The sequence below is a fragment of the Serinus canaria genome, chromosome 19 (genome assembly GCF_022539315.1).
Source record: "Serinus canaria isolate serCan28SL12 chromosome 19, serCan2020, whole genome shotgun sequence".
Lineage (NCBI taxonomy): Eukaryota > Metazoa > Chordata > Aves > Passeriformes > Fringillidae > Serinus > Serinus canaria.
Window position 1 is genome coordinate 3,847,603 of NC_066332.1, and position 427,322 is coordinate 4,274,924.

At 50.2% G+C, this 427,322-nt stretch overlaps 20 protein-coding genes across 54 annotated transcripts; 14 read left to right on the top strand and 6 right to left on the bottom strand.

Annotated features, from left to right (window-relative positions):
- Positions 1-9,071: 9,071 nt before the first annotated feature.
- On the bottom strand, positions 9,072-16,619 carry LOC127060267 (EF-hand calcium-binding domain-containing protein 5-like). Its single transcript, XM_050981710.1, has 4 exons — positions 16,570-16,619; positions 15,620-15,654; positions 12,692-12,991; positions 9,072-9,708 (listed from the first exon to the last, which is right to left on the bottom strand). The coding sequence occupies exon 4, from the start codon at positions 9,696-9,698 to the stop codon at positions 9,129-9,131; it is 570 nt and encodes a 189-aa protein (XP_050837667.1). The 5' UTR covers positions 9,699-9,708; positions 12,692-12,991; positions 15,620-15,654; positions 16,570-16,619; the 3' UTR covers positions 9,072-9,128.
- On the top strand, positions 16,418-106,569 carry SSH2 (slingshot protein phosphatase 2). Of its 4 annotated transcripts, XM_050981708.1 has the most exons (16): positions 16,418-16,600; positions 44,257-44,300; positions 73,851-73,954; positions 77,279-77,425; positions 78,601-78,665; positions 83,276-83,397; positions 85,762-85,830; positions 86,587-86,652; positions 87,663-87,857; positions 89,457-89,550; positions 89,677-89,805; positions 91,867-91,913; positions 93,266-93,412; positions 93,991-94,191; positions 98,299-99,142; positions 100,379-106,569. In XM_050981708.1, exons 1-16 carry the CDS (start codon positions 16,538-16,540, stop codon positions 102,335-102,337), a joined length of 4,296 nt encoding a protein of 1,431 aa, XP_050837665.1. In that variant the 5' UTR covers positions 16,418-16,537; the 3' UTR covers positions 102,338-106,569. The 4 variants fall into 4 exon arrangements, with proteins under 4 accessions (XP_050837665.1, XP_050837666.1, XP_030087999.1 ...); XM_050981709.1 differs by lacking the exon at positions 77,279-77,425 and having other exon boundaries at positions 16,419-16,600; XM_030232139.2 differs by lacking the exons at positions 16,418-16,600; positions 44,257-44,300 and adding an exon at positions 55,559-55,757.
- Positions 106,570-108,165: 1,596 nt separating this feature from the next.
- Positions 108,166-113,938, top strand: CORO6 (coronin 6). Of its 4 annotated transcripts, XM_030233634.2 has the most exons (12): positions 108,166-108,251; positions 110,025-110,348; positions 110,936-111,058; positions 111,491-111,620; positions 111,704-111,885; positions 112,005-112,124; positions 112,339-112,458; positions 112,842-112,946; positions 113,034-113,179; positions 113,258-113,315; positions 113,398-113,628; positions 113,736-113,938. In XM_030233634.2, the coding sequence occupies exons 2-12, from the start codon at positions 110,151-110,153 to the stop codon at positions 113,856-113,858; spliced, it is 1,536 nt and encodes a 511-aa protein (XP_030089494.1). In that variant the 5' UTR covers positions 108,166-108,251; positions 110,025-110,150; the 3' UTR covers positions 113,859-113,938. The 4 variants fall into 4 exon arrangements, with proteins under 4 accessions (XP_030089494.1, XP_030089490.1, XP_030089493.1 ...); XM_030233630.2 differs by lacking the exon at positions 112,339-112,458; XM_030233633.2 differs by lacking the exon at positions 112,339-112,458 and having other exon boundaries at positions 113,739-113,938.
- Positions 113,939-115,388: 1,450 nt separating this feature from the next.
- ANKRD13B (ankyrin repeat domain 13B) lies at positions 115,389-122,275 on the bottom strand. Its single transcript, XM_050981897.1, has 15 exons — positions 122,122-122,275; positions 118,651-118,786; positions 118,256-118,380; positions 118,140-118,185; positions 117,755-117,898; positions 117,475-117,664; positions 117,320-117,386; positions 117,153-117,234; positions 117,020-117,084; positions 116,809-116,939; positions 116,542-116,699; positions 116,313-116,465; positions 115,983-116,143; positions 115,701-115,781; positions 115,389-115,616 (listed from the first exon to the last, which is right to left on the bottom strand). The coding sequence occupies exons 1-15, from the start codon at positions 122,230-122,232 to the stop codon at positions 115,389-115,391; spliced, it is 1,878 nt and encodes a 625-aa protein (XP_050837854.1). The 5' UTR covers positions 122,233-122,275.
- A 1,749-nt stretch (positions 122,276-124,024) lies between these two features.
- Positions 124,025-132,582, top strand: GIT1 (GIT ArfGAP 1). 4 transcript variants are annotated; one of them, XM_050981893.1, is made up of 22 exons: positions 124,025-124,154; positions 127,030-127,163; positions 127,245-127,357; positions 127,443-127,548; positions 127,624-127,710; positions 127,820-127,950; positions 128,028-128,122; positions 128,203-128,245; positions 128,426-128,452; positions 128,746-128,794; positions 128,877-128,949; positions 129,573-129,670; positions 129,751-129,862; positions 129,941-130,068; positions 130,147-130,299; positions 130,382-130,609; positions 130,718-130,771; positions 131,043-131,129; positions 131,233-131,306; positions 131,400-131,582; positions 131,710-131,773; positions 131,874-132,582. In XM_050981893.1, the coding sequence occupies exons 1-22, from the start codon at positions 124,103-124,105 to the stop codon at positions 132,084-132,086; spliced, it is 2,304 nt and encodes a 767-aa protein (XP_050837850.1). In that variant the 5' UTR covers positions 124,025-124,102; the 3' UTR covers positions 132,087-132,582. The 4 variants fall into 4 exon arrangements, with proteins under 4 accessions (XP_050837850.1, XP_050837852.1, XP_050837851.1 ...); XM_050981895.1 differs by lacking the exon at positions 130,718-130,771 and having other exon boundaries at positions 124,088-124,154; XM_050981894.1 differs by lacking the exon at positions 128,426-128,452 and having other exon boundaries at positions 124,088-124,154.
- A 489-nt stretch (positions 132,583-133,071) lies between these two features.
- On the top strand, positions 133,072-139,082 carry ABHD15 (abhydrolase domain containing 15). The gene is made up of 2 exons (XM_009094951.4): positions 133,072-133,960; positions 135,188-139,082. The coding sequence occupies exons 1-2, from the start codon at positions 133,122-133,124 to the stop codon at positions 135,663-135,665; spliced, it is 1,317 nt and encodes a 438-aa protein (XP_009093199.3). The 5' UTR covers positions 133,072-133,121; the 3' UTR covers positions 135,666-139,082.
- TAOK1 (TAO kinase 1) lies at positions 135,707-204,087 on the bottom strand. Its single transcript, XM_030230961.2, has 20 exons — positions 203,603-204,087; positions 175,622-175,848; positions 171,553-171,624; positions 168,500-168,601; positions 167,657-167,702; positions 166,671-166,767; positions 166,196-166,309; positions 165,370-165,461; positions 162,820-162,913; positions 162,089-162,170; positions 160,059-160,226; positions 158,996-159,199; positions 157,676-157,810; positions 156,815-157,051; positions 155,923-156,051; positions 154,149-154,352; positions 153,418-153,657; positions 149,650-149,862; positions 148,388-148,570; positions 135,707-144,887 (listed from the first exon to the last, which is right to left on the bottom strand). The coding sequence occupies exons 2-20, from the start codon at positions 175,751-175,753 to the stop codon at positions 144,426-144,428; spliced, it is 3,006 nt and encodes a 1,001-aa protein (XP_030086821.1). The 5' UTR covers positions 175,754-175,848; positions 203,603-204,087; the 3' UTR covers positions 135,707-144,425.
- Positions 204,088-204,280: 193 nt separating this feature from the next.
- NUFIP2 (nuclear FMR1 interacting protein 2) lies at positions 204,281-246,778 on the top strand. 3 transcript variants are annotated; one of them, XM_050981597.1, is made up of 5 exons: positions 223,743-224,004; positions 226,877-228,589; positions 236,243-236,275; positions 236,851-236,905; positions 237,208-246,778. In XM_050981597.1, exons 1-4 carry the CDS (start codon positions 223,821-223,823, stop codon positions 236,901-236,903), a joined length of 1,983 nt encoding a protein of 660 aa, XP_050837554.1. In that variant the 5' UTR covers positions 223,743-223,820; the 3' UTR covers positions 236,904-236,905; positions 237,208-246,778. The 3 variants fall into 3 exon arrangements, with proteins under 3 accessions (XP_050837555.1, XP_050837554.1, XP_030086041.2); XM_050981598.1 differs by lacking the exon at positions 223,743-224,004 and adding an exon at positions 204,281-205,334 and having other exon boundaries at positions 236,851-246,778; XM_030230181.2 differs by having other exon boundaries at positions 236,851-246,778.
- A 226-nt stretch (positions 246,779-247,004) lies between these two features.
- On the bottom strand, positions 247,005-251,619 carry CRYBA1 (crystallin beta A1). The gene is given in 7 exon segments (XM_018919231.3): positions 247,005-247,443; positions 247,549-247,691; positions 248,071-248,212; positions 249,747-249,865; positions 250,789-250,856; positions 251,588-251,600; positions 251,602-251,619. Coding segments are annotated over 7 exon segments (651 nt in total). The 3' UTR covers positions 247,005-247,295.
- Positions 251,620-255,584: 3,965 nt separating this feature from the next.
- On the top strand, positions 255,585-292,105 carry MYO18A (myosin XVIIIA). 9 transcript variants are annotated; one of them, XM_050981712.1, is made up of 44 exons: positions 255,585-255,629; positions 260,287-261,368; positions 268,543-268,578; positions 269,765-269,852; positions 269,975-270,084; positions 270,163-270,339; positions 270,456-270,666; positions 270,914-271,056; positions 271,757-271,857; positions 271,947-272,010; positions 272,120-272,264; positions 272,587-272,607; positions 273,642-273,653; positions 274,114-274,290; positions 274,369-274,459; positions 274,544-274,736; positions 275,142-275,228; positions 275,818-275,959; positions 276,167-276,326; positions 276,406-276,592; positions 276,694-276,928; positions 277,726-277,835; positions 277,924-277,989; positions 278,236-278,364; positions 278,818-278,961; positions 279,853-279,942; positions 280,028-280,147; positions 280,224-280,335; positions 280,438-280,565; positions 280,676-280,830; positions 281,975-282,098; positions 282,175-282,375; positions 282,671-282,781; positions 283,105-283,209; positions 283,321-283,467; positions 283,558-283,671; positions 283,815-283,931; positions 284,034-284,117; positions 284,339-284,476; positions 285,152-285,337; positions 285,420-285,559; positions 286,612-286,656; positions 288,153-288,275; positions 291,445-292,105. In XM_050981712.1, the coding sequence occupies exons 2-44, from the start codon at positions 260,361-260,363 to the stop codon at positions 291,581-291,583; spliced, it is 6,216 nt and encodes a 2,071-aa protein (XP_050837669.1). In that variant the 5' UTR covers positions 255,585-255,629; positions 260,287-260,360; the 3' UTR covers positions 291,584-292,105. The 9 variants fall into 9 exon arrangements, with proteins under 9 accessions (XP_050837669.1, XP_050837670.1, XP_050837671.1 ...); XM_050981713.1 differs by lacking the exon at positions 273,642-273,653; XM_050981714.1 differs by lacking the exon at positions 272,587-272,607.
- Positions 264,509-268,536, top strand: LOC127060269 (diacylglycerol kinase kappa-like). 2 transcript variants are annotated; one of them, XR_007779081.1, is made up of 4 exons: positions 264,509-264,711; positions 265,580-266,534; positions 267,792-267,854; positions 268,058-268,536. XR_007779081.1 is itself a non-coding variant. In XM_050981723.1 (2 exons), exon 1 carries the CDS (start codon positions 266,627-266,629, stop codon positions 267,617-267,619), a length of 993 nt encoding a protein of 330 aa, XP_050837680.1. In that variant the 5' UTR covers positions 266,547-266,626; the 3' UTR covers positions 267,620-267,854; positions 268,058-268,536. The 2 variants fall into 2 exon arrangements, 1 of the variants encoding a protein (XP_050837680.1); XM_050981723.1 differs by lacking the exons at positions 264,509-264,711; positions 265,580-266,534 and having other exon boundaries at positions 266,547-267,854.
- Positions 288,282-291,438, top strand: LOC127060268 (serine/arginine repetitive matrix protein 1-like). The gene has a single exon (XM_050981722.1). It carries the CDS (start codon positions 289,075-289,077, stop codon positions 290,353-290,355), a length of 1,281 nt encoding a protein of 426 aa, XP_050837679.1. The 5' UTR covers positions 288,282-289,074; the 3' UTR covers positions 290,356-291,438.
- A 536-nt stretch (positions 292,106-292,641) lies between the features above and the next one.
- PIPOX (pipecolic acid and sarcosine oxidase) lies at positions 292,642-295,473 on the bottom strand. 2 transcript variants are annotated; one of them, XM_030230727.2, is made up of 8 exons: positions 295,317-295,473; positions 294,856-294,978; positions 294,238-294,439; positions 293,941-294,123; positions 293,725-293,877; positions 293,500-293,658; positions 293,316-293,391; positions 292,642-293,221 (listed from the first exon to the last, which is right to left on the bottom strand). In XM_030230727.2, the coding sequence occupies exons 1-8, from the start codon at positions 295,403-295,405 to the stop codon at positions 293,091-293,093; spliced, it is 1,116 nt and encodes a 371-aa protein (XP_030086587.2). In that variant the 5' UTR covers positions 295,406-295,473; the 3' UTR covers positions 292,642-293,090. The 2 variants fall into 2 exon arrangements, with proteins under 2 accessions (XP_030086587.2, XP_009093198.3); XM_009094950.4 differs by having other exon boundaries at positions 294,856-295,004.
- A 3,554-nt stretch (positions 295,474-299,027) lies between these two features.
- On the top strand, positions 299,028-312,315 carry SEZ6 (seizure related 6 homolog). Its single transcript, XM_050981842.1, has 17 exons — positions 299,028-299,091; positions 306,395-306,964; positions 307,037-307,170; positions 308,054-308,246; positions 308,570-308,755; positions 308,830-308,998; positions 309,384-309,550; positions 309,634-309,828; positions 309,996-310,134; positions 310,212-310,408; positions 310,485-310,679; positions 310,759-310,950; positions 311,030-311,227; positions 311,324-311,362; positions 311,468-311,588; positions 311,662-311,764; positions 312,283-312,315. Exons 1-17 carry the CDS (start codon positions 299,028-299,030, stop codon positions 312,313-312,315), a joined length of 2,895 nt encoding a protein of 964 aa, XP_050837799.1.
- Positions 312,316-313,992: 1,677 nt separating this feature from the next.
- On the top strand, positions 313,993-345,571 carry PHF12 (PHD finger protein 12). The gene is made up of 15 exons (XM_030231875.2): positions 313,993-314,168; positions 314,475-314,656; positions 328,725-328,797; positions 330,357-330,744; positions 331,282-331,402; positions 332,365-332,497; positions 333,195-333,359; positions 333,957-334,118; positions 335,195-336,011; positions 338,004-338,126; positions 339,077-339,220; positions 341,119-341,217; positions 341,771-341,853; positions 343,683-343,821; positions 344,409-345,571. Exons 1-15 carry the CDS (start codon positions 314,103-314,105, stop codon positions 344,741-344,743), a joined length of 3,030 nt encoding a protein of 1,009 aa, XP_030087735.2. The 5' UTR covers positions 313,993-314,102; the 3' UTR covers positions 344,744-345,571.
- A 926-nt stretch (positions 345,572-346,497) lies between these two features.
- On the top strand, positions 346,498-348,875 carry DHRS13 (dehydrogenase/reductase 13). The gene is made up of 5 exons (XM_030230179.2): positions 346,498-346,647; positions 346,725-346,843; positions 347,396-347,519; positions 347,605-347,916; positions 348,538-348,875. The coding sequence occupies exons 1-5, from the start codon at positions 346,521-346,523 to the stop codon at positions 348,852-348,854; spliced, it is 999 nt and encodes a 332-aa protein (XP_030086039.2). The 5' UTR covers positions 346,498-346,520; the 3' UTR covers positions 348,855-348,875.
- A 224-nt stretch (positions 348,876-349,099) lies between these two features.
- FLOT2 (flotillin 2) lies at positions 349,100-368,580 on the top strand. 7 transcript variants are annotated; one of them, XM_050981731.1, is made up of 12 exons: positions 349,100-349,243; positions 356,620-356,701; positions 358,665-358,733; positions 360,482-360,572; positions 364,387-364,510; positions 364,925-365,043; positions 365,456-365,569; positions 365,662-365,781; positions 366,165-366,379; positions 366,494-366,677; positions 366,817-366,966; positions 367,145-368,580. In XM_050981731.1, exons 1-12 carry the CDS (start codon positions 349,195-349,197, stop codon positions 367,181-367,183), a joined length of 1,356 nt encoding a protein of 451 aa, XP_050837688.1. In that variant the 5' UTR covers positions 349,100-349,194; the 3' UTR covers positions 367,184-368,580. The 7 variants fall into 7 exon arrangements, with proteins under 7 accessions (XP_050837688.1, XP_050837685.1, XP_050837684.1 ...); XM_050981728.1 differs by lacking the exon at positions 360,482-360,572 and having other exon boundaries at positions 358,665-358,755; XM_050981727.1 differs by lacking the exon at positions 358,665-358,733.
- A 2,226-nt stretch (positions 368,581-370,806) lies between these two features.
- ERAL1 (Era like 12S mitochondrial rRNA chaperone 1) lies at positions 370,807-377,527 on the top strand. Of its 3 annotated transcripts, XM_050981726.1 has the most exons (11): positions 371,137-372,408; positions 372,597-372,821; positions 372,910-373,037; positions 373,112-373,189; positions 373,324-373,370; positions 373,732-373,793; positions 374,191-374,303; positions 374,711-375,085; positions 375,503-375,652; positions 375,906-375,986; positions 376,210-377,527. In XM_050981726.1, the coding sequence occupies exons 1-11, from the start codon at positions 372,321-372,323 to the stop codon at positions 376,330-376,332; spliced, it is 1,470 nt and encodes a 489-aa protein (XP_050837683.1). In that variant the 5' UTR covers positions 371,137-372,320; the 3' UTR covers positions 376,333-377,527. The 3 variants fall into 3 exon arrangements, with proteins under 3 accessions (XP_050837681.1, XP_050837682.1, XP_050837683.1); XM_050981724.1 differs by adding an exon at positions 370,807-370,914 and having other exon boundaries at positions 371,418-372,408; positions 372,597-373,189; XM_050981725.1 differs by adding an exon at positions 371,097-371,115 and having other exon boundaries at positions 371,418-372,408; positions 372,597-373,189.
- Positions 377,528-378,533: 1,006 nt separating this feature from the next.
- Positions 378,534-414,705, top strand: FAM222B (family with sequence similarity 222 member B). 6 transcript variants are annotated; one of them, XR_007779064.1, is made up of 4 exons: positions 378,535-378,617; positions 389,495-389,668; positions 390,724-390,885; positions 393,175-404,298. XR_007779064.1 is itself a non-coding variant. In XM_030232572.2 (3 exons), the coding sequence occupies exons 2-3, from the start codon at positions 404,356-404,358 to the stop codon at positions 412,039-412,041; spliced, it is 1,647 nt and encodes a 548-aa protein (XP_030088432.1). In that variant the 5' UTR covers positions 378,535-378,617; positions 404,310-404,355; the 3' UTR covers positions 412,042-414,705. The 6 variants fall into 6 exon arrangements, 3 of the variants coding, with proteins under 3 accessions (XP_030088432.1, XP_030088434.1, XP_050837553.1); XR_007779063.1 differs by lacking the exons at positions 389,495-389,668; positions 390,724-390,885 and adding an exon at positions 391,655-391,760 and having other exon boundaries at positions 378,534-378,617; XM_030232572.2 differs by lacking the exons at positions 389,495-389,668; positions 390,724-390,885; positions 393,175-404,298 and adding exons at positions 404,310-404,437; positions 410,477-414,705.
- A 5,462-nt stretch (positions 414,706-420,167) lies between these two features.
- Positions 420,168-425,843, bottom strand: TRAF4 (TNF receptor associated factor 4). Its single transcript, XM_030233522.2, has 7 exons — positions 425,667-425,843; positions 422,879-422,930; positions 422,475-422,579; positions 422,240-422,401; positions 421,781-421,942; positions 421,552-421,707; positions 420,168-421,210 (listed from the first exon to the last, which is right to left on the bottom strand). Exons 1-7 carry the CDS (start codon positions 425,807-425,809, stop codon positions 420,578-420,580), a joined length of 1,413 nt encoding a protein of 470 aa, XP_030089382.1. The 5' UTR covers positions 425,810-425,843; the 3' UTR covers positions 420,168-420,577.
- Positions 425,844-427,322: the final 1,479 nt, after the last annotated feature.

The following is a 427,322-nucleotide window of genomic DNA, read 5'->3' on the forward strand; positions in this document are numbered from 1 at the left end:
CTCAAATGGCACAAAAGGAGCATTGCCTACAATTTCAGTGTTTAGAGGAGCAGTTGGTTACAATAAAAAAATGGGAGATCCTTTTGAAAATGAGCCTGCTGTCACCCAAGTCCTCTGACACTGGAAATACTACTGACTTGAGACTGATTTTACATTCCAGCCTTGGAGACACCTTAACACTTTGGATTTATAACCATGTGGCTCTTATGAGCAAAAGCAATATGGTTCTAAAAATGTGGTGTGCATGACATAAATAATAATGGCCATCAGAACAAACCACAATTCCAGAGCCTGGGCTGAATTATTACAGTAGGTTTCTTGAGCCAGCCACACTAACAGGGAGCTCATACAGTTAAAAGGAGGAATTTCCAAAGAACAGAATGTTTCCCATTATCCCATTTTGAGAGTATGGATACCTGACATAAGTGCTAAAATATCTTGGGCTTGTTGAAATGCCACACAGGCAATAACCAGCTGAAATATTAATATATGTTATTATTATTCATGTCTATATTGTGTAATTTCCAAATATATGGGACAAGTGGAGAAGAGAGGAAGAGCAGAAAAAAAGCAATGGCCTGAGGGATGGCTGGTAGGAAAGAAGAACTCCTAATGCAATGTGGGTTTTTTCTTCATTTCAGCATAAAAAAAGGATGTAGGTTGGAGAGAAGGTGGCACATCTGGGGCTATGAGTATCCACAAGCTTCTTGGGGTTATTAGAACCCAGAGCCCTGTGACAGAGGAACCTTAAAGGTGAGGCTGTTGGGATCAGACAGGTTGGACAAGCAGTTTGTTATTCTGAATGTCACCTTGATGACACATCCAAAGGCTCCTGCACTAATACTGTGTCTAACAACTTCACAGGACACTGTTTACAAGCACCATGTGGGCAGGAGACACCATCACAGGCTTAAGCCTTTCTTAGCTGATGTGTAAATTACTGTACACATAATTAACATACATTAATTTGTTATTAACTGAGAGATTTTGACACCTCTCCAAAGAAAGCTGGCACCCCTCTACCCAGAGTCCTTGGTATAGTTTGTGACCACATTATCATCAAAAACAATGGATCTGTTCTTGTTCCTACTGATCTCACTAGAAATGGAGAAAGCCTCATACAATCATGGAAAATAATCTCACCTTTAAAGCCTGGTTCTGACCCTGCAAAGACAATGTGAGCATTTCCCTTGGTGTCAATAGCTTTGTGCCAGACTGCTGGGGGTTCTGTGTGTTAGAGCACAGAAGCTTGTGAAATAAATCATTAAGGGCTGGTCCCTGGGATTTAAATGCTTCCCGTATAAAAGACCCCACGAGGTTGTCACAAAGGATGTAAGAATACAACAGCCACTGTTCTGCATTTTTGGAAAAAAAAAAAAAAAACAAACCTGAAAAACAATGATGTGTGAGGTCTCTCTACTGAGTTTCTAACAGCCTTTAAGTAACCCAAACCTGCACTAAATTCAAGGAAGAAAAAAAAAAAGTGCCTTTTTATTTTAAGGTCCATAAAAAGCAATGCTTTCCACATGGGAAAGGGCCATGACCAGCATGGAGGAAGATCATCTCTTTCTGGGTTTTGTGGATGATGGAAAGGGGTGAACAAAGGTAAATTGTAGCTGAGGATTAGAAGCAGCCCTGTCCTGATGATGGAACAGTTCCCAAGGGAAGTGATGAAAGCCTCATCAATTGATTCAATTAAAACCAGACTGGAAAAAGAATCAGAGAATATGTTCTGAGAGAACATTCCTGGCAAATCACACAGCCTGACAATCCATGTCTTTTGTGCTTCTGATCTCTGTTGTCATATCTTTAATTGAGTTAAAATAAAGAGTACACAAAGTATATTTTAAACAGTTTTCTAATGCTAATGGAGCATGAATTCATTCAGTAATTATATATATGTACCATAGGGGTTATGGACTGATGCTTCATTGCAGTGACAAAAGCAATTCTCTGGGCTCTCATTATCCACAATAGTCTTCTTAATTAGTTGCAATAATTCTGAGGTTAAATTCAAAAATATCTCTTTTCATGCTTAAAAAAACCTTCAACAAGTTACCATAAAAATGCAGCTCTCTGCAAAATACCAAACATGTGAGTCTCCTGAGAGGGAAGAAGGCACAAAAAATCACACATGGTTGCTTGGAATGAATCTCTGCACAGCTGCTTTATATTCTGGTTTTAATTATTACAACAGTACCCACTAGCACTGCTGCAACGAAGGTCTGCCATTATTCCTATTCTAAACACCCCTTTTTACAGGTTTAGTTACCCAGCCATAAAATCCAGCTCTGTCACAGGTAAAAATTGCTGGCAAAGCCTTGGCCTGGACAGCTTTCAATAAATAGAGTTTGAAACAATTTGGTTATTTTCAGCTTGAGGAACAGCAGAGTAATGGGGTGAAACTTCCAACTACATTTATGATTTTGATGAGTTGAAACCACACTTCTGACGTTTCCCAATGACAGCTTTTGAGTTTAAAAGTACTTGGTTATGCTTCATGAATATTTATGAGACTTGTTTCAGTTTGTTTATGGCTCAGACCAGTAATAGTTCAGGACCAAGGCTTCTCATCCCAAGTCTTCATGGCTTGATTCATCCTGGTTAATGGAATTTAGTCAGAAATAACAATACTGTGAAGATGTTACTAATTACCCCAGGCTAATGGTTGTAGTGGGATACCAAACCTCCTTTGAGCAGCCAGTCAGTCTGAACTCCCAAGTTATTCAGGGCTTTGACATTTTAGAAAGGGATGGGGAGGGATGTCCTAAAAACCACTGCTCCAGGAATCACTTCCCAAAGAGCAGCAAGGCTGCAGCTCTGAGGAAAGCAAAACAGTTCCCTCCAGCTGGCCAGAATGGAAGTGTGGTGAGAGCAGAGGATGGAGATGGAATGTGAAATATCCATATACAGCCAGTTACCTGGGATGCTGGAGAAGGGAAGCCCTTCACTTACTCCCCTGGGCTGTCCCCAGGGAAATGCTGACACTTTGTGATAAATGCCACATTCTGAGCCAAATGCTCTTATTTTATTTCTCACCTTTGTGAACTCATCTAGGTATACTGGTTTTTCCAATGTGTTCAAGATTTTCAGCTTCCTGTCATGGGTTGCTGGTAAAAAAATGAAGGGATATTGGTTTAGAAAGCAACAGTTGTGATTTTGCATATTGTACACATATTTTTGCACAATGTGCTGTTATGTTAACTTTCTTCTCATGTTGGATGACATTTATTTGAGGTTATCCCACAGTAGCTGAAGCATCTGACTGTACACAGAGCATCTAAATCTGCTTGCATTTCTCTTGCTGAGAATCTCCATTTAGCTATTCAGATCTGTAGAGTCATATTTATTCTTGACATAAGTTGGTGCAAATTGCAATGATTTTAACAGTACTTACAACTAATTATGTGAGGGAGGAAATGATTTTTGATTTAACAAACAGATAAAACTGCCTTAGAACTCTGGAGACATGGATTCTGCTTTGCAAGAGAAGAATCTGAAAATCATAGTAATTTTCTCAAGAATATGGGAATATTTTTACTGATGATGATATTCAAAAGTATGTTTTGGTCAGCTTCTGGGTTGTTATAATGGAACTGAGAAGAGACATCAAACATCTATATAGGTTTCTGAATGAGGTCTTTGAGAACAGACATGCTATTTCTGTTGGCATTATTTTTCTCTTCTTTCTTCTAAATATATCAGGAATAATGAGAAAATTCATCATAGAATGCATTTATCTCTTGTTGATTGAAATGTTCCTAAACTGTACATTATCTTTATTGAACTATAAAACAGAGTGTAATGTTCTGTTAATGTACATTGAATGCTATTAAGTGAAATAAATTAAGAAATTGAGCCTATTAGGGAAATAGTACAGAGAACACCCTTAGCACTTGGAGAGCAAATATCTGGGCAGGAAATTCCTTCTCAATCTCATGTCCCAGGGTCTGTTTGCAGTGGGGAACCACAGCTACACAGCAGGAGACAGGGGCTGTGCTTGGCAGCAACATCCTACCAACGCTGGATGATTACTCAGAGGAACAATTCTGTAATACAGCCAGGGCTGACCAAGGGTGAGCTTCAGGCAGAGGTGATCCAGCAGCAACAGAAACACTCTGGAGTGTCCTGTTTATCATCCCAGATCGGCAAAGACACATTTGTCATCATTCATGATCTCAGGCTCTCGATGTAAAGGGCTGGCAGCAGGCTCATGTTGCCACTTTGGTGTTCCTGGTTCTATTCAATTATCATCATCTGGGGAGGTCAAGTGTGAACTATGTAAACTGGACAGGAATTATGGAAATCTTTCTGAGCTGAGTGCCCTGGTACAGAGGCCCTGGGCTGTGTGTCACTGGATGACACAGTGACTGGATGCCAGGGACTGGCCAAGGGAAGGGCTTGATGAGATGAGCTATTGGGTGGAGCATTCTGTAAACCTCAGCAATTCCCCTGAAACCATAGCAGGTAACAACACTGTCAGACTTTAAGTTTGCTGATCCCACCTTTGTTCCATAGCTCTCAGTATGCCAGTATTTCCAAGACCTCCCATGAGACAAACTCAAAAAGAGGAGGAGGTTGGTACAGTGATTCTTAAAAAGATCAGTAAGCACATGGCAATGTGTGGCTAATAAGGGATGTAAGTGGAAAAGGTCTGCATCTGGTCTTTCTGTCTCTCTGAAAGATTTTTTAAACATTTTTCCATAATTTTCAAGATCATAATATATGAGTTACATGGTGGTGCAGTCTCTTTCCAATCTATCTGAAGATTTGTGGTTGATATCCTGTTGTAACTACCCTTAGAGATTCTTTCTCTGTTATCAAATCCATTTGCTGTTTGCTCACAGCTCACATCAGAATTCAGATCACAGCAATAAAACTAAGGAAGAAACATTGAAAACTTGCCTTTTCTCATATCTTCAGGAATAGAATCAGTGACATCTGGAAAAAACCTCAAGGCACTCTGAACCTAAAATCAAGATAATAGTCTGTGTCAGGCAGACAACAGCAGACAATTACTAAAATAAACCACCCAGAACAATCAGACATATGGGCCAGTCATAGGTCTTACACATAGGTAAGATTTGGGAACAAGGCCCTGTACCTGATCCTGTGGTGGCAGAGCCATCACTCATGCTTGTGCCCTCTGCTGCCATGCCAGGGCACATGGCACTAGCACAAATGTCCTTTTCATCCTGTCTGCAACAACCACAGCAGGATCTCCCCTAGTTACCAGTGCTGCTGGGATTCTTTCATGGCCATCCACTGTCCACTCCTTGAACAGAGTTGCCAACACCTCCTTTCTCCTTGCTGTCTCCTCATCCTTCTGTCTTTCCACCTCCTCCCTTTCCTCATGTATCTTCTTTGCCTCAGCCCTCATCTGGACCAGCCTGTAGGACATGGGAACACGGATTAGAAGAAATCATCATGGGCAAACTTAAGATTGATTAAACCTACCCTAAAGAACAAAACAAAAGGAAGCAACTCTTTGCTGAAATTCTTGTCTATGTGGAAGACATTTAATGGAAAATCTTCTGTGCAGCTCTCCTACTTTTGTGTCATTTCAACAGTGACACATTTTACCTTCACATTTATAATGACATTCATCATTTATTGTGTAGATGTCCTTCAATTTCCTTTCAATTCTAGCAGGGAGACAGGTGCATAATTTTGCTACAGTTGATTTACCAACAAAATTGCATCAGTCTTCATTGTCTCCAAACTCAAGTACCTTTTCACACAAGCACTTCACTGGCAAAGAACAATGTTCAATAAAATTTCTGAAGCAGCCTCACACAATAGAGCCTTCACTGCCTTAGGACAGGGATAATACCTTAACCTCTCCATCATTTTCAACACATGGAGTTTGTAGGTTTGGACTGCCAGTCAGCTCCCTTTCTTCCTGCTTTTATTTTCTTTGCTTCTCTAAACACCCAGCCATGTTTTTCCCAATCCTCCATTTCACACAACAAAAGAAGTGAATAAAATTTATCCTGAACTCATCTGCTTTGATTTTGACTTTGTTAATTTATGAAATGGGGGGAAAAACCCTTAGGAAGGTCAAAATGCTTAAAGCCAAATGATCAGTTCACCTGGAGAGAACAGCTCCTGTTCATGGAGGCTGCTGGAATCTCTCTGCAATAAGGCAGCTGCTCATCTTCATGGCCTTCACACCCTCTGAAGCTATTCAGAGAAAGGGGAATTGCTCCTCTTTTGTACCTGACAACTCCAAAAACTATATTTTAGCCAGCAATTCCTGCTCCCTTCTTCCCCATGTGTTTCACATGCTGTGAAATGGGCTGCTCCTGTCCCTGCCCTCTTCTGTTCCTCTGGGTCATCCTACAAATTATAACCCATCAATATTTTCTTTAATGAACAGAAAGACCTGTTTTACATGTCACAGCAATACACTTTGATCACAGTCAGTTTTATCACAAGGTCCTTGTTCTTCATGGCCATTTATCACAGAGGTTTCCAAATGAATCATTTGGTTCCTTAATCGATGGTGGGCATTGCACAAGTGCTGCTGAGGCAGCTCAGCCTTGAGTACTTTGATAGCAGGGGGAGGGTAAAATATTTTCCCAACTTCTGACTCCTTCCCAGAGCTGGAGAAGAGAAGGAATTCAGCAGGTACCAACCTAAGTGGACAAACAGATTTTTCTCCAATGTAGCAGAAAGAGAAAACCAGACCATTTGTAGAGGTAGCTCCTCCTCTGGAGCTGTCTGCAAAGTGGAAGCAGAGCCTGGGCTGTGCTCAGAGCTGCCAAGGTGCTCTGGTGATTAATTTGGGCAGTGTCCAGCACAAATTACATTCTGTGCTGCACCTGCACTGGGCTGCAGTTTTGCTTTCATTTCTAGGGTCCTAAAACTGGGCAGCTGCATCCTCTGCCTGGTGTCTCTCAGACAATAATGACAAAACAGGGGTAACAGTACCAGGCACCACCCATTGCAAAGTGAGCTCGTTTTGGATCAGACACTTCCAGAAAAGATGAGATGGCAGCGAGGTGACTTCTCCCTGCAGAACCAAACATGTTTCCTCAGGAAGAGAGCTGCCTGCCTCCCACACAGGGATGGGTGACTCAGCCTGAAGGACTCCCATCCCTGGACAAAGGCTCTGTTTCAGGTATCAGTCCATGTGCATAAGGAATTTCTCCCATCTGTTCTCCTTCCTGCCTTGACTCCCAGTCAGGTGGCAGTTAAGGAGAAACTGGAGGAAGTTCAAGAGAGCTCACTGAGGATAGAAAAGTGTTAGATGGGAACCTGTGATGAATCCTGCCTTGCCTGAAGGTAATGCCAAGGCTCCCAGGACCTTCATTTGGGCCAGAATTTTATTCCTCAACTTTCTGGTGCTTATGTGAGAGGTGTTAAGTACAGACTGGCATTGCTCTTGTAACAATTCCAGCCTGCTTGAAATCCAGTGACTCACATGAGGAGTCTCACTGCAGTGTGGTGTTGTTAAAATCCTGTGTTGCTGTGATTTAAGAATCCCATGCAAATCCCACAATACAGTCATCACAAATATGTAAATCCTGAGCTGCTGTGAATGCAAATCCCATGATACTACTAGCAGTGGATATGCAAAACCTGCTACAGCCATGATTACAGAACACCCCTGGCAATGCTGTCTATAGAGATATTTATTTCTGTAAGTCTTGATAGTCACTTCCTTTGACTCAGCTCTGAGAGCTACAAATGCAGAACCTGTCTCCAAATGTAAAGATGGGCTTAACAGCCAAGGTCAAGATTACAGGTCATGGGTAGCCAACACTTCGTATTCAACAAAAGCCCAATCCAAAACTCCAGGAAATTTTATGTATATTAGTTCAATTGCTTTTTCAAAATAAAAGAGATTTATCCAGGTATCCCTCTGTGAAGCAACAGGAATGATAAAACTGTTCCCAAAGCAAAGGTGTGGCAAGGCTGACATCCTAAACATTCCCCCAGAACAGCCTGTGCTTGAGTAAAACTCACTGAAAGACATATTTCCCCAGCTCATTTGTTTCAGTGGACCAACGTTTAAAAAACAGAAAATAAAACTGAAAGTCTTTTATCAGTGACTGTATGAAATTCACTTCTCACGCTGCTTTGTTGTATTCACATCCTACAAACTGCTGCAGTATGTTTAATGGAAATGTGGAGACAGATAGAGAGACTTAACATATCCTTTAAAGCATTATAATACTGGGAACTTCAATTATCTTCATTTAAGGTTTATGCATAAGACATGTCAACATTTTACTTCCTTAATTCCTGACACTGAAACCAATTTTCAAGGTGTATGCACTATTTATGCAAATAGAGAGTCATTCAAACAGAAGTCTTTATTCTACAAACACAGATACAGAATAAAGTGGTCTAGTAGTGAATGAGTAATTTTGACATTAATCACAATCACCTCTGGATCATCATCATCAACTGAAAAGTTCACATCTATGTTTTCCTGAACAGAGCAATGAAAATAAATTATTATTCATCTAATGCTCTTACATTTCAATCTCAGCATTTTGTAAGGTGCCATGGAACCCCATTCCAACATTCATTAAGTATTATACTAAAGCAAAGAAATAAGCAACATAACAAAATACAAAACAGTTTCTACTTTAGGAGGAAAAATAGAATAGAAAAGGAAAGCCTAAATAAAAATCCTGGGTGAAAGAGTTTCTACAATGTGCCAGGACAATATTGTTAGCCTGGTCAAGAGAAATCATCCTGAAGGAGGAAAAAAAGGTTATGTTTTTATTAAGTTTGGAAGACTAGAGAAGAAACTATCTGAAGAGTCTCCTGACCTTTCATACCTATCCCAAAAAGCTGCTGTCACTAAGCTAGACCAGTTTGGAAGTAGTTTGCATTGTGTTATGAGATAGAGTCTAAGGAGGAATTATATCTTTGTGAAGGGCAGAATATTGCATTAAACAGGAATAACTAGTGTTTCATTCTGTGTGCCATGTTCTGGTATTTGTCCTGTTTCTCAAGTTTTTATGAGACAAATACAATCCCTGGCACTGCACTCCACAAAGTGTATTTTGCTCAAGATTCTGCCAGCCAGGCTGCAGGGACCCCATTCCTTTTGTAAAACAGAGACCAAGATGCCAGCTCTGGCCTTGTGACCAGCCACACTGTCAGTGCTCTCACCTCTGTGATGTTGTACCTTGCCTCAAAGATTTGAGCTCCTCCGAGACCATCTCCATTTCTCTCAGGTATGGGCCTGGCTTTGTAGGAATGCTATGCTGAGGGTTATGCCTCATCAGGTATTCTGCAAGATAATTAATGGGCCTAAATTTGGTTGGTTCTTGGTCTGATACAAGCACATGGTTTCTTTCCACTGCCATTAACAAATTTTCTGTTCCTGGGATTAACGTAGGGAGGAGGTTGTCGAGCAAATAGAGGCGAGTATCGAGTGTCTCCTCCTCCTCATTGTACCACTCTCTGGCCAGCCAGTCCCCAGGTTCTCTCCTCCTCACCTTTGCTTCTTCTGCCTTTTGTGCTTGAACCAACCTCATCTTTGTCTCCTGCAGACTCAGACACCTTTGTTGTACCTTTTCATGAAAACACTCTTTCCACGAAGTGTAATTACTCGGACATGGCAGCTCATCACCCCCCTGATTGCTTTCCATCTCTGTTGCAGTCCCATCCTTATGTCCAAGTTCAGGATCTTGTAGATCTGCAGATTGGGCTGATTCTTCTGGCTGTGCAGCCATACCTCAATCACTGTGACACAGAAAAAAAGGAGCTGTTATATAATGCCAAAAGATGCAGCAGTGCCCTAACAGGTGACACAGGAATAGAGTCTATTGTTATGCATTAACTAATATTTTTTCTATGTTCCTTTTTTATTCTGTTACTGCTGCTTTGTACTCTTAAATAAATACAGACCCTTTACTTCAAAGATCAGTAAATGATTTATAAAGATTAATTATGTATCACAACAGCCCTTGGAGACAGAGCAACTAAATGAATGTGTTCCTTTCTTAGGGCAGAAGAAACTGAGACACAAAAGGGGAATGATTAATTTCAGGTCACTTAGAGACTCAGAAACCAAGCAGTGAACAGTGCTTGGAACTTGTCCCCCAGTTCCAACCAGTGGAATCCTCTTACCCCCAGCACATAATTTTTGTTTAGGTCCATTCCCTGCCTCCAGGAAATCCAGTGGATATGAGACAAAGGAAGCAAGTAATGGAAAATTCCAGATACCCAGGAGCAAGATTCCTCTACGTGCTTCCTCTGCTTCAGCTTTTCTGAGGCTGTGAAGAACAGTGAGGAAGCTTGTCCCACAAACTGCTTAACTTCAACTGCAGCAACTATTTTTTGCTCTAGACATTTTGTTAAGGTAACAAGGACACAGGTGCATGGGTCAGCAGAGCTTCTACAGAAAGGAGAAACCTATACCATGAATTCTGTGATTAAGTTACTCACAAACATTTTATGTTGTAGATCACTGTGTAAAAGAATAATCCCTTTACAATTTCAAGAACTTCACTGATTGAAATGTTCATTCTGTGAAATATCAGAAAGAAACTGAGCTGCTCACAAGGCATAATTTGAAAAATGTTCCTATATATCTCCATGCATAACTGTCTGCATCTGGAAAGGGATTAACACACACAGAATGGAGCAGAAGACTGGCTACTACTTGATTCAAAGCATGAAAAATCAGCAGCATGCTGAAAATCCCCCAGCTCAGTGTTGAACAGAGCAAGGGAAGGATGATATTAAAAAATAATCTAAAACCGTTCCAAATTAGAGATGAAGCTCTACTCTGAACTTGTTGCCACTCTACCCTCTTCAAGTTTTTATTTAAAAGTGCTTTTCACTGAGGCCTTTCAGTATCCATAGCAATAGCACTACTTTTGATATGCACTGCTCTTCCTGCTTAAGCATTTGTAGCTGTTCTGAAGCTGTTCAGCCTTCCAGAAAATGCATAAATGTGATCTACAGCCCTCCTGGCACACAAATTTAATTATGAATATGTTGACCTTCTGGTTCATTAACACTGTTGGAGTACAAATACTGCCTGGATGGGTGGGATGTGTCACAGTGTTAAAATTCTAGGTTTGTTTTCTCAATGGGCTCATTGGCAGATTGTAGTAAATTTTTCCAAAGGCAAATTCCTGCTGGGAATGGGATGGCTCAAGCTGCCTACCTGACCCACAGAGAGGGTTTTAGGTTGGTAATTGGTTTTGCCACCAAAGGACATGAGCTGGAAAGGAGTCTGGATTTACAATGGTAGAAAGGGAAACCTGTCCACCCTGTGGGATTGTTCCTTGCTTAGGTGAATTCCTTTCAACAAGCTGTAAAACCAGAGTCCTTGGTTCAAAGCAGGGTGTTAACCAAATGTTCTGGTCACATTCCAAATCAGCTGGTTTTGTTGTGCCAAAATAAACTGTTCTTGTTGTATCAAAAACTTATGTTATTTCTTAAACATCCTTTATGAAACCCTCTGCAGTTTCTGTGCAATATTAAAGTGACAACTGTACTCTGCTTTATGAGGTGGCTGATCCTGAAAGATGATGAATATGTTTTCGACACTGCTCTCAACCTTTTGGTAGGATGGTTTTGAGGATTAGTAAATGTTTATAAAGGATCTCCATGCCTCTGACCAAAACAAAACATCAAACAAGCAGTGTGACTGTTCTGTCTCCATTCCATGGCATGCACGTAACTCCAGGAATGGAAGCAGATCATGGAGAACTGTGCCCAGTGCTTTAATGCAGTACAGATGAAGAAGACTAAGAGGGTATGGAAGAACAAACAAACAAACAAAAAAAAAGCAAACAAAGGAATGCTACCATCAGGTCATGAAACTTGGGATTTGTGGAGGATTACAGAGGCACACAATGGATAAGACTCCACTGGCTCATAACCTTCAGTGATTTTCATTAGTTGAGAATTTGGCCCATAAGAAAGAATTTCTCCACTGAAAGGGTGGTCAGGCATTGGAAGGGATGGAGCCACCATCCCTGGAAGTGTTCAAGAAACAACTCGACGTGGCACTCAGTGCCATGGTCACATTGACAACGAATGTTGGATTCAATGATCTTGGGGGTGTTTTCCAAACTTAATGATTCTATGAGTCTATGATTCTACAATAATATTGAGAGCTCTCAGGGCCTATGGCATTCCCAAATGGAGCCCAAATAACAGCAACCATAGAGCACAGAGGCAAGCTCTAGAAACACTCAGGAAATTTGAAGTGTGATATAAAGTTTCCTGTAAGCCTTTGTTCAAGCTGAAGGCAAGATAAGCTTTCCATTATTTAGTAGGATGCCACTTCCCTGGCTCCTTTTCTGTAAGAAATATATTCTTGCTGGAATCCCTGCAGGTACAAAAAGATTATCTCAGTGTTTTCTGTAGAAAACCCAAATGTGCTCATAAATAATATTCTTATGGTTTCATTGTTATTCTGTTAGAGAATTTTGATGGGTGGGATAAAGCCAGGAACTACTAAAGTTTGTTTAGGTAAATATTTTCTAGATGTTTGAGTTATAAAGTCCTTTCAAAAACAAAGTTCAATCTCTTTGACATTCTGTTTCTCAGAAATAATTGTGCCTTCCCCTCATGTGTTTCATAGAGCATATTTATCTCATCAGAAAAAGCCCAATACCCTTTTCATACATGATCTTTTCAATACCATTAAAATTTAAAAACATTTTGTCTTTTGCTTTCTGAAGCTTTGAAGAACTGTTTTTCTTACCTTTGGAGCAGGTATCAAAATAGATCTTATTCGTCCTGTATTCAAAATGGCTTTGCAAATCAACAGGGATTTAATATATGCCCATCAACCATTAAAAATCTTGAAGTGAATTAGGGATTTCTCAGACCTGCTGTGGAGCTGGGCTGTGAGTTTTACTCCTCTCTGTGTTTGCAGTTGCTAAGCAATAATCCCAAAGGTTGCTATGTCTTTCCACGTTCAAAATTGCTGTAGGTTGTCTTTTGGCTTTGGCACAGCCCAACAGACTCTTCTGTACTGAACTTAGAACATTGCATCACATGACTGAAAATAAAATAAAATCAAGAAAGGACTATGAATAGCAACAGAGAACATTAAGGGCACAAACAGAGAATCTGCAGGTGACAGTGACAGGGTACCTTCAGATTCAAGGTTCACAAAGTCCAGAACTGTCTCAAGCCCATTACCAGCTGAAGGGAGGGCTGTGTTAACCAGATGAGAGAATCTCAGACATAAAAACAAATTAATTACAAACTCAATTTAAACATTTTCAGGCTTTCTTTTTTGTGTTGCTCTGAAGCAGCCTTGCAGGAAAGGCACACAAGCATTAATGAGGGGGGAGAGCATGGTGTCATTTTGTCAGACTCCTTTTTAACCTGAATCTAAAGGAATTTGATGAATTCCCTTTCCTAATCTCTCCTATATTCTTTGAAGAATAATATGACAGGAAAAGGAGAAGGCAAAAGACAAACACATCTACAACAAGCATTCTGCACTCATTTACACGAATGTAAATCAGGTGCCTGTTCAGCAGTTCCCTTGGGTAAGGCACGACTTCCAACTGAGAAACTTATGGCAATTTCTGCCAGGAAATGAGGTTTATCTAATGCTGTTTCTTTCTTTGTATTTTATACTGGAAGTGGCAAAACCTGCAGGAAAACTGAACTGTGACTTTATCTATGGTATTTGTCATTGGAACAGCTGCAAGGTGCCCTGCCCTCGATTAGTCTCCATTTCATGGAATAGCCTGTAAGAAACCTTGAAATAGAGGCCAACTTTCATGTGAAAAATACACTGTAATAAATTATCATTTCTTTGCTATTTATTTGGAGAAACATATCAGAAGGAAATATGCTCATTGCAGTGCATTTCCAAGATGTGTCAAAGTCTAGCATCAATTATGTTAACAAAATGAAGCAGAAAATTAGTGCTCAGGAGTAATTTAAAATGAGGCTTTAAACTGGATTGTGCACTTTTTCCTCAAAGCAGTTTGCTCATGATTAATTCCTGTTATCTCTTCTCCCAGGTGGGCTTGGTTTTTCCCCTTTGCAATTCAGAATTCTGTTGCTATTATGATTAACTTACAAAACTTTTTGAGAATGAAACAGAAATTTAAAAAAAAAAAGGTAATTTTTTTCCAACCCCCAAACAAGAATATACAACTAGAACTTAGAAGGATGGATGAAAACAGCTCGATTTTTATTTTTCTGGAAGTGGAATCCCGTGGGTTAAGCAAACCTTTAATTGTACTCTATCTAACTTGGCTGTTATCCCTTAATGTTTTTGCTAAGCAAAGTGTATCCTTTTATTATGCCACCAAATACTTGCACTGTTGACAAAATAATGGGCTGAATATGTCATCACAGATGTTTTGCTGGAATTGCCTCTTCTATCTTTTTTTTTTTTGTTTTTCTCTGTAAGATACATTTTGGGAGCACTCTGTTGTCTTTTGCAGCTGATGCCAAGATTATGCAATAAAAGCCCTAACATGTAGTAATAATAAGTTGTGTTAGCCAGGGAAATGTTTGCAGTGTATTAAATAGTCAGTTTTGGAAATGTGTACAAAACCAGCTCATGTACAGCTCCACTTCTTTGAAATGCTACTCTGGGCTGAAGCAGCAGGTGCTGACCACAGTGCTGCCAGCACAGGAAAGAAGAAGGCCACAAGCTTCCAGTCTGTTTTTTGTACCAACCCTGATGCTGTGACCACAGCCTGCCCTCTAACTGCTCTTTTCAATCCCAATACATCTGCCTTATAGCTTCCTCCTCCACATTTAAATTCTGCTGCTAAAAAAACCCAAAAGATTGCATATGCAAATTACACCTTCCTAGAGACTGGAGAACTGTCACAATTTGTGGTTGTTGTAGCTAATAGCTGATATGTTGGACTTTTAGTGAACTGTAGGTAGCAACTCCGTTGTTTAGCTGTGGTAAATGTTTCTTAAAAGTGTTTGCTGTTCAAATACCTGGAACATCTACAGGGTATATGAAAATGACACAAATGTCTACTTTGGAACCTGATTTAAATAATAATTTCTTGATAATAATCCCTGCATGATGTGATTAAAATCCAGAATGAAACACCAATCTCGGGTGAGGGAATGGCTACAATATTCTGGGTATTTTAGTCTTCCACCAATCCTATCAATGCAGACATACCTGAACATGAGCTATGGGCGTGAAAGCAGCCCTATATTTGCATGTTTAAGACCCTGGCTTGGTGTGCAGCCCACTCTAAACACAGTTCAGTCCAGTTTCAGGAGCCTGTCCTCCATCCCTTATTCTCCATCCTCACCCGTCCACCAGGAGGCAAAATGCTCCATTAGCAAGGCTGACATCTCCACTGCAGCCAAGCCCAGCAACAGGAGGCTTCCTGATCATTCTTTTAACTGGGGAATAACCTAAGGAGAGACCATGTGGCTTCTCCAGTTCTTAGATTTACAGGGAAAAAGTGCTATCAGCCTGAGAACAGACTGAAGCAGCATCAACCGTGTGTTTAAATGGAATCCCTGGATTGATAGACACTCCTGACAAAGAGTTTGCTCTGTTGAACGTTTAGAACAGTTTCTGGTTATCATATGTAATGTTGCCATTTGATGCCCAAGAGACAATTCTTGATCCCAGTCACCTCCTTCCCATGAATTTTGTAGATTCTTTGTAAATCCAAATTACCTCCTTCTGATGAATTCGGTGGCACCAGGCTGAAACTGCAAAGCAAATGAAGTTTAATAGCACTTGATCCTTTGTTTCAGACCCCCAAACGCTAAACACTTCTGCATCTGGAAATGTTCGAATGCTTAAGATGTAATCCCTAGACTCGGGTTTTGGTGTTTGGGCGTGTGCATTGATGTATAAAGAAGTGTTATATGCTGCTTACTCTATGGAGTTACTATTGCTGCCCAATCCAAGGATAAGCTCTGCTATCCGACCATTAATGCCAACTTTCACCAAGGGTTGCCATACCCACTATCACGGCTCCCGGTGGGAGGGGACTCCACAAACCATCACCAGCCAGGAGGCACATTGAGGGTGCCCTGCTGACATAAATTAATAAAAGCCACCTATGAGGCTGAGGGACCCAGGGGGCGATGCTGAAACCCGGGGGGAGAATGCCGGCACCCCCGCTCCCTCTAGAACGGGGTGGGGATGCCGGGGCCCCCCTGCCCATCGCAGCCCCCTCAAGAATTAGGGTGAGGATGTCGAGCCCCTCCAGCCTATCGAAGCCCTCTCCCGGACCGGGGTGACGATGTCGAGGCCCCCAGGCCACCGCAGCCCCCTCAGGGACCGGGGCTGGGAGCGCCGGGACCGCCCAGGAGCCGCCGGCGCCGCGGGGGTTAACGCGGCACGGCCGCCAGGGGGCGGCGCCGCGCGCGCGCTGACAGCCGGCGCGTGCGCGCTGGCAATTCATTGTGCCCGGCCGGCCCGGCCCCGCCGCGCCTCAGTCGGCGAGAGGCCGCGGGCGCGCGCGGAGCTGCTGCCGCTGCCGCCCCCTGCGGCCGTCGCCGCCGTGCCACCTCCGCTCCGCTCCCTTCCCCTGTCCCCGCCATGGAGTGAGGCCCCCGCCGGACGGGGGGGCCCCGCCGCGCCTCGATGGCTCTGGTTACGGTGCAGCGCTCGCCTACCCCCAGCGCCACCTCCAGCCCCTGCGCCTCGGTGAGTCCCGGCGGGCACTGAGGGCAGCGCGGCGCTCGGCGGCCGTTGGGGTCCGGCGCGCGGCGCTGCGCATGCGCCGCACCCCCTCCGCCTGACCCCCCCCCCCCCCCCGGTGCCGCCGGTGTCCGGGCCCCGGGCCGGGGGCGATGCGGGCCCGCGGTGCCCGGGAACGGGGCTCACACACCCCCGGGCTGTGGCCTCCTGACAGCCGAGGGGACGGGCGGGGGTCCCGCAGCCCCTCAGCAGGCCCGGGCTGGGGCAGGGCAGCTCCCTGCCGGCCCTCGTGGTATCGCAGGGTCCCGGTCATACCCAGCCCCTCTGTGAAGGATGCGGCGGCGCGGGGCTGTTTCCATAAATCCGCCCGGTTTATTCTGTGTTCATTGTATGCGGTGGGAGAGGCGGGAAGCGTGTGTGGAAGCGACCTGACATGGTTAGGGCTCCGGCCGTGCTCAGCTGATCTCATCTGACAGCACCCTCTGGGTATCCCCAGTGCCTTTGCGGGCAGCCAAGGTGGTTTTCTGCCCCTTTTTTGAGAACGGTGCATGTAATCTCCACAGGGCTCTGTCAAGCCCAGGAGAGAACGGCCAGATTCCAAATCCCTGAGTGAGATGTGCGGCAGGACAGATGTTCCCATCGCTGCCCTGGGTTGGGCAGGCAGCTTTGAAGGCTTCTGCCTTTCCATGCTCTTTAAACTTGGGACAGGCTGTTGTTTCGTTTGTTGTTTGTACTTCTCTATTATAAACCCCTGCACGTTAACCCCTTAAGCTGCTACCTACACCCCATGTGCTGTTTCTGATATAGTCAAGGATGAGAATGAAAATAGCTTTGCTTTCACTACTGTACGCTTCGTTCTAAGTTAGCATTTATCCTTAAAAAACCTCATGCGTTATCACACTGCTGTTATGCCTGATTTGCGAATGTTTGGAGGAAGAGAATAGTTGAAATCCCAGTTGCTTCCATCCTCAGTGGGGGGGAATGAAAAAGCCAACTACTCTGAAAATATTTCTTGTTGTGTTAGGTAACCTCTTCTGAAACTAGATCAGCTGCTTGACAGGTCCTGCCTGCCCCAATGGCATTTTAGCTGTCAGAACACTTACCTCTTTTTTTCCCTCTCTTTCATTCCCATGTGTCTCCTAAGGTATGTTTACTTAGCAATACAGATTAATTTCGCTTATACTTACCTGCTATAAATATTAATGTGCTGCATTACTTCAGAGATTTCTTCCCCTTCTGACTTCTTTACCCTTTCCACTACTCCTTTTCCCATACATTTATAGCATTGAATGCATCTAGTGAGAATAGATTGGTCTCTCTTGGCATCTTCCTTCTTTCTCCCATTTGGATGCATCTTCCTTGGATGCATAGACCCTCCCTTTATTAAATATTTTATATATATATGAACAATTAGTTGTATTCTCTAAAGCTTTTCCATCTGCAACAGCCAGGCTGTTTCCCAGCCAATTAAATTAAATTGAAATCGTGCTGATATTTGGATATTACTTAGTTGTTAAATATAAAAACAACTCCCTGTGGAGCCTGATAAATCCAGAGGATGCAGCCTTGGGTTTATGTGTCTGTATTCTGTTTCTCCCTTGACATGATATGGAGGTGTGTTCTGTACCAGAAATAAGTGTGTGGCATATTCCTGGCCTGGTTTTGGGCTTCATAATTACTTCTGCTTTCTCAGACTCCTCTTGCAGTGTAAAGTGAACTTGATTTTCATCACGATCTTAACTGCTATTGTTTGAACACTTCTGCATTTCCTGTTGCAGCTTCCTAACCACACTTCACTATTGGGCTGCCCTTTTAGCCTCCTAGATATCTGGGGTGGGTTGTTTCTCCCTCCTTCTGTTAGAGCTCGTGTGTGTTCCTCCTTTGCCACAAACTTCTTGTTTCTCAATCCAAACTTTATCATTTCAGATGATTCTCCTTCCTCAGCTGCTGAGGGTTTGTGAGCAGGGCAGACACATTTTTAGTCCTTAGGAAGGCTTTGGTCCTAAGCCTGCCTCACTTGCCATTCTTCTGGATCCCTGTCAACTGCAGCAGGAGGACTTGATTCTTTCAGTTTTAAGTCAAATTGTTTCAACCAATCTGTATTAAACTGTTGGTGGGTTCCTTTGACTGTCTCCAGGTTACCTCTTTAAATGAAAGCTCATCTTGCTCAATAATTTTATCAGTAGGATAAGGGTCTGTCCTTGCTGTTTCTGAGCAAAGATTATCTGGTAACTGCTGGAACTTAACTGCTTCAACTTGTGGGCAAGGGAGAGGCATGTTAGTGTGCAAGCATATGACTATGTCTAATTCTGTTTCCAGGTCACTAAGAATTTTGAGGACAGAAAAGGATTCTCTTTTTAAATTGCTTGATGTCTTTTTGCTTCAGAGATAAACTTCTCAGACAAGGAGAAAGGGTGAAATTGGTGTCCTCAAACTGGATTTTTTGCATTAAGTATGCCCTATAAACTGTTATAATTGGCTCTTGGAGATTCAGGGGAATAGCTGATCTGAATCACTCTGAAATTGGACGCTTTTATTTATAGGTTTTTATCTTGTTCTCATTGCCACAGAGCATCTCATGAGCATTCATTTCAGGGTAGTTCATGCAAAGTGTTGATTATACATTTACAGCCCTCTGGTTGCTTGATGACTTGTAAAATTCCTTTAATTGTCTGTCCAGACTTTTGCTGTTTGTTTTGGCCTTTGGTTATGCAGTCACTCTTGAGAAATAAGACTGCAATCTTCAATCCTTACAGCAGAGTAGTTGTCTTCTGATGTGCCATGTTAGCAAAAAGTGGTGGCAGACAGGGCCATGCTACAGTAAAATACAAAGATGCCATGAGGTCCTTGGTGCTGATGCTGTTGTATTGCTCAATGCAGTTCTTTGGTGATAATTACCTGTATTGGAAATAATCTATTGAAACTTGGCCTTTTAAGATATTTTTGATGCACAGTTACCAAAAAATTGTATCTGTAATTTCTGAAAAGTGCTATTTTCCTTTTGTTTATTATATCTCTTTCCTGAGAAGTGAAGAAGCTGGGCAGGCAATCTGGCCCTGGCTGCTCTCACAGTTCACTTGTCTTCCCTACCCCGAGGGAGGCAATATGCTTCTATTGGAAGGGACCGACTGACCCAAAAAGAGAGGATACACTGGGTATATATTGTTCTAAAATGCACAGTTTGGGAAAAAAAATATGCTAAAGCAAATTAAAACCTAAATCATTGGACTTCCCCTCCTTAACCTCAGGAGAACAGCTTGAGCAGGAAGTAGAGTCGTGGAAATGTGTTTGGGAGTGTCTGTCATGTTGTGCTTGGAAGCTCCTTGCTGGTAGAATGTACAGGAAATATTTTCCCCACTTCTTTATGGGGAAGCTAAATATAACATTTCTCTACCCCTGGTCCTGTAATTGCTGTTTAACAGTGTGGTAATTGTGAGTTTACTTAATCATTGATAAGTCCAGTCTATCTCACAAAGAACTTATTTTTCTATTTTCCTTTTTTTAAATAAATAAATTAAGATCTTGATTGCTGCTGCATGGATAAGGTTATGGAGAGTTGATTTTTGGAGGAACAAAAATGTAGCTGGGCAGTCAGAAGCTTCCTATGAAATATTTAGTAAAGTTAGGAATGCCTAATATTTGAAGATGCTCTGACCAGTAAAGATCATCTATTGTTTCTTGGTTTTCTCCAGCTGATGTCTTTCAGACATAGCCTGAGCTCTGAAAACTGAAGGTTTTGGAGGCAGTGGCCCAGAAGAATGAGCTGATTCCTGCTTTAGGCAAACCTTGTAGTGCCCCACAGGTACCTGTTTCCTCTGGTGCCAGCTGTCACCATTTGGGAGATAAAACTGTTTCAGTGAGGTGATCTGTAACTTCCAGTCTTTTAAATTTCTGCTGAAAGCCCTGTGAGGGAGCCAGGAGGCCTCCACCTCTTCCTGGGTGTGATGCTGTGTTGTTAAAAGATGATTTCTCTCCAGCTGGGCAAGACCAGGCTGTTGGAGCACAGATAATTTTTGTGTGTGTAAATGCATTCATGTGTGAGACTCTCCTAAAGCAGTTTGATGGTTAAACTGTGACAGAAGACCTGTCCTCCTCTGGAATATCTGCTGCCTCTTGTATACACACTGAGCAGGTTTCCTCTAGGATCTGCATGAAATGCAATGTCCCCTAAGAGGTGACAACAGTATTTGCAGCTGAGAAGGAGGATGATGACAGTGGAATTGGAGCCTCATTGAGAACCACAGAGAAACATTCTTAAAACTTGCAGAGTGCATGAAAAAAAACTTCATTTTTAAAAAGACATCTAACTCCTTTTGTAGCATATCTCAATGACGGCTTGATTTCAGTTTTCACCTCTTGAGTTCCAGTGGCACATAAATTCTTGTGTTTTGAAAAGGAGCTTGTAATTTAAAAATTCAAATAGCTTGTGATGCTGTAATGAGTCATTATCTGACCAGTATTGATTCTTGCTGTTTAAGAAATGAAAATAAGTTGAAAAGGGCAGAGTATAGTAACATCTACAGTCATTCTGGGAGCCAATGACATGTTTATTTAAGTGGAAAATGCTATTTTGAGCAGAGACTGCCATCCACAAAGCAGTCTGCTGGAAATATTTTAGTGTAAGAGGGCTGCCTTTATGCAGGGGTAATGCCTGAGGATTTCCAGTTACTGGAAAAAATCCTGAGAGATCTGAAGCTGCAACTCTTCTGTCTTGGGAAATGAAAAAGAAAAAAAAAAAGGAAATAGCCTTTGGGCAGCTTAGCTCAGTGAAGCTGCTCCCTGATCACAGCCTGCAGCTCAAGGTTTCATTCTTCAGTCACAACAAGCCACATCCTCCCAGGACCAGCTGAAGCAAGGGGGCTCTTAGCAGGCTTTGCAGTCTTCATGTCTGACTCTTGCTGTTGCCATTAGCAAGAAGTACAAATGGAGCTGCTGCTTTGTGACCAGTGCTGCCTTCATGTGAACTGGCCCTGCCACTCAAGAGCTCTCAGGCTGGTCAGTTGCCTGCTCCAGGTGTTCCAGTTCTTTAGTTCAGTCTCTGAATTAAACATATCTCCACTCTGTGCCATTGATTTGCCTGAGGGTCCTTTTAATTTGATTATTAGGTAGTGACAATGAAACTCATATGTTTTGCATAAAAGGGGAACCTTGGAAGCAGGAGAAGAAAGAGGTGATGCTTATTGGAAGTAGTCAGTGATTTAAGCAAGGCACACACTGTTTCTTAGCTTTTGGCTGGAAGCTATTCCTCTGGAGTGCTCTGTTTAAAGGGGTAAAAAATTATGAGGGCTAAAAGCCATTTTTGCATTTCTGAGTTGGGCCATATAAATTGGTTAAATTACTGTCAACCCAACAATCTGCAAAATGTCTTATCACAGTACTGCAATATTGCAGTGTGTGTTCATGTATTTTAGTCAGCATTTGGGGAGGCTTCTGTATATAGGGGTTTGAATGTGTCAATAGCTTTTTGCCCAAATAGAATTCCTCTGAATATGCATCTTATCAGCATTGCTCATTGCAGGCTGCTCTCCTCTCGGAAGGCAGAAAACGTTGCTGTGAGATGAGTCACACCGTTTAACAGCTTGTTGCTTCCATGGTGAGACGCACCCTTGCTGTGCATGCCAGTGCTCATGGAACTCCTGGCAAATGCCCTGTGACGTGAACTCCTTATGGCCCCGTCCATGGAACGCCCCTGGCACTCTGAAACGCCTTGTGCTTGTGGCTCCTCGCTGCTGTTGGGTGCACTGCTCCTCCTCCTCTTCCTCCCAAGAGACTCCCAAACTGAGGCTTCATGGAAATAATGAAGTTATTGCATTGGTGGGGGCTGTTCCAGGGTGAAATTACTGGGGAACTTAAGGCCACAGTGTAAACTTCTTGTATTGAAGTAATCAAAGACGTTAGAGTATTTCATCTGAGCTGTTTTGAAAGAAGTGTTTTATCAGAGATCATACTGTCCCTGTACTGAGCTCATACCAGAGCTCAGGAGGTGGCTTTGAGGCTTGAGCTTTCCACCGCTCTGCCAGTGGAGAAGCACAGGAGATATTGGAGAATTAAATTCCAGAGATGTTGTCTCAGGAGTTGGACTGCAACTTGTAACTAAATTAAATATCTGAAAAGTAAATTTTAATATGGAAAGCCAGTCCTGTCCAGAGAACTGTGGCTGTCCTATTCTCATTGGCTGCTACCATGTCCCTTCTGTTTTGATGTGCAGAACTGTCAGATTTAAAATTGCAGCAAGAACTTTTAAGACTTGTTCAACTGGCTTGGTTTCACTTCAACAGCTGACATCTGAGAATTGTGTACATTAGGATTCTTCAGAAAAAACCCTGAAACAAAACATGTCATGCTTTTCATCTTTTCATTTTACAGGATGATGAGAGGGAGGGATAGGGCATGTGCCTTGCATGTGTAAAGTGCTTTGCTTTCCAAAGGAGAGCTGGCTGGTAGTTAGAGGTAGTCTGACTCTTCTGGGTAGTGCAGGACCAACCCTTTCACTCAGTCCATCTAAAAATGGAGTTTCCCACAAGTCTCTGAAGCTCCTGAATGGACTGCAGAGAGTCAGCTAATGTCTGTGAGCTTCTTGCATAGTAGCAGGTATCCTTTGGAGCCTGCTGTTCCCTTGCAGTAGTTCTGAGTCCTGGAGCATCTTCAGTAGGAAACAGGGTGTCACACTGGAAATTTAGCTCATGAGTTGCTGTGGGGCAGGCAGGGAAATGACTCAGCTCTCTGACCTAGAGACAGGAGCTAAACCTAGGTACAAGAGGAAGTGCTAGGTGATGAGATAAAGGTGTTTCTAGAATAAGGATTGATTCTTTTTTTGTTCTTCTTTGTTTGTGTTGTCTTTCGTTTTTGTTTTCCTTTCCGAAGTCCTCCTCAACAGTTTTAAATAGTTTGAAGACAAACAGCTCTGGGCATGTTCTTCAAAGATGTTGTAACCACTGCATTTAAATACAGTTCTTCAAGATGTGGTAGGAAACAGCTAGGTGCTGTATTGTCTTCCAGAGTGAAGTGCAAACCTTGAAATGACAGCCCCTCCCTCCCCTTTGCCCTTTCACATTGCAGAATGGTTAACAACGATTTAATTCACACTCTAACCAAATATTTTTTTACTGCAACATCCAGTGAGATTGATTACTGCTAGTTTGCTCTGGGTTTTTTTTACAGCTGAGCTGTGCTTACATGGGGGAGCAAACTTGTGACTTCAAAAAGTGAAGTGAAACAGGACAAATTAGACCTTTTTGTTCTTTGCGGTGTTTCTTCCTCCTTGGTAGTATTTTGGTTCAGCAGCAGTTACTAGAATGTGTAAGCCTGAATTCCACCTCTTAATGAATCCTGAGACAGCAGCTACCCCTGTAGTGTGGGTCGAGTTTAATATTGTATAAACTTGTCAGTAGAGTTGCAGATGGGAATCAAATATTAATACATTATCTCTTGCTTTTAGTGTTTGCCTGCCACTGCATCCCTCAGCACTTTGCTGTGTGGCTGCCTTGGTGCTGGGAGGGACTTGTCCTTCAGTGCAGCTTCTGCTCTGCTCCTGAATCTCAAATAAGAGATTATCAGGGAAAACCAATATGAGCAGAGCATATTTTCAACCCCCTTCCCAAAAGCTGGCCATAGTTGTAGGATACTTTAAGGCAAGGGAGGTATTACTAGTTAACATTTATAGTGTGACTGGAATAGAGTTTGCACAGTCTCAGTGGGTGAATATTTTCCACAGAGACTTTACAGATCCCTGGTTTCATCTTGCGCATCATGCTGCAAAGATAACAACTGTGCCACACGCTTCTGCAACCCACACTTCTGGTCCTTGAAGTGGAATTTTTCTCCTTTACACATAAACCAGAAACTGCTCTGGTGGGGAGGAAGCTCTGTTTAACTTAGATCTGTTCGTGTTGACCATACATGGCTGAGACAGTTATTTTTGGGCAGTTTCTATCTCCTTCTCATATGACTGAGAAAGTTCAAACTTGACTTTGCCTTGAGGAGAAGGGAAAAGTTTGAGAATTTTTTTTTTAGTATTTGAGGTGAAGATGGCATGAGCCAAAATAAATTTTTAAGCTTGAGCACTTGCTCAGGTCTTGGTCCTGAATTTGAGAAGTGCCCCATTTAAAAAGTAAAGTAATAAAAAACCCAACAAAACCAAAACTAAACAACCCCCTCCCTATAAACAGCCCCACAAAAACCAATCCAAAATTACTCAGCTTGTTTAAAATTTAAACTTACAAGTTTGATTTTAGGACAGGTGAGCACAGAACGCCTTGAGCCGAAGGGAGTACAAGACAGAGACAGTTTGAGGTGAGGAGCAATCTGTTTGTGTCAGAATTTCATTTACTTGCTGAGAAGTGGGGCATCCTGGACGTATTCCACCCTCCTTAAACTTCACTTGGGTGGTGAACATTCTCTGCATATGCTGTGGGAGATGCTGAAGAACCCTGAAGGCTGAGAGATACCAGCAGGGTTTTGGTGCAGATTGTCTTCTGGGGGCAGATGGGGAGCGATTTCCTGGCTGAGTGCTGATAGTTTGTCTAACGTGCTGGCTTGCTCTTTGTGGCTTGGCACAGGTTCAGTGCTCTGTGTGGTGTGGAAGCACACTGTGTAAAACGTGAGAATTTCCTGCTGTGATAAGGAACCAACAGTTCTTCCAACAGGTGCAGTCTTTAGCTGCAGTCCTGAAGATATAACAGAAATGTTTGCTGTCATGGGCCTTCAGTATTGTCAATCTCAAACTGAGTCTGGCCTGAACAGTTTAGAAGGCAGAGCTTTGCTTTCTGCCTTGCACTGCTATGATAAGAGAATTAGGAGGGGAAACTGTGTTCAAGAATCTCTAATCCATGATGATGACTGTGACTGAAATGAATAATCTTATTTTAAAGGGTGCTCTAAACCACTAAAGGTTTATAAATATTAATTTTGTTCATTTGTTTCCTAATAAAAGGCTTTTATTCATGAAATCGCTATTTATTTATTAACCTGACAAACTAATAGCAAGCTCTCCTCTTTCAGTGTATGCATGTGCCATATCACAATTCTGCTTGTCACCGTAATAAGAACTTCATTCATCTGCCTTAAAATGTCATTGATAACAACCTGGCAGTGGCCCAGCTTGGAGCAAGTTAACTACAAAAGGCTGCATTGTAAACCTTTCTGAGAGTACATGCTACATTAAGTCTAAAATTAAGAAAAAAAAAAAAGAGAGAAAGAGAAATGTGCAGGCTGGTCCAAGTGTCATACAACTGCCAAATAGCTTCAAACCTCTGGAAAATAATGGAATTCTGTATGGAGGAATTCTGGCTGAGATGGGTTAGTTTGGAATGAAGGATGCATTCTGCTCACTTTGAAATCTTTGGGGTACGCTGAATTTATAAGCCTCATCTTAAAATCAGAGGGAATGCTTTGCTGAACCACAAGCAGCTAAATGAGAGCTTGGACATGTAAGGATCTTGTTATTTCCTTTAGTCTTGTCTTTCTGCAACCAGGATAAAAGCTACAATCTGAAAACAGTCATATGCCTCTGGAATTTACTGCTGGGAATACTGGGAGTTTGTCTTGGTTATAGAAACCTTCCCTGACCCCATCTGCAGCTTGGGCACCAAACAAATTTATCCTCCCATAAGTTCACAGAGTTAGCAAGGAGGGTCTATCACACACTGAAGTTCAAATATCTGGTCTCTGCCAGCTCCTCTGGAGGGACCTGAGCTGCTCCTTGCTCTGCAGTCCTTTGGATGGGGCTCCATGTTCACGGAGGTTTAGGGCTTCCTGCCTTTGACTCTCCTGTTCTTAAAACTATTACAAATTAAATTAGTAGCCTGGGTGAGAGTGAACTGATCTGTCCAGAGTTTATGAACTTTATGGACAAAAGCTCCCAGGGACCTTTAGAACGGGCCATGTCCTGTGCTGCATGTGAGGGCTGTGAGGTTTGGTACAGCCCCTTACTGACCTAGGCAGTCTCACTGAACAATTTAACAGCTGAGTTGACTGTGAAGCTTTAACACATCTTCAGCCAAGGTCTTCTGGGAACTCTAAGCATGCGTTAAACACCATGGTTCTCATCCTACACCCCAGACATGGCAAAAGCTTAGGCAGTGTGGGGAAGGGCTTGCTCACAATTGATGGGTTTACAGTTAGATTTCTTAACTGGAACAAGGACTGCAAGAGTCTTTAAAAACTAAAACCCCAAACCCTGCAATTTCATGCTGCTTCACTTCTGTGGTTTTTGTTTTGTCTCTTTCTTAAGTACAGTGTATGGACAGCGCCATGGGTTAGGGAACACTTCAGCTTCATCTTCAGAGACTTTTCGTATGTAGCCTTCTGCTGAAGTCAATGGGTGTGGAGGTAAGCAGAGTGCTTTCTGACAACATCACTGCCACCCACTCTGCAGCCTGATGCACACAGCACTCCTTGTATTTGAGCATTGTTTTTCTCCAAAAAAGTCGCATGCGGTTGCACAATAAAGACACGGCTTATTTGTGTAATACAAATCTGTTCCTGCTTGTTGGTACAAAGTGCAAGCAGCGAGCATCAAAGTGCGGAGACTTCACAGATCCTGCATGAACACTTGCCACTGAACTGCAGTGACATCCTGCATTATGTCAGAATAAAGGATGACATCACAGTTGGTCTGTGAGTGAATGGGATTTGAACTCAGGGTTGAATGTTGCTGCCTGGAGCATTTGTGCTGCTGATGCTCAACACCCTTCGCTCTGCTACTGTTTGTTTGTTTATGTATTTTTACAGCTGCTGAGTTTAGTTTCTCAAAGGTTAATTATTTTATCAGGAGCCAGTCAGAATCACAGTTTCCTGTTTCCTTGTCTTTCTGTTGATTTCCTTTCCTGTTGAAACACAACTTTCTCTGTTGGAACAATTCAGTTGCCGCGCTCTTCAGTTTCCGTCTAGTGATTTGAAGTGTCTGAAATGGCCTGATATTCTCACAGAGATATTGACAGTGGGGTCTGGTGACTAAATTGTTGTGATAAAACAAAAATTCATTGGTTGATGCTGTTGAAATCCGCTGACTTTTCTATGCTCCTAATAGAAGGCTTTAAAATATCCAGCTGCAGACTGATCCTCTCCAAGCATGTGACACTGACATCAGTCCTAGAAGTGAGGCGTTGAACTGCCTCCAAAAATGAGCTCATCGGGTAATATTCAATGCACTGATTTAGCAAAATATTAATTAATTTGATTACATGATCACCTGTAAATACTGTTTGAAAGATGGGAATTCATTCCAATTTTATTTGCTACTGTTCCAGATACCAGTGTTATAAAGATCCTGTTGGTAGGACACTGTGCTCCCACTGTATGCTGGGACCTGGGCTTGGCAGAACTTATCTCTAATTGCCACTAATTTGCTTTAACACTTGACAGTTTCTTGACTTTTCTTCTCCCTGCATCCCTCCCAATAAACTGCAGGGAATAAGACAATAATCTGTTGTCAAGCCGTCCATCTAAAGCCACTGATAAAACTTGCTTAATTTTCTTGTGGCTCCCTTGACTTTTTTAAATGGCTGTGTGAAAACACAGCCATGTGCTTTCCCAGAAGTTTGGGTAGTAGTCCATCTTCATCTTGACCTGCCTGATGCCAAAGCTGAGTGACCATAATGAGATTAAACCCTGGCAGAACAACCCTGGAGGCTTCCTCCCCTCCTGTAGCTTGAGGTCAGCTACAGTAACTGCAACTTCCTCTTACACCCACACAAAGGGTGTGCATTTGGGCAACACTGGACTCATGGTGACCCCAAGTACTTGCCTATTATTTTATAAACTTGAAGAAACTTTGTATTTTCCTTTAATTACAGTAGTAGCATATTCTAGATGCAACTGTCTGAGCACATCAACATGTGTCTGATCATTTATTTGAAACATGGGCATGGGAGAAACAGTTTGTTAGAAGGGTTCATGTGCATTTGTGCAGAAATAGTTTTGTCTTCCTCCCTCCACCCAGTATTTTCTGCCTGTTACTGCACATTGCAGGATTGTTAGTTTTGGATTCTGTTCCTTCTGAATACAAGTCTTTATGGAGCTGCCCATAATGTTGCCCTTTTCTTTCAAGAAACACTGCTGCTTACTTAAGACAGAGGAAGATGCTGTGTGTTACAGGGCTGTAACGATGCCTGAATTGCAAACTGTTGTGAAACTAAAGAATGGTATTGTGCAAAACAGAGTGGAAAAACGGCTGCTGATGAGCACAGAAAGCTGAGGCAGCGAGAAGCCCTACTTAAAGAGCAAGAGGAGAAGCTGGGTTTGAAGAACAAGCAGTAGAAAACAAGATAGGAAGGCTCCGTTCCTGCAGGAGTAAATGATCCCTTGGAGCCAAGGAGGCTGTTTGATGTGAACTCTGTGCAAAGTTCAGTGAAGGCAATGCTGCTTCTTCCTCCTCCTTGTTTACAAGAAGCTGGCATGATTTCAGAATCAACTACTAAAACATCCTTGGTGGGAGAAGAATTGGAATGACAAAATACTTCTTTGCATCTAGAAAGTTATTGCTACATCAGTAACTGTTGAAGCTGGCTGAGTGGCTGCTGCCTGGTTTTGGTTAATGTCAGGAATTGTGCTGGTGGGAAGTGAGTCCTGGGGTGGGACTGTGCAGTCCCCGTTGTGCCTCAGCACAGTTCTCAGCATACTTCAGATGCTGCCTCTGCAAAATGATGAAATAAACTTCCTCTTTTCCCAGTAAAATACCTGTGTTACACACATCATGGAGCTGTTTTTGTCCATCCTTACGTAAAAATAACAAGGGTTGTGCAGAAAACATGCAGGGCATGGAAATGGAGAGCTGAGCCCCATCTATCCTCTGCTGCTGAAGGGTGGGAGGAGGTAGGGAAGCATGGAAAAGAGGAAAACAGCTTTGCCTGTGCCTGTTTTGATACTGAAGAGCTCTTCCCAGTGATCTGAGAAGGGGGTGGGGAGAGAACCAGATGCTCTTAGGAAGTTCATACCATTGTTAATAATGTAATTCACAGATGGTGGTGAAGGCCTTGAAGAGGCTTTCATGCAGTACTTACGCTCTGTAACAGTTCATCACATAAGGGCTCACAAATAGAGATGACTTAATCCCAAGGATGAGTCTACAGTGATCTGTTTGATGGTAGGCCTGCAGATCACTGCAACCTTTTTAAACAGTTAAGAGCCTTCAGGATCCCTGGATGTTGAGTACTAGAATTGGACCAATCCCTAATTAAATTGTCAGGATAAAATGTTCGTATAGCTTTGAGACTTTTCCAATTAAAATGGCTCTTGAAATTAAAACACAAGTTCCTTTGTCTTGGTACAGAAATCAATACAGGTAAAGCATGAACATCAGTTTATACAAGGACATCTTGTTAAGAGGCAGTTCTGCTTTTATTTCCATTTGTCTGCTTGGAGCTGGAAGCAGAGCTTGTGTGTGTTCTCAATAGCTGTCAATACTTTGTGACAGCTAAGGATGATTGTGCCTTGCATCCTCCTGTTGAAAAAGAAGTCACTCATACCTACCAGCTTTACAGCAAATGTACAGGCTGCTGGTTTTCAGACATGTAGAATCAGGAAAGATTTAGCTCAAGTGCTTGCAATAAAATTCAATATTTGTATGTTTGTGAGAGGCTTAGTGATAAGATCTTCACTGGCTGCTGGTCAGCTTTTGCTGTAAGCTGTGTAACTACAAGTATTTATCAGGGACTTGTAAGCAATACTGGCTTGCATGTGTAGCACTAGAAATCAAAAGTTTCAAATAACATGAGAACTGATCTTGGCTTTGTTGTTTGTTGCTGTCTTTTCAAGTGCAGCTTCTCCTTCTCTAAGAGACATTCCCATTGTGGCTTTTATTATTATTAACTTCTTCAAGTTTAAATTGAGTTTAGTAAATTGACTTCTTGTGATGTTTGTCATGTGATGGTTTATGAGCTCTCAAGAATGTGCTCCTGTGACTTAGCCATGTATTTGCCTGTACCAATGCAGGCTGTATCATGTGTTCTTGTTGGTCTTGCATTTTGAGCTAAGTAGTGGAGGGGGTTGGAAGGGAAAAAAAAAGAAGTGGGGGGGAACTAATTCAGGGCTAAGCTACCAGAAATTCTCAGACTGCTTAAATTGTGACCTTGTTCCCTAGTTAAATGCAACCCAGGGTTTTCGGCCTCTTCCATAGTTTCACAGAAGTGTTTTGTGCATTAAAAGCCGAGTTTTTCTCTTACTACCCTTGTTAAAAACCAGGAAAACCCAATGCTTTGGTAAAAGAAATACCTTGACATCTTGGGAGAAAAGATTTTTTTAATCCTTGGTGGGTGGGTGTGCCTTAACTGAGAAAGTTAGAAACTGTCTTTCTGATCCACATTTTTTTTGCATATATCAACTGTGGCATCTGTAAAGCAATATCTTTATTACTGCAGTAAAATGAACAAAGTTTAAATGACTGCATCTGTGCCAAGAATTTTTGGTTTCTCCACGATGGCCAAAGTTTTGGAGCATTAAAAATGCTATCAGTGAGTCTCCAGCTCCTTGTCCCATTGCCTGCCTGTGATGGCTGTGTCCAGTGGAAGCAGAGCCCTCCCAGGACTGAGGACTCACAGGGTTTGTTTTAGGTTTGTTTTAAGCAGCACTTTCCAGCATTGGACATCCTTCTATTTATTTTCCTGACACCATGTAATGCTGGTTTTCACTTATATATACATACACATACATTTATGTATATGTGCTGCTACTGCTGTTGAATCCTCTGCATTTCCCCCTCTGCATTTGTGTAAATCATGTTCCAGCACAGCTGTACCTTATACAGTTCCCATACTGTGAGGTTTTTTTGTAGCTTTTATGTCTGCGTGGGCTAAGCATTTCTTCAGATTTGAATCCAACATCAAAGTAACATTGGTTTAATACAATGTTTTTATATCACCTTTTTTCCTCCAAGTTGGATTTTATTTTCAGCTCTGACTCTCTTATTTTTGCTGCATAATTTGAGACTTTTTGCTTGCTCTTCACATTATTTAAAAAAAAAACCCAACCCACACATAAAACTCTGTTTTCCTTAGCTCATACAGTATTTCCACTTGGCTCAGAAGATGTGGATTTGTGAGCTGAGGGAATCCTCGTTTGGCTGGTCATCCAAGCTTTCTTCAAGAGCATTAGAAGGATCTACAGCTTAAGTTCATCAGAGGGATGACCTGCTCTTGTTTTAATGAGATTTATTATACCTGTACCTGTTGGATTCTGTGGTTTTGATCTTCAAAATGATCTGAATAAACCTGTTAGTGAAAGCAAAACCTTTGACAGAAAACTGACTCTACTCAATCTGCCCCGCGTTTGGATTATTGATTTTTGGAATTAAAATAATGTCTGTTGTGGCATTGGCATGGAACTTCTGTGAGATGTTTGGCAAAATGCTTGTGTTTTCTACTCCTCCAGTCCCCCTCCTCAGAAAACCACACTGATCAAACCCTGATATCACAGTCCAGGCTTGGAGAGGGTGGAAGAAACAAATCTGGATGTGGGAGTTGATGGATGATTGTGTGTGGATGTTATGGATACAGCTGCATTCCTAACACATGCAGGAGAGATTGGGAGGGGTCGGTCTTGGCCAAACGTAAATGTGTATTTTCCCTAAAACTGCCTTTGTTTTTCATGAAAGCTTAACAGCATTTAGTGTTTTGAGTTTTGTTAGCTTAAAGAACCTGAGGGTTCTCGATTTACTCCAAAATGAGTTTCTGTGAACTTTCAGCTTGTCAAATATCTGTGGTCCTCCGGGGCCTGGAAGGGGATCCAGAGGCTCTGGAGGGGTATAGATGTGCACTGGTTATAGTTGAGTGAAGGCAGCCCTGGGGAGCAACACGAGCAGGGAAAGTGGTGTCTGGAATGAGAGTATCTGGGTCAGCCTCCTCCGGAGCTGCAGGACACGTGAGATGCTGCTCTAGTCTGGTTTAACTTCTTTCAGTGTGGTGACTTCTACAGAAGTTTAACACAGCTCTAGAAGATGCAGGTTGACAGGCCTGCAGCAGAGGTGGCCAGTGAACGCAGAGATTTGACTTGTTCCATCAAGATTTGGTAAGCCTGATGACTGGGTGATCTCTGGAGCCGTGAAGAGGAATGTGGCCTGTCAATAACAGAACTCATCAACTTTCCTGTGCTGGCACTGGGATTTTGGACATGCAGCACTCAAGTCTGAGACAAATGCATTGCTGGGTGTAACGCCTTTCCTTTTTTTTATTTGTACCTATTAATGGAAGCGGAGAGCATAATGTAATCTTAAAATAGCTCCTCCGTGAATGCAGAAACATTCCACTTCTGACTAATTGGCCATTCAGAATGAGCATTTAAATATGCACCAGAGACTGAGCGGCGGCTTTCCATATCCACGTGAATGGAGCTGGAAACGTGCTGCACTGCAGAGCTGTGCAGGCTCCTTGCTTTGTCCTCCTACCCCACACTCTTCGCTCAGTGTGACTGCTCTACCCTGAGAAGCAGAATGCATGTCCTGCTTGCTGTCTCTTTGGTTAGGCAGCAAGCTGAGGGGGCTGTTCATTTTCTCTACTCTCGAGACTAAGGATCTTGGAAGCACTAGGCTGATAAACAGTCCTCAAAACCAGATTTCTCTTTCTCTTGGTTGTGAATGACCAGGAACACAAAGAGCTTATGGTCTGAGTCCTGGCTCCAGTGCATGCCTTGGACAGTTTGGCATGCACCAGGGAGCCCATGTGCAGTGTTTTGACTCTGGCAGGCAGGGACTGCTGCCCCAGAGTGTCTGGCCCAGCTTCACAATGAGAGTATGGCACACAGATACACATGGGGGCTGCAGGGGCAGGATCCACGTGGTCAGTTGTGTCACTGACCTAAAACCTGTCCCAGCTTAAGAACTTCTCTTGCACATCCACTTGCCACCTGCCCAGAGGATGGTGCTATGCAGGGCTCTTTCCCAGGGGACTAGTGCCACTGGAAGGGGGTAGGTCTCACCTGTCAGAAGAGGGCACACTTTGATTCAGCCACTTGATTCACTTTCTTTGCACTATAGGAGTGAAATTCCTCTGTGCCTTCACTGGGTGTGTTTTGTTTTCTGCTGAGCAAATACACGTCGTTGCTGGGTCAGACTGTTGATGTTTTGTGCGTAGTGAGACCGACCTCATGGTCTGCATGTGCCGGACTGTGTATGGCACGGGCCTCTCCTGGCAGGCTGAGGGTGAGGGCTGGCTCCCTGTCCTACTGCTGCTTTCACTCTCCTGCCCATGGGCTCAGTGCCAAGGGAGCTGCCTGGGCCAGACCAGCCAAGCAGGGTCTACAGAGGTGATTTTCTTTCTCTGATCTGTGTTGCTTTTCCAAATCCCATATGGCCTATATGGCTGTAATTGTAGCTCATTTAGAGCTGACCTCAAAGGCAAGTTCTCCTTTCCTCCCAAAAAGGAGAGGTTTTCGCATAAGGGCTTACTCTGGTTTAAGGCTGCTTTATCTTAGTATAACATAAACCTGTTTCTAGTTATCTTAAGGCAGAAAGCAACTAGAGGATTTGGATTGGACTGGATGATTGATTCCTGCTGATTTAAGCAATCCATAAGGAGTGCCTTTTGCCCTTACCTAGCTAATCTTGATTTCCTTTTCTGGCGTAGGCAGCAACAAGAACTTTACGCTGTCTTTTGCAGTGGGACAGAGTTCTGGGAGGTGCAGTACTCTGAGCATTGGCTTCTGCAGCTCTGCTCTTCAGGTGGTTATTTATGCAAGGCGCTAGCCAAAGGGAAAGGAGAGTTTTAACTGGATTAACCTCAAGAAGAGAGTGTGGGGATTTAGGGATTAAGGAACCAAAAGCAGCCAGCAATCAGTGACTTAAAATCTGCAGTAGAGAGCCAGTCTCTATAAACAGGGAATACAGTCCTTTCTTACCTGCACAGCATTGAGACTGGCAGTGTTTCTGCCTTTGAGGATGGTCTTAAGGGTGCAGGGTTGGTTTAGGGTGTTTTCTCTGAAGACTTGTGTACTGATGGGAAATTATTCACAATTGGTAATTCTTTAAGAAAAAAAACTGGTAAAGGACTGAGTGCTCAGATGAGATCTCAAACCTGGCATTGGGAATGTTTGTTGGTGGCTTGTTCCAACATAATGAGAACATCTGGTTTCCATAGACTTGTAACTCTTGTAGTTTCATGCACACCCCTTTTACACCTTCTACCCTTGCCTTTAAAGTGTTTCTGTTGTCCCATATATATTTTTTTTCCACTGATGCTGTTATGTATCCCCTGCAGGGAAAATCCTGCTAGATTACCGGATTGATAGAAAGATTTGGAGGCGCGGGGGAGATCAACAAAAACCTGTTACTAAGGAGACACGAGTTTTAGCATTGAGTCTCTAATGGCCAGTCTGCCGAAGGGGAAACAGATGGCACAAAGGAGGCTGGGATTATACAGACAAGTACCACAGGGCTGCAAATCTGATACATCCATTGAACTTCCTGGGGTCAGGCAAATCCAGCCTTGTGCCAAGACTAATGTGGTTCCTTTGCCTTTGGCACCGTGTTTGTGTCCTTCTGTTAAAGGCTGTTCTGGACAGTGGGCTTCTGCCTCAAACATTCCTGCCCCAGGGAACAGTGAGGTTTGGCACAGAGTGAGGGCAGGTGGCTGAATGGAAGTGTGTCCCTTTTGACAGGTCAAACTGTACCTGCTGCCAGTGGTTCTCCCTTCCTGAGAGGAGGAAATAACCAAACATGACCCTGCATTCTGCTTGAGTATATCTTTTCTCCTGATACTGATGCGCTTGTATAGAAAATTGACTTCTATCCTGGAAGAATGGGAGGATGGATGGTGGCCACAGTCGCTCCTGCCTTTTGACACAGCCTGGCCTTTATTACAATATAATGTTTCGCAGAGGCTTGAATTTCAAGAGTGATGCTCCCAGCTGTGTGCTGCTTGCTGGGCTCCTGCTTCCCCGGCTCCTGCCTGCTCCAGAGAGATGTAACACGGCACTGCTGGTCTGGACAGAGCAGTGGGTAAATAAGCAAAGGCAGAATTCATCCTGGCTGAGGAGAAACAGTGCTGGAGTCGCTTTTGCAAGAGGCTAATTAACATCTGGTTTTGTATTTAACTTTCAGGCTGGCTCTAGAGAGTGTTGCAGTAAACAGGACACAGATTCGTTAATAGTGGGAGAGTGCTAAATGACTACAGTGCTAGAATTAATAGCTTGACAGCATATCCACTTCTCCTCTTCTCTCCTCCCACAGCAATTTGGACTGATACCCAAATAAACAATAACAAATAGATTTTTGGAGGAGCTGGCTGGGAGAAATAACAAAAGTCAAGGGGCACTTGTTATGCAACATTGTTCTGCTAGTATTTGACTCATCCAGAAAACCCTGTTCTACTCCCTAGCTTCATTTTCCTTTTTCTTTTTTTTTTTCTTCAGCCTCTGTTGAGGAGGTGTTATATTTGCTGCCTTGCTTTTAGTCCTTCAGAAACTCCCTATACCCTTGAATCTCCAGTTGCTGTAGGCATGGAGTGCTGGAAGAGTGTAGGCAGGACCCTGCTGCAGAGAAATGGCGTGCGAGAGCCTATAAACCAGCTTGGGTCAGGCAAGAAAATTGCTCTGGCTTTAATTCCAACCATATGAGACTAATACCTGGGTGTATTTTGTCAAGAAGTGAGGGAATCTGAGTAGTTTATAAGCATTATGTCCCAGTTCTAGCAGCAGTAGTCCCCTGCCGGAAGTGGGGCAGCTGGGAGGCTGCTGTGCACCCCGGGGATGGCGGATGTGAACAAGGAGTACGCTCTGTACCTTATGATTCTCTCTGCAGTGTCTTGCCAGGGAATATCTTCAGGCGTTCCTTTCCCTCTGCTCTCCACAGACTCTGCTTTGTGTCCTGCATGCACAGAAAGCTGTCCCAGCAATTCCTTTTGAAGTTTTGCCTGAAACACTTGGGGGTTTTTCCTTACCCAAACAGAGGCTAGAGGTGAAGGGACTTTGCTGCCAATTCCTGTTCTGATCTAGAGTCTAAACTCCTGCTGTTAAAGCTCTACCAGCCACTTCTGTTCTAGATATGTCACTGCAATAGAGCAGAGCCTCCCCGGCTGTGCTCCTGCTTGAATCCAGGGTTATGCAATAGCAGCCTGCGAGTGCCAACGCAGATGCTGCTGCATCCAGACACGCTGTACAATGTAGTTGCTTGGATACCCCTTTTTTTTTCTTGTTATTTTTCTCACAAGTGCTAGGTAACAATTTGCAACTCATAATTACAATGTTGAACACAGATTCAGGTAAAGAATTAGAAATAATAATGATTTCCTCTCTGCTTTTTAAAGGTTGAGCATTGTGAAATTTGCAAAGATCGAGTGTTGATTTGTTGTCTTTTCAGAGTCTTTATTTCATCTTCATAAGTGTTAAATAACTTCCCCCTTTGAGAATATCTTTCATCCAGAAAATCATCTCCTAATTGTTGATGCAATATGCCAAGATCCCTGAGTGGCCTGGCTGCTGGTGCTTTTATTTTGGGTAGGTCACGAAGATTTCTGCGCTGCTCCTAATTCTCTGTGTTGTGTGTTCCTTACGTCAAGAGGAGATTTGACAGGGACTTGCAGGGATTGGATCTCAGAGGAGCTGAGTGGGTGAGAGTCTCCTGTAGCATTCTGGCAGGGAGAAGGATGCTTTTGTGTTACAGGCAGCCCCTGGGCTCTACGAGCTGGTGTGGGGTGAGGGTGCAGCTGAAACACGTCTCAGGGATGGCTGCTTCAATCCGTGACATTTGAGGCAAGCTGTCAAAATGAAAAAACTGTGCCTGGTTATGCTGCTGACCAGGAATTAGACTTTTAACAAGAGAGCTGTGCTGGCACAGCTTCATTTTATGGACATAGCTATGACATAAGTGGGAGTGGTATCCAAATAGCTCTATTCTTGTTCCATTATGGGAATAATATATTTCATGTATGTTGCAGGTGGATCAACATTGTTTTAGTGACCCTACTGTACATTCTGTAAGAGTCAAAGCTCTGGAGTTACAACTTGATCAGAGCCCTAGAATAACTCCCTGATTTTTAATTGAGATAACTCCTGCAGGGATACAAATGAGTGTGCACCAAGGTAAACTAGATGCTAACAGGAAGATGGCTGATTGCAAGACAAAGACCCTTCCCTTTGTGGTGTACCTCCCTTCCTTCCACCCTCCTCCTCCTAAAATAGCCTTTCAGCATGAGTGAAAACCAAATATTTTCCTCTCTTAAAAACACTTTTAAATGCTTGTTCTTGTCAATGGGAAAGTAATTTAACCCAGAAGCTGGTGTTGTGCATCTGCCATGTCTGATCTATGTCCCTATTCCATGTAATGCTTTCCTGCTGCCCATGGGTGGTAAAAGAGTATCAGCTGCAGTCCCAGGTCTCCAACTTCCCTGCATATGGCTCATTAGCCAGTTTGCTTTTCAGGCTCCTTCAATCTTCTTTAATTCTGCTGCCACGTTTATAATGCAGCAGTTGAGGAGAGTCTCTCTCTCTCTCTCTCTCTATCTCTATCTCTATCTCTCTATCTCTCTATCTCTCTATCTCTCTATCTCTATCTCTAATCTCTATCTATCTCTATCTATCTCTATCTCTATCCCCCTCCCTCTCTATCCCCCTCCCTCTCTCCCCCCCTCCAGCTGGAAACAGGCCCAGCTTCTGAGGTGAAGGTGTCAACCCTGTGGGTGACGAGGTGCATAGCCAGGGCTGCTCTGGAGGGCATTGGGAGGTTGAGTAAGGGCTGTGTTTTAACAGGCAGTGACTGGAGAGGGTCTGAGGTGTGAATGTCCATCGTGCTTAGTGGCAGAGGGACAATTGACTGCAGGTAAATGTGTCAGCCTGCATGAGTGGTTAATGAGTGGCTGCTCGTTGTGGTAACCTGTGGAGCTGGGATTTCATTTTAATCACAGACTGTTGGCTGTGTAGAAGCCCTGCCCTGAGATTCACCAGTGTACACATGCATATCTTTGACTTGGTCTTAGTCAAACTATACCCTTGACGTCAGCAACAGTGCCCAGTATGAAAACTGGAGTTCCAGTGCCTGTGTTTATACAGCCACTGAGTCTTCTCACACTTGGCCCATTACCATAAGCATTTGTTACTGTTCTAGGGAAAAAAATGCTCCTAGCTTTTAAGATTTCCAGTTGACAATGTCTCTAGCTTTGCCTAAAGGGAGATTAAGCAGGTACCTTTAGGGTTCTGGTAGACATTAAATCCATTAAAGCATCGTAATTACATTAAATACCTGTCTTTTCTGTCATACTTGCAGGGTGCCTTCTGAAAGTCAGGGGGAAGGTCTGTTCAGGGAGACAAAAGTTCTGCTGGGTTTTTTTCCTTAGTGTCTCTAAGTGGCTAGAGATGATGTGCTACTACATAGTTTTAGAGAAATTATATTAATACATGTTTGATGTAGGGATATTTAAAGTGAGTATCTGCAATGTATGGGGTTTTTTTCCTTCCCCTTAGGTGGGTCTCTGGTTAAGGCAAAAGCTGTTATACTCCTCATCTGGCAGGCTGATTTCACTGCAGAAATTCAGTTGACAGTAATCTGCTTTTTAATCTGTTCTTGTGGTGTAGTGTAGCAGGCTGTGTCACACTGTATTTCTCATCCTAACTCTTGTTGTACCAGTTGAAGGCTTGTAATTTTTGTCTTGAAGTGTCTGAGTTTTAGTTCTGCAGTTTTTAGTGAGTGCTAATCTAAACAAGGTTTGCATAAATCTCTTTGCTCCAGCGGGAAGATGAAAGCTTTGATAAGGAACTTGTTTTTTTCTCTCTCCCAAGCAGGAGCACAATGTCTTTGACCTAAATATACCAATTACTGACATAGCAAAGTAATACAGAAAACAATCTAGAAGGAATGCCAACCTCTGAATGAACACTTGGCTGCAGAAAGCTACTGCTTATGTGGAACCTCAAATCCAGAAGACATGTGAGGAAGAAAACAGCATTCATTCAAAACATTTCATGCAAATAGTGAAGGGTGAGAAAGCAATGGCTGGAGAAATCCTTCTTTATCCCTTATCCCCATGGCTCAGGAGAGGTAAAACCTCTATGCAAAACAGTGCAGTTCTCCCCTTTCTTGTTTGTGGCCTGGTTTGCTCAGCTTCTTGAAGAACTTTTATGTCAAATTTAAAGGCTTCCTGGTAGCAGCTTCTACTTTAAAATGTGTTTGATGGCAGATAGAAGTATTTCAAAAAGTAGCAGTCAGCTTCCTCTCAGGAGCATGCTAGGTGACTTTATTAATTAGTTTCATAATTTTTATTCATGATTAAGGTTAACCACCTCCAGAGACTGATGGAGTCTGAAGTGAACTGGTTTTCAGTTCAGCTTTGAGACCTATCCTCTATGAGTGAGTACTTGCACATTGCAACCACTCTGATGGTTTCCAAAATACACTGACTAAATTGGTTCACACAAACTGCCACAGATTTCTGGTTCTCCATGTTGCAGCTGTGGAATTTGCAGACTCTGGATGTCCATTTTTTTGGTGGCTAAGTGACCCTTTTTAGTACCAAACTGCTACTAGACATGGTCAGACTGCAAGTGGTACCTGGTATGGTTCTGCATCTCCCCTCAAACCCTAGTGAATTTGTGTGTAGTCTTGGGCTTCTTGCAAGGAAAAGGGAACCTTTTATCAACCCAGGTTTTGGAGTCAGCCCTTATTTCGTTTTCCCAGGCAGTGTTGTTGCTGGCACTTCAGCCATACTGCAAATGCAGCATGTGTGGGCTTTTTGCTCACACAGTTTATTTAAGAGATTGATACAACTCAGACTACTGCAGAAAAGTCCCTCTGCTACAGAAATATATAATAGATATTTGGCAGTGCGACTCAAACATTTATCTTGCTTTGTTCCAGCAGATGATTTGAGATTATTGATAGGACCAGCTCTGTGCATGGTCTGCTGTTGAACAGGAATCTATCAAATATTTCATCTTGGAAGGCATTGAACTTCAATTCTGTGTGATGTCCATGCACAGATCCTCATCCCTTGGACTTCATAAGTCTCCACTGAGTTGCTCCTCTGGGCATCTGGTGCCAGTTCCATGCAGATGTTGGGTACCCCAGGGCATGTCCACTGCCACCACGTGTCTGTGTCAGGAGTTGGGTCGAGCCCTAAGGAATCTGATTGTCCATGGATGCTCTTATCTCTGTGTGCCTTGTGTTGCATTAGAGGAGAGGCTGTGGCTGCAGCAGTGGCACCCTCTGCAAGACTTGACCAGACTGGGTTATCCATGTGTTGGGAAATAGTTGTGGGAGGGTGGCTTTTGTACTGACTTGCTTAGTATTTGCTGGCACACGAGGAGAGCTCCCGTATGGAGAAGCATGCAATGCTCTGTGTGGCTGCAGCCCAAACAAAGGGACACTGGGACACCGCTGGATGCTGTGAAAGGAGCATTTGCATGGTTTAACCACTGGGCTGTGCCTGGTTGCACAGCCTCTGGTTTGACTGAAGCTACTGCCTTCTTCCCAACAAATGCCATGTTCAGCTCAGAGACACTTCGTGTGTGTCTGAACACCTGGATGGGATGTAGGCAAGGAGCTGGGAGACTGCTCACTAAATTACAGTCTTTTGCTTTGTAGTTCCTCCTTTGAGACTGAGTCCAAAGCTGTCCACATGGTGGACGTTTGACCATGTTAAGTGAAAAGCCCCATCTGAATGTTGCTGTGGGTTTAGGGGGAATCTATATTAACTAATTTTCTGTAGTGTCTGAAGTGTTCACCTCACAGCTACAAGTAAGATGTTGACTTAAGGGGTGAAAACTCTCTAAATTGTTGGTGCTCTTTTGATATTTGCTGGCTGTGACCCTCACTCCTGATAAAAATACTTCCCAGGCATTGTCTATACAGTCAGGTATGTTGGCATAAAATCATACATAGCCAGCAGTTATTAAATGGGAATCCTTTTAAGCCTTGAAAGATGTTTTTTTAGGGTGTAGTCTGTGTGAAATGTTCCTTGGTTAATAGAAATGTAGTGATTATTAGGTGCATGACTTAGGCTAATAATCGTATCTTACAGTACAGGAACTTGCTGTGATGTTCCTGATGTTAAATTCAAGCAGACAGCTCCAGTCCCTGTACGTAAGAGTGAAGATTGAATCTTGTTTATCATTACATCAGTCTGCAAAAAGGAGATTTATAAGAGCAGAATTGTTTGCGTGACATGGAGTGACTCCCATTGTATGGAACAGAACAGCTCTCCAAAATTTCTCTCCTCTCCCTTGCCCTTTTGATGACAGATATTTGGCAGTGGATCAAAGCACAAACAGGATTAATGTTTTGCATATTCTGTCCTACATGGCCTGAAAGGAGCAGAGATGGAATTTTTCATCTTTCACTTTAAACTGCATTTAATATCGTGGCCTAGTTTAGAGCTATGCGACTCATTCCTTCCATTTCCCCTGAGGCCTCTGTTTCTGGTCAAGGAAAGCAGGGCATGACTCCCTCTGGAGCTCATCAGTGCTGCTCAGCTTCCTCCTCTGTGCAGCCTGGTGGAGGAGGCTGGTTTGAGGCTGGAGCAAGCCAGCATCAGGAATCTCCAAGGAGCATCTGTGGCAGCTGCCATTTCTTGGGTCTGTCGCTGCAGGCCCCGGGGAACCCGGAGCTGGGGCAGCATCCAAAGTTCTTGTCACCACCTGTGCAAAGGCAGCTGTAAAAGCTGGAGTACTGTCGCAGGTCACACCTCCAAATTGCTGCATTCACTTTCCAAGGATGCTGTCCGAGCATGTTCCTTCTCCAGGATGTCCTCAGAAAGGAATGTTTGAGCCGCGTCCTGGCTGATGGATTGTACTGGCAGCAATACTCCTTCGCCTTTGGAAACGGGCTGGAAATGGCGAGAAAGCGTGGAGGTGCTGGTGTAGGGGCCGTGTCGGTGCTGGAGCCGTGTCCCCTCGGAACCTGCTCCTCCCCGGAGCGGCACCTGAGCGGGCACATCGCTGTCCTGCCCTCCCCTCTAGCGGGAGGAGCCGCCACTGCAGCCTCCCCGGCTCCCGACGGGCACCCGGGGATGTTCTGTGCCTGCAGGATTTCATAGCGACCGCAGCACTGCGGGAGTGGCAGCAGCCACTTGGAGTGGAATATGTGAAACACGGGAGCACTGGCTGTGTCTTCCTTGACACCCTCTGTCCATGGATGCATTTGCAGAAGGATGGGGTGAAGGTGGTTCAGATACCTGAATCTGACTGCTCTGTAAATCCAGGACAAAACATGAGGTCCAGGGAAGGAGTAGGCTGCAGGCTGGTCAGAGTTGCTGATGAGGAGGTGGAGGTTACTGAAGGTCAGTTTTGTTCCAGACAGCATCCCAGGTACTGGCAGTGGGTCTCTTGCTCAAATCACACTTGTCTAGAGTTCTGTTTTTGTAGTCAGTTATATTCTGAGTGAATGTGCTCCTCACACAAACCTGCTTACATCTATGTCTGGTATCAAAGAGATGTAAGAGTTTCAGCAGAGACAGATGGTGATTAATTGGGCCATGTCTGGCCTCCTCCACACTGAGCTCCTTAGGGTTGAATTTTGAGGGGAAATAAGATAATGATCTACATATTTCAGGATCTTCTCCTGTCATTTGTGGGACTTTTGGCTATGGCACACCAGGCTTGCCAATTGCTGTGACAAGGATTTTTCTTGGCAGGTAGAAATGGCTGTTCATTATAATACTAAAAATGTTTGCATAGCTTGAGTTCCTGAGCAGTACAAACGAGATTTCAAGGGCTCTTTCAGTTGTTTTGCCTTACTGTGGAGTTTGAGGAACTTGTTCTCTAGTTAAATACACACTTTTTATTCAAAAACCCCATCGTGTCTTTAGCAATTCTACATGTAATGAAACATATTCCCCTCCCTTTTGACCTCTTTCTCTTGCTCCCCCCAAGTCAACTTCTTGTAAACCCACAGGGAGCTCAAATGGAACTTAATGTTCTGGCAGGATTGCCAAAGGAGAGCTGAAGGAGGGAAGCCCAGTTCATCAAGAACAAAATTATCTTTTTCCTTTCTCTGTCTGAACTCTGATTTTCATGGGATGCCCCTGCCCTGACAAAACCCTTGGTATGTTTTAAAATGCTTTTTCCCTGTGGACCTGCACACACATAGTAAGTTCTCACTGATACAACAGATCCTGTACCCTATCCCCAGTGCCTGGCAGGGTGTATATAAATGTACTGTGAAGCAGAATTAATTGCTGAGATCTCTCTGCTGAGATATTGCTTTGGGCTGTAGTAGGTAGGCCTAGTAAAATTCCACAGCACATTAGAGATTGTGCATGTTAATATCTCATCTAAAGCAGCGTAATGTGTCAAATTTCTCCTTTCTGGTCATATCTGTGCTCACTCAGTCTGATTTGTCAGGTTTATTACATGCTGGTTTTGTGGATTTTTGCACTTGACTGCTGACTGGACTATGAATTAATACGATCTCCATAAAGGTAATAAAAACTCAGAGATTTTTGCTCAGAAGTGAACTATGTGTTTGGCTCTTGGCCTGCCATATTTGGCAGGGGTCACTGGAAGTCCATGCAAAAGCATGCAAAATCCTGCAGGGGCAAAAATTCCTGTAACATGGAGTTTTTAAAAGGCTTTTGAGAGAACATGAAGTGACAGCTGAGCAGAAAGTGAGTTCCTCTCAAGTGACAGCTGCATCCAGGAGCAGGGAGAGTTCCCCTTGCCTTACACAATCAAACCAGTGAAATGCAAGCCTTTGCTTTCTGCATGTATTAAAAGATATTAATGTTTTTCTCCTTTCCTTATGTATGCAGGAGGCAGACAGCGGGGAAGAAGAATGCCGGTCCCAGCCCAGAAGGTAAGATTGTCACTCACAGGAGTCCTCGAGGATGCCTGGCTGTGTGGAATGTTCCACAGGGCTTTTGCTGTTCCTCTGGCATGTCCTGCAAACACACATCACTTTCTGCCTGTTGTTGATGTTGCACAACCGTCTTTAATGAGCCTTACTGAAAAATGGGTTCTAGTAAAGGGTTTGCTGCAGCAGGAAATGGGAAAAGTCAGGCTGGACACTAAAAAATAAATATGGGGAACAGTTGGCAAAGATGTCAGTGAATATATTCTCCAAACTGCTGTTTCTGTAGCTCCCTGCAGTGTCCTGTGTTGCTTTTCAGGATTTAGTCCACCATCAGAGTATTCTGAGAGGCATAACCAGACTAATAAACTCTTGCTCTCTGATTAAAAAGTCCCTGTTGCCATCTAGGGTGATCCTGATCCATACAGGCACCTGCTGCTTAAATAGCACATTCAGTGGATTTGTGGATATTTGCTGCTGATGCAGATAGTCAAATTTATGTTCCAAAATTAGGAGATACTGAGAATTTGCAGTGATTTTTTTGTTTAATTGGGATTGTTTTGCAGGGAGGTGTTCACCTCTTGTAAACGCTGATTTCAGTTGCCTCAGGAAGAACTATTTTTGGTAAATGTTATTTGCTAAAAAATAAACATTGAAACTCAGCTGATTGAATGGTGACAAGTAATGGTGATTTTTATAATGTAGGTGTAGTCTGCAGCTAAGACTTCTTGGGGTGCTGTAAGCTTTATCTCCTTTCCTCTAAGCCATCAAAAAAATTATTTCAGCTGAACCTAATAAAAGCAAAAATTGTATATATCAGGTGACTTCTCCAGTGGCAGGAACACTTTCTTGGCTTAAAATGTTGCAGCCAGATTTTGTGAAAGGCTTCAGATTCCCTCCAGAGGGAGTAAAGGGGAAGTGAAGGTGAAATGGTTCTCCCTTTATGAGCTCTCTGGCTGTTACGGTTCTTTGCTTAATGGTGTTTGTGTGAGTAGGTAGCAACAGAAGCCATAATATCTAGCATTTAAAATACTTGAACAAGATCTGGGCTTTGTGTTTTGGGGCCAACTTGAATAAATCTGCAAAAGAAAAAGCTGTCCTGGTTGCACATTCCCATGATTTCACTGTAGTTCTGTGGTTCTGTGGCTCAGGGAAGGTGACTGCCCTGTTTACTTCAGGCCCTAAATGATGATTTAAGAATTGCTGTTTCTTCATTTTACAGCTTTCATGAGTGAGAGGAAAGCTGGAAAGCACAATTCCCGAAGGCTCAAATTGAACTCAGCTAAACTCCAAGTTTTCATTTTACTCTTGGCCTTCCAGCAGTCACAAGATCAACTCATGACTTGATCTCAGTATACATAATGTATTGGAAGGGATGGGAGGTATTTAATTGTTGTGGGCACTTAGCAACCATTGTAGGTTAGGTCTGAAATAGCAATTTTTTAATATATTTGAAACAACTTCCTGGGGTAGGAAATGACAACCTGCTGTTGATGTGGTGATCTGAGCTCTGTGACTCCTGTTACTGGGGTCACAGAGCTAACTAAAACCAAACTCCTTCTGGGGAAAAACAAGGGGGTGGGTGTTAAATGTGTTTGATTACAGTAGGATAAAAATAATAGAGTCAAATGGGGTAAGTAGTGAACCTGGAGTCCTGCTGTGGAGGAGCAGCAGATGTCCATAAACAGTTCCTGAGTATATCTAATCCCCAGTTTTCACCAGAACATAGCAAGTAGCAGCTATTAAAAATCCAGGCAGTAAAAAGGCTACAGACTGAGTTTGGCTTAAAAGGAAAAGTGTGTTTCCAGCTGCAGTGTCACTCAGGTAGTGCTCTGAATGTCAGTAGCCTGACATTCCTCACTGCCTGCCTGGGCAGGGCCCACTTTTCCTGAGGCTTCATTCAGGTGACCTGGCTGCAGCTCCAGGCAGTGGTCAGTATTTGGAGTGGGATTTTTTTTGCTGTTTGTAAAATTCTTCTGCTGAGGAGACCTTCTGTCTCCTGCGGTCATGGAAAACGTGTTCATGTGCTACCTCAGCGTGTCAGGCATCAGGCATGTCCAAACTCATCCTGGTAACTGGACACTGAAGCCAGGAGTACTGCTGTGCTAGGACTAAATGTGTGTTTGCATAAATAAAATAACTTTTCAAGGGTTATTAAATAGGAGCCTGGTGCACAAAGGTGTTAATGCTTGCAAGGGAGTTGGTGAAGTCCTAAGCATAAGCACATGGACTTGTTTGGTGTCAGAAGATTTTTGCACTGCTCAGTCTTGACAATCATCGGGTAGAGCCTTTGTTTCCATTCCTGTGTCCCAGGTCTCTGCAGAGCCTGGGGATTGCTGTCTCAGAAGAAATGTTACACTGAGATCCAGCTCAACAGCACTGCTAATCCTGTGGTTAGCAAAATCTTGATAGCTTCTTGTGTTAGGTTTCTGCTGTTTATCTTTCCTCTCTGATGAGGTATGGGATATCTACTGAGGTGAGGGGAACATGCAAAGCCGGGCAGCAGGACAGCAGGAGGGACAGTGTTTGTTGAGCAGAGACTAGGAAGAGCAGCAGACTAAAATGCCCCCCAAAGAGGCAGAGAAATAAATTACACAGAAGCTTAAACTTGTAGGTGATCACAATGCTTAAACAAAATGATCTGTCTGTTTGCTGACCTGTGCTTTTTTAATCTAACACCGCAGAGGCCTGTGATTGCCTGGACTGGGTCTCACAGAGAAGGGACAAGTCTGTGAAAATGCTGTTTAAACATAAACCTGCTCTGCAGAGCATTCAAATGACCTGACAAGTCTGCACTTAACAGCACCATCATGGACTGAGGAGCTTTCTGCTTTGGGAATTAGCAAAATCTGCTTAAACTTTTGTCCAAAAGATGGAAAGAGCTATCAGAGTGCAGAAAGAGAGTTCCTGTGTGCTCTGCAGTAATCCTTGGAAGGTGCTTGAAATGGCATTTCCTGTCGAACTCTTTTGTGTTGATGCAAAGAGGAATGATTTGTTTTCCTACTGAGGAAAGTACTTGGGTATAGTGAACATAGATCTGACTTCTACAAATATTTCTATCCATTATTAAAAACCCCAGCAAGTTAATGCTGCCAATACCTGAAGCTGAACAAATAGGTGAAACCAGCTTGGCTTCTGCAATGTTTTTTCTCACACCCAAGCCCTGCTCTGTGTCCAGCTGCAGCAGTGACCATTCATGCAGTTTGTAGGTGAGATCCCCAAAGCCCTGACACACATCCAGGCTCTTGCTCTGGAGTCCCTGGTTGAGCCAGTCCCTGTCACTCTTGGCTAGTGGAACCAAGACAGTGCTGCATAAGCAGATGTCCTGAACAATCTGTTTATTACATTTATTACCTTCATAGCTATGTTCTGACATTTTTATTAGGCTGTCTGGAGGCTGTGGAGCTAAACTGGCCTGCACATCCCTCCTGTCCCCAGACATGCTGCTGCCACACTGAATACACTCTTAATGGAGCATCTGTGTTAATGAGCTCTTTGCAGCATCCCGAGGTTGTTAAAATTTACCTAAAACGCACGTGTATTGAGCTGTGAGTTGTGTTTACACCCGCTGAGGTATTGACATTCAGGTTTTGTGTGCTCTGTGCCAAGGTTGCAAGGATTCAGCATCTTTGTTTTGCTGACAAACGACATCTCTGGGCCCGGGGCAGCAGCAGTGCTGCAGCTGCATTGGATTTGCTGTCAGGATCTGCTGCTTGCTTTTTGGGTTTTATGTTTTAAATGGTGCCTCTATTTCCACACCATCATGATTTTACCACTTCTGTGTGCCTTGAAACTGCTCTGGTTACTGAAATGCAGCATTTGAGGCTGCTCAGTAACTGAGCATATAAAATTGGGTGAGCTGTATTGCCTAGTGAGGCTGCCAAGGACTTCAGAGGGATTCTTTGAACTTTTATGGCCTGGCAGTGGGTCAGACTGAAGTCCGTTTGCTCAGGTAAAGCTGAGGAGCCTGTTGTTCCCTTCAGGTGCCACAGAAAGTGGTTACATCCTGCTTGAAATCTGAAACTTGTTACCTGAAAATGTTCTCAGAAAGTGCTTGTCCTCCCCTCTTCAAGTGGAGGCTAGAGTGTGGTGTTAAAATTATAGTTTAAAAAGAAAAAAAAAAAAACCACACCTTCTGTAGCACAAGTATGGTTACCTTCTGGTTTATTTTTTTTTTTTTTAGTCAAAATAGTTCCTTCCAGGAGTGAACTGGGAAGGAAAGCAAATCAGATTATTGCCATGATAACAGTTGGATGTGCCAAGTTGCCTCAAGGTCTCAAGCTGTGAGTAAATACCTTTGTTTTAGGAGCAGAAGACCACAGTCTGATGCAGGAGCTGATGGTTTATAGCAATATAAAAGTTGCTTTTCAAAGAGTAAGTGGAATAGGTGCATGTGCTTTCTTCTACAGGTCAGCAGCTCAATAAACTGTAAACCGAGGTGTTTGATTTTTAAACTGAGACCTTTTGTACAATATGTGTTAGTCCCTGTGAGAAATGGGGGGTGATCGTGTGATACTGAATTGACTGCACTTCCAAAGGCTCATTCACACTCCACACTGAGCTGTGGGGATCTGCAGCATCCTGTGACTGCTGTGACTTTTGGAGGTGTGTGTCATCACCATTTGGTGCTCCTGTGGCAGGCTCCTGCCCCTCCTGGTTATCCTTAAAACCTCTCTGGTGTTACAAGAGACACTTCCAAAAGCCATGTACTGAGTTCTGGCAACTAAACCTTCCTTGTGCTGCCTTTGCTTGCTGCTGCAGCTGCCAAACAATTACTCTGTTGGTACTTGAACAGTAGCTGGATCTTTATTGGGTGTGCAAGACAGTTTGTTAATCCATCTTGAGTAAGATGGGGCTCTGTGTGTGCTCTACAGGAAAACGTGTGTTTATCCGAGCTGGAGATTACTAAGCTCTTGTAGTATGAACCTTATCTTCAGAATGTGTTTCCTGAATTCATCTTTCTGTCTTTCCTTTCAGTGACAGCTCAGCCTCTCTCTGGCATTTACTACAGCTGCCTGGCGAGAGTGTAATGCTGAGATAAAGAACAGTTCTGGTCATTTGCCAGCTCTGCTGACCACCAGAAAAAGTTCTGTGGGCCAGATTCATTACAGTGGCCATCATTTTTGAATACCAGTTCTTTTATCACCAAACTGTGAGCAAAGGTATTGAACTGGCAGTAAAATTTGGGTTTATTAGATTAGTAACAGGTACCTGCAGGGCTGGTTCACTGCAAGGTCTGTGTTTGTGGTTGCAACATGTTCAGTCCAGTCTGATGACATACCTGTGGATCACAATAATGTGTGAGATGATTTCAGGTGTGATCTTCAGGCTGAAGGATCAAGCAGAGTAATATCGTTGCACTGCCAAATTACCAGGTAAACACAGGGAGCTAGCTCAAAATCTGAATGCATATGAAAAGTGGTTTTGAATTTGTCATTCTAAGTGTGTGAACGGAGGAGAATGAGGAACAGGGCAAGGACAAGCTGGGAAGTAAAAGGAATGAAGGTGGGTCAGATCCTTCAGCTACCAAAAGGGTCCAGAGTCCAGAACAGCTGCTCCCACACACTTGTGCTCCTTCAGAGGGTCACAGAGGAGGGGCTGACCAGGAGTTGCCTTAATGATTCCCTACATGCTTCTGTCTCCTCCTGAGCATAAACCAGGTGCTCTAAGCTAAAGGATTTCTCTATTCCTTTAGAATAGAAACTGAAATTCTCTTTCCTGACGAGACACCTTCACAAGACTTTAAAGTTAAACATGAATCTTCAGAGTTTCCAGCTTTTTGTGGATTTCAGACGCTTAAATGTATTTTGGTAATCTGAGCCAGGGTTTCTGGACTCATTGCTGTTCAGCTCTTTGGTGTCTTTGCGAGAAAAACATTCCTTTATAAAATTGAGTGGATGGTTTGACAGTTGGGAGGATTTAGATCTTTCCGCAGGTCACTGAAATAATACATTACCTACACTGGTGTTGCTTGTTGAGAGCAGACATTGCTGCTTGTGTCCCTTTTCCTGCTCGGGTCCCTTCAGTCATCTTAGCTTCAGGCTCTGTAAAAAAGGTGTAATTGAGCATTGACCTCTCTGTGTCAGACCCTCAAAGATTTAATGATAAGTAAACTGTACAGTGATTGGATGTGGGCCTGGTGAGGGAAGGGTTTAATGAACTGATAATATTGCAAAATAGGTGTTGAATTCTCAACTAGGCAGCCTAATCATCGATCATGATGGGCAGCTGACCAAAGGGCTTTAAAAGCAGGGGTTTGTTCTTTCAGTGATGCTTATCTCCCTACCCCTGTACTTGGCTGATTTCTTTGCTCAAGAACTGGAAACAGAAATACTCTTTGACAGCTTAAATAACCAAATTTAGAATGTGGCTTCCTGTTCTGACTGGTTCTTCAGGATTAAAGTACAGTTTTGCGTGCTTTCCCTGTTCCTGCCTCCCCCTGCCTTTTTTTTTTTTTTCCTTTCAATTTTTGGTTTTTGTTTGGTTTGGTTTTGTTTTAACTAGATATGGGCTCCTTTATAATTACTTGGTTAAGTTTCCCTGGCTGTGTGTAATCCAGCTGGTGTATGTAAGCCCTGCCTTGGTGGGTGGTATGTCTGTTATCACTGGGAAAGTTTTGTGTCTGTGCTGTACTCTATCTGCCCTGCGTGCATTGGCTTGTTTATGATGGCTGCTACTGAAATCGTTCATGCTTTCCTGATAAATTGGACTGCAGAATGCAGAAGGTTTTGTCTCCCATGCCAGAACCATCCAGAAGGCCTCTGACAGATCAGCTTCTCCTCCGAGGTGTGGAGGCAGCAGTAGATGAGTGCTGCTCTCAGCCAGTCAGTTTCTACCTATTTACAGGTTTGCTGCACTAATTTAAAGCTCTTCCCAAATAAATCATCAATTTGGACCCTTAATCCACTCACACTCATCTGTCGACTCTGTTCAGTGCTTAAAGCCACATATCCTCTCAATAAAAGGATGACTTCCCACCAAAAATGCAGGGTCATCAGGTCCTTTGACCCTCAAAGAGCTCAGTGTGACAGGAGATTTTTCAAGGCTACCCCTTAGGACTCTTTTCCCACCAGGGCTGATGCAGACACAGCTGCCTTTGTGGACAAAGACTGAGCTAGTTGCCGGTGAGAACAAAAAAGGACTTGGCCCCACCTCTGCACACGGAAATGAACTTGCTACCTCTGCTCCCCGGCGGTGCCTGTGCAAGACTCCCCTGCTCGGCTGTGGGCAGGGACGTGTTGTTTTCAAAACTCGGTGGCTTTTCGTAAATATCACCGGAAACAGCTGTTGAACGGTACAGAATAAACTTTCCACATGTGCAGTAAAGGTGGCTGAGCAGACACGGCCGTGGCACATAGCTCGGCAGGGAGAGGATGTGCTGGGGGTGAGGGGGAGGTTTGTTTGTCACAGCAGTTTCACGAGTTTTTTTTCATAATCCCCTGAAAACATGGGACTGGGTTCTGCATTGTCTTTTCTGTGATACTGATAATAATGAGGGCAAATTTCTTATGTGGCAGCCTCCCACTGTCCCCTTTACCTTGAACATGACCAGTGTTACAGCTGTAGTACTTTCCATGTTTGTAGGAACAGAACATTCCTTGCTTTTGCAGAGTACCTGGACTTCAGTCCAAATGGGCTTAATAATACCCAACCCTTGACACTCACTGGAGTTAGAAAGACTATGACAGTATATTGTGCTCATTAGGGTTCTTCAAAAAGAGAGAAACTGAAGGGACCAGAGAAAGTCTCACTGGTAGGTGTACTATAAAATGAAAAGAGGTCATCAGGTGCCCCTTAGTGTAGACTAAAAATTGAAGATGCCTAATAAGACAATCATGCTGCAGATTTAATCATGTTAACACGTGAGCAGACACTCAGCAAGCCCCTGTGGGATAGGAGTGGGTGGAACACGATGACACCCACACCTTTGTGTGGTCTGACAAGAAGCAGCAATTCAGCCTGAAGCTGTTGATCTTGGATGGAAACAGAAGCTTGATGAATGCCCTGTTTGCATGTGGACTATGTGTACTGACACGACTGGGTGTCCAGCTCTGAGCATGCCTCCTGCAAGTGTCAAATCTGAGCATGCCAGTGCCATTCTGACCTGTGCACCAGGGCCTGGGCTGGACTAGGAGAAGCCCATTAGCAAGTGCTAGTCCTGTGTAGGACACAGGATTACTCTGTTACACCAGAGTGAAATCAAAAACTGCTGAAGGTACTGTGCAAGCTGCTGTGGTAGTGGAGTTTTGCAATGCAGACACCAGGGAAAATGATGACTGTATGAATAAACAATATGTTGTCAGCCTCGTCTGCCAGACTGAACAGTACAAGTCAATATGAGAGTTTGTGCATGCATGTTCTCCTTCCAGCCCCTGAAACTTCTTTCCAGAGGCAGCTCTGGTAGCATTCCCTCTGCTCCCCCCTCCTGAAGTGCTTGCTCAGACATCTTTCACACTGTTTGTTTTTTTTTTTCCATTGTGCTTCCATAACTGGTTCTAGCTGCTGCCTTAGTGTAGCAAAGAATTGGGGATGGGTGTTTTTACAGTGTGTCTCACGTGCTGTATATAACTCCAGTTTATTAATTTGTGTGGTGTTCAAAGGTTAAATGGGATCCTGCTGCCCCACAGGCTTGTGGTGTCACAGTGCCTTGCGGGGTTTGCTGCCTGCCCCGCTGGTCCTGGGGCCTCCTGGGGAGTGGGAAATGCTGAGCAGAACTCAGACAAGCAGTGCCCTTTGCCCTGCAGCAAAGTGTCATTTGGTGCACTGGGCTGGGCAGCACTTGAGACCCCAGACAGGCGTATTTACCTCTTGTCATGCAGTGATTAATGGCTCTGCTCACATGCTCTGTTGCAGCACGGCGGTGATTTACACTGCTACCTGTCATCACTGCAATTTTGTGCACTTTAAATTCTTTGTGTATTTGTCCCAGCAGAGTGCACCTGCTTCCAGCCAGGAGCAGTTTCTTGGCTGTCTTGTGACTTGCTGCCTAAACTCCATCTCGTGCATCTCTTTCTTTCTGTCTGCTCCTTGCTCCTGCATGCTGAGATCAGTTTACTGGGTCTAAACTTTTACTCGTGTCTAAACATAGGAGCAGCTTGGACAAAGAAATAGAGTTGTTCCTTAAGTCTGATGTTAAAGGCAAAATATGAAAATAACACAGCATTTATTGATGTTGTCTAGTTGACAACGTGGTGATGGGTCAAAGATTTGATTTGATCTTGGACGTCTTTTCCAACTTTAATGATTCTCTGAGTCTCCACAAATGGACAGTGGGAACTGAAATGCTAATCTCACTAACATGTACCTGAAAGCAGTGCCAGTTTCAGGCTGGGGTTTTAATCTTTATGGCAACAAACCCAAGTTCAAATAGTTTTCAAATAGTTTTTATTAGTGCAGATTTCAAGATACGAACTTATTTGAGGATTTCCTATTTCTGTTCTCTAAAGGTTCAAAAAGAAAACAAATGGATTATTTCTGTCATCACTTGGTTCCCTGGCATATGGAGATGCAGTGCATGATTGTATTAATCCAGATCTAATTCATTTACAAATCTATTATCCATATGTTATGAGTAGCTGCTTGTAGTTAATCACTGCACTATTTTTCAGCAGGTTTTAAGGGCTTGCCTTGTAATGGCAGTTAAGTGTAAGAAATCTGACGTGTCTGGACAGTATCTAAGTACATTTAGTCTTCCACAATGCTTGAATAAAGCCCTAAAGTTATTAATTAGAATAGAACAGAAGTTCTGGACTTGTTTTTCAGTCTGTGAATGTGTGGTATGTGTTACTACTGAATATGAGGTTCTTGCCAGTCTCTTGACCTCTGGAAGGATTGAGTTACCCTCCATTTCTTAGTCCTGATTTTTCCATTGCTTCTTGCAACTGACTTCATTTCTGCCTAACAAAATGACTTTTTTTGGCATTGCAGCAAGCTGGCACTGCATTTTCTTTACAGCTGTGAGGCACCATTACCAGAGCTGCACTCTTGGCTATATAGGATGACATTGCTTAAATTATTGCAACCAAACCATACCCTAACAAAACTTGCAGAATCACAAATTCCACTGTTTTGCCCTTTTCTCTGCCCATCCCTGAAGTGGAGATGGTCAAGACCTTTCAGACAAGGTTCTTCTTGTTCATGTCAAGTCTCCAATAAAGACCTGAAGCAGCTGCCCATCACACTGTGTTGGTTTTTTTCAACCTCTCTCTGGTTCTCTGAAACTTTTAGTTAATAATTGGAAATAAAGCTGATTAAGCTTTTGGCTTCCAGCTCTGCTTCCAGATCACAGGGGCTTCCAGATCACAGCTCTGCAGTTGATGCCTTGGTATTTTTTGCTCTTGAGTAGATGTCATTAACAAGTAGTTGTGTTTAAACTCACATCTTCTTCTGCCAGCTCACTTGTGCCTCCTTGCTGGGCATGTGCCACCTAGAGCAGATGACTTAAGACTGGTATATCGTGTTCCTCTGTGCCGGGATGTCATGCATTCCTATGGAAACACAAAACTGAGCTTGCTTCCAATCCAAGGCTCCTTGGTTGTTCGCCCGCTCTGCTCGCTGGGTGTAAGGGCTGGAGAATGCCGCTCCGGGATGGGCAGTGCAGGGTGGGATCGAGCTGCCCCCGGCTCTCCCCAGTGGAAAACCGTATTGAGTTTCCCTCGCACTGTAATTCCCAGCAGCCAAACGACAAGACTTTGGTTTAAATAACGTCCTTTCTTCCTTTTCTCGAGGGGCGATGGAGCTAAAGATTAAACAGCACTGAAAGGCAGCTGCTTCTCTTCTCCTTTGGCAGAAAGCAAGTTGTCGCGTCTCTGCATATGAAAGTTACTGCCAAGAACTCTTCCCCCCATCTCCTGCAGGAGAGAAATTAAGGTCGTTTCCTAAGCAGCCGAGTTGTCGCTGCCTGCCTTTTGCAAAACATCGTTTGATGTGCTGCATCAAACCAGGTTGCAGGGCGTGCAGCATCGCTGGCTAGATCTGAGGGAGAAAAAAGGAGGGGCAAAAAGGGGAGGTTAAAAGGGAAGGGAACGGAAAAGCTGGGCGCACCCGCGCGCGGTGCTGTGTCCCGTCCCTCGCTGCTGCCCGCCGGGGGAAGCGGCAGCTGAACCCCGGTCCGTGAGCGGGGCGAACGTCCGCCTGTCCGTGCTCCATGTGCCCGGTCCCGCGTGTCCCTGCTCCATGTGTCCCGGTCCCGTGTGTCCCTGCTCCATGTGTCCCTGATCCGTCCCGGTCCCGCGTGTCCCCTCCCTTTCCCCGCGCCGCCACGTGCGGGTGTGGGCGGGGCCGGGGGTGGAGCCTATCCTGGTCCCGCCCTCGGGCCGCGCCTGCGCGGCGGGGGCGGCGCGGCCGGCGCGGGGCAGAGCGGCGGTGCCGATGCCGCGGGGCAGGGCGGCCGCCGCGGCGGGGAGCGATGATCCCCTACTTCTCCGACAACGCCGTCATCTCCCAGGGCGCCATCGCCCAGCTGTGAGTACCGGTACACACCGCCGAGACTCCCCGTCCCGGTGCCGCTCCGATTGCCCCGGCTCCCGGCGGCTCCCCCTGCTCGGGCGTGCGCTGCGCTCACTCCGCTGTCCCCCCTCTTTTCTTGCTCCCCCCCCGCCCCTTTCCCCGTAGTTCGCTCCGCCGCCGGTTGCCTCCGGGCAAACTTTCCCCTGGCGGGCACCGCAATGTGCAAGTGCTGATAAGCCCCAGCAGCGCCCGGCAGCTGCTGCTGCCTCGCCGCTCACTTCTCTGATGATTCTTTTTTTTCACTACGAGCACTCCGAGTCCCATCCGAGCGCTTCTCTCGGTGTAACACGGGAGCTGCCCGGGCAGCTCAGGGCTGCGCTTCCTCCCGCCGGAGCCGTCCGGGACCCCCGGCAAGCTGGGCGCTGAGAGCGGGCTGCACATCCCCGGCCCGCATACATTGGCCGTGTTCTGGGCTCAGAGCAGAGATCACCCCCTTTATCTGATCTCGGGTTATCGCAGAGCGGCAGGGGGGGGGCTGCGGGGCTGGGATGTCCCAGGTCGCAGCCACAGGAGCAGGTCTGAGACCTTACACTCAGCACCTGCGGGTCACAAGGCAGAGACGTGCGCTGCTGCCAGTTGTTAGGCACTGTCAGTGTTGGGCAGCTCTGAAGTGCAGAGTGTCTCCGTGTCCCAAACTAAGCCGCATGGAAAATCAGTCTCTCCGGCTTCACCCACCCCGCCTTTGATATGCAGATACGAATAATCATTTAATTTATAAACAATTAACAGCCACTGCCTGAGTCGTGGGGTTTGGCTGGAAGGATTAAGGAGGGAAGTGGCAGCTATGGGGTGGTAGATAAGGCGTTCAAAGAGATAGTCGCTGTGGTCTAGCCATGCTTGAGACTTCTTTAAAGAAGCCAACAGATTGTTTTATCTCTTGAAAGCATCATGAAAGGCTTACAGATAAAGTGCTGGGTCCCACCTGGAACCGTGTTCTTGTCGCGAGAAGCTCCTGCTAGAACTGCAGCTGGAAGTCTTTAGTAGATATCTCTGCTTATGCTTCATATGGAGATGAGTCCCCGGACTCTGTGCCTTCTTTTGTGAGTGCTAGCAATCACTGCTGCAGTTGGTAATCAGTTCAGCTAAGTCTCTGTGAGCCTCTCATACTCAACCCAAAATGTTTGTAATTAGTAATTTTTTCCGTTCGCAGTGTTGCCTGTAAACAATCAGGGCTTTCCCTGCGGTTGCTGATAATGTAGGTTTAACAGAGATGTACCTAAACTCTTCTTCCAAAGCAATGATGCAAACTGGATATGCCCTGGGCTTTGGGAAGTTGCAGTAATTCTGGAATTGTGGTGAAAACCTAACATACTGTGGGCTGAAACATTTCCTTGGAGCTCGGGATGATTTCCCGAGCTAGAGTAGGTAGCCAGGTAACAATTTAAGTGCTTTTAAGGTGTTTGTTTTGTCCCCTGCTCAAACACTTAACCCACGGATGGAGACTGTGCAGAAAGGGATCAAAAAAAGGGGAAACAATGCTCGTCTCTGCTCCCTCCGTCACATGTCACACGGATCCCTGCAGCAAAGTGCCTCGTGGTGGTTTAAATGGCCACTTGGTTGGAAGGACCACCCTTTCCTTTTCTGGGGAGAGAGATAACGGAGTTATCAGAGTGGAGCTTACGCTGTCCTTCGCCTCCTGTGAGGGAAGATTAATAAGCATGAGAATGACAGAGCTTTTGGCCCACGCAGAAGTGTTCTCAGAGGACTGAGTGCTGGATTAATATTTTGCTAGTGTTCTCAATCAGGATGGTGCTGTGGCTCTCGGGCTGGCCTAGTAAAGGCTAGCATTTAAAGTTTGTGCTCCTAATTACAATTTCACAAAGGCTAATTAATATTGGATGTCCTTATTTCATCATGGACAAGACCTAAAAATCCAGATTTAGTTGTTTGCTACGCTAAAAATGTGTTCTCTGTGGAGTGGGAAGGGCAGGGGTGACCCAAACATTATCAGAAACTTCTGTTTCAGTGTATTCTTTAGTAGATGTATTTGGCTGATCAGCTCTGACTTTCAGAGATCAGCAGAAATTACTTTTGTGTTGACGCTTTTAGTCAGTAATGTAGTCAGCTGGTCTGGGTCTAATTCATTTCAGGTTCACAAGGATTCAAATAGTGTCCGGGAGACTTGTGTTTATCAAAATGCTCAGAATTTATAGTTGTAACTTGTTCCAGAAAGTCTTGCTACTCTCACTGAACCTAGGGGGAATTCTGCTGATTTACTAGTTTATTTGTGTGTAGGATTCAAAATTTACTTTGGTCTATTAAAACTCTAAGGCAGCTGATAGGAAAGATAGAAAGAAAAAAGCAAAGCTTCAGAGAGTCTGCAAATATCAAAGAGTTTTTAACAAGAAACCTGGAGGAATTGCCATGGTTCTTCCCTGCAGTCGCTTCCTTTGCCTCTGGCCAAGTTTGAGTTATTCAGTTCATTGCTGGTGTCCCTGAAGTGGCTTTTCCAAGTTTCTCTGATAATGCCAGATTCCTCTGTCACCCACTTTTCCTCTCTATCTCAGTGACAAAGCAGGATGACCCAGCCATCAGAGCACTCACTTGGGGTTTGAGAAAATCCAGCTCCTGCTTTCACTGTGCCACATCCTTCCTGTGAAAGTCTTACCAGGCTGTGTTCAGTGGGGCAGGAGGGTGCAGAGGGATGCTCAGCCTTTGTTCAGAACCTGAGGATTGACCACTTCCCTTTGGTGCCTGCATCTCTCTGGCATTTTGAAGCCTTTTTTGTTGCGTTTAAAAGCTTTTGACTCTGCCTTGGCTTCCTTTCTGCCAGGCAGCAGTGGGAGCCCTCCCTGGGCATAGTTGAGCACATGTTGAAGCACCCCTGCCCTGTTTACTCCTTCATCCTCCAAAACTCGGGAGCCAGATGGATCTAAAAGCACAGTTAGGCTCACTGCTTTCCATGGTTCTTGTGCTTGCCTCATACCTGTCTATTTTCTATTATAAGATGTTAACTCAGTTTTATATGTATTTTAAACTTTGAGGGGGGAAAAAAGAAGGAGCAGGAGTAGACACTTTCTTCACAGCATTGTGAGTTTATGGTGGAGCTCTTAGGGGGAAAAAAATACACCCAAGAAGTTAAACAGAATTATTTTCAGTGATAAATAGATAGAAAATGTCCTTTCAGACCTGCCTTAGCAGCCTGTTGCTCTCTCCTGTAATCGGATTTCTTCTAAGTGATAGCCCTTGTGTGCAGAGTGTGAAGAAACAACACTTCACAGTGTAAGAGGAAGTTCAGAGGCTGTGCAGGTAATTACAAACTGTACAATAAGTGACAGCACTGGGTAATTCAGGCTCAATGTGTTGCCACCTCTGTGTTATAACCTGCTTGGCCCTTTGTCCTCCCCCACCCCTTTCATTTTCCTCTGCCACACGGCCATGGCCTTTATGGTGGGAAATTTCATGATCACCTAATCTTGAATTGTGCCAAGTCAGGAACTTGGATAGGTGTGTGGCTGCCCTTGCCATTCTTTGGAGAGCTGCTTATTTATTTATTTCTTGTATGGGAAGCCTTACAACCTTTTTATCTCTTACAATGTTATTGCTGCCAAAACCCTTGACCGTTCAGCAATTAGACCCAATCCTCCGAGCAGCATGTTATTGGAAATCTTTAATTGCTTCTGTGCCATTGTAAAGCACTGTAGCTTTGTGAGTATTTTGCCATTGTGCTGAGAGTCAATGATATTTAAGAGCCAGGGAGGAGATGCTTGGAAACTGCTGCAAAAAGCCTGGAAGATTAGCAGAGTCATTCCAGTTAGCACTGTCAGCTCTGACTGAAGTTGCCTTATGAGCTGAGGGTTGCTCTGGTTGGAAGTGCTTGAAATACAGAAAGTGGTTGATGAGCCCTTCATGTCTTGTAGAGCCTGGTAGGATCAGGGCAGACTGCAGCAGTTGTTTTCTCCATTCAAGTGTGCATTGTGTGCTCTGGGTTTGTAGGGCTGCGGAAGACAGCCTCATGCTCCATCAGGGATGTGATGGGAATGTGCAGGCAGGGGAACCTGACCCCTTACCCTTCCTGCCCACCCCTCCACACAGCTGAGCTCACCCTGCACAGTGGATGGGCTTCCTGTTGACAGAGCAGAGTCATTGGGACTTCTCATCTTTTTTATTTCTTTGCTGCATGTGATGAAACAAATGCAATGCTTAAGAGGCCTCTTACTACCCACTGATTACTGAAAACTGTTCAAATAGGTTGTGGTATTTGCATAAAAGTGGTATGGTCTGTGCAGAGTTGATCATTAACCAAGCCAGGGCTGTATTGTTCATAACTACTTTTCCTGTTTGGCTTTTCCTTTTATTCCCCTGGAAGCTGTGGATATTTGCCTCACTGATCCTTCCTGGTAAGGGCTGGAAGAGAGACAGAGATGGTTATCAGACATCAAATCAAAACCTGAGCCACAAACCAGTGTTTCAAGGACAACGCCCCCACGCCAGCACTCTTTTTGAGCAATATGTTTTAGTTAGGAAGCCCACGCTGCTGGGCTGCCAAATGAATGTTTTAAAAGGATTTAAATGGTAGAGTTGACTCTGAGATTGTGTTGTCTTGAAACATCTGCAGATGTTCCTGTCTCTGGAAATGCTTGGGATTTTTCTAAAGACCACAAAGCAGAAGGACCCCAGTGAGATTATCAGCAGAAAAAGACCTTTTGGGGCCAGTTAATAGCTGGCTGGGATTTTTTTTCAGGATTCTATGTCCTTGTACCTTTATCACAGAGCCCCTGGTTAAAATATTGCTTCATTGTTTTTAAAACAACTTCAAGCTAACTTTCTTGACAGTTGCTTCTGACTAGTGTTTGTGGGGTCAGAGAATATTTAAAATTCTGCATCCCATTCTGCAGTAGACTCTGAAGAGCTGCTGTCTCCCCTGTATTGGTCTGACAAAGAGCATTTAAATTATCAGCCTATAAGGGCTTAAAACCAGTTCAGAAAAGTTTTTCTCCAGTGTAACATATGTAATGTGTACAGAGCAAATCTGCAACTTGAGTTTCCAGCCATGGTGTTTCGTAGCAGCTGGTTGAAGACTGAAATTTTCACAAACACATGGAACAAAACTCAGTCCTGTCCTTAGCAGTAAACACTTGTGCTTTTGCTGAAGTACTCCAAAGCCACCCCTTTGCTTTCCATGTGCAGCTTGGCCAGAGCTTGAATCCAGCAGCTTGAGAAGGAGCTGCAGACTGGCAAGAGCTGTTCTGCAGCCACCTAATGCTGGGCTGTGTGGGATTAACCAAGTGTTTTGTGACAGACAGCAGCTTTCTGGTTCAAGGACATCAGCCTGTGGATGAGGGAGGCTGGGGAGAAGAAAAGCCTGTAAAGGTGAACTTAAAAGACAAGTCCCAGAGTTGCTGAAGGCTGGGAGAGGCATTGGAATCCAACCTGGAAGATCTCAGTGTAGGATTGGAATTTTTTGGCGTTGGCAACTTGATAAATTTGGGCACTTCTATTATATTGAGGTGACAGGCTCCTTGTTCAGTGCATATTCCTGTTTATCCAGTACTTATCTGCTCCTCACCAACATCGGGTTCAGCTCTTTGGGCTCTTTGATTTACTTGCAATAAGCCATTTAAGCAGAATGCTTTTCCTCAAAACACCTTTGTTACAAGTAGGCTAAATCCAGACTGCTGAACCAGAAATGATTTAGTCCTTTCTTTTAAACAAATGATCTTTGTCACTTATTAGCGAACTCTTTCATTTGTTCACACACTTCTCACAATGGCTTAATGAGCTCCATGCTGTCCCAGCAGGCAGGGCTGGCTCCTGCCTGGGATCTCCTCTGGATTGCCACAGGTTGGGCTCTGGTTGCACTGTTAGACTTCCAGCTTTTCCCTGGAGGAGCACAGATCTGTGACATTGCTGCTGCAGTGTGGCTTTAGTGGAGGCGCCCAGGTGGATCAGAGTAAGTTCATGCCAAGGTTCAGAGCTGTCTGGAGGTGCTCAGGGTGGATTGGGACCCCTGTTGAGTTGAGCTTGGAATTGTCTGTACTGTGGTGTTATTGTGTACACTCTGCTGGATTTCCTCACTCTCTGTGATTTGTTTGCCAGCATGAAGAGAATAAATTTTCTCCTCTGAGCCTCTTGTTGCCCTGCAGCTTCTTTTTGTACATAATCCCAACTGGATGCTTTGGAGAGGGCTGTTACCTGTGGCTTGGCTCAAGCGCCTGTAGCTGACAGACAGGCACGGGCAGCTCTGTTTTGGGTGTATTGCTGGTGTTTTGTGAGACTCCAAATGGCAGGTGGGACTGGAGTAGGGTCATTTTGATTAGCAAATGATAAATTTACCTTGGTCAGGTTACAAAGTAAGGGGGAATCCCATTTGCACAAAGATGTAGAAAGCTATCATTAGTCTTACTTGGGTCCTCCTGTTATTTTCCTGCTTGCTTTCTGCAACTCGATACTGAATTAAAATGAACCCAAATTGTGGGAGGAGTTTTACTGGGTTTTTTTGTTTGTTTAGTTTGTTTGGGTTTTTAAAGGCCTCATTGCATGGTGGTGTGTGAAGAGCTTGTCACTGACTTTGTTGTTGTTATTGTTAGGGTTGGTTTGTTGTTTTTTCCCCTTTATTTGCTTTGTAAAAGAGATGGAGAAATCAAAAAACAAATGCAAAGTGGAGCAGCAGCATTCCTCTGTGGCGCAAAGACCGAAAGACAGTTAGTCTAAATAAAAACAAACAGTTTGTCAGCACCATTTCTGGCTCTCCTGTTGGTTTGCCATGATCAGAAAATTGCAAGAAAGCAAAAGAGGAATATCCATGTGCCTTGATAGCAAGTGGGGGTGCCACAAATATCCACCCCAGAGGTGGGTGATGCTGTGTCCAGTGTGTGTGAACAGGACTGGTATGTGGGGGTGTCTGAGCCAGCCCAGGAGCTGCATTTTGGGAAGTGGGGTCAGGAGATGGACCAGGACATCACCCAGATTCCCAGCACAGTCCCCAGCAAAACCTTGACACTGCTGTAATCTTCCTGACTCTTTTGTCCTTAGTTCCTTCAAGTACATAATGAAATGTTCTATGAGAGGCTCTCTAGCTTGAAATTAAGCAAATATCTATTCTGGAGCCTTTTAAAAAGCTGTTTAAGAGCCTTTTCCTAAAGTACACTGTGTTCTTGTTAGAGACTTTGCTGGTTCTGTGGTACATAGCAGTGTTTAGTATTCTGATGGTCTTTCTACTTTAATGTGTGGTTTTTAAAGGGGTTTCTATGCTTTTAGGAAATACGAAGACCTGAGTTAACCACAGAAAATTGGCTGCCAAACTGCTTAAAGTGCTAATTCTGCTGAAATTTAGCACCTGACTTTTGCAGGGATAAACACATCTGGAATCTCTACTCTTCTGAGTTCAAACTCCTGTAAAATAAAACTTTTATTTAATGTGTTTCCAGTCTGAGTCTTAGTCAGCAAAACTATGCAGGGTTTTTATGTTGAGTTAAAAACTCCTTTATATGCATTTTGAAGTAAAGCATTGACATCCCCCTGAAAGTTGCATGAAGGTGCTAAAAGAATTGGTTAATTTGCAGCTGTGCTGAGAAATCACAAATGCAAAACTGCACAGTGATGCTTCAGAAGGAAGCACTTTACTGTTTTTCCTTTAATTTACTTTTTTTGTGAGCAGATACCATGAAAAGTGGATGGTTCACACTACTGCTTCCCTGCTTGTATTTTAAGTAGCTGTATAAAACCTCTTCAATTCTTATGAATGTTTTGAAGAAGTTTTCTTGTCTCCTGTTTAGAATCTCCCAGTTCCTTTTGCCTCTTAGGGTACCCTTCGTTTCAGCTTTTTTTTTTTTTTAAGTTGGGAGATGCTGTGCTGGTGTTAGACATCCCACAGTCTGTCAGCTTCTGTTTAAAGTGGTGTATGGTGAGTGATTAATGGAAATTATTTCGGGAATAAAGGACTCCTGGTAAGCTGATCCCTATTCAGAGCACCAAAAGAAAAAGCAGAGTCACAGGGGATGTTGTCTCCAGGAAGAACTTGTAACATCCGCGGGGGGAAGAGTTGGATTGGAAAGTGATGCTGAGTTTGCATTTTGAAATGGATCATAATTATATCTCATGGTCTGATTTGGAGAGCTTTTCCTGATGGCTCTGGAGGCTGATTGTCACTTACACCAGCAGGATGTTGGAGTGGTTTTTTTGTGGCTGCTGTCAGGGTAGGTGTGCTGGGAGTGTTGCTCTGAGCTCCTGGGGACAAGCAGCCTTGTCTCTCCAGGCTGTTACCCCATTCCCTCAGTGCTGGGTCACTGAACCCAAAGTAAAGCTGTGTTCTTCTTTGGTTTGCAGCTTTAAATTGAATCTGAAGTTTGTATTGACCTTGCTTTGTGCAAGGAACTGTCCTAAGTGTTGCCCTGGTTTGAAGGCACAGAATCCATTAAACTATTCCAACTATAAAATGTTCCTGATCCTTTGTTTTTGATGATTCTTTACTTCCAGCTGATTAAAATTTCAAGTTATTGGTTGTAGCCACATGTAAATTTGTACTCCCTTAGTTGTAGCCTCCCTGTTCCCTAAAATAAAGTCCCTGGTGTTATTTGCAAGGAGGAGCAGATCAATGGCCCAATTACTGGCTGTATCATCACAAGAGGTAAAGCTCCCTGTGACTTCCAGTTTCAAATCAAAACCTATTGAAAGAAACCTGGCACGTGGCAGTTCTCTGTGAAACAGCCCACAAACCATCTCACATCACTGGCTACTGCTGACTGTCCTTTTTGCTAATCTAAAGGGACAGTCGTTCCTAAACCGATTTTACTGCTCCTGCTGGAAACTGTCATTCAGGGATCAAATACCATTGCATGGGGAGGATGCAGTAAGAATGAGAGAAAATTGAAAGTGCTGAGTGCTGCAGAAGTTAAAATACTGAACAAATAACTTCCTTCTATATTTTTATGAGTCAAATCCAACAGCCTCTTGATGATTTTTGATGCTTTTGGTAAACAAGCATCTGCTTCTTCTTAGCAAGAGGAAAAGGCTTATTATTCAGCATTGATTTCTTTGTGTTGAGACAGAGTGGTCCTTGTTTTGGTGCTCTATTTACAGGGGTCTGTTAATGTATTTACTGAGGGCAGCCAACAAGGCTGTGATCAGAGCCAGGCAGCTTCCCCAGTGTAATTCCTCCATGCAGTGCCCTGGTTGGGGTGGTTGGAGAGTCAAGTCCTGGCACAGTTCTGCTTCTCAAGGCAGCAGGAGCTCTGCTCCCTGGATGACCACAGCCATGCTCGGGGCTGGCCACAACCACTGAGACCAGAAGAACACAGAGCAGCATCCTCCTTGGCCAGTCACATCCTGGGGCTGTGCCTGGGGGAGCTGTGCCTGCTGGGGAGGGAGAGGGGACACAGGGTGCCCTGCCTTGAACGGGTGCTGGGGACTTGTCACCTCTGGTCACACCCATCTCAGAGAGGCAGCCAGCGCTGGCCTTGCTTCAGGCAAGTCAGTGATCTCCTTCCATCTGTAAAGTGCTGGACATTCTTTGTCTAAATATAGGGGACCCTGGACTTGGCTATGGCTGGGAGGGACAGTAAGTTGACCTCGGTGTGTTTCTGTCACTTGTGTTACAGTCGTATTTAAAGCAGACGAGTCCTTCATGTGGGACACTGCCAGTCAGGCCAAACATGGTCAGGTCTGTGACAGTGACATGCAGGGAGATTGGCATAAAAATTTATTATAAAATATCTCATCTTAAATGCATTTAATCGTAGTGGGGAGAGACCAGGTTGTTAATTAAGTGCTGGAGGGTCTGTCAGCTGTCATTTAAGGTTTAAAAAGAAACGTGCTGTGTATGAAGGCAATGCTTTCAAACTGTGGTGGCAGAGGAGATTACTGTGTGGTTTAAAGATAATCAACATGGACTGTGTTAATTAGGAGAGAAAAAAGATAAGTATGTGTCAATCAGAGGGGTGTTCTACCTGAGGATTAACTAATCAAAAAGCTGGTGGTTATTTTTCTCTGTTCCTTGATGCAATAGATTATCCTTAGGAAGTTTTCTCATGTTGATTTAAGTGTTTCTAAGAACATATTTGTGAAAGCATTTTGTTGGTGCCATAGCAGCTGGCTCACTTTGGGCAGGCTGAGCTGGTAGGAGCATGGCATGTGGTGGTAAAACACTGTAGAGTGTTCTCCTGGGTATTGCTGTCCTGCTCCATGAACCCAGTGGTATGCATTAAAAATGCCCAAGGATGTTTAAACAGTATATGGCACAAGAAGAATGTCATGTAGAGCTTTCATCTGGGAATGTCTTGACTTGGAAAACTGGAAGCCTTTGGGGACTATCACGTAAAACAAATTCCTTTCATGGTCTCTCTTTCTGGTCTGGGTCTCTTGCTTTAAAAAGTGCAAAGAATCAAATTTCTTCTGTAAACACCAAGTGCCCAGATTTCTTAATCAGCATCCTAATTGTGTTAGCCACCCCCTTCCTAGTCCGTGAACTGCCGTGCTCGTGCTTGGACTGCAGGAAGAACGATTTTGTGCATATCTTCAGTCTAAAATTCCAGAGACATCAGGGCTTTGTTTGCACAACTTGTTTTGCTGTTGCTTTTTGGAATCTTTTTCTTTCTCTCTGGATGGATTCTCTGAAGCTGCCTCGGAGGCTGAACATGGGCCACCAACGCATGCCTTGCTGGGACTCCCTCTGTGCTGCATTGCCAGAGAGGCAGGCAGTAAAGCTTTTTGCTATTTGTGCTGCATGGAAAATGGGTCCTTTTCAATCTCTGATAATTTAAATCATCCCTGCTTAATTTCCTTCTTCACTGCCATGGTGATCCTACAACCTGTGCCTGGGTTCATATTCCTTGAAATAAATCATTACCTGGTGATGTGTCATCAGTGGGGTGTCCCCCCAGTCCTTGCTGCTTCTCGGCAGTGACAACAGCCACAGCTCAGCTCAGCACATCTCCCTCTCCCCAGCCTCAGCACCAGGACAGTCCCTCCCTCCTGAGGCTGCCGAGAGCTGGCAAAGGCAGTGGGGACAGGCTGGGCAGCAGGGTGGCACAGGGAGGGCTGGGTCAGGGTTACTGTAGGAGCACGCGCTCAGCAGCAGCCCAGTGAAACCCAATCTGGAGCTGCCAGCAGCAGGCTGGGCACAGGGCTGGGTGGTGAGGAGGCAGCTGATGTTCCTGCCAGGGCTCTGCCTGCCTTGCCTGGGCTTTAGGAGTTTGTTGAGCTGGTTCATCTGCAGGCCAAGAGTATGTGAGGGGAACAGGAAACCCGCATGGACTTTCACTTCCATCAGACACCATAAAATGCTGACCAGCTTAAAACAAAACCCAGTCTGCTTTCCTTCTACTGTAAGGAATAAATCCCAGCCCTGCCTGTGAGGGAGTACATAGGATGTGAGTGTGAAACTCAGCCCTGCAGAGCAAGGCTCGGGGCAGGGAGGCAGAGGAATGCTGCAGGTGGTTGGGGCTGTCTCGGCGCAGTGCAGCCCTGTCGCAGCTGCGTGGGCTGAAGTCTTGGACTGCAAACAGCAGCTGTTGTTGCTCCCTTCGCCAGCAGCAAGGCAGGAATAAGTTTCTCAGCCCAGAGCTGTTGTCTTCTGTGCAGTCTCCAAAGGATGCCACTGTTCTCTCCTGCATTCCCAAGCTGCCCAAGTTTGCAAAGGTATTTCTGAGCTCAGTTTGAATGATCTGGTGGCAGAGGAGCTCTCATGGCATGTCATGGTTGGTTCCAGCAGTGGGTGTGACTTGCAGATTTGTAACTCACTTGGGTGTTGAGTGGGTATCAAAGCTCCCCACAGCCTGGTGGGATGACCTGAGGCTGGTTTAAGCCTGTCTCTGAAACTGTGTCTGAGCGTGGTTGTTTCATGCACCTGAAGCAGTTATTCTTCACTTGCACACACAGCCATGGTCTTCAGGGTTCCCTTTGGTAAGTTGTACCCTCTTTGAATTCAGCAGAAATTCTCTCCTTGCTTGATGCAAGGTAAAGAAATTAGTCCTTTGGAATTCAGATTTGCACCCATCCATCCTCACCTTTGACTGTCTTCTGGCAAACTGAGTTTTTCCAGTTGTCTTAGTTTGGTTTCAGAAGTTGTCCATATTGGAGCCCAAAACAAGGGAAAAGGTGACCTGGTGCTAGTGAGAAGGGATCAGTAGGTAAGCTCATATGGATGAGTAACAGTTGGCATTGCAGATCTCTCTGTGATGATGCCTGTCTGTGTCATGGAAGCTGAGTTCTCTCTCCAAGGAGCCCCACCTTGGAGCAGAGGAAGTGCCTGCAGACACTTCCTTTTTAAAAAAAAGGCACAAATGCAGATGTTGCTAAAAATGCAGTTTGCGTCAAACCTCTGAGCCCAAGTGGGTTCCCACGCTCAGTTTGTTTTTCTCCTTGGGCTCTTTCTTAAGTTGCAAAAGTGCTGAGTGGTGAGAGATGGCCTTTGGTGGAGAACCACTTCCCTTTTCTCTCCCTGCCCTTGGTGGTGTCACCTCTGCTGACAGTGTCACTGACCCCTTTTTGGTAAGTCGTGGCCCTTGTTTTGCTCGGCACTGAGTTTGTTTCTGTTTTGGGTATCAGAGAAGCCTGTGCTTGTCTGTGTTTGCTGCCAGCTGACCCTGTGAATACAAATGTCAGTGCAGGGCAATCCTGAGTTATCCTTGCCTTTTCATTTTCCTTGTATGGTTTTGGTGGGTTTTCTTTATTAGTACCTGGTATTGTGCTTTACACAGCTCTGAGATCTGCCCTCTGTGTGAAGAGAATCAAGCACCTTAATCCTTGCCTAGGAGCAAAGGTTTAAACTGGAAGCCAAACAATGTTTCCCTCTATTTAATTCATTAATACTGTAGGCAGTTATTACTAGGTGCTTTAAAAAGTAAACAAGGGAAGTAGAGATGTTGTTTATTGAAAAACAAACTACAGTGAAGGTGAGGGAGGCACTTCCCTGGAGAGGGATGCTAGAGGAATGCAATGCTTTTATCTGGTGTTTGAGGGAGAAATGCCCAGGGCTGCCAGGCTGCACATAATCCAGCTGTGCACCCAGCTGCTGGCGCACCCTTGGCTGTGAGACTGATGCTTTATTAACCAGGACTTTTCTTGTGGGCAGGTGAAGGGTAGGAGGCTGGCAGTGAGAGCGGTCCCCAGAGCAGGTGTGATGCCAGGCTCCAGGCATGCCTCTGGAGAAGGGGAAACAGCCAGTTTGAGAAGGGGAGCAGGGAAAGGGAGGGAAGTGGCTTGAGGTGCTGAAAAAATCAGCAGGCTGCTGTGCCTGCCCTCCTGTTACTTCTCCCATGCCAGGCCCAGCAGGCTGCGGGGGAATTGCTGCTCTTGCAGTCCTGGCTGCTCCTGAGCTCGCTCACACGTCCCCAGCTGCCCTCTCTCCCTCCTTCCACACCTCAGGAATGAGCTAAGTATTGGTGCCTGCTGTGCCACTCCTGCCAGCCTTGGAATTTCCTTTTTGTTTGGTTTGAGTTTTGCAGCTGCTGGATTAAGGGAAGAGGATGGAGCTGAGCTGGCAGCTGAGGTGTGCAAGGCAGCATTGGCTGCTCATATGAAGACAAAATCTGAGGGGCTCTTGAGGGACTGCACAACTCTCTTGTCATGGGGGGCTACAGCTGGAGCCAGGCTTGGCATTGAAATCCCATTGTAGCTGCTTCACACTCTTTTCTGCAGGGCTCTGGTTAATAAATACCCCCTAAGAGAAATTGTATTTCTGTAAATCATACAGGTAGTGGACTTCCATTCAAATGTGAAGTACCTTGATACCTTTATTTCCCCTGTGACCACTTTTTAATCTCCCATTTCATCTAAGGATTATGGTGAGCAGGGTGGGAGGATGTGACCACATGCAGTGCCCCTGTGCTTTGGAGAGGAGGTGACAGCCCAAGGAGGTTTTGGCCTTTGCCACACTGACCTGTCCTGTGCATTGTGTGGGAGGATGTGCATGGAAGGGCTTCTCCTGCCGAGCCTGTCAGGGAATGGTGCCAACTTTCTGCCTGTGCTACTTGGCAAGTGCCCGACCAAGGGCTGGGCTGGACAGGACAGAGCCTGCTGTAAGGAGCTGCTCTGATGAGTGAGGAGAACAGACTTTGGAAAGTCATCCTCAGGCTCTCAATAACTTAATTAAGTGTTTATTAGGATTAAACATTGCCAGCAGCCGTTCAGGTGCCTCCTTGCCTTATTCCTAAAAAGGTTTTCTCTCCTTTCATGGTGAAGCAGTTTCAAGAGTAAAACAGGAAGGTTCCTTTTTGAGTATTTTCTACTGAGGACTAAGGGTTTCTCCTCTCACCTGGCTCCTGGCTGAGAGCTGGAAGGCATTGTCCAGGGGGTCATGACAATGCATCCAGTGATTTATCACATCTCTTTGGCACAGCCCCTAAACCAGTAACACTTCTCTTTTATGTCCTCAAACCAGTGTACTTGGTGTTTGGGCTTGCAGTTTATGACTGGAGCTGTGCAGTGTGACATCTGGGAAGGCATTTATTAATTTTCTGCCATCTTTTAAGTTCTGTGTGGATCTCATTTTGTAGTATAATGAGAATTTAGTTTGAACTGTGCAGTGATTTCCTTGTGCAGGAGGAGCTCAGCCCTGGGCAGCACATCAGGGAGCACAGAATCACTTGTTTCCAGCTGTTACTGCTGGTTAGAAACAGATGCTTCTGAGGGCAGTGTCTGTGCTTTTTGTGCAAAAGGCTTTAAATAGTTCTGATGTGCCTTGTACAATTTCTACAAAATCTTTTCTGCCTGGGAGAAAAATTGGTACAAGTAGTGATTTCTGTAGGAGTTGCTTAAGTCCTCTGCTTGCACTGGTTTTCTTCCCAGTGAGCAGAGAATTACAAATAGCACACCACTGGTGGCCTTGAGGCTGCTGCTTCACTGCAGAGGTGAACATGGAGCAGAAGGGGTTTTTCCCCCAGCTGTAGTGCCAAGGATTGTGAACTCTTTCATAGGTATGTCCTGAGTAAGTCTTCTGAAAAAGCCTGCTGTGCAGTGCAGACAACTGATGACAAGCCTGGGGTGCTGATAAAACCCAGCTCAGCTTTGTTACCTGTGCCAAGTTGGCTTCTTGTCTTCTGCTGTCCTGGACTCAACTTCTCCCCAACCATGTTGAGTGTCTTTTAACACCAGTCTGTTCCAGGAGAGTGTTTCAAAGAGCCCTGAAGCTCCTGTAGGCTCTGGCAAGCCAGGTTTTGTGAAGTATTTCAAAGCCCACATTATGCTTGGAAGCTATTGAGCTGTCAGCAGGGTGAAATCAGTAGTGGATGGCAGCACTTGTTTAGAGCCTTAATTGCCCTTTTCACAGATATCTTTTCTACCTTTTGTGGTTTTGAAGTGTCTCAGACTGGGGCCTGCTGTTAGTGTCCCACCCAAGGAATCCTTTTTCTTGGTATATTGGGGACAGAATCCAAAGCTGATCTTGCCCTGATGGTTTAGGTGAAGATCATGCCAGGGTCTGTCCAAACAGGATGGACCCAAATGGAGCAGCCATCTGAGTGTTGCACAGATGATGGCTATTTTTTTGGCCATGTAGTGCATCACAGGCACCAAAATCAGTATCTGCTGAATTTAGTATTAGAGCTACTTCCGACTTTCCTGTGAATTTGTTGCCTTTCCTCCAAGATTTTCTTTACTGCTTGAATCTCAAAGCAAGAGCTTTGTGTTGCGTGTGTATATTATGGGTTTCTTTTCTAGACACTGATGCATCTGGGCTTAGAATTCAGGGCAGGTGATGCCAGAGGTGCCAGAAGTGTGCCTTGGCTGCACAGGGAGTGTCCCCACAGCTGGATTTGGTACGAGGCTCTTGTCTCCATGGAGCTGCTGTTCTCCCAGCAGTGCTGATGGCCATCTCCTGCCCTGCTCCTGCCCTGCGGGAGGTGCTGCCCTCCCTGCCTGACCTCCTTGTTCCACAGGAATGATCTGCTTTGCCACATTCTTCAGCTGCTCCAGCCCTTTGTATGGGAAATTACTTTCCCTTTCCCTAGTCCTACCAAGTTACACTTGAAACCCGTGGTTAATGGTCCAAAACAAGGCTCCCCTGGCCTTAGGAGAGGAGGTGACCTCCTGGAAGGATGCACCTGATGGGAATCTCTTTAGTTCTGCTGCTCTTTCCTTTTCAGGCTGGTGGCTGAGAGCTGGTGATAAGGGAAAGTGATGGAACTGAGACGATTTTTAACCTCCTGGCCCTCTTAGCTACGTGCTACATTATCCACTAAAAATAGTTGCTAATTCCACGTTCTGGGGGAACCTCAGGCACAGGCTAAAGGATTGCTAATATTAGTGGTTGGCTTTCCTGATAAAATTAACAGTGTGAAAGCTGTCTGTGAGTGCTGAATTCTTTCTCCTCCTCTGCATCCTAACATCTTTTAACAGTTTTCTTTTGTGGTGAGATTATAATGGGAGGAGGAGAATTTATTTTTATCATTAATAATACTATTATTATATTTTAAGTGTCCTTAAGATAACTCGGTGTTTCTCTAGATCAGGCTGTAGGAAACTGTGTACCTTGAGAACTTGGAGAGGATTCATTTGTCAACCAAAGCTAGAAAGGCTCTGTCAAAATTTTAATGTGAGAATGGTCTAAGCAAATATGTTCAGTGTGTCAAATTAACTTAATATTTTTTGGTTTTAGCTTTAATATAAGTAGAGAACTTTCTGATCCCTTTTAATTTAGGGTGAGTGATTTTTATCCTTTTCAAAATTCTGTTTTTATTGAAACATCCAGAGCATGTTTGACATCTGGTTCAATTTTAGGAATAAAGTTCTGGGAGAAACTTTGTCACTCTGGAGGCTGAGGCTATGACAGCACGGTCTCAACACTGCGGTGTGCTGCAGCCTTGAGAGAAGTCTTTCTGACTCTGTGCATCTGCTTTTCTGGAGCTTGGAAAACTTCATTTTTTCATATCCCTGGCAGCAAAATGGAGAGGTGCCCAGAAATGTGCTTGAGCTTAGGGGGAAATCCAACTTTAATACAAGCTTTTCTAATTCTTTTACTTCTAAAAATGTAGTCAGAAAATCCTTTGCTAAAGCAGTCAACCCCAAATAATGCAGGGCTTTTTACTCTATTAATTTCCCAGTCCTCATCCCTTAGACGAAGGGAATAACTAACTAGTTTGATATTTGCTTAAGCGGAGAAAGGAAAAAAGGTTCCTAACCTCTTGCTGAGGACAAAAGTTGTCTTGAAGGACAAGCCAACATCTTTTTCAAAGCATGGAGCTGTTGGGATGCACGATGCCAGAGACTCTCCCATCCTGTCTTATCATATTCATCAACCATCCTGTTGACTAGAGAATTGTTTCTGGCTTTCTTCAAAGCCTCTAGGATTTTCTTATCAATTCTGAGAAAAGCAGGAGCCCTCGAGTATGCAACAGGATGGCTGCATTGCAGAATCTGGAACGTGTCTTGCTTTTTCCATGAACTGCCGCATCTGCAAGAAAAGGGCTGGAAGATGAACTTAAAATGCCAGTTGTTCCTCAGTACCTGAGAATTCTTCATTGCCCCTTTTTACAAACTTCTCTCCTCATGTGACTTCAGAAAGGGCAAAATCAAGTAATGAAGTGATTTCAACAGCATTACAGTTTCTTGCTTTCATGGTTTATAGGTCTTTGAGAGTTAATCATCATGCAACTCATACAGAGTAGTTTTATGATTTCTTAATCTTTTGTGTACACTAATTTTCTTTTGGCTAACTGCTGAAGGGAGACATTTGTTTCTGCAGGGCATCAGCTGTGTCTGAACCACAAAGCTCAGGGTTAACAGAGTCCATAATTACCCAGATGCGTGGGCTTGTTCTATTCATCACCATTTAGAAATGTGGATCTGTCATCTTGACTTTCAAATCGAAAATGTAGCCATAGGTTAATCCCCTCTGCCTGCTCAGGTTGCACCTCTGCAGGCAGAGTGGCACCAGCATATGTTCTGCTTTTCAGTGTTTCTCTGTTTGTGTTGTTCTCAGTTATGCTTTGAATGTTTGCAGTACTTACATGGGGGAAAAGTTCTTTACCAACTGAACAATTGGGTCTAAATCACTTCATTGCAGAAGAACAGAGCATGCATTCAGTGCTTTTAACCTGTCTCTTCATTGCTTTTTTCCTTTTTGAAGACAAGACGCTTTTCCTCACTCCCTGTTTGTCTTTTCCCTTGCAGCATCAGCGAAAGCTTCCTCACTGTGAAAGGTGCGGCTCTCTTCCTGCCACGAGGAAATGGGTCATCCACTCCCAGGATCAGTCACAGGCGCAACAAACATGCAGGTAAGTGTGGTATAGATGGCTGGGCCTTGTCTGCTCCCTCCTGTTCCAGAGTTCAGCTTTCTTGAGCTTATTCTCACCTGATGACATGTTTGTCTGGCCCACGTGTATATTAAAGCCTGACCTGCCAGTCTCAATGCTCATAGGAAAAAAAGTTTTCAAAACTCTCCTGTTCAAACAGGATCCTCAAATGAGTGACATCAGGGCAGCAGTCATGACATGATGGAGACTTGAGAATGAGTAGTGCCCCACAAAATATCATCCTGTAATTTTAGTGTGAGAGAGGGAGGGGAAGATTGCTTTCCAAAACCGTTGTGCACTGCAGTGGGAAGCCTGAGTTTGTGATACGGGGTGAGTAATGGTCCTTCCTAATCTGAAAGGAACCGGTTATGATGGAGGAGAGGGAGGAGGCTTACCAGACTTACCTCCACGTGGGCATGAGGAAACCTCTGAGCAAAGTCAGTGTGACTTCTCAGAGGTGTGAGCAGAGTGAGTAATCGAGAGTCACCCTACCTCCTTTATCTGCTGGAAGTTTGATTTGTGTTTTTGCTTTGACTCTCTTTGAAAAGTTGCTCTGAATATCATAACTCAAACATTTCAGGGTAGGGTTTTTTCATTGGCTATATGGTGCTTAATCACTGGTGGTGTTTTACAGGCATCAGATAATGTGGGGATTTTTCCCTTCCATAAAGCAATTGGCAGGAAACAAAAATAAATTGAGACCTTCAGATGTTTGCAAATGGGACAGAGCTAGAAACAGAGACAGGAGTCAACGTGCTTTGCTAGAAGGTGACCAGGAAAAACGTGATTTGGTTTGGTTCCAGGTGTATATCCCTTTGTACTTTGACACCATCAGACTGTCATCCACCTCTGCATCTGTCAGAGTTAGGTATGTGATGACTGGCCACCTCAAAATCTGTTTGCAAACATATTTATAGAAAAAGTTCAAGTCAGAAGGCATTTAATTATATACTTCCACTCAAACATAGCACAAGCGGTACCCAAATTGCTTTGGTGAGATGCATTAATTACCAGTTGTCAAAAGAAAATGTTCTGAAACTTAAATTAAAGCTGGCCTTTCTGGTCGAGAATGAAGTGAGATGTCCTTTAGTGTGAAAGTAGAGTGAGCAGTCTTTAAAAAGTTTCTCTTGGCCTTAATTGTTGGTGTTTAATCTCTCCAAAGTCCACTGCTGAAGCCCAGGGTCCCCCTGGCACTGCTGCCTCAGCTTTGCCTTGCTGAGGAAACCCAAAGATTTTCCTGCTGAACCTCTGCAAGGCAGCACAAACAGCTGTTGAGTCTCTCTGCTTGCCTCATTTACTTGCTCCAGCTGATTTGCATGAGGTCTGGAGACCTTGGTGGAAAATAATTGCTTGTCTAATCGGCCCAGAGCTCTTGGAAGCCAGATTGCCAAGGAAGCAAATCCGGTGTGTTGTAATTGCTTACAGCGAGATGTTTGGTGTTGCCGAGGCTGGCTTGCCTAAGGGGTGAGATTTTTGTTCTTAGAAGACTTATTTTACAGGGTGAGATTTAATGAGGCATCACTGCTTGTCCTTTCCTCAGTTTCCCTGTCTGTCAAGTGATGGGAATTCTCTAGTGGGTTTTTTTATAGTGCTTTGGGGTTTCACTAAAGAGAGTTCCTCGTCTGAGTGTGCACCAGATTTCTGTGAATTTTTCTGGTATCAGCAGACCAAGGCACCAGGGGATCAGTGTGTCACCTTCCTGAGCAAAACATCTGTGCCACCAGAATTAAATCAGTGATGTGGAGAGCGTGGCTGGCACAGTGTGTGCAGCTGCCTCCTTTCTGGGACACCGATAATCCATGCTCAGCTTCCATCCCCATGTGTGCCGTGACTTATCTCTGGCACACAAAATTAGAAAGGGGTAGAGAGCAGACAAAACTTTCCAGTATGGAATTGCTGCCTATAGATGCAATATTATTTCAAGTGGCTCCATGAGCATTTTCTAGGAAGGCTGACTGACCTTCCTGACCTGCCTTTTTAATTCATCAGAGGCGCTAGAATCCGCTAGAGCCTGAAGAGTGAATGGGTAACAGGAAATAATTAATGCTCACACCCATTTCTCTAATCACACCTCCATCAATAAGAATCATTGGCAGATTGACTAGATATGGTACCAGCTGTCCATATTCCTCTCCCTGGGTGGTCCTGTGCCACCTGGCAAACCTCTGTGGGATGGTGGGCTTGCTTTTCCACAACAAACAATGCCAGAGGAGGCCAGAAAGGGATGTAACTTCCCTGGGGCTTTTGCCATCTCTGGAATACTGTGAATCACTTTTCAGATCCCACCCTTGCCCATGCTTTGCACCTTGCCTGCCAGCTCAAGGAAACAAAAGCATCTGCTTGGCACAGGACAATGTGATAGGAAGCAGCAGCCCTGCCATGACTGCCAGCAAAGCCAGCTCTTCACAGGACAGGATGTGATATCTTTGTGCTGATTCTGGCATGTTAAAGCCTTTCCTTTGGTTTTTCTTAATCCAGGAAGTTTACAAAATGCCTTGTGTGTTTGGGGCTGAAAACCCTGCAAGTTGATGAAAGCTGGCCAGGGAAGCAATCCTTTACTTTCCAGCTCTGGAGATCCCAAGGCTGGCAGGGAACAGGGAGGAGTGTGGTAAACTTTCTGAGGATGAAGGATAATGGAGCTCCTTGGCTGAGCCCTGCAGAAAGGGTTGTCGTAGAAACTTCCTCTCTTTAAGTATTAAGATAATTCAGTAGTCCAGGTGATTTTTTTTTTTTTAAACCTCTGGAAACTTTGGCTCTTAAGAAGTCCCTGAATTACTGGCAGCAATAAGTGGGAGCTGGTACATTTTGGAGAGGGAAAAAGCTGAGGTGAAGTATCTTTCATTTCAGACTAAGACATGTGGAAGCTTCATGAGTCAAATACTTGCTGAGTTCTTCCAAGCTGTGGGCAGGAGGTGCAAGGGGACCTTTCCTTGTTGACTGACAGTTCTCAGCAATTCCCACTGTATTATTAGCTGGAACTTGCTGAAACTGAGCAGTGTTGTCAGGATTTTGCACTGGTGTTGATGTGGGGAGATCCTGTCATGGCACTCCTGGCAGAACAAGCACCTGATGGATGACTTGGCCTTCCTGAGTACCCTATCTCCATAAATAATTTCTATTTCAGGAGGCTCGTGCCAGCCACTCCCATGCTGGGAACAATGTTCATGGGTAGGAAGCAGCTTCAGGTGCTTGTTGCTGGTGATACTTTGTGATTTCCCTGGCACTGCTGAGTGCCTCAGTTTCCCCACCCCCAGTTAAAAATTCATTCCCAGAGCATTGACTCATTCTCCATATGCTGAAATGCAGTTCAAGGAGGAAGGAAGAGGAGAGCAGGGATTGCAGTGTCCTGTGTAACCTACTCCATGCGAGATTGTCTCCGTCCCATCCAGAGAGGGGCTGCACAGCCCTTCAGCCTTGCTCTTCCACCAGCTATAAAAATCATTTGGAAACCAGGTACTCTCACTGGGCAGCCTTTCCTTTCTTCTCCTTCCTATTTTGGTATTTCTGGATGCTGCTCTGTGTCCAAGCTTTCCTTATTTCTGAGATTTTGTGAAATAACAGGGATTCTGGCACCGCAGAAAGGGAGGTCAGGGGGATTAACCAGCCTTCCTAGAAAAGGTTCTTGTTGCTGATCCTGCTGAATATTTGCTCCTTGCAGTGTTGCCTAAACTCAGCTTCCTGGCTGTGAGGGAGTGGGAGAGGGTGGAAGAGTAAAGGCTTCTCTTCTTGCTGATCTGTGCCACCCACCTGGCAGCCCTGTACTCTCCTTTGTGGGAATGCAGATTAATTTTTCCATGTAATAATTGAAAAACCAGCCCCTTGCAGGAGATGTTGCTGCTGGCTGGTACTCAGGGGATGATGTTGGCTCTCTACATGCCAGAGGTAGTGCTGAGAAGTCAGTGCAGCAGTGCTGGCAGAAAATCATCTCACTTGTCTTTGACATGCTTGATGTTTTGGGAACCTGTGACACTTGTCTCTTCTTAATAAGACTTAAAATCACAGTCATGCACTAAATTTAATTTTCCTTTCTTTTTCCTCAGCTTCACCAGGAAAGCTGTTGCAAGTGTTTTCTAGGAAAAAGTTTATAGGTGTTTGATTTTTCAGGTGGCAGTTCTTAGCTGCTCTTGGGTGGGGTCGGTACATAGCCATAGGTGGGCACATGCTGCTCTAAAGCAGGACTAAATCTCATTCCAAGGAGAGTATACATTTCCCTGGGTAGTATTTCTGCACTGAGTAATAAGCCAGTATAAAAGAAATGGCAAATTTCTGGTTTGGAGCACGTGGTAGAATGAGATGTTGAACCACAGGGAGGGGTCCATTTCTAAGTAGGTTGCCTTGTCTGTCAAAGGAACAAAGAGTACCGAAACACTGTTTATTTCTGTAAAAAAAGATAACAGGATTTAGCAGGAGAGAACATGGTAACACAGGAACAGGTGAGCACACAGAGCAAAGAGCAGCTGACTAAGAGATGACAAAACTCCCATCTCTGAGTAGGTGGGAGTGACAGTGACGACGCTCCTGGTGACGTGTCAGGTTTCTCAGTGGACATTTGCTCTAGCTGGACAGCCAGGAACTTGCATGTGGTTTCAAACTATTTTTGTGCATTCACCTTGCCCTCTTGCCCGTAGGGGATCTCCAGCAGCACCTGCAGGCCATGTTCATCCTGCTCCGCCCAGAAGACAACATCAGACTGGTAGGTTGGCTTTCTGCTTATCTCCTGCGAACCAATGCAAAGGTTAAGCACCACTTGACAAACACACCTGTGTAACTCAGGGAAGCAGTGGTGTGTGTGTATTGGAGTGGTTTCATCAGCAGGTTTGGGGAGTCTTTGCAACCACAAAGGTAGGGAAGCAGCTAGTTGTGAAGGGCCTGCTTTGGTTGTTCAGTGAGACAAATTGTGTGGCTAAAAGGTTGTCTTTGAACCCCAAATACTGAGTATCTGTGCTCCCAAAAAATACTGTAACAGTTGCCAGAGAGGATGGGTAAATTATCTTGGTGTCCTGTTTAAATCCAGAGTAGGTGACTTATGTCAGACCAGTGTGAGTGAGTCTGCCCTTCTGTGAGAGTTCAGTTGGGTTTCCTCACTATGCTGTCCTGACTTGTGGCATCCCAAAAGGCCATGATTGAACAGGTGGGAGCATGCAGGATCCCCGTGTAGCCATGCACCTGCACTGTACCTTGATCTTCTGCTTTCCTGGGCTGTTGCCTCCCATAATGATGTAAAATGAGGCATTGCTGTTCATAGCATTGATGCACAGTCCTGAAGAGCTCCAGAAGCCAAATGTGAGCAGTGAGGAATTTGCCTGGGACATGTTGAAGTGTTCTACAGGGCCAGGCATGACTTCAGTGAGTCTGCACCTTTCAGCACTCAGCAGCCTGAAGTTTGTTTCCTGTGTTTTCTTGGTGCATCTTAGCAACGTCTGCCCAAAGAAGGACTGCCAGGATCCCAAGTGTTATTCCAGCACCTCTGGTTTTCTGAATCCTCCTGAGCTGTGCTGGAGATGGGCTGATTGGATGAGTATAGCTAGGAAACAGCCAAGGTTACTATGGAATGCTTTAGCTTCCCGAATGACCACTGAAAATAATTTGCCATAAGCAAGCCAAAGGACCTACTCCCCTAAATTTTGCCAGGCACACCTTGCTGTCACTAAAATTTCAGTGGAAGTGATGGGCATAAGGGTTCTCAATGCTTTTCAGAATTTGAGCCAGGGTTAGAACATTGGAAACTATTGAACAGGGCATTGTTCAGCAGTATCACTGGCTACATTGTGTGATTTGGGACAAATTAGCCTTAACAGCTGAATAAGGACTTTGTGGGCTGAGACATAAACCCTTTTGTCCAGAGCTACATTTGGAATGCTGAAATCTTGCATGAGGTTAAGTTCGATAGTCTACTTGAATTTAATTGATTCTTGACGAACGAAGGGTGTGCAGGGCTGCAATGGACTCTCTCATAAAACAGCAGATACAAATGAGATTTGAAATATAAACACTACTGAGAGAAATGCATTCTCTTCATTTTCTTGGCTGGTTTCATTTGGAGGGCCGGCTTCACAGCTCAGGGGCAGCAGAGGAATCTAATCCTCTAAAAACCTACACTTAAAATTTGGAACAACTCTTGTTTCTTGGAGCTGTTGGCAGAGGTTTTTAGCCTTCTGTGAGAGCAGGATTAGAGCCGTGGTACCAGTGTAAGATCAGTAGGAAGGAGGAAAAGGAGTTAAGAATGCAAAGTGATTGAATATGTTCCTGTAGCTTAGAAGAGCTGGGAACTTGAAAGTTGGACACACGCTTTTTTTGTCTTCAAATCATTTATCTCCATGAGAAATGTGTTCTTGTATGAAACACCTACTGTTGTGGAGCGTGAAAGGTCAGTATGAACTTCTTGGAATGTGCTGCTCATAAGGGCTGGTGAAATATCACATCATACTTCTGATGATACAAGAATGCAGCAGAAGATAAAGTTGGCTTGTGTTCAGGTGAGCCTAAAACTTAAGAAGAATGCAGCTGGCCCTGAAAGGACTACAGGGCTTGTTTTGACTACAAATAACCTTCCCAAACTGAGGAGAAAGCCAGCTCTGTATAGATGAGCTGGTGGAGAAAGAACTTTCCATCTCATCACAGTCCCTGAAGCCAGGGACTCCCTACAGTAGGAATCCTCCCTACAGTAACTGGGATTTCAAATATCTTCATTAAAAGGCATCAGAGCATTTGGCGTGCTCCTGCTAAGAGGTGAGCATGTGAACCAGCACTTCATGGAAAGGTTAGAGCTTCATTTGTGGTTTGATAGGCACACTGGGGCTCTAACAGCAGCTTTAGAAGTTGGCTGGTTTACAATGTCAATTCCATTAAATTTAGCAAAACATGTTATCTGCCCAATTGTGGTTCTTCGCTTTGTGCTAAGGGTGTAAGTGTTGAACCCAGAGATTCACACAAAGCCATGCCCTGTTTCTCTCAAATGGCCTCTGAAAATCCCACCCTACCAGCATGTAGCTATGTGACCTTTGCTCACTGTTTGTCTTGCCTTGTTCTAAAGGGTCTTGCATCAAAACTTCCCATTACTGCTGGCCAAATTGGTTTAGCAAAGTAAGTTAGATTTTGTTAATCCTCTTGCTGCTGGACTGTCCTCAAGAGAAGCAGAACAGAAACTCCTGTGTGGATGCCCCAGACATGGGGCAGCTGTGTCTGTCTGCTCCCATTTTAGGCAAGTCTGTGCTGATTATTGAGGTTTGGTTCCTAATGTAGGTAATTACTTTACCCACCAAGACCTTGGTGATTACTTGCTCTTCTAGGTTGAAGAGCACCTTTCTGTTTCCCACAAGTGGTTAGTTCTAGAAACAACCATCTTTGGGAGAATTTGCACCTTGAAGGACTGACCACTTTAATCCTCCGCGTTTCCAAAGGAATCCCAGTGACTCAAGAAGCAAGAAGGAAAATAAGGCTGGTTTTAGCATGACTTATCCTAAGGAGATGGGGTGGGGCACAGTCTCTGGCTGTACAGAGCACGGCTGTCTGCTGGCATCAGCATTTGGGTAGTTTCTGTTGGTCTTTGGTCCAACTGGGCAAGTCTGGAAGACTCTGACAACACTGTCTCCTGCCTGCACTTGCTATTCCACCCCATCACCAGAGCTGCTGCTCCTGCAATGCCACGCTCAGCATTCCCTGCCACAGAGCACTCTGCTGGGATGGCAAGCTCTCTTCAGCTGCCAGGCACTGATGTAACCTTTGTTGTAGACTCCACCATGTGTTGTGGTCAAGATTTCCCAGCTGCTGGTGGACAGGAGAGCTCTGAGATCAGAGGGGGCTTCCTCTAAGCTGGGAAGTGCTGCTCTGACCTCAAGACCAAGTTGTGAACAACTGAAAGAGCATATTGGGAAAAGCAAACGCCTGCTCCTGAGAGATCTCACACAACAGTTGATTTCTTAGCTTTTTTAAGGATGGTTGTTTGAACTGGGTCTCCGAGCCATGACTTCCTGTGAGGGCCACCAAGAGGTGTCTACACAAGCTGTGGCTCGGGAGTTTGAGGAATTTGGGTTCAGTTTGTGGAGGATGTCAAACACCACTTTGACTTTAACCACTGGGTTGCAAGGAATTCAGGACCCAAGTCCTGTTGCAGCAGGCAGGGATCTGTCCATAGCATGGTGCAAGGCTGAGCTGGGATGGCTCCTTCCACCCCTGTTTGCTCTCTGCAGGCCCTGCTCAAAGTTCAAGCAGCAGTTTACCAATATGGTAAACACTGAGGCCAGACAGAGTCTTGGAGTTGGATTGGGCCAGCCAAAGTTAAGGTTTAGTGTGCAGAATTAAGACACTTCCTTTCTAGAGATGTCCTAGTTTCTCTGGTTGGGATCTTGTGACTAAAATAGCTGCAAACAGCTTGGAACAGAGTCCAAAAAGTGTTGCAAGTAAAGGCTGCTTGCTGCAAGTGTTGATAAGCAAAACTTTCAGTGCTGGGCTCCCTTCCCCAGGCTCCTCATTAACCAGCAGTCTGTCTGCAAGACTTCCTGGAGTCCCTTGCTTGTGGCTTATGGAGGAGCAGCTCACCTCAATGCAGCCTTCCAGGAGCTTCAGCATTGGTCTGACATTCACAGTTTAAGTAGTATTTGATTTGGGGGATTTTGGACTGAACACCAGTCCTCCTAGAGCACTTTTGGCACTGGGGTACAAGTGGACGTGGCAGGAGGAACAAGGCATGATGACTTTCACCTTTCCTGGGCAATCTGAACCAGTGAAGGATACAGCTTAGTCATTGGGTTATCTTTTCCTGCCAGGTGTAAGGCAGTACGATTGCTTCTGCACTGGGGAAGTTGCCAGAAGAATTCAAAGGGCCAGCAGGAAATCATGTATGAATTAGGTCCTGGTTGTCTGTCCAGCTGCCTGGGAAGCTGGTGGAAGGAGACTCATTGGAGCTGTTGTAGCACACAGTAGTTTAAAGGAAAGCTCTGTTTTTGGGGCAAAGCCCTCTGAAGGTGAAGGTTCAACACTCATCTGTCTCACTGATGGTCCACAAAGCTCACTGGGCTGGGGCCACTCAGAGGGCTGTAGGTTGTTCAAAATCAGCCTTGGTGGGACAGAGCAGGGCCTGCAGCTGGGTGTGCAGCATGCACCAGGAGTGTGCCAGCTTTTGAGGAGGGCACTGTGTGGGAGTAAAGCATTTCTTACCCAGCTGAGGAGCCTGGGACATCCCTACCAGTCCAGGCTGCATCACTGCTTCTGCGCCTGTCACTGAGCATGAAAAAGTGGCCTGTAAAGGTCATAATGTGTGTTTTGCTGACTGCACTGCTGATCTCTTCCCCTTTTTTTCTTCAGGCTGTAAGACTGGAAAGTACCTACCAGAACCGCACTAGATACATGGTGGTGGTGTCCACCAATGGCAGACAAGACACAGAGGAGAGCATCGTCCTAGGAATGGATTTCTCTTCCAATGACAGGTACTCAGAGTCCAGGTGCTCACCCCCACACAAGTTAACTGTAGAAATCACTGTCTGGTGTCCTGTGTTTTCTGGGGATAGGCTGCTCCAGCTTTTCTAGCCTAACATTTTTCTTGAGATTCAGAATTGCCTTTTTTATTTCTTGAGAGGAGGTGGTAAATGTGAAGGCAACTGTGCAGGTCAGCATTTCCCTCATTCCTCCAAGCATCAGGCTTCTGTGAGGATGTTCAGTGCCTCTGAATGGTAAGGTCCCCAAGCCCTGCCTCTGCACACCAGAGACAGGGACAATCTTCATACAAAGAAAGAAGAAGCTGCAATTAGAGGAGCTGGACCTCAGCATTCAGGAGAAGAGGTAATAAATAAGAAAGGGACTGTCAGGCAGTCCCTTGCCAAGGTCATGGCACAAAGACCTGATGGCAGTTTCAGGGTTGGTGATGGCAGATCTTGCACACCATGTGCTGTCCCCAGGCAGCACTGTGTCATCAGGGCTGAGTGCTTCTGCTTCATTCATTTCAATTCCTGCTGACCTTTCCACAAGGCTGCAGAGTGTGGCTGGGAAGCAGCTTTGCTGCTGGAGGGGCTGTAAGCCAGGTGACAACAACCCAGCAGCTTCAAGGGCAGAAACGTCACATTTAGAAGGGGACAGTGGGCACTTTAGAGAGGGCATGAAGGGACATGACTCTCCTAAAAAGAGTTTTATGTAAATCTTGGCCTCTATTGGAAGACAATAAGCTGGATATTCAGTTTTGGAAGGTTTCATACTCATGCTTCCTTCCAGCACAGCTGCTACAGGAATGAGTCTTGCTTTTGACACTAGTTGGAATAAATTACTTCCAGGTAGTTAGTAGGATCACTAGAAACTATTTTTGAACTATTTGGCTAAGAAATTGCCTTCCAGATATTGCCTGCGAGTCACAGCAGCCACCATGCTTGATTTGGATGCTGAGGTTGGGTGATGCCTGCTAAAATGGGGGACCAGCTTGATGCTGCCCCTGGCTCTTGTCTCTGCACATGTGTGCACAGCTGTGATTTGGAGATGCTCTTGCTTTGGGGCAAGAATAACTTGTCCTTGCACAGGTTGCTGTGAGCTTGGAGCTCACTGTTGGCTGTGATGTACCAGCGCAGCCACCTTTGATAGCTGAGAGCTCACTGGTATTCAGTCCCTCATAACACAGCAGGGTCGTTTTAGCTTTCTGCTGGAGTTCCTGGGGTTCTGGATGGTCACTGTGATCTGCCCTCCCTGAGCCCACTCGGTATTTATAACTCCATGTAGACTTGTTGCTATGGTCTCTGATAAGCGCTCACTGAACAGTATCACTAAAAATACCCTGGCCACCTTGGGAAGCCTTTTAAAAACACATCTTTCCATGAGCTCATCTCATGTTGTCAACAGAAATAGCTGCATGCTGTCTCCTGGTGCTGGGCACCAGGCATGTGCATTTCCAGGGCTCCCTGTCTGACCCTCCAAAGCCTGGTCTCTCCCTCTTCTCACTCTTCTCTTAAGCTGGAGACTGGCAAGTGTGCTGGAACTGCTGGAAATCTGGGAGCACCATGCCAGCTTAAGAGCAGGAGGCAGTTGAATTCAGTTCTTCAAGGTGCTGCTTTGATTATGGAGCAGATTTGCAGCTTTATGAGATTCAGCTCTTCATTTAACAACACGGAGGAGGTTGTGTTGGGTTCCCCCGCCCCTGCCTTTTTTCCATCACTTGGTTTCTGCTTTTAACTTGGCTTTTTGCTCAGCCTTACAGAAATCTTGGAGGACTGTGAGGGCAAAGAGAGCAAAGCATCTGAGAGAGGAATGGGTTTGCCAGGAGGTGTCTGTATGGCATGGCTGTTGTGCTCATTCTTGAGGGCAAGGAAGGGTCAGGAGTCAGCCACAGGTGATAGGCTGAGATTGCCAACTTGCCATGCTGCCAGTCATCCTGCTATTGCACTGCTCTGCTCCCAGTACCCAGGAGCTGAGAGACAAACAAGAAAATAAAGCTGTGGATTGCAAAATCAGAGCTAGAACCAAACCTCTTGAGCCTGAGAGGGATTAATCTGTAAAGAAAGCCTTGAGCTGATCAAAGACTATGAGCCCCCTCCGACCTTCTGCACAAAGTTCAGTGGTTTTGGATCCTGTTTGCTCTTCTCCTGGGTGTGTGAACCCTTCAAGCTTGCTTGAAAGAATAGTGCTGTGCCCTGAATCTGGTTAGTGATCCTTGCCAGGCCCCTGTAGAACAACACTGGTGCTGTTTGTCTCTGAAGCAACAGTGGGATTTTTCTTTTTCCTAATGAATACAAAAATATGCAACTATTGCCATGAAATTAGAACAATAACATGGTGCTGGAGTAGATAGACTGACTTCCTCTTTCTCACTGCAGTAGTACTTGTACAATGGGCTTGGTGCTGCCACTCTGGAGTGACACCTTGATCCACCTGGATGGGGATGGGTGAGTGCCTTTTGTGTTCTGTGTTAATACAATTTAGAACAAGATGTATGGGGAAGGATTGCAGTGCCTGCAGAGCCCTCACAGGTCCAGCAGCCCTCCTCTGTTGACCTGTATCAGGTTAGTAGGCTCAAAGGCCCTCAATCACAATGGTTGTGGCAGGGAACACCAATAATTGACTTATCTGTGAATAAACATGCACTGAGACAGTGGCTTATGTGTGTGTTTAAGCTGGAGTAAAGGAGCTTTTACTGGAGAGTGGGTGTGTAGTGAAAGCTCCTTAAAGGGATCCTATTATGTGTTCCTCCATCATGCTTGCAGCAGGCAGCATTCAGCCCAACATAAAGCAAGAATGATGTTTCTCTGCCAAATAGACACCTGACTTGCAGACGCCTGTTTGTGCCAGTTACTCAGGCTGTCCAGTGCAGTGCATGGAATGACTTTTCTTTCCTTGGTAGCTGCCCCAGGATCTCTTTAGCTGGACTCTTGCTCCCAGCTGTGGCACTGAATTTGTGTTGCCAAGGTAAACAGCACTGCCCAGCACTGTCGCACTGTCTTAGTTTCGTTCCCAAACAGCAGCTGCTTAAAGAAGTTATCTTAGAGCTTTTAGTGTGCTATTTTCATCTGTTTGCTAGCTGAACTCAGCAGTGTATGCATAGGGCTAGACCTTTGCTGTTCTAATGTGCTAAGACTATCAGTTATTAACTAAAACGTGACTTTTGGGAGACGTTTTTACTTTGCCTTTTTTCTTCTCACCAGAGGGTTCAGTGTATCAACAGATAACAGAGTGCACATATTCAAGCCCGTGTCTGTACAGGCAATGTGGTAAGTACTTACTAGAAGCTGTCCCAGTCATCCTTTTTCCAGGTATTAGCTGCTTAAGCTCTTAAAAACCAGGTGCTGCTTTATGTTACTGTGATCTTGAGACCTGCTTGAGCAGACAGAAGTTTCCTTCAGAGACAGGGAAGGAAGTTTGGTACCAAAGGAAAAAAGAGTTGTAAGTGCTGGTGTACAGCAGCTTTGTCTCAGCTGAGAGCAGGAAGGAATAAGGTAATTTTCCTTGCAAAGGGCTGCTGTTTTGAGCCCAAAGTCATATTGCTTTGAGTATATGTTTGAAATATTTTGAGATATGTTCATTGTGATAGAGGAAAGAGAAGCTGCTTGCATTTTTCTTTCCTTTTAGGGTGGTTCATGTAGTGATCATGAAAGTATTTCTGGCTCGAGCTTCTTTGCATTGCAAAAATACATCGCCTGTCAGCGATGCTGCTGTCACCCCAGTGATTTTGACCTGGATCCTTCTGATCCCAGTCAAAGATTTAAAATAAACTAAAAATAGGAGAGGGGGATTTGTTTCCCAGCAGCAGCTGAAGAAACTTCTGACATCCCTCATGCAGTGAGAGAGGGCAGACACCTAAACATCTCAGTGCAGTCCTGAGCCCTTGGTTGTGCATGTCTGATTACTGGGTGTTCCTGCCCTGCACACAGGACAGCTGATGGCACAGTAGGAGCTGTCAGCACCCTGTCTTGGACACAAACTCTGTGCATCTTATTTAGGGCTTGGGTATTTGTAGCAGATTTTGGAACCAGAGACACGGGTGCCTCTGCCCTCTGAATTGTGGCCACCTTCACTGCTATCCAGGCTTGCTCCAATTAAGACATGCAAGCTCTGGCGGCATGTGGGAATCCACAGCCTTGCAGGACAGCGTCGTGCACAGTGCCAGGGGTTTGTACCAACTGATGGGACATGTGCAGCATCCTGGATTTTGGCTGCTGCTTAGTACTTGATAGTGCCTGGGGAAGAAATGATAAACTGACAAGTGTTGTTCCCTTGCTAGGTCTGCTCTGCAGAGTTTGCATAAGGCTTGTGAAGTGGCAAGGAGCAACAACTACTATCCAGGGAGCCTCTTCCTCACGTGGGTCAGTTACTATGAGAGCCACATCAACTCTGACCAGTCATCAGTCAACGAGTGGAATGCCATGCAGGATGTGCAGTCCCACCGGCCCGACTCGCCCGCCCTCTTCACAGATGTGTAAGTTGGGCTGGCTCTGCTGAGCCAGTGTTTGACTGTCCCCAAATGAGGAGAGAGTTTCCACAAGAGATTGCTCTTAATTAGGTATTAAAAAGGAGAGGTTTCCTGTTCCATGTAATAAGTGGACTCATGGTTAGGTAAACACCAGCACTGGAAGTTTAGCCCTCCTGGGGCCCCCTTGCATCTTCTCTGTTTTCAGTTTAGTTGTTTACCTTGGGCTTTGCTTGCAGACCTTTGCTTCTGCAAGGTAAGTCCCATCTTACTGGTGAGAGAGGTGTGGTGTACCTCAGCCTTGTCTCTGCTGGTTTTGTCCTCTTGTTCCAGGCCTGGAAGGAATAGGTTTCTCTGGACTTTGCTCTTACACTGGCACGTGTCTGAGCACATGTTTAGGCTAACATGGTCTTTTTATCCTTACTCAGTTCATTTTGCTGTAAAGTGAAGTGTTTATGTGTGTACTTTAGGTAAATGGGTAGACAGTTCAGGAAGACAAAATTTAAAGGCTGTATCAACATTCAAGGTTTACCACCACCCCTGCCATTAGTAACTGCTGATGGTACTGATACCATATAAATTGAAAGGTAGTCTGTGACCAGATGTGGTGCTAAGTGTGAGGGTTTTCACTTGCCCATTTTGTAATTATTTCACTGGCCCCAGCTGCTTTCCCAGAATAATAGTGCCTTTGGTTGATTTATGCTCCCAGATATTTCCTGTTGCTGGAGTCTAGTGAGTGAATAATGATGCTAAGCAGTTGTTCAGCTGTGAACAAGTCTTCGCACTTGATTGTTTTTTAATGTACAAGGCGGGTGGCTGAAAAGTTTTGGCAGGCTGACAGATTAATATTTTCTTGTAGCTTTTCATATATAAATTTTATCTAACCCAACCCTTCCCTGGTGGCACCTTGAAATTGAATGATTTCATTGGGACACTTAAACAGCATTCTCTTAGTGGAATCCTAAAATAATGTATGAGATTCAAAGAACCAGGAACTTCCATGATTTTTATTTGTGAACCACCAGTTGAACACTTGTAACGTCCATGCCCTCCCCAGCCTGGCAGCCTTCCAGAGAAAGGGAAAAGTGGTGGGACATGTCACTGCAGGGTCCCCTCTAAAGATGCTGGGTGAGCCAGCTCTGTGGTGCTGCTCTGCTGCAGCTTCCCCTGGTGTTACTCAGGCTATTTTTGCAGCTGGTGATAAGGCCCCTGGCAGCAGAGGCGGGAGGAATGCAGAGGCTTAGCTGCCCTCGTCTCTCCATGTAAGGAGTTTTGGAGCTGTTACCTTTCCAAGAAAGGTAGGGAGAGGCTTAGATATTGCTCCAGAGGGTATAATGCAGCCTTCCCAATTTAAATTTTACCAAATACCAGGGGTTCTCTGGATGACTACAATGGATTAGGAGCATTCACTTGGTGGCTTTCATATACAACTGTGAATCTAAACTGGGCTTTACTGTCACCTGAATTCCCTCCAGCTGAGGACATGCCTGGGGGGAAGTAGTGTGAGAGTCTGAGACTCTACAGAGTATGCAGTCTATACCTATTTTAAAAGTGTCATGAATCCAGTTTGTTTTCCCTCCCAGTGACTCTGTTGCTTTCTTCTGACAGCCCAACTGAGCGGGAACGCACAGAACGGCTGATAAAGACCAAATTAAGGGAGATCATGATGCAGAAAGATTTGGAGAACATCACCTCAAAAGAGGTGAGTGGTGAGAGTGGAGCACTGGAAACGCTGTTGTGCAAACTAAAGAGCTCTGTGCTTCATGCCATGAAGAAAGGCCAGAACAAAAGCTTCACATGACTTCTTGTGTCCCTCGTACCCATGCAGATCCGCACGGAGCTGGAGATGCAGATGGTGTGTAACCTGCGGGAGTTCAAAGAATTCATCGACAATGAAATGATAGTGATCCTTGGGCAGATGGACAGCCCCACACAGATATTTGATCATGTCTTTTTGGTGAGTCTGACAGTGAATACAAAAGTAAACACTCCTGACACATTTCACTATGGGTTGGTTGACACAGGGGCCTCTGGAGGAAGTTAAAGGAAAGGTTGGTTGATCCTGGGATCACATACTCTTAAGACAGTAATGAACAAGAGCAGCTTGGCTTTTTGGCTGTACTGAACTTTGCCACATAGCATCAAGCTGTACCCTGTACCCAGTGGATGGAAGGGACAAGGTCTTAATTCTAACAGTTTCTCAGGGCTGTTTCCATTGATGTAAAACCAGTTTTGTGGCTTTAACTGTCCAGGGTACCCGCATGCCAAGTTCTTCTGTTTGGGGAAGACATAATGTAGCAAAGAGGGAGGGGAGCTGTGTGACATCCAGGTGGAATGAACACTCTTTCTACATGGAAAGCTCTGAGTTTGTGTGATCCAGGAGGAACAGAGTAAACTAACAAAGAATTCTGGAGATAAGTCACTTAAGGAAACATAAACATTTTGCTGTTTAATGTTTTGCTTGCTTAGTTGCTGCTGGGGCCTGTCTTAATTACTGCAGCTCCTTCTGGTGAGTCAGCGCTCCGCTGGATTTCCCAGCCCTGGAGCCATGGACACAGGTTTGGTTGGGCTGTCTAGCCTGTGAGGTTGGCTCAACTTTAAACAAAGCCATTCCTCTTGGACCAGCTGGTCTTTCCAAATGGAGAGGGCCTCTCCCAGTCTCCGGCTCAGAAGGGATGGTCTCTGTTAATGTGAGCACTCCCAGGATATCATGTTGGGGTAGAGCCAGGAAACTTGGAAGTACCTACAATGTAATGGATTTTTTTTTTACAGACTATGTGTTATAAGGAGAGAGGGGGACCTGTTACAGGCTTATGGTGCTGGCCAAAAGCTGTTACAGGCAGCTGGATGTACTGCAGGGCTTGGAGTCTTGGCTCTGAGTGCATTTAATGGGGAGAAGACTTTCAAACAAGGCTTGCAGGCAGGACCAAGAAGAGCTGTGGTTAATGTGTGAAATAAAAGTGTTTGCAGAGCAGCTGCTGTGGTGAGGAGCAGTGCTGCTGGGGCTGGGCAGCAGCTTCACCCAGGAGTATGTGTGCTGCAAGGCAGGGTTGTGTTGTGAGGGCTCAGAAAGGCAAGGAGCTGTTTCCTTCCAGGTGGAGACAAGAGCCCTGTGGGATCCCATTTAAGGAGTGCTAAAAGAACTAAGCAGGAAATAAGAGAACTGATGATGTTGGTAATTGTGGATCAAAGGACAGGAGAAAAGGCTTTCACCCCGGCAGCATTGTTCTCCCTACCTGTGGAAACTGGTGGTTCCCAGGCCTGAATTAAATTGTTCGTACTTGACTGAAAGAGACAACATTAAACTGAGTCTGGGCCTTGGTAAATACAATCAGTCATCTTTATCTGGATCATCTTTCCATTTGGGAGCCATTTTAGGGCAGGGAAGCAGAAAGCTTGTGCACCTTAAATTTTGAAGGAAGACTTTGAGTGGTTTTGTCCTCAGGTTTGTGTTTGAGCAGGAAGCAGGCAGCTTGGAGCCCTGTGTGGGCAGCAGAGGAGAGGTTTACCTAGCCAGGGTTAGTTAAATATCTTCATTTCTCTCGTCACACAGGCTTTGAACATGGGGAGAAGAGGTGTAACCCAAGTGAGCTTAGGTGTTGCTGCCTTTGATGTTTTAAATGGGTGTTTCGTGTATAAATAGCACCTGGATGGTTCTTAAGTGCAGGCAGCTTCTCCTCTGTGGGGCAGAACTGGCAGCAGCCTCCAGGGAAAGGGTGGAGTGGTCCTGTCTTGCTGAGGTTGATTTGTCAGTGCTTTGCAGGAAGTGCCAACACATAGTGCTGGGCTCTTGTTGGCAGAGCTTCTTGTTTCAGAAGGGATCTGGTTAATGGGGTGAGAGAAGGTGCTGAGCATCAGTCCTGGTTACCACTTGTGTATCCCTGTGCTCAAAGGACCCCCAGCTCTCCTACCCTTGGCTGGTCAGCTTCCTCCTCTGGTTCACTATCCCTCCCTCCACCAGTTGCCTGGCCTTGCTTTCATTCTGCCTGATGTGTCCCTTTGCATGTTTTCCCTGCAGGGCTCAGAATGGAATGCCTCCAATTTGGAAGATTTGCAGAACAGAGGGTGAGTAGCTTCAGGCCATCAGCTTAAAAGCAAGAGCCTGGCCACACTTTTCTGTGCAACAAACTCTATTCCATACCTGCTGTGTAACCTGAGTCTTATTTGAAGGATTGCAGATCCAAACAAGCTCTTGCTTTCTCCAAACTTCTTGTCCTACAAGCAGGCACCTTAACATAGAAGAATCTTACCCTGACCTTGACTAATGTCCCCAAGGCAAACAAAGGAAGTCAGCAAGCTCATAGCTATAAGTAGTAAAAAGCTGCAATTACTGAACTGGATGCTGCATAGTTGGCTCTGTGCCCTCAGCCCCAGCCCATAGTTCTGGACTGATTACAGAGGCACTTCAGACCTCCAGGCTGTGCAGGAAGGAAAATGTGGAGAAGAGCATTTGTTCCTCTGAGTGGGGCCCAGTAGGAAGTAAAGTCCTGTAGGAACCCCACCAATGGGTTCCTCTGTTTCCTGCCCTTTCTACTTTTCAAGTCCTTTCTCTAGACCAGGTGGTTATAAGCACCAAGATTGTGCAATTAAATAATTATTCATGGGTTTGGCTTATTTGTGACAAACCAGTGGAAAAAACTAATCATGCTGGTGAACTGATAGTGTAATTCTGCACCTCAGAAATTCAGCCTGGCAAAATTGACTCTTCTTGGTGAGCTCAGGGTCTGCTGTGGTTTCCTTGAGTCCAGCAAGTCCTACTTGATTGCCAGTGATCTCATACCTGCTTGGGAAAAGGGATGTCACCCTCTTGCAGTTCCCTTGTTCTGCCTGATATCCCAGCATGAGTGCATTTCATAAGCATCTTACGAGTAACCCTCAGGGCTAAAAATACTGAGTGCTGTGTACATAAATACCACATGCTTTCTCTAGCAGTTTTCTTTCCAGAAAATTTAAGGATAAGAAATAAATCCTCCCCAGTGGCTCATTGTCTGTTACATCTCTCTGTAGTTGTTTTATGTGTTTGTTTAGCTCTGGTGTTACTGGGAAGCTTAGTCTTCCATCTTCCTGTGGTTTTGGTGCAGCAGGAGGAGAGATTCACAAAGGGGCTTGGAGAAGGTGTGCAAACACTAATTGCAGGAGCTCCTGTGGCACAAGTGTTGCTGACATGTAGAACAGAGGTGGTGGGCAGTGTGACTGACATTGTGCAGAGGAAGTTTCTCTCCATGGATCTCTGTTATCAGGCTCTAAAGTGTCCAGCAAAACCTATTGTCTGTGTTAGGTGCTGCTTCCTTGCATTAATTCCTGATTTCTCAGGAATTTTGTTCAAGAGTGCACTTCCAAATGCCCTTGGCAAAGCAAGGCAAGGCTGCAGTGTAGCAGTGGGACATCTCTTTGAACTGGCTGTGTTTCTCATGCAGGGTACGGTACATTTTGAATGTGACTCGAGAAATAGATAATTTCTTCCCTGGGCTCTTTGAATACCACAATATCAGGGTTTATGATGAAGAAGCTACAGATCTTCTGGCTTACTGGAATGATACCTACAAATTCATCTCCAAGGCAAAGTAAGTCTTTTCAGAAAACACAACACACCCATTTAGAAGATATATACTAAGCATTTTGTTTTCCTGCTGATTTTCCTCCTTGCCTACCAAGCATCACAGCATTTTCATTTTGTGGTTTGATGCAGAAGAGCATCTCTGTGCTAGAGGCTGCTCTGAACTGCTTCTTATCTTTCTGGGATGTGTTTCTAAATTGTGACACCACGTTTGAGGTACAGGTTCTCTTTTCACTTGGAATATGGCTTGATGCCAGTGGGCCATTTGGGCTGAACTCAAGGGTGCCACACTAGTCTTCAGAGGTTTTCCTCTATCTCTGTTTTTTCCCACTTTGCAATAACAGCTTCAGAAGAGCTGTTGTAACCAAATCTCTTAAGAATATTAATAAGACCTTGTTCTTCAGTTTCTTTGTGTGTCTTGCTCCAGTTTGTAAATTGGATTATCAGATCACATCCCAGACTCCAGCTGTGGCCACAGTGTTGAAAATATGTTCGATAATTTTCTGGTAAAGAACTTACAGTTTTCTTAAGCTTGTCAGATGTTTTCTGTTTAGTGATCCTCTTTTGTTCTTTCTCCCACTTTAGGAAGAATGGTTCTAAGTGCCTGGTGCACTGCAAGATGGGAGTGAGCCGCTCAGCCTCCACAGTGATTGCCTATGCCATGAAGGAGTACGGCTGGAACCTGGACAGGGCTTACGACTACGTCAAGGAGCGGCGCACGGTCACCAAGCCCAACCCCAGCTTCATGCGGCAGCTGGAGGAGTACCAAGGGATCCTGCTGGCCAGGTGGGTGCAAGGATTGATCCTCATTATCTGTGTTGAGGTGTAACACTTCAATGGTTGACTCCATTTTTTCAGACAGAGCTTGTGTCGCTGTGTTGTGCAAGCTCGGGTTCTTAGGAAAGGTAGTGCTCTGTTTTCAGGCTTAGCTCAGCCTGGGAAAATGGGTGTAACCAGGTGCTGTCAGGAAGCTGTTTGACTTCTAGGATGTTTGGGTTTTGGAAAGTAGCATCCCATGAAGTGTTATCTGAGTGCAGCATTCAGAGCTATGCAGGCTCCAGCAGAGATAAATGATGTCCCTGTTGCTTGTAACATCACTTGGCAGGGAACTCGCTTTGTCTCCTCGCAGTTCCCTGTTGAACATGCCCCTCCTCAGCAGCTGGTCTGGTTTTATTTAGATCCCTTTGCTAAGTGTTGTTGTGAGGGGAGGGGACAGGATGTTCTGTGCATTGCAACAGTGGTGTTTATTCCTGCCTGGAGTCCTGAGGCTGGTCTGGAGCTGGGCCTGGGTATGGGCAAGTGTGTTGTAATCCCAAGCCAATCACCTGACTAGCAAAAAGACATAAATATTGCATGTTTCTAGGCTGTGTTAAGCAATGTCTTCACGTGATCAGCAGAAGGAGGTAGTGATACTCAGTTTTGCCAGGTTATGGTATTTTGTTTGGGATCCTGGTGTGCTTTGCCTGGGAGCAGATCTGCAGCAAACAGAGTTACCCAATCTGAGCCTCCTGCCAGAGGAGGTGATCTTAGCTGGTTTGGACCAAAATAAATAGTAAATTTCAAAGCTTTTTGGTGCAACTGGGACATGCCTGCTTTTTGTAAAATCATTTAGGTTGGAAAATAGCTTTAAGGACTAGTCCAGCCATTGTTTTATATGCTGTTATTTACAGCAGCTCTGTCACTCATGTACTGTCTTCAGGGCACACTTCTTACCTCTCTCCCCTACTTGATTTTGTCCCTTCAAGTCTGTTCTATCCACTTGCAAAGACCATTCCCTTTCATGGTAATAACTTTTTCTTCTTCCTTTGCTCTCTACCTGTTCCCAGCAGCCTGACTGTGTTTGTTGCTGGGCCAGGCCTGGAATTCCCAATTTTTGCACCAAAACCTTGGTCTGAGCTCCCCTGTCACTGGATTGTGCTTCCTCTTTCCCTCTCTGCACAAGTAAACAACCTCAGGGCTCCTCCCAGCTTATTCCCTGACCAGGTGCACCCGCAGGATCTTCATCTACCAGCTCTTCCCATCCTTCCTCTCCCCTGCTCCCCAAATCCTGCCTGCCACAGTGACCCTCTTTCTTTCTAAAAAGCAGCCAAGTAGTATCAAGTCTCAGGACAGATCACGTGGAATAGACAATTTTAAAAAATAGTGCCCTGCTGGTCTGAAACCCCTTGAGACAGACACCACACCTGCCTTGGGTGCCTCATGTGACACCAAACATGCTGCTGGCACCACTTAGTAAAGGTCAGTGCTTAACTCTGGGCCAGAGATGACCTGACCAGTGTGTAGTGTGCATTGAGCAGACTGGAAAATCAGATCTCATTGGTGTAGATTGGATGGAGAAAAAGAAGGTTTTTTAGGTGTGAAAAATGCACCAACAGGTTGGTGAACACCTGTGAGGGACTCTGGTATGGGAGCAGCTGGTATCTCAGATCTTCCAGCCCTGAGCCCAGCAGTTGGTTTGGGTAATCTGCCAGTCTGGTAGCTGGTGACATGCCTGCAAAGCCATCCTGTACAAACATTTTGGTTAAGGACTATTTTTTCCTGTCTTTTAGTAATTTATTTTTTGGAGATATATGTTTCCTGCTGCCACCATTTATAGCATGTGGCCTCCCTTCTACTGAAGTCCTACCCTGCTCTGCAACTCCCTGTACAATGGCACAAACAGGATGGCTTGTGAGGCTTTGAAAAATGCAAGAGCAGTGTGTTACGTCTGTGTAGGATGAAAAAGCCTGCAGTAAATGAAGCTTCACTGGAGCAAGGAATTGCCCCTCCATGCTGCAGAGACTGTCACTCCTTATCTCAAAGCTGCTTTTTTTCCTCTTTCTTTGTGTTATTTAGCTTTGCCCTCTGGCTGCATTGTTTACTGCTGCAGTATTCCAGGACAGGTAAAAAACCAAAAACAAAAAAAAAAAACCCCAACAGATTGACACTCATGTGACTGCTCCAGTTTCAGGGGGAAGGTATGTGAGGGCAGCCATGTGCTCACACTATCCAGTTACGGTTTTGTGCTGGGGTTATAGCAACTGAGATATGTTTTCCAGCTGTAAAATGAAAACCCCCTGCCTGCTTTTAGTCACAACAACAAGTGTGTTTTGCTCTTTGGGACTGTCATACTTCCTGGGGTTACTTAAACTGTCCCCTCCCTCTGTTGATAAACACAGCAAGGCTGAGCCAGGCCTGTTTCTGTTATTAGTTATAGATAAGTTACAGGAAACCAGTGTTTAGGATCTCCTCTGCCTTCTGCAGCTTGTGAATCAACAGCAGTTTTATACCCAAGCCTGGAAAGCTGGTGGGAGGTGTGGGGGGCTCCTGGTCCAAAGCTGGTGTGGGTACAAGCACTGGGAATGTTTCCCAGGGAGGTCAAGAGGCAGCTGTGGGCTCTGGGAAGGGAAGTGGGCTCTTGTTCTCTGACCTGCACCTCGTGCAGGTTGTCAGACTAGGGAACTGTCAGATTGAAAGATAGCACAGCACACCTCTGCCAGTGGTGCTTGACATCTGGTTTGGTCCTCAGATCTGTGCCAGTTGTTCACACTGGAGGGTAATTTTGACTTTCAAAATTAAATGTGCAGCAGAGAGCTGGATCTGAGCACTGAAGTGCCCTCAGAAAACACCAGCAGCTCCTGAGGCTGTATGAGCAGAGATGTCAGATGACATTCCATACAGAGCCCAAGCAAGAATCTGCCTCAGGAACAAGCCTGTTTCTGCTGCCAGTCTCAAACTGCTCCAAAACCCTCTGGAGATGGAGCATGTGCACCCCAGGACAGAGTCTTTGGCCTCTGATCTTGACCCTCCTCTCCTGTGTCAGGACCTGATTCTGCCCTGTGTCACACAGGAAGGTTGTCACTGATTATAGGGTTGGAAACATAAATCTGCAGTGGATTATTTTCCTTAGCTGTTGGGCACCCACAACTGAACTGGCACATGGTAATTAGCTCAGTACCATCTATTAATTAACTTACTGTGGCCACTGGATGTGTCTGGGAGTGCCTGCTCATGCTAGCAAGGGACTGGAGGGTTTTTGCAAGATCTGCAGCTCCAAGGAGGTTTCTGTGGTTTCTGTGTTCCTCCTAGGGGCAATGGGTGGAAACACATCCCTGTGGCTGTGGCCACTCAGCAAACCCTGGCAGCCTGGGCTAGCTCTGGCATTTCATGGCAAGAAGTTGCCTGCAGTGCTCTCTGTAAGCCCAGGTGCATGGGTTGGGGTTTTTGGCAGATGGAGTTGAGGAAGGTGATGCAATGCCACTGGCACTTATTTGGCCTTTCGATGGCTTTCCTAAAGGGGCTTTCCAGGAGCTGGAGGAGTTCTGAGCTTCCTTCCTGTGGAAGGTGGGTGGTAATTTGGGCTGTGTGTTTACTGCTGAGGATGTCTTGTGTGTTTTTGCACACACCCGCCTCTACTCATCCCACCCTTTCCCTTGGTTACAAGAGCCAGTTATTGATAACTGAAGTTATTCAGAGAAGGAACCATGAGGGAAATTGGACTTTATTCAGTGTCCACCACCTGCTTGTGTCCAGCACAAGAGGTTCTCTCTCTTCTGGTCACCACTTACCTGCTAGCAAATAGAAAAATGCTGGCTGAGAAAGGAGGACGAAATTCTGCCATCAATTAAACATTGCATTTGAGTGGATGGTTCCAGCAGTGCTGAGAATTAGGGAGGGCTGTGTGGAGCAGAATGGTGCCATGGAATTTAGCTCCTGGAAAGTGGCTCGTTACTGGGTCAGCTTCTCCAGCAGCAGGTCTGGCCCTGAACTGTTCAGGTGAAGCCACAGCTGTGGTCAGTGACTCCAGCATTTGGCACAGTTTCTGTTGTAGGTTATGTCCTCTTACAACAAGGTGGATCTGGCTGTGGTGTGTAGAAATTACTCACTGTTTTCTTTTGCTCTCCTTCCCTGCAGCAAACAGCGGCACAACAAACTCTGGCGCTCACACTCGGACAGCGACCTCTCGGATCACCATGAGCCCATCTGCAAGGCTGGGCTGGAGCTGAACAAAAAGGAGATCACCACCTCAGCTGACCAGATCTCAGAGGCCAAGACCAATGACAACCAGCAGCCCATGTCTCCCATCTACTCAGCTGAGCTGGACAGGGAGCAGCAGCTCCCAGAGAACACAAACATGATTGAGGACGTGTGTGCGAAGGAGAGAAGGATCCACTTAGAGTTTACTTGCAGAGACTTCCACACTGAGCAGATGGAGGACAAGCTGAACCTGAACAATATCAATGGCTGTACAGCAGGGTGCTGTGTAGACTCTGTCCCCCCTGACAACTGCCGTGCTTCTGAGGCCTTAATGCAGCTCCAGCACCCCTTGGAAATAACAGAGTTTCCTGATCTGACAGTGGATGATCTAGAAAAAGACGCCCTTAAGCCTGATATGAACGTGCACTTAGTTCCCATGGAAGAATTCACTTCGTGCTTAAAAGACTTTCCTCAGTCCCCAAACCAGAATTCCCTAGGTCTCCAACAGAACCCTCAGCCCGAAGTGACAGACCTCAGCACAGACAGGATTGATTTCTTCAGCGCTTTGGAGAAATTTGTGGAGCTCTCCCAGGAGAGCCGGTCCCGAACTTGCTCCCATTCCAGGCCAGAGGAGCAAGGGACTGGGAGGAATGGGGTCTCCAGGGTGCCCGTGCTGGAAGTGCCACCTGCTGCAGATGGGGGTGCAGATGCTAGAAGGAACAGCCCTGGAAACTCTCCTCAGCCATCTGATGACTCTTCCACAGATGAAGAGCAACAAAAGGTTAAAATAACTTGCTCAGGTTTTTTGGGAACTGCTGCTTGACCCTATCTCTATGCTGTTTTCTGCTGGCTGTGGGGTGGGTGTGGATGGGATTTTCTAGCCCTGCTTTCTCTGAACACAGTGTCTGGGGAGGGATTGCTAGATACTTCTCCCTTCCTTCACTTTTAGATACTTGCCCTTTTCTGCACTTTTTCCTTAAACATCAGTTTGCTGGCATTGGCAAGGCCATGAGCCGACCTTGACCTGACCTGCTGTGCTGTTCTCATGAGAAACTTATTTTTGAGTTTTGCATCAGGAGAGCAGAAAGGTGGGACTTGACCCACTAATATAGCCAGACCCTGAGCCCAGCCAACATCCCAAATCAGCATGGATATTTATCTGACTTGAGAAATCCACCAAAGAATGTGGCAAAACTGGCCCTTTTCCCTGGTTGGAAAGCACCAGCATTGGGGTAGTAAATCAAGGCAGGTGTAGAGCTTCCACTGCTGGAGGAAGAAATTAACCTGTCCAGGTCTGGAGTGATGGGATTGGGCACGTCATGGCTCACTTGTCCTTGGTAGAGTGATGGTCTCGACAAAATTTAGTAACCTCTAAATTTAGGTACCTTTTTCTCATAATTGCTTTTCAGCCTCCAGGACTCTCACAGGGATTGATGATGTCCGGGGCCATCATTTTCTGGGAGCTTCTCTTATTTAAATTCCATCCTGCATTGCTTGAATCTTTTCCATCTCCATGTGAGGCAGTAAGGCTCTTCCAAATATAATAGGCCAATGCTCTCTCCTGTGATTTGGCAGAGAGTGTCTGTGGGGACTGGGAGTCCCCCTGGCCATTTTCCTCCGGGAAATCAGAGCATTTCGATGCTTGGTCATTCTTTTTGCTGTTCTTCTGTTTGCTCCATACATGAGCAGAATTTGTCATGTTTTCAGTTCAAAATGGTATTTTAGCAGTATTAGGATTCTTTTTGTTGGACTTTTCTTCATTTAGAAAAACAAAAAAGCTACCTTTTCCTTGGAGTTTGTTGCAATTAAGGTTCTTAGATCTTAGTCTAAGTGACAATCCAGCCTGGAGTGTGTTAAATTCAATCCTAGAGATAGTAAAAAACCTACATAAGTGATCACTGCCACATGCTTTTTGTTCCTTTGGGAATGTGCACCCCTATTTTCTCTAACCTGCTGCTCTTTGCTCCATGTCAGCACAGCTGATGCACTTTGTAATTCTCCTGTTTGTGTGTTGCAGGAGGTCCCTGAGCTGCCTGGTGCAGGTCATCTCTCAAGATCCCACTCAGAAAATGCCATTTCTGTGAAGGAAATTATCACAGAGATTGAGTCAATCAACCAGGGAGCAGGACCTGCCCAGCAGAAAGAGGGTTCAGCCAACCTCAGCCAAACACCAAAGAGGAACACGGTGCATGACCTGCCAGTGGAGGTGATTTGGGCATCAGAAAAGTTGGAACAGAGTGAAGGAGCCTGTGCTGGACACCAGGAGAAGGAGAAGGACCCTCTGCCAACTGAGCAGGAAGAAGCCCCATCTCTGCAGCTGTCTTCTGGTAAATCAGACCTGGAGGAAAGCAGCTCTGGCGGGGAGCAGCAGGAGCCTCATGGCTCCATCAAGCCCGAGCCCAAGTGGTGCCCCGGCTCCGTCCGACGAGCCACGCTGGAGTTCGAGGAGCGCCTGAGGCAGGAGCAGGAGCACCAGCACACGGCCCCAGCCTGCACTTTACCCACCCGCAAGAACTCCAGGAACGACTCTCCTGCTGCTGAGCTCCTGCCACGGGGGAAGAGCGAGGAGCCACCCCTGGAGCTGGCTCTGGAGGGGGACAAGGCGCAGGAGGAGCCGCTGCTGCCTCCTGGGGCAGAGCAGCCAGTGGGCAGACACCTGCCTGCACCCCTCGGGCCCCCTGCCCAGGAGTCCCTGCCCGCAGAGCCCAGCCCCGGGCAGGAGGCAGCGGCACAAGAGCGCAGGACAGTGGTCTCGTTTGACGGGACGGAGGAGCCATCCCTGCCCTCCCTCCTCCCAAAGAGAATTGAAATCATAGAGTACACCCTGACGGTCAAGCCTGCGGAGCAGCGCCCCCGTACAAGCTGTGAGCAAGGCGGGCCGGCCCCGGCCACCCCATCTTTGGATGAAAACTTGAACCCCTCGATGTGCTTGGAGAAGGCTCCAGCAGATCCCTCGCCACCAGAGCACGCGGTACGCAAGCAGACTGCCTTCGCCCTGGGCAGCCCCAGCAAGGAAGGCAGTGGGATGTCTGCTCACCTCGGTGCTGCTTCTCCCTCTGCCCAGGTGACCTGTCCGCCGTCAGCCAGCCTCGAGCGCTCTCCTTACCCTTGTGTCATTCACCTGGAAGGTGTCACCGAGCAGAGCACAGGTACAGACGATGAGCTGGTCACACCGTGTGGCACCGAGGGAGATGCGACTCTGCCGTTCAGGGAGGGTCCCAAACCTCTCTGCAGGGGCAGTGCTGGCAACTCAAGGCAGCAGAGCAGCGAGAACTTCACCAGGCAGCAGCATGCTGAAAACATGGACCTTCTGGACATCTCGTTCCTGTGTTACAGCCTCCCCCACAGCTCCAGCAGCCTCAGCGTGGAGGAGCACTCCAGCAGCCCCGGGCCGGTGAAGCAGCGGGCGAAGGAAATAGAGGCTCGGATCCGGCACGCAGGGCTCACCAGACCCTCCCACATGAAGCGCTCGGCATCCCTGGCCAAACTGGACTGCCTGGAGCTCTCCAAGGATGACTTACATGACAGGGAGTCGGCCTCTTCCAATGCCAACCCTGTGCTTCTCACCTGTGTTGCTCTCGGTCGAGGCTTTTGTGGGGGGAGGTCAGAGAGGGGCTCGAAGAGCACGTGTGGGAAGCATCGCCTGTCCTCCCCAGAGCCCACAAAGCATTTTGTGGAACAGCTGAGAACAGCCGAGTGCATTGCCCAGAGCATGCCCGTGGAGAGGCCGCTGGCTCAGTACGCCAAAGAGTGCAGCTCCAGCCAGCAGAGTTTGTGCTCCAGTGCAGATCCGACGTGGACTAGCTCTGGGGAGGGCCCTCCGCTGCTCCAGGTGCAGGTCCTGGACTCCTTGTCTCCATCTCAAGCTCTGGCTGTTGCCCCACGGCAGCAGCACGGGAGAACTCACCCTCTGAGGAGGCTCAAAAAGACCAATGACAAAAAGCGGACAACCAATCCCCTCTACAACACGATGTGATCCTGGGCCCTTGGCTGTGATTTCTTACCCAGAACCTGTGGTGTTGCTTTCACACAAGGGGCAGGTGTAATATAAGGAACATGCACTTTATTGGTTAATTTTATATATATTGTCATTTTACTGTTCCTGGCGCATGTAGGTGTGGGTTGGTTCTTCTGTGTGTGACTCTGACTGCAGGACTGTTTGGGTTTTTTTTAAGTTTAACTCAGATAACCTCAAATGTTCTTTTTTGTTGTTATTGATAATTTGTTTTAAAAGAACACTTTTATTATGAGAAAATTGATGGTGGCTTGCTTTGGCAAGGTGGAGTTTTTGCTTACAACCAGATCCTAGTTCCTGACTTGAATTTTCCCCATGCCTTGAAATGGTGCTGGGCAGTTGGTGGGGTGAGAGCCCCTGTAAATGTGAAGGTTGTGCCAAGGTCCCTTTGTTTGGCATTTCTTTTATTCTGCAAACTGGAACTCCACCATGCTGGCAGATCCCTCACAAAGCTGCTTCAGGACAAACACCCTGGGCTCAATTCAGCTGGTGCTTCCCCATAAGGAGCACACAGGGGTAAATCTTCCCAGTGGATGGGCTCTAATAATCCTGGGCAGCACCAAGACCAGCTCTCCCCTCTGCCCTGGGGCACACAGAGCTCTCTGCTCTGTGCTGAGGTGGGGCAGAGCTCTTCCAGGAGCTGCCAGGTTCTCCTCTGCCCCCAAAGCCAGTGTTCTTTTAAAACAAATGTCTCATTAGGGTTTTAACCCTCCCATTACTTGAATACTGCTGTGGGCCTTCCAAGTTCATGGCCATATCATCTGTCCTCTGCCCTCTGCCCCAAAGCTGTTCTTGTGCTGCCTGAGTTTCCCTCTCTGCCATGCTCACAGGTGTTTCTGGTGGCTCCCAAAACTTGAGCTGTTTTTGTTACATGACATACTGCCCTCAATGCATAGCTTTGTCCTCTCTGCTGTCACTCCTAACTCTAGACCCAGAGGGAAAATACTTTCTGGAAGTTTATTCTTTTTTTGTTTTTGTTTTGTTTTGTTTTGTTTTTCTTTTTTTTTTCTTTTTTTTCTTTTTTTTTTTTTTTTTGCCTAAATTGTATATATGATATTTATATGACTTTTTTTGTCTTTTTTATGTTTTTAAAAAAAAAAAAAAAGAAGGGCAAGACTGCATTCTGTAAACTGGAAAACAAACCCACGTGACTCAAACTCAGTGCTGTTCTCTGTGATCTGCACAGACACGGGAGTGGATTTGACATTATAAGCTGTCTTCCCTTTCCAAAAGTGAGCCTGGATGCCAAATGTGTCCCTTCTCGTCCAGTCCTGTGTGACCCCCTGTTGTCCCACTGTGGGAGGGGCACTGTGTGTCTGTCCACCTCCTTCCTGCTGGAAGCTGGGTTCCAGGGGTGCCAGTTGGACATGGAAAGCCTTTGGCTGCTCAGAGCCTTTCTGCAGGTTCTTGCTTCCCTGGAGGAACTGTGTGTGAAGGCTCTGCTCCAAATTTCAGCTAATTATTTTGTGGTTTCTGAGCAGTTTGGCTAAATCAAAGCTCCTCATTTCTAGCTGTGTGCATCAGCAAGTTGTCCCTGTGCTGTAGGAGCAGAGGGAAAGGCCAAGGGGAGCTCTGGGTCCTGTCCACAGTCCCGTGGCAGGTCCTGTCTGAGCTGCTGCTTGGCTGGGGCCCAGACCTGCCCTCTGGGGAGGAGCAAAGCAAAGAGAATATGCAGAGTGGCTCAGGCTGCTGAAGCCCAGCATGGAGAGGACACGGTGTGGGAGGAGCAGCAGCCAAGCTCATGCCTAGAAAGCAGCCCTAAAGCTGCAGAGCCTTGCAGGCTCAGATGGGACAAACTCCCCTTGAGCTGGAGAGGAGCACATGGCACTAGAGCACTCTGGAGTATTGGGAAGCAGCATCTGCCTGCCCTGGGGAAGGGGTGTGGGGTGTCCTCAGCCTGCAGCTGCTTGGCAAGGTAATGCCACCTTGCTGCCCTCCTGCAGACCCCAGTGCTGCCTCCTGTGCTGCCTTGCAGCCTGGGCAAGGTCTGTGAGTCTGTCTGTGCTCCAGCAGCCATGAGCACTGTCCCTCCCTTTCCTCAACTCTGGCAGGGGGCTGTTACCCATGCTGGAGCACAGCCCTGACCCGGGTCAAACAGCACGTCTTCCCAGGCCATTTCAGTCACTAGAAGTCACCCAAGCCCCTGGCCCAGGAGGCCAGATACTTCTTTGGGACATTGAGAGACATGTGGCTTCTCCTAGCCCGCTCCAGCTGGCTCCGGAGCAGGGCAGGCACTGTGGAAAGGCCAAGTGGCTCATGTCATCTGCAGAAGGACAGGTTTAGTCCTTGCCTCCCCCACAAACTTCATCAGGCCCCACTGCCCACCGTTCTGACCCCAAGGACATGCCTGCCCACTGTTCTTACCCCAAGGACATGACTGCCTGCCCCTCCAGGGGTGGAAGGGACTGGTTGCCCCCAGCCTGCCTTGCATTTGGGGGTGTATGCTTGGCTGGCAGCATGTCCTGGTGACAAGGATCTGCTCAGGAGGGAAAAGCCCTGTGTAGAATTTTTTCCCTTGAGAAGGCAGGAGGAAAAGGATTGGGTTTCTTTGCCCAGCTTGATCTCAGGAGAAATGCCCTCTGGGAAGGGTCTTCAATGCAGACCAGAAATGCTGCTTCCTTCCAATACTCAGCTGCTCTCTGGGTGCTTCAGCTGGGGAGAGCAGCAGAGGGGCAGAGGCCCCTGCAGGGAGGTGCTTTGCTGTCCCTTTGTCCTTGGCTCTGGCCCAGCACAACTGGTTTTTCTCTGAGAAGGCTGTGGGCAGGCAGAGGGAGTCAGGAAAGGTGGTTCTCTTGCAGAGTGATGAAGGCCTTGGAGGTCTGGAGGCTCTGAGCAGGATGGCAGGAAGGGGACAGACTGGAGGGGTATGGACCTCCTTTTCCAGTGTCTGGGCAATGAAGCCACCAAGTCCCTGGCATCAGAGGTCTCTGCTGGGGACGATTGTCCCTTCTCCATGCTGGTGGCTCACGGGAGGTGATGTCTCTCTCCTGGTTCCTGTAGCCACCCCACAAGAGCTTCTTGTGACCTGCTGAGCACCACAGGGAGCAGCAGCACCTCCAGGATGCTCAGCAGCTGACAAGCCTTGCCGGGTAGAGGGGGTTTGGGAGAAACGTGTTGTTTTAAGGGCATTTTTGTACAAAGCAACTGTTCTTTGGTCTCTGGCGAAGCCTCTTGGAGGACGCTTTATTGTTTACATTGACTCCTGTACAATATCCCAGCCATGGCTGCCCCGTCCCGGCCGTACTGTAACGTGTGAGCCTTGCACAAACGGGCTGTGTGTGCGTGAAACTGGTTTTACACTGCGTTCTGTTGCACTCGGTGGTGTGGGTGGGTGCTCTGTGTGTGTGTGTGTGAGTGTGTGTCCGGTCTGCTTGAGAAGTTGTGACCTGTACAAATCTCTCCCCTCTTGGCCCTTTCCTGGGGGCACAGTCCCAGCGGGTGGCAGGAGGTGACGCCCTTCTGGGTCACTCGGATGTTTAAACTGAGCAGGGATTAGCTCAGTGTCCCTCTGCCAGCAGAGGCCTGGTGGAAGGGATCCTGCCCCATCGCCGGCTGCTCCGGGGACCTCCTGGGAGGAGTGAGCTGGGAATCCGTGGCCGCAGGGGCGCTGCGCCTGCCGGAGGCTCCAGGAGCCTCGCAGCTCTCTGGCAGGAGGAAGCCATACCCACCACAGGGCCCTGCTCCCTGCACGGTGCGTCCTGCCTTAATTTGGTCCTGGCTCCACATAAACATCCCTACTTCTCCCGAGGGGAGGGGCCCCAAGCCCTTGGTGTGGGGCAGAGGGCAGAGGCAGGTGCTGGCCTGGCGCAGCAGGGCCCGGGCTGGTGCAGGGCTCGGTGCCTGTCCAGCAGTGCTGCCAGAGGTGCTAACAGCCCGCCCACGCTGCAGACATCTCTGTTGGCACGAGAGAAGGTGCCAGTGCCTTTTATTTTCCTTTCTGGAGATGTGACGTCCGTGCGCTGGTTTGTAGGGATTGTCCAGGGCCGAGCAGCTGGCGGTGGGGTTGCGAATCAGGGAGGGGAGCGCTTCTGTCTGCCCCTCCTGGATCTTCCTTGGTGGCTGGGATCGTCCCCTTCCCCCCTAAAGACTTTATGACCGATGTGCTCAGCTGTTTTTAAATGTGAACTTGTGCACTGATGTGCAGATTCAATGTTCTTGTTACCGAATGAATAAAAGTTTTATTTTGAAGATGACAAAGGTGTGTGCCTTCCTATTTGGGATCGGGGCTGAGGGTGAGGGAGTGATCTGTGCTGCTCTCAGAGCATGGGGTGGCAGTGGGGGTCTGGAAAGCCAGAGCGGGGTTGTTCCCTCTCATGGATGGCCCTGTCCTGTCCCAAGTGATGGAGCTGTGCTTCCAAGCAGGAGGTACTTCCAGACCACACTGCAGTTGCAGGAAAGATTCCAGGGGTCGTGTATTTAAAACTGTCAGGATATGCTGCAGGTGCCTTCCTTGCACTGCTGCAGACACAGGAGCTGTGAGGAGGGTTCTGGGTTTAAGCTCCAAGGGGGATGTGAGGGTGGACACTGGACAACCTGTCTCTGGTTTTGATTTTGCTCCACTGTGGCAAGAAAGCAGTGCAAGGGTCTCTGTGGCCTTGCTGTAAGCAAGGGACTTGAAAAAGCCAAATTCCCTGGGCTCAGCCTCACCATCCACGCAGGAGCTTCCCACCAGGCCAGGACTGAGTGGGCACCAGGCTGTGGGGCTGTCACTGCAGGGCTGTCACTGTGGGTCTGGCAGTGTTTCTGGGGTGCCCCATCTCTTCCTCCTCCTCCCCCCAGCACCAGCACCTGGGAAAGGCTTCCCAGGACCTTCACTTGCTTGGGATGTACCTTGGAGCTAAGGAGACGGGACAGGGAGTGAGCCAGGGCGAGCAATGGGTGCCTCTGCAGCCCCCTCCCTCCCTGCCACCCCTTTGGCCAGGCAAACAAGGATGTCACCTCTTCCCTGCCTTTTTGCCAGCTGCCCCCTCCTGCCCGCTCAGCCAATGCTCGTCCAGCTCCACACGGTGCCCTTGTAGGGTCCAGGGCTTTGCTGCCTTTCCAGGAACCACTACTCCCCTCCCTCTGGTCCCTGAGCCCTACAATCCCTTAATCCCCTTGGACCAGGGCATCCCTGCAGGGCTGGGCTTCACTAAATCCCAAATCTGATTTCTGGATGTGCCTGTAACCATCCTGCCGGGCTAGGGCTGAGGTGGGCTTGCAGACCTTTTTTTCCTGGGGGAGGTGGGGACCCGTGGGATGCTCCCATGAGTGTTGGGAGCCTCAGCCCATGGCCACGGCCCTGTGGGGCAGGGCTGGCCCCGGGCTATGGGGGGACCCATCGCAGGGTCACAGCCCTGTGCAGAAGTGACCCTCGGGGTGATGCCCCGCCCCTTGGTTTCTCCCAGTACTTCAGAAAGGCTCAGGGGGCTTCTCCTGCCTCCCATCTCCCAGCCCGAGGGGCTCCCACGCACCGCGCCGGGGGGCTGCGGGCACCCTTGGGACCCCCCCGCTTTTGGGGTGGGAGCGGGGGGCGGCCGTGCCGGGGCTGCCCCCGACCCCGCGGGCAGAGCGGGGGGCCGGGCAGGGTGCGGGGGCAGGCGGGGCCGGGCCGGGCCCCCCCTCCCCTCCCTCCGGTGCCCGCCGCGGGGGGGCTGTGCCGGCCCCGGCGCCCGGCTCGGCTCAGCTGTTCTCTGCGGCAGCGGCACCGCGCGGGGCCGAGCCCAGCCGAGCCGAGCGGGGCCGGGCGGAGCGGAGCCGAGTGGGGCCGGGCCGGGCCGGGCCGGGGGGAGCGGAGCGGAGCGGGACTGAGCGCGGCCGGAGCGGGCGGAGCGGAGCCGAGCGGGCGCAGCGCGGAGCCGGGCGCGCCCGGGCGCGGAGGAGCCGCCGAGCGCAGGTGGGAGCCGGGCGCGGGGCGGGGGCGGCGGGAGCGCGGTGGGGAGGGACGGGGGGACGCGGGGAGCGGGGCTGAGCCCCCCGGGCCCCGGCCCCTCGCCGCCCGCCGGCGGAGATGGCTATATTTGGACAGTGACCTCTGGTCGTTCCCGAGCAGTCGCTGCGGATTCAATTGTGGCAACGTAATGGCACGGCCGGGGAGCGGGGAGCGGGGCTGTCCTGCCTGTATCTTGCCCGCACCCTGCCCGTATCCTGCCTGCACCCCACCTGCGCCCCACCTCTTTGCCAGCATCCCATCCCACCCCGCTTGCGCCCTGCCTGCACCCCACCCAACTCTCACGCCTGCACCCCATACCTGCACCCTATTCAGCCCTGCCTGCACCTTGCCAGCACCCCGCCTGCTCCTGCCAACCCCTCCTGCACCTTACACGTTGCCTGCGCCCTGCTCAACTCCACCTGCACCGCATCTCCCCCCCAGCCGCACCCCACCCGCTGCCTGCACCCTGCCCAGACAGCCAGGCCGTCCCTTCCTTCCCTGCATGCTGGCACCCCAGACTCTGCTCCCGCTGGCAATGGTTGAGGTGCTGGTTGAGCGTCCCCTCGGAGCCTGCTCGCTCCTCCCCGGGGCTGGGGACCATGCTCGAGACCAGGGGGGGTGACACCAGCAGTGCCGTGGTCCAGCCCCACTTGGTAGCCAGGCTCTGGGCCCCTTAGACCCAGCTTAGCCAAGCCAGAGATGATGCTCAAGTGCTGTGAGGACTCCGGGGACACTCAGGGACTGGGCAGATGTGGTTTGGCAGGGTGCTGCATGTGCTCTGTGCAAAATCCACCGGCTGGGACATGGAGGAGCAGATCTGCTCCTGCCTCTGCCCACACCGGCTCTGTGGGCTGGGGACAGGGATGCCTGGCCAGGCTTTGGTGGCTGCATGTGGCTCCCGACAATGGCTGTGTACCCAGAAGAGCACAGGGGATTCCCCAGGGTAACCAGCGGCTCATGGGTGCTGCAGAGCCCCAGCTCCAAGGGTTTTGTGGTCCTGAGTGTCTCAGTCTCCCCCTGGGGCAGGTCCCAGGAGCAGCACAGGCTGGGGGGGTGAGATGGATGACTGTGGGCATCGTGCCGAGCTGTGGCTGAGGGCTGGAGATCCCTCTGAGGCCACTGGGGGACTCCTCCACACCCCGGTGTGCCCATGGGGCTGTGGGTCTGTGCAAGGACCAGCTCTTACCCAGGTGGGGGTGCAGAGTGGGTGGTAGGGATCTGTGGCACGGGACAGGGATCCATGGAGGGAGGCGTGAGCCACCAGCAGGCAGCTCTGGAGGTACAGCCCTCCTCCCGGGTGCTGGGTCAAGCCAGGCAACCTCAGGCCACTGATGCAGGACAAGAGGACAGGATACAAGGGGGCAAGTTGTGACCTGGTGCACGGCACTTTTGTGTCCACCCTAAAGTCCCCACCCTGCTACTCTGCTGCAGCAGCTCGTGTGCCAACCCTAGTGCCAGCCACAGGGCATAGCAGAGCTGTGGAGTATAGCACAGCTTTGGGGTATGACACAGCTTTGGGACATGGCACAGCTGTGAGGAATGGCACGGCCACAGGGCATAGCACAGCTGTGTGCTGTGGCATGGCCATGCCCCTGCCCAGTGTCAAGTGGCTCTGGCCGCCAGCTGACAGCCCCCAGCACCTGCAGCACCCCCACATCCCTGCACAAGGACTGCCCCTGCTCCCTGCTGTGGGGTCAGGGCATCACCATCTCCCATCCTCATTCCCCACCACCTCAGTGTTCCCAGGCTTCCCGCTGTGCCCAGAGCAGGAGAAATCTCTCGGAGCACGAGGCCTGAGGGGACCGAAGCCCCTCCAAGCCGTGCCAGGGTGGGGAGGTGGTGGCCTGACCTGTCCCCCCAGCCATGAGCCGCCGCGTGGTGCGCCAGAGCAAGTTCCGGCACGTCTTCGGGCAGCCGGTGAAGGCAGACCAGATGTACGAGGACATCCGTGTCTCCAAGGTGACATGTGACAGCTCCTTCTGCGCTGTCAACCCCAAGTTTGTGGCCATCATTGTGGAGTCCGGTGGTGGCGGGGCCTTCATTGTCCTGCCCCTTGCCAAGGTGAGTGGGGAGGGTGCTGGGGTTTGGTCATGCTGCTGAGATGTGTTGGGGGGAACATGCTGATGGGTTTTGCTTTTGGGGACCTGCTGTGGCCCCAGAGCCCCCCAACTTTGCCCCAACACCCCCTCCTCATGTGGGGGCTCGGGGTAGGAACAACCTGGGGGATCATCAGCACCTGCCGAGGGTGACATCCCTGGGGCAAGCGAGGTGATCTGGAAAACCCCCAGCTGCCTTCTTCCAGCCCCAGTTCCCTGGGGAGCAGCACCCAGTGGAGTGGGGGTCTGCCCTGCCAGAGAGACTGGGAGAAGGTCCCCACCCCCTCCTTGCCATCAGAGCAGACACAAAACAGCCTCTCATGGCTCACATGATTCTCCTCTGCGTCCCTATGAGGCCTTGTGCCAGGTGAACCCCATTTGCCCCATGTGCCTCAGTTTCCCCTTCAAGGCAGGTACAAACCTCTTGCCACTGCCAGAAATCCCCTGCACGTCCTCATTTGTGCCACAACCCCTGTGGTGGCCAGGCTGGGCTTTGGGGGGTACCTGGCAGGGTCTCTCCTAGGGACTCATGCTGGTCCCTCACTGTTGCAGACAGGACGGGTGGACAAGAACCACCCGCTGGTCACGGGACACACGGCGCCCGTGCTGGACATAGATTGGTGTCCCCACAACGACAACGTCATCGCCAGCGCCTCGGAGGACACCACTGTCATGGTGAGGGGCTGGGCGCTGTGTGGGAGGGGGAGGAGGGTGCAGGGGGAGCGATGCAGAGCATCCCCCCCCCCCTCGCCGCCTGTGAAGTGTCACTGGCCTATTTTTAGCCCCGGTGCCATGCGTTCGCGCTGGCGGCGGCTGCTCGCTCCATGATGCAGCAGTTTGTGCTAAATTTACCCTCCCTGGCGACTCAGCATGCAGGAATAGCTGGGGGGGCTGGGGGCTACACCCCAGCCGTGCCCCCCTCCCTGTGCCCACCAGCACACCAAGTGCTGGGGTGCACCCCAGGATGGAGGCGCTTCTGGTGTCCCCTCACCACCCTTCCCGTAGGATGAGCTGGGATTAATGATGAGGTTTTTGGCTCCGAGGCTCTCATCTGCTTAGCACTCACACACAGGGTGATCCCCAACGCCCCGCTCTGTCCCCCTCCAGGTGTGGCAGATCCCCGACTATGTCCCCGTGCGAAACATCACGGAGCCCGTGGTGACACTGGAGGGACACTCCAAGCGGGTGAGCATCATCTCCTGGCACCCCACGGCCCGCAACGTCCTGCTCAGCGCAGGTAAGGGGGTCCCGGGTCACCCTCCCCGGGGTCACAGGAGATCCATGGGGTGACAGCATCTGCCCCCTCGGTCTCCTCTGCAGGCTGCGACAACCTGGTGATCCTCTGGAATGTGGGCACTGGGGAGATGCTGCTGGCTCTGGATGACATGCACACTGACCTCATCTACAACGTGGGCTGGAACCGCAACGGCAGCCTGCTGGTCACCACCTGCAAGGACAAGAAGGTCCGTGTCATCGACCCCCGCAAGCAGCAGATCATAGCGGTGAGTGCCCCTGCTGTGCCCCCCCATCCCACCGCGGGTCCCCCCCAGTGCTTGCCTGACCCTACTAACCCCTCTCCGCGCGTCTCTGTGTTTGGTTTAACCCGCTAACGCCGGCGCAGGAGAAAACCAAACCGCACGACGGCACCCGGCCCATCCGCGCCATCTTCGTGGCCGATGGCAAGATCTTCACCACGGGCTTCAGCAGGATGAGCGAGCGGCAGCTGGGCCTCTGGGACCTGGTACGAGACGGCAGCTCCAGCCTGGCCAGCGCCAATCCCACAGATCTCAGCCCAGCCGGGAACGCTCTGGGGGCCGGGGATACTCTCTGGCAACGCGTGCGCTCAGGGAGCATCATGGAATAGGACTCAACGGCTGTTCTGGGGGACAGATCCGGACCCCCTCCATATTCCCCCCTTCCCATGCCCCGTGCTGACTGTCTCCCCCTCCCCCCAGGAGAGGTTTGCCCCCCACGAAGGGCTGAGGCCCGTGCGGGCCATCTTCACACGGGAAGGACACATCTTTACCACGGGCTTTACCAGAATGAGCCAGCGGGAGCTGGGCTTGTGGGACCCGGTAACGAGGCCGCATGGAGTGCTGCCCTGGGAACTTGGCCCCCCAGACCCCTTGCTAACCCCCTCCATCCCAAGATGCTGTGTCTGCTGCATCCCCCTCCCAAAAGATGCCAAGTTCCCAAGTGTGCCGTGCAGTGCTGGGGTGGGGAGGGGGCTGGGAGGCAGAGAGTGCTGGGAAATTGGGGTACAGCCAGGCTGGGGGTACCCAGCCATGCAGGTAAACAGGAGGGGGGCTGGGGGGGCATGCCAAGCTGCCTGCCTGGGTGGTTATGTACCCCAGAGGGGACAAGCCCTGTCCCCCAGTGTGCCGTGGCTAATGTGTGTGACTAACCAGGTTGGGGGTTTTGGGGTCACTTCTCACACCCCTCCACCACTGCCCCCCAGAATAACTTTGAGGAGCCCATTGCCCTGCAAGAGATGGACACGAGCAATGGGGTCCTGCTGCCCTTCTATGACGCTGATTCCAGCATCGTCTACCTCTGCGGGAAGGTAACCTCCCTTCCCCAGGGTGCATTCCCAATGCCACCCTGTCCCTGAGGGTGCCAGGGCTGGCTAACACCTGTCCCCACCCTGCAGGGTGACAGCAGCATCCGGTACTTCGAGATCACGGACGAGGCTCCCTACGTGCACTACCTGAACACCTACAGCAGCAAGGAGCCCCAGCGGGGCATGGGCTTCATGCCCAAGCGTGGGCTGGACGTCAGCAAGTGTGAGATTGCCAGGTGAGAGCCAATGGGGCTGGGAGGATCCAGAGGGGTCAGGGGAGTTAGCTGGGCCCTGACTGCCTGTGCCCCATGCAGGTTCTTCAAGCTGCACGAGCGCAAGTGCGAGCCCATTGTCATGACGGTGCCGCGCAAGGTGAGCCTGGGGGGGTCCCAGGGGAGATGGGGGCCTGGGGAGAGACACCCCACATCTCACCACAGTCTCTCTGCCCCCGCAGTCAGACCTCTTCCAGGATGACCTTTACCCTGACACGCCAGGCCCCGAGCCAGCCCTGGAGGCAGATGAGTGGCTGTCAGGGAAGGATGCAGAGCCCATCCTCATCTCGCTGCGGGATGGGTACGTCCCCATCAAGAACCGGGAGCTGAAGGTGGTCAAGAAGAACATCCTGGACAGCAAACCCCCGCCAGGCCCCCGACGCAGGCACTCCACCTGCGACTCAGACTTCTCTGTGAGTGTCCGGGGAACAGGGACATGGCAGCAGGGCTGTGCCCCTGTCCTGGGGTGGCATGGGAAGGGCCAGACTCATCGGTGACCCTGTGTCCCCCATCCCTGCAGCAGCCAGCCTTGGACGAGGTGCTGGAGGAGATCCGTGCCCTGAAGGAGACGGTCCAAGCGCAGGAGAAGCGCATCTCCGACCTGGAGAACAAACTCGGCCAGTTCACCAACGGCACGGACTAGTGCGGTGGCCATGGCCACGACCACGGGCAGGGCCAGGACTGCCCCGGCCTCCCGGGGATTAAAGCCGAGTCCCCACCTTGGACAGGAGCCCGGAGCCGTGTTCTTTCCCCAGGAGCCGAGGGAGCAGGGAGGGGTCGGACCCTGACCCCCCCCTCCACAGGCATCAGTCGCATCCAGCTCCCGGGGTGTCTCATGGGCACCCCAGTGCAGCACCCGAGGGGGTCCCGCTTCAGTGCCCGCAGGCTGGGGCTGCTGAGCACCCCAACACGGGGACTTGCATGCTGGGCACCAGCAGCTTCCCAGCACAGGGAGCTGCCGGGCACCCCCAGCCAGGATGTGCTTGTGTACGGTGCTAGACCCCCACCCCATCACCCCCTCACCTCCCCCTGCCCCATCGGCCCCTCGGCGGGTGCTCCCAACCGGCTCTTTGCTCCTGGACCCCTTTAATAAAGGGCTCAGCCACACTTTGCTGCGTGGCAGTACCAGGGACGAGGGACCACCGTGCCAGGGGTGCTGCCTGCACCCCTCTGCCAGCTCCTGCTGCCTGTGACCCCCTGGCCCAGGCAGAGGGAGGCCGAGAGAGACGAACATTAAAGAGCATTTATTGGTGTTGGCCGCGGTCGGAGCTGCTCGGGCTCCCCCGGCCCTGGCGCAGATGTTGCTGTGGGATGCACGGGTGGGTGGAGGGAGGGGCACCAGCTATGAAAAGTCCCAGGAGAGCGAGCCCAGCCCCCCCCACCCAGCAGCCCCCAGCCCCCTGTGTGCAAAGGGGGAGCAGCCGGGGCAGGGGGCCGGGGTTAGCACCATTTGACGTAAGGTTTCTCTCGGGGTCAGTGCCCGGGACAAGGGGGTGCAGTGCTGCCAAGGGGGGGCATCCGAGCAGGGTGGAGGGGTGCGAGCAGGGGTAAGGGGGGGTGACACGGGGCTGCCCTCCACAGGCACCCCTTCAGCTGCCCCAGCAGTCCCCGAGCCATGGGGGGCAGCTGTGCAGCCCCTCGCTGGCTGTGGGGTACAACAGGGCTGAGCCCCCACCCCTGCTGGCAGGCAGAGCAGCTCCCGGGTAAGTGCACTTGGTAGCGCCTGGGCAGGGGGGGAAGAGGGAGCTGGGCAGAGGCCCCTGGCTCTGGGGGCACCCCAGAACCCCACACAACTGGCAGCCCACCCATCCAGGGCAGGATGTGCCCCCCAACCCGTCCTGGCGTGAGGGGCTGAGCAGCACCCCGTAGGGTGGCTGGGGGAGTAGGGGTGTCCTATAGAAGGGGTACAGTCCGTGGGGTACCCTCCCTGGTCCCTGCCACCCCAGGTGCAGGGTCAACACCCACCCCAACCCTGTGCTGCTGTGGGGTGCTGCTGTGGGGTGCCCCCACCTCACCCCAATATTGCCCCAGCTCTGGGGACGCCCTCCCTGGGCCAAATCCTGCTCCCCCATTCCCCATTCGCCCTCCGCAGTTCTTGGACTGGCTCCCCCCACACCGCTCCCCCTCTGTGTCCCCAGACACGTCCCCACCCCCACTGGGGTGGGCAAGGGGCTCAGTGGGGCTGCGGGGTCACTTCTCCGTCAGAGAGAGCTGCAGGATGCGCTGCAGATCCTCCTCCTCCTGGCGCGTCCGGCGCTCCGCTTCCTCCTGCTCCCGCGCCGACAGCGCCATGGCCAGGCGCAGCTGCTCCGCGTAGCTGGGGAACAGCGTGCCCGGCGCCCTGCCGGCCCCCGGCGCCGGGGCCACTTGGGGACGCGGGGCTGCCGTGTGCTGGGGAGTCCTGGGGGGCAGCAGGGCCTCAGTGGGGTCCCCGTGGGGCCAGCACCCACACCCACTCCCCCCAGGGGGGCTGGCCAGACCTTACCAACCTGTCTCCCCGGCGGCCCTCGTGCGACATGGGGTGGGTGCCCGGCTTGCTGTTGGTCAGTGCTTCCCAAATGGTCACCTGTGGCCAGAGATAGAGGGCTGCTTGGAGGGCCGCAGCCCAAAAACCAGCCCCGCCCCGCCCCAGCATGAATTCTGACCCGCCATTGTGGGACGCAGGGATGGAGAGAGGTGAGGTGAGTGAGGATCCCAGGTGGCGTCAGGATGGGGTGGGCAGCAGGGTCTCTCAGCCAGAAGGAGGTAAAGGGGTGGCAGTGCCCACCTGGTCATACTCGCTGCCCGCTTCCAGCAGGCTCTGCTGGATGGCAAACTGCAGCAGGTCATCCTCGTCCTCCCGCAGGGCGTCCTGGTGGGTGCCCACCACGCTGTACCCCCGCGGCACCTCGAACAGCGCCGGGTCCATCTCACATGCTCGGCACGAGGCTGTGGGGAGAGCAGAGCTGGCCTTGCTCTTGCACCCGTGGGGTCCCCCTTCTACTCCACCCTGCCAGTTGCGTGTCCCTTACCCTGCTGTGACCCACTCCCACAAGCTGTACCCCCAGACCCCAGTGGGACACCTTCCCACCCCACCTCACTATGTCCCCCCACATACTGAGGGAGCTGGAGCTGCTGACGCTGGAGGAGTCGCTGCTGGGTGAGGGTGCCTCGCTGCTGGGGCTGTGCCGCAGGGAGCTGACTGGCTCGTCACACCCATTGAGGTTGCCGAAGGTTATTCGGGCGTTGAGGATATGGAAGATGGGGATTTCTGCAGGAAAAGGGAAAAAAGGCGAGGAGGGAAGCTGGCTGTGCCAGCCAGATCAGCAGCAGAGCCCAGTCCATACCAATCTTGACGGGGAAGCCGGGCGGGAGCCGCAGGGTGATGAAGTCCCGCAGTTTGGCGAAGAGCGCGTTGCTTATTGCCATGAGGTCGATGATGGGGGCAACCTGCTCACACAGGGACAGCGGGTGGTCCTCACACAGCCACAGCTTCGCCTTGAACCTGCCAGGGACAGGCATTGGGCTGGGGACACCCACCTGTCCCCACCTCGAGCTCTGCAGCAGTGGAGGTGGGGACACAGGGAGTCCCTGCCTGCTGCTCCCTCTCTCACTTCTGTGTCTTGGTGGTGAGCTCCATGGGCCGTCCCATGTCCCGGTTGCCCAGCTCGAAGTTGGGGTTGAAGTACTCCTCAGGGGTGATGGCAGTGGGGTTGGCGTGGCTCAGTGTCTGTGTGATCAGCGTCTGCACGGGGGCACAGCCCCGTGGGGTGAGAGGGGACGTCTGACTGCAGGGCCACCCCCTCTGACCCCTGAGACACTCACCCCATTGTTGGGCCCCACATGCTGCTCAGCGATGCCCAGGAAGGATTGCAGGGGGGTCTTACAGCCTGTGGGAGAGGAGGGGGTGAGGGCAGAGCCAGGGGTACCCCGCCCGCCCAGCCCGTGCTGGCTCCACCTTTGCTCTTGCCCTTGTGCTGGTCTGAGAGGTGCTCGGTCCGTGTCCGTGTGATCAGCTCCACGTTGGAAGCACCATAGACCTGGCCGAGGAGGGGGAATGGCACAGGTGGGCACCTCACAGCTCCAACCATACCCCCCTAGGCAGCTCAACTCCCTGCCCCTCACCTTTGCCTCATACCCATTCACCATTTCCGTCTTCTCGCTCCTCCAGCCCAGGATCCCGGACTTGTTCCTAGGGTGACACGGGCACCATGAACTTGCTTGGGACAGCCCGGCGTGCCAGCACCCCTGGGGGTGGGCTCCGTGCCACCCCAGCCCACCTCTCGAAGGCGATGTTCTTGGTGTCGAGCTGGGTGGTGACAACGGGGGCCGTCAGCCGCCCCATCACCTGCTCCTCGGTGGGCTGCACAGCAGCCAGCAGCACCTCCTGGTCGTGGCCAGCCAGGGCCAGCGTCTCCGAGTAGACCACCCGCCTGTCATGGTCAATCTCCATCACCACCGCACTGCTGTCTGCAGGGAAGGGGGTCAGGACAACCACAGTCCCCACCGTGTCACCTGGCACCACTCCCCAGGGAGGGGGACATGGCGGTGTCACCTCACCTTGTCCCCGAAAGACGAAGCTGCGGTTGCCCCGCTGCCAGGTCATATGGTCGAAGCCCAGCAGTGTGGTGTCCACCCGCAGGTTCTGGCCACTCTTCCACACCTTGTAGGTGTCGCTGGGGCAGATCTTGGACACCAAGGGCACTGGGGAGAGATGCCAATAGCCCTGCTGGGGATGGGGACACCCGCACCCTCGAGGGGGCTGACAGCACTGAGATGGGTGGGGGACACACCTGGGGAACAAAATGCCTTGGCAGAACGGGGGTCTGCAGGGGACAAGGGGGCAGGTGACCCCCGACCTGGGAATGGGGATGGATGCAGGGGGAGGGGGACTCTGCTGGGAAATTCCCGCTCCTCCCACAGCCACACTGTGCCCTGAGCTCACCCCAGCTGGTGAACTCCCACTTCATCTCCACGTAGAAATCCTGGGCCTGTGGAGAGCACGGAGGGGTCAGGGGCAGCCCGTGGCCGCAGCCCTGCAGCCCCTGCTGAGGGAGGTACCTTGCGCAGCTTCTCCAGCAGCACGGGGATCCCCGCCAGGCGCTTGATGGCTCTCTGGTAGTCGCGGTAGCGCAGGACCAGCTGCACCAACTCCAGGTCACGGGTGCTCACAGCCTCCTGCAGGACTGGGGGCAAAGGGGCAGTGCCCAGGGCCGTGGCACGGTGTGGCACAGCACGGCACACATGGCACTGCAGAGCTGGGCGCTGCACAGGAGCCACAGGCACAGAGTACCACGTGAGCAGTGCCTTGGGGAGCTTCACCATGCCTGTGCCCAATTTCATGCCCATGTCCAGGTCCACATCTGTGTCCATGCTCGTGCCTACGCCCATCTCCATGCCCATGTCTCCATCAGGGCAGCTTGAAGGAGGATGGAGGGCGGCAGCCACCCGCTCACCTGTCCATCCGCTGCGGTTCTCCTTGCCCACATCGGCGCCATGCTTCAGCAGCACTCTGGCACACTCCAGGTGGCCCAGTGTGGTGGCCAGGTGCAGGGGAGTGCGTCCTCGGGGGTCCAGCTGCTCGATGTCCGCCTGCCAGGAAGGAACAAGGCTCTGAGATCACTGGGGTGGCCAGACCTTGCTCTCCAGTGCTCTCTCACAGATGTGCAGCTCCCAGACACAGAAAGCAGCCAACATTTGACAGTATCTGGGAGAGCAGCCCCACCCCTGACCTCCCCCAAGAGAGGCACCTCGAAGCCTCTCCCCGCTGCCACCGCCAGACCCATGGAGAGGGCATGGAGAGCACGGTGGTGGCTGCCGGCACCCAGCACACCTCATCACAGCCAGGCAGGGCTGCACCCACCAGGCAGGTGCACAGCAGGGGCACGGCACAGCAGTGGGGGGGCACAGATGCCCCAGGCACAGCGCACGGAGCTCTGCACATCTCAATGCAGCTGCAATCTCCAGAAAAGCCCCCACCTCTAGGATTTGGAGGGGGTTGTGCCCAGTTGCCAGGCAGCAGCTGCCGGCAGCCCCCCTCTGCCAGGGCCGGGCGATGTGGGCTGCGGCGGGCGCACGTGTTCCCCTGCCTGAGCCGGGGGCGGCGGCTGCGGGAGCGGAGCGGCTGCTCGGAGGATCCCCGGGGCCCTGGGGAGCCGTCGCTGGGGCTGCCGTTGTTTGTGCCAAACCCGGAGCCTGGCACCCAGCCAGCCCTGAGGAATCCCTGGTGCGGTGGCGGGTGGGCACCCCCGGCACCCACGGGCCCTCCTCCCCATGTGGGAAGCAGCGTCACACGTGCCCAGCTGGGGACATGGCTCAGGGAAAGGGGGGACACCCTCTGTGCCCCCAGCACCCAGCTGGGGTAGAAGTGCCTGGAGAGGAGCACTCAGATACTGCCAGGGCAGGAGGCAGTGGGGCAGCGCCCAAATAATTGATGCTGGGGAGGCCACCCTCAGGAGAACAAACCTGGGGTGCAGGAGCCAAAGGTGCCAGCTGGGACAGGGCAGCCAGAGGTTCTTGGGGATGGGCAGAGGTGGAGCATGGGCTCCCTGGTGCCTGGAGTCTCACCTGCCTTGCTCTAGGCATGTCCTGCATTGCTGATGCCTCAGGGATCTTCCTGTCCCTGCCCAGGCTGTGTATTCCCCTGTCCCTCATCCCCAGGGACTCACCAGGTAGGGGGACCCCCCCCAGTCTGCCCACACCACGGGAGCAAAACAGCCCCCCAGCTCCCTGGGAGTCAATGTCGCTCCAATGCTCTCCAGGCGACTGCTGCTTTTTAATTGCACTAATGAAACTGCTCTAATTAAGGCAATCACCCCCCAGCTGGGGGTGGGGGCAGCAGGCTCAGTGGGGGTCCCCAGCTGCAGCCCTGCCCCATCACTGGGCAGGATGAGGGTCCCCAGTGTGGGGACATGGTGCTGGAGCCACCCCAGGGGACACGGCGTGACCCAGATTTGGCCAGCAAGAGCTCAGTCCTGAGCCCTGGTGTTGGGTTGGCTCCAGCTTGGGGACCACTGCACAGACCTCCACGTGCTGCCCATCCTGGGGCCATGACACCCACTGGGGACGAGGACAGGGCCGGGGGTGGATTTGGGGTGGCAGCGGTGCAGTGCAGAGCCGCAGCTCAGTCGCTCCTCCTGTGCCAGCCGGGCACGTGGCACAGCACGTCCCTCCACTGGGGCTGTCCCTGGGTTGGAGAACCCCAGCTCCTGCTCCTGGGTAGCAACAGGGGACATGAGCCAGCACGGGAAGATGGTGCCAGGCACTGCTGTCCCTGTGCAGCCCCGGGTCCTTGTCACGCCTGAGGGGGCAGGCTGTGGTGAGGGGTGTCCTGGCACAACAGGCTCCACGTCACTGCCTGCCACATCCTCGTGATGTCCCTGTCAAGGGGACCCACTGACCCTTGCTGCCTTGTGGAGGCAAGTGTGGATGGGAGCCCATGGTGACAATTTGGGGGCGGCAGACACAGAGCCCTTATGAGGACATGGAGAGGAGCAATGCTCTCAGCTGCCCCAGTCCTTCCCAACCCCAAACACCTGCCCTGGGGAGGGGCAGCATGTGGAGCCACTGCCCTGTGGGGGTCAGAAAGACAGAGGGAGGGCAGAGTCCTGGGCAGGGGGGCACCCAGCCTCCAGCATTTCAACAGCACCAGCCCTAGCCCCCTACCCAGGAGATGCTTTGGCAGGGATAAGGGCTGAGCCTTGTCCCTGGATGCCCCGGACAGAGCGGGGAGCCTGGGCTGGCCCTCACCTCATTCCCCCAAGCCCTCATCTGCCCCAGAGTCTGGCCTGCAGCACCCATGCTCCCCCCGCCCCCCCCCCCGCCCCCCTGGGGTGCACACATGGCCGGCTTTGCTTTCACCCAGCAAATGCCAGCGGGGGCCAGGGCAGAGTCCCCGTACTTCCCAAGCTGGAGGGTTGGAGCCTCTCTGCAGGCAAGCGGGTCAGAGCCCCCCCGCAGCCCCTCCACCTCCCCGTCTGCCGAGCCCGGCTTTGATCTCTGCCGCGCTGAGCTCCTGGGAAGACTGACCCCAAATTAGCAGGAAAATAAAAACACTGGCCGTGGGGTGGGAGACCGGGGCGATGCTGGCGCAGCCTCCGGCTGGACCCCACAATGGAGACGGGTGTGGCGGGAGCCAGCGCCTGCATCCCGGCGGGAGCTTCGCGGCACAATGACCCCCGTTCCATGCATCACCAGGGTCCATCCAGCATGGCCCTCAGTGCCTTGGGGTTTGAGGACTCGGGCCGAGAGGCTGGGGATGCTCAGCACAGCTTCCCCGTAAGCCTCCCTCCAGCGCCTGCGGTTTCCTGCGTCTTCGGGGTTGGGTTTTAATTACCTGAATTGCATCGCCACCGGGGAGAGGGAGGCTGGGAACCCGCCGGGGAAGCACCCACACCCCGCTCCATCACCGGGCGGCTGGGAGGTTCCCGGGCTGAGGGACAAAGTGGGTCCCCTCACCCTGAGAAGAACCCTTGTAGGGCGGGGGGGCTGCGCCCCAACAGCACCAGGGCCCTTGCCCCCCGCCCCCAGAGGGGCTCAGCCTGAGAGCGGGGAGCTGAATGCTGCACCCCCAGGGGGCTGACAATACCCTGAGAAGCGGGGTGCGGGCCGGGGGTCTGCAGAGGCCTAGCGGGGAGCTGGGGACACGTGCAGAGAGATGCTCAGGGCTGCGTGTGCTGGAGGATGCAGGGGACCCGCGGGTGGCACCCACCGCTCCGTGGCAGCCCCGGGGGCAGCAGGCACAGACCAGGGGTGCAGGTGGGGACACACGCCACACCCCCAGAGCCCCGCCACTGCAGAGAGCGACCCCATCCTTATCACCCCCCTCATCTCCATCCTCATCCTCACCCCGGCCCCGAGCATTGCATCAGCCCGAGAGGAGCCGGGCCGGGCCGGGCCGTGCCGGGAGTGTCCCCGCGCCGCCCCACCTGCTTGGCGCTGAGCTCCCGGTCCAGGTCACGGGCGCGGTTGTGCCAGACGAGGTAATGCAGCGGGTACCTGCCCTCCGGCCCCTTCCTGCCCGAGCAAGACGCGAGCATCCTCCGTGCATGCTGGAGCGGCGCGGCGGGCGCGGCGCGGGGCGGCGCGGCGCGGGGCGGGGGGGGCGCGGGGCGGGGCGGGCCGCCACCTCCCGCCCGGTGCTTCCCCGGCCCCCCCCGCATCGCCCGGCCTCATGGGACTTGTAGTTGCCCTGCCCGGCATCGCCCCCTTCTTCTTCCTTATCTTCATCCTCCTCTTTCCTCGCCCCCCTCCCGCAACGCTCAGCCCATCACCGCGGCCTCCGATCCCGCGGGGGGGCCTGCGAAGGGGCACCCCATTAGCTGTCAGCATCCTCCCCAAATTCCCCCCTTTCCCAGGCTGATCTTCCCCTTCCCAGCTGACCTCCGCTCCCCCAGTGGGGCAGCGGGCCGGGACATACGGTTGGGCAGGGGTGAAGGCGGCAGGTGGGGACCATGTGGGGGCTGTGGGGGGACCCCGACTCCCGCCCCCGCAGCACCAGGCACGGGCCCCCAGCCCCGTTTCCTTTTCCGCCTGCGTCTCTCCCGGGCGGGCGTCGCGTTTTCCGGCTGCCGCCCGAGAACAATGCAAGGCTGGGCCTCTGCGGCCGCCCCGGCCTCCGCCGGCGCCACGCTCCTGGCCCCCCTCCCCGCTGTTCCCCACCCTCCCGTGGCGGGAACCCCCGCGGTGTTGTTCTCTGCTCAGCCGTGGCGGTGGCGGTGGTCGCATCCCCCCGCCCCTGTCCCCGCACAGCATCCCCCATCCCCCTGCCAGCCCGGCTGCCCCATGACGTCATGAGCCACCTCCTCACAGCCCGCGGTGAGGTCACCCCGCCTGCCCCACGGTGTTGGGGACACGATGCGGCCCCACTGCCCCCGCTCCCGCTGGGGTCTGACCCCCGCAGTGTCTGTGGGGCCCCCATGGGGTGTCCCCTCTGGTCCAAGTACCTAAAGGGTCGCAGTAGAAGCAGACCCCAAATAGTCCCCAATCGCCCCGCCCACCCCAAAATCCCCTATTGAGCGCCCTAAAGGGTGTGTGGCCAAGCCCCGTGTCCTGGAGAAGGGGTGTGTCGGGGAGTGGGTGGCAGAGTCAGTCAGAGGTGGGGTGGCACCCCACAGTCAGAGGTGGCACACGGTAGAGGGCTGGGGCTGCCCCAGCACTGCGGCTGGATCCAGAACAAGTGTCCAGGGCAGGACCAAATTGGGAGGTGCCCTGGGCTGGGACTGGGTTACACAGGACCTGGAATAGGAATGGGACCAGTGCCACCCCTCCAGGTTAAACAGGACAAGGGCTGGGAGCAGGACCAGGACAGTGCTCTGGGCTGAAAAGGGGAGCGGGAGTGCACCGAGGGCGGGCACTGGGGTCAGCACTAGGGGATGCCCGGGATCAGGAGCAGAGCTGGGCTGATGCCCAGCAGCAGATGAGGTGCCCGGGTCCGGGACCGGGCTGTCCGGGGGGCGTTTGCAGGCGCGGTGCGGGTCGGGGGCGTTCCCGGTGCGGGTGTGGAGCGGTGCCGGTGCCCGTGCGAATTCGTGTGCGGCGCGGGGACGTTCCCGGTGCGTGTCCCGGTGAGGGGCGGTGCCGGAGCCGGTGCGGATTCGGGTGCGGCTGCGAGTGCGGGGCGGTGCCGGTGCCGGTGCGGGGCGGCCGCGGCAGCGCTGCCGGTGGCGGGGCGGGGGCGGTGCGGCCCCTCCTCCGCCGGGGCCGGGCCTGCGCCGCTTCCTGCGGAGCCGCCGGGCGCTGGGAGCAGCCGGCAGCCCCCGGCCCCGCCGCCCCGGGCCCCGCTGCCCCCGCCCCGCCGCCCGGCCCATCCCCCATTCCCAGCCGCCGCTCCCCCGGCGGGCCCGGGGGCGCCGCCGCCGCCCCACGCTGGCGCAGAGGCCCGGGCCCGGGCCCGCCTCGCCGCTGAGGATGTCCCGGAAGGCGCCGCGGGCAGAGGTGTGCGCCGACTGCAGCGCCCCAGGTAAGGGCCCCCCCGCATCGGCACCGGCACGGCCCCGCCCGCCCCCCCGCGGCTCCGGCTGCTCCCCGGAGCCTGCCGTGCGCGCCCCCCCGCGCCACCGAGAGCCCCCTCTGCGCCCCACGGCACCCCCGGTGCGTCCCCCGTACACCCGTCAGCCCCGCTGTACCCCGAGGTGTTTGCCCCCGGACTGCTCCCCATGACCCCTTCTGCATCTCCTTGTACGCCCCACGTCGAGACCCCTTTGCAGCTCCCTGAGTGCCCCCAGGACCGCCCTGGTGATTCCTTTTTCCAACCCACTCTGCACACCCAAGGGAGCCCCATTGAGTCCCCCGCCTGCCCCCCAGCAGCCCTCTGATGTGCCCCCAGTGAAACGCTTTGATGAAACTCATGACCCCCTTGCTGCACCCCCTTTTAGCCTCCTGGAATACCCGCATACACTCGAGACACAACCCCGATACCCCCGCATGCCCTCCTCCAGCGCACCCCGAGTGCCCCCACGCCCCCCTGCACCACCCACGGCTTTCTCACCCCAGCGCGGGGGCTGCTGGCACAGCCTGGGGACGCGGCGGTCGGTGCCAGCAGCGCTGGTGACCCTGTAAATGACGGGATGATGGGGGACGCCGTCCTGCAGCCCACAGCCAGCACCCACCCCAGCCGGATCCGGGCTTGGCGGTGCCGGTCGGGCGAGCCGGGCGGCCGCCGCGCTGCAAGCCAGAGCCGAGCCTGGGCAAGACCATTCCCATCCCCGGCGGTGCCGGTGCCCACAGCCCCACGCTGGGGACGCGCCCGTGGGCGTCGCGGAGGGTTTGGCCCACCAAACCCTGCCCACGGTAGGGTCGGACCCCAAACCTGCCCGTAGCCGGTGCAGGTGGCCCCACGGCAATGAATGAACGGGTCTCCGAGCCGGCCCCGGAAAGCTGCCCGCGGGCCAAGGCTGTGCCGAAATTATTCCGGCCACGTGCCAATGGCCGGATCCTGCCAGGAGAGCTGTCGGCACGCGTGGGCGAAAGGCTGCCCTGCCTCCAGGCATCCCCCGTGCCGGCGGGCAAGCGGGGGGCCAGGGGTTCCCGGGGCGGTGCCGGGGCTCCCTGCTGAGGCCAGTGGAAATGGAAAACAGTTTCTTCCAATCTCTTATCGCCTGGCAGCCATGGGAGGAAATGAGTTATAAAGTCCAGAGGCCGTTTCCTAGCGCGCTGGGAGCACCCGCTGTCGCTGCCGGGGATGCGCTGCCTGGCCCTGCATGGGGAGGTGCCCGTGGGGTGCCTCGGTCCCTCTGCCCGGCCTCCCTCGGCCCCACGCAGGGATGCCGGCTGGCCCCAGCCCTGCCGTCAGCGATGCGGGGCCGAGTGCTGGGGGTCCCGGTGTCAGCCCACATCCCGATGCAGAGATTGAGGTGCGGCGAGTTCCCTTGGACTCCAGGATCCTCCCAGGGTTTGGAGTGTCCCTGTGCAAGCACACAGTCTGCTGCAGTGCCTGCTCGCTTCCCACCACATCCCAGCGGACCTAGGGCGGGAGGGGCTGTTGCCCCAGGGATATTCTGGATCCACCCGCAAGGGGGGACGCGGGCCGGCTCCCCCCGCACGGAGCGTCCTGTTCCCGGCGGTGGCCGTGGGCAGCGGGTGCGAAGGCACAGATGCCGCCGCACCGGCTGCCAAGGCGCTGCCATCTGCGTGCTCGGGGCTGCCAGGCTGGGGGGGCCACCGCTCCCCCCGGCCCCGGGGCACTGCAGCACGGCAGGATGCCGTGCCCCCCAACACGGGGTCCTCAGGGCTCTGGGGTGTGCGTGGGGAGGGGTCTGGGACCCTGCAGGGAGGAAGGAAGTGGGGGAGGCTTGGCTGCCTGCCTGCCTTCTTCTGTGAGGTCGTGGGGCCACTGTCCCCCTCGGGGCCATCGGGCAGGCCAGTGCGGCCACCTCCCCAGGCCCTGTGTCCCCGGGCTTGGGGCTGCCCCCGCCGTGGGACAGTGTGGTGTTTGTGTAGGACCTACAGAAACAAGGGGAGGGGGTGGGGCTGGGCAGAGGGTGGCAGGACTCCCCTGTCGTGCCCGGCAGAGGGGACACCTGGGAACCATTTAGCATCGTCACCCCGTGCCTGGCTGCGTTTCCCGGGAAGGGGGGAGGTGGCTGTGACCCAGCGGGGGTCCTCAAATCCTGTCCTCATGCTGCTGTGAACAGCTGCAGCTCAACGGCCACACTGCGGGGCCAGACCCCCTCGTCCCCAGGACCCGTTTTTGGGGTGCAGGCGTGGGGAGCTGCTGCCTGGCCGGGAGCGGTGCCCCCGCGGGTGCCGGGGCTGGTGCCAGCGCAGGGCCAGCGCGGCTGCTCAAACGATCCTTTGTTCCCAGCGGGGACACAAAGGGCTCCAGTCCGGCTGGCCGGGGCCAGCGGCGGGGCTGGAGGGGCACGGCAGCGTGGGGGTCTGTGGCACCTGCCCTGGAGCTGGGCTGTCCTGTGGGGTGACTGCGCTGGGGTGCTGAGGCTGCAGAGCTGCTGACCACCCTACATAGGAGCCCATGGACTGGGGGTGCCCACCCACACTGCAGGGCACACTGCCCCCATCCAGGACCCCCCAAACACCCAGCCAGGGGCTCCGGGGGTGAGTGACCTCGCAGTGAGCCAGAGTGCCCCTGATCCGAGTGTGCTGGCATCATCCCTGCCACCAGCTGTCCTCCTGATGGTGGGGGGCCAAACCCTGCCCCCCTTTTGGTTGGTGGTTGCTATGGGAAACCCGTGGGTTTCCCCTGGTGATCGGCTGAGCCCCTCTCCATCTCTCGGGAAATGGTTGCTGTGGCAACGCATCCCCCCTGCTGGATGGATGCATGAGGAGGGGATGGCATGGGGAGGGGACACCCGTTGACAACCCCATGCCACCCCCAGACCCTGGCTGGGCGTCGATCAACCGCGGGGTGCTCATCTGTGACGAGTGCTGCAGCGTGCACCGCAGCCTGGGCCGCCACATCTCCATCGTCAAGCACCTGCGCCACAGCCCCTGGCCCGCCACCCTGCTCCAGGTGGGTGCTGGGGACACTGGAATGTGGGGAGACATACGCTGGGAGCTCCCATGCCCACTGGGCCCTGCCTGTCCCCTGCAGATGGTGCACACCTTGGCGAGCAACGGGGCCAACTCCATCTGGGAGCACTCACTGCTGGATCCAGCGCAGGTGCAGAGTGGGCGCCGGAAGGCAAACCCCCAGGACAAAGTGCAGTAAGTGCCCCCTGTGCTGTGGGGAGGGGGTCAGCACTGGCTGGGAGCCCCCTCCTCACCCCAAAACCCACTGCCCACCCTCCAGCCCCACCAAGTCGGAGTTCATCCGTGCCAAGTATCAGATGCTGGCCTTCGTCCACAAGCTGCCCTGCCGGGATGATGACGGCGTCACTGCCAAGGACCTCAGCAAGGTGGGGTTGGGGGCTCAGGGACCCCCCTGTGGCAGTGGGGACAGATCCCCCCATTACCAGCTTTCTCCTCTGCAGCAATTGCACTCGAGCGTGCGGACAGGCAACTTGGAGACCTGCCTGCGCCTGCTCTCACTGGGTGCCCAGGCCAACTTCTTCCACCCGGTGAGCTTTGGTGGGGCTCAGGGACCCCAGAGGTGGTGTGGGGCCTAGGGGGGTTCCGGAGCCTCATGCCACATGCAGGCTGCAGGGCTGAGGCTGCCCATGCCCACAGGAGAAGGGCACCACGCCACTGCACGTGGCCGCCAAGGCCGGGCAGATCCTGCAGGCAGAGCTGCTGGTGGTCTACGGTGCCGACCCTGGGGCGCCCGATGTGAACGGCCGGACCCCCATTGACTATGCCAGGTGAGGGCAGGGAAGGGGGTCACCCCTGCCTGCACCCCCAGTTAGGGTGGGCATCACCCCTGCCGGCCCTCCCACAGGCAGGCAGCCCAGCACGAGCTGGCGGAGCGTCTGGTGGAGTGCCAGTACGAGCTGACTGACCGGCTGGCCTTCTACCTCTGCGGCAGGAAGCCGGGTGAGTGAGGGGGTCCTGGGGTGAGGGGGTTACCCTGGAGGGAGCACGTGGCCCTGCTCACCCCCCCTCTCTTTATGCAGACCACAAGAATGGGCACTACATCATCCCGCAGATGGCTGACAGGTGAGTGCCTGGCGCCCGTGGCTCTGCTGCCCTGTCCCATGTCCCCCACAGCGTCCCCGCTGGGCTGAGGGGGGACCCCAGTCACTGGAGCGTCCCTGGGGGGTGGGGGGTCGGCGTGCCCGCGCGTTTAACGTCCGCCTTTATCCTGTTCTTCCCTCCGCTGCCTTCTCCGGAGCGCAGGGTGCGCCCAAAGTGCATGGCACAGAGGTATTGTCCGCTCGGCGCTCGGCTCCGGGGACTCCCATGCTGCTGGCATGGGCCCCCCCTGCAGCCCTGGCCGCTCGGCCCAGCCCAGCACCTGGGGGGCACTCGGGGAGGGGGTCCCGCCCACCCCCCACCACCTCATCTCCCTGTGCCTGCCTGCCAGCCCTGCTTGGTGAAGCCCCCAGTGCCTGAGGGGGGAGGTCCCTGTCTTGGTGGGGTGCAGCTGGGGACTGTTTTGGTGTGAACAGGCCAGGAATAACCCCCACTTTTTGTTTCCCCCTCCCCGTACCCCCCAGCCTGGACCTCTCTGAACTGGCCAAGGCAGCCAAGAAGAAGCTGCAGGCGGTGAGCTGGGGCCAGGGCAGGGCTGGGGGTGTCCCGCCTGTCCCTCTCCTCCTGCCTGACACTGTCCCCTGTACTGTTGCAGCTCAGCAACCGCCTCTTCGAGGAGCTGGCCATGGACGTGTACGACGAGGTGGACCGTCGGGAGAACGACGCGGGTGAGCGGGGGGTGCGGGGTGCAGCCCCCCAGGGCCGGGGCGGGCGGCGCGGCACGGGGGAGGAGCAGCGGCGGGGCCGCGGCTGAGCCCTGCGCTCCCCCCCCCGATCTGGACGCGTCCGCCGGGACCGCAGGCCCCTCCTTCATTCCTCCGGCCGGGAAGGTTTGCTCAGCTTTGCTCAGAGCGAGGGGCCGCCGCTGGGTGCCAGGGCTTGGGTGCTGCTGGAGGTGGGTGCTGGGATCCCCCAGGGATGGGAGCTCAGCCTGCAGTGGTGCCCCTGATCTGGGGGGTGGCAGGGTGGGGGCAATCCCAGTTCCGTGGTGGGGCGGGTGCCAACAGATGCGTCAAACCATCTTCCCACTGGCTGGGGGGTGCTGAGCTGGTGCCTGAAAGGGTGAAGAGCACTTTTGGGGTCCTGTTAGTGGGTTATGGGGGGACCCCAGCCCTGCTGGCTGGCTGGGGGAGGCGATTCCCGTCAGCCTGGCCAGGCTCCACTCCCAACCCCAGCAGGCTGGCCCTGCGCCCGCGCCTGCGTCCTGCCGGCTCCGGGCCCTGCAGCCTGCTTGTCCGGGGGGGTCCAGCCCCTGTGTCCCCCGGGTCTGACACCAGGTGCCTTCCTGCAGTCTGGCTGACCACGCAGAACCACAGCACGCTGGTGACAGAGCGCAGCGCCGTCCCCTTCCTCCCTGTCAACCCTGAGTACTCAGCCACGCGCAACCAGGTGAGGCCCCCTCTAGGCCACACGACCCCCCTGTGCACTCAGACCTCTGCTCAGCTCCTTTCTCCCCCTCCTGCCCTCAGGGCCGGCAAAAACTGGCCAGGTTCAACGCCAGGGAGTTTGCCACTTTGCTCATCGACATCCTCGGGGAAGCCAAGCGCCGGCAGCAAGGGAAGAGTCTGCTCAGCCCCACAGGTGAGGCACGGAGGGCAGCGAGCAGGGGCTGAGCACTTCCCCCTGCCCTGTGCTCAGCACCCACCCTGCCCTCCCCAGACGCCCTCGACTACTCGCTGCGGAGCCAGAGTGACCTGGACGACCAGCACGACTACGACAGCGTCGCCTCTGACGAGGACACGGACCAGGAGCTGCTGCGCAACGCCTCCCGCAACAACCGCGCCAGGGTGAGCCTGGGCCCCGGCCTGGACCCCCTCCCAGACCCCCACCTCTGGGATCCTAGAGCTGAGCTCCTCTCTCTGCAGAGCATGGACTCCTCCGACCTGTCAGATGGCCCCATCACGCTGCAGGAGTACCTGGAGGTGAAGAAGGCTCTGGCTGCCTCTGAGGCCAAGGTGCAGCAACTGATGAAGGTGAACAACAGCCTGAGCGATGAGCTGCGCCGGCTGCAGCGCGAGGTGGGTGTGGGGCCAGCGGGACTCCCCTGCTCAGCATACCCTCCCCTCCTCACTGATGCCTTCCCTCTTCTCCTGGCTGCAGATCCACAAGCTGCAGGCAGAGAACACGCAGATTCGGCAGCAGACTGGTCCTGCACATCCAACCCCGGCCCCCAGCGAGCGGCCAGAGCACGGGCACCCGCCGGGCACAGCCCCCCCCCACCGCCGGGACCGCCAGGCCTTCTCCATGTACGAGCCGGGCTCGGCGCTGAAACCCTTTGGGCAGCCGGTGGAGGAGCTGGTGACCCGGCTCCAGCCCTTCAGCCCCGGCGTGAGTGTGCTGGGCTGGGTGGGAGGGTTTTGGGGTGCAGCAGTCCCCCAGCCCTACAGGGTGCTGGGTCCCGTCCCCACGGGGCCGTAACCTTTCGTGTGTCGCCAGGAGGTGGAGGACGAGGCTCTGTACTCCATGCACATCCCGGCCAGCGTGTACCGGGTAAGGGGGCCGCAGCGGGGGCGGCTCCTGCATGGGACATGGTGGCTGTCGCCTGCCCAGGATGTGGCCTTTGGGATGTCCTGTCCCCCCACCGCCCTGCACCCCCCTGGGTCAGGCCGGGGACCTCCCCAAGGGATGGCAGCTGCGGAATGTTCCTGCATGCAGGGTGGCGGTGTCCCCTGTGCTCGTCCTCCCCTGCACGTCACCGGGGTCGGCTCCACACCCTTCTGCACCCCGTTCAGCATGGACTTCCCCTCTTTTCCCCCTCCAGATCCGGAAAGGTCCATCTGCCTCCTCGGTGCCCTTCCCTCCATCCTCCCCGCTGCTCTCCTGCCCGCCTGATGGTGCCCGACACATGGTGATGTATCAGGGAGGGGGAACAATCTTTGTGGTGGGGAGACTCCCGACCCTTTGTGGGGATGGGGCTGGGCAGGGATTGACACTGCTCCTCTCCTCTCCAGAGCAAGCTGGACCGGCATGGCAGCGGCACTGACAGTGACTACGACAACACACAGGCCGGTGAGGTTCTGATCAGGTGAGTGGTGGGGCTGGGGGCTGCAGCAGGGTACATGGGGACACAGAGACAAGGGGCTGATACTGACCCAGGGCGGTTGGTTGGTCCCTGCAGCATGGAGGGGAAGCGGTATGTGGAGCTGAGCAAGGATGAGGATTTCCCCCACGAGCTGGACCCGCTGGACGGGGAGCTGGACCCCGGCCTGCCCAGTACAGAGGACGTCATCCTCAAAACTGAGCAGGTCACCAAGAACATCCAGGAGCTGCTGCGGGCAGCACAAGAGTCCAAGCATGATAGGTAGGACTGGGGCACAGCCTTAGGTTTCTTCTGGACACCCAGACCAGGGCTGGAGCCATGCCTTGTCACCCTCCCTGCTCGGGAGCCGCTGTCCTCCGTGTTACTCACCCTTTGCCCTTGCCCCCAGCTTCGTGCCCTGCTCAGAGAAGATCCACTCGGCTGTGACAGAGATGGCATCACTCTTCCCTAAGGTAGGAGGAGTGGTGTGTCCCTGGGGTGGTTGTAATCTCCACCAGACACTGTCAGCCCCCTGAGCATAGGTTCTGATGCTGGTCCTGTGCTCTGCCACAGAAACCAGCACTGGAGACGGTGCGGAGCTCCCTGCGGCTGCTCAACGCCAGCGCCTACCGGCTGCAGAGCGAGTGCCGCAAGACTGTGCCCCCCGAGCCCGGCGCCACTGTGGACTACCAGCTCCTGACCCAGCAGGTCATCCAGTGTGCCTACGACATCGCCAAGGCCGCCAAGCAGCTGGTCACCATCACCACTCGTGAGAAGAAGCAGTGAGCGCCAGCCCGAGTCCTCCCCATGTCCCCAGGCCCCTTCACTCTCCATGCCTCCCTTCCCTCTGGCAGCAGCCAGCACTTGGGGCGAGCATGGCTGCAAGTGGCCTTTTTGGGGAGCCGAGGTGCGGGGTTCCTCGTGCCCCCCGTGCCATCAAGGAGCTGGTGCTCAGCCTGCGGGGTAGGTGCCTGCATCCCCCCTGTACAGCCCCCTGCCCACCCCATGGCACGCGCCTAACTTATCCTGTACATAGCCTCTGTAGCTGTCCGTGGCGGCGGTGGCCTTGTACCCCCACTCCCCACAAAACCCCTCTCTGGGTGGCCGCTACTCCGGAGGCCACCCACGGCATTACACTGGACTGGGGCGCCTGCGGTCCCCCCTCCCCGGGCGTCCTGAACCCCTCCCCGGGCGTCCTGCCCCGTGCCGGGGCTGCACTCCCCACTGTAAGATGTGTCCTTGTACATTTGTATCAATAAAGGTGTGAGCATTGCAAGACTGATTTGCTGGCTACGGTTAGGGTTATGGTTATGCCTAGGGTTAGGGTTGGGGTTGGGGTTTCTAAACCACAGAGCCCAGAGCTCCAGGCACATTGCAGATGCAGAGGGCATGCCAAGGAGGACACAAAAGTGCCACAAGGTGGCTGCCTCCAGAGGTGCTTCCTTGGAATAACTTTTATGTCCTCCTTGGTATGCCCTCTGCAGCTGCAGTGTGCCTGGAGCTCTGGGCTTTGTGGTTTAGAAAACCCTAACCCTAGGCGGAACCCTAACCCTAGGCAGCCTTTCCCGGCCCCATCCCTCCTGTGCCCATGGAGGGTCCGTGGCTGCAGGGGCTTCAACCCCTGCGGCGCCAGGCAGGGCTTGGCCACGTGTCCCTCCCGTTTCACCCAGTCCCCTTGGCCCTGCTGGCCGCCGCTCACGCCTTCCCCGGCACAGCCCTGCTGTTTACCCAGCCCCGGGGCTGGGCTTCTCTGCACAGCCCCGCCGTCGCTCTTCGAGCCGCCGACCATCGGGGCTGCCGGCTGAGGCTCCTGCCGCCTCCATGCTGTCCCCGGAGGATTTGGTGGCCGCAGCCGCGGTGCTCATGGGGCTGGGCCTCCTAGCTTGGTGCCTTTGGGCAGGGAGCCTGGAGGTGCCTGGAGACGTGGGAGAGGAGGACGAGGAGGAGGAGGAGGAGGGGATCCCTTTCATGGGCGAGGAGGGCTCGGGGCACTGCCGGCTGCTGTGCAAGCCCTCGGCTCTGGCCCAGCACCTGGTGCGGAGCTTGGGGCGCTCAGCGGCGCTGCGGGGGGGACGCTGGCCGTGGCCGAGCTGGCCCCGGCTCCAGATGCTGTGGCAGCTCCTGCAGCCACCTGAGCCGGAGCCGGTGGTGGCCCGTGAGCTCCTGCAGCTGTCCGACTCTGGGCTGATTGCCCTGGACTGGTTGGTGGGGCCGTGGGGGGCTGCAGGTGGCGGCGGGGGGGTCTCCAGCCCAGTGCTGCTGCTCATTCCCAACGCTGCCGGGAAGGTGACGGGGGGGCTGCTGCAGCTGGGGCTGCGGGCGCTGGAGCGGGGCTTCATCCCCGTCATCTTCAACCGCCGGGGCCACAATGGCTGCCCCCTCACCACCCCCCGGCTCCAGCCCTTCGGGGATCCCGGGGACCTGCGGGAGGCTGTGACCTACCTGCGGTGCCGGCACCCCTCTGCCTCTCTGCTGGCCGTCAGCGAGGGCTCGGGCTCGGGGCTGCTGCTCGCCTACCTGGGCGAGAGCGGCTCCTCCAGCCGCCTGGCCGCCGCCGCCTGCCTCTCCCCCATCTTCCGTGGCCGGGACTGGTTTGAGGGCAGGATGCCCTGGCTTTACGAGTGGCCGCTGCTCCTCCACCTGAAGCAGGGATTGAGCAGGTCAGTGCAGTCCCTTGGGCTTGGGGAGGTGGATTGGTATATTCCGGGAACCCCTCGGTCATCCCTGGGGGTGTGCACGGGGTGGGTGCTGCTGCCGACACCGGGAGCCCCAGTGCAGGGGCAGAGATGCTGAGGGCAGCAAAATGTGCTGGTTAATGAACACCAGCCCAAAACCGGCTGCCATGGGGGCCAGCTGGGCCACCACATGTGTCCCCAGCCTGGCTGGGGCAGCTGCAGCATCTTGGGGTTCTTGAGCTGGGACATCTGGGGCAGGGTCTCACAGTTCCTCCTGGGAGGAGCTGGTGAAGCCCCCATTTGCTTTTGGACCCTTAGGGGTGAGTGGGGCTGGCCCCTCTCCCCTGCACTGCCTCTCATCCCCAGAACCTGACCCTCCCGTTGGCCCTGGTGGGGGGACTGTGATGCCAACCCAGGGCTGGGCTGGAGGCTGCGACTGCTGCTGTCCTTTCCCAAGAGGTCTGGGTTCCCTATTGCCCAACACAGCCAGGCTCGAATGGACCAAGCACTGGCTGAGACAGGAGACAAACTGCCCTGGGCTAAGGCCTTGAGCAAATGGGCACTTCCCCGGGGGGTGCTGAGAGCTTGCAGGGGCAAAGGGACCCTGCAGGTGGCCAGATAGGAGCCAAAAAAATGCAGGTAAACCCCAAAACATAGGGGCAAACAGGTGACAGGTGAAGCTGCAGCAAATCTCAGATGGGTGCAGCAAGGAACAGTGTTTACTGCAGGGATGGGGTGGTGGGGGGCGGGCAGCAGAGAATCTCCCCCCTCCCTATTTCCTGATTCCCACTGCAAATGCTGCTGTCACGGTAACGGAGCAGGAGCACCGGCCGTCTCCTGTTGTCATGGCACCTGGGCTGTGCTGTGGGGACCCTCTAGGATCCCTAGCAAGGGGCTGAGATGGGCCTTCTAAGCCATTCAGGGGTTGGGGCAGTCAGGGTCACACCTATTCCTTTCATTCATGGCCAGGAGGGCCCTGTCAAGCAGCCCTTGGGCACACAAACTGGTGGCAGCCCTATGGCAACAGGCCTGTAGCCCCTAGCTCCAAGTGGCACCCCTATGACCCTCCACCTCCCACGGCAGCATGTCCCAGCTGCTGCCAACATTCTCTGTGGCCCCCATCCCATCATCCCCAGCAGTGTCCCCACTGCCCCCAGCCCATGGCAGCACCCCTGCACCTCCAGGCCCACAGCGGCCACACCATCCCCGCAGGTATGTGGGAGCCCTGGCCGAGGTGGTGGACATGGACAGGCTCCTGGGCAGCCGCTCGCTGCGGGAGCTGGAGGAAACCCTCTTCTGCCGGACTTGGAGCCGCCCCACCAGCTGGGAGAGCTACTGGGAGCGCAACGAGCCCCTGCGCGACGCGGACGAGGCGGCGGTGCCGGTGCTGTGCCTCTGCAGCGCCGATGACCCGGTGCGTGGCCCCCTGGCCCAGAGCCTGCCCAGGGAGCTCTTCCGCAGCAGCCCCTACTTCTTCCTGCTGCTGACCCCGCACGGGGGGCACTGCAGCTTCCCCCAGCGAGGGCCGGGGCGCTGCTGGGCCCACGAGGCCGTGCTGGAATATTTCAGGGCCATGGCCGAGTTCCTGCGGACGGAGGAGCGGAGGAAGGGGCTGCCGCGGCCCCGCAGGTGGGGGGGTCCCCCGGTCGAGCTCCCTGTGTTCACCTGGCAGAGGTCCTACACGCGGTAGCCCCCCTGGGCAGGGTCTCACAAAGGCAGGCAGACACTCCGTGTACTAAAATTACTTTATTACAGTTGATTTTTTTTTTTTAACATTTCCTTTGCTATGATACAAAGGATACTTACAAACAAAATATTACATATGACCTTATTTTTTTTTTCTCTTCTCTTATTTTCTGACAACTTGGTAACAGCTTTAAATGCACAATCTATACAATTAATACAGGTTATATATGAGCTATAATGTATGTTGAACCAGAAGAATACCAGAATACTGACAATATACTGTACATTAAGCCTTACCAGTTAGTGCTCGTGGCATTTTCTACAAGAAGGAAAACGCACACCTGTAGATTCACTCATACCAGCTGGTGCTACCAGACACGGAAGCAAGAAGGAGTTTAATTCCCCTGGTTAAATCCTTCATGGCCCATCACCGTGGTGCTGAGCCTGGAAACCTCAGACCAGTGTTCATAGTAAAACAGCAGATATGTGTGTGTTTTTTTCTATCTAATGCTCTGTGGCACAGCACGGCGCCGACCGGGCTTGGCCATACCTGGATGATGCCCCAGAGCAAACGGCCATGGCGCTGGGCTGGGCGCTGGGTGAGCTCTTGCTGGGGAGCTGGACCTCCTTGGGGAGGGGGAGAGGAGGAAGAGGAGGAGGAGGAGGAGGAGAGGAAAAGCAGTAACAGCTTTGCTGTCATCAGCAGGCAGCTCTTGGGTTTGTGCACATGAGCAGGCGGTTGCCGAGGGGGAAGAGCAAGCCCAAGGCATGGTGCTCCCGGCACGGCTCCGAGCCCGGCCGCACACGGAGCTTGTGCCCAGCAAACCCTCCACGGGGTCAGGCAGCAGCTGCCCTGTGGTCACCTCCTTGCCAGGAAAGGTTTGCTTTTGTTTTGCAGCCAAAGCCAGAGGTGTGTGGCTACAGGTGTGCACTTCCCCTCCTCCCGCCGGGGTCTACATCGCACTGATAAGGTTACATTTTTGTTTTTTATTTAAATTTTTTTTTCCTTTTTAAAGCAACCAGCAAGTGAAGCATTTTTTTAGTTGACTGGCAAAAAGACCTGGCATTTGCACAAAAGCTGCAAATGGAAAAGAGCCATCCCCTCCTCCCACCCGCTGCATCCCAGCCCAGAAAAATCCCAAACTGTTGTCGGAAGAAAGAAAAAAAAAAAACCACAACAGGGGTGGAGGAGAGGAAGGGGAGGGGGAACAGGTTGGAAAATACCAGGTTTGAGTTAACATTTCTTTGACTTCACACAATTCTTGTGCAAAAAGAAACACCACCCCCCCCCCAAACAAACAAAAAACCCAAACCCAGAAACATGCTGGAAATAATGAAAACAAATGGAAAGTAATATATAAAATTAAAAATATAAATAGGATGTCTGGCTGACTGGTAGAAGAATAGGTCATTTAGGTTACAAAAAGGAATATACATTCAAGAGGCTCTGAACCCAGTGGGGTAACTGATGTTAAACTTGTGTTAATAGTTAGGCTAGAATTCTCAAGTTTGTCTTTAAAATCTTCACAACACAAGCAAGCTATTTTTAAAAAATATACACTATACACACCTCACACAGCTTCTCCTATCCGTATTACACACGTTACACTACCCTCCCATCCACTACACCGAGGGGGAGGTCCCACGGCCGAGGGGCCCGGGGTGTCCCCCCATCCTTTCCTGACCCCCCGGCCCCGCGGTGGCGGTGAGGCAGCGATGGCTGCGGGGCCGGGCAGGTCGCTTGGCCCCTCCACGTCATACCACAACCTTCTCAAAGCATTTACAAGTCACCAAAGGGCTGTAGCCTTTTATGTTATACACACTTCACTTTGCAACGTTAATTATTTACATCAGGGCTGCTCCCCCCCCAATCTTTTAGCTGTTTCTAGGCAGGTAAAAAAAATGTTCCTGTTCCAAGCAAAGCAGGGGAAGAGCTGTGGGGGTTTAGGAGGGAAGAAAAGCTGAAGAAAGGAAGCGGGTGGTTTGCTTGCCAAAAGCCAAACCCGTACGCGCACGTCTGCCTCTCCTTCTCTGACCCTCAAATCCTAACAAGCTCCCATTCCCTACAACCTCCAGGACAACCAGACCCGGAGAGCACGGCCTCACCGGTGCTCAGACTCCTCTGCTCGCAGCTTCCCAGGATGCTCAGCACAGCTACTGACTCACAGGCTTGCCTCTGCCACAGGACACGGAGCACAGATCCTGACCATTCCTAGGAGCCCACCCCTCACTCAGCAGCAGGTCTTGCAGGGCAAGCCAGCTGAGGTGGGGCAGGGACACTGGGACCCCCACAAGCCACCACACTGCACCCCCAAACTCGCCCTTGGCAGCCGCCACCAGGCACAGTCGGGCTCTGCCGGAGACATGCAGAGGCAGCGGCCGCCGACTTCAGCTTGTCAACAACCCTGCGCTGATTTCTGCACTCTGCTGAGCTCAGAGTTGCCATAGAAATGTGTGATCCTGGCACTAAAAGCAGGCAACGACCTCAAATCAAAGTCTTTTTTTGTTTTGCTGTTTTTCGTTTTTTTTTTTTTCCTCCAGTGGATTTAGATGAACTCGGGCTTAAGACAAAAACAGTTGGAAGGGGAAAAACAGATAATTTCTGGAGAGATTGAAAAACATAGTCACAAGCCGGTATTAAACTGCAGCAAAGAACCTGAACTTGGTTCCCATTGAGTTCAGCTCCAGAGCAAGCTCGAAGCCACCGCTCCGTCCCTCGCACTGCCCTCCGTGCAGTACAGGACACCCAGGGGAAGGAGATTCCACACAGCCATCAGGGAAAACCCAGCTGGAAGCTGGAAGCCAAAAGCCCCAGGCCAGTGGCTGTTTGCCTCCCCTGCTCGCAATATTTAAGCACAAATTCCTTACAGCATCACTGGACAAGTCTCAGGGATTAGGTGCATGCTGAACTACGACTGGCAATTACAGTAGCTTTTTGCTAGCTGGCACATACTGTATCTATAAATTTTAGTACAAAAACTTAAAAAATACAGAAACTAGGTCAATTTGTTAACTACATATTTACAGATAATTACAATTCTTTTCACTGACAATAATTAAACTAATTGTCAGTGAAAATTCAAACTGTGCATGTTCTGAGGTACCCGTACTCAAGGGTGGGGAGCGGGGCAGGGGGCCAGAGGGGCGAGGTGGGGAGAAGTTTCCCCCCAGGGTTTGTTCACATCCATGGGGGCAAGGCTCGGCCCTCCTGGTTCCTGGTCTCACTGTGTGCACTCAGAGAAAGCAAGGAGAGTGGGAGCTGGAATTGGGGTCTTATTTTCCCTAGGACATGGCTTGAGGGTGTTTTGAGGATGCCAGGCAGGTACAGAGCCAATGGTCATGAACCAAACTGCCTTCTCCCTACCAGGGAGCCTTCAGGTGAAGTGCAAGTATTGAGACCCACAGCTCAGTGATTAAGGTGCTTGTTTGCTGGCAAATCCGATTTACTAAGTCCCTCTCTAGCTGACAAAGGGCTCTCCTTCCCCTGGAGGAGGGGGCAGGGATGCAGCAGGCAGCATCACAGCCCCAGTTGGCTGAACTTCATTGTGCAACAGGAACCTGGGTTATCTGCTGCCACTGCTCCCTGGTGGGGTGATGTTTACTAAAACCACTAGATCTATCAGGTTTTCTTATTTTCTGGCTGTAAACAGCAAGCCCCAATCCTCCAAAGCGCCTGACATACAGTCATCAAAAGACTTCGGCTCAATCAATTTGTAAAAGTGCAAACTCAAACAACCACAGCAGAAGGACCAGCATCCCTGCCTGGGTATCCACTGCTCCTCTGTCCTTGGCACGTGGTCCTGGGCTTACTGTGGGCCAGCACTGGCGTGGGAACATCCTACAGGCAGGAACACAGGTAAAGACAACACTACTCCTTGGGAAAATGGTAAGAATGACCCAAACAAACCTGAGCCTCTCTTATAAAAACTTGCAAGAGACCTTCCAAAAGGGACAGGGGGAATATTGCCTCTGAATTCTCTGGTAGCACAAAGAGAGCCCAGGGTTGGCATTCTGCTGAGCTGGCGGGGTGTCCATGCGTGACCTGACACATGCAAGAACCGCTTATCCCCTGAACTGTCAAATGCCTCCAAAGATGGGGTCTGTAGAGGACAAAGGAGAAGGTCAGAAGGGTCTTCACAGCTTGAGGAGCTGGTGGTGTCCAGCATGGCACTCACCCCTCTACTATGAGAAAGACCAGGGCAAGATTTACTAGAACTGCAGAGCAAGCACCCAGGAGAGGAACGAGGCTGTCCACAGCCGGCTGGACTTGAGTGACGAAGCACACAGGCCTAAGCAGAATAAAGAATGGACCACGAGCATCTCTGTGTGTATATATGGATGTACAGACCATAAGTCTGTAAGTACACACACGTGTACTTAAAATCTTCCAATTTAGCTTCTCTTTTGCCTCTCCACACAACCTAAGAACCTCCAGGTATCAGACACACGCCAAGGCAGTCAGTGTTCAGAGCTAGCGGCGGCTCCACCTCAGGAATGCCAAAAGCCAGTGCTGGTGCAGCGAGCCAAGACCGTGCCGGGCTTGTGATCTTTTGTGGTGAGACGCAGCTGGGGACTCTGAGCTCAGCCTGCTGAGCACTTCACCGGCCCACTCGCCGCCTCCCCAGCAGATCCCTACATTGCCTCCACTGCTTGCCTATCGCTAAACCATCTTGTTTTCTTCTCTGCTGCCTTGTGACTTTCTGGTACCCTCAGGAAGCTCCCTTCTCTCCTTCAAAGCACACCCGCAGCAGCTACCTACCCTCTCATGCCCCAGAAAAAGCAAGCTGCAATTACCAGGGTTGCACTTCAGCAAGGGTTCAGCCCTAGCACAGCCTGTGCCACGTCTGTGCCCTCGCCCCGAGAGCCCTGCTGAGAGGTTGCTTTTGCTCACAAACAGGAGCGCTAAAGAACAGCAGAACTGAAGTGCCCTGACAGAAATGCACAGCATGAGGTGTGTGTGCACCTATACCCACACACACGTACATACAGAGTATATAAATATATACAAATGAGATACCATATATATATCCAGAGAGATGTGCGTTTTCAACAGAGTAATGGTAGACAGTGGTACGATAGGATTTATTGCCTCTCAAGAAATGGCACGTAAGCAGGGTCGAGGGGCTGGGAGCCTGGAGGCGAGGCATCCTGGGGGTTTAAACAACAGCACAGCCCCAGGACTGCCCTGGCTGCACCCCCGTGCAGGTCACAGCGAGTGTGCAGTGCCCGTTCTTCTGGCGCAGGAGGGCTGGGTGGGACACAGAGCAATGCCAGCCTGGCCCCAAGCCAGGCAAGTAATGGCTGCAGGGAATTTTTCTGTGGAAAGTTTGGTATCACACCATGTATTTAGTTGTTCAACCTCTTTGAAGTTCACAGGCTTGGAGGGAATGCAGGTGAAACAGAGCTGTGGCCTCCATTTCATTGCTGCATCCAAGGAAGAAAGCACGTAATGTTCAACATGGAAGGGAGAGGTGGCTGCTGGCTCCCTGGGACCATGGAAAACAAGGAAAACGTGGTCCCTTACACTGATTTTGAACAAAATCAAAGGAAATTTGAATCAGAAAGAGGTAAAAATGCTGGCTACTCAGGGTTTTTTCCATCTCTGGGCTAAGCTACACCAGAACTTCAGGTCTTGCAGAGGGGAGAGAAAAATAACCACAGAAAAGAGATTTCAGGGGTCAAGCTGGTGATTTAAAAATACCGCAATAAAGTTTGCAAGTAGTCCACACAGAAGACTTCCCCAGTGTTAAATATGAACATAAGAGATGCAAGAGAACATCTTTGCTGAGGTACTGGAGTTGTTTCCACAATTTACAGTAATTTTAAAACCGAGTTAGGGCATGACTGCAATGAGCACAACATGGAGCAATTTGCCTTACTTTTAAAAATGCTTTACTTTTAAAAATAAGAGTTTGCAAACTGATTCAGAGAGTGTTTGCATCTCTCTAGTGCACAGTTTTTCATGTATCTCAGAAATAAATCTGAGATGCATTAAAATTCTCAACACCAAGGGCCTCCTCAAATACCTCCAAGGCACAGCCTGACCCTGAGTTCCTCTGGCTACAGCTGTGTAATGAGGTGCTTCCTCTCAAGATCAGGCAGTTTTGGGACAGCTTTTCTTCCCCCACATACACACAGGGACACACACATTTAGACCAGTTGATCTGAATCAGTTTTTGCAAACTATTTTAATTAAAATATTAACTTGTTGGAATAGTCCAGGTCTGCACATGATATACATGTAAAAATGGTTACTACACAATTCTTTTTGAATACAAAAAAGCCAATATGGGATAGCCATCATTTGGATTCAGCATTCAGTCATGCTTGACATTACACAAATAGATGTGTTGAGAGAATTCTGTTGAAGTAGCTCAATTTAAGCCAGAGACTTTGACCAAATTCAAACCATAACAGAAGCAGAAGAATGAACCCACTGAACTTGCAGGTATAGCCTGTCTCCACTGTAGCTGCTGCTGTTTGAGATAGAGGAGCTGAACTCAAAATGCTGTGTTAGCACCATGCTCTGGGCACACTCTCCACAATCACATGGTGAACCCCAATACAATTTTGGCCTTTCATTTTGGTTTTGTCTCTCCTTCCAAACCTAAGGAAACACAGGTACCTTTCCTAAACGAGTTTTGCTTCATTTCAACAACACTGCAATGCAAAAGAGTGACCCCAAAACATCCAATTCCACATAAAAACATAGCAGAGGAAAGGACAGGACAATTCACAGTCACCCCTTGACTCCAGGAGCATCCAGAGGCACCTCCATGGGACCCACACCTCCTCCCAGACTTCTGTCAACTGTTAGTACAACAAAACTCCTTACAAAGGGGCTGCTCAAACATGTTTTGGTAGAGTTTCCATCTTCAATTAGAGTGATACGCTACATCACAACGCTAGAAATCCCAGCTGGATTCACCAGACACTGGCAGAGAGCTGAGGATTGGGAGTGGATGTTAATTTAGCTAATGAAAGAACGCTGCCCTGCCGAGTACTGAACAGCAGCGAGACACTATTTACTATACAAATATGTCACGTGGACAAACACATTCGGAAAACCTCGCTTTTGAGCCCTATAAACATATTAAAGGCAAATCCTAGAGTTAGCAGCTAGTGTTTTCTTCAAGATGATTAGTGTGCAAGGAAAAACATTTACAAAGAACCCTGGCTGGTCAGTCCCCAAGACGAAAACCTTTGCCTCAAACCAAACTTCATCTACCTGCTCTTCTCACAGTCCTGGCTGACCGAGACCATCCTGGCACCGGCACGAGAGCATGGGGGCATCTCTGGTTCCCAGCACTATGGGATGACACGATGCCAACAAAGTCATTCAGTTTTAAGACTCCCTGACCTTTTATCACTGTATGGATTTCACAACCTCCTTTGTTTCCTTTCAGTAGTACAGCAGCTCCAGTGAGCCCTCTGGAAGTAGTGCCTTCTCACATGGTGTGATACGCTGCCGAAATATCACAGCATCTCTAGGGACTGTAAAAGTTGTGAAGTATTGCAGCAATGAAAATAATAAAAAAGGAGCCTCACATGCAGCAAGATCTACAGTGGTGATGTGGGTTAGTCATCAGCTGGGAAAGAGTCATTGGCTCAGCTCCTCCTGGTACACCATGGCAACTAAACATTTCAACAGTTGGCTACACGCTACATGTAAACAGGAAATTGCAACAAGCCAAAAAGGTAATAAATTGGTGGATGTAGTGTAATAATGAAAACCCGATCAATGGCATTTTGTGACTATGGCATCCTTCAAAACACCTCTGGCATTTGAGACTGATTGGCTGAAAGTCTAAACATTTCTGAATGGAGCAAAAAGGACTATGCTGGGCCCCAAGAATTTTTCTGATGCTTAGCTAAAATGAGATGTCACAGTATTAGCTGTACAAGTGCATTACTTACGCTCCTTTGCCCAACCTCATCTGAGCTACCAGCAGCACAGTCAGGGAGTGCCAAAGCAGATAGATCATTCCAAACATTCCTAGCCTGTTCCCCCAGACAGGTTTACCTACAGAGTTCTCGGGAAGCTGACCAGTGCCTTCTGACAGAACGTCACTTCTTACACGACACGGAGCGCGCACTTGGGTAGAAGGGCCCTGTTGAGCCCCGGTGTGTCTTGGCCTCTCTTCTCACCTTCTTCCTCACCTACAACTCTTTGAAAATGCCTCTTGGCAGAGGCAATACCCTAGAAATTTATCCAATTTAATGCAAAAATGGAACAGAAGATCCAGCTGTTCCTCCCCTGGATGTTGGTTTAAAGGCAGCTTGCCTGGTTTTTGCAGGGTGGCAGATCGAAATTCATGGACATGGGAAGAGGTCTCCATTCTCCCTCAGACTTCCTACATGGATGGCATGATGAGGGCAGTCTGAGGCCCTTCTGTCCTGTCAGTGTGATGACCACCAGCCAACTCTTCTGACTAATTGCATATATTTCTCAGATGCCCTCCCAAGACCCCTCCAAAACGTAAAAATAAAATAAAAAAAAACCCAAAAAAACAAAACAACAAAAAAAAACCAACAACAAAACAAAAAACCAAAAACCACCCCCCAAAACCCTGCAGCCAAATACTATGACATCCCAGTTAGTAAACACAAAACGTAATGCTTTACAAAATGAATACAATATTCCATGTGCACCCAGCTTCCACACGTCAGCACCGCACTGAGGAGGCTGCTGGGCTGGTGTCTGTAGGCAGTTTCTGTTGGCAGACAGCTCCAGTGGAATTGCCACCCTCAGTTATTGTTTAAGTTATGTATAAGACATGTGTGAACCATTGGATATTTGTGAAGTAACACTTGTGCTCCTGCTCATGCCCTGCTCCGTCCGTCCCCCAGAAGCTGTCCGCCTCAGAGCCTGGGGGCTGTTGCGGACCCCTATAGCACTACTTCGAGGTACCCCCTGCATGGGCCCCGAGGGGTGACCCCATGGCTGAGGTCCACCTTGCATTGGATGGCCCCAAGCTTGCGGTGGGCCACCCATGGGATGACCCCAGTGAGGTCCTGCACCCCCAGTAGGATTGTGGGACCAGCCAGAAGCTCCCGGGTAGCTGTGGCTGAACGCCTCGGGGGAGAGATTAGAAAGAACCATATTACTAAAACCTAGCCTCATGCTTTCTGAGTCAAAGGCTTCGATCTCGCGAGCTTGACGCTCCAGCAGGCTTCGTATCCGCTCCGTGCGCTCGTTCTGCAATGCCAGCATCTCCTCCTCAATCTAGGAAGGAAAAAAAAGAGACAGAATGTAGCAGCAGGACTGGCACAGCCTCTGGAGGACCTGTAACAGCTACTGAGGGACTTTTTCCTGCATTTGTGCAGGAAACTGGCTCTAGATCGAATGTCTGTGGACATGCAGTCTGTTCTGAATACAAAAGGGTGAATTTTTTAAGGGTTAAGTCTCAAAGACCCACACAGCCCAGAGCATGGTGAACACCAGTTGGAGGGTGTTGGTCCCTGTTCCCTGGTGAACACATGAAATTTGAGGGATGTGAATCTGAAGTTTGCACTGATACCAACAGCTTGACATAGATTCATCTTCTGAGATACAGGAAAGTCTACAGCTTCCATAGATGCCTACTGGGAAAGCACCTTCAGGTACAGCCTGCCAACACAGCTTATGGTGACCTTCACTGTTTGTAGCTGAATCTAATGATGATTATGATGATGACTGCTGTTTTCCCTAGGATTCAATGCACAAGCCCACATTCAGCTTCCTCTCTAATGTTCACTGGCCAGATTTTCTCAGCTCATGTATTTATCACCTCCTATCTACCACCCCTTTCCTAATTTGGTTTTCTCATATTTCACTGCCCTGATACTTTTTCCAGGGTGTGTGGCTGAGGGACATAGGCAGTGCTGTTTGAGTTGTGTGGCAGATTATTAGCTAGATGATATGCAAGCTGGCAACTCCAATTTCTCCCCCATAAGACTGTTCCAAATTGGTTTCCAAGACTACTTTGGTAGGGGCACTGGGATCAGCACTATGAGTACTGAAAACACAGGACTATGGCCTCCTGACACCCATCAGACAGGGATGAAAGCCTTTCTTATTGAAATCTTTGCAGTCAGGTGGAGAACCAAAACCCATTATCTTCTTGCCAGCACTGAAAAAGCTTCTTTTGGCCTCAGTGAAAAAGACCAAATGGGGAAAAAGCAGGAGCCAAGACTTTCAGCACAGCTCACTGGCATCTCCCTGCTGTCAGCAGCAACATGGCCAAGAGGTGTTATCTGGGTTTGTGCTGAAGGCACCAGGCAGAGCCTTGTACTTGTAAGCACTCTCTTGCCTGAGTCAGGGAATATGCAAAGCAATTTCATCTGGAATTGAGGAAACAATCTGCTCCAGCATGAGTCATCTCCTGAGCCATTTGGGGCTTTCAGAAACTCCTTCTCCACTTGCCTGTTACTCTAGGTGAGTGACAGACTGTGCACTAAGCAGCCCTGCTCACTATTCTTGCTGAAAGCCACAAAGGCAGTGGAGGACGAAGGTACCTTCTGTGACATTAGCTCTTTAAAATGCTCTGCTTTTTTTTTTTTTTTTTTTTTTTCCCTGTCCTGCTAAGTAGAATCCTCCTTTTTCAGTGTCTTCAGCATGTCACCATTTTCAGTCTCAGTGACAGTGTAACACACAGGGCTTGGTGCAACTGAACTTCACTTTGTTAAAGTGACATCACTCAAACCACTCTGAAAATGAAGTGTCTGAGGCATGTGGGAAGGAAATGACTAAATCTAAACTCTTTAAAAGACACTCTTGGGACATGCCCATTGCTGGTGCAATACAAACAACATTTCACATCAATGGGGCTTGGCTACTCCCTCCTTACTCCAGGGCTGGACATGACACACACGCTCTGGTGAGTTATGGTGATTGGGCACCACCAGAAGTAAAGGCAGCTTGCTGAAAAGGAAGCAGATTTCTATGCATACACTAACTTCTTGAATCTGGTTTATTACTGAACACCAGGGACTGACTTTGCCACAGGCTACACATTTATTTGTGCATATAAATGCAGACATTCATCTTCTGCACATACCTGCCCTTTCTCTGGCTGCCAGCTTCAGTTAGCACATGCCAGCAAACACCAGGTGACATCACTAAGGGACCCACAACAGAAAACTCACAGCTCTTAGTTCTTACAAAAACAGAACATCACCTCTCCTTCCAAAAAATACCCCTGCAAAAGAATGGTGTGTCTGCCTCCAGACCCACATGTTTGCCCTTGAGTCACTGCCAAGTGACTGGAACCCCACCAAGGTCTCACTGCTGGTGTATGACCTGTGATTTTCATGTGCCAAGACTGCACATATTGCTACAGGAACCTATGAAAGCTGAAGCACCATCAATTTTTTTGCTATTCTAAGGCAATATAGGGACACAAAATGAAAAATTATGCTAGGTGATATTTTTATCTGTTTTTATTCTCTGTGAAATAGTATTGTTAAGATTTCTATCCCCATTACTGATGCCAGATCCTCCACAGGGGTTTTCCATGCACAGAGACTTCAATCCTGGTACACAATGGAAAAATTCTACAACATTATTGATTGATGTGGGCTTCTCTGAGTCACTGGCTTCACTGCAGCTTCTAACACTATGTGCAATATATGCTGCTCCCACAGAGCAGGGAGCACTAGCTCACTGTGGCACTTCCTCCCCGAGCTGCTCATGCCACCAGAGGGCAATGCACCTCCAGATAAACCCATACCCGTGCCAGGCTGTGACGGGAGCTGGGACCAAAATAACTAGCAGTGGTGTCTAAAGACAGCTACAGCACACGAATGACACACAGGAACTCTGCTTTCATAAATTCATCTATTTTCTGAGAGCAATTGCCTCCTTGCAGAGACCAAAGCCCAGCAGGACTGTGCTGCCTCCTTGGGGGTGCTCCCTCCGCTGGCCGTGAGGTGGAGCAGTGCTCTGTGGACTATCCCAGCAGCCATCCATTAGGACCTAGAAGAATTTCAGTGTAAAGAACCTCGAGGCCACAGAGTAATCACCCTAATTTATTACACACTGATGAACAAAACTGGGAAATGTTCTGTGAATGGCAATGGCTGACACCTATAGGGCAAGTCCGAAGGGAAAACAACTGCAGGAGGAAGGCTGACAGTTTATTTCCTCTCACCAGTTTTTGGTGCATTTCCCTTCTCTTGGTCTGTGTATGCCAATCACAATTCTACACACATATCTAGCACTGCACCTGAAGCAAACTTTAACAAGAAGCACCTGATACGCCTGAATACACTTTAACAAGAAGCACACCTGTAGCCAACTACAAGCTGAGACCTCAGGAGCAGCAGATGCACTACACCTGTGGCTTTGGCTACTTTGAGTTTGCTCATAAGACACAAAATTTCATAGGGACACTGCAGCCCCGAGCTTTAGATTGTTACTATCTGCTCTCTGATAAACCAGGAAAGCCAATCTCCAGCTCAGAGACAGAGAGTACAGTTTTCTCTCCTTTCTGCCCAGAGAGGCACATCCCCCTCTGGCACACTTCAGACAGCTCGATCCCAGCCAGAAGCTGCTCACACGGGAGGCCTGAGCTGGCAGAAAGTTTAGTCTATGTGTCACTGAGCTTTCAACCCCAGAGAGACAAACACCCAAATGATCTGTGTTACTATATACAGCAAAGTAATAGCAGTTTATCTTTCACTGATAAGTGGAATTTAAGATCTGAAATATGGAGTGTGCTTAGGATGCTCACATGCCCACTTTACCTTCTGCTCCAGGAGGGCCCGGCGGAGGGACACCCTCTGCTCAAGATCACGCAGCTCCCGATCATGCTGGGCTTCTGCCTGCATCTTGATTTTACTCTGATATGCGTTCAGCAGCTCCAGTTCTTGCTGCAGCTGCATCTTTAAAACCTGGCACTCTGCTTCCTGTGCCTCATCCAAACGCAGCTGGGAAAGACAGACAATAGAGACATTTCACCATGGGGTAACCACTGCTGACACTCCAGGGAGGACCGCGGGGAGGGGGAGAATGGGCTGGTACATTGTTTTCTTAGCAATACAATTGGTCTCTATTGTACTTGGCTTGGCTGAACAGAGGACCTACAGTGACAAAGACTGGTGACAGTGAGCCCACAGCACTGATGCAAGTGATGCTGATGAGCAGTGGTGCCTCAGGAACCACGATCCACACTGCAGAGACCAGACTGCTGGAGGTGCAAACATCCTCAGCTCTCCTTTTGCTAGAGGCAAAGAGAAGCTCTCTTGCTCTATTCAACTGGATTAACCAATTACCTCTACCCAGGAGACTTAAGTCCAGAGCCTTGCCAATGCAGGACTTTGGGCACAAGGATATAATGAAATAAACCTAAAAGCAACACGACACTGAACTTTTAACCTTCCCATCATAAAAGAAGCCAGCTACCCTGCCTCACAGTGTTACATTTGTGTACAAAGTGATGTGAGCAGGATGCAATATGCAAGAATTGCAAAGAAAAGTGCACATTAAGCTGTAGCAAGGATTTGAAGCATTGCTCATGTGGTCATTCCTTAAAGAAGGAATCTCTTAAAGAAGGAATCACAGAACTTTCACAATACTTTGACCTCAGATTTACAGTCAAAACTGTGGACTCCTCCATGACTCAATGAGCATCTTCCACCGGTGGCACATGCTTGGGTTGGTATCATCAACAAAATCTAAATGAGTTAAGCAGCCAGTTGCACACTATGTAATGATGCTCTAACAGGGATGTTTATGTTGCCACATTTCATGCAAAAGCAGTTCACTGGTCACACAGATGCATCACTTTGCATCTCTACAACAGCAGCTTCAGCTTCAGCCTGCCTGGAGGGGGTGGTAGGTCTTTCCTCTGGGTTTGAACTCTGCTTTCTAAACACAGAGGAAGGACTGTGCAGGGGATGGCATGTGCAGCAAGGAAGCAGAAAGCTTGCTGTCAGGATACAGAGCGGTTAAAATGCAAACATCCCTCTTTGGCTGAGGAACCCTGGGTCCCTCGGAGGCGACTCACAGCTTGTGTAGAGAGCATTTCATTAATGCTGTGATCATACTGCTCAGCCAGGATAGCCAGCTTCCGGGTCTGCTCCTCCTTGAGCCGTTTGAGGACAGCTTTATGTTCACTCTTTGGCGTGGTCTCCAGCAGATGGTTTCTCAGTGCTTTGTACTGTCTGGTTTGGATCTTGCATGTATCCTGAAACTGCTTCTTTATCTGTAGTTCTTTTGACTGGAAAGATGGAGGGGACACAAAGAAAAAACCAGCATGTTTCAAATGAGCGAAATATCCATTTAAATGGATATTTAGGATTACATTAAGGATATGAGTTCAAGAATCCACAAATGTATATTAACATCTACAGTGCAAGGAGGGAAGCAAAATACACAAGAGGCAATGACCATTGCTGCAGCTGCTTTGACACTGCTACTGTGCGAAACAATTACAATACAGACACTTTTATAACAAAGCTCCAGCCTAAATACAGCTGTCTCTGCACAAAGAGCTTCACATTTGTCACTGGACTGAATCCAGTCCTGGGTGCTGCTTTTGAAGAAAAGTTCTTGAGGGACAGGACTAATATTTATTAGCACCAAAAGCCATACTTACACGACTGTGCTTGTATGGCACATATATATGAACAGCACTTAATGTTATGAAAAGAAGCAGATCTGGTGCATGGGAAAGGACAGGAAAAAAGAGCAATGCTTTTTCCATTAAGGGTTTGATGAATATAAGATGTATTCTAACCCTTGATATTACAAGCCTGGTTTTCATAAAGAAACCCAAAAAAGACTAGATGCTTTAAAATATACACCACAAAACAGTAGTATTGTGTTGGTCTAGCAAACAAAACAATTCCTCAGCCCCAGTGGAGGATTACTGGAAATGGAGTTTTCCTCTTTTTACACCTGCTAACATCTCTGTATTGTTTAGAGACATAGCTGTGATGGCCCATAGGGTTGGGGGACACCAATCCTGGAAAAGGTATTGGGATCCAGCTTTGCTGTATGACCTTGAAGAAATTGCCTTTTTTCTTTTACCTGCCTTCAGAGCAGCCTGTGAAGTTTAGCATGTACTAAGTGTTTCAAGATCCTGAAAAGGAGGGTGTTCTGGAATTCTCTGTATCTTTCTATGGGATGGCTGGCAGGAATACTACTAACAAAGCAAAACCCAGAAGGGATGAGTGATGATGGTTAACTGAGGGTCAAATTCACCATGGTAAGAATAAACAAATAAATAAACAAACACAAATCACTAAAATCAGACATGAGGGCCTTTCTATTGTTAGGTACCATGCCAAATACTGAAGCACTAGAGGCACAAACAGAGAACAGGACCAGACTCCTGTTTGAGTGTGTTGGAAGAGCTCTGGGATCTGAACCAGTGAGGCAGATCTCTGTGCATGGCCAAATCAGCCCCTCCACTGCCTGCTCCTGGCACTTACTCAGGGCTCAGCAGGGCAGGTGATAAGCACAGCACTTGCAGCCACCTCAAAAGGTGCAGTGGGATCAAACAACACCCCCAGCCCGAGAACACTTAGCTGCATAAAACAACAATACCACTTTGCTAACCTGATGCAGAGAACAGGACAAAGATGGGTTTCATTCAAATCAAAACACGTATCATGAAGAGGAATGCATCACTTTTAACCTTTCTAAATTTCACAGAAAGTTATTTCCTTCCAGGAAACCTTTAAAGTTGTTTCTCACTGCCCTTAAGGGAAGTGTCAGGAGGTTACACATTCCCATCAGGGACCTGGTCACAGCAAAACACTATCAACCTATTTTGCACTCATTTTTTGTGAATTCTTGCTTGGACACCAGACTGTTTACAGGCTCCCAATCCAAAGGTTTTAACAACAGGAAACAGAAGGGAGGGGTAAGATTTCCAGTCAGACTTCTGACAAGATCATTTTGACCGAGTATTGTGAAATACCAGCAAGAGGGTATTTGCATCACAATTAACACACTTGAAATAATAACAGCCGTTTTCACTGAAGGGTGAATTCTAGTTATGGGTCCTTCTGGTGCTGTCATAGAACAGACAGTGACCGTTAAAAACCTGCTTCCAGGACAAAGGGCCTCACTAAATAACAAAGGGAAAGCCTGAAATGTGCCCTTGAGGGAAAACGTTGCTGGGGAGAGAAACTGAACAAATGGTCAAATTATCTATTCAATTAAGAATACTTGCCTGCATTAGTCAGAGGCAGGAGAAGGAGTTAATGCTAGAGAACAGCCTCGATAAAGAGGGGATTGTGCTACAAACCCAACGGTTGTCCAGGGCTCTGCTGTTAGCACTGCCTGTTCGCAAAGGTGCAGGATTGACAGCTCAAGCCTGAAATCCTTCACTAATCACAGAACAGCCATGCAAAGCAAAGTGCAAGCTTTCCATGCTCCCTGCAAAACGCTCCAGCCCTGTCCTCCCTGGAAAAGGGAAGGGGTTGCAGAGTCTGCAGAGGTGAGAGGGAGCCAAGCCCCTGCAGCACAGAAGTACCACAGATCCTGCTGCCAGGGAAGGAGAACGGACATGCTGCCCACTCGTGTTTGCACCACATCACCTTGGGGAGGCAGAACTCATTCATGCTAATCTCAGAAGGATCAACCTAATACAGCTGCTTCAGTTTTATTCAGCTCAGAGTGCAGCACAGCTTCCCTGTGAAGTCATCTGCTATTTATACACTACATCCTTGGAGATTCTCAACAGTGATCAGATGGTCCCTTGTTCTCACAAGCCAGGTTTTCACTATTTAATATTATTCTAATATTGACAAATCAGGTATCATTTTTTCTTTTCTGAAGTTGTGTTTTCAAGTTGGTTATTTTCTCTGTAAGAAGATAACTTGCAGGTGGTGAAAACTAAGTCAGATGGAAAATATCATGAAGAGGAAAGATGTAGAACAACAAAGAAACCCCATGCTCAGTATGCCATACACTCATTTTGTTACTGGCACAGCTGAACACTGGGTGGAGAGAAGAAGTCTGCCTCCTCAAAGAAAATGTACCAGGCAGCTTTGTGAAAGGCCTTATACACCCTTCTCAGACACTTCAAAATAAACCACTGGACTTCTTCGGATGAAGTGAAGGCTTAAACAAAAACACTAAAAGCCTCAATCACAGAGGCCCCATAATTCTGGTCAGCCACCAGAGCTACAAGGGCAGCATGAGAAACCCAGAAGAGACAAACAGCAAAGGTCAGTGCCAGGAGCTTCCTGAGGACACTGCACTTGGCTGATGTCTCTCTCTTCCCCCTCCCCACTTACCACCATGCCAGTTTTAATATAAAAACACTAACCAGGTGAGTTAGCCAAGACTGAGAGTGAAGTTCATTTTGATGCACACAGCAACACAAAGCTTTTGGGTTTTGTTTTTAAATGACACTACTTCATTGCAGAAATACTGGTTTTATTTTTGTATACGGGGGAGAGAAAGATCAGAAAATGGTGTAGGAGGGGGGAAAAAAGTATACTGTGAACATGAAATGCATTTAAAACTACCCCAGAAAGGAAGGGACTTTGCTGAGAAGAGCTTTTCAAAGAAGAGGAGGGACTAGTGCTGCTGTGGCCTACCTGCAATACCCTCTAAGGCTGATCACCACTATGGTGCTCTTCAAGTTAACCAGCTTCAAATCATCTTGGCCTTGCACTGTAAAAGGGCTGTAATGAACCACTCTTCCACGGACCACTTTTCCACTACCACCAGCTAGAATGGGAGTTCCTACATCACATAGTGCCTTCAGAGCTCCTACACCCCTTAGTGCCTTCAGAGCTCCTACACCCCCTAGTACCTTCAGGCTCTTGGGCTGCTGCCGGACCTCCATGACGTGCTTGCGGCGCAGCTCCCGCTCGCGGCGCTTGTTGTACTCCAGCTGGTTGGTGAGCTCGGTCTGGTGCTGGAGCCGGATCAGCTCGCAGCGCATCTTCTGGATGGTGCTGAGATGGCGGAACTCCAGCTCCTGCATGGACTCGTGCTGACGCAGCAGCATGGCGTGCTCCAGGTCCTTCTGTGTCTGCCTTTTGTTTAGCTCCTAGCAGGAGGACAGAGGGAATTATTAGGTTCTTTGTACTTACTTGGATTTCCGTTGACAAAGTGACATTTCACTTTGTTCACAAGGGCATTTCTCCTTCCAAGGCATCTGAGGACAGACCACAGGGTTTCTTGGTCTTATCAGCAGCAGACAGCAACGCCGCCGGTAATTTTTCCTTCCTCATTTCACTTTTCTTCTTCCTGTTCTAGATGCTCAACAGGATTCACAGTTAGCATTTTCTGTTAACTGTTGCGTCTGATGACTTCTTGGACCTAACAATTCTCCTGCAATAGGGCATTAACCTGTACATTGGATGCCACAAGGATGACCAGATGCTACTGCAAAGCATCCAACCACTGTTCTACCAAAACACTTTGGATGTGGTAACAAACACTTCTGTGTGATTTGAGTTGGACTGCAGGTGCTCCTGTGAGATGCACTTCCCACAGGTGCATCCAGGTCTCACCTCTGGCTGTTCCCTGTCCCCTTACCTCCCGAACCAGGTCCTGCTCCAGGTTATGGCGGCCCAGGAGCATCCGTCTCTTGAAGCGGCGACACTCCAGCTCCAAGTACTGCCTCTGACGCCTCAGTAAGTTGGCCTCTTCTTCTGCCTGGAAATGCTGGATGTTCTCCTTCTGCTTAGAGAGCCACTCCTGCTTTTCCTTCTTTGGAGTGCTCTGGTTTTCATTCAGCTCCTGATAATCGCAAGGTGATTAATTGTGGAATAGTTATATTAAGTTCTTTGGCCACGAACTGGACAGACCTGACTAATAAACTACTGAACCATGTTCTACTCTCTCTTCTCAAGGTTGGTGCCATCTCAGCCTCTTCAAAATGCATCACAGCATGTAAGGAACACTAAAGAAATACCAGGAGACAAATCACAGTGGAACAAATTCAACTACAGCTTTTTTTTTTTTTTTCCACTGGCCAAAATACTGGCTTATGTCCACAGTTTCCAGACCTATGTATCAGCTGAAAATGTCAAAATGAGACATTTTGACACAGAAAACTCTTGGAGGTATTGCCATACTGCCTGGTAAACATTTTTACAGGCTCCCAAAGGACTGAGAGAAGGAAAGTGTTCACGTCCTGTTGTTCAAACAGAACTCCAGCCACATGAAGCACATCTGAAAATTTTTTGTGTCTTGGTTGATTGGAGCACATACCCATTTTACAGTAACTCAAAGGCAGAGCTGCTCACTGAGAAGCCATAACTCACAAAAGCAATGTAAAGAAGTTCACAGGTAAAACTTAAAGAGTTTCCACAATTGTACTACATAGCTTAAACTATCTTTGGCAAAAGACTCTGCTTGCTTGAATTGCATACTAGAGATGCCCATACAGTAATTAAGACTTGTTGTGATACATTTCAACTGAAGTATGAGACAGAACTCCTCTGTATTTCATCAGTGTTTCTTGGTGCTCTGTGATCTACTGCCCACTTAGAAAAAGATTCTATGTTATTATAAAGAGCCCACGCTACTGTAGTTTTTGTTAGATCTTTCTTGGCTCTGCTGCTCTTTAGCCTTTTTTTTCTCCTGGGAAATGCCTATGTTTGGGAATATTTCCCTTTGGAGCAAGTTCCAAAGTTGTGTCACACAAGTTGATGGTTGAGCATTAAATGGTTCTTTCAAAAAAATTATTTATAGTGCTTACGGTTTCAGTGACTCCACAAAAAGAATCAGGAAGTTTGATGCTACAGTTTCCCTGCATTTCAGAGAGATCTCGATTTTCACTGAAATGCAATGATTTTTAAATAATTACACAGCTTTCTCTATAAAAATTAATAGTGCTTTACAGGTATTTTCCTTACAAAAAATGCAGATCATCTTTACTGCTCTGTTCTCTTGCTCCTGTACAGGAATATCATTAAGAGATAAGAAACTTCACTAACTGCTGCAGGGAATGGCCACTACCTGCAACAACAATGTATGAGAAAAGTCTTCATGACCTTTCATGAACTTTTTTCATTCCTCAGGATAGCCAACTTTGCATGTTTCTGGCTAAAAAGCAGCATTAAACAATGGAGAGGTTTGTACTTTCACAAGATAAATATATAGTTATCAACAACTAACTAAAAAAGTAAATTCTCTTACTTAAAGGTCAAAGAGATGAAACAAATACAGTGCACACAGGACTCTGCTCATGAAATGCAGAACTCACTGCAATCCTGAGGAAGATCTGTGGTGCAGTGTCACTTTTATTTTCACATGCTCACCACTCTCACACCGTATCACACATTTCTCACTGGAGATGAGTTACCTCTTTCAGCTGCTCCTTACGGAGTTTATATTCTCTCTTTTGGGACTCCAGGAAACTGTTCAATTCTTTTTTCTGTTGGGCCTGAATATGCTGTTGGAACTTCTTCTCTTCGTTGGCCATCACTTTAGCCTACAGCAAATCCAGCAGCAAGTCAGTCTGAGTCCCAATGGATTATAGCTCATGTCCAATTTCAGCCTCAAGACCCAGATCTCATGGTAGTCACCACAATATTCACCATGTCTCTGGACAAGTCCAAGTCAGAGGAGCTTGTCCTCACTCTCTCCTCATTCCCCATCCCATCAAGGCACCCAGCAGAGTCCTCCTCCACTGCCACATTCCCTCAGCCCTACTGCTCAGCTAATCTTGCCTAAAAAAGTCAAAACCTTATGATAAACTATATTCTCAGCCTTCCACTGAGAGATCAGAGATGAACAAAAATCTATAATAACTGCTGTAGGCAGCACCACTTGATTATCAATTATTTAAAAGCATAGCCCCCCCATATCCATACACAACTAGACAGTGAACATTTAAGTGTAGCTGGCACATTTCTCCGCAGGCTAATCTGCCTCCACAACACTCAATGGCAGGCAATTATTGACAGCACAGACATGGCAAGAGAGAGGAAAACCCCCAGTGGTTTTTTTTCTGGGGTCAGGATTCTAACATTCAGTACAACCCACTGCCGTGAAGAACATACCTTTTCTCTAGTTACATAATGCCTCAGAGTGAGGAGGTGATGTATTAACCTTTTTCTAATTACCAATTTGCTTGGCTCCTGAGAACAAGACATCTCAGAGTCCACACTGTCATCCCTGCATCAGTGAGGGGAAGTGGACAATTCAATGTAATTAACAAACATGGGTTGGTCTGATAAACCATAACCTCCTACCTCTTTTTCCATGGCTGCTTGGTGCTTTTTAATTAGCTTTTCCATTTCTGCAGCAAAATTGTTACGCTGTGTTTCGAGATCTTTGTCCAACCTGAGGCGGTGCTCGTCCATCTCTGCCTTCAGTTTATTCTCTAATGCCATCAGTTGCTTCTGGTGCTGCCTTCTCATACGTTTATAGCCAGACATCTGCTCTCGGAGCTCAGAGTCTTGCTCATGTTCCTGCATTTGCCTTGTCACCTAGGAAGATAACCACGTCGGGCCCAGAGGAAGTTAATGCTGCTTAATCTGCTTTTCAGCAGTCTTCAAACCACAAAAGAAAACGATTCAGTTAAGAAATATGATTTTGTTGTAAAGAAAAGCACACATCCTAATGGCAGCAGAGCAGATTAAAAACTCAATTCTGCTGTAGGAGATAAGCTCATATGGGCTCCAGCAGAAAAACAGTACAATTGTTATAAAGCTGGTACTAAATAACGGCCTTTTAGCCTAATACAATGAGGGTGGATACATACACACACCCACAAATATTCATAATATGCATATGAAAATAAAAACCAGCTTATTATTATAAATGGTTTCCTATATTCTACGGGGCACATTGGATTTGAGATTTAAAAATATTTAATATACACAAATTACATTTGCCCAGGTATCTCACTGAAGCTTTTATTAACTGACGCTAAATTATTTCAGTGCCAGTATCTCAGGCAATGAAGATAGCTCATACTGTGGTTATATTCTGAAAGCTCTGAGAAGTTGCTCATATTGTGGTGATATTCTGAAAGCTCTGAGAAGCTGCACAGAGCTGTGTTCAAAGCATCCCCTCCTGCAGAGCTCTCCCCAAGGCAGCCCTCCACGTACCAGCGACGCTGTGCGTATGGTAGCAAAGTGCTCTCGGTTCCGATAATGAGACTTGTGGCGAGATACTTGGGGAGGAGACTGGGGTTCTGATGCCCTTGTCCGAGGATCCGACTCCTCTCTGTAGTTCTCTTCCTCCTTATCAGCAAATATTAATGTCAGAGAATAAAGAGAAACTGTGTTACTAAAGATTTTTAATTTTGGTCTTTTTATTTGAAAGGAAGAAAAAAGCGTTTTACATTCATCAGCCCTGAAAGATCCTCCTGTTGATGAAGGTGTATACTGCAAAAGGAGTTCTGATCTACGACCTTTGCTTTCAGAAATTTCATACTGAATTTTTATTACTAAGAGAAAGACTACTAACCAAAGCTGAAAATGAGAAAAATAATGGAAAAGTGAAAGCTGAGTTAAACAGTTTACTGCAACAAAACATAAAAGCTATAAAGAAGATTTTATCAAATCTGAAAGACAGAAAACAACATCTCTGTAGCTCTGAAAGACAGAGGAAGATTTTCATTACACCCACTGCAGAAATACCTCAAAGCAAATTTTAAAATTTGTCATGGTGTATTCCACATTCTTATTTTGAGTTTGTCATTCATCACAGAGCGATTACTAGTTAGATATGATACACTAATTAACTCCCTGAGGAAATACCTGTGTCTTTGTTGCATATCTGGGCAAAGAACAAGACATTCTAGCCACACCTATCATTAGCCACAGAAATGGTAGTGCTTTGAGCAAACGGAGTGATAACCCCTCCATGGCAAGAGCAGCCCAGCTCAGAGGGCACTCCCCAGCCCACCCTTCATCTGGCAGAGGGAAAGCAGGGAAGTGGTTTCTGCTGCATTTTTTTTCCCCTACACTTTATTCATTAACAAAATATTCAAATCAAGTGCTAGGAAGCTGGGTGCTGCAGAACTGATTTTGGCTTCTACTGTAGGTCCTGACTTTAAGAATTATCTAACGAGGAGGTAAAAAGGGGAAGTCACACATCCTGTTGTCTCACAAGGCAGTGCTATGCATGTTAAGGGTAGCCACCAAACAAACCTATTTACAACCTCCCATTCCAACTCCTCTTGATAAAGCAAACTGCTTTTGGAACAATTCTATTAGTAAAATAATTTTTAGTGAAATAACAAAAATAACCATCTTCACAACCACCTTCCCAAGTCTCCAGTGCACACTCATATATATATATTTGGGGCACAATAACATAAACTGCAGATAATGACTCGGGAATGGGAACAGCTGACTTTGTGCCAAACAAATTCTCTCCCACTTTACACCTTCGAAGTTCTGCAGTAAGAATCCAGGGCTTACCGGCTTTAGATGAATGACAGAGCTATTTGACATCACGGTGTGGTCCCCCTCCATCATATCCAGCTCGCTCTTATCATCCGAGGCATCTGGAAGACTGTTAACACTACTGCTTTGGCTACTGGCACTGATAGACATACTAGGAATGGACTGATTACTTCCAACACTGTTCACTGTTCCTGTCCTGCCCACACCATGATCTTGTTCCTAGGAGAAAGGAATTAGAAAGAAAATTCAAACCCATCCCAGTGGTACCCACGGACATTACCAAATGGAATATTCATTCCATTTCTCTCTAAAAGCATCCACCTGCCACGTCATGGCACTTTCCACCCTCCAGGCATTGCCATGAAATGGTTTTCTTGTGGGATGCTGGGGAGAGAAAGAGTCAGCCCTGTCAAGATTAACTGGCTGATGTCAGATTCTTTTCAACAGCGAGCCTGTTAACAAGCTGAACTCTATCATGTATCAGCCACAGCGTGTCACCAGAAACTGCTGTGACACCAGAATCACCTGCGTGCTCAGCTGGGACCCTGCACCTTGCAGGCTCTCTTCTGTACAGGAGAACTGGAATTCAGAGTCTCCTTCTCTGCATGGTGACTGCAGCACTCAACCCAAAAAAGAGAAATCAATTTCCCTGATGACCTGTTTTGCTTTTCTTCCTTTTTTTTTTTTTTTTTTTAATATAAATCAAGAAAAAACCTCAATGCCTTAGATTTAGAACAACATTCTCAGTACATATGGTCAAAACAGAGGTTAACTGCAGTTGCTAAAGAGTCCTCATGAAGCCTCATAAACAGGCAAAGAAAGCGAGGATTTACAGGACTGGAAGCTGACTGTTCAAGCATGAACACATGGCACAGCTTCTTGCCAGCACTAGGCATCTACCCTGTTTGTCCTTGTTTGTGCCTTGAGGTAGCTTTATTCCAAGCACAAAGAGGGAGACGGTGTTTACAGCCAGGTGTGTAAACAGCCTCCCTTCGTTTCAGCAATATCTGAATTGTGGTTATTTAAATGACAGTCTTATTCTCTGTGGTTCAGTGAAGAAATCCAGCATTTCTCTCACCTCCTCCTCCTCCTGTGTTTCCACTGCAGGGCCATTGTGGGCCTCCTGGAAGAGAAGCTTCTTCATTTTACGATACTGCAGGTTGTCCAGTTCTCTCACTGCATCCTTTGTTCTCTGAATCAGGTCTATTAACACTGTTTCAGGCCGCTCTCGAAGAACAAACATGTGCTGCAGAACACAAAAATAGGTGAGTGGCCTCTCATGCCTCCAATGCATGTGCTTTGAGGACACAGTGATGAGCTCTAGTTGGGTTTATTAGCCCTCTTCCCTGCACAGGAGGAGAGCACCTTCACGGCAAACACTGGCATTATTTTCAGACTTTGCGATCCTGATAGATTTCAGAATGATTGTACCAAAAAAGAAAGGTGTAAAAACCCAGAAATAGCATTTTACATGCCATGAAAACTTGCTCACTATAAACCCAGACTTCAGAGACATTATCTACTAGTGGTTTAGTGAGGGAAGAGCAATAAATATCAAATAAAAGTTAAAGGTGCTAGACTGGCTAGTATCTTTAACCAAATGTTAATTAACTCATCAGCTAACTCTCAGTAAAAAACCCATTTCCTTGTTTAGAAAAGCTTGGGAATCAAATATTCATCATACAGCTCTGAGTCATAAAATAGGCTGTGAACCTTAGAGCTTGGTCCTGGAACAGTTCCCTGTGTTCTGCTCTTCTCTTGGAGATATTCACCACATTTCTCTGCAAAGGTGGCTATATTTTACCCATAGGTAAAGCAAGAACTGTCTATGTATGTCAGAAGCAGCTTCTGCAGTCTCCAGATGCAATGTGCTGTGGAAGCATGAGTCATTATTAACACCACCACTACTTTCATTTTGTTCCTTTGGAGAACTGCAATGCTGTTTCCAACATGGCACATTCCCTACCTGTCCCTGGAAAGTGGCATGCAGCTGTTTCAGACTATAGCTATGGAAGGAATACGTTCCCAAACGTTTCATTTCCATCAATGTTCTCTTTAATTGCAGCACATTGCTCAAAATAAAACCAATCTGTAGAATTCTGAAATGGCAGGACTACACACCCACACCAAAACCTTTCCTGAATAATTGCATTTAGTTTCTGAATAGACAGTTTTCAAAGAGGCACAAGTCCCCAGAGCCATTTTTAGGTAAAACCATGCAAAAAGGTGCTGATAAAACCTTCATAAATAGCATCCATTTCCCTGCAATGCAAAAAATTTGGAAAAACACTGTTTAGCAGAAGCAGGGCCAGGATAAAAAGAAACCCAAAATGTCAGAAGCACTGTAAAGAGAATGACAAGTTAGCAAAATTCTGAATGCCACCTGATGCCACAAAGGAAATCCATCAAAGTCACACAAAAAAGCAGCTCCAACACCCAACTTCTCTGAGAGTTCTGTTCACATGTCAGCCTTTTGCAACAATCTACCCCACTGGCTTTGTCTCCACACTAAAGTGAGCAAAGCCAAGTACCTGCAGCACTCAGGAGACAAATGAAGAATTGAAAAAGAAGCTAAGAAATAAAGCAAGAAAAAGCCTGCAGACTGTTGAGGCTTTTTTTTGCCAAGGAAAAATAGAGGGAGGAAGAACTGATTTATTTTGCCTCCTTTTCCCCAGCAGTGGATTTCAGGTACTGCATAAAGCACACTGGAGTGTTCTATAGCACAGATCACAGAGGGGAGTAACAAAAGCTATTTGTTAGCTAATGCATGGCAGCTCTGTCAGGATTAATTAAAACCACTGGAACGATTGAGTTGACAAACTAAAACTCTGGACAAGTCAATGGTCATCCAGTGTCACTTGCTGGAGTGACCTTTTATGATGAGAACTCCAAGGCTAGCTTGGAAAGCCACCTGGGGAACACTCTGAGACACTGCAGACAGGCAGCAAAGCCAGGGCTGCCAGCTCAGTACACCCCACAGCACTCACAGCTCAAAGGTGTTTGAGCATCATTAACCATAACATTGTACAGTAGGTGAGACAGATCATCATCACAGGGCACAGCCCCTTTTAATACCACATGGAAAACAGAAAGGACAAGCAAGCCAACCTTCAGAAGCTCCTCTGATGTAGGCCTGTCTTGAGGAATTTTCTGGAGGCAAGAATCTACGAAGTTTCGAAAATAATCAGACCTGTGTGAAGGAGAGGAAAAAAAATCCACCTAAGTTAATGACCCAGTTTAATTCATTAAGGAGTCAAGATCCTCACATCTGGATGCTTGTAGCTCCTAGGCCAAGAACTATGTAGGTTCAGTAAACCATAATTAGGAAGTTTTCAACTTTTGAAATTAGTTTACTGTATTTGCTGTTTTCAAAACACAGTTGTTGAGGCTGGGAGGCACAGAATGTTACTACTGTGCTTTATTCTACTGAAGTTTATGCAACAGACACTTGCCACACACAAGCTGTGTCTTCATCTTGCAAAGCAATACTTCAACCAAACAGGATTTAGAAACTGACAGTGTGGTTTGTGATAAAAAAAACACTAAACCCCACAGTTTTGGCTAGCTTGGGAGCTTCAAAAGTTTACTGACCCATGAACTGAATTTTTTACAGGATCTTAAGTTCTTCCAACAGCCTGTCCTGTTCCTACTACACTGAAGAGTCTCAAACATATATTTAGTAATTGGTCAATTTTGTGTATTAAATGTATAGTGAATCTAATGAGAACCTTCCAGCTCACATCCTCCCCACAGGACTCCAGCCATTTCAAGAACTCAGCATGACAAAGCAGTCCATTTAGAGCGATCCCCTCCAACATTCCTCCCTCAGCAATACTCACCATTCATTAGACTGTAGTGTAGGGGATTCATTCTGCGCTATGTGATATAAGGCACTCATTGCGTTCATGTTAAACAAAGGAGGCTTCCTTTCCGCTGCACACAAGAGAAAAGAAGTTTTTATATAGGGAGAAAGTCTCATGTTGTTGCTCTTTTTATTTGTTTAATTTTTTTTTAACAGTTTACATCTCTTTAAAAAGAAAACCACATCAGCAAAATCCCGAATGCCTGAACATGGAACCCCAAACCAACCCTACCCTGCAATCAGACAGATATGTTGGCATATGTCCTGTGCCATTGCAGAAGATGAAAGCCCTTTGAAGATCAAATGCCTTGTCCTCTCAAGCTTTTAAATTACGTGGTTTATCATAGTTGAGTTCTCTGACTCATTGTAATGTACTAAAATAGGAGTAAGTTAACAGTAAGCTCTATACTGGGTGTTTAGCCACTAAGCATTCTTGGCTTCAAACACCACCCCCCTTTGTTTTTTTAATCTACAGTTGCTAAAAAGCTAAGAAATATTTATTTCTAGCAGGACAGCAGTGATGAAGAAAAAACTCGTTACAAGAACCATCAAATCACACTTAACTGACTAAGCACATGGGCAGGAAGTCAGCAACAGGCCAACTCTTTATACTATTTTGAGAGTCGCCTTCTCTCTTTGGCTCTTCTCTCTTTCAAGCTTGTATTACTCTTATAGACTGACACAGCATGAAAGCCTAATGAGGAAGGAGATGATCTCACTGTAACAACAAAATTGAAGCTTCATCAGAATGTTTATGGGGCAAACTTTATAAAGCTCAGCCTCGCCATAGACATTCCAGAGAAGCTGGTCAGGCCACGAGGATGTTCCTACACTACTGAAAATGCAACAGAAAACTTTCCTTCCTCAAAAAAAAATAAACAAGGAAAAAAATAATGTTACTTTTCTTAGTCTGCTCAGTTCTGAGTTGAATAGTAGCACTGAACTATGGATCAGAGATCATGGTTCACTCACGGCTATGGCAGGATGGACTAAGCCCCACAAATTCCTCAGAACGGGTAGATTGAGGACTTAAGTCTTTCCTCAAATTCAGCTCTTTACCTCCTCTAATCTGTCAGATAACTAGTTGCTGCTATCAAGGATCAGACAGATTATTCATTAAACTATTTTAACTGACTGTTCTCTCAACCTTTTTTTTTTTTCTCTTAGCTCACCTGAATAAAACAGAAATCTTCTGGAAACCCTGAAACTGAGCCCTCAATAAGACCATTTCTAAGACTAAGTGATAATTTGAGAAGACTACAAGACATGTCATTTCCCTGCTGCCTTCCCATGCTTACTCAAAGCAACACAAATGAGCCAGGCACACAGATCCAGCCTACACTGCTCTGCTGTCCTGACCTAGTCTCACCTCCCACCACGCCAGCAGCCATAGACAAAGCCCAACACGCTTCATCCTGCAAGAACGCAGCGTGCAGGACTCCCGGGGGTGTGGTGGCCATGAGCTCACTGCATTCCTGGAGCCCTGCAGCCAGCCAAGTCTCCTTACTCCACTCAGAGCAGGATTCTGTCATGACAGTCACACCCCTTCAACTTGCTTTATATTGGCAACCAAGAAGCAAAAAAAACCCCAACAAACAAAATCTCTGCTCTGAAGAAAGAATCTATTTCGCGTCCTGGAAGAAAATGAAGTTGACAGTTTGGAATGCCAGACAGCATTTTTAGCTAAACTGTGCAGTTCACATGGATTAGTGTGTTCCTGAGAGCTCTCACTGCCTGGCTGGGCTGCTCCTCCACGGAGGCTGGGTTGGAGCATGAGCAATCAGATCTGACAAGGATGGGAGGACAGCCTCAGGTGCATGGAGCAGTGGTGTGCATGGTGTGCTTCAGCCAGGGCGTTTTTGATCCAAGAAAACATGATGTGTTAAACAGAATGCCATACTAACACTGTCCCTTTAAACTCACATCCTGCTTTAAAGGGTCTGTTCTAATGGCAAGACCATCATGTCTTTAGGCTTTGAGTTTCAGGTTACCACTTCAAAATTGGATTATTTCGTATCTTTTCATTTAAGGAAAAAAAAAATCTATTCAGAAGTGACAACACACACTGAATACAGCTCTGAACTTGTCAACTTCTCCAGAACTTCATCACTGCAGAATTTGTTAATGTACATTAAATTTACACAGTAACAATATCAACTTCTAGCACTAAATGTATCTCCACATTGGTACCTTTAATGGTTCACTTCTAAAGCTGTTCAGCAATTGAACTGCTTTTCAGTTCAGAAGTTAACTGCCTCTCCCACACAGAATGTGAACACCCTTAGTGATATCACTTGGCCACTCTCTTTGTCTTTTTCTTCAGGTAATGAAAACACCAGTTAAATAAACATCAAACTGGAGACTGGTCTGGAATTCTAGAAAGCACATTTCACTCTTTTCTCTAAAACTCAGGGCCCAGAGAAACCAGGACAAGAAAGGAAGCACAAATCTTCTGCACTGTGATTCAACTGAGTAAGTTCTAGGTATAATAACAACATTTTAATTTTTTTCAAAGGAAATAACTTACCTAACTCAATACAGGTAATTCCAAGAGACCAAACATCTACTTTGCCATCATACTGCCCTTCATCCATGGCTAAAATCACTTCTGGGGCCATCCTAAGAAAAGAAACTGGTGCTCAAAATAGGCAGTGGAACACATTATCATTACCAGTATGAAAAAGGGTATTTCCCTGATTTCAGCTACCATAAACAAATCATTCCCCAAGCTATCAGGCATGACCATGGGATACTGGGAACAAAGACCAAGCACCCACACTAGTGCAGGCCTGCAGAGGCTGTGTGATGTTCTCCTGAGCTTTGCCCAGCTTTCCATTTGTGAGTATCACCACCTTCTCACCCTCCCACATTTCCAATAGTTTAGCTGGCTGACCAACTGTGGTGAAATAATTATAACATGAAGTTGAGTAAACACCACAGACTAGGTGTAAGAGATCAAAAGCATACAAGGGCCTTTCCTATGAAAGAAAAAACACTTCACTTATTTCAACAACCAGACACGGTGAGAATACATGAATTGTTTAAACCACTGGGGGGAGTGATTAAAATATATTACAGATTATTCAATCCCACCTCTACCACTTTAGGTCAGTCTAAGCAGAAAGCAAAATATTTTTATTACTTTTTGTGAACTACAAACACAGAGATACACAATTTCTTGGAATTCAGAGCCTACTCACTACTGAACCTTTTTTTTCCTAACAAAGTAGTTTTTATCACCACCACAACTGGAAGATTACAAAACTAGCTCCAATAAGCCCAAGTATATTAAATAGCCAATACATGATCCTTTCACTTCACAAAGCCAGAAATGAGTACAACTCTTGGCTTACCAATATGGCGTCCCCACAAATGAGTTGGCAGGAGATGCTATGGAAGCAGACCCAAAGTCAGCAAGTTTCACCTGTCCTGGCTCTGTCAGCAGGATGTTCCCTGCCTTGATATCTCTGATGATAGAACACAAGTGTCAGTATTACTCTCCTCCAAAGAAGAAAACTCCCTATTGGACAGACTATGAAACGCACCAATATTCACATGTTCAAGCTGCAAAATATTCACATTCCTCCAAACACAAAGTCTTTAACTAGGTTAATTGCTTAAAGTGGCCCTTGATTTTGGATTCATTTGTCTTACATGTTAGTCTTGCCAGTGTTTTAGACTACTATAAATCACTTGTTTGGGAGTATATGGATACCGTGAAAAAAAAAAATCTCTGCTTACAATGTAGAATTTGGGATGGAGGGGATACAGTCAACAAAACAAATTATGTGTAAGTATGTATGAGACAACAAAAGTGTAACTACTCACCTATGGATCATATTGTGAGAATGCAAGTATGCTAATCCCTGGAGAGCACCATGGGTAATTGCTGCTATTTCCACTTCTTGCAATGGCTTTTTATGAACTTAAGGAAAAAATTTATGTGAAATTCAATATTACAGAAAACAATACAGTTCGCAACATGCAAGCCAGTACTGTTAACAATGTAAACAGAAATACTAAAAGTCCATTTTCACTGGGTTCAGTATGAGAAGCAAATGCAAAAATAGTTCACAGAGTACATTCTATAATCAGATGTAATCTCCTAACTGTAAACCAGCAACTATTTACTACCAAAGAGATCACTCTCCAACCATAAACTACATTCCTGTGACCACTCTCCCAAGTAACTTCTTGAGACTCAGTATTGAGTTTTCCATTAATGAAGTGAAACTCCAAACCCCAGAAATTTACAGCAATTCACACACAAATAAATTGTAGCAACACAGATCAGATTCTGGCAGCTCAGCTTTTGGTCCTGAAATGCTTCTGGCAAGGAAAGGAACAACTTACTGCCACACATATCCCTTCAAAGCCAGTCTACTCTAAGAAGCCTGATAGAAAAATGACAATTTAATGAAAGACCTCATCAGCACAACCCTAGCACTGCTGTAATGCTATTCTAGTCAACAGGCCTACAGTTGTTAGTAAGCATTAGGATCAACAGCAAGGGTTTTCAGCAGTAAATCTTGAACTGCCATGGCAGGAAAACCTAAAACTCAGAAGCAAACAAATAGCTGACTGACAACTTTAAAATAATACAAACCAAGGAGAAACTAAGCACCTGGGAAAACTAATATTCTACAGAAAAGCCACTACAACTGTGCAAGAATTTGACAAACTGCACCTATTTATATATACTCTGGCCCCAAACAAAACTATAAACTTAAGAAAAACTCTTGTGATTCTGTAACCTCCTAGTTCAGTACTCTACTTCTGACTTTCCATCAAATAAACAAATGTGACTCACTTACCTTCTAGTAAGTCTGATGCTGATCCTAAACAATATTCCATAACAAGCTGTTAGAGGAAGAAATCAAAGTAGTTAGAAAATCTGTAGTAGTAAATACATGTTTTTTAGACTGGTATGGAGAAATCTAGAACTAATTCCTGGAGCACACAGTGCAGGCTGCCACAATAAAGCAAGTATCGCTTGTACCATGAACTTCCATCCCAGCACTGTCACACTGACCCCTCCCACAAGGACAGCTCTAACTGGAAATAAGCATAACCCTCCTGTGTAAGATACCAAGCAACACCACTTGTAAGGAAGGCCAAAGCACGTTCATGACCAGTTAGGTATTGTATTACATATCATATTTTATATGCACATACTTAACAGGAATGTTAAACTGCACTTAACAAGCTTATCAGAGTATTAAAGGGCTATTTAGGGATTTACTTAAGATTCTGTCCCAGTCAGATTTCAAAAAGAGAAACTAAAACTTTGCCCTACAGATTTATTCAAGCTAACTCACAAAACAGTACTTACAACTTAAACTATTAGCTCAATAATACAATTTCTTTAGTATATTGCACTACAAAACTTTATTAGTGATGGGTGCACATTATTTCAAATACTCAGATTATCAAGCTAGATACACTAGAACAGCAACACTTAATCCAAGCAAAAAGGAAAATTTCCTTAAAACTTGGTTCCAGAAAGTACATTCAGTTTGTTGAGCACCTGTAAGGCCCTTGGCTATGCTCATCTCAATCTGTACAACACCAGTGCTCAGGTGCCTCCCAAAATCCAGCTGGAGATTTCAAAGCACCTTCAACCAGGGCAAGAGAAGTGCAGAGCAGCATTTGCTTACCCATGCTGTATGCTCCCGCAGATAGCAGCCTTTGTATTCTATACTGTTAGGGTGTTTTATTCTTTGGAGGAACTTGACTTCCTTAATAATATCCTGCCATTTCTGTAGGGAATAAAAGGAACAGAAAGACTTTTTAGAACTGTTACCTTTTTGTTGTTGTTGTTACTATGTAGTTTAATTATTTAAAGAGGCAAAACTATCTCAAGGTTCAAATCAAAGTAAGTTTGTATCAACACTATGATAGTCACTGTTTAACTCCTCAGAACATCTACAAAATAAGTTGCTGATCAATTAGGCTGTATGCATTGATCTCTCATCTATATAAATGTTTTATATTTCTATATTTATGTGTGTGCATAGGATATACTGCTAAACATTTAATATCTGAACATGTCCTCAAAAAAGAAGTGATCCTCTACTAAGGGATACCAATTCTGTTGTCAAATCAAACATACACCCCAACCTGAAGGGGATGTAGGTGATAAGAGTCCTTCAGCAGGGTCAGCTGCCTCTCTCAACTCTTGATACTATAAAGACCTATCCCTACTAGTCACTATATTACACTGGATGAGGCTCCCTTTATCAGCTGCCAACTATCTGAGAACATTCTTGATAATGTTTCTCTATTACTAGTTTAATCTTTACAAGGGCCAATTTAAAACGAGTTACCTACTAGATAAAGGAATGGTTCTACTGGAGAAAAAAAAATAAACAGATAAAACAAAGCCAGGTTTATAATAACTGGAGCTCTGTTAGTGCTTAAAGCACAGAAGAGGCCAAAATGTCAAGTTCCAATGTGTGCCTAGACACTGACATTGCTTGCCTTGGAGACCTCCAAGTCTCCCCATGTGCTGCACATCCACATCTCCTCAGGCAGGAAAGGCAAGAGTCTGAGAGTGCAACAGTAAAACTACAACTGATAGGTTGTAGTTTTACTGTTGGTAAACTACAAGGTACAGAGAGTACCTTCAAAACCAAATGCAGTAGCTGAAACCATGTAAGTATGCAGCCACAAACGTAAGAGTGTTGACACTGCAAATGTTTTTGAGCAAGGGTATCAGTTCTGAAGTTAACCAGAGGGAGAGGAACCCAACTCCAAAAGGTTCAAAAGCTGCTTTCCAGGTCCTGTTAATCTCTCAGCACACTCTTCCTCATGTGTTGGTATGTGGGTAGTATTCACAGAGGGACAGAGGGCCCATCTACCCTAAGGCTTTGGAAAATATGTGCAAAACCTCAGTAACAATTTTAGGCTTAGAGAAACACATGAAACTGTGGAACACAGAAGCCCACAACTGAGGCAGCTGATTGACTACATTAAGCATTTCTCAACACCAGAATTGCTATAGAATGACACAGTGCAGCTATAGCATAAACTCTCTCACTGACACTGGAGTGACTTAGTTGCCTTTTACCTTCAGCCTCAAAGGCCTTGAGGTACTAAGCAATAAAAGCCAAATCAAGAAAGCATCATGTTAAACTTCTACACTGGGAAGAGAGAAGTGATGTATTAGTCAAGAAGTATTCATGATTTCCTGCATAAAAAAAAAAGCTCCAAGACCACATTAAGAGCACAGTACTACATTTTTCAAAGGTTTTAAACCTATTCTTAGTATAAAATATGACCTTATATGAGAGAATAATTTTTCTCACCAATGATAATATCTTATTATGAAACCAAATGATACCAGAATGCCCTTAATCAATTTTCTTTACATAGGCTCGATCATAACTCCAGTGAACTTCTGAACAAAACAAATAAATATGGATGTAAAATAGAAAGTGCTTTAATCCTGGTCTTATTACTTTCTTCAAAATAAAGAAACATACCCATTGAAGACAAACAAAAGCTATTTCTGAAGCATGCACAGTTTGTTTCATTCATGTGAATAGAGTATTTATAGCTCACAGTAATTAAAACAGTAGGACAAGTAGCAAGTACAAATTATTCTTTCATCAGTACACAGTTAAACAAGTCACCGCAGCGACAAAACAGAAACAGGCATAGCAAATTTAACTCTGAAGCTAGAATTCAGGACTGCTGGAGAGACACTGCCACCTCTACCTCCTACACAGACACACACACACACAGAGGAAGGAATAGTTCAGCTCCTTGGAGTGCAGATGATCAATACAAAAGGCAGGCACAGAAAGCAATGAGCTGTTAGTCGAACTCATCAGAGCAAGACTGCTGCTAAGATTGGAATATAGAGAATGGAGGGAGGGAACCATAAATGCTTTGGACAACATGCTTATGAGAAATAGTTCTGCTGAAAAATAATGCCATGATTTGATAGATGTTATTTACCAGAAATAATATCAAATTAGGTGCTCGTGTCATCTTGGGCTTTTCAAGAATCGGTATTAGCACTTAAACGTTTCAAGTATAAAATCAACTCTATCTGCTAAGCATCCCAGGGAAAAGGAGACACATCTGGGGTGGCCATGAAAACACTTAACGACTAAATCTCAGAGGCCCACTTCTACAGACCCTTCTGCAAAGACTGCCTTAATCCCTGGCTCTGGCAATTCTTCTGGAATTATGTTGCTGTTCAGATTTTCACACTCATTCATTCACCACTCTTTTGCCTTTGTTTCATCTGCTCACGAGCACAGTCATTCCAGGAAGGGACGCATTCTGCCTCACTACTTGGTACAAACAAGGCTCCCTTGGAAGCTCTCACTACTGCATCCATTTCTATCATTCTTTGTCCTCATTTTTTTGAAAGGTATTTAAAAAGGAACATTTAAGGGCAGTAAGACACCAACATACAAACCCATCATTTTATTTTTTTTTCTGTCTACACATTTCTGTGGTCCCAAAAAGAGCCCTTTGTATCTGAAAGAAGAGAGTTCCACCTCTCTTTTTTTCAGGAGCAGATTACACTGAAATACACTGAACAGTAAACTGATTTATTTTGTTTATACAGCACTCTTATTCACCTTTACAGTTCTAGAAAATATTTCTCCTGTAGGAACCCAAGCTAACTAAAATCATCCCAATACAGTAATTATTTGCAAGGATCAAGGTTTAATATACAACATGTTCTACATACCTCATTGGACTGCTTCCCACTATATGACATTTTCTTGATGGCCACCACTTCATTGGTGCGCACATCACGTGCCTGTAACAGGAAAACACAATCCATCAGCTCCTTCAGGCCCCAGCTTTCCAGAAGATGCAAACCACACACAGTCATCAAATAATCTCTATTCTTAGTTAGCTTTTGCAGAGCATTAAACTAAAGTATCTTCCAAGAGGTGTGACTGCTGCAAGAATTAGAAGTTTCTTTCCAAAGCAAAAGGGAGACAAGGTGTGACATTTTTTCATGCTCATCATCCACCAAGTCCCTGCAGGAGTCAAGCATTGTGACTTAAACTAAAAATCAGCTCTGATTCAAGCAGAAGGGATTTTCCCTAAATCAACTTCTCTCCCTGCCCAGGTCCATTCCACATGAAACAGAAGCAAGGCTCAGCCACCCAGTTCCATTCAATCCATAAGGGAAGATGTCACATGATGCACTGGAGATAGCCACCAGTGTCTGGAGCAGGTTTCTCCCCAGTGCTCCCAAAAATTAGCTTTTGTGTCTTAAAGGAAGGCAGATGATACAGAGAGACATGGCAGCAATCCAAGTGAGCCATCTTCAGATGAGACTTCTCAGTTTCATAGTATTGTTATTTACACTGCACCATAAATGTACATAGTTTTTCACACTTCAAAGGCAAACTTCCTGACTTCAGACAGCAACAATGCAAGGCAAGGACTAGACAGGAACCTCTGTTTAATTCAGCACCAAAGCAAGGGCTCATTCTCCATAGCAGGAGAAGAGGCAGCACCTTGCAGGAAGGATGGCTCCAAATAAGACCCCAGATTTCCTCAGAGATTTCAGCAGCACAGGAGGGTGGTGGAGGAAAAGACCTCTGAGTTTCTCTGATAATAATAATCAACTTGGACATGAAGCCAAATGATACCAATCAGAATAATGTGCACCACAGCATTCACAGATGACTGATGAAAATGTTGATTTTTAATATATTTGTACTATCAGGCACAGCCTACCAGAACATGGATTAATGAAGTACGAGGGCTCTGCCTTTTGTAAAAAGCTTTTTCAGTCATGTTTTAATTCTGCTGTTCATTAAAGAGATTCCCAGAATTCCCTGTCAGTCTTTATTTCAACTGGCTATGATAAGCTTGAACCAATACTATTTTTACTTTTCTTTCTGTTTGAGGATCCTCTCACTGATAGTACCTGTAAAGTTGGGTGTGGGGGTGATTATTTTTGTTGTTTGAGACAAAAAAGAATAAAATTCTGACTGCTAGATCTTTACTGACTAAAGACAATCTCTGAAACCTTCAACTGTGTGAAGAACTGCCACTAAAAAGCAGGGAAGCAAAATACTACAGTAAAGCAGAAGGAACCCAGCTCTAACAAAAGAGAGTGGGTTATTCTTCTGCTCCATCTGCAGTGTTCCAGTGTAGTAGGTTTCCTGTGTCAAGCAAAAGCTATTATTACACTGCAGAGCAGGGAGTAGGGTAAGGATAATACCAAAAATGATTCAGAGGTGCCAGACTTGCAGTTTCTAAGAAACTAAAACCATGAGGTGAACCAGCAAGATTCATATCAATTATAAAAGGAAAAAAAAAAAATAAAAGGAATTTTCTGCTATGAAGGATGCAACAGAAACAAAGAGACAGGAGCAAGATCAATATATATCACCCACAGGTGGGATCACTGCTAAAAGGGAAGGAAGATTGGTACAACTATCAGTGAAACACTAAACTCTATTTTAAATAAGGTAGGGGAGATTCTGGGATTATATGGATTTTCTGTTGGGTAACTACACCCACATCTATTTATCAACCACATTTTTTGGTGCAGGCTGTATGCCATGAAAGCTGCCTGGAGTGAGGATGCTTTGCATTAGAAAATCCAAGCAAACAACACCTGACAGAGTTTGCAGAACACCTACAGTCCCAAAGAGGGAGAACTGTCCTGGCTGACACCCCAGAATTATTAAAATCACAGAGTTGCATTTGCTTTTTTTAGTTTCCCTGTGATCTTGGATAATTGAGAAACAGTTCCTACTCAAAAACCAGGTGGATGTGCAAGGCCAGCTCCCTTTAACCATCCAAATGAGCTAGGCTTGTTTTATGGCAGACATCTATGCACATATATCCTGCTTTCTTCCAAAAACTCCACACAAAGGATCAACATCTGGTGACCAGAGTACCTTCAGCATTGATAAAGGCAAAGTATTCACAGAGAAGAAGTGGAGTATGTCACTGGGTTCAGTAATAGCATTTAAAGCAGTTATTAACTATAATCCAATATTATGTCAATTAGAGAAAGTTTAATTGTTTGCAGTAGCAGAATCAAAATTTTGTCAAGCAACTTGAGAAGTTTTATTTCTAGCTTTACAGAGGAATAAAGTACCCAAGAGCCAGACTCTCCTATGTTGTAGTTCTTCATGCTTATTTAATTCACATTAAATTTCCCTCTCCACGTTGTCTCTCTGATCTTTTGGGCTTCTGTTAGAAGGATGGGGCACATTGCATGGAACAGTTTCAGACTCAACATCTCAGAACCATTAGTAATAAAAAGACACAACACAAAACTTACAGCTTTAAACTTCCTAACACAGAAACAGCAATAGAGTGTCTTTATCAGAAACCTTCTCTTGACAAAAATGAAGCCCCTCCTTGGGCTGGGGTTGTGTGATGCACTGCTTTGACTTGTCTTTATGCAAGTGCCAAATCAGAGGTACTTTCTACAAAAAAGCACAATCCAAATGCCAGCAAGTAATTGCACTCTATAGTGAGTAAATGCCGATCTATAATGATCTGGTAATTTAAAATGGTGGGGGAAGAAGAGAAAGAATGGCTAGAAATTAATGGCCTCTGAGTTGCAATTGCTTTGGAGATGGAGCTGGTAATGGGCCATCAGCCCTTACCAAAAGGACAAAGTTCAGGCAGGCTACAAAAACCCCATGGCAGCTTCCTGCTGGTGTTTGGGAATGCTGTTGGCTTCCAGCTCCCAGCCTATCTGCAGCTGCATTATGGGTTTCCATATCTGTGTGGTCCATGCACGCCTCTGAAAGATACAGTGCTCCAAAAAACTTCCATAATATTTCTTCAATAATATTTCCCCACAGCAGAAAGACAGATTTGTCAGTTCCCTCCCTTGATATTCACTCTTTACCAAAGTGAGGTGAATTTAAGGCCACAGGTGAGTATTGTTTCGTTAGAAAACACTTCCTCCCCCAGATCTGTTCCCAGACAGTGGTGGCTCATAGTTTTAAGCAGGGAACAAAATTAAGAAGCTTTTCCTAATTAGTTCATCTGTGCTGCATTAAATTTGTGCTGGAAGGTTCCCAACATGGTCTGCTGCAATTATTAACACTGAATAGGCATCTCATAAAATAGTGACACAAATGGCTTTCTGAAGGAAAATTGGCAGGTTTGGCCACACCTCCTATAATTATAAACGTGAAAAGGTTTTCTGAGGAAAGTGTTTTTTAATGAAGGCCCCACAATATTTGGTTAGCACACAGCAAGCTGCACTGAGGTTGCCATGAGGATCCCGTTCATGTCAGGTAAGTATTATGCAGATGGATACTGGGATTCTTGCCTGCAGTAGGAATGGATGTGACAGGACAAATGACAACAAAAGCACCAACTCTCAGGTGTCAAACATAAAGAATGGCTTTAAGGGAGCCTCAGGGTATGCACAAAGGGGAAGAGAACTCAATTTCTCTCGAGGAACAAGAGGTGATAAGGAGATGATCAGACCAAGAGAAGTGCACTGCCAGTCAGAATTGATGGAGCAGAAGTCCACGTTTTAATTTGCACATAAATCCCTGCTTGCAACATAATGATGCACCTAAAGGGCAAGGACAAAGTTTCCAGGGTTTTTTTTGTATGCAAACACCTCGCAGAGACTGCAAGTTTGTGAAAGTATTGAGACCATACAGACACACAAGATAACATCTCTGCCCCAAACACCACACCAAAAAAGTCATAGTAGTTAAGTTTCTTTTCCTCATTATGTTCAAAAAAAGTCTACACCCACTATTGAAAAAGAAACACAGCTAAAATTCACAAGTCATGGTGCTACTTACAAAATAAACTGCTCCAAAGCTTCCATGGCCAATCTCTCGGAGATCTGTGAAGAGCTTTTCTGGATCTTCTTTGAAGAAGAGCTCTGCAATTTCGGGGTCCTTCAGGCTGCCCGCTCGGCTGGTTGATGGCATCCTGCTGGGCAGTCAGCCGACTGACTATCTGGGTTTAAAGTGCTGCTTCAACCCTTGGCTCATCTGTATGAATGGAGCCTCTTCAGCATGGATTACTGCAAGAAAAAGATTGCAATCCTTCAATGCTTATCCTCTGCTCAAAGAGCCCGAGAAACAAGCCACAGCAAAGCTTCCACTTCCTCCAGAGCAAGCAGCCCTGGTGCGAGAAGCAACACACCCTGTGTGCTGGGATAATGTCACCGGCCCACTGTGACACCAGCCAAGCACTTCATCTAGGACAGAAACCAAAATCAAAACACAAAATGAGGTGCATTCCATGCTCCAGCATCTGCTCAATCACCTGCAGAGCAGGCAGAGAATCTCTGACCTACGGCGACAACCAGCTCATCACCAGTGAGTCCACATTACTGTGACACCCTCCCTCTGAAGAGTTACACCCACTGTGTCCTAAAAATTGTCTGGATTTTGTGATGTCTATCACAAAGTGCCTGTTCTTCAGAGGTTCACTTGCAAGCCCTTTCTTCAGAGAAACAGCATCCAGAACAGGAGATAGCCAATTCCACACCACTGCTCCTCCTTCTGCTCTGCTTCAGCAGAGGCAAGCACACACTGAAATTGTGATTGGCATATGAGACAATGGACAATAGGCCATTGACAAACACTTTCTTCAGAGGAACTTGCAACTTCAGACACAACTGGGAATGTATAAAATTCTTTCTGTCTGCACCATGAGTTCACTTCCATTTACTACAAGCTTTGTGTCTTGGAATCTATCCAAAATAAAAGTTGTGCTAAAATCTTACTATCTTTACAACAGGTGATGCCAAAAAACCACTACAAATAAAAAGCCCTTTTCTTTTCCTCTTAAAGGGAGGTAATAGGATTTCCTATCAAATCCCTGTAAATTATCACTAATAAAAACAATTCTGTCACTGGCAAACAGTTAATCACACATCTCTCTTCTTTCCAAAAAAATCTGTCTGGCTAAGACTTGTGCTTTTTTTATTTCTATTTCGTATCCCAAATTTGTTTTTAAAAAAAGTTGGAGGTTTATTTCCATTATGAAGATGTGAAGGACAACAAGCCTGAGTTTAAACAACACATCAGAAGGCCCTGTCCATTTCTCCTCCCTTTCTGGACACTATAAACTCCACCTTCTTCCAAGCCTCTAGACCATCAATGAATCATTTGTTTTCCAGTCCCTGCAGAGCAATTCCTGCAAGGATGGAAAAAGACATATTCCTGCATGTTTGTGCTCAGTGGTTCTCTTCTCTGGAGAGTTGCAGCATGTGCATATGCCACAGCCTGCCTGCTCCTTGTTAGAGACCTCCCAGCATTGCTGCAGAGCCTGGCTGTAAACTCCACAGGAATCTCCAGTTTTTCTGAGGAAGACATGCATGGGAGAGAGAAAGCACAGAAGGGAAGTAAAATCCAGCATTTTCCTCCAAGCAGTCAGCATTCAAAGAGATTATAATGCAACCCAGAATGCATTTCCGTGGTAGCCCGCTCTCAGGGGAGAAGGAAAAGCTGACACTGAAATCCCAGTGGTGGACCAAGGGGAAGAACATATACACACATACAGAAAATATGCAGCTGCTCACAACTCTGCCACACTGCACTGCTGAGCACTCACACATTTCCTATGATGCAGGATCACTGCAGGAGCCTTGGAACAACCAGCATCTGCACACAGCTGCCAGGGAGGCCGAGTGGGATGCACAGGAACGGGACTGTGATATCCCCACCTTCCCTTGCATAACACCATAACTAATACTGTGTGGGAAGGGAAATAATTAGCTCTAGCTCAGCCTATACCTGAAGCACACTACATTTATGAAAGCTGAAGGAAAAGTGGGGTTTTGTTATTTTTCCTTCTTTTTCATATATCAACAATATTGCACTTGATTCCAGCTCTAGCAAGCACATAACACTGAAAGACAACTGTTTCACATTTACAGCCCCCAACAAAACAATAGACAAAAAGCATGTCAGAAAAGCAAGAGAAAGGAGCTGGGGGAAGGGAGCTGATAACCAGAGCACACTCAGTATTATTGAAGGAATGTTTCTTGGATCGACGGTAATGATGTCATGTTCCATCTTTTAAGAAGCATCAGATTCTTACAAAAAGGACATTGTTGTTCAAAAGCAACTGCTGCAATCCCAGAATGCCCTTTTCCCTACATCTGTTAGTCAGAGGGGCTAGGCTTGGATAAACCTGCTAATATGGCCAAAAGTCACATGTCCCCGTGAGCGAGCCTGCGTGTGAGAGCCAGCGCAAGGGGAAAAACCCTGCGCTCACAGCTGAGATGGATTACAGCCTTCTCCCCCTCCCCAGCGACCCCCCACGCCAAACCAGCCACCAAACTCCTTCTTGGCATCCTTTCTGAGCATGCCTCTGAAATGTCATCAACAGGAACACTTCTTCCTGCAGCTGAAACTCCTACCAGGCCCACTGACAACACACACAGGCGTGGGATGGGACAGAGGAGAACTCCTCACCTACAGTGATACACCTTAAAATACACTTTATTCTCCTTTATTCTTGAGAACATCAAGAAAAATTTCATTATCTTTATCCTTGGAAATAATTGCTGCTTTGAAATGCATGAGAAAAAAAACTATTAAGTATTAAAATCTATTTAACAGAATAGTCACAAACGTGTACATGACACTGTGCTTATCATTTGATCTCCTCAGATGGCGCAGTAAAATGCAATAATGTAAATTCCATCCATAAGAAAGCTTTACACAGTTTCCCTTAATGAAGTGCTCCCATTTTTATGGATGCTACAATATTAAATTCTCTCTTCTTTTTACCCAGACAACAGGCAGTGCCTGCCAAAGCCCAGCAGTGCCAGCAGCAGAGTTCTGCCTCCTGCCTTGCAGTAATGACACCTGAATGCTGTGGGGAAATGGAAAGCAGGAGAAGTGGCACACAAAGCAGCCATTGCATTATTTTAAGTGTATTAAAAATACAGGCGAGACTAAGGATTAAAACAAAAAAATCAACCCTACACCAAAACTGCCCTGAAAATTAAATCACGTACCAGCAGGCAGCTGGTTTTCTGAAGTACAGTCAAGTTGCACTTGGGTATTTTACATTCTTCCACCAGAGCAGTCTATTCACTACAGGGTTTTTGGATTGGTGCAGCTATACTGTTAAATACAATAGTTCCCAGTGGATGGGACTGATCATCTCACTTCAGATCAGATCAGGTGGCTGGATCCTGGCTCTGGCCAAGGGACAGGCACTGCAAACAGGATACAGCACCCTCTGACTTTGTGTGACTACCTACTGGCCACCTTGCAGGCCGCTAAAATTAGAAAAAATAAACCCACATTTTTTCCTAGGTGTCACTCATACAAAAAGAGAATATTGCACTGCATAAACACAACTATCAGAACTTCACTCTTAACCAATAAAGTGGTGTAGGAGTGTGAGAAAGATTCAAAGCAAACCAGGGAATGATCAAGGCACAGGACTGGCCCAGCTCTATTTCCACATAGTAGTCTGAACTCACTACACTTAGTGGCTACCATTACTGGTGTAAATGACACTGACTATAGGCCAAAATGTTTTATCAAATTACTTTCATCTGAACAACTATCAGTTAGCAGAAACCACATGCACACATCCACAAAAGTCTATGAATCAATAAGATGTTACATGCTTGTAATTATGGCTACATTAAAGGTACACACACACCCCTTGAACCTCTGACACAAGAAGGCTGAAGATGAGGACGGGATAAGATCTGTTCTCTTTGGAGTTTTCTGCCTCCTGTCATGTCATCTCAAGCTGAAGTTAAGACCCACCCCTGTGACTAACATCCCCTGGGATGCTGCAGAATAGAACAAGCAAAGCTCAGAATGGTCAGTTGCCATAATTAAAGTGCATATTTCAGTCTAATGCTACGGAGACCTCAGAGAAATTAAAATCTGCCCACAATACACTAAACTCTCTGACAGCTGTCAGTGTCACAGGTAACCATCTTCAGGTAATAGACACCAATGTACTAAGAGAATGTGCTTGGCCTTCCCTGCAGAAGAGAAGGGAATCACACACTGAGATTATCACCTGTCCATATTATTTCTCAAGTTCCCATTCAGACCAACTCAGTGAGTGACAGTGACTAGAAGGTACTTGGTTACACTAACCATGAGATACAGTATAGCATTTTCAGTTCCTTAAGACGGTTCAAAAGTTTGCAGAAACCAGATTACACCACACACTTGCTTGTAGATGATTAGCACTGAAGAGCAGCAAGCTCTGTCCCTACAAATGACATCTCAAGGAACTAACACATCCAACAAGAATATGAGAACCAGAGCTAAACAAATACCATGTGAACCCAAAATGGAAACAACAGATTTCTGCATCCATCATCTCCTGTCTCCCCATTTCACTGGGAAGAAGAGCCACAGAGACTTCCACAATGGCTATGGAGGCCAAGAGGAAAGCTGTCCTCTATTACTGAACTATAAACAAAGTTATTTATAATTCGAGACATAAATCTTGTTTTATGTTATAGTCATATGGTATCCCATACACTTAGCACAGTAACATCTATAAAAACTTCTCTTTGCTGTCAAACATAGCTACACTGTGTTTTTCCCTCATTGAATATATATGACACTTTAAAAACAAACAAACCAAGCAGGAGACCAGTTACAGCCCCTATGATCTTCACAGCTGACACTAACAGCAAAGACTAAAAAGTGAATATTCAACACAAAAAGCTACTGGTTCTTTGCAGATCTTCTTATTCAAAGTAATAAAACAACCAACAAAACCACCCTTCACACCACTAAAAAACAACTACCCATCATTTAGAAACTGATATTTAGATTTTTTTAAGAATATGCACTGCTGGTAGTGCAAACAGTTGCTAAATCTTAGTGTAATTTTCTCTGGCATGATCTAATGCACAAGCATCAAATAAGATGGGGAATGAGTGTCATCATACAACTATCAAACATGAGAAAAGGGATTTTCTGTTACTTGCATATGGGTCAGATCCACGGAGTGTATGAAGCTGAGATTAAATTATCCTCTCAACACACTACTAAAAATTTCCTGAATGGTTTCCAGCTGACACTGAAAATTTTCACAACTATCCTAAATATGATAAACTGAAACTATTGGAAGGACTGACTTTCAATTTTTTTTTCTTTTACTTGCAATTACACCTGAAGTAAGAGCTAGATGATAAGAATGCCTAAGGAATTATTGATTTTAAGAATGCTTAAAATAATGAATTTTAAAAGTTTCTCTGTAGTATTGAATACTTGACCTGAAAGCAGAAATTCTTTTGGAAGCAGCAGACAAATCACTCCTCATTTCTATAAACTCAGAATAAAAGCTTGCAATATAAAAAAGATGAAAGCACTCTAAGAAAAGTAAGAATTTAACCTGGAATGGGAAGTGGAAGGGCTGTACAGTTCATGGGAGCACAGCAGAAAAGTTGATGAAGGTCTAGTATCAGAAGACATGAACTGTATCAGGCAGTGCTGATATATGTGATTTTATGAATGATGACTTAATTTTATGATCTGCCTTTAAATCAGCCTTTAAAATTTTAGCCTGACAAATTCTATACATGGAGTTACCTTTCCCAGAAAGATAAAGGGCAGGAATTACCCACTACAGGTCCCATCACTTTATTTACTGTTCCCAAAGCCAGGTGCCAGCCAGTGGTGGGGCCTTTCCACAAGGGCACAGACATAAGGAGTTCTGTTGGCTCCTCTGAAATTTAGGGAACCTGCAGCCAGTGTGATACTGTCAGATTCAAGATTGAACCCATCCTTCTGCACAGCTCAGCAAACACAGAGGGACTCAGGTTCATCAGGTCCTCCATGGTTCCTGGGAAAGCACATTCCTGATCACGGCACCACATTCCTCCTTCCAGCAAGCTTGTCAAAACTATATACACTAGTTTTTATTGCTTTGCATTTCTTCAAACCTCTTTTAACCCAGGCTCTGCTCCACCCAGTCAGCCCTTTTTTTTCCTGTTCAGACAAAAGCAGAGTAATTCTCAAGGGCCTTAACATGCTCTGAACACATGGAAGAAGAGTTACTCTGCTCGCAGCAGAAGGTGGCTGTTTCCTTGAATAGCTCAAAATCAGCTTCCTGTCCACCCTCAGTGACCCCAGGCAGATGGCATCAAGACAGTTGTGTTCCAGTGACTGTCACAATGGAAGGTCCATCAGCACCTCAAACCTCCCAGAACAGACAGGAATTGTAGTCCCTTGACTCATGCAAAACCCCTTATCACAGACTCCTTGTGCACTTGGCTAAGCCTTTCCCACCAAGCTAACAACATGTTATTTTTTCTTCCTCCTAGTTCTGCAATTTGGAATTTTTCCTAGAGTGGCAATTAAGGAAAAAAAAAACCCAACAAAACCAAAAAAACCCCAGAAATGAAACAAGAAAAGGCTGGAGATGCAGCAAGGGGCATTTAATTTCTCCCATGCCCTGCAAAGGGGGCAAAGGGCACTCAGGAACATCTCCCTTGGGATCCTGCTAACTTACTTTTACCACTTAGTCGTGAGCTGCAACTCAGACAAAAAAATGCTGACAAAGTAATGAACTTGCCTTTCTCTTAATGATCTTAAAATCATTCTTTTCAGTACACTTGTTCTCCGCACTGGATCCACCAGGGCTGTCAGTCACAAAGGGAAAGGGAAATGCAGATGAATGACATTCTACATGAAACTGTGAGAAAAATGTTAAATACTCAGAAAAATATCCAAAAAGCTGTCACCAAACTGATCATCCTAAAATAATGCCAACTACAAGCAGAATAAAACCACCTGGAATGGGATGAGCAAACTGGATTGTGGAAGGTACCTCTGCAATATGGGAAGCCCCACTGAGATTCTTTTCCCCACTGCTTTTCACTCCAAGCTCATGTACATGAGATTCTCCTGTTCTTTCTGCCAGTCTCAAGGGGAAAGAAAGAATAATTTCATCTGATGCCAAAGCCTGTGAGATCTTAGAGTCATGCTGGACACTTCCATCACTTGCCTTATAGCAGCAAGGGCACTTCAGATGGTCCCTGACCCCATGTACACCTCTGTAACAAAGTTCTGCTTTCTGCACAGGAACAGAGAACCTTCTCCACAGGAGTTCAGCAAAGAACAGGCATGAAATGCTGTCCCCTTTATTTTTCACATTCCCTCACATAAGTATTTCTAGAAGGAATAGATTAGAAGGATAAGATGAATCTGCACCTGGATATTACAGTGAATTCTTGCAATTTTTGGTCTGTGTGAGCATCTATGTTCACACAGGCTTTTCTTCCCCACTCAGTCCTTCTTTCTTCATCTGACAAGGAACAAGCCTACCATTCCTATAAGATCCCCCTTTCAATTTATTTTTAAAAGATTTTTGAGGAATGGTTCTATCCTGAAAAAACCTCTTTGCAAGTTTTTTTCTTTCTCTCTCTGCTTTTCTACCCCTGTTTTTTTCTTTCATTATACTTTTTCACAGAATAGCCTCAGGAAGACACTTTTATGTTCGAGCACTGCTTGCATTTCTCATACGTGTACTTGTAGACTCTGTGCCTTACTTTGATTTCCTCTCAAGATTCTGACACTAAAATGTCCATCATCAACTCCTTGAATTACTTACCCCAGCACACTTTCTGATCCAGCTGAGCTGTTCTGCTTGGGTGTTTACTTTCCAGGAATGTCACTAACGAAAGGGTCAGAAAGTTGTATTTCCCAAACCTTCTCTGACAAGCCCAGGATCTGTGTTTCTGGGCTGAGTGTAAATATTTATTTTTAATTATTTCCACAATCTTTCAAGTTTTTAAAGAATTTAAAAGATAACTAACTGGGTAAGCGTATCCTTGTGTTAAAGACAAGATATTCTGAACAAACTAAATCTCTTTTGACAGCTTTCATATGTTACTTATAAGCAAACACAAACATTCCTAACACTACCTGTACTACTGAAAATACTGGTTTTGTTAAGTGGCAATTTTTACAATGTCACCCACACCAAATCTACTACTGACCCTACCACTTAAACAACATATATAAAAGACAATACTGATGCAGTTGAGAAAAATTAATGCAAAACAAAATCTTGCTTTTTTCTCCCTACCATTTAAAGCAGAATACCCCAGAAGATCAAAACTTAGACCTACAGAACAGTTGAAGAATAGCCAACATTCATTTCCCAAAGACCAATGCTATGAAAGTTCAAGAAGTGTTCACCATTCCTTAACATATTCAACACTAATATCTCCTGGATGTCTTTGCTTGTGATAGTTCTGGTACATTTATTAAGAAGGTCAGCTCTAAATTTAGTGATTCCTTAGGCTAGCAAAGCTATGAGGAAGGCAACTGGAAAAAATGAAATCTTCTGTCCCCCTTCTTTTGCAATTCACTAAGTTCACAGTCGTTGCCAACTCTTTTCCTTCATTAATGTAAAGCATCACATTAATAAACATTCTGTGAGTGCATCACCTACAGCCAGCTCTCCATGGCCACATCTCTCCAACCAAGGAGCACATGTTATAAGGGACCCAGTGTGGGAGATGCTGTGCTGGCAGCCCACTGGCCAGGAAGAGGTTAGCAAGAGGCCAGCTGATGAGAGTCAATTAAGTCTAGAGGCAAAAATACTGGGAAACTCCAGCTGCCCATAAAAAAAATTAGTCAGATATCCTAATGGGACTTGAGTTTAAAGAAACCTTTTCTTGACCCCTAAGCAATTCTGTCCCAGAACAATAAATAGAGTAAACGTAAGCAAATTAGCTATTTTGGATTCAGCATAAATAACTCAAAAATAAGCTTCTGAAGCTCACAACATAGATAATTACCCTTGAGAAAAGAAGTAATTAAAAAGTGGCAGTATCACCATAGTTTTTGAAAAGAGGCCTGAAAGAAAGCAATTCAAAGTCTTTCTGGTCAATCAGTAAAAAAAAGAAAAAATGTTTAAATTGAGCTTGCAAATGAATTCCCTGGAGTGCAGAAGAACACTCCCACTCCTGCAAGAAGCTGTGTCCAACCCTCCAGTCCACAGGTCAGATTCTTATTTGAGCAAGTATAAACCTGGCAAAACTGATGCCAGCAGGAAGAACTTGAGGCAGAAAATAAAGCCTAACACAAACAGAAAAACCCAGAAGAACTCTGTGAGATTCTGTAGGAACAATCTCACAAACCAAGAGCGAGAAGCCTCGGGCAGTCACCCAGCCTGACAAAAAGCCTCACAGGAGAACAAGGAAACAGGAGAGAAAGTAAATAACCTGCACAAAGAAGATAACTGTGTATAAGGTAAGGTGCTGTCACAGACCAAGACAGCTGGTCCTTCCATAAACACTTAAATTAAACATTACTGACCTATGGGTACGAGTAAGCAGCTGCCCTAAAGTCTGACGTAGCTCCAGAGTGACGTTCAGCTTTTGTCACAGCTGCTGTCCCCTTCCAGCAGCTGCTGCTGCTCCAGAAGCTCCCAACAACGGCTGCAACCAAACTGAACAGAAGAATTAACTGAACTATTAATTAGTGGGAGCAACATGCTAATCACTTGGTGACTGTGCTACACTAAGAAGCATAAAACGAACCATTTATGCACTAGACTATATGTCATTAAAAGAACAGAACAACTCAAAAGAATGTTCAAAAAGAAGTGGAAAAAGTACAGAAAATTACTGTGAGAATTAGTCATAGGTGGAGGACAGAATCATCACCTCTGAATTGATACAAAACTAAAAAAAGAAAGAGGTCAGATAATAATTACATTTTGAACAAGAGAAAAGGTTCTTGCAACCAGAGTGACCACAGATAATGAGTGAATCCAGCATGGAATGGAATCCATCCATTAAGATCTGGATGGGAGGGAAAGGTACATGACATATGTTATTTAGGGCAGCTGACAGCATCAAAAAGTACACAAGAACCTTAAAAAAGAGTATGAATGAGCAACAAGACAGAAAATGAAAGGTCAAAAAAGTAAAGAACCATAAAGCAAACATCTACTCTTAAATGAAAATCTACTCTTAAACATAACTCAGGAGCTGAGCCTGCTGCAGAAAACTCAGAAGAAATTATGGCACAATTATGCCAAAGACAAGGTCAGACTAGATTTTTTTAAAAAACAAGATGAAGAATCATTTAGAAAAATAATACAGAATTTCTGACAGTACTTGAAGAAGTCTCTGCCATGGCTAGAGATTATTCTTCATTCACATATAGCAGTAAAATGGAAGTACAGTAAAAAAAGCCTTAGAAATGGGAAGTTGCAAATGCCTAAAAAGACAAACTAAGCTTGAGCAGAAAAGGTGTAAGAGTAGTTAAAAATCATAAATAAGAATGCCATGATAAGTGCTCAGGCTTCAAAAACAAAGGGAGAAGCCATAAACTATAAGAACATATTTATAACACAGCAAAGGAATTCAACCAATCAAAGTATAAACAGCAAAATTAACCTGCAGAAATGACTGTGAAGCATTGAGCCCAAAAGACAGAAACACTGCTTTTTAAACCAGAAACTGCTTTTTAAACATTTACATGAGTAAGAACATCCTCAGCCAGGTCAGGTAAGGTATTCCTAGATGCTCCTGGCACTGCTTCCAAAGCACCCAGGTTGTCACCACTGCCAGGGACAGCAGATAGGACCAGACAGGCGAGGTATCAGAACATTTTTATGCTGCTATTCTTCTAGGATCAAACAAGCACCATCAAAACACACCTTGCTATGAAAAAGGTCAGATTCTTTTACATAGGAGTTTATAAAATACAGGATTACTATCATAAATAGAGAAAAGGTTTATTGAAAGTCTGCAGGGAAATAAGGAGAGGTTCTAGGAAAGTGCATGTGTGCAATGGCCCTTCAGCACTGGGCACAGGCAGAGAAGCCCTGTCAGAACAGATGATGACCAGTGAAAGATTATTCTGTTCTTTAGGAGTGACCAACCCATTGCAGCACACAGACACTGCCAGTGCAGCAAGGATTTATAGCTGCTCACCTATGTTTGTAACTTAAAGCACATTTCTAAAGGGGTTCCAATATATCTCAGCTTCAAAAGAGTTTAAAACCTTTTATAGCTTTTAAATCTGTGCTACCAGATTATCTGTACCCATAAATGGGATAGCTTTAATGAGCAATTATGTCACACGTTTCTAGAGCCCGTGAGCACCTCCTTTCCTGCTAGAATTCCCCAAAGTCATGGCAATTTGCTTTACTCCAGCTCAGGTTATTTTTTTTTCCAATCTTCACATGACCAAGCAGAACCATTTCCTACACAGCATAGAACAAGGGGAAGAAGCAAACAACCAAAACCAAACAAAAACAAAATTTAAAAATCCCCTTTTTTACTATTCTACCTACTAGAAGAAATGGCTCTCCACCAGTTTCTGCAGGTCTGAATTCCTTCTCTTTATGCTTTTCACTTAAAAAAAAATAGTTCTCAGTATGTATTAAGATTACAAGCATAACCTTTTAATTGGATGAGTTTTATCTGCTCTTATGGGGAAAATGCTCATTTAAATTAATACACAAAACAATTTGTGGTTCAGATATACAGAGTATGTCTCAATTGAATTGTTAAGATCACAGGACTGAAGTCCAATTAAGTCCTGCTCCTGCTATTTTAAGCAACTTTATAACAGAATCCAATCATCAAATAATAAGCAACTCCTGAGAACTTCTCAAAACCACTACTCTGATTACAAGGCTGCTCCAGAACCCCACTCCTACTTTGATTAGGAACCAATTTAAGATTAAGAACTGATTAAGACTGATTTACAGATTTGTTACTCTAAGTTTACACTGCCTTACTCTTTTTCCCACACCAGCATTAGTGTTTAAAGAGTTTGCTTCTTTTTTCAATACTGAGGGATAAGCATAAGGAGAGACAGAACACTGTCCCCCTAAGCCTGTTAGCTGAAAAAAGCCAGTTTTGTCTCCCTTTATGACGCAGGAGAGAGAACTGACTTCCCAGACCATCCTAACAGCTCTTCCTCACAGCTGTCCCAAATGAAGCTTTTTTTTTAAATCCTCCACCACCATTTCCCACATCTGCTTATTTCCTAGATATATATCACTAAAGTTTAAAAACCACCATGGTATCAAGGGATATAAACAAGTCTTTTGCATATTTCCCTTTCTAACTGATAAACCACATTTTTCTATTTCATATCTTTATATATAATAATTCTAAAACCCCAGAAGATTTGTTGTAGAAGCTCTGATGTTACTTTCACACAGGAACACATATCCTGGCAGTGAGAAATGAGACTGAAGCAGGAGAAGTTTGAAAGGGCCTGCTTCCCAAATTCTGGTAGTCACAGGTTTGCATGCTACATTACAGCTGTTCTGACTGCTGACATCTCATCTCTTAAGTACTTATATACCCATTACCATAGTAACCACATTTCTCAGAACATATAATGCAATTTTTGTATCTGGTGTATTAGAACAAAATTATTAAGGTTACAAAGGCAAGCATTCCAAAATTAGAAAGTGTCAGAATTCAGACTGCCATCTCCCTTGCCAACCCATCTTCTTTTGCTGCCTCCCTCCCCATCTCCCAGGCTCCCAAGTCACCTCTCCTGCAAACCTCCAGCTCCAGTTTTCCACCAGCTCCAGCTCCTTTCTCTCCAACCCCTCTGCAGTCCCAGTTTCACTGCACTCTGTCCTGACATATTCTTATCTCTCCCCTCTCATCTGACTTTTATACCTCCTGCATTCACACCAGGAATTTTCCTCCTCCACACTGCCTGAGTGCTCTCCAGGAATGATTCACTGAACACAGGACAGATTCCTGACAGGCTAGGAACTGGAAACAAGAGGAGCCTCTCTTGCAGGAAAAAGTCCTTCTGATCTCTCACAGTCCAGGGCTGGAGCATCTTCTGCTGCTCTCCAGGGACAAGTGCCTGCTCCAGCACTAGGAGTTGCAAAATGCCTCAGCTACACTCAGTGCTGGTTCACCCTCTTATTGCCACTGCACTGCAAAGATGGGTCCCACTGGGGAATACACCCCCATTTAAGGAAGTGCTTGGCAAATACAGAGTCTCCATCTTGATGGAACTTAACATAAACAAATTAACCTTTATACTTTACCTGCCTATAGCATTATTTTATACACATAAATATATTGCTAGGAGGAAACACGCACTGAAATGTTTAAGAGCTGTGTTTTCCCTGAACATCAGCACTTGCAAGCACTGTGGAGTCAGGAGTTGAATCCAGTGCAGTGGAACACACCCAGAACATTCAACACATCTCTCCTTACAAGTTTCCTAAAAGGTCCACCAAAACCATGGACATAGACATCCTTGTGCATGACTGCCTCTCCACTAGAGAAAAAGGCTGAGTTGATACATCACTCTGTACACACAGAAGGTAAATGACTACACCTTTTCTCCAAGAACTTGCTTTTAAAAAAATTATCTGTCTCTTTTCTGGTTTGGCAGTATTACTAATTGTCCTGAACACAAGGGATGAAAGAGGTAGGTCAACATCTGCACCTGAAGCAAATACTTGGAACAGCAATTCGTAAACACAGCCCACAAAGCAGGTGTAATGCCAAAGATTCATTCTACCTGGGTTAACTCTTAGTATTTTTTAAAAATTTTTTCTGGTACACCAATTCTTTAGCTCTCAAGTAAGAAATGCAGCACTTTTTTCTGGTCTGAAGAGAGGAGGAAAGACCTTAAGCCACTTGTATGTATCTACCAAGTGCTACAGCATTTTAAGGCTGGAATGGCAATTTCAGCTTATGTAGAAACACATCCATCCTAAATGTGACAGAAAACTGTAATCAGAAATTGCTCTATTTTAATAGCACAAATCCTAACACCTCTATATTTCAGGTTCTTTGTGTGCTCACATATAAAGCCACTTAATCCAGCTGTTCTCAGCAATCATTCACAAAAGCAAATGAATGAAAAAGAAATAATTAGTAACCATTTCCACTCCTACCCTTTAACTGAGGGGAACAATAATTTGACTGCTTCAGTCAATGGACAAAACTATTTTCTGTGCATTTATACAGAAGGTTAATTGAGATATGGTGGAACCAGCTCTCACACTTGGACTTCCTGAAAACAAGGCTGTCCTGCCTGTTTCAAGGACTTTGGCCTCAGCTTTTTCAGGAAGTGAGGCAGGAAGCTTCCAACAGGTGACTTTTCCAAGACTGAACTGATCTGCGGGAGACATAAAGGAATAGTGCTGCAAACAAAAAGCCAATTAAATTAATCTTATTTTTCTCCTTAAGCATTCCTGCTGGCAGAGAGTGGGCTGGAAGGCTGTGTCCTGGCCTGGGTTGTGCTGGCTGTCTCCAGGAGCTGCTGATCTGAAGGCAATCAGTGATTTGGTCCAAGCTAAGCCACACTGCTCAGAGCCACACAATCATGCCATCTAATGAAGGATGGGAGCTGCAGATGATTAAAGCTACTACCCAGAGCAATAACCACACAGCACAGCTGGAGCAGGACTGAGCTCTATGGTTTGAAGGCCCTCCTTAAAATGGTCTGCAAATATGTGACAGGAGGGGCCTGGCTCTAGCAAGAGGTGAAGAAGCAAAGCATCAGGGAACAAGGACAGTCACAAGAACAGTTCCAAGAGAGCAGTGGCACAAGGGATCCTGCCAGAGAGGTGTTAGAAATTTTCAAAAATCTGTCACCTGCTGGTTTGTTTTGGTGTTGGGTTGTGTTTGTTTGGTTGATTTTTTTCCCCCTCAGAAAAAGGGCTTGACATTCTTTCTCCATTTCGGCAAATGGACAATTCATATCACACTCCTCTTACATGACATCTCCTAGAGAACCTCCCACTGCCCTGGAGAATTTATCAAACATTTCTAGACAAAGCAGAAGAAGTTGGCTGCATTAGAGTTTCAATACTAGAGTGGTAAATCTTTGCAGAAGAACAGCTAAGTTGCTGAATAACAGAATCATGACCACTAACATCTTCTGCCTCGAGACTCTCAGCCTGCCTCCAGTCAGAGAACATGGGGGCCGAAGGCTGTCTCTGCTCCAGTGGCTGTTTAGAGGTAGATGCTATCAAATTCCTTCCACATCTCTTTAGATTTCAGGAGACAAGCACCCACATCACACACAAAAAAACCACCCTCACATCCTTTTGTCAGCCAGCTCCCTGAAGGGGAACAGAGAAAGGAGGAGCTCCTCACCCCAAGAGGCTGCCTGTGAAGGGCACAGGTAGGGTGTAACAGCAGAATAATATGGGAAATTTTTGCACTACTGCAGTCTGCACTGCACCTTCTCCAGGGATAAATAAAATTCCGATCTCCACAATCTCCATGGCTGTCAATCTGACACCTTTTGTGAATACTAAATTCATACATACAAAGAACTTTCTCCTTTGTAGGTTTTGAAACATCTCACATGCCGTTTCCTACTGGTAACGGAACAAGCAGCATAATTTCATACCTGGCAATTTGAAGCCTCTCTCAGCAGTTTGGAATAATGGATTATGCCTTTTGTTTGTCAGTAGGAACAGACAAATAAGAGGAAAAAAAACAACTGCAAACTTTCAAGCAACAATTGCTGTATTAGAAGAAGTGCTATTTTCTGACTGTTCATGTTGGCTAATAAACAAAGGGAACATCAGGTGTCCATTTTATAAATTCCAAGGATCTTGGATTTTTGAACTGGGAAAGTAGGACAACCTCCTGATACCTTGGGCAGATACATCCCTAACAACCAACCAGCAAAAAGCAAGAACGGCTCCCTCATCATGCATGCAGCTCACCCGAGCAGCCCAGCTGGACAGGGAGCTACTGAGAGCTCAACAGGCCATGCCAGAAAACACTATTTACTTTTTGGACACAAGCTATAAAGAGCAACCAAGAAGTAATTAAGGCTCTTGAACATAACAGGGCAAAAAATATCAGCTCCAGTGTTGCTCACTGCCCAGAAGTTCTTAATACATCTGGACAGCTTCTCAGAGACCACCAGCCCATCCTCTCACTATCAATACTCAGTTTAGAGCCTTCAAAAGCATCAAAAGGCCTCTCTGCAGATTATTTTGCAAAGACATTCTGAATGAGGGAACATCTAAAGCTCTAGCCTGAAAAAGAATAAACCTATCCATGTTTACAGGAACTGTATTGCTCAGTATAGCTAACAAGCTGCATGAGAGCCAACTGCTGCCAGGCCACAAAAGGGCTCCCAGAAAGAAGGAAAAATTCCAATACATTCTTATATTAATATAATTCCAAAGGCTTGAATAAAAATCATCCTGGTTATATCAGCCCAGCAGTTGGTTTTGGCTGCTCCCCTGACTCTGGCCAAGGCCCAAAAGTAATCTTGGTGGAAGGCTGCTGCTAGTACTACCTTAATATCTGTACAAACACCTCCTGCCCCACCTGTATGGGACAGTTAGCTGGTAGAAATTCACATAAGCATGGAAAGAAGACACTGTGCAGTGTTCATTTAAATATCTCCAAAATAATCAAAAACAGAGAAAGATTATATTAAAAGATAAAAGATCTCTGAAAGGAATATTTATATATTCATGAAGTGCCCCTATATTTGCATCTGGCACAAAACATGCATCCCATCCTCCAGCAAGGCAGGAAGGAGTTATTTTTGAGAACTTGATAGTAAGAACTGAAAAGAAGTAACTCTGCTTCTCTTGCTCTCTTTTTCTATTAAGCTAATTCCTGTTGTATAAAGTCAGCTTGAAAGCTCCTTTCAAAGAAAAAGGGGGAGGGAGGATAGGAAGAATCAGATCTGCTTGTTTTTTGCATTTGACATTCAGGTCTCGTCTCGCTGTTTTGTTTTCCTGGAGGACGCGGCGGCGCAGACCTCGCAGAATGATGACATCACACCTACTAAAAAAGCAAAACCCAAACAGGAGGGAAGCAGCTCTCCCTCAAACAGCTCAGAACACCAGCTCTGCTTCTGGCTGGTGCCTTCTGGATAATTCAAACTCAGTGGGTCTGAAGGTAACCAAATATTCCCTTCAGACCCCTGGCCCACGTGAGCAGCCCATGAAAATGGGGAAGGGGACAGTCCTCCTGCTCCTTTCCAGGCCAGGAAAAAATCAAGTTAAAAAGTGTTTAGCAGTAGTTCTCCTCTAGAGATACCTTGAACACTACATTGTTTTCTGCCTGTTTATACCTGTTTTATTGTTGGTTAGGAGTTACACAGGCAAGTGGCTTTTACCATGATGAAATAAAGCAAAGTACAGCATGTTTAAGTCACTCAGCAAAATGGAAACTGCTCTTTCTGAAATGCTTTATAAAGTTACTTTTTCTGTATGAGGCAGGCATTCTGAGCAGCATCCTTCCTGCAGAGCAAGGAGCCATGCTGCATCAGGAACAGAGGAACTGCTAGGTGTGCATGCATGCAGAGTGCAGCACCTGCACAGGATAAAAACACACCTCTTGTGGTGAAAAGGTGTTCACACCTTGTCTGTATTTATTAAATCTCAGGAAAGGCCCTTGACAGAACATGTGCACTCACTGCTCCATGTCACAAGGAGATTTACCCTTCATGTAATACCTGAACCCAACACATAGACATGATTGGCAAGCTCAGAAATAAGAGGTTTTAAGTGAGAAATACCTGCCAAATCTTGGAACAAAATCTCCATTTAAGACACCAAACTAGATAGCACACAACCACTCTCCTTGCTTCACATAATTTATGACTTAATTTTCACAACAACAACAAAAATCAGGAAAAAAACAAAGAGAATTACAAAAGTGGAAGTCACTAAATATTCAGTGGTCACATGGTTCCACTTATACCTACTGAACAGCACAATGGTGACAAAGCACTTAATTGCTTTTGCTGTGATTTTTTGGTAACTGAACAGCAAACTAAGAAGACTGCCATCTCTACCTTATGTACAAGCTGAATTCAAACAGAACACTAATAATTCCTCAAAGCAGCAAAACAAACCCAGACTTGCTATTAACTTAGGGACAATGTTCCACCAGGAACATCAGCTAACCAGGGATTAATTCTCAGATTTTGTCCCCAAAAATATTTTTAAAATATGCCCTCACAAAGGATCTCACATTCCTCTCCAGAACTCAAATGTCTTGTTATTACTCTATATTAAATACGAAGAAAAGGTTCTTCATCCAAAGGGTGTTGGGCACTGGAACAAGCTTTCCAGGAAAGCAATCACAGGCAGAGATTTCAAGAAGTGTTTAGACAAAGATCTCAGGCACATGGTGGGATTCTTGGGGCACAGGAGTTGGACTTTGATGATCCTTGTGATCCTTTTCAACTCAGAATATTCTGTGATCAACTACCTTGAGAAATCCTCTCATAACAATGGCTGATTTCAGATCAAATACAATTACAGATTTCTGTAAAGCAGCTGATGTTTTTTATAGAATTTGACTTCCATCAGTGAAACAGTAAGTGCATTCCAGTGTCTATCTGAAAATCTCAATCTCCTGCCTCGGCGATTAAAAGGAAGGAAAATGAAACAAGCAATTGCCTTTAAGGAAGCATCAAAAACAGGTGGTAACTCCAACCCAAGATGGAATTCTGCTTCTAAGTTGGAAGTCTGAGCTCTGTTGTCTTGGATGGGCCCAATGGAACGTGCTGAGTCCTGTTGGGTTGACTCTGGAGACCAGTCAGGACAGTTGGACAATGACCATCTCTGTAATTTTCTGTTTACATATTTACAGAATGTATTTAAGTGGTGAGACCGTATGTGTCATGTCCTTAGAAATGCTAATCACAGGCATGAAATCACATACAGAAAACCCCTAAATCAGCAGGTGCTCACTGCCTCCAAACCAGAAAATAAGCAGACAAGTAGAATCACAACTCACACCATCCTCTCCTTCCACTCATGCTGCTCCATATCATCCTTGCTTCCCCAACACCTATGTAAATAGGTAGGCAGATTTTGCAACAGGCATAATAAACAAGTATGAACTACTTCAAACCAGCACAGGTAACATTAGTTTCAAAGCTGAAAGCAGCTTTTGGAGAAAGCTTGCTAAATTTCACACTCCTAGTCTGTGGCAACATGGAACAAAAATCCCTCAGAAAAACAAGGTGCCAAAATACTGAGCACTTTCACACAGGTACTCAGACTTCAAGGTTTTAATGCTTTTTGGGGGTTATTCTAGTTTAAAAGCATCACTGAAACAACAAAATTCTTAATTTCATTATTTCCAGGTAAGTCTCAGCTATTTTACTGTATAGATATGCCTTAAATGAATCCCCACACTGCAAAGACAGGTACAGTAGAATCTAGAAGAGATGAAAGTTACTGGTGATGAGCTGAGCAATGGCTCACTCTGCAATGCTTATGGATTCCCAACAGGCACAGGGGCTGGAAGCTCCTCTTCCTTCCCAGGCCACCAGGTGAGAACCCTTTCAGCTTTTTACAGCAGTGTGCATTTCCATTACACAATAACTAGACCCTGAAGAAAAGGTGAGACTCAGCTGTGGCAGAGACTGCACAAACAGGGTGAAAAGATACACTCTACATCCACAGATCTCCATAAAAATGTCCAGACAATATCCAAATCTTTCAATTTTATATGCACAGGAATATTTTTTACTTAGATGGGCAGTCCCCAGTTATCCCTGTGTATGACTGACTTCAAAAATGAAAAAACTTAAGTTTGTTGTTCATCAAGTTCAGGGACTGATTTACAATCCATCAAAAGCCCTTTTCAGATTTATGTAAAGATAAAAATCAGCAAAAAGTCACATCATAATAACAAAGAATATTAAAAATTTCAAGATTTAGCCAGCTTATTCACGACCAGCCTTAAATTGCCATTACAGTAAGAAGAATCTACACAGTGCTCCTATGATGAAACAAGAAACCCCATCCCCTGCACTTTCAGCAGGTCAGGCAGAGTTTCAGAGGGAGATCTGGGACAGTGCTGCTGCTGAACTTTGAGGCCTGTGCTGCTCCACCACACCCCACAGGCAAAGCAGCATCTCCTACACTTCTGCTTCCACCTTACAACCTGGAAGGTGCTGATGCAAACTGGGAACAAAGGAGACAAATTCTTCTACCCCAATATCACCAGCCATGCTGAGCAAATTACTCATTTTTCCACCTCTTCAGTACTTCAGTATCCCCACCTCATAAATGTAGAAAATAAATATGCCTTTACCATCCATTTGAAATACCTTGAGATTTGTGGATGAAATTCAGAGCTCAGAATTACTATTACTATCCTGCTAACTCAGAGAAAATTATAAAACCATCATATATGCAAGATAATATTTCTTTGCTATAGTTTAAATTTCTATTTGTGTATTAATATTTCATTTCTCATATTAATATTAACTATTTCTGTTTAAACATAAAATATTTGTAATACCTACAGAAAAACATTGTGATTATACCAATTTATAGTCACTAGAGTAATTACTTTTCAGTACCAGAGATTCCCACAGCAATGGGAAGACTATTCAAATGAGGATCACACACCGTGGTGCTGGACCAGCCACTGTGGAGAAACTCCAGAGCCCAATGTGATGGCCCACCTGCACAGTGGTCCACAATTACCAATTCCATCAACAGAGGAAAACAAATGAGACTTAAAATAATGTGCTTATCAGTATTTTCAAGATATAAGGGCCATTCAAGAAAAAGCACTAAAATATTTGGGAAAATGTAAGGGCTTTTCTAAAATATTTTTTAAAACTGGGCATCAAAAATTCCATGTCAAATTTTTATTCAATAAACTAGCAAATCATTCTTTAAATGTTCTTTATGGTTTTGTGACTAATTACGAGCTAGTGAAGGTAAATCATGTACTTTATAAGTAAACTATTTTCACGTTAGTCTAGTATTCAAAGCACTCTGCATGTTATTGTCAAATCAGGAACAAATGTTTTGCCCAGTCTTGTTTTTGCAAATAAATTTACATCATCAGTATTGTAATGAAATCAAAGCAAAGGTGAGGATGAAGACTTCCTTCTTCCATAACATTTTATTTTTGGATAAAAACCATGTATTCAGATGTATTCTTAAATACAGATTATCTTAGTGTTTAGCTCCCTGTGCTCTGTCCCTCCAGTCAGCAACAGAAATGTTGAATTCTCTGGTCAGTTCAGGACATATGTGTAGGCTGATCTGCTAAGAATGTGGTCAACTACTGAGCTAGCAGCTGACAGCAACATCTTCTGAGAGCAGGAGAAGGAAATATCTCCAGTGATTGTCATGCAACCACCTAAATTCAGCCCCAGCATCCTCACTAAGCCCTCTTCCCCACCTCCATGAGCACTCCAATTTGTACAGATCTGGCCACTCAAGGTGGCTTCTGGAATGGAGATGCTCTAGGATTTCCTTGCCCATGTACTGTGCCAAATGAAGGGAAAAATAACCTTCCATCACTTACAAAGGACAGATGATCAGCATTCAGATGGGTTTGCCTGCATTCTTGCTGCAAAACGGGCAGGTCCCAGCAAGAATTAAAAGGAGGTTCTACCACACACCTCCAGCCAGAGACTAACCTAGTTTTAAACACTTCAAAGCATGTGTTAGAGGGGGGTTTGTGTGGAAAGGGAAGAAGGAAAATTAAGCCAAAAACACAGGTAAGAGTTCAGGGTTTGCCTATATGGCAATTAAACCATAATAAAAATGGAGTTTGGCATTCTTTGCAAGGCACTGCCTCTGAAATGTACCATTATTTCCTTCCCAACTCTGACATGCACTTCTAGGAGACAGCAGGAATTTCTGTCAAGGCCAAGGTTACCCTCTTTTTTAACTGAAGTTGCAAGCCTTCATAAAAACCCCAATCTAAGAGCCTGGCTGCATACCCAGACATACCAAGCAAGTATAAAGGGGGGGTTTGTACCAGCTCAGCTAATGCCAGTGAAAATCAGATCACTGCACCTTGGTCTTTATGGGTGGCAAAACCACATTACTGCAGTCAGTCCAGCACATAATTCTCAAGACAAGACTTCGATATGCAAAGACTAATTTAAAAAGCCCGAGGAGACACAGGAAAGTGATGGAATAAAGGCAGAAGATAGTGTGCTGTGCACAGACCCTGTGTTCTGTTTGACCCTCAAAGAGGGACACAGCTTACCTAGGGGTACAGGGCGAAATCATACCAAAATAGATTCCAAACCCAGGGTTTAACTAGTTTGCTATCTAGGCCAGGAAACAGTTCTGGAACACATTTAACACAGTTTAATCGCATCAAATCACAGCTGGCCCAGAACTGATTTTAACAACTGTCAACTGCTCCTTGAAACAGGCGAAGCCAAAAAGAAGATCACAGCACAGTTTACAAAGAGCACAGAGACAACCCAAACATCCAGAGCAGCAGCAGCAAAGCAAGGCACATTCAAATCCCATGATCTTTATTCAGATTGGGTTACAAGGAAGTGGGAACTGGGAGGAGTTAATGTTAGTGACAACTGCAAGCCAGAACTAAAGGAGAAACATGTTGCACTGCCACCAGGACACAGCTTGAGAAATCCTAATAACTGATGGAGAAAGTTACTGCACTACTTACTGGATACCCGTGGCCTATTTGAGAAACAGCAGTAGCAAAAATAACCTCTCCTCTCATCTGGGCTGAGGGAGGGACAGCCACCAATTAAAAGGGGACTGAGGTGGGAAATGAGAATTGCATATTAAGAATGGTGAAGGAGGCAAAAATAACAAATATGTGCAACAGCACATGAGATGCCTTCCAAGAAATCTCAGTACAACATTTCCCTGGGCATGGGCTCATGGGTCTGTTACTGCCCTTAAGCAGTGGAATGTCAGGGAAGAGGAAGGATTGTTGGGTGTTTGAAAACAGACTGAACACATGGATGGGGAACAAGCCAAAAATGTTAAAAGAAATGGTCCCTACACTTTCAACATACTTGTACTTGGATATTCCTCTTTCCCATGCTCCTGGACCTCAAAGCTTTCCAGACATTAGAAATCAGCCAGAGCAGAGTGAACTGAAGCTGAACTAGCAACGCAAAGGGAAGGACTGATCCCGAGGTCCTAACCCCTCAAAATCCATGTGCAGCAGTGCTCAACTAATGGCAGAGGGCTAAAGGGAAGTAAAAGAAGTTTTAAAATTTAGGTGAACTAAGTGAAAGGTTGAAAGCAACTTTATTCACATTTTAAGAAATCAAGTGTAATACATATTGGCTTTCAGTCTAAAAATCTCTGAGATCAACAGTAAACATCAAAAATATTCCTTTCAAATATCAATTGATAAGCTGACATGCAATAAAAGCTTCCAATGAAACTTACAGGCACTGCTCCCCCACATTCTGATAGGATGCTGCCCTGTAAACATGCTGAACTCAATGAGGACAGGAGAAAATGTTTTTATAAAATTACATCTCACTCTTAAGAAAATATTTGTATGGCTGTAGCCAGGAGTGTAATAAGGGTCATTGGAAGATCACAGGCACAGAAAACTGAAGAGCCTGCCAGCTTTAGAGTTTTGTGACTTTTACTTTTTTCCCCTCAAGATTTAACTTTTCCCCCAAACAAAACATTTCAAGCCTTTTCCATCCTAAGGACAATATTCAATATGTAAATCTCTTGCTGTCACCCCATTCTGACCCCTAAAGAAAAATCAAAACTGTTTCCAGCCAAGCAATACAGCAGGCAAAACTACAAGCTACTGTCCAGTTGTATTAAGAAGCCATCAGCACTCTAACTCATGTTGAACTGTCCTCACCAACCCCCAAGAGAAAGGAAACCTCACCTCCAAGCCATAGGTGTGTAACTAATGCTGTATATCTGTCCTCAGCAAGCTCTGATTAAACTGGAGAAACTTCTTTGTTTAGACAAAACTTATTGCTGCTTTGGCAATTTCATGTTTTGTTTACAGTGGCTACCTTGCCTTTTCTTCTGGCAAAGAAACAAAGATTTATCAGAATGTGGAAAAAAAAAAAACCAAGGGTAATAATGCACTGACTTCTCATCAAGTATTAGAAGTTCCTAATGGCTTCCCTTTCACAATTAAAAAAATACTGTAATTCCAGTGATCATCAAGTATTTGTTCAAAAATTGCTCTAAAAACCACGTTTGGAGCCCCCACTGTGCTGGCTAAGGTCCACTGTGTTTCTAAGGGCCTTCAGAAAGTATTCCCTCCTCCATGTTCTGTACTGTAAATGAGCACTTAGGCAAAGAGGAAGGAATAGTGTGTAAAAGCCAACTCTGCTTTTCAACAGCTCTCTATTTTTTCCTACTATTTTCTGCACACTTCTTTCCCTTAGACACTTTGCATTTAATCTCTGATTTCATGTTTTTATATTTTAATTTTTTTCACAGGAGGGACTCTCCCTCTGGAACTTCACATGAGGGGTTTAGTGATTTTCTGACCCTTTGTCCATTGAGTTTTTTTTCAGTCTCTTCTGCACAGAGAAATCAATGTATAATGAGCAATGTCTCAGCATGTTAAAGGACAATAAAAACAAAGAATCCTGAAACCTCACCACTACAAGTTTAGCAAGAAGTGCCACCAGCCACCTGTGTCTGTAGACCCCCATTGGTGGCTCTGGTGGTGCAGCCCAGTCCCTGGGGTTGTCTCTAACCTCACCTCACTGTGCACTGAGCCATTTCAGATCACCAAGCTGACACAAAACTGTATTTTTCCTTAGGTTAGCTTTCTGCTGGTGCAGGATCAAAGACCAGAGCCAATGGAATGACACATGGAGAAGCAGGTGGGGGACAGGACTGCACACCTCAGTAAGGGGAACCTGCCAGAGAGCACCAGGCTGCACAAACCAGGCCTTTATCCTGCACTGTGTCCATCCAGAATGAGCACTTGGTGGAGAAGGCAGGACACACTCAATATTATACAAGAAAAGACAGATGTAGGTCTCAGAAAGTATTAAATCACCCTGCCCTGCGCTGTTACAGGCAAGCTTGTCCCAAGCATGGTTAATCAGGAGAGGACAGAAGTGAAAACTTGCTGTCAGACCCAGGAAACTTTCCAGTTCACACATTACTCCAGTCCAGAGTGAAGCTCAACTCTTCACTTTGTCCAGGATCAGAAAAGGAAATAAAATCCTTGACACTACTCAGCATACTTCAACAGGAAAAAGGTAATGGCCACCCACCACCACTGCCATTCAAAAGACAAGAGCGTGGCTCACCCCTGGTAACACCAAAGATTTTTATAATTTGTAGAGTGCACTTCAATCTAACAGTATGTTGTTTACGTTATTTTAATATGAACAGGAACACAACAGAAAATGCTTCTAAGATAGGATCTTAGTGATTATGGGAGTGTTCTTCAAAACACACTGAGAATGGAATAAGGCAAGTGGTATTTACCATAGCTTCCTCACCACTTCTGGATCACAAAGTAAGCCAGATCAACCCTAATTATCTTCTTACTTGACAAACTACCTATACTATCAAAAAAACTTCTGGAGGCATATTTTGGAAATGACCTCACTCCCTACTAAGTTAGATCAGAAGTATATCCTTGCAGAAGTGACAGACATGAGAGACAACAGCAGCAGTATATCCAGTCTGTCTTTGCTAGAAAGAAAATTACATCTGAAAACCAAGTATCTGTAAATCACTCAATGTTGAGTATGCAAGGGCTGTGTCAAAGTGGAACTCACTACTGCAGAGTCAGCTACCTACAACATCTTTAAAACAAATCTCTGAAATTGCTGCCATATCTATTGTTCTCTACAAAACATCCTCATTACAGGAAATCCACTACTAGGATACATCTGAAGATGTAATTATTAGTGTGATATTTGTTTCTCTTCTAATGAATCTCACCAAGCATAAAACCTGAGACTGTCCTACTTCTCATTAAAAACGTGTTATTCTGGAGACAAAAACTGGTGAATAGAACTAGAGATGAAAACTGCACAACTGGAAATGTTATTTAGCTGTAAGTAAACATTTAAAGTTCTTCAGTTTAGTTTACACTGGTATTTAACAGCAGGACATAGATAACTTTTTCAAATAGTCTAACTTGAGGCCTAAGCCACCTTATCTGTGCATAATTTTAATGCCAACATCTGGTCCTGTACAGCCAACACTTAATACATTCAACTTAAAAAGAAAAATAATATCCAACTACCCAAAGAGTTTTTACTTCAGGCAGCTGTATTTCAGCAGGATTAAACTTAAAATTAGGCTGTTCTATCAGAACCACCTTCTCTTCACTGAGGTATTGTTAACAGAGGAGAAAAACCTTCTGTCAAGTTCAAAGGACAGACTGAGGTTCAAGTTTATCAATGTATTTCACCAAATGGATAAAAGGAAGAGGAGTCCTAAAAATGGCAAACATACCAGTCAGAACTAGGCCAATGTTGTAGAGAATCTAATATGAAGGCTCAAGCCAATCGGTTTGCCCTTGGACATAAGTAGCAGAAACTATGGCACACTAACTATGAGGAGGCACAAAGGCAAGGAAAATACAGGCTCAAGAAAAGCATACCAAAAACTGTATTTATTGCAACAGAAGTTGTTATTCTGTAATCCTGAAATATGAAAACAAACCTTCCCTAGTGTCAAAATGTATCAGTTTTCCACGGTTTTCACTATTATGTGCTACCTGCCAAAGCTGTTTTTCAGACACTGAGGATCTGAGCTATATTGTTCATTTTTTAAATATTTATATATATATTTATGGTTTTTTTGAGGTGGTATTTTTGAAACGTTTCATGTGAAGCATTCCAAGCTGATAACCTTTATCCAAATACATAATACAAGAGCCATGTCAAATGCACTATAAATAGCATTAATAGTAAGGAATCAATAATATCCAAACCTTTAGGTAACATCTTATTAATCCGCCCTTGGCATGCATGGGCACACTGCTGTAACGGCTCTCAAAATGCAATAGTAAAGGTGAAGGACACAATTTGTTCAACTAGTTAGTGCAACTGCTATTTAACCAACAGAGCCACTAAAATGCCACCTAATGAAATACTCCGTACCATGATAAGCAGCAGAGACAAGCACGATAAACATGAAACGTTTTTCTAAGAAAATATATTAGAAGTCCTCAGGGCTGTTACCGATCTGTCATATATTTTTCCGAAGGCATGTAAAGATCTACATTTGACAACAACCATTTTAATCTTTGGTTCTCTCCCCCCCCACCCATTTCTTGTACCGCGCCCAACACAATGGTACAACTGCATCTCCCAGGTATCGCCTTGGTATTTATTTCTGCTTTCACAGTGACAAAGGTCAACTCTGATGCTCCAAAGATGCTTGCAGCAAAGCTAGGTGAGAGATATTTCTAACGACATACCCATACGCGGGTTACAGAAATCCAGCCTCCATGAGATGTTTTAATCTGACAAATTAAAATGGTTGGGAAACGCTATTTGGGTAACGGAATCGGCCGCCACATGCATTGCTGAGAGGGGAGCAATAAAAGGTCTTTAAAATAGGTCACTTTCAGCCAAATCCCACACCAGCACCGAACAAAATGGTATATACACTGAAAACTCACCGCTTGGGGAGGAGCGAGGGGCATGGAGGAAAAAAAAAAAAAAAAAAAAAAAAAGGAAAAAAATAAAAGGGTGAAAAAAATAAAAGGGCATAAATCCGCGCAGGTCACCGAGGGACCCCAAAGCCCCTCTGGGGGTCGGGGCTCGGCCGCCGGAGCCCCCGGGGGAGCCGCAGACAAAAAGGGCCGCGGCGCTGGGCACGCCTGGCCGCGGGGCCGGCCCCGGCCCCAGCCCTGGGCCTCCGGCGGCCCCTGACAGCGGGGAACACCCCTCCGCCCGCGGCCGCCCCTCCGCGGGAAGCGCCATTTCGCCGCCCGTTCCCCCTCCGGTGCTCGGCGGCGGCGGCCCCGACCCTGCGGCACTGCCGCAGAGCGCGGCGGGGGAGGCGCCGGCCCCACCGGGCCACCCCCCGCACCCACCGCCTCCCGCACCCTCCTGGGGCCGCCCCGGCCGAGTCCCCCGCCGCGCTGCCTGCCTTACCCTCCGCCGCAGCCGGGCTGGGAGCGCCGGTCGGCCCCCCGCGGAGGAGGAGGAGGAGGAGGAGGAGGAGGAGGAGGAGAAGAAGGAGGAGGAGGAGGAGCGGGGCAAGGGGCGGCGGCCCCGCGGGGGGAGGCGCCCCCGGAGGGGCGTCGGGCCCGGCCCCCGCGGGTGCCCGGGCGCGGCGGGCACAAAGGCGGCGGGGCACGGCACCTAAGATGGCAGGGCGGGCGCGGCGGAGCGCTCAGCCGCCGCCACCGCCGCCACTACCGCCGCCGCCGCTGCCTGGGCCCCGCTCGCCGAGCCGCGGCCAGGCCGCGCCGCGGAGGCGCGGCGTGCGGGAGGGTGGGCGGCGCCGGCCGTGCCGCCGCGGCGGAGCGGGTCCGTGTGCCGGGCCGCGATCGCTGCCGCCGCCCCGCCGCCACCTCCCTTCAGCGCCGCCCGGGCTCCGGCTGCGCCGCCGCCGCCGCTCCGCGCTGCCCGCAGCCAGCGGCCCCCGCCCGCCCCTCTCGCGAGACTTCGCCGCCCTCTCCCTCCCCCCCCCACCACCGCGGCCGGCGGGAGGGGCTGGGGGTGGCGGGGGGAGCAGGGGCGGGGCCGCGAGGGGGCGGCGGAGGGGCAGTTGCGGCGCGGGGGCGGCTGGGGCTGCGTGAGCAGCGGGCGGCGGGCTGAGGGGTCCTGGGTGTGAGGGGCGGGTGGTTCTCGGTGTGAGGGTCTCTCCGAGGTGGGGGTGTTGGTGTGAGGGTCTCTGTGGGGAGAGGGCGTTGGTCTGGTGAGCTCTTGTGAGGAGGGGGCAGGCGGCTGTGAGGGGTTGTGTGAGGAGGAGCCCTTGGTGAGGGGTCTTTGGTGTGAGGAGAGAGTAACCGGCTGTGAGGGGTTGTGTGAGGAGGGGTTTTGGCGTGAGGAGCAGTTTTAGGAGACAGGTGAGGGGGTTGCTGAGGGATAGAACAGGAGAGAGCTGGCATGTGGGGGTGCTGAGGGGAGTTTGGGAAAGAGGATTTGTAGAAGCCCCATGTGGGGACACTGAGGGGTGAGAGGGGCCTGAGGGAGAAGATGGTGGGGGGCTGATGCTGAGGCCATTTGAGTTCAGCCAGGGTTTTGGGGGGCAACAGGCCTGAGGGAGAATGAGGAAAGGTGTGGGGAGAGCAGAGAGATGAGGTGGTACATGGGGCCTGGCATGTGTGGGGAGAAGAGGTGTAGGGGAGAGGCCTGGTATGGGTGGGAACTTTCTGGGGGTAGTGTGGCAGAGGATAGTGGGTTTGGGTCAGGCTGAGGACCTGGAGCCAAGTGGAGCTGTCTCTAGCCAGGAGCAGCTCATCTACAGGCGGTGACAATCCCAGGAGGTGGTAGGTGACTGCTCTAGTGCAGCTGCCCTCATCAAATGGGTGTATTTCAGCCTGCCCTTGGCCGAGCTGTATCTGGGTTGTGGCCAGAAGAGGAGAAAAAAAAATCTCATGGGTTGAGCACATGGTCCCCTAAACTGTACTCTTGGCTCTCAGTGGTGGGTGTTGAACTTGGTAGGTTGTTGAGCCTTTGTGTGCTTTGGTATCTCCATCTACGAAGCAGAGATAACAGTTGGCTTCATGCAGGGATTAATTATCGCATCTTGTAGTCACGTATTTGTTTATTTGTTTTTACTATAGATTACAGCTGGAGGAATTCTAAACAGTCCACTTCTCCTTGTCATGGTGTTTGAGCGCATTGTGCTCCTGTCTGAACAGAGGAAATCACTGAGGTCAGTCTCCCTTGTGTTTATCGTTGCTTTCCCTTTCAGAAGTATGGGGACAAGGAATCATCAAAATAACAATTTGTACTGACATCCTGATAATAAATTAATAGAAACAGTTACATAAGACACAAAGTTTGTCAAAGGTGTGTTTGTAGGGATGGCTTCCGTTTTTGGCTTCACAATTACACTGCAGGCACAGCGCGCTGTTATAAAGTACCCTGCAAATTCTCAATTTTGAGACGTCCCCAGTATGAAATTATCCAACTCTGTAAATTCAGTATTACTGCTACTGCTGAAATAAAACGGATGAAACAAACTTCCTTCCAATTTTCACATAATCTAACAGAAAGTTTTTTATCCAGCAGATGTTGAGGTGATCCTGGATATGGTTTATGTGAATTTTGCATTTACCTTTAGATGGGCAGAGCTTCTGGGGGCTTTAATCTGGGAATGGGGGGACACCTGAGGAATGTTGTTGGCCGTAACCATTATGGACCACATCTAGAGTTTTGTGAACTTGTCCCAAAGTGGTCTGATACTTTGCCTTTTCCTGTCCCAATAGGAAAAGTGAGACAAACGTGGATCACTTCAAACATATGTTGTTGTGGGTATTGGGAGAGGCAAACTAGAGGTTTATCTGATGATCTCAACCTTGAAGTTGGCAGCTTTGACAGGAAACTTGGTTTCATTCATCTGCCAAAGATATTTGTAGTGTATCATTTGACAAGTTAAAAGGCATTTTTGTAATGACACAAAAAATAAAACCATCCGCTTTCTGAAACTACAGTTTCTGTCTTCTGAAATAATATGGGAGGCACGCTTCTGGGGAAATTAAGGGCATGTTTGAAAGGTAAACATTTGTGTTTTCAAATGTTGGAAGAATGGTGTTTAATGTGAATCTGCTGAGCATGGCCTGTTGATACTAATTTGGTTTTGTACTTGTTTTGTTGAATTAGTGGGTATAATTTGCTTTTGGAGATGGGGGAACAAAAAGGAGCAGTAAGAGAGAGTGATCCGCCCATTGGGTCAAAAGGTGGAATTAAGAATCAGGTTCTTCTGAATCTTGATCTTGTACTTCTTCCTGCAGACAAATTGCCTGTAAAGCTCATGAATTATGAGAGCTAGCAAGGTCCATGGAGCTAACCCAGCAAATGCCAGCAGAGAGTCTAGGCCACAGCTCTTAGTGTTACCCATGTGAAAGATAACGAGAGGTCTAGGTAAAACCTTGGAGTCTCTTAACAGTGGCTGCAGAAAAATGTGAATAGTGCTTTGCCGTTAACTATCAGGTATTTTACTTGAAATGCTAGATCTGCATTTGAAATGTATTCAGTGACTGCTTAAAAAATATACAGCATAGTGAACAGACTGTTTGGAAAAAGTTCACTGAAATTCTGAAGGAACAGCCAGTGTGAAAATTATGTTTATTGTTGCCAGCTGAACTAAATAGCACATTTAGCTTTCCTAGTCCATTGCATTAGGCATGTTCTTGCTGCCTTCTCAAAAGACCATAGTAAGCATCTAAAAAGTTAGTTCAGCTTCATTTGCTATTTCCTGATACAAATTTAGTCCACTTAAGAAAAGAACTAAGCAGGTTTATGTATGTCTGCATCTGGGTTTTGCACCAGTCTGTCAGATAGCTATACCCAAAGTTAATTCCGTCTGAAGGAGGTGCCAGAACATCAATAAATAAATATTACAAATTGCCTAGCGGTTCAGCTGACAGGCAGAACTGGTTTCAACACATTGCTCCCAATGTGCTGCTGCAGAGCTGGCCCTGGAGTAGACCCATATGATATTCCAAAATGGACAGGACCTTTAAGAGCATGCACCAGCTCTCCATGATATTGTAGGAAAGGAAGCAGAGAACAATACTAAGCCCAAAGGAAACTGTGGCAAGAATTTATTCAAGGCACATTGTAATTACTCGAGCAGGGAGTTTGGCCAGCACATTGGGGTTAACACCCCTGCTTCTGTAGAGGTGTCATAGTTTATTTTTTTAATTACTTGAAGTGATGAGAAGCTTGGCTTTCTGTCTCAGCAGAATGACACCAGTTCAAGCAGTGTAAACTTCTTACGGCAATATGAAGGTGCTGGTTCAGAACTAACTCAGAGCAGTGATTGGGCCTAGAACAGTAATCATTGCTTTATAAATACTTGCAGTAGATAAGAAAGATAAGAATGTGATTAGGGCACAGTTTCAGGTGCTGTAATTACAGCCATGCCTTCCTCAGCCTTTAGTCCAAATGCTGCTTGAATCTGGCCATTTTTAAGCAAACAATTGTAAATTTTAGAAGAAATCGTAGAACTTGAAGCAGAGGAATTTGGTTATTAAGTATATAGCAGCTGAGGACAGCAGTTATCAATGCTTTTTCTTAGAAACTTCTTATCATACAGGCAGAATGTTATTTAGCCAATTTAATTCTTTCATGCCATTGAGATTTTTAGAAAGTGTTCTTTGTACGTATGATGTACTAATTTAGAAACTAACTTTCAGCTTGTTTTCTGCTTGCAGAGAAGATAAGCACTTGCGTGTTTTAGTGAGTGACTAGTTGTGCAATGCACAAGTGAGGAATTGTTTTGATTTTACTAGCACATGAAACCTGCCATCATTCCTATAGTGCAGTTTGGGCCATTATTATGGGTTATGAGGTTATACAGGAAAAACATGTTCTAGAGAAAGGCTGGTCAAAATAAACGAGGTAGAGTCTTCCAGATTACAACAATCTGGTTTTGTATCAATGATGTAAATGCTTGGGTACTTCCACTGGGATGAAGATACCGTGTCAGGCAGTGTCCCTCTGACAGTTTGTGTTGTAAGGACAAAAATGAAGCAATACTGACGTTATTACGTAACTGCTTTTGTATTCTATGACAACAATTATAATACTTCACTCTTCTCTTAGCTTTTATTAGATGCTCCTTGCTGTGCACTTATGATTGTTCCATGAGTTGAGTGGTTTTAGCTATTAGGAAATGGGGAAATGGTGGCACAAGAAGAAGTACTTGCCAAGGTCACATGGGAAATGAGTGTCAGAGACATAAACAGAATCTCAGCCTTCTGACTCTGCCCTCTGGGAAACCAGACAAAAGTAGAAAAGTGGCTTGAAGTGTGACTCAACAGCTTTTCCTTCCCCAACCACTGCCATGCTGGGCAATTACAAATAAATGCCAGTTGGTTATTTCCACCTAAGTCAAACAGGTTTCCAAGGGACTCTAGGTAGCATGTCTTCTGCTAGTGAGGGCTCTTTGATGGGTCTTTGCAATAAATTTTCTTTGAAATCTTCTCAGAATTTTGGAACTGTTTTTTAGGCCATGACAGCTGACTACAAGGAGAATCTGTTCAGGTATCTCAATCTCAGATTTTTCCCCAACAGCAGGGCTGAAGGGGTTTTTACTCTGGCATTGGTTCAGAATACCTGCAGTGGGTACGAGGACCAGTATTATGGAGTCCTTAATCTTGAAGAGTGACTGATGGAAAGAAGCAGCACAGGAAAGGCCTTGGCTCTGGTCCTTGGATGGATGGGTAAGAAGAGGCCTTTGGCAGAGAAGAGAGAAAGGTGACTAATAATGTGAAACTGGGAGGAAACTCATTTCAGTTATGCAATCTGCTGGCTTGCGTTCTCTGAGGGAAGACACCTTTTGTTAGTTGTTCCACTGGCACTTGCTGCTCATGCTGTCTTCTGAATAGAAATTTAAACCAATTATTTCTCTGCTTGACTTAGGAAGCTTAATTTAGCTTCACAGCAATGAAAATACAACAGCATTTAATTTCTTTGTTCTCCATCTGCAGGATTTCTTTTAGATTTATTTTGTCTCTTCCCTTTATTATTGGTTCTTTTTCCGGGCTGTCCAGTAGTTTAGCCAAGATGAAGAAACTTTTTTCTGCTATCATGCACTTATTCCCTGTATCTCACTTGTTCCATGGTTTTCTGTCTCCTTTTTGCTACATTTCCAAAGCTTCCATGGAGAATTTTGCTGTGGTGGTTCAAGAAGTTGCTGTTGTCTGATCTAATCCTTCTCCACAGGTTTTCCCTCATAGCTGAGTCAGCAGAAGAGAGTGTTCTGTGCTTGACCCTGCTGGGTCAGTGCTGGCTATCTCAGCTCAGACCCCAGCCTGACAGTGCTGTGACTACCCTGGCCTTTGTCCCAGACTGGCTGGTGTAGGGATGTGTATTTACACCAGCTGACCATGGTACAGGGAGGTACCCTCTGGAAGAGTTTGCTGGAGAGGATGACTGGAACTGCTGGACAAGAGTTGGTGGAACTCTTCTGAGAACTCCTAGATTTCATATTAGCATGGTGACTTTTCCAGTGATCTGCCATGAACAGCTCTGCTGTTGACCCTATCTGGATCTTGATCTCCTGTGTTATAGATTTTATATGTAAAACAACATTTTACATTGTTGTAAACTTGCTTCCAGGCACTGATTCTTATAATCCATAAAACAGTTGTGAAACTGTGGCTTTGCTCTTCAGCAATTCTGCAGTCACCTATCTCTCAGACATTGTATTTCACCCTTGAATAAGATTCTAGACCAAAAAAAGAGTTAGACTGCGTACAGATTAACAAATGTGTTGCTAGTATCTCTGGCTACTGCAGCATGACTCACCCATCAGTGCTTGTCAGAGTCTGGCGTGACCTCATTGAAAGCTTCAACATCTCTTATGTGAAGGCAGGTTGTAATCCAGTGTGGGAATCCTAAATAGGTGGGGAATGAAGTTCTGAGACTGTGATAATGCGTACATCATAAACATCTCCCTGGAAATCAAGTATAGCCTCTCCAGGAATATTCTTGCAGATTTCTGAGGATCTCTTGGTGCTAAGCCTGCCTTTCCCTGCTTTCATAAAAAAAAACCACCTGTATTATTCAAGACAGCAACAGAAATCAGTGCTGGTGGGAAACTTTAAGAGTAAATGGGACATGTCAGGGAGGAGATGCTCTGTTATTTGCAAGGACAAGAAAAAGCTAATGGTTCCTTTTTATTTATCACAGCATCTGCAGCCATTATTTTTTTCTTATGTCAGTAATGGGGCTTCTGGTACACAGACATCTGCTGCTACTCAAACCGAAAGTGAAATCCCTGGCTGTTGGTCTGGTTGCTGTCCTAAGGACATGTGAATGTCTGCTCCTGTTTACTGTAGGTAATTTCTGTATGTGGCAAAGTTGTCTATGCCAGCCTGGAAGCTTTGTCCATAAGCAGCAACAGTTACTGTGTCTTGGTTTCTTAAAGCTGCAGCTCCTCACTGGTTCCACAGACCTGCTTTGTCACAGAGTGTCAGTAACTTTGTAGAAGTCTCTGCATCCTCTGCTGTGCTTGGGACAATTCTGGCTTCTGTCTGAATGTATGTACATCCCTCCTGCACAGACTCTTACCTGGTGAGTTTCTTCACTTAAGCTTTGCCTTGGGTAGATGGTAGTATGACTTCTGTATTTCTTAACAGTTTTTTATCTTGAGTCTGGGAACATGGATTGTTATTATTTTGGGATAGGGGAAGAGGGCAAAAATCCTGAGTAGATATATTTTACATTCTGGTCCTTCTTTAAGGAAGGTGTAGCAGGTGTCAGAATCAATGCATGCATATAATTTGTAAGGAAAAAATAGGCCACCTTAGGCCTTTTTATCCATGATTCTTTGCCACAGAGATCAGACAGGTGCTATATGTCCTTAGCTGTTTTGTGAATCCATGGGGAAATAAGATGATGGGTCTGCCCAGTTTCTAGTACTAAGCACTGTGCACCATGCACACAAAATAGATCTAGTTCTAAAGAATAATGTCTGATGTTCTTTGTGCAGAGACCAAGGCTGGTATGCTGTTTGGAGACTAGATATACCTTTGCTAGATGATCTGATGGATGAACATTGTAAGGTACTAGGCCATAAGAGATGGAATCCCCATAAAAGTGTTGTCCATGCTGCATTCAGCTGTGAGAATGTTGGCTTAAATGATTGATCTAGTATTTGAAGTCCTATTGCTTGATTTACATCTTGATTTTTAGTATCTTGGCAGACCTTTCTCTCACATAGTAAAGCATAGCTGGGGTTCTAGTAGAATTCTGCTCTTAGGTGAAGCTCAAACCTCATTGCTCCTCCCTGCCTTCAGCTGGAAATGGACAGACACCATTTGTGACTGAATATCCTGAGTCACCGATTCCCAGCTGGCATGTGCGCTGCAGTTCCGTCTCTTCCTTTCCGACTGCACTCCCTAGAGGAGATTGGGAACAACTGCAGTCGTCAGCTCCAGCGTGGTGTGTGCTCTTGCTGGGATCCACACAATTGGTGGACAACCCCTGTCTACGTCTATGGGGTGAGCTGCATGTGATTTGTTACTGTATGCCTGGTGTTTTCACACCGGAAAATAGAACAGGTGTAGGAATATTTAAGAAAAAAAAAATCAGTTTCTTGATATTTACTAGAAAAATATCTACATTGTGGAGATTGTGATAGGATATCTCCATTAAATAATCAGTTGAGACAAGTGATGATGCCAGTAATGTTCTCACAATAAGATTGTGTGATAATGGATGAAAACTAAGAATCTAGAGAGATGATGAAAGGTGAAGTAATTACTGCCTACACTAGCAAAATTCTGCTACCAGGAGCATGGGTCCACCATGCAGGAGCTGAAAGATTATCTGTTCTGTCAGACACTCTTGTGCTGTGTTTGTTACCCTGCTTGTGCAGTGTCCCAAAGAAAAGCTGCTTAAGCTCAGCAGAGGAATTATGCAACATGTTGCTGTGTTATTTCATCTGACCAAAACATTTTCACTGTGTAATGCTTGCTGCTAGTCTTGTGCATAGCGCTGGGGGAAGCTGAAACACAAAACACTTCATTGAGCTTTTTGATCCAACAGGTCTTGACATATTGCTGCTGGACACATCTCTGTGTCTGATGTGAACTGTGACAGTTCCATTCTGTCCTGCTAAAATAACAGCATATTAAACAATACTATTCTGTCCATGTCATTTCCACCTATTGACTAAAAAGTTAAATTCTTATTAAGCTAGTTTTAATTTACATGTCATAATATATTAGTTAATGGTCAGCTGATTTTCCTGGCATGAAGATTGCAAAGTGTATAACACAGATTAGTGCTTGTGTGGGACCAAATGAGTTAAACCAGCTCTTTCTGCTGAAATACCCAGTGAAATACAGTGATGGTCTTCATATCAAATCTGTTTGCAACAGGTCACCAGTGTTTGCCTGGTCACCAGTTCATCCTGTTAGCAGGCACTGATCCGGCTGTGGAGGAGATATGTGGCTTGTGCTGACTCATGAAAGCAGGTGCAAGTTGCATCAGTGAAGTAAGGAGTGGCTCACCTTAGAAGCAGGATGTAGGTTTTAGTGTAAGAACTGTTAACAAATCACCTTTAGAAGAAGATTGTGGGGAAAAATACAGGGGAGACACTTAGAAATCTGACTTGGTAAATTCTTATTCTTCTTGCTGCATCAGGGTCTTGTTCCAAATAGGAAGGTGTGGAATTGTTAACACCACTGAGGTGTCTTGGGAAAACGTGTACTGTAGCTGCAGACAGCAGTATCCTAAGGCACGTTTTCTGAGAGGGTTGGATGACAGCTGTTCATAAACTGTCATATAGTTACTCTCTTGTTCCTTCTTTATAGATCTGACTCATTTCTCCCTGTCCTAAATACACCAGTTTGTTTGGATTTTTCCTCTCCTCTCATTTACCTCATATCTTATATACTTCAAGATTCCTTTTGTATCTCTGGACTTAATTCTATTAAATCCAGTTCCCTTGACTCTTACTTTGCCTGTGCTTTGCACTTGCTACAGAGCCCCAGCAAACTTGGCAGCCAACCCTTGGGCACTCCAGAGAAAACAACTGTCTAGACCAGGCACCTTCTGCCCGATGCCCTGGATGTACCCCAGAGCTCCCAGGAATTACTCTGTATTCAGAGCAACATGTTGCTATGCAAATGATTCCTTTCTGGGGTTCCTCTTACCTACACAAAGTTACATGCCCCTGACTTCTCAGCAGGCACTAGTCTAATGTTTATTGATCTTTTACAGAGGCCTGATTCAAAGGAAGATTGATAAAATCTTGTCCAGTGTTTTTGCGGACTCATAATTGCACCTGCCTCCTCCTAGGGAATGAGGCAAATGGGACTGAGGGAGCCCACAGAATAAATAGCACCTTCTGCAGAACTGGAAGTAGTGCAAGCTGGAGGCCATCACTGCAAAGGCCTTGCAGAGCCTCTGGTATCCAGCAGAATTCAGGAAGGTGTGTTACCCTTTTCTAAAAGGAAGGGAAATCAAATCTTGGTCTAAAGACTCCTATGGCATGGGAAGGGCACAGGAGCTTTAATGCAAAGTTGCAAGCTGTGCCCGTTCCCAGTTAAAGCCCCTGTTGCCCTAGGCAATCATTGAGCCTGTCAGCGTCCTGCAGCTTTCATACAGAGATGTGACCAAAATAGATCCACAACTTTACAATGTGGCTAAAAATAGCTTGCAGGTCAGCTTTTTTCTCAAAGGTGGTGGTGACATCAGGGGAGAGCACTCTTGCTCCTGTTCAGTGCAGGTAGAACTGGATAAACAAAGCAGGGACAGCAGCAGTTCAGCTGAAAAGCCTTGAGGAAAGAGAGGTGATAAGGGATGGGAAGGGACTAGGGAGAGATGGGCTAAAGTGTCAAAGGCGTGGGCGGACCCACTGCTGCTGGCCAAGTTAGTGTGCTCATACCCAGACAACTTCTCCCTGGGGTTTTGTTTCCATGATGTTTGAGAGTTATCAGTCTGTTCCTGTCTCCTTGTGGCCCATGTCAGGATGTGTCACTGGATGGGCTGGCCAGCCAATGCAGCATTACTTGCTCCTCATTTCCAGACAGTGAACACAGCCCATGACATCACCTCTGGCCAGCGGCAGATCAGAGGCTAGGCCATGGCAATGTCAAGTGTGTTTTGCTGTGGCCATTCAACCAGAGAGCTGATCTTTTACAGTGCAATTTGCATGTGGAGAAATCTGGATGGCCCTCAGTTCTACGGGGATTTCAGTATTTGTTCTTGGGCCAAAAATAGGCTGTTTTTATGGGGTCGAACTCTCTGTTTTTGTAGAGCATTACATTTTACCAAAGGAGCAAAGCTGCACACCATGATCCTCAGAGTTTTAGTCTCTGTTGTGTATACTAAGTCTGGCCATGGAGATGAGTCTCAGCCAAGTCTGGAAGTTAAGTGCCTGATTTGGAACGTTATGGGAATCTAATGTAGGTTATGTGAGTTTTGCCATGCCTGCAGCTCCTGTGCTGCTGAGGTAAGTGTACTGCAGCAGGCTGTGCTAGCGAGAATTTCCTTTGTGCTGCAGGTTTCATGCTTGGTGCTTTCACAGTGCTGAAGGAGGGGAAGGAGACAACAAAAATGTGAAAAATCGAGGCCAAGTCATTACTGTCAGATGAGGACAGAGTCCTGTAGCCAGTCAGATGTGACAGAATGCTCTTGCTGATGCTGCTACCAGGAAGCTTGAGAGAAATGTGACTGAGTGATAGCAGTGCGCATGTGCCTTTGGAGGAAGGAGGCTATGTGTGTGCTCTTGCAATGCTTTTCTCTGCCCAGCAACATCATTGCTTCTTTTCCTGGTGTTCTGCTTAAGCAGCTGTTCTGCATTTATGATCCAATCTATTCTTCATGCAGGGCCATCTTCACACTGAGCCACCTTCACTGTCACTATCAGACGGACTGATAAGACCTCAGGTTTGCTTTGAGTAAGCACTATAAATAGGGCAAAAGCACTATAGTTACTGTTCTCTTAAAGTATTGTGAGTCTTGTAGGACCAGCCTCTGTCCCCACCTATTTAAAATGGCTCCTGTTGCCTCACAAGGGGGAAACTTCAGCCAAATACATCTCCATATTGACAAGTATAGAGAGAATTATGCGCATGATCAGCTTGCTGAGAATTTCATTTGATGTGCAGCTGGAAGTCAGCTGCCAATAGAAAAGGGAGCTCTGCATCCCTACTTGTGTGCTTCTAATGCATTTAGATGCAACAGGCCACATTAATTGCAGACTGCAGTTAGAACAGGTTATAGGTGAAATCAACTCAATACCATCATCATGACCAGTTAGTACAGTCATTTCTGAGCACTGCAATTTCTCACCACAGCCTGCTTCTTCCCTTCAGTGAGAGGTGTTCCTTGGTCTGCCCTGCCCAGCTTGTAAATGTAGCTCATCAGTCTCTGCTTCTTTGCAAATGAGCTGCATAGGTAATGGGAGGAGGAGGAGGCAGCAGCACTGCAACCTGCCCATCCCCAGCTGGTCATAAAGGCTCCATGCTCCTTAGGCTTTCAGAAGTTATTTGCCCCATGAATTGTGTAGGTATAAAACTTTGTTGTTTCCTTAAATGCTCTGCCTTTTGCAACAGGTCACTTCCCAGTGAGGAAAACAGGCTGTTGATGTAGTAGGCACTCAGCTTGTCGTTTGGATAAGATCCAGAGGTGATTAGTTTGGGTGCAGCAGTGTGCTAACACAGGCAGAATGGACCCAGACTGGCCCCTCTTGAGACTGGGGCTATCTCCTCACTCTCCCCACCTCTGTCTGTGGCCCCTGGCTCAGTGTGAGCCCCAGTCCCTGTCCCTCTCCCTGCCTGCACTGGCACACCCACCGGGAAACAGAATTTGCACCCCATGCTGCTTGCCCGTGTCCTGATCGGTACCAACCCTCCCAAAGCAAACAGTGATTTGCATGTCTGCTCTGACTCAGCTGTGCTGAAGGCAGGAATCAGTAATAAATCCGGTTCAGTAAAGTCCATGGGTAAGGAACAGCCTTCTATAGCAGATACTGAGGCATTTTAAAGGAACTTGACTCTGTCCCAGGAAGTGCAGTGAAGTGAGCAATGCTGCATTGGGCAAGAAAACCTACCCAGGAGCCATTAATCTCTCAACATTTGTAGCCCTGTGGTTGTAAGCACTGGGGGTTGTGCCTGCAATTACTAGCTAGCAACTGGGAATTTAAAGGAATCTGGGCTATCTTTAGGAAGCAAGTACCTACTCTTTGCCTCCTCTCAGGAAGCAAGGTCCTTCATTACAGCCTGTCATGGCAAGGGGCTTGCAGATAAGGAGGAAGGGCAGGAAACCTGCTGGGCTTTGCTTCTTTAGCAGCTCTAAATATTTTCCATAGTCTTAGCACTGTGAGTCAGCATTTCTAGAGCCTTAACTTGTTTGCAGCAGCAATCGGTGAGATGGTATAAGGTAAGTGGGGTGTGGAGGTATGTTTGTGTCTAAAATGAGAAAACCTTTGCCCAGGCACAAGTGGAGAAGTTACCAACTGTATTTTCCATACGTGACTAACAGGAAGCAAAGGAATGGATACCCTTAAACAGTAACTGCTGTGGAGCCATTTCCAGGATAAGGAGTTTCCTAGTGTGAGTAAGGGAATTGAACTTCACAAAGCTGTAAACATCATGTTTCATAGTTCACTTGATATATATATCTCTACACATTAAAAAAAAAAAGACTGCAAATACTTAGGATTATCCGTATAGTGGGATAAAGGTAACACTTCCCATCTGAAGTGGTATGGATCCATTTTGCATTAGCCTGGCCAGACAGGCTGTGGGGCAGAAAGACCCCCAGAAGTGTACAGGTAACAAATCAATCACTGAAGTTTTCATTCAGAGCCCATACCTACACCGGAATAAGGAACATCAGCCATGGGATATCTTCTGTCACCACATGCAAGCTTTTTCCCTATGCCTGACTGGTCAGCCTGGCGGGATCTAATGGCAAAGGGAGGTGACGTCAAAACCAAGATATTTTAGATCTGCAACCTCCAATCTGCAAAGGTGTTTATTTTGAAAATTCTAGTTTCCATAGCAATGTAGTGCTGTTCTCTCTCATCTTTCTCCCATTAACCCAATCTTAGCAGCCATTAGAAAATTATCAGGCAAACCTTAGCATTTTTTAAGATTAAGTGATTTTATATGTGTTGGTTCCTTAGTGAATCAGAGGCATTTAGTCAAGGATTGACTCACATCCTTTCCTGGGGCTCACATGAGGTCTATTGCAGTGAAAAGATGATAATGAAGAGTGAATATTATTAATTGGACTTGATGAATGAATTAGTAGTGAGGGGGTCTTATGTCTGGAATTCTGGTTCAGTTATATGTCTTTAGATACTTGGGTTCCACTATAGCTTCATTAGGACATCATATTTTTGTTTCATACATGTAGTAAATAAACCCCTTTGTAAGGGTTGCTGTGTACTGTTGTTCCACTGCTTTTCTCCACCCCAGAGGTGACTTTTGGACACAGTTCCCCTTCCCATTGTTAACAGAGGCAGTGCTTGTGGCTCATTCCTTCATTCTTCTTTTCAATACCTACAAAAAATGCAGTTAAGAAAACCAAGCAATATCTTTTTTTATTTTGTTTTGTTTGTTTGCTGGTGGTTGTTGTTGTTGTTTTATTTTGTTTCCTGGTGCATCTGGCCTTTCCTGACCAAGGAACTATTAGTTTTCCCAGAACAGTTATGCAGGTTGGAATGTAAAAATCCCAGACTTAACCCTGCAGCAGTAATGGCATGCAAAAAACCAAGATGTGGAGATGATTTATTCTGATGGTGTAGCTTGCCTTTTAAGGAGATGATTTAGTGAGTTCTTTTGCCTATATGAACTGTATCTCCACCTGGGGAGCTATGCCAGAATAGCTGCTCCATAAACCCTTTGCTGTGAACAACAGCCTTTGTCCTGGAATTCAGTCCTCATGAGTAGGTAAGTACAGAAACTGTGTGGGAGAACGAGAGTGGCACTGTGGACCAGATTCCAAGATAAGGAAGTAGGGCTAAATACAGGCAAGGGTTAGCCTTTGACTCCTGCAGTCCTCACTTAGTAACAAAAATACCTGAATTGTATAAAATAGAACACAGATCCAGTAAGTTGAAGATGCAGGAGCTCCTCTGTGGAATCTGGATGTTAACAGGCATCTGCTGCACAGTGCCCATTGCTTGCCCTCCCAGTCAGTCTGACTTCTTCCCCAAATAGAGCTATCATCTGTCTTGTTTGTTTTCAGTCCACGAGTTCTTCAGAGGAGATGGGTTTTCAAAAGTAAGTTCTTCACCCTGCTTCTATTTGGGCTCCCCCAGGCCCTGGATATCTGGCAGAAATAACCTCTTTAATCCCAAGAGGTATAAGCTCACTTGTGCTCTAAAGAATAGTAATCCTAACAAAATCTCTATTTTAGATGTCAAATATTTACTTTTAGCTGAATTATGCCCATTCATTGAGAAAACTAATAATACTTTGCTCTTCACAATGTAGCTTATCAGTGAATCCTGATATATACTTTATGCAAAACATTAAAAAGTGGTTGCTTATCTTTTCATTTACCTTTTTTTCCCCCTTCATGTTCCTGCATTCCTATGTTTTGAGATAAGGTGAACAAAAGTTCTCCCAGCTGCTATCTCTAAGCTATGCATTCTCCAATACCTTCACTGTGTTCCTTCTGATTCACTCCCTCCAAGGTGAATGGTTCCAGTCTTTTTAAATTTCCTTCAGACAAGGGCTCTTCCCAGTCCCTGATCTTGTAGTCAGCCATCATTGCCCTGTGCCACATAATGAAGCAGCAGTCACAGTAATAACTCAAACAATAACCCCTTCAGATATGATGCTCTGTCAGTGCTGAGCATTGTTACATTGGAGATCCTGAGTGCCAACACAAGCAGAGGAGTCTCCATGTACCAAATGCAGACATACCCAACCCACATTTAAAAACTAATAATTTTTTTTTTAAATTTCCTGTTTCAAAATACCTGCTTGGTATCCAAATGAAATGAGAATGAAATGTGACTAGCACCCTTGTGACTGTTGTGTTGTATAACAAGATAAAAAGTGCTTGGGATTTGTGGATTGAGCTTTTTTTCATTTGTCTTCCAGAGGTCAAGGTCCACTGTAAGCAGTGACTGATACAGTTCCCTGTGTCAGGCTGGACTGCCTGTGCCTCAGGTTCTAACAGCAGGGGAGTCTGTGCAAGAGCACCTTGGTAGGTGTTTGTGTGGATTTCTCTGTGGTCCCTGGGATGATCCTGGGAAGCAGGAGGAGTTCCAGAATTGTCTGAAAGCCAGGATTCTTTGAAATCCCAGAGAAGTAATGATGAGCTATGTGGCTGAACCTGCTAGCCTGCTTCCCATTCTGCTTCTTGTATGTGTCCAAGAAGCTGCCTCCAGTTTATACAATTGCACTCTAGTAAACAATTTTGCATGCAGCTATGGGCAGCAGATGTTACTCATGCCTGTGTGAACACTTCAGTGTTTTTACAACAGGGATGACTGAGTCCTGTTAAACAATGGATGTACCCACCAGAAGTCCCACTGGTTACAGCCATTCTGTTACAGCTTGCTCAAAACACTTTGAAGGATGGTCACGCCATCCTTCTTTGGCCACTCAAGGGGATTGACTCACAAATATGAGCAAAATAAAATTAGATGGCTTAAGTGGCTGCAACCCCAGCTGTGTCCCCACTGCCCAATTCCCAGAAGGTCATCCCTGCAGCCAGGCTGGCTGTGGAAGGCAACTCCTGAGCTGCTGTAGTGACAGCCCATTCTTCAGGGTGTTAATATTTGTCTGGCTCCTCTGTGAAACAGTTTAGGGTGCTTAACCAGAATAAAAATGTGCACTTTTCCATCTGAAGAATTATTTTTTAGTTTAATTTCTCAAATGGGCTCTGAGAAGTAGCAGTGTTGCTGTGAGGGCAGGGCAGAGAGAGATGACCTTCCCTTTTGGGAGCAGCCATTACGTCAGTTCTGCTGCCTCACAAAACTATACCCTGTGGTTATTTTTGGTGCTAGACTGCCTTAATTTTCTGGAGAGTGAATGAAGGATTAGCATAGTGTGCTTATGACATTTGGAAACTAAGGTTTCAGAAAAAAAAATCATAATTCAGCATGTGCTGAAATGGAAATGCTTAAATTGCTAGGGATGGGAAAGATGAGTAAAACATGATTTTTTTTTTTTACAATTTTTACACTTCACCTAGGGGGTTAAATCCTTTTTTAATTTTTTGGGTTTTGCTGCTTTTTAAGACCTCTAACCCAATGCCTACTATCCAGCTGCCTCTAGAGAGAGAAGTCTTTAAAGAGACCAGCTTTGTACCTATAAATAATGTACACAGCAGAGTACAAAAATGGAGTCAAGGAGAAGCTCCTCCTTACCTGAATGTAACTGCAGCAGCTCTGTGAGAATAGCTGTGGTCAGGCTGTGAGCAGCACTCGTACCCTGTCATCCATCTTGGCTAAACTGCTTCTGAGAATTAATTCTGAGATTCCAACACTAGAATATCAACTGGTAAATCCCAACTGCCTTGTACTCAAACACATTAGATGCCAGCAGCCAAATGTGGCAAGGTTTTGAACAGTGTGGTTATAATCACACCTGGAACTAAAGGTCTGCTAGAGTGCTTTGTTAAGTTGGATGTGTTGGAATATGGAGAATTTCTCACCTCTGAAACCCGCCTATAAGTGAAAACTGTGGCAAAAAATGTAAATAAATGCCACACATATTTTGTGTAAGAACCCTTCCCAATATCTATAAATATGGTAATTTTGGTGTTTCCCAGTTTTGAGTTTTAAACAGGAGACAGACACATGAAATATTACAAAGCAAACATTTTGTTTTTTTCATGGATTAATTTTATAATTTCACTTTTAACTTACCTGAAAACAATTAATGGAAACTAATGTAGTGTTTTAAAGAGGATTGCCTTTGAAAGGAAATAATTTGTTCTTGAAAAAATAACTTCAATAGCTTCTCAGTTTAACTGCATTTTAATATGAATACAAAACTCATCCCGGGTCAGACTCTCCAGGAAAACTTTCTCATGATTCCTGTAGCAGTTAATTCATTCCTGGCTGCCTTAATTTTGCAGTTTTAAATGGCAGGTTCTCTGCAAAGCCATCCACTTCAAAGCTTCGTAAAACAGAGCTTTGAATGAATTACTAAGTTAGAAATTACACTGGTTGTGCCCAGCTTTGTGCCTGGATGTGGGAATACTTGGCACTGGGTGTGGAATTCCAAGGAAAATTGCCTCTTTGCTGGCTTGCCAAAGAGCAGTAAGAAGGAAAACTGCTGCAGATGAGCAGACATGGAAATCTCCAGCTTCCCTTTCCAGAGAACACATCCTGAAGAACTGCTGAATATTAATATTATAACTGGTGCAACACTGGGCAAACAGTGGGATTAACAGGAACTCCTACTTCTGGAGGGGATGTGTCCCACCTGGTCACAGGGCAGCACTGCCTGCTGGAATTACTCTTACCTTTAAGATGTATCCCTGAGGATGAAACGTGGAATCAGTGGGAAGCGGGGAAGGCCCACCATGTGTGGACACACCACGTTGGGGTGTGGGATGCCCATGCTTCATGAGGCCCAGGCTTTAGTATTTGGGATTTTTTTTTCTCTCTTTTGCAAGTTTTAGATAATACAATACTGATAACAAGATACTTCTAAGCAGTGACATTGTTGTTTGTCTTAGACAGCCCACCTTCCTCTGCATTCAGATTTCTGGTCTGTGTGTGGAGATGATTTGTCTATAATTGTTTGCTTTCTTCAGAGTCTTTTGAAGTTTAAATCTTCAAGCCTATATTAAAAATAAATTCTTCCAAGCCACCAATAAAATGTCAGCTGTGATTAAAGCCCGACTCCTCATTTTAAGACTTGTCTCCTAAGCACTGTGAGGTCACTCAGTGAGTCAGCGTTTTAAAGGACCAGGACCGTTATTGTTTGGGTAAAGCCCAAAGTTCATCATTGCTTGCTTAAGTGGTTTCATCACGTTTTAAATGGCTTTGCATTGTGCTGAAAGAAACGTAAACTGCAGGAATGATTTGGCAGAGAACTCGTGATATTTCAGGCACCTCAAATCTTGAAAAAACCCTCTGTATTAATGTCGAAGTTGGTATTTCTGGTAAGGAAAAGCTTTACCTCCTGTGTAGTAAAGAGGAGGGTGAAGTGGGAAGCTGTCTGAGGTATAAACTTTCAACTGTGTTCTCTTAAAATACAGCTTGGGAACTGTAAAGTCTCGAGACAAGGGCTCTTGTACAGCGCCAAAGTCTGATAGGGCTTTTCTAGACACATGAACTTCATTAATTTTGTTCACTAAAATAAGGAAGAAATAGAACAGAGGATTAAGCTGCAAGGAAAAGCCTTGAGAAGCGAGTCCATACTATTTTCAGGACTTTCTGTGGAGCCCATTTATATTACACACATTAATTATAACAGTCTTTAATTACATGAACACATTTTATTTTGTCACTTTTCCTGCCTGTTTGCTCCAGTGTACACTGTTGCAACTATTTGGAGGCAATTAATCACACCAGAACAGCAAAAATTTGGAGCAGGACTCTGCCTCTGTCTCCAGCCTGTGTCAGTCGTGGGTCTCCCCATTCTCTCTGCCCTTTTTCTACATTCCTAATTAACTCCTGCCTCAGTTCCTCACTGATCCATACAACCCAAAACCCTTTGTCTCAGTGCTGTCTGGAGAATTGGGCCTTGGTTTTGAGGAGGAATCCCGGAACAGCAGTTGAATGTCTTGCCCTCCTGCAGTGGAGGCTGGCTGGAGCAGAGGAGGGAATTGAGATCGTTTAGCTGCCATCACCCCCCTCGGAACATGATGAAGTGGGGATAATCAGAGATTGAAATTGTATGAAATCTGTTGCAAATTCTGTCAAGTTTCAAGAGTTCTCCTCCTTACACTCTCGGGTTTCCCCATCAACCTTTGATTTTTGTTAAGCATCAGTTAAATCTCCGGTGCTTCTCTCGTGCATTTGTTGAGCCCACCTTTCCCGGGCCGGCTGGGTGCTGAGCACGCCCGGTGGCGGGTCAGTGCGGGGAGCGGCGGGTCCGCCCGGGCGGCTGCGGGTGGAGCCCTGGAGCCGGGTGAGCTCCGGCTGCCGCGGGAGCGCTGCAGCTCGGCCCGGCAAGCGATTCGGGGCGCTAATGCTGCTGGGAGCCCGGCCGCTCACGGTTCTCACATCCCTGCCCAGATCCCCTCCGCTGGGGCTGTTCCAGTCCTCACCGCCTGCCCCGGGGCGCGGTTCACCCGCTTCATGACGGCAAAACGCGGCTTTGCGGCATCCCGGGCAGCCCTCCTCCCGGTGACCCTGCGGTGAAACCCCCCCGGGGCCGCACGCCGCTCCCTGCCGGTTATGGAACGCTCCAACGGCGAAGCCCGGGGACGGAGGCGGCTCCGCCGTGGCCGCTCATTCTGGCTCTGCCGCGCTAGCACGGGGAGAAGGCGAAGCGCGCCCGTCCCTGGCAGCCTCACCTGCCACTGGCCCGGGGAGGGGGCGGCCGGGCGGGTCCGTGCTGGCCTGGCCGGCTCTCCCCCGGCCGCGGTGCGGCGGGGCGGGGCGGGGGGCGGGCGCGGCGGCGCCGCTCGCTGATTGCAGGGCGGGCGCTGCCAGTCCGCCGCCTCCCCCGCGCCAGCCGCGTCCCCGCGCCGGAGCCGCACGGCCCAGCAGCGAGCGCCCAGCCCGGCCCGGCCCCGCCAGCCGCCCCCCATGGAGGAGCAGCCCCACCACCACCATCACCACCACCACTATTACTACTACGGGCACCACCACCACCACCCGCAGAGCGCCTACCTGCCGCCGCCCGACGGCCGAGCCCAGCCTAAGCCGCCGCTCCGCCACGAGCACAAGCACGGCGGCCCGCAGCACACGGAGGCGCCGAAGCGGAGACCAGGTTGGACGGGGCAGCGGGACGGGGCCTGTGACCTTTTCGGGGCGGTGGCGGGGCCCCCCTTCTCTTCCTCCTCCTCCTCCTCCTCCGCCGCCGCCTCCCCCGGCCCGGCTCGAAGCTTCTCCGCCGCGCTGGGGCCGCTTCCTGTCCGCCATGTTGGGGCTGCGGGAGCCGCGGGCCCGCCGGCACCGCCGCCCGCCGGCACGTGGGGCCGGGCCGCGTTGCCCCCGCCGGCCGGGCCTCGGGGGGGCGCGGGGGGCGGCCGAGCGATTGATGAGCGCCAGGATCAATGAGTCAGAGCAGGCGGAGGGGCCCGGCCCCGCCGGTGGCGGCGGGAGGCGGCGCGGCCCTGCCCGGCCCTGGGCGCTTGGCCGCCTCCTCCCCGCCGGGGCCGGGGCCGGGGCTGCGGCCCCCGGGCTGTGCCGAGCCGCCGCTGGCCGGGCGGCAGCGCCGCAGAGGCGGTGGCCGGTTAGCGGCGCGGGGGGAGCCGATCCCAGGCAGGGCCGGAGCCCCCGTCGCGTTCCTGGGGGCTCCCCGGCTCCAGCAGTCCCTCTGGGGGGGTTTCTGCGGGGTCAGAGCGAGTGCGTGGCCGCCAGCCGGCCGGAGTGCCGCGTACATTTTTTTTTTTTTTCCCTCTCTTGAATTTTCCTTTTACATAACGAGGCGGGAGGTGGGAGGGGGCCTGGTACCAGCAGAGCGGGGTCGGCAGTGCCCCATGTGCAGCCTGGGAGGGACCTGATCGGGCACACGCTAAAATAAGTTACCGAGCAAAAATAAGTTGAGAAGTCATTTCACTGTTTGCAGCGTGCTCAGGGTTTTAATATGTGCCTAGGCTGGCACCCCTCCCTTCCCGGCTCTGAAAACGGTTTGTGAGCTTGCCAGATCCTCTTCACCTGTTCTTCTTCCCGTCCTGGTTTTTTCCTCTCCCCTAAATTTTGGTTGCTGCACCTCCGTGTCCAGGCCAAGGCCAGCTGTGCCAAATGTTGATTTGGAGAAAACTCAGGCAGCTGAGCTGTGAATGCTTGAGAATTGGAACTAGAAACTGCTGACACACTGACTTACTGAAATGGATTTTGTTCTTCATTTTATTCTTTCACTCCTCATCTGCAATGGTCTTATGACCGCTCTTATTGTTTTGTTTCATTAACAAGTGGTGTCAGAACTCTTGAGTCATACAAGGTCAGCTGTAACACTGCTCTTGTGAGGGCTTCCTCTTCATGCGGTTCTGAAATACTTAATTTCAGAGGATCCCACCGTTTTAGTTCTCTCTGGGGTGAAGTATTTATGGTTAATTTTCTTAACAACACATTTGAAAGTTATAGTGGAAGTTGTGGTGGTTACAGATACTTGCATGTAGTAAAATCCTTTTTGATCCCCCTCGGCAAACTCAGTTGTGGAATTTCTGTAAAGATTCCTACAAGGATTCTTGTGTTCCCGACTTGCACAGAACTTGAGCTGTTACATCTGCCAGACATCTGAGGCTCCAGGATGTGAGGGTAACAATGATTTTTTAGTTACAGCAGTTAATTTCAACAACATCAGCAACAACAAAAACATTCTTCTTCCAAGCTGGAGTTGTGCCCGCTCCAGTTGTTGAGGGACTCCCTCTCTGTGCTGACTCCGTGCCACCGTGGCTGCAGATGGAGCCTTAGGTGGGTCAGTGGCTGTGGGGGATGTGAGGCTTTCCAGCCTCGGGAAGGAGGACGGATGAGTCAGAGGAGCAGCGGGTGCAGGAGGGATCCCTCTGCAGTTGGAGTGTGTTTGTGGAGTGGGGCACTTTGTGTTCTCCCCGTCTCCACTGGGGCTCCAGGGCTTCTCTTGGGGCTTTAGCCAGCGTCCTCGAAAGCAGCAGCCTCTGGCCAGAGATGTTTAAAAAGGAAAAAGCAAAGAGGAAGTTGGGGTGGTTCAGTGTGGACTGTGCTGGGCTTCCAGCTCTGCTTGAATTGCTCTCCCAGAACCATGAGACCTGGAAGTGAACTTCAGAAGGAAAGAGGAAAGCTCAGTCTACAGCACAATCTCATTGTTTTTTGTGTTGAAACCCCCAGAAAATGCTTTATTTCTTAGGTCTCAGGCTCATACCAGCTCTCCTGGGCACTCTGAAATACAAGTTTTTCAGTGGGGAAGAGATCCACTGCTGGTGGCAGCAGAAGGTGCCTTGCAGGGGTGCATTTCTTAGTTCTGTCACCTTTTCAGTGCTCAGGAGCTTGTGTAGGGAGGTGCTGGTCACTATCCTGAAATGTGGTGAGGAGATCTGGCCACATTTTCTTCCCTCCATCTTCCAGCTGGACTTGCACGTGTCCTTTTGGAAATACTGTGCTTTTTTTTCACACCCCTTAACTGAGATGGCATTTGGGAGAAGGGTGGGAAGGAGGACTGCTGGTGTTGCCGGCCCAGGAGCTGATGGAGATGGTAGGAGTTGTCCCTTGTTCACAGTGTGTGTCCTGAACCTCCTCAGATCTTTTCACAAAGGCAGTGGATCCCGCTGTCTTGAAGCATCCTGGGAATTAATTTTTTCCTCTCTGTGACCTGGAAATAGTAGCTGATGAAATAGCTTTCCAGCTTGCCAGTGATCTTCAGTACAGTCTATTTTCCTGGCATAGTATCTGTATTTTCTTTTGCTTTGTTATGTTATCTGTATGTCACTCAGTTATGCGGGAGGCAGTCATGGCTGGTCCTTCCTGCTTAACCCTTCTTTCTGTGGGTTCCAGCAAATAAATTTATGCAGCTTTACCTCAGAGACTAGATATTTTCCTATTTTAAAATGTCTGCATGAGGAAACTGGATATGTTTGGGGCTGACTACAGCTTTCTGCAATGACAAGTCTAACATTTCACATTCTAATTCTTGCCTTTTGCTGTTTTTGGCTTCCCTCTAGGCTACGGAGAGCTAAATGGTAACGCAGGAGAACGAGAAGTGTCACTGAAGGGCCTGTGCTCTGATGAAGCCACCGCCCCAGGATCCAGGGTACCCAATGGCAGCCAGCAGCTCGTAGATTCTAATGTCACCCCAAAGCAGAGTGTGAAGGCCAGTGCTTTGGGGAAAGCTGGAATCAAAACCAAGAACTTCATTCAGAAAAATAGCATGGACAAAAAGAATGAGAAGTCCTACGAAAACAAACACAGAGAAAACCAGCCCTCAGACAAGCCAGAGGGAGTGTCTATTCCAAACGGCGTGGTGACCAATAATTCCAGCTACATCACAAATGGCTACGTAGGCAAAGGGGCCGATAACGATGGCAGCGGCTCCGAGAGTGGATATACTACACCTAAAAAACGGAAAGGCAGGCGCAACAGTGCCAAGGGCTGTGAGAACTTGAATCTAGTACAGGACAAAATAATGCAGCAGGAGGTCAGCGCACCAATCTTGAAACAGGAACTTGAGAGTTTCAAGCCTGATTATAGTGAACAAAAGGGGAACCGAATTGAAAATACTAAGCCTGTTTGGAAATACGAGGCTGGGGCTGGTGGAGCAGGCAGGGGAAAGCCTGGGCTCGGGGATGTACCACGGAAAAACTCTGATGCCAAACCTGGGATTAGCAGCAAGAAGTTTGATGACCGGCCCAAAGGGAAGCATGCATCGTCGGCTACGTCTAAAGAGGATTCATGGACCTTATTTAAACCACCCCCAGTTTTTCCAGTGGACAATAGCAGTGCTAAAATAGTTCCCAAAATTAGTTATGCAAGTAAAGTTAAAGAAAACCTCAACAAAGCAGCTCAAACCCCATCCACGTCATCCTCATCGTCTTCATCATCTGCTGGGGAAACTCAGGCCCAGACATCAAGTCGACTGTCCCAAGTCCCCATGTCTGCTATGAAATCTGTCACTTCTGCCAGCTTCTCCAACGGGCCAATCCTAGCTGGGACCGATGGAAGTGTGTATTCCCCAGGGGCCCAGCCACTGCTCTCCACTGCTGCTAGTACTGTACCATCAACCTCCTCCTCCGAGTCTGTATCCCAGGACATGAGTACAACTTCGACAGCCCTCGAACAAAAGAAATCTGGCCTTTTTATCTACCCTTCAAATATGCAAACTGTGCTCCTGGGGACAGCGCAAGTCGATTTCCCTTCACAGACGAATCAGCAGAACCTGGGGGATATCTTCCAGAATCAGTGGGGCTTGTCTTTCATAAACGAGCCCAGTGCTGGACCTGAAACCGTTGTGGGGAAATCTGCAGATAATCAGTTAATGGAAGTGACATTTCAAGGGGAATATCCTGCCACTTTGGTTTCACAGTGTCCTGAAATCATTCCCTCAGGAACTGAACAACCTGTGTTTCCTAAGGCTTATGAGCTGGATAAACGGACTAGCCCTCAAATTCTTAGTGCTGTTCTTAAGCCTGGGACTGCTGTTGAGGGTGGTGTCTTAGCTTTGGAGTCGCATCACACAGGTGACCTACAAAAGGCAGACACCGGTAGCCAAGGTGCTTTAGTGTTTCTTTCAAAAGACTATGAAGTAGAGAATCCTCTGGCCTCTCCTACGAACAATTTGCTAGCCTCCGCCAAAGAACAGAGGTACCAGAGAGGCCTAGAAAGGAAAGATAGCTGGGGTTCTTTTGACCTGAGGGCTGCTATTCTATATCACACTAAAGGTAATGGCTTAACTTGCTGCCTAAAGGCGTTCTCTTCTTTTTTTTTTTTTTTTAATTTTATTTTTAGAAGTTCAATATTCTAACATGGTATGTTCCTTCCAGCGATTCTAATTGTTTTTAAAATGACTCTTTTCTTTGCTTGCATATCCTCTCATGGCAATAACGGTCTGGGGAAGTTACTCAAAGGGTTGTTTAATTAATGTTAAGAGGTATTTGTTTCCCTGTTCCCCCGGACAAGCATGAGTGATGTTGAGAGAGATGATACTTAGCAGGTCCTCAGTAAGCCACTGAGCATTGGAAGCAGTTAAATGTGCGGTTTCAGCTGCTCTGTTCCAGCTGTACCAGGTGATATTCTGTCACTGTGAAGGCATCATAGTCTGTACTCACACCTCTGCCACCAAAGTGTTGCAGCTTCTCCCCTGGGCAGATCAGACCATGAAATCGTGGCTTTGAAGGAAGAAGAAATTATTCCTATGACTGTAGGTGTGATTTATTTTTTTAAGTGTGCCCCCCACACACTTTTTCCCTGCCCTTGAGTATTATGGCAACAGCAAGACCAGTCTTCTTATCAGCTTCTCTGTGAGCTGCAGATTGAATTCTCTCCTTGTCTTTGTAGGCCACATCTTTCAGATGATTTTATTGCTTTCATGGAGTCCTTTGTAGTCCAGCTCCCTTTTTTCCTGTTTTTTTTTTTTTTTTTTTTGGGTGGTTTTTTTTTTTTTTTTTTTTAGATTGAAATGACTCAAACACGATACAGACACTTTAAATGGGAACGAAGAGAGGGAAGCCTGTGGCATGGCTCGCTTTCTGCTTTAGCCTCAGCCCCAGAAGCTCTGAGGACTTGAGGCAGTTTTTGGCTTTTGGTGCTGGCTCAGTGATAGCAGGAGCCTGGTTGGGTGTTCCCTTTTGTCTCAGTGTTATTTACTCACTCTTGACCAACACTAGGGCAGTTCCTTTTTCTGACCCCCTTCCCTCTCCCTGCACCCTCTACCCTGAAGGGAGCAAGGCGATCATGCCTTTTTTGTTTTAATATTCCCCATGTATGCAGGGATAATGTCTTGCTCCCCTCTGCAGAGGGTGCCTACTTGGCTTTGGCAAATTTGCTGTTTTCACCCACTGCAAAATTCTTGACTTACCACTTCACAAACTCTGTACGACATAAACTCGAATGCCTTCCTGTAATATTAACAAGCTCAGTCATTTAAAAATAATAACTCCAAATATTTTTTCCAGGTCATCTCTCTCTCAAGATGTTAACATTTCAAGCTCCAGTATTCTTGAGAACAGTGTTCATCAATTGATTTTATCTGGGTCCTCTCCCTTCTGCTCAGTTTATTCCAGCATCAAAGCAGGCTTTCTAGTCTCACTTTTTGTATCTGCTTGCAGTTTAAATCCCAGCTTCCCATCAGAAAGCATAACATGGAAGAAAGTCCTCGGTGATCTTTTTCTTAATTTTGCACATATTCCCTAGACTTCTGTTTGCCTCTCTGTTGTCTGCCTGAACTTGTGGGGAAGCAATTGTGCTGCCAGCAAGGCTCATCAGCTCTCCCATTCTCACTTGCTGTGAAAGGCAGACCTCAGTGAAACAATAGGAACAACAGGAAAATAAAGAACACTCCCATCCCATGTCCTCTCAAGGAGGTGTTAACTTCAAAGCCTGGCTGCGTTGAGCTCTTCTAAACACAGGAGTTAATTACATTTGTTGGCAAGAATGGCCACTTAAAGCACCCGGTAAAATACTGTTCTCTGCTCTTCTTCTGCATGTGAATGGTCTTGCTTTGAGCATCCAGAGCAAACACCCTCGTGATGGCCTGGGGATACCCGATCTTGCCCCAGAACTCATTTCTGCTAATTTCTTTTTCACGTTATGTATGTGCCATCTTCGGGGTGTTACTTAGGGATAAAAGATGACTAATCAGCATTGTCATTAATGCAGTGATGGGGTGCTCCAAACACCTTGGGCTTGTCCTTCTCCTATTTAGTGTTCAAAAGCTTTACAAAGTAAGAGATCAGGCCCAGTCTTAGTACTTAGTAATGATGGTGGGTATTGCATTTCATCCTTGGGCTGAGATGTGTTAAGGGATATTTGGAGGAAGGTGCCTCCTGTCCTCTCCATGGCCGTGGTCCTGCACCAGAGCCACCGTGTTTGTGAAATGCCTCAGAAGCAGAGCTGCGGGTGTGTTTGCAGGACAGCAGTGCAGGGGTTAATTCCCACACTGTGCTCTCCGTTTATCTTGGGCTCTTTTCCTGAGGTCCAGCTCCAAGCCAGCCAGTTCCTCTGCTGTAGGAAAAGAGCGATTTCACTCGGTTCCTTTTCACCAGCTGCCTTTTCCTCCTTGCTGGGGAGAGCCTGTAGGTTTGCCTGGGTCGGTGTTAGGGCATTCCGGGCCCTCGGGCCCTCAGACTGTTTGGTTTTGATTTTGAGAATCTCGTGAACTTCTCCCTCTCAGATTGATCTGTTTGCTGTTGAGCAAAGTCTCGGTAGTTTGATCTTTGCATCTGCCCTGCCCTTGGGGTTATGAACACAAAGAGAAACGATCACAGGACAAGGACGGGGGTGAGTGTGGAGCACTCTGGGGTGCTGGTGTGTTCCCTACCCTGAGCTCCATGTGCAGTGTTTTAGTGCAAGGATGAAGCTCTGGGGGTTGCAGAGAAGAATGAGCTGTAGTGTGAGTGGTTGCAGTGCTTTGAATGTCACAAACGTGCACACTCTTTCTTGCAGTGTTTGTGCCTGCAATTGTGACCAGGTTGTGTGGATCCTCATCCTGGACTGTAAATTTCTCTGGGAAAGCCTCCAGCTTAGTCAGTAGCTTTGTTCCAGCAAACCAGGCTTTCCTGTGCGTGGTTTGCCCAGCAACTGCACAGGACATTATAAACTGTAATTGCTTCACAGCTTCCCTGTGGAAAGATGGATAGAGGAGGTGGCACCCAGAGAGAACTGGCTCGGGCACAGTGCTCCTGTAACTCACCACAGTGTCCCTGAGTGCTGGCAGGGCTGGGTGGCTGCAGAGCACAGCAAGGTCCTGGTGGAGGATTCCTGTGTTCCTTTGCCTGTACCCTGACTGCTTTTTCTCTAGAAGTCAGAGCACTGGGAGCATTAAGGCAAGGATGATGATGATGCACTCTCTTCTTCTGGGAAGCTTTTGCTGTTGGTTTCAGTGTACCCCTGCTACATGCCTTGCTTCTTTCTTTCCCCCCCCCCCACCCCGTTTAAAGGGCAGAAAGACTCCTTTGATCATCTGATCTGCCTGAGTGTAAAACACGATCCTTCAATGTGGCTGCCTTCACTGACAGCCCATGCTGCCTGCAGTTTGTGGTGGTGCCTTGAAACGCTCAGGAATGACAGATCTGATTTACCAAGGGAGATTTGATTTAGCTCAGCACTGGTGGGCTTGCTCTGGATGTGCTTGGAGACAGGGATGGGCTTCACATGGGAGACTGGAAGGCCCAAGGAGTAGTGCCCTCATTTCAAGTCATTGTCCCCTATCTAGGTTAGAAGTTGAACTTCTGCCTTGGTGTGGCATTGCTAAAATCCATATATTTTTGAGGTAAAACTGATTCTTGCAGATATTTTGGTCCTTCAGATAAGGAAGGCTGAGTGTATGTCAGCTTTGCCTGCATCAAAATCAGCGTCTTACTGCTTTAGTCCTTCTTTTAAAGACAGCTGGATGAAGCACTTCATATCAGAATAATTGTCAACACTTTGGAGAATTTTGTCATGTTCAGGCAATTGCAGTCTTCAGGCCAGGCTGTCACTAACACTGAGCTCCACTTTTTGGTGGGAAGCTCAATAATTTGCTTGTCCTGAGCTAAAAAGCAAATAATTGAGGCCTCCAGCTCAGCTGCACAGCAGCGAAGGCCACATGGGTGGAGGAGAGGGAGCTGCAGGGTTTCCCTTGTTCTTGCCCCTGAATTTCTGCCTGTGCTGCTGCTTTGTTCCTTCTCAGCACCTCAGTTGCAGCAGCAGCAGCATCTCTGCTTGCATGAAGAAGCAGGAGAGCAGCATGGAAAATAGAGCAAGGCAGCGTGGGCCAGCCAGGAGTGGCGTTCGCCGGAATGGTGAACTGGGTCAGAAGAAATAGCAGAGCTGTGAATTCAGCAATTTTCATCCTTTACATCAGGAGAGGGGGGGAAAAAAAGCCTTGGTTTCCCATCCCCCCATGGTGGGAAGGGGGTTAGAGCTCGCTCTGTTGGTTATGGCCTTGTGGAGTGTGGGGCAAGAGCTGATTTAATTCTCCTTCCAGTCCCTGCTCTTTCCAGTTGTCAGGATGAGTACAGTGTGTGCTGTAGAGCCATGAGTCTCCACAGCATGGAATACTTACTTATTGCTTTGTTTCCAGGGAAATCCCTATACTTAATCATTGTCCTGCAGGTACAAACAGCAAACATCAGACAAAAATGGTCCCTTCTTGTTATTTCTTTACTGTTGTATTTTAGGGACAATTTTGGGATTTATAAGGACAGTGAAGTAGTAGCATGGCATTGTGCAGATGCTTCTTTAGTAGGGGCTGCCTCTCTAGCAAGGAAAATGTCTGTAAAAGTGCCTGTCTTAGCAAGTTATTTCAGAAACACTTTTTTCTCCTTCAAGGTTATGTACCAGTCCTGCTGTAAAGTTTATTGACCTATGAGGAATCCCAGCACAATTCACCAGAGTGTGCCTTAGCTTTGGTGTCAGGAAAAGACTTTCCTCCAGTGACCCTTTGTTTCAGTGATAGTCACCAGAAAAAGTGGTTTAGGTGGATTTGGCTGGGACTGCCTGCCCCAGGTAGTCCCTCAGCAAACCTGAGCCTGAGGGCTGTGAAGAATCCAGCTAATAGTAAAAAAAATATCCTGGTAAATGAGATGTTGGAAGGGGCACAGGAGGTGACCTAGTTCTGCCCCTGGCTTGGAGCAGGGCTGGCTTTGATGCTGGGTTGTGCAAGGGTTTGTTGGTGGCATTTTCTCCAGCTGGGTTGGAGTCCACTTGAGAAGAAAGTTTGCTGTTTCCCCAGCCACACATCTGGTTTTGGGAATGGTTGCTCCTGTTGGGCAGGTCTTTGGAAAGCAGCAGTTTTGGGGCAGTATCTGAGACTGGACTTGGGCTGATAGTGAGGATACCCCTGTTCTCATGCAGGTTGAGCAGCTGTAGGAGTCTTTTGCCTAAACTCACTCTGGAAGCTTTATCCAGGGAAAAGAGGTTCAAGAAAAGAGCTCTTTGAGCTCAAAGAAGGGGGGCTGAAAGCAGGCTTGGGGCCTCTTGCATGCCCAGTTCTTGAGGGCTGTCCTTCCTTCTACTTGGCTGGAGCCAGGCATTGGGCAGCAGTGGCTCTGCTGAGCTGCCTGTCCACCAGGTCAGTCACCAAGTCACCCTGTGACAGTGGCCATGCATTTGTCACAGTCCCTTTTGTCAGTCACAGGTGATCACAGGAGCTGGCAGGCAAACTTAACTGTATTACCATGTAAAGCAGGATAAATTATACAATTCCTTTTTAAGATTGAAAAAATCCCTTTTTTCCCTAGTTTTGTATTGCAGTTAGCCTAGGACTTAGTTTCTTTTCCCTTGTGAAGTTGTTTCACTTGGTCAGTGTGCTTTAACCTGTGCTGTCCCCTGTCCCTCTGCTGCCAGGTGGAGGGGAGGACCTTGCTCTGCTGGTGGCAGGTGACATTTAGTAAGATGCTGTTATTGCATTGTTTGCTGATGGTCTTTATTTTTGTAGCTTGGTCCTGCTGAGCATCTGCCAGCCAGTGTGTCCAGGTGTCAGGGATGTCCAGGACACTTTACACCACCTTCCCTTTCTGAAGGAGAGGGGAAATTGAAGTCTGAAAAGGCTGTAGGTGTGTTAGGTTTTTTTGAAACAGAGTTTTGTCAACTTAGTTGGTTTTTGGTGTGTTCTTAACAGTATCTCTGTCTGTATATCTGTATTTCTGTTTGTCTTATTGTCAGATACTCTTAATACATGGGGTTGACATTCTTGTGGTGCCCAGAGCAGTTAAGGCCAAATGAGGTGCACAAGACAATGGTCTGTGCATGGGGATATGGTGGTGGGTGGTGCTTCAGCTCTGCCTTGTATTTCATACTCAAACATTGCTCTAATGTGCAGGAACCAGCAACTGGAGGGTAATTTTCTGTCCCCTGCCTTTGGGGAAAGCTGTTAAAATGGGAGATGTTCTTTAGCTGTTAGGAAATGATGCATCAAACTGCGCTGAATGGAAAACTCACTCCACAGGAGGTAATTTTAGTAGCTGGTTCATTTTACTTCAGGGGAATCTGCATCTGGCAGCTGAGGGAGGCAGTCCCTTGCCAGCCTGCTTCTGTCCCTGGGGTGTTAGAGGCTGGCTACTATTCCCAAAGCACTTAGGGCTCCCCAATAGAAGTGCAAAGTGTTGCTGTTACTATCCTGACGCAAAAATAACAGACCTCGTAAAATTTTGTCAGGGCCTTCCTTACAAAAGGTTTAATGGTGCAAGGAGGGCTGGCAATATTTATTTGCATGCAATTTCCTGCCCCAGGGAGCTGGAGATTGTAGGGGACAAAGGACAGATGAAGGGTTGGAGAAGGGAGGCGATTGATGGAGGTGACACTTGGCACACATCGTGCTGAGGCCGTGGGTTTTGTAGGGCTTTTTCTTCTTCCTTTCCTCTGCTGGTTAGTTTACTTACTGCCTTGTTTTGTGCTTTACTGCACATCCCATGTGGCCTGATAATCTCTTATCATTCCCTTTTCCTACCTCCTACCAAGGTCCTGTCACCCTTTCTGGCAGAAAAGAGACTGGAAAGTGGTTCTTGGAAGATTATGTTCTAACTAATACCTATTTTCTATAATTTTGTCTATTGAACTTGGGCACAGGGTACAGTCAGCCTCTTAAAAAATAGTCTAGCTCACGAAATTCCAACATGATAGCAGCTCAAAGTAGTTATTTTGAATGGTTCTCTAAAGATGCATCTTTGTTTGGGGGATATTTTAAAGGGAAGAGCCTTCTGTTTCACACTGTTAATGAAAAGAACATTTAACTTTGCTGCTATTTCTTAGGTAAACAAAAGCATGTGCACGTCCAGGGAGAACTGGGAAGGGTTTGTCTTTAGCCTACAAACGTGTTGTAGAGGTGAACTGTGGGAAGACCTGCGAGCCAGGTGTGTGGAGCATCACACCTTGCTCCTGTGTGTTGGCAGCAGCTCTGCAGAGATGTTCTCACAGCAGCCCTTGCCTGGTGCCTCAGCACACGCATGCTGCGAACCATGTGCAGCTCGCTGTGTCCAGCACTTCTCATTTCACACTCACTAAGCATCAACTTGTAAAAATCATCTCTCCAGGCTCCTTGTTGAGGCTGTAATGTGCAAAGCAGCATTGGAGTCAGAGTAGTAAAGCCTGAAGTTAGATTGTGATATGTAGGACTGGTGAATGGTGATGACATTTCTGATGCTCAGCTTGGCTCTCTGACCCTTAAGACCACATTACAGCTATCCCTTTGCCTTTTATTGCTGGATTATTCATGTCAAATTTGTGTTGTCCTGTGGGCTGGGCTGGGGCTGTGCTGCTGGCGGGGGGGAGGGGGTTGGCTCTATTTGAAAGCCCCAGCACAACTGCCACACTTGGAAAATTAAAGTGTGTTTGGAGTGGTCTCTAATGGCAGCATCAATCTGCATAATAACAGTGGTCTCCTTTTGCCTCCACAGAAATGGAAGCGGTTTGGAATTTGCAGAAGCAAGGTAAGGATGTTGGAAGGGATAAATGAACCAAATTGCTCTGTCTATTGGGAGGGGGAATGAATGAGAGCAGGCTGTCTCTGTGTCTAGAGATGCCTGGGTTCAGTTCTTTGGCTCCTGTGGTTTGTAGTCTGGATTTATCTCTGTTTCAGATTGCTGAAAGTCAGGACAAAAAAGCTTTGCTATAATGGTGAGCTGCTTGGAGAGAAGCAGCATCTCTAAAAGAGCAATAAACCCAGTATCAAATTAGATCTAATGACTCTTCCTTATGTGTATACAAAATTGCTTTCTATTTCTGGTGTTGGGTGTCGCATCCAATAATAAGTTCTAAATTCTGGTGTATCCCCACAAGTCACCTGAGAGGAGATTTTTTTGTGGGAAGAGCAGTATGTGGAGACCTGTGTGCTGCTGTGGGGAGCAAGCTCTGCTCTGGGGGAGCCAGCCTGGCCCTGGGGTGGCTTGGCAGGAGGGGGCATCCGAAGGAAAAGTCTCTTAACAACCAAGTACTTTGTGTTTATTTTCAGCCACAGGTCCTAAAAGTGGCTTGTCCAAAACTTAAAATTCTGCTTTCTTTCCAGATCCCAAAAGGATAATCACTTATGATGAAGCCATGGATCGCCCGGATCAATGAAGGTAGCAAGACAAGACTGCCTGTTATAACCTTTCTGCAGCATTTGTGCTGTTCGTGGGGGACAAAAAGGCTTTTATGCTCCTTCTAAATCTTCAGTGCAGCAGAGGAACCATAACTAGAATCACAGGATAATATATACAAATATATATATAGTTATTTAAAAATGGCAACTGAAAGTAATTAGACTCCTTAAGGAATCTGAAAATTTATTTCAACGAGACTACACACGTGATTATTTAATCTCCGGTACTGAATAGATTTTTTTTTTTTGTTTGTTTTTGTTTTGTTTTGTTTTTGTTCAAAGAGTGAATGCAAGTGATTAAGGAATACAGACTCAATTACAAGCCCGGTTTCAAAGTTCCTGCTGTCGTCTGCATGGGCAACAGCAACCCACTGGAGAGGCATTTCCACTTGACAAGGTTTCTGTTTCTTGTTCTGTGACTGTAGTGACACACTAATCACAGGGAAATCAGGATGAATCACCATCCTTCATCTCCTCTTTCCCTTCCACCTCCCCTGTTTGCTTTTTTTTTTTTTTTTTCTGATTTGTTTTCCATTGAATGCTGGAGAAACGCCTTGAAGTTTGCAGAGTTTCTTTTTTTTATTTCAGAGAATTATAATCCGCATGTTTTGCCAGGAGTAAAGCAGCAATCCTATGCTGGTGATATTGTCTTAAAAGGATCATTCTGCTGAGGGAAAGATGGTAACACTGCAGTTCTAGGATGCATGGTGAAGTCACACAGTTGACCTGGCTCCTGTTACACATTGGACTATTGCAACTGAAGAGTTATTTCATTTTAAAAGACAACATGGAAAAATAAGCAATCTGTTTAGGCATTTAATATGGAGAAAAAAAACAAAAAAACAAAAAAACCCCACTGTTCCCACAGTATAATGCCATTGTATTACTGGGAGCAAAAAAAAAAAAAAGACAAAAAAAAAAATCTTCTGCTTTCAACTGTAGGTGCTTCATATTTGCTCTGTCTGTCTCCTAACACTAAATGTGCTGGATTTTTTTCCCATTTTCATTGGAAAACTGAAGAGGAATTGAGTTCTGCTAACTTTCACCCTTCTTGAATTATTTTTTCTCTTAAAAAATTTTTCAAAACAACAAAAAAAAGAAAAAAGTTAAAAAAAAAAAGAAAAAAATGGGAATTTGAATCCTTTTCAATTTGTCCATAGAACGCCAATGGCTGGGCTTCCTGCCCCTTGGAAATGCTCTTTTATATTTTAATGCAGTCTGTGTATTTCCGGGCTCTGCTTCTAATTATCTCTTAATAAAAATATATTTTATTACAAAAAAAAATGGAGGACTTAGGAATGAAAATAATAATTTAAAAAAATATAAAAAAAAAATCCCAGGGAAAGGAAAGCTTTCTAGCAGTGGTAGGGAAGGCTGAGCAGAGTGCAGGCCCCAGCTGTGTAACCCCTCTGTCCCATTGCAGCTTGTGTAATGTGTCCCAATCATCTGGGGGTTGGGTAGTTTTTCTGGGTTTTTTTTTTAAAGGTGGAAAGTTCACAGGGTCCAGTGCAAGAGTGAGAAATGAATAAAGCAGAAATGGGTTTTTTGGCCAGACCCAGCTCCCCATCCTGGCTCTCCAAATCAGCAGCAGTTGGTGTCTCCTTAAATGAGACTGGACCCTCTGGGGCATTAGGAGGAATAGCTAAACTCAAAATCTTGGAGTACCCTTGGTGCTTAGATCTGTCCATTGAGCTGCTGTCCAGTCACCAGAGGGTCCCACAGGGCTCCATCCTCAGCCTATTTCTCTCCAACATCTCATTAACAACCTGAGTTCAGGACTCAAAGACATACTAATTCTGCTGACACACCAAACTGGGAGGAACTTTTGACACCCTCAAGGGCAGAGAGCCCTCAACAAATTAGAGATGGGCAATCACCAACTGTGGAGAGTTTACCAAGGGTGAGTGCCAGATTCTGCACCTGGGATGGCAGCCCTGGATGGACTGGGAGGCTGGAGAGCAGCACCATGGAAAGGGAGCTGGGGGCAGGGGGGGTCCTGGTCCATGGCCTGTTGGATCTGAGGGAGCTCAGCAATGTCCTGGGGGGCACTAGGCCCAGCAGGACCTGCCCTGCTCTGCTCTGCACTGTTGCAGCCTCACATCAAGTTCTTGGGGCAGTTCTGGGCACCATAACATAAAAAAGACTCCTAATGGAGAGCACCCCAGGGAGGCCATGAGGCTGGGGAAGGGTTTGGAGGGGAAGCCTTATGAGATCACTTGGTTTGTTCAGCTGCAGAAAAGGAGACTTCAGGGGAGAACATCCTCCCAAGGGGCAGCAGGGAGGCAGGTACCAATCTCTTCACTCTCATGACCAGTGACAGGGAATAGCCTTAAGCTGAGTCAGGGGAGGATTAGGTTGGATAGCAGGAAAAGGTTTTTCACCCAGAGGGTGGTTGAGCACTGGAACAGGCTCCCCAAGGAAGTGGTCACAGCACCAAACTTGACTGAGTTCAAGAAGAGTTTGGACAATGCTTTCAGGCACAGGGTGGGATTCTTGGGGTGTCCTGCACAGGGCCAGCAGTTGGACTCGATCCTGATGGGTCTCTTCCAACTCAGAATATTCTATGATTCTATTGCTTTCTTCTTTTTTTTTTTCTCTTTTTTTTTTTTTTTTTAGTAGGACTATGTAGCATGTGGTTTTTTTTAATTGTTTTTATACTTTTAATAAGATTGTTCCTGAATGAGACACTTGAGTTCATGGTGGGACAATGAAAATGAAATTCTGTACCTTGTGTAAGACGTTCGCTTTCTGCCACGCTTAAACATTTGACTATGGATTGCCTACTCCATTTGATGTATCCAAAGCTATATAGTATAATACTGAGTGTGATACTATATAGTCATCATGTATTGTATCAGTCCAGGTTCAGAAATGTGTGGTTGGCCAGTTAGTTCTGTTTCACCTATAAACTTGTACCACCTCTGCAGGTGTGTGTAACTTTGAGATGCATAACATGTTTACAGATGTGCCCAACATCTAGTTCTCCAACGTTCCTATTTTAATTCTATTGAGTCTCCCAACTGCTTGCCAAAAGTTGGAATTGCCTCCAGCTCCACTGCTGAAGAGCTGGGGTGTTCCTGAGCTTTAAAGTGTTGAACAAACTGGATAGTGGAGCTGGGAAAATGAAGGTAGAAGAAATGTTCTTTTTCCTTTTTTATTATTATTATTATTTTCAAAAAGTTGAAGGCTAATAGCAAAATTTCCAGTTTGTTTTACTGGCTTTAAGGCTCTGCTGTGTATTTATTTGCCTTGTGTAGTCACTTGTCGCCTTAAGGGCTGGGTTCCATTAAAAGAAAAAAAAAAAAAAAAGAAAAAAAAAAAAAGAAAAAAAAAATACAAAACCACCCTGTTTTGCTTCTCTGGGGTCTGTGCTGTCCTGTACCCCTGCCCCAGGTCCGTGCTTGGGGCGATGCAGGAGTTGAGCAGCGCTGACCCTGCGCCTCTAGAAAGGTCTGAGTCTTGCTGAATATTTGGGGACTCTCATCTTGGCCTAGTCTAGTCTGTCACCTGACTAGTGAAGGAAATGCTGAGAGGAGCTCGGTTCAGCCATGGCTTGGGCTGGATTCCCCCTGATGCTCATCTCTGTGGCTTTGCCTCGCCAGCGGGACCCATCCAGAAACACCCTCGGCAGCACCTTCTCTGCTGTATTTCTGACCATCCTCTGTTCAGATGTCTGTCTGTCTCCATGAGCTCCACGGCGTGTGCTCAGAGCTAAGCAGTTAGGAATTCCTCTCTCTGAGCTCCTGTAGCTCTGGCTCCCTGGTGTTTCTGGGATAGACTATTGCCTAGAGCCAGGCAGGACCATGGAAGGAATTTCCTCTTGCTGTCGTGTAACTCACCCTGTCGCTGTCTGCAGTCCTCCCCAAGTCCTCACACAATTCTTAACTGAGCACTTATTAAAAATATCTTAAGATTTAATCTGTTTTCTGATTATTTTTGTGTAAACTTATAAAAAAAAACAAAAAAGAAAAAAAAAACAAACTGAAATTGAGCTGTGACTAATTTAGCACATTGAAATAATGATAAGGTGTTACTGATAAGTCTCATGTTTTGTTTTGTTTTGTTTGACTCAGAGTATTAGTACTGTAGCATAAACCAAATACAGCCTGGGAAGGGGAGCAGCAGCCTCCTGTCCTGGGTGTGCACCCGAGGGTGTCTGTGGGGGCGAGGAGCGTGTGCGAGCATCTGACTTGTGAGGAGAGCGAGCGTGTATTTATTTGTGCCATTGTTTGCATTACACTGAGTAAAGAAAGTTTTAAAACAAAACCCCTTCAGTATGTCTAGTATTGGAAAGCAGCACTAAGGGTGAGATCATGACCTATTTTTTTATTAGCTATGAAGATTCTAATTCAGGTTAAGGCTTCTCTCTCGTTTCTGTTCCCATTGTGAGTCCCTTTCCTCTGGTTCCCTTTCCAAGCTGTCTGTTTATTGGAGTGAGGATTCCTGCACAGGCAGGGGCTGTCTCCTTTCTCCTCTGGTCATTCCCCACCTCTCTTCCTCTGCCAGCAGGTTCTTTTGGGTGTGTCTTGTACAGGGTCTTGTGTAATAGAGGCTGGAGCCTGAAGTGCCAGCCAGATCCAGCTTGGGATCTGCTTGCTTTTGGTGGATCATGGAGTGTTCATGTGCTCCAAGAGGTGCTTTAACAACTGCTCCATGATGGTGGTTTGGGGCCTTCAGTCTCTGCTCTCTCCCACTCCACCCGTTTGGTGGATTGGCAAAGCAATGGCTTTCAAGCTTTGCTTGGAGTTTGGTTTTAGTTGAAACCCACCTCAATCCTCTGTGAAACCTGGTAGAAATCTCCTGTCTCTGACCAGTGGCTAGCTCCAGGGCGTGGATTCTGTCACTAACCCACTTCAAACCTTTCTGAGCTAGTAAATCCCACTTTTTGCCTTTCATAGCTGCTGTGGACCTCTTTGAAATGTGGAAAGAAACCCAATTCTCACTAGGTTGTGAGTCCAGCACCTGGGAGTGGGTGATGGGTGAGCCAGCTAGCTAAATGGAAAGGAAAATTGCTTCCTGCTAGGAAAAAAATAGGGAAAAAAAAGAGCTGGAAGTTGTGCTCCCAGTTGTGTGTGTAATTAGTGCTTTCACCTTCAAGAGAGTGTTACAATAACACCATAGTGTCCTTTCCCAAGTGGCCAGTGGGTGACCTCAGGGACATCCGGGAGTGATGGCGTTCACAGCCAGAACTGCTGGTAGTTTCCTGTGTGTCCAGGTTTTGATCTTGAGTCAGTAAATTGCTATGGTGTCCCAAGCTTTCAGGAGTCTTGTCCTCTCATCCCTAGAAGGCTTTTCTGTCTGTCCATCTTGGTGATTTTTTTTCTTAGAGAGGCTGTTTAGAAGGGAGCTGGTTAGGTTGGGAGGGGAGAGAACAAGGATTGACCCACTTCAAAGCTGCTGCACGTTTTCACACTGGTGTGTAAGGCAGGAGAAGGGCTGGTGTGGTGGAGTAGCCAAGAAACCCAGAGTAATTCTGGCTTTGGCCACCACCAGAGTGTTTTTCCATGTGGGAAAAGCCTAGTGCACACAGCTGGGAAGCAGGAACCAGCGCTGGTGGGAAGGAGATCTTGATGTGCTGCCTTCCAGGGATTACACAGCTTTAGAGGTTTGCCCAGTACATGTTATACCCCAGGGTTAGGCTGGCTCCTTTGTCCTGCCCAAGATCCTCTAAAGCAGCAGGAGAGTGGAGCTGTGGATGTCTGGGGAGGTAAAAGAGCCCTGTGGTGGCCTCATGTCCTGGGCATGAGCCCACTCCCTGTGCTGGGACTGGAGCAAGAGTCTTGCCTGTGCCCTCACCTGAGCTGGATTTATCTTGACTGTTAATCAGAAAGCATCATTTGTGTCCAGAGCTCTAAAGCCATTTTGTATGATAGCAGTGTCCCTTTTCTACAGCCTTATTAAAGTGTAGATCTTTAAAAAGAAGAAAACAAACAAACAAAAACAAAAAAAAGAATTGCTCATTTCTTTCTGTGGTATGAAACTTGTGTACTGCGAACTTCTGAACATTTAGCAAAAATACAACTTACAGTTTTCTTAAAAAAAAAAAAAAAAACAACAAAAAAAATCCCCAGCCTGTCTGCTTTCCATACGGTCTTTCCTCAGGTGCTAAATAAGGGTTCCAAAAATGGATACTGCTTTAGGAGTTTCTGCTTTATTCTTAAAATACATATTTTTTTGCTTAGGTGTTGTAAAGATATTTTAACAAGAATGTTGGTTTTTTTTAAATGTAAATAAGATTGTGTCTTTAATTTTTGTTGTATATCCTTTTTGTCCATATTGAATAGTCTAATTTTCATTTTTGAGAAGGACCCTCCTATGCCCTTCCCTGAAGACATTTCATTAAGTGTTGCTGCATTTAAGAACGAATCTACAACTGTTCATTGTCTTGGATTAATGCTGATGCTGCTGCTATAAGTAACCCTGAAAATCAAGAATGTGTGATGCACTTTTGTTTTTCGTTTTGTTGTTTTGTTTTTTTAACATGACCATGTAGTTCCTCTGCAGATAGCTGAACCCTCCTGTAACACAGCCACTAACTGGGGGAGTGTAGGAACTGGGGGAGCTGGGGTGTAGGACAGGGGTGGACCTGATTTTGGTGCTGACCTATGGGAATTTCTATGCAAACGCAAGCAAAGGAGAACTCTTTAACTTGAGAGAACACTGTGCTTTTTTATTTTTTATTATTTCTTTTTCTTTTTCTCTCCTTCCTTTTCTCAAGCTGCTATTGGAAGGGTAGTGCAAATCCCTGAGGTTTTCAACTTCTCCTTCCTCTGTGGCTGGTGGTGTAGGAAAGGTGCCTGAGTAACTTGTAAGGTAGAAAAACCTCAGTCAGCTCTTGTCTCGTCTCTGGTTTTGAAATATTTGTTTTCTATTCGAATTTATCTATAGAAGGAAATTGCTCATCTCTAAAAAAGCTCTTTTGAATGCTTTGTCTCAATGTGAAGTTAACCAGCAGTATTAAGGATTGCATGGCCTCCGTCCTGCCCTTATCCCAGTGCTTGGGACCCACCAGCTCCTTCTCCACCTGGGGAGCACTTGGATGTTTTCCAAGAAAAAAGTGAGGTGAAGCCATCCACCCAGCCAAAACCTGCCAGTAAAAGGCTTAGGGAGCAGTGGAGGAAGGTCTCACTGCATCAAGGCACTGTCGTGAGGCACAGGCAGGTCCAGAACCTCTTTTCTTTATGGGTCACACCTGGACCATGGTGGGGGATGTGCACCCTGGAGGAGGAGTTTACTGGAGGGGGAAAAGGGATTTTACTTGACTATTTATGGACGATCCTTTAGGAATATAAAGTACCTCTCTGCAAAGTGGGGCAAGAGTAAGGAAGGTCTAAAGTCGTGTAGGAAAAACTCTTGGGGATTACAACTGCCTGGAAAATAGTCTACAAATACATAGGCCAGAGCTTTCTGCCTGTTCAGTTAGTTTTTTCTTTTTCAGACAGCGTTTGCTCTTTTGCACACCGAGGTGTGTGTGTACATCTGACTCAATGTGCCTTGCATGTGTGCTTAGTCTTTCTGGAGAGAGGTGGTGGGGTGTGAGCTGGGGACGTGGCCGCGATGGCCACTCCCCATCCACAGTCAAGGGTTCCTTCGTGTCCCAGTGACCCTTGGGGTCGAAATGAGACCTGGACTCCAGCTTGTGTAGTGGCTGTCTTAGTTTGGGGATGATGTCCTGTGCAGTGGCACCTGTGACTTCAGAGGGGAGTGGGAGAGAGAGAAGGAAAAGCTGCTTCGCTCTTCTGCAGACAGAAAATCAGCATTGCCACGGTTCACCTGCAGAGCCAAAACAAGCTGAGGTCTGGAACCGGCTTTGCTGGAGTTCAGGCTCTCTGTGGCACCATGATCCCATTATCCAGGGGATTTATTCCCTGCCAGGTTGTGGTTCTTGTTTCTGTGGGGTTTACAAGATTTTTTTGTAAAGGAGAAGTCAACACGCCTTGCTTGAAGTTAACGAAATCCAAACGCTTGTGTTTGCAGTCAGTGACTCAGAACTCCAAGCTGTGCAATTCTGGGTTCTCCATCTCCTGCCCCAGCGTGTGATGATTCTGTCCGAGTCTTTCTGTACTTCTGCCACAGTAAATGTGAAAGCTTGCTTGCATTATTTTTTAGAAATGCATTTTGCACACTCGGGTTTCGCTGAAGCTCCGTGAAAAGGTTAGTTTGAAGCAGATGAATAAAGCTATGCACATGTTTTGAAAGTTTAATTTGTGTCTCATTACCAGAAGTGACTTATCTGCCCTCTTTTGCATTCCTGTGCTGTCATTGCCTCCATTCTCTTCACCATCTCGGAGGGTATGATGTAAGGTGACAGTTCTTTGCTGACAGCTGTAGCAGAAAACTGGCGCTTCTTGATTTTTTTAGTAGCCTTTCTCTCTCCTTTGCTTTCTCTGTAACTCTCTGTATAGCTATATAAATATATATATTATTTTTTTATTTTAAAGAGCCTACTTTAGTAATTGAATCGGAGGGAGCGGGGTGTGCTGGCTTGTGTTTCAGATACACTTTGTGCTGGATGAACCAGTGCCCTTTTTGTCTCCGGGGAGAGCGTGGTGGTGGCACCCACTGGTGTCCCCATGGGGACAGGGAGCCCCCACGTAAAGCAGCTTTGGGGAGGGGATGGAGACCAGTCCACTGCGCTGCAGGCCGGTGGCGTGGGCAAACTCGAGGCTTCTAATGACAAAATGAACCAAGAGGAATCCTACTGCTGTGTATTCCCACTGTGAGACAGGAGGGACAGGGTTCCTCACTATCCCGCTGCGGGGCTGGAGTGGAGTCTGTGTTCCCTCCAGCCTCAGGGGTGAGAGCTTTATTTTGGTTTTGTTTTCATGCGTTAGGTGCATTGGGTTGCAGGTACCACCTTTGGAAACATGTTGCTTAGCCCAGAGCCTGTGTGCGGGAGAGTCGGGATTTTGTGGCGGGAGAAGGACCCTGACAGCTTTCTCCTCCTGTTCCCTTCGCCATGGCAGAAATTTGTACTAACTTGACAGCTTTTTTTCATACAGAACAGGGCTGCTTTTCTATCTACCATCACACGTGTACTTACACACCTTCAGCGGCTTCCCAGCCTCTGAAGGTCCTCAACTTGTTTACTGGGGGGCACTGATGCCCCTCTCTCTCCCTTCCCTGAATATTTCAGTGTTAAGGGCGGTGCAAAACACAACCGCGCGCTTCGATTGCGAGCTGGGGCTGGAGGGATCCCTGCAGGCAGAGCCGGGCAGGGTCTGTCTCCTCTCCTGCCCCCCTTCCCCGTCGATAAGTTCTCATTTCGTTCCTGGTTTGTACTCAAATCGCTGCGAGGGGTTGTGCTCTACCTGCTCAGGAGCTGAATTACCTCTGACCTGCGGAGAGGGGCAGCCCCTCTTTGGTGTCGATGTTGTAGTGTGCGACCACACGGATCAGTAAAGGTAGTCTTTGTTTCCTTCTCCCCTCCCCGGTAATTTCTGATTAGGTTAATGCACTCGGTGTGCCCAGCTGGAAAAGTGTTTTCCCAGTGGTGAGAGGGTGGCTAGAGGAGTTTAGTGTAAAACCTGCTGTAGCTGTGTCTGGCGCAGCCCCTTGCGCTGGTGTGGGTGATGTCACGGACTGTAAGGATAGGTAATGTCCATGAGCTGTAATGGCATGATGTATCTTTACCAATGATGTCATACTTCACACTAAATGTTTAAAAAAAAAGGAAAAAAAAAAAAAAAAAACCAACCTTACCTGAAATTTTGTTTATTCTGCACCAACAGGTCTTCAAAATTTATCCAAATTTTATTATTTTATCAGGAAAAAAAAAAGAAATTTGTGTAGATCGAATACATTAAGACAGACAATAAGTGATGTAAATTGTTGAATAAAAATTTTAAAGTTTGTGGGTGTCAGTGTGACTTTCTTTTTTGCGTTTTCATGGAGCAGCCTGGGTTTGGATCCTAAAGGCCTGGCAGTGCTGGCCATAGAGCCCATGAGCTCTGTGTGTGCTGGGGTTGTGGATCCAGGTGTCTTTTACTTTGTCAGGGGAAGGAGAGGGCAGGGAGGGAAATAAACAAGGGTTTCTGTGCAGCAGTGGGGGTCTGAACCTCCCGCAGTGTGAGCCCCACCTCACTTCAGCCCAGCTTAAAACAAGTAGGAAAGAGTCTGGACCTGCTCCTGTGATGGGGATGTGCAACCTCAGTCCCAAACACACACCAGGAAACACACACCAAACTGATTTATCTTTTTCTCTCAGTCACATTTATTGGCAACTGTGGCAGTCGATACCGTTTTGGGAGTGTTGTTCCATAAGCAGTGGCAGTACGAGAGGGGGTGGTTATTTCGGGAGGGGAGTATTAGCACCAAGAGGGAGCCGGTGAGCTTTCGAAACCTTGCAGAGATGTACTGGGAATGGGGAGCTACTGCTGGACACGCCTGATGGATTGGATCTGGGAGGTCTGGGCGTGTGAACCCCACTCTCTCCAGTGCTTGTAGTCTCCACCGTGGTGGTCAAACTCCAGGACGTACTGGTAGCCACGGTACCCGGGATACTGGTAGCACACCCAGCTGGAAGAAAAGGACAAAGAGGTAAGCAGGGGGGTTACAGGGTGTCCCCTTCCCACTGTGGTGGCACAGTGATGGCAGCTTGTCCCTGCTGCTCCTGTCACTTACGCGCCACACTGGATCTTCATGGAGCCCACTTCGTTGTTGGCCCAGCCCATGGCCTGCAGCGAGGGGTAGTCATCAGCAATCTCCCACTGGCGGCCGATGAAGTTGTCTTTCTCAAAAATGGTGATCTTGGATTCCTTGTGATTCTGTGGGGGAGAGCAGGGGATGAGGGGGAGGTGGTGCTCCCTCCCCAGCATGGATGGGAATGGCAGGGCGGTCACTCCCTATGGCATTACTCAGAGGGTTCCTGGAGAGGGAGGTGTTCAGACCCTGGTTGGTTGGAGTTTTCTGGGAGATGTCAGCTATGCCACAGCTACTGTCTCAGGCTGGCTGTCCCCTAGCTCTGGTCATGTACAGCTTGCCCAAAAATTCCCTCCAAAGCTTTAAAAAACAGTCCAGAAAGAGCAAATCCTGCTGGAACTAGAGGGGGCGAAGCGCTGAGCCTACCCCTATGTTTTCCCTTCCTAACCTCCCTGGCGTGGCCTGGGACATTTTCAGGGGATCAGAGCTCGGTGGGACACTCACAGCAGAGCAGACGGGGCGGAAGGACATCAGGCGCTCGATGTGGTAGGCGTTGCTGCCGCTCCAGGCGTCCCAGCGCGGGTACTCTCCCCTCTCCAGGATGAACTGCTGCCCGCAGAAGCCGGTGTGCTCATAACCGACCCAGCTGCAAAAACAGAGCCAGGGCTGCCAGGGCTTCCTGCAGCAGCTCGGGACATCCTGCTGGGAGGTGGCATTAGGGGCAGGATGTAGGTGCAAGGAGGAGGTTGGGGTCTGGCCTCTGCCCACAGTTTGGGAGGAGAGGAAGCGGTGCTGGATGTGGGCAGAGAACCCAGGGAGTGTGAAACTGCATCTGGTGCTGCAGAGGCACCCACACGGCATCCCTGGCTGCAGTGGGAGGTGGGGAGATCCTGGGGTGCATCCTGCACAGGTGGCTCTTCCCCCTGGCTGTTCTGTCATCATTTATGCAGACCAGCATCACTTCTGGATGCTCCAGCTGCCCTTCTCTCCCAAAGGCCTCATTTCTTACTTGTTTCCCAATTACAACCTGACACTGCTATAAAGACCTGAATTCCTGATGCCCACAGCAGGCAGAGGCCATCTGGTTCTGAGCAGAGAGCAGGGACCTATGGCCTTTCCCCTTTCTGCCTCCCCTTCTTGCTGAAAACAAACAAGGAGAGGTGAGTGACATGCCTCCACCCTGCAGGACACATTTTGCAAGCCCTGGTGCTGCCCACACAGCACCTGCCCGTCCCCAGGGTGGGGATGTCACCCTTAAGGAGACTGGGGACAGAGCCACAGGCAGAGCAGGGAGACAGTGCCTGGGCTGAGGGTTGGAAGGTGGGTGGCATGGGCTGTGCAGTGCATGGATCCCCTGCTGATGGGGTACAAAGGGTGCTGAGAGAATCGAGGGCTTCCTGCCACTGACCCAAACTGAGCCCCAAAGCCACGTCCTGCAGCTAGCCCACCCTATGCAAGGTGAACAGCCTGATTAGGAGCACGTCAACTGGAGCAGGGAGCTGATTACAGCGTGAGCACGCACGCTGCTGTAATCCCATTAGCATTACACGTCCTAAAGATAGCAGCACAAATCTGTCTCGTCTGCTCCCCGCCCCGGAGGGATGCGCACCGCGGGGACCGCTCCCAGCACTCCGCCCCTCTGAGCTGCTCGGGAGGTGCCTTGCCTGTGCCAGGGAAGATTCCCGTGAGCAGGGAGAAGCCCAGCTCTGCTCCCTACCCCTCTCAGGACTGGAGAAGCTGCGGGGAGGCTCTGCCCTGGCCTAGGAAGCTGTGCAGTGGCAGGGAAAGCACAGGGCAGAGCAGGGCTTGGCCCTGGGCAAGAGGTGGTTCTCCAGGGCTGGTGCTTCAGGACGGGGACCAGGCCACTCACTGAGCACTGACCCTCTCTGCATCCTTGGGCAGCAACCCTGCTCCAAACCTGACTGGTCCAACACTGCAGGAGGCAGTTTTGGGTGATGCCAAAGGGTGTTGCCACTGTCCCCGGCCCTCTCTATGTATCAGTGCTGCCCAGGGCTGGCTGCTCTACCCTGGCAGGATGGGATCCCCCCATGCCTGGCTTCCCTTGGCTGTGGTGCTTGGCTTCAGCCAAGCAGAGCGGGGACAGCTGGTCCCACTCCACGCTTGGGCATCCCTGTCCCAGCCTGGGAAAGCATCCCCTCCTCTGGCAGCTGGGTACTCACGCGCCACATTCCACCTTCAGGGAGCGGATGTTGTCGAAGCCACATTCCATGATGTTTGGACAGGCCGAAGTGAACTCCATCCTCTTGCCCTGGAAGTTTTCTTGGTCGTACACGGTGATCTGGAATGGAGAGCGAGCTGCCGAGTTGGAAACTGCCCAGCAGCGGCCCCAGGCAATTCAGCGCCTCTTGGAGACGGACGGAGGGTGGCTCCGTCAGGGAGAGAGCCAGCGGAGGCTGCACCGGGCACCCTCTGGGCTGGGACACAGTCCCGCACGCCTCCGCGTCCCTGCACTGCTGGCCCCGCCACGCCCTGCCTTGGTGTCGGGGGAGCCGCTGCTGGCCCCCGCTCCACTCTCCTGCTCACCCCTGCGGAGATCAGTTCCCGGGGCAGCGCTGCCGTCCGGAGAGAGGAGCGGAGCCGTTCTGGGACGGGCGGGTGGCAGGGCTGTGGCTGGCGGTTCTCCCGGCCTCTGCTCCGAACGCTCTAGGGCAAAGAGGATTAACTGGGGAAAGGGCGAGGGGCACCTCCCTGGGGGGCTGTGGCTGATGTTTTCCTCTCCCTCGACAGCTCCAGGCTTCGACGGGATGCTCCTCACTTGTGCACGTGTTTCTCCTCTCCCTCTCGGCTCCCTCCTTGACCAGTGGCCCTGGGGCTGTTGCCAGACCCTTTGGGGCTGCTCCCCACCTTGCTCCACAGTGCCCACCGCCCATGCTCACCCTGTCTCATGGACAGGGGAGGGAGAACTACAGCCGGTGGCTTTTGGGGACTCTGCAACTGCCTGTCACGGGATGGCTGGTAAGAGCAGGGCATAGCTGGCCCGGGGTGCTGTGAAGAGCATTATGAAAAACAGCCGGGAGGTATTTTAGCAGGCAGGAGGCACATTCCCATGGGCAGAGGACAGGGGTGCCTGTTTCCTCTGCTCATCCTTGCCTTTCTGCCCCCTGTGCAGCTTTCCTGGCCCCAGAGGATGGGCTTTGCCCTTCTCCCTGTTCCCTACCTGCACACAGGGAAAGGTGAAATACAGGCAATGTGAGGACATACCTTCCACGGGCCCATGGGAACAGGCAGAGGGTTTGTCTGAGCCATCTTTGCTGCTGCTGGATCGGTGTCTGGAGAAGGAAGGAAAAGCCATTTTTACTGCAGCATGTCCCTATGCATCCCCCCTCACAAGGCTGGGGACAGCTCTGTGCCCACCACCCACAGCATCTGTTTGAGCACAGCTGCTCCACTGCTGGGGACAAGCCACACCAGTCACAGCAAGACCCTCTTGCCAGCCCCAGGATGGGGAACAGGACAGAGTAGGGGGCTGTGGGACACATCCAAAGCAAGGTGCTCCCTTCTCACTGCTGCAGTGCCCCTTCCCTCCTCCCTGCCATGGAGGGAGCCTGCGTGCTCACCAGGGCATAGTGCCCAATCCCCCTTTCTCCTTCCCCGAGGCCAGATCACCGCTAGGAAAAACACCCCTGAGCCAGAGCAGGGGGCTTCAGTGGGCACGGGCTGCCCTGTGCCCGGCAGTGTCCACCAGACCTGCCTGGTCCCCTCTCCCTGCCCAGTGTCCCCTGGGAGGCACGGTGGGCTCCCACAGACAGCCCTGGCTAATGGTGGGAGATGCCAACCAGCGTCCCGTGCCGGTGGGTACCGGGAGTGGGTTGCCCTGCTGTAGAGGGGCTCTCAGCTCCTCCAGCTGCCAGCGGGGTTGTGTGAGCCTGTCTTATGCCACAGAAAACAGCGACAGTCCCTCTGGGTGTCTTTTGCCACCAGGCAGGAGGAAAGGTGTCTGCCCAGCCGGCTGGCAGCAGAGGGGTGAGGTGGGAGAGGTGCGCATCGGTCCAGGACTCACCTAGCTCAGGCGGTTACTGCTGCTTCGCCCATGTAATGTTTGCCTACTTCAGCGGCTCAGCTTTTATAGGGTACTGCTGGCCGGGAACCGGTGCCAGCGTTTGCAGAGCCGTCAGCACAATGCTTGCTCTGGCATTGTCCTGCTGATCCCTGGAGATTTCAGCTGCTCATCCCCATGGTCTGAGCCACATTCTTAGGGAAAAAGAAAAAAAAATTGATAATAAAAAAAAATAATCGGGGAGGCTGTTTGCACAGATAATCTTGGGCACAAATGACTCAACGATTTGACCGTGCTGGCATTTTCCAGGGGCAATGCACCGCGCCGTCACGGGGTGAGCCCGGGGGCTGGTCTGGCCCTGGCACCAGTTGGCACCGTGGGGACGGCGGGGACACCTCCCCGTGAGACCCTGTGGGTGGTGGGCTCGGCCGGACCAGGCACTTTCACTTCACTTCACCACCCAAGGCGCGTTCCCTGCCACTGTGTTGGCGTGGACACCTTCCTCCCATCACGGGTGAGGAAGGCTGGAGGTGAGAACTGGCCTGGCCCTGGCAGACCTGTCCCCACGGCCACACCGAGCCCCAATGCTCCCCACAGCACTGCCACCACCACAACCCCACAGCCGGGACACCTGCCATGACCTTGGGGAGGTGTCGGCCCTGCGGTCACCCCAGCCACCAACCCCACAGCCCCCTTCTCATGCGTGGCTCCCATGGCGTGGACACTGCAGGCCCCGGGGTACCATGGCGGGCACAGCCCGGGCCGTCGGGGGTCACGAGGCGAGCGTGGCGGCTCGGGCTGCTGCCTCAGCGCATGGCTGCCAGCACAATGCTCGCCCGCGTCTGACTGCCCCTTTTGTCTCCCCGCTGGGCAGGCGCGGCCGCACAAAACAAAGCGCCCCGTCAGCGCTGCCTGCGGCAGGGCCTGGCGCCCGGCCCGGGGGACCCTGCGGGGACGCGCGGCGGGGTGGCACCCGCCCAGACAGGCCTGGTGGGGCTCAGCGGGGTCCTGGGGGAGCCCTGCTGCGGGCAGGGCACTGCCCTGAGGGGGGAAGTTGGGGTTTGCAAGGGTCTTTCTTCTCCTCAGCTGCTGCGGGATGGGGATAGGGGTGGGATCGGTGTCAGCGCGGGGACAGTGACACAGAGCTGTGGGGCTGTACCCCCAAGGCCTGGCACCGCAGGTACTGCCAGCTGACAGTACCAGCACATCCCAGCAAATTTGAGTCAGGGAATGGAAAAGGGCAGGACCACCTGTACTCTCTCTGCAAGGTGCCAAACTGGGGCTGGTGCTGGGATGCTCCTGCGGAGCCCACCCAGCAAATTCCCTGTGCACCTGCTGGGGGCATCCCGGCTGAGCGGGGACGTCAGCTCGGAGCTCGCCCTCCAGCTCGCTCCTGCCCCTCGGACATGCCCTGGTCACTGCTGCGGCCACCCCAGGAGCGCGGAGGCTTTGCCAGGAGCCTGGTGCCACTAGAGGGAGAGCTCAGCCCGAGCAGGATGGGACACGGCCGGCGCATGCGGGTGTGCGGTGGGTGTGTGGCGCTGCACACCCCTCTGCGCCCCGCACAGGCACCTGCCTCCCCTTGCAACAGGAAAATGTCTCTGGCTGAAAACCACCCCAGAGCAAACTCTGGAGCTGGCAGCCACCCCAAGCCGGGGGCAAGGTGGGGGGAAAGCCCCACCTGCACAGCCCACCCTGGTCATGGCCAAGGATGGGTCACTCCCAGCAGATAACAGGACCCCAGTATGGCTCAGGCTGCTGTGGACCTCCCGACCCCTCACCCTGCTGGTGGGGCAGGTGTCCCCCCCCAAGGACCTGGGAACACAGCAGCAAGTGCCTGAGGAGCCAGTGATGCTGGCGGGTCCACAGGTTGTCCAGAACAACTGGTTTTTCTAGCTCCAAGAGACTATAAAAATGCAGTGACCTATTTAGGGAACCCCGCGGTGCTGCAAAACAGATGCTTCCCCTCCCAGCCCGGCTCCAGGCCCTTGCCCTGGCCAGCCATGTGTGCCTGCCAGGGGCACGCAAAATGCCACTGGCACCAGAGCTCTGTCCTGCTTCTGCACAGAAAACCCTGGGCAACACAGAGAGTTTCCTTGGATGTGGGATTTGCTGGTGCCTGGGGAACCCTCTGCCAGGGAGAGCTGCTCAGGGCAACCCAACCTGCTTCTGACAAAGCCAGATGGGATCATGTGGACAGGAACAGCTGGTCAGTTTGCTGGAAAACACAGGGTGTTTAGCTCTGGGGATGCAGCAGGAGAGTGGCCCCAGTGAGTGGCTGAGGGTGGCAGAGCTGTGGGGCACAGGGCACCCTGTGCTGTCCCACAGCTCGGCAGTTCCAACCGGCATCAGCCCATCACCACCTGCCCAGTGTGATAAGGATGCAGGAGCTGCCACAGGCAGTAACTGGCTGTTCACCCGCCTGTGCTGGGCAGCAGGGCAGATCTACAGTCACACAGTGTGTCCCTCTCACCATCGCGGCTGGAAAACCCTCCTGAGAGCTCAGACAGGCTCTGCTGCCCTTCCAGATCACTCAACCCCATCTCTGCTCTCTGGATGGCTACGGCTCCCTGCACTTGGTGCCACGTGCCTGGGACAAAGGACAGTGTGACAAAAGCAGGCGGCTCTGCTCACTGCCGCCGTCCTCCGCCCTGCAAGGGCTGCATCTCCTCCACCACTGCATCCCTCTGGCCAGGGCTCCTTGCTCAGCTCCCAGCTTGCTCTGCCATGCCCCATGTGTCTTGCTCTGCTGCTGTTGTGGGGCTGTGCCCTGGGCACAGGCTGTGGGCTGGAAATCACGACCAGCTTTACCACTGCGAGGGAGTGGGGCTTGTGACACCCAGACAAGTGTGTCCCAAGACTGGCTCACTGCCTGATGGTAGGAGAGCCAGGACCACACGACTCAGCTAGCAATGGTAGGATGGCAGCAGGGGTTTGGAGAGAGTCCCCTTGGGCAGGGGACTGTCCCTGTCATCTCTCTGAGCTTCCCAATCAGAAATTGAGAACTGCCTGAAAAGTGTTTTTGGAAAGAGCTTGTGGATGCCTCTCTCGGGGTTCCCTGTTCCCAAAGCCCCACTGCAGCTTCCCTGGGCCCAGTTGCTCCCACACCCCATAGGAAAGGAGGTTGTCCCAGCAGTGACATGGCAGGGCTTATCCTGAAACCATCTGTCCCAGGATTGTCACTGTATGTGACCAACCCCAGTGTGCCGTCCCAAAGCTGGACGCCACTGGTAACAAAGACTGTGCCGCTCTCACTGCTGGGTGTGCTGGGAGAGGCTCATTGTTAACCCTGGGCTGTCTCCTGGGCAGAGCAGCCACTGTCCTCACAGTCAGTCCCTGTCAGGCTGAGAGCCCTCGCTAGGGACAGGTGCTGCAGGAGAAGCTGCAGAATGGCTCCACAGGCAGCTCTGCCATGGCCAGCTTTGTATTCCCTGCCCTGGGGCCGGCAGGCATCCGTCACCCTGCTCCGGCCGGCAGCCTGGAGCCTTCCCTGTCTGGATCCAGGGCTGTTCCTGATGGGATTCTTCCGAAAAGGAGAACCCCAGGAGTGCGTATGTGCATTGTGCGATGCACGGGGCTGCGTGTGTGCACCAGTGCGAGCTCACAACGTGTATGTGAGGATCGGGGGGTGTGTGAGTGCGGGGAATGCCGGATGGACGGGCTGTCACCGTGTCACACCGGGGGTATGCACACACCGTGTGTGCGTCCGCGGGGGGGTGCGGGGTCACTCCGGTTCGTGGGTGTGCGGGGGCAGTTATGCCGATACCGGCTGCGCGCCGGGCTGCGGGCGCCGGTCCGTAAGGTGGTTACAGCCGGGTTGCAGATTCAGCGGGGTTCTCGGGTGGGCAGGACCGCTCCTACGCTTCGCTTCGTTCCGTGCCGACCGGAGCCGCGCCCGGCGCGGCGGGCGGCGCGCGCAGAGCCGGCAGTGCCCGCCCCGGTGCGGGGCCGCCCCGCCCCGCCCTGCCCCGCCCCGCCCCGCGCCGCCGCCGGGGCCCGGCACCGCCGCCGCCGCCACCGGGCCCCGCTCCGCCGCCGCCGCTGGGTGAGTACCCGCCGCCATCCCACCGGGACCGGCCACCAGCCGTCCGCACCGCCGCCGGGGCACCGGCAGGCACCGCCCGGCGCGGGGCGGGCCGCGGCTGCATCGCCCCCCCGGCGGGCCGGGCCGAGCCGAGCCGAGCTCAGCCGTGCCCGTGCCTGTGCCCCCGCGGCGTTGCACAACCGCTGTAGGTAGGTGGGTGGGTGGGTGCGGACCCCCTCGGTGCCGCCCCCCGGTTGCGGGGTGCTGGTGTGCGCATGGCCCGCTCTTGTCTCGCAGCGCCTGTGCAGCCCCCGGTGTCACTGGTGTGCGTGTTTGCATGTGTGTGTCACCTTGTGCAGAGTGTGTTTCTGCGTGCCGTGTCCCTGTGTGTCCCCCCTGTAGGATGCCCCGTGTCAGGTGCTCCGTGTTGGGTACCCCAGCACTCGCCGCAGGGCTCCCAGGGAATGCTTCCAGGGAGAACCCGCTGGCCTGGGCCTTTCCCACACCACCAGGGAATTTCATCCAAAGCCAATAGCCCGGCTCGCCGCTAACCACATCGCTGCTGGGGCCGGTGCCACTGGCACCTGAGCCACCTTTTTAGAGTGACAGGGGTGGGTGGCACTCAGCGAGCTGTGCTGGGGGTGGTGGGGGCTCACAGGGCTGTGGCCAGCCCAGTGCCTGTTAATTTTCCCAGAGAGGGATTTATGGAGCATCGGGCGAGGGCTGGGACGCGCGTCCCTAAATCGTGTGGTTTCCAGCCGGCCTGTGAGATGCAAATTGTCTGGTCAGTGAGTGCCAGAGCTAAACTTAGGGCAATTACAGGAGAGTGTGGGCACATGGCAGTGTATTCCTACACCCCAAGGCTGGCCCTGGAACTGTGGCACTGGGGGACCTCTGCCCACTGCCCCATCCCGGCTCCCATTGGGATCTGGGTGTTCCCACAGCACCTGCATCAGCCCTGGACTTTGCCCACTGACAAGCTGTGGCTCGGCCCTTCACCTTTGTCGTGGGCCGGGCCATGCAGAGCGACAGGCTGTGAATTTGGGGCCAGATAAGGGTGATGAGGGAGCTGTGTGTCCTGTGCTAACGGGGCTGCAACCCACCTGACCCCTCCAGCACCAGCTGGAGTCATGGAACCATGTCCCGCCTGGCAGCCCTGCCAAGGTCCTGCTCCACTACCTCTGGGTCTACCCTGTAAGACCTCTTGAGCTGTGTCATTCCTCAGCTTTGGGGCGAGGCAAGTGCTTGTGCCCCATGCACCCTCCTGGCCTGGGGTGACCCCTCATAACCAGTCTGGGTCCCCTTTGCTGTTGGACATGGGGTTCCTACAGAAGGAGGGCCTGAAATCCTGCTCTGGGGAGAGCCTGGTGGCAAATCCTGGCTGTGACTCAGGTAGATCCGGGATTGTTTTCCTCTCGACACATTCCAGCATTGTTCATAAGGGAAGGCACTGCAGAGGGATTTGGAAACCCCCTAAATTTCCTTGTTCTGTGGAAAACTTGTATCCAGCAAGGAGCCATCACGCAGGTCAGCTCCCACTTGCCCTGCATAGGAGCTGGCCTGGCTGCTCAGAATCGCTGCCAGCAGCTCCCGTTCCCTGGCACGGCATCATCCCTTCCTGGCTGGGCACAGCCAGGGCATGAGCTACCCCAACACGGTGTGCCCAAGGAGGGGACAGCCACCAGCTCGTGTGCCAAGGTGGTGTGGGAGCAGAGCCCTACTGCCGGCATCAGGGAGCAGAGCAGGGAGGGCAGGTGACCGTGAAACTTGCTGTGCAGGTCCCTGCGCGGGAGCGTGTCGGACGAGATTGCGTCTCGAGGAGGGAAGGAGTGGCTGGGAGTTTCAGTGAACGCCTTCCTCCCTGCCTGGAACTCCCCGGCGCCCTGGCAGGGACACAGGGGCTCACGGCTCTGGTGGGGGGACATGGAGGAAGGTGCATCCAGCTCCTGCTTGGGTGGCTCAGAGAGGATTTTGGCCCGGGGAGCGTTGAGATGCGTCTCCCTTTCTGCCATCTGGCCCTTCCAAGGTGACGTCCTCATCTTTGCCAGCCCAGTGTCACAGCAGCATCCTCGCGTGTGATCCCAGAGTGCAGCCGGCGCCGGCGGGTGCCTCTCCCTTCCCTGTCAGGGCTCATGCACGCCTGGCCAAGGGGAGTCCCGGAGCAAGCCCGGGCTGAGTCAGGGAAGGTGCCTTGGGTCTGAATCAGAAGCGAGGAGCCGCTCGGCAGCCACCTCCTGCTCACGGCATCGGGCTGCACCCATCCGTGGCGGGAGGCTTCTTGGGGAAAAGGGAGCAAACCACAATGGCATAACACGCAGGCTGGGGACATCAGTACAGGGCGGATGCTGCTGTCCTTTCCCCAGCCCACAAAAGTCCTGTCTGCCTGCCCCACTGCTGCCTATTGTGGCCCTGAGTGGGGCACATGTGGCTGCGGCAGTGGCCGCCAGTGCTGCCTGATTAGCGATGCGGCTGGGAACGCTGTTCCCCCTTTTTGTTGAGCGTACAAAGGCTGGGAGGCAGCCTGTGTGCCGGGAGAGAAACCACCGAGGACAAAGAGCGTGCTGGCCGCCTGTCTCCTGGCGCCCTGCTCTAACCAGCACCTGCCTGGCGAGTGGCTCTGCTCCCAAGGGACCCCCGGGAAGGATCCCAGCAGCCCCCTCCTTGCCATGGGGTGAGCACTGGGTGCTGCCAGGGGTGCAGCCCTTTTGTACAGCTTCAGGGATGCCCAGGCAGCTGTGGTAGCAGTGGCACATGGCGCAGTGGGGACAGGAACAGGTGCAGGTTCTCTCCCTGCCATTGTCTGTGCTGAGTCCCTGGCACAAGAGAGCAGCCCCCAGGATGGCACAGCCGTGGTGCCCTTTGTGGCAGCACCTGCTGTGGGTCATGAGAAGGGGCTGTGCTGTCCCCTGGTTTGGGTCAGTGATCGCCCCACAGCCAGCAGTTCTGGGAGAGGAGAAAGGAAGTGCTTTGTGTTTTGGGGCTCTGCCCTGCCCAGGTGCTGCCGTGGATTTGGGTAAAGCCCCAATTGCTGCAGGGAGGGCAGAGCAGCCAGAGCCCCGGGGCTGGGTTAGGGTTAGGGTTAGGTGTGGACAAAACTGTGGCAGCCCTTCTGGCCATGGTCAGGAGCCTTGCAGCTGCAAGCCTGACCTTGTCCCTCAGGCTGCTTCCCCTCACTGCCTCAGAGGTATCACACACCCAGAGCCAACACTGTGCCATGGCTTGCAGGGCTCTGTCCTCACCTGCCCTGTGGCCAGGCCTCTCCCGGGCACGTGTGCTCCTGTCCCAGCCCCGAGGGGCAGCGAGGTTCAGGGAGTTCCCTGCCATCCCTGTATGGCTTTCTCAAGGGGAAAACAGGTTTCCCTTGTCCCACTGGGTGTGTTCAAGGGCAGTGCAGACCATGTGCCCTTGCAGGGAGATGGTCCAGGCAGTGATGGTGATGCAGTACTGATGCTGTGCTGGAGCCAAGGTGCAGCTTGGCACAGCACAGCCCATCCATGCACCCCAGGCAGAGCCTGCACTGCCACCATGGGCAGCACTGCCCATCCCTATGGCTGCCCAAACCTCATCCCCACACCCGTCGGAGAGCTCTAAAGCAGATGCTTCAAACGTGGGGAGCTTTCCTGTTGTCCTTTGTGCTGAGGTTAAGTTCCTGTGCAGTTTCCTGCCCTGTTATATATAGCTGTCAGCCCGTCCTGCAGGCACTGCCAGCCGCCTGCTCCACTTTGGAATTGTTTATCTGCAGCCCAAGCGCTCGATGGAGGCTGGGGGGGGGGGGGGGGGCTACCAGTTACCCCAGGGGCAGAGGAATGCCACAGCACCCCATGCAGGGTGAGGCTGTGGGTGCCCCCAGGCACTGGGTGTCCCCAGGCACTGGGTGCACATGGTGTTTTCCAGGAGGGAGCTGAGTTTTCTGCCCAGCCACGGTTTTCCCACTGGCACTGGGTGCTCCCCCCGCTCTGCGCGGGATGCCCAAATGAAAGAGCCACTGTTCCTGGAGGTCGCCGGCAGCGTCACGAGCCTCTGCGTCGCCCTGGCTAAAATTAAACACTTATCAGTGTTGGGAGGGATGTGATTTTACAGGTTCCTGTTTATTAGAGCAACCTTCGCTCCAGGCCGTGTTTCCGGCTCCTCCCTGGTGGGACCCTGCCCACGGCAGCCCCTGTGGTTTGCGGTGGCCAGAGCCAGGATGAGCAGCAGAAAGGCCTCTGTTTCCTCAACAAGGGGCTTTTGAACAGCAGGCAGGACGTTGGTTGGCTGAATGGGATGGGGGATTTTGCCCTGGGCAGCAACTGCTGCAAAAGCCACCAGGATATTTTCTTCCCTGCCCACCCATGCTGCTCCAAAACGGTTCCTGAGCTGCTGAGTGTCTTGCCTGCAGTAAGCCCTAGTGCCAGGCACTGCCAGGCTTCTGGGCTTCTTTTGGGGCAACCCTGGTGGTACAGGGCCATCCTTGTTGCATTCCTGGGGCTTGATGCCCAGCCAGGACGAGGACACATCGACTGGGGCAGTCTCAGTCCTGTGGCGCTGCAATCTCCGGGGAGGGTGGGAATACTGGAACATGGCTCAGGGGCTGGGGGTTGGCAGCTGGCGTGACCAGTGGGGTGGATGGAGGGATGGTGGGTGGGTGTTGGCCGTGCTGCTCTCTGATGGCACCCTTCCTGTCTGTCCTTCTGCACAGGCGGCTGTGCCGTGACCGGCGCCCCAGCCCAGTGCCTGCTGTGGGGGCAAGAGTGCCCCGAGCCCCCATCCACCATGTTCAACCTGATGAAGAAGGACAAAGAGAAGGATGGGGCCCGGAAGGAGAAGAAGAAGGAGAAAAAGGAGCGAATGTCAGCAGCTGAACTCAAGAGCCTAGAGGAGATGAGCATGCGCCGGGGCTTCTTCAACCTCAACCGTGCCTCCAAGCGGGACTCCAAGACCCGCCTGGAGATCTCCAACCCCATCCCCATTAAAGTGGCCAGTGGCTCCGAGCTGCACCTCACAGATATTGACTCTGACAGCAACCGGGGCAGCGTCATCTTGGACTCAGGCCACCTGAGCACGGCCAGCTCCAGCGACGATCTCAAGGCGGACGATACCAACTTCAGGGGCTCGGTGCTGCAGCGAGCAGCCAAGTTTGGCTCCTTGGCCAAGCAGAACTCCCAGGTGATTGTCAAACGCTTCTCCTTCTCCCAGAAAAGCCGGGATGAGAGCACCTCAGAGACCTCCACGCCCTCTGAGCACTCGGCAGCCCCCTCCCCTCAGGTGGAGGTGCGCATGCTGGACACCCTGCTGGACAAGCAGGGGGTTCCCCCCGGACAGCCCTGCACCCCTCCTGCCGCCTCCCTGCGTGCCAGGGTGCCGGAGCTCGTGGGTAAGAAGTTCCCTGCCGAGCTGCGGCTGCCCGCCCTGGTGCCCCCCCAGCCCCCCACCCCACGGCAGCTGGAGCTGCAGAGGCGCAACACGGGCGATTTCGGCTTCTCCCTGCGCCGCACCACCATGCTGGACCGCGGCCCCGACGGGCAGGTGTACCGGCGCATCGTGCACTTCGCTGAGCCCGGAGCCGGCACCAAAGACTTGGCCTTGGGCTTGGTGCCGGGCGACCGGCTGGTGGAGATCAACGGGCGGAACGTGGAGAACAAATCCCGGGATGAGATCGTGGAGATGATCCGGCAGTCGGGGGAGACGGTGCAGCTGAAGGTGCAGCCCATCCTGGAGCTGAGCGAGCTGAGCCGCTGCTGGCTGCGGGGCGGCCAGGGGACACGCCGTGCTGCCTGGGATGTGAGTAACACTGTCCACTGCTGGGCCGGGGTTCTGCCAGTGCCAGCGTCCTCGTGGGGGTGTTTGGGTTGGCAAGGGCCGTGGGAAACAGCGGGTGCTGGGGCTAATCCAGCCAGGAGCGATGCACAGGGAGGAATGGGAGGCTGTGGCAGGGATGTAGCGGTGATGCATCAGGTCTTGCAAATCATCACAGGTGGGTTTTGCCCCCCAAAGTGCTCAGGGTGCTGTTGCATTGGATTTTCCTCCTGCTAGAGGAGAGCGCAGCTCTGCATTGCCTGCGGGAAGTATGTCCCCATCTCTTTGCTGACAAAGCACAGTCCAGCTGAGAAGGGAGCTTTGCTCCTCACTGCCAGGAAATTCCAAAGGCTACTTTGCAGAAGGACACTGCTTGCTCCACTGCCCACGCTGGCGTCCCCCACTGGGATCCTCCCCGGGGACTGGGGCAGGCACACAGTGTGCCAGGGGCTGGGAGCTGCTGCCGGCGTGCGCAGCCCTGCATACGCGGCTGCTGCTGCTGCTGCTGTATAAATAGAAACTTAATGGCTGGGTGACCCACATCCCTCACGCCTGCTGCCTGGCACCGCTGACCCTGCTGCAGGCTAACCAGTGTCCTGGCCAGCTGGCACCCCAGCAGAGCCCCCCAAATGCCAGCATCCTGCAGGGCTGGACCCCCTCTGTGGTGGCAGGGGGTGCAGCAGAGTTGTGTTGTTTAGCGTATAACTGGACTAGTTTAGTGGATTTTTAAGCCTTCCTTGAGGGAGGAGGGTGCCTGTGCCTGCAGAGCAGGTTGCTTGCACAGGGCAGAGCCACACCGTGCATGGTGAGGCCCTCTGCCTGCGGGTTGGTGGCCAGGATGGAGTGAAGATGACCACGGGGCTCCATGTGCTCCTTGAGCAGATGCCGGCGCTGCGGGGTGGAGTCTGCGCCAAGCCAGAGCGGTGGCTTTCCCGCAGCTCCTCCCCGGAGCCCTGCAGGCGTCACCTGGCACTGCTGCCTGGATAACCCCTGGTGGGATAACCCTGTGTGAACACCTGGATAACTCCTGGTGGGATAGCCCTGTGTGAACACCTGGATAACTCCTGGTGGGATAGCCCTGTGTGGACAAGGGGCACGGCTGTGCCTTGGCACAGAGGCAGGTGTGCGTTGGATGTTGGCACACAGGGGGCCAGCGAGGTGCTTGTGCCTTCCAGGAACACTGACTGGGCTGGGAAGTGGGAGAGGAGATACTGGTGCCCTTGGGGCTGCATGGGAGAGGCTGCAACGTGCAGCCTTGTGCTGGAACATGGTGTGGTTTGACAGCATCAGCCGGTGGGAGCTGGTCAGAGGCTGGCAGTGACTGTGCTGTGGGGTTGGCACCAGAGCACTGGCACAGGATGCCTCCTCCTCCTCCTCCTGCATGGTGCACCAGAGTGACATGCTGTGGCTTTGCTGGTGCAAGGGAGCCCAGACTGGGGTGCTGGGTGCAGCTTGGGGTCCCTCACACAAGGTGCTGGCACACAGGGAGGCCCAGCTCTCCCCCAGGCCCCACTAAGCTCCCTGGAATGTTTCTGGTCCTAATTTAAATAAAAATGATCCTTTTTGAAACAGGAAATTATAGACATATTTTGGGCTGTTGCTCTGGAAGCCCCTCCCTGGCTGGAGTGGGATGGTGCTGGGCTCTCTGTGCACCATGGGGGGTTTAACCCCATCATGGGGTCCGTGCTGTCACCTCTGTCCCCACGGACCTGGCTGGGTAGTGCCAGCACCCGCTGCCTGTTGGGGGGCTGTCAGTGCTGTGGGGTGACAGGGGACAGCATGGCTGGGCATTGGAGCTGGGGTGAAACCCCCTCTGTGTCCCAGCCTTGCTCCAGTGCGGGGCAGCTGGGCTGGCTGGGCTCCACACTGTATTTATTTATTTACTGGCTAAATTCCTCAGGCAGGGCCCAGGCGTGCGCCGGCCCAGCAGAAATATTCCAGAAATATTCCAGAAATGCTTCTGACCACTCCAGTGCTTCAGCAGGGCCACAGGCATCCAGTGGCTGTGCTGGCTGACCTTGTGTGCCACTGTCCATGGGTACACATGTCCTTGCAGGTCACTGTCCCCAGCGTGCAAGGCACTGTGCCATGGCATTGCTGGGTTCCCCATGTCCCACCAGGGTGGGAGTGTGGGACTCTCATCGTGTCAGGGGCATTTTTATCATTTTCCCGTGCTTGGCAAGTTCTTGGTTTGGCTCTTTTTCTGCTCTCACTGAGGGGTTGGTGCTGCTGCGGTGTCCCAGTGTGGAGGGGTCTTGGGAGGGGGCTTGTATCCAGTGGGCTCAGCCATAGGCCAGTGTGTGTCTGCTGAATTTCCTGGCTTAGGAATGAGAGAAATATGCTGCCCAGGCAGAAATGCTGCTGTCACCAAACAGCTGGGCTGGGCATCTCAGTGGAGGTGGCTGTATGCCTGTGCTACCTGGGGACACCCATGTCACTGCAGACACTCTCTGCTGTGTTATGCCAGCCCTGCCAAGGGTGTTTGATGTGGCCTCTCCCTTGTGCAGTGGGGTGTGCCAGGCTGGGACCCCCTGCTCCCTCTGGGAATGTTTTTTTTTTGCTCAGGGCACATCTGTCTCACTTTGGTTGGGCAGGGACCTACTCAGCTGCCAGCTGGGGTCCCAGTGTGCCATGCCTGTGTCACCACTGCTCCTCCATGCCACCAGCGTGCCTGGCTCCCTGTCACCAACTCCTCCCAGCAGCCCCCACACGGGGAGGCCCCTGACCCCCTTCCCCTTGTCCACTGCCCCAGTCCTGCTGTTTCCAGGGACACCTTGAACTTCCAGAGGCAGCTTTGCCATGAAAACATCTTTACCGTGGGTTGCTGGGGTTCTGTCTGTCCTCAAGAACATTTTGAGGGGACCTGGTGTTCGTGGCAAAGCCAGAGCAGGAGCAAGAAGCGTCAGGGTTGCACTGCCTGGCACCACACCAGGCACCCAGGGGCGTGGATTGTGCAACCCCATCCTGTGAGGCACAGAGCCCTGCCTGCCCCCCCCAGCTCCACAGCTGCACTTGGCCTGGGGGTGTCTCCCACTGGCTCCGGGCGGACGGTGCACGGGGGCCGGGCAGTTCCCCCCCGGCGGAGCCCACATCACTTCCTCTGGCAGTGGTGACGGTGACGGTGGTGGTGGCGAGGCCTCAGTGTCCCCCCCCCAGCTCTCCCTCCGGCTGCTGCTGCTCCGGCCGGCGGGGCCCTCGCATTCCTGGGCTATTTTTAGGGTGGTCCTATCAGCCCAGCTGTCCCCGCTGCCGGCTGCCGCCCCACTAGTGCCTCTCCCGTGCGGTGCCGCGCTCGCCCCGGCGGAAACCCTTCTCCCAGCTCCCTCTGGTAAGGTGGGGACCCCCAGCATGGCCAGCACGGTCCCCCATGGGGACCAGCATGAGGGGGGTACCTGGGAGACGGTTCTGGTGCTGGGATTGGGGATTGTGAGGCTAAACCCACCCCTGGGGCGTTTTGGTGTTGTTTGTTGTGGGGACCTCATGGCCGGTGCTCTCTGGAGAGCTTTGTGGCAGTGCCAGGCTGCTTGGAGGTGGGAGCGCTGTGGGCAGAGGGTTTGGGGGTTCTGACCCACAGGTGGATTTGTCTCCAGACCCCCATGCTCAGCCTGTGCTCCAGGCACTGGCATTTCACACCATGGTGACTTTTTGGGGGGACAGGGATGTGCTCCCGGACTGCTGGGTTGCTTTGGTGGCCGGGTGCTCCCCTGTGCCACACCTGGCCCTGAGAGGGGGCTTCTCCCCAGTGGCCCCAGGCACAACCTGGGGTTGGAGAGTGGGTGCCATCCAGGGCAGCAGGTCCCACTAGAGCTGCCTGGCCTCTGGCATGGGGTCAGGCTCAGAATAAACCCAGGGTGTCAGGGCTAGCAGGGAGCTGGGGCAGAAAATATCACTTCCCTCACCCTGGCATTTGCTTACCACAGCGGGCTGGCCTGCTCAGGGGAATGGGGCCACGCTCCTACAGCCTGACTAAAGGGGTTTTTTTTACACAGTGAGTTTTGCTGTGTCTCAGACTGGTCACCTGTCTGTCCCCATAGCCCCTCCTGTGGGCACTGTTTGTTTGCTGAGCGGATCCAGGTGGGCTCAGACCCCCATTCCTGAGGATCCCAGGTGGGGAATTGCACACACCTGTACCCTGTGCCGTGGTTTGGCATTCTGTGTGCTGTCCCAGTCGGTCTCACCTCTCCCTCTCTCCCCAGCCAGGGCTGCAGCTCCATGAGACATCACCATGGCGTTCTCATCCCGGTTTGCATTCTGGGAGCAGAAGGGAAGTGTCTCTTGCATGTTTGCCTGCACCCCACGTTTGGGTCACGCTGCTGACCAGCTCCCCCAGTTTGCCCAGTGCTGGCACCATGTTTGGAGCAGCACTCCCAGCCTCACTGTGCTGCGGTGGCAGGGGCTGTGCTGGGCAGCTGGGAGCCTGGCCAGGGCTGGTGTCACCAGCACAGCCATGCATGTGATCACTAACACCATCACTAACAGCTTTGTGAGTGTCTGGTGCAGCCCCTAACACGGTGTGAGCCACCCCAGTGTCACCTGCCACCCAGGAGCTGCTGTGTGGTGGGGTGTGTTGCCCACAGGATGCACCACACGCTGCCACTGCAGTGTCACAGTTAGTCCTGGCACTCAGAGGCACAGCTCAGGGCAGGGTTTGGCTGCCCACCCCCCCAGAGGCCCCTGGTTTCCCTGGGTCAGCAGGGATCTGGCGTGTCCCACGTGCTGCAGAGATTAGCTGGTGACACTTAAAACGTGCTGTGACACCGGGTGGGGGGTGACGTGTAGAATGACAGAATCCTGCAGGAGGGGTGGTGGGACTCTGAGCCACCTCCCTCAGTGACTGCTCATGATGAGAGGGCACAGGCCAGGTGGGCAGAGCATGTACCTCTCCCACCTTTGGGGTTTGCTATAAGTAGGGTGCATCTCTGTGCTTCACCCCCGTTTTTTTTGGCTGATGGGAAGCCTGGGAGGACACACGCCCTTGTCCCTGCAGTGAGCTGCAAATTTGGGCTGGCATGGAGTGATGGTCCCAGGAGGTTTTCCTGCAGCAAGGCCCCACAGTGGGCTGAAACGTGCTCCTCTTGTTTGTCTGACCCTCAGGTCAAGGACGAGGACAAATCTTTAGCTGTGAAAAGACCCGTGAAGGAGGATGGGGCTGTAAGTGTCACAGGGCACGGGCAGGGTGGAGCTTTTGGGGATGGGGCTTGTCCTTGGTGGGAACAGCCCCTGTGACAGGGCCTGGGGACACCATGCGGGGTCATGGGCTTAGTGATGCCCTAAGCACTAAGTTTTTCCCCCATGCTGTCATCCTGAGGGTTGAATGGTCACTGTTTGTGGGGCAGGGAGATCACCACTGCTCCCTGCTGTGGAATCCACTGTGGGGCTGTAGGTTGGTGGGGAAGGGTGCTGTATCCCCAGTGCTGGGGTTGGCCAGGAGCTGCGCTCCATGGCAGGGCAGAGCCCTGGGCACCATCATGTCCCAAACAGCAGTGGAGGCTGGACCTCCACTCACACCGCTGTCATTGTGGCTGCAGTCAGAGAGCCCGAAGGATGCAGCATCTGCACCCCCCAAAGCTGAGCCCCCGAAAGCTGAGCCCCCAAAACCTGAGCCTGTGAAGAGCCCTGAACCTGCGAAGAGCCCCGAGCCACCTCCTGGGAGAGGGAAGAGCCCAGAGCCGGTGCTGAACGGGGCTGCTGAGAATGGGCTGGAGGGCGCAGCCGCCGAGGCACAGGGAGATGATGGCCAGGGGCTGTCCCGCCGCAAGGTGGTCCGGGTGGTGCGCAAGGTGGTCCGCAAAGTTCTGCCAGGGGAGGACGCTGGCAGTGCCAAGGAGCCAGGCCGAGATGCCAAGTCTCCTGAGCCAGTGCCACCCCCGAGGAAGGAGGAAGCAGGCCGTACCGCTGTCCCTGCTCCCCCAGCCCCGCCACCTCCCCCCACCGTGGTGCCTTCAGCCCCTTCCAAGCCGGAACCCAAGGATGAGATCTCAGAGGGGCTCAAAACCCTCATGGCAAAGGGCAAAACCAAGGAGCACCGGGCGCGGCTCCGGCCGGGGGACAGGCAGGAGAAGTCCCGTGAGCCCGCTGGTGGGGACACAAAGCTGTCCCCGTCCCCTGAAGCCAAAGCAGAGCCACCAGTGCAGCTTTCAGGAGGGAAAGCGGAGCCAGCAAAGGCGTCTGCTCTGAAACCCACGGCCCTGGAGAGGCACAAGGTACCGGTGTGTGCACGGCGGGGGATGCTCTGACCTGGCGGTGGGTCGTGCCCCCAGTGCAGCATGGTGTGAGCTCACCTGCATGGTTTGCAGTGGTTTTGAGACGTGTGGTGTGGGTGGGAGTCACTTTTTTGGGAGCAGTCGTGTGCGCTGTGGCCACTCCATCATGCTGCCCCTTTTCTCCCCTCCATTTCATGTGGAGAAGAAGCTGCAGACCAGCGAGAAGCGGCCGACCCCTGAGAAAAATGCCCCGGCTGCCCCCCAGCAGGTGTGTAGGAGTGGTGACCCAGGCCCCTGGACACTGTGGGTACGCACTGGTACCCGGCTGTGTCTTCACCCTGGGACCTACCCCAAGCACTGATGGGCTGCAGGGCTGGGAAAGCCCTTGCAACGGCCCTGCTGGTGCCAATGTGCCAGGGCTGTGAGGGCTGTGGGACAGCTGGCCTGGAGCTAATGGTGCTCTGCCTCTAGGCTGCCCCTGGCCCTGCTCCCCCTGGCCCCACGTCCGTGCTGAGCCCATCTGAGGAGGCGCAGCTCCGGCTGGAGAGGATCTTCACCACTTCTGTAATTCCAGAGGTGTTGGTGCTTGCGTGTCGCCTTCTCAGGGATGGGAGGCATGGGCAGCCTGTGGCTGCCCCAGACATGCCATGTGTGACTGTACCCCTGTGTCTGGCTGCCAACCCCATGGTCCATCTGTGGGTGACACTGGCAGCAGGGAATGGATGACCAGGGCTGTTGGTGGGTTTGGGGATCATTGCCCAGACTAGTGTGCTAGGGATGGGGGATTGCCTGCATCCCTGTGGGGGCCTAGGCACACTGGTGGCTCATGGATGATGTCCTGGTGGTACTGTGTGATCATTACCATGCCAGGGCCCTGTGACTTGTCAGGGTGCTGCTTCTGCTCTCTACCTCTCACCCCCTCTCTTCTTTCTCTCCTCCTTCCTTGCTGCCATTAGCTGGACCCCGCCGCCTCCGCCTCGGCACCCAGCCAGGTACTGTACCCCCGTCCTCAGGAGCCCTCTGCCTCCACCAGCGACCCCCTGCCATCCTCTGTCTGCCGCTGGGCTGGTGTCTGCGCCCGTGCCTCCTGCTGGAGTGTAAGGCTTCCCCCATCCCACCCTGCTCCGTGGGCTGCCATGGGGCCGGCGGGGGCAGCCGGGGCTGGGTGCCTCTCCCCTCCCCAGCGAGGTCATGCCAGAAAGCCAGATGTCCCAGGAGGGTGCCCTCAGTGGAGGTGGCACAACTTGGGCGGGCAGGGGTGTGGAGCAGGGTGTGAAGGGGCAGAGTGCTGGCATAGGCAGGATGCATGGCTCATGCTGGAGCAGCTGTGGCACGTGGTGCTGGCAGAGCTCAGGGCGGGGTCGGTGGCATGACCCCCAGGGCTTTGGCAGCACGGCCTTGTGGCCAGTGTCCTTCCCAGCTCTGTGTCTGTCCAGCACTGCACTGGACTTGCCACCTTACTGCCCACAGTGGTGGCCATGGCTCGAGGAGCACCCACAGGGTTTGGCACAGCGGTGCTTTGCCCCTGCTGCTCCCCCTTCCCTCTTTCCATGCTGTGTGCGGGGCAGGGCTGAGCCCTTCTCACCTTCATCGCCTCTCTCGACCTCGCCAGGGTCCAGCGGACGATGCGCCGGCAGCTCCCCTTGGCCCCGTCCCTGCTGCAGCTCAGGTTTGGCTTTGGAGCTTGTCCTGCTCTCCTTGTGCCAGGGACATCCCTGCTGTGCTGGCCACCAGCCTGGCATTTCCCATGTCAGAGTCCTGTGCCACATCCTGTATCCCTCCATCAGTGTGTCCTGTGTCCCTACAGCATGTCCCTGCAGCATGTCCTATGTCCCCATAGCATGTCTGGTGTCCCTGACATGTGGCTGACTGCTCTCAGGGCTGTGGTTTGGGGGCTTGTCCCCTCCAGGCTCGCCTGAGGTGGCCCTGGTGAATGTGCCTGTGGGTCACTTGTCTTTATGTCTGCCCAAGCTGTGGCAGGGCCATGGTGGTCTCTGCAGCCCTGCACCCACTGGGGTCCCCAGCAGGCAAACTGGGGACCTGTGCTGGGAGGGTTTGTGACTTGTGCAGGTGGCCTGGCTGTCCAGCACATGGCCCTGTGGCCCCAGGGATGAGGGCAGGGGGTGAGGCAGGGCAGGGGCAGGAAACCACAGCCTCTCCATATCTGCTGTCCCACAGGCCAAGACGGAGGAGCAGATAGCAGCCGAGGAGGCCTGGTACGAGACCGAGAAGGTGTGGCTGGTGCACAGGGATGGCTTCTCCTTGGGTGAGCACTACTGGGACACAGCACCCCATCCTTCCTGTGGTGCACCAAGCCCCCCTGACCCCACTGCAGTGTCCCTGGGGGCTGCCAGCACGGCCCCTCTTAGTGCCCTGTGCCCCTCACAGGCAGCCAGCTTCGGCCGGAGGCAGGCAGTCCCCTGCCTGAGGGCAAAGTGAAGGTGAAACTGGACCACGATGGAGCCGTCCTGGAGGTGGAGGAGGACGATGTGGAGAAGGTAGGGCTGCGGGGCGGAGGCTGGCGGGGCAGATCCTCATTCCCCGCCTGACCCACCCCATCTCAACCTTGCTGCCAGGCAAACCCCCCGTCCTGCGACCGTGTGGAGGACCTCGCCAGCCTCCTCTACCTCAACGAGTCCAGCACGCTGCACACGCTGCGCCAGCGCTACGGCGGCAACCTCCTGCACACCTACGCCGGGCCCACCATGGTCATCATCAACCCGCTGAGCTCCCCCTCCATGTACTCTGAGAAGGTGACGCTGCTCTGGGGGGGACACCAGAGGGGACAAGCAGCTGGCACCGCGCAGAGGGGGCGGTGGGAGTGGCATGGTGCTGACCCTTGCCGGCTTACCCTCCCTGTCCCCATCAGGTGATGCACATGTTCAAGGGGTGCCGCAGGGAGGACACGTCCCCGCACATCTACGCGGTGGCGCAGGCCGCGTACCGCAGCATGCTGATGAGCCGCCAGGACCAGGCCATCGTCCTGCTGGGCGCCAGCGGCAGCGGCAAAACCACCAACTGCCAGCACCTGGTCCAGTACCTTGCCACCATCGCCGGCAGCACTGGCAAGGTCTTCTCTGGTGAGTCCCTCTGTGGGGGTGGAGTCCTTCTGTCCTGCCTGCACACGTCCCTTGCTTTGCGGTCACAGCCCCACGCACACGGCAGTGGCTGGACACGCGCCAAACAGGCTGTCACTGTGTCACACCAGTGCCTTTGCTGTGCTCCTGGGGGCTGCTGCGGTGCAAGGGAGCAGCAGCACCTGCCTAGCCAGCTCTGGCCCCCTGCCCACTGCACAGCCCCTGCACTGCCCTGCTTGTCTTCCTGCAGTGGAGAAGTGGCAGGCTCTCTACACCATCCTGGAGGCTTTTGGCAATAGCAGCACCGGCATGAACGGCAACGCCACCCGCTTCTCCCAGATCATCTCCCTGGACTTCGACCAGGCCGGGCAGGTGGCGTCTGCCTCTGTACAGGTGAGGGGACCAGGGTGGCCCCCCCAGCATGGGAGCTGGTCCATCCTTGCCAGCGTGGCTCCCCATGGTGTGGGAACTGGTCCATCGTCACAGGAGTGAGATGTTGCAGGAGTTGTCCACAGAAGCTGTAACTGCTCTATCCCCTGTGGCAGTGTTCAAGGCCAGATTGGACAGGGCTTGGGGCAGCCTGGGATAGGGGAAAGTGTCCTTGCCCGTGGCAGGGGTTTGGAACTTGTTGATCTTTCAGGTCCCTTCCAATCCAAACCATTCCATGGTTCTCCTGGTGTTTCCTACACTACGAGCTCTGCCGCAGATCCCCAGCCATGCTTGCAGCGCTCAGCAGCCTGGCATCCTGCTCTTGTCCTTGTTCACACCCAGATCAGATGGGATTCCTCTCCTTGCTGAGTTTGTCCCAAAATCAGGGAATATGTCTTCCAGACACCTCCCTGCTGTGATAACAGCAGAGCCATGAAAATCCAGAGATGTACTCCATGCTCTTGTAGTGTCATTCACCAAGGAGAAATGCTCATGGGCTGCTTGGGTGATGTTTGCATTCACATGGTACCTTGCAATGAGAGGGAGACTCTCACAGCTCCATGAGGACCCTGGGCAGGCAGCAAGGATGGGCTGGGGTGGGCTGGGGGGTCTCAGTGGGGGTGGGGCACTTGGAGACAGTTCCTCACTGTCCCACCTCTGCCAGACACTGCTGCTGGAGAAGCTGCGCGTGGCCCGGCACCCGGCCAACGAGGCCACCTTCAATGTCTTCTACTACCTGCTGGCCTGCTCTGACAGCACCCTGAGGTGAGCTGGAGGGGAGAGCATGGCCTCCATCGTGGGGGGGGTCTCTGGGACCTCCCCCATGGGGCCAATCGGGGTGTTTTTCCTTGCAGGACTGAGCTTCACTTCAACCACCTGGCAGAGAACAATGTCTTCGGCATCGTGCCCCCCTCCAAGGTTGTTGCCATGGGGAGCTGTAGGGAAAGATGGGGGTCTCTGGCCTATTTCAGTGCAGGGGGAAGCAGAGCTGGGCTCCCAGACCAATGGCTCCTGTTGTTTTCCACAGCCAGAGGAAAAGCAGAAGGCAACCCAGCAGTTTGGCAAGCTCCTGACAGCCATGAAGGTGATGGGCATCTCAGGAGATGAGCAGAAAGTCTTCTGGCTCATCCTGGGGGCCATCTACCATCTGGGAGCCGCTGGGGCAACCAAAGGTAACAAGCTGGGAGCCGTTTAGGAGGGGAGATTTGGGACTGATGGATGTGAGGGTCTCCAGAGACACCTTGCAAACAGCCTGCAGTGCAGCCAAGCTCTGGGGGAAAGGGTGGGAGGCTGTGTCAGCTGAGGGACAGTGCCCTGCCACCCTGGGGCAACCAGCTTTGTCCCCATGGTTGGGGTGGTCTCATTAACTGGTGGGAATTGAACATGCCCACACCCTGCCAGCCTGGGAGAGTGGGGGCCTGGGTGGGGCTGAGGCAGTTGGGGGGGGTGTCCCCCATTCCCAGTGTAACATCTTTCCCTCCATCCTCCTTGCAGACCCACTGGCAGATGAAGCTGGTAATGGGAGTGAGGAGGGCTCTGCTCTGAGGGGTGCCAAGCAATGCAGATTTGGGGGCTGAAATGGGGGCTTGGGATGCTGCTGGTGTGCTGGGACCAACCCTGACCCTGGCTGGGTCTTGGCAGCTCCAAATTTGCCTGCTGCTCGTGAGGAGTCCAATTCCAGTCCTGTGGGTCAGGGCTGCCCTGGCACACAGTGCTCACATGGGTGTGAGCCTCTCACAGCACCAGCTTTGCTCTCCATTCCTGGGGATGGAAAATTTGGCTTTAGGGCCTGCTCCTCTCCCCCTGTGGCTTTTTCTTTCTGCCTGTTATGCTGGAAGCACCTGTGGTGGTGGGAGAGCTGGGCATGTCACTCCAAATGGGCACCTGGAGCTGGTGGCTGCACCCAGGGAATTTGCAGCCCTGGGGGAAAAGAGGATCTGGGGATGAATAAGGAGTGACCAGAGGGGTCTGGATGCACACTGGGGTGCAGGGCTGGCCTGTGGGGTGTTCTTGGGGTGCAGTGCTGGCCCATGGGGTGCTCTCAGGGCACTAGAGGGCAGCAGGGCCCCACTGCAGCCACCACAGCAGGATGCTCATGCAACTCTGGAACCCCTCCATGGGAGCCTGCTGTGGGAGGGGATCCCAGATCCTGCTGGGGGGGAGCATTGCTACATCCTGCTTGGGGTGGGCGTCCCACCCCCAGGTCTGTGCTGCTGCTGCTGCTGAAGCCTCCCCTGCACCTCGTGGACGCTGGGAGTGCTCAGAGCTGAGTTACACCAGCCCCACAATTTCCTTGGATCCAAAAGTGGCTCTCCATGCGCTGGGGCAGAGCCGAGCTGTTCCCCAACACTGCCCATGGTGTGCGGGGGGCTCAAAGGGAAGGGACGCCCCTCGCTGGTCACGGTTTGTCACTGCAGCAGTGCCTGGGGAGGGGGCAGGCGTGGCATGTGCGGTGGCGTGGTGGCAGGAGGGCGTCCCTGTGCCGTCCTGCGCGTTGTTTCTAACCCGTGTCTCTGTTCGCATGGTGCATGCTGCCCTTTGCAATGCAGACGCCGACGAAGGTAAAGTCCCGTTCTCCACGTGTGTCTCTGGCTTCCCCCTCCCCAGTGCCACCCTCATCCCTCTTCCGTGTCCCTGTGTGTCACCATTAACCTGCTCCCACCGCCCCCCAGCGTCCGTGTCTCTGTGTCTGTCTGGCTGCCGCGTGGCTGTGTCACCCAGCAGGGACATGTCCCCGTGTGGGGTGGCTCAGAGCCTCAGAGGTCCCTGGGTAGTGGTGGCAAGGAGTCTGTGCCCCACAGCAGTGTGGCTCAGCCTGGAGCAGCACAAAGCCATTCACCCCTATCTCCTCTTAGACCCCAAACATCTGTGTCTCCTCAAACCCCAAAGATGTGCTCCCACTGTGCCCATCATCCCTAACCTACTCTGTGGGTCCCTAAGATCATCCCAGGCCTGTTTGGAAATGCTCCCCATTTTTAGGGGTGCCTTGCCTGGCCCTGAACCCCCTTCTCCACCCTTCAGCTGGGAGGAAGCAGTTTGCACGGCACGAGTGGGCTCAGAAAGCCGCCTACCTGCTGGGCTGCAGCCTGGAGGAGCTCTCCTCTGCCATCTTCAAGCACCAGCCCAAGGGCACCCTGCAGCGCTCCACCTCCTTCCGTCAGGGCCCCGATGAGTCTCCCCTGGGGGACAGTGGCACAGGTAGGGTGAGGTATGGTGGGGACAGCAGGTGGCCCCAAGGGATGCTGTGTTGGGGACACTCAGCCTTGTTTTGGCCAGGTCCCAAGCTGACAGCGCTGGAGTGCCTGGAGGGCATGGCAGCTGGCTTGTACTCCGAGCTCTTCACACTCCTCATCTCCCTCCTCAACAGGTACGTGCTGGGGGATACAGCAGGAAAGCAGGGGGTGCCTGGCTGCACCCACTGACCCCACTGAGTCCCTCTGTGCTCCCCCAGGGCGCTGAAGTCGAGCCAGCACTCGGTGTGCTCTGTGACAGTGGTGGACACCCCTGGGGCACAGAACCCCAGGCTGGCAGGGCAAAGCAGGGGGGCCACCTTTGAGGAGCTCTGCCACAACTACGCCCAGGAGCGCCTGCAGCAGCTCTTCCACCAGCGCACCTTTGCCCGCGAGCTGGAGCGATACAAGGAGGTACCAGGGACACCCAGGGCTGCCATGGCCTCCTCCACTCCTGCCCTCCCATACCCACATGAACATGTCCAGATTTCTTACCCACTGATCACTGGACCAGTCCAACCAAAGCAGCTCTGACACGATTCTCAGTGCCCAGGGCTGCTGTGCTGGCTGTGGAGCAGAGCACAGGAGGGCTGGGCTGGGAGGTGGTGGAGTGGCTGTGGGTGGTGATGATGGTGGTCACTGCTTCTTCTCCATCTCAGCACTGACAGCCCATGGGGACTCTTCCACGTGTCCTGGTCCTTCCTTAGCACTCCACATCACTCTGAAACCCATCAAGACCAGCACCCTGATGGTCTCACACTCCCTATCACTGCTACTCTGCAGTGTGGGTGCTCACCTCCCTCTGTTCCCCCTCACCAGGAGAACATAGAGCTTGCCCTGGCTGATGCTGAGCCCAGCTTCTCTGGCTCCATAGCTGCTGTGGACCAGTCCTCACACCAGGCACTGGTAAGCACTTTTCACTCTTCCTTCCAGCCACATCATAGCAGCAGATGGGCGGCTTTTTGGCATTTTGGTGGAAGAGGGGAAGGAAAGAGGGTGTTGGCCATGAGAGCATGGGTGCAAGTGTGTGGTCAACCCACATACTTAGTGCATCCCCCAGCATGGTTTTCCCCTCTTGTCCTGGGAGCTGCCTGTGCTGTGGGCAGAGGGCCTGGAGATTTCTGGGGTGTTCCAGTTTTCGAAGTGCTCTGGTCCCTGGGATGCTCTGGTCCCCAGGGTGCTCAGGTTCCTAGTGTCCATGGGTCTCCAAGGTTCTCCAGTCCCTGGGGTCTTCCAGTCCCTGCTGGTGAAGTGTTCTGGCACCATCCCTGTGCTGGGTTTCAGCCCAGCACTGCATTTCCCACCTCAGTGAGATGTGCTGCCAGAGTGTCCCATATGGACCCTTTCCCTTCTGGGTCTCCACTAATCAGGATCTCTCTCACATGGTGTGAGGTTACCTGCTCCCTGGGTGGCCCAGGTGCCCTGTGTCACCCCATGTCCCTGCCCTGGGGCACCCTGGTGTGCTGGGGTGGCTGCCAGTGTGGTGACCCTGCAGGTCCGGTCTCTGGCCCGCACGGACGAGGCGCGGGGGCTGCTGTGGCTTCTGGAGGAAGAGGCGCTGCAGCCAGGTGGCAACGAGGACTCCTTGCTGGAGCGGCTCTTCTCCTACTATGGCCCCCAGGAAGGGGGTAAAAAAGGTATGAAGGGGGGCCTGGAACCATGGAGATATGTCTACTAGACGAAACAACTTCTCTAATGGAAGATATCCCTGCCCATGGCAGGGGGTTGGAATGAGATGATCTTTAGGGTGCCTTCCAGCCCAAGCCATTCTGGGGTTCTGTGACATGCCCCAGTGAAACACTGGTCCCCAGGGCTGTGCCCACTGGTGCTGTGTTTCCCTGCAGGGCACAACCCGCTGCTCCCTAGTGACAAACCCCGACACTTCCTCCTGGGACACAGCTCGGGGACCAACTGGGTGGAGTACGATGCTACGGGATGGCTCAACTACGTCAAGCACAACCCGGCCTCCCAAAACGCCTCTGTCCTGCTGCAGGAATCCCAAAAGTGAGCAGGGTCCTGGGGTGGGAGCATGGCAGAGGGGAGATGTGACACTGAGGGGTGACGTGCCCTCTGTGCCCTGCAGGAAGGTGATCAGCAGCCTGTTTGCCGGGCGCGGCGGGTCGGCGCTGGTGTTGTCAGGCTCGGTGGCAGGGCTGGAAGGGGGCTCCCAGCTGGCCCTGCGCCGGGCCACCAGCATGCGCAAGACCTTCACCACCGGCGTGGCTGCTGTCAAGAAGAAATCCCTCTGCATCCAGATCAAGCTGCAAGTGGTGAGTGAGGGCGTGCCAAGGGGGATCCCCGCATCTGGCTGGGGCATCTGGCTGGGGCACTGCCACATGTCACCGCTCACCCCGCTCTGCCGAACCCACAGGATGCCCTCATCGACAGCATCAAGAAGTCCAAGCTCCACTTTGTGCACTGCTTCCTGCCCAAGGCAGGGGGTGGTGGGGACCCCCAGGCTGTGCTGTGCCGGCGGGTGAGCAGCAGCGAGCTGGAGCTGCCGGCGGAGCACTGCGAGGCCGGGCTGATGCAGCTGGACGTGCCCCTCCTGCGCGCACAGCTCCGCGGCTCCCGCCTGCTCGACGCCCTCCGCATGTACCGCCAAGGTGAGCCCTGCCACCAGCACCAGGGGATGGGCAACACCGAGGTCCCAGCTGCATCTTCTCACTGGAGAGCCAAAGCTTCCCTCAGCGTGTGCCCTTGCTCTGAACTCTGGAGCATCTCCCCAGGGTGGTCCTGTCCCTGTTCCCCCTCCCCTGCTGAGCTGTTATCTGCACTGGGGACAGGCATGGCCTTAATTGGGTGTCTCCCCTGGTGCCGCTGGTTCCTGGCAGCAATCCCATTGGCATCCAGCCCCTGTCCCGCTGGAATGAGAGCCTCTGGGTTGTGCTCAGCAAAGCATTTATTGATACATTGGCTGGCCAGCCACCTGGCTGAGGTTTTATTGCTTGGAGGCCGGACCCGTCCTGCCATGATTGGAAATCGATGCCACCTGCACACCTCCTGGATCAATGGCTGTGGCCAGCTGCCCGTGCTGGGGTCAATGTTCCCATCAATACCTCATCGTTAATTAAGATATGGAGGCTCAGTGCTGGAACCTGATGCAGGAGTTGGCTGTGGCTCAGAGAGGAGCCAGAGCAGGACTTGCACAGGCAACACGTGTCGCTGCTCTTCCCCCTGAGGAGGGATCTGGCCACTTTCTTCTCTGATCCCAGCCAAAACTTCTGGAGGATGCAGCCAAGGAAAACCTCACGGGGAGGCTGAGAGCATTCCAGCTATGCCTGACCCCATGGGGAGCTTATGTCACGTGGGGCGATCGAACACCAGCATGTCAGGGCACGTGGGGCTGTCCCTGGCCATCCCCTGGGCATCTACACAGCCCCACTCTCCCTTGCTTCCCCAGGTTACCCTGACCACATGGTGTTTGCGGAGTTCAGGCGGCGCTTTGATGTCCTGGCCCCGCACCTGACCAAAAAGCACGGGCGCAACTACATCGTGGTGGATGAGAAACGGGTACGTGCCCTGTGTCAGAGTCACTGCTGTGGTCCAGGGTCCCCTGCACCTCAAAGGGCTTTGCCCTGACACCTTTCCCTCCCTGCAGGCAGTGGAGGAGCTCCTGGAATCACTGGACCTGGAGAAGAGCAGCTACCACATGGGCTTGAGCCGGGTATGGTGCCCAACATCACTGGGTGTGGGTGTGGGCAGGGCTGTGCGTCATGGCACGGTGGGACAGCAACAGGGCAGCACTGTTCGCTCCCACCCACGACATTCCTCACGCCTGGGGAATAAAACCGTACGATGGGACAGGACTAGTGCCTGCGGAGGGGAGAGACTCATCCCCACCAGCGGGAGGGTGGCACGGCGTGGCTGGAGGGATGCCGGCACCCATCGCTGTCCTGCTCCCCTCCCACAGGTGTTTTTCCGGGCTGGATCGCTGGCCAGGCTGGAGGAGCAGCGGGACACACAGACCAGCAGGAACATCACCCTTTTCCAGGCAGCGTGCAGGGGCTTCCTGGCACGGCAGCACTTCAAGAAGAGAAAGGTTCGTCCCAGTGACTCTCCCCTCCCCGCTCTGCTGCACAATTTCGCCTAAAATGGGCAGTGCAGCCTTTCTGCGCCTCCTGGGCCAGCACCTCCTCCTCCCGCCTCCCCCGGAGCCGTGGGGGGCCAGGGGGAACCGGGGGGCCAGGGGGAACCGGCAGGGAGGCTGCTGGGCATCGCCACCGAAGGATGAAGCCACGCTTCAGCTCCTACTTTTATCATTAGAGAAGGTGTAAAATAGGCATCTTACAGTGCCTCATCTTCCCGGGATTTGCACTTAGAGGGGCTGGAGAGGATCAAACAGCAGATTTGCTGGTGCAATTAGCCCAAATGCTAATGAAGGGAAGCATGCTGGGGTGCTGGCAGGGGTGCTGAGCACCCACGTGCCCCGCTTTGCCCTGCTGGTGGCCCTGTACTGACCCCACACCCTGTGCTGACCCGGTGCCCTGCACAGATCCAGGATTTGGCCATCCGGTGCGTGCAGAAGAACATCAAGAAGAACAAAGGGGTTAAGGATTGGCCCTGGTGGAAGCTCTTTACCACGGTGCGGCCCCTCATCGAGGTGCAGCTCACTGAGGATCAGATCCGCGGCAAAGACGTGGGTATCCGTGCTGGGGGTGCTGGATGGAGCAGGGAGGGCTTGGGGGAGTGTTGGTCCTGGGCAGGGGTGGGATGCAGGATCCTGTGGTGGATGAGGATACAGGATCCCACAGTGGGTTGGGATGTGGGAGCCCGTGATGGGGTGAGATGCAGGACCCTGTCTGCCTGTGCCCCATCAGCGCCAGGCTCGAATTGCTCCCTAATTTGCGAATCAGCATGTCATTAGCATCCCGAGAGCCGGCTGTTGCTTGAGCCCAATTACAAGCGTGGAGAATGGAAATGAAACCGTGCGCCGAGAGGCAAATGCGGGGGCTCTGCTCACACTGGCAACCAGACACTGGTGCACCCGGCGAGCATGAGCTGCTGCCTGGCTCAGCTTTCACCCCGACCTGCTGGGGACAGGCACCTGGGTGGGGGCACCTGGGCAGGGGCACCTGCTGCACCCCCAGCCTGTGCTGGGACCAGACAAAGAGAGAGGAAGATGTTAGCAGCCAGACATGCTTCCACAGCACTGCCTGGTGGTCCCTGGGCATCCTGGTGGGCCCCCTCCCTCCCCACCTAGGCTGGGTGTACCCGAACTCTTCAGCAAGCTGCTGATGTGTGGATTTGCTCCCACCTCCTGTTGCGGGGGATGTGGGTACCCCTCTGCAGCTTTTCTGGGACTGCCTGGCATTTCGACACCATTTATGGGGTTGGAGTCGGCACGACGGCGGAGCGGGTTGGGGAAAGTCCCTGCCCAGCCCTTGGCAGGGGAGAGCAGCCCCAGGGAGCCCCCACCCTGCTCATCCTGTGCTAGGGGGTGCTGGGGAGGGGCAAAGAGCTGCCAGCCTCCTACCCGCCAGCCTCTTCCCTGCGCCTGCCCCCTCCCTTACCGCCCGCTCTGTTGCAGGAAGAGATCCAGCAGCTGAAGAGCAAACTTGAGAAGGTGGAGAAGGAGCGTAACGAGCTGCGGCTCAACAGCGACCGCCTGGAGAGCAGGGTAGGTCTTTGCAGCTGCCAGGATGGGGTATGGTGCTGTGCCAATCTGCCCCAGCCCACAGTCCTATTCCCCCTGGCACCCCCAGATCACAGAACTGACGTCGGAGCTGACGGACGAGCGCAACACCGGCGAGTCGGCTTCCCAGCTGCTGGACGCTGAGACAGCTGAGAGGCTGCGAGCTGAGAAGGAGATGAAGGACCTGCAGGTAAGTGTGACCCTCCCCAGCCTCACAGTGTCTCCTGTCCCCCTCAACTGCTCACCACTGCTATGTCCCCTCCCAGGCCAAGTACGATGCCCTGAAGAAGCAGATGGAGTCAATGGAGATGGAGGTGATGGAGGCTCGGCTCATCCGGGCGGCCGAGCTCAATGGGGAGCTTGACGATGATGATTCAGGTACTGTCCTGCCTCCAATGCTGGCTGCTGGCACACCCTGCAGTGTCCCCTTCTTCCTGTGCCACCCCCACAGCCCCTTGGTGACCACGTTTCCCCACACAGGTGGCGAATGGCGGCTGAAATACGAGCGAGCAGTGCGGGAGATCGACTTCACCAAGAAACGGCTGCAGCAGGAGCTGGAGGACAAGCTGGAGGTGGAGCAGCAGGGCAAGAGGCAGCTGGAGCGCAAGGTGAGTGGGGGCTCAGCTCTGGGGACTCCCTGGTTCCCTCAGCATGGCTAGGACAGCAGGGACACGGTGGCATCCCAGAGCCCTCACTGCCTGCCCACCTCTGCCCACAGCTGGCGGACCTGCAGGCGGACAGCGAGGAGAGCCAGCGGGCGCTGCAGCAGCTGAAGAAGAAGTGCCAGCGCCTGGCTGCTGAGCTGCAGGACACCAAGCTGCACCTTGAGGGACAGCAGGGACGCAACCATGACCTGGAGAAGAAGCAAAGGAGGTGGGGACAGTGCGCTGGCAGTGAGGGGGACATGTGGGACACGCCTCTGGCGAAGTGGCATTACCATTTTAGCAGGGATTTGGGCACCTCACCAGCTCGTACTTGGCCGAGGTGTCTCCAGCGGGATGGGGCTGCCCAAGTTGGATGTGTTTGTTGTGAAGGGGATCCCCATGCCCTTTTGGGGGGCCCAGAGCTGAGTGACCCCATCCATGTGGGGTCATGCCCCATGGTGGAGGCTGCTGGAGCCCTGCGTCTCCACTCGGCACGCGCTGCCATCCCGTCCCCTCTCCCAGCCCCAAAGTTTGCTAACGTTATTAAGCAGCAGGGACGCTTTCATCTCATTATGGTAATGATCGCACACACAAATACAGCGAGAGAATCCAATCTAATTAATTTCAATTTCCGCGGATTGGAGTCTGTGCTAATGCAGCTGTTTATTACCCAGCGCAAGGAAAAATGGGGATTAGCTGCCGAGGTGTTTAACGCAGGTCACAAACTCAAGAGCAGGGTTGTTTTCCAAGCCCCAAAGGCAGTGATTTTGGAGCAAATCCAGCTGATCCCATCCCAGGGGCACTGGAAGAGTTTGCCACGTGGCTGCCTGGCTACAGGCTGTGCTGAGCACTCCTTCAGCAGGGGCTTGTGTCCCGTCCAGGGGGTTGTGTGTCCCCTTTGGGGATGGGACTAGTGCCATGTCACGTGGAACTCCCACACTGGGATGCAGCTGTGGGAGCCGAGGTACCACAAAAGCCCATCTCTCCTAGAGACCCCTCCATGTCCTGGCTGGCAGGTTTGGTGTCCCCAGCTACTTTGGAGTAGCCAAGCCCCTGCCTTTGGCAGCCACAGTCCCACGGGCACATGCTGGCCCTGGAGAACAGCTGAGGTGCTGCTGGGGTTGGTGCTGCAGGTGCTGCACTCCCTTTTATAATGGAATGAAGGCATCAGGAGGAGTGTCTGGGTGACTCCATGCCACTGTGGCGGCAATTAAAGACTCATCAACAGTGTGTTTCAAACAAGCGCTCAGCAGCACACCACCCTTCCCAGTGCTTGCTGCTGAGGGAAGGGGATGCTCAGTGCAGTGCCCCTGGCACAGGGCTGAGGATCAGTCCCTGGGGTGCTGAGTGCTCACCCCACTCTCCCTGTGCAGGTTTGACAGCGAGCTCTCGCAGGCACATGAGGAGGCGCAGCGGGAACGGCTGCAGCGGGAGAAGCTGAGCCGAGAGAAGGATGTGCTGGTGGCTGAGGTCTTTGGCCTCAAGCAGCTGCTGGAGGTGAGTAGCCCCCAGACCCTCCCCAGCCTCCCAGTCAGCGGGTGCCCCAGGCTGATGGTGACCCTGTCTCTCACAGGACAGGGACTCGGACATCGCAGGGCTGACGCAGAAGGCAGAGGCGCTGGAGGCAGAGCTGCAGGACATCTCCTCCCAGGAGTCAAAGGATGAAGCCTCCCTGGCCAAGGTGAAGAAACAACTGAGGGACCTAGAGGCGAAGGTCAAAGACCAGGAGGAGGAACTGGATGAGCAGGCTGGGACCATCCAGATGCTGGAGCAGGTACAGCGGGGAGGGGCGAGGTTTCTGGGTGGGGTGGTTTCATGCAGGGCTGTTATTACCTGGGCCGGGCTTGCCTGGGAAGAGGAGGCGGTCGCCCTGAGCCCGGCGTCAGGCCAGGCATCGCCGCGGCCGACACGGCTCCTGGCCCTCCGTGCCATGGCCCGGCAGGTCACCATGGGGCGGGCAGCCCAGCTGGCCTCAGACCGGGGGGTTTTCAGGGTGAGTGGTGACTAGAGAGTGGTATGGAGGGGTCCCCACGTCCCCTTTGCTCTGAACACATCCCCACCATTTGCAGGCGAAGCTGCGGCTGGAGATGGAGATGGAGCGGCTGCGGCAGACCCACGCCAAGGAGGTGGAGAGCCGTGATGAGGAGGTGGAGGAGATCCGGCAGTCATGCCAGAAGAAGGTAGGGCTTGGCTGTGTCCCCTCTGCCCAGGAGGGCCTGGGATGCATCCCCATGCCCTGGCTGGGTACTGGGAGCTGCCAGCTGGGCACCGTCATGCAGCACCCGGCTCCCACGCAGCGACCACAGCCCGGCTCCACCGGCCCGGCGGGTCCAACCAGTCCGTCTGCTGCCCGGGCCAGCGCACGCCGGGCTTTGTGCCTCTGGTTGCGCAAACACCCAGCTGGTGGGGTCACCCAGTGTCTCCAGGCTGTGGGGACACGTGAGGGGAGGGGTCATGACCCCTCCCCACCGCCCTGACTTGCTGCCCCCTGTCTGTCCCCCAGCTGAAGCAGATGGAGGTGCAGCTGGAGGAGGAGTATGAGGACAAGCAGAAGGTGCTGAGAGAGAAGCGGGAGCTGGAGAGCAAATTATCTGCTGTCAGCGAGCAGGTGGGGTGAAGCGCACCTGGTCATCTGCCTTGCTTTGGGGACCCTGAGGTGGCCATTGTGGGGTGGACACCCCTCTGGCATGGAACTGTGGCAAAGTTTCCCCTGCCACAGGCCAACCAGCGGGACTTTGAGACGGAAAAGCGCCTGCGCCGGGATCTGAAGAGAACAAAGGCGCTGCTGGCTGATGCTCAGATCATGTTGGACCACCTGAAAAACAATGCACCCAGCAAGAGGGAGATCACCCAGCTCAAGAATCAGGTATGCATCTAGACACTCCTCATACTGCAGGCTTCGAGGGACACAGGGTGTCCCTGTTGCCCGGCCAGGCACTGAGCTATATCCCTGCAGCTGGAGGAGTCAGAGTTCACCTGTGCAGCCGCTGTCAAGGCCCGGAAATCCATGGAGGTGGAGATCGAGGACCTCCACCTGCAGATCGATGACCTTTCCAAGGCCAAGGCAGCGGTGAGTGGGTTTGGGTTGTGATGAACCATGGTGGGGCCATGCCCCATTTGCATCCAGGGCGGCCCCACGCTGTTTGGAGTGGGTTTGGGGGGATGACTGCCCCATTCTTGGGATGCAGGGGAGACACGTGTGTCTCCCTGCAGCTGGAGGAGCAGCTGAGCCGTCTGCAGCGGGAAAAGAATGAAGTGCAGAGCCGGCTGGAGGAGGACCAGGAGGACATGAATGAGCTGATGAAGAAGCACAAAGCAGCTGTGGCCCAGGTGAAGTGGGAGGAGCAGCTGCACCCGCCCCACCCCCTCAAGATGTCCCGCTTGGAGCCAGTGCAGTGGGATCCCCACTGATGGCCCTGGTGTGTCCTGCAGGCATCCCGGGACCTGGCACAGATGAATGACCTCCAGGCACAGCTGGAGGAGGTCAGCAAGGAGAAGCAGGAACTGCAGGAGAAGGTGAGGATGCACCCTGAGTGAAGCTAGGAGAATGGGGAGCACCCAGAGACCTGCTGCCCACAGCATGCAGGACTGCCCTGCACCATGGGGGTGCAGAGCAGTCTGGTGGGAAGCTCTCCATTAGGATGGGAGCAGCATGGCCAGCAGCTCTCCTCCAGGGCAGCGTGGCAGTGGGGGCAGGGTGATTGTGGTCGAGGCTGAGGCTGTGCCCTCTCCCGCAGCTGCAAGGTCTGCAGAGCCAGCTGGAGTTCCTGGAGCAATCCATGGTGGACAAGTCGCTGGTGAGCCGGCAAGAGGCCAAGATCCGTGAGCTGGAGACCAGGCTGGAGTTTGAGAGGACGCAAGTCAAGCGCCTGGAGGTAGTCACGGGGCTTTCCCTCTGCTCCAGCTGGGACAGGGGTGCAACAGGATTTTAACAAAGCTGCCTGAGACTTTTCTGAGTGCCTCCCCTCCCCACGACCCCCCATGCCGCAGCCCTCCCCCTCTGGCAGCCCGTCCCTGTCTCCACAGGGAAGGCTCCCTGCAAGCACTGATAACAGTAATCCACCGCCCAGCCCGGCAAAGTGCTGCTCTTTCCCTGCATCGACTTAGGGAAATTATAGACTCCCCAGTCCCGCGAACGCAGCCTGTTTTATATTCTGCCTCCGCAGCTCTGCCGGGGAGCGCGGCAGCTTAGCTCTCCTCTTCATATTTTCCAAGCTATTATTTCCTTCTCCACTCTCTCTGCCGGGGCCATAAATATGCAGCGGCTGGCTCAGTGGCTGGGGGAGAACAGGAGCTATTTTTTCCCTACGTTACATGTTTTAATTACTTCACACACAGTTAAATCTATTTTTCCAATTCAACAAAGCCCTTGCTGTTGTTCTGCCCCTTCCCTGGCCCTGAGAGGGGGTGGCTTCTCCTCCATCTCCTTGTGTAAATTGATGGGAGTGGGATCCATCCTTGCATCATCAGCTGGTGGGTGTCGGGGTGAGGGTGGATCTGCGGGGTGAGAGGTCCCTGGGGGGATTTGGGGTGACCCTGGTGCTTGGCAGAGCCTGGCCACGCGGCTGAAGGAGAACATGGAGAAGCTGACGGAGGAGCGGGATCAGCGCGCAGCCGCCGAGAACCGGGAGAAGGAGCAGAACAAGCGGCTGCAGCGGCAGCTCCGCGATGTCAAGGAGGAGATGGGAGAGCTGGCCAAGAAGGAGGCAGAAGCCAGCCGCAAGAAGCACGAGCTGGTGAGGAACCCGTGATAGGGCCAGGCAGGGCACAAGGGGGTGTTCCCTGAGGAATGTGGCTCATCCCACTCCCTCCCCGCAGGAGATGGACCTGGAGAGTCTGGAAGCTGCCAACCAGAGCCTGCAGTCAGACCTGAAGCTGGCCTTCAAGCGCATCGGGGACCTGCAGGCCGCCATCGAGGATGAGATGGAGAGTGACAGCAATGAGGACCTCATCAACAGGTGAGAGCACCTGGGCCCGGCTCCCCTGCATCCCTGGAGGTCACTGCTTCCCCTTGCCACTTCAGAAATGCCACAGGGACCCCTTGGCTCTGCCTGGCCCTGGCAGGATGCTGTCTGTGCATCCATCCATGCATCGTGCACATGTGCATCTGTCCATGCGCCCGTGTCTGTCCGTCCATGCATCGGGCACCTATGCACACAGGCATCAGTCCATGCATCTGTGCATCCATCCCTCCGTCCACCCGCAGCCCCCATGAGCTTCAACCACTTGTGGAGGTGCCTGAAATGCATCCAGGATCCTGCCAGCTGGCTGGAAACAGCCCAGGGAGCCCCAGGAGCCAGGGCAGCACAAGCTGGCAGGAGGTTTGGGATGCTGGGATCCAGCCCAGCCCAGGATAGAATTATAGAATCGTACAATTGTTTAAGTTGGGAAAGACCTCGGAGAGAATCGACTCCAGCCATTAACTCAGCACTGCCATGTTAGCACTAAATCATGTCCCCAAGTGGCACAGCCACACATTTTTTTAGTGTTTCCAGGCAATGACTCCACCATTTCCTTGGACAGCTTGTTAAAATGCCTGATCACCCTTTTGGTGAAGAAATTTTCCCTAATATCCAATCTAAACCTCCCATGGCGCAATTTGAGGCCATGTCCTCTTGTCTTATCGCTTTTTCCTTGGGAGCAGCACCTGACACCCCCTGGCTCCTTTCAGGAAGTTGTAGGGAGTGAAAAAGTCCCCCCGATCCTCCTTTCCTCCAGGCTGAGCCCCTTCCAGCTCCCTCAGTTGCTTCTCATCAGATTTGTGCTCCAGACCCTTCCTCAGCTCTGTTGCCTTTCTTTGGATACACTCCAGCACCCAACCTGGGATGCTGGGATCCAGCTGGATGCAACCCCGCTCCAGGGGCACAGGGCAGCCTCACCTCCCTCCCCTGACCCTTCCCCATAATTTAATTTGCCCACCCCACTTGGGTTTGTTTTTTTTTCATTAATTTAATTTCTTTTCTGTTGTGTTTCTCCCCCCTCCGACCCTGCCCCCTCCAACCCCTCCCAGTTTGCAGGACATGGTGGCAAAGTATCAGAAAAGAAAGAGTAAAATGTGAGGAGCATCTCTTTCCTTCCTCCCCTCCCCTAACCCCCACCTCACCCCCAGGGGCCGGGGTCCCGCATGCCACTGGCCCAACTCTGCATGCCCTAACAGCACCCACGGCATGGCCCAGCACAGCACAGCAGGGCACATAACCACATCCCGTGCATGGGGACGGGATGAGCCCCGGGAATGGGGTGGGGGGTGATGCTCTGCCGTGGCTGATGACAAACGTGTCAGCGTGGGGCAGCAAGGGAGCCCTGCTGACACTAATTAATACCCCATCCATGGTCGCTCCCACGACCCAGGTCCTGCTTAACTAACGGCACGTTTGCCTGGACATAAACTGTGTTTGATGTGGAGCTTAATTCCATTGGTCAGAAAACCTTAGCTGCCCCCAGAGCTTGTTTTTGGGGCTCATTGGGGATGTTTTTTTGTGTCATTCTGCGTTTTTTTTGTTGGTGTTTTTTTTTTCCCCCCAAGCCCAGCGTTGCCTGGATGTATTGCAGGGGAGGGAGATGCGCAGGATGGAGAGCAGCTCGTTGCTCTGAATTTAAAAAGAGAAGGATTCATATGCAGGGTCTATCCCAGCCTGTCCCTTGTGCTGTTTGCTTTCATTCCCAGGCAGGGAATAAGCCCAAAACCAGGTGGATAAAAGGCCATTTGAGATCATGTGATACATCCCACCCCTTCCTTGGAGTGGCCTGGTGGGAGTGGGGTGGCAAGAGGGGACCACACCGCTTCAATTTCCGTATAGATCCCGACGGTGCTGCCGTAGCCCTAATGAAAGCAGTAAGCGGTGAGGTATTAAGAGAGATTTATTCAGGGATGCTTTTAACGTGGGGGAATGGATTTTGCAATGCAGACAGCACCTTCTTTCTAAAGGCAATCAATATGGTTACGAACGGCCGTTATAAATTAGATGGTTTAAGCCAGATAGGACTTTTTTTACGCCGGGACGTAAATCAGGGGCTCTGGGGCACGGCAGGGCTGTAAATCTGCCTGCTGTGCTCCCGCGCCTGCCGTGCCAGAGCCGTTTCTGTTCCGCCTGCTAAACTCCTGTTTACCCGGGGCCATCAGCATTGCTCTTCCTCGCTGTAATTCTGCACTCCGCGGCAGCCTATAAAATGAACCCACTTATTTCCTTCCCAATCCTGGAGCTGGAAATCTCCTGTGTTTCTGGAGCTGTGCCCTGCCGGCTGCCCCAAAGCCAGGCAGTGACAGGGAGATGTTGGGCAGAGGGTGCAGGAGCCCCTTGGGTAGCCACAGAGGTTTGGGGGTGCTTCAGGGAGCCCCTGGCTTGCAGGTTGAATTATGTGTGTGCAGATTATGTCCCAGAGATGAAGCAGAACCGTAGAATGGGGTTTCACCCATGCCAGGGTACACAGGCAGTGGGTGCTGGAGGGGTTCAGTGCCTTCCAGTGCACTTCCATCTCTCCAGCACCCAAAAACTCACTGCCCCTTGCTGACCTCTTGCTTTCTTCCACCCTGACCTACTCCTCTGGCAGTGACGGTGACTCAGATGTGGACTCGGAGCTGGAGGAGCGCGTAGATGGGGTGAAGTCTTGGCTCTCCAAGAACAAAGGCTCCTCCAAAGCGCTCTCTGATGATGGCAGCCTGAAGGGCAGCAGGTGGGTGCAGGGCTGGGCATGGGGCTTGCGGGCAGAGGACGAGCTGAGCTGTGCTGGGACGTGGATAGAGCTGGGTGGGTGCCTGTGAGATGTGGCATTTGGTGCTGTGTTCCCACCTGGTGCTTGTGTGGATGGCCAGGGAAGGTTTAATGCTGGTTTGTGGCTCAGTCTTCATTGGGGACACACGTCCCCAGGGGGAACTCCCTGGTTCCCCTTGCCTCATCCCACCATGGAGGCATATAGGGCATCCACAGCCCCCACCCCATCTGACTCCCCCAGGGCTTGTGGTGATGGACTTTAGCTCTGTGCAGGATTCCATCTCTCCAGGATTGATTCCCTCCTCCATCCTGCCCTCCTCTGCAGCCCCACCCCATCTCTCCCCACACCTCTCAGAAAATGTTGGCAGAGGTGGGGAACATGCCCAGGTGCACCCACTGCATGGGGCTGAGGCGCACAGCCCCACTCCCCTTCCCCCTGTAAAACGCTTGCCTGCTGAGCACAGATTGCTTTTATCCAAACCCAATTTCCTAGCAGGGCTCCAGGAGTCCCAGGGGACTCCCTCCCTCTGCCGAGCAGGGGGGAAAGATCTGAGCTGGTTTCTGTTAATTGGTTTAATTTATTCAGCGGTGCAGATGTAAAACATTTTGTTATTGGAGATAATTCCACCTTTTCTGAAGTCGGGAATCAAACGCAGCGGCTCCAGGTAGCCGACAATGAAATAAATTGAAGGCAACACTTTAAAGGGGGATCAAAGTGCTGGGCTAGAACAATTCCCCCATTTACATGACATTTTTCCACGATGCCATTTCCCGCTGACGCAAATTGCCGAGGCCGCCTCGTCGGCCCCTCCTTCTCCCGCTCATCTCCGTGTCTCTCTTGTCTCCCCGGTGCGTGCGGGGCCGCGGTGCCGCGGCACAGGTCAGCTCCGCCGGACGGCCCCGAGCCCGAGGAGCGGCCGGTGTCGGTGTTGAGCTCCCTCAGCTACAGGAAGCGGCCGGGCCTCAAGGACTCCATAGGCGGCCGCGGGGATGAGCAGACGCTGTTCAGCGCCCTGGGCGAGCGGCCGCCTTCCCCCGAGCGCCCTCCGCGCAGGGCGGCCCGCGGCGGCGAGCCCCAGGACCGGGCGGCCGTCATCGCCCGCGCCTTCGCCGACGCCAGCGGCCGGGCTCGCCAAGGGCTGGACAAGCGGTGGTCCCTGTCGGCCACCGACGTAGAGAAAGCATCTGTCGCCTCCGCCCCAGTGAGCCGCGTCTCCTCCGCCTCCTGGCGCGGGCTGGAGGACGGCGACGATGGGGACGAGGGATGCTCGGTGCTGAGCTTCGCCCTCTCCAGCCCCGGCAGCTTGCGGAGCCGCCGCGGGGGCCCCGAGGGCCGCCCTGAGTCGCGGCTCTCCCTGGCCCGCAGCCGCCTGGATGAGGCGGACGAGGGGTCCCGCGGGCAGCCCCTCCTGGCGCGCAGCTTCTCGGTGCCCCCACGGCCCCGCAGCGCGGCCTCCGAGGAGGAGGGTCCCGGGGACGCCCGTCCCGTGCGGCACCGCTCCTACCTCGACCCCGACCTGGAAGCCGCCATCCAAGAGGTGCTGAGCTACCGCCCGCTGCAGACCAGGGGCTACTCCAGCCCCGACTCCGGGGACGACGGCCGGAGTGTCCGCAGTGTCAGGAGTGTCCGGAGTGCGGCCCCTCTGGGCGCCGCTGACCGCCCCTCCGGCAGCCTGCGCCGCTCCGCGTCCGCCCTCGACTTCTCCCGGCACACTTGCCGGTGCCGCAGCAGCTCGGGCTCCTCTGAGGAAGAGGAGGAGCAGAAGAAGAAGAGCTCCAAGAAGCGTGCCAAGAAAAGCAAGAAGAAATCCAAGAAGAAGAAGAAGAAGCAGCAGTCATCATCCGAGTCCAGTTCCTCCTCCGAGTCTTCCTCCGGCTCCACCAGCTCCTACCGCAGCACCTCCAGTGTTAAGAAGGGCCCGCGGGGGGCAGGGAGCGAGGAGCCGACACGTCCTGCCCGGGGCAAGAAGGAGGAGAAGCAGCGGAAAAAACAGGTGGACAACCTGATGATGAAGTACCTGTACCGTCCCGAGAGCGACTGAGGCAGGAGGTGGGGGCGGTGTGTGCCGTGCAGCATGAACCTCCCCGTGTGCCACTAACCGCTCGCCCTAACCCTCTCCCGACTCTGGAGTTCTCCTCCACCGGCATGGGGCACCCCGGGATGGGGCAGCCCTCTGTGCCTGCAGCAGCCCTGCTTTGGGCATCTCCATCCTTGGGGAGATCCCCGGCGTGGCCACAGCGGGACCGGCAGCTGCCCGTGCTGCCAGGACGCAGCGTGGTCAGGATTAGCAGCTGCGGGACACCAGGAAGTGCTAATCCCTTCCTGGCTCCCCAGCCATCGGCCAGGACACATCTGGATTTGTTCCTTCAGGAAATTTTTAAGGGTTTGATGGGCAGCACAGCCCCCAGGAGCAGAGGGGAGTGGGGTGGGTACTAACATGCACCTGCTGCAGTGTGTGAGCATGCGGTGAGCAGCACCCATTGGGGGGGGACCCAGGTTGGACTGCTGGAGGTCAGAGTTGCTCTGTGCCCTTTTGGGTGCCTGTGGTGGGAATTTGGGGTGTGAATGGCATCAGCTGCAGGACTCTGGAGCTCTGCACAGTGTTTGATGCAGAGAGGGTGTGTTTGGGCTCTCTGGCAGCAATTTCAGAGCAGGCTTCGTCCTTTCTGATGGCTGAATCGGAAAGCGGCTGGAGGAAGGGAAAAAAACCTTTTGGAAATGTGGTTGCCTTGAGCTGTCCATCCCAGAGGAAGGGACGGCATCATGGGGTACTGGGGAGCAACACTCCCAGCACCCAAGTGCTCAAGTACAGCCAGGACCCTCAGGGTGTCTGGGAGCACTGGTGTTGGCATTCAGGGCCACGAGCCTTTTCCTGGGCAGGCTCAGCTCGGCCCCACTGCAGAGCAAGGGCTCAGCTCAGCGCAGCGAGGAGTTGTTTGCAGTGAGGCATGTCCCAAATATCTCGGAAAGAATAAAAAAGGAGGCAATCAAGGCTCCATCCAGCTGGCTGCCAGCATGCTGGCTCACCGCAGCTCCCGCTGCAGCTAGAGGGGAGTTGAGCTCAGCAGCCAAGCCATGCTGGGGACATGGAGCCCCTCGTCACACCCCCTAACCCTGCTCTCTCCCACAGCCCCACGAGCTCCCGGCACACCTTCACCTACGACAGATGGGACGACGAGCAGGACGCCGGGGACAGCACACGTCGCTCCTCCCGCAGCTCCCCCAGTGCCAGCGAGGCGGAGAGCCGGGCTGCCGAGACCCCCGCCTAGCCCCCCACCACCACTTCCCACCGCCCCGGGAACACTCAGCTCCGGGGGCCGCCCCGGGCAGCCGGTATTTCTTCTGCACAGGTTGGGGGGGACACACGCAGCCGCCCCCCGGCTCCAGCCATGGGAGGAGCAGCCCGGCCGGCTCGCTGGCTGCACCCCCCACCCTCCCACCTCCTGTCTGTCCTTGGCGGCGGAGTCGGCTGCTCCGGCACCCGGGATTTATTCCTCAGTGCCTGCTGGCACCTTGTTTTGTAACTTAAACTCCCCCGTTCGGCACCCTGCCGTCCTCTTACACCCCTTTTAGTTGAGCCAAAGACGTCTCTCGCTGGCCGGGTCCTGGGGAGCAGCCACCCGGCAGCCGGGAGGAGGACATGGGGCGAGGGTCCCACTTGCCCACCTGGGTTTTTGTGACCCCCCCCAGCCCTCCACCTCTGCCTGGCTGTTTTGCACTAGCCCAGCTGTGCATCTTCCCCCACCCCCTTTACTTTCAGTATGAAAATAAACGTCATTTCTGGCTGGTGATACTGGCTGCTGCCTGCTCCATGTGCCTCGGGGGGTCTCCCCGTTTTGGGGGGGTGTCTGCATGGTGGAAGGGTCTGATGGAATGCATCCAGCCCCAGCAAGGATGCAGAGCTTCACGGATAGGCCAAATCTGGCCTCTTCCCTGAGCCTGCTGCACCCATGGGTGCTAGGGAGGGGAGCGGGGGGGGGAAGCCCTCATGGGTGCCAGTGCTGAATCATTTATCAATCTTCATAAATATGCAGATGAGCAGCAGGACAGAGCCTCTGCCTGCTGGCGTTAAATAATTAACGCGGAGGAGATGATGATGTGCATTGCTGGCTGCCTGCACGGCTCAGCCTCGGCCCTGGCCATGTGCTGTCCCCGTGCCACGTGCTGTGCCCTGGCCCCAGGCACACCCTGCACCCTGGGGACCCTCTCACTCCTTGGCAGGTTGTTTCCCTTTCCCTCTATCTCTTGGAAGCACACAGGCCAAGTTCGGTGCTCGCTGCCATAAAGCCACGCTGCGCTAATGTGCTTTCATTAAGTGGGAGCGATCTAATGATAATAAAATGGCACATTTAACATTAAAACATTTAACTTGACTCCTAAGCGAGTGTGTCTCTCCGCGCTGCTCCTGCTCCATCTTCATGAGGCTGACAAAGCTTCTTAATTTGTTCCCCAGGAGTGGGTGCTTGGTAGAGATGGTTTGGCACCGCGTGGCATGGGGGATGCTGGGATGCTGCGAGGTGGGGAGGCAGGGTACCAGGATGCAGGGATGTGGGGAAGCAAGGATGCAGAGGTGCTGGGATGGTGGAATATGAGGACGTGGCAATGCAGGGTATCTGGGGTGTGGGGTTGGAGAAATGCAGCATGTTGGGAGTCCCCAGGGTGCAGGGAGATGGAGATACATGGAGAAGGAGGTGTACTGCGTGTGAGGACACCGGGATGCAGGGACACAGCTGCAGGCCAGTGAGATGCCATGGGGGCACTTCTGGAGCCCCACACCTACTGTGCAGCCCCAAGCACACCGGGGAAACGAGTGATGGCAAAGTGGGCCATGTTGTAGGATGGCTCCTCCCCCAGGCTCAGCTCACACAGCAACTTCCCCACCACTGGCGCCAGCTTGAACCCATGGCCTGTGGGAAGGAGGAGGAAGGTGGGCACACAACCATCCCCATGACCCTGGACAGCTCTGGGGTGCTGGGCTGGGGGATGGCTGCCCTCACCTACCTGAGAAGCCGGCGCCGATGACGATGTTGCTGAACTTGGGGTGCCGGTCCAGGATGAAATCTTCATCTGGAGTGTTCTGGGGAGCCAGGGTGTGAAGGAGAGGGGACAGGCTGGGATCCACCTTGGGGTGGGAGAGGGCTCAGGACCCCAGATGCCTGGATCTATGCCCTGGGGAGGGTCTCACCGTGTAGAGGCAGGTCTCCATCACTGCTGGCTGGGTCTCCAGCCCAGGCAGATAGCTGCTGATGAAGCTGCTCAGAACGGCAATGTCAGGGCGGGGGGTACTCGAGGGGATCTGATCCCGCTTCTCTGGGTCTGTGGGGCTGCCATGGTGGTGGCACACCTGGAGCACAACTGGTCAGGGTGGGCTGGCTAGGGAATACCCCACCTTCAGCTGTGCCCTGCTCACCTTCATCAGACCTGGGTACTCGATGGAGGGCAGCCCGTAGATGCCGTGGGGGGCTTGGCTCAGCCCCAGCGTCAAGAAGCAGGGGCTGACACTGCCCAAACCAGCACTCCCAGGCTGCTTCTCCCTCCAGTAGCAGACATCGATGCGCAGGGGCTGGAATCACTCCATTAGCTCTGGCCATGACTGTGCCACCCCCCCCGTGCCACCAACCTTTACCTGCAGTGGCAGGCGGAGACCCAGCTGTTCCACAAAGGCACCAGTCCAGGCTCCAGCCGTGATGATGAGCCGGGGGGCTTTGTACACCCCAGCAGTGGTGGTGACAGTGACCGTGGCCCCAGGTTGGATGCTCAGCACCTTCTCCCCGTCTCGCAGGGTACCTCCGTGTCGGCGAAAAACCTCCTGGGTGGGGAGGGCGACAGGAGGTGGCTGCAAGGATAGAGCCAGGGGACACCCATCCCATCCCAAACCATCCCATGTCATCCCAAATCATTCCATCCCCTCAGCGGCACCCACCTGCACTGCCCGCAGTGCCCGGTCAGCGAAGAGCACCCCGGCGGTGCTGTCCAGCACGGCCACCTGCCCAGCTTGCAGCCGGAAGCCGGGGAAGCGCCGGGACAGCGCCGCGGCGTCAAGGACCTCGTCAACACCCAGGCTCCTCCTGCAGGCCTCCAGCTCCGGCTCTCCCGGCGGCCCCAGCACCAGAAGTCCCGTCTGCCTGCATCCCACCAGTCACGTCAGCTCGCCCTGCTCCCCCTCCCTGCATGGACCCCCGGCTTGCTGTGTCCCTGGGAAACTGAGGCACGGTGACAGCAGTGATGCTTGGGATGTGTCACACCCTGGTGCTGGGGCACAACACAGTGGGATGCAGGGGACAAGGGCAGAGTGAGGTGCATGGGGAGGGTCTGGACACTGACACCACACTCTCCCCCTAAATACAGCAAGGGCACGGCACCGGAGGATCATTTAGATGCTCATTTCCTTAAAGACATTTCCTTCGTGGAGCCCCAAAAATTACCAGGAACTGGCACCTGCCTGCCAAGGAAGCCGCATCCCATCCAAAGATCACCCCCGCCCCCAGTCCCGCGGGGAGGGGACGGTGCCCGGCGGTGGCTGGGTCCCTGTCCCCATCACCTGTAGAAGGTAGTGCCGGTCTCGGCCTCCAGCTGCTGCCAGAGGCGGAAGCAGTCGGGCATCATGCGGGAGTAGTACTCCTGGGGGTAGGCGCTGCGGATGATGCGGCTCTGCCCGTGAGAGCTGCCCCGAGAGTGGGGCAGGAGGAACTGTGAGGCAGAGAGGACGTGGGGGTGACCACAGACACTGCCACCCTCAATGCCACCAGCCCCGTGTGCGCCAGCGCTGTGGATTGGGGACACAGCCCGTCCTGTCACCCACGGCACCGGGAAACAGCAGGAAGTGGGGGTCCTGGCGCTGGGGACATGAGGGTATTGGCACTAGGGACAGGGTGTCCTGGCACTGGGGACTGCAGTGCCAGCAGCAGCTCTGCTCTGTGCCACAGTGGAAGGCAGCCAGGTCTGCAGGCACCCTCCCCAGCTTGTTGGGAATGGGGACGTGGCAGAATGGGGTCACCATACCTGCTCCAGCAGCAGAGTGTCCTTGTGGCGCTGGGCCAGGTGGTAGGCAGTGAAAGAGCCCTGGATGCCGGCCCCGATGACAATGACATCGTAGGTGGATTTCTGGGGCTGGCTTGGGGCAGCCATGGCCGTGCTTGTCCCTGCTGCTCTCTGTGGCCGCTGGGAGGGGGCCAAGGGGAGGAACGGGGCAGAGTCCAGCCTAGCCGGGCGGGTGGTGGAGCCTTGGCCGCCTTCCAGCTCTGTGGGGACACAGAGGCACACAGGGGCCACACTCTTCCTGCCCCTTGAGCTGGCCAGGCAGGGATATTCTCATTCCCCCACCAACACCAGCACCTGGTCCGAGAAGGGCAGGCAGCTCAGCTGATCAGGGTGGCAGAGATGTGAAGGAAAACCACTTCCAATAATTCCTCCTTTCCACTGGTCACTGCTGGCTCCAGCTGTGGTGGGACACAGGGCTTCCATTTGTGTGCCAATGGGAAACCCCTCCTTGCTTCCAGGCAAACAGGGCTCTTTTTTCCCTCCAGCACAATTTATTACAGCCATAAACCATTTTGTCACCATCTTTTGTTGTTATTTTTTTAACAGGAGATAGGGGTGATTTAGGGCTCACCAGAACTGCCAGGATGCAGCATGGCGGATTTTGCAAGTCTGTAAAATTTTGGGGCGTGACTGGGGTTTGGGGACAATGCCTTGAAGTGGGGGACAACACAGGCAGGGGCTTCCAGTTTTGCCCACTGCCACCACTGCCCTGTGCTGCCTGACATTCCCCTTAATTAGGGGAATTAATTTACTCTGGCTTCTGTGGTGTAAAAGGCATTATTTACTGGTTAATTGTCGTTATTACAAAATGTTAAATACCATTATTTATTTTGCCACTTGCCTCTGGTGATGAATGAAGCACTGGGAAACACTGGAGGCTCCCACCAGGCCACAGGAACACCCCAACATGGTGCAAAGGCAGAACTGGCAGCTCACAGACATGGGGAGGTGTGAGGAGGAGGATGGGCAGCACGGGCAGAGGTTGGGGTGCCCCCAGACCCCTCATCCACCCCACTGCCCATGACCTCTGCTGCAATGAGTGCATCCCAGTCTCAGCAACACCACCATGCCCAGGGCTCTGCATCACACAGGGCCCCGTTAAATCAGCACATCCTTGCTCGCCTTTGATGTTACAAATAATTCAGCAATTTCCCTGGGTTTCAGCTGACTTTTTTTGCTTTGAATAGCCCCTGTGCTTGCTCTTCCTTTTTTGCTGGAAAGATGAAGAATAATTAATTATCCGTGAAACGTTAAATGGTAGAAATGAACTCCTCTCCTGTTAGCAATGTGGTAATGGAACGGATGGAAAAGCCTTGTCTGTGAGGTTACAGAGATGGTGAGATCTTTGGTGGGGTGCAAATCACCATCCCCAGGGCTCTGTGGGACCCCTCCAACCATTTCTTTTCTTCTGCAGGTGACCCCAACCAGGGCTGAATGCAGGCATCAGGGAGGTCTGCATCCCCAAAGCCCAAAAAGCAGCTGCAGGACCTCAGTTTGCCTTAGGGTGAATTTCTGGGGGGTCCCCCTAGACCTGTGCCAAGATCTCCATCATCCCTGCCATGTCCTCTTCACCTGGGTTTATACTGAGTGGAGGCAATGCTTGTGGCAGCAAGAAATCCATTTCCCTAAGCAGCTGGTGTGGGTCAGGAGAGCTCAGTAAAAATGAAATATTCCCTGTGTTGGCTGGGTGGATGGATGGGAAAATCTGGGGCTGGCAGTGGCACAGGGAGGGGGAAATGGGGGCTTGGGGAACTGCCTGGCACAGGCTGTGGGAGCTGCCCTGCTCAGATCCACGTGGCACTGGGGAAGTGGGGAACAAGGAGCTTTGGCCAAGGATCAGATGCAATGTGATGGGTGCTGGACTCTGCTCCCACTGCACCCTTTATGTCCACTGTACGGTGGGACAGAAGTTTCCCAAAATCCCATCATCCATCTATGCCGGCCTCGTTTTTCACCAAGCACAAACCAACACTTAAAAAAGAATTAAGGAGCAGTGCTCTTCCCCAGGGAGCTGAGGCAAACATGGCATCTTTCTCTCCCAGCTGCAACGTTGGCTCCACGCATGCTTGCCCCCATTTTCCTCCCCAGACCTCTCCATTCCCAATCCTTTGATGGCACCTGCAAAGAATTGTTTGTTTTCTGTCAAAAGCAACAGCGGCTGAAGGCAGCCCCTCATTAGCAGTCCAGGTACATGCCTGGGGATGCATCAGGCAGATTAAAATTATTTGAATATCATAATATTAGAAACTTCAATTTGGCCTCAAAATGCTCATCTTCCGAGCCCTACCAGGGCTTTGCTGCATTAAACATTGATGGCGCTACTGGCGGATCAAAGTTTTGGGTTTAGAGCTGAAAGTGCTTTGCAGAAGAGCCGGCAGCACCCCCGGGATGAGAAGGATCCCAGCATCACTTCCAGCCCCGCTCCCACCACAGCCGTGGGGCTGGTGGCACAACAGACAGTGTCACGGGGCCGGTGGCACACAGTCCATGACGTGGGACTGGCTGCTGCTCCGCTCTCGGCTCCCCATGCCAAGCCGTGCCATTCTCCATGGCAGGAATGATGCAAAGCAGGACCTGGGATTAAAATTAACCCCCCGGCGGAGCTGGCTGCGTGGGCTGTGTGTGCGGCGGGGCTGGCCAGGCTGCGGGGGATCCGGCGAGGCGAAGCCATCTGGGCTTTTGGAGGGATGGGGAGGGGGTTATTAAACAAAGAGATTTTTTTTTAATATATTTTTAACACCCGCAAGAGCCGTCCATCAGCCAACATGGAGCTGCTCGGTGCCGGTGCCAGCACCATCTGCCCACTGCCGGGCTGGCTGCCCTCCGGGACCCCGAGGCAGGGGGCTGGGGAGGGGCTCTTGGAACCCCACTGTAAAGAATACCGGTCCCTCTCCGTGCTGCTCCGGGTCCAGGTGTCTCTGCTTGCAGGATGATGAGCCCAACCCTAATTTGGGCTATTTAGGGATGGGGAAAGAGGAGACTGGTGGAAGGGATTTGATTGTGGTGAGAGTTCTGTAGGGTGGGGAGGCAGGATATGGTGAGCTGGGCACTGAGCACCTTTCCCACAGCCTTCGGTGGCTCCCACCCCGAAGGCTTGCTGAGATTCGGGGAGGAAGGGGGGGGGGGGTTAGGCGATTCCCCCTCCCCCAACCTTCATCTCCAGCTTTAGCCGGCGCCGCACTCGAAGAGTTACGGCGTGGGGGTGGGGTAGCAGGGAGGAGCCCCCCCCCCCCCCCAGCCTGCGGGATTGGAGGGCGCCTTGCTCGGAGAGTTACGGCCAGGGGTGGATGGGGGGAGCCCCCCCTTCCGTGATTGGAATTAGCGAGCGCCCCACTTCGAGCATTATGGCCGGCCCCCCGCCCTGTGCCCGGGATTGGCGAGCTCGGAGCATTACGGCGGGGGGGCGGATTTGAGGGGGAGGCGGGCAGAGCCCCCCCCTCGCTCCGCACATCCCTGGCACTGGGTGTGCGCCGCGCTCGGAGCATTACGGCGAGGGGGGGCTGAGAGGGAGGCGGGGAGAGCCCCCCCCCGATCCTTGGATTGGTGTGCGCCTCTCTCGGAGCATTACGGGGCCCCCCCCTCCGCCGTCCCCGGTATCGGCGGGCGCCGCTCGGGGCGCCGCCGCCGCCGCGCCCGCAGCGGAGCTGTCCGCGGTGCTGACCGCCGCCGGCCATGGGCCCGCCGCCCGCGCTGCTCCTGCCGCTCCTCGCCGCGCTGCTCCTCGCCCCGGCACACGGTAAGCGCCGACCGACACCCCGGGTCATCCCCGCCGTGCACATCGACCATCCTTCGCTACCGGGTGGCCTCAACCCGCCTCCGTCGCCGTCAAACTTTGCCAACTCGTGCTCGCCCCCCGGTGCGGAGGGGACGCTCCCCGTTTTCCCCCGGTGAACCGAGAATGCCAATTCCCCGTTATCCGCCCCACCGCCACCCCCTCCGGGGACGCGCACGGCGCTTTGCAGCCGGGCTGGTGCAACGCCGCCCCCGGCAGGCTCCGGCGGCAGCCCCTCTGCCGGTGTTATCGGCGGGGGGAGCATCTCCGCACCGCGGGCTGGGCAGGCACGGCGGACCCGCTCCGCGGTCACCGAGCCCTTCGAGCCGCCCTCGGGCTGGCTATGCCGTGAGCCGGTCCCTCCGTGCGGTCCCCGCTGCCGGGTGGGGGGCACCGCGGGCATTTTGTTCTTTCCCCCTCTCTTCCCTGGTGGGGTGACCCCTCCAGCTCCGCGAGGGACACGGGGGACGCAGGGGTGGCGGGTGCTGGTTTGCCAAGGAGAACAGCCAACACCCAGCTCTGCTCCTTGTCTCTGCCACCCGTGGGGCACCGGCAGTCTCGATGCCTCGTGGCTCCGCTGCTCCAAAAATAGGATTGGGGACCTTCCAAGGCTTGGGGAGATCTGTCAGGGATTGGGGTGCCACGGAGGACTGTGGCCAGGCATGGGGCGATGGGCGGGTCGTGGTCCAGCCCTGCTGGCCCCGCTGGGATGCGGGATGTGGGCACCGGCTGCAGGCAGCAGCCGTGCGGGGAGTTACATAAACTCCCCATCTGGCAGCGGAGCCCAGGCGGGGAAGGGCGCCGTGGCCCTGCGCCCGCTGCTATTCCCAGCTCACCCCACCGCCTGGGGCTGCTGCCACAGCCTTCTTCCTTGGGAGAGGCAGAGGATGGGGACAGCAAGTGGGGCAATGCCGTGGCACCCCCATCTCCTGCCCTGCTGGGGGGGACAGCAAAACTGGAATGGGGGGTCCATATCAGAGGCTGTGTCCTGGGAGCAGGGCAGATTTCCCCCAAGGGAGGCTGGTGCTTACTGTGTCATTTTAATGATTTCTAATGAGCAATTACCTCTAGTCAGTCCCCTAATTTCTGAATATCAATAAAGTTAATTAAACACTGCATGTGCATTTTCCAGAGTCTTAAAAGTAGGGATGCCCCTGGAGGTGCTGAGCTTTTCCCAGGGCTGGGACCCATGGGGTCCTGTCCACCCTGTATCCCCTCATCATGTACTGGGAGCTGCCTGTGTGGCTCGTGCCTCAAACTCCCCATCCTCCATCAGGCAGGGCTCCCATGGGTTCCATGCAGCAGTGCCAGGCTCAGTGTCATTGTGGCCTTGACTTGGCATCGATGGGCTGGTGCATGATGGGGATGAGCTGTGGGTCAGAGGCACATGGGGTCATGGAGTCTTGGACCCCTCATCCAGGTCAGGGAGCTTTGTGAGCTGAGTGCTGGCAGTGCAGGGTCTGATCCTGTCTCTCTCCTGCCCCAGCTGTGGGGCACCACCAGCCCCTGGTGTCCACAGGGATTTGCCCCAGCAGCAAGTGGGGTCTGGACCCCATGGCACTGGTGAAGCCAAGGGGTACAATGCCAGGCACGGCTCCATCAACCCTGCCCTACTGCAGCCCCTCTCCCCAGCTCTCCAAAGCCATGCCAGGCTGGAAATTTCTTGTGGGGGTTATCTTAGCCTTGCTGGAGGGAGCTCCTTGTAATTTGGGGTCCTGGCAGCCTGAGGCATTAGGAAGCAGCACAGGCTGTGGCAGGGGGCACAGGGCCTGGCCGTGCCCCCATGAGCTGTGCCACAGCATCCAGCATCAGCCAGATACTCTGTGCCCATAGGGGTGATGTATTTGGGGGACATGGTGGCCCCGGGGGTGTGGGTGCTGCCTGGGCTCTCAGTGTGAGGAGGGGGCTGGGGAAGGAGGCGGGCGCCTGCTCCAGTAATTACCAGCGCGTGTGCTCGTGCCCTGCGTGCCTCAGAGGAGTTCGTCACCGCCACGCTGCCGTGCTGCCAGGCCAGGATTATCTGGATAATGCTCTTAAGCCAGGGAGCGGGAGGGCAGGGCTGTCCCGTGGGGATGTGGGGCGCAGGCTGAGCCAGGCACCCCCAGCACTGCCCGGAGCCTGACTGCCGCAGGGATCGTCCGTGGGTTTGTTGTGGCGGGGATGAATTCAGCACAGGGTGCTGTGCCAGGCAGGGCTGGAGCAGAGCAGTGGGAGTGTGGGGGAAAACGGGGTGCAAAAAACCTTGGGCAAGGGCATGACAAGGGCACCCCCAGGCCTGGTTTGGAGCAGCAGGGAGCCCCCACCCTTTTCTGTGCTGCTGGTGGGATTCCCAGGCCAGCGCGGGGCTCCTGGGGCTGTCACTCCCTGACGGGGTGGGGGCTGAGGCTGACCCTGGATGTGGGGTCCCCTGGGAGCACTAAGAGCCCCCGGGGGAGGTGGATGAAGTTGTGTCTCCAGCGGCTCTGACGGGAGAGGATAATTTCACCTCCAATCAATTCTTTAAATGCGCACAATTGAAAGATTGCCTCTGAAAGCTGCCTATAACCAGGGAGGTAATGGATTCCCTCCAGTCACAGGCAGGAGCTCGGGAGTGGCAGCATCCCTTCCTCCTGCTGCTGGGGACATGGGGACATCCAGAGGACCAGCACTGCTCTGACCACGAGCAACCTCGGGTGGGTGAAGGGGCTGCCTGGACCTCTCAGAGGCAGCTGGGGATGGCTCTATCTGCCTGGCTCGCTTCCAGCTTGCCCTGTGCTGGGACCTGGCACTGCTCATCACATCCTCCGAGGTGCCAGGGGGTCCCATTGGCCAAGGCAGCCAGCACACTCAGCCCCCAGCCTGCGGGAGAGGCAGCAGGAGGCAGCCTGCACACTCTCTCTATGCCAGTAGGAATTATTACATATATAATTTAAATGCAGTAACGAGCTGTGCTGAAGGGATCAAATATTAATCAGCTGCAAGAGCGCTGCTCTGACCCTGTGAAAATGGAGAGAGGTGCTTGAAATGCCAGATCAGCCAGTGGTGGGCAATGAGCGAGGTGATGCTTGGGCAGGGCAGGCTCTGGTGGTCCCCAGATACCCTGGGGGGGTGGCAGCAAGGGGCAATGTTGGCTGTAAGACCAGACCTGAGTGTCTTCCAGAACTGGCTGGTTCATCTTTTAGGAAAAGCAGGGCTTCGGCAGGATGTGGGGCTGGCTGAAGAGACATGGGGGCAGCTGAAATGCTGGCTCTGGCAGGAGCAGGCAGCGATGGGAGGGGATGGTGTCTGCAGGAAGTATGACATGGCTGAGCAGCCCAACGCGGAGCCCGACAAGCAGCTCTCGCTCGCCTCCCGCAACCGATTTCAATTACTGTCTCTGGCAGTGGGCGGAGGGAAGGGGAGACGGGAGCTGGGTGGGCAGCGAGGCCCTGCTCACCCTGCCTGACTCCTGCCCACTCTGGGCAGGCACCCCCAGCACCCAGGGGTGCCCTGAGGACTAGGTGCCCCTCTGCCCCACCAAGGGGGTGAGCTGTGCTGGTCCTGGGGGAGACCAGAGCTTGCACAGAGCCCCATGGGGGCCTGGCACCTACATCATGGCCAGAGTGAGCTGGCACTGAGTGAGTGCTGCCCAGCAGCGGGGTATCCATCCCAGAAAATCCTGGGGGAGGGGCTGATTTAGGTGCTGTGAGCCCAGGGAGGGGGGACATGGCACCGCACAGCGCCCGGGTCTGAAATAGCAGCAGACATGCAATTTATCACCGCTGCTGCCACGCAGGGAAATTACTGTAGAAACCCATTAGCTCCGCAGGGAGAATGGGGAAGGGGGATTACATGGGCTCCGGGTGGCCAGGAGGGGACAAGGACACCATTGGGAAGGGGGGAAAGCCCCAGGGATGGGCACCCAGCTGCCCGCTGGGCTCTGCCCCGGTGCCCGCCCGGTGCTCCGTGTGTCAGCCGGCGCCCGGCCGCCGCGATGCTCCAGGGAACCAGTTGCGGTGATGTGACATGTGTCAGCGGGTAAATGACTGTTCAATTCAAGGAGAATTGCAAAACATACAAGGTCAAACGCTTCCCCGCCAGCGCTGCCATGAATATTAAAGCCGAGCTCCTCTGGTAGCTGCCAGGGCTGGCGGCCGCACCCGCCCGCAGCGTCCCCAGGCACCGGGGCAGCCCCTTGGGTCCCTGCTCCAGCTGCTCTGACAGTCTCAGCCTGGCCGTGGGCAGCTGGGGTCATTGGCAGTGCCAGGGTGGCCGTGGGGTGGCAGGACATGGATGCCAGCATCGGTGCCAGCTTGCCATGCTGTGTGCCAGTGGTTTGTCTGTGGTGACAGCTGGTGGTAGAGGAGCTGGCTGCACAGTCCTGCCCCTGCCCCTGCCTTCACCCTCACACCATCTGTATGCCCCTGCCTGCATCTGCTCACCCACACCTGCATCCACCCACCCAGCCTGCCTGCATCCAGACAATGCCTGAATTCCCACGCTGCCTACACCTGCCCACCCACCACTTGCACCCACCTGTATTCCCTGCCTGCTCCTGCCCACGCTGCATTCACACCTGGAAGCAAGCCCTGCTCCCTGCCTGAGGTCCTCAGGGTCACCAGGGCAGAGGGCAGGTAGGGGTCTGACATCAGTAAGGTGTGTTCCCTCTCCTGTTCCTGTTGTGGAGGCTGGGGGTGGTTCAGGGGGCTGGAGGCCGTGGGACGGAGGGGCTGTGGGTGGGGGAGTGTGGTGTCGGCTGCCTGACAGCTCATTCATCACAGCTGCAGGCCCTGACCATGGGGGCAAAGCCAGATTGGATTTTAAATTAGAAAATAAACCTAGAATCTTGTGAGGCTCAGCCCCTGCCCTCACCCTGTGCCCGCCTGCACCTCCCACTGCCCCCTCCTACGGATGGGGAAACTGAGGCATGGAACACCACCGTGCCACAGGGCTGTGATGCTCCTGGGGCCACCGGGGGCCCTGCCCTGTCCCTTCCCTGTGTCGGGCGCTCTGTTATTGCTGTCTTGGCGGGCAGCATCGATCGGGGCTCCCTGGGCGGCCTCGTCCCGCCTTATTTATTTATTTGTGACAGCAGGCAGCATCGATCCCCGCCGGGGGGCCCCGCCCGCCACAGCCGGATTAGTCTCCGGCATCTCCCGGCTGCTGTTAATAAACTCCCACCCGACAAAGCCAATGGGAGGGATTAGGACCCCATCCCGGCCGTGGCCAGCATGCCGAGGGACCCCGACAGGCAGGTGGTTGCTGGGGGCTTGGCAGCCCCTCTGCCCACCCCGAGTTCAGCGGGGTCTCTGCTGGCTGCCACGGCCCACAGGGGTGTGTGCTGAGTAGCCAGTCCCACGTCAGCAGTCCCTGGTCACCTTGGGGACATGGGAGGGACATAGCTGTGGCACTGGAGATAAGCTGCTTAGAGACATCTGTGGAGGTGGAGGATCTAATTCTGTGGTGTTCACAGGGCAAGGGTGGCAGCAGCTGGGCACTCCCTGCTTCCCACGGTGTCTTGAGCATCCTGCATCCCCAGAGGGCCAAGAGTCCCAAGCATCCCTTGGTGCCAAGAGCATCCTGTGGTACCCAGGTGCCAGGACTGCCCAGCCCAGGGTGCTCAGTGTCCAGATGGGAGCTGCTGTAGGATCCTTGCTGGGAGGCTTGGCCTTAGCCAGTAGCCTCCATGGGGATCTCTGTGCCCCCCAGCACCCCGGGCAGGTGAGATGGTCATGGACAGGGGTGTCCAGGGGGCTGGGTGGGCATCTCTAGCCCAGCCTTCACCACACAGGGCAGTGGTGGTGGTGCAGGGCCCAGCCCTGAGCACTGATCTGCCATTTAACCCAACGGAGATTTTGGCGCCCTTCAATATAAACTCATTAACTTTTATGTTCTAAAAAACGGATCCCATTAAAATATAATTCTGGCCTTGCTGGGGGGTAAGCAAACCCCTTGGAGCTGGTGTGGGCAGGTGTCCCTGCTGTGCCTCTGTGCCCAGGGCATTATCAGTGTCCTGGCCCGATGGCAGGGGGATGCTGGGGACAAGGGGTGGGTAGCAGTGGTGTGGGGACGCCTGCTAGCACCCAGCAGCTCCCCACTACGCTGCACACCCAAGATAATGTCTCTTAATAGTCCCTTAAAAGCAGCAGTCGCAGAGTAATTAATCTTCACGGGGCCCTGCCCTGCTACGGATAGGGATAATTAGCCGGTAATTGGCAGTATCGTGTCATCAGTGCCTGTGCACGGCGGCGAGACGTGCCCACACGCTACCGTGGCCTCGGAAGGATGCTGGGTGTCACCATGGCACCCCCTCTGCCGTGGCACCGAGCTGTGCCCAGCAGGAGAGGGGACGGTGCTGTGCCAGATCCAGGAGCGGGAGATGCTGGGTGACTCATTAGGGCTGATTAAATTCTTTTATTTTTGGTCTAAAGGCCGTAAGCTGCTGGGCTGGGCATGCTGGGGATTTGTACAGGGACTAATGCCTGGGAAGGACACGGGGCTGTGACAGGGGAATCCCTGTGGTTGTGGGTGGGAGAGGGGGGAGCATCGGTGGGATAGGGGGTTCCCTACAGACTCACACTGCTCGGGAACAGCCCGGCTAGAAGGAAGTTGAGCTCTCTGGCAGCCTGGAGAAGGGTGCAAGTGTCCAGGGTCCCGTGACATTCTGGGCACAGCTGGTCATGGCAGTCATGGTAATCACCTGCATGTCTGCACCCTGGGAATATGCAGACCCAGGAGAACCTTGGCACGGGATGGCCACCTCTGTGGTGAAGGATAATCTGAGATCAGGGACACCCAGTCCCAGGGCTGTCCCCATGCAGGCTGGCTCACAGGAGGAGTGGGCACCCCTTCATGTGGTACAAGCTGCAGATGTGCATCAATTAGCCTGGGCTTAATTGCTAGGCCTGCCCCAGTGAAGGGTATGTGGGGAGAGGGTGTCACATTCCCACTGTGTGTGGATGATGCACTTGTTTGCCATCCTGGTTGTGGGGGAATATTGGTGTGCAGGGAAGCGTTAGCCCTTGGAGCAGCACTGGCCTGTGGTGCAGGGTCGGTCCATGGGAAGTGTTGGTCCCCAGTGCAGCACAGGTCTGTGGCACTGCACCAGCATCACTCCCCAGAGCTGCATCCACACCTGATACAGCACCAGTCCATGTCCAGGCTCTGCTCCAGGTGCCACTGACGGCGCAGTGCTGGTGTGTGTTGAAGCATCACCCTTGATGCATCACCAGCCCCCGTTCCCTCTCAGTCCCCAACACAGCATCAGTCCACAGGTTCCCCAGCATCCCACACCCTTTCCTTCCTCCAGGCTTCAACGGGCTGGCGAGGAAGACTGGGGAAAGCGCTGAGGTGGAGCCGACGGCGCTGCCCACGCCGGCGGAGCGGGAGGCGGAGGCTCGCTTTGTGAGCACCGCACCCACGCTCAAGATCCTCAACCACCACCCGCTGCTGGAGGACCTGCTGCACGAAGCCTTCCTGAAGAAGGACTACCTGGCCCAGGCGCCGTTCCTGCCTGCTGGGGCCGGCCCCCTCCTCCCTGGTGGTGCCCTCCAGCCGGCCCCCGGACCCCCAGAACCTGAGCCCTCCCCCCGCACGCCTGCCCTGCCCCGGCCTGCCTTCCCCACTGACCCGCTGACCACGCCAGCGGGGCGCCCTGGGCCATGGGGGGAGGCGTGGGGGGCTGTGCCAGGTGCAGACCCCTCGTGGTCCCCCTCTGGGGTGCCAGAGTCAAGCACTGCATCCCCCAGCCAGGCACCCACCACGGCTGGTACATCCCTGGCACCCCGAGCCGGGGCCACTGTGGTGCCTGGGGATGAGGAGGGCACCACCACCACCTCCACCATCACCACCACCACTGTCACCACACTGCAGGGGCCAGGTGAGCACCAGGGAGGGAGTTGGGTGGAACTAGTGTGAAGTGAGGCTAAGCTGGGCTTTCTTCTGTCACCAGCTCCCTGCAACCAGACGCTGGCGGGTCCCGAGGGTTGGCTGGTGTCCCCAGAGCCAGCTGGTGTCCCCTATGATGGCAGCCTGGACTGCACCTACACCATCTCTGTCTACCCTGGTTATGGTGTAGAGCTCAAGGTGAGCTGAGGGCTGACGGTGGGTCAGGGTGGCAAGTGCCTGCAGACAGGTGTGTTGTGTCCCCTACTCTGTGCCACGGCTGTGTGTCTGTGCAGGGTGCAGCAAACACATGGTCTTGTCCCTGTTCTTGTTCCCATTCCTGTGTCCCCAAGCCAAGTGAGCTGGCTCAAGACATTGCCTACCCTCAAGCAGCGGCACAGGGATGTGGGTACATGAGCTGCTGGGATGCCCCAGGATGCTCTGTGCCCACCAGCTGCTGTGCCTGGCACCCATCACAAAGAAGTGCTGTGAGATTTAATTAACGAAGCCCTAACGGAGAAGGTGTGAGCAGTGCCAGCAGGTGCCATGCTGTGCTGCAGGGCCAGGAATACCCAGCACCCATCTGCCAGGAGCAGAGGCTGACAGCAAACCCTGCTGTGCTGAGCCCTGGTGCTGCTCCCGTCAGTGGCACGTGGCCATGTGTCCCCATCTCTGCTGAGGCCACCACAGGGCAGTTGCCATAGCTTGTGGAAAGCTGGTGGTGAGCCAGAGGCAGCAACTCCACCACCAGCCCTGCTCCAGCCCACACTCACCACTGCTGCTGCTCCTCACCTTGCAGCATGGCTTAATTAGCATCATTAATAGCAAATTGCTCCAGAGGGTGAGGCTGGCTGTCTGCAAGGCTGCCAGCGTGGGCCTGGCTGTGCTGTGGTGCTCTGGCAGAGCTGGGCCCTGCTGCTCTTGGCGTGGGGGATGATTTATGGCCCTGCTAATCATGTTTGAAAGGTGCTGCCCTACACAGACAAGCTCCAGCGGGCTATCGACTGCAGAGAAGCCACTCAAGGACCAGCTCCCAGCCAGGTGCTGGGTGGTGCTGCCGTGGTGACACTTGTGTCCCCTGCAGGTAGAGAACATCAGCCTGGCAGAAGGGGAGACACTGACGGTGGAGAGCGCGGGAGGTCTGGAGCCCAATCTCCTGGCCAACGAGTCCTTCCTGCTGCGGGGCCAGGTTATCCGCAGCCCAGCCAACCTCCTCACCCTCCGCTTCCAGAGCCCCCGGCCCCCCAGCCCTGGCTCCTACCACTTTCACTACCAAGGTATGGGGCTCAGAACCCTCTGTACCCTCTGGGAGCTTAGCTTCCCTACCGGCATGGTGCTAATTTGGATTGTGAGGATGCACCAGGAGTTTATCTGAGTTTTAAGCAGGCACTGACTAGGCGAGGAATGCTCATGGAGAGCTAATTTGCCTTAGCAGTTATGGATCCATTGAGCATAATTTTCGGCATCCATGAGCACTGTGTCACTCGAGCCCTGCCACACCCAGGCATTTCCAGGCCTCTGGGGAGGCAGTTTTTGGGTTCTGGGTGAGGGGGGGAGTCCATTACTCCTCAACCTTGGTAACAACACCACCTGTCCCCAGCCTACCTGCTGAGCTGCCCCTTCCCAGCACGGCCGGCTTTCGGGGAGGTCTCTGTCAGCAGCCTGCACCCCGGTGGGGACGCCCGTTTCCGCTGCTCCACGGGATACCAGCTGCAGGGAGCCCGCCGGCTCGTCTGCCGCAACGCCACCCGCCCCTTCTGGAGCGCCCGCGAGCCCCTCTGTCTCGGTGAGCACCGGCAGCTCGGGGACACGGGACAGCTGGCATGGCACAGCCACCCACTGACAGTCCCTCTCCCACAGCGGCGTGTGGCGGGGTGGTCCGGAATGCCACCGTGGGACGCATCGTGTCGCCCGGCTTTCCCGGGAACTACAGCAACAACCTGACGTGCCACTGGCTGCTGGAAGCGCCGGATGGCCACCGCCTGCACCTCCACTTCGAGAAGGTGTCACTGGCAGAGGACGATGACAGGTTTGGCTCAAACTTGGGGGGGCAGGGGTGTGGGGGGCACTCTGGGGTTGCTCTTCACGGGGCCATGTTCAAGGATGAGTGCTCTTGGCAATATCTAAGGATGGGTGCCATTGGCCATATCCAAGGATGGGATCTGCCATGGATGGGTGCCCTTAGTCATATTTAATGATGGACGTTGCTTACCATAGCCAAGTGTGGCTACCTTTGGCCATTGGCCATGCTCAAGGATAGTGTTGTTGGCCATATTCAAGGAAAATAACCTCTGGCCATGCCCAAGGATGGTGCTGTTGGAAATGGCTGGGGTTGGAGGCTACCATCCATGCCCAAGCATGGCTGCTGTTGGCCATGGCCAGCAGTGCACCCTGCCCTTGTCATGCCTTGGCAGGCTCATCATCCGCAACGGCAACAACGTGGAGGCACCGCCGGTGTACGACTCCTACGAGGTGGAGTACCTGCCCATCGAGGGGCTGCTCAGCACCGGGCGCCACTTCTTCGTGGAGCTCACCACCGACAGCAGCGGGGCCGCGGCAGGCATGGCACTGCGCTATGAAGGTATGGAGCCAAGGGTACAACAGGTGACCCAAACATCCCTGTGCCCACCTGGCCCCTGCAGACCTTTGCCCTTGTGCCCGCAGCCTTCGAGCAGGGGCATTGCTACGAGCCCTTCGTCAAGTACGGGAACTTCACGGCCAGCGATCCCCGGTACTCCGTGGGCACCACGGTGGAGTTCAGCTGTGACCCTGGCTACACGCTGGAGCAGGGCTCCACCATCATTGAGTGTGTCGACCCCAGTGACCCGCAGTGGAATGAGACAGAACCGGCGTGCCGTGGTGGGTGCTGGTGCTGGAGGGTGCCGGGGGTTGCTGTGGATGGGGCATGAGAGATACTGCAGCCACCGTGCTGCTGAGTGTGATGGGGCTGAGGGACGTGGTGGGTGCTGGAGTGGGTGCTGTGGCGAGTGCCCCATGGCAGTGCCTAGCCTGGAGTGTGCTCACAGCGGTGTGCAGCGGGGAGCTGACGGACACGGCCGGAGTGGTGCTGTCACCCAACTGGCCAGAGGCATATGGCAAGGGCCAGGACTGCATCTGGGGGCTGCACGTGGAGGAGGACAAGCGCATCATGCTGGACGTCCGCGTGTGAGTGCTGGGATGGGATGGGGATGGTGGGATGGAGGATCTGTGCCCTCCCTGCCCTCACAGCCCCACTGCCCCAGGCTGCGGCTGGGCTCAGGGGACATGCTGACCTTCTACGACGGGGACGACCTGACGGCACGCATCCTGGGCCAGTACACGGGCGCCCGTGGCCGCTTCAAGCTCTATGCATCCACTGCCGATGTCACCGTGCAGTTCCAGTCTGACCCCGGTGCCGGTGCCTTTGCCTATCGGCAGGGCTTTGTCATCCACTTCTCCGGTGAGGCCCGTGGCAGGACAGTGCCCCTGGTGTCCTCAGTGTCCCCACTGCCCTGCTCAGCCTTCCGTGCCCACAGAGGTTCCCCGTAATGACACCTGCCCCGAGCTGCCGGACATTGCCAATGGCTGGAAGACGTCCTCACAGCCAGAGCTTCTCCATGGCACTGTGGTCACATTCCATTGCTACCCCGGCTTCCAGCTGACTGGCACTGACCTCCTGATGTGTCACTGGGACCTGACGTGGAGCGGTGATCTGCCCTCCTGCGAGCGGGGTGAGTGGTGCCCACCAGTGACCCCCTGCCCTGCAGCCCATCCCCAGCCACCGTCACCACCGGTCCCTCCTGCCTGCAGTGACAACCTGCCGGGACCCTGGGGACGCTGAGCACAGCCGCAGGGTGGTCTCCAACCCTAAATTCCCTGTGGGAGCCACCGTGCAGTATGTCTGTGACAAGGGCTATGTCCTGGCGGGCGCCGGGACCCTCACCTGCCATGACCGTGCCGCGGGGGGACCCAAGTGGAGTGACCGCCTCCCCAAGTGCATCCGTGAGTTGGGCGTCCCCTCCTCCGGCATATCCCCCGAGCCGAGGGCGAGCGCTGACGCCACCGTACCACTGCCTCGCAGCGGAGACGTACGAGCCCTGCCACAACCCCGGCGTGCCGGCGGGCGGGCGGCAGAGCCCGGAGCGGCGGCTGTACCCGGCGGGAGCCACCCTACACTTCTCCTGCACCGCCGGCCGGGCGCTGCTGGGCGAGAGCAGCCTACGCTGCCTGCCCGGGCACCCCTCACGCTGGAGCGGCTCCCCTCCCATCTGCAAAGCGGGTGAGACGAGCACCCCCCACCCCAGCACCCCGCCAGCACCGCTCAGCACCCCACTTCTCACCCCTGGTGTTGGTTTCTTTCTTCCGCCTCCTCCAGCCTCCTACGATGAGTTTTACAGCAACCGCAACCTGGATGGTAAGGGCGAGGGTGTTTGGGGGTGCCAGAGCGTGGAGGGGCACCCGGGGTGCGGCCGATGTGGGGTGTCCCCTGGGTGAACCCCCACCTCTCCCTCCCGGACAGCTGTGGCCAAGGCCGTGCCCTCGGGGACAACGCTGGAGGGCACCAACGTGGCCATCGCTGTCTTCCTGCCCGTGCTGGTGGTGGCCCTGCTCATCGGGGGCATTTATCTCTACTTCTCCAAGTGAGTGGCCCCCTGTGACCCCATGGGGCCCCGTGGCCCCACAGTGCCCACTGCAGCTGCCCTTTCCCCACAGGCTCCAGGGGAAGCCAGCTCTGCAGCTGCCCCTTGCTGGCTCCCACCCCTACGACCATATCACCGTGGAGTCGGCTTTTGACAATCCCACCTATGAGACAGGAGTAAGTACTGGTCCCCACACCTGCCCATCTGGGCACCCTGGGGACCCTGCATTGCATGGGCCACCTGTGCCAGGAGCTGTGCAGGGGCTGGGATAGGTGTGGGATGGGGTCATGTGTTCCATTAGATAGGACATCCACCCAGGAACAGCACAGGGGATGCACCCAGAGAGCACCCATGGGATGATGGATCTATCCAGGGACTGTTCAGGGATGGACATCCAGTCAGGGACCCCACACAGGATGGAACATCAATCCAGAGACCACTGAGGGGTGGGATATCCATCCAAGCACCACACATTAGTTCAGAAACCATCCAGGGGCCACTCACACGACCTGGGATATCCATCCAAGGACCATGTACAGGATGGACACTGATCCAGGACCCATGTATGGGATGGGACACACATCCCCAGGGCTCTCTGTAGTCTGGGATGTGCCCCCAGCTCCTTATGGGATGGGAGATGCCCTATCCCTGTCCCGGGCACCCGTTGCACTGCCGGGTGTCCAACCCCTTGCAGTCTGTTTTCTTTGCAGGACACGAGGGAATATGAGGTGTCCATCTAGGTGTGGGCAGCGTGGAGCAGGGCGCTGCAGCCACCCCTCCCGGGCCCCCCCGTGCCCGCCGGCCCCCGGCACGGGCTGGGAACACCTCTCCCAAGGAGACTCAAGCCGAGCGCTTGGCAGGACCCACCTGGGCACTGGCCACCCCCGATCTACCCGGACCCCCGTGGGCTCTGCCCGAGCCCCACTGTCACCCAGCCCCCCGCACTGGGCTCATGAGAGGCTGAGCCAGCGAGGGTCCCCGGACCCCATCCTGCCCCCCGGCCCCTGAGCCAGCGAGGGTCCCTGGACCCTACCCTGCCCATCCGTGCCCCCAGCCCCCCGCAGGGGGGAAAGAACAGCCCCCACAATCCCTGCGACGGAGGAGTGACACAGGCAGGGGGAGCAGCGCTGTGGGGACCCCCAGGTAAGGACAGGGCTCCCCGGGGCTGCAGCTGGGAGGGGACAAAGCCCCGGGGGGTGGGCGAGGGGCTTGGGTGGCCATGTGGGTGCCCCCACCCCGCCCTCGCCCCCCACCCAGCACAGGGCTGGTTCCCCCGCAACCCCGTGTCTCCCACCGCCGCCACGCAGAGACGTGTCCCTCCCGTGTCCCCAGCATGCTGCGTGTCCCCCCGGCCCCCGCTTGCTTCGCCCTCACCGGGGGGGTCCCTTCCGCCACCAGCGTGTCCCCCCGCGCGTCCCGGCACCCTAGCGCGGCCAGACCCGCAGTGACGGGGTGGGCAGGGGCACCTGGCATGGCTGTGCCCCCCCCACCGCCGCGTCCCGCTCGGGCTGGTGACCCCGGCGCCCACCGCCCCTCGATCTGGAGGGGACACCGCCCCCCTCCCCATCTTTTGGTTGTTTCATTAATAAAAACTGGTGTTTTAGAAGAAGCGATGGCGTCTTCCTCAGCGGGGCCGGGCAGCTTGGAACGGGGATATACCCACACACACGCCCCCAGCGTGGACCCTGAGCCCACCTCACCGCTACTCCGATGACATCCCGACCCCCACACCCACACCTCCCGTGCTCTCCGGGGGAGGGCACTGTCGCTTTAAGAGGCGTAGCCCTTGCCTGGGTGACGTCACAAACAGAGACCTCGCCCCCGCCACCCCGGCGCGCCGCTCGCCTCGCGCCCCCTGCCGACGCGCGCGTGTCCCGCCGCCCCGCCCCGCCCCGCGCCGTTACGTCATTGACGTCCCCTCTGCCCCGCCTACTCGCTGGAACGTGACGGCCGCCACGCGCCTGCGCGAGAAGAGGGCGGAGAAGGGGCGGGGTCTCTCGAGGAGGTGCTCCGCGCACGCGCAGTTACTCCGCGTGCGTCCCGCCGCCCCCCCGCCGCCGCCGCCGCCGCCGCCGCCGCGCCAGGTCCGCGCGCGGGAGGCGGCGCGGAGCGCGCATGCGCTCGGGGCGGGCGGGGCGGGGGCGCGGAGTGCGCGTGCGCGCGGGGCCCGGAGCGTCGGCGCCGCCTGTGCGCGGGGCGTGCGCGGTGCGTGAGCGGCCGCGGCGGGCGCGGGGCCGCCGCCCCCTCCCTCCCTCACCCACCCACCCCCTGCGCGGCAATGGCAGCGGGCGTCGGGCCCCCCGCGGCCGCCCCCGGGCACGGCTGGAGGAGGAGGAGGACGACGCGCAAGCCGCAGCGGCCCGTGGGATAGGCCCCGCCGCTCGCCCGCCCCCGCCGCGCCGCGCCCCCCCCCCGCCGCCTCGACGCGGAGCCGCTGCTGAGGGGCCGCCGCACGTCCCCGCCTCGCTCCCTCTCGCCGGGGGGGGCTCTCGGGGCCGCTCCTGGGCTGGATGAATGTGGGAGAAGATGGAGACCAAGACGATCGTCTACGACCTGGACACCTCCGGGGGGCTGATGGAGGTGAGGCCCGGGACGCGGCGGGGGGGCCGGACCGGGGGGCAGTGGGGCTGCAAGATGGCGAGGGAACCCCCCCACCCCGGAGCCCCGTGGCCTTACAAGGAAGTGCGGAGGGACGGAGGCAGCTCGCCCGGCCCCCGGAGAGGCCCTGCCGGACACGGGGCGGGCTCGGCCGGGGCTCTGTCCCCCCCCGATCCCTTCCCGGAGGGTCCGGGGCCGCTGTCCCCCCGGCGGGCACGGGGAGAAGGGCTCTGGGTCAGGGTCTGTGCAGCCCCTCAGAGCCCGCTCTGTCTGTGTGTGCATGTGCAGCAAATCCAGGCCCTCCTGGCTCCCCCCAAGAGCGAAGATGGGGAGAAGAAGAGCAGGAGGCCCGAGAAGGAGCCCAGGCGAAGTGGCAGGGCCACTAACCACGATAGCTGCGATAGCTGCAAGGAAGGAGGGGATCTGCTGTGCTGCGATCACTGCCCCGCCGCTTTCCACCTCCAGTGCTGGTAAGGCTTGGCGCTCTCTCCCTCCGGATCTGCCCAGAGCACCTTCCCTCCGGCCGCTCCCGCTTCCCGTTAGGTCCCGGGGAGGGGGGGGGGGGGGGGGGGGACGTGGGGCCGGCTGGAGCAGACGGGAACAAAAAGGAGGTGCAAACCCTGCTTGGATCCATCCCTCTTCAGACTAATCCACAGCGGCCGAGGTGAACCCTCCCCTGGCTGCTTTCTGGAGGGTTGGGGGGTCCACCCTCCTCCTTTCTTTTTGTGCTGAGCAGCGGGCGAGAGGCCTGGAGGAGGAGCGAGGCCGCTGGCTGCGCGGCCTGGCTGCCTTGGTGCTGCCCCTGCCCGGCCTTTCGCCCTCCCCAGCGGGAAACTTCCCCTCCTCACCCCTCTGCAAGGGTGCCTGGCTTGCGGGGGACCATCCTGAGGGCCCTGGCTGGAGAGGGGGAAGCCCTGGTGGCGTCTCCGTACCAGGCCTGACGTTCCCAGCGCTTCCGTGCTGCTGCAGCTGCTGGGAATAATGGAGGTTGCTGTCTCTGTGTCTCCCTGCCTCACTGTTTACAATATGGCGACCTTCCTTTAAATTATATTTTTATTCTCAGCGCCATTTTGGCTGCATATATGACTTCCAAACCCTCGCAACACTCCCCACAGTATCTCAAACGTGAAAATACCTTCCCGGTGGAAATCCAGGCCTCCAGACTTTAACGTTGGCCGGGTTTATTCCTTTCCCTCCTTTTTTCCCTTCCTCCTTGCTCTTCCGACCTGCTTGTCTCATCCGTGGGGGTGTCTGCCGTGAGCTGGGGGGCTGCCGGGTTCTCTTGCTGGGAGTTGTGTGGCTTTGTTGATCAAGGCAGAGCTTTCTGCATGCAGATCTGGCTGCCGGCTGGGAATCGAGGTGCGTGTGGAAGTGGTGGCAGAGCTCGAGGTGCTGGAGGCTGCAGCAGGATGGGCTCTTGCTGCCTTCCCTCACAGCTTCCCCAGCTCTCCCGGCACAAAGCGACACCACGCCAAAAGCGCCTCAACTTTCCGCCCCAAAGTTTTTCCTTTTTCTGCACCCGGAGCTTGGATGAATCCTGAAATCCCCCCTTTCAACAGTTGACACAGGCGGGCGGTTTGTGTTAAATTAGCACAGCCAGAGTGGATAATGGAGTGGAGGAGGGAGCGGGGCAAGTCAAACAGCTGGAGCTTGGGAGTACAGAGTATTCTTCCTTAGGGGAGATTTTTTAACCACATTCCTTTCTCTCTTTCATGCTTTGGAGCTTTGTTTGCCACCCTGTTACAGCTGTCTCCTCTGCGCTTTTTTTTTCCTCCCTCTGTTGTTTTTTTTTTTTTCCTTGCTTTTTTCTGATTTTCATTTGCTTGCTGGCTATTCTGCATTTCTATGCTAATTGAGGGTCTCAGAGCACTTATTAAACTGGTTGCTGATAGCAGGGGAGCTGAGTGTGCGGTCACAGTTCTGTAGGGAGTGTCCCGTTAGCAGCGTGTAGCCAGGCAAACCCGACAATGCTGTAGCATGCAGCCATGACATCATCCCTCCTACCCTGAGGAAGTGCTACTGGTGGTGGTAGTGCAGATCCTCTAATATTTACTAGCAGGATAGTAATTATCATTATTTTTCATCCAGTGTCCTTGATGAGCTTTAATTTAAGGGTGGTTTTTTTCCTTCTGCTGGGCGTAGTTGCTTTCGGGTGCATCCTGAGCATTCTCCTAGCCAGGCTGGAGCGATGGCTAAAACTTCACATATTGGAATGGAAGAGCTGTGCCTAAGGCTGCAGAGTTAACTTTGAATCCTAGTTAAGTCTGACCATAAATGAAACCACTTTGTGCATGCCTAAATTTCACGGCTTGATTTGGTGATGTTTTTGTAGTTAGCGAGTGGGAAACGACCAGATAAATGAGATACCTGTAAAGCTTTCACTGTACCTGAGTTAGCTGCATTATAATTGTATAAGAGTTTATATAAAAATATTATAGAAAAAATATATGTATCTTTGGCTAACTAGTCACTCTTCAGAACAGAAATGAAAGTGCAATTCTAAATACTCTCTTTCACCCCATTTGTTGCCTCTTCTGGGATTTCTCAAGCGATCTCTTTGACAGCAGCCCAGAACCTGCTGGGTGGCATAGTGTGGAAAGGCTTTGTCTGAAGGCCTCCAGCTTGGGCCTGGTTCTGCCTCCCTCCTTCTGAACCTTTGTTGGACCCTTGGCTATGGCCTTCAGGTGACCTAGGTTGTCTCAAAGGGATGCTCAGGTTTTGTTTTCGTGTGTCTTCCCATTACCTCCTACATTTTGCTGGAAGTAAACTTCCGTTCTGGATATAAACTTGGGCACTTGCAACTTCCTTTCTGCCTCCTTTTTTTTATTTAAAGAATAGTAGCTGTAATGCAAGGCTTGGTTTGAGTCACTTGAGTAGCCCTGCTGGAGCACTCTAACTGATTTGTGTCGACAACTTACCTATTCTCTGAATATTTATTGTGAGCTTTAGTACCAGCTTAAATTTATTATCAATATTGCATAACAAAAAAAGTAGCTTTTAATTGGTCTAAGGTTTGTGATCAGTTGATTACAGCTGTAATCAGCTCCCATACAGTTGTATGGGAGAGGCCATATTATAAAAGGAAAGGATTTTCAGGGGTGTGATTGGCACAAGTCATGCAGTCAGCTGGAGACAAACCCAGCTCAGCTTCCCAGGAACTTGTGTTGCTCCTTCCTGTGCAGAGAAGGTTCTTCTGTATCAAGTTGTTTAAGCCTGTGGTGAGGAAGTTGGCTTTGCTAGGTGTGTGACCCTCAAACTTCAGCAGTTTGCCTTAACTTCAGTCTAGCACTTAAACCCGTTGTCGTCTGCGGAAAACAGAAGGCACTTGGCCAAAATTCCCAAAACTTTCAGAGTCTGATAGTGTTGCACATCTGAGGTGGTAAATATCAAGTTGTGTTGGTGCGTTGTGGAACAACTGCTCTCCTGAATTAACGTGGGTGGAAGTGACTTCCCAATTCATCTGTTGGGGTGTCAGCTTTTCCCACAACTCCATTTTGGAGTCCCTAGTTCAGTGTAAAGCTGCTATGGGTGCTCTGAGAGGCCAGGGGATTCCAGCCTGGCTGCAGATAAACTGGCCTGGTGGGAGGGATACAGGAAAGTGTGAAATCCCTGCCAGATACTTTGTTTCAACATACTTGGATTAATATCACGGTCAGGTGACTCTCTTCAGGTTTGAATTTACAGAGAGAGGTTTTTTGCGTCCCTGGTAATTCCTGAAAACAGGACGTGGGATTTTTAGCTCTGAGGTTGGTGTCTGGTTCTGCTGTTTGCCCACAATCTGCTGCTTTGGGTAACAGTGCAGAGTGCATTTCCATCCTGATGTTCTGCCTTAGCCCGGGCCCTCAGGGACAATGCACACTCCTTCTTTACATGATTGAAAACCAATTTTCCAGTGCTACTTCTATTCTTTCCCATTTATATCCTCCTCCTGGCAATGTGATTGTTAGAATTCCCTGTGTTTTCTTGAGCTTGTAGCAAACTTGATTCACATTGGAGCGGGTTTGCAAAGTGACTGATGTTGCAAATTCATTACGAAGGATTAGAAAGATCCCCGGGAGAGGAAAAGTTTAGTTAACAAGCTGGGGGAGGGGAGTGACAACAGGAGGGAGAACCAACACAGAACAGTTTTGTGTTTGCTTTTTTTCTCTCTCTTTTTGTTTTTTTTTAAAGTCTCCCTGCCCGAGTTTCTGGTTGGAGGAGCCCAAAAGCACAAACCTTCCTGAATGCTGCAGTTCAAGTCCCTCTTGTAAAATTTCATGCCGCTGGCTGTGCAGCTCTGCTGGCATGGCAGAGTGACCTCAGTCCCTTAAAGCTGACCAGTTATGTAAACGACACCGCCAGTTTTGTGGCCCTGCTCAGCAAGAAGGTTCCTCGTAGCTGGGCTTCTTCACTGCTGTGCTGGGAGAAGTGTGTGGTGTCCGTACCGGGGCCTGCTACCTCCATCAGACTTTTTGCAACACCTCCTTGTGTTTATATTTGCAGTGTTTGGCTCATTTCCCCTCCGATTTGGCAGTCTTCACCCAAGTGCTGGTGTCGAAGAACAGGAGTGGCAGAGCTGCAAAGTGCAGCAGAGGAAGCTAAACTGAGTTTTGGTATTTTCTATGAGTCACATTGTTTTAGTGCTTCGAACAAAGAATGGAGAAAAGTTGTGTTGGCTGGTAGGACATCGATAACTCTTTCCTCACCTTATCCAGTCTAAAATGCCCTGCTTTATTTTTGGCATTTGTTCTAGCTTTGGGTTTTTACATGAATATTCAGTCTGTGAGGGGAGAAAAACAATGGCCAGTCTATTGTCTCAGTTAATCCTTCCCTTAATGGTCGTCTTGGGATGTTTCAGGTGAATCTTAGAATGGTCTGAGGCATCTCCTGCTGCAAGGAGTAGGGCATGTCCCGGAAGGTGCTGGAGAGGCAAACTTCCTACCTGATAGTGGCTAGGAACGGGGTTTCAGTACATCGAATTACATCACAGCTTGAAAAAAGCTTGTAGTTTTAAGTGAAGGAAGTTTTTATTATGAGGCTTTCTGTTTGTTTGGGTTTTTTTAACAGTAAATGACTGGCGAGCCCCTACTTTAATGTTTATGTAATTGCATATTGAAGGTCAGAGTAAGCTGTTCCGTTCCCAACATTTAAATGTATCCATCTTAACCGATACTTTGTTAAAACAATATTGGTTTAAGTATGTGCTTTAAAAAAAACCCCAACTTTTGTTTTTATGTATCTCTGGCTCTGATATTTTGGGAGCCTTGGGGCCAGCCCCGGCTGGATCCTGAGGCAGGAGGAAGTGATTGCCCTGGCTAGGTTCCTGGCAGCAGAGGGTCACTGCGTGTGCGCCTGCAGATGTGGTAACATGATCAGTCTTGGCAGCTCTGCTCAGCAACGTTGTACCAATAAGATTTTTCACTCTCCTTATTTTGTCCTAAATCTCTCCGTGCAAAGGCAGATAAGGTCAGCCTAAATCTATGGACTTCAGCTGAGGGCTTCAGCAAATCATTCACAGTAAGAATTTGAGGAACTCGTGATTGGGTGACTTGCAAACCACCACTCTCACCTGTGTGTGTGGATGTTGCTCATGTTAAACTGTCCATGAGCGCTGTGGGCAAGAATTGGGGATTTGGATTCAGCTGTGGGTCTCTGCTGCAGGTCCCAACATCAGTGTGCAGTGGTGGGAGTAAGACTTTGGGATTCTGAAGTCGAGGATTCCAAGTTGAGGAGGGGGATGTTTAGTTACTTAATTTAGGCTTTGCCTTCAAGGCATGGCTGCTACACGGACTGGTGTTACATCAAACACCCGCATTGTTCCAAGGCTGTTTAAAATGGCACGGTGGGAGAGAGTGAACAAGGAGACTTCTCCGGGGTTTCCTACCTTGGCTTAGGAAAGTGCCAGTTTTATGTTGACCACGACTTGTGGAACTGAGAAATCCTTTTTTTTTGTGCCGCTGTGAGGTCCATTTTTGAGTTGACTCCTCAGGAGCAGGAGGCTGCAGCGGTTTGCTTCGAGGTGGGGTTCGCTGCTTTGTTCCTGCTGCTCCAGAGCTGGTCTTTCCTGGTATGTCAGCCTGCAGGCATGACTCATGGGAGCCTTTCACAACATGGAAAGGTCTTCCCAGAGGAATTCCAGCTCCTCCAGGCATTTGCAAAGGAAATTCTTAATTGGATTAGATTCATAATACTAATCTGCTAATGACTGTTTGTTATGGAGATCTTGGCACTATCTTGTAAATATATTCACCTTCCTTTAGCTTGCCTTATGTCTTTTTATCACATACAAGCTCAGTGTTGTTAAGATTGTACTGCCGCCAGCAGATCTGATAGTTGGGAAGGGGGGACTACTGTGTTTATTACACAAGATCTTATAAAGCTCATAATTCTTTCCTCTCTGTCTCTCTCCATTTCAGGGTGTTGTTTAGGTGGGGTAGTAAACGGGAAGCGGTGGTAATTGGCATGTCAGACATCCGGCTGTACTTCTCTTACCGCGGGTGTAAAGGACACCCCGGCGTGGGGAGTGCCTCTGTGCAGTTGTCAGTGACAGAACTGTGTATTTTTAGTAAGAATCAGGACTGAACAGGAATTTCCCCCCCACCCCCCAAAAAAGGGCCTTTTTGGGTTGTAGGTGCTCTTGTGGTGGTGTGAGGAACACCTGCAAGAGAGGAGAGCTCCTGTGTTTCCCTGTGTAAGACAGAGTCAATTTGAAATTTCAGCTGTAACGTCGATACTGAAACAGTTTTTCAACACTAACATAAATTCTTCCGTTTATTGACCCACACCCGTGGATGTTAAACTGCTTTTGTTGCTAGACTGACTGACTGGTAGGTGTCAGGTTCTTGAGTTTTTCCTGTGCTCTGCAGCCTATCTTAAACCTTGAGTTAGTAGCAAAGAGCAGGAATTTGCTGTGGAGAAAGGGAGCAGCTACTTCCAGAGTAGGAAGGAGGTGTGTCTCCCTGAAAGCAAGTGTGACAGTCTGAATATTTAGGAAGTGCTAATATAAATCATGTGAGAAGGATGTACCCATTTTGTTTTTTTAAACCAGTCAGGAAGTTCTCTTGGACTTGTGAAAATGCAAATGTATCTGGGGATATAACATAGCTTTGTTACAGGGGTATGAAAGAAGTGAGTGTAAGCAAAAAGCATCTTGCCACGTCAGGTTACTGGCTAGACTTGTGATTTTTGTGACACAGATTGTCAGAGCTGGCTTTTCCTTCTTATAGTAATCGATTTGTGCTGTCTCCAGCTCCACTGCTCACTAGATGTCTGCCCAGCTTCCTCGAAGGAACACTGCAGTATCCAGTAACTCTGTAAGCTGAGTAAAAATAGTGTTGTAGCTTCCCTTTAATAAAGGGGTTGACAGATACCAGTTGTAATGCAATCGCATACCTTTTTAGGGTATGGAGTAAATGCTCCCTGTAGCCAAAAATGAAGGGGAGAAAGGGAAAAAAAAGGTTTTATAAATCATTCTTCCTGTTGATGTATCAGATCTTGAGCACAAAAGGCAAAGAGCATCTCAGCCAGCTGGGGGGAATCGAGTGCCTGAACCCAACTCTAACCCATTTCTGCTGACGTCTGCTCTGCACGATCACTGGAAGCAAACTAGATGGAGCTGGAGATTACCGACTTTGAACCCTGCAGAAAGCACTGGCCTGAGGATACAATTTAGCAGGCTGAAAACCCCATGCTGAATTTCTGGCAAGCACTAGTGATTGGTGTGAAACACCTGCCTGTACAGCCTCTGACTTTGGGCACGGCATCATGTGAACTTCCCAGTGATCTCTGTCTAGAATAGCAACAGGAGCAAGATATAGAGGTGATCTGGAAAAGGCGGAAAAGAATGTATGCCCTGCTCTAAGGATTTTTTGTTGGTTTTGGTTTTTTTTTTAGTGGATATTTCTGTCTCTGCTCTTTTTTCTCTCTTCCCCAGTGTTCTTGGGAAAGCCTAGTCCACATGTAGATGTCAGAATTACACTTCACTTGTGCCTGTGTGAAGACAAATTCATGCTTTTGCTTTTATGGGTCTGCCCTTCATCCTCTTCTGATGTGCTGCTTTCCTTTTTTCCACCTTATTGCTGCTGTCCTTTCACCCCTGTCTCCTTTGAACACGTTCAGTATGGCTGGGGCTGAATGTGTTCACTTCTCAGAAACCTCTCAGACCTGTGTTTTGATTATTTTCTTTTCCCACCAGAGATGTCTCTTCATTTATTGTTCTTTAAAGACAGAATTGGATGAAGTGATTCTCACCAGGGCTGTGTTGTTCCTCAGCCTCCTTTCTTTTCCCTGATGCTGCCCTATGTGTCATCCTGCTTTGAGAAGATGACTTCTAATCTGTTAAGAAGATGGTGCTATAAAGACCTGAACACTTAATAATGAACCTGGACATTGAATTCAGGCTATTGTTACTATTGTCTGCAGCACAGGAATGAGTGATGCCTGGGAAAGAAACAGGAGTCAGGATGTGCAAAATGTCTGAATTTCTGTGTCTGACCCACATTTTTCAAAGTCAACAATTCTTCTATCAACTTTCATGGTTTCTGCTTATAAATACAAAGCTGGATGGTTCCCTAGGCAAATATGTCTCAAATATCAGAGTTCATAACCAGTCAAACTAATTAAAAAATAATAATCAAAAACCCTCACTGTGGTTCTGGTGGTACTATACACTCTTTTATACATAGTTGTTTTTATATATGTATGTGTTTACCTATGTGTGGAAATCTGGTATCTTAAAAAACAATACTTCCTTTAATTTTTTGTCAGTTAGACATTAATGAGGGTAATAACTAACAGGTTGTCTAGAGAATGGTCTCTTCGGGCCAGGTTCTTTCTATAAATAGAAGTAACTAATTACATCAGGTGATCACATGTTTACATGCAGCTTATCCTGTTTATTGGGCCCTCCTGCTCATCAGGTTGGAGGCAAAAAAGTTCTGCCTTGGAGGATACTTCCCTGATTCCCCATAAACTTCAGGACTGCCTGTGCCCAAGGGCACAGGGAGGAGGTAGGACCCCAATGAAGGCAGGAAGGGAGCTGAGGTAAGGTAGATAAACACCTGCTTCCAGGAGGTTCTTTTCCCAGATGGGAGTAGCAGGAGTGGTTTGATGGACTCAAGTAAATAAGTTCATTGGCATTGAAATTCACAGAATACTCACAAAATTTAGGATACACTCATGAAATGGTACCTGGATCTTAGGAGCACAGTGGTGCTGCTGCCAGAGCCTGGGACTGCTGGCCAAGCCCTTGAAAAGTTGAACACACTTGCAGGTCTAGATAGTAAAAATAAGCACACAGTGAAGGAAATAGTAGCAAAGCTGCTACTTACACCTTGCAGAGTTCAAGTCTTCCTCCACTCTTGTAGCATCATGTAGACAGTGTAGTGTACCTTTATTTTTTTCATTGATACATCTTATTCCTTGCTGTCTGCTCATATAATGGTGTTTTAATCATGCTTCTGTTTTCTGTCTGTTGCTGTACCCTTATTTCCAGCTCTGGCCATGCTGTTGGAAAGATGCACACTAAGCACATGCAGCGTTCCAGATGATGGGATAATTGGTGACCTGTGAAACAGTCATTTTGGTTCCCTTCCTTGCATAGTGGCAGCCAAGATAATCATGTCCTGACCTGTTTGGTAGTGTCCAGGAGTCCTTGCTGGATGTTGCTAATTTAGAACTTCTTATGTCCATGCTCAAGACTTTCACTTCTATGTAAACAAAGTTATGCTGCCTGCTGTCAAGCTTTTTTCACAGGTTCCTTTAGGAGTTGTTGCACCACAGGTAGAAGTATAGTGGGTGATGCTCTGTAATTAATGTGAATTGTGCTGCTGGCTTAAAATAAGTATAACTTATAAACAGTGTGAGCCTAATTGAGGCCAGAAAGTTGCTGAAACTGTTAGTTTTAATGTGATCAGGTCATGCTTAGAGGTCTGTAAAGAACAAAAATTTTGCTGGGCTTATCTGAAGTTTGGTGGTCTCTGCATTGGTGCTTGAGAAATCTTTGGCTTTTTCAGGAAGATTATTGTTGTATGGCTGAGTGTCACAATTTATCCATGTTAATGAGCAGAACTTGGAGACTTCACTGAATAATTTGAGGAACAACAGTGGAGGAGAGGAGGGAGCTGATAGCTTCCTAATAACCAGCTCTGAGGTAATTGAAATCTGACTTCTGTCTTCAGGAGCTTTGTGTTGATTGCAAGAGTAAAAGAGGAAGGGAAGGGAGTTGCAGTGGGGAGGAATTTGCTGCAGACTACAGCTGTTGGTTTGTTTGGTGTGGTTTTCTTCTGTCTAAGGTAGAGGCTTGGGGTTCCAGGTGTCTTCCTCCAGCCGGGTTTGGGAGCAGCTGTGAGCAGAAGCATGTAACTTGGGCACAGTAAAAATGTTCCAAAAAGCTAAATTTGTAAGTGATGCAACTTTCCCTGTTTCTCAATGGGGCTCTTGTAATGCCCTGACAGTGAGGTTGGTTTCCTGGTTTGTTTTAGCTGCCATTGAGGCCCTGCTGTAGGAAGCCAGGGAGCCTTGTTCTTTTGAAGCTGGTAGAACAGCTGTAGCTCTATCCATCATAGGGATAAATAGGAGTCCCATAGAAGAGTTGAAAGCCTTCTTCCCTTATCTGGCAAACATATCTAGCATCCTTCATTATCATTCTGTCACTGAGTCTTGGTCAGTTAATCAAGTTTCCTGAGAAGGAAAAAAATGTGTTTGCCTACATTTTTTCATGGTGTTACTATTTTTCCGCTGCACAGGAAAAAAAATATTTAAGTCCAATTGTTGAAAACAACTGACGTGAAAGAGAAGTTATTGAAGAAAGCTTCACCAGGCACTGGTTTGTTTTCCTGCCACCATTATCCCAGCTGGTAGCTGGCTGTATCCTGGTGGGTCCAAAAGTAGTGTCAGCGTGCCTTTGACGCAAGATGGCCAGGAATGCAGTGTGTAAATAACCTCAGGTCTGCTTATAACTGGTTCCTTTGAGAGCTACGACCCAGTTTGTATTGGAGAAGGTGCCATTCCTTGGAGCACTTGTTTACCTATTTATTGAGGTCAGCAAAGTGAGGAGTAATTACAGGGTTTAGACTTGACAACAGGCTTCTGATGTATGAGAGCCCCAGAGTGTGAAATTGAAAAGCTAAGTGGCTTCATGCTATTGTTTGCTTGATAAAAACTCCTAATATGCTCTTGAAGATTTTTTTATTTTGTCATAGCCATTTAAGTTTTATTTAAGGGATAGAGCATTGCATTCTGACCATGGCAGAACAATGTTTGACAATGCATCTGATAGGAATTTCAGGAGGTAGTTAACTATCTGAGAAAAAGCCACGAGACAGATATTATATGGCAAGTGACTTCATAGGCAGTGTAGTGGTTTTTGACTAGGCAGTGATAAACATCTATTTTAATTTTCAGAGGCTTTGTATGAGTGAGTCTTCCAGGTGTTTTTAAGTCAGCCTGTGTTTTTCAGAGCTGTCTTTGTTTTAAATGCAGAAACACATTCTGTTGAGCAGGTTTGATTTGGGTCACACCAAACCCCCCAGGTAAACAGCAGAGGCCACCACTCTTGTCTGTGATGACAGAAGGGGAAACTTTCTGAAATGAAGGTTTAGTGAAAATGTACTGAAAAGTGCAACTGACTGGTGTGTAGTTGAAAGGAGATGTGTTGTAACTGAAGATAAAGTGGGAGCTGTACAATTCCAGGTCCTGTTGGCAGCAAACACTGGCGGCTGGAGCTGTGCATGCTAATGAACCCATGAAAGATAGGGAGAAAAGGGCTCTGGTGCTCCTGCCAAAGTGCTAATTCTTACCTTGCTTATGAAGATCAAGTATCTTGCTCAGATTTAAAAATCCGTTTCTTTTATGCTTACAGTAAAAGGTTGAAGAATGTGGTCATACCTAGTCAATTAAAACAGCATTCTTTAGCGCTTCCCTGGCTTTCTGCTGAGACCCAGGCAGTGCTCTCTGCTTGCTGCGAGGCCAGCAGTGCAGGAGCAGCCTTCATCAGTCTTTGTTAGCATGGTGAGCTGCGTTGATGAACAGTTCATTAACCAGGAGAGGCAGAATCAGTCTTTTAATACACTTGCTATCGCAGCTAGGCCCTGCCAGTGAGCAGAAAACCTCAGGAGGCTTGTCTGAGCACTAAAACCTTTCTGCTGCTCTGAAACGAATCTTTCCCCCTCCTTCCACAGGCTTTTGGGTAGCAGCATTCATTAAAATGCTTCTTTAATAGTACGGCGTGTGTAGGATTTCATGGTTCAAACCCAGCAAATGGGACAATAACATACACACTTGCAGAAGAAACCTGTTCTGACTCTTCCAGGCGTCTCTCAGGGTTCACCATGCTATTAATTGTTTCATTGTAAAATGCGTAAGATTGAGGTAACAGTTAAAACAAATAACCAGAGGCATCTAGCAGCGTGTGGATCCCTGGCACGCCGCAAGTCGGAATGGGGCAGACGTGTTCCCAGCAGTTCAGGCACGCTCGTCGGGAGCTTCAGAGGGTGAAATTTCACTAGGAACAAATCAAAGTCTGTGGTTTTTTTGCCCTGGGGTGTTGGGAGGGGAGAGGGGAATGAGCCACATGAATCCATACTTGCTGCAGAGGCAGATCTAAGAGCTCATTTTCTAGCAAGAGTAAAACCTGAGCTGTTGCAGGGTGCACCTTAGGATTCAGCTTGGATTTATGCTGCAGCAAGCACAGGGGGATCATTTGTTACTCTCCTCCTTCCACCCTCCCTTCCCTGCTTCTGTTAGCAAAAGATTAGTTTGGGGCAGGGAGCTACTGCTTCATCCAAGCATTTGAGGTGAAGCAGCCAGTAGTGGAGGCTTTGGTGCTCTCATCTAGAGCCTGATCTCTTGTTCATCCAAGCCCTCCAGGAAATGAGAAACATAAGCTGCAGGTATGTCAGTGCATATATGCAGAGCGCTGCGTTTCTGGAGCGCCTGGAACACGGAGGCCTCTGAAACCCTGCACTCCTCCTCAAAATGGCTGCCAGATGTGTTGGCTCTGCTGAATTCCCCAGAGCCTGACACCAGAAATGCTGAGGTTATTACCAGCTTGATTCTTGCTGTGTTCTTCCTTCAGTCTTCCAGGCACAGTGTTGCAAGAGGGAGTGTGACCCCGGGTGGCTGCAGTACCTGCAGAGGCAGTGCTGGCACAGGGCGAGCTCAGGGCAAGGCTTGCCGGACTCTGTTTAAACAAAGGAAGTGTGTTTGTTTTCACAGTCCAGGCTTGGGAGCCTGGGCTGGGATCCTGTGCCATTTCCCTGTGCTAGGGGCAAGATTCTTGAGGAAGACAGCCTCTCCCTTTGCTGCAGAGTACAGCTCTTCCCAGCCAGCAAGTATGCATCTTATCCTCCCTGGCTTGTCAGGGCTGGAGACTGGAAAGCTTAACTCGGATTTGGTTTGGTATTTGTAGGTGCAATAAACAGTATAGAGACTCCTGCCATGAACCAACATCTAGCTTCCCATGCTTGTGTGGCTTTCTAGAGCCAGTCTTACAAGCTACTGTACTTGATCCCCTTGTAACCCAGTCAGTCCCAGTGGATCCTTGAAATCTGTTTCCCAGTCAGTGGGAAGTGGAGCTTCCAGATCCTGTGCAGTGCATCCATGTGTTCAGCACAAGAGAGCAGACTTACTAAGAGCTGCCTCTAGCAAAAGTCAGGAGAACTTTTAAAAGTATTATCTTAAGCCACACTGCATGGTAAATGGCTGGGTTTTGCCAGCAGGTACATTTTCCCTGCCACAGTCAGCAGTTTGCTCAAATAACAAATCTTAATGATAAAGAGGTGTTGGAAAGTACTTGAGTTAGTAGTAGGATCTGTAAGGAAAGTGTATCATCTAACATATGCTGCTCTGCCTTTTACTGAGGAAAAGTGTTTCTCAAAATAGTCCTCCTTACTCCTTAGTCTAATTTGCTTTGGTTTATTTCTAGCATCAAAATGAGAATGTCATTTCACTGTGATACAGCTTTTATAGTAAGTGCAGATCCATGTGAGTAGGATGTATCCTGTGCTTCGTAGCCAAGGCAAGCTGGATATGGTGACACTTTTAAGAGTATTTGGGTTGTCTTAAGATAGAAGGTGGTTTCTACCATTAAGTAAGTGTGCCCAGGGATGGAGTACATGGGAGCTGGTGGGTAGAACTCATGGCAGCTCATTCAGTTGGACTCGCTGCAAATCCAAGGATGGAAATGCCTGGATGTATGACTGTGCTTGTTGCATGAGAATCTGTATGGTCTCACATGGAGTAATCAAGTTATTTAAGGAGGTGTGGTGTTGAGGGGGGAGGTATGTGTGTGGCACACCAGTGAATCTTCCATTTATCTTTGCTGTTCAAGTCTGAGAGTGCTCTGAAACCGTGGAGCTGAGATGGGTGTCATGGAAGACTGGCTTCTTGGAGGTGTCTGGCTAAGTGGATGTATGGGAGAGCGAATCTAGGGAGCTTCACCATAAATTAAAGGAAGTGCCTGGGAGTGGAACCGCAGAGCTACTCTGACTGTGTACGTGAGAAGAGTTCCAGAAATGACAGTAAATAACAGTAAAGCTTTGCTTTGTGTTTCTCTTGTAGCAACCCTCCGCTCAGCGAGGAGATGCTGCCTCCGGGGGAGTGGATGTGCCACCGCTGCACCGTGCGCCGCAAGGTAAAGCCTCAGAACAGACACGATCCCTGCCCTTCCAACTGGCCCTCTGAAACCTGAATCCTGTGGTTTATACCTGCCTCTCCCTTCATGTGTACTTAGACAACCAGAGCTGCTTCTTCGTGCTCACGTTTGCAAAGGGTTTTGTTAGGAAAGGACTTAAAGAAACTTAAGGGGTCTTGGTGAGACCCTTAGGATATTTTAACCTCACTACTAAGAGGTAAAACTGAAGTGCCTGATACCTTCTTGTCAGTCTGTGCCTTTTAAACTGTTTTCCTTCCCCACCCATTTCTGGAAAGGAGGGAGAGCTGAGGCACAGAGGAAATGGGAATGGCTCCTGTGCTCAAGGAGGTTAGCTGTCTGCAGGCAGAACGGGAGTCACGTTAATACAGCTTTGCCATCAGGGCTCTGATTGTACTTAATATGTGTTTTTTAGAAGAGTGACTTCACAGCAGTTATACATCAGCAGAGGGTGAAATCACAGTGAGTTATGATTTCCTGGGCTGTTGAACAGGATGGGAAGGAGATGATTGGGCAATATTGTAGCTTGTCTTTTTTTTTTTTTTTTTGCCTTGATGCTCTTTCTCCAGGAAGCTGTCTTGCACAATGTAAACATCTTATTGCTGTGACCACGTAGGGCTGCGTAGCAGAGGGTTTGGAAACTGCACCAAGCTATCTAGCAACTGTTCCCTTGAAGTGACACCCAAAACAGATTGGAAGAAAACTGTGTGCTCAGCCTTTTGTTCCTGAAGTGATTGCCTTGTTATGTTTCCAGGGTGTTGCTCAGCCATCTGCCAACAATAGAAATGAAGGTCACAAATCGAAAAACAAATAATAAAGTAAAAAGAGGGAGAAAATCCCCAACTTTTCTATATTAAAAATTGCCTGAAAACACTTTGGTCCCTTTGCAGACCATGTTAGTGATGGAGTAGATTGGTTCCTCCACATAGAAGATGCTGTCAGGCACTGGAACAGTGCACAGTTGCCCATCCCAGGCCATGCAGCATCTCCTCCTGTTGCAAAATAGATCTTGTGGTGATGGCAATCTATAGTTTTCCTCTGCTGCACCTTGTTCAAGACTCCTGTCACCAGGAGATAGCAGAGCGTTGTTAGTATGTTGTGCTTGTATTCTCAAGCTGACCTTCTCAACCCCTGATGGGTTTGTATGCAGTACCAGGGTTAGTAAAGTGCATCAACAGTGAACAGTGTGCTGTGGAGTTTCTCAGTGTTGGTAGCAAAGTAAACAGTGTGTGATTTTTCAAATGTTTAGGACTAGATGCTGTGAAATGTTGTCCTGATCTGGACTCAAGTATAGCTACCCTGAAAAGAGAGACACATGGTAATGTTCTTCCCCATGCTTGGTTCTCTTCAGCTGTTCTGTCACCTGTACCTTAGCTGCCATCAGACTGTTCTTGATCGAGGCTCTAATGACTGCAAGGGGGAAGTTGTAGTGCGTGGCTCAAGCGTTTTCAGATGCTGTTTGTCTTCAATCGCATATTTGTCAAGGTTGATGTGCTTTGTTTGTGGCCTCCATGATAAGCCTGCCTATTCATGTCGTGCAGAAGCGAGAACAGAAGAAAGAGCTGGGGCAGGTAAATGGATTGGTGGACAAATCTGGGAAAAGGACCACCTCCCCCACCAGTGACGCAGACCTGTTGGACAGGTCTAGCAGCAGCATCAGGGCTAATGCGCATGCCAGGATCTTGGAAAGGAGAGCGAGCCGGCCTGGCACTCCCACATCCAATGCCAGCACCGAGACCCCCAACTCAGAACAGAATGATGTCGATGAGGACATAATTGACGTGGATGATGACTCTGCCATTGCAGAAATGGACTGTGGGCAGCCCCAGCTGAAGCGACCCTTTGAGCTTCTTATTGCTGCTGCCATGGAAAGGAACCCAACGCAGTTCCAGCTGCCGAATGAACTGACCTGCACCACAGCACTTCCAGGTGAGCGGGGCCTTGTCTGCTGGTAGTGAAGATGTCTGCAGCTGCATCCTGCTGCCATCTTTCCTCTTTTCCCTCCTGACTCTGTGACATTTGTGGCTCTGGTGGTGCTGGCTGGTGAAAGCAGAGGTACCTCTGCCTCCCCTCCAGCTGTCTAGGAGCAGGTGCCTTTCAAATCTGTGGGGACACTGCAACTACACACCATGTTCATCAGAACTTGTGATAGATGCTTGCTGATCTCACCTTGGACTAGATCATCAATATGAAAAAGAATCAGTTGTCAAAATACTTGATTTTTGATTTATGATGCAATAATATAGTAACAAAGTAGTGACTAAATGTATAGGGTGTCACTGAAATTACTAAGTGTGAAATATATCTGCCTTTAAAGACAGTCTCTGTCACTTAAGGCTAGATTTAGTGGTTGATAGATGTTCCTTAAGCAGCAATCTTTGACTTTTCTGAGATGATTATATGTATCTACCAGAAGGCAAATCTCTGCTATGTGGATAACAAAGCTGTTTAAAATTACCTTTTCAGGTACTAGTAAGAGGAGGAGAAAGGAAGAAACCACAGGAAAGAATGTCAAGAAAGCACAACACGAGTTAGACCACAATGGTTTGGTTCCCTTGCCGGTGAAGGTCTGCTTCACATGCAACAGGTACTTGTTCTTTCAGGAAGCCATTCAGCGAAACTGCAGCCTTCACAGGAGCAAAGTTCTTGCTAAAAACAGATTATCTGTTTCCTTTTCCATTCTCCTTCATTACTTACTTACAATCCTCTAAACAAATGGGAGAATGTTAATCTTTGCTAAATAACAGGTGTTCACCACAGCATGTGTAGGTCCAGCTGTAAAGGGTTCTGAAATGTAGCCTGAAGATTGACAAGATTGAGCCATCTTGTCTTCATTGTTTTTCTGCAAAGAAATATGCTGAAGTGGTGGTGGTTTGGTAAATGGCGATGTTTGTTTATGGTTTGTGAAGGAAGTGTGTGAGGAGGTGACCTTTAGGAAATAGAAATCTACTGAGAGATTTATAAGCCCAGGGCAAATAGGAATATTGTGCTGAAATTGTAAATCTGAAAACCAGTACAAAATACTGATGGGTTTTGTAATGCTGCATAAAAAATTGCATAGATCAATCCCAATCCAAAATGTCAGTGAAAATGAAACCTTTATTTCAGAAACCCAGTCAGAGTGAATTTCTCTAAGTGGAATGAGGATTCAGGTGGGCTTTTGTGGAGAACAACTGATGACATTGTCATAGAGCAAAGGCTTTTTTAAAGCCTGGGAATTCAGATATAGTTGTTTTTCTGGAGTTTGAGACTTGTTCTGAGAACATCTTGTTGATGTACATGTCCCAGCATCACACATGATTCCTCTAAGGAAACTTGTAATTACCTAAATCTGAGATTTCCTTTTGATCTCTGAGTTTTGCTTCAAATAAAGGCTTTTGCCTCTAGTGGATCTTAAAGAAGGTCTATACAGATCAAGTTACAAATCAGAAATCCTACTTTTTGGTGCAAACAGCAGTGTAGAGGATAAACTGAAGTGGTCAGCCAAGCTTGCCTGAATGTTCTATTTATACTCTGTACAGGGAATAAGATTTGGCTCTCTCTTCTCAGGAGTTGCAGAGTGGCACCTCTAATCCAGTGTGATTATTGCCCACTCCTGTTCCACATGGATTGTCTGGAGCCACCACTTACTGCCATGCCTCTGGGTAGATGGATGTGCCCAAATCACATAGAACACGTGGTGGTAAGCAGGACTATGATTGCAGTATGTAACCGGATGCTGGAGTGGAACCTGGCAGGTCCATTAAAGGACAAAGCACAACAAATGTAAAACAGCTTCAGAGCTCTTACTGCTCCCTGTAACGCTTGTAAAGCTCCTGCTGCAAGCAACACACTCTCCAAAGGAATATGATGCTGCTCTCTGCAATAAGATATAAAGATGGGGGAACTCCTTCCTGTAACTGAAGCTGACAGCTCAGATTGTGGCTCACTGACAGCTTGTCTAGTTTTTGACTGGACTCTTTAAGATCTAGATGAGCTTCCAGAACTGGGATACAAAGCAGCACAGTGCTACAAATAGGGGAAGTAATTCTTTGCATGCTTAACCCAAAAAAGTTTCATTCCAAGAGGGAGTTTTCATTTTTGGAAAAGCAGTCTACTTGAGACTTAAATACTCAGGAAACAGGGGGCTGAAACAAAGAGCTTTTTCCCAGACAAACTGCTTCTGAGAGCATAGATACTGCTTAGTCGACCTCTAAATGCTTTTGTATTCATCTCCAGCAATGTGCCCTTTAACAGAAATGGTTAGTGCTGCAGGAAACAAATAGTCTAAAGCTGAGCTGATGCTGTACTGCCAGTGCTACGAGGCATTATGAAAGTCTTAGGGTGCCTTAGAGTGACCTGTAGATCCCTAACTCCTGTGGCATTATCTGATCACCCAGCTGAACCAGAAGAACTTGACCCTGAGTAATCGGTGCCGAGTATTTGACCGGTTCCAGGACACCATATCTCAGCACGTTGTCAAAGTGGATTTCTTAAACCGAATCCATAAGAAGCACCCTCCGAATCGCAGAGTTCTTCAGTCAGTGAAGAGGAAAGGTCTGAAGGTATGTGTAACAAGTAGTGGTGGGTGAAAACCCCTCATATCTGTTTTAGTTTGGAAGGGAAACCAGCATACTCCTTGTGGCAGGAGGAAGAAGACAGAGTCTGAATGATTGTGTTAGTGAGAGATCTGGGAGTCAGCACTCACTACCTGTAGGATTTAAGAAGATCTCTTTCCTTCTACTATAAGGCTCAATTATTACAAGTAAGCACTTAAATCTAGCATAAGCATAGAAGATACAACACAAAACTTCCTGAAGGTGGCCCTGCAGTCAGATTTGAGACTGTGTTTGTTGCCAGGATGTCTGACAACTGCCATACTGACTTCCTTCCCTTGGCTGGTTTTTTTTTTTTATTTCTCTTATGCTGTAGCCACCATGTTGTACCAAAGTCATGCCTGACCTAAGGGAATAAAACCTATTAATTTCAGCATGGCTACATCAATTTAAAGTACTCAGTCCTTGATACTTCTAATGTATCTGTAGGGTTCCTTTGGGTGAGAAAGCAGCAAATGCAGAGTTTAGTGCTGATCAAGCACTTGGTTTAACTAGTCATTCTTGAGTAATTGTTCTCATGTGTGATCTTCTTTCTCCACAATATAGGTTCCTGATGCTATAAAGTCCCAATACCGGCTTCCACCCCCGTTACTCGCGCCTGCAGCAATTAGAGATGGCGAGCTGATCTGTAACGGGATCCCTGAGGAACCCTTGCAGAAGCACCTTTTGAACACTGAGCACTTAGCCAGCCAGACAGAACAACAGGAGGTAAATTAAGTCAAATGCTTGGACTCTGTGTGTGTAGTTGCTTTGGTACAAAGATCCCCTTCCACTTCAGTCATGATGGAGCAGTTGTCTAGGAAACCAGTCTCAAGCTCGTGTGTGAAGGTGATAGCTTGTCTTGTCTCTGACACCTTTGTGCATTAAAACTTCACTTTGACTTTCCAGGTGAGATGTAAAATTCCTCATTTGACACTTCAGGGAAGTGGTGCAATAGTCCTCTGGCCTTAAGAGTGGAGTCGAGGGCCTTCTGTCTAGACGTCATCTTTATTTCGTGGCTGAGGGGAAATACTTTGCACTTTGATTATGTAAGGCTGCTCTCTGACACGTTTATTTATAAGTTAACGTCCCATTTCTGGGTCGCTTTTTATTGCGGATGGAATTGGGCATGTAAATCAAGGTCAAATAAGTGTTTAAATCTTGTATGAAACTTCTGGCCAGATTCCACAGTGTAAGGGCATGTTAAGTTGCTGTCAGTGGAGAAATCAAGTCCTTCTTTTAGCACAGACGAGCTTCTTTTATGTGGCAGGTGCACATCCACCATGGAGCTTAAAACTTAGTATAAATCTTTTGGTCTTCCTCTACTTTGTGTAAAAGGAAAGTGCTCTCCACCCCAGCTTTCTACTCCCTATACCTGAGGTAGAGCAGCATTTCTTTCCAACATGCTATAGAGTAAGTTGGAGGGTTATGTTTGGCTGGAAGCCCAAATTCATGAAAGAGGGATGTGTTTGTAACCTGAGGCTGAAGAGTTGCAGCATTTAACAAGTGAAGAGAAGGAGGAGTTTGGAAGTGAGGAAATGCTGCCTTCTCCCTCCTTTAATCTCAGCCTCTCTCTGTCCTACCTCCAGCATGGAGATAAACAGTACATAATTTTGGTTGCAAAATTATCTGGACAAAATTTTTTCTTAATTGTGGATGAGCTCCAGAGCAGATGCTGTAGTTCCGCACTGCATCTGAGCAGTCAGGAGCTGGCTTTCCTCAAGCTGGGTGAATGATGGAGCAGCTGTAGAGGTTTGGAGCACTGCTGCCTCCAGAGCTAACCTGCACTTTTTTCTTCCTTCCAGTGGCTCTGTAGTGTTGTTGCGCTCCAGTGCAGCATATTGAAACATTTATCTGCTAAGCAGATGACTTCGCTTTGGGACTCTGAACAAACAGAGAAGGCTGATATTAAGCCTGTTATTGTGGCAGATGGCTCACTCGCCAACCCTTACCAGGCAGCTGACAAGGCACCCACACCTTCCCTCTATTCCATGTCATCCTGCACCTCAGGGATTACCACCCAGAATTCCTTGAGCTCCTCGCAATCCCAGCAGACTTTGTCACAGGAAGATGTTAACTGCAGCTCTTGTATAGATAAATCCAAGAAGGCCTCTTCTTGCGGGACTTCGAACGGGCCGACAGCCTCTGACATTAAAGTGAACGGGCCTCATTTCTATGGCATTTCATCCGAATCCTCAGCACAGTTGACTGACTCCCAGCGGCTCACGGGCTCTGGGAACACAATACCTGTTTTGTCTCATCGGCAAACGTGGCCTCGGCCCCTCACGCCCCCAGCGAGTTGCGGACTTCTGAATCACACCATTGGAACCATTGTCAAAACGGAGAACGTAGCAGGATCCGTTTCTTGTGCACAAAGGGGATCTGCGCCGGTCACGAGTTTGCCTACGTCCATCTCGAGCTCCTGTGCCAGCCTGGAGACCACCAGCACTTTGCAAAGGAAGAATGTGCAGACGCAGATCGGGCCGCCGCTGACAGCAGAGCTGCGGGCCGGGGGCTCCCCGCTCAGTGCCACCCGGGCTCTCACCCCTCCCCAGGCTGCAGGAGATGGCATCTCAGCTGTTGGGTCCACAAACAGATTCTGTTCACCAGCACCACCTTCAGGTACGTGCTGAGCCACTGACCTTGGACCCCGGGGCTGAGAAAAGCTCAGGCTAAACCTCCTTTGAAATCTCAAGGCTGTAGCAGTGTGCCCTCGTTTGACTGGGAATTGGGCTTTCTGTGGAGAGCCAGCAGAAGTTTCTCAGGTCTCCTCTGTCTTAGGTCGCTTTATAGGAGCCATGGGATGTATTTTTGCTGGCTGCCTATACTTGAGGGAAGAACTCTGTCCTGACAAGCAGGATAGTAGGTCAGTTGAATTCTTGAAAGCAACAGTAGCTTTATATCACTTGGCTGCTGCCTCACTGTTTCAACAGCTGCTGCTTTAAAACCCCAGCGCTGCTGTAAAACCACTGGTTTGTTTCAAATGGCCATTTGGATTGCAAGGTAGTCAGTCCTCCTCACAAGAGCAGCTCTCTGGGATCTAATCCAGGGTAACTGTTCAGGCAGTGGTTGTGTCCCCTACTGCAGGTGTTGTTGGAGTCTTCATGTGCACAGCCTTGGTGTTGGAGAAGTGTGAGCTTAGGAACCCTTAGGATTTGTTGGTCTGACACAGTTATGGACTTGGATATGCCAGGGATCCTGAGTTGTACCCAAAAAACTTGGTAAATTATGGCAAGATATATAATAGAGTGAATATAACCATTTTTGGTATAGAAACATAAAGTCAAAGATTTTGGTAGATGCTGGAGTAACTGCCCACAGCTCAGATTTTGCTAGAATAAACATTCACATATGGCATTCTCTTCATTTTCCTTCTCCCCATGCCAGCTCAAGACTCAAACCAGCAAAGCCTTTGTGCAGGTTGGGTGGGAGCAGTGACTGAAAAGCACGTGACAGAGCTGTGTGTCACCTCTTATGCAGTTCCAACCTGCTCAGTGTCAGGCTTGTGTGGAGTGGCTCAGGTCTGGTGGTTGTAAAGCAACAGAGCAACATATTTTTATAATCCTTTCTAAAATTCCTCAATGAGTAACTTCTAAGCTTTGCCTCGCCTTTGGAAGCAGTCCCCAGGGTACTTGGCCTCCTCCTGAATAAACTTGGTTACTCTGAGGCTGCTGAATTGACCATGCCCTGCTTAGAAATGCAAGGCTGGGAGAAGTTCTGGTAGAGGAAATGAGACTGTATTATAGAAAACTTGCTTGTGGTTTGAAGAGCACTGCAAGCCCTACATAATTTTGCAGTTACTTAAGATGTTAAATAATTGCATCTGGTGCAAAGCTTGTGTTCTACAAAATCATTACTTGCTGCACTGTCTCTTGGGAAAGGTGTAAACATTTAAATTTTCCATCTAACAGGATGGATTATATATTTATAACAAAAATTGTGGTGTGGAGATTTTGCTGCCGAGTACAAAAATGCAAATTGCCCATGACTTTTTTTGCCATAAATTTTAGTAAGCAAACCAGCTCAAGAAGATCTGGTATTGACAACACATAACAGGGGTTTTGTTTCCTGGCATTTGCCACTGCCTCTTTCAGCTGCATGGTCACTTCCAAAGCAGGAGGATTTTATTTTGTAAATAATAGAATCTGCTTATGGCTGTCACATTCCTTCTGGACAATGATGTGCACCCCAGACTTTATAACAGTGTAGAAATAAAACCAGAGCAGTTGTGCTTTTTATTCATGTTAAGACCTAGACAAGCTACTTGGCAAATGTCTCTTAGGTTTAATAAATTCTTCAAGCTCCTGGGGAGTTGGTGCTCATCTTTCCAGTGTCACCACAGGGAGCAGGAGATTAAATGTATAGGTCAAGAATTCCTCCAGCAGCTGGAGACGAGGCAGAAGCCACGTTTGGCTCTGTGTTGGAGGCACACAGAAGCCTTTCTGTGAGCAGAAGAAAGCTCCTGGCCTCTAGTTCAGGCCTTTTTCAAAGCATGACTATGAGCAAAATGAGTCATTTTGGAGCAGCTTGGCAGCCAAGGGCAGCCTGAGGGCTGGGTGCATGTCTGGTGAACGTCACAGTGACATCTCTTCTGTCCATCACCTCTCTCTGTAGATGGTAAGGTCAGTCCCAGCACCTTATCCATAGGAAGCGCTTTAACTCTACCCTCATCACTCACTTCAAACTCTGCAGCTATGTTGGACTTCACTGGTTCCCTGAAAGCATTTATGGACGGGGGTGAGTATTTAATTCATCAGCAGTCTCTGCTAGCACTGTGTGTTTGCTTCCCTAAAGCATTCCATCTCTGCTTGAGGGAAAGTTCCAGAGATAAAGCAGGGTTGTAGTCAGGTGAGGGAGGGGCTGGGTGTACATTACCTTAAATATGTCACATGCTTCCCTGCTCCTAGTGTTGCCAAAGCAGCAAGGCCAATGAAGTGTTTCTGCCTGAAGGTTTTCTGGGGAAGAATCACAACTGGGCTGCTTTCCAGGTGGAATTCACATGCAGAAACCTGCAGCCCTGCCATGTTGTGGTGCTAGCTGCAATCCAGAGCTGCTCCTGGCAGATAAAGTCCAGCAGCAATAGATCTTGTTGTAGAGCAGTCACCTGAGTGGTGATGCTCCAGTGGGTCTGTTAATTTTATAATTTATTTCTGCTTCTGTCAGTCTCCTAGACTGGCCTGGTTTTTATTTCCTGTTGTTGCATTTGGCAAGAGATGGCAAACGTTAGCAGAGTGCCTTCAGGAGGAGATTGCTGAGCCTGCAGCAGCTTCAAAGGGGGTTACAGGTCTCTGTGATGCAGGGCTGGACTTTCTAACCAGGTAGCAGAGCTTCAGAGGAAGGACCCAACATACTGTCCAAAGAGGTGCAATGGCCATCTCTACTGACCTGTTGATTCTGGGCCAAAGCAGCAGATTTTCGGCTTTTATCAACCCTAGTTGCCCCAAACCTCTGCTTGCTGCCTCCCTTGGAGCACTCCAGCTGTGGCTGGCACCGTCCTCACACTCTTCTCACAGGAGGTGATGTGAAATAATAGCTCACCTATGTGTAAGAGTCTTGATATTGCAGAATTGGTCAAGTCTGCTGTTGAAGCAAACAGCAGGTTTGTAAGTGGGACAGCTAAATCCACTGCAGCTCAGATTGCACTCTTTCCCTGAATAACTTACTAATTGCTTTTTGTTTATTAACAGAGATTGAGATAAATATGCTGGATGAGCAGCTGATCAAGTTTCTGGCCTTGCAGAGAATACATCAGCTCTTTCCTCCCAAAGCTCAGTCTCTAGCAAGCAGTGTCAATTCCCATCAGCAGTCTCCTGTGGGAAACCACATTGAAGGTAAGAGCAGCCCTAGAATAGCGGGATATGTTGAGCCATAGATTTGCCACTGTCCATTCCTTGAAGATTTCCTTCTTCTTCTGGTATCTGATGCTGCCTTTCACTTTTCTTTCTTCTCACCCCCCTGCTCTGAATAGCCACTGACCAGAAACTCCATCAGGATCCTCTACTTAATTATTTACAAATTTGAGCAGTGTGAATACTTTTAGTACCTTCAGGTTTTCTGCTGGAAATGTGTAGTGAAGTTGTGTTTTATTCATCTTCGAATTAGCAAGAGATAGGAAGGTTCATCTCAGGTGCTTGGTGGCTTTTCTTTACACTTTTACCTTTGAGATGGGCAAGTGAAATCCGTGAATTCCTGCTCTCTCTTTCTGGAGAGATACAAGCACAAGAACAGGAGGAACTGGAGCACAGAATATATGTGTGACATTGTCATTGCCTGTTCAGAATGTCACTGTCAAGCTGAAACCACTACATATGACTACTGCCAGTAATGGAAAGCAACTGGAATTTCTCTTGGAAATCTCCAGATTCCTGAGTTTGACTTTGTTTATTACCACTGGTATCACCTAAAGCTGCAGGGTGGCCCCATGTTCCTCTGCATGCAGCCAGTCAGTTTGATCTGCTTTCAAACACTAACTGGAGAGCCTTGCTGTGGAAGCAGTTCTCTGCTCCCCCTCTGCTAGGCCGGGGGGGTAAATATCCCAGATAAGATCTTTGGAAGTCAGTCAGTAATCTTTTTCTGAAGCTCTGTGCTTGCCTGCTTTAGCATCACAGCATTCCCTAAATGCTTTGTCAGTCTTCTTGTGATGGCTGCTGCAGGACAGAGCAGCAGGCTGTGGTATGAGCTGCCTTCCTGGTCTGGAATTCTTCAGCAGTCTGCCTTTCTCGAGGCAGATTGGTGCTGTCTGAACCCATCACCCTTTTTGGGCAGGAATGATGCATCCAACTGGCTGCTTAGCATTGCTGGTGAAATGTTAGATCCAAAGCCTTTAGTGAGCCCTGCAGAGCCAGGCAGCTGAAAGGATTCATGCAGAGCAGCCAGGCAGAGGTGGAACTTGGGATGCCACTTGGTGTGGCCACTATTCTTGATGTAGCAGTCTTTCAGAAATAATCTGTTCTGTTCTTTGATTTCACCCTCTTGGTGTAACACTGTCCTGCAGATGTGGTATCAGGAGAGGCTTAAACTCTGTGTATGAGGGGTTTTCCTCCAAAAGACAGTGCTGAAATCCTGGCTAGGTCTGTGTGGCCCAATGGAGTTTAATATCTGTTCTACAGAAGATTTTCTGTTCAGTTAACATGGGCATGTGAGTGTGTGATTTGAACTTGGAGCTGCTCTGGAGGCTCGGCCCTGGACCAGCCATTGTCAAGTGTGCCATAGGGACTGACCTAAGGGTGAAAGAGTCCAACTCAGTCAATCATCCTGTCTTGGGAGCTGGGTTTGTCCCTGCAAAGCCCCATCCAGCCCAGGTGTTTTTCCTGCAGCTTCACTAGAAATGAAATCACCATTGCTAAAGTTGGTGAATTCACCAGCACCAATTCTTTTAAAGTGGCACTTTGAGAGCAAAGACTGATCTCTTTGATTACCCAGAGTAGAAGAGATTAAGAAAGAAGCCAGGGGTAGAAGGCTTGTGTGTTCCTCAGCGTGGTTCCATTGTGCACACTCAGTGTTAATGCTCCCCATTTGCATGGCTTGTGTGGGTTATGAGAAAGCAATTTTCTATGACTGGCAGAAAGAGGTTTAATGCACAAACATTCCTAGAGGGTTGGGAACCGGTGCTTAGGCCAAAGCTGGCTGCATCCTCCTTTGGGTCTGTGCTTTCTGAGCTAGGGACTCTGGGGTCAAGCAGCTTTCCCAGCTGATAATGTTGTTCAAGTAATTTCTTTTTATCTTGCAGCGCAAAGAAAGGAAGTGCAAGCCCGGGCGGTGTTCTATCCTCTGATGGGCTTGGGGGGTGCAGTCAATATGTGCTATCGAACCCTCTACATTGGGACAGGTGAGTAGCTTCTTCCTGCCCAGACCTTTCAGAGTCAGGGTGGTTCTCCCTGAGCCCTCCCTAAGGTCTTTGCCAAGTGGGTGTCAAAGGAAACAGACTCACTGTGGCCGCTTGTACTGGGATTCTGCGCTACCAAGAAGTGTGGAAATCCCCCATCTGCCTGAATCTGTGTGGGTGGCAGCTCTGTCACATGGTGTCATAACTAGAACAGCTGTCTTGGAGTTTTAATGCCTGACTGATGGAGAGGAGAGTTGTGGTTTGCTTGCAGGTTTTGTTTCTTGTTGCTTAGATTCTTCTGGTGCTCTGGGTAGACCCAGGAGTAGTGAAATGCTCTTCAACCTTTGTAGAGCTGCTGGCACCCTTCCCCCACTGAAACTTTGTTGGTGGCTTATCGAAGCATTATTCATGCAGTCCTGGGAGCAGGACAAAAGCAGTTGCTCCCCTGTTGTTTTGCTAATTGAAGTTTAATTCTGTCTGTTGTTCTCTGCTGCCTGACAGTTTGGGGTTTTTTTTCCAATATGAACTGAGCCTGTTTTGTCCTCCCCCATGACAGGAGCTGATATGGATGTGTGCCTTACAAGCTATGGTCACTGTAACTATGTGTCTGGCAAACATGCCTGCATATTCTATGATGAGGTGAGTGCCTGAGTGATTTTTTTTTTCATTATTATTTTTTTTATTTTTTGGTGTGCATGGCAGTGGAAGCTGGAGATGCAGGCAGCAGGTTGTCTTTGTGTGGTGCTCCTTTTGTGGACTACAAAGTAAGAGCTGGGTTTTACTCCAGTGGAGGCTGTGTCAGCATTTTCTGTCAAACCCTTTTCTGAAGCACAGAGCTCTGCCAGCAGGATTTCTCTGACTGCCTGTGGGCAAGGACTGGCCACAAGTCAGCACTGTCACTGCTGGTGTCTAGGGAAAGAAAAGGACCAGACGTGATCTGATACTTTTTGATCTGAATGTGTTGTTAATAAAAGCTAAACTTCATGTGTCAACATCAAACCTCAGCTGGAACAAACCAGGGAACTGCTCTGAATCCCTTGTTTTCAAGTGTGATGGAGGAGCAAAGCATTCATAGCATCTGCAGTTCTCTATAAATTATTTATTTAGCTAAAACTTCAGTTAAGCTCACAGCATAAACAGAAACCTACAGTTTCTACTTAGCTACAGCCCAGAGATTAGTTTGTTCTTGAAGTAAACAGACCAGCAGGCCTGCCAGTAACAGCACTACTGGAGGTGTCTCTTAGCATGGAAACAGTTTTCAAAGCAAGATCGAGTCTTTCATATCACCATTTGTCAACCAGCTCCAGAGCAGGATCCAGGATTAACCCACAGCCAGCTTTGGCCATTCCTCCAGTGCCCTGCAAGCTACCAAACACACTCAGTAATGGGATCCTGACCATAAATTTGTGTGGAAGCATCTCTTCACAGTGGTCAGTCATAAATCAGGCTCCAAGCACTGACCTTTGACCCTGCTATGGCTGTGGTCACTCTGGAGAGGGAGAATTCCCCTTCCTGGAGCTCTCTGCAGGTTCTCCTTCTGCAGTCTAGCAGGTTACTTCAAAACCTACTCCCATGTGCATGTGGAGTTTTTGTAACTTGATTAAAGCCTTGTAGTCCCTGAGGGATGAGATCTTGAGCTCTCAGATGATTTCTGTGAGCTAACCTGAAATCTTCTCTGCTCTGTCAGCATCCTCCACAAAGCTCAGCTGAGTGTGACACCGCTTGTGTAACGCTGCATGTCACGGTAATGTCTGCTGGCATTTCAGCCTGCACAAGGCCTGTGAATCCCAGACTGCCTCTGTCCTGAGGCTGCTGCAGCACGTGACATCCCTCTTGCCATCTTGTGCCTGCTTTCCAAAGCTCATCTCTTTCTGCTAGGCACAGGTCTTGAGCCAAGTTCGCATCAGGTGTGCCTGTAAAATGCTTGCTTTTGTGAGCATCAGCTTGAATATCCTGTTCCCAAAAAGATGTGTTGGTTCAAGTGCAGTAGGTAAAACCCACTTTGCTTTGGCCCTTCTTCTCTGTCAGAAGGCAGCTCCTGCAGGAAGGCTGGTTGTTCTGGTAGCAGGGGGATCAGGTTGGTGGTCTCTAAAGCTGGAGGATATTTACCATCTCTTATTTGACCACTACTGGCAACAAGGAGAAGGGGTTGTGTTTCAGTGCTCCAAAGAGGTGTGTATGGGCAGAAGAACTTCTGACTTACAGAGGGTGGGGTTAGATTGGATATTAGGAAGAAATGTTTCCCTGTGAGGCTGGTGAGGCCCTGGCACAGGCTCCACAGAGAAACTGTGCCTGCCCCAAACCAGTGTCCAAGGCCAGGTTGGATGGGGCTTGGAGCAACCTGGTCTAATGGAAGGTGTCCCTGCTCATGGCACAGGGCTGAAACAAGATGGTCTTTAAGGTCCCTTCTAACCCAAACCATTCTATGACTTCATGTCTTGATTCCCTCCTCTTCCCTTTCTTTCCAGAATACAAAGCATTACGAGCTGTTGAACTACAGTGAGCATGGGACGACGGTGGACAATGTTCTGTATTCGTGTGATTTCTCGGAGAAGATGACACCCACTCCTCCCAGCAGTATTGTTGCCAAAGTGCAGAGTGTGATAAGTGAGTGTTGTACCACCACCAAAAGGAGTTAATTGAGAGGGGGCAGGAGCAGGAGGAAACCAATTCTTTGTTGGCGCCCCTTGTTCTGCATAGGCTGGTGCACCCCTTGCAGAAAGGGGAGTCTTGCCACAGTCCTTAGCTGGGGTTACACAAGACCTTCCTCTGCAGCCTGGGGAGCTCTGTGCCCTGACCTAAACCCTACTCCAGCCACCAGGGCAGGAGTTACCAAGCTCCAGGTCCTGATGAGCAGGCCTGAGGCATTTCCCCATGCATGTTCTCCCTTCCCAGGCTGTGAGAAGATCTGGGCTGTGCTGCAGGCATTCTGTCCCGGCATGGCTCACACCTGCTCTCCACCTGATCAGCTTCCTCTTTTTGGGCTGCCAAAATAGATATGTAAATGCCTCAACCTCTCCAGGGCTGTGAGGAGATTCCCATTTCCCTTTGATCAGCTGCTCACTGCAGACTGAAATCCCTCATGGCTGGAGGATCTTACCCATGAGGCACCTCAGCAGTAACCGCTGCTGATGAAAACAAGCTGCTGCTGACCTGCTCAAACCTTACCTTTTTTTTTTTTTATTCTTTTCCAGAGCGACATAAAAGCAGAAAACAGGAAGAGGAGGCGCACGAAGAAGCTGCTGTGATGAATTCACAGGCACAAGGGCAGCATCGAAAACCCTGTAACTGCAAAGCCAGCAGCTCCAGTTTGATCGGGGGCAGCGGGGCTGGCTGGGAGGGTACGGCCCTGCTCCACCACGGCAGTTACATCAAGCTGGGCTGCCTGCAGTTCGTTTTCAGCATCACCGAATTTGCGACCAAACAGCCCAAGGGGGACACTGCCTTAGTACAAGATATGGACTTGGAGGAGAAGCTTTCTCTGAAACCCCACCAGGTGCCCGTGCTGCGGTCCAACTCAGTTCCCTAGGAATTTTTAGGAAGAGAGCTTTTTGGAGTAAGGAAAACGCCCTCAGACTCTTTACAATGCAAAAATGTACAAACCGAGGTGGGATTTTTCTGTGTCGGCCCAGAGACTGTTCACACGCCGTTTGCATGAAATGAAGAACGTTTAACTTTTTTTAATTTTTCTTTTTTGCTCAAGTTTTAGGGGCATTTGCACATATATTTGTACTATACATTTCATTTTAAAAGGAAAACTGCAGTGAGAGCAGGACGCGTCAGAGCGAGGGGTGACCGCTGTCTGACTCAAGGACTCTCTCTGACAGATAGTTCCCATGCAGTTGTAAAATAATCAGAAACTTGTTCTATTTTGTGCCAGTGACAATAGTTTTATATTAAAAGAGAAATACAGTTTTCATACAGCAAATCTATACAATATCATTGTTTTATTTAATGTAAAGAAGCGCTCTTCTTCCCACAGTTATTTTTCCCATCCCTCCCTGCTATGGTTGCACTACAAGTAGCTACTGTGTATTATGGGCAGTGAGAAATGAGTTCTTTTCCTGGTGTCCATCCTATTTTTTATTTCAGATAAGGAAAAGTGTTGGATTCTGTGTAAATACATCAGTGATGGCATTTTTCAATGTTTTAAAGCTGTGTACAGTGCTACATGTGGTATGACGTTCCTCAAATTGTCTATTGTAGCAGATCCTTTGTCGTAACCTGTCTGTCTCTTTTGTTTCTCTGCCACCTCCCCGCAGCAGAACAGCTAGTTCCACTGTACATAGTAATTGTAACGTTTTAGACTTTACAGAAACTTTCCTGTATTCTGTATATAAAAAAAAAATACTTCACATTCTGTTTTCTCGATTGTCTGTCTTCACTCGTGTCACCACAATCTGGAGCTTCCCCAGAGTGTCTGACTGCAGAGGAGCCTGAGCTGGGAGTCAAGGCTGGGGTGGGATGGAAGGACCCTGGTGTCCTGCCTGGGATGTGGGAAGAGGGTGAGGACTGGAAGGTGATTGAATCATGGAACTGGTTGAGGTAGGAGGGACTCTTGAAGGTCATCAAGTCCAACCCCTGCAATGTGCTGGGACATCTTCAACTCATCGTGGCCCAACCTCACCTCAAATATTTCCAGTTCTGGGCTCCTCAGGAGAGACATAGCCTGAAGGTGTCCTGGAAGCGCAGGGGACTGGCACACCTCATTTATGAGAGGAAGCTGAGCCTGTTTAGCCTACAGAAGAGCAGACTGAGGACATCTTACTCTCAAATACATCGATGTGAAGGGGGTGTGTCAGCGGACAGGATGAAGCCAGGCTTTTCTCAGGGGTGATGAGCAATAGAAGGAGAGACACGGACAGAAATAGGAGCAAGGGAAGTTACACCTAAACATGAGGAAGACCTTCTCGACCATGCACTGGAACAAGCTACCCCAAAAGGTGGCAAACTGCCTATCCCTGAAGATACTCAGCTGTCCAGACACAGCTCTCAGTGCTCTGGAGGACGCTGCTTGAGTAGAGGGGCTGGACTCGATGACCTCTGATGATCCCTTCCTTCCTGAACCACCCCGAGGTTCTGTGATCTCCCGGGCTATTGATCAGGGGGCAGCGCTGCCCGCACTCACCCTCACTCCGTCTCTGCTCCCACCGGCGCCACGAATCCAGCTCTCCCTTTGCCTGGAGCCGCGCAGACCGTGCCCCGTCCGCCGGTCGGTCCGTCCCGCCGGGGCGGGGAGGCGGGAGCGGGGCGGAGCGGGCGCGGCGGGGCGGACCCGGGCTGCCCGGAACGGCGGTGGCGGCGGGATGGGGTGGGCGCTGCTGGGCGTGGGGCTGCTGCTGGCGCTATACACGCTGCTCCGGCACGGGCTGCGCGGCTCCCCGCGGCCCCGCGCCCGCCCCGAGCTGCGTGGCCGCACCGCCATCGTCACCGGTGAGCGACCGGCGGGGAGCCGGGACGGGCCCCGGTGCGGCCCTTGCTCCCGCTCAGCCCCGCGCTCCGCTCCGCAGGGGGAAGCAGCGGCATCGGCGCGGCCACGGCGCTGGAGCTCGCTCGGTGCGGGGCCCGCGTTATTCTGGCGACCCGCAGCGCCCGGCGGGGAGAGGCCGCCGCCAGCCGCATCCGCAGGGTGAGCGCCGGCACCCCCCGGAACCCCCGGCATTCCCACCCACGGGACATCCCCGAACCCTACGGTACCTCCAGGGTACCCCTGGCACCCAACGGACAACTCCAGGACAGCCCAAATGTACCCCCTGTGGGGCATCCTTGGATATCACATGAACACCCCCAGATGCCTCCATGGGCACCCTGAGGACACTGCCATGGCATCTCCTCAGCGGTGCAGGGATGCCCATAAGAGACCCCCAGGACACACAACAGGACATCTCTAAGCATTACATGATTAACCCCCAAAACACCCCCATGGGTACATCCAGGTACCCCATGGCACATCCCAGGAATAACCACTCAGACACCCCCACAAGACATCCCAGGCACCCTGAGATTCTCCAAGATGGGGCACACTGTACCACGGGGGAGGCTGCAGCCTCCTATGCTGGGGGGTCCAAACACACAAGCCCTAGGGCTGGATCCAGTGCCCAGAACATCCCCCTGCCCCTGGCTGGCTCTATCCCCCACCCCTGGGCCCCTGGCCCTGCCCCAGCCCCCGCTGTGCCCACAGGAGACGGGGAACAACGAGGTGCTGTTCATGCATCTGGACCTGGCCAGCCTGCGCTCAGTGAGAGCCTTTGCCAGCACCTTCCTGCGCCAGGAGCCCCAGCTGCACCTCCTCATCAACAACGCAGGTGAGTGCCGGGACTCCAAAAAATCCCCTCTGCACCCCTCAGGGCAGGCACCACCACGGGCTGCCACTGCCTCCTCGCTCCGCAGGGGTGAGCGCCGGGGGCACGACAGAGGATGGCTTCAGCCTCCCCTTCCAGGTGAACCACCTGGGCCATTTCCTGCTGACCCAGCTGCTGCTGGAGCGGCTGCGGAGCTGCGCTCCCAGCCGGGTGGTCATCGTGGCCTCCAGTGCCCACTGTGCCGGCCGCCTGCGCCCCGAGGCCCTGGGCCGGCCACCCTCGGGGCTCTTCTCCACCTTCCAGGACTACTGTGACAGCAAACTGGCCAACGTGCTGCACGCTCGTGAGCTGGCCACGCGCGAGCTGGGCACACAGGTCACCTGCTACGCCGTGCACCCAGGTAGGAGCCAGCCCACCCTTGGTGTCTGTGAGCTGCACACCCTTGTGTCCCATGGTGTCCCTCTGTGGGGCTGGTATCCTGCTTTGCTGCCTTTTCATAGGGAATTCCTGCAAGGGGAGCATCTCTCCCTTGCATAGTGCGGCCCTTTGCTTGTGTCCCTTTATATGGTGTGTCCCTTTTCATGTGTCCCTTTGCATGTGTCCCTGTGCACAGTGTCTCTTTTCATGGTGCGTCCCTTATCTTGGCATGTCCCTTTGGACCCTGTCCCCTTGCACTGTGTTCCTTGATACAGTGTGTTCCCTTTACAGTGTCCCTTTGCACAACACATCTATTTATACAGCATGTCCTTTTTCATGTGTCCCTTTGCATGTTCCTTTCTCCGCTTTCCTTTTTATCCTCCTCTTTCCTTTTTTCCCCCCTCTCCCTTCACTTTGTACCTGTCCTCACCTGGGACACACCCACACAGCCCAGCCTTGCACGGCCAGCACAAGCATGGCGGTGCCTGGGGACAATCACAACCATGCTGCCTGTGGCACCTCCCTTATGTGCCCATCCTCTGGGACACACAGGGGAACACCCCACATTTCCTGGGACCCCCCCACACGTGTCAATCTCCCGCAGGGTTCGTCAACACCTCTCTGTTCCGGCACGCTCCGCTGTGGCTGCGGCCGCTGCTGCTGCCGCTGGCCTGGCTGCTGTTCCTGGACGCGGCCGAGGGCGCCCGGGCCGTGCTGGACTGCGCCACCCGGGACGGCCTCGAGCCCCTCAGCGGCCGCTACTTCACCCACGGCGGGCCCCGGGTGCCCTGGCCGGCAGGGCGCGATGACCGCCTGGCACGGGAGCTCTGGGAGGGCAGCGAGCGCCTGGTGGGCTTGGGGACAGCGGAGGGACAGCAGCGGGGACATGGGGAGGGCCCTGCTGCTGCCACGGCACAATAAAGTGATGGTGGCGACAAGGGAGCCCGGGGGGTCCTGTGTGGGTGTGGGATGGGGGTGAGCGAGGGGCGCACACTCACACACCCACACCCACACGCATCCCTTGCACACCCGCATTGTCACACTCGGTGCCTTGCACACTCAAGTCCCTCCCTTGCACACCGCGCATGCTCACGCCCCCGATGTTCTCCCCGCGCACGCGGTGCCCAACATGGCGGCGCACCCGGCCCGGCCCCGCCTCCGGGGTGTGGCACCGACCTCCCCAAGATGGCGGCGCCCGCGGGCCGCGCCCCCGCCGCGCGAGGCGCGGGGGCTTGTGGGGGCGGACGGCGGAGGGGCCGGCATGGGGAACTGCCACACGGTGGGGCCCAACGAGGCGCTGGTGGTGTCAGGTACGGAGGGGACAGAGGGGCTGCGGGGTGACATAGAGGGCACCCTCAGGGAGTTGGGGGTCTTGGCTGTGAGGGGGCTGTCAGGGGTTTGGTGGTTCCTGTCATGGGAGGATCCTGAGGGATTGGGGGGTCTCTAATGTGCTAGGAGGGGGCTTTGGGGGTCCTGGCTGAGAGGGAGCTCTCAGCTATTTGAGGGGTCTCGATCACTGGGGGGCTGGCAGGGGGTGTCTCTGTGATGGAGCCTTGTGGGAGAGGGAAGTCAGAGGTCCTGGCTGTGAGGGGACTCTCAGGGGTCCCTGTCAGGGGGGACACTGTCATGGAGAGAACCTGTGGGAGCTGGGGGGGGGGTGTCTCTGTGATGGGGTGTGCAAGGAGGGGGGAATTGAGGGGTCCTGGGACTCCAAGGGGTTCTAGGAGGATCCCTGTCATGGGGGGCCCTAAGTGATTTGGGAATAGACAGGGAGGTGGGAGATGCTGTAATGGAGCTGAGGCTCCGGGGTGGGGTCCCAGCAGCGCATAGCAGTGGGTGAGGTCCAGCCACAGCAGCAGCACCTCCAATGCTGCTGATTCCAGGTGATGTCAGGCACTGGCACCAGCAGAGCTCAGACAGGCTTTGGCTGGCATTGCCAGGAAGCCATCCTGTTCCTGGGGCAAGGTGCTGCACGTTTGTCCCTGCAATGCCCATCTTCATCCATCACATCCTGCTGCAGCTTCCTCACCAGAACATCACCTGGACACTCAGTGGTGCTGGCACTGGATGTAGGTGATGCCCACTGGACATGTGGAATGTCCCCAGCAGCTGACTGAGGTGACTGAGGTTAGGGTTAAACAAACCAGCAGTGAAATCCCCCATGTCTTCAACCTGTCGCTGCTTCAGTGCTGCTGAAGCTCCAGGCTGCACTTTGGCATGGACCAGGATTTGTGCAGACAGGATTATTATTAATTCATGATTGTTAGGTGGATTAATTATTGTTAGGTGATGCAAGGGCTGGGAGCTTCCTTCTGTGACAGACTGAGGCCAGCTAGAAGGTAATGAGCACAGGTAGAAAATGCATATGAACATCAAGGATGTGCCTCCAGTCACAGCTCTGCCATGCTCACAACTGTGTTATTGTGGTTTTGGAGCCAAAGCCTCCAGCAGGCTGTGGCTGATCTGTTATCAGTTCATCTCTCTTGGATGACAGACCTGTTACGGGAATTCTTGAGGAGATGCCAGGAGCAGGCTGCAGTTCTGGAAACAAATATACTCACTTTGCTGGTGGCTTCTAAGGAGTTGCAAACCCCACCCAGCAGCTGCCCAGAGCAACAGTATTCCTTGCAGTTCTCCTGGTCTGCAGTTCCCAGTGGGATCCACAGCTGATGCTGTGCTTCCCTCCAAAGGGAGCCCTGTCAGAACTGTCACTGCTTGGTGAAATGCCACATTCATGAGAAGACTGAGAAGCTGTGCTCCAGGTGTGCAGGGATGCCCTTTAGTCTCAAAGCTTGGGCTTGCTTCTCTGGCGTTTACAGCTTCCAGGATGAGCCAGCAGGAATTTGTGGCATCTGCTTGCAGTTCCAGGCGTGGTGCTTTTCCAGGAGCAGCGAGCCCAGGACAGTCCTCAAAGTGCAGCTGTGTTTTGGGAAGGGAGCAGAGATCACCCGCGTTCTGCCACTTGGGTTTGGAGCTGCCACCAGGCTGGTTTTCCTCAGCTGCTGCCCAGTGTATTCTGCAGATACTTGTTGCATCCTGAGGGCATCCACTGGGAGCTCTGCAGGGCCCTGCAGCTCCTCTGTGCCTGTGTGCATTAGTGAGAGGTTGTAGCTACAGGCCTTTGAAATTCCAGGAACTTGAGCCATGTTCCTCCTGGGAAAAGCAGGGAGGACCTCGTGGGCCAGCATTAATTTGTGTGATACTAAGTTGGATTTAGGGAGACAGGGAAAGGGAAGGAGAAACTAATAATAATTACCAATAAGCCAAAATAATATTAAATAAATTTTAGTTAAATTAATTTAAATAAACCAAATATTATTAGAGGCAGGCTTTTGGCATGCAGTCTTGAATTGTCATGTGGTAGTTATTTGAAAGACTTCACTTGGTGGGAGGGTTTTCTTTTTTTTTTTTTACTCAGCCTCTGCCCCTTGGCCTTTAGTCCTGGGCCTCCCATGGCATGGGGGTTTTTCTGATGAGCGTTGTTCTTTCTTTACACTTTCTTGTGAGACACTCGAGTTCTTCCAGTGCTCCAGAAGCAGCCAGCTGTGCCTTGGGAACGTGGAGCTTTGTAGCCTTATTTGGGAAGCTGCTTCCCAGGCACAGCTCAGCACTCTGCTGGCACTGCTGTCCCTCCCCTGCTGAGCAGCACCAACCTCCTTCTAAGAAACTGCACTGCTGATCGATCCATCAGTGAATTGTGGAGCCCAGGATTTGTAAGGAAGAGCCTTGATTCTCCCCAGACTGTGGGTCTGACTCTTCTGGGAGACTCCCTTGGTGCACCGTCTGGGGAGGCTTTGGCAGGAGCCTGGCACATCACTGAGCCCACTCTGAGCACAGCTGGAGCTGATGGAGTTTTGAGGGAGGTACACAGAGTACCTGTTCATCCCCACATCTGAATGTTCCCACCAGCCAAATGGGCTGTGAAGTGCTGGGTTTGGGTTACAGTCTGGTTAAATGCAGCTTTTGTGGCTAAGGTCCATCTGCTGATTTTAAGTACAGTGCTGTAATGTTTCCACAGTGTCACAATAAGGAAACCTGTATTTGTAGTTGCCATATTCATCTAACAGTTACCAAACAGTGTTGCCTAAATCTCTACAGCTGAAGCATTTTCCTTCTGGCTGGCAAGAGCTGCAGCAGAGCAGCTCTGAGGGGAACACCTGGAAATATGTGATGGGAGAAGTGGGCACAGCCCTCCCTGTTCCCGTGTCAGAACAAACTGCTACTTCAGCAAAAGTTTAGGGAGTGAAAGGAGGAAAAAAAATCGGGAGAGTGCAACCCAGCCAACCCAACTTTATCTCCTAGGAGACTAGTGAGACAAGTATGTTGCTTGTAACACCTACAAGAAGACAAGTAGAGGTATTTACCATGTTCAGCTAATCTGATTCCTCCTCAGGTGAGCAGAAATCAGCTTGAGGAATATGCTGCAGCCCAGTTTCTCAAATTTTAGTTTAGTGCAACACCCTTTGGGGCTCCTTGATGTCTGTCAAGGAAGAGCTAGCAGTTAATTCTAGTCTTGTGCAGACATTTCCTGCTTCATGCCAGAAGTCAGGAGTGTGTAACCCTTCCAGGGCTGCTCTAAGCTCTTCCATCCTGTTACTGCATCCCTCTTAGCCCTTCAAGAACTGCTCATGTGCTATTTTCATGTTACTTTTCTAAGTTGAAAGCCTGAAATAAGGATTTCTTGAGGTTCTTGAAGCCGTTCCTGCAAGAGACTTACAGTCCACAGTGCAAGAAGGAACTGGTTTCTCAGATATTATGAAACTAATATGAAACTGCCTGGAAGACCATTGCCAGGAAACTTGACAGTAGCTCACTGTTCAACTGAAAGAATTTATCAAGTAAGTTCCTTGTTTTGGCTTGGATAATGGAATCGACAATGTGCTTATTGAATTTGCAGACTGAGCTGGGAATGGGTTCGAGAGCTTTGAAGAGCTGGATCAGGATCAAAACAAACTCTGGAGATTGACCCAATGAGCTGAACAAAACCCAGTGCAGTTCTGGAAGGAGAAATGTAGAAGATACATTTAGGTGAGAAGAGTCTATTGCATGAAAATGGAGCGAGAAGGTCCAGGCCATGTCCTGTGGAAAGATGTGGTGGGCAGCAAGAGCCACCTGAACCCTCACACTGATGCTGTAATTCCAGTTCTTCAGCCTTTAAAGAAATAGGAGCTTGTGGGAAGGAGCAGGCAGCTTCAGCTGGGTCCCAGGAGGTTTTGCCCTATGTTCATACAGTTCATCCAGTTCAAACTGTTTTCCAGGGTTGTGTTTGGGGTGTCCCACCTCTTGCACCAGGCAAGCCATGCAGGAAGTTTGCAGTGGCACTGGTGGTCACCTGCCAGGTTTAACTGAGTGCTCCTGCAGATTCGGGTTTGTCATTTTGGCAAGCCAAAATTCTTTCCCCACAGTTGGTTTCTCACTCCTTGTGATACTCAGGGGTTGCTGTGAGTGCAGCGTTGCAGCTGGTCTCAAGTCATGAGTGCTCAGAAGGGCCCTTACCCAGCTCATCTGGGATCTTTCCTTCTCAGGAGGTGCTTCTTCACCTCTTTGAATGTGGTGGAGCTCAAGGTTTCCCTTGTCATGTGCTTGTTAAATCTCCAGGACTTGCAGACTACGCTTTGGAAAGGAGGAGGTGGACAATAGCCCCAAACCTTTCCTTTTGGTTTCCAAAAGGAATTTTGGGATAGTATCTCAGTGATTTTGTTGTGTAGCTTCATTGTTATTTGTCTTCTCTGAGTTGCTGTTTATGAGATGAGTTATTAAACGTGTCTTTAAACTCACTCTATAGCCTTGTTTCTCATTAAGTCATTTTCATATAAATCACATCCAGAGGAAGATAGCCAGTGTAATCTGCTTTCATCTGCTGCAGTGACCATCAGAGCTGTTTATGGATTCAACTCAGAACCCTGTACCTTTTCTGCATGTGAACAAAACTTAATTTATACTCACAGCAAGGCCTAAGAACCAGACACTGACTGTAGTCTGGGCCCTGCTCTAGGATGGGATTTTCTTTATGCATGCTTTTGCCTTCCTCTGTCTCTGCATTATCTTTCGTCAGTAACTGTTTTCAATTACTAACTTTTTCCTGGTCTGTCTGGACTCAGCAGCCTGTTTACCATGACCTGATTTTGGAAAGCTCACCACTTCCTGCCGGAGAGGTAACTCAGCGCCCGAGTTACCTGGGAGAGCAAACAACACAGAGCTTGTTCAGATCATCCCAGCTTTGATGTTTTGAGCCCTGTGTCCCCAAAACTGTTGAGGCTCATGTTCTTCCTTGCTCACTTCCTGCATCTGCTGAGAGCTCTTTTTATCTACCAACCCCCAAGCGATTAATCTTATTTCATAATTAAAAAAAAACCCCAAACAAACAGACAACGTGCTTTCTCCTGGCTCTGGGAATTCTTGCTTGAACATGGGAGCCCTTCATTGGGAAGAGGCCAAGCTGGCTGGCAGCTCCCTGGCTATGAATCCTCCATTTGTGGCCCTGCACACTGCCCCGGAAGAGGCACGGTGGATGTTTGTGGAAGCCACTGTGAGACCCAGTCTGCTGGAACAGTGGGCGTATTATAGCTGGGAAAGGCAATTTCTCTGCCAAATCTCATTGTGCAAGAGGGTTTATTCTTTAGTCTTGCAAAGATTTTGCTTTGTTGGTTCCTTTTTCACTTGCTGCCTGAGAATTGAGAAAGAGGCGGCAGGACTGCCATGGAAAATGAGCCTTCAGCTCCTCAGCCTTGCCAGGACGGAGCTCTGCTGCGCTCAGACGTCCAGCATGCGTGAAAGCAGCTGGCTGGCATCCCACTCCTCCTTAATGTGTTAGTTTTCCCTGGTTTTTCTAGGCTTTGAACAGTTTTTGACATATAATCTAGCTCAGTAGACCGTGCTCTGCAGCTGTGTTGTGTAGCACCAGGACCAAATGTGGAGCTCATTTTGTGTGTGATACTAAATAAGGTATTTCCTTGCATTTCCTACAGAAGAAGAGGAACATCTGTGTGGAGAGGCACTTTCCTGTAACAATGGTGGGTTTAGGGTGCAGAGCTTTCTCAGGATATTATTAAGAATAAATTAACAGAGGTTCAGTAAAGACCACATAGACCCTGGGAAATAAAATACCTTTCCATGTGGTGCTGCTTTTCCTGAGTGCCAGGAACACCTCCCTTCCTGTTCTTGGAAAACAAGGGCCTGGCTGAAAGGCTGAGCTAACCAGGCTGACGCCCTCCAAGAAATGTTAAAGGCATTGTGGTTTCTGCAGGATGTTGTATCATCAGCTTCTGTAACGCTTGCCTGGCTGAAATCCCCTTCCAGCTACAGGAAAAAGCTATCCAAAGGCTGGCTCAGAGGTGACAGGAGAATATTCCTCTAGGCTGTGCAACACAGGAGATCTCAAAAAGTGTGTGAAGCCTTTTCCCATTTGTGTTTAATTCTTACTGAAATGCAAGGGTGAAGAATTGTAGATGGGACAGATCTGCTGGTTTGTCAACCACTGCATGGAAGCCAGTGAAGCAGGCAGTGTGTGGCCAGTGTCTGGAAGCAGACAGTGTTTGGAAGTAGGCAGAAGATGGCTAAATGACAGGGAACTGGAGCAAGAGGAGCAAGAAGAGGAGGAGAACAAGGAGGACAGAGTCCCCTCCTGCAGTCAGAGGGCCCTGCAGGCATGCTGGCCTGGATGTATGCTGCTTCTGCTCTTCATTTTGACCTATGCAAACAATACTGGTCATTCCTCTTGAAAGGACTGCTGGCTTCATCCTTGTCTCTTTCCCCTCCCACAATCCAAAGCTCTCAGAGCCACTCTGTTTTCTGCTTTTCTGCTCTTCCTCTGCGCCGGCTCTGTCTTGCCTGCAGAGATCTGTCCCGCAGGGCTGGAACTGGCTGTTGCTCTGTTTGCACAGCACTTGCCTTGCTGAGGCCCTCGGGCACTGCTGTAGTAAGAGTGATTATGGAGAGCAGCTGAGAGAGGGAATTCTGGCTCGATCTGCCTTAGAGTCAGCAGCTCCCAGCCCTGGTCTGAGCCAGGGAACTGCAGAGTTCCTCCCTTCCCAGCCATGAATCTGATCACTGGCAGGGGGCTCTCTTGAAAGGCAGCAGGTGTCTTGTTCTTTAAATCAAAGATAGGAAAATCCAGACAGCATCTTCTGGTTTCACCAGGATCAAATCTGAAATGTGTCAGAAGAGTTCTGGAGGCTGCCTGAACCTTGGGCACATCCAACTCTGAGATGGACCATCAAAGCATCAGACACTGTGCTACTTGCACAAGCCAGAATTAGAAAGTGGTTTTTGGGAGCTCAAAGGTTCTTCTCTCACAATGCTGATTTCAGAGCTTCTGTAGGAATTTAAGGATGGTGTGAGGGAAAGGAGGTGGATTTCTTATGTGGCTTTCCAAAGCAATTGACATCACAGTTGAAGATACTGATATTGATTCTGGTTGCTAAAAGGGCTGAACAAAACTAAAATAAAGCCCTGGTTTGGCATACAGTCCTTTTCTGTGTGTTACTGTTGGTCACAGTGAATTATACAAATACTATTTTCCAACTTTATAAGACAATTCCAAAAAAGGTTGCCTTGGGAAAACTGCCATGTGAAGGCCATGGAGAGGAGGAAGAGTAAGAACTCCTCTTCCTGTAAGTTACTCCCTGTCCAAGAGCACGTGTATGTGTGTAATCCTGATGTCTCTGTGCTCTCTGCTGTGCTGCAGGTGGCTGCTGTGGCTCTGATGAGAAGCAATATGTGTATGGAGGCTGGGCCTGGGCTTGGTGGTGCATTACTGACACCCAAAGGTAAGGAGACCCCTGTTCTTTGTGGGCTTTTGGAGTGGGAATTTGGCAAAATCATCCCAGTGAGGCTGTCAGCAGTATTTTTAGGAGCACTGGATCAGGCACTGTGTATGAAAACAGGGATGAGCATCAGGAGTTCTTTGCTGGCTGTTGGCATGGGGACAGCTGGGTGCCACAGTGCAAAAGACACACACAAAAAAAGAAATCACATGCTTTCAGCTGGAGTGCTTTTCAAACAGCCTCTGTGTCCACAAGAGGAGCCAAGCTCTGCCCAGGATGGCCCAACCCCTCACCCAGTAACAAACCAGTTTGTGGCCTGCAGTGCACCAGTGCCCCCCTCTGCTCCTCAAGTCCCTCTTTGTAAAGATCTGCTGACTGCTGTCACCTTGGGAGCAGACTGTTCCCATTTAAAACCACGGGATTTCCTTTCTCTCCCTTTCCTCAGTTGTGGATTTTGCTTGCTGCTGCTTACAGTCTGGTCTCTGAGCTGACATGCTGTGGTAGTGCTGCTGTCCTGCTAACACAGCTCTTTGTGTCTAGGATCTGTAGGAATGCTCCCTCCCAAAACATCCCTCATGTTCACTGATACAGGTTTCCTCCATCTGTGTGAAAAAATTAACAGGGGAAAGGATAAAGACGTGACTTTTGAGTTTTACACTGGTGGCCAGAGGTTGCAGTTAACCCTTACAGCCTCTTCCAACCTCTTTTCCCTGTACCTCACCAGCAAAGTGAGCATGTGGCTGCCCTCACTCTGCACATGATGGGAGGTGGGAGAGGAAGGAAAAGCTCAGCTTGTGGGCTCAGTGTTTAAGGGCTGCATTTGAGCCAGACAAGCTTCATTCCCAAATTTTTTTGAGACATCTTGTTGGGAGAACCGTTAATTGAGCAAATGGTTCTTGCTTCTCTTCTTCTGAGAAGCAGTGCAGGACCTTGACCCGCCCAGTGCAGAAGATCAGATACATTTGGGAGGCTGGTTTATTAAGGATAGGCTGAAGCCAGGGCCAAGAGCTGGAGTGCCAGGAATGAGCTGTTATATGATAGAGGTCTGGGCCTCATTTAGCAAATGGGGCTCTTGACAGGAATTCCAGCATCCAAACAAACCTTTTACTTTAAAATCCATACCAGTTCATGCCATGGGATGTGGGGCTTAATTCTCCTTTCTTGCATGCTGTAAACTGTGCCCCAGATGGAGCCTGCTGCATTAACATGAAGAGTGAGACAGATTTCCTTCTCTGAAATTAGGACATTTTTTCTGGAACTGCCAGTGCTGCAAGCAAGAGAGACAGGAGCAATTGTGTTGCTGTCAGCGGCATCCCGCCAGGTAGCATTAACCTGGGAACAAAAGGAACAGTTAGAACTGGCAGGGTGCTGGGCACTTATCCTGCTGCAACCTTGAGCACTGGGGAAAAACAAGGGGAAAAAATGCTGTCCCTGTTTAGGGGTCAGAAATAAAAGCAGTGAGAGAGACAGTGTGGTCTAATATGCCTCTGGGGAAGCCAAATGGTGTTAATTCAGCTTCCCAGGACAGCACTTGGAAGCAGCTTCTCTCCTCAATGCCTCAGCCAGGGGTGGGTAGCCAGGTCCCTGGTGTTTTCATTTATCTGTCCTCTCTTAAATACTGACATAGAAGCATCTAAATTATTACCAAAAGAAATTTTTCTGTGTGCAAAGATTACTTCAACAGAGAACTCCAGCTGACACCAGGATGGCACAGTTTTGTGTGCAGGGTGGGGATGAGCCCCCAGCATGTTTATCCTCATTAAAAGGAACTGCTGGATGCTGTAAACTCCCTCCCATGACCAGGGAAGCTGATTATGGAGCCCTGGGAGCAGGCAGTGGGAGAGAGGCAAACTGACCAGGGAAAAGCTGAAACCTGAAAGTCTCGTCTATCCTTTGCAAGGAGTGTCTTACTCTCTGGTAACTGCTCTGTGTATTTGCTGTCCTACCCTTACTCCTCCCTGCTCAGAGTGTCTTTGGAGGTTTTGACCATCCTCTGTCGCTGCGAGAATGTTGAGACGTCGGAGGGGGTCCCCCTGTACGTAACAGGGGTTGCACAGGTAATAATCCTCCAGCTTGCTAACACACTGTCTGACTGTTTATTTAGTTTTCAGCAGCAGCAGCAGCAGCAGGATAAGATAAAAACTAATGGTTTTCTAATGGGACAGCTGAAATCTCCATACTCTCCTCTCCTTCCCCTTCTCCAGCACTTGCTCTGTGGCACTCCACAGTTCATAGGTAATGCAGACAGGTACATTCCTGGCAAATTCCAAATTCAGCATTGCTGTGCCTAACATTTGCTCCTGCTGTAACCCTTTCCTTGCCAGCAGTGTCTCCACTGGAGGCTCTCTTGGGGGAGAGCAGAAGGGCATCTGGAGGCACACTTTTGTGTGGAGGCACAAGCAGGCCAGGTTGGATTCTGTACAGGATTTGGGACAGGTGGGAAGGCAGATTTTGTGCCATTTCAAAATTGCAACTGTGCCTGGCTCTGCAGTGTTGGCTATGGATTCCCACTCGGCCTTTCTTCCTCCACATGGAGACACTGCCCGTTTTGGATGTTGTCACCTTTGAAAATACAGCACAGAGACCTCAGATGAGTTGCAGCTCACAGGACTGGCATTATGAACCAGTAATGACTAAATACCCCTGTGAACAGAACTAAGAAGCAGCACAGTTTGGAAATTAAATTCCAAGTCTAGATTAGGCCTTCAGAAGGCTGAAATCCTGCAGTATCTGATTAAAGCTGTGAACACATGGCAAAAAATGCCTGTGCATGTCCTGGACAGTGGGATGTGTTTTATCAGCTCCCAGTTTGCGTGCCAGTTTAATTAGGACAGTGGCCAAGGCAGGCAGAACTTGCAGGATGGGTTTCAGCACTTCCAGCCAATCCTGGAGCAACTCAGCGTGCACACAGCAGCTCAGGGCAGCCCCTTCATGGTTCAGATGTTTGACCTGATGTTCACTGACACAAACTCTCTGCCCCGTGGCTCCCTGTCCTGACTCCCAACATCTTTCTGGCTCGTTATGGCTGATACAGGAGCCAGGCTTGGCTTCCTTGAACCTGCCACAGCCCAAGATGTCCCTTGTTTTACCATATTGTGACCTGTCTGCAGATTCCTGGGACTGGCCAAAGTACCTCAAGCCCACCTGGGGTGACTGAGGCAGCTCTGGAGCTGCAGGATCTGTTCCTGGGTGCCTGATGCTCTACAGGTGCAGCCATAAAGAGCTGGAGACTCATTTCCATCTTTGGGTCACGGGACACTGGAAAAATAGAGGGAGAGATGAACCAGGTCAGGGGGTAGGTGTGTGGTAGGGCTAACCCAGGCCTTCTTCAGCATCACTGTCAGGTTCTGCCAAGCACCAGCACTCATGTGAGGTGGGTGGGAGCATCCCTGTTCTGTTCTGTGCTTTCAAACCAGTGACACCACTCCGTGCTGCATTGGACAGCAGGCACAATGAGCCTCTGACAGAGAGTCCTTTGGGCTCCCAATGCTGCAGCTTCTGGCTCCTCACTAACCCAGCAGGAGGGAAAGGGCCACAGGATAATTTCCAGACTGGATTCCAACCTTTGCTGATAAATTACCTTTAAACACTATCTGAAAATCTATTTCTTGGCCACAATGCCCTGTCTGTCTCCAGTCACAGACGTGGTTCCTTGGCTGCATTCTGTGCCTGCCTTGCATTACCTGTGATGAGTGCAGCAGGTAGCCCGGGGCAGGAGATGCAAAGGGAAGAGCTGAGTGTGTGTAACCTGGAAACGTGCAAACATTTTACGTTTTTTGGCAGGATTTCCCTAGAGATAATGACGTTACAGCCCAGGTGTGAGGACGTAGAGACGGCGGAGGGGGTAGCTATAACTGTCACAGGTGTGGCACAGGTACAGTAACTCCAAAACATCATTTCAGGAATGCATGTCTCTAACTTACCTCTGATTTTCCTCTGGAGAGGTTGCTGTTGTCCAGGGAGAGAAGCCAGCTGTTCTGGAATAAATCTTTGTACCAAATCACGTTGTCTTTGGTGGTACAAACACGCTCCAGCATGTTCCATGTGGTGAAGGAGGTTGTGACTTCTCCTTCTCTCCCCAGAATAATTATTTTCTGGTGTCTCATTTGCCCACGTGGCAAATGAGGTGTGTAGGGGTGACTTGTGTTTTTGGAATGCTGATGTGCTATGGTGCCCTTGGAGCTGTATTTGACCCCACAGGACTGACCCATAACCTCCTGAGATGGTATGGAGCATTATATTCTTTGGATTGTTATTGTTAGCACATGGGCCTTGTAATTCTTCATGGTGAGTTAAAGCTTGAAAAAAAGAATTTACTCCCTCCGGGCACTAAAACTGGCGTGTAAAATTTTTGGCTGGAATTGAATTTTTATTCTCTACAGCTTTCTTCAAATGTAAGAACCTGCTTTTTCTGCTTGTGGCAGCACACCAAAACCCTGCACTTCTTGGAGTCTGAGGTCTGCTGTCCTGGTACAGCCTGTCCTTGGGGCCAGGTCCTGCCCTGGGGAGGATGCTGGGAGGGAATTGTTAGTTTTTGAGGGAATTTGGCTCCTCCAATAGGCAGCTGGATGCTGTGATTGAAAATTGTTCCTGACAGCTCATTCTGCAATGGGGTATACAAACCAAGAGTGGCTCTCAGTGCACACAGGGCTGTGGTCACTGTGTGTGCACGTGTGTTGTCACAGGACAAGTGGCTGCCACATTCCCCATGGGGAGCTTTGGAGCCAAAGGGAGCTGCTGAGTAAAAATCCCTCGTGGACCCAGCATCCTTGGTTTCTATTTTTCAGTACTTTATAGCCATCTTTCACTTAGTTTCCAGTTCTTGATATCCATTTAGCTGCTAAGGTGTCACATAACCCCAATGGTCTTTGCATGGTTGGCAAAAATGTGTGCATCCATGTCTCCCTTCACACTCTTTTCCTAAATCTGTGGGGTTTTCCTCCTATATTTGGTGTTTCTTTGAAGCCAGCATTCCCTTTTGTCCTAGTTTTGGGAAAAACTAGTCTTTCTGCAAAAAAAGTCTGGTAGCAGAGGGCTGGATCACCAGGTGCCTTGATTTAAAAATGCAGACCCCAGTTCATCTCATTCATGTTATTCTCTCTTCTCACTCTTCATTTTTTCCACTGACAGTTAATTTTAAAGCTGTGATCCAAGGAATTGCCACACAGAAATCAGCCTCAAGCCTGTTGGGGATGTGCATGGCAGAGATTACCTTAATTCTGCAGAAGCATTTTTTGAGGCAAACGTTTTTCTTTTAAGGGCTTGAGCAAAAAAAAAAAAAAAAAAGGGAAAAAACCCCAAACAAATTACTCCTAGAGAAACAGCTTTTAAAGTGTTTTCTGCAGTGATAGAAGTGCTTAATATGCATAAGGATGCTGTTCTTTTCTTGAGGAGGGGTGTAGTAGCCTCCTTCCCATTTTGGCTGGGTGCTGGGATGCTGCTCCCTTAGGCCATGCTGGGCTCTATATCCTTGTGCAGCATTTTCCTGAGCCTCCAGCTAATTGGATTCTCTGTGCTCACCCCTCACTGCGAGTGCAGCTGGCTGGAGCAGGGTGTGGTGGCATCGATCCTGCACAGGGGATTGCTGGATGGAGGCTCTCTGATCCCCTGCCAGCCGAGGGCTCTCCCTCTGATGGCAATGACATTTGAGTGTCGCAGTGCCCTGCCTGAAACCCTGCAAAACACGCTGAGCACCAATTGCTCAACTCTGCTTTCTTTTGTGCAGCCTTTGCTTTGGAGGTTGGGATCTGTATTCCATGCAGAGCCAGGCTCCCATGGGCTGGCCAGAGCTCAGCAGTGGAGGCTGGCTGGCTTTATCCAGAGGCTGAATCATTCCTTGCTCCTAAGTACCACAGGGATTCTCCTAATGAACATCCTGCCCTGTGCTCTGTCCTCCCCACAGCCCCCGAGGGTGGGGGTTGTTTGGAGAGGTGGAATTGCTGGCAGATGCTCACCATAAATGTCGCTGCTGAGTCTAATTGCTTTTGATACTTGCAAAAATCTCCTATTTGCTGTGAGAGGAGCCTCGTGCAGGGCTCACACTCCTGGGTGCAGCTCCAGAGCAGCTCTCCCAACTCCCCCTTGTGTGGGAAGAGCACACTGCTGGCCTGGGGTGTAGGGACAAGAAAAACCACTGTGGAATTGGCCCTGAAATGACCCCAAGAGGCTTTGGGGACAATGCAGAAGAGAATTGCCATGCTTGCCTGAGGTTATTTGACATTTTGACTGGGGGACCCAGTCTGGGAAGCAGCAGTAGGAAACAGGCTCAGCCTGGGTTGGTGTTTTTCCATTACAATGGGCAGGGTTGTGGCAGGTGAGTTTTGGCCAGCTCACTCTGTCTAGCATGGCCCACCTCCTGTCCCCTTGGAAGATGACAGTCAGTCCCAGCTGTCCTGCTCTCTGGCAGTGCCTGGGCCAGGTGCTGCTGTTTGGCTCTGGAGAGATGATTTTGTGTGTGGGTGCTGTCAGACAAGACTCTCAAGAAAGAGCTGTGTTGCTTTTGCAGCTGAAAGTGCTAGAAGATATCAGGATGAGGTCTGTAGCCTGTGAATCTCTCAATAGTGTGCACTGGGACCCTCAGAGGGCTCCTGTACAGCATCTGTGCCTTAGAAGTCTCACAACCAGATCCAGCCAAGGTCCTTGGGGCAGGACTCAGGGTACCACCAGCTGCCATGGGAAAGGAGGCACTGCCCAGCCCAGCTGTGTCCATGAGAGGGTGCTGTAGGATCCAGAAAGCTGTGTGACTGCTCTGACCTGCTCCTTCTCTGGTGCTGCCAGGCTCAGAATGTCCCTGTGCCCTTTGCCTGAGCCCTCAGACTGGACATGGCCACCAGGAGCTGTTGTCTTGGTGGATTGCACCCCTCACAGCTGGGTGCTGTAGGCAGAGATCTCCACTGCCTAACACACCCCATATGGATTTATAACTCACTGTGCCTTTAAAAAGCAGCCCCATGACCAGCAAGACCATCCTAAGACCCTGGCTTGGCTGGAATGGAGGCACTTTTAGGCCTGGCTCTGGAGAAAGGGAGGTGAAAACATTGCTGGGGTGGCTGTGTCCCAGCTATGGGGATTGTCACAAGAGTGACCATGTGGAGCAGAACAGCCAAGTCCTGACCATGGCACATTGGGGTCATTGCAAAGGATGTCTGGGAGCTCCCAGCTACAGCAGGACAAACCAGTGGCCTTATTGTCTCATCCCTCCTTCTAGGGAGCTCTGAATGGAACCCCTGTTCCCAAGCTGCTCCTTGGGCATGTCAGACTCTTTCTCATTCTTTTTCTTTTCAGGGGTCAGAGTGAAAGAGGAGGAAGAGGAAGGTAACAAAATGGGTTTTGGCCAGGGCTGGTTAATACCCAGCTTTCCTCTGACTCTGGTGCAGCGACTGAAGTGCTGTTTCAGGGGTTTTTGTAGGGTTTCTGTAAATTGGGTCAGGTAGGGCCAGGCTCTGTCCCCACTGCTGAGCAGCTCCACACTGAGCTGCTGTGGGGTTTGGGCAGCAGCACAGGGAGCAGGGGCTCTCTGGCTGGTCCAGTGGCCTGGCTCAGTATGGGGACAGCTCAGTGTGGTCCCTTGGTAGCACGGGGGGCCTGGGAGCCTGGTGGTGGTACTGCTGCTTCTGCTGCTGCTGCTGGGTGCCTGCACCTCCTGGACAGGCACCTTCACTCCCTCTGGTTCTGTCTCCTGTCTCTAGGTGAAGATAATGACCGAGAAGGAGCTCCTGGCTGTGGCCTGTGAGCAGTTCTTGGGGAAGAACGTGCAGGAAGTGAAGAACGTGGTCCTGCAGACTCTGGAGGGACACCTGCGCTCCATCCTAGGTATGGAGGGGCTCATCCCCTGGAGGCATCTCAAGTGGCTTTGTCCCCTCTCAGCTGGCTTGTCCCAGCAGTATCGCTGCCACCACACAGCCACACGGGACCTTCCTGTGCTGCCTGCAGAGGTGGCATCTCCCCTGCAGCAGCTCCCTCTGCGTGGCTGGGCCTTGTGATAAATGAGTTTTCGGTGCCTGCAGTGAGAGATGTCTGAGTCCCCAAGGGCCACAGGTAGCACATGTGGGTGGTGGTTGCACTTGTGAGACTGAGATGCTTGCTGCCTCTGCTGTGGCAGAGGATTACGCCCTTGTGCCCCGGCCTGAAGAGATTAGGGACAACAAGGATGTTGCTGAGCTTAGCCCCACATTTTTGTGTGTTACCTGTTCCAAATAAAGTGCTTCACCTTCCTCCCCTCTGCAGGTACCCTGACAGTGGAGCAGATCTACCAGGACAGGGACCAGTTTGCCAAGCTGGTGCGGGAGGTGGCAGCTCCCGACGTGGGTCGCATGGGGATCGAGATCCTGAGTTTCACCATCAAGGTATGCCCAGATGTTGGGCACTGCTCTAGACAGAGCTGTAGGAGCAGCAGGAGAGAACCTAGCCCTGACCCCCCTGCTGCAGCTGGAAGGCTCAGGCTGACAGCCTGTCCCAGCCCTCCGGGAGTTTCCATGACAGCCGCCACAGCATGTCCTGTATCCAGGCAGCTGGGCCAAGAGCACCCGGGTAGCTGCCTCTGTAAACAGGCTCGTGGAGAGAGCTGGCTGATAACCCAGCCTCCTGGGAGTGAGGGAAGATGTCGGGATGGCCTTCTTCTCACTGCCCTCCCTGTTTGTTTGGAGCAGCTGTCATGACGTGTTCTGACCCTGGCCTGACCACACTGAGCTTCAGTGGGAAAGGGAGCAAGATGGAGTCACTCATTTGAAGTGGTTATGACTTATCTCCCCTCCCCAGGATGTCTATGATAAAGTGGATTACCTGAGCTCCCTGGGGAAGACTCAGATTGCAGCTGTCCAAAGGGATGCAGACATTGGAGTGGCAGAAGCCGAGCGGGATGCTGGCATTCGGGTGAGTCTGGAGACGTGCTGAGCTTCCCTGGAGCAGCCTTTTCTGCTCCAACTGCATGCCCTGAAGCTCTGCTCTCTGTTCCCTCTCTGCAGGAGGCAGAGTGCAAGAAAGAAATGCTGGATGTCAAGTTCATGGCAGATACCAAAATAGCAGATTCCAAACGGGCTTTTGAGTTGCAGAAAGCTGCCTTCACTGAGGAGGTCAACATTAAGGTGAGAGTATCCCACACCCCACTGCTGTTCCCTGGAGGGTCTGTGGTGGTGTTGGTGGCTCTGGGACTTGTCAGCTTCCTCCTCCTGCGTCTGTTAGGAGAGCTGGAGGTGGAGAACCCGAGTCTGTGTGTCACTGTGAGCTTGCAGCAGATTCCTCTCCTGTTTGCAGCAATTCAGTGGCACTTGCAGAACAGGAAAGGATTGGGAGGGTTGAACATGGAGCTGATTGGGCTTAAGTGCTGTGGGAAGAGCAACACTGAGGATTGGGATGTCACCACTGGGAAAAGGTTCAATAGCAGGAGTCGTGTCTGGTTTTGGGGTCCTTATGTCTGCGTACCCGAGTTCATGGCCCTGACCCCTCTTCTGCTCTCCCCCATGTGCAGACTGCTGAGGCCCAGCTGGCCTACGAGCTCCAGAGCGCCCGGGAGCAGCAGAAGATCCGTCAGGAGGAGATCGAGATCGAGGTGGTGGAGCGCAAGAAGCAGATTGAGGTGGAGGAGAAGGAGGTGGTGAGGATGGAGAAGGAGCTGACGGCCACCGTGAAGCAGCCGGCCGAGGCCGAGGCCTATCGCATCCAGCAGATCGCCGAGGGCGAGAAGTGAGTGAGCCCTGCCCTGGGCTGGGCAGGAGGGGCACAGTGCTGCCCTGAGCCCCAGCTCCTGGGCTCTCTGCAGGGATCCGGGCTGCTGCAGGGCTGCATTTCCCTTGCCAGGGTGAAGCAAATCCTCCTGGCTCAGGCGGAGGCAGAGAAGATCCGCAAGATCGGAGAGGCCGAGGCTTTTGTGATCGAGGCCGTCGGGATGGCGGAGGCTGAGGGGCTGAAGCTGAAAGCAGAAGCGCTCCAGAAATATGGAGAAGCTGCCCAGCTGGCTCTAGTGCTGGATGCACTGCCTGAGGTGAGGAGGGGGCAGCTTTCCCCTGCTCCAGGTGAGCTGGGGGCGCTCCCAGACTGGGCTAGGTCTCCTGGGGGCACAGGACCTTTCCCAGTGAGCTGCTGAGTAGTTCCTTGACTCTCTGGTCTGCCTGCTTCCCCAGATCGCTGCCAAAGTGTCTGCTCCCCTGTCCAAAGTGGATGAGATCGTTATTCTCAGTGGAGAGAAAGGCAGCACCATGTCTGATGTGAACCGTCTCCTGGCTGAGATCCCCAACTCCGTGCGTGCCATCACTGGTGTGGATCTCACAAAGGTGAGCTGGGCACTGGCAGCTGGCAATGCCAGCTGCTCTAAGGGCACAGAGATTTGCCTGGAAGCTTTCAGCCTTCCAGGGAGCCTCTCCTTCCCCAGCCCTGACCACCACAGAGAGCAGGCAGTGCCCTGCCTCCCTCTCCTGCAGCCCTAACAGCTTCTCTCTTCCCCTCCTACAGCTTCCTCTGTTCCAGAAAGCCACTGAGGCCAAGGAATGAGGTTGGCCAACCCAAAGCTAGTGAAGATCACTCCCTGTTATGCACTCAGACATCAACTGCCTTCAACACATGGGAATTCCTTTTATATCAGACAATCTGAGTTTTGTTTGTAACTGGTGCCTTATTTTGTAGGGCCAGAAAGATGCATGTCCTGTCTGCTGCTCTTTTTATTCCAAAGCTGAGAGGATTTATTTTCTAATTAACTTTGTGTTGTCTCAGGCCAATCCCATCCCCAGTTATGACTGGCAGCTTCTCTGGTGTTGCAGTTCCTGTGCCTTGCTGTTCTCTGCCCTGGGGTGAGCACCTGGGACTTGGAATAGAGGTTTGGGATGGGGAGTTTTAGGAAGAGAACCAGGACCCCCCTCCCCTGGGCTCCTTGTCCTCTCTCAGTGACCCTCCTGGGCCCTGTCCCAGCCCTGCCTCTGCCCACAGCTGTCCCTGGGGTTAGCTCTCCCTGTCCCTGTGTCTCACCCCCAGGGCCCCCGCAGTGCCAGCAGCCCTACCCAGTCTGGGTGGGTGGCAGTCAGCCCCCCAAGGAAGGTGACAATCCAGCACTAGCAGTGGGTGCTGCCCTCTCCCGTGCTTGGGGAATTTTCCTGACAGGATCTGAAGCAGGGAGAGCTCCAGGGGCCAGAGGGAACCCAGCTCAGCCCTGGTAAGATCTCACCACATGAATACCAAAAAGTAGCGCTGTGCCAAAGCCACCCATCCCCTGAGAGGGCAGTGAAGCCACTGTGGCTGCCGTCCCCAGGTGCTGTGACCTTCCCAACCCCACAGCTGCTCAAGCAGAGTTGTGGTCAGAGGTGGGTGGGAGACCAGCAGGACACTGAGGTGGGGACAGGCTCCTCCAGCACAGCCTGTACAGCTGCCCCTGCCTCCCTCCCTCCCCCTGCCTCTTACGGCCAGTGGTTTTGCTGCCTTGTGACCATGTGAAGGAAATTGTCCCCCCTGTGTGCCTGTCCTCCCCACAGTGCCACCAGAGCCCTGTGCTGGCCCGTGCCCTTCCCAGCCTGTCCCAATGCCCGTGTTCAGTGTGGCTGGCACCGTTCAGTTTGTGCAGTCAGCCTGGCACTGCTGGCAGCAGGGGCTCTGGGGGTCCTGAACCCCCAGCTCGGTGCCCCCCCACCCCGTGCCACAGGGCTGCTGCAGGTCCCTCCCGGCGGTGTCCTTTGCCAGGAGTGACCCACGGCGGGTGCTGCGGGCCCCCCCCGTGCCCTCCGTGCCGCCGGGCGGGGGAGCGGCGTTATCAGCCCCCGGCCTGCGCTGGCCCCGGGGCGGCGGGCGCGGATCTGGCGCTGGCCGGGCAGGCGTGCCGGGCCGGGCCGGGCTCTATCTGCATGTGCCGCCACCCCGCTGCCGTGAGATAATCAACCCTTGAATAAACCCTTGTCACCTCCCGCTCGGCTCTGTCTCGTCTGTCCCGCCCCGGCTAGCCGGAGTGGCTTGGGCTGGCCGGGTGCTGCTGGCCCAGGGGACAAAGAGTGCGGGGAGGTGAGGTTCCAGCTCGGGCTGCTCCTCCAAGGCTCCTGGGAGCTGGTGGCTTCCCCGTGGTCACCGTGTCCCCACGGGCTCTGTGTCCCAGCCCTCCCTGGGGAAGAGCCTTGTCGTGCTCCCCCAGGGATGAGTGTGGAGCCAGGAGTGAGCCCTGCTGCATGGCCTGTGTGACCCTCGGCAGGGGCACCCCAAAGAGTGGCACCCCGGGTCTGCAGAAGGGCTGACACGTGCTGAAGGTGCTGTGTCACAGCAGCCAGGCTGGTGGCAGCTGCTCATGTCTCCCTGCCCTGCCACCAGCCCTGTCCCAGCCGCACACACCCTTCCCTGCTCTGGGGAACAGCAGGGTGGGTCTGGGGGTACCTGTCCTGCTCAGGGTCACCCTGCAAGCAGGACCAGTGACAGCCAGCATGGGGCTGGGATGGGGGGCTTTGCTGCACTGCCCTCCCTGGGGAAAATGGTTTCTTTGTGCCCTCCAGACCCTCCATGTTCCCCCAAACCCAGGGCAGGACAACAGGCCCTGTCCTATGTGTCCTGCAGGGTGGCCCTGCAGATAGACGGGGGTGGGGACAGCTCTGCAGCTCCCAGTGCCTCCTTATCTGGAGCCAGCCACGCTCTCCTGGGGCAGCATGGCTGCTGGAAGGGCTGTGGCACATGGGGGTCTCTGTGGCACCTGGGGGATCCCACACCCCCACACCAGTTGTGGGGACACTCAGACCCCCTCTGCCACTGTGGGGAACAAGACCACGGGGCAGGGCTGCCCTCAAGTGCTGTGGCAGGCACCCCAGCATGGAGATAATCCCATGGGGACAATCCCTGGGACTCACCTGGAGCTGGCAGGGCTTGGGGACTCAGGGACACTGCCTGTGTCACTGCTCTGCACCCTGGGGTGCCTGTGCCACAGTTTGGGGAACACTGCAGGCTCCAGGACACCCCTGGGTCACAAGAGGGACCAAAACAGGAGGTCCCTTGCAGCCCCCAAGTCCCCACAGCCTCATGCCCTGGGACAGGCTCAGAGCAGGGCTTGACCCTGTGCCCCCTCCTGCCAGGGTCTGCCCAGGCCAGGGGGAGTGTGGGCTATGCTGCCCCTGTTCCTGTCACCCAGAGGTGACAGTGGGTCCAGGGACACCTTGTGTGGCAGGGCAGGGTCCCTGATAGCTGGAGGCTGCTGCTTATCTGGACCCGAGCACACACAGGGGATTACCATTATCACCTCCCCCCAGGCGAGTTCCAGGAATGCCAGCCTGGCCTGGCACAAACAGCCCAGCACAATGGCACAGGATGTGGCCCTGTGGGGACAGACAGGGCTGGGGGACACAAATAACCGGGGTCATGCACAGGCAGGTGACACTCATGGTCAGGGGGTGGAGCCGCTTGGGGACACGCGTGGTCAGGGGACAAGTGTGACCAGGGTCATGTGCAATGAGGGGACACAGCCATCTTGGGGACACACGTGGTCAGGAGGGGCCCTTGGGGGGACACAGCTGGGGGTTACATCCCTCCAAGGGACACAGATGGCCAGGGGAGCCTGTCCTTTGGAGACACCTAACTGGGGTAGACATCCCTCAGGGGGTCACGTCCCCCTGGGAGGGGGAATGTGTTCCCAGGGTGTCCCTAAAGGCAGGAGGGCAAATCCTTTTTTTGGGGAAGCACTGCTAGGGGTCATGTTCCTCAGGGGAGCAAATATGGCCTGGGGCACAGCACTACAGAGGTCACCCACCCCAGGGGACACAGCCTCCCTGCACACACGTATACCCTCTGCCTCAGCTGAGGGTGCCTGTGTAGGGTGACCCCCACTCCCAGATGTCCCTATGTCCCTCCTGTCCACTCCCAAATGTCCCTCCTGGGCCCCCTCCCAATGGGCTGCCACCACCCCCCCCCCCGTCCAACACCGCTGTCCAGCAACTTGGAACCAGTTTGCAGTGGGGAGCTCCCAGTTCAGGGCCCCACGACTATGGGTAGGGATAATCCTGGTGACCACAGGAGGATGGGGCATTTGTGGGGCCACCCTGAAGTGGAAGACACAGGGGGTGGCCCCTTGCAAGCCCCAAATCCCCCCATGGACAGTGCCAGGCTGGGTGGGGGGGAGCTGCTTGGGGCGGTGCCCCCCGGGCATGAAGGGGTTAAGGGCCCTGTCCAGCTGTGCAGTGCAGATGTGAGATATGCAGATGAGGCAGAGCAGGTTTTATAAGGCGGGTGCAGATCCAGCACCCCACAAAGCCCCAGTGCCACCCCCACAGGTAGGTGCCACCACCTGGAGCTGCTGTCCTGCTCGGGGAGGGTGGGACTGGGGGGACAAAGGAGGGGTTTGGGAACCCCAAATCCTGCTCTGAGATGGGGTTATGGGATAAAAGGAGGGGTTAGGGGGGTGCTGTGGTGGGGAGGAAATTGGGAGCCCTCAATCCCACTCTGGGGCAGCAGCACTGGGAGGCAAAGATGGGGTAGGGGGTCTTGGGGTCTGAGGGGACAATTGGGAACGTCCGCTGTTCTCCAGGGTGGTGGGAATGGAGTGACAAGGAGGGATAGGGGGGACACCTGGGTAGGGAAGGCACTGAGAACCTCTGTCCTGCTCTGGGTGGGGTGGTGGAACTGGGGGGGATAAGGAGCAGGTGAGGAGGTGCTGGGGCAGGGAGGCCTCCAGGAGCCTCAGGAGGAGACAGGACCGGGGGGACAGGGATGGGTGAGGGTGACACCGGGGTGACAACGGGCTGGGCTCCCTGACCACGCTGTCTGTCCCCTGCAGGCTCTGCTCTCCTCCCGCGCTGTCCCGGGCAGGATATCATCGTATACTGTAAGTTGGCTATGAGACACTACAGTATAGATGATGTACTCCCCGGGCTGCACCGACCTCCTCCCGCCGAGCGAACACCGGGACACGCCCGGGCCACCGGGGATGAGCGACACGGGCTGGGACATCCCGGGGTGGGACATCCCGGGGCGGAGAGGATCCGGACACAGCCGGGCACCCACGGCTGGCGGGGAAACCGTTACCATTACTGAGTTTAGTAATGGTAACGGTTCTGCCGACGGCCGGCAACGCGGCACGGCACGGCACGGGATGGGAATGGCACGGGATGGCACAGAATGGCACGGGATGGGATAGGATGGGATGGGATGGGACGGGATGGGATGGCAAGGACACAGTGATGGAGCCCTGGGGATGGGCACAGGACAATAAAGAGAGTTACAGAACTGTGGCTCCGCTCTCCTTCCTCCCCACATCCCGGGCCTGGTGGAACTGGGCACTGCGGTCACTGGGAGCACCAGGAGGACACTGGTGACACTGGGGGGACACTGGTGACACTGGGGGGGCACTGCTGACACTGGTGACACCGGGAGCAGTGGTGACACTGGTGACACCGGGGGGGGCACTGCTGACACTGGGGGGCACTGGTGACATTGGTGACACTGGGGGGCACAGGAAACCCCGCGGTGCCGCCACCTGCACCCTGCGGTGGCGCCGGCAGGGGGCGCTCCCACGTCCCGGCCCCGCCCTGCGCCGCCGGCTCTCGGCCGTTTCCATCCCACAATCCCCCGCGGCACGGCGGCGCTCTGGCCCCTCTCTTGCGCTCTCTATCACCCCGCGCTGTTCGCCAATGGGAGCGGGCACCGCTCGCCTTCCCGGCGTGCCCCGCGGCGCGCCAACATGGCGGCTCCCATGGCCGCAGCCGCCGCCCGGGCCGCGCTCTGGGCCGCCGATGTCGCCGCGGCGGGGCCGCTCCGGCTGGGAGCAGGTGCGGTGGGGCCGCGGAGACACTCTGGGGGCGGCTGGATGCGGGAGGTGACGGGCGGGACGCCGGGGCCGGCCGAGAGGCCTTGTGGTGGGGTGAGCGCTGCCCGGACGCTGCGTGTGGAGGGGGCGGCCCACGCGGGCCTGGTGTGTTTCAGGGACGTTCTTGATAAATTCGGTGTTTTCTTCCAGCTCGCTTCACGGGGAGCCGCTGGAGCGGGAGCAGCTCGGCGCTGGGTGGGATCCTCAGTGTTCCCAGCCGCTGGAACGGGAGCAGCTCGGCGCTGGGGAGGATCCTGAGCATTCCCAGCCGCTGGAACGGGAGCAGCTCGGCGCTGGGCAGCCTCCTGGGCATCCCCGCCGAGGCCCCGCCTGCCGCTCTGGGCCAGCACCCGCCGCCCGTGGCCACCGACAAAGGTGAGTGGTGGCGGCTGCCGCCCCGCCCCAGCGCTGCCCGGACCCACCGAGGGTTTGGCACCATCCGAGCTCCTCCTTTCCCCGGCAGAGGAGCAGAAACGCCTCCTGGAGAATCGGCCCGATCAGCCCCCGCAGCCCAAGGTGCTGAGGATCGCCATCATCGGCGCTCCCAACGCCGGGAAATCCACGCTCTGCAACCAGCTCCTGGGCAGGAAGGTGAAGCTGGGGTGCAGCTCAGGCTGTTTCCTGTTTTTTTTGGCAGTGTAACATGTTTGATTAATTTCCTGCAGGTTTTCCCAGTCTCCAAGAAGGTGCACACCACCCGCTGCAAGGCCCGGGGTGTCATCACGCACGAGGACACGCAGCTGGTCAGTCCTGGAGGCCAAGGGCAGCATTTGCTCATCTGTGTCCCTTGGGATCACCTCCCATTGCACAAAGATGGGGTTTTCCCCTGAGCTCTCACTGCTGGCAAACTTTAAATGTTTGTTTTTGCTTTTCCTAGATCATTCTGGACACACCTGGCCTCACAAATCCCTTAAAAGCCAAAAGGTACCACCACTGGCGTGGGGATGGGGGTGTGTGCTGCCTAGCAAGAGTGATAAAACAGGAATGTGATTTTCACTGTGGAAAGTCTGCAAAGCAGTAGTGGGCTCAATGCATGTTTTTAGCCATATTTTGCTTTGCAGTATTTTTTAATTGCAATTTCAGTAGCACACAGAGCCTGTGATGTCCCTTGAGCCTTTTTATGTGTGGTGCTGTGTATCTGCACATGACAAGGGATGTCACAACCCCTAAAGCAGCTTTGTGGCAGCTGGAATGAGGGAAAACACTGGTTTCCTCCTAGTTTGAGAGGGAGGAACACAATTGTAATGAAGTGTGTCTGGTTTATTCATTTGTATTTGTCTTTCAGGCATAATTTAGATGAAGCCATGCTGACAGACCCATGGGACAGCATGAAACACGCAGATTTAGGTGGGTTTTCAACTCTTTTTGCATCAAACCAAATCCTTTTCTGCCACACAAGTTCCCAGCTGTGGTATCTGGGTGTTTGCTGGCAGCACAGGCAGCCCAGGGAGTGTGAACAAGGAAAGGCAGAGAAAAGATCTGGAATATTGAGGTGCGAGGGGGATAAGAACTGCCTGGTGCCAAGGGGAGGCACTTTGGGTTAATAATTGGGCTTGACTGTTGGGATTTAGCACGTGTGATGCCAGTAGGGTGACATGGGTAAGCTGCATTTTTAGTGTTTTCAATAAAATCCTTCTTTTTTTTTGCCCCTCCTGAAGAGGGGAGTGACCATAGACTGTAAAGCTGCAAGGGAACATTCTGGAAAATGAGGATTCATCCTTTTTACCTCCCTCTTTCCTGGCAGTCCTGGTTCTGGTGGATGTGTCAGATCACTGGACAAGGAACTCTCTGAGCAAGGAGGTGCTCAAGTGCCTGTCTCAGTTCCCCCACATCCCCAGTGTGCTGGTCCTGAACAAGGTAAATCCTGCTCCTTCTTCCTGCCTTCTTCAGGCACCACCTGGCCTCAGCACTGATGGGTTAAAGGACACAGGTTCCCCCCTCTGCTCCAGAATATTGAGGGGTGTGTGTGCCCATTAAAGCAGAAGCACTCCTGAATTTGTGCTGCTGTCTGGGGTTTAAATCCGTCTGGAAAGAGGAGCCAGGTGAGCCAGGGAGAATCTCAGCAGAGCTGACTGGTTCTCAGTGGTTGGGCAAACTGTGCTGGCACTGCTGGCACACTCTGGTTTGGCCTCTGGTCACAAAACTGCCCTGTCATGCAGCAGCTGCTTCCCTGGCTGGTTTTCTCTGGCTCCTTCAGATCCAGGGCCCAGCTGCCCACCTCATTTAGGGTAAATCCTGACACCTCTCTGTCTCTCTGGCTTTAGGTGGATATACTGAAAAAGAAGTTTCTCCTGCTGGAAATAGCAACTGACCTGACGGAGGGAATTGTAAATGGAAAGAAACTGGAAGTGAAATCTTCACCCAAACAGGATTCCCGTTCTTCAGTAAAGCCTCCCCTTCATCTCACTCAGGCTTCTCCACCTGAAAGCAAGGTCCCAGGGTCTCCCTTTGGGCAGGAAGAGAATCAGGCCCAGGAAGGCTCTGGTTTGGACAGGAGCAGTGATGCTGGGGCTGCTGGCACAGGGGAAGGGCCAAAGCACCATGGAGCCAAGGATCTAAAAGAAATGAAAGGCTGGCCACACTTCCAGGAGATCTTCATGCTGGCAGCTCTCCGTGGGGAGGAGGTGGATACACTCAAGGTAACTCCAGTCTGAGCTTGTGTCACACCTGGAGACTGGGCTGGGAGCCTCAGCTTCTGTTCCTGGCCTGGGATGGGGGAAAAGTGTTGTGTGTCAGTGTGGGATGTGTCCCTGCTGCACCTGCAGAGTTTTCTGTACAAAACTCTCACCTGGAGCTGTCCAAACAGCAGCTTGTTCACAACAAGAAATCCACCCACTGCTGTTTCTCAGCTCCAGGGCTTCTGTGGGCTTCTGTGTGATACACACAGCCCTAGGGAAGGGTGTCAGAGCTTCCCTTTCTGCTGTCCCTGCCCAAAACACCAAACCACTGCCCTGGTGCCAGGCCAGCAGCAGCACCCTCTCTGCAGGAGGAGCACAGGGGTGGTGGCATGGTGTGGGTGACATGTGGCAGCTGATGGGGGTGTGCTGTGCCCACAGAGGTACCTCCTGATGCAAGCCAAGCCAGGCCCTTGGGAATTCCACAGCGACGTCCTGACCAGCCAGTCACCTCAAGAGATCTGTGATAATATCATCAGGGAGAAACTCCTGGAGTACCTGCCCCTGGAAGTGCCTTATGGAGTGACTCAGGTGGGAAGTGTGCCCAGGCAGACTCGGCCAGGAGCTGTTTCATTGGGAGTTTTGGGCTGTGTGATGAGAATCCCTGTTTGGATCTGTGGAATCTGCCAGGCCCTGTGGGGTGACTCAGTTCTTGCACCTCAGGTGTGCTAAGACCCTTTCTGTGTGTGAAGGGGCCACCTTGTGTGCTGGTGTGTCCAAGGGAGGGGTGCTGGGGGTTCCTGAGGCTTTTCCAGGGTTGCTGAGTGCTCCATTGCTGCCCCAGGTGACAGACGTGTGGGAGGAAGGAGAATGTGGGGAGCTCCTCATCGTGCAGAGCCTCCTGGTGCCAAGGGAGTCTCACAAGGTGGGTGAAGGAAGAAAGATGGGATGCTGGGGAGGGTGAAGGGAGGTTCCCCAAGTCCATCTTTTCTGGGCTCCCCTCTCCCTCTCTTTTGGGAAGAGCCATGTACCCAGTACTGGCAGCTGTGTTGCCTCATGGTTTAGTGTTGGAATTTCCCTCTTTGCTTCTGTGGCTGTACCGTTCTCCTGGGTGAGTTTGATGATGTTCTCTCTGGGTTTTAACACAGAGGATGTTGATTGGAAGAGGAGGAAAGGTCATCAGCAGGATTGCTCAGGAGGCTGGCCAGGACCTGATGAACGCTTTCCTGTGTGAGGTCCGCCTGAAGCTCAAGGTGGAGGTGAAGGGTTGAGCACTTGGTGTGTTTTAACACCCCTTGAACTCTCTGATCATGTGGAGGAACCAGTCCTGGGAGTATCCTGGCACCTTTGTTGAATCCAGAAATAGAGGATGATGGAGTTACTACCGTGGGCTGAAGTGGAATATAGTATTCTTTGGGGAAATGGCCCAAACTGAAATAAAACCTCCAGACCTTCTATGGCATCTGACCTGAGGACAGACCCTGGAGAATCAGCTGCATCCAGTTCTGGTCCTGCATTTCCAGAGCTGCTCCCCACTTCCTTTGGGCTGTGTCTCAAGTCCTTGCTCTCAGGTGTTTGTACGTGGGAGTTCAGGAGCATCTCCTGCCTTGTAGCTAACAAAGGGTGGCAGTGAAGCATTATCAGCACATGTTTGTAATCCCTTCTGAAGGCTGAATCGTGGTCACACAGGGGGATGAGGCCCCCCCAGCCCAGCTGATGGTCTCATGTTGACTTTTCTCCCTGCCCTGTTGAAGCTCGTGGGTGTAGGGAGTTGGTTTTAGGGGCAGCTGGAACATCTGTAATGCCTGACTGGCTTGCCTGTCATGCAAAACCAGCATGGACCCATCTTCTGGAATTTGAGTAGTTTATTGTATCACTTCCACATCCTCACTCTTTGCACCAGGGTCACAGATACAAACACAGCAGCTGTTGCAGCTAAAAACAATCCCAAAGTGGGAAGAGCAGCAGGTTCTGCAGCTCAGGTGTAACAGAGAGCACCTGGCACAGCTGAGGCTGGAGGAGCAGGGCTGGCTCTGCAGAGCCCTTGGCATGGTGGAGCCTGGCACCACATTTGTGTGCCTGGGCCTGGTGTTTGGGGCTTGTTTTGTCTCTTTGTCAGGTGTTTGGAGCACTGGTTACTTTCCTGCCAGAAATCCAGGTAAATCTCCATGTGCACTTATAAATCAACATCGCTGAGGGAAAAAACCCCAGCAGGGAAGAGACTGGGGAGGGTCTGGAACCCAAACCTCCTCAGCCCCTTGTCCCTCTCTGGTGCACTGTGAAAGAGGTGATTTATCCTTCTGCTGAAGAATTCTATCTGGGATGTGAGATCAACTGAAAACTGGGTTGGGAAACCTGCACAGAGTGTCCTTCCTTGTTCCCCAGGAGCAGGGGCTGCTGTGGTCCCTTGAATGCTGCTGTCCAACTTTTGTATTTCCTTTGCAATAAAATGAGGTCCCAGCACAAGTGGTCGTTCTCTCCTTTATTCCTCCCTGGCAGCCTGACCTCACAGCCACCACCTTCCCTCTGTTTTATTCCAGCTCAAACCAGGGCACTTTCATGTCATTCCTCCTTCCCAGCTGAGCTTAGATCCCGTTTTCTGAGCTGTGATTTCTGAAGGTTGCACATTTGGGGGGAAAAGCTGGGTAGGCAGGGTTGGAGGGGTCTCATGGGATGGGGCACAAGGGGAAGCTGTCCCCTCTGTGTGGCTGTGTCATGGCAAGGGTCAGGGTCACCCTGTGCTGCCCCAGAGCTTCATCCCAGGCTGCTTGCAGGGATGGAGCTGAGTTCCCAGAGCAGCAGTGGGGACAGTGGGAATGCTCTTGGCATGGCAAGGGTGGAGTGTCTCACCTTCCTGACCTGCAGCTCCTTAACGAGCTTTGAGAATTAGGGTAATTATCCCATTGCAACCCCATCGCAGGGGTGCAAATCCTCACTTCCCTGTGGAAAAAAATTCACGAAGGACTGACCCCGGCTGTGGGGGAAGGTGGCTGTCGAGACCTCGGTGTGGGCAGCAGCGGAGCTGTGGCAGAGCCCTCTCTGTGTCCCCTTCCTGACCCCCCTGCATCTCCCTGTCCTTCCCCGCCATGTTCCTTCATGTCCTCCCTGTCATGCCAGTGCCCCTGCGATGACCCTATGTCCTCCCTATGTCTTTGCTGTGTCCCTCCCTGTTCCCCATTTGTCCTCTTCATGTTCTCCCTGTGTCCCTCACGTCCCCCAGTGTGTCCCCACTGTGTCCCTCCCTCATACCCCACCGTGTCCCCCAGTGTCTCCCTGTCCCCCCAAGGCCCCGCCGTTCTCTGCAGTACCCCCGGTTACCGGCAGGGGGCGGCGCGGCTCTGCCCCCCCCTATTCCCCCCCCCCCTCCTCCCTCGCTCCCGTGGCCGCGGGGCCGCGCGTGCGCGGGGCGGGGCGGGCGGCGCGCGGGCCGCGCGTGCGCGGGGGCGGCTGCGCAGCCAGCACGGCCGGGGCGGGCGGCGGCGGCGGCGGCGGTGGCGGCGGGGCCGGGCGGGCACAGCGGCGGCGGCGCCATGAGGCCCGGGCAGGGGCACCGAGAGTAAGTGCGGCACACGGCGGGAGCGAGGGCGCGGCCCCACCGTCACCTCCTCCTCTTCATCGTCATCCTCCTAGTCCCGCTCACAGCGCGGCGGGACCGTCGCGGTTCATACCCCCCCCCCCCACCATTGTCCTTCCCGGGTGTCCCCTCCCCCCGCCCGCTGAGGCATCACCGGTGTGCCGACCCCCCCCATGTCGCGACACCCGCCGCCTGTCGCGACACTCGCTCCCAGCCCGCCTCCCCGGGGTCTCCCCCGCTCAGCGCGGAGCTCCCAGGCCCCCCGGTAGCCCCGGCGCCCTCGTTACCTGTCCCCGGTACCGCGCACACGGCCCCGGATCGCGATAGTGCGTCAGCCATCGCGACAGGAGTGCCGTCAGGGGGAAGGGGGGATTGCGGTCGCAGTGCGAGCACATCCTTTGTGTGATTCTTTCCCAAGAAAAGTGTCTTTTTGCGAGAGACTCGCGGGCTGGTTTGGGCTGGAAGGGACCTCAAAGCCCATCTCTCCCACGGGCCGGGAACAGGTATCGCCAGTAAATCATCCGTCGTTTTTATTCCCCACCAACCGATTTTCAAGTGTCTGAAGAAGAAGAAGAAGAAGAAACTGCAGAGCTGGACTCCAGTTCTCAGTGCACTCGTGCAGCAAAGTACTGAGATGGTTTTGGTTCTGCAGCGTGTGAACCTCCCCGACCAACACCTGCGAGGGCTCACAGACGTCTCTCACCCTCCCCTGGTAGCTCTAGGTACAAGTTTAGGATGAATCACAGATGCAGGTTGATTAGTTCAACTAGAATTTGTTCTACTCACTTCTTCCTACAGTCCTTTATTTTTCCCTAGTCAGTCTCAAGAAAATACAAGTTTTTCTGGAAAACTTTTTGCAGCAATACTTTTTTCCTCCTTATTGCACAAACCCCGTTCTTTGTTGCTCCGGTTGCTGTGGGAGAGGAGGGAGCTGGGAGCTCTCAGGAGATAAGGTTGGGTTCCTAAGTGATGTCATTTGTGCTGGAGCAACGGCAGTGACTTTGTGATGGAATAAATCCTCCTGGACATGTTGGGGCTTTGTGATTGTGTGTGTGTGTGTGCACTGTGGAAACTTCGTCTGATTCAGCAGCCGGCTGAGAAAATTCTGTGCTCCACAGGCAGTGAGGGAACAGTGATGAGAGTTGCATTTTCCTTTCAGCCTATTTATTTCTGATCAGGGCTTTTTAAGAATTTGAACTTGTTAGAGTCTCTGCATTTAAGTGGGTGCATAAAGCAGTGGGGAAAGATGTTGTTCAAGGGTCTTACAGGTGTTGGACGTGGGGAGAGCACAGTTTTGCAGCCAGCAGCAGGGTGAAGGATTCAGGCAGAGCTTTTGGGGGGGTCTGGTGTCCTGTAAAGCCAGTCCAGAGGGTTTGGAAACTTGGAGAGGAAAAGCAGTGATAACAGAAAGCAAGCTTAAAGCAAATGCATTCACTATTAATTTTCAGCAGAGGAATGTTTGGATCAAAAGCGACTAAGAGTCAGAGGGTAAGGTTTGCAATTAACACAGGATCTAAGCTTTCATGGAGAAATGCTTCCATAAAAGAAAGGCTATTTGTTTTCCAAATGGTATTTACACTGGGTAGAATTTCTGAGGTGAAGAAATGAGAATTGCCTCTTGTTTGGGGGAGCACAGGTCGAGCAGGAGCTGGAAGAGGAGTTGATGAATTGGCTGTAATTCACAGGCATCGCTTCAAATATTTTCAATATTTCTCAACTATTTTAAGAAGCTGTATTGAATTCCAGCCCAACCAGCCTGATAGTCTGGGGAGAGGAAGGATGCGTATTGCTGGAGCAAGAATTAAGCAAAAATAGATAAATCTGACATAATGGATGACAAGGGAAAGCTGATTGCTGAAAGATGCTGGCATGCTCTGTTTTTGCATGCTTGGCATATATTCTGTTGTGTTACATGGCTTTTGAAGTGTAAAAAAAAAAAAAAAAGGAATCTCATTTTATGCTGAGATAAAAGAAAAAGCAGGTGCTTAAATTCTGTTAAGGATCAGCTTTGATACTGACATGAAGTAGTGACCTCGCTTGCATTTACCCCCCTGTCATTTTGTGAACTTCTCAATTGAATAAATAATTCACTTAGCACCAAATAAATGCCATTTAATAAGATGGTATTTTTGATCCCCTTTCACTTCACATTGCAAACAGTTTCACACTTTTCCAGCTTGAGCACAGCCTGGGGTGCTATTTCTGTTAATAGCATTAAAAATATGTTGGAGAATGTCCACATAGTATTGTTTTTTCTCCAAATGTGAAATTAAGGAATCGTTGTGTTCCCTGCAGCTTGGATATTTGCCTTCATTTAAGCCTTATTTGTATTTGTTTCAAGTTGTTCTCTGATAGATAAGCTTTTGTATCTCTGCTTGCTTCTGGGAACTGTTGCCAGATCAAGAGAAGGAAGGATTTCTGTCAAGGACTGAAGTATCTATCTCTGTTTCCCAGAAGCTCAGACAATGTGCAGGAGCCTCAGCTTGTGTCCTCTGCTGCACTTGCTGAAACTCCTGGATGTGGGATAGAAACTTTTATCAGTGCTTCCAGTGCAATATTTTACTTTTTCACATTGGTTTGTCCATTCATTTTTACTCTTCTCCATCTTTGACCATGACTTGTTACTGGCCAGCACACAGAGATGGAGAGAGGAGGAAGTAGAAAGTTTTGCCCTGGCTGGCCTCACCCCAAAAAGCTCCATCACCAAAACATTTTATATCCTGTATGTTCCTGCCTCACTCATCTTTGGTGAGGCAACAATGAGGAGAGTCACAGATTTATGAAGTGACTTGCAGGATTCTGGGATTTATGGAGTTGCTAAATACACCACCCAGAACGTAGCCACAGCCTGATTTGTTTGAGTTATTTACCAGATGATCAGCACTTTTAAATAATTGCTTTAAGAACATGTAGTTCACTGAAATGCTACACCCAGCAGGTGAGTAACAGGTCACTCTGTTGTTTTGTGTAGTAGTATACTCACTCTTCAGAGCCTGGTTTTGGGGTAAGATGCCCCTGAGGAGGAGCAAAGGTTTCACAATTTTCTGCGTCTGTAATGAGTCTGTCACCCCACCCTTTCCAATTTTCAGCATTTGAGATGTTTAAACAATTTAAAACGTTCTCAAACTAGGAAGTGAAGTGGGTAATTGAAATTTTTATTCCTTGTGTGGTATGCCACATTCTCATTTTCCCATTGTATTTTGTGACTTGTGTTGAAATCTTTACCACACAGATCTTGGAGCAAATTTTTCTTTTAATTGCAGATTGTTACTTTGTGAATGCTAAAATGAGTTTGTCACATTATTAATCTTTCTACTTTCAAGAAAAAAAAGCTGTCCAAACAGTGATTGAGGAATGGAGCTCCTGAACAGGCATTCTGCTGGCTGACATCCAGAAAAGTTGTTCTGAACTTTACCCAAAGATATTTTTCCAAGGGGTTGTAATCTTTCAAAAGCTGATTTTACTGTCCAAGCAGGGCATAGCTTGGCCTACAGCAGGAGCTGACAGAGACCTCTGTGTTCATCTGCTGCTGGTTCCTGTGTTTTTAGTAATTTGATTTAAATGAACACTTAAAAAGCCAGCAGCTGTAGCTTATGGCTGATCCAACCTCACAGATCCTGTAGGTCCCTTTTCCTTATTTCAGCACATTCTGTCTGGGTGTCCCTCCACACCTCCCCACTCATTTTGTATTTGTTCTGTGTTTGCTATAATTATTCCCCCATTGTGCTTAAGAATTATTCTTGGTTTATGTATTCCCATTGCTTAACTTGTTTATGCTGTGTGTAAAGATCAGTCCAAGTTTCCAGGGTTTATGAGGAAAATGGTGATATTTCATTCTTGGAATAATTTCTCAGGAATGCAGTTTGGCTGCAGTGTGGATTTGGTAGGGAATAGTGGGGGTGTAACACTTGGGGATGAAAACTGGGAAAGATTTTTCATGTGAGTTCCCAAGTCCCGTGCAGGGATTCTGGAGTGCCTGGAATGTGTGGAGCACTGGGTTGTTGATGTATTTAGAGATAAGTGAACTGTTCCAGGCTTTTAAATAGGTGCATTGATGGGTGTACTAGGGGGAAATGTTTTAGAAAACAGGTTCTCTGTAAAAGCAACACATCTGAGACAAACCTTTAAGTATAATTCTGCTGAATTAGGTGACAGACCATGCCTGCAGCAGGTCTGGGTCCTGTAGGATCTTCAGTGGGCAAGGAGTGCTAACATTTAATTTCTTACGGTGTCTGTAGTAAAGGTGGTGTAGAAAAGGTGAACCATCAAAGTGCAGCTATTTTTAGTTTTAAAGAAAAAAAAAAAAAAGCAGTCATAAAATGATCTACTAAGTGATACATTGCTGACGTCTGTAGTGCAGCCAACCCAATTAAGGTGCCATATATTGTTTCCAGCAGGGTTCTGATTGTTTCTAATTTGGGAACCACGCGAGAGCAATGGAAATAGGTGAGACGCTGTGCTCTGCTCTTCAGAGTGATCTAACATCCAGTTTCTCTGTAATTTCCCTCCTCATACTGGGACAATCTCCCTGGCCTGGCTAAGGTGGGAGCCACACATGCAAAAAAAAAAAAGAATGCTCCTATGTGTTTTTGTTGGTAAAATATCCCATAAGTCATTGTTGAGAGCTGTGGATTATTTTCTCATTTCCTGGCCCCAGCATATCCTCTGCTGTATCCTGCTGTCCCTCTCCTTGCCTTCGTGTTGTTAAACCTGGAGTGTGCATGTTGGAGGATGTGTGTCTCACAGTCCTGCCCTTTCCTGTGGCTGTCCCTTGCCACTCATTTTGTTCCTCTCTGTAGACATTTCGAAAAATACTGTAAGGTGACTGTCTTGAGCCAATACCTCATATATCTATGTGTATATGTATAGATCTAGTTTAAATTCTGTTGGAAGGAAAGCTTTGTATGAACCTTTTTCAAAAAATTATGCAGATGCTCCCACTCTCCGAAGTAAACTTCCTCCTCTGCTTATCTTTTTTTAAACCTAGAATGAAAAACAGCTTGTCTTCTCAACATCTGGAAAGGGGAGCCCTTCATGCCTACTTTATATTCTTTTATCCAGCATTGTTCTTCATTCATCCTTCTGTTCTGGCACTGGTTTTCTTAATTTGTTGTCTTCTAAGCTGCAAGAATGTCATGGCTTTGTTGTGGACAGGGAAAATTAGGGATTTGCTTGTCCTTCACTTCCAGCTCATCAGTGTGTTCTGATTCTGGGTTGGTTTTTATTTTCTTCAGCTACAGCAAAGCCCTCAGCTTTTGCCTCAGATGGGTGGTGTGTTCCTGGAGCTGGTAATTCGTGCATCCCTTGACTTTAAATTGTTCACAGCTCTGCTGAGCATTTGTGAATGAGTGTGGAGGAAAATCAATATATGAAAAAGCCAGAGTAGGGGAGGGAAAACAGCTCTTCCAGCACCTTTTCCTGGTCACACCATTGCCTGATTTAGTTTTTGTGTCTGTGAACTCTTTAGTGTTTAAATTTAGAAATGGATTGTTTTGGAACAAGTCACTTTTAAGATCGTTTCCAGGAGATTTGTGTGTAATTTAATCCCATTCAGGTTTGCTGCTCTCTGATGTGCTCGTTCTGTAAGACTTCAGGTTCTCTATTTCCCTGTGCCTCTCCCACTATATTCTACAAATCAGTTGGGGTTTTTTTCCAGTCAAAACTGCAGCAGCATTTATGAATCCTTTTATACCTTTTCTATTCCCTGTTTCTATTCATGGACAAAGTGGTGTTTCTTGTAAAAACCTGGACGTTTAAAGAATGTACCTCCATTGTCTCTGAAGGATGTCATTAATGATTATTATTCAAATACTCTAGAAATTGAATGTTTGTACTTTAAAAATTAACCTGAATAATATATTTAGTATTTCTGCTGTATATTCTCTTACGTTTACTATTAATTTCCAACACTGCTTAGTTTAATATTTCAGGGCATCTTTTTACTTAGAGCTTATCAGTGAGTGAAGTTGCTGACAAAGAACAAAAAAAAAATTCTTCTCAGAATGTGACAGTCCAACATAACATCTCAACCACTTGAATTTGAGACAGGAAAGAATTAAGATTTTTCCATACTTCCATCTAGTGTGCATGCGGGAAATTGCATCCGTGGCTAAAATCCCAGCCATTCCCCTAGCAGTTCCAGCTGGGCAAGGATCATCATTCCCTGGTCTTTGTTAAGCAGTTACTGCTGATGAACTGACAGGTTTGAGATCTGAGTATTTATGTGGTGGTGCCTTTGTGATGTCCATAAAATGGTGACGTGTGAAGTTTGAGAAAAATCACCTTTCACCATGTGGTGTTTGTGCTCTCCTTCACTGTGTTCTGCTCTATTTACTTGTCACTCGTGCTAGGATTTCAGCTGCTTGATTTATGAATTATTGCTATTGAAATAAAATTAAAGTGGCTGTTCAGTTATTTAAGAGCCAATTAAATCTGATTTTATTCTGATGTAACATTTCCAGTGAAAGGGCATAAAACGCAGTTTGTGGGGGAAAGTTAGATCTAAAAATGGTTAGTGTTTATTTTTTATAATCTGTCCTTTCAACAGCTCGACTTGGCAAATAAAATCCTTTGCAATCTCACAGCAGTGACTGCAGATGTTAGAAGCTGTTCTGTGTAAGAAAATAAAGCAGGTTTGGTGCTTTCAGTGATTTTGTATAAACCTTTAGCTGCTGGTTAGAGAATGTATCCAGCCAGGGGAGAGGAATTTGCAAAGCTTTTGGAGAATATAATTTATTTACCAGCCTTTGGTGGCTTTGAAAGGTAGAAACAAAGGGTCTTTTGGGACAAACATTTCTCAAATCATGGGCTGTGCTGTCCTGGGGGATCAATGTTAGAATTAGTTGAGTTTCCAGTATCAGATTGTGCTAATTACTGTGAGGTCCCTGCTCACAGGGGACACTCAGGACGAGATGCTTTGAGAAGTGCAGCCCAAGAACCTCATTCATGCACGGACAGAGATGGGTCACAAGTGTTGTATTGGAGAGCAAAATTCACTCTTAAAAATCTGCTGGGGCATGGACACTCTAAAAAACTGAAGTCACCAGAAAATATCCTGCCAAGACTTGTAGTCCTGAATTTAAATAGCAATAAATACAGCAGGTGGAGAATGAGCAGGTACTTTTCATTACGTGTGGCAATTAAAATGTGTCTCTTGGTAGTAGTGTTTCTTACTAGGGGAAATGACAGTGCAAATCCCAGTTTTATTCTGACAATTTCACACTGTACATGATATCTTCTGGGCATGGAGGCTGCTGGCTGAGCCTGTTTCAATATGAAGAGCCTGGTTGCCTTATTTTTTTTATTAAAAATAAATCATATTGACGTGGATGTAATTTTATTTGTGACTAGACAAGCCTGCACTAGCCAGCTCTCAGGTTTGTGGCATCTGTCTCCAACAAGATAATAGATATGGAGAAAATGATTTATTTTAGTATCCAGTGCTCAGATAAAACTCTGGTTTTGTGCAGATGGCACTGAAAGGATCGCACGTAGCTCGGACAAATTTGTATAAACCACCATCTATTTCTACTGGAATCTAAATCTCCAGTACATCAGTTGAGCTTTATATTTTTGTAACCTGGGTTTTTTTGTGCATATTAATTATTGGCTGAGTGTAGAGGTTGGTGGGGATGGTGTACTCTGGTCTGGCTGCTCTGTGCATCTTGGTGGGTTCTTCCAGCTGCCCAGCTTGGCACTCTGCAGAGCTGTTGGGAATTGTCTGGTTGATCTTGGAGAGTTCTTTGGGGTTTTGGAAAGCGTGTAGGGGTGTAAGGGTGCTCAGCTTTTTGGAGAAGGTAGGAGATGGCACAGGTGTTTGGGAGGGACCTGCTCCTCCCTCAAAGGCTTTTATAAAACACTTTAGTAGAGCACAATCAAATTCTGATAGCGGCACTAATTCTAAATAAGTGTTTGCTAAACAACGTTAATGGATTTAAAATGTTTTTAGGAATAGTTATTAGTCCTTCAGTCTCGTATGGTGAAGGGAGTTTTGTCTCAATGGGGGGCTGGCATTTTAATGCTTCCTGGCAGGAGGCCTATTTTGATCATGCAAATTAGGTTGGAAAAAGTAGGCTAAGCCATTAAAAAGTAGGAGAGATCATGAAATTTTAAATTTTTAAGGTGACTGTTTTTCTAATTATTAACATTTTTGTTATCATCCTTCACATATGTCATTTCATTTCCCTTAATTCTTGTGTCCTCATCCCTTAACTCTGACAGCCTCAGTGCTGGTTGCTCTTGCATCCACCACTCCAAATGGAAGCCTCAGTCCATTGGCTATTTTATTCCCAGCAAGGTGCTTGGAAATGCTGCCACGTGGTGTGTTTTGTTGTATAATTAGAAATGCAGATACAGTCTTTTTACTTGCACCCGTGGTTAATTTTTTCCTACTCCGTTAACATTAATGGGGACTGAAGGTTAAGCTTACGTAAATCCGGATATTTGCAGGGTTCTTGTTGGCAAGGGAATTCATTCTGGGATGTGGGAAAGGGGCACATGGGTGAGGGCTGGAGGCAGTGTCCAGAGAAGGCTGGATCTCAGGTGAGAAGACACCAGGGTTTTCACCAGGATCTCGTCAGGGTTTCATCTTCCCCACCAGTTTCTGGGCAGGAGGACGGGTTGACACAGCAGTGATGGAACCCAGGGTCCCTCTGGGGCTGTTCCCTCCAGGAGCCACGTGGATACTGCAGGAACTCTGCAGCCCATCCCTCACATCCTGCTCCTCCGGGCAACGAGTGCGTCAGCAAAATAACTGCCTTGGTGCCCATAGGCTTGCAAGCTTCATTTAATCCTATTAATTTTTAATAGAAAATTAATATTAAGCCAGCATATTTCGAACATGGCGTTGCCTGTGCTCAGAAAGACCCTCAGCTCATGTTTGCTTTGGAGTGTTGGATCCTGCAGGAACAAGACCCTCCTGGAGCAATCTGGGGCTAGGAGCAGAGGGATGCTGTCATCTTCAGCAGTTACAGTAGCAGTGCCATGTTCCACCTCAGTGATCATAGATGTTGGTTGGATTTCAAATCTCTCTCTCCAGAAGGGGTGTTGGGTGTGCCATGCATGAATAAACTGAGAGGAACTGGGCATTTCCAGCTAAAAATGTGCAACAAATGTATTTGTGTCAATTATCACCGCGCTGACCCGACCACAGTCTGATGGAAAACGCCAGCAGTTGGATATCAATTTTACAGGGACTTCAGTAAATACTAATCTATGCAATTTAGGGGTGATGTTGTGCAGGAAAAAGCATATTTTTAATTGCCATTTTCAGCTTTGCTGCAGCTGATATTCTGCAGCCTCCAGAACAGTAAACTCGAAACAGGAAGGTCGACTCTTGGAGCTGATGGTATCTTTGTCCTTAAGAGAGATTCTGGGAAAGTAAGCTGCATTCCTTAGCTCTTGCAACCCTTTTTAATTGTTTTTTCTCACAACCTTAGCCTGATCTTATCACCCAAGTAACTGTTGCATCATATTTGCTTTATTGTCCCTGCTGGGATGCCAGATAATTGCTTTATACCTTTTAATGGAAAGTGTTTGGGAAGCCTGTTACCTCTGGGACATAGATGAGTGGTGCTGCAACTATTGCAACAGTTGCATTTATCGCATTTTTCTGAAGCTGGATGGGAATCCAGCAGGAGAAGGCTTGGATGGCTGGCACCTTCTCTAGAATTGAGTAGCAGCCATAAAGTTACTTGGTGTTTTAAACCCCATCATAAAAATAAAGCTGCCAGTTCTGCTGTGCCTTGTGTTTGGGTATATCTTATCTGCGGGAATATTCAGCCAGACTTTCCCTTATGAAGTAGTATTGTAGGGTATTAATTATTCATAGTCAGTTTAATTCTTCTTTCTTGCATATTTAATTGTAATAGCATGCTGTATGTCACAGTGATTTCCCAGAAGAACTGTACACCAAAGGCAAACCATTCAGGTATATAGTCTTAAATACGTCCGTGCTAATCTTTGTTGTTTAATTTTGGAGCAGAATGGGATATTATCAGATGTTTCTTCCAGGGAAACAATTATGCAAAATCATGATTTCACTTAATCTTTTCAGCTGAAATTTTCGAGCTGAAATAGCTGGTTTGATTTCCACTGATGACGTTTGCGTTGTCTTGCTTATTTTATGAGGAAAAAATGCTTAATGGGAGGGAGGACATGACTTTTGTTTTCTTCTCTGCAGCGGGGGAGCCTTTATCAAAGACTTAGGAAGTGTCAATCGATTCCTTGCAGAAGATGAAGGAAGGGAATAAGATTTCTATTGAGTTTTTTTCGGTGATCAGAATAGCAATGCCAAATGCTTGTGTGATTAAGATTTTTTTAAACTTTTTTTTTTTAACGACTGCAATGGGCTCTTAGTGCTTGATGTGAGAAAATATTGGAGGCACAGGAACTGCAAATGCATTCACAATTTGATTTGCATTACCCTCCTTCCAGAGCTGTTTCTCGCTTGTAAGACACTTGGTAAAGCCGAATCCCTCGTGTTTGGAGAGCAGGATTGTTCTCAGAGATTTACCGTAGGAGTTTAAACTTCTGAAAAATCTGTTTACAATGTGTCTGAACTGGAGCATAGAGGACACAGTAGAGACTGTTATCTGTTTACTGCTCAGATAAGGAGGTGGAATAGATTGCTGGCCTGTTTCTGAACTCTGCTTAATGAATGGTTGCTAGGCAAATTGCATCTCAATCAGCTTAATCCTCAAGATGTCATTTACAGGTCTGCTCTTTGTGAGGGCCAGGACCATGCGCTTTCAAACTGAACAGGCCAGAAATTGCTAGCAAAGCAGCTTAGAATAGCTTGTTCAAAAATTCAGTGTACATGTGCTGCTGAGCTGCCCAATTTAAAGTGCCTGTTGTCGCAGGGCCGTCACTGCCTGGCCATGCGCGAGATGAGGCGTGCGGTGATAGACAGGAGGCAGCAGCATCCTTAGCACCGTTTCTGGATCAGCACAGCCCACACCACCACGTTTTGGCACTGGATTAATGTGAAAGAAAAGCGTTTCTAAATGGGGACCGCACTGCTGACGTGATGAAAGGTATTTCTGCTTTGGCTGAGTTCGCTCGGAGCCGGGTGTGATGTTGGGGGTGCGTACGTGGGACACGGTCAACAGGTGGGAATGGGAGCTGGTGTCACCTGGCACGGGACAGGGAGCTGGGGCTGGCCTTGGTGAGAGAGCTGTAGTCAGGAGAGGACACAGGCTGGTTGTGTGAAAGCTCCACGCTGCCTCTGGAACGTTGGACTTTCTCCTGCGGCGTCAGGCGAGAGCCAATTAATCGCGTATGCTGGCATGTGGGATGCCCACATACATTAGGCTCATGGTTTAGTCCAAAGGAAAAAGTTTCCTAATATAGTTAAGCTTTAACAGTCCCTTTGTAAAGAAAGATAACAAGATACTGGTTTTATTGGTTTCCCATGACAGCGATTAATCTTGTTGCAGGCAGTGCATTGTTCTTTGCATGGCTACACCTTCCTTTCCTTTGAAATACATCCTCTGAGTGCTGTGTGTCATGACACCGAGCACTCTAAAGGCAAACTGGAAAAGGCTGGACTTGTTGAATACAAAAGGCATTTTACAATTGTTCATGGTCACCTTGTTCTGATATGAAATGTCCTTCACATGACACGGTTATTAAAAATACAGGTGTGAGCATACTGAGTGAACTTCACAGTGCTTGCATAGTTGGGATGCGTGCAGCTTTTGTTTTATTCAAAAATACTGGGTTGGGTTTTTTTTTTTTTTTAGGAAAAGATGGCATTAAAGCATTGAGAGACTCTCCAAATACAACATAAATAAAATATTCCACCTCAGTCACAGGCAAAATGACAGTGGTGCTTGCATCTTTACACTGTGGATGGGAAGAGGGCTGTCGAACAGAAGACTTTGTGATCAGAGAGTGCTTTTCATGCAAATGAAGATTTTATTACGTGCTGCTGAATCAGGGGCTTGTGTAGCGAGAACAGCACAGAAGTGATAAGATCACTTTGTCATAGCTTGAAATTTTGCCCAGCGTGTCTTTCAGATTGCTGAAACGAGCAAGAAACACTCTTATTAAGGGCGCAGCAGTAACTGATACAATGTTTGGGGGGTAGGGCTGTTGTTTCTTGGTAGGGTCTGTCTGCAGGGTTCTGCCACATGTCCACAGCCCGGATTGCAAAGCAAGGAGGAACTGCAACCTGTAGGTCACCCTGTGCGGCAGCAGAGTCCTAAAAGCTTCTGTTCCTGATGGGATCCCTGTTCTGCTGAGTGAATGGGTATGGAATCTCCTGTTCTGCAAGCCAGGAGCTGTTAGCATTGATCAGAGCAGAGCTGTCCATCCTTTTTGCCTGTGTTGACCATTCCCAGGTCGTTCAGGGGCTCTCTGCACCTGCCATGGGGTCTGTATTTTGCTGCAGAAGGCACCCATCCAGAGCTGCCTCTGTTGGGTTTTCCTTTTGCATTTGTTAGCTAATATCATCTTCCCGATGTCCTTCCTTTCATGGTTAGAACCGGTTTGGTTTAATGAGGGCAGTTGTTGCCAACAGGGGAGTGGATATGTGTGGTGGAGCAGGCATCTCAATCTTCCCCTGCAGATGGGGAGCATTCAGCATCCTGACATGACCTTGGTGAAAGTTCTCTGGCGTGTTACTTTCCCTCTTTATTTATCTCCTTTCTGTGTAGCAGCTTTGCTTCCAGGGAAGTGTCTGAGCTATTGGAAATCTGTCCTCTCTTCTCTTCCCCTCTCCAGAGACATTGTCAGCGTAACACCCAAACTACTTAGATTGACGCCTGAATATTCTGCTTTTGCACAATCAGGAGGCATTCAGTGAAAGTAGCAAGAGGAGAAGAAGTTTAAGATTTAGGACTGACATTTTTAGACACTTTTCAATCCATAATTTTGCACAGTCTTGATGAGGAAGGTCAGAGACTTCCTTCACATGGGATGCCCCTGTGTGCATGTGTTGAGCATCCAAGTGTACAGCATGGGGGAAAAACATTCTTAACAGCCATCAGATTGCAGTGTGGAGTTTTTTCATATTTCAGATTCTTATGTGAAGAGTCTAGGAGCAAAATCCAACCCTGCATGTTCCTGGAGAGTTTCAGAGCAGTAGGAAGGAACCTTTTGCCTGTTTTTCTCATGCAAATTATGGTAAGGATTATTCAGTGTTTAAAATCTGGTTTATACTGGCTTCTGAATTTCATTTAAAATAAACATCTGGAGAGCTTTTTGATCTCCTGTGCAAGACTGTTGTCTGCCTGCCTCGTTAAAATGACTTCTGCTTAATTTTTAGTGAAAGGCAAAGACCTAGATGGTTTCAGCCCAGAGGCAATCTAAATGCTTCCTCTTCTGCAGTTCGAAATTTCCATGAGCAGATACTTAAAATCTGTTCTCTTAGGGAATGTGGCAGCGATAGGTATCTGTTTTTTCCATGCTGCAATTTGGGATTTGCAGAGCTGCTACCTGTAGTGCCATTTGTACTTTTGCAGAGCCTCGTTCTCCTGGTGCCAAGCACATGCTGGAGCAGATGCTCTGTTCAAGAATTTCGGTCTTGTCCCTTTGCAGCTTGCAGTGCAAAGCCCTCCTTGGCAAGATTGCCACGGTGTGCTGCTGTCCCACAGTCAGAGCACTGGAACAGGGAGTCATCAGTGATTTATTCAAGTAGCTGTTACATTCAGGGTCTATTTTCTGTGATTTGACAGGAGCTCACTCCTCTGCTCTTCACTGGAGACTGGAAGCCTGTGCCCGTGGCGAGGGCTGGGTATGTGCTTCCAGTGGCTTTCTGGCTTTGAAACAGGTTCCTGTTGCTCTTTGCAGAGCCTGGAGCACTGATCTGTGCAGGCAGTGTCTGCAGAGCTGGAGTGACTTTACCTCTTTGTTTTTCCTCCAAATTCATATCTGTGTGAGATCAGCTGGTCCTGTATTGTGTGTGAAGTAGTTAAATGCTACCCTGCATCTATAAGATGTGATTTTTTTCCCCCCCTTCTTTCTAGTCTCTTTGATCAAATCAAATAAAAACACAGTGCTTTCATTTCTAGTTTTATAGTTTCAAAGACAATCTCTTGACGTGCTCGAGCAGTCTGGACCTGAGTCCCTTTTTTCCTTAGTCCAAAGGCTCGCTGTGTCTTGTGCCTTTCTCTGTATCAGCAGTTGCAATCTGCATTAGCTTTTATCTGCATCAAAAGACAAATGGAAGAGAGCAGGACCCTGCAGGAATGGGAAACAGGCTTACATGTGCAATGGAAATATGTAATCCTTACGTTCAGTCTGCCACATGGAGTACAGACCAGTTCCTGTACTGGAAATCTCTAGCCTATACTCTCAGAAATGAGAGTTTAGATTTTAGGCTTTGAAGGCTGGTTAATCCCCTCCAGTGGTTAATACCAACATAAAATATTCTGTGATGTCAAACTTTTCCTCCTAAATGCTTCTTTTCCCCCTCTTTTTCTTTCTTCTTTTTTTTTTTTTTTTTTGCATATGTCAACTATACAAAGCAACGCTCAATTTGAGAAATTAGCATTCAAACACTCTGTAAGCACTTTATTTTTGTCTGCTTTGTGAGCAGCTGAACACATGTCCAGGCTGAAATACTCGGAGCTGCTGCTGCTGCTTCCCGGCGTGAGCGTGCCAGGCATAGGAGAATTTGGAACTTTGTCCTGAAGAGGTGCTCCCGATCCCCCATCCTGCAAAAGCACATCTGCACAAATCTCCTGCTCCACTGCATCCCAGGAGGAAAGGATCCCAGTTAAGCCAGACTGAATCATAGCCAGGGAGATGAGAGCTCTGGTGGCTGTCATCCCGATCAAAATCCCAGCGGTGTCTGATGGCATTCGGAATGGCGCGGTGCTCGTTCCTGTCTCAGAGTGGTGGTGCTCAAAGCAAAGTGTGTTACTTCTCTGCATTAAGGAGTCAGATTCAGCTGTTCAAAGCAAGTTGATAAATTGCTTTTCATTAAGTGTCTGAGCGCCAAGGGGTTCGGTGTGTGTTCCAAGGAAAAAATACATTAATTACAGCTTCTGTAGAGCGTTTATCAATCACGTAGTTATAAACACTACTAATGCAGTTAATTGGAGGTAGAAAAATTTACCTTTTTGAATTTGTTGACTGAAGCAATTCCGTGGCTGGAAAGACAAATTGGAAATTAAAACCTGGGGATACTTTTAGTGGGAACTGCACAGTGGAGGTCGGGGCTGTTGGAGATGGGTTACCAGGAGCTCACCTTTGTGCTCTGTCTGCTGTTCAGGGGCAGGCTGCAACAGCAGTGTTTGTTCTCTTCTCCTACAAAGCCACGTTGTGTTTCCCATGCCAAGGGATCTCCCTGCTTGTGGTACAGTTTCAGCTCCTTCTGTGTCCTGCCTGTACAATTTATTTATTCCTCTGTGTATGTTGGTTTGGTTTTTTAAAAGGAAAAGGCAAGTGCAGAGGAAGAAAGATGCACAAAAGCAAACAAAAGCATCCTATAGTCTGTAAAACTTTCTGTGAAAAAAGAAACATTTCATGAATATAAACTTCAGGTAAAGGTGGTGTGTTGGCAGCTGCTGAAGGAGTCAGGTGAGATTCTGCTGAAATGTTTTATCAGGTCTTCAGACAAAAACCTCTGGTGCTTGTGGTGTGCAGAGGCTTTGAAGGCACCTTGCACGTTCATGTTGCTTTCCCTGTGGCTGTTTTGAACTGCCAGCTGTGCAAGTGGCTGTTTTTCATGCTTCTCAGGAAAGCAGTGAGAATAGCAGAGACTTTTTACAGTAGCTCACCACTAATTTATTTCTTGTCCTTTCTTCTATGGAGTTGTTACGAGGTGGCCTTTGAGTTTCCTGAGAGATTGATAAGAGCATTAGGTCTGTGTCAGGACAAGCTAGCAGGACACCAGCACCTTGTTGTGAAGGTTGACAGGAAAACACCACCCCAAGTGTCTGGTCCAGCTCTTTGGTATTCACCTGATGGCTTCTATTTTCTGCTGGTGGGTGTTTTGTACATGTGTTGCAGCTTCTGTTTGAGGTTCTTAAAATGCTTTTCATCTTTGCAGCTGGCTGCACGGTATCTCCAACTACAGAAGGAGGTCTTATCTTGCCCTTACAAATGATAAGATGTGTATCCAAGAACTGATGTGTTTGTGGTCCAGCAGGAAGCTCTGTCACTGTGCATAATCAGACTGAGATCTCCAGTTTTAGATCTTAAAAACGTATTTTTCACTGCTGGCTTTGTAAATGGGCTGTTAAAATTTCACCACATGTGGGACCATAATTCAGTGTCCAGAGAGAGAAATACTAAACCAGGCTGTCAGTGTGATTGCACAGGTCAGAGTGGTTCACATGCATGACCAATGCTAACCAAAATCCATCCTCCCTGTGAGCCCATGTTCGCACACCACCAGCACACCTGGTCCAAAAGTGAGTCATTTCCTATTTTTATTCCTTTATGTACATGTTCAGTTTTCCTTTTGTTATGAAGTATAATGCATTCTGCCTCATCTTATTTGCAAATATTTCTCATTTTCAAGTGGATCTATTTTTAAAACAGGACTCAAAACATATTTTTCAATAGCTAACAAATGTCTGCTCTGTTGTTTGTCTGTTGAATAGAGGTAAAATTTGTTCAAAGTTATCTCTAATTTTTTTTTTTAAATAATCAGCTTGGAATAAACAGGGAAAGATAGCTGCTTTCCTACCCAGGAACTGTCGTAATCTGTAACTTCTAACAATATTTTAGAAGGAAAAACTGTCTTCCTTCTGTCATGTGCAGCCACAAGGATTTCTGTAAGTCAAGATTAAGTCTTTAATTCAGGGCTTTTACAGAGTAAGTGTGGAGTGAGAAGAGATAATAAAACTGGTGATCTTTGTGAAGCAGCCACAGGAGAGGGAACTGTTTCATGTTTCCTTTCCCCTTTGCATAGGCAGCTGTTTGCTGTACCTAAAAAAAACTTCCTTTTCAGGTCTGGGAAAGCAAGACAGCCAAGAGGGAGGAATTCTGCCCAAGAGTGGCATGAGGAAGCTCACATTTCTTGCGTGTCCTGTGTGGTGAAGGAAAGCCCAGAATTATAGCCTTGTGCTTCTCCCCCACATGGAACACATAGGAAAGCAGCACATAACCTTGTTCCTGCTGAGGATGTTGAGGTTATAACTGCAGCCTGTCCCCTATGGGAAAGGGGTCAGTGTGTATTTTGGTTTCTTATCACTTGAAGGCAGAAGGAAGTTGCATAAAGGATGGGGAATGTCTGTTGGTGGGAATGCATGGTACCTCCACTGGGGTATGTGTGAGCAGCATCCTGTAGTTTGGTAAAGGCTGTTCTGGGTTTCCTTTGGATGGAAGTCATCTCAACTAACCTTAATTTTCCCTCATGTTCACATGAGAACAGGCAGGCTCATGTCTGTAAGTCTTGTTCTGTATTTCAGAGCTGCTGTGATGTTGGAGATGCTGCTCAAGCATGTAGGAAGAAGTTGGGTTTAGTTTGCCCCGAGGGTAATGGGTGCTTTGGAGGATGGAATGTTTGTTTGTGCCTGACAGTATCTTGTTGAGGAAAATGAGATCTTTTGTGAATGTTACTGCAGTGGGTAGGGAGTCTGTTTTGCATTTTGAAAATAAAAATGTAAGCCTGATATCCAGGGCAAATTATTTTGGTGACAGTGCTGGCCTGTGCTCTTAGCTGCTGTGGTTCAACTGTAGCATCCTTTGCTCCCTCCCCAAATGGCCATGGAGCCATATACACCCATCAGATACATACCAGCCTGTGTCTTCATCCCCATTTCCCACCAGTACAGCATGAAAAAATTGAAGTTGGAAGTTACCATATAAAAGGAGAAAGTTAATTAAAGGTCAGAGTGCTTTAGTGTAGTGAAAATTGAGAGGAGGCAGATACAAAGTTATTCAAATTGCTTTTGACTTCAGGCAGGTCGATTTTCCTATTTCTTGCATATGTTCCCATGGTAAAAGTAGTATCTCATCTGTCTCACAACTGACCACTAGTAGTTGTGTTTCAAGCCCAGCCAGAAATCCTCATTTGAAGCTTTGGCCAGGCCCTACAATTGTCCTGACTTGTCTTTTCTACATCTCTCCTCCACCTTAGGAGTGGCACAACACCTGGCAAGACCTACTTTACTCCTCTGTTGTCTGTCAGCTCCTGCCACGTTGCAGAATACAGAGTTAAATCTAAAAATACTCTTAAAAAGAGGTGAGGGCTTTGAGCAAAGTAAAGTAAGCCACTGATTTGGGTCATGAAAGGGAATTGATGTCACTGGTTCTTCGTTGCAGCTTTCTTGATCTGTTCTGAGCTGTGAAGATGGAGAGGAGCAGGGGTGAGCAAGTGGTGCTCAGGACAGGGAAAGGTGATCTGTGTCCATTTGTCCTCAGGAGACTGCCCAGACTCTGACCTTGTAAGCCTGATGTGAGAAGTCAAGGTGGTGTTAAATACTTTGCAGTTTCATTTGTCTTCACAGTCTTCAGTGGTAGAAAACTGTCACCCACTGCTGTCCTTTAAACATGCAGTGACCATGGCATCAGGTGATTAAATGCTTCCTCCAAAATTATGTAAGGAACCTGTGGTGAGCCAGATACCTCCCTGCATCTCTCCTGTCATAGACTAGTCCATCATCAGGAGACCACTGCTCTAACATAAATATGGCCAAAAAACCTGGAGCCAACTGTAAAAGGAGTAGTGTGCAATTTTTGCCTGTGTCAGAGTGTTTATGTGGCTTCAGTAATGTTTGTTAAGTGCTTTGATATGCTTTGGTGAAGGACAGTGTGTTAATAATTAAAATTGTAAAGAAGTTCTGGAGTAGCATGGGGTTTGACAACCGCTTTCTGGTCTGTTAGTTAACAAAAATGCAAAATATAAATGGACGAATCAGCAGGAATTGAGTTGAACGCTCCCTTCCCCCAGCCACCTGCATGGGCTGAGCACAGAAAGCAGCTAATTGTCTGCTCTGCTGCAGAGATGAAAGAAGCTGGTCCTGCAACAGGAAAGGCTATTGAACTGCATGAAGGTGGTAAATTATCAGCACTGAAAACCTTTTGAGTCGGTATCTTTACGTGCTCAAAAAGTACATTATTTGTACTGGTATTGACAGCGTTCAGGGGCTGATAAAAACAGCGTCTGGTGACGTGAATCTTGTGTTTCAGTGCCTGTAATTAAGAGGTCTATAAAACTGAAACTTGTTTTTTGAAACTCTGCACCATCGCCCTGTTTGGGTGTAGTTGAAGGGTGTGTTTGGTGAGGACAGGCCCTCATAATGGTTTTATCTTGGCCCAGCTAACGAGCTGTTTGCAGAACTGCTCTGATTTGCAGTGGGCAGACTGTAAAGCAGCCTCGTGTTTGTCCATTTTCCTGCTAGCAGTTCCATTTGCAGAGTGCAGGCAGGAGCAGGCTTCTTGCCAGCAACAGCTTCATTCAGATTAGGGCTTTAGTTCAATTATGTCCAATTAACTTTTATTGCAGATAGCAGTGATAATTACTTGCAAGTCAATTTTTTGGCTGTGGTTATCCCAAGGCTAAAGTCTGAGCTTGATGGATTTTAATAACTGAGGTGACGTATAGCTTTTCCTCTTTTTTTCCTTCTTCAGGCCTCAATTAGATGAAAGGTCAGAAGCTATGTAAAAATCCATCTTACAATTAAAGCCAACTGTTCTACTCCTTGGCAGATGCATAGTACTGTGTTTTAAAATAATCTCTTGGGACAGACCTAAAAAAAGGCTTTTTAAACTCAAAGATCATAACCTTGAGCTGGCTGCTGCTTTATCCGAGGAGTGAATTTGATGGAGCTGATGTCACACGTGGCAATACCTGAAGCTGAGAGCTGCCTCCCTGGCTTTTTTTAGTGCACTGCATCCTGTTCCAAATTGCTCACCTAGAAGCCTTCAGTAGTAGCCCTTGGGCATGAGGAGTGTGATATGAGCAATATTCCATTTAAGTGCTGTTATCCCAAAGCTGCTTCTTTTTCTTCCTTTTTGGGTGTTGCCATCCCAGCTCAGAGAGAGGAGCAGAGCTGTGCTATGGCAGCATTTAAATTCTCCCTGCCTTCCCCACCAAACTAATTTTGTTGCCTGAGTAACATTATAAATGGAGGTCAGCCTGAAAGGTGATGTGGTTTACAAGCAAAATCATAGTTAATTAAATGGCAAGAAGCAAAATTGATTTTGATAGAAACTGTTGCAAGGGTTCCACAAAAGGTCCACCTGAATGCAGAAAGCCAAAGGTCCTGTGCTGGCAGGTGCTGACAGTGCACTCCCCATGCTACAAAAGGCGACTTTCTATTGTTCAGTTTCCTAGTTATTTATCCCCAAGTCCACTCCATGCTAGTGTGATTTATTGCCATTTCAGAGGGCAACTTCTCTGCCCACTGTTTCGCAGTTTTCCATTTATAAAGCATTAAGAGGATGTGATACCAGCCAGTGATGAATACAGTGCTAGTTTGGTAATTTTCTTCCAGGAAACTCTAAGATTTATCTCTGGCTCTTCAGCAGTCCTGGGAAAGGGCCATTCTGGTAAGTGCCCAAGAATAAAGGGCAGTTTTAGAGCTGGAAAAAGGCAGGAAGCCTGCAGGATGGGTCTAGACACTGTCAAGCAAAGCAGGGCTGCCTGGAAGGAGTTTTATTGAATGCTGAGGATGGCAGGAGGGTTCAATGTCTGCCGTTGACATGAACAAGTCTTTGAAACCCCTACACTTTAGGTTACTTTGGGAGAGGAAAAAGGAATTATTCTCCTTGGTGTTGAGCAGCCTGCCGGGGGGTAAATGAGACACTGAGTTTCCCTCGGAGCATGAAAATTGGCCAGGATTCAATTACGTTTCCTGGCAAGCTCTTGCAGACATTTGTACCAAAGAAACTTCCCAGCCCGGGTTAGTTTTTGTTGTTGCCTGCAGCACTGATGTGCTCTGAACTTGGCATGTGCTGCCTGCGCTCGGGGGCTGCCGTAAATCCGCCCGTGGCTCTGGAACTTCAGGGTGGGGATGGAACTTCATGGAGCTGCCTTGTGACTGAAGAGCAGAGCAGGAGCAAAGCAGAGCAGCCACAAGGCTTTAACAACCCTCACCCAGAGGCTCTCGGGACCCCAGGGTGCTGGAAACTTGGAATAGTTTGGAGATTTTTCTTTTGTGTGTGGGTGGATGCTCTCGCTTCCTCCTGGCCTCGGGGCTTTGTCAACAAGCCCACAGTTCATCGTGGAATTTCAAACATGTGTGTTTACTTTCAGGAACCTAACTTTAGACTTTACCAGCTCGCTTTCCTCTAAACCAGCTCGGTTTCCCATGTTTCAGTGGCCAGGGGTGGTTTGTGGGGAGTTGTTTCCTTGTGTTCTCATCCTGTAAAGCCTCTCAAGAGCTTCAGAGGCTAGTGTATCTGAAAACTTGGCAATAACTGTATCTGTGGTCCATTTATGTGATGACAAAACTGTGTTAGAAATTTCCTAGTAGTTGCTTTACATCTAGATTTTACTCTAGGTTGTAAAAGTACCGCCTGGTCTGAGAAGCACAGAGGCAATAAATACTAAATGTTGACTATAATTCAGAAAATGATAAATTTTTAAGTCAAGAAAGGCGATATTGTGGTAAGTTCTACTGGAACTGATTCCTAGCTCTGCAGGGGTGTCCCTGGACAGTGGGTTCTTCCATCCTGGTGAGCCTTGTGGTGACAGGGGACACTGTGCTGCCTGAACCAAAAAACATTCTGATGTGCAAGACTGAAGGTAATAGTCATTGTGAAGATGTGCCAGTTACCCCCAAATCCCAAGCACTGCAAATCCCTCTTAAGCTTAACATGCTTTGATTTAATTATTAATAAATCTTAGGAGAAAAAAAATCTGTTCACATGTCTAAACCTGCTATTTTGTGGAGCATCCTGCAGTATGTGTGCTGTTAAGATTATATCCCGCAGCCAGATTAGATTAAAATCACTTCAAAGAGGGGTATTTATTTATTTATTCCAATCTAATGATTGTTTTCCTCTAGAGATATGCTTTATCTTTTTTTATATATGTATTTTCAAGACAGAGCTCGTTGTGCTGCATTCGCCAGTGTACAGAATCTGTTTAAAATGCAGTTTAAAACCTGAAGTTTTCATGGTTCACAGCCCTCCATGGCTGGGTGCCACAGCCTACTGGTGAGATCACTCTCCAGTTTGCAGCTGACTGTTTAGATGACAGTGTGACTGACCCTGGTACAGTGCAAAACCCTCTCCATTCCAGTTCCCCCAGTAGCACAGCATTCATTCTTGGAGGGGCTGGAGCTTTGCAGGTGCTGGTGCCCACACAAGTCGCCACCATGGAGCCAGATCTGCAAGTGAGAAGTCCTGATGTGCCAAGTTCAGTTCATCTCCAGCCCTGGACTAATTAGAAGGAATAAACCCAAGCAGGAGGGGCTGATGGGCCCAGCTGCCAATCCTGAGACAGCCAGTAGTGCTCACCTCAATCCCAAACACAGCCCATGCCAGGGATTTCAGTTCAGTTCAGCTGGTGGTGAGCTGGAGTTGTCCATGCCAGCTCATGCTGGGGAAGAGTCGAGTCAGAAAGTAATAGTCAGGTGCTGAGTATCTCAAAGGGAATAAATGTTGGCTAATTTCTAACTAGAAAAAATAAATGGGGTGCTTGTCAAGATTTTTCAAATGCGTTTGTTTTCTTAAATCTTGAGATCTTGACTATGAAAACTGGTATTGATTTCACAGAGAAGAAAAACCGAAGCAGGATTTTAATTATAATAAATTCAGTGATGGAGTTATGGTTAGCACTTCTGTACAAGTCTGAATTTCTTTTTCTTGTGCTCAGCAGTGACCTAGATGTCACCAATTTGTTTACTGCAAATCAAGCTGAAAGAGCGATTTTAGGCTTCCACTTCAAATTATTTCTAGTAAGTCCAGGATTTCCTTGAAAATTATTATTGCCACCCCAGTCTTTTATGAACCTTTGGCATTACCTAAAACGATTATCTGCCTGCAGGAGCAACTCGCCTTTATAGCTCTCTCTAAAACATTGCTCTCCATACTGGAGCTAAAGCTTCTGTAAATACGTGTTTTGACCTTCAAGGAAGCACTGCTGTCATGTAGCAGGAGCCTGGCTATTCCGAGGTGAATGCTGTGACCACTCCTAATCACTTGTTCTCTCTCCTAATGTGCCATTATCCTGTTTATTGCTGTGTGCACCTCGCTGGGGCACTTGAGCAAGAGGCTTTCTGAGAGCATCACAGTTCAGGCTCTAATGAGCATTAATGATGGAGCAGGTGAGCAAACCCTCCCCTCATCTTGCTGCCAGAAATGCTGCTCCCTCAGTCAGAGCACGGCTGGGCTCTTTCAGGGCTGCACACAAACTTGCCATCAATTAAATAATGTTTTAGACACCGACCTCCTTTGGGCCTGCAGGGATAGGAAGTGAATCCTTGGTTGGTGTCAGACGTTATTGGAGTAAAAGGTGGATGCTCAGATGAATATGGGAATAGTGTGATCTGTTTTTCTGTCTGCAGTGAAGGCTCTTAATTTTGTTTGTCTGCTTTTCACTGAGAAATAGGTCTTGTTTGTGCCAGCCTTCTGAAGTTGATGAAATGAGGAAAAAAGGAAAATACAATTATTATTTTTTTCTTGCTGACTCTGGGTGTTTCTGTTGCTTACTCAGGTAAAGCTCTGACAACTCACAGTGGTTTTGTCTTCTGATTAAAAGGAGCTAGATTTTTGTTTTGTCTTTTGGTCTTGCTGGGCATGATTTGGGACGAGGAACTGCTGCCCACAGGCTGTTTGCAAAGTTTCACTGAATGTTGTGTACCCTCAGTCAGGACTGAATCTCATCTGTAAAGGCTAAGCAACTTTTCAGTTCCTCAGGCAATTCCTTGATGTTGTGGATGTGACAGGTCTTCAGTCATCATTTCTGAAAGACTCCAAGAATTCCATCTCCTTCAGAGAATCAGAAGAAAATCCAGGTTTAGGTTTATTTTACCAGGTTTTACATGTCTTGGACTTTGGGCAGTGCAGATTGTTGCTGTCTCCTAGGAATGAAATGGAGAATGATACAAATGTATTTTGTTGGTGGTTGTGCTGTCAGCCCTGCACCTTGGTGAGGTTCTGTGTGTGTTTCTCACAGCACCAGGTCTGTGTTACTCTGCGTGGGAAGGGTGAATGGGCAACTGCCTGGGTTGTCAGACTGGCATTCAGTGCCCACAACTATTTTTGTTAGTCACAGCAGCACCCAGCAGGCTCGGTCAGCTTTGGACAGCACTCGCTCAGTGAAGATGCAGAAGCTCTCATGAATTAATATTTGAGATTTCTTGGCCGTTGGTTTAATCAACCTTTGCGTGTTGAGCTGAGGAGATGCATAAACATGGAGCTAATGAGCTGTACACAGTGAGTAATTGCTGTGCTGCAGGAAAGCTTTAGTCCACGCTCTTCACTGCTGCCAGGTTCCAGGGGCACTCTGACCTGTGCTGATGGTCTGAGCTGAGGTTTTGCATTCAAAAGGTCTCTGCAGAAATCTGCTCTGGGAGGTTTCTGGAGCATGAAGGTGGCAGTGCTGACAGTGTCACATCGCTGTCATTGTTTGTGCCGTCTCAGCAGTGAGACTCTTTCAGAAGTGGCCTCTCAGAGGTTTTGGCAGATGTGGCTTCTCATGTCTGGGCTCGAGCTTTCTCCTTCCTCCCCTTTTGATCTTTGAATGCTTTCTCAGTTATTTTAATTGAGGTTTGTGAAACAATGACTAAAATTAAATCAGCTTACAAGTCTTGAATCCTTCAAATCTTCCCATGTTTTGGAGGTCATGTAACAAGTCCCAAAGCCTTTCTAGCTGCTCCTTAGGTGTTTTGCTCTATATAGCAGCACTGATGCTTGTGGACATCTGGACAAGGAGAAAAAAATCTGATTTCTCCAGCTTGGTTCTGTCACCTTGTTTCCCAGAACTTTCTAAAGTGCTGCATCCAGGAGGATTTGAGCAGGGGCTTGGACCAGATGGCCTCTAGAAATCTTGTTCCAGCTTAAATCTCTATAATTCTAGTAACATTGGACACTTTGAGCCCCAGTTAGCCTTGTTGCTGGGATCTCTCTTTGCACAGCAGTGGTGGGGTTTGAGGGAAGTTGTGCCATGTTTATATACAAAGAGCTTTAGTGCTCCATTTCAAGGTTTGGTTTCTTACATGCTGGACCAAACAGAAGAGGATGGTGGCACCTCTGCAGCCCCTTTGTGCACATCTTGCTGTTACCTGCCCCACAGCAGCTCAAGTCTTTGCTGTAGTGAAGTTGTAGCCATTCATCTTTCAGCCTAATGGACCACAGAAATTACAAGCTGTAGCATGCAGCTTAATCTTGCCACAAGGCAGAGTGCTGCATACTTTGCCTTCAATTTATGCATGCCATGCCTTTTGGTTAAGTGCAAAAGAGCAGTTGACAGGGTTTCTCCACAGAAGTTGCCTTGGTGGATACCAGTGCATTTCAACATAGTGAAATGAGTGATGGTGGTTTCTTTACCATTCATAAGAACCACCTTTGAAATGTGAGGACAGAGCTATGGATTATTCTCTGTGTGTCAAGCAGCAGAGGAGAGCACAGCAGCTATTTTGGTTTTAACCCTGCAGATGACCCAGTTCTTGAAGTATTTCCGTTGCCGTTAGGAGACACAGTCAGGGCTGGAGCAGCGGTTGAGCATCTGTGCTTGGTCAGGCTTTCACCCAGGGATGGCTCTTTGCCTCTTTCTTTTCTCTGTTCCTCCTTGTATTATAACTTTGAATTGTCTCTCTGTTGTTGCAGTGTGCAGAGGAGTGAATGCCCCATGTTGTGTTAGTGCCTGTCTGCCATGCTGGCCTGTCTGCCAGGACCAGGCGACCTCTCCTTTCAGCTTCTTTCTTACACGCAGATGAACACTGGACTTCAGAAATGTGAGTGATGTTTTGTCTGCAGGATGTGGTTAACTGTTAAATCTGGCTCTGGTACCGCTGTGACATAAACATTTAGGATACAGTGGAAAAACTATTTAATGTAGAGTCTTTCTTTTGTTATGCCTTCAAGGCATCTGTCGATAAAGGCTCTGAGAAATGGCTGTAGAGGTTCACGTATGTGCAGCTCCTCTGTTCCTGGCTCTGAAAAGGTTAATTTAACCTCAGCAGGATGCAGCAAGTGAGGTTCCTGTGAGATTCGTGCCTCTCTGCTGAAAAGGTTTTGTGCTAAAAGTGTGCCAGCTGATTTGCTTCTCAGCACAACTTTTTCCTCAGTCTTTTTCGCTTCCCTTCATGCAATTACTCGTAGACACCAATAAAAGTTAGATCAGTCTAATGCAAACCTTTTTGAGGTCAGCAGCTCTTGCTCTACATACCTGGGGCTTATACTGCAAATATTAGTGAGCTAGTCCAAATTACTAAAGTTCAAAGTTTCCATCTTCTTCTGATGTCTCTTTGGTGCCTCTGAAAATATGTCTGCAGAGTGCTCTGATAATTCTTTTTTGATAACTTCAGTCTTTTTTTTCATAGTTGTACTGGTATTTTTAAGAACAACTTGTTCTTGGGAATGTAAGTTTATTGACTAGAGGTTTTTTTAACTCTTACTCTGTCTCTCCTCTTTATCACTGAAGCAGCACACTGATTGTTCAGCTGAAATTTCAGAAATGCCAAGATTTCTATGTAAGGTCTGTGTATTTGGTTCTTAGGGCTGTGACCTGTCTCTTGTGTTTGAAATGTGCATTGGGAGATCTCAGTTTGCTGATGCACTCACTGCTTTCTAAACCCAAGTGATTTACATTCCACTTGTAGCTAAATTGTTCATACAGTGAGGCTTGTGATGCTGCAGAAGATAAATAAGGAAGATAATTTTGCATATAAGAGTGACCTGCTCATGGTCATGGTCCTGCCAGAAGTGACTGACGCAGTTCACATACACACCTGAGCTCCCCCACAGCACTTCTGCTGACTCCATAGGCTTGGTTATTGTAATATCACTCAGCAACAATAAAAATCTTCACTCACCAAAGGACTGGGGTTGACATCAGACTGGGCATCCCCTCCTTTCTCGTTCCTACTTCCAGTATGAGTGTTGCTGACAGCCTGTGGGGTGAGGATGTGCCCAGGTCTGTGCATTGCGTGAGATTTCTTTGTCAAAGCTGAGTTCTGAAAGCAAAATGTTGGGGTTCATGTGAGGGCAGCTGTGCACAAATCAGGTATTTGCTAATTACAGCTTTACAAGGCAACATGCTGGTATGTTGGGCAGTTTTCCTCACCTGATGGTACCTTTGCTGTTTCTTGGAGATCTGCAGATCCATGTGCTGAAAGCATTGCTGTGTCCTGCTCAGTGAAGAGCTTTGGGAACTGCATTTCAAAGAATTTAGGACATAAAGTAGCTGGCAGGCACGGGCTGGCAGTGGTAATGCTCAGCTGTTTGGTTTGTTCTGATTTTATGGAAGATGAGGCTGCTGGTACAGACCTCACTCAGCCCCTCTGCAGATGTGGGCAGGATTAATTGGTGCATTTCTCTTCTGCTGGAGATGCATGAGTAGCCCAGCCCCTGGCCAGGGCAGAGCTGAGTTAATGAGCATTTTTTAATGACCAGTGACTTGAGACTTTAATGGGGGGTGGAAGCAGGCTGTAACAATAGTGCTATTGCTTTTATAAAAGGTACAGAATTCTACAAGATTGCCTTTCTTCAGACTTAACAGTGTTTGTATTAATAATTTTTAAGTGGAGTTTTCTGGATCAGACTTTTTATTAGTGCTTAAAAATCCATATTAGCTCAATTACCTTTTTTTTCCATGCTCACTCTCTAATAAGGGGCTTGTTCTTACAAGTGGTCCATGTAGTAGGAGTTTGGTGGATTAATATGCACATATTTTTTTCCTTTAGAAACTGGTAACTAAAGGACTTCCAATTTCAGTATTTTTTGTTGAATTCCAACCTGAATCCAGGCTAACCCTGGAATTCCCTTTCAACACAGGAGATTTCTCACTTGGTGTTCTCTCCTTCCTCCCAGTGACTCCAGTATAAACCTGACTGGTAAACTGGGATATTTGAGGCAATATTCTTCAGGTTGTGTCTGCAGCTGCTGTTGGATATAGCAGCAGTGCCAAACCTTCTGGGGAGGAAAAAAGCTCATTTTTCTGTGACAATGGTGGAAAATCAAGTGCAAGGTGCTTCTTAGGAAGTATTTTGTTAGGAGGGGACATCAGAGAAGAGGAGATTGGACTGAATATGGGATCATCAGCTAAACTGAGTCTTTTTGGGAGGGTTCTTTCTGTAAAGCCTTTGGGCAAACTGCTAAAATTGAGGGTTGTATGCAGAAGGTGGACACAGCTGGTTCTGGCTTGTCCCAGTGCAGGAGCTCTCATTAGGGTAGCAATCCTGAAGGCCTGTTTGTATTTTGTTTAATGATAATGAAAATTTAACCATAGGCAGCTTTTAAAAGCAGTGGGTTTTAAAGTCTTAATGTGAAATGCACTTAAAAGATGTTCCATTAGTGCTGAGGTGAGGCAGGGAAATCTGTCTCATTCCATGACAAAAATAGCTGCAGTGGTGAGACCAGGAGTGTGACCAGAGGAATCGGTTGCCACGGGATTAGCAGGAGTTGGGAACTTGCAGCTCACCAGTTTATTGGGGTAATTGCTCATATGCACAGCTTTGCCTTATAATAAACATGAAATAATTACTTTTCAATGAAAGTATTCTGCCTTGCATTCACCATTAGGGAGCTTCCTGGAGCTCATCCCATTGTTCTCCTAATGAAGCTTCTTCCTCTGCCGTTGCCTCATCATTTTATTATGGCCTGATCTGGAATTCTTCCTCTTGCACACAAATGATGATATTCCAATTCTAGCATTTTCTTTCAGACTATTCTAGCAGGTTTTTCATTCACTTAGTTACCAGAACTGATTGTTCTTTATTGGTTTGTGGGGTATTTGTATGGGATATTCAGATTCTTGCTCACCATGTAATGCCTTTCTTCTAATATTTTACTGCCTTAATTACTACAGTCATGGAATCTTGCCTGTGGAACTACTAGCAAAGCACTTTGGGGCACTCAGAAATACATCACCTTCAGGCCTGAGTTACATGGCTGAGTTAGCCTGGAGTAAAAGGAGCATCATCTTACCTGTGCATAAACCAGGTGCTGTTTGGAATGGTGCTTGGGTTCAGAAGATCCCATCCAAGGGATTTAAAAGGTGGTTTGCCTTTGGTAGGATGCCAGATTTGATGCTGGGGTGTCATTTAAGTTTAACTGAGGGGTTATTTTCTCTCAGAGGAAGGAATTCTTCCAGTTTTGGGAGTAGAGGTGTGTCTGACTGATGGCTGCAGCCTGTTCAAACATCCATGTTTTAGCTGCTTCCTGAAACTTCTGTGTAACATAAAATCAGATGACTGGATAAAAGAATACTCAGTGTGTCTGTTTAGTGTTTATATTTAATTCATTGATTTGCCTGTAGAAATGTATACCAGGCAGGGAAATTTTGATGGCAAAGGTGTCTTAAAGTATCTCCTTAATTTTTCATCTGAAAATAGAATGTGACAGTGTCTGCAAGCATAACATAAACCATAACACAGACAGGTATGGGCTCCTTTGTCCTTTGATTCTTCTCTGGTTCATGGGGGGTTGCCAGGGTCATGTCTTGGGGAAGAAAGAGACCTTAATGAGCATGGGCAATGCTAAAAATAAAGGTTGGGAGTTCATGAAGGCCTTGGCTTTTGAGGCAGGGTAATACTGGCAAATGCCATTCGGAGGCTCTCCTCTCTGTTAGGAGCACAGCAGCTTGCTCAAAAGGGCAGATATAAACACCTGCCTGCAGAGATAGGTACAGGGATGTGCACAGAGAGATGTTTGGGTGAATATTTCCTTTGATTAAGAGAAAGGGATGATATGTGCCAGTGTCTGGACAGCACAGGGAGTACAGGTATAACTGGCGCCGTGGTACGAGCTGTGCTAGAGATGGGAGACAAACTGCTTGTAAAACCTCTTATTTCACAAAAGATATTTTTAATACTTCCACAATTAACCTTTCTTTTGGTATCCATTCTATTTTCCATTTTCTGACCTTTCTTTTCTGAAAGTGAGAGCTCTTAGAGCAGAGCTACTCTCCCTCACCTGTGACAACAGGAAGCTGCAGGATGTAAAGAGAGAAGTGGCTGGTACTTATCTTTTGAGGCAATTTGCTTGAAAGAATCAGAGGTGGAATTTCAAGAGGAAGGGCTGTTTGCCTGGGAGCAGAAAGCTCTTTGCTGGAGCATTAAATTTCCTTGGGTCAGAGGGCCAAATATGGGGCTGGGCCACATTCCCTGTTCTCTCAGCACTGCAAATAGCACAGGGATGCTGAAAATTTTAGGAAAAAGGATGGACATTTTTCCACTGAACTGTTTACAAAGTGAGGTGGGAGGGGAAATCAAGCAAAAGCTAAATTGGATTGTCAAAGCTGCAAGCCATTATTTGAAGATTATAAAATCAGCAGGAGTCCCATAGGAGTTAGGCAGCAGAGCTGTGGTGGGAAACAACCCAGCTCTCTGCTTGGAATGTGATTATGGCAAGAGACACACATGCATTTCCCTAGATTTCTGAAGTTCTTTGCAGGAGCAGTTGGAGCTTGTGAGCCAGGTAGGTATCTGGTAAATCAGAGGAAGTGAAACCACACCTCTGTCTCCAGAAGGCTTTTGTCTCTGTCTGGAGAGTAGCATGTTTTTAATCCTGTGGGGTAATCACATCTCTTTGCCATGTGATGTGGGGATGCTGTCCTTAGCAAGGTGCCACCTTGAAAAGTCAGCTGAGGAAATAATTGCAGGCCATAAAATAATCAGCCTCCTTCCATTTGCTGAGTTTGGGCTGACAAGAGCTTCCTAATGCACAGAAAGACACTCAGTGCTTTCAGATGTCAGCACCTAGGAAAGGAGTGGGGTGTAAATGGAGGCTTGAGCTGAGACTTTGATGTGCATAGGGTTTGCAGGGCAAGGGTTTGGTAGTGGGGGATGCAGGAGCTGCTCAGAAACTTCCCCCATGTCTGATGGAGCCAATTCCAGCTGGCTCCAGGACGGACACACCGCTGGAACAACTGATTTAAGAAGTGGGAAAAACCTGCACAGCTGCAGCTGGAGAGAGGAGTGAGGATATGTGAGAGGAACAGCTCTGCACAGACCCCCAGGGCACTGCAGAAGGAGGAGGAGAAGGTGCTCCAGGCACTGGAGCAGAGATTCCCTGCAGCCCATGGTGAGGCAGCTGTGTCCTTCTCCCTGTGCTATGGAGGTGGAGAAAGTCAGGAGTGAAGTTGAGGAGGGGTGGAAGAAAGAGGTTTTTATTTCTCCTTACCCTACTCAGATTGGTAATAAATTAATTTCCCCAAGTCTGTTTTGCCCTTTTTGGTGAGTGCTATCACCCCTTCCTTATTCTGACCCTGTGTTTCTTCTTGCATGCCTGGCTGAGGAAGGGAGTGACAGAGCATCTTTGGGGGCACCTGGTGCCCAGCCAGGGTCAGCCCACCATAGTATGGTTCCCACCTCAGGATTACAGGGGCTTCCTTCATGTTGAATTCATATCTTTCTGATTTAGAATTCCATGGTAAAAATACTGCGAATGGTTTGAAGAGCAATGGGGAGGCAGCTTAAGTTAAGAGAATAAAAACCAGCCCACCACTGCAAGCTGTGAGGAATATTTCAGCTGGAGACAATCTGATGTTTATAACATGTTACCTGGTTTTGTCCAACTGCAAACATACTCTGATGAGAACATGGTTTTCTTCTGCTCCCCTGGGCAGGTCTTGCCTTAAGCTGAACTGGGGCTTGTGTTGGTCACCAGGTAATAAAGGGAGTGAGGCATCTGCTCCATGACCCGCCGGTCTGGCAGGATGAAGTTTCCTTGCCTCTTGAATCCTTGGAGATTTTCTCCCCTTGTTGTGTGACTGTCTTGCCCTGGGGTTAATCCCTTGCTCACCAGAACTGACCAATTTCCTTTCTCCACAGGGGACACTACACAGAAAATGAGATCTGCACAGTATCCTACCCCAGCAGAATTGGATGCTTATGCTAAGAAGGTCGCCAACAATCCACTGACTATAAAAATCTTTCCGAACAGCGTCAAGGTTCCCCAGAGGAAACACATACGCCGTACTGTGAACGGACTCGATACTTCGGGCCAGAGGTACAGCCCCTACCCATCTCAGGCCACCACAAAAACCGGCCTGCTGGCCATAGTCAAATCCCCAGCGAAAGGAATCATCAAGGACTTTGACGGGACGCGCGCGCGCCTGCTGCCGGAGGCGATGATGAACCCCCCCTCCACGCCCTACGTTGCACCAAGCACTTTATCCCACCCCCAGGCGCTCGCTCGCCAGCAGGCTCTCCAGCATGCACAGACTTTGCCGCACCCCCAGAGCATCCCGCAGCACCCTCAGGGTATTCCACAGCCACCCAGCTTACCGCACCCTCAGGGGATCCCGCAGGCGCTGCCGCACCCGCAGAACATGCAGCAGCCGCAGGGCTTGCAGCACCCTCAGCCCATGGCACACCAGACCCTGCAGCACCCCCCGAACCCGCTGCTGCAGCCGGGTTTACATGGAGGCAGAAAGATGCCGGACGCAGACGCGCCGCCGAATGTGACCGTGTCTACCTCAACCATTCCCCTCTCTATGGCTGCCACCCTGCAGCAGAACCAGCCACCGGACCTGAGCAGCATTGTGCACCAGATTAACCAGTTCTGCCAGGCCAGAGCTGGCATTAGCACTACCTCAGTGTGTGAGGGACAGATTGCAAACCCCAGCCCTATAAGTCGCAACCTGCTTATCAATGCAAGTACCAGGGTATCTACTCACAATGTCCCTACACCCATGCCTTCCTGTGTAGTAAACCCTGTCGACCATGCTGCTGCTGCTATTCCTCCTGCCTCTGTTAATGTGCCCATGGTCAATATTAACAGGGTGCCACCCGCCTACCAGAACGAAATCAAATCGGTTGCGTGGAACCAGCACCAGCTTGCACATCTGCAGCAAATGTGTGGGGATGCTGCTGGGCCTGCTGGACTCGCAGGGAAGCACCCTCAGAGAGAGATTGCAGGGCAGAGTTTCCCTGGCAAAACTTCCAACTACCCTCAAGAACTGTGCATGGGCCAGTCCTTCAGCTTGAAGCCCCCCATCGAGAAGCCTACGCCTTCTCCGCCTGTGAACGGGTTGCAGGGACCTTTGCCATATACCAATGGGCACTATTTCCAGCCCCTCTGGAATAACATTCTGCCCACGCCCAACAGTGACAGCTCTGGGTCCCAGGACCTCACCATGCCTTTCCATGGGGGACAGCCAGCGGGAGCGACGCTGGATTGTGCAGGAGGAACTCATTACAGAGCTGGAGCTGGCCCATCCAGCCAGAATAATGTGATGCAGACCATGGATTACCTAAGTGGGGACTTCCAGCAGTCCTGCTTCCGAGACCAGAGCATGGCCGTGCTGGGAAAAGTCCATCGGCCTCCCATGAACCGAGCACCTGAACCAACTGATAGTCGAAATCTTCATATTCAACACCCAGGGTATAGATAGGCTGCAGTCACTTTCACAGACAAAAAAAAAAAAAAATTATAGGTTTTAGTCTTAATTTTAATTAATAAGCAAGGCGTTTTTAACTTGCAAACTTGTGTGATCATTATAGTACCCATTGGAAGAAGACATACTGTATATTTAAAGAGCTTTGCTTACATGTTATCTCTCTCCTTTATGCATCAAATATTTAACATGCCTTTTGTGTCAAAGAATTTCATTACACTACTTCACGCCACAGCTGTTTCCTCACAGCAGAGTCCCCCTTTGTGCAGTTTTTTTTTTTTTGCCTTCTGCTGAGCAGCTCCTCGCTGGACTGAGGTTGAGTTGCTGCAGGGTTTTGCAGCCACATCTGTGCTCCAGCGAGAGCAAGGTAGTGTAGCTGCTTCCATTTCCATCTCAATTTCCTCACAAGATTAAGAGCAACAGAATTTTGTCAGGGAGTAGGGCTTGTTTTCAACTCAAAAGCCCATTTCATTAATGCATTAAACATTGACCATTTGCACTGTCTAGAGGCCTGTGTAATTGAAAAAGAGCCTACGTTTGAAAAGAGCCAGCTAGGGGTATGTATTTAGGCTTTAATAGAGGGAGAAGCTTTTCAGCTCTTTCTTGCCCACGTTTATCATTTAGACTTTGTCCAAAGTCAACAGTCTCTGGCAGATTTTTCTGATGCTTTGTGTTTTCTGGACAGGGTATGAGGAGGGGAGCAGCGGGTTTGGGATGAAGGCAGCCACGGGGAGCTGCCTTTCTTCATGTTCCCCCTCCCCACTGCCCTTCCACCAGCCTCAAAGCACACGTTGTCTGAATCCCTCGCTGCTAGGAGTCTGGCCAGCCTCGTGTGAAGGGAATCCAGACCCACTGACAACTCCAAAAAGGGTTCAGCCACTTCTCTGGAAGCTGGAATTACTGTCAGGGTGAGGAGAGATGCAGCTCAGCCCATCCCCAGTGCAGCAGGAACAGTCACGCTGTGGGGATGGGGGGTGGTTGGTCTGAATCAAAGCTCCTCTCACAAGCCACTGTGGGATTGACAGTCCCCTGTTCCTCTCTATCTAAACACCCCAGCGGATTTAATGGAACAATTCTTCTCCCTGGGAATTAGTGAAGCTATTTATAACATCCCTTTTTCCCAGGGTCTTGGTGCCTAACTCCTTCTGTTCCTTCCCCACGTCACTTCCAGCAGCCAGTTGAGTCAGTGACTGTAGGACACTAACTGCTGGGTAACCTCAGCATCTTGTTCTCCTCTGTGTACCAAAACATCCCTTTCCTTTCTAACAGCCGAATTTATTGTAAGTAGAAAATTCCTCATCTCTGTTCACGAGACTAATACTTGAACATAATGATCACAATCAAGTTTGGAAATTAAAAAAAAAAAAGAAAAAAAAGAAAAAAGAAGAAGAAGAAAAAGTTTAAAAAAATAAATGCATTGATTCTTTCTATGTACACTGGCTAAAAAATATTGCTCTACACTGTAACTTTTAAGTGTAATATTTCTGTATGAATGTCGCCTGGTAGTGTGGGTTTGAGTAGCATTGTGTATGGGTGAACCCACTGGCCTCTGCCATCCACTGGCCTCCCTCACAGCCCTTGGAAAAACAAAGCCTTAAGTATTTGCTCCTTGAACTTTCCTTAATGAGCATGGTTTAAAAAAAAAAAAATCCTAAAGACATCATACAAAATTAAAAAAAAAAAAAATTAAAAAAAAGTTTTGAAGTGACGTCATAGTTGGCTAGAGATTCTTAAAAGTTTTTCGTAAATGGGAAAATTAGAAAACATTTATTTGTATTTTTTTAATTTAGAATGTGTAGTCCTGGGCTGTAACAAATATTAGGTTTCAAAGCTTAGCAGAGTACGTTTCTGACTCCTTGCATAAGTTAGTACACTTATATCATGTCATTATTTAAATTCTTTTAAGTGTACTATAACCCGTTCTTTAGTGGTAACTCCTGAGCAAAGTTAAGCAATTTGACTAAAGACGGATTAAATTATGTGTTGGCTTGTGTTGCCTTATATTTAAAAAAAAGGAAAAATTGCCTGATTGTGTTATGCCAAATGATAGCAACATGAAGTCCTAATTTATTGTTTATAATCGTATTCCTGCAGTCTTTGTGAAAACTGGTAAATATACATCTATGAAAGAACGAAAACCCTGAGGCTTTTCATGCAATATTTTTCTGAATCCATTCTGTTGGAGCCAGAGTTCGAGTCTGAAGCTGCTTCCCCTACAGTCCCCCCATCGTCTTCCCTGTCCCAAACCCAACCCCGGCGAGGGCTGTGCTCTGACCTCACCCCTCCCTGCCCAGTCGGTCACTGTAAGGTGTTCTGCTACCTTTTTACTAAATCAGACCTTGGCCTCTCCTCTGGTCCGTAGCCTGCTCCAAATCTTAACCCAGACTGTTACTAAAAGCTAATTTTTAACTCCTGCTCTTCTCCCGAGAGCCTGAGCAGAGTCCTGTGCCGTGGTGGTGGTTGCCTGGGAGGTGTTTGGTGGTGTTGGCAGCAGGCTGTGAGTTTTTGGGGACTGTTCTGCCCAGGTACAGCCACGGCCTCCGAGGCTTTGCCCCGGTACAGCAGGACCGGGAAGCAAAATTCCTGCTGAGACTCATCCAGGTGGGACATTGCTTGAAAAAAATAAGAATCATTTTACTATTAAAATATACTGAAACCTTTCCTTTTGGTCTGGCAGTGAGATTTTTCTTTGAACTGACCCTTTTCACCTCTGCAGCAGCCCTGTTGTGATGGGCTCTCCATCCTGCCCTGCTCACCCCTGAAGGGAAGCACTGTCCTGCCTCATTCCCAGGTGGGATGTTGGGAGCAAAGGTTGGGTCCGTGGTGTTGGTACCCAGGGTGGGGGTCTGGCTGTGGCACTGTCACCAGGGTGAGGAAGGGAAGAGCCTTGTGGTGCCTTGTGTGGTAGGAGCTGTGCCCTGCTCTCCTGGAAATGTGGAAAAACCTCCCATGGGTTTTCCTCTCTGCCCGGTACAGAATTAAGAGGAACCAAAAAACTGGGAATGTTCCTTCTCCTCCAGGAGTCCCTTGTGGGTGGTCACCAACCTTTGGGGCTCACACTGCAGCTCCCCTTGCCTTTCTGTCCATCTGTCCATCCATGGGTCACTGACTGCAGCACAAGGCTCTGCTCCCTGCTGGATCCTCAGTGCCTGCTCTGCTCCTTGAGGAGTGAGTAAAGCTCAGGTGTTTCCTGAGCTCCTCACCCTCCCTCATCAGCAGCACCATCCTCCCCATCCCCACACCAATCCAGAACCCCGAGGTGGATGTTAGGAAGATCTTGGGAAGGATAAACATGAGCATGGTGTGAGCCCTTCCACAGGGAATCTGTGCCCCATGTTTGGAGCAGAAACTTTGGAGCTGTTCAGCCAGAAGCCCAGTTTGTTACAGCCCAAAGTGAACATTTTATAAAAGACACTCGTGAGTTTTCTTTGGGCTTTCCATGCCAGATGTCTCTGGGGTCTGGCTGCTCCCGTGGAAACCCAACAGAGCTGTTTGCTGGGGATCACTGGGGGAGAACTGGGAATTGCTGCTGCTTTTCATTAAGCCACAAGACTGATGATCAAGGCTGCTGCTTCTGTGCTGTGGGTACCAATTAGAATTTTCTTTATTATTATTTTGTCCTCAGGAAAAATAAAGACACCTGGTGCTTCTGCCTCTTCTGCTGGTTTCATGCAGTGTGAGGTGGCCTGGAGTCACAGGGTGGGTGCTTGTCCCAAAGGGAATTTGGGGAAGGGTCTCCATGGGTTTCTGGGGTAGGAATGTATCAGGCAGTCTGGCTGACTGCTCCAATAAAAGTTTGGGAAAACAGAGAAAGAATCTCCAAGAGAAAGGTGCTGAAATAATGGTTAAAATAGGAGGAGGAATGGAGGAGGGGGTTTAAGTCCTGCCAAAATTTTAAAGGGGATTTGTAACATTCACAATCACTTTCCAGAAGATGGGACCTGCCAGGGTTTCCTCCCCTCTCCCAGGATTGTCCCTCTCATTTAATCTTTGCTTCCATCTCTCAGAAGGACAAAACTCCAACCCCATCTCCTGTGCTCACTGCAAACCCAAGTATCAAAATCCCTCCTTCCTCCTGTTCCCACTGCTCCCCAAATGCTATGGACATTTGGTTCCCACATGGTTTTCCTGGAATTTGGGCTAAACCAGGCAGCTTAGCCTGGCTGAGCTGAGGCAGGAAGAGCTGTTTGCCCACAGGCACTGCTGCATCCCTCTCCAGCATCCGGAAATTCCAACAGCAGCCACTCCATCCATCAGAGCTTCAGGATCCTCTTCTCCTTTGACTCAAAGCTTCTTTGGTATCTGGTTTCTTCATCCATCCCTCCCAACAGGAACAAACTCTTCTGCAAGGAGTTTTCAGGAGACTTTCTCATCATCTTTGCAGCCAGCTGGACCTGGAGCAAGGATCTGGTGGAAAATGAGCCAGTAGGGACTTGGTGAGAGCAGATGCTTCCTCCACGGAGGAATCACCTGCAGCCACATCTAAGTTGAGGGCTTTGAGTAAAATCCAACATTTTAAAACTTCTCCTTTAGGGCCAAATGTGTTTTTCTTCCAAAGATTTTGACCCAAGGTAGGCAACACCCAGATGTTCTCTGTGAACTCCAGCAGCTACAGCAGCTTGTGATGTTCAGAGAGGAGCAACACTGGGGATTCTGCAAATATGCAGAGCTGAAAAAAATCCTGAAAAAATTCTTGTGGGGTCCTGGGGGGCCCAGAGGGTGGAGGAGCCAAAGGAAAGTGGCACATTGTGGCCAGCTGCTGGAGGAGCACACACTGGACACCCTCCAGCAAGAGCCGCCTTTCGGATGCTCTGCAACAACCAGCAGAGCCAAACTGCAATAAAATTACTGGAGTGTTTTATCTGCTTAGTTTAAGTTAATTTCAAAGCAATTTGGTACAGGCTGTTGATTCTGCTGGGGTGGCTGCAAGCCTGAGAGTGAAGTGAGATTGCACCAAAAAACGGGTGAAATCTTGTCAGCTTTCACTGCCCCCAAACCCCTCAGTCCTGGGGGCTAACGGGCAGGAAAGGGACTCAGACATATCTTTATTAAAGGATGTGCAAAGGAAATTTTTCTCACATTTTTCTCCCTATACAATATCAATATCTGGTTTCATTATCTCGGAGAAGGAGCATCAAGAATCAGCACAAGTTTGGGCTCTATGGTGTGAGCAGATGAAGCGGTTTTGCCAAAAATCCTCCCCGACTACAGCCCCAAAGAGGTTAAAAAGGTTTGGAGGTTATTTAGGGCATCTCCATTGTGGTGGGGGGTGTTTCACAGGCAAAGGACCCTCCAGGTGGGGTCTCCCTCCATTTTCCAGATATTTAATAACATTTTCCTCCCTGATTTGAGCATCTTCTGAAGGTCCTTCCAGTATCCCAGCAATGTTGGGGCAACGGAGCAGGGAGTGAGCTGGCAGCACAAACCTTTAGAACAAACCTTCAAACCACCAAGTTTCCAGGAAGTTTATTTTTAAACTTGATATTTGAGGCTAAATTTAGTAGCAAGGATCGATTTGACTCCCTCTGCTCCTTGAGCATTGAGAGCATCTCCCCCTCCTGCTTTTCCTGCAGCCCAGGCCCTGCCGGGGAATCGCTGCCACGCTGAAGGTTAAGAGGTGCTCCAAGATCCCGCTGACATTTCCAGACAGAGAGGGCTGGAAAGGGGCAGGAAAAGGGGGAAAATCAACCCAGGCAGGGAAAGCAGAGCTGGGAGTTGGTCCCTGAGGTGGGGACAGGGATAACTCCAAGCTCCTGGGGTTGTTTTTTTCACCCAGGAGCTGCTACCCAGGCTTCCTGCAGCACCGCTTCCCACTTTTAGTTGGTAAATTATACGAGTTATTTTATTTTATTTTTAAATTTTATTTTATTTTTAATTTTTATTTTACTTTATTTTATTCTATTTTATTTTATATTATTTCTTTTAAGGCAACTGGTTGGGATGAAGGGTTGCCAACACCCTGTGTGTGGCCTGGTCAGAAGGACAGGGCTGTCCCTGTGCTCTGTCTGTGTATGGGGGGTTGTGTGTATATACACACGAATAAAAATATATAAATAAAATGTACATAAATTAATATAAAAAATGAAAATTTAAAATATAAGGATAACAATTATAAATGGCTATTAAATAGAAATTAAATGTAGGATAAATATGAAGTGTGGGAGCTGTGGAAATATACAGATAGAATTTCTATAATATAAAATATGAAAATATTATGTAAGGTAATTGTATTGATATATGAAAATTTATATAATAATATAAATATACTTATATAATATATGAAATATTAAAATTGAAATATTTTTAAGTATTATATATAAAATGTATATATTACCTAAAATAAATTACTAGAAAATAAAAAATAAGCCTAAAATGTGTAAGGATAAAATGTATACTTAATACGAATTATAATAATTTGTTAACGTAATAATTACAATGATTATAATAATAATGATAATTATTATTCATTTATATAAATTATAAGGCAATAAATTTCTATTGACATCTTCCCCTCCCCTCGGTGTCCACGCGGCGGCGCCACTGAGCCGAGCACCGGGCGGGGATGGGGGACGCGGGGACACGGGGACACCGGGCCGGGCGGGAACTGGCACTGGGATGGGCTGGAACCGGGTACTGGGATGGGCTGGAACTGGGCACTGGGATGGGCTGGAACCGGGCACTGGGATGGGCAGGAAGTGGGCACTGGGAAGGGCTGGAACCGGGCACTGGGATGGGCAGGAAGTGGGCACTGGGAAGGGCTGGAACCGGGCACTGGGATGGGCAGGAAGTGGGCACTGGGAAGGGCTGGAACCGGGCACTGGGATGGGCAGGAAGTGGGCACTGGGAAGGGCTGGAACTGGGCACTGGGATGGGCCAGCACAAGTCACCAGTATTGGCTGGCACTGGGCATTAACACAAGGGTGGCACCAGGCACCAGTATGGGCTGAAACTGGGCACCAGTATGGGCTGGCAATAGACTGGCAACAGTCGCCAGTTTGGGCTGGCACTGGTACCAGTACGGTCTGGCACTAGGCAGCAGTTTGAGCTGGCACTGGGCACCAATATGGGCTAGTATGGGTCACCAGTTTGGGCTGGAACTGCCACCAGGGTGGGCTGGCACTGGGCACCAGCACAGGCTGATACTGGGCACGCCAGGCACCAGTATGGGCAAGAACTGCCCGTCATTAGGGGCTGGCATCAGAAACCAGCATGAGGCTGGCACTGGGCACGAGCAGGGGGTGACACTGGGTTCCAGTGTGGACACCAGTACAGGCTGGCACTGGACACCAGAATGGGCTGGCATTAGACACCATTTGGTGGCCCAGTATGGACTGGCACTGGACACCATTATAGGCTGGCACTGGGCACCAGTATGGACCTGCATTTCACCCCATTGCAGGAGTGGCACTGGGCACCAGCACAGGCTGGCACTGGGTACCAGCAAGGACGGGAGTATTGCCCAGCTCCCCAGGGCCCCGGGCTGCCACCTGCCCCTGGGCTGGGACCTGCTCAGGGGGACATTCCGGGGTGGGGGGAACGGGGTATGGGGACACCCTGGCAGTACTGCCCCTCCCAGCCCAGCCAGGGCCTCAGGGTGCAGCTAATTAGGGGCTAATTGCATTAAACCGGAGCAGCACTAATGCAATTGTGGGATTATCCTGCAGAGACAGCGACCCCCCCATTGCCGCCGGGGTGACGGGAGGGGGGTCAGACACACGGACATGGGGTCTGATCCAGCCCAACACCCAAAGTGTGCCCCAGTGCCCCCCACCATCGCCCACCCCTTTGCTCGGGATGCCGCCCTCCTCCGGGGCGTTAATTACCCCAGCGCTAACGAGGGGCTGATGGGACCGAGGGGGGCCTGCAGGGAAAAGCCCCCCGGGGCTGGCGGCTCCTCCAGCCCGGCACGTCCCCGCTGCTGCCGGTGATTACCGAATTAACCGGCTCCATCTGAGCCCGTCTGCCGCAGGGATGTGGGTCAGGGATTACCCCTCTCCGTGCCCCCCAGCCGAGTCCCAGCTCTCCCTGTCCCCAGCACCCAGGAGCATCCCCCTGTCCTGCCATCCCCATCCCGGCAGGCAGAGGAAGGAGGTTCAGGCTGAGGAAGGAGGTTCAGGCGGCCGTAATAAATACAAGAAAAGTTTATTGAAAAGAAAAAGATGTGGGGAGGGGGCAGCAGCCCCAGCCCGGGGTAATAAATAACAACCTGGGGAGCACCAGTTTACAAAATATGGCTCTGGCCAGTGGGGTCCTGCAGGGTCCCCAGCGAGGCTGGCGGGGGCTGCTGGGCACCTTGGGAAGGGGCTTAGGGGGCCCAGCCCCCCGGCACCCCCGGGCACCTGAGAAGGGGCTGCAGGACAGTCCCAGCCCCGGGAGGGACGTGGGAGCAGCCCCGTCCCTGCCTGTCCTGAGAGCCACCGCGGTGCCACGGCAGCGTCCCCAAGCCGGGGGCACCGGCTGCAGGCAGGGGCTCAGCACCACCCGGGGCACACCTGGGCAGGTGCCCCGGTCACATCCTGTCCCCCTCCGGGGCTCAAGCCAGGATCTTCTGGGGGATCTCCACCGAGGCTTTGATGAAGATGGCGTTGTCCCGCACGTAGTTCCGCTTCCTGATGTCCTCGTGCGAGATGAACTTGGGGTAGCCGAAGCCCAGGGTGCTCTCGTCCAGGGAGCTGCGCGAGGCTCCCGGCTTCTGGAAGTTTTTCCAGTTGGGGTCGGGGTGGAAGGTCTCGGTGATGTGCTGGGGCTTGGAGAGCGAGGGGTCGCTCTGGTCCAGCAGGGAGAAGGTGACGCGGTAGGAGAAGGGCCACTCCAGCAGGTTGTCGTACTCGCCCGGCAGCACGCGGATGTAGACGGAGAGGTGGCTGCTCTCCCCGCTGCCGTTGCCGTTGAGGAAAGCCGACACCTGGAGCTTGTAGCCGTACTTGTGGGTGTAGAACGGGGGGCTGAAGAACTCGTAGTTGCTGCGGGCTTTGGCCTCCTGCAGCTTGCGGGCGTAGTCGGCGATTTTCCAGATGAGGATCCCGTCGCTGCTCACCGACAGCTCCTCCATGTCCCGACGCAGCTCCAGGATCTCCTGCCGCTGCCGGCTCACCAGGGCACACACCATGCCCAGGTGGGTCTTGGTGCTCTCCTCCAGGTGCCGGCCCATGGCCAGCTTAGGGCACTGCAGGGACAGTGGGACCGTCAGCAGGAAGGTGGCAGGGACAGCGGGGACAGGAGAGGGAGGTACCGTGGGGATAACATGGGGATGTCATTGGAGCATGGGATACTGGCACAGGGATGTCATGGTGACACAGGGGTGGCACAGGGACACCTGGTTGGGGTGGCAGGGGGACACTTGGAGGGCAAACACAGGGGTAAAGTCATGGAGCCACATGGATGGGACTGAGCACAAGGGATGGGACAGACATCAGGGCAGGAGTGGTGTTGGAGGTGTGACACAGCAGGGACAGCAGCCCACGCCCAAGGATGCCAGAGCAGGTTGGTCTCAGGGACAACATTCACCCGGTGCTTGCAGCCAGCTTCCTTGAAGGGGCACAGCAGCATGGCCGTGTTGCAGCTCTCCTTGAGGTGGGTGGGCACATCCTCCCGGGCAATGCTGGGTGTCCCACACTGGTTGGGGCACGGCACGGGGTACCGGGGACACTGGTACTGGTGGTTCTGGGGAGGCACAGAGGCTGTCAGCTGGGGCTGGGAGCTGGCAGGGTGAGGGTCCCCATGGGCTCCATCTCACCTGGATGGTGTCAAAGACGAATTCCTTGGAGCAGTAGGTGCAGGGCTGGGTGCGCTTGGGGCACTCGGCCAGGGCGTGCTGGGACAGCAGGCGCCGCATCATGCGGGCCCCACACTTGTTCTCACAGTACACACTTTCCTGGGGACACGTGCCCTGGTGGCCCTGGGGACCACGACAGTGTCATCACCCTCTGGCTGCCCTCATCAGCCAGCCCTGACAAGGATGTGCCCCCACAGCCAGAGGGCACAATAATCACATGTCCACCAAGGCTGTCCCCACCATGATGTGTCTCCCACAGTGTCCCCATCCAGGCCCTGTCCCCACACCCAGGCTGTGTCCCCATGGTGCCCCTGCAGCCCACTGGGGTGCCCACACCCCCATAACACCCCCAGCACAGCCATGCCCACTGTGGCACCCCGGCCAGCAGTGTCCCCCACAGTGTCCCCCACCAGTGCCCACCTCGAAGGCCTCCCCAGTGAAGTCGCTGGCGCAGAACTCGCACTTGACCCTGCGCTTGGGGCAGCCGTGCTGGACGTGCTCGGGGAGGTCACGGCGGCTCAGCTTGGCGCTGCACCGGTTGGGGCAGGGGATCACGTTGAAGCCACAGGTGCCAAGGTGGGCCTGGGGGACACAGGGATGGTGACGGGAAGGCCACGGGGTACAACTCTGCCCTCGCCATCCTCCCAGGCCCTACCTGGAGGTGCTTGATGAGCCCGCTCCAGCGGCAGCCCTCCTCGCTGTGGATGCAGCGGATAGCCAGGCTCAGCACCTGCGCCTCCAGCTCAGGGTCGGGGTAGATCTGCAGGGGCATCAGCAGGGTATCAGCATCCTGCTGAGGGGGCACACAGCCCCCGGCACAGCCTGGCTGGGAGCCCTGGGCACACTGCCCGGGGCCGGATCCCCCCCAGGCACACCAACAAGAACCCTTTGTCGGGAGCTGGTTTCCGCTCCAGCCCCACGGCACAAAGGGCTCTTGCTTCCGCCCGGGCGCCCGTGCCAGGCTGGCGTGGCTGTGCCAGGCGCTGTGCAGCGCTGGGGACAGCCCCTTGGTGGGCATGTCCCCTTGGAGCAGGGGACCCACCCCTGTGCCAGGCTCACCTTGGCGTAGTCCAGGGGCAGCTGGTCCTCCGGACACTTGAAGACGCCTTCGCTGCAAGACACAGAAGGCTCAGGGTCACTAGGGATCACCAGTGGCACAGCCACCATGTCCCACGGGTCCCTGCCATCCCACCCCAGGACATTGGTGCTGTCCCTGCACTGCTAAGCGCTTACCCCGTACCAAATCCAGCCGCCACCCTGGGGGAGCCACAGCTCTAATCCTGCTCCATCTGTCTGAGCTGGGAAATGCCCCCGCCAGACACCCCCTCAGGCAGCCCCTCCACCCCCCGGCCGTGGTCCCCAGGGGCCTGGGCCAGCCGCCGCCAGCGTGGCACCATCTGGAGCCCCGGCAGCCCCGGGCCCATCCTGTCCCCTGGGATTAAGGAGGGTGCCGGCGGCTGGCCAGGAGGGGGCCGGCAGGGCCGGTGCGTCCTCCGCAGCCCCAGGTGCCGGGGCCCAGGGGAGGTGGGGGAGGGCAACAGCTGGGCGCCAGATGTGCGGCCCTGATGCGTGGCCCTGGGGCTCCTGTTCCACAGGAAATGGCCCCAGTAGCCACCACGGTGAGTCAGGACAGGGGGACAGGCAGCCCCCCTGGAGGGGTCCCCATCCTGCTGGGCCCCCAGGATGGGGTGCTCCTCCTGAGAGCTGTCCCTGAGGTGGGAAGGGCCCTGCTCAGCCCTGACCTGCAGAGGAGCAGCATGAAGTGGAGGCAGAGATCCAGCCAAAGAGGCAGCCTGGCCTGTGACAAAGCTGGCCAGGAGTCACCATCACCTCTGGTCCACACACCACTGTGCCCAGGGGTAGGAGAGGGTGTCCATGCACCATCCTTGACGGACACTGGGGTGGGAGACCACAGGTGCTGCCTACAGGGACATGCAGCAGGGACACAAAGGGACCCTGTGGCTCTGCTGTCTTTGAGGTGACACTGAACAAGGCTGTCCTGCCTGGACAGCCCTTGTGCCCCTCTAATCACTGCAAGCCCTTGGCAGGCACTGGTGTGGCCTCGGCCGGAGCTGCCAAGTGGATGTGAGACACCAGGACGGAGCCAGCAGTGCCGCCGGGCACGCGCCAGCCAGGGATGCCTGGCCATGTCCCCTGCGGCCACCAACCCTCCGCTGGGAGCACAAGTGAACCCCAGGAACCACGGCCCCGTGGGGTGTGACCCACGTGAGGAACGGCTGCAACCAGCTCTGCCACGTGCCCACTCTGTTTGTTGCAGGTGGTTTTGTGGGAGTCATCGGGGATCCATCGAGATAAGGTGTATCCATCGAGATAAGGTGCTCCCAGAGAGGGCTGGGCAGCTGGCCCTTCCCGGGGAGCCCGTGGCACTGCCTCGTGGCTGGGATCACTCTGCTGCCTTTCCAGGGCTGCCAGCTGTGCCTGCATCCCGTGCACGGTGTTGGGGTGCTGGGGCTGGCGGGGAAGTGGAACGATGACCCGAAGCCAGCGCCTAATCCCCGACAAAGCCTCCCCATTCCTCACGCTTGGCCGGGCAGGGAATGTGCTGAGGCAGCACCCGGGGGGACCGTCCTTGCCTCTGACCTTCACGGCGTGTTGGGGCACAGCGAGGTGATGGGGTGGGGAGCCCCGGCACCCCCCGACAGCCCCCGGTACCGCCCGGCACCGCGGTGGGGCTGGATGGCTCAGCCCGTGGGAGCCCCAAACTGAGCCGGGGCAAACACGTTGTTCTCGTGGGGACCCCCGAGGCCATTCCCGCGGCGGGAAGGGTGCGGGGGAGCGGGGGTACAGATGCGCTCTGACACGTGCCCCGGGGAACGCCCGGTTTCACAGAAACCGGCCCCGGTGACGGTGGTGCCCGTGAGCTGTCCCCGGGCGAAGGTCGCTCGGGCTGGGAAAGGCGGGGAAAAGCCCGGGGTGACGCTTGTCACCGCCCGGAGGGAGTACGGGCTCCCTCTCGCCGTTGCCCGCGGGACCCCCGGGACCGCGCCGAGTGCGGCGGCCGAGAGCCGGGACAGCACCGGCCCCGCACGCGTCCCCGACTGCCGGTACCGGGGGTCCCAAACCACAGGGGTCGGAAGAGGCCCCGGCTCCTCGCTCCCCGCACACGGCCGGGTCGCGCTCACCCGTGGGCGCGGGGACACCGGGATTGGCAGCACACCTCTCCCCAAAAACACCCCCGGCCACTTCCTCCGGCGGGGCCGGGGCAGGAAGGGGTTAAGCTCGATTCTCGAAACTCGCTGCTCCGGGCTTCACCCGGCCCTCCTCTTCCTCCTCCTCAGCGAAAGGGGCCACGGGCCGCTGCACCCGCGGGGCGGCTGTCACGGGCTGGGCGCGCCCCGCACCCCCTCCCTGCCCCGCGGCACGCCGGGCACCCCGCACCTTTCCCTGGCCCGAGGCATCCCGGGGCGCCCCGCACTTTTCCCGGGGCACTCCGCACCTTCTCCCGGAGCACACCGCAGCCATTCCCCGGCCCGGAGCACCCCCGGGCACCCCGCATCTCTCCCCAGGACCCCCAGGCACCCCGCGCCCCTTCCCGGGATATCCCGCATTCCCTCCCGGGCCCCGGGCATCCTCACCCCCGTGCACCACGCACCCCGACACCGGCCCAGGGCCCCCCGCACCCCTCTCAGGGGCACCCCAGGACACCGCACCCCGGGGCCGGCGGCGGATGGGGGGGTGGCGATGGAGAGGAGCACCCGCTGCCGCCCGGGTTGCGGAACCCCGGACCGGGCGGCGCGGGGGGTGCGCGACCGGGGCACCCCACGGGGGAAGGGGTGCGCGGAGTAACGCCAGGTAGGGTCGCCCGTGGGGTGATGCGGGGTCTCACCTGAGGAACTCCTGCAGGCAGGTATCGCAGAAGCGGTGGCCGCAGGTGGAGACGCGGACGGGCTCCCGCATGGGCTTCCCGCAGAGCGGGCACAGCACCCGGCGCCGCGGCCGCTCCAGCAGCTTGTAGTCGTAGCCCGGCATCCCGCCGCCGCCCCGCGCCCGCCGCCGCCGCCCCGCGCCCGCTCGGCTCCGCACTCCTCGCCCGGCTCCGCCCGGAGGCCGGACGGGGCGGTGGGACCGGCCTGAGCCCGCCCCGCGACGGAGGACGGCATCGGCATCGCCACCGCCCCCCGCCCGGACCCCGCCTCCCCTCCCCGCCGCCGCCGCCGCACGGGGGGGATGGAGCGGGGCCGGCCTGCCGGGGGCTCGGGGAGCATCGCACCGGGGACAGCCCCTCCGAGGGGTTTGGGGTGCAGCACATGGGGACAGCCACCCTGGGGACTTGGGGAGCGCCCACTGGTGGGTTTGGTACCCACCACACTGGGAACGGCCACCGCAGGAGTTTGGGGAGCATTAAAATCACATCACACACGGCCCCCTCACCCTCTGCAGCCTCCCCTGGCCCGGAGCTGGGCTCTGCGGGCACGCACGGCGGTGTCCTCACTGGCCCTGCATGCCCTCCCTGACTCAGAGGTGTCCCAGGGGTGACACACTCCTGCAGGTAGCCCGAGGGCACGGCTGTGCCCCTCAGCGAGGCTGGAGGTGGGATACAGCTCCCAGGCCTGCTCCCACCACAGAGAGCAGCTCCTGTCCCAGCCACCACCCACAGCAGGACACATGGAGGGGCTGCCCCGAGCCCTCCATGCCACAGGCAGGAGGGGGACACATTCTCCTGTGGCTTTGTCTTGCTGGGAACTCACACCCCAGGCTGCAGCCAACAGCCTCCCTCCAGCCTCGGTTTGTAACTGAGCAAGAGCCTGGAGGAGGGAGAATAAAAGCAAATCTGTCTGGCTCCAGCCCCCTCGTCACTCTTTCAGAAATCAGAGCAGCATATGGGAGTATTTGCCCCTTTCCCCAGAGATGGAGCCGAGCAGATGACAGGCTGTGAGCATGTGTTAGTCCCACCAACGCTCGCTCCAGCCAGCTTCCCATTAAGGGCGGCAGTTGCTCCAGACCCAAATGTTAGCAGTTTTCAATTAGCAAATGGCAGAGGAAAGGGATTCCTGGGGGACACGCTGAGCAAGTCGAGCTCTATCACTTGTCACTCAAGGAGCTCACGTTACCCTTCTCCCGGAGAGGCTCTGCTTAAAATAAAACCCTGCAGCAGCCCGCGGGGATGCAGCCTGCTCGCTGCCAGAGAAGGGATGGGTGGCTCATTTTTGGGGTTACCCTGAGGGATGGCAGGTTGTTCTGAGCTGCACTGGGGCTCACAAATATCAGGGAACCTTGTACTGGGGTACACGGAGCACGAGCTGCCATCAGCAGGGGATTTACCAGGAGACGTGAGTCGGTGCTCGGATGATGGAGAGCCCTGAGCTAAACTTTAACCAGCTCCCAGTGATACTGGAAACCCGACAGCTAAAAACAACTGACAGTGGGCAACTGTACAGGGAGCAGAGGGGAGCAACAGCCACCTTGAGCTGGGGTTGAGGTGCTCCCTGGCCAGGTTTGCTCAGGGCTGTGGCACCCCCAGGGCAGCAGCCCTGTGGTCCAG

Coding starts and splice junctions, on each gene's coding strand:
- SEZ6 (XM_050981842.1), top strand. CDS start 299,028: ATGGGCCCGCCGCCCGCGCTGCTCCTGCCGCTCCTCGCCGCGCTGCTC. Junction 311,228..311,323: donor CCCTCCCATCTGCAAAGCGG/GTGAGACGAGCA, acceptor CGCCTCCTCCAG/CCTCCTACGATGAGTTTTAC. Junction 311,765..312,282: donor ATCCCACCTATGAGACAGGA/GTAAGTACTGGT, acceptor AACCCCTTGCAG/TCTGTTTTCTTTGCAGGACA.
- LOC127060267 (XM_050981710.1), bottom strand. CDS start 9,698: ATGGCTGCACAGCCAGAAGAATCAGCCCAATCTGCAGATCTACAAGAT.
- ERAL1 (XM_050981724.1), top strand. CDS start 372,321: ATGGCGGCTCCCATGGCCGCAGCCGCCGCCCGGGCCGCGCTCTGGGCC. Junction 373,371..373,731: donor AATCCCTTAAAAGCCAAAAG/GTACCACCACTG, acceptor TTTGTCTTTCAG/GCATAATTTAGATGAAGCCA. Junction 375,086..375,502: donor AGGAGGTGGATACACTCAAG/GTAACTCCAGTC, acceptor CTGTGCCCACAG/AGGTACCTCCTGATGCAAGC.
- LOC127060269 (XM_050981723.1), top strand. CDS start 266,627: ATGCGGGGTCATGGGCTTAGTGATGCCCTAAGCACTAAGTTTTTCCCC.
- PIPOX (XM_009094950.4), bottom strand. CDS start 295,442: ATGGCTGCCCCAAGCCAGCCCCAGAAATCCACCTACGATGTCATTGTC. Junction 294,124..294,237: donor GGGCACTGCGGGCAGTGCAG/GTGGGTGCCGCT, acceptor CTCCCCACCCAG/GAGGTTTTTCGCCGACACGG. Junction 293,659..293,724: donor AGTACCCAGGTCTGATGAAG/GTGAGCAGGGCA, acceptor GTTGTGCTCCAG/GTGTGCCACCACCATGGCAG.
- FLOT2 (XM_050981731.1), top strand. CDS start 349,195: ATGGGGAACTGCCACACGGTGGGGCCCAACGAGGCGCTGGTGGTGTCA. Junction 366,380..366,493: donor CAGATCGCCGAGGGCGAGAA/GTGAGTGAGCCC, acceptor TTCCCTTGCCAG/GGTGAAGCAAATCCTCCTGG. Junction 366,967..367,144: donor CTGGTGTGGATCTCACAAAG/GTGAGCTGGGCA, acceptor CCCCTCCTACAG/CTTCCTCTGTTCCAGAAAGC.
- PHF12 (XM_030231875.2), top strand. CDS start 314,103: ATGTGGGAGAAGATGGAGACCAAGACGATCGTCTACGACCTGGACACC. Junction 328,798..330,356: donor GCTGCACCGTGCGCCGCAAG/GTAAAGCCTCAG, acceptor CATGTCGTGCAG/AAGCGAGAACAGAAGAAAGA. Junction 341,854..343,682: donor CCTGCATATTCTATGATGAG/GTGAGTGCCTGA, acceptor CTTTCTTTCCAG/AATACAAAGCATTACGAGCT.
- TRAF4 (XM_030233522.2), bottom strand. CDS start 425,809: ATGCCGGGCTACGACTACAAGCTGCTGGAGCGGCCGCGGCGCCGGGTG. Junction 422,931..425,666: donor TGCCTGCAGGAGTTCCTCAG/GTGAGACCCCGC, acceptor TGTGTCTTGCAG/CGAAGGCGTCTTCAAGTGTC. Junction 422,402..422,474: donor GGCTCATCAAGCACCTCCAG/GTAGGGCCTGGG, acceptor TGTGTCCCCCAG/GCCCACCTTGGCACCTGTGG.
- SSH2 (XM_050981708.1), top strand. CDS start 16,538: ATGGCTCTGGTTACGGTGCAGCGCTCGCCTACCCCCAGCGCCACCTCC. Junction 85,831..86,586: donor ATCCACCTGGATGGGGATGG/GTGAGTGCCTTT, acceptor TCTTCTCACCAG/AGGGTTCAGTGTATCAACAG. Junction 87,858..89,456: donor CCCGCCCTCTTCACAGATGT/GTAAGTTGGGCT, acceptor TTCTTCTGACAG/CCCAACTGAGCGGGAACGCA.
- GIT1 (XM_050981893.1), top strand. CDS start 124,103: ATGTCCCGGAAGGCGCCGCGGGCAGAGGTGTGCGCCGACTGCAGCGCC. Junction 127,549..127,623: donor CTGCCAAGGACCTCAGCAAG/GTGGGGTTGGGG, acceptor TCTCCTCTGCAG/CAATTGCACTCGAGCGTGCG. Junction 128,123..128,202: donor CCTCTGCGGCAGGAAGCCGG/GTGAGTGAGGGG, acceptor CTCTTTATGCAG/ACCACAAGAATGGGCACTAC.
- FAM222B (XM_030232572.2), top strand. CDS start 404,356: ATGCTGGCCTGTCTGCCAGGACCAGGCGACCTCTCCTTTCAGCTTCTT. Junction 404,438..410,476: donor GAACACTGGACTTCAGAAAT/GTGAGTGATGTT, acceptor CTTTCTCCACAG/GGGACACTACACAGAAAATG.
- NUFIP2 (XM_030230181.2), top strand. CDS start 223,821: ATGGAGGAGCAGCCCCACCACCACCATCACCACCACCACTATTACTAC. Junction 224,005..226,876: donor GGCGCCGAAGCGGAGACCAG/GTTGGACGGGGC, acceptor GCTTCCCTCTAG/GCTACGGAGAGCTAAATGGT. Junction 236,276..236,850: donor TTGGAATTTGCAGAAGCAAG/GTAAGGATGTTG, acceptor CTTTCTTTCCAG/ATCCCAAAAGGATAATCACT.
- ANKRD13B (XM_050981897.1), bottom strand. CDS start 122,232: ATGCTCGCGTCTTGCTCGGGCAGGAAGGGGCCGGAGGGCAGGTACCCG. Junction 117,899..118,139: donor GTGGGAGTTCACCAGCTGGG/GTGAGCTCAGGG, acceptor ATCTCTCCCCAG/TGCCCTTGGTGTCCAAGATC. Junction 116,144..116,312: donor CAGCAGCTCCAGCTCCCTCA/GTATGTGGGGGG, acceptor CTCTCCCCACAG/CCTCGTGCCGAGCATGTGAG.
- LOC127060268 (XM_050981722.1), top strand. CDS start 289,075: ATGCCATTTCCCGCTGACGCAAATTGCCGAGGCCGCCTCGTCGGCCCC.
- DHRS13 (XM_030230179.2), top strand. CDS start 346,521: ATGGGGTGGGCGCTGCTGGGCGTGGGGCTGCTGCTGGCGCTATACACG. Junction 346,648..346,724: donor CCGCACCGCCATCGTCACCG/GTGAGCGACCGG, acceptor TCCGCTCCGCAG/GGGGAAGCAGCGGCATCGGC. Junction 346,844..347,395: donor CCGCCAGCCGCATCCGCAGG/GTGAGCGCCGGC, acceptor CTGTGCCCACAG/GAGACGGGGAACAACGAGGT.
- CORO6 (XM_030233634.2), top strand. CDS start 110,151: ATGAGCCGCCGCGTGGTGCGCCAGAGCAAGTTCCGGCACGTCTTCGGG. Junction 111,059..111,490: donor CGGAGGACACCACTGTCATG/GTGAGGGGCTGG, acceptor GTCCCCCTCCAG/GTGTGGCAGATCCCCGACTA. Junction 111,886..112,004: donor GCAAGCAGCAGATCATAGCG/GTGAGTGCCCCT, acceptor ACGCCGGCGCAG/GAGAAAACCAAACCGCACGA.
- MYO18A (XM_050981712.1), top strand. CDS start 260,361: ATGTTCAACCTGATGAAGAAGGACAAAGAGAAGGATGGGGCCCGGAAG. Junction 269,853..269,974: donor CAGGGATGGCTTCTCCTTGG/GTGAGCACTACT, acceptor TGCCCCTCACAG/GCAGCCAGCTTCGGCCGGAG. Junction 284,118..284,338: donor AGCAGGAACTGCAGGAGAAG/GTGAGGATGCAC, acceptor CCTCTCCCGCAG/CTGCAAGGTCTGCAGAGCCA.
- TAOK1 (XM_030230961.2), bottom strand. CDS start 175,753: ATGCCATCAACCAGCCGAGCGGGCAGCCTGAAGGACCCCGAAATTGCA. Junction 168,602..171,552: donor GTGGGAAGCAGTCCAATGAG/GTATGTAGAACA, acceptor TATTCCCTACAG/AAATGGCAGGATATTATTAA. Junction 167,703..168,499: donor TGCGGGAGCATACAGCATGG/GTAAGCAAATGC, acceptor TTCCTCTAACAG/CTTGTTATGGAATATTGTTT.
- ABHD15 (XM_009094951.4), top strand. CDS start 133,122: ATGCTGTCCCCGGAGGATTTGGTGGCCGCAGCCGCGGTGCTCATGGGG. Junction 133,961..135,187: donor CTGAAGCAGGGATTGAGCAG/GTCAGTGCAGTC, acceptor CCATCCCCGCAG/GTATGTGGGAGCCCTGGCCG.